Consider the following 530,799-nt stretch of genomic DNA (forward strand, 5'->3'; position numbering starts at 1 on the left):
CAAGAGGTGAGAAGAAAGCCGCTGTGAGTAAATACATTGTTGGTGGAGGTTTTCTTATTGGCATAATAGCTGTAATTTGGTTTCCTCTTGTACTGTTTGCTCTTGGTGATACAGTTGGACAACCTAATTTACCTTACGAAGTTGGTATTTCTCTCAGAATTGGTGGATATCAACCTATATATTCTATGTCAGCAAGAAACAATTCTATTTACAAGTAAGTTCTTCACAAAATGAAAATTTACTCATTAAGGAAATACTGATAATATTTTATCATTGATTGCATATACTTTACTCTTTCATTTTCAGCTATTATACTGTGACCCAAAAAATAACAAAGTTGTAATAATAATAATAATAATAATAATAATAGAGAAAAGTAGTACTGTCGCTTGCAAAATAAGACCCCTGGATTTTTTACATTCTGAAGTCTATGATTCCACAAAAAACAAATCTTGATCATAAAATTTTATAGGATAGGGTCTCATATGATCAGAATTTTATTCTCTTATTTACTGATATATTCTAAAGTTAATGATAAAATTAACATATAGTTTATTTACTTAACAAGGCAAAATGTCACTTACTTTGATAAATCAGGCATTTCCTTGATAAGATATGTTTGCTAGCCTCAGTGTTCTTCATTGATATAATAAAAGTGTTTGTGTTGATCTCTATTCAGCTTTATATTTCAGAAACAAATAAAAATATCTATGTTGATTTCTATTCAGCTTTGAATTTCAGAAACAATTTAACCTAATTGATAAATTTTAATGTAGTATCTTGTTTATTAAAGGGATTAAATTTATTGAGTGTTTGAAGAACAAATGGATGAGGGTATACCGTACCTTGAAGGTATTAGACCCAAAAGAATAATTAATTTTTTTTTCTCATAAAGCTATACATCCATAAAAATCTCAGTTTTATGTATTTTTCTTATTACTTTTTCTTTCTTAAACTATTAACTTAAAATATTATTTACTATTTTTTAGTAAATAAATTATTATTCAGGTAGGAACAGTTTTCAAAACATCATATTGTTAGAATATGACTAACAGTATGGTGGCTTTCTGCAACATAACATGAAAGCATGAGTTCCATAAACATTTACTAACTCTGCTGTTTTAATTTACTTGAAATGATTTTGTTATGTATGTTTTATGAATGAGGTATTACTAGGATAAAAATAATTTTCATTCTTTATCTTCAAAGTAAATAGCAATGTATAAATTTTTTTTAATTAATTTTTTTAAAAATAGATAAAAATATTAATCTATATATATATATAAAAATGTTAAGTTCGTTTGTGTTCGCTACAAAAACTCAAAATGTTCTGCACCGATTAAGCTCAAATTTTAGCATGATATATAACCCGCATCAAAGATTGTTTTCATCTATTTTTAATAAATCTTTCTATCTATTTTTAATTTGTACATGTTTAATTTGGAAATGTAAACAAAGGAAACCCAATCAGATCAATGCCAAGATGGCCGCTGTCAAACACAACGACCAAATTTCTTTGAATTATATTTAACAGCTAAAACATCTGTATTTTATTTAAAAAAAACAAAAAAGACACCAAAACAAAAAGAAAAGCCACCAAGAAGGATGACTTACAGTAAATAAATTAAAACACCCAACTTTCTTATAGCCCAGATAGACTTAAGACTATGCAAACAAAAAAGTCAAAATAACCAAATACACAGAAAATAATATCCCTACATAATGACCAAAAAATCCTTTGTTAGGTTAAATATTCACTTTTGTCTGAATTTACAGAAGGCATTTACAACGAAGCATTGATAAATATTGAAGAGAAGTGCTTAGCTAATGCAAATAAAGTTCTTAGTCAATCAATTGGGAATGCCAGCACCCACCCGAGCTGCGATTGCTTCATTTGATGTGGATTTACGCCGTCAACAGAGTTACAACATTGATGATCTTCAGTCATATGTCCAATCAAACATTCCCAAATTAACGCGTGAACAGAAAGGCATTTATGATTGCATAATGCAAATGATAAATGACGGAGTTGGGGGGACTTTTTTCTTGGATGCGCCAGGAGGAACTGGGAAAACATTCCTCATTAGATTGATTCTAGCAACGGTTCAATCAAAAAATGACATAACCTTAGCTCTTGCTTCGTCTGGAATAGCTGCGACGTTGTTACCAGGTGGAAGGACTGCGCATTCAGCTCTGAAGTTGCCATTAAACATGCAAATCATCGAGACTCCCACTTGCAATATTTCCAAAGCATCCTGTATGGGAAAAGTATTATAAAAATGTAAACTCATTGTTTGGGATGAATGCACGATGGCACATAAAAAATTGCTTAAAGCTCTTGATCGATCGTTACGAGATTTGGAGATTTTAGGCAAACATTGCCTGTAATTTCTCGATCGACACCAGCAGACGAAATAAATGCTTGCCTGAAATATTCAACACTGTGGCGACACGTACGTACATTGCAGTTGACTATGAATATGCGTGTCCAGTTGGAGAATGATCCATCAGCTGAGGTATTCTCACGACAATTACTGGACATTGGAAACGGAAAGCTGCCAGTCGATGAGACTTCTAGACGAATATCATTTCCTGATAATTTTTGTAATTTAGTAACATTGAAAGAAGAACTGATCGAAAAAGTATTTCCTGATATTCAAATTAATCATAGAAATCACGATTGGCTCAGTGAACGAGCTATCCTTGCCGCAAAGAATAAAGATGTCTGTCAACTTAATAATGTTATTCAATCCAGCATTCAAAGTGAGGAAATTACATATAAGTCAATAGACACCGTTGTGGAAGCAGATGAAGTAGTTAATTATCCAACGGAATTTTTAAACTCACTTGATCTGCCAGGGATGCCACCACACATATTAAAATTGAAAATAGGTGTGCCAATTATCCTGTTGCGGAATATTAATCAGCCAAAACTCTGCAACGGCACGCGTCTTGCAGTTAAGAAATTGATGAATAACTTAGTGGAAGCAACGATTTTAACAGGGCCTTTCAAAGGTGAAGATGTCCTCATTCCTCGAATACCCATGATCCCGACCGATACACCATTTCAATTTAAAAGATTGCAATTCCCAATTCGATTGGCATTTGCAATCACAATCAATAAAGCTCAAGGTCAATCTTTAGAATTGTGTGGTTTAGATTTAGATGCGGATTGCTTCTCACATGGATAACTGTATGAGCGTGTTCCCGAGTCGGCAAACCAGATAGCCTTTATATCTACGCAGACAGTGGAAAAACAAAAAATATTGTATATCCACAAGTATTGCAAAATTAAACTTCTATAAAACGTATGCTTTGTTTTGTTTCTCATTTCTCACCCATGCCACAGCAAAGCGTGGCGGGTACAGCTAGTATTATTATATAATTAAGATATTTTTATCTGCATTTATGCTCCAAAGATGGGAAAGAAATGTAGAGCCTTAGTATACTATTTAGAATTAATTGTAATTTTTTTTAACCATTCGCTGCTTTAAGAGATCATAAAACAGTTTAAATTGTACTTTTAACATATCACAATAAATAAATTAGAACAGAGTAAAATATAATGAGATAAAATAAATTAATAATTATAATATAATAATTTTTAAATTCGTTTATTGAGATGATTAAATTTTAAGTTCTGTGCTGAAATTGATGCTTCATTGCTTAAGGACTGAGTGCATTAGCATCATTGCTTATTAGTTATTTCATTACATTGTTGAACCCCAGATCTGAAACTTAAAAAAACAAGTAACTTTACTGAAATGAACATCCAGATTACTAATGTTCTTTGATGAATGATATTCTGTTGATGATACTTTACTCAGGAGCAGTTAGATAAAACCAAACAAGAATAACAGTAAATATAAGTTTAAAAAACAAAAAACCGATTTCCTGGCATATTTTATCCAGTATGGTTTAAATCCTATTGAGAACCTAAAAAAATCAGGTGCTCTTAACAGTTTATATTTCAATTTATAACAGTTTTATTTGTTAAGATTTAACAATTTATTATTTTTTAAAGTGTATATAAGAAATACTAAATAATGTAATTTTTTTAATAAATTCTATTGATTTTGGCATTTTCAAGATTATTGCTGCTTAATTATGGATAAAAACATTTGTAAATGTTTTACTTCATTCAATTGCCAAAAAAGGTTGTGTTTTTGGACCATAAATGCAAAAATTTTTCAGACCTTCCTCTAGATAATATTTGAAATTCTGCCACATTTTGATATGTTTTGTTGTTAATAAACTTTGAAATGCTTAAATTTGTATTTAGTTTCCATGGACTTTGTTCATACCACATTACTCAGAATTAAATTTTCTACAAGTTTTTATATGTTTATTACTCATTTAACAGTATGCCCAACATAAAATAGTGTTTCTCGACCCTAATCATTTGTCTTTTACCCCATATTTCTCGAAAACTACTAAAAATACAGTTCTGGGACCTATTTTTTTTTTCAGTTTGTGTGATCAGATGTCATTCAGAACCACTAAATTTGCCCTTAATTTGGGTAATATTTGGATGGAATTACAGTTGGGCTTAATTTTACTGAAGGCACAGAAAACAGGGCGAAGTCTTTTGCCAGCCGACAATCGCTAACAAAACAATTTCTGAACCTATGTTTTTAAATAAACTGTCTTCTTTATTTTCACCACCAGAATATGTCCTGAATTTATTACAGTTTTTGTGAATCACTTGTATAAATAAATGTCATTTTATAAATAAATATTCTGTAGCAGTCTGAAAGAGTTGCATATGATAATTTTAAATAAAAGTTTTTTTTAACGAGACAAGTAGTTAATGATCACAATTACTTTTAAATATATTTTATACTATATTTTTATTTAATTAATAGGTATGATGAAAAATATTGGACTATTATGAATCTTGTGTACAAGAAATCAAGAGTGGCTCAGACTTTTCTCTCTAACTACAATAATGAAGATATTGGTGTAGTAAGGTTTAGCTCTCATTCAACTGCAATTTGGACGATATCTCCACCTGACTTAACATCACTAATTGATGAAGCACTTTCATGTAATTACTTTCTTTTATACTCATTTTCACTCTCATTTTAAATATTTTACTTTTTTTGCAGTTTTATAATAATTACATTTATTAGTTTCTTAGAAGAAAAATATTCGTACGGAAATATAATGTCAATGTCATCAATATCATTGTAGAAATGCAATAAAAAGAACCTGTTTAATTAATTTTGAGAACAGTTTGCCATATTACCTAATGTAATAGCTGATGGCAAAACACTATAAACTGGACAGCCAGTATTGTATTTGGGAATTCAGTTTTAACATTTTGATTTAAATTATACTTAATAACTTTTATACTTGATTTAGATTATAACTTTAATAATTATTTCTTGATAACAGCATTTAGATATTGAAAAAAAAAACTTCAAATTTACAAAGTAAACTTTGATCAGCCTGCCTGTAAAGACTTGTTTGAATTATCTCTCTTAATATATTTATTTTATTTTAATTCAGAGTTAGAATGATAACTAATTCAAGCTAAAAACAAGTTATAAGGCAAGAATCTTATTTTGAGACTTAATTTATTAGTTTGTATAACTAGCCACAAATTAATTTGTAGTTATAGTATTAAATTAATATTTCTGTTTTCATGGTATAATGCCTGATTTTATTTTATTATTTAAATTAAAAATGATGGATTTAATTAGAAAATGCTGTCTATTTGTCAATATAATAAGTAAGAAGCAATATTCTTTAAAAAAAAAAATATTGACAAAACATTTTTATATTAAACAATTTGTTTGTAATTTTTTACTTCTTGTTTTTTTTTGTTACTGAATGAGTAATAAACCAATCTGTAAGTTATTTTTGTATAACTAATATTTGTTTTTTATTATATCGCATATTACATTTTTGATATATTTAAGGTACGATAAAGAAATTAAGGGAATATTTTAATTCTTCAGACTATATCTTTTAGGCTTTTTCCCACACAATATCAGACTGACTATAATTTATATATACATATATTATTTTCAGCCATATTAGACAGATACTTCAAATGTGGCAGCCAAGTAATTATGGTATATTTTATTATGAGTGGCCAATTTGTTTTGTTTAAAAATGACAGGTTGTTTAAGTACAGGATTTGCTTTAAAAATGGAATAAAGTGCAGTAAAGTGGTGAAAATGTTACGTAAACAAAATGGGTTTATGAACGGTACAAATGGTTTTAAGAAGGTTGTGAAGGTGATGAAAGGATTGAACGTGCAACACATAAACAACCAATGAAAATATTGACAAAATAAATGACAATATGATCAATAATCATTGAATCATTATTAAAGAAGTTGTTGAAGAGGGGGAGAATCTCTTATGGCTAGTGCGAGACAATTTTGATTGAGATTTTGGATATGAAGCAAGTATCAGAAAAAGTTTTTCCAAAACTATTGAATTTTCAACAAAATCAATATCGTAGATCAATAGTTAACTGACATCGTTGATGACTCAGAATTATTCAAACATGTCACAACAGGGGATGAAACATGGATGTACAATTAGGATATTGACAGAAAGGTCCAGTCATCTCAATAGCAACTTCTTGAAGAACCAAAACTGAAAAAGCACACCAAGTTCGATCTAATGTTAAGATTCTCTTTACTGTTTTTTTTTTTTTTTAAAAACAAATTAATTCGTATCACAATGTTGCTGCATGGTGGTCAAAAAACATTATTATTACTTATCAGTTTTACGCTGTTTACATGAGAAAATTCAAAGAAAATAATCACAAATGTAGGCAAACAATTCTTTGGTTTATACATCACAGTAATGCTTTAACTTATACTTCACTGGTAGTTTGTGATTATTTAACCAAAATTAATACCATACCGATGCTGCAGCCTCTGTATTCTCTAAATATATATTCTCCAGACTTATTCTTCAAAAACATCGTTTGACTTTTTCTTTTTCTACTGATTAAGAGAACTTAGAAAGATAACAATTTGCAATGATATTTGAAATAAAGAAAAAGTTGTTAAGTAAATTTAAGGCTATATGAAAAAATGATTTCTACTAACGTTTTGAGGATTAAAAGAAATGATAAGTGTGTCATATCCATTGAAGAGTACTTTGAGAGGGTAGTATCAGTGTAGAAGAATATGTAAATTCTTTTTGATAAAAACAGAATTTTCATTTTTTTTGTTTTAGGTCCATAGATATTAATATTGATAAATGCTTTAATGATATAAATTTAAAAATTCATGCATATTTATTATTCCAATCTTCTATTTCGTTATAAATGTAGCTTAATTGTAAAGGAAATATAAAATTATTTTTTTTAAATAAGACAGTTAATGTTTTATTCAAAGTTTTTTTTTTATATATTTTATAAAAATACAAATATTTGTAGCATTTAAGTCATTCTGGAATACTTTTCCATCAGATAAACAATAATGTTTATTGTAAAATTAGTTAAATTGATTATGAATAATTAACTGTTAAAAGATTTTTAATTGCAAAACGCAGTTTGAGTTTTAACTTTTTAAAGACCAGGTTGTGGTGGTCAGAACTAAATCTACCACCTGAATTTTTCCAAGTTTTATCACTTACTGAACACATAGACTTATCAACACAATACACATAAACGTAGTGTTCTTTATTTTTGTTACCTTCTTTTTGTAGTTTTACAAATTGTGTTTGATGTGTTACTGAAAACTAAGTACCATTTCTTTCTACCACTGCCACAGAAGTGTGATCACAGCTCTGAGCATGCGCAATCAATCTCATTCTCTCAGTCATTTCAAATAGACACCATTAAAAGTACAGTGATGTTTGTTTAAAGTTGATTGAACATCATTTAAAATGTTCAAGTCAATCAAGAATTCCACTGATTGTAAAACAAAGGCAGTTACTTGATTTCTAAAGCAAGAAATATCAAACCAGCCGATATTTATTGGCAAATTAGTGAAGTTTATGGTAAAAAAGTTCTGAGTGATGGAATAGGTAGAAATTGAGTGCAACAGTTCAAAGTGAGATACAATAATGTATATGAAGTGTATAGGAATGGGCGCCTTTCTGTTGTGAAGAACAATTTGATTACATGATGGGGGAAAAGATTAAAGAAAATGGACAGTTTACAATTTCTTCATTATGTATTGAGTATCCTCAAATTCATGAACAGTTTTGCATGAAATTATAACAAAAAACCTAGGCTCACAAACTCTGCTCTCGTAGGTCACAAAAATGTTGACAGTAGAAACTAGAATTGCTTTAAAATCAACTATTACATTCTGCTCAATCTTTTCTTACCCAATATAAAAATGAAGGTGACAATTTTTTGAGTCGAATAGTGACTGATATCAAGACTTGGGTCTCTTTCATCACCACAGAATCCAAACATCAGTCTACGGAATGGTAACCCACAACATCTTCAAAAACACTGAAGTTCATAAACCACCATTTCAGCATGAAAAATCGTGTGTAATGTTTTCTGGGATAAAAAATGGGTTTTTTTGGTTGATTTCTTGTCGAGAGGTAAGACTATAAATGCTTTGCTGTATAGTGATACTCTCAGTAATTGCTGTAGCTGTGGGAGAAGTGAGGTAGTTTTCTGTTACGTTGCCAGACGCATAGAGGAAGAACGTATCAATATATGATTCTTATATTTAATTTTAAGTATACATAACAGTTCAGATAAAATTAAATTGCATTACTGTACACAAGAAAATTTGAAATATAGAAAAATCAAGTTTTAAAAAATATACTGCTGAAGTCATTAATTCAATTTTTATTCTAAATAAGGTTTCTGTCTTAATAATTCCAACTTTCATAAAACTATTTATGAAAATAAATACTTGGACTACAGATTGATTGATTTTCTGTAGTGACTTTTGATCATAGTAGTCAATATCTATAAAAAAACAACAAAGACCAGTGCTTTTGTTTGAGCATTTTTCAGAATTAATTTCTGTTATATTTTTGCTTTTATTATTTTATATCATCTAATTTTACTTGTTTGTAATTTCTAGCAAACCCGATGATCATAAAGTTGGATTGGAGGGTATTAAAAGTAACACAGTCACCTGAACAACAAGGAGAAGCAGTTGATGGTGCCGAGACTATCTTATATGCAGATGATCCTAACCGACAACGTCTGGTTGAGATGTTAAAGAATGTAAAATCTGATCCAATTTATCTTCGAAGTATTTTTCCGAAATTTTTAAAAGTGACAAACAGAGGAAATGTTTCACCTATTTCTCAGCTTATGTCGGTTGTAGGTTTGTAATCTAATTTATGTAATTGTTTTATTTTTAAATAAATTTAAGATGTTTAAATGACAGCTTTTAAATCACAAAAACGTAATATTTTAATTACTCATATCATACAGCTATATGTTTAACACATGTAGTATGTTAATAACTATTATTATTTTAAATAATCAGTAACAGTAGTGAACATTTACAGAAATATTAAGTACAGCTCTATTTAAAGAATAAAAAAGCGGTAACTAATACAACATTACAATATCTTGATATTTATTATAAGCTATTAATATCATAGAATAATTGAATTAATGACGATTAATTTATTGTTATTATTAATATAATATTTTTCAGTAAACCTTATGTAACTAAATGTTTTACCTGGTATTTTAGATGATGGTCTTGTACATAACCCATACAGAAATGTATCTGTCCACTTGGAGAGAAACGTAAGTCCAGGTAATGCTACATCAGTCATGTGGTGGGTACTTAAAGAAGACTGTACAGACAAAGTTTATGAAGAGGTACTTAAAAAATTGCCCCATAACAATTGTGAATTTCTTGTTATGTATACATTCAACGACAAAGCATTTCCAGCAACTCTGAATTTCATTTCAGGAAAAGGGTGAGTATAGCATGTTTTTTTTTTTATTTTTACTTTTAAAACATGTGAGTAGAAGATTAATAAACAATTTTTTTAATTGGTAATTTAATAGAAAAAATTTGATTCCAACTTTTTTTTAAATTATTTATGTTAATTTATATTACTATAATTAATTACCATTACCTGATAGAATTTTATTGAAATTTATTTTATTATTGTTACTAGGAAATATAGGAGTCCTACTGACAATAGTAGAGTAGTTTTATGACTGTGGTTTATTCCCTCCTTGATTTGCTGCTGGATTATTGATCAGTAATATCTACTTAATAATTAAGTAGATAAAAGTGTCTTAAGGCAATGCATTTCTTACTCTTCGGATTTTATACTTTATAAGTTTAAAACAAGTTATAGATCATAATTTTTTTTAATGACCTCCTTTAATGGAAGTTGACAAATGAATGTATTTTAATTAAACATAATTTACACAGTTGAAATTTTAGCAATCTCTTTGTTGGAAATATTTACTAGCTGGCTCCCTCTTGACAAAAAATAGATTTTTCAGATTTGTGCACTCAGAATGCACAAAAAAAATAATTGGACAACAAATTAAACCTCCTCTCCTCTGTTTCCCTTCTGGTAGAACATTTTTTTAGTTTATATGATTGGTTTAAGCAAAAGGTTACAAGCTCTTAAATTAAATACAGTGGTAATAACTGAAAGAAACTTTTCTAAAACTTTAAATAAGAATTCCTTCCTTTATCTCAGAGAAACACTTTCTTGTAATTTATATACTTCAGATGAATTTTAGAAAATCTTTCAGTAGACTAAAATTAAAACAAATAAAATCTGAAATAATTTTTGTACATAATATTTTTTGTAAGTTGGGCTGAGGGTTCACTTTCACATTATAAGATCTAGTACCCAAAGGAATACCAGGTAGTTCAGCTGGTAACTTACGATTTTAATGTGTTTAGTGAAAATTGGATTTTTATACTGTATACCTAAATTTCATGAAATTTATTTTATTAATATAGTAAAATACTTTATTTTACTGCAATGAATGCTGAACCATACACAAGCTAGTTGTTCATGTTTATCATCTCTGGACTATTCAATTTGTTTAATATTTTGTGATTTCTTCACTTTTTTCTGGGATTAAATATAGATTACTCTTAAAATAGGCATCTGTGGTGTATTTTTTTTTCATTGATGGAGGGAAAAGCTCTACCAGTCACCATCTGCTCGCACAAAATGGCACCGTTAGGTTCTTACCAACTAAAACCCCCTCCCCTTCAGCAACACACATAGACTGTACCCACCAAAAAGCATAACTCCATCTATGGTGCGAATTACAGGATCAGTGCCAGTAGGAGACGTCGAGATAGCGAAGCCCCACGGGGATCAATGGAACTGCGCCCATCCACAACCGGTCGCAGATGAACACACCCTCCCCACCATAGGCTGCCCCTCCATCATACTCTTGTTTCCTCCCCACAATAATGCACATTGCCATGATGTGAACAGCATGGTTGTTGGACTGAAAGCGGCAGCAGGAACTCAGTGAAGTCTCACAGACATCAATGGAGAATACACATCTATGTCAATAAGGGACGAGCACCTTCAACCTTTGCAGACTGTCCCCCTATCCTACTATTCTGCCACCTTTCCCACAATGATGTTCCTCACCATAGTAGAGACAGCATTCCACTTTTTGGTGGAATCAAGCATGACACCAACAGTACTGAAGTCAAGAAGACCTGTCACCGCTACACACTGCATCCTTGAGTCTGTCCACATATTGTACATGAAGATAACATGCTCGACATCAAGGGCGCTGCAGTATGGGGACAAATTGTCTTTGCTGTGCCCACAACCTGAAACAACTATGCCCCAAGAGAAACTGGGTTAAGAAATAATTGACTTCCTCATAACCCCTACCGATTCATGGCGCGACTCAATTAATTAATTTAAACGTCCATCTACCCTTCACTCTTGTCTCCTACTTGATCTGTCACCAGTTCAGAAGAATATCATAGGACAAGGTCCTTCCTTCCTTCGGTAGCAGTCATCCCTGAATCTGACCAACAGGTCCATTGGCAGCATACTGGCAATGAAGAACTCTGTCTCTGACTAAATACAGTCCTGTACCCAGAGCAGATTCTCAGAGACATCTTTCTCTGAACCCCTTTCAGGATAAATCTAGCATGTTCAGTGTTCAGGGCCCTTATTCAAGCAGGAGCTCCCCATACAGCATTGAGTTGATGACTCTTGAATAAATACACTGTTTAGAAGACTTAAGACCGCGGACATTACTGAGGAGCCTGCTCATCATGGTCACAGTCTTCTCTATCCTCATTACGGTCTCCTAAAGAAACCCTTTCCATTTAATCAAACCCCGAGGTACGGGGTACATTTAATCAAACCCCGAAAGGCAAGAGGCCCCACTCTCTGTTTTCTGTTCATTACTAGCACCTTGGTCTTCTTCAAAGTCAATTCCAGCCCTTTATTAAGTAGCCAGCCACTGACTAGCCTGATGGTTTCTTTACCCCTGTCCAGTACCAACTGCTCAATCCTGCCCACCACTATCAGAACCAAATCATCAGCAAATGCAACAGGAACAACTCCTTCAGGAATGCAAGCCTGAGGACCCAATTATAGTTCATATTCCACAATCGGGGTTCCAGAACAAAACCCTGTGGCACACCCCGATTGACTAAAATCTGGCCCAGCTACTGAAACCAGATGCGACAATAATGCTTCAGCAAAAATAAGATACAGCACCCTCCTTAGGTGGGCATCAATCTCCTTATCTGTGAGTTAGTCGAATATCAATGACCATAATAGGCTGTTGAAAGTATTCCTAATGTCAATCAAGATGAGCACTGGAATGTTCCTCCTGTGTCTCGACTCAACCACCACCTGACTTTCTTGATGATGGTCTGGTATCCCTATCCTCAGATGTCACTGTCGATTTATTCACAGAGCTGTCTCCAAAAATCTTTTTTGGGTCTGAAGATATCCAGCTTGTACTCTTTTCTGACCTCAATGAAACAGGCCCTCTCCCACTCTTTCCTAGCGAGATCACTTCCTCGGTTTAATCTCTGGGGAACATGCTGCCCTCCTTAGCTCGTCCAGTCCAGCCGACCACCATATATCTACTTGACCGTTGGTAGACTTCTAACGAAAACCCCCCATAGCCTCACAGATCCCCGTAACCCCCTCCACAAGGACATCCGGCCTCATCTCGTCCTCCTGATATAGTCTAGCCATGATTAGATCCTGAAATCTAACACAGCCTTCTATAGACACTACCACCTGGTCGTTACTATCCCTTCTCAGGACAGTGGCATCCACCTTGAAAAGCGTAATGTAGTGATTGCTTAGAGAGATCTCATCCAAGACCTCCCAAAAGCTGACCCTACATGCTTGATCGGCACTGACAAGAGTCAAATCAATCCACGAATGACCACCTGCCCCCTCAAACGATGCCACCTCAGACAATCACCTGCCCTCACAAGACTGCCATTGTTAAGACAAACTAACCTCATCACATTCATCAGATCATTCAGCATAAACCCCTGAGGTTGTCAACTGCAGCACACCAGACATGAGGCCTTGCATTGAAATCCTAGTGATCATGACTACTACACCTCATGATACGGCTACTACACCTCCTAATCTCAGAAAACAGACCATCAGCAAACACCCTGAAGTTGGCAGCAGAGAAATTAGGCGAGCAGTAGCAGCTGAATTACACCAGCTGACTCACATCAACCCATACAATAAACAGTAAGCCCATAAACAACGGTATGCTTGCCTTGACTGTACGATGGGCAGTGTCTTTCCGCACCACACTCGGTCAACAATCGACCTCCACTACAGAGATGTTGGGTTCAGATACCTAAAACAAGTTTACACCCCTCCTGATAGCCACCTCCCAACACGTGTCCATTGATGTGCGACTCCAGTTGCAATTGACTTGTAAGATCCTCATTTCCTATGTTTGCTGACCTTGTTTCCAATCTACCTTGACACCACATAGGGCACACACTAGCTTACAGGGACACTGTTCTCTTTTGTGCCCTGCTTTACCATAATTAAAACATAAATTAAATTGATCAGGTCCCTGGCAGTTAGCAGCAACATGTCGTCAGGCCCCCAGCATTTAAAACATCGTTCCTGCCCTTCCCTCTGTTGAATCAACAGAGGACCCAACAGTCCTAATCCTACCCTTATTGGTGAAACTTCTTCTTTCTGCCCTGGCAGAAAGAATGAGTGATGCATTCTTCATATCACCAAAGGACAGTCTCACTGATGATAAGTTAAAAGACGCATTAGGTCAATTGCTGAGACTACACCTTGCCTAATCGCCCCCTCATCAGTCATACAGTTGAATTCCTTAATTTGGACAACTGCTTTTCTATTCACCCTCCTGTGGAAAGATATGTTAATCCCAACAACGTATTCGTGCAAAACAACCTTTAGAGACTCCTCTGCCTTGCCTCACTTCTGACACAGATGCACAATTCCTTATTATTCCCTTTTCTCAGAGAGGAGAATTTGTCAGTATCTTGTTTCGGGACTTTTTCTTAAATGGTTTTTAGAATATTTGCATAAGATAGGCCACCTGTGTTTACTCATACAAGTGGCCTTGACTGGACAGAGCTTCCTGATTCCATAGAATTGGCCCCCTTTGAACCCATCTTCTTCTTAACTTCTCTGTGAAATGAAACTTCAAAGGAGAGCTCCTTCCACCTGCCCACATAGTACAACAGATGTCTAGTAGTCATACCGTACCCATCCTGCATCCCAAAGACAAGGTTCCAAGAACTACCCAAAACCATTTCCATCTCCTGCCTGATCGCTAGATTAGACCTCTCCTCACTCTCTGCTGTTTATTACCACTATGAAGGCAATAACTCCTGAGATCAAGTTTGTTGTCCCCCATCAGAATATTGATGCATTGTTAATATCTCTAATGAGGTCTTTGCCTTAATTTTAGCCTCACAAGGCGCAGGATCTCTCCTTTGCCTTCCTGGAATATTCTGTATCACTGGCCAAATCATATATATATATATATATATATATATATATGAGAAAGGTGTCTCTATCTTTCATAGAGAACACCAACTCCTTCATCTCAATTGTTTTCTTATACAACTTCGAGGGCCATCTCCTCATATCTAGTCAGATAACCCCCTCATTAGGAGCTCCTTTTTTTGAGAAGAGCTCTAACATCTGTTACATCAACCTTCATTTTGGTCTGAACCGCAACAGATATAGACTGATGCATTGTTGACTACACAATTATTATCCCCCAACTTGCCTTTTAAACTACTAAGCTGTGCAATGAGCCTACCCAATTCCAGCTCAGCCTGCGTTAATCCCCTTTGGTGTTTCTGTCCACATGACTGGATCGTCTTGGCAATGTTCACAATCCTACCAACAAGCCCATCTCTGTTGTATTTTGTAGTTCTTAATGTAATATTAATTTAGATAAAAGCTAGATGAGCCTTTGAGTTAATGAACCACCACCTGATCTATGCAGGCTACACTCTGTAATAAAATATTCATCATTTTATGTTTATTATTTGAGTAGCATTTTTTTAAAGCTTATTTTAATGTTTTCAGAACCAATGAGTTAAATATTAATCTTTTATATTTGACAAAGAATCTTTTTTTATTTACAAAGAATATTACTTATAACAAATTTTATATGCCACCTCACATAGCCAACAATAATCATGATGATAAAAAAGTTACATTTTACTCTAGGTGTGTTATTAATGTTTCATTCTAGTTGTGTTGAATTACAAAGAATTAAGAAGCACAGATAGGCCTAAATATCTCTAGGTAAGGCTTTTATTTCAGCCAAGATTACAGACAAGCCCAGTTTCACAGAGCTTTCCTGTCAAACCACTCAAATTATAGAGAACTCTATTCCTGTAAAAGTTATCATATCTTTAACACAGATCAAGTGAGAATGTAGCCCTATCTCCAGCACACTATCAGGATGGAAGAGATTAAAAGTAAGAGAAAATGGTTAATAGTAAAAATGGAAATCAACAGACAGGTACTGCAAACCTAGACAAAGAACCACACCCAGAGACATTTCTGTGGGTTTTACTCAGGCAATGACTATCCATCTTATAATCCCCCAGAAGATTAGGATAATCTTTTACTAGGATGTACAGTTTATTACTGAGATGATTGTATGTTAATTAGCCCAAATGTTCAGCTACAACAAACCAGTTTTTCTCTAGATACAATAGGACTGCCTGAGAAAACCCTTACCCATTACAATAATTTTATGTCACTTCAGTAAGTATGCAACAGTCATAAAACAATAAAAACTATAAAATATTTGGCCAAATAACCGCTGGAAAGTATTCACATTAGTTACTGTTATACTAAAATTTCATATAAAGAGAGCATGAGTGATGATTTGATTACACTGAAATCTTGTTTTTTTTTTTTTTAAATATGATTTCTTCTTATATTGTATTAATTAAAAGCATTAAAATACATAATTTTATTTATACATGTTTACTGCTGTAAATACTGTAACTGTAAATAGTGTTTGCAAATAGACTCAAATTTTTCTAAAACTTATGATTATAATTATTGTTAAAATTATTTTTACTTATTTTAAGTATTATTTCTTATTGTATTTGATTAAGTTCTTCTACAAAGATGTAATTTTCATGATTAAATTTTTGGTGGTATCTGCCCTTAGGTATTCAAGTTTTTTTTTACAATTTGTTAACCTACAGATCTATAATGTATATTACTGTGAACATTTATTCAGCAACTGAAAAAATTGTCAACTACTTTTTAACATTTCTAAGTTATGCCAATAAATAGTCTGACTTAAAATGCATTAAAATCAAAGAAATCACTTCTGCTAATGAGAAATTTTTTTCTCTTTATTTTATTAAAATTAATTAAATATTTTTAACATAAAGAAACTAAAATGCTTTTAATAATTTGTGTGTGTATGCAGACACATTCATATTGATAATCTTGAATTGAATTGTTTCATAATTTTGCAGAAACTATCACCTTTTGTTTTACAGGGTGGCACATGAAATGACCAACATTTAGTTTTGTTAAAAAAAATTTATTTGAATCGCAATACAGAAAAGTAAAATACATGTTTACTATATACCTGGAGATTACATTCTGCTTATCACTTGCTCAATATGACCGCCATCACATTTAGCAACTTCTTCAACATGAAGCTCTTATGTTGTTAATAACTCGACGACACATATCCTCGATTATCTTGTTGCACAAGATAATTTTCTTGTTGATTTTCCTGGACTCCTCAGCAATGCTATTCTGACAACATCAACATTCTGTGGAGAACAAACATTAGCAGACTGTTCGCACTTACTCTCAGATACTGAACCATCACTATTAAATTTTTTGTAAGTCTACGTATTGTTTTAAATGAGGGCAACCACTTTGAAAATGTGCACAAAACTATCTTTGTGTAATGGCCACACTTTTTGTTTCATTAAAAATTAACAGTCTTTACACGCTGTTCAACAATCAGTCTTCCTTTATCAGCCATTTTGGAACGATACACAAACAGCGCACACGGAAAGAGAAGAAACTAATATTCATGAACTGTTGTCACTTCTGCCAACATAAAACGAATTAATCTAAATAATTATTGCCACAACAAATGTTAGATCATTTCTTGTGCCACCCTGTTAAATTTTAATGAAGTAAAAAGAAACTAGCATAAGTTATGTATATTGAAATCATACAGAAAAGGAAATAATAGGAAAATGTTATAAAACTATTCTCCCTGATTGTGCAATTTGGATACAAGTTGTAATAAAAAGAAACTTTCTTATTAAACACATAGAAGACAAATTAAAAATACTTATTACAAAAAAATTAACCAAATACAACAGAAATATAAACTAATGTGATGGCATCATTCTAGTTGAATGTCGACAAGTATTATATGCATTGGAAATAGCACCCACATTAAAAAATTGATATAGTTTGTTTTGTGTTAAAATAATCCAATTCATAGAACTGATATCAATATATATATATATATATATATATATATATTGTCATTCAATAATGAATATGGATTTGTACTGTCATTCAATAATGGAACTAAAAGATATATAAATTATTTGTTTGTGTGTTGGATTTTCTGTTTCAGTTTAATATTTGCTTGTGTATTCTATATAACACTACTTCTTGATCTATGTAATTTTGTTGTTACATTTTCATGTATTTGTTAGTGATTCTAATACAATAATCTTTAATAACATAACATGATCATAATTGTCAAATGATTGTTTTTTTTTCACAAAAAGTAGCATATTTTTGCAGGAGGTAGTATGAGAATAGAATTTCTTTAAAGGGTTTATAGGAATCTATTGAATAGCATGACACATGTGGTAGCACTTTAAATTATTAAAAATTGTAAATTACTTTCAAATTAATGGTTCTTGTTCTTCCAGAGCCCTTCTGAAGCTAGTTACCATATCTTCTTCATTGTAGTTTTCAGTAGCAATAGTGCCTATCTTAAAAAGGTTAGGAAACTCTGTATGTAATTAAAAATTTATGTTGTTTTGAAACAAAATACATAAGATCATAGAGAAAACTTTATAAAACTAATTTATTTGAACACAACAATCCAAGAATTTATTATTAATTGAACTCCATTGATGATATTAAAGGCTGCTCTGGACAGATGGGATACTTATTTCCTCTCAGGTACACATACAGACACAGTATACAACAAAATAAACTTTTGTAATTTTAACAAAAACAAAGATATTAATTACAATATGCACACTTTACACATAGCACAAAAAACCAAGATTTCTGCATTTTTCAACAAGACGAGAACTAAGAAATGCTTAAACTGACTAAAATAACATTAGAAACATTTAACATTGATAAAGTATGTCATTTGACTATATACTTAGTAGGTTTTGTAACCTTTTTAAGATGGACAGGGTTAATAATAGTACTACCAGAAAGATCATTGAAGAAATTACTGAAAATTAGTAACAAAAAACACTTTGAAAGAACAAGTTCCTTTAATTGGAAAGTGGGTAGTTAACAATTTTTAACAATTCTAAAATTTATAGGAAGTTTGTAGTACTGGTGTTTCAATTTGTAAACTATATGATGGTATTATTTTACAACAGCCAACTCACAATTATCCATGATAATAACCAGGAAGAAGATCTTGGATAATCCAAAATTATAGCAAAATTGCGGTAAAGCTAAAAATAATATTTAATAAAGTAATATTTGTTAAAATGACCTGATGTCTCTTCTGCAGTACATTATTTACATGTATTATTATAATAAGATACACTATGCTATTTTAAAATGTTCCGGTCCATCCAAGCACCTTCCCGATTGTAATAATGAAGTGGTAAATTTTTAACTTCAATGTTTTTTAATGATCATGGTTTCTTAGCCTTACTAATGATCACTGATTTCATTTAATGTTCACCGGAAGCAGTCGAACAGCAAATGATAGGTAATCTCTCTTTGTTTACCCACCGGATTGATCTAGTGGTGAACGCATCTTCACAAATCAGCTGATTTTGAAGTCAAGAGTTCCAATGTTCAAATCCTAGTAAAGGCAGTTACTTTTATACAGATTTGAATACTAAATCGTGGATACCGGTGTTCTTTGGTGGTTGGGTTTCAATTAACCACACATTTTAGGAATGGTCGACCTGAGACTGTAGAAGACTACAATTCATTTGCTCTCATATGTATCATCCTCATTCATCCTCTGAAGTAATACCTGAAGGTGATTTCCAGAGGCTAAACAGGGCGAAAAATCTCTCTGTTTACTTTGTGACCTGGTGCATGTCGTTCTCTTTCAAAGGCTAATGTTCGCATAGGTAAGCACTTCCAGTTAAGCCAACTCTCTTCTACTTTATAAATATGATCGTAACTTAAATTTTCTTTTGCAATAAATTCATTGAATTTGTTTATAAATCATCAGCTGCTTCTTCATTATGACATAAGTTTTCCCCTTGGATGGCGATTTTGCAGATGCCGTGGCAGTGCTTAAACCTATTTAACCACAGAGAAAACACTTTAAAATCTGTCTGAAACAAGTTTATTAAAAAAAAAAAATTATCCTTAATTGCGTAAATGGACCCAGATACCATATTACTTTGGGCTCATTGTTGCATGAACCACTCTACCATGACATTGTAAGAAGACTGTCATGTTTTTGCATTGCTTCATTCCTCTGGAAACAGAAGCTAATGATAAACCAATCACTTTTTTGTTATTTTTACGAATCTTATCTCCAATATTATATTCTTTATGCGCATACTAATCATGAAATTTATTTTTAAAAAACAATAAAAAATATGAGGAGTTAAACTTACAGATTATTTGAAAGTGTCATGTAAATAAAATCAAAGATATTCACACATGGAATAGAGCTCTGTAACTTATGAATGTGTAGCAATCAATTATACTGACTCAGTAATGTAATGTATTATACTGACTCATAATTAGTTGCATCAAAAGACTGATGCATCAACAGAGGTATTCAGCATTTTTGATGATTTAATTGTTTAGGTATGGATGGGTGATCACATACATTGCTTATAGATTAATATAAGGATTCGTATATTATTTACTACACATATTACTATACAGTATTATCACATTCAAAACAAACACACATTCAAGTAGCAAATAAGTGAAGGAGTAAAACCTATCACAGAACAATGAAACTAATATTATCATCTTTATTCGTTTTTAAAACTTTATTTTTTTCCAGAGTGGCATCAAGGTTAAACCGCTTATGGATAATTGGAAGTTGGCTGTATTTAAATTACATTTTGTAAATTTGTACAGATTTTCTTTATATTTCTGTGCTTTATTTGTACATACCTTGTATATGAATATCTTAATGTAATATTTTTTTTTTGTTAAGTACACTGAACTGCTATTATGTGAGATTTCTAACCTCAAATATTACAATTCTGTATGTAATATATATATATATATATATATGTATATATATATGTATATATATGTACATATATATATGTACCCTAAGCATGCTTACAGAAAATGATATTTGAACAAATATATTTAATTATTAACAATGAAAGGTTACAAGCTTTAAAGAAGGTTTTGACTTCCTTACGTAAAAGTATACTTGATGTAGCTAGCAGTTTCACTTTGAGAAGTGAAATATTGTTCCTCTGAAAATTAGAGTTTCATTGGAAGAAAATAAATAACAGTTGAGTTTAATTAAGTGAAATGATATTGCAATTTGGCAGTAAAATTTGAATTGCATTATAGTAAAGATGTATTTATAGTCAATATTTAAAATAAATAAATACATATATATATGTGTGTGTAAGTGTGTATATATATATATATATATATATTCTCAAACATGGTTACTGCTGATGTATTAATAAATTATTAAAAAAATGAAAATCTGTCTTAATTATTTCTATCGATGTGTTTCTCTAGATCTTTCAGTCTTTAAACCACCATCAGGAGAATAAAATAAAGTTAAAAAATTAAAATGATTAAGCAGTCATGACTGTTTGATTCAGTATACTGAATTGAAATGTAAAGTGTAATCTGGTGGAAAAAAAAGGAAGTTAACGAGAACCATGTTGTAAGAATGATATTATATTTATTTAAATTATCTTTTTATATCTATATTCAGGGCATGTTTAAAAAATCTCTGCTCATTAATTAGCTTTTTATATTATTGTAAATGTTATATTTTTCTAAATTATAAGTGTCTAAAATAATCTATAATTGGAATGCAACCATTGGAAAGGGCAAGGAAGGAAATATAGTAGGTGAATACGGGCTGGGCAAAAGGAATGAAAGAGGGAACAGACTTTTAGAGTTTTGCACAAAGTATAATTTAGTTATTGCCAACACCCAATTTAAAAATCATAATAGAAGAATATACACTTGGAAAAATCCAGGCGATACTGCAAGGTATCAGATAGATTATATCATGGTTAAGCAAAGATTAAGGAATCAACTCGTTGACTGCAAACCTTACCCTGGAGCAGACATTGATAGCGACCATAATTTGGTGATAGTGAAATTTAAATTGGGATTTAAAAACCTGAAGAAAAGGTGTCAGATGAATCGGTGGAATTTAGAGAAGCTTGAGGAAGAGGAGGTAAAGAAGATTTTTGAGGAGGACATCGCAAGAGGTCTGAGTAAAAAAGATAAGGTAGAAAATGTAGAAGAAAATGGGAGAATGTTAAAAAGGAAATTATTAAATCAGCAGAAGCGAACTTAGGCGGAACAAAGAGAACTGGTAGAAAACCTTGGGTTTCAGACGATATATTGCAGCTGATGGATGAACGTAGAAAATATAAGAATGCTAGTGATGAAGAAAGTAAAAGGAACTACCGACAGTTAAGAAATGCTATAAACAGGAAGTGCAAACTAGCGAAAGAAGAGTGGATTAAAGAAAAGTGTTCAGAAGTGGAAAGTGAAATGAACATTGGTAAAATAGACGGAGCATACAGGAAAGTTAAGGAAAATTTTGGGGTACATAAATTAAAATCGAATAATGTGTTAAACAAAGATGGTACACCAATATGTAATACGAAAGGTAAAGTCGATAGATGGGTGGAATATATTGAAGAGTTATACGGAGGAAATGAATTAGAAAATGGTGTTATAGAGGAAGAAGAGGAAGTTGAGGAGGATGAGATGGGAGAAACAATACTGAGATCTGAATTTAAGAGAGCATTAAAAGATTTAAATGGCAGAAAGGCTCCTGGAATAGACGGAATACCTGTAGAATTACTGCTCAGTGCAGGTGAGGAAGCGATTGATAGATTATACATGCTGGTGTGTAATATTTATGAAAAAAGGGGAAGTTCCGTCGGACTTCAAAAGTCATGATACCAAAGAAAGCAGGGGCAGATAAATGTGAAGAATACAGAACAATTAGTTTAACTAGTCATGCACCAAAAATCTTAACTAAAATTCTATACAGAAGAATTGAGAGGAGAGTGGAAGAAGTGTTAGGAGAAGACCAATTTGGTTTCAGGAAAAGTATAGGGACAAGGGAAGCAATTTTAGGCCTCAGATTAATAGTAGAAGGAAGATTAAAGAAAAACAAACCAACATACTTGGCGTTTATAGACCTAGAAAAGACATTCGATAATGTAGACTGGAATAAAATGTTCAGCATTTTAAAAAAATTAGGGTTCAAATACAGAGATAGAAGAACAATTGCTAACATGTACAGGAACCAAACAGCAACAGTAATAATTGAAGAACATAAGAAAGAAGCCGTAATAAGAAAGGGAGTCCGACAAGGATGTTCCCTATCTCCGTTACTTTTTAATCTTTACATGGAACTAGCAGTTAATGATGTTAAAGAACAATTTAGATTCGGAGTAACAGTACAAGGTGAAATGATAAAGATGCTACGATTTGCTGATGATATAGTAATTCTAGCCGAGAGTAAAAAGGATTTAGAAGAAAAAATGAATGGCATAGATGAAGTCCTACGCAAGAACTATCGCATGAAAATAAACAAATACAAAACAAAGGTAATGAGATGTATTAGAAATAACTAAGATGGACCAATGAATGTGATAATAGGAGGAGAAAAGATTATGGAGGTAGAAGAATTTTGTTATTTGGGAAGTAGAATTACTAAAGATGGACGAAGCAGGAGCAATATAAAATGCCGAATAGCACAAGCGAAATGAGCCTTCAGTCAGAAATATAATTTGTTAACCTCAAAAATTTAATTAATAGTCAGGAAAAAATTTTTGATTTGGAGTGTCGCTTTATATGGAAGTGAAGATTGGACAGTCGGAGTATCTGAGAAGAAAAGATTAGAAGCTTTTGAAATGTGGTGCTGTAGGAGATGTTAAAAATTAGATGGGTGGATAAAGTGACAAATGAAGAGGTATTGCAGCAAATAGATGAAGAAAGAAGCATTTGGAAAAATATAGTTAAAAGAAGAGACAGACTTATAGGCTACATGCTAAGGCATCGTGGAATAGTCACCTTAATATTGGAAGGACAGGTAGAAGGAAAAAATTGTGTAGGCAGGCCACGTTTGGAATATCTAAAACAAATTGTTATTAGGGATGTAGGATGTAGGGGGTATACTGAAATGAAACGACTAGCACTAGATAGGGAATCTTGGAGAGCTGCATCAAACCAGTCAAATGACTGAAGACAAAACAAAAAAAATAATCTACTTCAATTCATTTCATCCATGGACCCAAAAGATGGCTGTTTTTAATTTACTTAGTTAAAGTTTCTCTAAACAAAGAAATACGAATAATTAAAAATATTGCTATTACTAATAGTTATAATATTAATACTATAAATAAATTATACAATAGAATAAATAATAAAATTAATACAACTAAAAATATAAAATTATCACCAGATAAAAATGAAAAAAATATATATAAAAAATTAATACACTCCATTTAATCAAAAAATTAAAAGAATTTATAAAAAAAATTAACATAACCCCAACATATATTATAAATAATAAATTAATTAAACATATTAATAATAATTAAAAGATATTATATAATAATGATGCTAATTTTGATAAACAAGGTGTATATAGTTTGGTGTGTGAACATTATGACGTGATATATATCGGTATGACAAATCGTAAATTCTCTATATGTGCAAATGAACACATGGATAGTATTAAAAACAATAAACCAAAAAATTCTAATTTTGCTAAATGTATATTAGATTATGGTCTATACATACAATCCAAACACATTTATGAAAATTTTAGACACTTCTTATAATTATTATAATACATCTAATTTAGAAAAATATCACATTTACAATAATATAAAAAGCTAATTAATGAGCAGAGATTTTTTAAATATGAATTATTGTTTAAACATTCCCTAAATATAGATATAAATAGATAATAATTTAAATAAATAAAATATCATTCTTACAACATGGTTCCCATTAATTTCATTTTATTCCACCAGATTACACTTTACATTTCAATTCAGTATACTGATAACTAGCAGTCATGACTGCTTAATCACTTTAATTTTTTAACTTTCTCTTATAATATTATTTTATTCTCCTGATGGTGGTCTAAAGACTGAAAGATCTAGGGAAACAGATCTAATTTGCTGGTAAGATAGATTTTCACTTTTTTAATAATTTTTAATTGTGTGTGTGTGTGTGTGTGTGTGTGTGTGTATGTGGGGGGGATTGTTTGTGTGAGAGATTTATTCTACTCAGAATGTATATATATAATTATTAAATTATAATGTTTATTGAATTCGCCAAGGTTTGTTGTTGCTGATTTTATTTATTAATTTCACTAAATTTACTCATGTCAGATATTTCACTAAATAGTGACATTTATTGGTGTTACGAAAATAATCTGAAGATCATACTTTTTCACTACGAACCATTTTAGCAACTTGATATCTACTTACCAGTATGTCAGCTACTTAACTATACAGGTATAGAGTATTCAACCAAGAGTATTCCAAAGTAAATCCTGATGTTCGAAGTATGCTTGCAGCCGCTCCCCAGGTGCTTCCAGCCAGCTTATAAATTATGTTACCTCAAATTCTCAATATTGCAGCAGTATTCATAATATAGCCAGCCTCTGCGGCGCAAGTGGTAGTACCTCAGCCTTTCATCTCAAGGTCCTGGGTTCAAATCCTGGTCAGGCATGACATTTTCACACACTAAAAAATTGTCAACTCATCTCATTCTCTGAAGCAATACCTAACGGTGGTCCCAGTGGCTAAAAAAAGAAAAAATATATATATTTTTTAACATATTATTATGTATATATATATATATATATATATATATATATATATATATACACACACACATATAATAATATGTTGTTGGTAAGTCAGCGTTCTATCAAGCATCACGCTGAAATACTTCGGAGTTGGATTTTGCCATAGTTCTTTCATCACAAATGAGACCTTTAGCGACTTCCTGGCATCTCAGTTGTTTTAAGTGGAAGCAGCTTATCTCTTTAATCAGGTTAGGTTTCAGTCCCCAATTATTTAAGTACATACTAAGCAATCTTAAATCATCCTCAGTCACTATTTCACACTCCCTGAATGTTTTACATTGCGCAGTGAAAGCAATTTCATTTGCATATGTGAATTTCGTAGATTTAGTAAGTGGGGTAGGTCATTTATGTATAGATTGAATAATAAAGGTGCAAGAGCAGATTCCTGAGGCAGGCCTCAGTATTATTTTATATTCTTGGCCTACTGTGACCCTCACCAGGATTTACTGTGGTCTGTCTACTGGTGCTAGCAATGGTGAAAAGAAAATGAGATCACCTTGTTATTTAACAAAATTCATTAAGAATTTTTTGATCAGTTAACATGGGATCATGACTGGGGAAGCATGACTGGCATGAGTGACATACACTCTGGATGTGGCAGTAATAGAAAAACATGGACTTGCCCTCTTCAAGTTGGAAGAATGCAAAGAGTTATAAATCTCAGCTTTTTGTGGTGAAGTTAGAAATCTCAGATTATAGTACATAAATGCTTATACATTGTCTGAACACAGATAAGATTATTGTGTATATATATTTATAAATACTGTATGTAATATATTTCCATTACTAATTAGATAGATGAAGAAATCTTCATTTATGTGATTACATTTGCTTATAACTTCAAATTCTATTTTATTCATATATCGTCTGTCTTTGAAGTACATGGTGTGGGATTACTATAAATAACATTATTTTCATCATGCTAACACGTGATTTGCTTTTTGACTTCCTATCCATATTTTTTTTTGGGCTTTTTGAAGATCATCAAAAGAAGATTTTCTTTCTTATAATCAAGGATTTTACATCTAAGGTAACTAACACTTTTCTTCCATCATTGTAAAATAATCCGTATTTTAATTACTTTTTTACATTAACATTTCTCCATAGTAAATTTAAAAAAAGTAATAAATGATCGTACATATATGCACTCACATTTATCCTGTACTTTTATCCATATTTATATGAAATTTTCATTTTATATGCATTTTATTTTTTCTTTATTTATGTACATTTTACAGATTATTTTTGAAAATTGTGTAGTTATTATTAATCACAAAAACAACTACTATTATATTATTAAATAAAACAGGTAAAATGTATTTTCATTCCACAATATAGTATCAATAATCTGAACATTAATAACCCAAATCATCATCAGAAATCCAATTACGGCAAAATAAAATTGATGTTCATGATATAATGATATCATGAACATGTACTATGAACATATATTTTATATATATATATATCTTGAGAATGGCTTTGTTACTCATTTTAGGTTATTCATAGGTTATTTTAGTCCGCTTCAGTTTTAGCCCTAATATCCAGATATCTAAATACAACCAGCATGGTTATTATTATCCACTAATAATTATTGCCAACAGTATAAAATGAAACTGCAGCCAACATTATTTAAATTTAGTAATCTATAAGAACTAGTTCATTAATTGAGGCAATCAGAAGCCAAAGTGATTAACACCAAATTACCCAGAACTGAGAAAACATGAACTGAAGTTAACTAACTCTGCATAATTACTGACTGCTTTTATTAGTATTATAAGTTAATTAAAGTGTATAATACAAACATTAAAAGGTACTTACATTAAATTTAAACAATGTCATTAGCACTTTATCAAATGAAGAATGTTATGATTAAATGAAAAGGCATAAAGTGTTTCAGTTCCCAACTTTTATTATTTTTACAATACAGTATTATTATTATTATTATTATTATTATTATTATTTTTAATAAAAATATATTTATAAAATGAATGTTAAGAACTTATTTTTGTTTCTTACAATTTTCTTTTACAAATTTTTTTATACCATATCATTCTACAGAATTATCATCAAGATCGAGTTTACAAGTTGTATGAGCTGTAACCAAATTTTTGTAATACCCGTGGTGTACAGATGTTATGTACTACAGCAATAACATCATATCTTTTTTTTTTTGCGTTGTAATAAGTCAAATTTCAGGATATAGTAAATTTTGCTCTACTGAAGCAAGCAATGTTTATGGCCACCCTGTAGTAGATTTCATTATATTAACTTTTTTAAATGGCATTCCATTTAAAACATACCTTAATTAATATTGTCAGAGGTTCACTTTTCAACATTCTTATCCATCTGATTTTGAGCCAGTTTACATTACTGTTGTCAGTAGCTGTCTTGCAATTTACAATAGAACTTTCATGATTCTTAGTGGAAAGAAAATCTTCACTTGCATTTCAGTCAGAATGAAAATAATTTTTTTCCTACTTGTAAGTTTAGTGTCATACCATTTCTAGGGAGAAAATATATTTTCCTTTTTATGCACAATTCTCGATGACACCAAAATCCATATCATTCGGTAGTTAATTGTGTCTTGACACAAGGAATTTGAGATCAATACATGCTGCTGTAATCTGAGAACTAGCCAATAACTTTAAAAGAATTGCAAAAGGCAACAATATTTTTTATAAACGTATTAAAAGTATATATTTCTTTAGGCAAGCAGCTGAGGTTGTAAATGTGTAGATTACACGTATAATATGCTGCATATGTGACCAATTTTGGAAACAGTAATGCTTTTGAAAATCAAATATAAACGCATAATAATTTTTACTACACCTTTCTTTATCAAGTTTTATTTAATTTCGAGCAATTTCTGCTCCAATAAGATGAATTTGTTTTTCTTTCTCTACTATTTTCTTTTCTTCTTCATTTTGAGATGCCTCAAGTATCCTATGATAACCATCACAAACCTGGCATTTATCCTTGGCAGGAAGCTTAAAATGGAGATTAAATTTTGAAGAAAACACATGGTAATACATTTTTTGCTTTACTGGATTCACATTTTTAGCTTTAAATTTTTCAATGTATAAATCGTACATCTTTTTTATCATTAGGTCTGAATTTAAATGTCTGCGGTTTAGATTATGAGCCCTTGTATAGCGACTGGCAAATGCAGGAAATGATTTTATATGCTCAACCACACCAAGGGAATATATCTATTTTGTTTCTATGCTCATGCTTCCCCCTATTATCAACAACACTGGAAACATTAGATTTTGAACAGATATTGTAAACTCTACCATCACTAACTTGGAATGTTTCTCTGAAGTATTTCTTACATACATCTGTAGTATCACCAGCTGCTACATGTTTAAACAATTTTAATTGAGCCTCTTTAGGAAACTTGATTCCTGATGATGGCCGTCACCAGGAGATGTTTTTACATTGACATGACCCTCGCAAAAATATATTCAGTTTAATAAGTTCTGAAAGCTTGTAAAATGAAATATAGGCCATTTTTCTCTGTTCACATGACATTTTTAAATTACATCCTTTTTTACAGTTGCATGGATTGTTTTTGAAAAATTTACTTCTATGAATTCTTCCAGAACGATTTTATAAGGTGCACCACTCACTGTGTTGTTGCTTTCCCTTTTTCCTCTTCCTATTTTCAGGATTTCTGGGCTGTTTTCTCCCTGTATTGGATTGCTGTTCACCATAGACTGGCGAGTATTATCTTCATTAAACACATTAAAACCACCAACATCATTCTGATATTCAGCATTACTGCCTGAACAGTCGTTACTAGCACTACTAACTACACCATGTAAGTCAGATAACTCTGCTGGTGATACTGCAAAGTCTGGTTCTCTATCAGCATCATCACAGAAAGTACTACTTTTGGATTCACTCATTGTTTTTTCTTTAAATTTACTAAGCTATGGAAATGCTAAGTCAGTATTAACCTAATAACCAAAATGACTTACCAAATTATCACTACTACCTTACTAAAACCATTCACTTAAAAAGAAACGGACCTAAGTAATAAATAATAAGTAATAAACCACTATTAACACAATATTGTATCAGTCACTTTGAGGTTAGTTTGGAGTTAACCAGATTGACAAATGAAAATTTTTGTAATATGTTCAGATGACAGAAAGTGCTGCACTCTGTGACCAAACAACTCGAGTAAGGAATTAAACAGTATAGCCACTGAATAGAAAGCTGTTTCTGCATTAATAAGCTTTCACTTTTGTAGAAATATTGAAATTGGAATTAGCCACTTTGGCTTCTGAGTGCCGAAAATACAACTCAAGCTATTATTTTTATTCCTACTTCACTACATTCAACTTCATCAAACATAAATCGTTGCCTTGTCAAGATCTACTAATTCATTTGGCTAATGTTTATTTCTTCATAATGCACAATAAAATTAATATTAGAGCTAAAATTCCTGCTGCTACATTCTGATTGTCAGTTAAAAGGGAAGCAAACTTATTCTAGCATATTAATACTTGAATGGGATTATGATTCCTAATTATTTATTTAATTATTACTACAGCTATTTTTATATTCCTATTTTCTTTTACTGGTGTTAGCAGTGGTGAGAAAAAAATGAGATTACAGGTTATTTTTCAAATGCATGTTACTAATAACAGGAATTAATCTCAAAAACTAGATACGAATGGGCAGATGGCTTTTTGAATTTGAAGATGGACTTTTTTCTTGTTATTTAACATTGCTACAATATGACTACACATGGTCTTCTATTTCCATCCTCTTCATTAGCTACTGTATGTAATTATTTTCAGTATTTATATTCTCACATTTGTCACAATATTTTTTTATTTTATCATGTTTATATTTCATTATTAGTGATGAAGCTTTGAGTGCCTCTGAGAAGAACAATCTTTTGTAATACTATATTAGAAGGATATCTGCAATAAGCCGTAAATTGGAGATCTCAGAAGGCAACAACAGCCTCAGTATTACTAAAAGTAGTAGTTCAAAGCCATTTGCCATTTGTGACTAGTTACTAATTCATAAGTTATGTAATATTCCATGATTGAAAACTATGTAAAAATATAACTGTTTTAATTGCAGGAAAATTGAAATTCTTAATTCTTCTATAAACATGATGTATATATTTTGTATCACATTTTAGTACATTTACAGATCTCTCACTTTTTTCCTAAAATAATGGTTTTTTGTGGAATATTTTAAATACATATCTTGATTATAAAGTAAATTCCATTAAGCCAAGATATTTTCTTACTCGCTTCAATTAAAATAATTTCTTTCATAATCCCTTTAGATTTGGGCATTGTGTTCAGATTGTTGACTAGTGTGATCACGCTATGAAAAACAAAAAAAAAATTGTTTAGTTTTTCTAGGTTTAACATTTAAACCTAATTTTTTATATTGTTAGAAGTTAGTTTTTGCAGATTGAAATATTTTTTACTATCATTTTTTATTTATTTCTAATGAGTTTTACTTTCTTTTTTTTTTGCTTGATTTTATAGCTGTATTATCATTTAATTTTTGATTTTTAGTTTGTAGTTTAGTGTTGATGTTGTAGTATGTGTTTTGTAACCTTTTTAATTAGATGTATGTTAGTGAATCAGAGGTGTAAAGTAAAGATTTAAATAGTGTTAAAAAAATTTCCATTATTGTTACTAATAGGGATTACGTTTTGTTTCGTTTCATCATACTTATTACTAACCATACTCATTACTAATTACATAATAAATTGATTAGCAAACCTTACTAATTATTTTTTTGTTTTTTTTATTTGAATCATTGGAAGATTTGTTTACTTTTTCTTTTTTATATTTAATCAATTTTGATTTTATATAGTTATTTATATATATATATATATATATATATATATATATATATATATATACAGTTTTAAAATTGTATGTATATATATATATATATATATATATATATATATATATATATATATATATATATGTAAATTATTTTTTTTAATCTTATTGTTAATGCATTTTAAATAGAATTATATTTTTTATGCACCAGTAGCACTTGATTCATTTTAACAAACAATCTTGCACCGAATTCTCAGCACATTGCTTTTATGGTATCTGAAAAAAGCACATTGCTTTTAAATATAATGTACAGCAAATTTAAATTGCGATCTATGTATCAAGTGTATCTATCTATATTTCATACTTCAATTGCAGTTCTTAAATAGGCACTTTACTTTAGCTTTGAGACTGCATAAAAAATAATTTAAATTTGAATACATATTTTTAATAAGCATACTTCACTTTAAAAAAGAAAAATGTTAATATATTTTATTTTATTTATATTTATAATATCCTAAGTAAATTTTTCCCTTTTACAGGATTATTGGTTTGTATACAACCTTTGTTATTGTTGTACATTCCTTTATAAGAGGCTTTTTCACTGGTATTTCCTTCAAAATTATGTTTGATGATATGCCCAATGTTGATAGAGTTTTGCAGGTAATGTATATATCTATTTTTTCTTTTTAGTTACATTATTATTAAGTTTACTTAAACTAAATGCTTTTTTATGTTGATTTTAATTGCATTAGTTCAGGATACACACACACACACACATGTATATATATATATATATATATATATATATACTTACATACAATTTTAAAACTGCTTACCAAATTCCAATTTGATTTCCTCAAGCACTTTCGGCTATTCTGTCATCTTCAAGAGGATAATTATGACTAATATATATATATAAAACTATAATCTTACATAATTAAATTATATGTATATAAAAATTGATCGTCATTTTGTTAAAATTTGTCAAAAGTTAGTTTTAAGTATACGTGACTACGTACGTATTGTAATAGTTTCTCAATTGTTATCTTGTTAGTTTTTGTTTCTGGCTTTATTTTATCTAAATAAAATAAAGGTGTTACGATTTGCTGATAATATCATTCTTTTAGCAAAAACAAAAAATGAGTTTGAAGAGTGGTATAGATTTTTGTTAGGAGAGAGATTTAATAAAATTTAAGAAAATATTTTTTTGAAAATAAATACAACAGAAAGGAGGAATGAGAAATCAAATATTAAAATAGGAGAATACAATATACCGGATGTTAATCAATTTTTCTATTTAGGGAGTAAAATTGCAAAAGATGGGTGAAATAAGATAGACATCAAAAACAAATTGGTACAAGCAGTAGAGCTTAGATACAGAAAAGAAGTCTACTACTGTAAATATAGGTCTAAGAATTATAAAGAAATTCTTGAAAATTTTTTCTTATGACTTAAAAAAAATCAAAAATAGTGTTAAGCTCTGAATTCCATCTTCATTTTCTTTTTCATCTACAATATACTTTTTATGTCATGATTGTATTCATGTGAGTAATAATCAGTAGATGATCTTTGAATTATACAGAGTGTTCCAATAAAATATATATACACTTTGAATAATTATTAAAAAACAGAAAATTTCATAACTCGCATTAATTAATACAAATATATAAGCTTGTCAGTTATCAGAGATGTTTGAATTTTTGGCCATTATTGTCCAGGCACTGCTGATAACTCCAACGGATGGGATTGAAAACTTTGCTAAGTACATCAATTGATATTTGGATGCATTCTCTTTCAGTGCTGCTCTCAACTCATTGATTGTAGCTGGTCTTGTGCTATAAACATTATGTTTGAAGTGTCCTACAAAAACAAATCAATCGGATGAGACCTGGTGAATATGGAGGAACTCTTCAACCTAATCATTTGTTCATCAGAATTCCATCAATACAGCTCTCACTTCGCAATGGTAATATGGAGGTTTAGAGGTGCTCCATCCTGCAGGAAGTACCGTTCTTCATTACCAAACAACTCTTGAGTGCATGGTGTAATGGGTTCCTGTAGCAAATTCTGGTAAACACACCAATATTCTCAAAGAAAAAGAAATGTCCACCCAATCCAAATGCTAACAAACCATACTGCAACAATACCTAGTAAGTTAATATAGTGTTCCACTGTCAAACGAGGATTATAAGTTGTCCAGTAATTGTAATTATGATGATTAATTATTTAATTTAAATTTAGCTTTGTCACTCAAAACAAACTTGTTTGGGGAAATTGATTGTCCTCTCCATATTTTGCATGTTAACACTCACAAAATTGAAATCTCCAGTCAGGATTGTCTTCATTGTGACCGTAAACCAATGGGGGAATAAAACTTTTTCATTTGGGACATATCAAAATGTGATGGATGTTTCATTTGAAAGTCCTATCTCGTGAGTTACATACCGAACAGATTTTCTAGAAGATCACTTGTATGTTTCTATGATCGCTGTTTTCTTGTGGGGTTGATGATTGTCCATGGTCTTCTGGAATGCTTCTTGTGAACATCATGAATGGTTGTTTCTGCTTCAAGGTTATCCCAGATACAAGCAGTGGCAAGTCTCATTGGTGCATCTCATTAAAACTGTCATCTAAATTCTCCTTGTACTGCATCTATGTTCTCTGTGTCTTCCAGTAAGACTTATGGATAAATTACCTTTCCTAAAAACTTAGTCTTGATTCAGCAATTATTTTAATCATTATTCCAAAAAAAAGAAAAGCATTTGGTGGTTATTAGCTGCTAAAGAGAGTATACATATTTTTGGGATCCCCAGTACATTGTGAGTTGAAGTTATTCTGAGATATTGTTTTCTCCATAACATTGGTATCAGCCTTATTCTTTTGACTGTTGAAGTAATTCACCACACAAGCTTTCAAAGAATCTTGTGCATGGAATTTGTAAGGTTATTTGAAATTTCAGGAATTTACAAATAAGTATAAATGTAACTTAGTTACATTTCTCATCCTAGACATATTTTTAATTGATGGAACTATGATTCTATATTGATTGAAATATTGTTTCCTGGCTTATTCCACATGACCATCTGATCTTTCTTAGCAGCTAAAGTAAAGCTAGACTTTTCATCTTTCACTGTTTTAAAATTACATTTAGTAGTTATAGTTTTTCTTTTTTCTTCCTTTCTCTTTTCCTTACTGCTACTTACAGCAAAATGGAAATTTTAAATAAAATATTTATTACTAACATTATCATTGCAACAAAAATTATGTACATTTTATAAAATCATTTCGTTCTTTGTATACCAATTCTCTTGTATAGTGTATGTGGATAACCTAATACAAAAAAAAATACTGTAGAGCAACATATCAGCCACCAACTTCTAATTAAGTTTTAGTTTTTCCAGAAAAAAAAATTTATACCACATTAACTATCTTTTATACACTTGTTTGATTGTATCCTGTAAAAACCGTGTGTTATTTAAAAAGGAGACATAAAAATATGAAAGTTAATTTTCTTTTCATTTCTTTTTGTTTTCCGATTCTTTTTCTGCAATATTTTCATTGAAAAAACAGAAAAGGAATTGGAATTTTTTTAAATATTCTGTATTTTCCTCCCAAAAGTTGAATAAACATTTATATATTCATAAATTATATAATGCCTGTGTAAAACTTGCCTGTTATGCAATGTTAAATATTAATGTTCTCTTAAATATTATTTTCTTAGATTAAAACGATTAACAGATGTCTCTGTATATTACTTATCTTACAAATGTATTATTACATTATACAAATGTCAACTAAATATCTGCATTTATCTTCTTACTTAAGTAACAAATATTCAGTACTTAAAAAATAAATAGCAGAATTACTTGAGCAGTGATCAGTTGATCCTAATTTAATTTTTTTCAGACCTGTAGTTTTACTGATCTAGAAAATAGTATTAGTAGCTGAAATTATAAAATTATATGTTAAATAAATTATATATTACATTCTTTAAAAAATATGCTAACATTTTTAAAATCTGGAAAATCTAAAAGTATTTTGTAACTTAATGAATAATCTGTTTTTGTTTTTCAGTAAAATTAAATTAGTGTAATAATGTTCAAAGCATAACATAAGTTCAAAAATTCAATCACTAAAACCAAAAATTGTTCAGCTTCATTTTTGTACTACCACTATCTACATAATGCAGTTTGTTATTGTCACATTATTATCTTGTAGCCAGGGACCACTGTAATCTTATAATTTGTATTCTTTATCTCCTTTTTTAAATTAATAAACTGTTTCTGTTTTTATTAAGTCTTCTTTTTGCAAGTTTCATTTTGCTGAAAAGAAGACCTATGCTCCATCTGATCTCAGAACCTCTTTCAGTTGAATCACTTATTCACAGTTTATTTCCATTGACTTTCTAAAAAGCATGGTTAAATTCAATTCTACCTCCTTACATTTTATTATCTTTTGTGAAGACTGTTACTGGCCATAGTTATAACAGATACCATAATCTGAAAGATTTTGGTAAAATTTTGATTATTCAGCTTTGAAACATATTTTATGCTTCAGGCTTAATTGCTCTATTATTATAATTCTCCAAATTTGTTTTCTCTAAAAGAAAACAAATGTTTTTTTTTGTACATTCATTCTTTGTAACCAGAAAAAATTGCAAGATTTTAAATTCACACTTATTTAATCATCACTGTACTCAGTTTCCAGATGAAATTGCTTTCTTACTCATGCAAATAAAGAAAAGATTCCTTATACTGTTTTTAAGTGTACACCGGTAATAAACGTAAAAAAATAAACAAGTTCTTGATTAAGTCAAGTTTACTATTTTATTGTTATTATTACTTTAATAATGTTTCTAATGTTGCTTCATTTTTTGTTATATTTTTATGATTTTGACTTTATTTTTGTGTGCATAAAATGATTTAGGTATTTGGTTTCAACAGTGAAATTGCCTTACTGTTTCTAGCTTTGCCTCGATATATATTTGGTACGAGAGAGTGGTGAATTGGATTTAGAAGAAGATCTGTTTGCAAAATTAGTCTTCCTATATCGGTCTCCTGAAACGTTAATTAAATGGACAAGACCACCTGAAGAAGTGCCACCTGAAGAGGAGGGTGAAGTCCCACCTCTTGATGACTAAGAGTTTTATATATATATATATATGTATATTTAATATAAATTTTTGTTCATATTTTTGCATTAATAATAAGTTGAATTCCATTATAAAACTTTTAATTTCTATATTTTATGAACTACTTCTAAAGATAAAATGCACTGAAATTTTAGAAATCAGATTTTTTTTAAAGAATTGTAAAATCTTTTATAGATAATTCTGTTGCCCTTTTTGAATTTTGTGAATATTAGAATTTTTCCCTGTTTTGCCATTCAGTTATCATGTTCAACGGTATTCTATATCTTTTTACAGCATATTTTGATAGAAATTTCTTTTTCTTGTCAAATTTTAGAAGCTGGTCTTTAATTACTTGAGAAAAACAATGTAGAACTTTGTGTAAAATGAATAAAGTCCAGGGTATTTGTTTTTTTAATATTTATTTTATAGATAAAGGGAATGAAAATAGTGACAGTATAAAATAACTAGTTTATTATTGTTTTTCAAAAGATTAATTTTTATGCTTACTACATGATTAGTAATTAGTTGTTTGTCTGTAGTTCCTGAAAGTACATTAGTTTTGTTCCTCGGCTAATGGATCATCCATTATTTGATTTCCTCTGCATTTGGAACAAAGAAACTCTCCTTTTCACTTCATAACTTTTGCTGTAGTGTAGTTCATCAGTTTTGCTTAAGATATTAATCAAAGCTGACAGTAGCATTGACTAGAATCAAACTAGACTTTGCTCTTTCATCTAATTTGTACATACCTACAAATCAATGTGTCAAAGTTTAGAAAACAGTATTATTTGATCACATTTTTCTAATGAGGGCAGATTATTACTATATATTTACAACATCCAATTAGTGATAGTTAAGTTATATTTTATAGTATACTTTTTACATTCAGGAGCTGTATAATCATGGCTTATTGAATTTTAACTTTTTATAATAATTTTAATAGTTATATAATGTTCTGTTGTTAATCATATAGTTGGCTATTTATAATGCATAATTATGAATGTGCTTATGTGCATTTCATAATAGAATGTTAGAATGAATGTAAAATGAAAAAATGAGTTAGTTACGTGATTGTGTATTATTATTGTTAATGTGTAAATGAATCACAAAAATATATGTGCTTGCATTTATTTTTATTTCTACTGGAATAACCAAGATTATGTTATTTAATGTATAATTTATTACTATCAGTATATTTTATATTATTTAGAATAATTTATTATGTAAGAGATATATCTATATTTAATTTTTAGTAATGTAAGTAATACTGAAACATTAATTTTAACTATATTAATTGTTAGAAAATCAGATTTATATCTATTGTTTATTATTGTGATATTTAAATACGTAACATTTACAGAAAATATTTATTTACTTATTAGATATATAATTTACACTAACACAATTAAATTTGTTTATTACATATAAAATAAAAAGGTATTTTTTATTAAGTTTATTTTTTATAGTTAAAGCGATGATGATGATGATAGTAATAATAATAGTAATAGTAATAGGGACTTGTGGGACTTAAAATTAGCTTCTTGGCTACATTTAGTTGTTACTTTATTCCAGTTTTGTTTTCTAGTTAACTGTTCTAAGTATTGTTTCTTTATGTTGATGAAACTGTGATTTCTGTTTGAGAGTTTTCCATCTGGAAAATTTTTGTACTAAGTTATCAAGCAGTATTTTAAACCACTTAATCTATAAAACAATACTTTTAATAAATTCTGATATTGCCTAAATGACATCAAAAAGATTTATTATGATTTATTAATATATTTCTTTATTTTATGTATGTTTTCTAATAATGGCTAATTCTCTAAACTGAACTGCTAAACTGATTATAATGAATTTGATATTTCCCTTCATTATGACCATTCTATTTGTCTAAAATTAAACAAAAATTGGTTTAATAGGTTGTTAACATATTACTTTTCTGTTATATTTAGCATCAAATATCTAGATTTGAATGAAATAATAATATATTTATCAAAAATAAATTAAATTTTTTTTGTAATTTAAACTTGACTATAGATTTTATTTATTATCTTTGTAACATTAATTGATAAAAAAAGATATAATAATCTATTTATTAGAGGGTTTATGGTGTTTTAAATGAAAAAAGATGCTAAGTAAAATTTGTTTAAGTATATAAATTTTATTTTTTTTTACTAAAGTTTTTAATTTGAAATAATTAACAGATTTTTATATATATATATATATATATATATATATATATATATTAACATCCTCTCTTTAAAATAATAAAAAATTGTTCTAAAAGAATTAAGATTTCTGGCTTATTAACTGTTTATATTTATTTTTGTTAACCATCATCTCTATTACTAGAACCCACAAGTATAAATAATTTCCAGTATTGTTCCATTGATTTTACTTTAATGCATTTCAAACAGCCTCATTGTTGTTGTTGTAGTTGGCTATTCATTCATGTGTTCTATCACTTAGCAATAGTTTCAATTCTTTGTATTATTATTATTCTGTTACCTACTGCTTACTTCACTTCAAAGTATAGTTTTTAAGTTACCCTTAAAGATTTTTTTAACTGTTTATTTTTTTTAAGGTAATGGTTTTTTTAATTTTTCACGATATATTAGAAGGGAATTTGAAATCATATATTCTCAACTTTTAATTTTTGTAAAATTAAAGATGAATTTCTGTTAATATTAATAGTGATAATATTTAAAATATTATTTTTAAATTAATTGTTTGTTTCGGTGTATGACATATAATAAAGTTAGTTATTGTGCGTGCTATTTTACATACATATCATAATTAAACTATAACATTTTACACATAGGATTTTACTAGGGTTTTTTCACAAATATCTATGAATTGATGTAGTTACATAATACGCACAAAGTATTCTTCCTTTTTTTTTTAAAAAAAAAACTTTATTTTCATAGATAATGTAACAATGTGAAATATTAGAAATTATAGTTCAGGTATTTGTATAAGTGCTATAATTTTTATTGTTTTGTATATTAATAAGTACGAGAATGTTTATTATCTGTTATTATAGTTCTTTAAATAGATAACAAGAACATGTTTTTTGTATACTCTTAGTACAAAAAGACAGGTTTTTTTTGGTGTCTCTTAATAACTAAACACCAACAACATGCAGTTTCACACCTAAAGACAACTTTACCATTGTTATTTAACTTCAACAATCTATTGAAATGATGTATTTAATAATGTTTAGTAATATAAGTATTTTGAACTTTATTTCACATCCAGAGATGGATTAAGTTTTGAGCTACATTCTTGTAGGCCCTGTCAATCATTTCAATTTTCCTTTAATTTTGTTTCATTATCTATGGAGTCAGATGGCTAAGCAGTTATTCAGCAGCTTTATACTATTCCTAACGATTATTGGTTCAAACCGGTTTAAAATTTGTAAATTTTATTACTTGATAAGCCTCATTCCCTCATACTCCAGCTTTGAGTAGATTGTTTAGTTCAGAGGATAACTTCTAATTATCTAACAAATTTTCCCAGGGCTCAAAGAGGTAAAATTTTAATTCATATGGGTACTTGTAATGTATGTCATTGCTTAACCCATCTGTATCGGCCTTGTTCATGAACTTTTAATTAGTAGGATACTATGACTTTCAGTTTTACTATGATCATAATTTTTTAAGGTTTTATACTTTTCAGTCTTAAGACTCAAAACCCTTGCTGTATTTATTTTAGAACCATATGTTGATTGTTTAGCAGCTATGTACTATCAATAAAAATAATAGTGGTGTTTTAATATTCACTTTTTAAACTGTCTTTCAAAACTCAAAATTTTAATTTATGATTATCAGTTGATTATTTTTAAAGTGATATTTATTATTTATGAAAGATAAATTCTCAATTAATTTGAGTTCAGGTTGTGTTATTTTTATAACATTTTTTAATTCTGTACTAAATCTGAAAATAAAATATGCTATGTACACTTGTTTTATATATTAAAATAAATAAATGAAACAAATATAAAGTTTTCATTAAAAAAGAAATAAAACAAATATAAACTTTGCACTAAATAATACAGTTATTCTTATTATTTACATCATTTTTTTATGAAATTTATTTTTCATTTGTTTTCAAGTAATTGTTTATTTTACGAATGAAATGCAAATATGTAGTTGTAGATGTAAAAAATTGCTTTAAATTTTATCTCAAGAATTAGTGGATATAAATATTTTCTCAATCATTTATTAGTAAAACAAAGTAACATTAGTTAGGGATATAATAATCAGTTATTAGAATATTCATATTATATTAATAACATTAAATTCAATTACAAATCCAAATACCATACATTTAAAAAAGTTTATTATATAAAATAAACAATTCAGACTGCCAGTTTTATTCATGTTGTTTGGGTGTGTATTTTTGTGATTAATATTAATCGTATTTGTTGTATTTATCTTTTTTTTTCTTTGATATCATCAAGAACTCATATACATTTAAGTGTGTGCACATGCTTCAAAACATACACATCCATTCATATAGTTTCATCTTTCCCTCATTGTTGCACATAATTAAATGTTTCAGTTACTAAAATTATTGTCTACAATGAGCAAAAAGGTGTTTATTTATATTTTATGTAGCTGTTTCATCTGTTGATCAGGGAAATTTTTTTTATATATATATATATATATATATATATATATATATTTGTCTATTGAAATTGCAGCTATAGTGCTGATAAAATATTACTTTTAATTAAAAAATTAATTATAAGGTTAAATATATGTCATTAATTAGTATGAAATAAGTTTATTTGTTTTGAAATAAGTCACTATAATAGTTTATTTTGTGTATGTGGGTGGGTGTGTGATTAAATATATATATATATATATATATATATATATATATGTATTTTAATTTTATTTTTTGTTAGCTGCATCTTTGAGAGTTTTAATTTTTTATTATAATGTAATAAATTTGGGTACAAATTTTATACATAACTAACAAAATATTTGAGCAATATAATGTATTTTAATATTTATTTTCTTTTTAAAAAGTGATAATCAAAAGGTTTGCCTGTGCTTCCTACTTTTTATGCTTCAGCTTCTGTTTCATATGTTTATATATTTAATAAAGTATTGGTTCATTTATTTTAATTTATTATGGCTTTTTGTTCTGCTCCAAATCCTTTCATAATTAAATTGTTTTTTGTTTAAATAAATGTTTTTTTAAGCAATGAATAATTTATGTTAAATTTATTCAAGATACTTTAAAATTACTTTGTTTATCAATTTACTTTTAATGTTCAAGCAAATATTGAAGATTACATATTTAACTTACGGGAGTATGTATAAATCTTTAAATAAACAAACTAATTACATTTCTTTTGTTTGGATGTATTAATAGAAAACCTAGGAGAATAAAAGAATAAAAAGTTTAACTTAGCTGATATGGCAATATGGCAAAACGATTTTCACTCAGACATATATTATTCGAAAAAAAAAAAATTTCAGGAAATTCTGCACAAAAAATAGTCTATATTTGCTTATCAGACACCTGCTTCAACATTATGGTAAAGTCTTTGTAGAAATAACAGATTTTAGATATGAATTATTTGATAGAAGAAAATTAAGAAGAAAAAAGTATAAGGAAGACTGAAACAATGTTAAACAGTTTTTAATTGATATAAGTCATTGTAAAGGACTTCATGAGCTCTTCTAGTAGAAATTAATATGCAGTTGGTAGAAGAAGTTTGCAGATTAGAAGGAGTCAGGATAATTCTGGTTCAGGCATATTGCCTAAATTTGTTTCGGAAAGGTGAAAGCATGTTAATTTAATTCTGAAATAACTAACTGTTATTTATTTTTATTAATATATTTAAAAACAATTTCTGCTTGTATTTTTATTAAATAATCTTGTGAGAAATATACAGTTTGACCATACCAAACAGGTTTTCTATCTTCCTTAAGTAGTAGATGCTGTAACGGCAATATTGCCGATATATATTATGTACCAGTTATATCACCCACCAGAATAAAAATAAGAATCATTTAAAATAATATAACTATATTGTTATAACTTTTAAAATTATATTTCCAGACTTTTGAAAATTAATCAGTTCTATAAAATAAATTGCATAAGTTTGCAATTTTGTCATAAATTTTGCATTTGGATCAGTGTATAAATTTACTCAAATTTAACACATTTTATGGGAACATTTTATATATTTTTCTTTGCTACTTTTTATTTTAGATCTTTCCATTTTCCTTTTTATATCTTTTCCACTAAAATATACCAACAAACTGCATTAAAAACATTTTTAAGTTGTTTGTCTAAATAAAAAAATCCAATATTTAGTTTAAATCTTAGGTCATTAATTAATATATTAGTTTTACTAGATCATTCTTTTATCTTCAACTGTGATATCACCAAATCTAAGAAAGATTGAATCATTATTTAAGTTCATTAGAAAAGCAGATTACATCTTTAGTTGTGTGAAGCAGCCATTATCTAAACCAAACATAGGGAACAAAATCACCTCCTTGGTATTTATGATATTTTCTTTTTTTAATACTTATCACCGATTAATATTTATTATGAAATATGTATATTTTAGTATAATGAAACTATTATTCATATACTTATTTGAAATTAAATAGTCACATTGTGAGTTTTTTTTATGTTTTTCCAAACCAATATAATCCAGTAGGTATAGTTAAATAAGTCATAATTTAATTGAACAAAAAGAAAAAAAAATTATAGAAACCGTAATTCATAATGATAATTTCCAAAAGTGTCGTCTTGTTAGCATGTTAGTTAGATAATATTTTTACTCAAAATTGGATTAAAAAATGTAGCTTGTTACATTATCAAAAAGTAGGTTTTTTTGATATCATCTCAGGTAACTATTTTTAAAACTAATCAGAAAAGTTTTAAAATTATTTTATTTAGATTAACCAGATGCATGTATGGTTTAACTTGTAGAAAGTAATAAATGGAGAAAACCATTTTTGAGTAATTTATTCAAATGAAGAGTTGAAGTTGAGTTAGCTCGGTAAAAAATAATGGTTTAGAAATAAAGTAAAAAGAAATTGGCATTTCAAAATATACCAGGTAGGTGAATTTAATTTAAAATTCAAGGTATCTGTCCAGATGTAAAGTTTACTTTAACTATATGAATGATTCTTTTTTAAGCTTGTCACTTATTCTACGTAATTGTATTAAATTCTTGTCCACAAAAAAAGATGTAACCTGTTTTTAAAAAATTAAATAATGTTAAGTTATGAATTCTTCATAATCTTTTCCTTCATTGTACATGTATATTATATTACTTTAGTTATTTTTTTGTACTTATTTTATTTTTTAAATAATTGTGTTTTCTTTTATTTACAGTCTCAATAATAGCCTGGGTTACTTTAGTGCTTCAATGCTACAATATAGATTCTTTGAGAATACCAGTATTGTAAACATCTAACTGCAGATTTTCCAAACCTTGTATAAAGAAGTAATTTCAAGCTTTTCTACAACCACATTAGCTTTTGAGCTGATTTACTTTTGTTGAAGCCACGCTAAAATTCAAGTTTTTATATCAAATAAAAATAATTCTCATATTGTTAAAATTTATTTCACTTATTTTAAAACTTATTCCCTTGCTGTGATTTATAATAAATGTGCTATTTATTCTGAAAAACATAAAATGTTTGTTTACAGCTTAATTGGGTTATACACGCTTACGCTTCTGGGTGCAAATCGACTGATTCGTCGGTGGCGATTTCAAATGTCATTTCATATTATGTATGATGAGCTACCATATGTGGACAGGATTCTACAGGTATTTTGAAAGATAATGTAATTTTTTTTAAATGGTAGAGTCTTTTTTTTATTAATTATTATAATTACTATTACCATTTGAAGTGAACATTTTTGATCAGTGAACTTGCATATGTGCAGAGCACAGGATCAGGAGATTTAAAGTAATAGTCGCTACAAATTATTTAAACATAATTTTAATTATATTATATAATATAATAATCTAAAAACTGAAAAGTATCGTACTTTTAACTTTCATTTTAAAAGTCACTATGTAATAGTGTTTTCTTTTATAGCTTGACAGATTAAGTAATCATGAATTGCATATGCAGACTAGACTCCACTTGACATTATCACTGTATGAATATTTGTCTTTAATCATTTTTTAATTAATCTTTGAACTTTTTTAATTAATCATTCATGGAAAGATAGTGACCCTACAGAGGATTTCAGAAAATTATGTAGTTTTGAAACAGTTCTTGTACTCACAAACAATTCTTAGTAGAACAAGGCTCTAGAAAGTGCAGTACAGAAGCAGAAAAAAAATAATTTACCCTATAAATTGGTAGGTGCTTCTTGGGGCACTTCTATTCCCATCTCGCTGAAACCATTATGACTCGTTTAACTCAGCTGCATCACTGTAGGTTGATAAGAATGTCTCTGCCGTATGCATATGTCTATCAGAGGTACCAGTCACTGCCTTAAAATTATTTTCCTTAAACAAGTATATGGACTAATTACTATAATTACATTGCTACCTCATTGGTGTAAATTTTGCTCTGTTTAATGATAGTTTTGTTTGTGAGCAGTTCTACTGAGATGAAACTCTATTTGTAAAACATTCAATAGTGATTTCTCAAAATGTTGAACACAAAATTTATTTTATTGTTCAACTCAGTGGGTTTCAATTTCTGAACTGTTTTAATCACATTAAGTAAAAATTTAGATCCATAAAGAATAAGGACTTCTACGAGTCGGAGCGTGGAATGTTAGAAGCTTAAAAAAGATTGGTAGGGTAGAAAATTTAAAAAGGGAAATGGATAGGGTAAATGTGGATATAGTAGGAATTAGTGAGGTTCGGTGGGAAGAGGCAGGTGACTTTTGGTCAGGTGATTTTAGAGTAATTACTTCAGCGTCAAATAATGGGCAGGCAGGAGTAGGTTTCGTGATGGACAAGAAGATAGGGAGGAGAGTGGAGTATTTCAAGACGCATAGCGATAGAATCATTGTAATAAGGATAAAATCAAAACCTAAACCGACAACGATTGTTAACGTCTATATGCCTACAAGCGCCCATGATGATGATGAGGTAGAGTGTGTATACGAAGAGATTGATGAAGCAATTAAACACGTAAAAGGAGATGAAAATTTAATAATAGTTGGAGATTGGAATGCAAGCATTGGAAAAGGCAAGGAAGGAAATATAGTGGGTGAATACGGACTGGGCAAAAGGAATGAAAGAGGGGACCGACTTATAGAGTTTTGCACGAAGTATAATTTTGTAATTGCCAACACCCAATTTAAAAATCATAATAGAAGAATATACACTTGGAAAAAGCCAAGCGATACTGCAAGGTATCAGATAGATTATATCATGGTTAAGCAAAGATTTAGAAATCAACTCGACTGCAAAACTTACCCTGGAGCAGACATTGATAGCGACCATAATTTGGTGATAATGAAATGTAGATTGGAGTTTAAAAACCTGAAGAAGAGGTGTCAGATGAATCGGTGGAATTTAGAGAAGCTTGAGGAAGAGGAGGTAAAGAAGATTTTTGAGGAGGACATCGCAAGAGGTCTGAGTAAAAAAGATAAGGTAGAAAATGTAGAAGAAGAATGGGAGAATGTTAAAAAGGAAATTATTAAATCAGCAGAAGCGAACTTAGGCGGAACAAAGAGAACTGGTAGAAAACCTTGGGTTTCAGACGATATATTACAGCTGATGGATGAATGTAGAAAATATAAGAATGCTAGTGATGAAGAAAGTAAAAGGAACTACCGACAATTAAGAAATGCTATAAACAGGAAGTGCAAACTGGCGAAAGAAGAGTGGATTAAAAAAAAGTGTTCAGAAGTGGAAAGACAAATGAACATCGGTAAAATAGACGGAGCATACAGGAAAGTTAAGGAAAATTTTGGGGTACATAAATTAAAATCTAATAATGTGTTAAACAAAGATGGTACACCTATATATAATACGAAAGGTAAAGTCGATAGATGGGTGGAATATATTGAAGAGTTATACGGAGGAAATGAATTAGAAAATGGTGTTATAGAGGAAGAAGAGGAAGTTGAGGAGGATGAAATGGGAGAAACAATACTGAGATCTGAATTTAAGAGAGCATTAAAAGATTTAAATGGCAGAAAGGCTCCTGGAATAGACGGAATACCTGTAGAATTACTGCGCAGTGCAGGTGAGGAAGCGATTGATAGATTATACAAACTGGTGTGTAATATTTATGTGGAAAAAGAGGAATTTCCGTCAGATTTCAAAAAAAGTGTTATAGTAATGATACCAAAGAAAGCAGGGGCAGATAAATGTGAAGAATACAGAACAATTAGTTTAACTAGTCATGCATCAAAAATCTTAACTAGAATTCTATACAGAAGAATTGAGAGGAGAGTGGAGGAAGTGTTAGAAGAAGACCAATTTGGTTTCAGGAAAAGTATAGAGACAAGGGAAGCAATTGTTGGCCTCAGATTAATAGTAGAAGGATGATTAAAGAAAAACAAACCAACATACTTGGCATTTATAGACCTAGAAAAGGCATTCGATAACGTAGACTGGAATAAAATGTTCAGCATTTTAAAAAAATTAGGGTTCAAATACAGAGATAGAAGAACAATTGCTAACATGTACAGGAACCAAACAGCAACAGTAATAATTGAAGAACATAAGAAAGAAGCCGTAATAAGTTAGGGAGTCCGACAAGGATGTTCCCTATCTCCGTTACTTTTTAATCTTTACATGGAACTAGCAGTTAATGATGTTAAAGAACAATTTAGATTCGGAGTAACAGTACAAGGTGAAAAGATAAAGATGCTACGATTTGCTGATGATATAGTAATTCTAGCCGAGAGTAAAAAGGATTTAGAAGAAACAATGAACGGCATAGATGAAGTCCTACGCAAGAACTATCGCATGAAAATAAACAAGAACAAAACAAAAGTAATGAAATGTAGTAGAAATAACAAAGATGGACCACTGAATGTGAAAATAGGAGGAGAAAAGATTATGGAGGTAGAAGAATTTTGTTATTTGGGAAGTAGAATTACTAAAGATGGACGAAGCAGGAGCGATATAAAATGCCGAATAGCACAAGCTAAACGAGCCTTCAGTAAGAAATATAATTTGTTTACATCAAAAATTAATTTAAATGTCAGGAAAAGATTTTTGAAAGTGTATGTTTGGAGTGTCGCTTTATATGGAAATGAAACTTGGACAATCGGAGTATCTGAGAAGAAAAGATTAGAAGCTTTTGAAATGTGGTGCTATAGGAGAATGTTAAAAATCAGATGGGTGGATAAAGTGACAAATGAAGAGGTATTGCGGCAAATAGATGAAGAAAGAAGCATTTGGAAAAATATAGTTAAAAGAAGAGACAGACTTATAGGCCACATGCTAAGGCATCCTGGAATAGTCACTTTAATATTGGAAGGACAGGTAGAAGGAAAAAATTGTGTAGGCAGGCCACGTTTGGAATATCTAAAACAAATTGTTAGGGATGTAGGATGTAGGGGGTATACTGAAATGAAACGACTAGCACTAGATAGGGAATCTTGGAGAGCTGCATCAAACCAGTCAAATCACTGAAGACAAAAAAAAAAAAAAATAAGTTTGAAATCAATAAAGCATCCAACTAGTTGCAAAAAATTTACATAAAAGCTAAAACTAGATTGTCCAATAATTAATTGTTAAATAATTACTATCACTATAGTCTGGTAAATGAAGGAATGCATCTGAATTTAGACTTCACTAATTTCTCAATAAGCCAACATAAAAAAATAGAATATGTTGTTTCTACATTTTCCCCCCTGCCTCACGGAACCAGACCCCCAATTAAGCATGAACATCGTTCTGGAAGGTGCCTTTGCCTCTAGTTGCCAGATGACGGAAATGCCATGCCCAGCTATGCCATTCCTGGCCTCCATCACCCAGCAACCGTCACTCAGTCCTTTTTGCTTCTCCTCTAATGGGAACACCCGCTGGAGAGCCCCACTGGGACTCGGCCTTTTAGCTCAGGGGCTCCCCGCACTTCATCACCACTGTCCATCCATGCAAACAACAGCTCCGTACAGAGCTGTCCCTCACCCCCTCGCTTCCCGATATTTCATTTGCAGTATTCCCAACCCCATGGCAGAAGGGGTCTTCAACTCTTCTTCATCTACACAGGTGTGAATGAAAGTCCCCTTGGCCGGTCAGGAATTGTGTCAGCCAGAATCCCAGTTTGCCAAACTTCCTCCTGGCCCACAGCTCAATGTGCACGATCAAACGATACGTCCACCTCCCTTTTGTGGATGCATCCCACCTGGCTTGCCAATCCCTGTAGACAGTTGCATTGGCATTGTTCTTAGACGCACCCTGATAAACTTTCGCATGAGCCGCCACCAGCTGCTGAAGTGGCAGCATCCCAGTCACCACCAGCACTGCCTCAGTCGAGACAGAGGTTATGCCGATGCCACATTAAGAGCCATATGGCACTACACTCCCTCCAACAATCTTCTGTTACGCCCTGCCGCCATGGCTCTCTTCCATACTGGGGCGCTATAAAGAAGAATTGAGGTAGCTACATGCGCGTACAGCCTCCTCTTTTGATGTACGGGGCCCTCCAATGTTTGATAATATCTTAACCAAGTTCTTGACTGTTTGCCCAGCTTTCTCACTCACCACTGGTTGTGACGAGTGAATGACCGCCTATGATCCAACCACACTCCAAGATACTTGGCAGCCTTTCATGATTGGATCTCCTTTCTACATTAATTTATAAAGAACTTACTTAAAAACATTAGATAAGATATTTACATTCTCAAGGGAAATCATCTTTTTCTTTTTGTTTATCCTTTTTTCATTTTCTAGAACTTTGTCAAAAATTTTTTATAGAACATTCAGTTTATGTAAGTTAAAATATGTACGTGTATTTAGACCGTCATCAAATTTCAGATCATCTTATCCAATATCGATACTCCTAATATTTTTCTTTTCAGATGCAGTAACAAGTCTTGTTATACAAGGTGTGGCTATTAAATAATGAGACTAATACTGTAAAATATTTTATTTTAAATTTATACATATTTAGTTTATCCCCTTCAACATAAATCCTTCCTCTATCCCTACTTGATGTGAATTTTCCATTGTTTGAAACAGTGCTGGAAGTCTTCTTTGAGCTCTTTCATGATGCTTGCCACTTTTTCTTTCACAACTTCAATGGTCTGAAATCTTGTTCCTTTTAATGCAGATTTGACCTTAGGGAACAGATAAAAGTCACATGGTGCCAGGTCAGACAATAAGGCGAATGGTCTAACACTGAGATGTTATACTTGGCTAGAAACATCTTGACAGACAGTACAGTGTGAGCCAATGCGTTGTCCTGATGAAGAACCCATGACTTGTTCTTTCACAATTCAGGTCCTTTATTTTCTTATTTTTTCATGGAGTTTAGCAAGGCCCTCAAGGTAGTAATGTTGACCTTCAACAGTTATGTAAAAAAAAATTTAAACAGTAATGTAAATTGAAAAATGTAGTAATGATAATGTTGACCTTCAGGAGCCCAGTGAAGGTACACAATCCCATTAATATAAAAAAAAAAAAAACAATTGAATTTTGATTTGCTTATTCGAGCTTTTTTAGCTTTTGGCGAAGTTGAAGCTTTCCAATGCATGGATTGATGCTTAGTTTCTGGATCATAAGTGAAAAACTAAGATTCATGTTATCACTCTTTCCAAGAAGTTTGGGGCATTCAGTGTCGGAACATTTTCACAAGCTTCTTTTTGTTCGATTATGAAAATTTTAGGTACGCTTTTTGCATGTTAAAATTGTTATGTAAAATTTTCCTTACGCATTCTTTGTCAATTTCTTCAGTTTCAGCAATCACACAAATAGTTAACTGAGTCAGATTGGATCAGATTACCAATTTTTTCAATATTTTAATCTGGTTTTGACATGGACCCAAACAATGACCCATGGACCCAAACAAACATGTTTAACATCTTGGCCATCTTGGAAACACTTAAACCACTGAAAAACCCACGCACGTGATAAACATTCATTGCCATATTCTTTTTTTTTTTAATAAAAGATAAGTTTCAGTAGTGGTTTTTCCAAGTTTCATATGAAATTTCATGACAGTTCTTTGCTCTAATAAAACACTTACCGTTTTTTTTTATAAAACAAAAAACAGATGTTATCCAAATTAAGGCCACAGCCAGACTTTTTTATCTACAGAAACTGAAGTGGCAAGAAACGAAAGAGAAGACTACGCCACACAGCTCTTGGTCATATGAATTTGGCACATGCACAGATCTTCTGTAGCAGCATTAGTCTCGTTATATAATAATAGCCACACTTCATATATCAATACTTTGGCAATGGTTAGCCTTTAAAAAAAGGTTTGTCTCCATATGCTGTTACAGTATCAAAATAATTTTTTTATATTAATTTATCATTTTACAATAGAAATTCAAAAATGTAACCATTCATAAATTTGGACTCTTTATTAGAAAGAAAGAAATTGAATTTAATCAAATAAAAACCAAATTTATTTTAAAACTTCCATTCAGTGACCTGTTCTGCTGTAAGAGTCTGACTTCCCCTGTTAAAAGTAAAATCGCCATCCAATGATAAATACCACTTGCTATATTACTGATAAGTAGTAGCATGTAAACATGCATTAATTTATTTTAGGAGGACTACATCAGTATTAGAACAAATAATTTTAATTTGTTTTAATAAATAATTCACACTATGAAATCCTGTTAATTTCCAACAAAAAGGTTTATTTATTTAAAAATGTATAAAACGAATAACATTACTACTTTATTACTACTACTCATTTATTTTTTGTTTATCTCTTTCTTCTCTCCAAAGAGAGAAAATTGAAAACCAAAGTATTCAATCCTATGATTGGTTGGCAGCAAGTTTTCAAAGTCCTCTATCCTGATCCTTCTTCTACAGCTCAACAAGGTTTCACGATTCACATCCCTCATAATCTGCTTTATATACTCCAGCCTTCTTCTCCTCCAGTGATTTTTTCCTTTAATTATTCCCTCATCAATAATTTGAAGCAGCCCAATGTGTCATAGTATGTGGCCAGTTAGCTTGTCTCTTCTCTTGTGAGAGCATTCATGCAATTCCGTTCTTCATTCATCCGATCATGTACTGCATTATTTGTAACTCTGTCAAACCTCTCTGTTAAAAAGGGAGTGAACAGTTGTCTAATTTTTTTAAAATTGAAAACCTTCAGAAATGATTTTTATTAAATCTAGAATTCAATGATGTAGTTCATGCAGTAACCATACATTCATAAAAATAAGTTGTTTAAAATTTATGTCAGAGATGTTATACCAGTTTAATGATTGATGTACCTGGTAATCAATAAGCCAGGTAGTTTGAAAGTAATTTTTGGCTGTATATAATTTTTAATTTTGGTTTGCTGTAATATAATTTTTAGCAAGAATAAAACCCAAATCTTCACTGAAAAATGTTGTAAAATTAACTGAAATAGAAAAAGATTTTGAGCAATTTCACTAAAATTATAAACCATCTTTTTCTGTTGTATATACTCATTCACTCAAAATGTTTTGTGTTTATAAGATTTGGTTTCTGATTATTGGAGATGTTACATTTGGCTAATACTGGGTTATAATTTTAGTAAAACAAAAAAAAAGAATTGAATATTTGTCTAAAATGTTAAATAAACTTACATTTACTATTCACATTGTTCACTATTTTATGTGATTAGTTGTATACATTTTATAAATTTGGAAGTTTTCTTAAATACTTAATTTTGTATTTCTCAGGAAAGGAAACAAATTTTAACTTAATTTTCATTTTATTTTAATTCAGTTATATCTTTTGGATTTTATAACCATCACCAAAACTGGTATTGCTACTAATCAAACTGAGACAGTTTTCTTCTTTTTTTTGGGGATAGAATCTTGATTAAAAACTTTAATTGTTTAATATAATATATAACTAATAGTTAAATGAATAAAATTTAATTTCTGAAACTTGTGATACTTTTGTGCTTGTTTTAATTTTTCTAAACGATTTTAAAAATCTCCTACATTTAATCACTTATACATAATAGTCTTATAAATTTTTTAATTATTTTTTCCATAAAAATTATGAAAGAATAAATGTTACAGATATTGCTTTATTTTTTAAAAATAGTTTTTGATGTCTCAGTCTATCTTTAATAGATTGATTTTTACAAATTGATATTCTGTAAGAGATAACAACTGTACATTGTGTCCTGATGAATTTAACATAAGTTTGTTGTTTATTTACTAAATTCAGATTTTTGTCTCTCAGCATATCAAAGATTTTACCAAAAATTATAAGACGGCCTAAATTGTAAGAGTTGAGCCTTAATATATAGTGTGTCCTGTTTTGGAATTACTTCAAAAATATATAATAATGAGGTATTCATGTATTTAAATATGCAGTCTTCCAGTTCTTTTAATCAAAAATACTAACACTGGGAAAGAAAAAGAAAAAATCTCAATATTTTTATGATACCAGTAATAATTAGAGTAATTTACAAAATACAAGTTTTGATAGAAATGCCAAGTTACATATATTTGTCAAGTGAGTAGCATCATAAGGTTGTTCTACTGTTATGAATTGCAATGCCAAACTGTACCACATAACCTAGATTGAGCATCACACAGACAGTGGTGTAATATATGTAATGTATTATTATGTACCAATCAGAATAAAATATTCTGATATTCTGAGATTATTTATATGATAAGTAAAATTAAATTAGTAATATATGACCGAGTTAGTTCTGAAGGTCAGAGGAATCAATGTTTGACAACACAGTATAATTTGTAGAAGCTTTTATTACCGTGTCTAACAAGGTAGTCCTTTCATCTGTGTAATTCATCTGGTAAGAGTAACATATATAAGAAATCAGTTTTCTTTTTATTTTAATTTTTTAATTTTAATTTTTTAATTTTAATTGCTTATTTAAAATAAATGTATCGATATTAATAACATTAATTATAGTTTTTAAGCATCTTATTTCTTTCTTTCAGCTTTGCTATAACATTTTCTTGGTGAGAGATTTAAAAGATTATAGCCTCGAAGAAGATCTTTATGCAAAACTAGTTTTTATTTATCGTTCACCTCAGACCATGATTGAAGTGACAAGACCACCTGTACAGAATGAACCCGCAATAGTTAGATAATTTAGTTTGTAACATTTGATAATAATTTTAATAATCTGATGTAAATAAATGGTGGTAATATATTACATCTATTGTTGTTATATCTTGGTATTTGTAGGTGTATTTTATAATATAATAATATATATATATATATATATATATATATATATATATATATATATATATATATAATATCAATATTAATAAATGAATACAATAATAAAAGAGAACTCCAATCCTTAGATAATCTTCAGTCTTCACTCTTAATTATAACTTATATTTAAAAATGATTAATTTTTTTAATGCGCTAATAATAACAGAAATAATAATTAAAATAAATAAATGACAAGAAAAAAAAATTTAAATAAAGGAAATGTAGATTTGAGTGCATCCAAAAAAGTGGTTCACTTTTTAATATATTTATATTTTATTGTCAGTATTATTACTGCATTAATGTTTTTTTTTTTTTTTTCATTTTTTGATGTAAGTAATAATTAATTAAAAATCAAGACAGTTTTAAGGTATTGAAAAAGATAATAAGTTCTATTTTATGATGGTTCATTTATTAATACTGATAACAATAGTAGTAATAATAATCAGCAAATGAAAATGTATTAATTGTTTAAAAAATATACAGTCATGAAACATTATGCATGTTTTAAAAAGTATGACTTTGCTGATCCAGTAATCAAAAATATTAATATGAGATAAATTAAGAAATGCCCATAATATTTGTTAATTTTAAAAATGTATACTTTATTCCATAATGATTAACAGTTTCATCTAAGTAGTCAGATTAATCATTCATATTAAAAAAAGAAGAAAATTCCTCAAAATTAGTAGAGTATTAGCTTTGTCTTTCAGTTAATGTATTTTTGAAAATTTTTACATTTAACTTCTTGAAATTTTCTTGATTTTTGTTGCTCTTTTAGTAGTTGTCAGATTTGCTTCCTCTAAGAATAATGGTATTCCCTACACAGCTAGTCCCTATGGTGAAGAGAATGAAGGTCATTTGTAAAGCTAAATATTGGCTGCATTTCAGTAAGTTTGTCATACTAATATATAGTAGCATTTTCAGGTTGGTGAAGAAGGCGGCAGGAAACCACTTCATTCCTTACTTTAAAAAAAAATTATGTACATAAAATAAGGATATCTACGTGTATATTTGTATGCACCAATGTTTGCTTAGAATATAGTAACTGCTGGGGCAAATTTAATGATTCTAATCCATTCTGTTTATTATAATTTATAGAAGTTTTTAGGTATAAATTTATGTAGCCATAACTCGGTGAACAGTGTGGCTTAAACCAAGATTATAGAATTTTGCAGTCTGTAGCAGTATTTTATATTTCAGATTAATCAATTTCTGTATGAAATAGATATGAAAATGAAGTTTAGAAAACTATTTTTTTTCTTTTTTCTTTTTTTTATTAAGATCAGATGAACTAGACGTCACTTTAATGGAAAATTTTATTGTTTCATATTTTTTGAAGATAGGTGAGGATGTAACATTTTATAGCAAATTCAGCATAATACAAACTCAGAGACTTGAAATTTTATTAATTGCTATTTATTGAGAAAATACTAGCCAAGTTTTATGTTATATAAAGTGATTTATAGATTACTTTTAGAACAATACAGACAGAATTTTTTGATTGTTTTATATATTTATACAATCTTTTTTATCATTTGCATTCAACCACTTTCTGTCAGTAATAATAGATTTCTTCTAATTAAAGTAACTTGCATAATGTTTAATATGAGTCTTGTCAATATGATCCGTAGATATCACATCAATACATGAGTTGGCTATTGTAGCCAATATTAGTGAGTAAGTTTTCAATTTTAATACAAAATATAAAGATTATTTATTAATTGGTAAGAAATGTTACAGCTGATTCACTGTTTCATGGCAAATAATCAAGAGAAAGAAGTTTTTTATTTTATTAAAATATACTAAGAATTTGAGATTACTCATGGAAAAGAACAAGCTCTTGCCAGATGCTTGTTTATCCTACTCATAATAACTAAATATTGAGAGCATTCATTGTAAATTCATTATAACTAAACTCAATTAATATATCAGCCATACATATTGAAATTGAACAAATCTTGTTTTATTTTAAACTAAATTTCTTGCTCCCAGTGTTAATTTGAAATTTAATGTCTTTTTTCATTCAACATTGTAGTTTTATACTAAACACTAATTGACATTTTTCTGGATGTGAAATTTTTTATATTAACCCCAATCACTTTCTAATGTAAATAATTGGGATCAAAGCAGTATAAGTAAATGAAATTTATGGAAAAAGTCAAAATTTTATTGTCATTGCGTTTGGATTGTAATCGATCAGAAGATATTATGGGTCGAAGCTGCCTGGTGACACTTCTTTGCATTTGTTTCTGAGTACCTTTATCAACCCTACTCACTTAGTCAGAAGTTTTTGGAAATTTTTGAGCTTTCTACTTCTAGTGCCTAGAAGTTTGACTTCTGGATTGCCTAGAAGTCCTACTTGAATTTTTTTTAAATTGCATGTTGCTGTTTTATGAAATTTTTAATAGAATATAGGGTATTCTAGTAGAATCCCCTTGATATTCTATGTATACAGAATATTATATAATGTATTCTACATTAAAATAAAGGCACAGATATATTTTAAAAAACAGCATAGTTGATTATGTCAATTGACATCAATCAACATCAAGTCAATTGTGATATAATTTTTTTTTTTAAGTAATTAATATTTTGAAACCCTCTTACCTTCAGTCCATTTAGATATGACGTCGTGAACTTATTTGTTCAGATCATTACTCGTGAAGCATACCATTTTTAACAAATCCTTAAATTTTGAGAAAAAGTGGAAATAGCTTGGAGCCATGTTCAGACTGTAAGGTGGATGTCAGAAACTTCCAATTTGAAATGTCCAAGAAGTTATGTTGTTTGTAATTGCATTGTGCTAATCAGTAAACATGTATGGAACCCACTTAACAAATTTTGTCATACCTCAGATTAAGTGTCAATTTTGTGGATTTTCATATGAGGGCATGTGAAAATCTTTCATGGATATCAATCAAGTATATGACCCCCAATTCTATCTGCCAAATTTATTGACATGATATCTAGTAAATCAACCACAATTGCAGCAGATTTCCAGTTCATTCATCACCATGGAAGTTCTCCTTCCTGCTCAGTTTTTAACACTGATCAGATTATCAATTTATTCATTATGAGCTTTCTTAATCTGTTGAAGCATCTTTTTTCCTTTTTTTTAAAAACTGAACAAGAAGTTTCACTTCACAACCACAGGAATTTTTTTATATTCTATTGTTTTTGAAAAAATACTGAAACTGGCCAATTTTGAATTGATCAGGATCAATCTGCATTGTAGTGATGCACAAATAGGTACTGTTTTCCATACAATCCTTGTATAGCTTCAGTTAGTTTTCCCACACTAAAGTTTATGTAATCTGAGAAAGGGATTAATTTTTGACAACAAAAAGTATTGATTGATCTGATATATACTACAGTTGCAAAAGACAGAATGAGAGAGAATTTTGAAAAACCCAATAGGTCTTCTTTTATTCAGTAACTCGTTCTTAATATACACTTCACACAGTAGATGGTGTGCATCAATAATTTGATATCCAACTACTGTGCTGCAGTTTTGTGCAGCACTTATTCTAGTTTTTTTTAATTTTTTGGCATAAGCAACTTGAACTACCGTAGTAACTTGAATTACCGTAGTAATGATTTATTCAAACAACAGATATTTTAAATCCTTTTAAATATCCTTTACTTATTCCAAAATGTCAATCATATTCTTACACTAGATAAATTGTAATACTGTTTCAAAAAATATTGCTATTGTTTGTATCAAGTAGAAGTTGACGTTTACAATGTAATTTATTTATGCTTATTTGCTTTCAAATTTACAAGAATATTTCTTAACTACTGTTGTTATTATTTAATCATTTTAGTCATGATTATTTTTTTCTTTCAAAAAATATTATAATGAAAGTAAAAATTGGTACTGAAATAAAATTTAATGCAGTTGTACCTCAATGTTAAAAGACTTTGCTGATTGTTGATTTACCTTCATAGATGCAGATAAACATGGATGTTCTCATGCAAATTTGTAATAGAAGAAATTATTTTTACAATAAACTATGCATTATTTTTTGCAGTAAATATTATATTTAACTTGGAATAATATAGAAACCGTAGGTGCACTTGTACACTATAATTCAGTGCCATACACTATAATTCAGTGCCACTGTATACTACACTCTTAACCAATAGTACTATATCAAAGAATTTGAATTTGCAGCAAGTGAATATAAAATTTGTCATATGTTTTGAACATTAATCAACCTATCAGTAGTAAAATTGGTAAATGAAAATTGATTGTAAGAGTTACAAACATTTTTTTATTACGCGTAGGTGTGATTTTAAGAAATTAATTTTCTTTATAGTTATATAAAAATATTAAGACATCACTAATTGCATGTTGCATCTTAACTTGAAAATAGTGCTGTGTGCTTCAATTTTTTATTCTGAAGAAAGTTTAATATGACATTTTAGTTCATATAAAAAAAATTCGTTGTCTGACAGTGTGCCTCTCATTTTCATCTTTATAATAATCTAATTTTTTTATTGTGTAGTATATTAAAAATCTATATCACTTTTTGATCTTTTACAATAATTTTTTCTGATCTTGCAACATATGTATTTTGAATATAACTAATGTTTTGCTGTTTACAGTTTTTAGCATTGATTTGTTCATAATAATGCTTGTGGTTTGGTGAGGTACAATTGTATACTTAAAACTGAATAATGTTTATATTATTACATGCAAATTTTTTACTTTGTTAACAAGCATATTTTTATAGTTAAATATTTATTAACTTGTAAAATAATTGAAAAATAAAATTAGAAAAATAATTAAACATTTATAAATCACACTTCATTATATTTTATGTATGGTTGGTTTTGTTAATACATTCATTGTACAACAATATTTTGAAGTGCCTATTGATGTAGAATTTTTGTGTTTGAATAAAACTTATATTTTCTTATTGTAGAACTGTAATCACATATAATTAAAGATTTAGTTTCTGGTGATAAAATACCAATTGATTCAGAAGAAAGTTAGTCGAAATATCTTATTAAGATATTTATTCAAGGATTGTACTGAAAGCAATGTGGATTTCTCATTTTTCTTAACTACTCATCACAAATCCATAGTTACAGTTTAAAAATATCATTATTTTAACTCCATTTTTAAGAAATAAAAGTAAGAAATGACCATTCTACTTATTGGATCAGTCCTGAAACTTAAAGAAGCCATCTTTACAAAAGAAAAATTTCTGAAATGACTAAACTTAAATTTAAACCATGAATAATAAATGATATAACATTTTATAACCCCACACTTTACACACTTTAGATTCATTGTTCTTGCATGAATAGGATTGTTAGTGGCATTACTGCAAGTCAAAATAAAGGAAGCCTACAGGAGTGGCACTATTGTGATATAGTTACGTGGATCTTTTTACCTGATGCTGGGCTAAGGAGTGCCCAAAAGATTTTTTTTTTTTTTTTTTGAGAATAGATTCACAACTTTCCAAAGGCATCATTGTTTTGAAGATTATAGTATTACTGTTTTCAAAACAATAATTCTGTATAGTACAGTATTTAGAATTGTTCTAAATGTGTTATAGTGTACCACTATACATGTCTGTTATTAAAGAGGTTATTGCCTGAAGGTTTTAATTTCAGTACAGCGTTTGTATAAATGGTGGATAAAAAAAAATAAAAATGTTGATTTTTGATTCAAATTTATTTTAATGTAAGTATTTATTTTATAAAATATATATCAATCACTTACATATTATCTTAAAATGTATTGTTTGATTCATTCTTGGTTGAAAAGAGTATAATTGAATGTCGTATGTATATATTTTTATTACTAGAATGTGATAGCTAGAATTAGCCAAATAATTAGAATTTGAGTATCAGAAATTTGAATTTAACTCAGAAAACAATAAGTGTTCTCCATCATTACTTTATGTTGTGCTTCCTTTTTATTTTCCTGTACCATTATTTTCTCAGTTCTATTTTGTGCATTGGTAATAACTATTTTTTTGATACCTCTGTTTTCTGTTTTGTAAACTTATTTCTCCTTGATTTTTTTCAAGGAAGAAAAAAGTAACAAAGGTCTCACATATTTCATATAAGCTTTTTTTTTTGTCATTGATGTTGCAGAGAAATACCATTTACGTACCCCCCAACAAGTGGGGGAGTATCATACTCACACAAGTTCAGCTAGATGTTGTTATGTGTGCCTGCACCCTACTGACTAAAACTCCTACTTCACCGTTCCTCTCCACTCTGGGCCAATTTTGCATTTAAGTATAGCACAACCTCGGGGGTGTCAGAGTAGGGAGGCTTAGGAGTTCCACAGCTTCATCACTGCCATCCATCCGTGTAAGCACAGACAGACAATGACTCCACTGAGGGCTGTCCTTCACCACACCACCTCCAACAATTGACTTCTTACTTCACTGGATTACTTCTCAGATTATTTTATCTTTTAATTCACTAATTAACTGTGTATTTCAACCGACAAGCTAAACAACTAAAAGACTGACTACTCACCTTGAATCACTCATTACTCACTCATTACATATATTGCCAACTCTTCATCTTGGAGCACTGGTGTCTCGCATCGCAAGCTTAGGGGTTACCGGAGGCCCCCCACTTCAACTTCACAACCATTCCATGTGAACACGGAATGAACTGTGACTCTACGAGGGGCTGTCTTTCACCCCCTCACTTCTTATTTTTTCTTCAGCACCTTGGTCACATAATTAGCAACGACATTAAAATTTTCTGCTCTCATTTGCATCACTTGCACCACGTTATGAATTCTAAGCTGACTCGTAATTGCCTCGCATTCCCTGTGCTTGTTACTCCACCTATAGCACATGAAGAAGACATGTTCCACAGTATCTTGTTCATTACAATACACACATTCAGGGCTGTCAGCTTTATTTATCGCATGGAGTTAAGCCCTGAAAGACCCATGGCCGGTCAGGAATTGGGTGAGTCAGAAACAAAGCTCACCAAACCCTTCCCGAGCCACGGTCTGATCTCACCTATCAGCCTTCTTGTTCATTGATCTTTACTCGAGTCACTCCACCTGTCTTGCCATTCATCTAACATTTCTTGGTTGGCATTTTCTTTGATCAACCCAGTAACTGTCTTTTGTCTGGCTCTGGCCAGCTGTTCGATTGGCGGAACCCCAATGACCACTAGGACAGCCTCAGTGGACACCGAAGAATACGCAGATGCAATTTGTAAAGCCAGTCTTCGTTGGACACTTTCTGGTTGTCTTCTATCTATACCCACTTCCAACGCTCTGCACCATACAGTCACTCCACATAATACAGAATTAATTACATATGCATATAATCTTCTTATAGAAGCTCTAGGTCCAGATGCATTCTTCATCAACACATTTAAGCTTTTACCGATTTGTTCCACCTTGGTTCTGATCTGCTGTACATAAAAGATCGCCTGTGGTCAAGCCACATTTCTAAGTACCTGATGTGTTTGACCAATCAGACGGGCCCCTCCACCGTTCAGACAGGGATAGCCTCTATTCTTCGTCTACCCATCATCAATATCATTAATGTCTTATTGTATGATAATTGTAGCCCTTTTGTCCCCATCCAGTCGCACACCATCGTAAGCGCAGTGTTCACCACTGTCGCCACTTCCTCTGCTTTTCTCACCATAACCATGAGCACCAAGTCGTCAGTAAACGCTATAGGCCTAACTTCTTTCAGATTTGACGAGGTTCCAAAGGATGGGGCCCCGTACCGACCCCTAGGGCACCTCGTTAGAGACTGTGTATCTTAAGTCACCACCACCTGTCTCATAAACCAGCTCTCTCTCTCTCTCTCTCTCCTGTAAATACCGCTGTATCATATGTCATACATAGTCTGGAACTTCACGTTGTTTTAGCACATCAAAAATCGCTCCCCAAGTAAGAGAGTTAAATGCGTTCTTTACATTAACTAAAATAACTACCAGTATACTAAGTGTTCTCCAAGTACCCTTTGCAGTGTTGTTGACCCATCTCATGACCTCATTGGCGACATCAGCAATTGATCTGCCAGGTCAAAACCCATCTAGGCTGATGGGTACTCGTCTAGGGCCTTTTTCATTGATATATTCTTTTAGTTTTGTCACTAACAGTCTCTCAAATAGTTTACATAATTTACCAAGCATATTGGTCTGCATAAGGCTGGACCCACCGGTGTCCCCGGTTTCTTTATTAACACCAACCTGGAGGTCTTCTATGTTTTGGGTATATACTCACCCATCAACATGTCGTTAAAAACATCAAGCAAAGTAACAGGGACTTTTTCTACTAGTATTCTAATTATCTCTACAGACAGACCATTGGGCCCTGGACTCTTTCTTAACTTCATCCTTTTCCCAGCCTCTATTAGTTCCTGCACTGTGAACTGCCATATATCTTGTGCCACTATTTCTTCTCTGGCAGAGTCTTCTGTCACTGGAAATAATAATGTCATTTGCTCTCGTACTGTGTCATCATCAATCACTGGTAAACACCATCCCAGTTTCCCAGTAACTAATTTATAACCCCTTCCCCAGGGGTCATTATCCAGGTCATTACGTAGCTCATTCCATTATTCATTTTTTACTTTCTTAATTGCCGCCCTGGCCACCACATAACCTTATCTAGCAATATCTCTACTTATTAACAGTTCCATCCGTTGTAACCTCCTTCTTGCCGAACATGCTTTTTTCGTTGGATCTCCAAGTCCAAGTCCTCACCAGTATGTGTGACATCAATCTGGGACTGTTACCATTACTTTCGCCCTTACAAACTACTCTTTAACAAATTCTACTAACTCTTCAGGATCAGTGACATTTGCTAGCCTCTCGTCTACTGCTTCTGCAAACCTAATACACCCTCTTTTGGAGATGACTAGTTTTCTAGTTTATTTAAATATGATCTTGTCATTATTTCATAACCTATTAGGAAATGATCTGATAGAGTTTCCTTGTCCAGCATATGCCAGTTATGAACCACTGCCAAATGTTCTTCCGAAATAAACATCAGGTCTATCGTAGAACTCACTTCTCTTCACCAAAAGGTAGGCTAATTCGTATTTGCACATGTTACTCCCCAGGCACTGACCTTATCAGCCAAATATTGGCCTCTTATATTTCTAATAGTCCCTGCAAATCCAGGTGATTTTGCATTAAAGTCACCCGAGAGAAGAATTTTCTTGCCTCTAAAACTCAGTACTTTCTCACCTAGTTCTTCAAGAAATTCAACAAAGTCTCCAATGTCAGCGTTCAAAGAGTGGTACACTACAATGATCACTACATCTCCCGCGTCCGTCTAGAAAAATCCATGACCAGCTCCACATTTCCCAAGTAGGGTTCCCATTGTAGTAAAACCTATCACCACCACCCCAGTTCATATGTTATCCATCTTGGATTACTGACGACTGCTATGTTCGGTTCTGCTATGACAACCATGTCAGCTTTGGTTTTCATAGTGACCTCCCAACATACGTCATGAGCCCTGTGGCTGCGATTGGTATTTAGTTGCAAGGCCTTCATTTTGCAGCTGTCCAGTGGCCCTCCACCCCACAAATTTCATTTAAGCATACATACTCTTTGTTAACCATACTTCTTGCTCTGGGTCTACATCATGCCCCCTCTCACATTCTGATTTTTTCTTCGTATTTTATTTTACTGTCTTAATAACCTGTTTACTTTAATTGTGCCTATTTTTCCTAACAGATCTTATACCTTTATTATCTCAATTTCCATCCCATTAATTATCATGCCGCCTTCTTTTACTCAGTGTGGTTAAGTATTATTTACTTACTAAATCTATCTGGTTTATTTTCTTGTAGTTTAAAGTTCGCACTTTTGCATTGAATGTAAAAATGTTTGATTCTATGTTGAATGTGTGTTTTAATTTCAATTTATCTCTAATCCTTCACTTTGTCCTGTCTCATGTCTTTATCATATATTTACTTTTATTATCACTAACCAGGATATACTCAATTATAATCTGTTACAAGCTCCAGATACTTATTTCATTAGTTTCATACATCTGGTTTCATTAGGTCTTCTGGCGCACTTTCCAGAATTATACTAACTAATTTATCCTTAATCGTGCATAAGTAATTTTTTTTTTAATTTTTAATAAATTCATGATTATTACTTTCCATCATGGATGTAACATTATTTTAATTTTGACTCAGAGTAGATAATACAGCATACATTTTATGCAAGTATTGTATAATTGTTAGTTGATAATGTGTGTTTCTTAAGGATGAGAAATTGGTCACATTTTTGCATTTCCTGGCCTGCTGTAACCTCTCTGATACTGCTCAGACTTTCAATAATAACTGATAGTAACACTATGGAGATCTAACCTATTTTCTGACCAGTGAACAGATTATGCACGAGGTGTTTTTAGTAAAGATTATAATTTATCTGCTAATATTAAATAGAGATTGCCACAATTTACCAACAAAAAGAAACTTAATTAAATCACTTCATTGTAATGCAATAATTTTTGCTAAATTAAATCATAACAGGTCTTCTTGGTGACCTCTCACTAGAAAGAAAAGACATCCTTTCCAATTGAAAAAGAACTATCCATTTATCCAAAAAGTATACATTTAATTATCCAGTGTTGATAAAAGTAAATTTCTTGGAAGATCCAATTTAGACCTAAATTATTTTTAGGTGAAAAGTGCCTCAGCCCCTTCGAATTCCTAATTATTCCTCTTCCAATTATTACAATTATTTCAGAGTTTCTTATACTTTTTCAAAAATGCTTTTTCAGGACTCGCTCATGCATTTTCCATACATATTGTAGTCTGACATTTTTCCATCAAATACAGTTTTAGCTCTATGACAGCCAGAAAGATTTGCTTCATAGAGAGCCAAATATAGGAGATAAATATTCCTGTAGGAGATAAAGCAAATATTCTTGGGTAATTTTGTCATCAAAGTTAGGACTAGATGACAACACAGTTTCAACTAAGTCACTTCAAAAGTTTCAAACAAATTCTGTGTAATTTTAGCAAAAGATTTTTTCTATATTGTGACAGTATCTGTGGAATAATTATTGCTGTTGTTGGATATATTTCATTTCAATTAACTTCTGTTAAATATGTGAAGTAATCTGAAAATTTACAGATTTTCACACTGTCGGTCACTGATCTTGTTGACTTCTTCTGGTTGGAAGTCTTCCAGACCACGGAACACCAGTAGCCAGTACCCTTGAAAAATAGTAGTATAATTATTCTATCTGACCTTCACCCATTGAATCAAACCGGAAAGATTTCTTAATCATTTTAATATGTGTAGTTTCTATGGACACATTTTAGATGGTGAAATAAAAATTTATAGATTTTCAATCTATTCACTGTTGATTACAAACTCTACAGCTAAGTGATTTTTCACACATGTCCAATAAATTTTCTGATTAGCAGCCTAGTTACACCCAAAACTGGGTAATCAGTTCTTGAAATCAAAAGATGGCTGGACTCTTTCTGAAAGTAATGCATTCTATTTCATTTAATGAGGAAAGAAACAAATTGTCTTTAAAGATTTATGTGTTACAAATCACAATATAGAAAAATTTGAGTTTTGTACATTAAAACTTATTCATCTGTGTGTTATTGTTTGTGAAGTTTGAAGCAAAGTGGTAGGTATTACAGAAAATGATGTACAAAAGTTTTCCTTTCATCATTTGTTTTTTTTTCCAGTTAATGTAATTACAACATTCCATAACATTAAAAGATTATATAAATTATTATTATTTTAGTATATTAAGAACAAAATTTTACCTGTAATTTCTTTTTCAATTGTTCACTTTTAATTTGTTACCCTTTTATTAAAAAAACAAATTGCTACTTTGGTTTTTTTTAGAATGAAATTTTTCCCACCAAGTTTTGTGTTTAAATAATACTATTACTCTATGTTCATAATTTCAATTAATTACTGGATGGAAAAAGGGTTGTGAAGGAAAGAAGAATTTCCATTAAAACTGCAGGCAATTTCAGCCAACTATTAGAGAAAAATAAAGCCACTTATCAGTGCAATACAGTGAAACACTTGTACACATTCTATACTTAGTACACAACTGTATTCTTTTTTAACAGATAAATGGCAGTTTCCCAGCAGTTTTAATGGAATTTTTTTTTTCTTTTGTCACATTGTTGATTGAAATTTATGAAACTAAATTCATATTGTAATACTTTGTTGAAATACACAGGTTTGAACACAAAAAATTCACTTTACTGATAGCTGGAATAGCAGCAAGCTTTTTAAAAATGATGCTGCATTGAAACAAACCTTCAGAGAAATTTTAACAATTATTTAAAACAACTGATAAAACTATTCTTAAACATTAATATTTTATTTAGTCTCTTAATAAAATTATGGAATATTGAAATTGCACTTCAGGGAAAACAGCCAAAAAATGGATGCTTTTTATGGATAGTTTTGTGTAACTGATTCTTTAAATAAATGCAACTTAAAGTGATAATGCAGACATAACATGGTTAGTGTTATAAAAAGTAAACATTTTTTTTTCCAAAAATTAGATTACAAGATACAGGTGCTTTCAATAAAAAAAAATATTTTGTAATGCATATAAGTATTTATTATCAATGAAGTACATTTGAGCTTGAATTAGTACAGATAGAAGTGTTTATGAAAATTTCATGAATTATAACGCAAGCACTTCTACTTTGTATATATTTCTTTAATTTTTATTTAAATAGTTTCTGTTTATTTTTGTAATTCATGATATTTAAACTTAGAAAATTGATAATTTTTTCTACGTAGACATTCATTATTTTTTTTAATTTTCTGGTATGTACATAAAAAAATAAAATTTGTTCATGTTCTCTTAATCATAATTAATAAAACTAGTTACAAGTAAAATGAAAAAAAATAATATTATTTTAGACAGAATTTTTATTAAAAGATTTTTAATCTGTTTGTTATAAAAAATAATTAATTGGTTAAAGATCTATCTTTAACATGTTTGTTAATTACTGAATTGTGATAAAAGTTTTGAATTTATATTTGCTGTGCTGTGACTTGAATTATTGTTAATTTATAATTTGTATAGAAAGAAAAAGAAGTTAGTGTAACTTTAAATAAAAAGATAAAAATAGCTTTTTTGTACTATTATGTTTTGTTTTTTTTTTATTACTTCCTTCTTCTAACAAGTGAATTCTTGCTTGTAGAAAATTAAACATCATCCTTGGTATTAATTTATTTTAAGGTTACAGTTCCTTGAAGCTCTAAACTTGTAAATAAACTTTTATCTTTGTAAAACTATGATCTAAATGTGAATTGAATTGGGAAACTACTGTATATCAGCCAGTATAAATCCTTGTATAAGTCCTGAAAGGTTTCAAGAAAATTGAAAAAAAATCACATCAATTAAAAACTACTCATTTATTAAACTAAAAAATGTTTACATTTCAAACTATTTGAATAAACTGAACCCACCACTTCCAAAGCAGGTGACAAACATACTTTTAAAATGATATAAAATAAACAATTGTCACACTTATCCTCAACACATCTGTCACCCCACACAAAAAAACTCTGCAGCTTTCTTACACTTTTTACTTTGTTTAATAAACACATACCTTTTTTAATCAATAACTTCTGGTATGGGAACATCCCGTTCCCAGTCTATTCCCGGTTCTATCCCGGCCAATCCAGTGTTGAGGAAATTTTTCATGTAGGTAGTCCCTAACATGTAAATCCTAATGCGAGGTGTGCCATCATATTGGAATTAAATGTTAGGTTGCCAGTGTTCAATTTGTGTTACTGAAGAACTCAATGCCTACCTATCACACTTGTAATAACAAATTACACTATAAGGTGCATCCCCTCTGCATATCAATAAGGTAAAGATGATGTGTAAATGAAGTGTTCTTGTACAGACTCGGGTCAACCATTCCTGAGCTGTGTGGTTAATTAAACCCCAACCACCAGATTACACTGAAACAATCAAAGTACACTGGATACTGTTCCACTGTCTTAGTATTCATATCCATATACTACTTTAGCAACCAACCTTTACCAGGATTTGAACCTGAGAACGTCTGACTTTGAAGATCAGCTGTTACACAAGTGATTTGCAATGATGAGTTAATCACTTAACCAGCCCAGTGGATTAAATATGAAAGAACAGAATCTAAATATGAATAAAATTTCTTAAGAAATACATAAAAAGGATTCAGCTTAGCTAATACAAATTAAAAAAAGATGTAAAATAAATTTGCATTGATTATCACATTGGACAAGTGTACACACATCACCCAAAATACAAATAACATGGAGGTACACAACAGAATCTGGTTTTATAAAGCACCTTATAGAAACATAATGGAAGTGCAGAGACCTTAACCACTACATGTAAATTTTACATACAATCACATAAAAACCAAGCTCTTAACACATTTGAACTGCATAGAATTTAAATGCTAAATTTAACAAAAAAAAAAACAATATTGAAGTACTGACATAACACAGGTCAAATATACATTATAAATTATTCAGCAAAATGTGACATAGCATCATACTTACATGCCTACTTTATTGTTAAATAGGGCATTTCAAACAATTTTGTTGATCCCCTTATTAACACATGAGCACCTTTTATGACACATAAAGCATCTAGACTGTAATAAAATTTCACACCACACATTTGGAAAAATATCTGGAGTTATTCGATTAATAATTACACCTTCGATTCTTCTTTTTAGTTCATTTATGTTAGCACCGATATTTTGTTGTACACCAATATTTGACAAACCCCCCATAGAAAGAAATCAAGTGGTGTAATGTCAGAGAATGGAGGTGGCCAAGGAATTGATCCATCACAGCCAATCCAATGTTGGGGAAATTTTTCAAGTAGGTAGTCCCTGACATGTAAATCCTAGTGTAGTAGTGAATTAGGAAGCACCACCACAATAATCTACTTATGCAAATTACTGTTACTTCCATAACATCACTAGTATGGTGTTATTGGAAGTAAATGTTAGATTGCCAGTGTTCAATTTTTGGTACTGTATACTATTGTAACATGTCTAGATAACTAGCACTAATATTCATTGGGTTGGTGAAGAAAAATGGTCTGATCACATCATAAGCAGTCACCATAGACCAGACGTTAATTTTCAGGCTACCACTTTGTGTTTGTCAAACGGCATAAGGGTTCTCACTACCCCAAAACTAATAATTGTGATGATTAATGTGACCAGAAACATGTGAGGCAGCTTCATCAGAGAAGATTAATTTTTCTAAAAATGCATTATCTTTGTTCACTTTATAAAGAATGTGAACAGCAGAATTGTAATGACGTGGTATATTGTCATGTTCAGTTATATGCACCAACTACATTTTGTATATATGAAATTTTAGTGCTTGTGAAGAACCTTCGCAATTATTAATTGCAGTTTTCCCAGTTCTAAACTCCCACGAGTCAATTTACCCAGATTTCCAAAAAGATTCTCTTTCTTGATCCACAACTTCCTCAAAGACAGGAGATCTGCCAGCACATTTTCTGTATACTACACTTCCTGTATTCTTAAACTGCTGATATTAACATTTTAGTCTTTATTAGGAGGATTACAGTCGTACTTTAAACAAAAACATCTACAAACAGTAATAACAGATACATTGTCATGAAACTGTAATATGCACATTGCTACTTTCTCCTTCATGGTAGTCATTGCTAAACTGACCTGACCATCACCCCTGCCGTTGCTTGACAATTGCAGCTATGTGTAAAATTCATTATCTATACTAACTGTTATTCATCTGTTTAACTTAATGATGATAAATAATAACCCATGGAGCAAACATACCTCTTTATTGGTTGTAGATGTCTTTACTAATGAGGTTGCAGTCACTAATAAGATGTTATATCTTTAAGTATTATTTATTGACAATGGTGTGGTTAGTTGCATTTGATATGAGAATTAAAATTCATTCACTGACAATAGGCAGGTGACTTACACTAATGGTTTTAATTGGTCAAAAGGCAACACTTGTATTATTGAGTATCAATAAACATTCTTCTAGACATTCAGTCATCACCATGATGTTCTACTTTTACATTTTGGAAACTTTATTTAAGATATAAGGCAACAAGCACTAACTACAATAGCAACTACTACATCTCAACGAAGATAATTGATAAGGTGACCAATTGTCCTCAAAAAGTGTCCTCCTACTGGTGTTGTTTTTTTATGTTAGAAGACTCATCTGTAATTCTATATATTTGATTGATGCCGAGTCAATCTGATGTTGATGTATTTGTATTTGACATTATGAGATGCATGTGCTCCACACAAGAGACGTTGAGAAAGTGTGCCGCACACATCACTTTGTTAACTTCTTACCAAAACACAACATGGCACATTCGCATGCGGTAGATTCCCTTCTTTCAAAGTGAATATTCCATCATACTCAGGTAAGCACAATTCGTGTTTTATTAATTCATTATATATTCAATAATTTTCAAAAATGTAATTTTATTTACAAGTTTATACAACCCTGCTGTCAACAGAAGTGTAAAATAGTTTAAATTAAAAATTTAGTGGAGTTTATTCATTTATTTTATTAAGTTTCAGTTTTAATAATTAATTTTATTTATTCATAATGTGCTTGCATCATTCATGTAGCTCTGTATTTTATTTTTAATTTTTAATTTAATTTAGGGATGGAAAAATAAAAAAAAGGAAATGCCATTTCAACAATAAATTGAAAAAGGGATTTCCAGTCTTCATATGCAAATGTTTTCTGTAACATTTGCAGCAGAGAATTCTGTATTGCAGTTGGGGACACAGCAGCTATTATAGAACACTTGAACATCAACAAATATATTTGAGGCAACAGCTTCCAGTTGTACAGTAACAAGATTTTTAATACTTCAAATTATTCTGCAGATTAAAAACAGCTACCTGGAATGGGGGAAATATTTGCATTTCATAGTATAATGCACAAAGTTTTCATAGTGTGCCTTGTACAACCAAATTATTGAAAAAGTTTTACAGTGCTAAATTTTCATGAGAACAAAATGTAAGGCTATTATTAAATCAGTATTTAAAAATTACTCTGACCAAATACTTACAGAAGACTTGGAAACTGCAGCATTTGTAATGGTTTTATGTGATGCATCAAATCATAATGAAAGTAAATTTTATCCAAAGATATTTTAATGTTACCATGGCCATTCAAGTAAAAATTTTAAATGTAGAATACATTGAGGATGAAACTGCTAAAATTTTGTCAAATTTGCTGATATTTGAAATCCAAAGTTGTTGCACTTGTCAAGATAATATCTACCTTGGTGTAGAACCTTAGTTAGAGTAATTACTCTTACATATTTACCACTGGTTCAAATAATAAATAAATATAGACATTTATCACTTCATAATTAGATATGATTCTTTAATATTTGAATGAATAATACAAGATTATGTATAAGTGTATATAAATGCTTTTAATGATTGCATAAATGATACATTGTTAAAGACTATATATTTTTAAGTTTGTACATTGAGTCCATGAAGATTAATAGAAGAAGGCTGGAAGAACTGGAAGAAGAATGTAGTGCAGAACCAGCTTATATAGTGTGTATGGAACCGCTGAATCGTCAGGAGCCTAGTACATCTAAAAGAAGCTGTGTGAACTGTATGGAGCTGATTGCAGTTGACAGGAGCCAAGTGTGAACTATTAGGAAGACCTTTAAATTTTAAAATCCTTCTTAAATAAACCTTTAATAACATGTACTGAGTCTGAATAGCACTAAGAGCTGATAAAACACAAATTTTGGTGGGAAAAGATGGAAAGGGATAAATAATGTGTATGTAAAATTACAAAATTTATTCCAAATGAAAATACTAAGAATAGGTTGTAATGCACATATTTTGTCAAATGCAATCAACATGACCTCATGCGCCATGCCAATTGGTGTAGAAGTAATAATAACTAAAATTTATTTGTATTTTAGTTGTTTTACTATTCATGTGGCTAAACAGCATGTTCCACAATTATTTGAGCCTCTCATCCATTTTTTTTAAGTTTAGACAATTGTACTATTAAAATCCTGGAATTGTTTTTCAATAATGAAATATCTGAGATATTAATATATTTTGTACATCATAATCAAGTATCTAGTTTTTACAAAATGATTAAAAAGATTGTAGGTGAACACATTTCAACTGCAGGGGTTAGTCTTATTTTGAATGACTGTCTTTCAATATATATCTCGATTTGAAGAAAAATTTCTTCCTTTAGTAATAAAAAGAAAATTGTCAGACTTAGACGAATCAAATCCTGGCATAACAGAAAAGTTTATCAATGAAGGTAAAATTTTAACAAACATGTTTTCAATATATTGAAGAATAGTCTGAAACCCACATCACAGGAAATAATAGTTTTCAATGGTGTTTTTTTTTACTTCATCGCAAGTACATTGTACAGATATTGAATCTTGTGTTGAATTTTTATCTAAAGAAATGCCAGACATTAAAATAGATGACATCGTCTGAAGAAATTAGAACACTAAATGTATATTTAAATTCTGAAAAATTAATACAATGGGAAAATAAACAGTTGAAATAGACAGAAGAAGATGGGTAGAAATATTCCGGCATTTCCAAAGTGCTCATAGTCCATGTGAAAATTTATTTATTCTTGTTCAATTTACATTGAGCTGTCCTGGAACTATTGCAGCAGCTGAAAGAGGTTTCTCAGTTGCTAATGATTTTTTGACAAGTAAGAAAACAAGATTGAATGTTCATACTCTAGCTGCAGAACTTGCTGTAAAATTCAATATAAAGGAAAAAAAATTATTCAGATATTTCCAATATATTGTTAGAAGATGATACATTGAAAAAAATATTTGTTCGGTGATCAAGTACTCATTTAAATAATAATTAATAGGCATGTAAGGATAATTACAATATAAAATGTTACAAATGTTTTTGTTTTGCATTTATTATGTTATAAGTTTTCTGTATTATTATTGCTATGAATAAAATGTTTCTTTTAGTTATGACCTTTTTTTCATCAATTTATTTATGCCCTCCTTTTCATTGTAAAACCGTTGGTCACCTTATAATTGAGCACTTGATTGGTTTTGTGATCATTTGTTAAATCTATATTTTCACAATTCTGAAACTGTTGTCCTTAATGATTAAACAAAAAATTATTTATTAAGCTTATAATTATCAGCTGACGCACAATTACAATTGCATTCCCTGTTTGATGAGGTGTATTTTGAAGTGCATGGAAAAATTATGATTATTAAATTACTATAATGATATATATATTTTTTTTTTCTACCGACTTTAAGAATAAAAGTACAATGTTACTTTCATCGCATGTTGGGATTAAATTTCTTTACGTTTTGCGGTATGAGTTTGAACCCACCGGGTTGGTCTAGCGGTTAACGCGTCTTCCCAAATCAGCGGATTTGGAAGTCGAGAGTTACAGCGTTCAAGTCCTAGTAAAGCCAGTTATATTTTTACACGGATTTGAATACTTGATCGTGGATACCGGTGTTCTTTGGTGGTTGGGTTTCAATTAACCACACATCTCAGGAATGGTCGAACTGAGAATGTACAAGACTTCATTTACACTCATACATATCATCCTCATTCATCCTCTGAAGAATTATCTAAACGGTAGTTACCGGAGGCTAAACAGGAAAAAGAAAGGTATGAGGAGTTTGAAATACCATTCACTTAAATGGGATTTTCTTATATATACACAGGCCAATATATAAAATTTTATTGCTCGAAAATCTACTACATCAATTTCATTGAAATTTAGATATGTTGTAGTTGTGCTTACAAAAATTTGATTAAGATTGGTTGAGTATTTCTTGAGTTACACTCAATTTAAGGTCGAAAAAATTTGAGCGGGGCAACTTAGAAACGTGATTTATTATTATGTAAGTGTTGGAACGTTTATGTTTCTTCATTTGCAGTATCTATTGCTAGCAATATTATGTGCTTAACAAATTAAATTAACGAAAAGTCGCATTTTTTTTAATACTAAGTTCAGTTCGATACTCGGGTTCATTTCTTTTGTAGCGTACTCATGGTTGCTTTCCTTAGATTCACAGAAAAGTAATATATTGCACAGAAAAATACCAACTGGTAAATAAAATATAGCTACGTGACTGATAGCATATCCTTCTTCACACAAGAAATATTACAAAGTAGCTATTCTAGTTGACAACGAAAATAAAATTGTAATTGCAAAACTATGTTAATGTGAAAAAAGAGAATCTTTTAATGTTACGCATTTTAATGTAAAAGTTTACTACTAATATCGTTTGCTAAATTAACAAACTCAAAAAGTAAGTTTGTTTACACAGGTTGTTAAATAACAGTAACGTTTATTTTGCTTCATATATGATGGAAAATAATGTTTCAGTCCTAAGATCACGTGATTACGATGATATTCTGTCGGCAGAACTGCATTGGCAAGACGTAGTTTGTGAACGGAACTGCTTTATGATACAACAGCTGTTTAGTGCAATTTAAATACTGTGGGGTTGTTTGTAATTGAGTGATTCGTTAATGATTTTGAGTTATAAATAATACCTTGGAACAAACGTAGCAGTTTGTGTATTTAGTTCGTATATCTATCGCTTCTGTTCTATAAGGCTATTTATAGATTTATAAAAACTAAACGTTTATGTAGTTATTTCTTTGCGTTACTGCGAATGGTCTTGCTTTCCAATGTTGTGTCCAGAAGTATGGAACTTCAAGTCGCCTTCTGATCTTGTGTCTGTTTATTCTGGAAATACGTCTGATTTAAAACACTGTGAAAACCTAATAAAAAATCATTACTTCAATCATAATGTAAGTATTTGTGTTGTAAACCTTGTGTATGTGAACGTTGCTTGTGATATCGTGCAGCGATAAACTGCGTTTTAAAATTATTCTTGCCAATGTATTTAGGAAGTATTAATTGTATTGCCTTTGTTAATTAGATGATGACATAATCCAGTTTTTACTGTCATAGGATATTCAAATATCCTATGCACACTGCTCTAGAAATAATTCGATGTTAATATCCTAACTAATTTTTGATTAAAATATAGTTTGAGAAATTATTTTTACCGTTCCTTGCAATTCTAATATACTTTTTATGAATTAATGTTACTGGCTTAACTGATAAGTGCCCACCACTAATCTGTTATTTTTTGTAGTTTTCATATGTTATTAAATTAATATCTTAATGACTGTAATTCAAATGTAAGACACCATACTATGTGATTTGATTGTTACGCATATTTTCCCCAAAATAAGCTGTTTTATAGTATATTACCTGCTACCTTTACATAAAAAATATGATTTTATAGCCTTTGATTTTCAATATTGTATTATGATAAGGAAATAATTTCAATGAACTATACATAAAAATTGTAGCAATAGATTGCTTATAAAATAAGTAGCTCTTTTTGTTGTTTTTATTGCTTCATTAATTTTTTTTTGAACAGAATAATTCAAATGATAAAATTGATTGTAACCAAATTTTGAAAATTTCCTTTTAAGCTTTTATAAGTTGACATTAGCCAGTTTTTAATCAAAATGTATAGGCCTCTTCTATATTGTGGAAACATGTTTGTGTTTAGTTTTTGTTGGTATTGGTGTGTTGTAAATGTTTACTTTAAACTTCTTTCTGTTTAAAAGAATGTGACAATACTAATGAGTTTGCTTTGTATTTAGGCTTGTTTTTATTAAATTTTCAAAAATTTTTAGCTATTTTATCTATCGTGCATTTTATAATTATTCAAAATTAGTTTGTAATTGTATTGTAATAGTTTGATGTGGAGAGACATAACTAATAATTACACATAACAGCTAATTATGCAGCTTCTCTTCAGCAAGTTACCTTGCTGGTGACACCCATTGTAAAACTTTGGAAGTCTCAAAGGTATAGAACTTAGTTGGATTATATATGAGTAATTTGATTCATATTTTGTTTTTTAAGCAGTATGATTTTTTCTCAAGTTTAATGTGTTTGCAGATTTCATATTATAAAAATGAATTGAGACCTTTGTTTTTATGTCCCACAAGTAAAATTTACATGTTATAGTGTTGATAGTCTTTTGTATGTGTATTCTGTTATGATTTATAAAAGTTGATTTTGTTTGGCAGTACCTGATTGCCTTCTTTTTATTTGTGCATAAGCTTGTTTTCTATTGTATTTTGTGAATATTTAATTTATGTACTTCTCCTGGGTTCCTTTGTATATTTATCTGTTTTGTTACTGTACTCTATGATCTGTATTTTGTTTATAGTTTTAAAGCAACATAGTAGTAACCTTTCCTGACAATTTCGCAAATTTTTTATGAGCATTTGTTTGCAATTTTCTATTTTATGCAATGTGTAAGTGTGGTGAGTAGTCATTAACCTGTGCCAAAGGTTTTGTCGTATATCTTCAGTGAAGTTTTCATCTAAGAGAGGAGTATGTATAGGGCAAGATAACATTTGTTTGAATGCTAAATGTTTAGGCTGTGTGTTGTAAATAAATGTGTCAGCTGTAAGAAATTTTTAATTTATATTAAAAGTTTATTTTATCTATTTTGGACTATATGTTGTTAACATACTAATAATGCCTATAGTTTTATTTTTAAAATTTAGTATTGAGTGTCTATAATTTGTAATATTCAGCCAGGAAACCAGAAATGAATGAACCTGCTAGTGTAGAGAGAGGGCAGTGTTTATTATGGATGAAGTAATTGTCTAATGTGTTTTATGTTAGGTTTTGCTTTGTTCAGTTTTGTTTGTTTAGTCTTTTGCTTTGGTATGTAATATAGATGTTCTGTAGGCTTAATTATATTGAATAATTTAAATGAGGAATGTTAACAGGTGTTTATCATTTATAAAAATTTGTTTCAAGAAATCAGAATGGGCTCCCCACATCAAAGCAAAGAAAAACCTTTATATCAACTTATGTCTAGTAGCCATATATACCAGCAGCTGGTAAATGCTTAGTTTATATTGGCCATTTTGTATTTTTAATATAAAAATCTTTTTCTCAGGAATGGTTAATCATATAAAGTTGAAATTTTATATATTACAAAGAGTACTTAGAGGTCTATTTGTGTAAAAATTATAAACGTGAACTCTCAAACTATTTCAAAATGGCAGCATGTAAACTTTTTAATTGTTAATATCTTTGCAACTGCTGTATTTAGATACAGCAGGAGTATTTAATACATTAAAATGTAGTGCTGTAATACAGTACTGTATTTAAATATATTATTACAAAAAATGTTAATTGTTTTATGACAAAGAAATTATATCTTATTTATTAAAATCCATTCATAAATAACAGTTATGGCAAAAATTTTTGACACGAGTCATTTGAGATCAGTGTTTCTTGATATAGGGATAGTGAAATTAGTCTACAACTTTACATGTAAACAAAAATGAAATCATTTTATGAGAGAAAAAATCATTTATTATGAACATTATACATATTTACAAGTACATATGTAAAGTAATTTAATGAGATGGTTATATTTGTTTTTTATTTAAAAGTTTCTTCATACACGGATCTATGTTAGAAACACACAAAAGTAAATTGTTTTCAAGTGATTAAGATGATTCCTTTATTCCATTTTTAATGTAACCATAGACAAAAAACCCTCTTCATAGAGGTAAAACATGGTGAAAGGGATTAATAATATTTTCTACGGTTCTGTGACTAAATTTCCATATTCACTTTGATAAACAAGTCAAAATGTATCTAACTAAATCTTAAGATGTGAATTGCAGTGGTAAAGTTTTATTGGCAGAAATTTCAGTGAGTTGGTCATGAATTCTTACTGCTAACTTAGCAGTTGCAACAACATTTTTCTCTGAATGGATTCAGTACCCATCTCTTCAAGAAATAACTTTTATCTTCCGGTAAATACTTTGCCAACTGAATTTTTAACTTGCGCAATGCATCTTCATGATATCCAAACTTCATCTTTTTTCCTGTTTAGCCTCTGGGAATTACCGTTCAGGTACTCCAGAGGATGAATGAGTTGATATATATGAGTGTAAATGAATTGTAGTCTTGTACAGTCTCAGTTCGACTATTCCTGAGATGTGGTTAATTGAAACCCAACTACCAAAGAACATCAGTATCCATGATCTATTATTCAAATCTGTATAAAAGTAACTGCTTTTCCTAGGACTTAAACACTGAAACTCTCGACTTCCAAATCAGCTGATTTGGGAAGACACGTTCAGCACTAGACCAACCCATTGGGTTATGCTCTCCAAACTGTGGTGAATAATAGTCTCTTTTTCATATAGATTTTTCTCAATATATCAGAAATGAGTGGAAATGTATCAAAATTTTTGCTTTGAAAGCAAATAATTTAGATATCGAATTTCTTAATGAAAGCATGAACTTCGTCATTAATAAAATGTTTTTATCACATCCTTGTAAATTCACATTGAAGTCATTTAAATGCTTAAATACATCAGCTAAGTAAGCCAACTGCTACTCTTTATTCTGTAAAAACATTGAAATGGCATTTTTTATCCTGGAAAAATATTAATATTAATTCATCTTGCAATTCCAATAACTGGGCTAACACTTTCCCCTGCGATAACCCATCTGACTTCTGTGTGGAATACAGATCTTTTACTTTTGCCCATTTCATTGCATAATTTAGCAAACAGCCTGTTCTGTGATGGTCAGCTTTTAATAAAATTAACTGTTTTTACAGCTTTACAAAAAATTTATTTGAGATTTTCCAGCATATTTTTTGTGGCAAGAGCATGTCTGTCAAGAAAGCAGTGGTTCATTCCGCCCTCAGTTAAGACTATCTTTTAATTTTTTCAGAAATCCACTTCTTTCCTGTTATCATATTTGCAGTCTAATTGAAAAAAAATAAACAGTTACACAGTTTGACTCCACACTAAAAAACTGGAACCTCAGTTATTATTTTCAACAAAACTATGCTTTTAAAAACGTTAAAAAAGGCACCATATGCATGTTTTACATTTAAAACTAAAGTGACGTTCTGCAAACCCTTATGCCTCTTTTATACTGCTGAGAGCACATACAAACATATCATATGCATGTTCGAACACGACACTCACAGTGAATATTATACAAGCAGACCAAATTACACAGAGCACGTGCACATCAAGTTAGAACCTTTAAATTGTTCATGTTTGTTTACTTAATAGATGCATGTTCATACCCATTACTATCAATGCAGTGAAGTAGTTTTAACAAGGTTTCATTGGGTTGGGTGGTTGCAAAATATTTGTTGTATATATTTTTTATATACTTTTTGGGGGCTGTGGAGCTAAAAGATTGAGAATCACTACTCTAGATTAAAAAATTAGTTTTTATTTCCTCCTGAATAAAATTAAATAACTCTACATGACCTCAATTGGAACAATTTTATTAATGTTATCATGTAATAAATTATAATAATTTAATAATATTGAAAATATTGCAATAAAATAAAATATTGAAATCATGAAAATATTATAATAATAATTAATATTAATATTGAAAAATAATTTGCATTACACATTTTTCATTTAATGAGCAGACACTGGTTAGTAAACAAACTGTTTTTTTTTTTCAATTAAAAATATTTAACATAAGTAAATTATTGTATTGGATAATAAAATATTAATAAAAGAAACTACAGCAGCTGTTCAAAATGATGGCCCTCATTCAAAATACATGCATCCAGCTTTTTTTCACTGACTGCTGGACTCTTTCAAAAATGCCAGGTGTCTGAAAAGTCCTCTCAATCCCATTTAGAATTGTTGTGCGCAATTCTTCTATAGTATCCGCAGGGCGGTGTCGTATACAGTTGTCCTTAAATGGCCCTATAAGAAAAGTCAAGAGGGTTGAGATTGGGAGACTTCCCAGCCCATGCTACTGGGTCTCCTTGAACAATCCAATTGGATATGCTTCATTTAGGTGATAAATTGAACTTGTCTGTAAGGAGCTGAAGCCCCATCCAACATAAACCACACCTTGTTAGGTGTGTAGTGGCAAATCAACTAGAAGTGGAAGATCAATTGTCAAGAAGTGTGAAATATCTTTCACCATTGAGTGTTTTCGGTAAAAAATATCAGACAAATAAGTGGTTACTCAGAATACCAGCCCATACATTTACAGAAAACTGACATCGGTGATGGTTATCTGAAATAGCATGAGGGTTTTCAACTGAAAACATGTGCATGTTATGGATATTATGAACCAAACTTATAAATTTGGCTTCATCAGTAAAGAAAATATCATTCAAAAAATTTGGATTAGTACATTTTCAGATAAGCCATTGGCAGAGCCAAATGTGTAGAGTATAATCTCATGGTAAAAAAACTTGTACTCATTGAGAGTGATAAGCATATAGATTTTGCATATGTGCTGCTCATGCCAAACCTTCTAAACTGTTACATTACTAATATTGAACTCCAAGGCTAGCTCTCTAGTACTTTTTCAGGATGGTTAGATATTTCATCGTAACACATTTCTTGAATTAAGGTGTACATATTGAACGTCCTTATTTACCACTTATCTCAGTTTTTAAGCTTCCTATTTCTCTGAGCTGTTTATGAATGGATGAAAACATTGTGTGAGAAGGTAACACTCAACTGGGAAAGTGTTCCTGATACAGCTGCCCCCTCAAGAGCGCGGTAACTTGTGAGACCATACGTTAAATGTCTTCAGTCTTTTCTAAATTAATATATATATGATTCCCGCTACATGCCATGGTGAATAAGATAATGGTAAAAAAATAATTAACTTTTACAGCACAGATCACCGTATTCATTTGGTCAGTAGCAAAAGACAAACTGGGTTTTGGCTTTTATTTATATTTATAATAATTACTTGTTAAGTAACAACATCTGTTTTAATGCAAATTATTTTTTAATATTAATATTATTTACTATTATTTTATTTTCTGATTTCAATAATATTTTTTTTTGTTACAATATTTTCAATATTATTAAATTATTATAATTTATTACATGATAACATTAATAAAATTTTAACAGTTGAGATCATGTCAAGTTATTTAATTTTATTCAGGAGGAAATGAAAACGGGTTTTTTTAATCTAGAGTGACTTAGTTCAAGAATTTTGCCATAACTTTGGTATTTATGAACAGATTTGAATAAATAAGGTGTCATTTTCTTTGTCATAAAACACTTAATATTTTTTTATAATAACGTAACGCTTACATAAACCAGTGGTTGTAAAGATAAACCCACCGGATTGGTCTAGTGGTGAACGCGTCTTCCCAAAATCAGCTGATTTGGAAGTCGAGAGTTCCAGCGTTCAAAGCCAAGCGTTCCAGCCTAGTAAAGCCAGTTATTTTTACACGGATTTGAGTACTAGATCGTGGATAACGGTGTTCTTTGGTGGTTGGGTTTCAATTAACCACACATCTCAGGAATGGTCGAACTGAGAATGTACAAGACTACACTTCATTTACACTCATACATATCATCCTCATTCATCCTCTGAAGTATTATCTGAACGGTAGTTACCGGAAGCTAAACAGGAAAAAGAAAGAAAAGTGGTTGTAAAGATATTAACAATTAAAATGTTTTCATGCCACCATTTTGAAAATGGATTGAGAGATCAGGTTCATTATTTTTATATAAGTAAACCTCTAGCTACCCTAGCAGTACATGAAATTTCAGCTTGATACAGTTAACCATTCCTGAAAAATGAATTTTTATGTTAAAAATACAAAGTGGTAGCTGCTAAACTGAGCAATTTCGGATAAAGTTGATATAAAGTTTTTTCTTTATTTTTGTGTGGGGAACCATCCTCTGGATTCTTGAAATGGTTTTTTCACAAGCACCCTGTTTATTAATAAACCTTTTTTGCATTCTTTACATGTACTTGTAAACTTTCCTTAAATAGCATGCTGATTTTTTCTTAGTAAAAAATCATTATTTTCCAAAATGTGATATTGTTAAAAGAAAAAATTCAACCATTATATTGATATTAATTACAAACTTGTCTAATTGAGTAATTATTTGTGTAATAAATTGTGCTTAACTACTGTTGATAATGAGTTAATTACTTCTCAACTGTAATGTTTACATCCTTATTATATTAATTAATTTAACTATTTAGGCCTTTTTTTTCAATATCTTTCGGTTGGTTTTTGGGTCAAACCTGTGTTCTGATTTCTTACTTTGTAATTGTAACAGAGCTATTTATTTTTTACTTTTTTAAGGAAGTATCTGTTGATTTCTTTGTTTTGCTTCAGTAATTTTGTGTTAATTGTTTACGCGTAGGTTTTATTTACATTAAATTTATTTTACTTTTTTCCCATTTACAATTTAATGCTCTAGTTTGATATTCTTCTGCTTTCATTTTCATTCTATAATAATAGTTTTACTTGGATATATTTCATTCTTGTCATCTGTTTCATATTTTTTCTTATATTTATTCATTTGTATCTTCGTATCTTTGTTTTTAACCTTTATTCTTACCAGTTATGATTTAATTAATTCTGAATGCTGTATCATGTTCTTCTTCTTAGTTTTTTTTTTTTACTTGTTAATTTTGGGATAGGGTTTTAGGATAAGGAAGTGAAATTTTTTGGCGCATGAAAAATACCATGCCTGTCCGGGATTCAAGCCCAGGCTCATTCTAGGTTTAGTTAAATGGTTTTTATGGTAGATTAATGAAGGTATTTTTTTATCTCTGATAGAAGTCATCATGTTTTGATCTCTTTGAATACATATATTTTTTTGCATGATATTATGTTAAAGCTGCCTTATATTTTTAATTTTGTTTATTTTGGTATACTATGTTAGTGTAAGTTAGAGTAGATGGAACTACCTTTTTGAAACTGTTATAAAGTTATGCAGAGAACAAATTGATCTTTTAACATTTTTAGAATATTAGTGTAACAGATATGTTAATATTTACCTGAAGTGTTATCAGCATATACATTTAGAAGTATTTTTTCATATCTTAATTGTCAATATGTAATTCATTTGTGAAGCTGACAAGTATGAATCAAATTTTTTTTTCTTTGAATACAGCTCCTTTGTGTCTGGTTTTGTGTCTTAAGTGCAATTGCTTTTTTATCTAAATTTTTTTGTATAATAGTGAAATGTACATTACACCAAATTTAATAATATGTTTAATATGTGGTTAGTAGCAATAAATATGTACTTAATGGTGTATATGTTTGTGTTTAATAGTGTCATATATGTGCTTGTAATATAATTTATTTCTTTTGAATAATTAAAAGTCAAAATCTGTTTATGTGATATGTAAGATGTTAAAAAGAGATAATTTTTATCTTTATGTCATTAAAAGAAAGAAAATGCAATTTGCTATCAATATGTTTATTTGTTAGGTATATCTAAATACCCTACCTAATTGATACATTACCTACATATCAGAACTACAAAACATTTCAGAACTACCTTTGCTTTATTTTATGTAGATTAACTGGAGATAAATATTTAATTTGCTTCAGATATGTATTTAACAGTTATGTAAATACTACTTGTTACTTATTTTACATTTTTATTACTGATAAATTACAGTTCTGGTTGTAAATTTTATTAATTACTTCTAATTGTGATTTCAAACTGACCTTTTACTGTCATTGACAACCTGTCATTGTCATTGATTCTTGTAGTGTTACCAGCGCTTTCTGAGCTCGTTCTACTAGTGAAAATAATGGAAAAAGTTCATATAAACATTGATCCGGAAACATTCCGTTAATGAGTTACGGCTAGTGAAAGAGTTCTCCCTGATTCCTGGGCAAAGTGCAAGATAAAACCCTAGTTCTAGGAAACCCAAATTGAGATGGGTTTTTTTTATGATTTTTGATTTGACAAATTAAATAAATAAATCATGTTCCAGAACCATATTTACAGTAGTTTTCAAAATATCTGACATAAAACAGAAAAATTTACTGTTTAAAACAAATCTTTGTTAAATGACTAATAAATAAATGCATAAAATTTATTACCAAAATTTGTAGAAAATTTAATTCTGAGAAAATTGATGTAAAATAAAACAACAATAAAACACAAATACAAGTTCAAGAAATGTTATTTTATTATTAACACTTAGCATATGAAAACTTTTAAATGTTAACTACAGAAAATGAAGTTAACATGCATTTGATACATTGTTAAAAAAATAAAAATGTAATTGATATACATCTAATAAAGTTTACAGTAAATTTAGTTTGCTCAGTAATTTGGGTTCCTAAATTTTCAGTATGGTTTTATTTCACTCTTTGCCCAGGAATCAGGGAAAATATTTTCATTAGCCATAACTCACTAACAGAGTGCTTCTGGATTCATGTTTATGTGAACTTTTTTCATTATTTTCATTAGTAAAAGGAATTCAGAAAGCACGCGTAACACTACATTGATTAGTACGTATATATATATATATATATATAATATCTGAATTCTCTAGCAAGATAGAAAACAACCTTTTAGAATTCTTGTTTTTAATAGAAAAAAATTCTGAACATAATTTTGTAAGCATAAATTAACAGTAGTGCAGAGTAGTGGTAAAATCTAATTGTACAATTTCTTCGCCCTTTATAAAGTCAATCTAAGAAATTCACTTTTCACTTTATAACTGACTACTCTATGTAATACTAGTGAAGTATTGAAGGTTACATGCTATTTAAGGCAATAAATGTAAATAATTAATATAACTGTGTTAATTACAGTAGTAACTTATCTTGTTAATATCTGTAATAATGAGTTATATTGTGAGTTTTATTTTTTAACTGATAAGTAAATGTATTGCTGCTTACAAAATGTTATATAAAAAGGAGTTGTTTTCTAAAAGATGTTAAAGGGATTTTCTAAAAGATGTTAATTTTAATTCAAATCGGTAATCATTTTTAAATTAAACTGTTATGCTCATAATAGTTGATCATCAAGAATAAAATTAATTCGTACATCAATAAGACAGTAATGTCATGTTTGTAAGATGTTTGTGATTATTATATTACATAATAGTCTTATTGACATACAAATTAATTTTATTCTTGACAAATCAACTATTATGAACATAACAATTTAATTTAAAAATGATTATTGATTTGAATTTAAATTAACATCTTTTAGAAAATCCCGGAAGATGAAGTAACTGTCCTGAAAGTACCAGGATTTACACTTTTTAAATTGTTGGTAAGTGGAAATTTAATTTTTATCAATTGTATTAATACCAACGGTGCCAGGTGCTTAGTAAATTAAATCTAAATATATATTTAATTATTATATAATATTTGCTTGTGTTCTAAGTAAATATTTTAGTCTGTTGTATAATATTTGTGTTTAAAATGAATGCCTCTGTTAGCTACTATAATATTTTTTTTCTCTACTGTTTCAGGTATCAGTAGTTTTGCCAAACTGCCCAAAAATACCAGAATATCTTTTTAATGAGTTGAAAGATGACTGTGATTATTATAAAGTAAATCTTCCTGTTAGTCAGCTGATTGAAAAGGAGTTCATTGAACTATTTGTCAATGCTGGTGAGTATTTGCAAACATATTATTGTTTGTAAAACATGTTCAAGAGTAATATTAATTATTGTTGCAAATATAAAATTGTTTTATTAATAGATTTTTGTAGCTCACTGATCTGCCCAAGCTGAAGGTATTTTTGTTAATTGTTTCCTCATTCCATTTTAAAATTGCTCTTCTGAATAAATCTTTGACCTTGGTTTTCAACATTTTCATTACCTTGTTTGAAATGCCTCTCTTTGCCTTTCTAGCATTTTTCTTCCATAAAATATTTGGTGCAGATATAAAACCGTAGATATTTGGTACAGATAACATATAATACTAATACTACATCTAATATTGTATTGTTGAGAAAAACTGTTAAAATTATGTTTATTTCTTGTAAGGTTCTTGCTGCACTAATCTGGGTTTTCAGGTTTTGTTGTCTTGTTGATTAATAAAACAAGTTTTAATTATAATAATACATAGCTTTTTTATAATCTGATAGTTCTACAATGCCTGGTATATCTTAGCATTCTGTAATTATAAAAAATGTGAAGTAAGGTAAAAGGCAACAGCCAGAGCCACATCTAATTATCTGTTCCTCATAGACTGAGGTTAGAAAATGTTGGCAGCAGTTTAACGCGTACTATTAGCACTAATGACTATAGCAGTTGATGGCATTTAAATTTTTTTTAAATACATAAATACTAATGTAACTTGATTTGCAGTTTTGAGTAATAAACAATAAAGGAGTTACTGAAACTAAACATTAATAAAAATGTTAAACAAAAGAAAAAAATTGTATAAAACTTCATTTAGAAAGCACAATAATGTGCTGCCTGTATTTATAAAATAAAACAAAAAACTGAAAACTACATTAATGTTTGATTTTTTTAATATTAATTTTTTTTCTTTCTTTTTACTTTTAATAATTATTTACTTCTAAAATTAATAATCTAAATCTGCATCAAGTAATTTTTTCTTTATTGATGAGTTTATTATTTTTTTAATATGTTTTAAGTAACACTAAATGTTTTGTTGATGACTGTAATACCACATAGTTTTGGTGATTTATAGAAACTGGCTAATAAATTTGGTTTTGACTATTTAAAATTTCAGTCTCCGAGATACTATTCACTGAGGTGTATCAGGTATAGCAGAACTATCAATTTTATAGGATGCAGTTTATTGTCTTATTCAGGATCTGCCATGTAACTATATCATATAAATGTATTTAAGTTATAAGTTTCCCTTCCAGAGATGTGAATTAAATTAAATTATAATGGATGTGGCAGTGAATCGGGCAATTTGATGTTCTGTGGCCTGCAAAATCAGATCTGTTTGCATGTAATTTTTTCCTTTGGGGTCAATTGAAAACGCACATTTTTCAATCACCACTCCACACAACCTCAAGGACCTTCAAGAATGGATACAAGTAGAGGTGGCTCAAATTCATCTGGCGATGCTACAAAATGTGATGAGAAACCTACTTATAACACTGTTAGAAGTATGAAACTAAATGGTGGCCATCTTCAAAATGTTATTTTTAAATAATTGTAAATAAGGTATTTTTATATTGTATGTAATAAAGAGATCAAGTAATATGTTTTTACTATTTATGGTGTATTTTTAATTACCTGATTCACTGCAGCACATGTACTATGCGGATTGTAAGTCCCTTTACATTCTAATAAATTCAGCTTAATTGGACTCCACTGCTGCTGGAAATGGTGGGGATTGTCCAGTGTGTTCATTCATAATGGGATGACCTTAGTCATAGTCAAGTGTGGAACAATGATGGATATGAGTATATTCACTGTCAAAGAGCATTTGTTAGCTTGTGTGTGGGTCGATGAACATCCCTACACTGGTAAAACATTGGAGAGTGTTATGAATAACTTCTTTGTGCGTTTTGAAAAATCATCACCATCACAGCAAATGTTACTGACATATGAGAAGAAGGCTTTTGCAATGAGAAGTGTTCTTAATGCACCATGCAGCGGAAGGCTGAGCAATCAAGCTGAGATGTGTGCTGCTGTGAAGACATCAATTCAATGATCACCGATAAAATCAACAAACATGCAAACGTTTTACAGAGTTAGATATTCCAAGATTGACAATGCGAGACCATATGCAGAAGGATTTGAAAGTTAAATGTTTTTGTCAGCTACAGTTAATGAGTTAAGTGAGATGACCTAGATCAATGTGTTTATGCATGTCTGTTATTGCTTGAACACTTTCCAAGAGAAAATGATAAAAGAACATCTTGTTTTCAGATGAGTGTGAGAGGTTTATCGAAGCTTTTATAAACAAAATGTTTTTTTCTGGGTGAAAAGTCAATCCTCATTTTTTTTAGGAAATTGAACACTATCTTCCTTTGTTATGATTTGGGCTGGGATGACAGCTAAACATCTCTTTGGTCCTTATTTTTTTGATGGCACAGTTATCAGAGAATGATCGACAAGTGGTTACTTCCAGAATTAATGGCAAAAGGGATCGCTGATATTACATTTCAGCAAGACTGTGCTTCAGCGCATTTTGCTTTGAATATCCACAGATGCCTCATTGAAATTTTTTCATATCATTGGATTGGATGTGGGTTAGAAGAATTACTGGCTTCATTGCCTTGGCCAGCAAGAAGCCTGACCTCACCATACCTGACAATGTACTCTTGAGTTTTGTAAAATAAGAGAAATGAAAATGCAGATACGTCAACAAAGAGCTCCAAGACGCTCTTTGGTCAGTATCTGAAATGATCACCCCTGATATACTATTGCAGATGAACAACTAGACGTGGAGGCACATATATCTGTGTTTTGAACATGGTGGAACCCGTACAGACATTTTAGATCTGTAGAAGGTAAGCTGCACCTATCCTAATAATTCCATAACTACCATAAAGGGACATCCTGCCCACCCATATTTTATTTTCTGAGTTTTATTTTAACTTATCAGGATGATGTGTGGTGTATAAATTAGTTAATGATATAATTGCTTTCATTAATTCTCAGTATTATGTAGTTGTTACATTAGTTTGTGACTTATCATTAACGAAAGACTTAGCAGTGATAGATAGAGATGCTAATAATGTTCATTTTTAAAGTGAAATAATTATTTTATACCATTTCTGAGTAAATCAGTTTTCATTTTTGTATAAAGGATTGATTAGTTTTTTGGTTTAGTTATGAAAAAAAAATTCAGTTCTTAGGGATTAAAATTACAAGAAGAGGAGCACATTTAATTAATAAAACAATTTATATATAAATAAATTATATGAAATATAAACCACAAAAACACAGTAATTAAATAAATTAAGCTTACCGTATTAATTTCCAGTTATCAGTTTTAGTGGTATTCTGCATCTTTATGTGGTATTAAATTCTATAACCACATTAAAACATATTCTTTTATTAATTTGTCATCTTATTCAAAATTGTGTTTTGTTTTGAAATTTTGAATTGTATTATGAACATATATATATAAATTTTGCTCTCAAGTGTACTGGACAGCAAAGTTTAATAATTCAAATTAAAACAATTTTGAACAAAATTAAATATTATTGAATGAATATGTTTTAATGTAGTTATAGAATTTAATAAACTAAAGATGCAGGAGGATACTATGAAAATTGATTATTAGAAATTAATATGATAAATTTAAGTTACCTAATTACTGTATTTTGGTGGTTTATATTTTATATAATATTGAACTTTATTAACACAGTGGTCAGTATGTTGAATTTAAAAAAAAAAAATTTATGTGTATATATATATAAAACACTGAGCAAGGCAAAACCATAAAAAAAGTGAATTATTAAAAATATATCGATCCTTGTTACTGGAGATTTATAAAATGTGAAACTTATTCTTTTCTCACAAACTTTTCTATAATTTTAGCAACATATTTATCCAGTTTGATGAAGAAATAATTATTCTGAATTGAATTTTTACAGGAGAACTGAGTGCTTTGAGTGTAGGAACTAGAATTGATATTGATGAGTGCGCTTGTGTTGCACCTAACGGAGTATTGGTGTTATCAGTCGCTAGAGAAATTTATCAAAAACTTGGCATAGAAGGAACTCCTTGGGGAAATTTGTCTTCTTCTTCCAATAGATATGGTTAGTTAAATATTTTCTATATTACTAATTTTTTAATTTATTCATTAAGGATTTACAGTGTTTCTCTTTTGCTGTAATATAGAGATAAGAAAGAAAGCTGTAAATCTTTATAATCAGAAGCTTTGGATTTCTAGAGTAGTAGAACTGCAATCTGATTGCCATAGAATGATATATACTGCCAAGAAAAAAGATTACCATTGTAACATTTAACAATGTTGTAAAGTTAGACCATTCACTGTGAATTTGTGACAGTGAACATAGAATGTATTTATTCCGAAAGCATTTAGTACATGGTACATTCAAAACAGATACTCTTGATAATTTATTTATTTAGATGATGAAGAATTATCAGAAGAGGAATCTGGGCGGGCATTCGGGTAAATCGTAACATTTTTAGATAAAACAGAAGATGCATATGAAGTCTTAAGTGTGTTGTCATCACTCGCTTTGTAATGGAAGTAAATTCAAAGAATATACTTATTTAACAAAAATTTAAGCTTAAAGGAAAGTTTCTATTTTTAGAAAATAATGCCCATGCACCAAACTCGCTAGTACAAATTAGAGAGCTGTTTCATTTGACACAGTATGGCAAAATATTTATTACAGACATTGCTGAACACAATTTTAATTTCTATATTTGTAATAAAATTAATTATAAATGTATTGTGAAATATATTTTTGTGATGTGATATAATGTCATATTACAGGTACTAGATTGCAGTACTGGTATTTTAGGAAACCAATTCTTTAAATCACTTCTACATAAACTTAAATAGTGTTTAAATTTGATTTTTGTTCTTTATGAGATGTTAAATTTATTCTATTTATTATGTGTTAACAGTTGTCTTTTTACAAATTATTTTTTCTATTAATTCATAATACAAGTACTCGTGTTAAATGATTATTAAACAGGGCTTACCAGTAACTTATATACTTTTAAAAGTTGAAAGTATTCTCCAGTAATAAATAAGGGTTTTAGAATTAATGGTGGTTGTAATTTAAAAATAACGTTTTCCATTTTTCAAAACTCATCACATTTACATATTTAGAACTCTATCCTGATATTATTTAAAATCAATGAATGTATATATATTGTTTATTTTCTTATTTTTTTGTATATGAAATCACTTCTGTAATTTAGGTGTGCATTATTTAAATATTGCAGTTATGGAAGTATGATATTGATAAGTCATGCTTTTTTCCTCCTACTAATGGAGACAATTAACTTTAAGATTTTCATTTTTACTGGTTTCTCCACTACCATTAACAAGAACAATCCTGTACAGGAGATAATGTAGAGAATCGTGCACAGTGAAGTGGTGGAATTAGGATAAGTGCTAATGACTGAAGCAACATTTAACAAACTGGTTTACATAGGTAGAGATCAAACTATGCTGAGTGAAGTTTCTATTCATGATGTTGGTATTGTGATACATAATGATTTATAATAGCAGCCAAGCTACTTAAAAAATTCATAGAAGCCTTTTTTTTATTGATATAATTGTTTTTTTTTCCAATAAATTACAAAAATATTTCACATAAAAGGATTATGTATTTATTATTGTAAGCATCTTAATTTTTCTCTTTTTTTAATATATATAAATTTCCTTCTTAGTGTAATGTGTGTTAGTTGAATCAGGTTAATTTAACATACATGAGTTGAAAATCAAAAGATTTTGATAAAGATAGGGAAATCATTTTATTTAATACTGAAGATATGAGATAAATTGTTTTTATTTAAATACTTTACTTTCTTAATAGCCTGCAAGCCTAATTGCCAGTCAGTAGTTGATGTTTAGTTTCAGTAGTTTATGTTTAGTTTAGTTTCAGTTTTTTTTTTTTGTTTTTTTTTTTTTTGTTTGTTTTTTTTCGTAAGACTTAGCCATTAATCTAATTCAAATCATCTAGTTGTACCAGTAACATGAAATTCAATCAACTGAAAATAACAATTTAATTAAATTTGAATCATAGCCGGTCAATATTTTTACTCACTGTGAGTTTTATATCTTTTAAAAATAAACCTTTAATTTTTAAAAACAAATTTTGTTGTATAGCACTTAGTTTGGTATCAGGAATTTACAAAACTTTTCTATAAAATGAGTTAAGATAATATAGAAAAAGTCTGGTTTGAGTAATGCAAGGATTATTCCTTGCATTTATTTTATTCTTAATAATTATTTATAAAATGACTCATAATAATATTACTACATTAGGTTATTAATAAAACTTATTTTATTTGTAGAACAAGTGATTGTTGTAAGAATTAGCTTGTGATTGTAAGAATTAAGTTTTTTTGGTCTAAATAGTCTTGCATAATTTTCTTTATTATGAATTGTTATGTGAGGTTATGATGTGCTCATAATTAAATTTACTTTAAATGAATGTAATCTGATATTCAAAAATTGTGGATACCAGGTAAAAACTAGGTATTCAAAGTTGTTTATACAAAATATATTTCAGATCTATTTCATTGTAATCATTAGAACAAGCATGCAAAATTTGTATAAGTATTCTTTTTGAATACTTACATACTTATTTTTTGAAAAAGGTATGCAATTAGGTATTAAATGATTTTTATAAGTTTTGTATTGTGGTTTACATCAATATTTTACTAGAAGTTAAATGAACATTTTTGATAGAAGATTTCAACCGATATTGCAATTAATGTTGCTCAAGAACTCTATATAATGTTGAAGTAAAATGTTTCGTAGAATTGTTCGTTGAAGCTCAGGATTACTAAGCGTTAGAGGTAAGTCTAAAAAAATTCTGTTTATAGAAACAGAGTAAAATTTAACTATATTTGTAATGTATTTCTTTTAAGAAATTAAATAATTGATTGAAGAATTTATAAGATATAATCCTTGTTAATTAATTGTATAAATGTAAAATCATGAACATAATTAAATATTCTCCAGTATTTCAAATTCATTCTATCCTGTGTTCTTATTTTTGTAGCTTATGTCTTTCAGGGTTTCTCTATTACCTATAATAAAGTGTCTTTTTTTAGGCATTTGTGTAATCTCTACCTGAAAAAAAACATTTCAAGATATTCTATTTTTCAGAAATACTTTACATAATAATCTGTTTTTTTAAAAAAGAGAGTGTGTTTCCTTTCATAGTATGAATACTATTTCATTGCATTTCCAGCCAAAAATGCTCAAAACTTACAAATTGGATGTAATGTCAGTGTTAATCATTCATGGTTTGACTTTCATAATATGTACTGAAAGGTTTACTATCTATCCCCTAACAAACATTTCTCCTTGTTGTGATCACTGCATAGCAATTGTTATAGTTTATTTGGCTTCACACATATCATCCACATTCATCTTCTGAAGTAATACCTTATGATGGCCGGAGGTTAAACAGAAAAAAGAAAGTTTATTTGGCTGATTCTTAGTAGGTCAGAAAATATTAAAAATATATTTTTATTTTTATAGAATTTATCTTTATTTAAATTTATTTTATTATTTTTTTTTTAAAATGGTACCAAGTGGTACCATTTTGTTTGAAAATGGCAGAATAAGGGATTTTGTGTTAAAAGGAATGAAGTGAAGATGTTAGAGAAGGCTTTTGGTTAGAATAAATTGTCAAAACTACAGGTTTATAAGTCGTGCAAACAGTTTCAATTAGGCTACAAAAGACAACAATAACAAGACTTTCAATAAGACAACAAAAGGGTTGGAAGTCTTAACACATCAACAACAGGTGAAAATATTGATAAAAGAAGGACAACATTTTATTCAGTAATAGTACAATCACTACTAGAGAAGTTGCTGAATAGGTGGGAATCTCTCATGGTTCGTCTGAAACAGTTTTGACTGATATTTTGAGTATGAAATGAACAACAAAATTCTCTCCAAAAGTTTGAATTTTCTACAAAAGTAGAGCAGAACAATTGTTAGAACTGATATTGATTACTCAGAATTACTCAAATGTGTCATTTGCATGTACAGTTGTGATATTGAAACAAAGGTTTAGTCATTCCAATGGAAGCTTCTTGGATAACAAAGACCGAAAAGAAGCACTCCAAGTTTGATTACATTTTAAGGTTACTGGTTTTTATCAGGTTACTGATTTTTCGATTACAATGGCATAGTCCTTTATGAATTGTTACCACAGTGTTGTACAGTCAATAAACAATATTATTCAGTCGTTTTACATAGTTTATGTGAGGCAGTTTGAAGAAAATGACCACAAATGTTGTTAAACAATTCTTGGGTTATGCACCACAAGAATGCTCCAACTCATACTTCATTAGAAATGCGATTATGTACCAGAAATAACTCTAAATTGATGTGACAGTGTCTGTAATCTCCAGGTATGGCAGCCTAGGACCTTTTCTTGTTTGCATATTAAGAGAAGATTAAAAGGACAATGATTGCGACGGTAGAAAAAATAAAGAAAGATTTGCCAAGTGAACTTAAGACTATAAAAAAAAAAATACTTTTCTTAAATATTTTGAGAATTGGGAGAAATGCTGGCATAAGTGTGTTGCATCCCTGGGAAACTACTAATTTAAAGGGGATCAATTTTATTATAAAAGACTAAAAAGATTTTTTTATAGAAATTAAAATTCTCATTAATTTTATATCGCTCCTTGTTTAAAATTGCAAGTCTTAATTTATTTTTATACGAATTTTCTGTTTTCTTTTAAGTTATTTTTCATTTAATTTCTCCAGATATTTCTATCCTGTTTTCTCCTTTTTTCATAGTTTGTCTTTCAAGTTCTCTTTACATTTGTTATCTGTTATCTGTTTGTGTCATCTGCTTAACATTCATATTGTTAATCTATGCAATTTATGCCTTGTTTCTCTCACTGAACTTAATACTTCTATCTGAACTAAAATCTAAAATAGAACATCTATCTGTATTCTTTAATTGTTTAGTGATTTACAAAAAATCCTTATGGGCATGTTTCAGTGAAATGCATAGAATTTATTTTATCCAAATGGAATAACATCATTTAATCATTTTTTTACTTATTTTTGTAGAATAACATTAATTTTATACTCTTGATTTGTACTTCGTTGGGTTTTAATTATTTACATTTTTTATTTTTTTTGTCTTCTTAGTTTTTTGTCATTTTTTTTGTTTTTTTGTCATTTGACTGGTTTGATGCAGCCCTCCAAGACTCCCTTTCTAGTGCTAGGTGTTCATTTCACTATACCCCTACATCCTACATCTCTAACAACTTAACAACTTGTTTTACATATTCAAAACGTGCACAATTTTTTCCTTCTACCTGACCCTCTAATATTAAAGCAACTATTCCAGGGTGCCTTAATATGTGGCCTATAAGTCTGTCTCGTCTTTTAACTACATTTTCCAAATGCTTCTTTCTTCATCGATTTGCTACAACACCTCTTCATTTGTAACTTTATCCACCCATCTGATTTTTTACATTCTCCTATAGCACCACATTTCAAAAGCTTTTCTAATTTTTCTTCTCAGGTATTCTGATCGTCCAAGTTACACTTACATATAAAGCAACGCTCCAGACATATACTTTCAAAAATCTTTTCCTGACATTTAAATTAATTTTTGATGTAAACAAATTATATTTCTGACTGAAAGCTCGTTTTGTCTGTGCTATTTGGCATTTTATATCGCTCCTGTTTCGTCCATCTTTAGTAATTCTACTTCTCAAATAACAAAATTCTTCTACCTCCATAATCTTTTCTCTTCCTATTTTCACATTCAGTGGTCCATCTTCATTATTTCTACTACATTTCATTACCTTTGTTTTGTTCTTGTTTATTTTCATGCGGTAGTTCTTGCGTAGGACTTCATCCATGCCGTTCATTGTTTCTTCTAAATCCTTTTTACTCTCAGCTAGAATTACTATATCATCAGCAAATCGTAGCATCTTTATCTTTTCACCTTGTACTGTTACCTTGGATCTGAATTGCTCTTTAATATCATTAATTGCTCGTTCTATATAAAGATTAAAAGTAACGGGAATAGGGAACATCCTTGTCAGACTCCCTTTCTTATTACGGCTTCTTTCTTATGTTCTTCAATTATTACTGTTGCTGTTTGATTCCTGTAAATGTTAGCAATCGTTTCTTCTACTTCTGTATTTGAACATTCATTTTTTAAAATGCTGAACATTTTATTCCAGTCTATCGAATGCCTTTTCTACGTCTATAAATGCCAAGTATGTTGGTTTGTTTTTCTTTAATCTTCCTTCTACTATTAATCTGAGGATTAAAATTGCTTCCCTTGTCCCTATACTTTTTCTGAAACCAAATTGGTCTTCTCCTAACACTTCTTCCACTCTCTTCTCAATTCTTCTGTACAAAATTCTAGTTAAGATTTTTGATGCATGACTAGTTAAGCTAATTGTTCTGTATTCTTCAAATTTATTTGCTCCTGGTTTCTTTGGTATCATGATTATAACACTCTTTTGGAATTCTGACGGAACTTCCTCTTTTTCATAAATATTACACACCAGTTTGTATAATCTATCAATCGCTTCCTCACCTGCACTGCGCAGTAATTCTACACATATTCCGTCTATTCCAGGAGCCTTTCTACCATTCACATCTTTTAATGCTCTCTTAAATTTAGATCTCAGTATTGTTTCCCCTTTCATCCTCTTTGACTTCCTCTTCTTCCTCTATAACACCATTTTCTAACTCATTTCCTCCATATAACTTCAATATACTCCACCCACCTATCGACTTTGTCTTTCGTATTATAAATCGGTGTACCATCTTTGTTTAACACATAATTAGATTTTAATTTATGTATCCCAAAATTTTCCTTAACTTTCCTTATGCTCCGTCTATTTTACCAATGTTCATTTCTCTTTCCACTTCTGAACACGTTTCTGTAATCCACTCTTCTTTCGCTAGTTTGCACTTCCTGTTTATAGTATTTCTTAATTGTGTATAGTTCCTTTTACTGTCTTCATCACTAACATTCTTGTATTTTCTACATTCATCCATCAGCTGCAATATATCGTCTGAAATCCAAGGTTTTCTACCAGTTCTCTTTGTTCTGCCTAAGTTCGCTTCTGCTGATTTAAGAATTTCGTTTTTTACATTTTCCCATTCTTCGTCTACATTTTCTACTTTATCTTTTTACTCAGACCTCTTGCGATGTGCTCCTCAAAATTCTTCTTTGCCTCCTCTTCATCAAGCTTTTCTAAATTCCACCGATTCATCTGACACCTTTCTTCAGGTTTTTAAACCCCAATCTACATTTCATTATCACTAAATTATGGTTGTAATCAATATCTGCTCCAGGGTAAGTTTTGCAGTCGACGAGTTGATTTCTAAATCTTTGCTTAACCATGATATAATCAATCTGATACCTTGCAGTATCGCCTGGCTTTTTCCATGTGTATATTCTTCTATTATCATTTTTAAACTGGCTGTTGGCAGTTACATTTATTATAAGTAAATGCATTGATATATTTGTTAACTCTTTTTGCATTGAACTGATAGTGATAATTTTGTTTAATTTGAATAAATCTTTTAAAAATTTGGAAAACTGCTTGGCCAAATCAAGAAATTTTGATACTTAAGGTTAAAAATGTTGTATGTTAATTTTTGAAGCGAGTATTTATATTGTAAAACACCAAAAACATTAATTTAAATATAATTTTTTCTGATATAGATACAAATCTAAATTATTTTAACTTATCTTTAATATAGGTTACACTGTCGCATTGTTTTTCCCAGGTAGATGTAACATTGCTATTAATGTGGACAGTTTTCCCATTAACATAATAATTTTATTACCCATAGTGTGAAATTTGTGTGTGAAAAATTCTTGTGAATTGATCAAATTGACCTTGTTTGGAACAAATTTACTATTTACGATTTATTAACACATTTACTATTTATGCTTTGAAGCATCTTAATAAAACTAAGCTATTTATCATTCCCATGTGTATTTCCACGTGAAATATATCAGGTGAAAAGATTCCAAGCATCTTGGAGCAAGTTGAGATTTTGAGTTACAAAAATGGGTGGCTGCTAGTGTGTCGTTTAGTGCCCATAAATTTGAATTGTGTAGATGGATACTTATTAAATTAAAAACAAACTTATTCATGTCTTTATGAATGTACTACATTTCCTAAAAAAAATAATCCTATACTTAAAAGATAAAATGCCCATACTATCTAACCAGATATTGATCTGCTTTTATATAACTTGGTACCATTTGAAGTCAGGTATTAGCGTTCACTAACTTACTGCAATGTTTCTGTTGTAGCAGCACTGCATTGAAATGTTCATTGCTTTACAGATATCATCATAGTTATTACACAGCTATTATTGTTGACCAGAATTCATTTGTTTGTAAGTTAAGTATGTTGTTGTTTGGATGCTTTAGTATACTATTGTAAAAATTTCATTGTTAGAGTTCTAGTATTGAACAAACATTACACTTCAAATCTAGCAAACGTGAAATAAAATTATGGAGATGTTTAAATTGATGGGGATAATGGTTATAAAGAAAATATCAGATAACAAATGTATAAAACAATTTTCTGAAGGAAGAAAAAGTATTACTGATGAGAAAAGGTCAGGGTAACCGTTGAGGAGAGTTGAAAACATGGTGAAAGTTTATCGTTGTGTATAAAAATGATCAACTGATTTTCAGAAATATAGCAAACAGAAGCTTAATTAATAGAGAAATAGTTAGGATTTTAACACTTGTAAATTGTGCTAAGTTAGTGTGCAAACCATTTACTGATGAGTTGAATTCGTCAAGAAATTTTGGAATTGTAAGATGACATTATGAACCGTGTCATTGCGGGTATGATTAGTCATGGTTTTACCAATGAAACTGAAATGATGCGACTAATTACACAATAATAAACTGCCAATTTTCAATGCCCAAAATTTTGTTCAAATTAAAAGTCAAAATAATGCTACTGAATTTTTGTTAATTTCAAAGAAATTATTCTCTTCCAGTTTGTACCAACTGGGCACAGAGTTTCAGGCTTACTATGTAGACTACTGAAAAAGGTGTGTGAAAAAATTGATCAATAAAAACCCAAAATCTTTGCCACCATTTGATTGATCTTTAATCATAATTGTGCATCTACTCGCATGGCACTGTGTGAGAGTTTAGCAGGAGAATACAGCTATGAAAACTTGTAATTTGCTAAAGAATCTCCAATTGGTAGCACTTGAAATAATTTATAATTGGCAAGTTGTTGATAAAGTAAAAATTTTTTGAAATATTATGAATTCTTTCAGATTCATATTTGTAGTGACTTAAATAGGCCTGTGGAGACCAGTTTGATCTGATATTAGTTGTTTTCACTTATCCCATGTTTATAAAGTAGCCACAGATTTCATCAATATACATTATTCTGTATATTGATTTGCAATGCATATTTATTTATAATTGCTGGGAAAGTCATATAATTACAAAAGTAATAAAGTCATTCCATTAATGGTGAATAGTAATTACTGAGCAACTTTTGGTGTTGAAGATGTGATATTATATATAGTATGTCTGAAAAGTTCCTGAACTAAACAAAATAAAAATACATATTTAAAGATAAATGAATTTATTCACTTCAGCCCTCTACATAGAACCCTTCTCTAGTTATACGCTCATTGCAGCGCTGTTAGAGCCCATCGTTCTGGAGAAATCACTTTGTGGGATCGCTTTCAACTGCTCGGTGCAAGCTTTTTAGATGGCCAGAATGTTGTCGAAAAAGCAGCCTTTCATCTTCAACTAGAGTTTCAGGAACAGAATATAGTCTGGTAGAGACAAGTCGGGTGAATAGTGGGTGGGATAAGACAGTGATTTGATTTGCGGCGTAATAGTGTGTTAAAACTGTTACTATGTATGCCGGGGCTTTGTCATGCAAGAGACTCCAACTGCCCAGATCCCAATACTCAGGCTGGATTCAACAAATGTGACGCATCAGGTATTTCATTACTTCTGAATAGAATTTACAATTTGACCAGTTGGAACAAATTCATGATGAATCAGGCCCTTTGAGTCAAAGAATGCAATCAACATTGTTTTCACTTTTGATTTTTGCTGCCTAACTTTCGCTGGTCTTTGTACTCCAGGACTCAACCAAGCAGCAGATTGGCACTTCGTTTGCAGATCGTATAAGAAGCACTAGATTTCTTCCCCAGTTACAATTTGCAAAAAATGTTTGTTCCTATTGACAGTTTCAATGAAGTCTTGAGTGCAAAAAATACGTACTTGTTTATGTTCCTTGATCAAGAAGTATGGAACAAAACGAGAGCACACCTTTCGATGGTTCACTTTTTCTGTTATAATTGTACGTACTGTTTCTTTACCAATGTTTAGCTCTTCTGCTATGGTCTGAAGGATAAAATGAAGTTGCTTGAGCAGGAGTGCGTGCACTTTCGCAACAGTTTCATTGTGAACAGCTATTGACAGCTTCCTGCTTTGTCCATTGTCATCCAACAACTCTCTACCATCTTTAGATTGCTTCCACCATGTGTATGTTGTAATATGAGAAGTATGAGATGCGGCTTCATCACTGATTGCTTGCTGTATCATAGAATAAGTTTCAATGAAAGATTTTTGAAGTTGAACAAAAAATTTTATTGCGCTTCTCTGTTCCATGTCTCTGTTCCCCAAACAGGGTCACATGAACACAACATACATGGCCAAATAAAACTCGAGACTGCAGTGATGAAATGTGATGAAATTTTGTACACACACTCGTCAGACATCATAATACATAGTTCCTTGGTGTCTGAGAGATGGGGTTGCTTGTATCGACTACAGAAATTTAGTTTGTGAACTTTTCAGACCTACTGTTTAGTATTTATTACTGTAGCTTGTAGATTTCAATAACAATCAAAATTATTTCCTACTGATAACCTGCATACTTATTTGAATTTCTACAACAAAAAAAATTGTTAGTGTACTTTGAAGCAGCTACTTTTGTTATGAACTTTAAGAATGCCTTGTTAAAACTCAGCATAGGTTCTTATTTTTGAATTCACAATATGAGTTCTGCAAAAAATATTTCAAAAGACTATAATTAAAATGTAATGAAGGGATTAATTAGAAATTTTGCAGTTGTATGTTTACAATAATTGAAATGTGAATTTACTTATATTAAAATTATCAGGATGAATACTGATGTAATTTATTTTTTTTATTTTATTTTACAGCATGGAATACAATTTTGACGTAATACTTCCTTTAAAAAGAATAGAAAATGCCCCAAAGAAAGCAGCCACATTCTTTAGAAACACTCGCCTTAAGGGCAGTGGGCATATGGGTGAAATGTATTGGTAAAAATTTAGTGGATCCAGTCTGTTGGATATTCCAGAGAGATTGTAATGAAGGTGTTGTTTTGTTGCAGAAAAGTATAGTATCAATTAATGAAACATTGTATGCAAGTGTTCCTTGGTATCTATTTGATAAAATGGCTGTGCAAGTACTAACATCTGTAAATGATTTAATTCAGGAGACTAAGGCTGCTTATGACCAGTTTGTGCCAATGTCTTTATTCCTTTCTAGAATGAAAGTGGTTGTGAGCTTAACTGAAGTAGTCGTACATTCTCATTTAAAACATTTAGATATATCTCATTGGCCAAAAATAATGAGGCACGTTTTAAATCAGAATCTTCATAGGCTGGAAGGACTTGAGGAACTTAACTTAGGATCCGGTTCCGGTGGTTGGGATACATCTGAAGCCGAAAAAAGTATTTTGTCAGGTGTAAGATCAATGTCTAATTTAACATACTTGTGTCTTTGTTTTGACTGCACTGATCATATATTATCAGTAGTTGGTGCTAATTGTCCTTTAATTCAAATTCTTGATGTAACTTCATCAAGATCTGTTACAGATCGAAGTGTCCCATCTCTCCTTAATTGTAATTATTTGAGGGAACTTAAACTTTACAGAACCTCTGTCTCTGTTGAGGGATTTAAAACACTTTTAACTTCTCTTCCTTGTGTACAAGATTTAGGTAGATGCGATGATTTTGGTAATATTTTAGAAAGAGTAAGTGAAGAGAATCTTGGACCATTAGGTTTAAAATCTTTACAAAGCAGAGATCTGAGAGCATCACATCTTCGACTCATGGTAAAATTGTGCCCTTACCTCACACATGTTTCTATTTTTCATGATGAAAAAATAGCTGACCTGACATTACTTAGTGCATTAGATAATTTAACGGAATTGAAATTGATGAACTGTGATTTTTTTGGCGATAGAATAAAAAATTTACTAGAAGCTAGAGGTACAAACTTAATTTTACTCCATCTAGAACATGTTGAAGAGATAGATCTAAATGCAATTATATATATAAGCCAGTATTGTCCACGTTTAAAAACATTAACGTTAATTAACTGTGAATTCGGTGAAAATAATAATCTTATTCATAGAAAGATGAAGGTACCACCATTCTTGCATCTCGAACGACTTATTTGTGTAGCAGATTGTGCACTAATGCATCTACAGTTTCTTCTCTCACATTGTTTTAATATTCGTTATATACAGTTGGGTTCTTCGACTGGTATTGATGATAAAACTATGATTGAAGTGTTTACAAAAAATCCCATGAAACATTTAGAAGAATTAAAAATTTTATACAGCTACGGCCTTAGCATGCAGACTGTTGACCTACTAATGACTTGTTGTGATAAATTGCGTACTCTTTCTGAACTTGAAAGTTGGGAGGGAATATCTGCTCAGGAATTACGAGATTTTCGACATTACATTACAACTCACAATTTAGATCTTGATGTCAGACCAACATTATCTTATTAATATTTCAAAATTTCTGTAATCTCTTGTGTGTGATACATGTAGTAGTTATATTTTATAAGTATTATTTTTAGGTAGAATCTAGTTTGTAGAATTTATTTCTGTTTGTTATAAAAAATGTTTATATTAATTTTTATTTGTATTTTTTAATTGTTTAATTGAGAGAGAGTTATTTAGTAAAGATTATTGATTAACTAAATTAATAAATGATTTATTTATACTCAGAGTATAGTTTTAAAACCTTATATTATACAATCAAATTGGAAATCTCCATGGATTGTATTGAACAGTATTGAAAAATGCCAGGTGTCGTTTCATCGAGTAATGTTTGCCTGCCTGTCTTTAATCTTAGACTTGGCTGTTGATATAAGCTTCTTTTTTTTTTCAAAATTTTTGCATTTGTTTAATACTCTGATATGACAATGTTAATTAATTTCTGCATAGTTTATCTACAAAATGAAGAAATATTAAACATAAAAAAAAATCATTTATTTTGGCTTGCTTTTTCATTTGAAGATTATCTTAATAAAAGATGTTGAATAATTTATTCACAGAGTTAAAAGGTGTTTGGTATTAATTTGTGACTGGTTTTAAATATTTGAAGAACATAGAAGAATTATTTTATGGGTAGAAAAGTTTCATTTTTTACTAATAAAAATTGTATGCAAAAATTAATAATAATGTAACGCTCAAAATAAAACTAATATTTGTTTTGTATTACATGGTGTTTATGAAGTAATACATCATCTGTTTATTAATTTATGAAAATGAAAAATTAACTTCACACCATTGTAATTGTATAATTACACCAGCATTTTATGCTTGAAACTTATTTAGGAAAAAATAAATAAAAGATAAATAAGAAAATAAAAAAAAAACTTAGTTAAGATTAAGATTATAAATACAAAAATGCAGTCACAAGTGACTACAAAAAGAAAAACCTTGTTGGTTGCTTAGGTCAGTTGGTGCGGTAAAGTTGGTTGCAAAATACATATTGATATAATTAGACTACTTTGGTTAAATAATTCTGGATGAAGTTTTACTTTAAGCTGTTGCCATATAAACAGCTTTATTATAAGTGCTTTAAAATATTTTCAAAACACTCAGACGAAATCTATACTTTGAGGCAATAATTTTAAATAAGCTTTCTAAACAAATATAATGGTTAAGTATATATATATATATATATATATATATATATATATATATATATATAAAACATAATACAAAATACCAAATGTGTAATTCCTGTTAAGAGCAAAGCTGACTAAGTTAACTAATTCAATTGGACTGTTTTTTTTTTTTTATCTTCTGCAGGTAATTGCTACAAATAAATTATAAGTATATATTTCAATTTTCATTAGGGATTAATTTGTATTCCTGTTTTAAGAACAAACTATTTTCAAACAATAAAAGTAAATACCATGATTTAACTGTACTGTTTTATTCGGAAAATTATTTATTAAACACTTAGGATACTTTCTTTCTCTTTTTTTTAATGAAAAATTATGATTGCCACTTGCCTTTTCTTAAATCAACATTTTCAATTAATATTTTTGAAAAATATTCCTTTCTGATATGTAAAGACTTTGAAGTTAGATTAATAAGACAACCACTTGAGTTGGATAATTTTTGATAAAATTTGTTGGAACTAAGGCACATTACATAGAAAAAGTATCCATTTTTTGTCTGCTCTTAGTAGTGCATTTTCTATCAGTGCTTCATATAAAATTATATAATAAAAAATAGTGTTAAACTACATTTAAGTTTTGTCATGTAAATATTCAAACATTCTTTTCTGATGATGGTTGGCATAAACTGGTTGCTTGTTTTATTCCCAGTTCCCACACATGGTGTGACTATCAGTTTGTATACAAAGTTATTGTTTAAATCACATTTCATCCACATTTTTAGTACCCTTCTGAGCTAGAACTAACTGTTATCATGTATTTAGTTACCAAACTCATGTTATAATTCTCATATATGGGTTCTTTTTAAAATTTCTTAAACATACACACACCTACATAAGATTAGTTACACATACCAACTTCATAATATGTAATGATATGATAATAATTACAAAGTTATCCCATATTTCCTGAATAATATCACTTAATTTCAGTGTTTTCTTTTCGTTTTTTTATCAAAACATACAAATTTGAGATTAAAATCAAATTGTAAATTTACTGTCACTTCATAGAACCATATAGGTCAGAAAATAGTTATTTTAGTTGTTTTTTATTAAAGTTAAAAATATACACAATTGTTCTTTTCTCCGTGTTCGTTTCATTTTTTTTTTTTAATTTTACTGTTATATTAGCATTTATTTATTGTTTCTAATCTCTGAGTTTGTATAATTTATAGTTTTTTCCATGTACTCATCAATCAGAAATGTTTAAAATCCTTGGGGAATAATTTAAATGGATTTGACAGTTACTTTTATTTTGTATTGCCTGAACATGGTAAATTGTAGCTGTTGTAAGGAGTTGCCGTATTTTTTCCAGCAGAAACTATTTTTTCTTTATATACGTTATATTTTATTGAAAATAATCTTTTTAAGATTCACATTATTCCTCTGCACTATTATTAAATTACATTAAATAAACCACCAAGTACAGAATATTGAGATAATATCTTTTTAATTTTTCATGAAAGTACTAGTAAAATATTTGTCTTATCTCAATATTCTTTACTAGGTGGTTTATTAATAGAATTTAAATATATATATATATATATATATACATGTTTCATTTTCTTTTCATTGTCATCCATATTATATTTTCCTCTTGCTGAAGATCGTGTAATGTCATTATATTGGTGCATTTGTATATTTGTTGCTACATAAAGGTTTACAAGGGTTTACATTTACAAGATTTACACTAAAGGTTATAAATCCAAGAATGAATTACTAGATAAGCCATCATCATGTAGTAAATGGAATTCAGTTCCTGAATACTGAAATTTTTAATCCTTCGTACAGTCACTTCTATTTGGATGGCCTAAGTCTGATTTTTTCTCTATTTTGTTCCACAACCACATTGCACATGGCTATGAATGTGTGTGTGTGTGTGTGGATTGTTGCGTAGTAAAATGTGTCACTTCTGTTACATGTTTGGTTATAAAATAGTTTTCAAAAAGTAATAAACAGATTAAATCGAATAGTATAGGAAATAATATACTGAGAATGATCATTTATAATAATTCTAATCATACCCTGTTTGGAAATAACAACTTAATGTGTTAGTGCTTGTTGGGTAACTTACGTAAGAGGGGTATTAGAAGAGCTGGTTATGTAGGCTTGCAGGCAGGTATTGACTAACTCATTTTCAAGTTTACAGTGAGGAGAAATTGTTTTTGTAGTTTTGAAATCTATAAACAGTTATGCTTAAAAGGTTAAGTTAAATCCCATTTCATCCCATTTCTTTTCTAAGTTTTAAAGATTTGGTTTTGAGAAGTACATGTAAAAATATACCCAAAATGAAAATTTGAATGTTTTAGAACATAAAAACTTTTCATATACAATTGAAATAGTTACGATTTTGAGGATTTACCATGGAAAATAAGAATTTGTTTTTGGTGCACTGCTTGATTGCTCAAATTTTGTAAATTTTTAATTTCAGGAATTGAATCAGATAGTAACCTTTTTGTATGGGCAGTGGAAAGATGGATTGAAAAAAATAACTGCCATTTTTTAAAAGATTGTTAAACATAAATGTGTATTTAACATCCTTATGAATGAAATTACCTCTCAGTTTAACATGGACAATTTCATAGGATTATTACATATTTTGTATTGGGTTTTTTTTTTGATACACTAATATATTGTTACTGTTTGGTAAAATAAACTTATTATTCAATTTCAAATGATCAAATTATTAGGAAAAATTACCTTAAAATATGATTAAAATTTTAAATAAACATTTGGGTAACATTTCACAATGAATTCATTCTTCATAGAATCACATGTATTAATCCATCAAGGGTATCTCCTCCAGAAGATATGATCTATCAGAGTGTCCTAATTAAATATGCTCTATGAAGCCAGGGAAAAAATAAGCCATTCTGTGGACACCCTTCAAAAATTAAATTATAATCACTATTAAGTATTAATTTGTAGTATGGCTTCATGAATACTCTGTATAAATAAACGTGTGTGTATTTATATGTTTATAAATATAATCGTCCAATAAATTTAGCTTCATATTATATTATATCACACTAAAGCTATGTTGTTCACTAACATTTCAGTGAAGTCTATTGAGCAAGGTTAGTTTTATTAGATACACTAACTACTATTATGTTATAAATTATAATATAATTTCAAATAGCTTCATGTAAATATGGATCATTTTTAATTATTTTTCCTGCAAATTTTATTGAGAGCTAAGTTACATCAGTAAACAGTTATGGTGATGTAAGATCTCATTTTTTATGCAATTGTTATTTTTATTTTTAGTTAATTTAATCTGTTATTTACACAAGAGCTTTGGAGAGTAGTGTGTGTGTGTCCAATCATTAACTGGCTGACCATAATTAGAGTAGTCTTATAAAGGTTGCGAATCTAGCTATCATAAAAATCCCACATCAAAGATTAAAAAATTTGATCCATTTACAACAATATAGATTATTTTTTTATGAAAATTATTAAGTCACTAAAGAAGTTCCACTTCAAAACTCCAGCCTAAATTAAAAATGGATTTAAGTAAAGTATTATCTGTTCCTTTTTAAAGATAAGGAAATGAGCATCTAGTTTAAAATATGAAACTAAAAAGACTTGACTCAGACATGGAAGCTAACATGCCTGTCCATAGCTTTTTGAAGACAGATTTTTTTTTTATATGTAAAAAAAGTTATTCTTTTATTTTATGATTATCTTATTCACAAACTGTTAAATCACAGCAAGTATAAATTTTCTTTATCTATGTTTGCTATGATTTGACTAATTGACAGAATGAGCCTTTATTATACTATTTGTAGCGAGTCAAATAGTGTCACTGTTGGCCTTGAGTAGAACTGTGGCAGTTGTCAGTATGCTCTAGGAATGGTAAGAAAAGCAAATTGATGTAGGTGGAACTGGAAGAAAAGCAAGTTGGGAATACCTGTGAACAAATCATTAAAATTATTTACAAAGTGCTAGGTGGAGAGGCTAAAATACTGATTAAGCATAAACTGAAAGGTTAGAAGAAACAAAAAAGTTGACAACACAATCAGCTTTTTTGCCACTTTCCAGTCATGCAGTTTTTTCCTGATGCATGGCTAACATACACAACTTATAAAATATTATAATTTTATTTAAATATATTTTGTTTATTAAATTCAGTGATTCTAAAGCGCGATGCACATACATATGTCATTCGCGTAGGTGTGGCGGTACTGGTGGCCACTTTAAATACTTTTTTTACACTTTAAATATTGTTAATTTATTTAATTCTACCACTCACCTGTGACTACAGCAGCTGTACGTCAGTGCTACTTTAGGGCTCCTAGCGGTGAGAGGGGGTATTAATTATGCAGCATACCCACTTTGCTATTAGTTTTATTTAATTTAGAACATTTTTTGGGGTGGAGGTGTGATTTTGCAAAAAAAGTGTTTTTGGAAATATTATTTTTTAATTGTTAACAAATGTGCCTAAGAAGAATAAGACCTTAATTAGGCAAAATCTCCAGCTAGTGAAGGTGATCTTGCTGTACAGTCTCACCTCCTGGATATTTTAAGTTGAAAATTTAATGGCATCAATGTCCCATATATAGAAGTAATCTGATGAAGTTTGATAAAAATCAGTCCAGTAGTTCTGGAGAAATAAGGTGATTTAGAGTGCGACACTGAACACATGTACATATGAACATTTGGAAAATTTCCATCTGGTTTTTTGAGTACCTTAGGTATCAAAACTTAAAGATCTGGTGAAAACCGCATTTGCTCAAATTGGACTGATTACAATACTTACCCTTCTAAAGCTATAGTGCTAGATGGGAAAGTAAAAATATTACTAAGATATTACCTGTCCACTCGGTTTCCCAGTTAAAATCCAACAACTGATGTATTGCTCTTGCAGTGACTGCGGCGCACAATTTGGGAATCATTGGCATAAGGTGTAAAATTCGTTGGTGTTATTACATAATAAAGCAGTGTCATTTGTAAGAAATGTGTTTGGCAAATCCATATTAAAAAATTGGTTTATTCAACTTAGCTTTAAATTCTGTACCACGACAGAAATTCTTAATATTTGTAAATCTTTTAACTTAAATTCTTTATTACGTTTTTAATTTTTGATTCATTTATTTATTATTTTTAATATTAGTTTTTCTCACTATTTACAAATATTTATGTGAAATGTGATTTGAATGATAATTTTTTAGTTATAAAAACTTTTTTTTAAGTAAAACTGAATTGATAAAATGCCTTATATATATTTATATATGCCTACCTGAACAATCATCTACTGTCTTTCTCTTGTAATATACATCGTAAAAGTAAAGATAAATAAATTTCACTTGACATCTTAAGAAGTTACCTTTTTGACATTTTACAATATTTAGTATAGTATGTGGTCATATTTCACAATATACTTTAGTTATGTAGCATGATTCATTGGTTAAATGCAGAAAAGAATAGGTAGGTTGATCATAAATAGTTTGTCCCTTTTAGTTTAGCTTTGTCCTTTTCTTCTCCAAACATATCCTTATACTTTCCCTACAAATTATCTGAAGTCACTTACCCTTCTTATTTTAAAAAGTAGGTAGAAAAGAAGCAACAGCTTTGGATACGATGTTTACATTTTTCTAGTGTAGAATTTTTGTTACTAATTTTTTTCTTTTTAATGAAATCTATTAATCAACAGATAAAGCCATTACTTAATGAAAATCCATCATAACAAAAGAAAATAAACAGACTACGTTATTTAATTTTCATAATATTTATAAATATATTAATATTTTTACAATATTTATAAATATTGTGAAAATTAAATAACAAGGTTTGTTTATTTTATTTTGTTAAATCTGTAATTGTCCCAACTGCTGAAGCAGAGTAGCATGTTAGGCAATCTAGTGTACAGGTACAGATCATTTAATATAACTTCAAAGTAGTTATGCTTGTTTCATGATTATGTTAAAACTGTTTCTCTTAAATCTGTGAATAATACTTAATAGATAATTATTTGGATAATCGTGCATAAATTGAAAAGTTAATTAGAAGATAACGAAGCTTTTCTTTTAAGGAACCTGATCGCATTCTGACAATCTTTAGTATCTGGAGGTAAAACAATCTGAAAGCATATTTGAGCTGGTTGATACAAAATTGTAAAAGTGAAATATTCTGCTTCTAACATGAGTGTATGTACCGTGGCCTACTGTTTAATTTTCAGCTATATACACACCCACTGTTTGGAGAGTGGGTCGAGTCAGCCACAAAAGGTGGTTAAGGTGGTTGGTACCACCTTTTGTGTTTGGTAGGGTCAGTGATGCCTACTTGCCTAACAGGAATTTGCTGTACATCTGATGGATGTACATTAAATCAAACCGGGGGGGGGGGGGATGATACCAATTAAAGCTAGGGCTTTAATCTCTTTGTTATACACAATGTGTAAACTGTTTCTCTATATCTGAAAATAATACATTTTCAAAATGTTAAATGAAGTTTTCATTATTTGACTGCTAGAATAATATTAATAATAAATCTGTTTCTTCCTATGAATCCTGTATGATAAGGAAATTTTAGACTTAGTGTTGTTTTTCTTAAGGCCGTCTGTTTATACTTGGATATTTGATTTATTGCAGTGTGTATTGACTCTTCATGCTAGTTTCTATATAGCAGTTGGAAGTTTTACTGTTCTGATTAAGAAGTAAAATGTGATATTTGTTTGTTTTTGCAACAAATGTGTTGTATCTGGGTGATGATAACATCAAAGCGTTTTTTGCCCCAAAAAAACCAAAAACAAAAATGTTTCTTCCTAGTTTAATTTCTTTTGTTAGTGTTGACAATTTGAAAGATTTAGTGTAAATACCATAAGGTGTATGCCACAAAAAAAAAACAGTTTTCCAGTTTTCAAATTTTTGAAGCGATATTGGAGAACGGTGATTAACAACAGGGTGTGGTCATTTAAGACTATCTTTTATGATTATTTTGATTCAAAATGATTAAAATTTCATGATAGTTGTACTTTAAATTACAGTTTTCCCTACTTGCCTACAGTTTATAATATATGTTGTGTAAAAGAAAGACTTAAAGAGATGTAAAGTAAGAAGGGTGCTTGCATCATTGGGGTTTGTGGGAACCCCAATGATGCACAGTTCAACAAAAAAATGTACCAGAATGCACTGTTGATTTATTAAAGTCTGTAAATGATATATCAATCTTGCATTGACAGAATTATGTTTCCTTTCATATTATTTCATATAAATTGGTATATCATAATTATACATTTTATTACGAGAACTGAATGTATATTTTTATTTTTGCAACCAATGCTATTTACTTACTTGCAGACTTAATTTTAGAATTTTATATAATTTGGATTTTTAATATCTGGAAATGGTTTTTTTATATATAAGATAGTTAAATTGTTGTAAACTGTAAAAATTTAATTTTGACAATTAATTGAACCTACCTAAAAATATATATTTATATATATTATTTATCAAGAACAGAAATTTTTATAATTTTGTTTATATTCATAGTTAGGTTTTAAGTGATTTTAAAATAACATTATTTTGGTTGTAATTTTTTTGTGGTTACATTGTTTAATTATAATTCTGTTGCTTAACGTTATTTTAAAAGTTTATGAATAATTCATTTTGACTTCATTTTTATAACATTATTTTCATCATTGATTTATTGTAAAATTGTTCATTTATTGATAAATTAATTTTAATTATCCATGGCACTGTTGTTTTCTATGTCTAATGCACCCTTTGTATGACATTTACTGAAAATAATCAATAGGAGGAAAGATTTACTAAGGGACCATCTCCTAAGAAGATTATTCTAAAATATTATTATTTTCATCAGGATATTATTCTTTAATGAAGAGGCATTTTATGAATGTAATTTTCATTTTCAAATTATTTTTGGCTTTTATTTATAAATTTTTTTAATACTTTGTGTTACTATTGAATTTAATAACAATATAGAAAAATGATGTGTTTATAAAATTTTGTACTGAAACTAGTTATAACAAGTTAATTCTTAATTACTGTCTTAAGCCATTAATATAGATATCGGTTTTCTTAAACTTTAGATCTGCCAATTTCATTAATTAAACCAATTAGTCTTAAAAATAAATTTAATTAAACTATTCTATTTAATGATTTTTTCTTGATTTTTTTTTACAATTGATAAAAAATGTAAAAATTTCTTGTTAGCAAATAATCAAACTCTTCATCATTTCCACATGAAATAGCAGACTTGTGTCAAAAATGAATAATTTGACAAATAATGTGCTGATTTTTAATAACTAAATGTTATTATTTTTTTTTTTTTTTGTAAATTGTATGCCATCTGTTGTCAATTAAAAATACTGAAGTAATCGAACTTTTGAAATCTCTTTTATTTGCGATGATGTAATTAAAATAATGATTTTTATCTAACAGAAGTGATTTGTAGTTGCAGGTTATGTAAAAAATTTAGTTGCCCACTGTAGCATTGTTTAGAGTTAATTGGCTGATGATTTAAAGATCTGGGTTTGATTTCCTGTATATAATTTGCAATATTTTATTTATTTACTTGACTCCTATTACAAATTTTACAATTTTTTAAAGCCCCAACCCACCTCAAAAGAAAAAATTGTTAATTCATGTTATTGTAGGCTGTAATCTACTTGGCTTTTTTTTACATTAATGTGAAAACTGTTAGTATTTAATTCATAGCTACTCATTAAGTTATGTATTCATTAAGTTATGTTACAAAAAAATTATTGTTTATTACATTATTCCCTTGCTCCTTGTATCTTTGTCCATCATTAATTTATTTTCTTACAATTGAGAATGTTTTTTTCTTTTCAAGCTTAAAGACTGTTTTATTAAGAAAAAATGTCTTAAGGCAACAAGTGCTATTGTATGTAAGTTGGGTTTATGGTGTTTTGTAATACCTGTCAGTTCACTTGGCCGACGTTTTGTATAGATTTCTTTATTATTTTACCATTCATTTTGAAAAATGTTATTTATTTTATTATCAATATTTTTGGTTTTCATTTTTTTGTATAATGTAGTTAGCCATTTAATCTCAAGTGTATTAGATATTTTGGTTTTTAATGCCTCAGCATTTCCATCGACTGTACTATATTGGTCTTGACCAGTTTCAGACCAACAGTCCCCAGATAGTGTCATCAGTTAACTAATGACAAAAATATTTCAGTAACAGTGAACCTTAAAATCCTAGTTAAAAGTTACCATATCTTTTAAACTAAACTTGAAGTGTGGTCTGTTCATAAAAAAATTGTTATTCTGCTATTAATGCTTATCACTTGCCATCTTATGGGGTAGATGAATGAGCTGATGATAGCTTAAATTTAATAATTTCTAAATTATTAGTTTTATTTAGAAGATATTTTTATTTAAAATTTTTCAGTTCATAGTTTTTTCATTTTATTTTCAAAGAAAAATTGGATTAACAAAAACGAAGAACATTATACTACTTAATTTATTAACATATATAGTAAGTATGGTTAATTATATATTTGTGTTTTTCTTTTTATTAAAGATTGTTGTAACAGTTCAAGGCTTATTGAACTTAACAACTTTTTTATCTATCATTTCGAATTTTATAAAAGAATAATCAACATGTACAGTTTGCTAAATTTCTTAAAAATGTAATGAAATTTGTAATTAAATAATAATTGTATTTAACCTTGTTTTGTTTTTTCATTATTACTTTTAACAATTTTTCTCAAATTTTTCCGTCCTGAACTGAATTTTTTAACAGTTTGCAGTGAATGGTCTCTAGAAAATTTTGTGTGTGTGTGTTTTTTATGACCTTTTCATATTTGAAAATTAATTATAAAATTGATGTATATTTTTATACGTTTTTAAAAAAAAATAATTTTATTATTTTCATTATATAACTTATTTTTAATAATGTAATGAAATCCATTTTGAATTAATGTTACTTGTAATTTGTGGTACTTATATAGTATATTATCACTTAATCTATTAAAATTGATGTATATAAATATTTTCTAAGGTTACAAAAAAATTGTTATGGCTACATTTTTCTGTTAATTAAGCATGAAATGATTAAACTTAAATTATCCTCATTAAATATATGAATAATGTACTTTATTATATCTCCAGTATTATAGTTTTTAGTTGTTTTTTTTTTTTTTTAAATTTAAATGTTCTTGAAACCAATGGTACATACAAGATTAAAATAAAATTTTTGTATTGTAGTTAATATTTCAGTTATTTTACTTACAGAATTAATACACATACATTTTAATTTTCAGAACTGGCTGTTAGCTTTTAATAGAATTAAACATGTTAGAATTGTTTTTTAAATGAAATGAGTATATAGCATATAACATGGAAATATATTATAATATCCAAAAGTTTCTGGACTTGAGCCAAATTATCTTATATAATATAGACAGTTAGATCTTAGCCATTTACTGTTTTGAACATACGGCATAACTGGGCACATGTTGGATAACTTCTTGTACAAATTATGACCTAAATTCAAGTATCAAAATAGTGCCTGTATTAAACACATATTATTATTATTTTCTGCTAATCAGAAAAAAAACTAAAAAAAAGCATTCTGTATTTGATATGTTAAAAGCAAACATTTCAAATAATTTTCTATTCTTCAGTTGTATATCTTCTGTTTTTAACTTTTAATAAAATTTGTATTTATTCTCATTATGTATTGATACTAGTAGTGCAAAGACAACAGTATTAACTGGTAATCCATGCCCCAAATTGACATTGATTACTACTTTTTCAGAATTTTTTTTTTGTACGAGTAATTTTAAGTATTTCAATAAATAGAAACCTATCCTAAGCTGTAGTGCACTTCTAATAGTGTCTCTTGTGCTTAGGATAACTTACATATTGTCGTAGCTGTAAAGAAGGCTGAGGTATATGGTGTAAGTAGCAAATAAATGTACCCTTTCTGCGTTAAATATGCATTATCTCCACACAGGGAGGGAAACCCAAACAAAACTTCTTACAATCAAAGAATGTCAGCTTGCAGTTATGTAATTTTTTACTTTTAAAATTTTTTATCACTTTGGAAACTATTTATTTGATAATCTGATTCAGTAATAAAGCTATATTTATTTATTGATGACATGCTTAAATGTAAATTACTTTCCATAAAATTTTTATGATTTTGTTCCTAGATGTCAATATTGCTTTTATGACTGACACAAATACTATAGCTTATTTATAACTACCTAAAGAGAAAAAAGCCCTTGTGCTTTTTTTGTGCAATGTAGGTCTTTTTCATCCAGTGATCAAAATATTGAACAAGTTTGGTTGTTGATGATAGACTTTACAGACAGTTTCTTATACTTTTCTATTTTTTCTTTTCTTGGTTGTAGAGTAACTTGAATAATTATTAGTTACCTACAAACAAACCAAACCTCTTTAGTGGTTCACAAAGGTAATGAACCTTGTTCATTCATAATGTTGAAAAAACTATGTTCAAGTATCTAACTATATTTATGATAGAAGAATAACGCACACTCGCTCTTAAGTTTTTTTTTTTTTTTTTGTATGCTTGTGATCATAAAGTAGTACTTTAACAATTTAACAAGCTGTATCAAAAGAGATAAAAATGTATAATTTAGTTGATGTGGCTCATAGTTCAGGAAGTTGTGGGTGGTACTTAATAAACAGTTGTACATATTCTCTAAAACAATTTAAAAAAATTTACATTTTCACCAACACCAAAAAATATTTATATTCATGATTGTGAATAATTAATACTAATTTTTATATTCGAGGCTGATTCAGAAAGTAAACTTATGTTTGTGCCTAGCATCTTGGTGTCAAAACGTTTCTACACTCAGTACACATGAAGCTGTTATAGCGTGTGGACTGTGATTTTTCTAATTTGTTCATTGTGAATTATTGAAATGTGCGCTTCAATAGAAAATCCTGCGCAAGTTGTGAGGTGTGTTCAGTGATTAGGTTTTTACAGACAAAAACCTCAAACCAATTGAAATTCATCAGCAACTTTGTGAGGTGTACTGAGATGGAATAATGAGTGATGGTGGAGTGAGGCAGTGGTGCATTGAGTTTAATAATGGCTGCACCAATGTTCATGATGAGGACCTAACCTTGTGACTGATGAACTGATGATGAAAATCAGTGATAAAATTCGTGAAAATCAATGCATTACAATTATGGAACTCTTGCTTCATTTCTCCCAAATTTCACAAAGTTTACTGCATGAAATTCTATTAGGAAAGCTTGGTTATCACAGGTTTTGTGCAAGATGGGTGCCAAAAATCTAAGGCGGCATATTTCTGCAGAGAAGGAATTGAAAAGCTTGTGTATCGTTATGATAAGTGCCTCAATTTAAATGGCGGCTATGTAGAAAAATAGTTTTAAGATTTCCTTTCAAATGTATATAATAAAATTTCTTTTTTTTATTTGGTTGGTTTTTTATTTCAAAATCTACGTTACTTTCTGGACGGCCCTCATATATAGGTAAATTTTAAACATATAATTTTGATAAGGTTTTATAATTTTTACTTTGGAGTTGAGAGTAATCAAACTTACTTATGATTAAATTATTAATATGAATAATGTTTATCTGCAAAATTCTTAAAGATTATAGATAATGGAATTTTATTTTGTACAGGTTATTTTTTTATAATAATATAATAGCAAATGCGTTTACTCGCTAATATTTTTTTTCTGCTGTTGCCCCTCAAAATATAAAATTTTAAGATATTCATCCTTTATCACTGATTCAAAGTAATATAATTTTTTTTTTTTTTTTTAATTAATTACCCCAGTAATTTACATAAATATGTAGATTATAAAATAAAGAGAAAAACTGACTTGATAAGAATATTAAATTGAGTATTCTGCTTATGTATTTTTGAAAAGTAAATTCTGTTTAATTGTATATTTTATATTAATAAAACTAGGTTCCTCTTTTACATCTTCACATCTGGTTTGTTTGTTGTACAATTCATGTGTTTTCTCTTTCTAATGATTCTTTGTAGTGTTTACTATTAAGAGTACAATTTATAAACATAAAGAAGCTACTATAACATGCTGTTATAATCTGATATTTTTAATCATTCTTATTTTGATGACTTCTGCAGCTCATGGTTAAAATAAAAGCTTTTTTATACAGAATTTTCAACTGTGTATGTTTATGCGTATTTGTACATACACTTGCTTTTCAAACAAAATAATTTTGAGATCTTTAAAAAATAATTTTAACATTGTTTTCATTTGTCCTATTTCAAATGAAAACTGAATATTAGTAAAGTAAAAAACAAAAAAAAAACATTTTATCAGTGTTCTATAAGATTTACAAATTCTGCAATTTTTTTTAATAAAAAACTGCAATAATCATTCTGTTTAGAGCGTTTTGATTGTTTTTTTTTTTTTTTATCTAGTCTGAAATACCAAATTTTGTAGGCAGAGTAGTTTTCCATTTTGTAAATAATAATAATTTATTCTGTAATTTTGTGCATTGTAAATGTACTCCGTATTAAAGAAAAAATAATTGTATCACAATATTATAATTAGGTTTTTACAGATTCTTTATTCAACCGTTTTCTTTCTTAGCTTTTGTATAGGGTAATGAAAAAGAAAAGAGTATGATATTTTAATCTCTTACATGACAAGCAAGCTAATATTGAACAGTATGAGAGTGCTTGATTGTTGCATTCTACATAATATTGATTATATCAGGCAGGTGTACAATTTGATTTTCAGTTGAATATTTCCATATCTCTGAAATCGATGCATATGGATGTGAGGTCATGTCAAATGTGTTAAATTAAATTTATATAATTTCAAACCAGCATTTAACACTCCAATGTTTTCTCTTTGCAAGAAGCTTTGACTGAATATGTGATCTTTCAACTCTTTTAAGTTTGCAATATTTCTGTTACTTCCTTCCTAGGTATTAACCAAACTCATACGCCATAATTTCTTCACTCCATGAATCAATTTGCTGTTTTACTACTTTCAATAGCTTATTTGATGCTCTTGACATAATTTTCCAGTTAATTTAAGAAACCTTACCACTGAATGGTGGATCAAGATTCATGCAGACCCTACAGATGATTTTAGAAAAATATTGGCTATGGTTGTAAATGATTGGCTTTCAGAGGATAAAAATCTATAGATTATATTAGTTTTCCTGAGTGTTTTGCAATAGTGATTAAAGTTTTCCAGTACCCTATTTCCTTCTTTTATTTATTTATTTTTGATGCAAGTTCTCTTTTCACATCACAGTAACAATGTGTAACATTGTTGTAGTAGTAACATCTTATGTTTTGATGGTGAAAGAAATTTTGAATTTTTGAAAATTTTAAATGTCAAAACTTCTACTCATCTTCAATGATTTTTTTTATTGAGCTCTTACTTTACCAACTGCACTTATTTTTTTTATTTTGTATAGTAAAGTGATCCCATAACAAATTTTCCCATATATCTTTAGTGGAAACTGTAAAACAATTTTTAAAATGAAAAATTAAATGATACTGATATTTTTTATTTGTCTTATATTCTACATATACAAGTAAGATTTTTGTTAAGGTACGTTAGCAAGTATTTGATTGCTGATTTAAAATTGCTAAGCTCATGGTCAAGTGTCAAGGTGAATTACTTGACAAAAAAAAACCTGTATAAGAAAAGTATCTTCTATTAAACTGACTTGATACATTTTTGGGTACTTCGTATTAACACCACCGCAGCTACAGCTTTATTTAAAAACAAAGTAGTCAATCGGATTTCGGTGGAAAATGGACTGATATAGAGTTTAACATAGATTCAAAACAGTCTCTTTATTAATTTTAATAAATGGTTATTTATATTTATTTATTTTATAAATATAATTTAACCAAACTTAACCCATGCTCGCTAACCTTGACTAATTAACAGGAGTGTTTTGATTATTTAAATAATAAGTAATTGCAATAATTACTGAATTTATTAAATAAATACTCAAAAAATTACGGTGTTAATTAGTCAAGGTTAGGGAGCGCAGGTTAAGTTTGGTTAAATTATATTTATAAAATTAATAAAGAGACTGTTCATTTTCCACCGAAATTCGATTGACTACTTTGTTTTTAAATAAAGCTGTAGCTGCGGTGGAGTTAATACGTAAGTACCTTTTTTGTTATCTATTTTATTCTTCAGCTGTTTCATTTTGAAACTTTTCTTGGTTATAGTTTTATACAGTTTTTAATCATCACATACATTATTACACATACCTCCTTGGTAATTTTTATGTGTATTAAACTGGGGTAATAGGAACATTTTTTGCATTCTTGTTTGATAGATACTCATGACTTAACAATAGGGAAATGTTAATTTTAAACAAGAAAATGTTGCTTGGCAGTCTCATTGGATACTTATTTATGTATAAGTAAGTTAATGTCCATTTTCACATATCACCTCTTTCATTACTTAGAATTAATATATTCCTTATGAAAGCTTTAATTCATGCCATTAGCAGTTATTTTTTTACTTCTTTCTCTGCACATTCCTTTCTTAGTTTTATCTATAGTAAGTTTCTCACTTTATGCCTTTGCTTTGCAAACAACATTTTCATACGGGTAGTATGTTGTAGGCCTATGTATTTTTAGAGTAAAATAAAAATATCTTTAATAAAATTAGAAAAAATAACAGAACCGATTTAAAAAATGCACTAAAAACCAAAAAAAAGCTTTTCAATTGTTTAAATTTAGTGCCTAATTAAAAACAAATTGTTACAGTAAGCTGTTAGTAGTTATTTATTATTAATGTAGCTTTGACCCCAATAAGTCAATATATAAAGAATTGAAGAAATACTATTTTTTAATTTTTACAATTAAAAATTTGTTTTAGTATCTTATAAATTATTTTTATCAGAAAATGTAGTAATTATAGTATTATAATTCACCACTGTCAATACTATTCAGTACTGTAAATAAAAAGAAGTATTATCTATTTTTACTTTTAAAAAAATCATTATTTATTATAATATTGTGTGAATTTTTTTATTTTATCTTCTGTAAAATTTTTAGAAACCCCCTGAAATAAGCAATAAATATATTGAATTCAAACTTTATCAATTTATAAATAAATAAGAACAGTGACTAAATTTATTATTCTGCACTCAGTGCTAGCATTTAAAAATTAGAACAAAAATAATTCCTTATACTCCAGGCGGTATCTGTTTAAAAAAAAATTCCCTATGCTCTCATGATTAATAGATTTAAATATTTCAAAATGCAATTGATACGTTTAGTGCTCTTTTATGTGTGATTAAATTTTCAAATATCTAGAGACTGTATTTCAGGCTCTACACAATTTAGAAAAATCACTTTTTTTTAATCTGGATTGCAAAATTATTGTGCAAAAACTGTCAGATTGATTTTGTTGAAATTTGGCGTGTTGCTTATCAAAAAGGTTTTTGAGGCTATATCTGAAGGTTCTATGTTTAATATAAGCACTCGAAAAAATTCCCAAAAACATCTTATTTTGTTTTTTCATTCTTTTGACAGTTATTGCTATTTTTGCATCAATAATAAATGTATATTTTGATATGCAAATGGTGGTATTGTGTGTAAAACTTAATAAAAACTTCTTTTCTCTAAAATGAACAGTTATCAAGTTATCTAGGGAAATAAGAGAAGAAAAATAGATATTTTTGCAATTTTTTTCACATTGTAATAAAACTTTAAGCACACCTTTTTCAACTGACTTATAATGAAATAATCATTTCTCATGATATTCCAGAGGCTAAAATTAGCCTCTGGAATATTACAGCTAAAATTAGCAATCCTATAGAAAAAATCCTACCCAAAACAGATACCACCTGGACTACTATTGATGAATAAAGAGTAAATTGTAGGTTTGTGATTATTACTTATATAAATGATTAAGAATGTTATATTGTGATTGCATCTGGTTATTAAAACCTCTCAGATTATTTATTTTAGTGTCACTTAATTTTCTGATTGATTGGATTGCTGTTAGTGAAATTTAATAAAAAAATGTACTTTTTTTTAAGTAGAACTTAATAGTTAATATTAAAAAGATGAATGGTTAATAATATCAGTGTTTTTACATGCTCAATGCAGTGCCAATGTTTATTATAAGACTGAAATTTAATGGTGTTATATATAAAAGAAATGTTCAATCTATTTTCCATCAATAGAACAGTTATTTCACAATATTGTATTTTTTGAAAAGTATTTTGTGTATATGTAATACATTGATTGATAAATTCAGCAATTTATTTATCTGTTTTTTTGTCTTGAATATAAAAATTTAGTTATAAAATTCAGAACAGGTTGTTTTATCATAATGTTTTGATTACTGATAAAACCACAATGATGATGCACCTGGTAGTAATCTAATATAAGATATTCCGTCTGTATTTCTTACTGCATTATGTTAATGTTGTGTAATATTTAAACTTAGCAATTAAGCCAACCAATATCTTAAAACAAACAGCAACAGCTGTTGGTTTTAATATTCAATTATTAATTAATTTTGCTGTTTACCATGATATAAAACAATATTCAAGTTAATAATATTTAATTCACATTTTCAACAGCATAATTTAATTTTGGTAGAACTTCTACCCACTTTTCTCAAACTTCAAGCTAATTTATTTAACTGTACACCCTCGTTCTTAATCTATTATCAAAACATAAAACTCAAGATATTGAACATAACATCTCAATTGTCATAGTTGCTCAGAATATGGGATGACCACTAACTGGATCCCACAAGACTTTTGTCAATTCCACGTGAGATGTATAAACCCTCGCTAGAAACAACAACCTGCAGTATGCTTGAGATGAGTTGTCTAAATTATTACATCTCTCCATAAATGGAGAGTTTATGGAGATAAAGTAAGATCTTCAAGAAATGACAAAAGACAAAAATTCTTTTTGGTCATATTATTGACTCGAATAGAACAGCAGGGTTAAAGAAAGGAAAAAAAATTTGATTGTGTTAAAAAAGTATATGATAATTATGTACTACTACTATTTAAATGACTAAGTGTATTTTGTGTTACATTATTACCTTATATATTTGGTAAACTTTCAGCAACAGATATTGTTTCTTTTTTTCAATAAACATTTTCTTATCAGACTACTCCTTTTTTTTAATTTCAGTTATGTATGAATTTTCTTTTATTTAATTCTTTCTACATGATTCTTGTATTCCCAATTTGATGAATTATTCTCAAGTAATTTTTCTTTGTACTAGAATTATGTCTAAACTTTTACTGTACTACACTTCTTAGGTTTCAAGCACCATCAAGCATATCAATTCTTATCATAAATTATTTGTAAACTAATGGCACTGTAATTTTAAATTTTAATTGAATACTTAAACAGTATTTACTTTCCTACAACTCTTCCATATCTCTTTTCTTCCTGTATATTATGTTGCGATTAAAGATAATACCAAATTCAAGACAGGTTGTACTTCTTTATTTTTATATTTTACTTGAATTTTTTATTTGTTCATTTTTTAACTCGTATTTTTATGAAAATAAAGTTTAAAACATGTAATAATGAATATATATGCTGTCTTTTAAGCAAGTGTTCTATTTATGTAGTGTCTGCCTCATGAATTAATTTGACAATAGTACATCATGGTGAACTTACAGATCAAAAGCAATAAAGTTATGTATTGTTATTTTTGTGATTAGAGTTTAAGTAAGAATCAGCTTGAGACCAGTTTTTATTGCTCATATTAAAAAATTATTAAGATCAAAATAATATTATATAATTGCCATATTATTTATTGTGTACTATTTGTAATCATTTGTCTTTTGAAAATAAAGTTTCATTATTTTTATTGGTTACAAATGAGTCGACTAGATTCTGTTTATTAAAAACTGGTTATGATTTAATTTTATTTTTTAGAATTTTATTTTTATACCTGTCCTGTGCAACGTTATGATTTTCAAATTTATGCAATATTTTAGATGAACAAACTATTTAAATTGTTTTTTATTCTATTTAATATTTTTAAATTAGTGCATTTTTATCAACGTTGCTGATTTCTAAAATATTTTTTATCGGATTAGATTTAATACATTTTAAAATTTGGTCACTTTAGAATCTTAACTATTACTGTTAAGTTATTATGTCATTGTTTATTACTATTTCATTATAAAATTTTCTTTCAATGAAGTCTTGTTTTTTAAAAGGACAAAATTCTAATTTTGAAAGTAGTAAGCATTTAATGGACAGAAAAAAGTAATTTTTAAAAAATAAGATTATTTTATTTTTTCTTAACAGTTTTGTGCAGAAGTACAAAAGAACAATTAATTGATGTTTGTATAATGTCTTTTTTTTTAATTTAAATTTGTTTACAGAGCTCTTATTTCATTGAAGATTACAAATTTTTGAAACTGTATATATTTTTAGTGACTGAATATCTGTGATGTTAACTAGTGTGGTAATTAATTGAATGTTGTAAAGTAAGGAATATTAATTATAATTCTTGTATTTGTAAACAATAAACATTTCAAAATAATTCATTTTATTCTCTGTCATCTGTATTTAAATCCATGAAATGGAACATGTACCATGAACATCCATACATGCTTGCACACAATGTTTCCTATTAATTAGAAGTTTGTATTTATTTTAAAATTTTGTTTTTTAATAATTTTGCATACTTCTCCCATTTATTAGTGCATAAAATCAATATCTTGAATAATTGGGATAAATATGTTAGTGTTGTTTCTAGACTAATGAATATTTATTTGCAATAGACATAATGGATATTAATTGCATGGGTACAGATTCAATTTAGTAGTTGGTATAAGGAGTTATTGGATTCAACAAAATACTGTTCAGTTACAATGGTTCTTTACATTTTTAAAACAGTTGGAATTGTCTACTCAAAATTGCTGCGACAGAAACATTGTGGCATAGCTATCTATCTCTCTCTCTCTTATTTTTCCTGACAACTGTTCTGCATGTCAACCCAAACCAAAGGTGATGCCTAAATATATTTGGATTGGTAGTCCAATGATGTATACTCCAAACCCAATTTGTATTCCAAATATTTAAGTTTGAAACTATAAGAAAATTGATTGAAAATACAGATAAAAATAACATGGGAATTCAGACAGCCTTCAGATATTGCTCTGTATTATCTAATTAAAATTTTTTCTCAGAATTCACAGAGAGAAATATTTATTTTTAACAAGACAGAGTATTTTTTAGATATAATCTTTGTTAAAATTCTCATTTTTTTACGTGGCAGATGTCTATTTTTTGGAGAAATTTAGATTTTAAATAATAAGTAAAAAAAAAAATTAATGCTCTGTTGATTTAAATTTTTATCTCTGACATTTATATCAATTTAAGGGTTAGTAGATTTTTATGGGATGTTTTAAATTAGGTACTATTTTAAAAAATTAAATTTTAGATAACTTAGAAGAAATACAATTCTTTTTTATTCTTTGCCTAAATTACTTGTAATATAACAACTCCTGATTGATGATCTGGGTAATTTCTTAATGATCCCAATTTTGGAATCAAAAAGCATTATTAAAATGTTTAATCTTAAAAAAATATTGCCTTATGTGGTGAACAGATAAAGTCCATTTTTTAAACCCTCAAATAAATCATAAAGAATTATTTAAAAGTAAGGATACTTCAACATTAGTACATCAAAATCTGGTGCTGATGATGAAAATTCAATTTCTAATGCATTCCTCTTACTTAATCTTCCACTTAACTCTTTTTTCTCATTGTGTTGTCTTTAAATCTTTTGTTGTTTACAATAATAGTAGAACACACATATATATATTTTTTTTTGTGCTCTTGATTCATAGTATTTCAATCGATAGACAATGTCTTGTTAGTAGTGTAGAAACAAAATTTAATTTCATTTAGGCTGTCTATATTTTTTTAAACAAATTTATTTCCCTTAAGTTTACGGTTATTAATGTTATAAGTTTCAAACTTTAAGTTTTCTATGATTCTTCTTCAGGTACGAAGTAATTGAACCGAAAAAGAAACTCTATTACTATTTGCAAATAAAATATATTTTTTATAAAAACTTGTTCATGAGTAAAAAAAATAATTTTAAAATTCCTTTTTTTTATGAGAGACAAAGAAAAATAAGAAGCTAGATGTGTTCACATTTTGCAGAGAATTCCTAAATTGATAATGCAAAAGTGTTACATTCATGATAGGTTCGTATTGCACATTAAACTTACCTTAACCTTGTCTTTAACAGAAAGATCAATTATGTTACAGAATGTTAAACTGAAAATAATTAAAAAATTTAGATCAGTAACTCTTTTCACCCAGTAAATTTTTTGCAGTTTTCATTCAAATTTTTCTTCACTAAATTTTAGTCCTTTTATTCTTCATGAATTAGCAACCTTAGGACCATAATAATTGCCTTACTCATTTTTGCCTTTGGGCTTCCTTTTTCTTCTCAGTATTTTTTTATTCTTTCTCCATGTTTTGCTTAAAACGTCATTAAACCAGGTGTTTTTAATTTTTTATTATAGACAAAATTAAAAATCCTTTTAGACAGTCTTTTTCCTTCCATTCTGAAAATATCCCAAAAATCATCTGCCTCTTTTCCTTATAATATCTGAAAGTCTGTCATTAAATTTTAAAGCTTTTCTAAATACATTTTTGGCCAAAATACATTAATGAAAATATTAGGATAAATTTTATTTAACATTTCCTTGTAATTTTTTTCTTTTTAGAAGTTTTATGCATTGGTATAAGAGAACTTTTCAATGAGTAATAAATAATCAGAGTAAATTTCTGACATATATTTGCCAGATTAAAAGAAGAAAATTTTTAGTATGTAAACATGAAATATGGCATTCATTCATTTTTTATTTTTTTGCTTTTTATCATTGTAATATTTAGTAAAAAAATACTCTGCCAAAAGGCAGAGTATGTACTCTGCCAAAGTACATTTAATATAACATATTCCAAAATGAAATAATTACTTTTGAAAAGAAATCTTTTAAGACTTCAAAGACATAAATGCATTTAAATACTATTAACATTTAAACCATCTTCATTATCAGTATACCATATCTAAAAAAATACAAGGCAACTGTATCAGGTATTGGAATATGGCTAGAGGCTACTGACACGTTCTGTTTGAAAGGTTTAAAAAATTAATTAATATATAGGTTACCGCCGATGGTCTAGATGGATGGGAGCATTAATTAACTTATCTATCTATTTATTCTTTTATGTATAAACTATTGCTACTCAGACAATTTCATTACATATAATAATAAAATAATTAATAATAATGGAAGAAAAATACTGTACTTTTTTTATTTATCATGTGACTTGGTTGCTTGTGTTAATATAATTATTGTTAACTGTTTAAAAACATTGTCACATAAATAAAGATTTTTTAAAATATAATTTAATGTTATATATAGCTTACTGTGTGTTATTTATAATGGTAAAGTTTGCACACAGCAATTCTGTTATTCATTTTTTTACAGTTTATGTAATATGATTTTAATGTTTAATGACTTCCATGAAATGATAAATCTGATTATTCAATATTTATTCTGAAATGTTTTTTTATATGTTGGTAAACAAAGTCACAAAACAAATAAAGCTATTGTCAATTGTTTATTCCTAATAAGATTTTGTAAACCAAAATATTTATTAATCTATGATCAGTAAACTGTAAATCATTATTAATTTCACCTTTTTTTTTTTCTAATCCAAAGTAAACTTTTTGTATCTTACAGAAATTCAGACCAATGATTCTCAACCTTTTTAGCTCCACAACCCCTAAAAAGTGAAATATTCATTATATATATTTTTTTTAACCCCCAACCCCAACGAAACCAATTTAAACTTTTTAGTTGTGTTAATAGCAACAGGTATAAACATGCATGTATGAATTGTTGAAACTAGCAATTTACAGGTTCTAACTTGATGTTTTTGTGCTCCTTGTAATTTGGTCTGCTTGCATAATATTTGCTGTGAGTACATCTTGTTTGAATGTGCATGTTATGCGTTTCAACACGTGCTTCAGCAGTATAAAAGAGAGATAAGGGATTGCAGAACATCAGTTTAGTTTTGAATGCGAAGTGTGCGTCTGGTGCCTTTGTTTAAGTTTTTAAAAGTGTAGTTTCATTGAAAACAATAATAATTGAGGTTTTGGTTTTGTAGTGTGCTGGCAAATGGAGTAATTTTTTTTCAATTAGATTCTTTTGTAAAATAAATAAATTTGGGAAAAAATTAAGCGACACATCTACATCCAGTGAATTGATTGGTAAAAAGACAAGATTGTATGATGAGAGTCATTTTTAAATTATGGTTTTACCTTATTGGATGGAAAGCCACAGTGCATGTTTGCTTTCAAGTCCTCTCCGATGAAAGCATGAAGCCATTAAAATTAATTTGACACTTGGATCATAAAAGCAAAACCTTGGAATTTTTCAAAAGAAAATTACATACTTTGAGAAATCAACAAGCTTTCTAGTAACACAGTATCAAGGCAAATCGATGACATGACTGCCAATGTTCATGATCAGATAATTCAGGAAGCGAGTTCAAGTGAATTTTTTAGTATTCAATATGATAAATCAACAGATGTGGTAAACATTTCTCAGTTCTTATGTGTTGTGAGATATGAATGCAATAGGGACAGATCAACCAAATAAAATTTTTGTTCTAGTCTTGTTAGAAGAATTAAAACCCTACCTCTTCTTTTCGTTAGATTTTCTAATTAATGGAAAAAAATTAATCAGAAAAAACTACTGGCATTGTACCAAACTTTATTATAAAAAAAAACTTTCCTATGTTTTTTCAGACACTGGCAGAAGCACGGATTTATTATTAATGTCATTATTTTTAGTAAATTATCCATTTATGGTAAATATAATTATAAATTATTCAAACTTCTCTATGAGTGTTCACTCCTGTGTTAAACCAACCATTAATTATTGAATTAATTACACAATAAATTTTTCTTTTAGCATGCTTTATTTATTTAATAATTTTTTTTAAATTAATAATCTCAACTAAAATTAATCATTTAATTTATATTTATTTTATTGATTTACTAACATGTATTGACTGAAATCCAAACAGCTGTCTTTATTGATCTCAAAAAGGAGTGTTTTAAGCCAGGAAAACCAAATTATAATAAAATTTACAAAAGTTTTACTTCTTTAGTACCACTTCAGTTTGATTTCATCATTTCTTGGGAACCACCTGCCGGTGAGTTTTTATATATATACCCATCAAAATGTTACACTATATATATTCATTAATTAGTACTTGTAAATACTTATAATATTTAATGTAGTACTTATATTGTATATTAATATAACATATTTTCATGCAATTAAAGAATTATTGTTGTTATCATATTAATACGTAAATATTCTGTACTATTTAATTTTTTAAACTTTACATCGGATGGTTAAAATAATTTTCTTTATGAAGAAGAGGTATCTTTTATGTCATGAATAGCCTACAGCACAGTTTACCTAACAGAAGCTAAACTTCAATTTATACAACATAAGTTACTAAGAAAACTCATTTCAGGGAACATGGTTTCCATGACTGATGTTTAATTTGTATTTTATATACCTGTTCTTAAAAATAAATTTTAAGATAGATGAATGTGTTCAGGATTTCTATGTTGTTTAGGTGAGCTAGGATTGAATAGACTGTAAAAAAAAAAAATAGTATACAAAATATACTAAGCTACAGAAATTCCCTCAGATTTCAATAGTTGTATAATAATTGCATTATCACAGAAAACAGGAACAGATATGTGCAAGAAGTATTGCATCATCTTGTGCTGTCAAATTAATATGTAGATGTATAGAATGGAAGCTTAAAGGTATAGTAGATGGTCACTAATTTTCATTCATAAAAAGCAGATTATGAAGAATATGATTACTGATATTATGAAAAAGGTGATTAACTTTGTAACCAAGGGAATCAACTCCCCATCCCTTGTCATCAAGCAATATTGAGAAGATTCAGTAGCATGGATTGTAATAAAATATAAAATCTTATTTTTTATATTTTTTTTTTTACTTATAATTAAGACCCATCTCTTTCATAACAATTTTGGTTAAGAAATTATAGAAAAATATTCTTTCATGATCTCCATTAAATGTTACAGAATTCTCATGTGGTACAGACATTTTGTAATTCAATAAAAGTAACTGGATGACTCTATTTTTTTCAAGTTATTAATGCAAGAGAGGCAATAAAAGATTTAAATGGAATTAACAAGCAAAGAAAAAAAAGTAAAAATCTGTGATGATACTAAATAAAAATTTTACTGAAATTAAGAATAATTAACAGCTAGAAGAAGAATACTGGGCGTTGAACTACATTCTGTATAACATGATTATTCAACATCATCTGAAACTTCTTAGGGTAACTGAATGATATAAAATAATTATGAATATCTTTGGTTGAAGTTTAATTACTGGTTCATGTAGACCACCAGAGTTAAACGAGGTCATGTGCAGTTTCACCTGCATACTTTTAATACCTAAAATTTAGATTACAGAACAATTCTGAAATTAAAAAAAAAAGAAAGATGAAATGTCTGGTCCATTTTCATTGATTGTAAAAATCTAATTGAAAATAAATAAGTAAAATTATGATAATGAAATGTAACTAAAAGGAAAAAAATAAGTAATTATATACTAACGTAGGTGAACATTATGTTCTAAAGTAGCAGAATTCTGTTATTTAGGCCGTAAAATTACAAAATATGGTCAGTGTAAGGAAGATCTTAAAAACAAGTTAGCTCAAGGATAAAGATCCTTTATGCAGAAATAAGTTTTGTAGTATTGAACATATATTAAGGAATGTATAAAATAAATATTTGTACAGAGTGAAGTATTTTATGGCACCAAAACAGCTGGGTAATCTGAAAACCAAAATTAAATAAATAGAAACTTTTATAGTTTGGTGTCAGAAAAATTTTAGATGAGTGTTTAAAGTGTTACAAAACCGGTTGGAAATATAATCTGAATTTATAACTGAGAAGACTATCAATTAGATTTTGTGAAGTTAAGACAAGTTAAGACCAGGTATTTGTTCTAAAAAAAAATCTATATTAAAATATTGAAAATGTTTCTGTTTGTAAATCTTTCTAAAACTTAGCAGTCAGTTCAGAGACAAAAACTGGGAAAAGATGGAGAGTTTGATCTCCCAAGTAACATAATGATATTAGCATGTCTCAGCATAGATGTTTCAAAATATAAAATCAAAGTGGAAAATGGATATATTTGCAGAAAATATTTATTTTTTTTTCAAATAAAAGGGAATTTTGATGTGTTAATAACATTTATGGAAGAATCACAGTATGTATATGTAAAGATAAATGAATAATGAAAAAAAAAATAATAATTCAAATATTTTGAATGAGTATCGGTGTAAGAAGATAATATCTGCTAGAGAATCACATCTTTGGACAAGTTTATGAATTCAGATGTCATGACAATATTATTATTTTTTTAAGTACTGAAAGGTAGAAATCCAAAACTAATAAAATGGGCCTTATCAACTCTCTCTTTACAACAAAAAAAAACTGATGTCATGAAGACTATTTTCACATCAGTCAAAATTAAAAATTGTTTTCATGTGTTACTATATTTAATTGAAACATGTACAATGAATAAAAGCATCCAAAAATACTTGTATTTTTAAGGAAGTATTTGAGTCCACAAAAGATCAGTGGTGGATATACCACTCTTTTATTTATTTTAATTTTAAGTTTATATTGCCTGTCAACTGATCCAAGTATAGTTCAGTATTTTAGTCTTTTCCATTCTCAAGCCTTCATTTCTTAAGTAATTGAACTATATTGACTTGGTTGTATTATATTCAAGCTTACCAGTAAATGAGCATTAAAATCCAGCTAAAAGTAACTCACTTAATATGATTTATACTAGATCTGAAACATCAACATTATTAATTGAAAATGGTGAAATCAGAATAAATTTTGTTGTGAATAACTATTTTGTGTTATTCAATCAATGGTTTATTTTTTAAAAACTGATGTGTTTTTAAAAACTGATATGTGTCAACATATCAGTTGAACTGCACATATTCGTATGTTTGTTTATTTTAAGCTGTAAGTTATTGTACGTGAATATTTTTGTCCATTACTAAAAAAAAGACCTATATAGTAACATGTAAATTAATCTGAACACGGGGAATTTTTTTGTTTATTTCTATGTTGTGGCTATACTGCTTGACCACACAAATTTTTTAAGTTGCCTGTGTAATGTGAGGTTGTTTTTTGGTTATTTAATAATTTTTGTTTTTTTAATGAAAAACAAGTGTTTTATGAAAGTATATTTAATTTTTTATTATAAAATGATATTTTTTGTTTTTTTCTATGTGACGAATATATAATAATGGATGTAACTCAAGAAAGCGTGTAAAAACTTGTTCCTCTTTCTGAGCATACCAGTATGACACAACTACAAATAGCTTGTGATTGTGGTGTTGGACTAAGGATAGTGAATTCCATTTTAAAACAATTTAAAGAAACTGCTTCCTTTTTACTTCAAAGGGAATGTAAACATGGCCTTAAAACAAAAACCACTCCAACATAGGATCAATTATTTTTGAAAAAGTAAACTTGATCCATAATTATCTGCTGCAGACTTAAATCGAGAATTAGCAGCCAGTAGAACAGATTTACTCATGACAACTTAGATGCCGACTTCTTGCACCCCTGGACAGAAAGCTTGTTGACCAACTAAAAAGCAGCTTTTAACTGCATTGTGCAAAAAATGTCTTGTGGGCAAAAGAAGCTCACGCTAACTAGACCAAAAAATACTGGAAAAATGTTTATACTTTCTGACAAGTCACAGTTTTATGTTTAGGGGCAAAGAGTTCCATAATTAAAAAAACATCAGATGAAAATACATCACCAGAAAAAATTTTTTGTGGTTGTTATACATTTGAAGTAATGGATATATCAAGATTCTGAAGGAAAGTGTTGCAGCACAACTTCAAAACAAATTCCCACAAGGCAACGAAATGTTGCTACAAGATTTAGCACCATACCATACTGCCAAAAAAGTGAAAAAGGATTTTTTGAAAAATGAAACATTAGTGCTCCTGTGTCAAAACACTCCTTAGACTTAAACCCAATTGAAAATATTTGGGCAGTAGTCTCAAAAGTGAATGTACCATAGAAATTGACTTCATTAAAGTTATAATATTGGTATGGTTTCACATTGAAGAAGTCAAAAAAAATGTGTAGTATAGTTGTTGAATCTATGCCAAATTCTGTACTTGAAGTGACTAAGAATACAATAGTAGAGTACATATTAATTACTAAATATTCACAAATTGTACAAGTATGATTTTTTCGTAAGTAAATATATGTTCAGATTAATTTCCACGCTACTGAAGGTTTTTAAGTGCAAAATTTGCTAATTTCGGTATACTGATATTGAATAGCATTAATTGTACTGATTACAGCAACTTTTATTCAAATTTAAAACTGATGGTTTAAAGGATGCTTTCTTAAAAACGTTAAAATATTCCTTATTAGATTTTATGCCAGTGATTTCATTTGACAATACTCTAATTTTGTGAAATTTTGGTAAAATTTGTTTGATATAGGTTTTTATTCAAAACGTTTTGTTACTGTTTATATTTCAGTTAATTATATTAAGGTGATATATGCAATAAGTATAATATTTTTTATTGTTTAATTTTACAGATAAAGTTAATATTTGTCCATCATCAATAGCTTCGTATTTATATAATAAAGGTCATGATGTAAGGTTATGCAAACCTTCCTGTTCCTATAAAATTGAGCGCAATGTAATGGTACCACTGATTAGAGCAACTGAGCCAGATGAACTTCTTGAATGGTTAGGAGCATTTAGTCTTGGATTAATAAAGTAAGTCATAATTTTATTTATATTAATCTAATTGTGTATTGTTTTTCTAATTGTGTATTAGTTTTCAGTAGAAAACTAATGAATAAAAAAGAAAATTAGTTCAGTTCTACGATAGCTTTAATTGTTTCTCATTCAATTCTCTCTTACCTTCTCAACTTCTCTCCTTAACTTATTATTTAGTCTCCTACAACTTTTTCTCCCCTCATAACTGCATAAATTTATCCATTACCTTCTTTCTTCCATCTTCTGTATCAAGGCTTCAGTAACTCACTCTTTCTTTGTTTTTTTTTTTTACCTTTCTTAAACCCTTACTTCTCAAGCAGCCCTTTTCAGACTCTTTCATCCTGATCCATTTTCTATATATGTCCTTGGTAAAACTCCCTCTCTACTAATAATTCATGAATATTTCTTCTAATTCTCTATCTTGAGATTCCTGCCTGAGAGTGTCTGTATTAAACTTAGTGGGCACCTTACCTCCCATACCTCTTTTAAATTTCTTGATTACTTCTGCCACAACAGGTTACAGTCCAAGTTAACATTAGCTCCTGCATACACTTTTGTATTTTTAAAACTATTTCTGTACCCATACTCTATTAACATGTAGTTGATCTGATACTTTTCCCCTCAAAGGGAGATGTCCAAGTATACCTTCCTCTTTTTTTATTTTCAGAAAGTTTTCCATTTATCAAAGAGTTTTCTCTACAAAAGTTTACTATCCCCTCTCACCAAATTCATAATTTCCAACTATCGATCTCTTCCTTTTATTTTCCAACCACTGCATTCCAATCATCCATCATAATAAAACACATATACTTCTTTTACTTTTGCATTACTTCTAATTCATTATAGCACACCTCTACCTCTTCATTAGGATATTAGCTTGCTGGTATGTAAACTTGAATCAACATAATGTCCTTTTTTGTACCTGTTATTTTCATAATCATGATTCTGCTGTTTATATAATCCACCTTAATTATTTATTCTTCAAAGTTTTCCTATCGAACATCCACTCTTCTCTCCAGAATAATAACACTGAAGTTCTCCACTTTCAAACTCCACTACCTCTCCTCCCAATATACCTCACATATAATAAGAAAATCCAAACTATTTTTCTTCATTTCTCACTTTACTTTTTCCAATCTTCCTGCCTGTAAGAGATTGAAAAGAGGCTAAAAGAATGCAAATTGGAACGTTCCAAGTTCCATTTCCAATTTGCATTCTCATAGCTTCCTTTCTCAATGTTATCTTTTTTCCTCTGTTCATTACTACCATGCTTCACTGAATTCCCCTCCCTGAGGTTTGATTGAGGGGATATTTTACCTCCATAATATTATTCATGAAGGGTCATTGCCTTGTTTCATGTAGGGAATCCCGAGGGATCTTTAATGTGGTGGTATCTCGTTGCCTTCCATATTCTCCTTGTTGATCATCTAGTGGTTCATCTGCCTTTAGGGATTATTTCTTATCCCAAGGCGAAGAGAATGCCATGGCCCAGCATCTGCTCCTTCTCCTTAGTACAGGCCATTGACACTTGATAGAGGGGGGGGACTCCTTATCCTGGAAGTCACTTGGCAGACTGATTGCATTGTAGACATACTGGGCAATGGGGTCTCCACATCCCTATATCAACTGAAATGATATTACAATTATGAGAATACCTACTACACAATTATTATGAATCAATTATCTGACATGCACATTTGTATAAGTTTTATCCATGTATAAAGTTAGTCATAACTGATCTGAACTAATAACTCATGAATGATTCTTTGAATTGCTAATTCAGTAAATTTTTTTATTGATTACTATAGTAATTATATTCAAAGGTTTTTGTTCACTTAATCCAGTTATATAATTTTTTTTAGAATTAATTTAGTGAATAAAAATTTGTTAAAAGTTTTTTTTACAGATGGAAACTATTTTCTATAAAATTGATTCTTTTTCTTTTTTTTTTTTTAAATAATCACAAGGATTTGACCAGCATGTATTCACAATAGATAAACTAATTCTTAAATTGACACAGCTGAAATTTAAAAGATTATATTTGTTTTTACTGATTTACAACTGTATCTCTGAAAATTTGAAGAATATAAGTTTTAATTCTGTTAATTCTAAAAGAAGTTGTTTTGTAGTATCTCATTGGATTTTCACATTATTGGGATTCATCCATCATGGCTACACTTAAGTGTAATGAAATGCTATGGTACTATTTTTAAATAGATTATTGAATAAAAAATTTTGTTCTGTTATTTAAAATATTTGCTTCGTGTATAAAGAATTGTGTAATTCATAATTTATTATACAATAATAGTACTAGTGAAGTTAAAATGCCTTCCAAATGAGAATTCCATAAAAACTATTGCTGTACTTGTTCAGATATGAATTCAAGTGTACTTATTTTTTATTATGCTAATGCTGTTATGTGAATTCCACAGCTACTTCTTATTTAAAGAACTTTACTAAAGAACATATTGTCCTAAGTTAGTTTTTTAAATTATTTAATGCGTGTAACATTAAACGTATTCAAAAGAACTATGTAAACATAAAGTAACTTAATCTAATTTGTGTTAATATAGTGTAAATAATTAGTATTCAATGTAAATATTGGATAATTGTCAACATAGATTATGAATTAATGATACAATTATATATGATCTAAATCAAATAAGCAAATATCTAACCTACAATGTCTTTTTATTAATGTATCTGGCACTTTAAAGTTTGATGCATTAGCTGATCAGGATACCATGAAGCAATAAATAATATGGATAAAATAATATGGAAGATGTTGGTACGACTGAAGCTGGAGTGGGGAGGACTATTCATTGCCATCATATTTCAGTAATTCCCAGTCTGTATCAAGCATTGGCTTTTGAACAAGGTTGTATAATCATGTGTTGTTGTTTGTTAAAATCCAGTTAACTGATGAAGAACATATATTCATGTTAGAAAGTTATTTAGAGACATCTCTAGTTGTGTGTGGTAAAAGTTCAGAAAGAAATTTGAAAAGGAAGCACCAGTGAAAAGTGTTATTCAGAAGTTACTAAAAACGTTTTGTGAACAAGTTCGGTGTTAGACCAGAAACATGCCTGACAGGTCAGTTTTAACAAGACAGTTAGTAGTAGGCATTGAAGCAACAGTTAAAAGATCTCATAAATCTTTATCAAGACTAAGCTATGAAAAGAATATTTCACTAGGTTTAGACCACACTGCAGTGAGGATAATGCTGAAATGTTATCTGTATCCAGTGCAGGTTTTACTTGAGCTAACTAATGCTCATTATGCTAAAAGAGTTCTCTTCTGTCATTGGTTCAAGAATTTCATTACAGGCAACATTGGCAATTTATATCAAGTTTTTTTCACAGATGAAGCATGGTTTCACCTTTGTGGGTATGTTAATAGTCAGAACTTCCAAACCTGGCGTACTGAAATCCTGCATACTTTATTTGAATCTCTCATACACCCACAAAAAATAGGTTTATGGTGTGTGCTTTCAAGGCGACGAATAATAAGACTCTTGTTTTTTAAATAACTGTAGATTCTGCTATTTAACAAAAAAGTTATCTAACAGTTCATAGCCTTACTACAAGAGGATGATTGTGACTACTGGTTGCAAGAGGACAATACCACTTGCCATACAGTTCGCTCTACTGTGGAGATACTACAGGAATTTTTTGATGCAAAAATCATTTCTAAAGCAATGTGGGCCACCAAGATCCCCAGATCTGACTAGTCCAGACTTCTTTCTGTGGAGTTACTTAAAAAAAATTGTTTATAGGAGCAATTCACACACACTGTGGGAATTGAAGACAAGCATTGCCAATGCCTTCCAGGAAGACAGGGTACAACTAACAAGAGTAGCCAGGAACATGATCAAATGTGTTGACAAGTGTATAGAAGTGGATAGACATTTTCAACACCTTCTGCAAATTATTAAGTTTTTGCTAATAACTTAATACTTATAAACTAAAAAAAGTTATATGGGTCTCTTTTAAGTTGAACACTATTTTATTAGGCTTGAATTTTTTTTATAAACCTTATAAATGCACTGTATATTAGTTTTCTTATATTAAAAACATTCAAAAGTTGTTTTCTGTTAGCTGATTGTTTTTTCTTTGGCCTTATTTTAAATATGTAGCAACTCTACTCTATGTGACAATACATTATTTTCAGTTAGCTAGGCAACCGATTTATTGAAACCAAAACCTTCATTTTTTACACCAGGTTTACTTTATTTCCAGTTGCATCCGCATTTCCAGTTCATCAATGTTTACCTTGTTAAAAATTTCATTACTTATTCTCAATTCAACATCACTGTGATTTACTCTGTTCTGTGATTTAATAGTGATATTTCTGTAACTGATTTTTTTTTTCAAAATGTTTTGGATTACTGGTAGGTTTGAATTAGAGAGATTGAGCTATATTTTACTATAACAGAATTTGATATAAATTATAAATATTTTACTATAATAATATATTTTATTATTTTACTTAAATTTTACTTATTTTTACTACAACTAATTTGATTTAAATGATAAATATATACTACAAATACTGTACTTGTTATAATATGACCATAATATTTTCTTCTACCTGTACCTGTACTAGTAGTACAGGGTGATTTTTTAGTCCTGCTACCCAATTGTTCCTCCTCTATGAATCATGAGACCTTGCCGTTGGTGAGGGGGCTTGAGTGCTCAGGGATACAGAGTAGCTGGACCGAAGGTGCAACCATATCGGAGAGGTATCTGTTGAGAGCCAGACTAAGGAATGATTCCTGAAAGAGGGCAGCAGCTCTTTCAGTAGTTGTTAGGGGTGTGAGTCAGGACGACTTAAACGGCCGTATCAACATCACTCAGTCCTCTGAGTACTGCGCAGCTGAAAGCAATGGAAAACTACAGCTGCTTTTTTTCCAAGAAAATGTGGCTCTCTGCATTTTCACATAGCAATAATGGAGGTGCCTTCCTTGGTAAAATATTCCGGGGGTAAAATAGTCCCCCGGTCGGATCTCCGGGTGGGGACTACTAAGGAAGGGGTCACCAGAAAATTAAAAAATAACATTCTACGAGTCGGAGCGTGGAATGTTAGAAGCTTGAAAAAGGTTGGTAGGCTAGAAAATTTAAAAAGGGAAATGGGTAGGACAAATGTGGATATAGTAGGAATTAGTGAGGTGAGGTGGGAAAGGAAGGCGACTTTTGGTCAGGTGATTTTAGAGTAATTAACTCAGCGTCAAATAATGGGCAGGCAGGAGTAGGTTTCGTGATGAACAAGAAGATAGGGAGGAGAGTGGAGTATTTCAAAACGCATAGCGATAGAATCATTGTAATAAGGATAAAATCAAAACCTAAACCGACAACGATTGTTAACGTCTATATGCCTACAAGCGCCCATGATGATGATGAGGTAGAGTGTGTATAGGAAGAGATTGATGAAGCAATTAAACACGTAAAAGGAGATGAAAATTTAATAATAGTTGGAGATTGGAATGCAAGCATTGGAAAAGGCAAGGAAGGAAATATAGTGGGTGAATACGGGCTGGGCAAAAGGAATGAAAGAGGGGACCGACTTATAGAATTTTGCACGAAGTATAATTTAGTAATTGCCAACACCCAATTTAAAAATCATAATAGAAGAATATACACTTGGAAAAAGCCAGGCGATACTAGAAGGTATCAGATAACTCATGGCTAAGCAAAGATTTAGAAATCAACTCGTTGACTGCAAAACTTACCCTGGAGCAGACATTGATAGCGACCATAATTTGGTGATAATGAAATGTAGATTGGGGTTTAAAAACCTGAAGAAAAGGTGTCAGATGAATCGGTGGAATTTAGAGAAGCTTGACGAAGAAGAGGTAAAGAAGATTTTTGAGGAGGACATCGCAAGAGGTCTGAGTAAAAAAGATAAGGTAGAAAATGTAGAAGAAGAATGGGAGAATGTTAAAAGGGAAATTCTTAAATCAGCAGAAGCAAACTTAGGCGGAATAAAGAGAACCGGTAGAAAACCTTGGGTTTCAGACGATATATTGCAGCTGATGGATGAACGTAGAAAATATAAGAATGCTAGTGATGAAGAAAGTAAAAGGAACTATCGGCAATTAAGAAATGCTATAAACAGGAAGTGCAAACTGGTGAAAGAAGAGTGGATTAAAGAAAAGTGTTCAGAAGTGGAAAGAGAAATGAACATTGGTAAAATAGACGGAGCATACAGGAAAGTTAAGGAAAATTTTGGGGTACATAAATTAAAATCTAATAATGTGTTAAACAAAGATGGTACACCAATATATAATACGAAAGGTAAAGTCGATAGATGGGTGGAATATATTGAAGAGTTATACGGAGGAAATGAATTAAAAAATGGTGTTATAGAGGAAGAAGAGGAAGTTGAGGAGGATGAAATGGGAGAAACAATACTGAGATCTGAATTTAAGAGAGCATTAAAAGATTTAAATGGCAGAAAGGCTCCTGGAATAGACGGAATACCTGTAGAATTACTGCGCAGTGCAGGTGAGGAAGCGATTGATAGATTATACAAACTGGTGTGTAATATTTATGAAAAAGGGGAATTTCCATCAGACTTCAAAAAAAGTGTTATAGTTATGATACCAAAGAAAGCAGGGGCAGATAAATGTGAAGAATACAGAACAATTAGTTTAACTAGTCATGCATCAAAAATCTTAACTAGAATTTTATACAGAAGAATTGAGAGGAGAGTGGAAGAAGTGTTAGGAGAAGACCAATTTGGTTTCAGGAAAAGTATAGGGACAAGGGAAGCAATTTTAGGCCTCAGATTAATAGTAGAAGGAAGATTAAAGAAAAACAAACCAACATACTTGGCGTTTATAGACCTAGAAAAGGCTTTCGATAACGTAGACAGGAATAAAATGTTCAGCATTTTAAAAAAGTTAGGGTTCAAATACAGAGATAGAAGAACAATTGCTAACATGTACAGGAACCAAACAGCAACAATAACAATTGAAGAACATAAGAAAGAAGCCCTAATAAGAAAGGGAGTCCGACAAGGATGTTCCCTATCTCCGTTACTTTTTAATCTTTACATGGAACTAGCAGTTAATGATGTTAAAGAACAATTTAGATTCGGAGTAACAGTACAAGGTGAAAAGATAAAGATGCTACGATTTGCTGATGATATAGTAATTCTAGCCGAGAGTAAAAAGGATTTAGAAGAAGCAATGAACGGCATAGATGAAGTCCTACGCAAGAACTATCGCATGAAAATAAACAAGAACAAAACAAAAGTAATGAAATGTAGTAGAAATAACAAAGATGGACCGCTGAATGTGAAAATAGGAGGAGAAAAGATTATGGAGGTAGAAGAATTTTGTTATTTGGGAAGTAAAATTACTAAAGATGGACGAAGCAGGAGCGATATAAAATGCCAAATAGCACAAGCTAAACGAGCCTTCAGTAAGAAATATAATTTGTTTACATCAAAAATTAATTAAATGTCAGGAAAAGATTTTTGAAAGTGTATGTTTGGAGTGTCGCTTTATATGGAAGTGAAACTTGGACAATCGGAGTATCTGAGAAGAAAAGATTAGAAGCTTTTGAAATGTGGTGCTATAGGAGAATGTTAAAAATCAGATGGGTGGATAAAGTGACAAATGAAGAGGTATTGCGGCAAATAGATTAAGAAAGAAGCATTTGGAAAAATATAGTTAAAAGGAGAGACAGACTTATAGGCCACATACTAAGGCATTCTGGAATAGTCGCTTTAATATTGGAAGGACATGTAGAAGGGAAAAATTGTGTAGGCAGGCCACGTTTGGAGTATGTAAAACAAATTGTTGGGGATGTAGGATGTAGAGGGTATACTGAAATGAAACGACTAGCACTAGATAGGGAATCTTGGAGAGCTGCATCAAACCAGTCAAATGACTGAAGACAAAAAAAAAAAAACCCAATTGTTAATGTCTGGTAATTTTTTTCTAAGAAAGGGAAATTTTGTTTTGTGTTCGAAGTTGGTAACGCTACTCAATTGGTATAGATTTACTCTATACCAGCAGTGTGAGTTGATTCTCCTTGAGCTCTGTAAACTTTTATGCTGGTTTCAGTCGTGTTACAAACAGAATGTCTTTTACCGTAGAACAACGAGTTTTCATTCTTGAACAATATTTTGCTACGAAATCGTACACGAATGTAAAAGAATCATTTCAAATTAAATTTGTTGATGTTCCTCCGCCAGATAAAATGTCAATTTCTAGGCTAGCAAACCAATTTCGAGAGACAGGTAGTGTTTGCGACAGAAAACTTAGTGGCCAACCAACTCGCTTGACAGATGACGTTTTAGAGAATGTGAAAACAAGATTGCTAATTTCTCCACGGAAAAGTTTACGAAAACTTTCCACGCAAGTTGGTTTGTCATATTCAAGTGTTCAGAAAGCTGCTAAATAATTGAAATTGTATCCGTATCGCATACGATTAGTTCAACAGCTTCAGGCTCCAGATTTAAACAAGCGATTGCAATATTGCCGTTGGTTTAGGTCTCTTGTAAATGATAACGGAATCAAATTTTTAAACACTGTTTTCTTTAGTGATGAAGCTTGGATCCATCTTGATGGTTATGTGAACAGTCAAAACTGTCGAATTTGGGCAATTGAAAACCCTAACGCTTTACAAGACAAATCTTTGCATCCTGAAAAAATTGGTGTGTAGTGTGCGATATCTCGTCATTGTATAGTCAGACCCATATTCTTCGAACAGACAGTAAATGGTGAAGTATACAGGAATATTGTTCGCCAATTTGTGTCCCTCCTGGAACCTCAAGAACGGTATTGCTGGTTTCAGCAAGATGGCGCTACATGCCACACGTCTCAAGAAACGATGGATTTTCTGCAAGAGTTCTTTGATGATCGAATAATAAGCAAGGGCTTATGGCCTCCAAGGTCCCCAGACTTCACATCTCCTGACTACTTTTTGTGGGGTTATATTAAGTCCGAGGCCTTCACAAACAATCCTCACACTGTTGATGAACTTAAAGTCAATATTACAGACTTAATCATGAATATTTCCAATGCAACTCTCAAAAAGGTTTCTGCTAATATGCTGAAAAGAGTCCGTGCGTGTATAACCGCAAGGGGTGGGCATTTTGAGCATATTCTTTAACAATTATGTAAGTATAGCATTTTATTAAATCTCTTTTGTGAATAACAGATACATTTTTTTATACCACCTAAATTTCCCTTTCTTAAATTACATTTAAAATTGGGTAACAGGACTAAAAAATCACTCTGTATAATATGGTAATTATGATGTATTTTATAGTAATATATATGAATTTGATGGCAGGTAAGATGTACCAGCATATTCTACTTATTTATTGTTAATGTTCTGTTGTATTTGTTTTTCGTTCATTACAGGAGAGATAATAGTCTTTCTAGTTTATCTTTAGAATATATAAGTCCATACACTCCACCATCAGAATGTGAAATTGTATCTCAAGTTGTAATGTTTCAATGGACTGGTTTCTTTACAAACAGAAAAATATCTCAGCTCTTCACTAAACTGTGGTAAGTCATCTTAATAATATAAATTCAATAAAAGGTAGAAAATATTTTACTGCTAAAAATTTTTAAATATTTACTGCTTTATATTTTGTATTACTTTATAATTTATATTTTACTGTTACGGTAGAATTTTATTACTGGAGTATAAGTTTTCTTCTTGGGTCTTAATTTTGTTAGCCTTTTTTCTTTTAATTAAATTTTTATTTTGTTGGAATAACATTATAACTCAGTGGAGAAGTGTAAAGCTATTCTTCCCTTCAATAAAAAAGAAATTTGGTCAATTCTTTGTTTATATTAAAGTATTTCAAATCTTATAATTCTATAACCCATGGACTGTTTTTCAATTCAGTTCCAGTTTCTGTCTCTTATAATGTTGGTTTCCTGTCCATAATACAGTTAAATTTCCAAAATTTATCTTCTTTTTAGGTCATATCACTAAAAAAATACTATTAAATCGAATTAGGATTTCATTTAATGCTTATTCTAATTTTTTCAAATTTTCAATAAATTAATATGAGAGTGAATCAAATTTAAACGGTAATTTTGCTATTCTATGCAACAAACAGTTCTGAGCTGGATGGCAGAGCGGGGGGTTAATGTTCAGTATATTAGAGAGAGGGAACCAGCTCAGTTAGTTCCTTCATTCTGTTTTATCGTCAGTATAGCCATAAGTGAGCAAGGGGTTATCTGTTGCACAACGTATAATCATAAAGACTTTAACTAATGAAGGTGTTAAACCTGTGGAAATTATAACTCGTTTTAAGGTACAGTTTGGGGATGTTACACAGTGTTACTGTACTACTGAGTGTATACATGGGCCAGACAATTTAAGGGTGGGCAAGAAAGTGTAGAAAATGAAAGTCATGATCGACACCCGAGGTCAAGTTTCACAGCTGACAACATACCTGCTGTTTGAGAGCTTATCGAAGGTGATCGCTGATACACTTGAAGAAATCATGTCAGAAGTGACTATCAGCTATGGGAGTGCTCAATCCATTATCACTGACCATCTTGGGTTTAGAAAAATTAGTGCTCGATGGGTTCCAAAGTTGTTGACCTAAAATAAAAAACAGGTCAGGTTGGAAATCTGTGAGAGACTTCGGCAAGAAGTCGAATCAAATCAATTTCGGTAAGAAGGGGACAGTTTTTTGAGGCGCATTGAGACACGGGTCCATCAGTATACTTCAGAGTCAAAAATGGCGAGTAAGAAGTGGTGAAGGAAAGACTGCCCAATGAAGTACAAAAACCGTCTGTCAAGGAAAGGTTCTTGCAGTGATTTTTTTTTATTCAAGGGGAGTTTTATTCATTGATTTTCTCCACAATCATAAATGGTGGATGTGGCTTACTATTGCCAGCTGCTACAGTCAACAAAAGCCACCTACCAAAACAAAAGATGGGATATGCTCATCAGAGATGTCATCCTTCTCCATGACAATGCCAGGCTGCACACTGCAATTTTTACAAGGGATAAACTGGAAAAAAATGCTCTGGGAAACCCCTGATCACCCTCCCTACAGTCCAGATTTGTCTTCTTGTGACTACTTTTTATACGCCTGTTTACGCCAACGCGTAAAGTTGTTTTATTCCAATGAATTCAAGGTTATGGTCGAGTCTTGTAGTTTACAGGCTTGGTAATTTTATTTTGCATTTTTGTAAGGCTTATCTACGTGTATTTTTAAATAGGTTGTTTGGGTTTGTTTTCGATATCATTTCCCTCAGTCTCCAGTTTGACTTACTGATTGCATCATCATATTCAACGTATGTGTCAACGTATTACATATCTCGCATTATTTATTGCTGTTTAGTCTTAATGTATATATTATTCTTAACTGTTTTTTTATTCTCAACCAATTTCAATATTGTCATAGTTCCTAGAAGTCTATTTCTCTTTGTCTGCCCTGATGGTCTGCTTGCTTGTAAATTATTTTTGTTATGTCTTCGTTCCCAAATTCCACACTTTTTCTCTAATCGTTCTCATACTAACACTTAGACACTACTCTTGTTGTCAACACACATACACACACTCTTCTGTCCATTGCTTTGTTCGCTTCCCCTACTTCTCACCACGCCAGCTTTGTTCATTCTAGTCCTGATTTTCACATTGTGCGGATCCTGGTCCTCCAGCCTTGGAGGACCAGGCTTCGATGTTCTCTCTCACTCGTATAATGTTTTTAAATACTTTCGTCGTCTTCGTACTCTCATAAACGTTGTGGTATTTCTCCGTCAAAATATTCTCTAGTTCTACTCATCAGTGTTTCGTGATTTCACCGATCTCTATGTTTTGTTTTACCTCGTTTCTTTGTTAAGTTATTCTTCAAATTCACTATATTAGATCTCTGTGGAAAGTGTTTCAATCACTACATACTGCCAATTTTATCGACGCCGAATCTTCTCGAGCTGCTGATTACATTTTCATCGATGCAGAATCTCTCCAAACTCGTTGCTAAATTTTTGAGACGCCACGTCCTGCTCAACCTCTAAACCACGTCTCACCCCTGCATTCCTGATACACCACTGCAAACTACGCCCAAGATTACTGTATGTATTCATTTACCTTCATTCACGAGTTCGTCTCTTGCTAATATTTGTATGCTACAGGCAAATTCAATTTTCATTATTTATTACATTAAACAGTTATTTTATCATTAAAATTTGTGGAATATTCAGTTCATTGTACCTTATGCATTTCAATTTCATGTTTAGTTTAAAAAACCATTTATTCACTTGAGTGCAGTCACGACAGGTGGCTTATATAAGGTTATGTCATTGTTCGGCTGCAACCTATTTTACGTGCTTAATTATTACAATTTGTTGTTATTGTAATTAACTCTATCATTTAATCATGTAACTTGTTAATCGCCGAGATTAAATTCTTTTCTACTCATGAACTGTATTCATAATACTTCTCTTAAATTAACCTAAAGCAAATTACTCCTGATGTGCAGTTATGTTTTAGGACTTCTTTAAATTTTATATTTTCAAGAAAGCTTACTACTAAATGAACTCTATTTATATGTTTATTTATTTCAATTTGATTATTGTATGTAATTAACTCTTTTTGTACTAGAATATTATTGTGGTCTTTTTTCTACATTAAACTAGAATTACATGTTTGAATTATTTAATGCTAAGTTTGTTGTTCATAAATCAGAAAAGGCCAGTGCCAATAATAAGAATTGTTGTAATTTATTTTTCCAAGTTAAGAACATTTGTTCATTGCTAATTTTTCATTATTACAGAATATGTCAGTAACGCAACAGCTTTCCAGTTACACTATTTTTATTATGTTATGTTTATAAGTATCTAATTGAAAATAAGGTGTTTAATGTTCTCTTGTTTTCAGGCTTTGTTATATTGTAGATTTCAAAATGTGTATTTGAAAAATGCATATTCATGTATTTTCTAATTTAATATCATTACTGATATGCTGATTTCAGCTGATATTTCTTATATAGAATTAAGTTATGTTTATTTCATAATTTCATTTAATTTTTTAAGGTTATGATTTATCATAAGTTCATTTGTTTTCTTTCTAATTAAAGTCCAATTTCTTTTGGCAAATACGAGCTGTGTGTTCTTTTAATTTTGTTAACTTTACCCAACAACGCCCTTGAAAGAATCACTTGGAAGGGAACAATTTGAAAACAATGAAAATGTCGAGGAGTGCATGTACAATTGGTTGACGACTTGTCGTCAAACCTTTTATGTACAAGGAATATTCAAGCTTCCAAACTGTTGACAAAAGTGTGTAGATTGTGCAGGAGACTATATAGCGAAATGATGAAGGTATGAATTGTGTTTATTGTTAATCAATAAATTTATTTAAAAAAATTATTTATATTTGATTCACCCTTGTATCTTAACATTACTTTTTATTACTAAGTCTCATTTCATAAGTTAATTGATGTTTTTATTCTTTAAGGTTGGTTTTAACATTTTTAATGTAGTATGATAAAGAGAAATGCTTTAATTAGATAAAAAAAAATCATTAATGTATATATATATATATATATATATATATTTATTTATTTTCCATATCAATGTTTAAGTCATTAATAGACTCATCATAACATACCTCAGTGGTTTTTCCTGAATGGCTTTATGATTCAGGATTCTTTTAGATTCATTCATTTTCTTTGTCCTCTTGCTCAATGTAAACATTGTCATTTTTCCTTTTCTTCTTTCTCTTTATTTGTTAATGAACCAGCTATTTTAATTATTATTAGAACTATTAATATACGAATACTTACTTAACTTTAGAATGTCTACCAATTAACATAAAAAATGTGTCTGTACTAGCCAGAAAGTTTAATATTTTATAAATGTGTAATTAACTAAAAGAACTTGATGTTTAACAAAATTAATGTAAATTAAAATGTGAATAAAGGAAGTATAATATATCCATTGGTTTATTTATCTGGCATTTACTTAGTATATACAGTTTACCACAATCAACAAATTGCTTACAGAGCTGGAATTGTCATACAGTATGTGCGTTCGTTTACTAATAATAGATTCAAATTAAACAGCTGATTCTAAACTAAATAAAACACGATGTCAAGCGAGAACTGTCTAAATCTTGAGCGATGCTTGGTTCAAGATTTATTTACTTCTAAACATCATGATGTGTTGCACATTGGACTGCTACGTGTATTGCATAATGTCAAGTGGTTTACGCCACTGTACCTGTTGTGAATTGGACAAAGGACTGCAAAGGGTTAATATGTATTAAAAAATTCTTTTAATCATTTGTTTTTTTTTTAATTTAGCCACACTGTAGCAGAAATCTCAGAGGCAAACTCCAGTTCTTAAAAATTAATTACTTCACTTATTTTAAAAAATTTATGTGTGTATATAAGATATACACATATATATATATAAGATATATAAGATATATATATATATATATATTAATTTCATTAGGTCAAAACCTTTTAATCAATTAATTTATTAACGAACAAAAGGAACAAACATTCCATTCTAAAAAATTTTGATAGATTTATTAGTATCCTCCCTATTTTCTTTATTCGTAAATTACTCTGGGACATTCAATTTTACATGACTTAATTTTTTTACACTCTAATATCTATGAGCATTTACATGTACATTTCATAACAATTAAGAACATTAATTTACTTACTTTTTCAGGCTTCTTACAAACAAAAAAGTGTCAAAACTGACACTACCACTCAGCTAGTCCAACTTCCCAGTAATGAAGAAATATGATAGATTACTACTACTCACTTTTTCTCCATGTAGAATTGGATGTATCAGGTTTTGTAGCAGGAATCATTTTATTAAGGAAAACACAAAACACATTAAAATTTATTTTTGGTAATTGATGGTACTAAAAATATATTATCTCTTTGCAGGAATTACGGAGCTTCTGAAGGAATAAGCATGCCATGGTTAAGTCTTAATGTAATTGGATTTTCTGATTCACCAGTATCTTGGCAAATGAAACTTCACTCATATTTTACAAGTGGTAATAATCATTTTACTATATTTGTACATCCAGATAAATATCTTCTTACCTTTAAGGTAACACCTGGTAATTTAAAAAGTGTTAAGAATAATAAAAATTGGATTTACTGTGATCACCTTAACAAAATAAAAGTTGATGAGGCGTGAGCCTTTGTTTTTCTTTTTTAATTCTATTTACCTTAAAGAATTGATTCTCATTGGGAAATATGAAAGTAGCTTTGCTATTGTAGTCTTGTTTATAACTACTAATCTTTGTCATGAAGGAGAACACAGAATTTTGGAATAGACAGTGTTTCAGAGGTCATTTTAAGCAATAATGTTTTTATGTTTGTAATAAGAGAGTAGGGTGAAAAGTTCCAGGCCTGGATAAGAAACCCACCGGGTTGGTCTAGTGGTGAACACGTCTTCCCAAATCAGCTGATTTGGAAGCCGAGAGTTCCAGCGTTCAAGTCCTAGTAAAGCCAGTTATTTTTACATGGATTTGAATACTAGATCATGGATACCGGTGTTCTTTGGTGGTTGGGTTTTAATTAACCACACATCTCAGGAATGGTCGAACTGAGAATGTACAAGACTACACTTCATTTACACTCATACATATCATCCTCTGAAGTATTATCTAAACGGTAGTTACTGAAGGCTAAACAGGAAAAGAAAGAGAGAGAGGCCTGGATAAGAAAACAACATTTTTCAGGGTACATTTTGATTTTTTTTCGACATAATCACATTAAGTTAACATGGTTACACTTAGCCCAGTGTTCCACAAGAGCGCTTATGCCAGTTCAATTCATCGATTTATCCAATTCTTTAAAATAATCATCTATGGCAGCAATAACTTTATTATTGATTGAAAATCTCTTCCCTCAAAGCCATTTTTTAAGGTTAGGAAACAAATGATAGTCACTGGGAGCCAGATAAGGTGAATATAGAGGGTGTTGGAGCAGTTTCAACTGTAATTAGTTGATTTTTGCCATTGCAATGCTGAAGTGTGGCTGAAGCATTGCTTTGATGGTAGAGCACTTTTTTTTTGCCAAATATGGTTATTTTTCCTTAAGTTCATTGTTAAGATGCTGGTATAGGGTCGCATAATATTTGCTGTTTATTGTTTTACCCTGTTTAAGATAATTACAAAAATTATTCCTCATGCATCCCAAAAAAACAGTTGCCACAACTTTGTTAATGGATAAAGTTGTTTTTGCTTTTTTTGGATCACGTTGACCTTTTTCAACCCATTGTTTTGACTTGTTTTGTCTTAGGAGTGTAGTGATGAACCCCGGTCTCATCAACTGCCACAAATCGATGAAAAAAATTACTCTGGATTACGCTAAAGACCTTGAGATAATCGCTTGAAATATTCATTGGCACTGTTTTTGGTCAGGCATGAACGAACGCAGCAGCATCCATCTAATGTACAGCTTATTCATGCCTAAATGTTTGTGCGAAATATTGCGCACGCATTCTGTTGACATGCCTACAGACACTGCTAACTCGTCAATCTGCCAAAATGATTTTATGCATTTTTTCTATCATTTCTGGTGTAGTCACTTTAGAAGTAGTGTAGTCTACTGCTGGTTCATTGCAAGTTTGTGTTCAAACCATTTTAAACTGTGTGACCCAGTGTTTAACTGTTGTATTTAATGGAGAGTAGTCTTGTATCAAGCTCTTTAATTTCCTTTGCAATTAAGCCTTTCAGAAAAAAGTATTTAATTATTGCATGAATTTCCAGTTTTTCCATTTTTCAAAAAAACACCCTAATTTTCCACTTTGGTGGACTCTAAATATTATACTAAGAGATGCAGGGGCTTGAAACTCTTATAGTAAACTAATGAAGAATGGAATAATGTGATGTCGTCAAGAACTTAAATGTACTAATGTCATTTCTATGTGAGGTCCAGAACTTTTCACTGCATCCCCATAGAACTTAGATATATATTGACTCCAAAATTACAGTTTCTTTGTATGTAATTTCTTACTGACCATGCATGTCTCTTTATATTTCTTAGTACAGTTCTCCCTATAAATTAAATGTAACAGAAGGAGGTAATAACCTGTTTTGTAAAATTTCACAGCTGAGTTTCTCAAAAACAGTTTTTACAGTTAAATATGATAAAATTTTTATATGTTAATGATAGTGTTATATTTTTTATAAATTAATTTAAAAAATAATTATTTATTTATATTCCTTTAAAATTCTAAATTTCATATCATATGGTTTTCTTCCTGATTCAGGTTCCTTGCACAATCTTGATCTCGATTCTTCTTATTCCTAGTCAAATATATTCCTGATAGTTTTTATTTACTTTTTGTCTGTAAATTTTTTTCTGGCCTTCCTGTTTTGTGGTTATTACTGCTCCTTCTAGCACTGCTTAATCAATCCTCCTCAAATGATATACTTCAGCCAGTTAACTTGACTATTTAATTATTACTCCTGTTCTAAATTTTTCCTGATTAAAATTCTATTTTTGTTCATTCTTTTCATTATTTTTTCATTTTCAATCTCTGTTCATTCAATCTTCTCTGATCTCCGCTGTACTCACATTTCAAATGCCTTCAGTTTTTCTTTTTTTTAGCTTCTATATTTCATATCCATATTGATGTGTATTTCAAATATAAGATTCACAACACCTTTCTTCAAATCTTAACCATACATATTTCTACATAATAACTGTTTCTTTCCTATTAAAGGCTTTATAATCCATTGCTTTACTTATTAAATTCTTCACAATCATTGGTGAGATGTCATGGCTATCACCACACCATTGGAACTTCAAATCTGAACACTTCTTGTTCACCCATTGACCACTGTTTAAGTCCTTCAACACATGTGTAGCAAACATAGTGGGGTGTTCAAGTTTTGTCTTAATCTCATATTTTCACTCTGAAGTACATGAGCTACACTTTTCAAACATAACTTGTTATATTTATTTTCTGCCTTTCCACCACTAACATAAAGAATCTGCAAATTTTTTTGCAGCCTCTTGAAGCCATTTTGAAAACAGAAAGTTTTCTTTATGGCCTGAAAATATATTTTCCACTGACAAAAACATGTTCGATCACGGACAGAAAAAATCTCAATTTATGCATGCTGATGGTTGAAACAGCACTGATAGTAGTTGCACAGTGCATGGATAGCTGCCAATAAACATGTTACATCTTGTTAAGTCTTGTCACAACATGTCGGCCAAGCTCTCCCACCATCTTGTCATCTTCAACCCAAATCCCCTCACCCACCTTCTTCAGACCACTCAACTGTTTAACTATAAGAATGCATAGTATGTGCCAAAAAAGTGAATATAGTATATTAATTTATTATAAAAAAAAAAAGTTTTATGTCTTATTTTATAGTATCATATTTTTTCAATTTTACACATTTTTAAATTTGTGATTTGCAAAAAAACCCGACATGATGGATAAAATGAAGATTATTTTTGTATTCAGCGCTAAAAAATATATAGAGATCAATTATTAAAAGTTAAAAGACTTTCCACAACCCAAATTTTGCATGGTTGTATAACAAATATCACCAGTGAACAAAATAGTAAGTTTAATATTAACTTAGGAATTTATATAGTAACCTTTTTGCATTGAATGCATGGATTCATTACAGATTACAGTGGTCTACACAATTTTTGGAATAGATACTTTAATGAGTGTTTTATAACGTATTCTTTATGGTGAAACACAATTAATCAAAAATGCTCATCAATTATTTTATCATGTCGCATTTTGGAGTTATCTTAGTTTAAAGATCCCTAGTGTCTCATTTTTTATGCATAATAAAAACTGTCTTGTGCATTATTCAATAAAACTGCCTAATATGACTAAGAATGTGACTAATTGCAGAATAAATAAAAGCTACATCAAATATATGACATCATCCAAACTAAAATTTAACTAATGAGTCATCCTAGAATAATACCTCTCTTTTTGAACACATGTAATCTCTCAATGTAGCTAAAGTCACTGTTAGTTAAACTTGTATGCAGTAATACATGTTAAGTTGTAAAATTTTGTATTTTAGAAACTGAAATAAAGACTTGATGAAATATTTCATTATGAAAGATCTGTTCCTGCTGTGATATAGAAAGTTTGATGTCTGAATCTGGGTATTGCTTATAATGCTGATGATTGGCGATTATTTATTGATTCATCAAAAACAATCCTAAAAACAGTGCTACTAATTCAAACCAGAATCCTTCTATATCAGTACTACATGCTGTTGGAATGAAAGTATGTCATTAATTTTGAAAGCAATCGATTACAATGCTCACTTATAGTGTATCTGCAGTGATCTGTAAGTTGCTGGTCTGCTAGTAATGATGTAACACTATATAAGGTAGTAACCATTGTTACTACTAAAAATTGATCAAATGATCATTATTTTATGTTTGTTATTTTTGGTGTATTCATTTGGTGATATTTGTTTTAAAAATATATTTTTATTTTTACATTTTTATTAAAACAGATTACAGAGAAGAAAAGAGAGTTTAACTGCAGTACTTATATAGTGTACTTTTTATTATGAAAAGGCCTTTGATAGAGTATTGAGAGGTAAATTATGGAATATAATGGCGGAAAGAGGAATTCCTTTACAAGTTATTGACATATTGAAAACTTTCTAATGGGACACAACAGTAGTGGTTAGATTGCGAAATGGAAAGGTACATAGAAACATAGAAAGGTGAAACATACAAAGAAACATAGGCGTAATATAAGGGTTGGAATTTTACCTATGTTGTTTGATATTTATTTAGATGAGCTGTTAGAGAATGGGAAAATAGGTTAAGAATTTTAAAAATTGACAATGATATTTATCAGAATAATTTTGTAATGACGCTTTTGTTTGCTGATGATCAAGTTATTATATTCAACAAAGATTATCTACAGTGCTTTGTTTGAATTGAATAAGATAGTCTAAGAATATAATTTTAATATCTCACCGGGTAAAACAGTTTCCATGGCCTTTTCTTTATTTAATCCACTATGAACCACTTATTTAAACCACTTCTTCATGTTGTCCATTTTGGTTCTGTCATTAAATTAAAAGAAGAATATTTAACTTTGAAACATTTAAATTTAAAATGAGCAAAACATAATTTATTTGCCTGCTTCCCTAGTACACTATTAACTGTTTCTTTAAATTATTTTTTTTTTTTATTTAATTAGTTTTTCTACTTGCAATATCCTTTTTTTAGACGTTCACATGAATTTAAAAATAACTATAAAACCTTTTACCACCAGGTTTTATTTAACTATCTTGCACAACTTATTTCTGTTTTATTGCCTGCTACACAAGTTGTCCATCATCCAAGGTTTCAACATATTTTTTTAATAAATTGATTAATTTTTGTAGCCTCTTCTAATGACATAAGAATATTAACAAACAACTGAAAGGAAATTTCTGCATCGTCTAGATAATAAATACAATTTCAATCAATTATACTTAAATTCATCTTTAATAACTCATAATAAATTCTCTTTAGTACATTTCTACTATCTGATCTAGACGAAATGAATGTCATATTTTTTTAAATTCCAATAATTATGTCATGATTAGTACGTCCTGAATAAATAACACACAATTTGTAACTAAAGCTATTTCCTTTTGATCTAAGATATATGTGATCCAAACTGCTTGAACTATTTCCAAATACTTGGTCAAACTCCGAGTGTTTGTATTGCAGGGATTATGATTCTCCCCATCGTGTTCTGTTCATGTGTTGGCAGTGGACGGTTGAACTGAACCTCTGCAAACGAGTGACTGGGCCACTTGATGCAGACACTATCATATCATATATGTTCTCTGGAGTGACAAGTTCAAGGCAGTATCTCATTACATGACACAGATATTGCAACGCAAGGGCAGGGATGATGGGCAGCCCCCTGTGGAGTCATTTGTCTAGGCTTGTCTGAATGGGCAGCGATAATGAAACCACGGGGTCTCTGTTACACCAAAGCTGTTGAGACCAAGTCCCAGTGGGGATGCCTTTTGGGATTTCCTCATTAGAGACATGGGCATAAAGAAAGAGTGGGCTTCTTGGGTGGGGCCCAGGGACGACATAGTCGGGCCTGGTTATTCTACCCAGGAGGTTTGAGGCAGTCATAAAATAAAAGATCTGACCGGCAGGCCAACCTGTCATGCTGGAAATAATGCCAGTAGACAGGGAGGCCTGTTTGAGTACTTTAACACTCCCCTGGGCTGAGTAATACTTAAGCGTGGACCTGGCCCAGGGGAGAGGAAAGAATAAAACTTGGGTTAGATTATTTATTAATTTGTTCAACCAATGCTAGCCATAGTAGTTAGGTATCCTAAAACTTGAGGTGAATCTTTTAAAATTCAAATATTTAAATTGCCTAAAACTAGTAAATTATTCCCATGTGAGCATAATAATACATTATTTAATTCTGGAAGGAAACTAGTCAGCGCAAAAGAATGTAATCTATAGATGGCAGTAATAGAGAAAAAGGGAATTTGAAATAAGGAGACCTTAATCGTGACTCCTGCATTCATAGTAACTGGTTCTGTCACGGTTGAGTACAGTTTAGATGAAAACTAATTTTCTACCAGATTGATAATTTTCATTGGTTTTAGCAAACTTTTCAGATACTACAGCTATCAGGCAATTTATTTAATGAATATAAATCAAAAATGAAAAAAGTTTTCTCTTAAACTATTTATATTCTGGTACATTACTACAAATTCATTATTGTCTCCATTGTCATTAAAGACTCTCATTCATTTAGATTGAACCTGCTGCCTCCACCATCTCCTAATCGTTCATGTTAAAGTTATGTTTCTCTCCTTGTTTGTCCAAAATGAGTAGTTTGTTCTCGCATTTCATGATTCCAGCTGGAGCATTGCAATTGACCCTCTCTTCCCCAGCCTGCAACAAACATTAATTGAATTTCTCATGATATCCATGCCCAAAGCAGCAGTGATTTCTGTTACCACTTTGTATACTCTTCTTTGGTAGCTTCAGGCATCCTCAATGATGTTGGATCTTGAATATTGATCATTTTCATTGACTACGACCTCCAATAGTTTGATTTTATTTTTAAGATCAACATTCTACTACTTACAATTTTAACATTTTATCTGCTGAGCTTGTTCATCCAAAAGTTTTTTTTGATCATTTACCACACCTTGCAGATATTTAAAGAACATGTTCCTTTCTTTCTCCATTTGTCGTATTATCTTCTTTAGCTTCTTCTAGCATGAAGATAACCTGAGATAGATTGGCTTTCCCTTCTTCTGCATCATTAGTAGCTTGCATACTCTTTCATCTTGATGCAGTGCAAGGCGGACCATGCCAGAATTGATTTTCAATAGGAATCCTTCTTAGTCATGTTGACACAAGTGAGGTGGCAACACTGTTTATAATCACTGCATGAAACTATGTTACATGACAAAACTGATTTATTACGTACTTTGCAATTACTCGAGATCTTAGTAAATGATAGAAACAAATTGTACAAAAACCAATGGCAAATAAACTCAGATTATTAACACATTCATTCCCAGAAAAAATTCTCACTAGATAGTACACTAATACATCATTTATCATGAAACACAAGATAAGACTGGTTACTGATTGTGGAGCACCGGGCACTCGCATCTGCTCGCAATGACATCTGACTCATAAGTGATTATAAACACAAAAATGTTATTGCTTAAAACAACATTTTAAGCCAGACTCCAAGTGAGTCTGGGTTTATGGAAAAATATGCCCAAATTTTACCTAAACTACAGAGAACGAAGTGTAAGGTTATCAGTACCTGACGAATAAATCAAAACCAAAAATTTTTAAATCATTTGCAAAACCATTAGACAGACGAAGTTAGATTGAAAATATTGATTCCATTTTTTAGTGGGTTTTATCAATTATATTGTGTACTTCATAATTTAATTTTTTTAATATCTATACTGAATATTTCCTTACTTCTTATTTAGGCATGACCATTATTTACAGTAAAAGGACTGATTTATAATGTTGGGACTTTCTTCAGTCACTAATTTAAAAAAATAATAATAATTTTAGGGGCTGCAGAACCTTATTTCAATAATCAACAGGGAACTTATTTTTATGTATGTCTGAGTACATAAGTGTTTGTAGCAGTTAGTGTAATAATAATATTAGACACATTTTCGTAATGTTATATTTAATGGATTAATAGTAGTAAAAATTACGTACTGTGCATCCATATGAAGTTCCCACAAACAATGCTTCTAAATGGCTCTGATAATATGAAAATATCAGTTTAAGACCCTTCATATTTCTGTATAAAATTTATTTTTCAATTAATTTTGTGAAAATCGCCCATAGACATAAAAGCACGCAAAATCTTTAAATATTTTACAAAGTAATAAACATGTAACATTTTATAAAAATTAAAGAAACCATTTTTGAAAATAAAATGTTATAACCTTAATTAATATGTATATTGAAAATATGACCAAAAATGCCTTAGAAGTTAAGGGAAGAGCATAAGAAGGAGGAGGAATTAAATTTTACATGACATAATGATATTAGATGAACTGCAGGATATTCAACACATAATTTAAAAATTACAAGCCACTGTGACAAAATATGACATGAAAATGAATATCAGGAAAACAAAAGTAATGAGGACAGTAGATAAATCAGCGAATGTTTACATAAAAAAAGGTAAGAAATTAATAAGTAAAGCAATGTATTACAAAGCCTTTAATAGGAAAGAAACAGTTATTATGTAGAAATATGTATGGAGTTAAGATTTGAAGAAAGGTGTTGTGTGTTATAAAAAATCTTATATTTGAAATACACATCTCTATAGATATGAATTTCAAAACGGTACTTACTTTAAAACCATGCCTTGTGCATACTTATCCATCCTTCAAGACTAGTCTTCAAAAAAACTCTGCCATGTTTTATCAGGGCTCAAAGTACTACTAGTACCTAAGAATTAAAAGCTAAAAAACAGGCCTGTTATCTTTGGCCCTTCTTTATTTATTTTGAGCCCAAAAGTTGAAAAGGGCAACAATTTGTAAACATAACTTCAGTAAACATTACAGGATTTGGTTATGTAACAAAATGAATTTTGAGTACACTAAGATGAAGTTCCATCTTTACTCTTTACAAAAAGCCCTTTTTGACCCTCCATACGATGTAAAATAAGAGTGCTACAGCTCATGGAAAAAGTGATGAAAATGGCTATTTTTACCTGTTGGTGAGTTAGAAAATAATGTATTACTCAAGGAAAAATTTTTTTTTAAATATAAAAAAATATTTTTTGGCCACTACAAGGTAAGTAGTAGTTATCATATACCAAATATCAAAATCAGAAATAGTGATGTAATAAAATTTTTGAAATTTTTTTAAATTAAAATGTAATACCTGAGACTGATTTGACTTATCAAATGTTTAGGCATGAACAAAAAAGACCTTTCCCAAGAGTTATGGATTTTAACCAACAACTTTTCTCTTTTACATAATATTGGCTCATTTTCTAAGATGGTGTGTTTTGTTTATTGACAAAATCCAGATCTTGTGTAGAATATTTGCAAGCAACTGTACTACCGTACAATTTATATTTTAATTGATGTGAACTGGAACCTGGGCTTTAATGCTGCCTAATTGTAAGTATAGATAAGATATGTTTGTTTGTGCAGCAACTTGTATTGTATTGATTAACGTACTTTATAGAATGGCATAGATTTCTGCCTGGAAAATATAAGTGCACCTCCCAAGGCCTAACTATAAAAAATAAAACTGGCACCATTTTCCAGCCCTTGCATGACTGTTTACTCTGCAACCTCTTGATCAAGTTATTCAAATTGTAAAATCTTTCTATTCCACTTTGTCCACAAATGTGAACCATAAGCAGATGAAGTTCTGCGGCCATAATTTCTTATAAGATGATACTATATTTTTGGCTTGAGATCATTGTGCATTACATAACAATGTCAGTATTATGAATTTATACTCTTTGGTATATCAAGTTTTGAGATTCCTGTCCTATATATTCTTTTCTGTTAAATATATAAGGAAGATTATTACAGGGAAAGCTGTATATTAAATGCTAATACGTAGAAACATTCGCATTTTTAATGGAAAATATCAGCTGCTAATTATATAATGTCATGATGCATTTTATAAGAGTCTATGTTACAGTTAAAATACAGTGATTACATTTTTCATCTCATTAAAAAGTTAACAAAACTCAAAAGAATTTTGGGTTTCCTTAAATAATAGTTTTAACTGAATGCAACTTAGCCATGAGCTTCATCAGTTATGCAGTTCAAAAGTACAGTACATTTTACACTGATTATACAGAGCTATAGAAAAATTATTTTCAAATTAGACACATGTTAGAGCTTCATTGTAATGCATAAAGTGATGATTGGAACTACATATTGCAACTGTGAGAAATCACAAAAATTAGATCGTGACTTATTTGTTGTAAAACTTTTTTTTTATTCTTAAGTTGTTTAATAAATCCTCAATAATACTGATCAGGTCATTTTTCAACTTGTAATGAAAAAGCATCTGATATCTACCAAATTTTTTATGTTAATCTTTAAATATTATATAACTTATACAGTTTACAACAAATTTGGAATGTATGTTTATTTATTTATTTGTGTTACTGAAGTTACACAAGAGTTTAAGAAGTATAAAAAGAAAAGAAAAATTGATTTCCTTTTCCAAGGCCCTTTTGTGATCTTTTTGTTAATAAATTAAAGAAAGCTATATAACATTTTAATGCATCATATAAAATTTTCATGACTTCTCTGTGATGAGGTATGTGGTAAATCACAAACATCATCTTTTATTTTATCTACTTCAGGGCTATTCAATAATTAACATATAGTTTGGCCAGTCAAAATAAGAAATAAAACAATTTTTTTATTTATAAGTTATTTGAATTACTTCAAATAGTTCCCACCACATTCAGACATGTATTGTACCACAGAACTAGCTTTTATTAGCCCTTATTGATGAAATTTTCTGCTAGGTTACTAAGCTTATCCATGAGTTGCTGATTTCAAAGAACTGGTTACCCAGCCATATTTTCATCTTGTTGAAGTGATGATAGTCACTTTGTATTAAATCAAGGCTCCAGACTGATGGTCGCAACTAACAGCTTAGTTAAAGCTTTTTGCTACCCTTAGATTGCATATATTATCATCTAGAACAACACCCTTTGTTGTACAACTAATCTGTACAGTTTGTTTTGGGCTCAAAAGTTTTTAATGTTTCACTATAAGCTTCTGATACAGTGAACACAAGCTTCCTTAATAATGTCAATAAATTTTCCTTGCAATTCTAAAACACTAGCCCTATTTTTTTATTTATCTTTTGATTTGAGCCTGCTTGAATATTTGTCTTTTGGCTTCTTTAAATTTTTAGCCTCAAATCACAATTCAGTCACTCATAAGACTATTTACCTTCACACTTGATACAACTGTTAGTTGGTATTGCCCTTCCACCTTTAATAAATTACACTGGTCAACAAAATTTAATTTTTTGTTTGTTAAAAAAGTGAATGGCTGATTCTTATAGTAATTTTTATGCTGATTTTGTATATGTTAATAGAATTTTTCTATCAGGCTCAGTTTTTTGTAACTGAAATTTCTTTTGAAACAAAAACTGTATGGTGAAATGTAGTATGACAATACATTACATGCATTTTGTACTTGCCTAAAATCTATTTCTTTTGGATTTTCTGCTGTAATTTGCCATCTTTAGATTCCAACAGTAGTCGGCTAACATTTTTGGATTCCATTTTTCTTGGTATCGTGCTTCCATTGCAGATATCTCCTGGTGAAAGCATTCTCCATGTTCATCACTGATAGCGCCAAGATTGTTAGGGAAAAAATCCAAATGTGAATATAAGAAATAGATTTTGAGTGACATATTTCACCCAAGTCCTTTGTAGTTTTGAAGGAGTTCATTAACAAGTTTTCTGCAATTACTGTCCTTATGGTTTCCAAGGAAATTGTTTACCACATTTTGAAATGATTTCCAGCAACCTCCCAAGTCATTCAAACACTGGATTACTCATTAGTTTTCTTATTTGTGGTCCAACAAATATACCTTACCTTATTTTAACATCGCTTATATTAGGGAATTTGTTTTTAAGAAACTGAAACTCTACACATTTTCTAGAAAGTTTGGATCTCTTTCTTCATCGCTTGATAAATCTGTACAAGATTCTACATTCTCATCTTCTGAGTTCCATGTTTCTGGTGGTACTGGAATTGGAAGCTCTTGGCTATGTGGTACTGGCCAGATAACAGAGGGAATATTAGGGTATTTCACAGTATGTCTAGTTTTAGCTGTTATCCCAGATATCTTTATTACACAAAAATAATCTGTGGTGTGATCCTTCGGTTCTGTCCAAACCATTGAAATTGCAAATGGCATGTGATGATATCCATTTAGCCAATCAGTCAACAATGTTATACAAGAAGCACAGCAAATATGAGATGCTCAAGATTAGTCCTGATCACCTAATTTACATCCAAAATACAGTTCATATGACTTTTTTATCAGTGGTTATATTTCTTTATTGAGGCTTCAACATTACCTTACCACAGATGTAGCTGAAATTGTTTGGATTATTAAAGCAACTGCGAGGGATTGTTAATACATTACAGTAATATTGTTTAAAAACAAACGCTTTATAAACACACTAATTTAATAAACGTATACTCACTTTACTGAACAACATATTCCCAGAAATACGTAAGCCAGCTACAAAACTTAATGTTACACAAGAACTCACACTTGAATGAGAATTAAAAATATTTCTCTAGTCTGCATGACAGTTTATAAGTAAATAAGGGACTGTAATAAAGAAGAAAACTATTTAGTTGGTAAATAACGTAATAAAATACGTTAACAAAATTCTATGATTATGAAGTTGCATATAATATGCATTATACTAACTGAAAGTAAGAATGGTAGTTACAAAAAAAACTAAGCCTGATAGAAGAATTCTGATTTCATATTTGAAATCAGCATGAAAAGCTATGAAATTTAGATTACTATAAGAGTCAGTTATTCACTCTCATTTAACAAAACCGTTGTTGATCACTGTTATTATGCCATGTACCTCACAGTTTTTTTTTTTTTTTTTTTTTGTTGTCTTCAGTCATTTGACTGGTTTGATGCAGCTCTCCAAGATTCCCTATCTAGTGCTAGTCGTTTCATTTTGTCCTTCCATTATTAAAGCGACTATTCCAGGATGCCTTAGTATGTGGCCTATAAGTCTGTCTCTTCTTTTAACTATATTTTTCCAAATGCTTCTTTCTTCATCTATTTGCCGCAATACCTCTTCATTTGTCACTTTATCCACCCATCTGATTTTTAACATTCTCCTATAGCACCACATTTCAAAAGCTTCTAATCTTTTCTTCTCAGATACTCTGATTGTCCAAGTTTCACTTCCATATAAAGCGACACTCCAAACATACACTTTCAAAAATCTTTTCCTGACATTTAAATTAATTTTTGATGTAAACAAATTATATTTCTTACTGAAGGCTCGTTTAGCCTTCATTTTTTCTTCTAAATCCTTTTTACTCTCAGCTAGAATTACTATATCATCAGCAAATCGTAGCATCTTTATCTTTTCACCTTGTACTGTTACTCCGAATCTAAATTGTTCTTTAACATCATTAACTGCTAGTTCCATGTAAAGATTAAAAAGTAACGGAGATAGGGAACATCCTTGTCGGACTCCCTTTCTTATTAGGGCTTCTTTCTTATGTTCTTCAATTGTTATTGTTGCTGTTTGGTTCCTGTACATGTTAGCAATTGTTCTTCTATCTCTGTATTTGAACCCTAATTTTTTTAAAATGCTGAACATTTTATTCCTGTCTACGTTATCGAAAGCCTTTTCTAGGTCTATAAACGCCAAGTATGTTGGTTTGTTTTTCTTTAATCTTCCTTCTACTATTAATCTGAGGCCTAAAATTGCTTCCCTTGTCCCTATACTTTTCCTGAAACCAAATTGGTTTTCTCCTAACACTTCTTCCACTCTCCTCTCAATTCTTCTGTATAAAATTCTAGTTAAGATTTTTGATGCATGACTAGTTAAACTAATTGTTCTGTATTCTTCACATTTATCTGCCCCTGCTTTCTTTGGTATCATAACTATAACACTTTTTTTGAAGTCTGATGGAAATTCCCCATTTTCATAAATATTACACACCAGTTTGTATAATCTATCAATTGCTTCCTCACCTGCACTGCGCAGTAATTCTACAGGTATTCCGTCTATTCCAGGAGCCTTTCTGCCATTTAAATCTTTTAATGCTCTCTTAATTTCAGATCTCAGTATTGTTTCTCCCATTTCATCCTCCTCAACTTCCTCTTCTTCCTCTATAACACCATTTTCTAATTCATTTCCTCCATATAACTCTTCAATATATTCCACCCATCTATCGACTTTACCTTTCGTATTATATATTGGTGTACCATGTTTGTTTAACACATTATTAGATTTTAATTTATGTACCCCAAAATTTTCCTTAACTTTCCTGTATGCTCCGTCTATTTTACCAATGTTCATTTCTCTTTCCACTTCTGAACACTTTTCTTTAATCCACTCTTCTTTCACCAGTTTGCATTTCCTGTTTATAGCATTTCTTAATTTCCGATAGTTCCTTTTACTTTCTTCATCACTAGCATTCTTATATTTTCTACGTTCATCCATCAGCTGCAATATATCGTCTGAAACCCAAGGTTTTCTACCGGTTCTATTTATTCTGCCTAAGTTTGCTTCTGCTGATTTAAGAATTTCCTTTTTAACATTCTCCCATTCTTCTTCTACATTTTCTACCTTATCTTTTTTACTCAGACCTCTTGCGATGTCCTCCTCAAAAATCTTCTTTACCTCCTCTTCCTCAAGCTTCTCTAAATTCCACCGATTCATCTGACACCTTTTCTTCAGGTTTTTAAACCCCAATCTACATTTCATTATCACCAAATTATGGTCGCTATCAATGTCTGCTCCAGGGTAAGTTTTGCAGTCAACGAGTTGATTTCTAAATCTTTGCTTAGCCATGAGTTATCTGATACCTTCTAGTATCGCCTGGCTTTTTCCAAGTGTATATTCTTCTATTATGATTTTTAAATTGGGTGTTGGCAATTACTAAATTATACTTCGTGCAAAATTCTATAAGTCGGTCCCCTCTTTCATTCCTTTTGCCCAGCCCGTATATTTCCTTCCTTGCCTTTTCCAATGCTTGCATTCCAATCTCCAACTATTATTAAATTTTCATCTCCTTTTACGTGTTTAATTGCTTCATCAATCTCTTCGTATACACACTCTACCTCATCATCATCATGGGCGCTTGTAGGCATATAGACGTTAACAATCATTGTCGGTTTAGGTTTTGATTTTATCCTTATTACAATGATTCTATCGCTATGCGTTTTGAAATACTCCACTCTCCTCCCTATCTTCTTGTTCATCACGAAACCTACGCCTGCCTGCCCATTATTTGACGCTGAGTTAATTACTCTAAAATCACCTGACCAAAAGTCGCCTTCCTCTTCCCACCTCACCTCACTAATTCCTACTATATCCACATTTGTCCTACCCATTTCCCTTTTTAAATTTTCTAGCCTACCAACCTTTTTCAAGCTTTTAACATTCCACGCTCCGACTCGTAGAATGTTATTTTTTAATTTTCTGGTGACCCCTTCCTTAGTAGTCCCCACCCGGAGATCCGAACGGGGGACTATTTTACCTCCGGAATATTTTACCAAGGAAGGCGCCTCCATTATTGCTATGTGAAAATGCAGAGAGCCACATTTTCTTGGAAAAAAAGCAGCTGTAGTTTTCCATTGCTTTCAGCTGCGCAGTACTCAGAGGACTGAGTGATGTTGATACGGCCGTTTAAGTCGTCCTGACTCACGTCCCTAACAACTACTGAAAGAGCTGCTGCCCTCTTTCAGGAATCATTCCTTAGTCTGGCTCTCAACAGATACCTCTCCGATATGGTTGCACCTTCAGTCCAGCTACTCTGTATCCCTGAGCACTCAAGCCCCCTCACCAACGGCAAGGTCTCATGATTCATAGAGGAGGACCTCACAGTTAATGAGAGCAATGAGTTGCACGTTTTGTCAACCTTTGCTTTACCAGCACTGAACTGAATAGATGGCAGATAAGTGTGCAACAAGATTATAAATTGCTGGTGGTTACTGCACATGTGCCATTTTGCTGTGATAATCAGTTTATTTTTGGCAAACAATTTTGGAACAATCTTGTAACATTAGAAAACTATTATAACATATTCTAATAAAAAATTAAATGATATATTTGTAGCAGACATTTAGCCTAAGAGTAATGAAAACTTTCAGGATTTTAATCAAAAAATTGATTTGACAAATCATATTACTTTCACAAGATAAGAATGTATTTTCACTGACATTTAGTTTTGCATATTTAGTGGTTTAAAAGATGTGAAGAGAAGTAGGAAGCCTTGTGAAGATGGGAAGTACTTGATAGCCATTAGTTAGGGTTCTTATGCAAAACTCAAACTCATTTTACTTCCTATACATTATATTTACCTCAGTAGGAAATAACCTTACTGAGCCCTAATATTTCAGAAATTATAGGTACCCTAGGCATACCCATTTCTTCAATAAAAAGATCAACCCATATGACCGAGGTTGTTTACAATCTTGCTGAAGACCACATAAGCATTGATGGTAAATAGATTTTTTTTTTTACTAAATTTTTTATTTGTTAAATAAAAACTCATTCACATATTGAATAAAATAACCGTACTAATAAACAACTCTACTTAAACTTATTCCTAAGTAACTGAACAATTTATGTATATTTTTCTTTAAAATTATTAACTATTTACAATACTAACATTTCCACACAAACTATTGATTTATAAGTAAAAAAAAAAAAAATATATAGACTATCTCAGAGTAACCATGAATTTTTATTCCTATTGTAAAAAAAATTTAATGTAGTAAAAAGATAATATAGTAATCAGAAATCTTTCAAAATACATCTCAGAATTGTTCACCTGAACAAAATATATAGTTCTTTTGTAAAAATATGGCATAATAAGCATTCAGTAAAAAGAACACATTCAAAATTTTATTGATCATAAGCATCCACTTTTTATTCTATCACAAGTAGATAAAATAAGCTCACTTAATTAGCATTTTTAACTTTTGGCACAAATATTAAACAATGAAAAATATAAAGATAGATATAATTGTGGCTGCATTAATAAATAATTCTGTACATGACAAACTTTCATTGCACTTATCAATGAATAAGTTCAGTTTCTAAGACAAAACACAGATTAATTGTACCATCAGTTGCTTAAGAAGTTGCCATTGTACTGAGTGTACCATAAAAAGAAGTTGCTTAGGGTAATGGCACTTGTTTCTGAGAGTCCCAAGTTCTTTGATTAACGAATTTGAAATACAGTTTCAAATAGGGTAACTGGTAAAATGTTCGCCAGTTTTATTTGCCGAAACTGAACAAAACTTAAAGAAATTAGCGGCCTACTAAGAATAAATTCGAGACATTATTCAAAAAAATTACAATAAGTTGCAATGAATTAATACGTATTTCAAAGCTAGTGGCACAGCAACAGCGCTACCTATCCAACAACTAATATTTAAAGTTTTTGAAAAAACTTTCTTTTGAAAAGTAATTTTTGTTTATTCAACCTTTTTTTATAACATTTTTCCGTTCTTACTATGAACATAGTTTACTTGTCATTTATCACATTTTTCTTAGTCGATACATCGATTTTATGTATGCGTTAATTATTACATACAGTCTAACAATTGTTGGGTTGACGTCATTTTTACGCTCGAATTAGAATAAGAACTGTGAATAAAATGTCATTTCTTGCTATAATTTCAGTTAATAACGCATAAGCTTTAGTCATGGCAGCGACTCTCAGTGTCAATTTACCTACTTTCGAGGAGTTAACTGTTCCTGAAGTTAAGTTAAGTGCCGTAGTTCTAAGAGCTGCTTCTTTACATTTGGGTAAATATTGTGAGGCTTACAATAATGAATTTATGCTTTGTAAGAGTGAAAATGGTGATCCACGTGCTTGTTTAGCTGAAGGAAAAGTTGTTACTGAGTGTACCATAAAATTTTTTCAAAAGTTAAAGTCTAGCTGTGCATCAGAATTCAAGCGTTTTTACAAATGTGTTGACAGAAGTAGTTCAGATTATAAATTTTACCCGTGTAGAAAAACTCAGAAAGCTTTTGACGACTGTATGCTGGACAAACTGCATTTAGCCAGACCAGAGCTTGGCTATTTTTGTAGAGTTAAAGTGCATAAAACTAATCGCCCTAAACCTGAACCAGATATTCTAGTGCTACCCGCAGATGATCTGCCTCAGAAACTACCTGATGATTATGAAAGACGTCACGCGAAATATGGTTCGCGATATCCCTTCTTTCCATAAACATTAAGTGATCAGTGCTAATAAACTGGTTTAAATTATAAATATATTTATTTGTTCAGAATTATTAAAAAAATAAATAAATTTTTAAAAGTAAAAAAAAAAAAAAAAACAATTTTGGTTAAATATCATAACTAGTTAAATAGTAGTTAACATTATTTTTGCTGTTTCAGAGTGCTGTTAGTATTTTCTTATTTAAAACTCTCACATATGTATTTGTTAACTGATGTTATTGAGAATTAATAACATTACCATTATACAAGTATATTGTATACAGCGATTAGATTATGCTTGCTTTATGATTAAGAATTCGAAAATTAAAAATTCAGTTTTATTGGGCTATGACATTCATGGACATGAAAGATGCTGCTTGGTCAGCTGGTTTGTAAAGTTGCCCTTTATTAAATCTACGATTATATTTTTTATATAATTATAGTTCTAAATGTACAACAAAAAATAAATAGAATAAAACATTGTTAAGGAGCTTTTAAGTAATAGTAAATTAAACTAATAAAATTAACTAGGTTACTGTCTAAGATGAAAGTTGTAAAAACATTACCAGAGTGAGCTAACTTTCACTCTATATTAAGCTACTTAAGAACTCTGTCCACTTAAGAGATTTGAAGAAGCATAACAAACTCTAGCCCAGACCTTGGTAATATTTTTATAATGTCCACTTTAAAATACAGTATATTGTATTGGATTTTTAAACCTTTACTTTTTTAGTTATTCTGTTATGGTTTCAAGAATCAGACTTTTATTTTTTTTTAAATGTTAACTAATTGATTGTAAAATATCAGTTTTCATTATTTTTTAGAAGAAAAAGTTTTGATAATATATACTTTCTGGGCTGCTTTGGAGTTTTAACAGAGGGAAAATGTTTTTGCTCAAAAACTGTTCTTCCAGGATTTTTGTACTTCTCAATGAGATACTCTATTCTCAGCGAGATTTACTACTGATAATGTTTTGAAGAACCTTTAACAATTTGATTTTCTAACTGGACATTTTCATCAGATATTTCTATTTAAAAAAAAATAACTATCAGGCTATGAACAGTTTTAAATCCTTGTCAGTGATATATGCTAATAAATTGCTCTTACTCTTTAAAGAAGTAAGTAATATATCATTTTTCCAATTGTTTTCTCCTCTCAACTTGGAAATCTATCTTATCTTCCAAATTCTATATTAGGTGTACTAAATTCTGCCACAGGATTTTTTATGGGCTGAGATTTTTTATGTAGTTTCTTTCTCTGCGAGTAATGGGTTCATAACAGCTTGACCCTGTGGTGAACAGAGCATACAGAGCCACTCTCCATCTCTGTTGCCACCAACCTGTGGCGACAACAGAGAAGATGTGTCATCTGCATTTCAACAGGCTTAACATGCTGTTTTTCAGTAGTATATTTGGTAGAAAAAAGGAAGCAACACGAAACCACTTTTTTCCTTAAAACAACTGGCGTGGGATGCTTGTCATTCTTGAAAATGACTGTTTTTTCAGGACTTGTAACTAAAAACAGGTCACAACCAGTTCAGGTATGATACTTAATAATGTCAGATAAGACTGCTCCTTAAAGAGGAGGTAAAAGAGGTGAGTAAAAGAGTGGTTGACATTAATAAATATACCTTACATCTAAATATATTTTAACAAAAAATTGATTTTGTATTTTATCTCAATGAGATTAGTGAGGAGAATTTTAGATAATGATTTTTAATAGAAAATAACATAATTTTGTTAATATAAACATAATCCATTGATCTTCATGGTGGAGTGGTAGTGTCTCAGCCTTTCATCCAGAGTTTGAATCCTGATCAGGCCAGTCATACACTAAAGAGTAAATATGCAGAAATACTTTTCAGTTGTTAAACTGTGATTGATAATAAAACTGTTTTGTAATTAAAATGTGGAATACTTCTAAATTGCAAAAAAATTAGTATCAGCATAAACAGCAGTTAGTATATATTGACTGCATTTTGTACTCTTCCTTTTGCCTTTAAAATAAATTATGTAATATTAAAAAAAAAATTACATTTGTAGTTTTAGACAGTGATTTTTTTACTGGGCCTGTGCAAATAAAATAATTTACTTAACAAAAATCTTTTTAAAATTTGGTTCTACTACCACTTTACTATAAACTGATTAAAACAATAATACTTCTATTGACAAATAACAAATTTGTACAGTTGATGAAAAAATGAAAAGTCATTTGTTTCTAACATGTACTTGCACAAACCAGATCATAAATATTCATTGTACAACAAAATAGTTCAGCTTCAAAAAAATACTATTTTGTTTTTAAGAATCATTATTTTTATTTTTGTTGAGTATTTTTGTTTTTAAGTCTTATAATCTTTTCTGACTGCATAGGGTCACTTTAGCAGGACATTTTATTAGTCTTTTTGGCCTTGCAGTCCTCCCAGAACTTTGTCATACGTTACGGTCTTTGTGCCTTTTCTACTGTTGAAAATATTCATGTTGTAAGTTTTTTCTTAAGAGTCTGAAATGAGTGTTTTTGTTCTTTATTTTCTTGTTTAATTTTATCTTATCTGTGGAGTCTTCTGATGTAAGACCAATTTCCTTCAGATCCTCTCTTTTTCCGTAATCCATCTGCATCCTGTCTCGGTTTTTTCGAGTCAAGATTGTACTGTACTAGCTGTTTCAGAAGTCTACTGCATTCTCATGATATGTCCAAAAATCCATGTTTCCTCTTATGCATGGTATCAGTGATGGGTTCTAACTTTTTGTACTTGATTGTGTTCGGCACAATCCACCACTGCCCTGTCTTTATGGTACTTCTTATTAATGCAGGTCCTTCCAATTAGTCTTTCAGTTTTCTGTAGTCTTTGAATGTTGTTTGTTCAGGTGAAAGTGTTTCTGCTACAAAAGTGCTTGTAGTGTCTTATTTATTGATTGGCATTTTTTATTGTAAGTGTACCAGGTTAATTTTTGAGCTTTAGCTAGTTCGTTTCTTCTTAATTGGATTGAGGTGGACTTGTGGACTTGAGGTGGACTTAATTGGACTTGTAACTAAAAACAGGTCACAACCAGTTCAGGTATGATACTTAATAATGTCAGATAAGACTGCTCCTTAAAGAGGAGGTAAAAGAGGTGAGTAAAAGAGTGGTTGACATTAATAAATATACCTTACATCTAAATATATTTTAACAAAAAATTGATTTTGTATTTTATCTCAATGAGATTAGTGAGGAGAATTTTAGATAATGATTTTTAATAGAAAATAACATAATTTTGTTAATATAAACATAATCCATTGATCTTCATGGTGGAGTGGTAGTGTCTCAGCCTTTCATCCAGAGTTTGAATCCTGATCAGGCCAGTCATACACTAAAGAGTAAATATGCAGAAATACTTTTCAGTTGTTAAACTGTGATTGATAATAAAACTGTTTTGTAATTAAAATGTGGAATACTTCTAAATTGCAAAAAAATTAGTATCAGCATAAACAGCAGTTAGTATATATTGACTGCATTTTGTACTCTTCCTTTTGCCTTTAAAATAAATTATGTAATATTAAAAAAAAAATTACATTTGTAGTTTTAGACAGTGATTTTTTTACTGGGCCTGTGCAAATAAAATAATTTACTTAACAAAAATCTTTTTAAAATTTGGTTCTACTACCACTTTACTATAAACTGATTAAAACAATAATACTTCTATTGACAAATAACAAATTTGTACAGTTGATGAAAAAATGAAAAGTCATTTGTTTCTAACATGTACTTGCACAAACCAGATCATAAATATTCATTGTACAACAAAATAGTTCAGCTTCAAAAAAATACTATTTTGTTTTTAAGAATCATTATTTTTATTTTTGTTGAATATTTTTGTTTTTAAGTCTTATAATCTTTTCTGACTGCATAGGGTCACTTTAGCAGGACATTTTATTAGTCTTTTTGGCCTTGCAGTCCTCCCAGAACTTTGTCATACGTTACGGTCTTTGTGCCTTTTCTACTGTTGAAAATATTCATGTTGTAAGTTTTTTCTTAAGAGTCTGAAATGAGTGTTTTTGTTCTTTATTTTCTTGTTTAATTTTATCTTATCTGTGGAGTCTTCTGATGTAAGACCAATTTCCTTCAGATCCTCTCTTTTTCCGTAATCCATCTGCATCCTGTCTCGGTTTTTTCGAGTCAAGATTGTACTGTACTAGCTGTTTCAGAAGTCTACTGCATTCTCATGATATGTCCAAAAATCCATGTTTCCTCTTATGCATGGTATCAGTGATGGGTTCTAACTTTTTGTACTTGATTGTGTTCGGCACAATCCACCACTGCCCTGTCTTTATGGTACTTCTTATTAATGCAGGTCCTTCCAATTAGTCTTTCAGTTTTCTGTAGTCTTTGAATGTTGTTTGTTCAGGTGAAAGTGTTTCTGCTACAAAAGTGCTTGTAGTGTCTTATTTATTGATTGGCATTTTTTATTGTAAGTGTACCAGGTTAATTTTTGAGCTTTAGCTAGTTCGTTTCTTCTTAATTGGATTGAGGTTTTTTTGTTAGGTAGTTTGTTATTTCTCAGAGGTACTGAAATTGGGTTATTTTGATTTTATTACTGTTTATGTTAACTTCTTTTAATCGTGTGGGTTTTTGGGGCATAATCTGTGATTTACCTTCATTGATGTTTTCTAGCAGTGCCAAGTCGTCAGTGAAACCAAGAGAGTTTGTATTGTTTCAACCTACTTTTACTTTTGAGGTGCATTTTTTGAGCCATTCTCTCATCATTTCTAGAGTGCAGTTGAGTAATAGCAGTGAGAACCCATTGCCATGGTGCATTCCTGTTTTGATCTCAAATGGTTTCCAGATCTTGCCTCTGAATTTTACCTTCAACTTAGTGCTTGTAAGGGACAGTTTTATCATGTTTATTAATTTGGTATGTAGTCTGAGGTTTCTTCTCTGAAAAAGCTATATTACTATATTGGTGAATTTTTAAATAATATGATTTAAATTGTACGAACTAGTTTAACTTTTTGTTTACTTGTTTATGTGGATTTAAATTAAGCATCTGAAAATTTAGCAATAAATACCATTAAAGTTGATTTTTATTGTATATAGGCCTTTTTAATTATGTATGTGTAGTTATATCATTAGTATTTTATAAAATAATTTTTTTGGTTAATTTTACTCTTTTTACTTCGTTGTACGAAGTAAAGCTATTATTGTGATGGTGAAAAATTAAGGTTTTAAGATTTCAACAGAAATATCTATTTTAACCATCCCTCAATCCATTTTGACTAGTTTTGGCGTGATGTCTGTACATACATTTATACATATCTCGCATAACTCAAAAATGATTAGCCATAGGATTTGAATTTTGGATTTAGGACTGTTGTAACATCTAGTTGTGCACCTCCCCTTTTGATTACAATTGACTGAACCAAAAGTGTCCAAAAAAAGCCCAAAATCCCAAAAAAATTAGATTTAACTGAAGTAATAATAAGTCCTCATTGAGAGCTTTTCAACGATGTACCATACTTATTTTCACTGGTTCCAGAGTTAGCCAAATATTTTAATTATTACACTGTTTTACACTATATTACAGTATTTTAATTAATATTTGGATATTACAAGGGAAGGCACATCTGCTCGAATAAGACTTCATCTCCTTTTTTATATTTTTTTAAATTTATTTTTTAACTTTTTTTTTAAATTTAAATATATTGATTTATTAATAGTAATTATTAGAAGTTATTAGTGAAATAAAATTTTGTAGACTTTTAAACATATGTATATGCTTATGTATTAGATTTGGTGAAACATCAGATTATTTAATATTAATTGAAAATTATAATTTAGAATCGTATTATTTTTTAATTTTCTAGTTTGATTTCTGTTTAATTTTATTTACATTAAAGTTAACTACAGAGTGACAGACCCTCTCAAGAACAACATTTACACTGAGGTGCGTACATGCCCGCTCTTTAAAAAATTGCAAAAATTTCTTATCGTTTAATTCATTACTCCCCTTTTTTTGTTTTTGTTGCCAATCATTTAATCTCGCTCTTTGGTTTGATATAATTCTTCTGATCTTAATTTATGTACCTGTTCTCTAGTTTTCAAATTTTCTCTCTTTATATTCATCATTCTCTCTTAATCTTTGTATTCTTCTCTTGGTATTAATGTTTTCTTCCTCTTTATATTTATACTCTTAATCTTTTTATTCTTTCTTTGTTTGCCACATTTTCTTCCAGTTTATTTTTTTCCCTCTATGAATCATGAGTCCTTGGTGATGGTGAGGGAACTTGAGTGCTCAGTGATACAGAGTAGCTGGACTGAAGATGCAACCATATCGAAGAGGTATCTGTTGAGAGCCAGACTGAGGAATAATTCTTGAAAGAGGGCAGCAGCTCTTTCAGTAGTTGTTAAAGGCATAGGTTAGGAGGACTTGAACAGCTGTATCAACATCACTCAATCTTTTTAGTACTGCTCAGCTGAAAACATTGGAAAACTGCAGCTGCTTTTTTTCTAAGAAAATGTAACACTCTGTAGTAACAAAGATGGAGGCACCTTCCTTGGTAAAATATATTGGAGGTAAAGTAGTTCCCATTTCAGATCTCCGGGTGGGGATTACTAAGGAAGGGGTCACCAAAAAATTAATAGATAACATTCTATGAGTCTGAGCGTGGAATGTTAGAAGTCTAAAAAAGGTTGGTAGGTTTGAAAATTTAAAGAGGGAAATGGATAGATTAAAGGTAGATGTAGTGGGAATTAGCGAGGTTCGGTGGGAAGAGGAAAACAACTTTTGGTCAGATGATTTTAGAATAATTAACACAGCTTCAAATAAAGGGTAGGCAGTAAATTTCTTAATGAACAAGAGAGGGAAGAGAGTAGAGTATTTCAAAATGCATAGTGACAGAATCATTGTAATAAGAATAAAATCAAAACCTAAGCCAACAATGATTGTTAATGTCTACATTCCTACAAGTGCCCATGATGATGTTGAGTGTGTATATGAAGAAATTGACAAAAACACATAAAAGGGGATGAAAATTTAATACTAGTTGAAGATTGGAAAAGGCAATGAAGGAATATTGTAGGTGAATATGGGCTGGGTAAAAGGAGTGAAAGAGGGGACCGACTTATAGAGTATTGCATTAAGTATAATTTAGAAATTGTCAACACCTAGTTTAAAAATCATAATAGAGGAATATACACCTGGAAAAAGGCAGGTGATGCTGCAAGGAATTGGATAGATTATATCATGGTTAAGCAAAGATTTAGAAATCAATTCATAGACTGCAAAGCTTACTCTGGAGTAGACATAGATGACCATAATTTAGTGATACTGAAATGTAGATTAGGGTTTAGAAAAATGAAGAAAAGGTGGAATTTAGAGAAGCTTGAAGAAGAGGAGGTAAAGAAGATTTTTGAGGAGGACATCACAAGAGGTCTGAATAAAAAAGATAAGGTGAAAAATGTAGAAGAAGAATAGGAGAATGTTAAAAAGGAAATTCTTAAATCAGCAGAAGCGAACTTAGGCAGAACAAAGAGAACTGGTAGAAAAACAGAGGATATATTGCAACTGATGGATAAACGTAGAAAATATAAGAATGCTAGTGATGAAGAAAGTAAAAGGAACTATTGACAATTAAGAAATACCATAAACTGGAAGTGGAAACTAGCTAAAGAAAAGTGTTCAGAAGTGGAAAGAGAAATGATCATTGGTAAAATAGATGGAGCATATAGGAAAATAAAGGAAAATTTTGGGATACATAAATTAAAATAGGATAATATGTTAAAAGAAATATAATATGATACACCAATTTATAATATGAAAGGAAAGGTCAATAGGGGGGTGGATTATATTGAAGAGTTATACGGAGGAAATTGATTAGAAAATGGTGTTGTAGAGGAAGAAGAGGAAATCGAATTGGATAAATGAGGAGAAGCAATAGTGAGATCTGAATTTAAGACAGCATTAAAAGATTTGAATGGCAGAAAGGCTCCTGGAATAGATGGAACACCTGCAGAATTACGGTGCAGTGCTGGTGTGGAAGTGATAGATAGATTATACAAACTGGTATGTAATATTTATGAAAAAGGGGAAGTGTGTGTGCGCGCGCGCACACACAGAGAGAGAGTGAGAGAGAGAAATTTTTTTGTGTGTTTTTGGTGGGCGAAAATGCTTTGGTGTTTTGTCGCCCAGAATAACATTTTATAAAATAAAATAAATAGTACAAAAACTGTCTTAAAAACTAAATAGTTAACCAAAAACGTACAATTTAACTAAAATAAAAAGAGTTTAAAAAAGTCCAAGAGGAGTTTAAAGAGTCCCTACTCGGACAAGGGGAAGACTAAAACAAACTACCTATATATATATATATATATATATATATATATATAAATGAAATAAATATAACGAACTCCGAGAGGAATGTAAAGGCTCCTTTACATTCAAAAGGAGTACAGAAGAAATTAAATAATAATAAATTTAAACTCCTATAAACTTATATTAATAATTTACTTATATTATTATTATTATTACTTATATTATTATTAATATAACTTATATTATTAATAACTCCTATAAACTTATATTAATAATTTAATATAAATAATAATAAATTTAAACTCAAACTCATAACAGTAAAAAAAAGGTAACTATTAAAAGGTATGTAAAATATTTATACTTCTAAGATATAAAAAGACCCGGTCCATAATTTCTTTATCATTGCCCAGGATTTGACGAATAATACTGGGCAATTTAAATTTACGACGCAAGGCCGCGTAAGAAATGAAATCGACAAGGATGTGGCGCACAGTAAAGCGGCAGTTGCATTGTACGCATGATGGTGTATTTACTTTTGACATTAGACATCCGTCTGTGACTCTAGTATGGCCTAACGGCAACCGACAAAGGACTGCTTCCTCTCGACGGAGTTTTCTGAAAGACGAGTCCCATAGCAACACAGTGTTTTTATTATATCGGAGTTTATTATCCACTGTGGCAGTTCAGTCTTCTTGCCATATTGTTCAAAGAGCGTGTTTTACACAGTTTCTAACATCGCATGTAGTAATACGATTGGTGAAAGAAGGTTGACTACATGCGCCGTTAGCAGCAGAATCTGCGCGTTCATTACCCACAATTCCTACGTGACTAGAGATCCAGCAGAAACTCACTTATGTGTTACGATGGTTCAACTCGGCGTTTGCGTTATAGATTTCGGTGACCAACGATGTCTACAAGTAATAACTTGTGATGAAACTTGGATTTATCACTTTTAGCTGGAATACTGATGTCTGAGTATGGAATGGAAACATCAGTGTTTGCCAGCTAGGAAAAAATTCAAACCCTATGCAACAGCAGGTAAAGTAATGCTAATGGTGTTTTGGAACTATAAAGGCTCAATTTATTGCAGTTATTTGGAAAAATGATGTACAATAAGAGCGAGTACTACTGTGATATGCTAAAAAATAAAGTAAAACCTACAATAAGGTGGAAAAATCCTGGTTCTCTTTCAAACGGTGTAATTCTAACACCCACTGCCATACTGCTCAAAAAATACAGGAGATTATTCTGAAAATGTGGGTTTTGAGGTACATAAAGGTATATTTTAGTCCCAATCTCATACCATCAGATTTTTGTTTGATCCTCTCCAGTAATTTTTACATGACACTGAGTTCGACAACAATGAGCAATCATGAATGGCTTAGATATCAAGGTGTACAATTCTTTACTAGTGAAATAAGAAAGCTCAGAGAAATATGGAATAAATGTTTAAATGTAGCTGGGGGTTATGTTAAAATGTTGCGTTACTTTCATTTTCATTAAACAAATAATAGTTTTTCTGTGGTCATTTGTCCCTAATTATTGAATAACATCCATAGTTTACATGAAATTAGTTATGATTAATAATGTTTGTATCACGAAAAATAAGAGAAAATCATCATTCAGAACTTCAAACTTGCAGCAACGATGTCTAAATCCCAACCCCGTAGGGGAAGACACCCGCCTAGTGACGTTCCGGTCACCCCCCCCCCCCCCGTTCGGCTTTAACAGGAGTCGTCTATCGCCCTCTGACTTTTTACATCTCATAGTAATAAGCCTGGCCTCGTTGGGATGCCACCGATGTAAATGCCTCGGTAGACATTTACATCGGTGATTTATTAACTAGCATTTGCCTTCGCTGCAGGCCTCGTCCGAACATGTTGAATGTTCTACATTGTATCCCTCTGAACTAGCTAACCGACTTCGTGGAAGCACGAACTCCGCGCCCAGTTCTAGTTTATTGAGCCAATTTCTGTGAATGTCTCTAAATTCGAGACAAATTAAACACAACATACCACCAAAAATGTTCATCGCAACAACGAAATATAGTCCTAATTCCCTTACTGAACCCAACATTGATTTGAACCCCAGACTTAGGTTAAATTATGGACTCCGGTCTGGTCTACAGGGAGAGGCGGACAGACCTCCTATTCCCACTCAGCTCCATCGCAGAGTGACACCGCGTGACATTCACCTCATGAACCATCGGCAAATGCCACTACACTTCACGACTGCATGGGATCCATGCCCTCGGCAGTGCAGCCGCCATCCCACCGACAATGTCGTGTACTCATCCTAATCTGCCCTCGTCAAAACCCCGCTATACCTCACGGCTGCATGGTAACCCATGCCGTCGGCAGTGCAGTCGCCGTTCAGCTGACAGCTTATACATTTAATAATCACCACAAATCTAACTAACCGTGGCTCGCCGCCAAAGCGCCTAACTTCGGCCAATCAACTGTCCAGGTGGTCCCTAGCCATCCAGGTTCCTACTCTACTAAATCCCTTCGGCCGTCCTGCGCAGGGCGAGGAATCAAAGGAAGCCATCCACAATTGTCCAATCTCTGCGAGTCCTCCAGTTGACTTGCAGATCAAAGAAGGCGTTTACTCTCTCAAGTTCCCTAACAATTCTGGTACGCCCAGCTTCGTACCGGAGACAGACATACCGGACATGGTCCACAGTATCATCAACCCTACACTCCGGACACAAGTGGGAGTCAACCTACCTAAACCTAGCAAAACTATCCCTAAAAGCAACATGTCCCGAAAGAAATTGAATTATATGCCGATTGGGGAAACCCAACTAATCGCTTGCAACTCCCTGACATTTGGAAAAATACCATGCATGTATTGACCAGTAGAAGAATCGTTCCACCAAGCTTGCCAAGGGTCTAAAGCTTGGTCTCGCGTATGCGAGACCAATTTCTCGCATACGCCCTGACGTTAGAAGGCCTCCCTTCTTGGAAACATACCGCTTGCTACGTTTCGTAGCTAAAATGTCAATGGGTTTTATGCCGGCGATCACAGTGACTGCCTCTCTCGAGACAGTTCTGTAACCACAGACAACAGTTAACATTAGAAGACGCTAGGCTCTCAAAAGAATGTCCCTATAACATTGGAATTGTAAACGATGAGCCCAGACGTGCGCAGAGCGCAACATTATGGCCTCACAAACACCTTTGTAAAGAATACGCATGGTACGATAATTTAACCCCTAATCGGCATGAATGACTCTACAGACGCCGAAGAAGGTATCGACGGCCTTCTTCGCTACAAACTGGAGGTGCTTCTTGAATTGAAGCTTCTCATCAAGGATAACACCCAGATAATTTGAACGGTAACAAACCTAATCGGAAGACCGTCCATTACAACCCACTGATAACGAGTTGCGGCGAGACGGCCCTTTAAAAACATCATAGTGGTTTTCTCTGCACTGGAAACCATTTTATACTGAAGACTCCACAACCTTAATACCTTACATGCCTGTGTCACTCTGAGCTCTGTCTCGGCACGCGAATTGTCCTCGACCAGCAGCAGCCCTTCGCCGGCATAAGCCACGATGCGACATCCGCTATCGCATGAGAGAATTCTACGATATCTACATCTCGATGCCCCCCGAGGGAAGAAGAACCCACCTCGTAGCGTGTCCGGTCGCTACACCACCCCCTCCGTTCCTTGCCAGTTGTGGCTTTAACGGAGAACATATTCTCGCCCTCAAACTAATTGCACACCACAGCGTTCAGTTCAGGCCCCGCAGAGATGCCACCGATGCAGATGCCCCAAGGGACATCTGCATTGGTACATTCACCCCTAGATAGTTTTTAGTTTATGCCTTCAGAAGAAGACAACGAACACCTGCAGCTACCACGTCGCCCTCAGGAACTAAGGTAAAAGCCTAACCGCGGAATGAAGGCCCCGCGCCTAGTTCTAACCATTAATGAGACAATTTCATTGCATGTTTCGGATTCGAGGCAAACTAACCACTACAACAAAGTTCCCACTAAAAGTGTTAATCACAGCGAAATTTGGTCCTAGTTCCCTTAAAGAACTCCGTTAACATTAAACTCAACATGAGCGCAAAGCTAACAGACTCCTTTCCGATCTACCGGGGAGAGGAGAATTAACGCCTACTCCCACTCAGCTCCATCGCGGAGTCCCGCGTGACATTCACCTTCTTCCTTAACCGCCGTCGAAACGCCACTGCATGCCACCTAAGCAGCACGCAGCCGCGCCCCGCCGACGTGTCGCTTGCTCATACAAATGTCCCCGTCGAAGTGCGACCGCACCCCCCGGGATAAGGAACACCATGCCCGTTGGCAGCGGCCACAACTCCGCCGACAGCTTAATTCCATTATCCAAAAATGACACCTCATAAATCTAACCGAGGCTCGCTGCCTAAGCGCCTACCTTCGGTCAGTCAACTGCCCAGGCGGTCCCTAGCCACCCAGATTCCTATCACCTACTAAATCCCTTCGGCAGTCCTGCACTGGGCGAGGAAGCGAAGGAAGTCAGCAACGATTGTCCACTCACTACGAGTCCTCCAGTTGACTCGCAGATCCAAAACGGAGTTTACTCTCTCGAGTTCCCTAGTAACTCTGGTACGCTCAGCTTCGTACCTGGGACAAATGTGTAGGACATAGTTCACAGTGTCATCGACCCTACAGTCCGAACATAAGCCGGAGTCAACCAACCTAAACCTAGCCAATTTCTCCCTAAAGGCACCATGTCCGGAGAGAAACTGCGTCGTGTGCCGATTGGGGGATACCCAGCTAATCGCTCGCAACTCCCTAACATTAGGAAATATACCATGCGTATAACGACCTGTAAAAGAATCGCTCTACCTAACTTGCCAAGAGTCAAAACCTTGGTTTTCGATCTCACGCATACGCCCTGATGTAAGAAGGCCTCACGTTTTTGCAACATACCGCTGGCTACGTTCCGTAGCCGAAATATCCAGGGGTTTTGATGCCTGTGATCACAGTTACTGCCTCTCGCGGGATAGTCTTGAAACCACCGACAACCGCTAATAAAAGAAGACGCTGGGCTTTTAATAGAATGTCTCTATAACATTGGTACCGCATACGATGAGCCCAGACGGGTACAGCGTACAACATGATGGCCTCACAGACTTCTTTGTAAAGAATTCGCATGGTACGGAAATTCAACCCCCAATCGGGAGGGACAACTACGGACGCCGAAGAAAGCATCTATAGCCTTCTTCGCCACATACTGCAAGTGCTCCTTGAAGAGAAGCCTCTCATCAAGGATAACACCCAGATACTTCTGAAGAGTGACATACCTAATTGGAAGGTCGTCCATCACAACTCGCGGGTGGCGAGTTGTGGCTAGCCGGCCCTTCAAAAACATCATAGTGGTTTTCTCCGCACTGAAAACCATCTTATGCTGAAGACTCCACAACCGCAATACCCTACATGCCTGTGCCGCTCTGAGCTCGATCTCAGCACGCGAACCGCCCTCGACCAGCAGCAGCCCATCGTCGGCATAAGCCACGATGCGACAACCACCGGGCAAACGCAACCGCATGAGAGAGTCGAACTCGATGATCCAGACGAGTGGACCTACAACACTGCCCTGTGGACATCCTTCAGACAGGGTCTTTCCTACTTGCAAACTGCCGTCACGAAGGACAACAGTTCTGTCGCTGAAGTAGCTTGAGAGAGTGCTAATCTCTTCTCGCGTGCAACCACGCTTCAACTGAAACAAGGCAGAGGGACACCACAAGTTATTGAATGCCCCGGATAAGTCCAAAAAGACACCGAGTACATATTTGTACTCGCTGCCTGAAGCCAGATCCAGGACCCTAAGAATCGCGTCCTCCTTGCTCTTGCCGGGTCTAAAGCCATGCCGGGTCTTGCTCTTGCCGGGTCGTCCATCAGCATGTGATTTGAAGTCAACCTACTATTAATGCTGAGGTAGAGAACCTTCTCGAAAACCTTTCCAACTACTGGCAAGAGCGTCAGAGGACGGTGAGAAGAACTGACGGTGGGGTCCTCATCGCCACCTTTGAATAACAGCTTCAAGATACCACTTTTCCAACATGCTGGGAAGCACCCAGCGAACTAACGATGCTTACATATCGATTCCCACCCGAGGGGAGAAGAACCCACCTCGTAGCGTGTCCGGTCGCTACACCACCCCCTCCGTTCCTAGCCAGCAGTGGCTTTAACGGAGGACTTCTTCTCGCCCTCAAACTAATGCGCACCACAGCTTACAGTTTAGGCCCCGCAGAGATGCCACCGATGCAGATGCCCCAAGGGACATGTACATCGGTAAAAATTCACCCCAAGATAGATTTACATGTTTATGCGTTCAGAATGAAGACAACGGACACCTGCAGCTACCACGTCGCCCTCAAGAACTAAGCTAGAAACCTAACCGCGGAAAGAAGACCCCGCGCCTAGATCCTACTATAAAGAGCCACTTTCTGAATGTCTCAGATCCGCACTAACAACCTCAACAATAAACTTCCCACTAAAGTTTAACATAAAAATTTAGACCTAGTTCCCTTAAGAACCCCGCTTAATACTCTAATGAGTTTCTATCTGACTCCGTTCCGGTCTGCCCGGGAGAGGAGAATAAACGCCTACTCCCGTACAGCGCCATCGCGGAGTCCCGCGTGACATTCACCATCTTTCGCAATTGCCGCCGAGACTCCCTTACGTACCACCTAAGCAGCACCCAGAGAAGCCCCGCCGACAGTGACTTTAGCTCAAAATGCCCTCGTCGGAGCGCGACCGCACCCGCCGGGCAAGAACAATCCCGCCCGCAACGATGTCTACAGTAAAAATCTCCCAAATCTTGAAGTGCATTAAATGAGTCGCTACAAATAAGGATATGACGGTATTTTGGGTTAACGATATTTAAAGCCTTATTGATGGCGTAAAGTTCTGCAACAAATATATTTGTAATATTAGGTAGACCAAACATACAGATTCTGCTATTAAGAATAAATCCGCATTCAACGGTATCATTCTGTTTCGATCCATCTGTGTATACTATTGCGTCTTGGTTTATTCTGGAGAGGATATGGTGACAATTTTTCTGAAAGACGTTAGGTTGTGTGGTTTCTTGTATATGGTAAGATCAAAAATAAAATTTATTAGGTTGATTCTCCACGGAGGATATGAACATCGGTACGTGGAAAGTAGGAGGTATGTCTACGTTTAAAAGCTGTAGTAACCGCCGGTTACGTACACCCATAGGTGCAGTGGAACGTTGGTAGTCTTTATATCTTAGTAAATTAGGATTTGCAAGAACTACGGTAAAAGCCGAGTGATTCGGTTGCCCTTTAAGGCGGGCAAAGTAAGATGCTGAAATTTGGTCACATCTGTCCTAAAGTGACGGTTCACCTCACTCAACAAATATGCTAGTGATAGGTCTTGATCTAAAAGCCTCTGTAGCAAGACTGAGAGAAGCGTGATGTACAGCGTCTTACATCTTTAGCGCGGTATTACGCATTGAAGCGTAGGCGGTATAACCGTAATCTAAACGTGAACAAACTAAGGAATAATAAAATCACAACATACATGATGTTGGGTAAAGTTAACAAAAAACACAGCTCGTATTTGCCAAAAGAAATTGGACTTTAATGAGAAAGAAAACAACTGAACTGAACTGTTAAATCATAACCTTAAAAACTAAAAGGAAATTATGAAATTAACGTAACTTAATGATACATAAGAATATCAACTGAAATCAGCATATCAGTAATAATAATATTAAATGAGATTTACAATTATATATTTAGAAAAACAAAACATCAATAAACATAGCATGCCTGAAAAATTATTGCATTGCTGACAAATGCTGTAATATTGAAAAATTAGCAATGAACAAATGTCATTAAATTAGAAAAATAAATTACAGTAAATCTTAATTGGCACTGTCCTTTCCTGATTTATGAACAACAAACTTAGCATTAAATAACTCAAACATGTAATTCTAGTTTAACGTAGAAAAAAGGCCACAATAATATTATAGTACAAAAAGAGTTAATTACAATAATCAAATTGAAATTAATAAACAAATAAATAGAGTTTCTTTACTAGTAAGCTTTCTTGAAAAATATAAATTACAAAGTCCTAAAACATAACGGCACATCAGGAGTAATTTGCTTTAGGTTAATTTAAGAGAAGTATTGTGAATACGGTTCATGAATAGAAAAGAATTAATCTCGGCGATTAACAAGTTACAAGAATTAAATGATAGAGTTAATTACAATAACAACAAATTGAAATTAATTATGCACGTAAAAATAAGGTTGCAGCTGAACGATGAAACAACCTTATATAAATCACCTGACGTGACTGTACTTAAGTGAATAAATGGTTTTTAAACTAAACTTGAAATTAAAAATGCATAAGGTACGATGAACTGAATGTTCCACAAATTTTAATGATAAAATAACTGTTTAACGTAATAAATAATGAAAATTGAACTTGCCTGTAGCACACAAATATTAGCAAGAGGCGAACTCGTGAATGAAGGTAAATGAATACATACAGTAATCCTGGGGGTAGTGCGCAGTGGTGTATCAGGAATGCTGGGGTGAGACGTGATTTAGAGGTTGAGCAGGACGAGGCATCTCAAAAATGTAGCAACGAGTTTGGAGAGATTCTGCATCGATGAAAAATGTAATCATCAGCTCGAGAAGATTCGGCGTCGATAGAAATGGCAGTTTGTAGTAATTGAAGCACTTTCAGGATAGAAGTAATATACAGAATTTGAAGATTAGATTTGACTTGAAGATTAAACGAGGCAAAAACAAAACATAGAGGTAGGTGAAATAAACGAACCACTGACGGGTAGAACTAGAGATAATTTCGACAGAGAAATACCGCAACGGGTATGCGAGAATGAATGCGATGAAAATATTAGCACAAAGGTTGAGAGCGAAAAGTCATAGGCGTCTTTACATTGTGAAGGTCTGGTCAACTCTGACGAAAAGATGGCGTGAGTGAAAGGAGGGAGAAACCACAGCTAGGCAGTGGACAGGAGAGAGAGTGTGTGTAAGAAACAAGAGAAGTGTCTTAGTGTTAGTATGAGAACGATTAGAGAAAAAGGTGTTAGAATTCGAGAACGAATAACAAAAATAATTTACAAGCAAGCAGACCACTAAAGAATTACGTGAGACAGATAAGAAATAATTCTGAATACGCACGTTGAAGAAATGACATCAGGGCCGACAAAGAGAAATAGACTTCTAGGAACTATGACAATATTGAAATTGGTTGAGAATAAAAAACACTAAGATTAAGATTAAACAGCAATGAAAATAATGCGTGATAGAAATAAGCTAACACCATAACCTTGAATTCATTGGAATAAAACGACTTTACGCAAACGGCGTAAATACATAACCTATTGGTTCCCTAGTTGGTGTTGCTAAGAACTCGTAGCATATGTAGCAATTTGGAAGGTTTTGTTTTTAGTTCTTTGATGTGTTTGAACCAATTAAGGCGGCTATAAAAAAAATAAACTTAAAATCGTGATGTAGGGAGTGATAGTAATTAGCCCACAGCTAAAAAAAAATTTGCGGAATGGAAGGGTCCCGCAGCCGAGAAAAGACTACAAATTTTGTTTTCTCAGGTGAAAAGGTGAAGCTGGTAACCTAGGAACAAGCTTCAAGGCGAGTTAGTGTGTTCTGTAGTAGTCTCTCTGCTCTGGCTGTTGAACGGGAGGGTAATACATATGGAAAAATCATCAACAAATAACGAACGTGAAAAAGGTGGTTGCACACACTCTGTAATACTTACTGTTGATGGCTATAGCAAACTAGGTGGCACTTAACACACTTCCTTGACTACTCCTTTCTCCAAGGTGACGTAACCCGACAAAGAATCTCCAACGTGGACACGGAAAGTTCGGTCATTTAAGAAACCCCTAATAAATACAAGCATACAGCTCTTGACTCCTCATTTTTTAAGGGTGTTAAAATACCATGTCCCCAGGCTGTGTCGTAAGACTTCTTGATATCAAAGAAGATAGCAACGAGACGCTGACGGAATAGGAAAGCGTTTTGAATAGCTGTTTTCAGTGACACTAAGTGGTCAATGGATGAACGTCCTTGGCGGAAAAGGCGCGTTGTTCTAGACATAGATGACCATGTCTCTCTAAGTACCATGTAAGCCTGCGATTCACCATACTTTCCATGAGTTTACATAAAACGCTTGTCAAACAGATAGGGCAGTAGCTTGAGGGGGTTTACTTTGTCTTTACCAGGTTTAAGAATTGGTATGACAAAGGCGTCTGACCAGAACGAAGGGAAAATTTGTGAAAAGAATAGACTACTATAAATACACAATAGCTGTTGTAGTGACGAATCAGGAAGGTGTTAGAGTTTACTAAGATGAATGTTGTCAGGCCCTGGACCTGGTGTCCACGTGAGTCTTAAGTGCGTGTGACAACTCCTTGAATGAAGGTGGAGTGTTTAATTCACCGAACGAATCACCAACGTTTAATGATAGTATTTCTATCTGTAATTTGTATCGCTGAAATTCAATACTGTATGATAAGGTAAGGGAAACCGAACGGACACAATCTGCCAAAGTAGTAGTTGGACACAATCTGCTTTCCACTGTAGTAGTTGATGTAAGTAGTTCTCCTTATGTATGTGTCCGAGAATGGATTGTTTTGGTGATCCGCAGATTGCACGGATCTTTTTCCACACAGTAGATGTGGGAGTAGTACGTGAGATTGTGTCCACGTAATTCCTCTATGACTTTCTCCTAGCGTCTAAGAATACCCGACAACATAACGCTCAATACGGTACAAATCTAGGTGTTCATTTGTAGGCCTGCGGTTAAATTTACGTAGTGCCTGCAATCGTTTGCTGATAGCATTTCAGCAATCATCATTCCATCAAGGAACGGAAAGGCGTCTATTTGGTTAGCTGGCATCTCTCCCGCCACCACCCCATTCGGTCGCCCTAGAGCATAGACCAAATGTTCTGTGCCAAAAAACGGCTACTGTGCCTCAAAACAGATTTGCGACCTCGTTATTCCTAATGCTCCTATTGAGCTCCTATCTTGCGTGAGCGGTTAAGCTGGGTGCCGTATAGCACCCGCTTACGTGTCCCTACCGCTCACTTGTCAAATTAAAACTAGATCGGGGAGGCGCACCCCTTGTTACAAATAAAAACTAAAAAAGTTACACGTTAAAAAGACGGCAATTTAAGCCGCCACGCCTCGGTCGCTGTCAGCCAGCTAGTGCCTGTCCACCATTTAAAGCGCTTGGAGCTTTTACTGGCTGGTGGCCAGCCATTATTTCGCATAAGGACTTCCCACAGCTCCGCTAAAGGAATCAATAAATCCCATTTAAATTTAAAATCTAACGATGACGGTTGAACATCGCAACCTCATCGAGAAACCCCCACACGGTCCGACAATGCGGCTCTCGCCACATCGACTTGCCGTTTATGAGCGGCCAGTTTTCCCCCTGACCTCTAAGTTCCAGGGAGGCCCGGTCTCTGGCCCCCCCCCAAAAGCAGGGCAGTCGAACATAAGATGTTCGTTCGACTGGACCTCCCCGCAGACACACAACTCATCAGCCGCTAGGCGAAACCTAAACAGATATTGCATCAAATTCACATGGTTGGTGAGCACTTGGGCACCCGACGCCCTTAAAAATGAATTCGAGGCATACCATCCCCCCAGATCCTGTATAAATCTATACAGGGATCTTCCCTTATTCGTGGTGTGCCATTCATGCTGCCATGCATCCATCGCGAGGCTCCATAGCCTCTTCCGCAGGCGGGAAATGGGAAACTGAACGAAATTTGGACCCGGTGCATTGTGATAGTCGTTCTGTTCTGGTTCTAGCCCGGCTCGAAACCGCATCCCAAATACCTCGGTTTCCCGACCTCTTTGCAACTTCAACATGGCTGCTCGAACTTTCACCGCTAAATCGATTGGGAGAGCCTTTCCCAATACGGTGGTAGCCTCGTAGGAGGTTGTTTTAAAAACACCAGTGCATACTATTAAGGTTCTGCGCTGGGCCCTCCTTAAATTTTGAAGCAGTGCTCTATTTCTATCCAACCTATGCGCCCAGACTGGCGCCGCGTATGCGATCATACTCTCGAAGACACCTCGGTACACTAAGTACATTTGGCGACCCGACAGCCCGTAGTCTTTCCGAGCAATCCTTCTAAGTTTGTGCATCATAGTGACAGCGTCCGCCGCAACTTGCTTAATGTGGTTGCTAGAAAGCAACTTATCATCAAACAAAACACCTAGGTACTTATGAACCCTTACTCGGCTGATTACACAGCCTTTATATTTAATGTGGCGGTTTCGACTGGTTGATAATTTGTCTGCACCCTTCAGAAACATAAACTTCGTCTTGGGCACAGAAATCTTTAAATTTTGCATGTCCATCTAGCCCTCAGCGGTTGACAAAGCCGCCTGCGCTCTACTTTATAGCTGCGGTCGTGAATTACCACGAAAAAGGAGACAGTCATCGGCGAAACCCTGGGCCGTGACCCCTTCTGGGAATGTCAACCCCAGAAATCCATCAAACACCAGGTTCCACAGCAGGGGACCGAGAACGGAACCCTGCGGGCTTCCCCTGGTGACGGATTTTTCCACAACTAGGTGCGCATCTTTAAACAGTGCCGTACGGTTAGACAAATAGTCTCTTACCATGGCCTGCAGGGCTCTGGGAACATTGCGGCGTTCCAAAGCATAGAGGACAGAACGCCAACACAAGGAAGGAAATGCTGCCTCTATATCAATAAAAATAGCCAAAACATATTTGCAGTCGGCGCTTTCCACTTCGGTAAGAGCATTTAAGATGCAATCCTCGGTGCCAACCCCTTTCATGAAGCCATATTGGCCTCGATTTAGAATACAGCTCATATCAATGCTTTCCTCGAGCCGTTCCACAACCAGCTTTTCAAGCAACTTGCCGAGAACCGGCAAGAGGCTGATGGGTCGATAACTGCCGACCTCACGAGGATCCTTTCCAGGTTTCAGGAGTACCCTTACGAAGGCCACCTTCCAGCAAGCCGGAAAGCAGCCGGCTTCCTAAGCAAGCTTAGGCATCCCGTGAAAAGTCTGCCAAGCGGCTCTCTTATGACAGGCAATAGATGGTAAAAAATATCCGGGTCAAGTTGGTCAATCCCCGGTGCCTTCTTCAGTGCCAAGACGGAAAGGCGTCTAGTGTTTCTCGGTGTTTGTGGGATATATCGATTAGCATTCTCAAGTATCATGGACGTAAAAGAGGAAAGTTGATCAAGGACGCTCGCACCATCGTCATACTGTAATGGGAAGGCTTTATGCAACCGTTCCAATCCGCCTTTTCAACAACCTATCTCCGCGGCCTTTTTCTCACCTTGCGGTCGACATCAAAAGCAATAATAATTGGCCAGTGATCTCTACCGTTAAAGTCATCACAAACTGACCAATTAAGACGAGGGAGTAAACTCGGCGAGCTTACGGAGAGGTTGATGTTGACCAATATACCAGATGATAAGAGTATGAATGTGTATGACCCATCATTCAATAGACATAGGTCCAAGTTTTGTCTCACTCTGTTTATCATATTTTCTCGAGAGGAGCAGAAAGATGAGCCCCAGGAAATATGGTGGGCATTGAAGTCTTTATTATTAACGACGACGATGGGGTTTGTCTAACGAAATTTGATATTTATAGAACATTGAACTCAGAGTTCGATGAGAGATACAAATTACAGTTATGAAGTTTAAAGGGGACTGAGATTACTACAGCAACAGCAGGAATGAGGGTAGCTAGTTGTAGCATTGTAGACGACACTTCGTTCCGCATGAAAATAGCAACTCTCTCTACTATCTACAAGACATTCGTATCTCACATGTATAGTCTCTGAGTATTATCGCATCTTGCTGTAGATGCGATAACACGTGATGCGTTTCTTGGAAGCACGTTATTAATGGTTCATGTGCGCTCATCAACACTCTAACATCTTCAATGCGACCTCTAAGTTCCATTGAATAATGCTCATAAAGGGTTTTTGATATAGAAATACAGATAAATACGTATGAAAAAATTAGTTGTCGGTGATTTGGTTTTTCTTTTTCGAATTTTTTGTTTTAAAGAATTCCGATGCCCTGGGGTCGGACGGTTCCTCTTCTATATCCTCCAGTAGAGTGGTGTTGGAGAGGGAGATTTTGAAAAATTAGAGGTTGCAGACATCCCAGAGCAGGTGGTTGTTTGGGCTCCCTTAACAGGGAGCTTATTTGGTGGTTTGCCATCAGCTGTATTTACTCCAGTCCGTAAAGGAAATACTTCAGTGACAGGAACTTTCAGAGGGATCCCACTAATTGTAACTATCGACTTCTTATTCATCTTCGTTAACTCAGAAATAGTTGCAGTAAGTGTAGCCACCTGATCAGATAACACGTGAACAAGCTTTTTCAGCTCACTGCAAGATCCGCACTGTTGGTTGCCTGCATTTACAGAAGCTTTATTTGATGTCACAGCGGCGAAAGAGACATCTGGTTTAATGAGGTTTCTAGAGCTAAGTATCTTTTTGTATTCTCTTCGGGCGGCTGGGAAAGAAATATTTTACTCGGTACATATTTTAAGGATTGCCTTCTCTTCTATAAAATTCGGCAATCTCGAGATCGAGCTGAATGTGTTCCATCACAGTTAGCACATTTTTCTTCTTCCTGGCAGTTGGTGTCGTTGTGATCTTCTTTCGCACATCGAGCGCAAATTACAAATTTCGAACAAGAAGTTGTGGTATGGCCGTACCCTTGTTATTGAAAGCATCGTCATGGGTTAGATGAAAGGTCGCACCCGAATCGACAAGTAACCCACTTTAATCTTCTCTGGTGGTACCAGAAGATTAAAAATTAATATAATGGAGGGTGTAGGTTTTTCAACTTCGTTCTATCGTTTCTTTATTCTTTTCACTTCCACAAATTCCTGGTTACGAAGTTCATCAGCAATTTATTTATATCCATCTCCAGAAGGTCCCGGCAAAAAATTACTCCCCAGCTGGTATTTAGTGTGTTCTGGCATGTCGCACTAATGTTTGTGCCACCCATATTGCTGAGACGTAATAGGGAGCGAATCTGCTCATCATTAAAAGTTTCTGTCAAAATCGCTCCGTCTCGTAGTTTTCTGATGTTCTTTGGAGAACCACATGAACCGGTTACACATTTGTTTATCAGGAAAGGTGAGACCTTTTGGAGGGAGCCACCTTCCTGATTATTCAGAAGAATAACAAAACGAATATTCTTATATTTTAGATTTGATTCATTAGAATTCAGTATATTCTTTTCTGCAGTAACATTATCCTCGTCAGACAAAGCTGACCGAGGCCTTTTCACTAAACTAAAAGAGGTGATTTTTTTTCAGATGGACCATCCACCAACCATCATAGAATTTATTTTTAAAACTGAAATTTTTGTTCCACGTATACCAGCGATATAACGGACCATTCCAGCAGAGCGCGCGCGTACTGGAGATAGAGCTAAGTATAACTGTGTTCGCCTCGGTGCCCAGAGGACATCATTCGAGATACTATGTAGAGCCATGCATCCGTCAGCACGATAGTTTCCATCTTGGGTTACGGTTGCGCTTCGTAAGGTGTCGCAACATCACCGAGTGTATGTGTAAGAAGAAGAAATAGTGTAGAATGTTGTAATGTAGCTTTGTAAGGGTATATGTTGTAAATTGTGTAGTGTTCTTGGTGCAGTTTATGTGTAGAGTGTAAAGTGTTCTGCAGATGAGTGTGCAGTGGGAAAAAAGCTGAAGAGGCAGGGCCCGTGGGGACGCCAACCCCAAAGTCTTAAAGAATAAGACTCCCCGTCGAGGGAGAGAAAGAATTGTTGGCATACACATTCTGAGCTGCATATTGGCTACGAGCAATGCTAGTAGCTCAGATGTCAGCGGGAGTACAGTATTTGTATGCGCCGGCAAAAGCTCCACTCCCCACCAACTGTGTAACTTCAGCAGCTGAACCGTCATTCTTTGTGACGGCGGTTCAAAAGTCGGAAAGATCCTCAAAAGTATGTCCATAGGACAGTGTTTTAGGCCCTCTCGTCTGGATTGTCGAATTCGATAGCGCATCATCGCTTATGCCAATGATGGGTTGCTGCTGGTCAATGGAAACTCGAGGAATGAGATAGAATGCCGAGCAACACAGGCATGTAAGGTACTAAGGTCGTAGAGTCTTCAGCATAAGATCGTCTTTAGTCCAGAAAAGACCACTACGATGATTCTGAAAGGTCAGCTAGCCGCGAATTGTCATCCACGAGTCTTAATGGGCGGCCTTCCCATAAGGTATGTCACCATTTAGAAATATCTGGGTGTAATCCTTGATGAGAAATTTCAACTCAAGGAGCACCTACAGTATGTCGCAAGGAAGGCAATAGATGCTATCTTTAGTGTTCGTAGGGTAGCTCATCCTGATTGGGGGTTGAATTTCCGTACCATGCGGATTCTTTACAAAGGTGTCTGTGAGATCATAATATTGTACGCTGCGCCCGCCTGAGCTCATCGTATGGAATTTCAGTATTATACGGATATTTTATTGAGACCCCAGCGTCTTCTATTGCTAGCTGTCGTCGGGGGCTACTGAATTGTCTCGCGAGAGGCAGTCTCTAATCGCTGGCAATAAACCCATGGATATTCTGGCTACAGAAATTAGCAAGATGTATGTGTTGAAGAAGGCAGGCCTTCTTACTCCCAGGGCGTGTGCAAGAAATTGAAGACCAAGTTAGGTGGAACGAATCATCAATATACGCATGGTATATTTCCGGATGTTAGAGAATTGAGAGTGGTTAAGTGGGTTTCCCCCAATCGGAACATGACACAATTTCTATCGGGACATGATGCATTTAGGGACAGTTTGCTTAGGTTTGGTTTGGTAAATTCGGGCCTTTGCCCGGATTGTGGAGTTGATGATACTGTGGACCATGTCTGTTATGTTTGTTCCCGGTACGAGGCTGAACGTACCAGAGTCGCTAGGGAACTCGAGAGTGTAATTCCTTTTTGGATCTGCGGGTCAATTGGAAAACCCGTAGAGAATGGACAATAGTGGCTGGCTTCCTGAAGTATCTCGCATTGACCAGGTCAGCTGAGAGGGTATGAGTAGAGTAGTATCCCGGGTGGCTAGGGTACCGCCTGGACAATTAGATTGGCCGGAGGTAGGCCCATTGGCATCGCGTCTCGGTTAGTTAGAAGTATATTGGAAATTATGTAAAGAATAAGCTGTCGGCGGGACGGCGACTGAACTGCTGAGGGTATGGTTAGCCATGCAGCCGTGAGGTGTAGCGCCGTCTTGATGAGGGCGATTAATAAATGAGTAACAATGTTGCTGTCAGCGGGATGATGACTGCACTGCCGAGGGCATGGATATCCATGCAGCCATGGGGTGTAGCGGCATCTCAACGATCGTTGTTTTAGGTGATGAAGTAAATGTCACGCGGAACTCTGCGATCGAGCTGAGTGGGAGTTGGCGGTCTGTCCACCTCTCCATGGTTGACCAGACCGGATTCCTCAGTTGTAATCTAATTGAAGGCTTAGATCAGAAAGAGATGACAACATGAAGGGAAATAGGAATAAATTCCGTTGTTACGATCAACGTTGCTACTGGTATGCATTATATTTACCAAATAGACGCGTACGATATGAGACATTTACAATCACAAGTAGCTTATTTAAATGTAGAACTAGGCGCGAGGTTCGTGCTTCCACCAACTCGGTTTGTTAGTTTAGAGGGCAACGATGTTGGACAGTCAAGATATCCGGAAGAGGCCTGCAGCGAAGGCAAAAGCTGAGTTAAAAATCACTGATGCAAATGTCTACCGAAGCGTTTACATCGGTGGTATCCCAACCGAGGTCTGGCTTGTTACTGTAAGGTGTAATCAGTTAGAGGATCTGAAGACGACTCCCGTTAAAGCCCATCAAGGCTAGGAAAGAGTGATGTGTGACGACCGGAATCATCACAAGGTGGGTGATGACTGCGTAACTTTCCTACCACAGCAGCGCTGCGGCTCCACCAGTCGCAGGCGCCTATAAAAGAGCGAATGGCAGAACGAATTTTATATTCGTTACCGACCACTGCCTGGAGAAGAAGAAGATGAAAGAAGAAAGAGGTTCCCTGGCCGGCCCAACATGGGACCTCTCTGCAGACTTCAACATCCCCGCAGGAGCAGCAGGCCTGGCCTGCCCCTCGAGGGAACCGTTGGGCGCGGACGCTGCTATCCCGCCCCAACTAGCCGGGTTTCAAACATCCTGGCCTGCGGGCCGATCAACGGGACTGTCAGCAGGAGGCAGCCCAGCGTGAGATCGCTTGGGTAGAACCGACTTGGCCGCGCCGACGGAAGACAACCGACACCGACCTAACACCGCGAGGCCCTGGGGGCCACCACTGCCACGCTGTAGTGGGGGCTCAACTGCCGCTGAGGAGAAGCCTGGTTCGATTCTAACGGAGGAGCCGCAACTCACCGACTGCAGCCGAACCGACATCAACCAGTTGTTGTTGGGGAGACAAGTCCGAACCCAACAGCCCTTCTTAGGCTACCTCATAAACATACAAAGGGCCCTTTTCAGGTCATCACTCTAAAAACCTCAAAGAGCCTGTTTCAGGGCTACTAACAAGATTGACACATGCCGTCGAAGTCATTTGGCAACTATTTGGTCCTATATTTGCATATTAATGTTAGATTGGCCACTGATCATTTGCTAATAAACAACCAGTATGATTTCCGACCGGACAAAAGCACTGAGAATGCCATATTAAAGCTTCCTCTAGTTCATGCAAATATATACTGGGGGTTTTTCTGGACATATCCGGAGCATTTAATAACTTATGGTAGCCCTCTGCCTGTTTCAAATGCAGAAGCGTAAATGTACACGAAATGAATTAGAAGTGCTCTTAAGTTATTTCAGCCATCGGATATTTTCCATGCGCGATGGCGGCTCGGAGGCTCATAAGACCTTAACTAAAGGATGCCCTCAGGGTAGTGTTCGGAGTCCCCTTCTCTGAATTATAGAATTCAATTCCATGTAGCGTTTAAGGTTGTCATGTGGTTCGTGTCATCGCCTATGCTGGCGACATGCTGCGTCTGATATAAGGGGATTCGCATAACGAAGTAGAGTTTCGAGCTGCTTATGCTTGTGAGACACTCCGGCTCTGGAATTTCCAATATAAAATGATTTTCAGTCCAGAGAAAACCACAATGATGTTGCTTAAGGGCCGATTGGCTACTTCCCGACGAATCCGGGTTCGGATAGCGTGTCTCCCCATTCGGTACGTTACGAGTCAAAAGTACCTGGATGTTATCCTTGATGAGAATTTTCGGTAAAAGGAACATCTACAATATGTAGCAGAAAAGACCGCTGATACTTTTTATGGAATCCGTAGGGTCATTCATGCCGATTGGGGGTTGAATAACCGTACCATGCGTAATATCCTTGACAGAGGTGTCAGTGAGACTATTACGCTGTATGCTGTACCTGTCTGGGCTAACCACTTGGCTTTTAGGTGTTACGCGGACATTTTTCTGCGGGCCCAGCGACTGCTTTTGCTGGCTGTTATAGGCAGTTACAAAACAGTCTCGCAGGAGGCAGTCTGTGTTATAACCAGAGCCAAACCAATAGAAATCTTGGCTAATGAGCGTAAGGAACGCAACATTTCCAAGGTAAATAACCTATTGATGACAAAACGAAAACAGGAGATTGAAGACCGGGGCGTTGCGTCTTGGCAGGTCAGGTGGGACGAATCCCCCGAAAGTCGCTACATGCATGGTATATTTCCTATAGTGTCTGACTTAGGTACGATTGGATGGGTCTCCCCCAATCGGTATACCACACAGTTTCTCTCCGGACATGGTGCCTTTCGGACGAGTTTGGCTTGGTTTTTTTTTTGGTGGATTCGTGACAATGCCCGGAATGTAGGACTGATGATACAGTGGACCACTTACTCTATGTCTGTTCCCGATACGAGGTCGAACGTTCACGAGCTGTTAGGGAACTTGAGAGAATGCGTTTCTTTCTGGATCTTCGTATTAACTGGATGATCCGCGAGGAGTTGTCTATAATAGCTTGTTTTCTTCGCACCCCTGCGGTGTGTAGTCTTCAGAGAGAGTTTAATCGAGGTATTTGATCAAGGTAGGACCCGGGTTGTTAGTTTTCCTGCCTAGGCAATAGATTGGTTGGAGGTAGGCGCATTGGAATCATTTGTGATTCGATTTTTTGCTCCCACTGGCGGTGGTGGCCGCGCTGCCGGGGGCGTTACTTTCTTACTTTGGTGGCGGTCGTTGATTGTGACTCGTAAAATTCTATGATTGGACCGGGGGAAGTGCGAGGACTGTCCCCGGCTCCTACGCGGACCGGAATGAGGTTACGTTCGTCTTGTTAGGTGACCTAATTTGGTCGACTTATCGGGTGTTGGTCTGAATTTCTATGTTGCGTAAAACATAATTTTGAATGGTATTTGTGTAGCACTGATTTAACTACCAACCCGTTCGTTTTCTGAGGCATTCGCAGTCACGAACGGTGTTGTCAAATTTAAACTAGGCGCGAGGTCTGCGCTTCCGTGGTCTTGGTTAGTTAGTTTGAGGGAATCCTGTTAGGTTGGATGTGAAGATGTTTCAGGCCTACGTGAAGGAAAAATTTGATTTATATTTTACTGATGCAAATGTCTGCCGAGGCATTTACATAGGTGGCATCCCGACCGAGGCCTAGCTGATGACTGTGAGATTTAATCTGTTAGAGGGTCTGAAGACGACCTCCTGTAAAGTCTGTCAGGGCTCGGAACGGAAGAGGTGGTTTGACGACCGGTAACGTCTCAAGGTGGGTGTCTTTTCCTACGGGGTTGGGATGTCTATCAGCACGACGCTTTCACAGTGTCTCATTCAAATCATATAAACGATCACTCACCACAGTTAACGTATTATTATATCTGGTGGCGCCTTGTAGCTAAAATTATTGGGGGTGCTGCTCCAGAAAGTTTTGTCTGGCCCTTTTCAAGGCTATGGTTAAAAGTTTTCTGTAAAATAAAAGAACCGAAAAAATGAATCAAATCGAATAGCTGGAAGCAGAATAATAATCTAATTCTATACTTTATCACATTCAAGAATATGGTACACGGATTTTAAGCACATTGTGTTTAAAAAGAGTATTCGGTTTAACCGAATAAATAGTAAAAGTCAATACAGATATAAATATTTTAGTATTATTAGATAATAACTTAATAAAATGTCCGCTGAAAACACTATAGTCCATTGGTGCTTAATGTAAATTTCTATGCACACAAACAAATACATAATTAGTTTTTACTAATTACCTTCTCTTTTGCCCTTCCAGTGTGTTTTTGGACAGATTTGGTAATAAAAGAGCCCTTGCTTTCCGCTATGTTCTGATCTCGACCGAAAATACAACTAACCCACTTTCCTATTTCTTCCACCGACTAAACTAGAAAAGGTAACAAACAAGGAACGTTCATACATACGCGGAGTTAAAAAAAAAAATACTACTTTCCACTAGCACGCCACCATCGGCACTGCGGGAGTGACAGCGTTCTCGCAGCTTCGCGTGCAGCTTCCTGTGTGCGCATGCGTACAACATCCAAAAACCTCGCCGCTGTAACTGTGAAGCGCAGAGTTTTATACAAAAATTTTTGTAACTCTTTATAAACTGGGAGTTGGCTGTTGACATTAAGTTTAAGAATTATATGTAGTAAAAGTATAAAGAAAGAATTAAAGAAAATAGACTCATTATATTAAGTGTTATCGGTAATATCAAACAGAAATAAGGAGTGCTACAGTTCCACAGTGCCTATACGCGAGCCGCCCCACTGATTATAGTTATCGTATTATTATTATTACGTCCCATATTTAGATTGATGTTTAATCTAAGGATTTCCTGATGCGATGACTAATGTCAACACCCAGTAGCAACGACAAATTGTTGCAGTTTTGTGACTAATGTAATTAATTTTTAAACAAATCTCTTCCAAATATCCCTTTTTAAAACTACATACAAATTGCATAAATTAACAGTCTTCAACCGAGCATTGCGAAGTTGTGTACGATCGTAAGATTTTAAAATAGTATTCTTGCTGTAATAAATGAAATAAAGTGTTATGGTAGTAATTTAATGCTTACAAACAATTTTATTGTTGTTTCGTTGGTGGTAATTTAATATGTAAAAAGTTTGTATATGCACAAAAATTTTAAAATGGACAACGGCATTCGATCGAAATTGAAAGGACGCATCATTCATTGTCAAGGCAGAGAAACTATTCTAACGTTTACAAGTTTATGAAGGAAGAAGCCGATAACAAGGCTGTGACAATTCCTTTATCAAAAGCTCGAGGAGGAACTGCTGCAGCATGTGGGTGTCTGAGCATGTGGTGACATTGATTAATAGCGAACTGAAAGAAATAACAGACAGTGAGGACAACGAAACAAACATTTTTCACCGCCAGGCAAACTACCAACTTGTAAAAAACGAATCACAGGACTGGACGACTTCGATAAATGTGGGTTACAGTTTATAATTTTCACCTGCAAAAACATTGCCTTCCTGCAGTGAAAATTCTGTTACAAGAACTACGAGAGAGTATTAACTTTCAAGGACAGAAAAAGAGTTTAGATATATTCTGAAGGATCTTGGCTTCAAATGGAGAAGGACTCAATAAAACAGGAAACTATTAATTGAAATGCCAGACGTTCGAGAAATAATTTCTTATTTCAGTACATAATTTCAAATAATTTCTTATTTGAGTACAATGGAACGTTTCAGAAATCAAAGACGGTTCATAATTTATTTCGATTAATCGTTCATATTTAGCAGTCACCTTAAAAATCAATCGTGGTCAGACAATTCCAACAATGGTGTCCGACTTCCAATCTCTGAAAGGTACAGATTAATAATTATTCATGCTGGCAGTGAAAAAGGGTTCCTCCTACAACTTGGAAAGCGACATATGAAACGGGGGACTAATACGATGGAGTTTACAGTGATATTTTTTATGAAATGGATGAAAGAAAAATTGCTGCCAGATTTGGAGCGAAGAATGTTTTTGTAATAGACAACGCTCCTTACCATAATGTTCAAATCTATAAAGCTTCGAACTCAAAGAGCAGAAAACAAGATTTGTAAGACTGGCTTGTGAAACACAAGATTCCTTTTACCTATGGTGTGCAAGTTCCCGAGCTATATAAACTGGTAAAATTGCACAACTTGGATTTTGCCGCTATATCCGTGATGAAGTTGTTCAAGAGAAGGATCATGATATTTTATGACTGCCGCCATGTCATTCAGACCTCAACCCGATTGAACTCATATGTGCCGATGTTAAAAGCTAGTATTTTTACTTAGTGACGTAGTTTTCCTGAAGTTCAATCGCTAACAGAGGAGAAGGTTGCTAGCATGAGCCGTGAAGACTGGGTAAGGAAGTACGACCACATAAAAAAATTGAAGACGTGTACTTATCAAAGGAAAGTGATCGTTAAATCATTTGTCATCTCATTGGAGAGCGATTCTGACTCCGAGAGCAGTGATGAAGACTCAGATGGCATGAGCGGAATTGAGCCGCTTGAGTGAAACAGTAACCAAAAACTTTTTTCACAATTTGTATAAAATATGCCTTGATTAATACATCTTTATTATGCTTTTTTTTTATTAACGCAGTGCTAATAGTTAAGTGATAAGTGATAGTTAAAATCGTTACATTTTTTTTAACCATTTCATTGTAGGGAAAGTACAATAAAATATCGCTTTTTACTAGTATTATAATAAAATGTATGAAATAGTTCATAATAGCTGTAATTATTTGGCAGAAAATACGGTTTCAAATATTATACTACCTAATAATTTTATAGCGCTATTACAGTAGCATACTTCGTTATAGTATTTTATTAAATAATTTCGCATTTCAATGAATAAATTGGGATTAAAATAATATGTGCAGTTCATGGTATAGATAAGAGTACTGTATTATAAGATCAAATTTTAATATTATAAATTCAAATTAAATACATTTATTAACGAATTCATAATTATTTCTAATTACATATTAATGAGTTGTATTATCAAATAGTTTAATTTTGATGAATCAGTGTAGCAGTTCACATTAGCCGTACTACAGGTCAGCCGTTAGAAGCGAGCATGATGTTTTCGGTTAGGCTAGTAACGACATAGCCGCGCGCACCGACAGATTGGTTCTTCATACTATTGTACATATACTTTACTACACAATTAAAATCCCTTTATATTATAGTCGTAGTTTTTTCCTGTGAAATTGAATTATCATTTCAGAAATAAGTGGCCATAATTGGTGGATGTATGTGAAGAGGTAAAAAAAAAGAAATGATTTAGACAGCAGCTGCCTTTCAGTTGAGAGTGATAACTAACTGGTGTCCTACAAAACAAACACAAATCTAAAAGAATCTAAAAGAAATAAATCTTTACAAGTGAGAACAATGGAAAACTGAAGTTATATTTTAAAGTAAAATGTTTTTTCTCATTTCTGTTTTTTTAAAAATCTATATAATGGTATCCTCTAATAAAGTAGTTGTAATCCAAATCTCCAGGAGGGGCGTGCTTCTAAGAAGTATAAAAACTAAAGCATACTTTAAAAACTAAAGTCGGAGTGTGAAATGTTAAAGCCTAGGTAACAGTGATAAGACTACATAATTAAGAACAAGTAAAGTAGAGTTACAGGTATGGATCTTTAAAATCTGAAAAAACTAGTATGTTTGATAAGGTATGAAGAGAAGTATCATAATGAGAGATGAAAAGTTTCTGGCAGCTACAAGAAGGCAAACTAGATTTGTGAATGTAATAAGACGTTATATTTTGTTTAATATCCGTAATAGAGGGATATGTAATCGTAAAAACTGTAATACAAAACTTGGAATATATGTAAGTATATTTATCCATCTCATCTCATTAAAATATGAACACAAAAACACTTGAGATCGTAATAATAGAGAATAAGACAAACTGAAGATGGCTACAACAATTATGTTGATGTTAAAATATCGACAAATAGAAGATAGTAGAGATAGCATCTAATCAATCAGATTCGAAATGGAACGCAAGGATAGCGGGAGTTTATTATTTCCCTACTTCAAATGATTAGTTATATCATTTATTAAAATAAATGATGTAGGTGTACCAGAGCAGGTTCTAGTACCACATAATTCATTTTTGTCTCTTGGTTCAATACTTATTTTTCATGTTTTGATTGATGATTCAGGTTTAACCTAAATTATACGGTTGAAAGTTCATACAAATTTATTTTTTTAACATCAAATATGTGTATTTAGTATAAGAATGCAACCCCCTGCATCTTACATGTTGCAACGTATTATGGGTTCTACCACAGTAAAAATTAGGAAACGCACTAATGTACTAATAGAAAACACATTGAAGTATAGTGTACCTTTGTGGGGAAAATAGGCATTGTTTTATTCTCGATGGAATGTGTTTTACGATAGTGTCATAGTAACGAAGAGTCGCTTATTTTATCCTTTCGTATTTACGTTTGTTTAAATTTAAAAGTAACGCTGAGTAAATGATCTGCTTTAAAAGAATAATACAACATGACAAGTAATTGTGCCCATTTAATCAGCTTAATAATATTTTTATATAAAATTTTAGTTTCAGTGAATTAATATTTTATTTCTTACTTAAAAAATATATTTTTAGTATTATAACCTAAAAACTGAGCCCAGAATTTTTGCACAATATATGAGATTACAGAGAAATTTAATTTAGCCGCGTTAAGTTTCCCATTCTGCAAAACTTTAAAACGAATGGATCGGAATAGAAATGGCCGATACAGGGTAAGTTTGGTTATTGAATTACAATATGCTTGTGTTAGATTTTATTGTATAATGTATCACTGAAATCTCATTAAGTACTATGTAATTAACCTAATGCTTGGTTTGTCACGTAATAAAGAAAACGCGCTTTTCCTCGACCAGCTCAGAGCTTAATTTTTAAGATAGTTGTGTTGATGCTGTTCATAATTGTGTATAGTGTGTTGTGGTAAAAGTTATGAATAAAATCTTATATTCTTTGGGAAGAATAAACTTCAGTGATGATCTGTGCTTACATTATCTTCAATAATGTTTTATGTTAGATGTCTTTTTTTTGAGTTTATTTAAAATTAGGTGAAAAATTGTGTGTTAAGGTGGAAAAGTGCTAGTTTTTCTTAGTGTGTTTACAGAATGCAGCAATAGATTAAATTGATGAAATTTAATTTTTAATTTGTAAGTAATTGTTTTGCGTTTCTCTTATTTTTGCTGCTTTTTGCGTTATGTGAAACTCGAGGTGTAGGTTAGGATTTTTTCTGTGTTTCTGGAGGCTAAACAGAAAAAGAAAGAAAGGTTAGGATTTGTCAATTATTTATTTTTCCCGTTGCTATTACACGAAATGATTTACAGTATTATGATCCAGTTCTATATTGTTCATTATAAATTAAACATGACTGTTTCAAGATTTGTTTTCTATGTTCGTGTATTTAATTTTTTCTGTTGTTATTTGCCTAGTATAACATGATGTATTTAACAGTTTGTATATACTATGTGATGGTTAGTTATGATGTTATTTATGGTAGAAGATAAAGATGCTAGAGTTTGCCTGATTCACAGAATATAAATATAATTTACTTGTTAAAACCATTCTACTTTTGTTGGTTAGAATGCTCATAATTATTTATAACACATTGTATGCTTTAATCTATATGACTTTATTTAAATTAGATATTTTAAGTTATAAAAATTGAAATTGTTGACAGTATTGATCATTATCATAATTAATACCAGTAATTGAGCAATTTTAATTTTTTTCATATTTTAATATACTGTAATAGATGTGTTTAGGGTCAGGAAAACACAAGATATAAATGTCAGAAAGCAGGGTTGGATAGCAGGTTATCCAAAATCTGCACTGCTTTTCCTGCACTGTAGTCAATTAGCTATCAGTTTTGTGAGTTTTCAGATGCTAATCCATTCTGTGGAGAGACTTTATGATACATTACCCAGGAATGGCAACACTTAACACCATCTTGTAGGACACATGTTTCTATGTTTAGACTATGTTTAAATCTATGTTTAAACAGAAATATAGTGATTACAGAGAGATACTACATCACATTCTCTGTGCTATTAGTCATGTGTGCAGTGGATAATCACCATATGAAGAGTGCCATCTGTTATCCTCAATGGCTGTCTCCAAGTTCGACTCAGACTATTAAGTTTGGTTTATGGGTTTCCCTCTCACCACAAAACTCTAACTTTAATTCCAACCTTAACCTCTCTCCACAGGTTGCCATAACTCACAAAATTTATTATTAATTGATTAGAGGATTGGATAATGAGCAGCGTGGGCTTTGCACGTGTCACTTGCTATGGATGAATCATAAAGATCTGTATATTTTACAAAAAAAAATTGTTATATATTGTAATAAATCATTAAAATTGCTACCTTCGAGACTGGGCTAATAAAAGAGAAGCTTAGGTTCAAAAGATGATGAAATTGCATTTATATTACTCTTAAAATTTGTAATATTATAAAATTAAAAAGTGGTGTTAATTTTTTAATATAAGACTAATTGAAGCTCCTTTATCATGCATGTCAAATCAACCAGCCTCACAACTTGACAATCACCAATTTCAACAAAATTCACAGGATTGATCGTAAAGTGATAAAAAAAATACTTTTTTCAGATTTTTCAGTCTCAGGTTTTTGTGTAGGACTCTGTAATAAAATGAAAAAATTGCAGAAAGCAAGGTTCAGATAAAGTTTTCTCCTATAAGAGTTAGAAAGCTCAATTTGGTGTCATTTTAAAGCTCTTGGAATAGGTTTTCATGTGATATATCACGTGGCAAGATTTTGCTACATTAATAGTTCAAAATAAGAAAAACATTTATTTGACCTTGAATATATTCAAAAGTGTATTTTTTAAGATTTGAAAAAATATATATATTTTTTGCTTCCTAATTTGTTCTACATGTGGTAAACATTTCATAATGGGATTGAAATGTGATTATGGTGAAATAAAATAATGAACTTGTACTTACTCACCATGTAACTGCAATAAATAGCTTCCAAAGAAATTTACAGAAGAATTACACAGTGAACACTTCTTTTTACAACTTCTAGTTATAATTGTCCTCTTCTTGCTTTGAGAGGTTATAAACTCATCCTGTTGGATTTACCATGGGATCTACTTTTGAAATAACCTCACTCCTTTGTACATTAAGAACATCCTCAAAATCTGGGTAATGGAAGAAAGGTGAATGTCCATTTGGATGTAAGAACTTCATCTTCACTGTTTGATTTTCCTCATTTGAGTCTAGAACACACCCAAACCACCAGTGTCCATCATATCTGCAGATCAAGAACTCAACCATTTCTGTGAATTCAAGATCATCCTCAATATTTGTTGTGCTTGCTACTGTTGAGTTATTAGAAAATGAAAACGCCCTCACTTGCACCTGATTCTTGTTCAGTGGAACAAAAGAGAGGAGTTTCTGAGTATCTGGTATAGTTCTTGCTGTCATTGTCTTACTCTTCAAAGCCTCTTCTTCACTTTTATGCTATTCAATTGTACCGTAGTGGAAATGTATCGACTCAGTGTGTCCATTTGCCCAGTCATACAACTGTCTTGGAGTCATGATCTGGTCACTGTAGGTCATTTGAAGACTGCTCTAGCTGAGTCTTTTAATCCCTTCCACAGGATCATACACTTTTGCCATAAGATGTGGCAAGAAAATGCCACTCTGCTTTGATCTCAAAGCCTGATTCATGGTAACAGAGGTTGAGAAAATTGAGTGTTTTTGTACTGAGAGGTAGCACCATCACTGCAGTAGTAGATCAGGCTTGGTTTTGTGGTAAAATGAAACTGCATGAAACCAATTAAATATTTCTGAAAAACGTGCACTGCTATTGTGTCGTGTGAGACAGTCGGAAATTATGACAAGAAATGTATTTATCAATGTTTTTGTTGTTGAATATTGGAAATAGATTGTGAAGGGTTGAATTGTTGCCTGTGCATTGTTCCAGTGGAAACCTTAGGCTGCGTCCTGGAGAATGAATGAATAGTCCGTAGCGAAGTCGCAGATTACAAGATTTTCTCGGTCTTTCAGAGATTGCTTCAGATGGGTGAGGTAACTGGATTGTTGACTTGTAAGAAATGAGTGTTGAAGTTTCAGAAGTTTTTCAAAAGGTTTACTGATGAATTCTTCAGTAGGTTTGACTAATGTCTTGAAAGATGTTCTTTTTTTAACTTTTATCCACTGTTGGTAGGTGATGTTTTCAATGCAGTTGAGCTTGAAAGCTTCCTCAATCCTTCCCTTGAGTTTTCAAACTCAGTACAATTTTTGCAATTTCTAAAGTAGCAAGCTTCAGTTGGATTAGCACACACTACATACATCATAATGTCTTGGTAAGACTTGATTGGTCTATCACATTCTATCAGTTCTTTTATTCTACAATGCGTAACCACAAGTTTTGCATTTTGATGCATTGAACATACACAAACACTGGGTTCCAGTTGCACCTGCAAGAACACACAGTACCTAGGCTTGAGTTCACAGGCCTACATGTAGGTCTCGTTCGGACACCCCCTCCATTATCATAACAAGTAGGGGAAGACACCCGACTTGTGACACTTCTGGTCGCCTCACCACCTCTCGTTCAAGCCCTGATGGGCTTTAACGGGAGTCTTCTATCGCTTTCCGACTTTTTACATCTCATAGTAATAAGCCTGGCCTCGTTGGGATGCCACCGATGTAAATGCCTCGGTAGATATTTACATCGGTGATTTATAAACTCAGCTTTTACCTTTACTGTAGGCCTCGTCAGGACATCTTGAATGTCCTACATTGTATCCCCCTTGAACTAGCTAACTGAGTTCGCGGAAGCACGAACCCCGCGCTTAGTGCTACTTTTATTGAGCCAATTTCTGTGAATGTTTCGAGATTCGAGGCAAATTTAAACACCGTACCACCAAAAATGTTGTTCGCAACAACGAAATTTAGTCCTAATTCCCTTACTGAACTCAACTTTACTTCATACCCCGGACTTAGGTTAATTTATAGACTCCGGTCTGGTCTGAAAGGGAGAGGCGGACAGACCTTCTACTCCCACTCAGCTCCAGAGTCCCGCGTGACATTCACTTGCTTCAACTATCGCCGAGATGCCGCTACACCTCACGGCTACATGGGATATATGCCCTCGGCAGTGCAGTCGCCATCCCGCTGACAGTGTCGTGTACTCATTCTAATATGCTCTTGTCAAAACGCCGATAAATACCGTCAAATGCATTTGACGGCATTGTCTAGCTCGTCAAACGGCGACTGCACATGGGTAACCCATGCCCTCGGCAGTGCAGTCGTTCCGCCGACAGCTTACACAATTTAATAGTCACCACAATTCCAACTAACCGTGGCTCGCCGCCAATACGCCTACCTTCGGCCAATCAACTGCCCAGGCGGTTCCTAGCCACCCGGGGTTACACTAAATCCCATCGGCCGTCCTGTGCAGGGCTAGGAAGCGGAGGAAGCTAGCCACAATTGTCCAGTCTTTGCGAGTCTTCCAGTTGACCCTCAGGTCAAAGAAGGAATTCACTCTTAAGTTCTTTAACAACTCTGGTACGTTTAGCATACTGGAGGTCGTCTTTAGACCCTCTAACTTATTACATTTCACAATCAGCCAGGCCTCGGTCGGGATACCACCTATGTAAATGCCTCGGCAAACATTTGCATCAGTAAATACATATCAAATTTCGCCTTCACGAAGGCCTCAAACGGATATCTTCACATCCACCCTAACATGATCCCTCAAACTGACTAACCGAAACCTCGAGAGCGCGAATCCCCCCGCCTAGTACAGATTTGACAACACCGTTCGTGACTGTGAATGTCTCAGAAAACTAATAAGTTTAAAGTTAAATCAGTGCTACACTCATACCAATCAAAATTGTGTTTTATGCAACATAGAAATTCAGACTTACATCCAAATAAGTCGACCAGTTTAGGTCACCTAACAATGGGAACGCAAGTTCATTCCGGTGCACGCAGGAGCAAAGGACAAACCCCGCACCTCCACCCGGGCCCATCATGGTGTCTCGCGTGGCATTACCAAGTCACGATCAGGACCGCCACCGGCGGAGAGAAGCCACGCCCCCCGTTCGCACCATGCGAACGGGTGAGGCGCGGCCACCCCCACCAGCGAGAGCCTCAAAGCGAATCACAAATAATATCACTATAACTGCGGCACGATGCCAATGCGCTTACCTCCAACCAATACAATGCCTAATCCGGATCCCTAGCCACCCGGGATCCTACCACGAACGAGTACCTCGATAAAACTCTTTCTGCAGACCTACACGTCGCAAGGGCGCGAAGAAAACCAGCCACTATAGACCATTCCTCGCGGATCTTCCAGTTGGTACGAAGATCCAGAAAGGAATGTATTCTCTCAAGTTCCCTAACAGCTCGCGAACGTTCGACCTTGTATCGGGAACAGACGTAGAGTAAGTGGGCCACTGTATCATCAGTCCTACATTCCGGGCATTGTCACGAATCCACCAAACGAAACCTAGCCAAACTTGCCCGAAAGGCACCATACCCGGAGAGAAACTGCGTGATATACTGATTGTGGGAGACCCATCTAATCGCACCTAGACAAAATACGGGAATTATACCATGCGTGTAGTGACCTGTGGGGGGATTCGTCCCACTTGACCTGCTAAGACGCAAGGCCCCGGTCTTCAATCTTTTGCTTTCGCAGAAGGCCACCATAAGTTGTTAAATGCCCCTGATATATCCAGAAAAATCCCTAATACATATTTATTTGGACTGTAGGAAACTCTAATCCAAATAAATGGGTGATGACATCCTCAGTGCTCTTGCCCGGTCGGAAACAATACTGGTTGTCCATTAGCAAATGATCAGTGGCCAATCTAACATTAATACGCAAATATAGTTCTTTCTCTAAAACTTTGCCAATCACGGGCAAGAGCGTTAGTGGACGGTAAGAAGAACTAGCAGTAGGATCTTTGTCGCCACCTTTGAACAACAACATCAAGTCTCCACGCTTCCAACACGCGGGAAAGTGGTCGGTGAAGAGCAACCTATTATATATTCCAGTTAGAGGACTAAGGACCACTGGAAGCGCTCGGGCGAGGAACTCCACAGTGATACAATCATATCCGGAGGCCTTGTGCCTTGCCATGCTACAGATCACTTGGCGGTCTTCCGCCGTAGTGATCTCAGAAGATTGTATGTTGGTCTCGAAAATCGCGACTTCCCGCCTTATACGCTGGGGTGGTGTGAATCCTCACCGACCATAGTGTCATCCGGGAGCAAATCATTCAGCAAAATATTAAGGACACGGTCCTTATCAATTACCACACCCTCGTGGGTTGACAAAGCTGATAGGAGGACATCTTTCCTGCGCATATGTCCGAGGGCTCTATTCACAACGCCGTAAGGGTATCTATTCCCTTGCTCATGAACGAAGGAGCGCCAGTAATTACGCTTGGAGGACTTAATGCTACGAAAGTACGTAGTCCTCGCTCTGTGGTAATCTGCAGTTAGGGCCGCACGGCGATCGGAATCGTTGCGCAGCCCTTCTGAGTCGGTTCACGGACTGCTTCATTGCTGTCAGATTCCGAGACCACCAACCAGATATATGTTCCTGGCCAGTGCTTCTAGGAATGGTGGCTTCAGCCGCTGCCACCATCTCAATGGTGAAATTTTCTGCCAGGACATCCAATGGCAGTCCGTCAAGGTCTCAAGAAAAAATCTCCAGTGTGGACCCCAACTAAGAGGAGAATTTCGGCCAGTCCTCCTTCATGTTCAGGAAGCGCCCCCCCAGTGAACAGGAAGTGTCCCTCATTGTCATCGTGCAGTTCATCCACTATTTCAAATAGTATCAACCGATGATAGCTAGAACAATTGTTGGCCACAGACCAGTCAAGGATGTCCCAACCAATGGTGTTGTCAGTATTTGTATCTGAAAAGGCCTTACGTACGTGCTACAGCACTCTTGTTGAGCTCAGCCTCGCCCCAGGGCAGATCCCACAAACATGAGTTGCAAAGGGGGTCCGTTTATCTCCAGTAAGGTCCAGGATATATACTTTGGGTTGAGGATCCTCCTTGTCAGGTAGCCCCTTCTCCTCTGACACCCTTTTATAGCCCTGATTAGGCCATCTTCCAGTAAGCACTTGTTTAAACTTCTCAATGGTCCCGGACTTTAACATAGTCAGCAGTGTATCCAGATCAGTTCTCACCGTTTGTGTATATTTGTCAGATGTATTTTTCTTGGCTTCCAAATCCTCAATGACTTCCTTAACATCCTTGGCTAGGTTAAGGATGCTGTTCACTGACAGAGAACCTAGTCTTCTTAGTCGTGGGATGACTTAAACAGATTCTGAAGTCCCTTTATCTCCTCAATTAATGTTTCAATCTAAGATGCAGCCTCCTCACCCAAATTACTACTAGGCACTCTTTGTTTTTAGGCTTCTCCTTGAGCCCCTTATCAGGCACACCAGCTTTAGACAGATCAGCGGTACTAGTTGACGGCTGATCTTGCTGTTTACTTAGATCTTCTAAAGAAAGCTTCAAATTCCATTTCCTCAGGATGCTCAGCCATCCTAGGAAGGGGAGTTCACCAGATAATGAAAGAGGAAAAAATTCCTGACAATTTGAGTTGTGGGACAATTAGAATATTCTGCTGTACCTAATTAGTAGAAAATTATTCTTTAACTTGATCCCATTGCAATCTCATTATGAAATGTTTACCACGTGTACAACACATTAGGAAGCAAAAAAAATTTTTTAATTAAAAAAATACACTGATATATTCAAGGTTAAATAGTGTTTTTGGTGACCTTGAACTATTAATATCACAACACCTTCCCAATTGACGTATTAAATAACCATTCCAGGAGCTTTAAAATAACACCAAAATAAGCTCTCTATCTCTTATATGAGCTGAGAAATCTATTCTTTTGTAATTACCCAAACCTTGCTTTTTGTAAGGTTTATTTAGACATGAACCTGAGAAGTGCATTTATTTTCGTTGTTTTAATGTGGAGTGACCCAAGATACTATTTTTAAGGTTATAAGCATCTTTTTTTCTAGTGAGTCTGAATATCTCTTAGGTATCTTTTTGGACATATTAGGAGATTTTAATAATCTGTAGTGGCCCTCTGGCTTGTTTTAGCTGCAGAAGAGTGATTGTATGCAGAATGAGCTGTATGTGTTGTGTTGTTATTTCAGTAATTAAATTCTTCAAGATGGCATCTCAGAAATAGGAAAGACACTATCTAAAGGTTGTTTACAGGATAGTGTTTTAGGATCCCTGCTGTATGTAGGTTGCTGAGTTCGATTCTTTGATGCGATTGAAGTTATCTGGCGTATGCCGTCGCTTATGTTGATGATTGGCCTTTGCTAGTTAAAGGAGATTCGAGGAATGAGATCGAATTCAGGGCAGCCTGCACTTGCAAGATACTCCAGTTGTGGTGGAGTTTACAACATAAGATGGTGTTTAGTCCAGAGAAGACAACAATGATGTTACTCAAGGGGCAGACTAGCTGTTACACGACCTCATGTACAATTCATCGAATTAGCTATGTCCCGCTGTGGAAGTATCTAGGTGTTAAACTTGATGAGAATGTTCAATTCAAGGAGCACTTTCAATATAAGATTTGTATTGCTTTTTTTGGTTTTCAAAGAACAGTTCAGAAACATGTATGTTCTTTATAAAGATGTATGTGAAGCTATAATTCTGTATGCTGAATGTATCTGGGCTCATCGAATGTGTTTACAAATTCTATAGGAACATTTTGAGAGCCCAGTGTCTCCTATTGCTATCTGTGATTGGTGCCTATAGGACTATCTCTCAAGTGGCAGTGGTTGTTATGTGTGGAATTAAGCCCATTAGTATCCTTGTGACTGAGTGCTAATTAATTATAATATGATTCCAAGAAGGTAGGCCAACTTACCTCTGGCTACATAAAAGAAATGATGACCAAGGTTTCCATTTATGGGAGGTCAGGTGGACTGAATCATCTGATGGCCCTTAAATGCGTGGCATTTTTCCTGATATGAGAAGTATGCAAGTTGCTATGTGGATTTCTCCCTATTGCTCCAGGTATAGAGCTGAATGTACCAAAGTAGTTAGAGAGCTTGTGTGGTTCAATTCTGGACTTGATCTGCAAGCCAAAAGGAAATTGAACATAGTTACTTACTGGTTTCCTGAAAGTGTCTTAGCCCTGCAGAGGATGGCTGAGGGGGTTTGATGCTGTTTAGGATGTACAGTAGAATAGTATTCAAGGTAGCTTGGGGCACGCCTGGGGGCTTACTTCGCCAAGGTAGGTGTTTTGCCATCTAGCCCATATTTGAGATATTTGCTGATAGGATGAAAATGGATGTGTTCCGAATTCTGTGATGGAGCTGCAATGTGGAAGGATGTAGGCATTGCATTGTATACCTTGCTCCGAAAAGCGGACCAGAGCGGAGAGAAATAGGATATGTTTTCGTTAGAATCAAATGTGTGAATTTGTTTCTTAATTCTTGAGTAAATCAAGAAGAATTTGTGAGTAGATTAAATTGTAGGAAAAAATTGTCATTTTTGCGATCAATATTTTTTTTGATGGTATGATAATAGTATTTTTGGTGTTTAAAAGATTTAATCAAATAATGACTTGAGTGCATAGCTTAATTAAAATTAGGTGTGGGAGTAATTTTTGAGTAAAACCTTCAGTGTTAAGAGGAAGGTGTGGGGATCGCGCTTCTGTGTGACTCAGTTAATCTGATAGTTGAGGGTTGTTAGTTATAGTAGATGGTTGAAGTTGGAAGTTCCATATAAAGGTAATACATATTATGATGTAATGTGTCTTGTTGGTTTATCCATTTTGAATTTTGGCTTTGACACCAGTGAGTAATTGTCAAAAAAATTTCACAAGGTAGTAGAGGTATCTACTACCTCGTGAAAATTTTTTTTCAGTTCGAATTATTTTTTCAGTTCTTTTCTCTGTTTTGATTGAGTCTTTGGGATTGAATGGGTCTTTTTTGTGATATTATTTATTATATTTTTAAGCAAAATATTTATTTTAACTAATTTTAATTTACTCTTCTCTAATCAATCCTTATACTTTGACATTATTACCAAGTTGTAACATGATTTTATTTATTTTAAAAACTAGTAATATCAAAATTTAAATTTTATTTTTAATTATATCTTAGTAAAATTGTTAAGGGAATTTGATATTATTGCCCAACAATGAAAATGTTTTGGGTCCAAAAATAGCTTATTCTTTGGAGATACAATGACATTATTTTTTACCCTATATATTTTTAGTTTGGGGGTAATTTTATTTTTGGAGTTGTCACCTGTTAAATGACAAAACACAATGTTCTCCAGCTGCTTGTAGGTTATAAACATTATTACTGGTGCTGTGACTGTGTTGTAATTAGTGCAGAATTTCTTTCTGGTATTCAAGTGCTTTTGAAGTGAAAAATTTTTTAAATCAAAATGCCATGAAAATGTGTAATTCAGTGAATAATTTTTGTTACATTTGTGGTGAAATATCAGTTTTTTCACAGAAATGCAATCTGACTCCTCTTGTGAAGACCGCTTGTCAGCTTTATTTTGGTATGAAGGTAGGGGACCAGGATAAGTCATGGGCTCCACATATATGTTGCAACTCTTGTTCAGTTATATTACCAGGACAGCTGAAAAATAAGAAACGATGTATGGCTTTTGCTGTGCCTAAGGTGTGGCCTACAAACCATACAGATAATTGCTATTTCTGCTTGACTTCACCTATAAAGGCAGGATTGACAATAAAGAAAAAAGGAACAGTTCAATTCCCTAATCTTCCATCTGCTGTTCAATTTATTTCACATTCAGATTGTTTACCAGTTCCTACTCCATCCCAGAATTATGAGCTTGATGTTGAAAATGAAGACAATGTGGAAGAAGAAGAACCCAACAAGCCTTCCACATCCTTTGACTCAGATTTTAATGAAACAGATGAACCGCACAGACTGAGTCAAGAGGAATTGAGTGATCTCATTTGAGACTTTGATTTGTTGAAGGAGAAGGCAGAACTTCTAGGGTCAAGACTACAGCAATGGAATCTTCTCCATGTAATATCAGGGTCTCACAGTACAGACATCGTGATACGGATCTGCTTTCTTTTTTTGAGAAGAAAAACAATCTTGTTTGCTGCAGCGTTAATGGCTTGATGAAATGTTTGAATTTTAATCATGATACAACTGATTAGACGCTATTCATAGACTCCTCCAAGCTTAGTTTGAAAGCTGTATTACTTCACAACGGCAACTATCTTCCTTCTATTGCTGTTAGTTATGCAGTTCACTGAAGGCCATTAAAGCCCATCAGGGCTAGGAACGGGAGTGGTGTGGCAACCAGAAGTTAACATGAAGGAGACTTATGCAAACATGGCAATCCTCCTAGACTCAATTAAACGCTCAACACAAGTGGAAAATCTGTGGCTATCTAAAACGTCATCACTGTACTCGTAGGAATGCAACTGGGGTACACTAAATACTGCTGCTTTTTATGTATGTGGGTAGTAGGGTTAGGAAATCACATTATAGTCAAGCAGACTGGCCTGCAAGAAATCTTTAACAGTAGTTAGAAAAATTTGTTACAAAGACTCTCATAGATTCAAAAGATGTTCTTCTTCCACCCCTTCATGTAAAGCTGGGTTTCATGAAAACTTTTGTCAAAAGTATGAATTGAGAAGGACGGACCTTTAAGTAATTAGCCAAATTCCCTACATTAAGTGATGCAAATGTTAAGGAAACTATTTTTGTTGGACCACAAATTCAACAACTTGTAAAGAATCCTGCATTTGACCAAATTTTGGAGGGGAAAGAAAGGAAGCTTGGGAAGCCTTAAAGGGAGTTATTCATGGATTTTTAGGCAGCAAAAGAAATGAAAACTAGTCAGTTGGTGACAGTACTTCAGCAAAAATATCATCAACTCGGATGCAACATGTCCCTTAAAATCCATTTTCTCCATTCACACCTGGACTTTTTCCCTCCTAGTTGTGGAGTTGTCAGTGATAAACATGGACAAAGATTCTATCAGAATATTTTTGTAATGGAACAAAGATATCAGAAATCTTGAAGCAATGCTTGCAGATTACTGCTGGTCTGTGTGTAGGGATGCTCCGAAACTCACAAGAGGAAAGCCAAAAGACATTGATCTCATGAAGCCACCATATGATTTTCAGACCCAACCAACTGCCAGGTATTCTTCCATCAATTAAGAACTCTTAGAATGTAACGTATTAAAAAAAAGTCAAATGGACTTTCTATGTAGTTGGTATATGTAATTAAAATGTATAATTTTTTCTTAATGGAATAAAATAAAATACATCCACTTATTGTATATCACAGAAACTAGAGCTAATAAACATTTTTCCTTATCATATTCATTTTTCTCAACCCAAAATTAGTTACCTTACCTCTGATTTTTATGAAATTTGGAATACACCTTATTTTGAGCCTAAGATATTAATTACAATTGAAATTATTTGTTGGAAATGTATTTCACTTGACTTATGTTCCTCGTAGTTAGACAGTACATGTGCCCAAAATGTTATTTTTTACAGTAAATTGTGATATATATTATTTGCCGACTAAATAATTTGGTTTCAGTAAAATTTAGTTAAGAATAAGGTTAGATTTGCTTATAGTTAAGTTGAGCAACAGTTTTGAATTATGACTTTGTTAGATAAAATGACTGCAAGTTTCTCAGTCAGATATGTCAATTACTTCTAAACCAACCCTTTTTTTAACCTCCAGGACCACTGTTAGGTATTACTTCAGAGGATGAGATGAATGACAATTTTTGTAGCGTGTGAAAATGCCATGCCTGACCAGGATTTGTACCTGGGATCTCTGGATGAAAGGCCAGGACGCTACCACTCACACCACAGAGGCCAGCTTCTAAACCAACCTAACCTAAACTAACCATAACCTTGACCTAAACCTAACTGAACTCAAATTTTACTTAAATCTAGATATTTACTTTTTATAAATAATGAATATTGCACATTTATCAAAACCCACACTTTAAGCTTAACCAAACTTAATTTAGTATTAAGTGAATTAAATCTCATTCTTAACTTAATTTCATTAAAACCGAACTATTTATTCTGAAAATAATATATATTTACACATGTACAAGTTGAATTACCCAATTTTTGGTGAGGATACTGTGTAACTTAGAAGGGATGTAACTCAAGTGAAAGACGTTTCCAACAAAAATACGATTCTAAATTATAATTTTCAAATAATATTAATCAGATGTTTCACCAAATCTATTAAATTACACACACATATTGTAATAATGCTTAATTAAATTACATATACACATTTTTAAAAGTACATAAAATTTATTTCATTAATAACTTGATTTTTTCATATTTTTTTTTTATTGTTATTATTGAATCATTATTTATTATAAAAAGGTTTTACAATTATAGGTTAATAATTTATTAATAATTCAATATACTTAAATTAAAAAGAAAAAAAGTTAAAAAAAAAAGGGTCATGAAGTCTTATTTTAATCTGGTGCCTTCCCGTGTAAGATCCAAAAATTTCATTAATTAAAATTTTATTTGGCTGTAACTCTGGAACCAATGAAAATAAGTACCTCTTACAAATATCATTGAAAAGCTCTCAATGAGAGCTTATTACTGCAGTTTAGAAAAAGTCCAAAATCCAAAAAATTTGGATTTTGGACTTTTTCTGGACATTTTTGGTTCAGTTCAATTAAAAGGGGAGGTGCACAACTAGATGTTACAACAGTCCTATATCCAAAATTTCAACATCCTACAGCTAATTGTTTTGAGTTAATGCGAGATACATGCAGATGTCATGCCGAAACTAAAAATGGATTCAGGGATGGTCAAAATGGATATTTCTGTTGAAATCTGAAAACTGAAATTTTACTTGAATTAAAAATTGACAGAATACATTTTTCAAATTATTATTATTGACTACATGTAAAGTTTAAAATAGTTTTTTTGGTCATTTAGTGTTGGTGAATTGATAAAATTATAAGGAAAAAGATTGATTTTTTCTGTACAATTTTGTAAACAGTTGCAATATCAATAATTTCCCTACAACCCAGATTACAGTGTGATGTAATAAATCAACTGTGTACAACAATATTGTAATGTGATATTAACATGGAAGCAATATAACATTGTAGTCTCTTGTGTATGGTTTTCAAACATTCTGTTAGTAGATAAAGGAGAACAGAAAATAAAGATAAAAAAATAGTGGACAGTGAAAATTGACTTATAATGTTCATTTTTTCATATTCTTTCAGTATCGATGAATCAATAGTGTGATTGAGGATTCAGTTTTTATAGAAGGCGAAGGGGAAAATGTGATTTTGCAGATGTCTTCGAGAATTTATGAAACATTTTTAATACTACTTTTTTCAAAAAAATGAAAAGTTCTCCATAATTTAATTTCTTTTGGTTGCTCTATAACAAAAATTCTGTGAGATAATTAATTGTCCCTTGAAAATATCTCCTCCCTTTTAAAAATTAATTGTTACACTATGTACTGCAATTTGCTTATAAACAAAATCGACAAAGTCGAATTGCTTACTATAAACTTTAAATTGGGGAACTACTATAAAGACAAAAATTGGGGAAGATTTATAAAAGATGCTTAAAAGTGCATTTCGTACAGTTTATTACAATAAAATTAAAAAAAAAAAACAACAAAACTGTTGTTAGGTGATTTAATTACTGTACATTGCTATAGGTTTAAAAAAAAATTTCTGCATATGCATCTAACATTTACCTTATGATTCAACTTATATTTATAAAAAATGTATATTAAACACTGGGCCCCACAGTTCCGTTTGATTATATAATTTACAGTATCTGCAAACATCTTAAGAGCTGATTTACTTGAAAAAGGCAAAATAAACTAAATCAAAAATAAATTGTTGACTGCAGCTTGATTGACTTGATTGACTGCAGCTTGAAATTGTCAGTTGCTTCAGACACTGAAGCTGGTAAACATGGAAGATTGAGCAGGATATGTTCCACAGTAATTACTTTATTGATTCTGATTTATAATATTTTTATGTCTTGGGTTATTTTTTCTCCAGAATCTTCTAATGAAAGATAAGTTTTAAAATATGTTATGGGCAGAACCACTAACAGTGTTTAAATTTAATTCTAAACTTTATTTAACTAGAAATATATACCCACAGCAAGAACAAAAACTTAGATTATCTGAATACCAACAAATATTAAATCCTGCCAGTGGTTTGTGTAATTCATTGTTGCTGCAAACCTCCTGTTGCTGATCAAATTGAAATATAGTTCAATAAACAAAACGCCAGTTTAGAATGTTGATTGCCTCTTACACACTTGAAAATATCAGTAGCTGCATTTTAGGTCACCACCTTGGCCTTCTCTTGTTAATTACTGTTTTGATCTACAGTCACAAAATCTTTATCATTTTTCTGTGGAAGAAGTTTTACGATATTGTAAATAGCTTTATTTTGGATGCTACGGTTTATATGGATTGCTCAAAAAACAATGATTCTGTTGGGTGTGCTTTTGTGGTTGATAATAGAAAATACATGTTTGGCCTCCCCAACATTATCAGCATTTTCATTGTGAAGCTTTTTGCTATTAATAAGACCTGAAGTATAATTAGCCCAACATTTTGACATGTACTTGTTTGCTCAGATTCCATGAGTGCCTTACAGGCGATTAGTGACATATACTCCAGACACCCTGTTGTATGTTGTGTTGTCTGCCATTTCTCAAATGACAAGACTTAATACAACAGTGAGCTTCTGCCGGGTTTCCAGCCATATAGAAATTTCAGGCAATGAGTGCGCAGATAGTGCGGCAAAAGAGGCTTGTTTGACTGGCAAAGTGAATGGGATGCTACCGTGAACAATAAACTTCACCAATTAAGAACACTAGATCACTGTGTAGCTCCTCATGCAGAAACAATAGTTGAGAGGTTATTATCTGACGTTTATGAATAGGGCATACTAAGCTCACTCATGGATATCTGATGATGCTAACGAATGCACCCCTTTGTGCTTGCTGTGACTGCCAACTAACAGTGCACCACTTCCTTGTGGAGTATATCTGTTATGCATTATTATGTCACAAGTTTAACCTGAGGGCTAACATGCAAACAATTTTAGGGGATAATGAAACAAAGTTATGTTTTGTTTTAAGATTTCTTAGGACCATCCATTTATATTCAAAAATTTTAATTACTGTATTTAAGCTATTTATGTCATTTACTGTAAAGCAGATGGTAATTTTATTATCTTAATCAGATATATAGTGTGATATATCTTATATCTTGGAAATGTTCCAATCAACTTATTGGTTGACAATGACTGTTAGCATTTTTACTTATAATTATCTTCATCGCACATGATTAAAATATTATTTTTTTGTAGGATTAGTGAAAATGTGGCATTGATCATGCTAGCCACTGACAATCGGGAACAGGTTTCCAGCACATTAATTATCAATTCCATTTTACAGCATATTCTTTTTTTTAAACAAGATAAGTACAAGTACATATGTTATACTTATTTAGCAGCATAGATAAGCAGCACAGAGTTTAAAGTATCATACTTAGAACCGCATATAACACTCTAGTAAGTAAGGGGATAAACATTTTATTTGTGTACAGAAATGTTAAAATCATGATTTTTAGTTTAATTACGAGTGAATTAAATGGAAAACATTTCTTCCTAGTATTTATGATGTATACAGCGTAGTTGGTTTTTGTCAGTTTCATTTATTTTATGGTGTAAATCAATATTTGTATGAAGATGAATTTTTAAAATATATTCTGTTGTTCATTTTTTTGCACAACCTGTGATTAAATAACAGTACAATACAAGTTTTGTAGTACTAATTCATATTTCAGATATTGCTTATGCACATTATTTGGAGTTTTGTAATGTTGCTATAGAATGTTAATACAGTCATACATTGTAATCAGTGTGGTATGACGTATTAAAATTTTTATTTATAACAACAAAACAATTAAAACTAAACAAGTGATAAACCAAACAAGCTAATAAAATTTTAAAATCAATTTATGTTAGAGGGTGAAATTTTATGATGACAAATTTCATATGCATTATCAAAATGTAATTGACCACATTTGACAATATTAGAACAAAGTGGCATCTGTTCTCAAGAGCAGTTCCTGTCTAACTGGATTCTCTTTAAATCTGTTTAAAAAACTTTTTTCTCCTTTTTGTAGTATAGATTTTCCTACTAAGTTTATTTATTTTATCACAAAAACTTGGTCAGTTAATTTAAGATTCTGTATAATTTATTCAAAATCACAAAATATTTGTATTTATATTAATGATTTAATGTTATGTGAACTACAAATCTTTTTTTTTTTTAAATAACCAGCAGATGTAATTTGCATGTATATTTTTTTTTATGAAGCATATTATATATTAATGTGTGTAAATAATTAAAGGAATGAGCATTACAATTAGCAGTGTGTCAATGTTTGTAAATTTACTCTAATTGTTCAATTTCAGGCATCTTCATTTGTTTTTGGTTAGAGTGTACAGATATGTCATTTGATTGTTTACAGTTAATTTAATAGTGAGAGATGGCATTAGACTTTTCCATTTTGCATTACAGTATCTGTTATAAAAAAAATAATCATTCTGTGACAATCTTGAAGGAATGGCATTTTCATGTAAATGATCACATTTAGTTTATAGAATAAAAAGGAAACTACATGGACTAAAAATAGTATAATTATTGTAGAAAAACCACTACTGTATTATGCAATATTATTACTATTATTGAATAAACTATTTTATTTCAAAATTTTATTGTAGGTCTACATGCAAGTAATAAGAAATTACAAGAAAAAGAAAAAACAGTGTTCCATTTAAAAAAGTGTATTGTTTATTATTCTCAAAAGTGACTGAAAATAATTTAATACTCTGTTTAACTTGTTTAAATATTTATATTTTTTATTTATTTTTTGTTACTTTCAAATCCATTGACACATCTTTGTACTTAACACTATTTGTTAGTTTTCTTAATTCTGCATCTTTTTCTACATCCTTAAACTTTGTATTTTGAAAGAATCAGTGTGCTTTTTGGCCCCTTCCTTCATTGAAAAGAGTAAATTTCACTGTGATGCAGTAATGTTATCTTTCATTTTCTTCAAAAAAAGGTACTTGTACTAGTCACATGACATGAGTGTTGCTTTCATTCTGTTTTTGGGATACTTTAAAGAGGAAAAACTTGTATAAAATAACATCTCTAAAGATTCTGTATTATGATTGTCCAATCTCTGTATGTCCAATAGCAAATTAATCCAAACAGAAATTATTTAATAAAAAGTAACTTATATAAAAAAAAATCATACCTGTACAGTTAATGTGCCCTCTATTCTTATCACTTCAAGTACGCAATTTGGCATTGATTCAACAAGTGGTCCGGACATTTTTTTTTATTTCTTCTTCTGGAAACCATACCAATATTATTACTTCAGTGAGGCCAATTTTTGTGGTACAGCTCATTTTTAAGTTTTTTTTTACTATTGGCCAAAGATTTTCAATTGGAGAATTGCCTAGCCGTGAAGCACTTAAAATTTTCATTTTTAAACAAATTTGGCCACTTTTTTAGCAGTACGGATGGCACCAGATCTTGTTGGAACACTCCATTGCTGTATGGGAATTTGTTTTGAGGTTGTGTCACAATCCTTTTCCTTCAGAATACTGATATATCCATCAATTTTTTATTTAATATTTTCGTCAGCTAAATAAATAAAGACTTTTCAATATGCCACCTTGTTTTCTTTTTTTCTTTTCTGTTTAGCCTCTGGAACCACCTTAAGGTAGTCTCAGGTTGGCTGTCCCTGAGATGTATGGTTAATTGAAACCCAACCACCAAAGAACATCGGTATTCATGATCTAATATTGAAATCCATATAAAAGTAACTGCCTTTACGAGGATTTGAACCTTAGAATTCTTGACGTTGAAATATACAATCTGCTGGAAGTAAAGAAGAAGGGCCTTAAATTGTGAAACAACCCCAAAAATTTTTTTATGGGGTTGTTTATCTGATTGTTAGTTGAGCCAGTGATATATTTTCATGTGATGCTTTTCTAATTTATGGAACCCTTTACCTCTGAACATAAAAATATGATTCATCAGAGAAATAACATTTTTTCAGTCTTATTTGGTCCAATTAGCATGTGCTTTGGCTTTCAAGAACGTTTTTTGCACATTGCTGATGTTAAAAGCTGCTTTTTAGTTGGCTTATAAGCTTTCTGTCCAGCTGCAAGAAGTCTGCGTCTATCAGTGTTCATGTGTAAATCTGTTCCACTGGCTGCTAATTCTCGATTTAAGTCCACAGCAAATAATTTTAGATCAAGTTTACTTTTTCTCACTAATAATCAATCATGTGTCCCTAGTCCAATATCACACCCAGAAGCTATCTGTTGTGTTCTACTGATGTGCTCAGAAAGAGAAACAATTTTTGAATGCTTTCTTGGAGTTACGTCCAATATTACTTATTCCAGCCGCAGAACAAAAAATGAAAAAATAGGATTTTTAATAAAAAATGAAATATAACACAAAAAATTATTTTATTTCATGAAAATTGCTAAATAACCAAAGAACAACAACTTCACATTACACAGATAACTTAAAAATGGGTCTGGTCTAGTAGTGTAGCCATGATGTAGAAATAAACAAAACATTCTCTGTGTTTGGATTAATTATTATGCGTTTGTATTTTTCACACCATCCTAACAGATTTTATTCTATGACTGTTCATTTTATATTACTACAGAATATTACTGATGCTCCAATTTTGTAGACTTAATTATAGATTTGAACACAATAAATTTTGTTTTTTCTGATTAATCAATTCTACTGTATTTTGTTTAAGTGTTTCCATGTGTGATAATTTATCATAGTTTGTCTAATAAAACTACTATTGCAGTATATTATATACTACTATTTTTTTACCATTGTAAAGAAAAAAAATTATAGTAGAAGTACTAAATAAATTCTCATTGCCAGAAATGACTTCTTGGAAAAAATCTTTAATTCAAAATTGGATGTGTAATGATGAAATTGTTATATAATTCTATTATATGTTTGTAGTGATGATCTATTGGATGGTGAAGGATTATTAGGTGATACAGAGGATTTTGGTGATTTGGACGGTGATGCAGAGGATGCATTGCTGGCTGATGATTCTTCATATAGTGACCCTTATCACCTGAGAACAGTGAGTAATATATTTAAAAAAATTTCAGTTACGTTAAATTAATGGTATTTGAATGCAGTATATGAGGTCTGTTCAAAATTTTTTTCTTAAAAAGTATTTGAATGCAAGTGAAAAAATTTGGTAAAGCTAAGCACCTGTACATGTTTTAATTACTTCATAGAGCATGTAATTTGTTGTCCAGGAGCCATGTGTATTAATGGAACAGGTGCTTGGTGCATTTTTATTTTGTTTAGAATGACAGAATGCAATTGAACAATTACTGCATCAAGTTCTGCCAAAACTTTGGTGATATCCAAAGCAAAATAATTTTTAAGGTTAAGCGGACTTTTAGTAATGAAGCTGTGATTTTACACCTATTAAAATAGTGGTATAACTGTTTTCAAAATGGCTCATCTTCAGTTAGAGTATCTAATGCACCAGTAAGGCATCAGTAAGCCAAAATCGAAATGTCATTAAATTAACAATGTGAACAATTTCATAATGACTGACTGTCTGAGAAATTGTAAATTGCATTAGGATTGGTGAGGCTTCATATACATGATTTTAACAGAATCAAAGTTACAGATTTTATGCAAAATTTGTGCCAAAATTATTTATGCCAGAATAGAAAGAGGTTCATTTTGATGTAACAGAACTTGCTGGAGTTCGCAATGATGGTCCTAACTTCCTTAAGTGTGCAATAACAAGTGATAAATCTTGGGGTGTATGGGTACAACCAGAAACCAAAGCTCAGTCATCAGAGTGAAGGTCATAATCATCCTGAACGCCAAAGAAAGCAAGACAAGCAAGAAGAAAAGTGAAAGTGTTGCTGCTTGTTTTTATTATTTATATCAGTTGTGCATTACAAGTACACCCTAGAAGGCCAAATTGTCAACAAACTATTCTAAGGTTCTTCTTTGGTAATTATAGTAATATCCATTACTACTACTTAAAAGCAACTACTAATCTTAAATCTAATGATAGTCTAATGTTTATAATAGTCAACAGTCAACGTTTAGAGCTAGATTTGGTACTTAATTTTAATTAAAAAAAAAAAACTATTAATCGATTAACTTAATTAACAAAAATATAGAAGAGGAATGACATGAACTATTGCAACAATTAGCCATTTGGATGGGCTGACTATTTTAGAAATGCAATTTCTTCAACATGCTTTTCTTAACTGAGGAATAGTCTAGTCTCTCAATCTCACAAATTTTTTTTTTATAATAGAAGTTGAATTAACATTTTAGTTGTTTTTCTGTATTCCAGTTTTCATGTTTACTAATTTCATTAATATTTCTTTTATAGGTTCCAACTTCTGGTAGGGATGTTTATATAGAATCGGATCATAATTCATCTGGAGATAATGCTAGAAGCTCAGCTGCTGCTACAATATATCAGTGAGTAATTTGTTACTTAACACGTTTCCTATTCATAACTTATTCAAATCAATTTTTGTTGAAAACTTTTGCCATGAGATTAACCTGAGATTGCCATGACTTTATAGAAAACATGGCTTTCTTTTTTTACCTATGAAATTATACTGTCTGACAATGGTAGTTGGTTTTGTCCAGTCTGGTCCACCACAACTCCTGAGACATTTCTGTTGGTGGGGTGGTGTAGCGACTGGACACGCTATGAGGCGGGATCTTCTCCCCTCGGGGGGAATAAAATAGCCATGAGGTGTAGCGGAATTTTGACGAGGGCAGATTAGGATGAGCACACGACACGGTCAGCGGGATGGCAACTGCACTACCGAGGGCATGGATCCCATGCAGCTGTGAGGTGTAGCGGCATCTTGACGATGGTTTAAGAAGTGAAAAGTGAGTCCCACGTGACGCAGGACTCTGCTATGGAGCTGAGTGGGAGTAGGAGGTCTGTCCGCCTTTCCCTTGTGGACCAGATCGGAGTCCATAATTTAACCTAAGCCTGGGGTACGAACCAAAGTTGAGTTCAAGAACTAGGACTAACTTTTGTTATTGCAAGCAACATTTTTGGTATGTTGTGTTTAAATTTGCCTTGAATTTCAAGACATTAACAGGAATTGGCTCAATAAAAGTAGAACTAGGCGTGAGGTTCATGCTTCTGCGAACTCAGTTAGCTAGTTCAGAGGAAAATGATGTAAATCATCATTAAGATGTCTGGACGAGGCCTACAGCAAAGGCAAAAGCTGAGTTAATAAATCACTGATGTAAATGTCTACTGAGGTATTTACATCGGTGGCATCTCAACGAGGTCTGGCTTATTACTATGAGATGTAAAAAGTCAGAGGGCGATAGACAACTCTATCTTAAAGCTCATCAGGGCAAGGAACAGGGGGGTAGGTGGCAACCAGCACGTCACTAGGCGGGTGTCTTCTTGTACGGGAATGTTAATTAAAATTAAACTTCTTTCTTGAGTTTGTTTTCGGTGATTTTTCAGCTAGTTGGTCAAGTGTGTACCTTCCGCTAGTTTGGGTGTTTATTAATTACTGCTTGCAGCTACAGTGTAGCATCATATATAGACTTTTTTTGCCCCTGGGACATGGAAGTATAAGGCACAGATTTCTACAACATACCTCACTGCGGCAAAGAGGTGGCAATGACTTCTGGTCATAACTCGGTTTTCAAAGCAAGGGAATACTTTCTAGTTCTGCTTGTGTTCTTTTTAGAACAAGGACCATGAACTGTGGTTTTCAGCAAACCAATTCAGAAGCGCCCAAGAGGTACAAAGAGTAATGGGAGAATATTCAAGGTCTCTACCTGCCTGTGGCTCACTGCGGGTACTTGTCACGCCAGTGGGCTTGTCCGTAAAGTTGGTAGGAGGAAGACAGCGAGCATCATGTAGTGTTCCAGTCGCATGGAATATTAATTATGTCTGTACAGGTCAAAACATGTAGCTGAAATCACAGATGTGTTGTTTGTATTAAGCACTGGATTTACGAATGAATTAATTTTTTTCAGTCTTATTGCTGTCTTAAGTTTGGTAACAGTGCAGTGTCATAATGCCTTGAAATTGTGTAAATGACGTGGATACCTTTTGTTATGTATGTGGTGAGTTTACCATAAAATCAAATAAGAAAAAAAAATTTACACCTTTAATTAAAAAAGCGCATATCATTTGTACTTTCAGTGTAAAATTGGTGATCAGGAAAAGACATGGGCTTCTCATATAGTATGCACTAATTGTTTTGTGTATTTAAGAGGATAGCTGAAAGGTACACGGAAGGCTTTGCCATTTCGTGTACCTATGGTTTGGCGTGAACGTAAGGATCATGTAACTAATTGTTACTTTTGTTTTACAAGTCTTGCTGGAATTTCTAAAAAATCTAAAAATATTGTAAAATATTCTTCATTGTAATCTGCAATCAGACGTGTGTACCTCCAGTGAAATTATTCCAGTTGCTGAGCCACCTGTGAAAGTATGTTATGAAAGCAGCGATGAAGAGGGAGTACTGAAGAAGACAACAATGATTCTGATTTTGAATTATCTCCCAATAAGCCACATCTTATATCACAAGTGGAATTAAATGACTCTGTTAGGGATTTAAATTTATCAAAAATCAAGCTGAACTGTTAGGATCAAGACTGCAAGGTTGGAATTTACTTTTAAAAAAATACAAAACTTTTGGGCTTTCGAAGCCAACAAAAAGAACTTTCACAGTACTTTATTGATGAAAATAATTTTGTTTATTGCACAAATATTGATGAGCCATGTTGCTCTTTAGATAAGTTCATAAACCTGAGGACTGGTGGTTCATTTCATAGATTCGTCCAAGTATAGTGGTTCTACTACACAATGGTAACAAATATTCTTTGATACCAATCATTTATGGTATTAATTTCAAAGAGACATAAGATGTGATGAAAGACATTCTTGAAAAAATAAATTATAAAAAACGTAATTTGAAATATATAGCTATTTTGTTAGACTGCAGTTAGGCTATACTGAGTACATGTGTTTTCTTTGCAAATGGGACAATAGAGCTAGGAATAAACATTATGTTACCAAAGAGTGAAGAAAAGAGACAACTTTACTCCCAATGGGAAAAATATTTATACCCACTCACCATATCAAGCTAGGACTAATGAACAATTTTGTAAAAGCAATGAAGTATAGTCCCAGATTTTTAAACAACAAGCAGAAATTTCTGAATGTAAGTGAAGAAAAATTAAAGAAGGAATATTTGTTGGTCCTCAAATAAGAGAGCTGGTCAGAGATGATGTATTTAACTCAATGTTAAATAATGTAGAAAGTGCAGCTTGGACTTCATTTAAAGACATTTGCAAAAATTTTCTCTGCAAACAAAAAACCGACAATTACGACGATATTGTTACTCAACTTCTTACTTCAGACAATGGGATGTAATATGTCTTTGAAAATATATTTCCTCCACTCACATATGGATTTTTTCATGGACAACCTCGGAGATTTAAGTGACGAACATGGTGAACGTTTTCATCAAGACATTTCGGTGATGGAAAGGCACTATAAAGGGAAATTGAATACTAACATGCTAGATGATTACTGTTGGACTTTAATTCAGGATGTACCTGAGATTATTTATAAAAGAAAAGCATCAGCGAAATCATTTTAACACAGGTATGGCCATGCAAAATTATAAATTTTACAGATTTTAACTATATTTTCCCTTAATTTTTTTTAAAGCATAATTTATTTAAAACTAAGGATGATAGAAAAATTGTATTTACAGATCTGTAACGTACTCAAAAAAGCAATTCAAGAAATGGTATCACACGTAGAGAAACATTAAAAAATTTTTTTTGTCTGTCAATGGTATTTTCATAAGATTAGGTCTTAAGATGGCGCTCTTTTGTACAAGAGCAGGGAAATAAGGACCCAAGGACCCATGAGGTGTCCTTTAGAATTCTTGGGCATAAGAAGAAAAAATACATTTTTTTGTTGGTTCTCTTGACCCAGGATGGAGTTGTAATAGATAAAGATCGTGTTCTCAATCTTCTGATGAACGATTTGCTCCCTGATGATACTGAGGTTAGTGAAACCTCTTATCATCGACGTGTCTGAAGAGAAGTCGTAGGTTTTCCCTCTGAGATTCAGTTTTCTGAGATTACTGAGACGGAAGTCCGTCAAGTAATTTGCAGCTTGGCTAAAGAATAAAGCCCCCGGATATGATTGTATCACAGTGAAACTCCTTGTTCCCACATTACCAGTAATTCTTGGTCCCCTGACTAGGGTTTTTAATAGGATGCTTTTTGCTGGATATTTCCCAGCTTGTTGGAAACATGATGAGTTGAGACTGCTCTTCAAAGGTGGTGATAAAAGGACCCCACTGTAAGTTCTTCTTACCAGCGTCTGATGCTCTTGCCTGTTGTAGGTAAGATTTTCAAAAAGGTCTTGTACCTTGGTTTTCCCCCTGGCAAGAGCACAGAGGATGCTATTCTAAGGGTGATGAATTTGGCTTTGACCAGTGAGTGCAAATATGTACTCAGTATTTTTTGGAAATATCTAGGACCTTCAATAATTTGTGGTGGCCCTCTGTGTTGTTTCAGTTGCAGCAGCATGGTTGTATGGGTTGTACACAAAATGAGATTGAGACTTTCCCAAGCTATTTCATCAATAGAACAATTGTCCTTCATGACAGCAGTTCAGAAGTAGGAAAGGCCCTGTTAAAAGGTTGTTGTTCGCCGGGCATTGTTCTAGGTCCCCTCATCTGGATTTTCATGGTCGATTCTCTGATGCGGTTGAGGTTGTCGAGTGGCAGACACATTGTTGTTATGCCAATGATGGGGTGCTGCTGGTCGAGGCAAACTCGCAAGATGAAATAGAATTCAGAGCGACCTAGGCATATAAGGTACTAAGGTTGTGGAGTCTTCAGCATAAGATGGTTTTCAGTGTGGAGAAAACCAATATGATGTTTCTTAAAGATTGTTTTGCTGTGACCCGTTACCCTTGAATTGTGATGGACAGCCTTTTTATTAGGTATGTTACTATTCAGAAGTATCTTGGTGTAATCCTTGATGAGAGGCTTCAATTCAAGGAGCACCTTCAGTTTTTCGCAAGGAAGGCTATTGATGCTTTTTTTAATGTTTGTAAAGTCATTCATCCCAATAAGGGGTTGAATTTCTGTACCATGTGTATTCTTTACAAAGGTGTCTGTGAACCCATCATTTTGTATGCTGTGCCCATTTGGGCTCATCAACTACAATTCCAGTGTTATGAGACTATTCAGCCTCGTACCAGGGATAAACATAAAGAACATGGTCCACAGTATCATGACCCTACAGTCTGGGCAGAAGCCTGAATTGACCAAACCAAACCTAGCCAAACTTTCTCTAAAGGCACCATGACCTGAGAGGAATTGTTACGTACTGATTGGGGGAAAGCCATGTAATCGCTTACAAACCCTTAACATCTGTAATATACCATGTGTGCATTGACTAGTAGAAGATTCGTTTCACCTAATCTGCCAACATTCAAAACCGTGGTCTTCAATTTCTCACATATGCCCAGAGGTAAGAAGGCCCTCCTTCTTAGAAATACAACACTTGTTACGTTCTGTAGCTAGGATATCAATTGGTTTCATGCTGGCGATTACAAAGATTTCCTCTTGCAAGACAGTTCTATAGTAACTGACAACAGCTAACAAAAGAAGACGCTGGGCTTGTAATAAAATATTCTTGGTCTATAAAGACCAAGGTTTTGAATGTTGGCAGATTAGGTGGAACGAATCTTCTACTAGTCAATGCACACATGGTATATTACAGATGTTAAGGGTTTGTAAGCGATTACATGGCTTTCCCCCAATCAGTATGTAACAATTCCTCTCAGGTCATGGTGCCTTTAGAGAAAGTTTGGCTAGGTTTGGTTTGGTCAATTCAGGCTTCTGCCCAGACTGTAGGGTCATGATACTGTGGACCATGTTCTTTATGTTTATCCCTGGTACGAGGCTGAACATTCCAGCTTGAGAGAGTGAACTCCTTTCTTGATGTGCGGATCAGTTGGAAGACCCACAGAGAATAGACTATAGTGGCTGGCTTCCTCCGTTTCCTCACATTGAGCAGAACAGCTGGGGGGGTGAAGTAGAGAAGTACCCCGGGTGCCTAGGGACTGCCTGGACAGTTGATTGGGCAGAGATAGGCTTTTGACATTGAGCTATGGTTAGTTACAAACAGTTTTGATGATTTGTAGCATACTTGCTGTCGGCGGGACGACTGCACTACTGAGGGTATGGTTATCCATTCAGCCAAGAGGTGTAGTGCCATTCTGATGAGGGCAGTTAATGAATGAGTAAAGTATCGTTATCGGCGGGATGGTGACTGCTCTGCCAAGGGCATTGTTTTCCATGCAGCCGTGAGGTGTAGCGCCATCTCGACAATGGTAGTTTATGTGGTAAAGTAAATGTCACGTGGGACTCTGTGATGGAACTGAGTGGGAGTAGGAGGTCTGTCCTCTCTCTGGTAGACCAGACCGGAGTCCATAGTTGTAATTAAACTATCAGAATTTATACCTAGTTCCCCTAGTGAAACTATAGGGGGGTTCCCCTAGTTTCACTAGGGGAACTAGAATTCTGTTGTTGCAAACAACATTTTCTTGTGGTTTGTTTTATCTTTACTGAATTTCCCTTGAATATTATGAGACATTTACTCACTAGTAGCTTATTTAAAATGCAGAACTAGATGGGGGATTTGTGTTACAACGAACTCAGTTAGCTAGTTTAGAGGGCAACAAAATATGACAGTCAAGATGTCCAAAAGAAGCCTACAGCGAAGGCGAAGACTGAGTCAAAATTCACTAATGTAAATGCTTCAGTAGACATTACATTGGTGGCATCCCAACGAGGCCTGGCTAATTACTGTGAGATGTAATCAGTTAGAGGGTCAAAAGATGACCTCTGTTAAAGCCCATCAGGGCTAGGAACAGGGGGTTGGTGTGGCAACCGGAATTGTCACAAGGCAGGTGTCTTTCCCTACGGGCGTTGGGATGTTATTAAATGATAGTTGAACACGCAAAATGAACAGGATAGGTTGAGTTTGTGTGTAGGCTCCGCTATTTAGATATTTATTTGGTGTATCTTTATCATTGAATTGTAGTTTGTTAGCTGATTGTGTTCACTATGATTTGGTTTATGGTTTTGTAATTGTAGATCTTGTGTAAATTAAAATTTTGATTGGTGCTGGAATATGACCAGTTACTAAATAATGATTTGGTGATGTACTGCTGTGGAGCAAGGATAATAACCTAAAGAGTTTGCAAAAAGTGACAACCTTATGGAAGAATGTTTCCTTTTTTGTAGCAGGTTTAATTGAGGAAAATGGCTTACACAATGCAGCAGAGAATATTCATTGTCTCCTGGTAGATTAGATGTGCCAGTTATACCCAGAACCAGAATGCCATCACAGAAAAGTATGGTGTGGATGCACCAAACAAGTCCTCCATCAAGCAACAAGTTCCAAGAGGCAGAAAATATACAGCCAAAATATGCAGATGCAGCCTGTATAAAAGTGTATAAAAAGTGGTCAACCGAAAGTGCTAACACCAGAAAAGTTGATCGACATTCAAGCTGCATATTCTGTTAGTCCCAAGAAGTCGCCTATCTAGCCAGTCTGGTCTTTCTGTTGGTAGTGCGCACACAGCATTGTGCAAGTGTTTAAAGATGTATCTGTACAGCATATGTGTTGTTCACAAGCGGTTACCTGCAGACACTGGAAAACATGAAGCTCTGTAGGTGGTTCATGTCATCTGTAACACCAGATTGGGAAGAACTCAATGATTGGTTTTGGTCTTACGCCGTGGTTCCACCTTAATGGATACATGAATGCACAGAATTCTTGCATTTGGTGTATGGAAAATAATTTTTGAAAAATTAAAATACTTGTTAATTGACTTTTTTTTTTAATATACTAACTGTGGTTCAAACTGTATTAATTTTCAATAAATGTTTGAAAATTCCATCATTGACATCGATGTTCTTTTCAACTCATTTTCTTATAATTTCCATCACTAACCTAATATCTTCATGTTCCTTGATTAGGACAGCAGCATTGAGAATGTGAGCAATCAGTTCCATCACGTGTGTTTAGTTTTCCTTGTATACTTCACATTTCATCTACTCCCATAGGGAATACGGGGATATTCCCTAATTTGTAGGGAATTTAAGGGAATAAGGTGATCATCTATTCATCTAGGTGATCTAGATATCCAGTTTACCCAATCCTCTTTGTCCAATTCATTTACCAGTAAATTTTTCATCTAAGAATTGTCTTACTTCATATTGGTGCTCCATCATGTTGATAGATTCAATTTGTTTACCAGTGAGAAATTCTCAAGCACTCTAAGAAATTTGTTGTTTAAAAATTCCAGATAAATTATTCCCCATGACACTTTGTTCTAGTATGAAAGGGCTTATTAATTGATTGTTGATCCTGCTAAATTAAACATTCACTGAAAATCATGGCTGGACATTTTATTTTTTCATTACATGCTCAGTCCTTGAACATGTAATGTTCTCCTTAATATACTTTGTGGACTGTTGTCATGTAAAAATTTTTTAATGGTCATTTGGGGACAAAGCTGTACCACGTAAAGAATGTTTTTCCTTTCATCACCATTTACCATTTGACGTTCAGATGAAACATGAGTGCTGGGAAGTGTACCATTCTCATGAGGATTAGTAAAAATTGTACAACTAGCTTAAATGTTTAAATTTATTCTTTTAAAAATAGCTGTTTTTTAATACAATAAATTAAGACCTTATTGTAAGTACCCATTAAGAGTACAACAAACACAAAAACACTACATTTCTTGATAATCAAAAATAGTTTTAACACAATCAAAATTATGTCAACATCAACTAAAGTGCCTAACATTTAATATTAACACGTAACCACAGTGTTAGATCCCTTGCGATGTAGAGGACCATGAAACCTTTATGTTAGGTTTTAGAGCGAGTATGATCTGTAGATGCATAGGTAATGAATTGAAACAACGTCTTGTTGCTTATTGAATTGTTATTTAATTTCTTGTCCTCTTGACATTTCGATAACATGTAATTGAACATCTAACAGATAACGTAACATATAATTGAACTTAATAATATATAAGTATACAAATAAAAAAAGTGTTTATTTGAACAGTAGTATGTGCGTCCGTCCGGACTGAATGTACAACACGACCGCTCTGGGTCAGATTTTGACGCCAAATGAGTAGAAGTTGCTACATCATAATGACCACTCCTTGCGGTATTATGACATAGGATATCGTATGACCATAGCTTGCCGGGGAGCTCTAGCCCTCGCTAAGTAGCAGCACCCGATGGTAAAAGTGGAACGTAACACTGCCCACCAATTACAATTTTATAACATTATAAATTAACTTAACATACAAATAAAGCGTGATACATATACATTTTAAATTAATGTTAATTCAACAAATACAATGTTGATAAGAGCAAAAATTGAAAGCAAATAAATTAAACAATGAACAATTACATTAAGATGACGTTAAATAAGTATTATTGATTGTATTGAAAATGACTCACGTCATCACAGTCATTTAAATTTGGAAGGACAATCGATTTGTTAATGGTTCTTTTTATTATGGTATTATTGGTTTTTACATCTGCTAATCTAACGAGTCCATCCTTACCTGAATGTACTTGAACAATTACTCCTAATTTCCACATCAGTGGAGGAAGGTTATTTTCCTTAATTTTAACTTCATTACCAACACAAATGTTAATATTTGAAATTTTGCACATATTTCTCTGTTGCAGTGAATGTAAGTAATCATTAGATCATGCTTTCCAAAAATCCTTTAGTAATTTTTGTATAAGCTGTCACCTAGCGGGCTTATTTACATAATACCAGAGAAATCAGGATCAGGTAGGGAAGTTAAAGGAGCAAAAATTAAAAAATGTCCAGGAGTAAGTGGAGCTGGATCAGATATATCAGATGAAGGTAAATATAACGGTCTGGAATTTAAATATGCTTCTATCTGGATTAACAAGGTGGATAACTCTTTGTAGTTTAGAACAGAATTTCCCATGACTCTTCGTAGGTGAAATTTCATGCTCTTCACAGCGGCTTCCCATAAACCACCCCAATTAGGAGAGTACAGAGGAATGAAAGACCATTTTATGTTATTTGAGGTGCAGAAAGATTTAATTTTGGAACTAGCGTTATTCTTTTTAAGAAAATCATACATTTCTTGAAGATAACAATTTGCACCGCAATGGAAAGTTTTTTCCATTATACGAAAAAATATGGTCCTACAAATCTTCATAGGGCAGCTATAAAACTTTCTGTTGATAAATCTGTCAAGTTCAAGGTGTACTGCTTTGGTGCTGAGACATAAAAACAATGCGATGTAAGCCTTAATAGTCGACAACATTGCCTATCCTGTAGGTCTTTATTTGTTATATCTTTGTGTAATTTTATTTGAGATTGAGCTTCAAAAAATGCTTTTTCGTATTCTAATAGTTTGTTGAATTTAATAGTAAACAGATCGTAATCGCCTGATTCGGGGTTGATGTTGTCAATGAATGTTTTTAATCATGTTATGCTATTTTTTATAATGCCTCTTTTCATAATTAAATATTTAAATTCCATTTTTGTTAGAATAACAGAGATAATATTGAATCTGTATGAAATGAAATTATCATGAAGTAATGTAAGAAAAGATTAAGTATACAAAACAATACCGCTAAATTATTGTCTATGTCTAAAATTGAATGAACAAAATAACTTGTATGTGTATTTAATACGATTATATCAGCTAACATCTGCCTGTCCAGGTCAATGAACAATGTGAAATTTGAACTGTGAGCGTGAGCGTGCATGCTCAGTGCAACTTTAACAAGCGAATCTTACTCAAACCTGTATGGAAGATTTACTTCGTATACCTGCTATCTTTATAGCCACAACGTTAACTGTATTGCAAACTATTGAATTATTTAATCTGAATATTTCACTAATCAATATTTCATTAATCATTAATGTACGAACACTTTTATGTTTTAAATACACTCTTATAAACAAATTATAAATACCGCTTAATCCGATGGCTTGATTTGACCTTACGAAACTTGTTCTTCGATCTGACTACTTGCCTGTCCAGTGACTTGACCATGAGTAAATGCTCTAGCATTTACTCGTGGAGGGAGCGCGTAGAGAATTTCGCCGTCATTTTAATCTGGGACGACACGATCGTGTTCCATCAGCACATGCAATTAAAACATGGATATCTAATTTTGAGGAAACTGGTTTGGCAATGAAAAAGAAACCTCCAGGCTGTGAGCGAACCGTCCATACATCACAGAATGTTCAAGCTTTACAAGATGCTGTCACACGAAGTCCACATCGGTCAATCCGTTGTCTCTCAGCATCTTTACAATTGCATAGTTTAATTCCATCCAAGTTGCAGATCGTCCAGGAACTGAAACCGAATGGTGCAGTTGTGCGAGCACAATTCTGTAATGTAATGCTTCAGAAGATAAATGATAACGAAGAGTTTGTTCACGAACTGTGGATGTCAGACGAAGCGCATTTCCACCTCAGTGGATTTGTTAACAAGCAAAATTTCAGATACTGTGCACAAGAAAATCCTACGCAGCTACACCAGCGTACGTTGTACAGCCAGAATATGACCGTGTGGTATGCTATGTCATCTTACGGTGTTATAGGCCTTTATTTTTTTGAGGATTACAACGGTCTTGTGATTACAGTGACGTCGGCTCGTTACATAGCCTTGCTTGAAACCTTTGTTGTGGAACAACTAAAGAGATTTCCACAAATTCTTAACACAGCCTGGTTTCAACAAGACGGAGCAACCTCACACACTGCACGAATATAGATTGCAGCTGTACGCCGATTGTTTGGACGAAAGATTGTTTGAACGAAATGGTGACATTAGATGGCCTCCCAGATCGCCTGATCTCTCAGCTTGCGATTACTTTTTGTGGGGTCACCTTAAAAGCAAAGTGTTCCACAGTAGACCTGCAACAACAGAAGAACTGAAGGCAAAGATCTGAGAAGCAATTCCGGAAATTCCAGTTGAGATGTTACGTCAAACCATGAACAATTTAACGAAGAGACTTCGTGAGTGTTTACGTAGAAGAGGAGGTCACCTGCAAGATGTCATCTTTAAAAAATAAACTAAAATGTATGTATCCTAAAATGGCAACATTTGTACAATTACATGAAATAAAATTCATTTTCTAAAAAAATATTTTTCATTGTTATTTAATTTTTAAAATTTCCCGTTTCTTTGAATCACCTGTATATACCTTGCGATGTGAAGGACCATAAAACCTTTATGGTAGGTTTTAGAGCAAGTGTGAACTGTAGATTCATAGGTGATGAATTGAAACAACACCTTGTTGCTTATTGAATTGTTATTTAATTTCTTGTCGTCTTGAAATTTCGATAACATATAATTGAACATCTAACATATAACGTAACACATATAATTGAACTTAATAATATATAGGTATACAAATAAAATAAGCGTTCGTCCAAACATTAGTATGCATGTCCATCTGGACTGATTGTACAACACGACCGCTCTGGGTCAGATTCTGGCTCCAAATGAATAGAAGTCGCTACATCATAATGACCACTCCTTGCGGTATTATGATGTAGGACATCATATGACCACAGCTTGCCGGGGAGCTCTAGCCCTTGCTAGGTAGCAGCACCCAATGGCTAAAGTGGAACGTAACACACAGTTTTATGACAACAGTGATTAGTATTCAAATTAATTTTAAAGTATAGAGTTATGATTGTCAACCTAATTTTTCAAATGTCTAAATTTTTTATACTAAAAACGTCTGTTTTTAATTTTTACAGTCATAACATTTTTTTAAAGTTTTCTTTTTAATAATTAAAGTTCTTTTTTTACAGTTTTATTACATAAATTTTCTTACAATTAAATTCTGTATAAGTTCTGATAATAAAATCAACATATTTTTATTATCATTTAACGAAGTTATTTTATTTCAAACCTAAAAAAAAGTGTTTTTTATCCCTGAATATTTCTGTTTTACGTTTGATATAAAAGCTATGGAAGATGCAGTTCTGGGACCTGTTTTATTTGATTTGTGAGGTCAAAAACCATAATAAACTAGCAAGTTTACCTCTTATGTAATGCCATAAAAATTTCAATATGATCTCATTTCTCCAGGGGAACTGAATCCGGGTAAAATCTTTCTCTAGCTGTAAATTAATAGAATAATGTTTTCGGACTTATATTTGTTCTGAACCTTTTTCCCTTATTTCAAGCTCTAGAATCACTTGACAAATTATTTCACTCTCCTTCTGAATCGTCATGTGTATATGTATATAAACCAATAACAATCCCACATCTGTACCATTGTCAATGAAAAACAACAAAAAACATAAAATAGTTTTTTATCTGTTCTCCTTCAAACAATGCAATCCTAAGAAATGGTGTGTATGGTATAGTAATAGTTGTAGAATAATAAAGCCTATACTAATCACAGTACCTTTTATTTATTATGTTTATAAGCTTCTGAATCACCTTCCCTTTCTCTCTCTCTCACGCGCGCGTGTGTGTGTAAAAATAAAAGAGTGATTCAGGAGCATATATATATATAAAATAATAAGACATATTTTATTTTAAAATATTACCTTTATTAATCTCTTGGGTTAAAAAATCAACTATATAAACTTGTAAATTAAATACATTACTTAGAATTCTCTAAGCTTCCTCAGGTGACAATACACATTCATACACACATCATACAAAATTCTCTTACATACTAAGTAATTAACTGGTCCACCCATCCTAGATAACAATATTTTATGCCCACTCTTGTATCCCCCTACTCATACATGACTCATCTTATCTTTAGATAATTATATGTATCTCTGTATATAACATGATTGCTATTTCTTGTGTATGGAAACTTTACAAGGCACATATTATCCTCAAACATTACAAACATTAAACATTATTTTCCTTAAAACTAAATTTACTGTATAAATATGGTTTTTTAAATTAAATTAATATATATATTGTTTAATCCTGCTATGTCCGTTATATTTTTGACAGTGTTTGTATTTTTCTTGATGTATATCATTTCTAGAGTGGTCCTTTTATCTTTATTTTGTTCTTTGTCTAATATTTTGGTGCTGTTGAAATCAAATAAGTTTTTCTGTATTCTATTGTATGTTTTGTCACTTCCTTTTTTCTATATTTATGGACTTCTATTCTTTTTTTAAGGTATTGAGATGTTTGTCCAATATAAACCGCATTACAATCTTTACACGGAATGCTGTATACTACGTTGGCTTGTTGATTTTTTTCTATCGGCGATTTTAATTTAGAAAACATACTATTCATATTGTTGTAATTTTGATGGGCTATTGCGAAATCCTTTTGTAGCAGTTTTTTAATCTTATCTGACAGATCTGCAACATATGGTAATGCAACATAATTCTCACTCATATTATTTTTATTAGGATGGTTGGCTGATATACTATTGTAATGTTTATGTATTGTATTTTTAAATATTTTATTTATGATATTTTCTGGATAATTATTATTTATTAATAGATCTTTTGCTTTTATATATAAAAGCAAAAGATCTATCTTTGCTTTTAAATATATTCTGGTCTATCTTTGGGGTTTGTAATTTTTGATGAAAATATGTGCATTGTAAAGGTTTCAATACACAGGAAAATAGCATATGATTATCTAAAGATAAGATGAGTCATGTATGAGTAGGGGGATATATTACAATAAGGGTGGGGATAAAATATTGTTATCTAGGATGGGTAGACCAGCTAATTTCTTACTATGTAAGAGAATTTTATATGAATATATATTGTCACCTGAGGAAGCTTAGAGTATTCTAAGTAATGCATTTAATTTATTTTATATAGTTGATTGGTTAACCCAAGAGAATAATGGTAATATTTTTAAGTAAAATATGTCTTATTATTATATTTAATTCCATACAATCAATAGGAAAATAAGTTACATTTCAGTTACTCATATATATATATATATTTCATCTTATTCTGTCTGTGTGTATAAAGAAGAGTTTGGGTATTCATTTGTCTTTTTATACTGATCTACAGTTTTATTCCAACATGGTGAAATTTTGCACACTAATAATTTCAAACAAGAGGAGAATTGTTATCTAAATTTCATTTTGAAAAAATTACCCTCCCTGATTTCACTCTCACAATGTAACCTTATCCACCCTTAAATTTTGTGATTATGTTTACAAAAATATTGCAAGAAAATAGTCATTACTATGGATATCTATGATTTAAAAAAAAAAAATATATATAGTATGTGCACTGACTTGCTAGGTACGTCTGAGCATCTAATGCTCAGATGCACCTAGCAGCTTAGATCCTTGTGGTAGCCCTGAAAAGGACCATTTTTGTGTTTGGCAAGAGAGGCCTGTAAAGAGCTGTTGAGTTGTCGTCACTGTTCTCCAGAGATGTCGACTTGGCTAGTTTGGGAGTTGCAGCTCCTTTACAGGAATTGAACAGCTTCCCTTCAGTGCCCTACAATGGGGTAGTAGTAGTCCCTCCGAGCCCCACAGTGTCAGTTCGGCATTGGTCAACTTCCGCTGGTGAGTCAAGGCAGTTCTCCCTGAGGAATTCCATGTTGGGCTGGTTCCTACTGGTAGATAGGTTGTCAGCCTGCCAACCAGGGCGCTTGAAGCCAAGAAAGCTGAGGCGGGAAGGTAGTAGCATCTGCACCCAGCCGGCCAGGCCTGCTTCTCTGGTTGTTGGAATCTGCTAGGAGATCCCATGTTGGGCTGACCAGGGAACTTCTTCTTGCTATGCTTCTGGTGGTCTACAAGAGAATGGCTCTCACTGTACTGATATCTTGGTTATAATCTGATGGCTAGAGTTTGGTGGGTGCTGTACCGGTGTGATGGGATGTTAGTGTTGAACTGGTTTGATGGGAAGGGCGCTTGTCCAGGTATATAGGTGTACTGAAACTCCCGTTGGCATCTGAATGGCTAGCGTTGCGCTTGTCGATATGAAGCAAAGCATGTGGCAACAGTGCATACATGTATATGAGGGTCAGTTGCATAAAAACCTGAATTTGTTTTCAAAGCTTTATTGATGTTAGATAAAATTACAAATAAATTATCTTACTTTTCTGCATAATTTCCTTCAACAGAAATACATTTTCTCCATCGGATAGGTAGTTCCCCAGATCCCATCATCAAAAAACAAGATGGTTGTCATCAACTGTGTATGTAATGCTTAACTGTGACATCGTCTTCAAATCTTTCCTCTCCTAAAGCTTTTTTCAGACACCAAACATATGGAAATCATCCACAGTGTGAACTCTACAGTGGGCATTCAAGAGATGTCCAATGAATTTTTCATGACTATTGCAAGTCTGAGATGCTGTGTGTGGCTGTACATTACCATGAGGAAGGAGGAATTGCAATAGTATTCCAATTTACCATCCTTTGTTCATGCAAGAAATTAATCAGCAACACAACTTTTGAGTCTCAAAACACAATTGCCAGATTTCTTCCAGATGACAAGCTTTTCTTGTCCATGATTGGTACCCACCCCAGTTTTCCTCTACACCATGCTTGTTTTCATTCTTTTCAGGATGTAGTGATGGATCCCTGTATTGTCGCAGGTCATAGTTCGGTCCAAAAGTGTTCTCTCCTTCCTCAAAGTGATTTAGAAGTTGCTGACAGATATGTCTTACCGGAAATTTCTTTGTGTCTCATTGAAAAGATGTGAAACCCACCTCACAAATACTTTGTTTTATCCAAGAGTGTCTGGTAACATTGTTTGCACATTCCAACACTTATGCCCACCTCTGATGCAATTTCAGTGATGGTTATGCAGCGATCACCTTCCACAAGGTCACAAACAGCCTGAATGTTGTCATCCTTTACACTGGTTTGCAGATGACGTTCATGACTTGTCATTCTCCACTGCATCACAGCCACTTGAAAAATTTTACCCAAACACTTGAGTTTTTGACGGGATAGCATGTCTGTACTGTGTCTGGAGTTCAGCAAAAATTTCATTGTTTTTGATATCTTCATTGGCAAGCACTGTGCAATAGACAATGATACCTCCTGCTCAGACATTCTGCTACTGACTTGGGAATGTTACCTACCAGGTTATGGCTGACCAGTTGCTCCTCTCCACACATCACCTGCAGCACTCCACCACATTGATTGCTCCTTTGTGTGGCAAAATTCTAGTTTGTATTTGAATGACACATAGAATTTATATTTTTTATTACATTCTGCTACAATTTCAATTTATCATTTTAAATTTTGTCAATATTAAAATTATAAAACAACAGGCATTAACTTGGAAAGGTCATGTTTTTGACAGCCAATTATTTGTAGCTTGCTGAAAAATGTAATGTGATATCAAACTTTACTATAAAAGCTCTGATATAAATGTAGCTGTTTTTGATATGCCATCTATTAATCTTCCCCTTTTCCTCATATCTTCCCTAATGTGTACATTGCCATCTGTTCAACTAGTGAACAATAAGCAACTCCTCCCCATGGGCCAATGAGTTGAAGATGAAATGTATGACATATAAATGAGGTGTAGTCTTGTATAGACTTAGGCCAACCATTCCTGGGATATTAGTAGAACCCCAAACCACCAACCTACATTGGTATCCACTGTATAATATTTAAATCTGTATAAAAGCAACTTAACTTCTAGAATTTGAAGCTAGAACCTTTAACTTCAAAAAACAGCTGTGTTAAACAATTGGTTTGGAGCAACAAATTAACCACTGCACCAGTCTGGTGGTGCCCAGGCGATGCTGTGCAACTGAGCTACTATGATGTATTTTCAACATTGGGCTTCTACTAATAATATAAAAATTAAATAAATATTGATGAAATAAAATCAATGCTTGTATATTAATTACAATAATACGAGTGATTGTAAAAAGTATTGAATTTTTTTAATTTTCACTTGTTATCATTTAACTTAGCAGTTTCAGTTACTGTTGTAGAAAATGATTTATCTTCACTTAGGAAAATGGCTGCTGTAACATTGTCTGTGCAAAGGAACAAGCTTTACATGTGGTTGTATCAACATTTATTTTTCAGGGCTTTACTATATTTATGTTGATATACACAATGAATTTGATTTTATTTTATTAATTATGTTATTTTCTTTTTTTTACTTCAGATGACATGAAACAGATTGATTTGTCTGAAATCTGCTCTTTGTGATTTAGTGGCTTTGAAAAGAAATCTAATCTTGCTATAAAGGTCTAAACCTGATCAAGATTGGAGCAAGGATCTCATATTTATAGTATTTATTCTAGTTATATTTTTTGTAAATGATGCCAAATAAGCCACATAGATTGATGCATAATAAAACATTTGTGTATTTACTCTGGACTTTATGCTTTAATTATTTATTTAAATTACCTAATTATTAAATCTTTTAACTTAAATTTAAGTTAAAGGTAACTGGTTTTGGGGTAATTTGAATGTATTGCTGTGTGTCTCAATATGAATGTCGGGGTTTTAAAGTTATGTAATAGATTAAGTTTTACTTGCATTGATAAATTATACATGAAATGAAAGAGCAACTGAAACAGTTTTTCTTATAAGTGTTCAATGTGAGCACCATTCATCACACAGCACACATCCAGGCGATAGGAGAGTTGATCCCATAAGTTAATCAGCAATTCTGGAGTAATTGATGCGATAACTGCTTCAATCCTGTATCTCAAGTTGAGTAGGTCAGCTGATAATGGTGGGACTTACATTTGATTTTTTATGAACCCCAAGTAAAAAATCACACAGGATCAGTTTGAATGAACATGGAGGCCACAGTTAACAAGCCCTGTTATCTCCCACCCAGCAACCAATCCAGCAGTTGGGGAGAATTTTATTCAAACAATCACATACAGTGTTATGCCAAATAAAGTTCTGTGGTTTGTATTGTAGTTATGAAAAGAGTCATAGTTGTAGCATATCATGATAGTTTATTCTAGTCACACTTGCTTCCGCAAAAAAGAACAGCCCGTAAACTTGCTGTTCAGATACAGCACAAAAACATACAGTTTTCAGGAGTCTCATTCACACTGCAATATTTTGTGAGGATTTTCTGAGCCTCAGATTGCACTTTATGAGTGTTTACTTTCCATTAACATTAAATGTATATCTGTCACTGAATACAACATAAGAATACTTTCTTATGTTGAATTCATACTTGGGGATCGTGGTGCATCATTTCATTTGTGAAGATAGTACACAAACCATAATCTGTAGGCTTTAGAGCTTGTACACAGCTAAAACTGGTTTGAGTTGAACTTTCATTTCATGTATAATTAATCAATGTACGTGAAACTGGAGAAATATTACACAGCTTTAAAACCCCGATATTCATATTGAAACACATTGTAATTTATTACCTGATTATAGTAATTAAGTACAGTAATAATGTAAATGACGTACTTGTAATTGTGTGGTATTTAAGCTACATTACTTTAATTTTTATTTTTCATCTTAATTTAGGGCTCTTTTGATTTTATTTTTTATTCAGATAGAAGATCCCTTTCTCCTGTATATTGGACATAATGTGATTTTTACTACAAAAAGCTTTTTAAAATTTACTTATTTCATATTACTGATAAATCAGCTTTCATAAATTATTTTTTTTTAAATCTTTGTAAATTTTTTTATTTTTTAAATTAGTGAAGTTGAAGATCTGGTTGAAGGAGATGAAATAATTGATGATGAAGAAGAGGATGTTTTGGAACTTGGTGTTACTGATGAATTTGAATCAGAATTGCAAGATCATCCTCATAATTCTGCAGCACCAGTCAGTAAACATTGAATTACCAGATTCTAAAATATTTTTATTGTTGACATAGTTTTAGGTTTTTAAATCATATTTTCTTTATTTCTAGATATAAATTAATTTTATTTTTTTTTAATATAAAGTATGTAAAATTTTCAGTAATTTGTCTGCAGTAGAATAAAAGAATGCATGAACAGTATTTTATAACGTGTAGTTGGTCAGACATCATATTTTCATAAAAATGTTTATAAAAACTTTTTTCAAAAATATATATTTCAAGGACTGTAGCAAAAAGTAAATATGTAAAACATGGTTACATAGTTCTCTTTAATTTAGCGATTAGCTTGATTATATATGGTAAGAATTTTTAAAAAATAAATTTATTAAAGAATTTTTATTATGAAATAATCTTGCCTAACCAAGTAGTAATTCTTATATTTTTTAATTTTTAATTTTCTTATTTTGCTTTATAAATGAGTTTTTTCAGTTCTCATTAAGTTTTGATCTATTTTTCATTTATTTTTCTCCTTTTTAACTTTGTTACTTTTTTATTATACAGCTACTTTCAATATCTTCTGATGGTTGAAACTTTAACAGTCAAAGTATATATCTAGATTTTTATTTTTTGTAAAAACGTTCTTGACTAATTTTTCTTGTTACTTTATTAAAATTACTGCTTCGATTTTTTTGTAAATGAGATTTTTTTTTCACCTATTGGAATATTTTATCCTGATATTCTTTATTTTTACTAAGGGTATAAAATTTCAGGTATGGATAAAACAAGAAAGAATTGATAAAGATGTGTCATCATTAGCTGTTAGCAATAGAGTTGAGAGCCTTCATCGTGTTGATAACCGCAATACATCTTCTACTACTGTAAAACAAGAACCACAAGGTAATTTATTAGTTATAAATTAATGTATTGGTTGAAAAATAAATGATGAAATGTCCAAGCTTTGAATGGTTTTGTTAGTTACTAAATATACTCTTTCCTAATATTAAAAAGCCCATATTGTACTGATTTTTAAAAGTAGGAGACCAAGTTGGTTTGATACCTACTTTATTTACCAACTCAGGTGTTAGATTTATTTGTAACCCCCTGATAGGACACTAAGTCAGTTTATTAATCCCCTTAGGCAGAGTTGGTTCCTTATTAAGCAAATGGCTGTCCTGCTAACTGTCGGCAAACACTTGAGTGATGAAACTAACTGAGACTAGTAAGGTGGCTGATGAAAACTTCATGCTAATTATCAAGGAAAAAAAGGTGAAGGATAAGAAAAGCAATTTAGGGGAGGGATCATTAGTTCATATAGAAATTGCCGGCAATATTGGGCTAGTTTAGTTGACTTTACCCTTGAGAGAATTAAGACTTAAGTTTAATATGAGGTAGAGGACTATTTTTTGGTAATATGGTGTAGCTAGAAGTAAAGGTTGCTTGAAGATGTGTAAAAAATATAAGTGCTTATTAGTAAATTAAGCAGCTGAGAAAATACGTACGAGGTGCGACAATAATGTAATGAGACTGATGTGAAAAAAAATGTTGCTTACCGTTTTAGTCATGTTTAGTGTTGTCTCCTTCAAAGTAGTTCCCCTCTGACTGCACACGCTTCTGCCATTGATGATAACATTTCTGGAACTCATCTTCTGTAATATCCTCCAAGACCCTCGTCACAGCTTTTTGGACATCTTGTGCTGTTTAAAAATGGTGTCCCTTGACCGCCATTTTGACTCTTGGAAATAGAAAAAAGTCGCACGGAGCGATATCTGGTGAATAAGGTGGCTGTGGTAGTACTGAAATTTGTTTTGGGGTTAAAAATTGCTGTACTGACAGAGCAGTATGGGATGGCGCATTATCGTGATGCAGAATCCAATTATCAGCAATGTTGGCACGGACACATAAACTCGTTTACGAAGTCTTTCTAAAATTTCTTTGTAGAAATATTGGTTAACTGTTTGTCCAGGAGGCACCCACTCTTTATGAACAATTCCCTTGGAATCGAAGAAGCACACAAGCGTGCATTTCACTTTTGACTTTGACATGCGAGCTTTTTTTGGTCTGGGTGATCCCTTTGAGCACCATTGCGAACTTTGGTGTTTTGTCTCTGGATCGTATTGAAAAAACCAACCTTCATCACCAGTGATATCACGGCTCAACAAATCTGGATTGATTTCCGTTTGCTCTAACAGATCGGCTGCCACATTTTTCCGTGTTTCTCGCTGTTGTTGTGTGAGATTTTTGGGGACCATTTTTGCACAAATCTTTCTCATACTAAGATCTTCAGTTAATATTAGACGAACCGTTTCTCGATTGATGTTGAGTTCTTCTGCAATCATTTTCACGGATAATCTTCGATCAGATAGTACAATTTCACGCACCCTGGTCAAGTTGACATCTGTCCGTGAGGTTGATGGTCGTCCACTGCGGTCTTCATCTTCAACATTCGTTCTACCTTCACTAAAAATTTTATGCCACCGAAAAACTTGAGCTCTTGACATAACCTCCTCTCCAAAAGCCTTCTGAAGCTTACCATAAGTTGTCGTCGCGTTTCCACCCAAATTAATGCAAAAAGAAATGGCATACTGTTGCGCAATATTTTGCGGTTTCATTTCTGTGACGAGAGATACAAACACTTGTTCACTTATTACAGCACAACTCATGACTGAGCAGTTGCATCAATGTGCCGCTTGGACTAGAAGTAGCTTATAGACCAAGGTTAAAGATGGTGTGCCTATGCAAGCTGCAGGGTTGCTGCAAAGAAAAATCAGTCTCATTACTTTATTGTCGCACCTCGTATGATTATATTTCTTATTTCTTTTACCTTACTGTTATCAAATACTATTTTTAAGTCCTGCATTTTTAAATCTTATATTATTAATTATGATAATGGCATCCTTGGTACATTTTCTTTTCAAAGTTGTTACAATTAATGAGTTCGAGTTGGGAATATAATTGCTTAGAATTTTATGCAAATTTTTATTGTGGTGAAAGTTAGAAACATTTTTTACTACTTATAAATAAATTTGTATCCACCATGTAAGAAGTTTATATAACACCATTTGTGATTTTACCATCATAGATTTACATTTTACATTCTGGTGGTTGCAAATTCTTTTAATTTATGCAGATTTTTCAACATTAAAGATTGGTTTTTATTGATGTTTGTTACACATGGCATAACTAAAATTCACAAACATGATATTTCATGTTACCTTAGCATATATCTGTGTAAATTAACATCATGTGGAATCTGATGTAGAATAATTGAATACAGTATATTATGATATACTGTATCTATCATATATTATATATTATACTGTGCAGTAAATGTACTGCAAATAAAAAATTTTGCAGTCTGAATTTTTCTTGTATAAAAATTATGCCTTATATTAGATACATAGTAATTTTCCTTTTTTATTTAATATGCATATTTTCTTAAACGTATTCATAGTTGTGCTCTATTTTTTACTTTTCTATTTTGTTTGGTTATTACTTTGTGAGAAAAGTTGTGCTTTACTGTTATTAAAACAAATGTTAGCTTGAATTTATTAATGTCTTCTTATTGATTCTCAGATGTAAATATTATTGTCTAATCAAATTACTTTTAAGCAGCTGTATATTTTCACTAAGCTAATATGTTTTTTATTACTTGTTTTAGTGGTTTCCCATTTGTTTTACCACGTTTTGTTTCATTTTTCCAAAGAAAGTAATAAAAATATTATTAAAAGTTAATATCTCTCACAGCATCATTTCCTGCTTATATCATTTTTAACTTATTGGCAAAAACAGATTTACTTGACTTTTTTTTTTTTTTTTTTTGTCTTCAGTCATTTGACTGGTTTGATGCAGCTCTCCAAGATTCCCTATCTAGTGCTAGTCGTTTCATTTCAGTATACCCTCTACATCCTACATCCCCAACAATTTGTTTTACATACTCCAAACGTGGCCTGCCTACACAATTTTTCCCTTCTACCTGTCCTTCCAATATTAAAGCGACTATTCCAGGATGCCTTAGTATGTGGCCTATAAGTCTGTCTCTTCTTTTAACTATATTCTTCCAAATGCTTCTTTCTTCATCTATTTGCCGCAATACCTCTTCATTTGTCACTTTATCCACCCATCTGATTTTTAACATTCTCCTATAGCACCACATTTCAAAAGCTTCTAACCTTTTCTTCTCAGATACTCCGATTGTCCAAGTTTCACTTCCATATAAAGCGACACTCCAAACATACACTTTCAAAAATCTTTTCCTGAGATTTAAATTAATTTTTGATGTAAACAAATTATATTTCTTACTGAAGGCTCGTTTAGCTTGTGCTATTCGGCATTTTATATCGCTCCTGCTTCGTCCATCTTTAGTAATTTTACTTCCCAAATAACAAAATTCTTCTACCTCCATAATCTTTTCTCCTCCTATTTTCACATTCAGTGGTCCATCTTTGTTATTTCTACTACATTTCATTACTTTTGTTTTGTTCTTGTTTATTTTCATGCGATAGTTCTTGCGTAGGACTTCATCTATGCCGTTCATTGTTTCTTCTAAATCCTTTTTACTCTCGGCTAGAATTACTATATCATCAGCAAATCGTAGCATCTTTATCTTTTCACCTTGTACTGTTACTCCGAATCTAAATTGTTCTTTAACATCATTAACTGCTAGTTCCATGTAAAGATTAAAAAGTAACGGAGATAGGGAACATCCTTGTCGGACTCCCTTTCTTATTAGGGCTTCTTTCTTATGTTCTTCAATTGTTATTGTTGCTGTTTGGTTCCTGTACATGTTAGCAATTGTTCTTCTATCTCTGTATTTGAACCCTAATTTTTTTAAAATGCTGAACATTTTATTCCAATCTACGTTATCGAAAGCCTTTTCTAGGTCTATAAACGCCAAGTATGTTGGTTTGTTTTTCTTTAATCTTCCTTCTACTATTAATCTGATGCCTAAAATTGCTTCCCTTGTCCCTATACTTTTCCTGAAACCAAATTGGTCTTCTCCTAACACTTCTTCCACTCTCCTCTCAATTCTTCTGTATAAAATTCTAGTTAAGATTTTTGATGCATGACTAGTTAAACTAATTGTTCTGTATTCTTCACATTTATCTGCCCCTGCTTTCTTTGGTATCATAATTATAGCACTTTTTTTGAAGTCTGACGGAAATTCCCCTTTTTCATAAATATTACACACCAGTTTGTATAATCTATCAATCGCTTCCTCACCTGCACTGCGCAGTAATTCTACAGGTATTCCGTCTATTCCAGGAGCCTTTCTGCCATTTAAATCTTTTAATGCTCTCTTAAATTCAGATCTCAGTATTGTTTCTCCCATTTCATCCTCCTCAACTTCCTCTTCTTCCTCTATAACACCATTTTCTAATTCATTTCCTCCGTATAACTCTTCAATATATTCCACCCATCTATCGACTTTACCTTTCGTATTATATATTGGTGTACCATCTTTGTTTAACACATTATTAGATTTTAATTTATGTACCCCAAAATTTTCCTTAACTTTCCTGTATGCTCCGTCTATTTTACCAATGTTCATTTCTCTTTCCACTTCTGAACACTTTTCTTTAATCCACTCTTCTTTCACCAGTTTGCATTTCCTGTTTATAGCATTTCTTAATTGCCGATAGTTCCTTTTACTTTCTTCATCATTAGCATTCTTATATTTTCTACGTTCATCCATCAGCTGCAATATATCGTCTGAAACCCAAGGTTTTCTACCAGTTCTCTTTATTCCGCCTAAGTTTGCTTCTGCTGATTTAAGAATTTCCTTTTTAACATTCTCCCATTCTTCTTCTACATTTTCTACCATATCTTTTTTACTCAGACCTCTTGCGATGTCCTCCTCAAAAATCTTCTTTACCTCCTCTTCCTCAAGCTTCTCTAAATTCCACCGTTTCATCTGACAACTTTTCTTCAGGTTTTTAAACCCCAATCTACATTTCATTATCACCAAATTATGGTCGCTATCAATGTCTGCTCCAGGGTAAGTTTTGCAGTCAACGAGTTGATTTCTAAATCTTTGCTTAACCATGATATAATCTTATCTGATACCTTGCAGTATCGCCTGGCTTTTTCCAAGTGTATATTCTTCTATTATGATTTTTAAATTGGGTGTTGGCAATTACTAAATTATACTTCGTGCAAAACTCTATAAGTCGGTCCCCTCTTTCATTCCTTTTGCCCAGCCCGTATTCACCCACTATATTTCCTTCTTTGCCTTTTCCAATGCTTGCATTCCAATCTCCAACTATTATTAAATTTTCATCTCCCTTTACGTGTTTAATTGCTTCATCAATCTCTTCGTATACACACTCTACCTCATCATCATCATGGGCGCTTGTAGGCATATAAACGTTAACAATCGTTGTCGGTTTAGGTTTTGATTTTATCCTTATTACAATGATTCTATCGCTATGCGTTTTGAAATACTCCACTCTCCTCCCTATCTTCTTGTTCATCACGAAACCTACTCCTGCCTGCCCATTATTTGACGCTGAGTTAATTACTCTAAAATCACCTGACCAAAAGTCGCCTTCCTCTTCCCACCGAACCTCACTAATTCCTACTATATCCACATTCACCCTATCCATTTCCCTTTTTAAATTTTCTAGCCTACCAACCTTTTTTAAGCTTCTAACATTCCACGCTCCGACTCATAGAAAGTTATTTTTTAATTTTCTGGTGACCCCTTCCTTAGTAGTCCCCACCCGGAGATCCGAATGGGGGACTATTTTACCTCCGGAATATTTTACCAAGGAAGGCGCCTCCATTGTTGTTATGTGAAAATGCAGAGAGCTACATTTTCTTGGAAAAAAAGCAGCTGTAGTTTTCCATTGCTTTCAGCTGCGCAGTACTCAGAGGACTGAGTGATGTTGATACGGCCGTTTAAGTCATTGTGACTCACGCCCCTAACAACTACTGAAAGAGCTGCTGCCCTCTTTCAGGAATCATTCCTTAGTCTGGCTCTCAACAGATACCTCTCCGATATGGTTGCACCTTCGGTCCAGCTACTCTGTATCCCTGAGCACTCAAGCCCCCTCACCAACAGCAAGGTCTCATGATTCATAGAGGAGGATTTACTTGACAAATTTTATATATATATTTATATAAATTGTATTCCTGTTCAGGTGTACTCTGCAATAACCATACTTACCGATGTTTTCTGTTACAGAATTTTTTTCTCTGCCTATTAATCTTTCATTTTTTCCTATTCATATGAAAAAATATAACTATTTCAAATTTTTTTTAAATAATTGTCTTTTTTTAATATGCTTTTGAAATAAATTATCTGAAATTATGTAATTTTAAGAAATTGAAAGAAATTATGTATTGCAATCAAAAAATGATTGATTTATAATAATTATGTATAAAATCTTATTTGCTAATTCATTGAGCAGTTATTTACCCATGAAGTATAACGTAATATTTATTAATTAGAATAATATTGTTTTTATTTGAACATACACTATTGTTTATTACTGCTTTTTAGAATTTTCTTAACAAAAAGTGTATCAAATTATTGTAATTTTTTAAAAGTAAATAAAAGTTTGGTTGTGCAGTTGTTGGAATAGCTGAAGATAAAAGGACACCAATGTGAATTAACATTAGCAACCAAATGTTGGGTGATATTTTCTGGTCAATTGTGAAAAAAAGAAACAACAGTCAAAACAGTGACTGCAAAAGGTGAACCTGCTCAAAAAATGTAAGGTCAGTTACGTTGGCTGGAAAGGTGATGGCAACTGTTTTTGGTATAATAATGAAATTTTGTTTATCGATTATCTTCAAAAAGGTAAAACAATAACGGGAAAGTATTATGCATCATTACTTGACAAGCTGAAGGCGCAGAAATTTTAAAGAAAGATTACATTTTAAGAAAAAGAAAGTGCTTTTCCTGCTCATACAAGACAATGCGCCTGCTCACACTTCGACGGTGGCCATGATTAAAATTTATGAATTTGTTGACCACTCACTGTTTTAACCAGATCTAGCCCCAAGCTACTTTTTCTTGTTTCCTAACCTTTAAGTTTCGCTTGGAGGAAAGAAATTCTCATTGGATGAGGAGGTTATCACATATGTAAATGCCTATTTTGCAGAGATACCAGTTAATATTTGGAAGGTTAATAAGAGGTTATAGCATCACTGGAAAAAATGTATCGACTTGACAGGAGACTTTGTTGAAAAATAAAACTATATTTGACAGAAAAAATACGTCTTTTTATGTTAGGCTCAAAACTTTTCAGATAACCCCATCGTGCGCGCGCGCGCGTGTGTGTTAGATTGTCTTAAAAGTATTGAGCCTTTGAGGCCAAAATTGCTAATACATTTATTGTTATTGGAAAATAACATTGAGACCAGAGACCACATATGTGCCAATTTTTTTTTTTTTTATTATGAATTTCTGCAGGTTTTTCAGTAACACCGTAATCCTGTCGCTATAGAACTTCTGTGGTTTCTGGTCAAAAACGTGTGACCTCTTGTGACTTGTGACTTCTTTTGAAACTTATTTAACACAATGTTAATCTAATGGTGCTAGGTTTGAACTATACAGTGGATACATTAAAACCTCAACGTCAAGTTCTCTAAATTTCTGATGTGTAATAAAAGATGTATGCGGTCTGGCATTGTCAGCGTGATGATATACAATACCATTTTTGTTGACCAGTTTCTTTTGAATTGCTAGGTGCAATCGCACTAATTGTTGACTGTGCAGATCTGAGTCTATCGTTCTGCCAAGCGGCAGCAGCTTGTGATACACGATGGCTTTCAATCCCACCAAACACACAGCATAACCTTCCTGGGTGTAAGTGTGGAATTTGCCATAAACTGTGGAGCTTCTCCTCACCATGATTTTTTATACTTATAGTGGTTGTAGGATATCCACTTTTCATCACTCATGATCAGTTGCTTCAGAAATGGCTTGATTTCATTAATGTTTCAATAGAGATTCGCAGATAGAAATTTGATAGAGTCAATTTTTCTGAGTCAGATCATGTGCCACCCAAATGTCGAGCTTATTTTTGTAGCCAGCTTTCTCCAAATGATAACTGTTTGGTGATGGATGTTTAGGTTATTGACGATATCATGATTGTTTATATGCCAGTCTTCCTCAACTTTTGCCAGAATACGCTAATGCTATTTCATGTGCAAGTGGCTCAATACTTTGTGACTACCTATTATATATAATTTTTTGAAAATTCAAATGTTCATGAACATGATGTGGGATCCCGTGAAAATTGACTATTGTTATTAGTTTTTTTTTTAGGTTTTTTGTTATTTTTTTTTTAATGGTTAAAACTTGTTATTTTTTGAAATTATTTATATATATATATATTTTTATTTTTTGTATTATTTATACAAAATATACAGAGAAAAGGCAACCAAGAATAAATTCACAAATATTAGTTAAATCTTCTTTTAGATTTTTAATTACACAAAAAATAATTAAATTTTACTAATAATGCATAAAAGTAAGAAAAAAAATTCAGTTGGTTGAGAAATATTAACTAAAATTCAATAACTTGTAGAAAAAGTATAAAAAGAGCTATAAATTAACTACAGCTCTATGCAGCAGAAATAATCCTGAATATTATATGTTTAGTATATTATTACAACAAAGAATTCAAAGTTTGCTAGTCCTTACCATAGCAAGTACTTCAATTTCACTTGACTATAGAAGTAGTAGTTCACTTGATTATAGAAATGTAGCCAGAGCATGGAGTGTTAGCCAGCCTGCCTACAGTTGTGTGATCCTAAGCGAATGTGTAAACAGATAACTATTTTTTATTGAAAACCATGTTTGATGGTATTTTCTATTTCCGAGGTAAAAGAGAGTTATAGAATTGTAGACTCATGCTCACTTCCATGTGGATGAAATTTTTAAATTCAGCAATTGGCAACAGCAATAAGGATGGTATATGTGTAGTTTCTCATTTATAGCAAAGACGTGGTGTGTGAATTTGTAGTGGAAATACTTTTGGTGTGTTCATATATAGTAAAATTTATCATTAGTTGGTTAGCAATTTGTGATATATTCTGTCAATGGCAGGTTTTGCTATTTCCATGGATCATAGAGATCCAGTACCACTTTCACCGGGACATTTTCTTGTTGGTTGTCCTCTCACAGTTTTTCCTGAACCCAATTATCAGAGGGTTGAAATTACACGATTTGGTAATTGGCCCAACTGCTCCAAAAATTTATACAATCCATTTGGAAATGATGGTCAAAGGACTATCTGCACTATCTTCAACAACGCAACAATTGGCGTTTTCCCACCCGTAACCTTTCGGTTGAAGATCTAGTTCTGATCACCAATGAAAATACTTCACCCATGCATTCAGTCAAGAGTTGTAGACTTACAAGCAGCTAATGGTTCACTAAAGATACCTATACATAAATTATGTTTTTTCCAACTTTTAAAGATTGACATAAATTTTATTTAAATAAATAATTAGATAATTTAAATTATGATATTTTCAAGATATTGTTTGATTTAATACATTATGTTATTATTATTATTTCATGTTAAAATTGTAATTTCATGTTATGATTTAATTTGCTAATTAATTTATTGTTATAAGATAGATATATATCAATATAACTATTACATTATGTTCATAGTGCTCTACACTTTAAATGATTTTACAGACAGCTATTAACTACATACACATATATACACATACAAACACACATTCCACACATACATACATAGAACACAAACATACTCATACATACCACATAACAGTATCCTGGTGTACAGTAAGCAGGTATAGATCACTGTTCTGGTATACATTAAGGAAGTATAGATTCAGTTACCTGATTTACTAGAAGAATGATTGATTATTAAAATATTTATCCACTTATTTGTTACAAAGAAAAAATTGTTGATAAACAAAGCTCTATTATTATTCATTACTATTTATTATTGTATATGTACAACTGATGTGAGCATAATTTGGGGTTTCATTTCATAAGCTCATTTCATAAGTTGGTTTAAACAAATTGTTTATCCTTTCTTTGACTCCATCCATTGTACTGCTAATCAGTATTGTCAAAGGACTATTTTCATCTTATTTCAGAATCACATTTTGATAATTTTTGGGTGTATTATTTTAGTACTGGATGATTATTAATGATAATCTACCTTTTGGGGAAGTTTGATGAACACATTCTTTCCTTGCTTAGGCTATTTTATTTATATATAACCTACTGATGTCATACAGTTGCTATAGGTAGGTGATTGCAGTAATGTGGGTAATATTTACAAGTAATGAACATTTTTACTGTTAATGACTGATAATTGAGTTTGAATTTATGAAATTCACTTGAATGGTATGAATAATCCCATTAGATGTTTAGAGCTGCTAGTTTAATTGGTGGTAGCCTGTGCTCATGTGTGAACTCTAACCTCATAATAACATTTTACAATAAATATAATAACCTTTCTCTTGAATTGAAATAGTTACATTTGAAATTGATGAAATTAATTTAAATTACATGGTGCAATTAATGCCACTGAAAAGAATACATTTTTAACACTTTCTGTAATTTGCATTTTCTATTACTAAACTAAATTTAATCCATTTTAGAAGCAATTTGAACCATTTAATTTTGATATTCTTCTATCTAGTTAGTAGCTTAAAAAGTTTAAAATAACAGTAAAATGTAACTCTTTAATTTTAAAAGTAAAGCATCTGAGTTTTACACTTTACACTTAATTTGAGGTTTACTATAATATAAATTTTTCAATAATGCTGTGTGATTTTTCATTATTTAAGAATATTGTGATATGAAATCTGAAAAATGTAATTAAATTTTTGAATTTAATTCAATTATTTTCATATCACACAATATTCTTAAACAATGAAAAATTACATATCTTTATTTACAAATTTTCTTAAATTTTTAAAGTACTATTTTTTATTTCTATTAATACTATTTTATTTTTAAATTGTTGTAATGTGTACATAGTTATATAACTCAGAACAAATTGAAAATAATTTCAGGATATGTACTAATGATGGAAACAAAGAAAGAATGTAATTTAAACTCTTGTCTTCTTTTTGCATTCTGGTAACACAGTTTTTGAGTTATAATGGGGAAAAAATTTACCCTGATTTCTATTCCCAGTAAAATGGACTGTGTTATGCATCAATAGACCAATCGCCAATTCTTTAAATTTGAGGTAATGATGCATTCTGGTTGCAAATGTCAGGAACTGCTTTGCAAATATTATTCTGAATTTCTTTGAATAGGTAAGCAAAAATGTAAATAGAAAACCTAAGCGCCATTACTACATACATACTTTTGAATTTTGCATATCAAGACCATGTGCTTCCATTAGTTTCCCATAGTGATCAGTAGACCATGTGACTGACTCTTTGTCTCTTGTTCTACTAATTCTTATTCTGTAGAGAAGATTTTAAGGTTAGTTTGTTTACTGTGATCTGTTGGGAATTTAATAGTTTTGTTTATTCTGATGTTGCTTTTTAAATAAAAAATGGATAATGTTTTAGAAAATGTTTGCTCAAGAACGACAAAAAGATGGAGATTGTCAAAAATGCTCAATCAAATATAGATTTTTCAAATATTCAGATATTGACGGATTTTTAAATCAAATTTAGACTTGTGAAAATAAGTACTACACTAATAAATAATATTAACAGGCAGTATTCCATTGAATTTTAACCTATAATATATCACTAGGTTAGGGAAAAAACTGTTTTGCCTACTTGTAGTTTTATATTTTTTAATTTTTTAAAGACTTTGTTAAACTTTTAAATAGTAAGAACAGGAAAACATAATTTTAATTCTACTATTCTTACAGGAAACCAGTACTTTTATTAGTACCCTAAGCTTAGATTATAGTTATAGACTAATTTTCAACCTTTTCCATTTATTTTATTTTTAAATACTTTTCTGATTTTAGTTTCTCTCACTTATCTTGCTCTGATATTTTTAGTGGAATATTATTGTAATTTGAGTCATTTTAATTTTTCCTACCTAAAAAAGGGAGAAAATGTAAAAATCCTTTTCAAAATTGAAATATCCGTAAAATCTGTTTTATTCATAATAAAATGTATAAGTAAATCAAAAAGGAAAAGCCCATGAGATTTCAGACATTATATCTGCTCTTGTAAAAGATTTAAAGAATTGGGGAAGGTGTTGTTAAAATGAATTTGATAAGTTTTATAGTTTACTTTTGCACAATGCTCAAACAGCTTTAATTTATGCTATTGTAATTGAAGGTGAAATTAAAAGGAAAAGAGCCTAACAGAGAAAACATTTTAGAGTTTACAAGATACCAGACATACAAGTATGCAAACAATTTTTTTTTGCTAAGCTTCAGAATTTCCAGTTGAAAAAATGATACAGGTTTGAAAAATGAAACAACCAGAGGTGTTCAAGACACATGACATTGATCATGGAAAAAAGAAACTTTTTGAGGATAAGTTCAAAAAGTCATTAACATTAACCACATCAAAAAATTTCCAAAATATAAATCCCTGTATTGTAGAAATCAAACTGAAGCGTAATATTTAGCATCAGATGTCACACTACAGCTAATGTATAATCGTATTCAGAAGAAGTAAATGTTTGTTTCTGAACAATCTTACAAAAAAATTATTTTGTAAATTCAATTTTTGAACAAAAAATTAAATAAAGATAAATTCAATGATGTATGTTGTATATTGCTGTACAAATTGGTAGCTGTAGTGGGGAAAAAAAATAATCCTTGAATGTAGAAAAAAACTCACTTAAAAAAGGTTAAAATTGCCTGAAATCTTAAGCTAAATTTTTTCAGTGCCTCAAAAACCCTGAAAATTGAAAAGTGCTACTTTTGATTTACAAAAAAAAAAACACTGATTCTTACCTTTATTTCTACCAATCTGGTATTTTAAGAGGCAAATATGGGTTTATAATTTAGGCATTTATATTAGGAAATTTTATCAAGGAATTATGTGTAGATTGAGCCGGGTACTGATTGGGGTGCCCAAGAAATTGGTAGTTGCTTAATAAAGTATTTTAAAGAAGTTATCCATTGATTTGACTCTTATGGCAGTTAGGACTGAAATATTAAAAAAAAAGAAATTTTTATAAAGAGAAGCCAAAATTTAAAAACTGACAAAGTGATCAGTGCAGACAACAGCGTCGTCTTTATTATGCTTTGGATTTAAATGTAGCATTTTAAGACAGGTGAATAATCACAGTTGTTAAGCATTCTATTTGTGTCTCAAGTTTCCTTGTTAAAAAATAAGTTAATGTTAATTTTTTTCAAATCAAATGTTATAATATTCTTTAGATAAGCTATCAGAATTTGTAGGAAAGTGTCTCTGTCCTATATGTTTTGTCTCTTGTTCCGTTACTGCTAAATGGTGTTTTGAGGAAGAAATATAAATATCAGAAATAGATAAGAGGAATAATTCACTAATGTAATTGTTACTTATGAATATGTCTAATAATTGTCAAGAGTAATGAAATATCTATATGTTGATCGAAAAATAGTTCACTTAAATGAAGTGTATGAAGATGTGAATAACTAAAGAGAATCTTAATATGGATTTACTCGCAACTAAATTTTGGCAGATGGTCTTTTGATGCATAACACAGTCCAAATGAGACTATACAAAAACTCCTCTTAGATACTAATTAGATCATAAAATTAGTGGTTTAAATATTGCTTCCAAGAAAATTTTTGTAAAGCCCAAAAAAACTGGCATGAAAGACATATTTTTTTTTGGTTTGGCATTGATTGTTGACCTTGTTAATTTTTCAATAGCAGACAAGGATTTTATAAGTAGAAATTTAATTCTTAAAAAAAACAATGCAAGTAAAGTCAATTAAGAACAAATAAAAAGTTAAGAATTCTTGTTTAAAACAAGACAAATATGGCAGAGAAATTTTTATTTTAAGCCAAACCAAGAAATTTTTTTGCTTTAATACAAAGAAAACATTACAGGAAAAACATTAACTACTCAAAATAAATAAAATTAGAATGAAAAATACAAATAAAATATACTGATTTAATAGCAGTTTATAAAGTTAACATCATAGAAAAAAAATTAAACTTTAATATTTTGTGTATGAAAGTTTCCATTAAATAGTTGAGAAATTTTTTTTCATTTCATTATGTGGGACCACCTCATCAATAATTAAATTTTCTTTGATATTGTTTGACTTATTTTTTATCTGATAATAAATAAGTCAAACATATATTTCTGAAAGACCTAAAAGTTGTTTGTAGTTTTGCATTTAATGCTGTTTGTAAATATGTAAACCTAAATTGGAAAGGTACAACTGCTCTTTATTTACATATATCTGAAACAGTTGGGTATTACTAATTATTTGCTACTTTGCTTATAATTTTAAATCTATTCATTTAGTTCTGATATACTGAAAATTTTTTATAAACTGCACTTTCTTCACTAATTTAAGACAGGTTAATAATAAAAACCTTTTCCCACCAACAAAACAGGAGATTGTTTAAGAACAGATATTTATATTTGTCTTTAAAGTGTCATGAACTTTAATAATGGATTATAATATCAATAGTTTTGGCTGTTCAGGAACAAATTCGTCCAAATGCATTAAATTGTATTGCCTTCGTTGCTGAGCTGTGTAATACCAATACTGCTTAGAACAAAACACTATAAATCAGCTATGATTTTCATTTCATTTATTTGTTTTCTATTTCACTTAATGTAATTATCATATTTCTTGCAATTCTGTATGTTCGGACATCTTTTGATTATTGTCTACCTTTCTAACTTCTCATTCAGTTTCTTCCAATTCTTCTTTCGATTTTCTGGAGTCTGTCTGTCTGTGATTGTTCGTTCAGGTGGAAGAGTGTTTCTGCTATATAAGTGGCTTCTGGTTTTATAACTGTGTTGTAGTGTCTTATTTTTGTGTTTATTGATGGCATTTTTTATTGTAAGTGTACCAGTTAATTTTTGAGCTTCAGCTTGTTTGTTTCTTCTTATTTAGATTGAGGTGTTTTTTGTTTAGGTTGTTATTATTTCTCTGATGTATTTAAATTGGGTTACGATTTTGATTTTATTACCGTTTATGTTTACTTCTTTTAATCCTGTTGGTTTTTAAGCATAATTTCTGTCTTTTCGAATGATATTTTGGGACCAATTTTATTTGCAGTGTTTAGAAGTTCTAATATCTGTGATTTAGCATCTTCAATGTTGTTTGCTAAAAATAGGCAAAACTAGGACAGTTTGCCTATTTTTACTTTTGGGGGATATTTTTTGAGCCATTCCCTTATTTCTTTTTACAGAGTTTTTTTAATAGACCAATTGCAGACTAGAGTGTGTTTTTAATATTTTCTGTGTAAATGTTAATGTTTGAAGTTTAAATTAATAACATACACTTGTTGACAACATGATGTAACATGGTTTAGTTATATATTTAAACGAAGTGAATATATTTTTAATTTATGTCATGTTTTCCTAAAATGTGTGTAAGTGAATACTTTTTTAACAGATTCTCATAAAGACTTTTGCATATAATTAGTCTTCTGAGATTTTATGCAGTTTTTGAGGCAAAAGTTTAATATTTTCTTTAATGAGATAGGTGATAGAATTAAAAAAATAAAAGTGCTGGAATATTTTTTTATTAATGGGTAGTTTTATTAAGTTTGCTGATCATTTTATGGATTATTATTGTGACAATTGCCAATTAAGTAATATTAATCAACTGATGAAATTGTAAGTATTAATATAGTAGATTATGTTTTGCTGGTTTGTAGTTTTCATTACCAAACATTAGTTTAATGGTTGACATTTTTTAACAGATGTGGATACAACAGGAGAAGTTGGTGTTTCAATTCAACAGTTGAATGTAATAGTAACTTCATCAACAGAGGTTTTACCACAGCAGAAGTACATTAAAAATCATGATGTCAGAGCTGCTGAGTCTGATGATGATGATAATGATGATGAACAACGTGATCGATTTAAAACTGAAAGGACCAATGTCATCTCTCTTAAAAATAATAGCGCAAATAAGTGGGGAGAAATACCAGATTCACTTGGTAATTTAATCCAGAAAAACTCTATATTTTGTAGTATAAAATATATTTACAGGTTAAGTTGTTAATTATGAAGTTGAAGAGATCTCAGTTAGAATATTATGTGCAAAGAAACTTGCTCTGTCTAGTTGCTTTTTATTAATATTTAGCATATAAAATGTTGAGGAATTCTTTTTCCCTTAAAGAAGAATAGAAAATCTATATAATTCCTGTTTCCTATAAACAGACTTGCTGTTTGAATAGCTTACTAAATAATGTGCAAATGTAATTTTTCCTCTATAATTTATTTTTATATGACAATTTTTTTGTCTTATACAATAGCAGATCCAGATGATAGAGAAAAAGTGTGTTTAACTTTTTAAACAAAAAGTCATAATAAAATTTACCTATGAAGTATGTATTATTTTAAGATTAACTAGTTTTATTATTGTTATTTATACATTTAAAAGATTTAAGCATTGAATGGCTCTACCCATTTCTTTATAATTATCTTTTTTAATTCTGAACTCTATTCATTGTATCTATAAAGTCTGTAAACTCTAAAATCTGTTTCAACAGCCTCTGTGATTTTTTCTTTCGAGTGTTCAGTGTCATTATACAAACACTGTACACTATTTGATTTGATGTTTGGTTATATGCTTCTGCCTACCACTTTCTGTTGTGCTGTGGAAATGTCATTATCACAAACTCACAATGTTGCTGTAGTGTAGAGAAGCACCATCTTGTTGAAATTTAGCAGTGTATATAATTCCAACATAGATAGTTATTTGACATTGTCAGAAAAGAAAAAAGATCTATTATTTTACATATGTGAGGATCCTATACTCTGGGGTTATCAAATTTTGTGTTCAGTAAATGTATGTGGTTGTTTAGTAGCCCATATCTTGATGTTAAATCCATGAACATCAGGTGTATGAAACATAGCTGTAGGACTGAACATTATAAATACTTTTTGTCATATCTATCTCATGAGATAATCTATAGTATAAGCATATCTTTTGTAGCTGTTGCCTGGGGAAGGTGCATGTAAAAACTGGAGTTTGCAATCTCTAAAACAAACTTTTTCAGAATTTTGAAAATTGTGGTTTTTTATTTGATCTAATTCTTAAGCACAAGTAACTCAATTATTTTTTTAGATTCCTCTTGTAGCTCTCCTTATCTCCATTTACTTGCTTCTAACTGATGGCCTGCTGGAATTTTGTTTCTAATAAGCTGCCACTTTACGTTAGCTGGCAATTCTTATTGTAAATATTATCTTCATACTATGGCTCTTCTTCATTGAAACCATATTTGTGAAATTGTTTCAATGAAACTTCACACACTTTTTATAGACACTTTTTTGAGTCGACTCATTTAATTTTTGTATGTATCATTTGGTTTGCTTATATTGCTTATTTAAAAACTGCATCACATTAATTCTGTTTATCTACAATTTTTTCTTTTCAATTTTGGCTACTTGGGATTGATTAAGTTCCACATTCTTTACTTTTTCTTCTTTGTTTTCTCTCTTCACGGTACCTCATCATTTTCTCTGCATGCTGTCCTTTGCATTCTTCCAACTGTTTGATTTTCAGATTCTTTTCTGGTCTTGTATTCTTGGAAACTAACATAATTCTGGTTTAAATCTTTTTTTAATATCTTTTTTGTTAAAAAGATTTTCAATATTCTGTGTTATATTATTGTTTTCAAGTTATTTAGCTTCTTTAACTCAGTTTACTTATGTTTATTTATGTCCTGTTATAGAAGATATCAAAGGTTTGTTAAGTTGAACTGTTTTACTCATTCTGACAAGGGTCTTTGTTTTCTCATTGTCTGTTATTTTTTTTCATATTTTCATACATTTCATTGTTTCTAAAATTAAATATGTTTTTACTGTCTACAGGACTTAATATTTTTAATTATAATTAGACAAATATTATGTATTCTCTTACATTATTATAATGCTTTTTTTATTCTATTGGTTTACCAATAAATATTTTAACATATTTTAGGAAAAAGGATCTTTATGCTCCTATTCAGTTAAAAGTAAAAAGAGCTAAAAATTAAATTCTTATAATTTGATATAGTTTTATATTTAAATATGTATTTTTTATGGTTACAATTATTTTTAAGTATTTGATTATTAAATGTGTTTTTATATCGTTCATAAATTGCTGTTTTTAATTCTAAAGCTTTTAACTTTTTATGGTTAATGAATAAAGAGTAAATGATAGAATTAGCTGAATGATAACAGAATTATAAAATAAATTCTTAAAACATATAGGAAATAAAAAATAAGAATTTAAAAATTTGTTGCATCATATGATTGAAAATACCTATGAATATGCTTCTCAAAACATTGTCTAGACCTAAGAAATTGATGTGTAGGAAGAATTGTATTGGGAAAGAGGTTTTTCTGTAACTATAGATTTTAAATTGGTCATAATTTCTATATCTCTATTTATTTAATTGCTGCAACTCTGGATTTTGACAAATTTGATGTAAGTTATTTAAATTGTTTTAAATAAATATGATTTTGGAACAGTTATTTAAGACATAATATGAAATTCATATTTTACTTAGGAAAAATGCATTCAACTAAACTGACTATGACTCAATTGCATGTTTTCTCAAAGGCAAAAATTTATTATTTAATGTTGTCCTTAAAATCCAGCAGCTTGGAAACATGCTTCTAAATATATTGTTTAAAATTATTAACTAGTAACACATGCTTGTTAGAACCAAAATTCTCAATTATGTTTCATAAGTGCTGTAATAAGACAGAAGCATAATTCATTAGTAATTAATAATTTATTAGCTAAAAATGTTCTAATGATACAGTAACTGTCAGATTGCTTTCTTCAAAAAAGTACTGGTCAGTGAAGCCAAATGCTGAACACAGCTTTTTTTCAAATGCTCAACACGTCAGTTTTTGCTGTGCAGAAGAATTTTGTGAATCCATTTAGGTTATTCTTTGGCCTAGAACCAGTAATTTTGTCTATTGATGTAATCTGATAAGTAAAAGTGATCTTCATATTGTGTAATTAAATCTTTAGGATTTTTACACTATGAATCTTGAAACACAGTACGAAATTCAGGTTTCTAAGATTCAGTTTGCACAGTTTGAATTTTGTAGACAAAGCCCTAAATTTTGTGTACAGTTTTGCTTATTGTACTTTCTGACAAGTTCAGTGACTTTTATTGACAATCTAGATAAGGATGTGAACTTGGAATTTTTACTTGCCTCACCCTCCCAATAGTTTCTTGAGTAGTTACAGTGTTTTATATATATATATATATTGTTCTTTTAGACAGTCTTAAAACATTCTGGGTTGACAGAAATGTATTATACTGGTCTAAGATTAGATTGCATGAAGGAATTTTATGTAATGAATTCACAATGAAACTTTCATTGTAGGGGAAACCATTGATTTAATTTTGATGTAGGCCTTAAGGGAACAACAATAGTGCACACATTATCTGTCTTCTCTCTAAATCCTCTGATAGCAACACACTCTTATTCATCAAAACCCAGTGCTGCAACAATTTCTAGCACATTTATCTTGTATATAAAGCTGAAAGTTGGAACTTAATTTAATTGGCTATGTTCTGATATCATATAATGATTGCACCTATATAAATTAAATTTTTATATAGTAATTATGGCAGTTTACTAGTAGTACTTTCCATTTTATTCTTAATTTTCAAAAAATTTGAAGTTTTTTGAAAATTAAATTAATTACTTTGTGCAAAAAAAGGAAACCACTTTATGTCTTGCTTTTCTTAGTAAGCCTGGCATAGTATTTGTTATTTTTGAGAATGGCTGTGATATTTTTGTGGTCGACTTTCTCATTTCAAATCACCTAACAATTCTTATGGTTATTGTACCAAGTCATTGTTGATGACTTAATAAGAAGTAAAAAGTTGAATTCATTGGAAAAATGAATTTCAATAAGTGTTGCTCTTCCCCCTTTCATCAGTGTTTCTTTATGCTTCTATTTGAGTTTCTGGCGCCAATCAGTTGCAGTGCTGTTAACCAACATTATTGCCGTAATCACTGTACATTTGCTAATGGATCTTTATTGGTGTCTAAAAATTATGGCTGTGTAAAAATTAATGCAACTTTCATCTCATAATTGGCAAGAGGAAAAATGACAGGTCTCATGCTTAATTAATAATATGAACAGAGAATGCCATCTTGCATGTAATGAGATTTTAAACTGCAAATGGCTATTGTACGAGGTGTGAAAGATAAAGAATTTTAATTTTTATCTGAAGGGTTTACTTATTCTTCTATATTGACATAGTCCCTATCAAAGTAGTCCCCAGAGATGCGACACACTTGGCCAGCATTTCTTCCAATCCTGAAAATATTTATAGAAAGCAATTTTTTAATAGCCTTTAGCTCACTATTTTTACCTTATTTATTCTGTTGTTGCAAATTTTAATTCCCTTTTAAACAGTGAGAACAAAGGAAAAATTCACAGAATGCCATGTCTGGAGAACACAAAGGCATCTTAGGTATCTGAATGGTGTTATTTTTGGCTAAATAATCACAAATTAATAATGAACTGAGAACTGGAGAATTATTGTGTGTAAAATCCAAGAATCTATTATGTTCAAAACATTGATTTTGTTTATGTTTTTGTTAGAAGTTTTTTTTAATTGTCTGTATTCAGACCTAATGGTTTATTTGTGAACTAATTTTACTGATTCCTAATTATTTTGTGTGGAAAGTTCTGTTGGTGGTCCCATTGTAAATTTTTCCCCAATGATTCTAGTGAAACACATATTCCAAAATGATGTGTAGTCTGATCCCATTCTGTTATTAAATATATTTTCTCATAAAAATCCAAAAATTTAGGGTAAAAAATAATACATGTTCTTTCTTTCTGAGAAGCCTTTGCTTGCTCACTTTTATGGAAGTATTCGTCTATTGTTTTACTCCATTTTCTTATTTTTTTCCAGATCCAGGTTTTATTGTGTTTGATTTTTCTGCAAATGGTTTTTTGAATTTAACATTATTTTTTGTAGTTGTATCTATATTGAAATAAAAAAAAAATGAAAATGTAAAAGTACTTTTAAGTCTGTTTAATTTTTTATAGTACTTTTACATTTTCATATTTTTTATTTCAATACAGTTACAGCTTCAAAAATAATGCTCAGTCTTAAAAAAAAACTGCACTAGAAATTGGAGAACTGCACTTTTTCAGTGCTTTTCTTTTTGATCTGGGCCGACCTTTTTATATATTATCTTTTTACTAATTTTCTTGGAAGTTTCTTTCAAAGAAAATTGTAAAGTAACCTAAAAGTAAGACAATAATTATGGTTTACTGTAAATGATAATTATTGATTAAAATTAAATGCATCCATCATGGAAATTTACTTTATAAATTTATATTGAGTTTAAATGTTGTGTTCACAGAATTATTTCCTAGTTTGATTTATTTAAAGAAAAATTAATGTCTCATAAGTTGTAAAGCTTCATGAGTTTTCTTGCTAACTGTTTAAAGAAGAAATGTGTGCTTCATTCATTTATATCTGATACAATCTAGAGTCTTAATAAACTGATAGTTTTTCTTTGAACTGGTACCAAAAGTCTTTTTTAATATTTTAAAGTGTGTTCTTAAGTAGGTGTTATGAAAAGAGCAAGATAATGAAAATATTTATTAAAAGAAGGATTTTCTGGTTTGCTAAGGGATTACTTGGTTATTAAAGGAAATTTAAATTTGTTTCTATTGATAGATTTAGTGTTTTGCCTATGGTAACTTAAGATTGTAAAATATATATCCTAAATTTTTCTAACTTAAGAGATGGCTTAGGTTTTCTATAGCCAGGTTTTTTTTTTGGTGTGTAAGCAGTAATCTAGCTTATTAGACTATCTTCACTCATTTTACCATAAAATATAAATTACTTTCTAATTTTGTTTGTACTTTGAAATAGTGAACCAACTATGTGTATCCATTGTGTGTTTACTCACAATTAAATGTGGAAATATAGAGTTTAATATATATTTAAAAATTTTTGTTTATAACTATACCCGAGAATTATGTGGATCTGCTTAAAACATATTGTAATTACAATCTGTTTGATTACAGATGGCATAGTCACTCAACGATTTAATCAGCAGCAGCAACAAAGAGGAGGCATAACAACACCCCGTGGTGCTGTATCAAGGAGAGGAAGGCAGCAACATCCACAATCCCATAAAATACATGTTAATCCACATTTTAAAAAATCTCTTCAACATCCACAACAAGGTATGCTTATAACATTGCTACAAGTTATTCTTATTAATTATTTAATTGAGTGTAGTAAACATATATAAATTTCTTATGCTTGTAGTTCATACATTAATTTCTGAATAAAATGTTCTTTTAGCTGTTATTGAGCCAACCCAAGCTGGTTGCTTGACCAATTCAAAAAAAAATTGAAACTTCCACACTTGTTTCCTACATGTTCAGGACCTTAAAACTATTTTTTTTTTTTAAATTCATATTTTGGCTACAGCCTCTGATGGGGCTGGTGATAAAAATTTCAATTTGCACAACTTGCAGTGTTTTTGTAGATGTTTATGGAAAATTAAAATGTTTCTAGTGTATTGTACTAATAAAAAAGTTGTAACCTCTCAATAACTGCATAACTTCATGAAATAACAGACACTTGAAGTCATTTCCAGTCGTCAGAAATATTCATGTTGCAACATGCTCATTTATGCTTGTTACATCATTTAGCTTTGCAGTTACTGATTGGTCATTTTGACATTAGTCAGTTACCTGTTCACATCTTTACTGAGTGTCTCAAATTTCATCCTGTGTTTGGAAATGTTTATTAAATAAATAAATTTTACTTAATAATATTTTTGCAAATTTTAGTCAGTTAAATTTTTACATTATTTTCAAGTAATTTCACATAAAACAATGGAAGAACAATGTTCCATAGAAATTTATGTGAATGAAGAGTGTCATAAAACAGGGTATTGTACAAAATATATGCCAAAAGAACTCATTAAAATTTATGAATTTAGTGATGAAAATCAACAACTTATTTTTTTACATGTTAATTCAGATGTCAAAAGTGTTTGTTAACATGAAAAATGTTTTTGTCAAAATTCAGTTACTTGAATGAAAAGTTATTGTGAATGAAGTTCTATTGTGACCATGTGAGAACTCAATAAAAAAACTTAATATAAAAACTTAATAACTGAAAAACTTAAGACAAATAACATTAGTGCAAGCTCTTAAAGAACACATTTTTCCAAATTTAAATTTAATCCCTGGAAAGTCTCTTGTGTTAACTGTTTCAAATGTATTTTTTCTCAGCAGAACAAAGAATTATACGAATGCGAACACCAAGAGCAATACATTGCCCCACATCACAATATTGAACACAATATGAATTTTTCAAATCATTAGCAGAAAAATTGTAAAAGCTGAAAACTCACCAATTCATGTCAAAATCTCAAGCTCAGTTTTTCAAGACGAAAAAATCGGCATTAGGTGAAGATGAATGTTTGGTGTTGGCAGACTTTGCAGGAAACTTTTCATTTCTTGTTCAAAATGAGATACAGATATTCCATTGGGTCAACAGCCAAGCCATAGTTCACCCTTTTGTGTTCTATTTCAAGGAAAATGATGTATTACAACACAAAAATGTCTGTATTTTAAGTGATCACTTGAAGCACGATACAGCAACATTTTATTACTTTCAAAAACTTTTAACAAACCATATCAAGGAAATACGTCAGAATATTAAAAAACTCATCTGTTTTACTGATGGTGCTTCAAGTCTATAAAAATAAAAAGGATTTTGCTAATATGTGAAGTCACAAAAAAGACTGACCTTGAAGCTGAATGGCAATTCTTTGGATCATCCCATGAGAAAAATGTCTGTGATGAGTGGGAGCAATAACAAAATGAGAGGTGGCAAAGGCAAGCCTGCAAATGCCATTAAACAGTCAGATACTAAACGTTGATGAAATTTATTCATCTTGTAATCATAAGCTGAAAAACATCTAGTATTTTTTTATTAAATTAGATGAGATAGCTAAGATGGCCACCACAAACAAAAATGGTCATCACAGGTAAACTGCTTAAATAAAAAATTAAAAAAAAATAGTTTTAAGGTCTTGAGACATGTAGGAAATGTGTGTAAGTTTCAGTTTTTTTTAATTGGTGAAGCAACCACTCTTGGGTCACTTCAAATGGATTGACCATACTTGTATTCTGTTTTAATAATAAAGATTACATTACATTATCATATCTGAAAAAAAATTAATAGTGTCATTATCCTCATTTTCTTTAAAATTGTAAAAGATTGTTTTTCTACTTTTTCTAAAGGATTCTGAATTCATTATTAATACTTTTACTGTGATACTGTTTCAAAATTTATGAATGGATTGAAGTGAAGTATTAAGAAGCTTTATTACATGTTAGTAGTCAAAGATTTATTTAATTATTCGAACTACTTATCAATTTGAAAAATATCTTGCATATGATTTTCCAAATCAATCTAAAAAATATTCAGCTGGATCAGTTTAGATTATAAGTGTGCAGTAGCATGCAAATTAATCCAAACACAGTTGTTATTTAATAAAAAGTTATTTTTTTTAGAAAAAAAAATCATACCAGTACAATTTGTGAATATTTAGTAATTGTTTGACCTCCTTTATTCTTAATTATTCCTGAACACGATTTGGTATTGATTCATCAAGTGTATTTACACATTTTTTTATTTCTTCATCATGAAACTGTACCAATATTATTGCTTTTATGTGGTTAATTTTTGTGGTACAGTTCATTTTTTGAGAGTTGGTTTTTGACTATTGCCCAATGATTTTCAGTGGGGTTTAAGTTTGGGATGTTGCCTGGACATACAAGCATTTTAACCTTTTTAGCATTTTGTTCTTCAAAAAACTTTTCCACATTTTTGGCAGTATGGCATGGGTCCCACATCTTGTAGAAACACTCCGTTGCCTTTGATAATTTGTTTTGAAGTTGTCACAACCCTATCCTTCAAAATTTTTATGTATCTTCTTTTCAACATACCATCTATTGGAAGTAATGAACAAGTATCTTCAAATGTGAAACAACCCCAAAACATTTGTTCTGATGGTGTTTAACTGATTATTGGATATGAAGTAGTGGTGTATATAATGCTTTTCTAATGTATGGAACTCTTTGCCCCTGAACATAAAAATGTGACTTGTCTGAAACCATAACATTTTTCCCAGTCTTGTTTGGTCCACAAGAACCTTTTTTTACACATTGCTTGTTTAAAAGCTGCTTTTTAGCTGGCTAACAAGCTTTTTCTCCAGCTGCAAGAAGTCAGCATCTAATAGTTGTCACGTGTAAGTCTGTTCCACTGGCTGCTAATTCTTGATTTAACTCCACAGTTGATAATTTTGGATGAAGTTTACTTTTTATCACTAATAATACTGATCATGAGTTGGATTAATTTTTCTTTTACAGTCACATTTCCCTTTCCTTTGAGGTGAAAAGGAACCAGCTTCTTTAAATTATTTTAAAATAGCAATCACGGTCCCTAGTCCAGTATCACACTCAGAAGCTATCTGTTATGTCATACTGGTATGTTAAGAGAGAGAAAAAATTTTCAAATACTTTCATGGAGATATGTCCATTATTGTGTATTCAAGACAGAGAACAAAAAATATGAAAATATGATTTTGTAATAAAAATGAAACAAAATCCAAAACAGTATTGTATTTTATTTAATGAAAATTGCTAAATAACCAAAGAACACTAACCTCACATTACACAGTTGTGATTTTAATTATTGATATTATTGCATAAAAATTAATATTTAATTTTATAAAGTAATTAAAAATAAAAAGGTAAACACAGAATAACTTTCTTCCTTTGACTACTTTGGCATTTTATCATAAAGTGTGTAAAATTTTTTGTGTTCAGATGGTAGATTTAAAAATGTAATGTAAGTGTAGCTAATTTAAAATATTGCAAACAGAAATAGATTCTGTTAATGAACTATTTGGTGATTCACTATCATATGTTTAAATTTAAATATGCAAATATTTTTCTAGTAGTTATATATTATTTTTACTACTGATATTGTTGAAACCTTAAATTCTATAAATTATTTTCTATATTTGTTATTTTGTGTTCATTAAAAATTATATGTTTTATTACATTGTAAGTAACGATTAATTTACAGTTGTTAGCTCAGCTATGTTGAGAGAAAGGTTGTTTGAAAGATTGATTTAACAAATATACGAGGGGGTGCTGAAAAGTTCCTGGCCTTGCCTAGAAAGAATGGAGCCACAGTTATGAGTAGGAAGGATGGTTAATCAGTTGGAAGCCCAGGGTCGTCAGTTTGGCAGCCATAATGTTGGACTTGTACGCAGGTGCATTGTCATGCAACAGAAGGATCCTTTTGAACCTCGATGTTTGTTTTTAATTGCCTCTTTCAAATGGTCCAGCAGGTTAGTATAATATTGTCCAGTTATACTTGATCCCTGAGGTAAATAGTCCACCAAAAAAATGCCATCTTTGTCCCGGAAAACGGACACCATCACTTTTTTGGCTGATTTCTGGGTTTGGAACTTCTTCAGCCGCAGGGAACTGCTGTGGCACCATTCTTTTGACTGTTCCTTGGTTTCAGGGTCATAAATGTGAAGCCAAGTTTCATCCTGTCACCAACCTAGCCAAAAAGCCCTCGAGCTTCAAAATGGTACAAAACGACTTTGGATGTCTCAACTTGTTCCTTCTGCTGATCATAGTTCAAATATTTTGGCACCTGCTTCGCTGAAAGCTTGCACATATTTAGGATTGTGGTAGTAATAAAACCAGCACTCTCCCTGGAGATGTCTAGTATCTGGGCTATCTTTGATGGATGTTCACCGGTCCTCAAGAATGAGCTCATGGACAGCATTGTTGCAGTGCCAGTTGCAGTTGGAGGGCCCCCAGTGTGGTGCTCATCTTCAACAGTGAAGTAGCAAGTCTTGAAACGAGATATCCAAATTTTCACAGTGCAGTAAGAAACACACTTCTCTCCCAGTGTTTGGCACATTTCAGTGTGAATATCCTTTGCTGACTTTCCCTGGGGAAACAAAAACTTCATGATGACCTGTAACTCCACTGATGATTGCTTGAGACTCTGCCATCTCATCTTTCACCTACAACAGAAAAAATTGTATGAATCATGAACACCTGATATTTGCACAGTTACATACTAAGATTTCAAACTTTCAAATGAGCCTAAAGTTGTTTTTCTGTTTCAACCACAAGGCATCAAAACCAGGAATTTTTCAGCACGTCCTCTTATATGCTACCACAGTCATCAAATTTTATTTTGTATCTAGTTAGATTTTATTTATGTTTATTAATAATGATTTTTTTATCAAACAAAATGATAAAAAGTGATATGAGTGACAGTTTTAAGATATTAATTTCACTAACAATATTTATTAACTTTACGCACTTTCAAATACCAATGAACTTTTAATACAGAAAGACAGCTTTGCAGTGAGTAATGTTATTTGTCATTTTTCTCGTAATTAAGCTTGTGTCTTATTATAAGAATATATATTGTGGACACACACAGGGTGTCCTAGGAGGATTCAGATAAACTTCATATATGTATTTCACCCATTAAAATAATGAAAAAAGTTCATATAAATACAGGTCAGAAAACCCTTCATTAGCAAGTTATGTTATGACTAGTGAAAGATTTCACTCTGATTTCTGCTACTCCACTGAAATGAAGTCCTACTGAAATTTTGGCAAGGTAAAATTAAGTAATGAATTTACTGGTTTCTTGTGATTTTTGACTGAAAAATTAAAAAAAAATTGGTTCCAGATCTGTATCACCATTATTTTCTACGAAATAGGCCATAGTAAACAAAAAATTGAGTTGAAAAATGTCGTTTTTAGCTTTGACATAAGATCGCTTTGTTAAATTGTCAATAAATAAAACTTTTTGGTTCAGTTGATATGTATTTGTCTGCCTGCAGTTTTATAGTGTTATTTCTTAATTATTATTGCATTAATACTCCACTAGGGGCATTGTAATGATGTACATTATTAGTAGTCCGTGTTTATTTTAACCCACCGGGTTGGTCTAGTGGTGAACGCGTCTTCCCAAATCAGCTGATTTGGAAGTCGAGAGTTCCAGCGTTCAAGTCCTAGTAAAGCCAGCTATTTTTACACTGACTTGAATACTAGATCGTGGATACCGGTGTTCTTTGGTGGTTGGGTTTCAATTAACCACACATCTCAGGTATGGTCAAACTGAGAATGTACAAGACTACACATCATTCACACACTCATACATATCTTCCTCATTCATCCTCTGAAGTATTATCTAAAACGGTAGTTACCGGAGGCTAACAGGAAAAAGAAAGAAAAAGTAGTCCGTGTTTAATCTCCCAGAGAGCAGAGCTCTACAAACAAAATTTTCAAACATTGTTGAAAATGTTATGATTTAGAAAATTGCTTCTTGTGTATATGTTATTATGGAGAAGTTAATTTTCAATATAAAATTTCATTTCATTTGTATCCAGTGAGTATTTGCAGATACTCATTGGTATCTAAAGGAAAGTGGAACATGTAATGTAACAAATGAACAGAAACAAATGTGAATGAGATTTAATATGATAGAACGAAGTCCAATTACTAGTACTCTTAGATTATCTACATGTTTGAAGATTCCAAGCAATAGTATATGGCAGACATTACACAGTGAAGGTCTTGATCCATATTATCCTCAACTAGTTTAGTATTTTGGAGAAGGTGATTACAATCTAAGGCTGAATTATTGCCAATGGTTAATACAAAACAGTGTGCTCTCATTACTGATATTATTTACAAATGAAGCTACATTTACGCGAGATGGGGTAAACAATACATAAAACAAACATTTTGGAAAACAAGGCAATCCTCCTGAAACCATTGAAACTAATTTCCAGCACTGTTTTTGATTAAATTTCTGGTGTTGGATAATAGGTAATGTTTTTAACGGACTTCACATTATCAACAGTAAACTCACAGGTAATGGTTAGCTGAACTTTCTTCAAAATGAGCTGCCAAATGACCTGCTAAATTACTTTTAGAGGATGTTCCACTTAGTACAAGGACTGATATGTATTTCCAACCCGATAGCACACCAGCCCATTTTTATGGTCTTGTTATTCGTTATTTCAATGAAAAATTTCGAAATTACTGGATTAGTCAAGGTGGACCAATCCGATTGCCAGCTAGATCACCTGATGTGAATTCCGTGGATTCTTTTTTTTGTGAAGATATTTGAAAGCATTAACATATGTACAAAATTCAGAGAATGCTCATTAGCATTCTCTGATTTTACAAAGAATCACTTGTACCATTAAGATAACAACTCAAAAATACTAGAAAATGTTATTTTATCTGTAACTTGCCACGCTGAAATGTGTTTTCAAGTTGATGGTGGATATTTTTTTTTTGGTTTTTGATCACCGGTTTTTTTCTCATGATTTACTGAATGATTTCCAAAATAAGGGACTATTTGTTCAATTGCAATTTTATGAGAAAACATCCTAACATGGCTAAATTTGGCATTCAGTTCATTATAATATGGGTGTAATTTTGAAAATTTGTCCGATCTATCTAGTTTTGTGTTGACTGATAAGTGAATGTACATTTTAATTTCATCAAATCCATTTCGTGTCGTTGTTTCTTGTACAAGAGGTATCCCATTATCAGTACATTTACTCCAGTACATTTTATATTGGGGAAGTGAGTGACAGCCCGTCAGAATAAAAATTCCAAAATCTTTTTTCATGGTTATTTTTTTTCTTAGCAAATTTTTTTCTTAGAAAATTCAATAATTTAGTTTTAGAAACACATCATCAAAAATTAAATTGAATTTTTTCAAGAACTGTTAGACCAGCGTATTGGTCTTTTATTTCTTGCCCAAGTAATTATTTCACTATCATCTAGAATTTTTTTATGTATTGGTAAAGAATTTTCCCAATTTGGATATGGTTTAAGTTCCTTGACTTTTTGTTTTGCTATTTTACTTTTAGTTTGTCAGTATTAACAGAATTCACACACACACACACACACACACACACACACACACACACACACACACACACACACACACACACGCACGCACGCACGCACGCAGACACGCACGCACACACACACACACACACACACACACGCACACACACACACACACACACACACACACACACACACACACACACACACACACACACACACACACACACACACACACACACACACATACATACATACATACATACATATATATATATATATATATATATATATATATATATATATATATATATATATGCATGTAGCCAGTAAAAAAAATGTTATCTGAAAATGAAAAAAACTCATTTTCATCAGTGGCAAACATCCTGACAAAATTCATTCTTAACCATTTAACCACGCTGATATTTGGTATCTTACCTTCGGGGGCCATAATTTTTTTTTAATGCGTGTAGTTCAAAATCACCTAATTTAGTTACATTTTATTCATTTATTATTTTTTATGAGAAAAATAAGTGAGTACCAAATTGGTACTCATGGCCTTTCCATGCAGCAACAAATCAAAATGCCTTTTTATGTTGTTACAATGTATTATTTACAATGCAAGTAAATAGAATTATTATTTACATATAAATATATACCTTGAGGTTAGGGATATAAAAAGTCACATTTCAAGAAAAGCATTTGTATTGAAGCTATTTGTAACTAAAAACATTTGTATTGATGCTATGTGTATAAAAAGCGAAAAACATCTTCAAAGTGGCTCTAAAGTCTACATAGGCCAATTATTTTGCTTTGGATGGATGCTGAAGGTAAAAACATTCTATGCATAGGTGTGGTTCACACTGGAGACATTTGGTGTAAACCTTTTTCGTTTTTTCTGAGCTAATTCTCTCCCTCCAACCTTGCAGTATGATTCTTGAACACTTACTTCGCTTGTTGTTTTACCAATACATGCTCTGCTGCTGGTGTTGGCAAGCAGCAGCTTGTATTAGCAATTTTTTTCTTAAGTTCTCTAAAGAGGCTTACTTTGAATTTAGTCATTTTTATTGAATACTTTTTCCAATACCACTTTTGAATAGAAATAAAGCATTTACTACTGAAGCTTTTAGCAGAAGATCTAGTGATTTTCCTATACCACTTCATTGATCTTCAAAGCGGTATTCCATAAGAGCCCATTTGATCAGTGTAATCAATGTATGATTTGGCTCTCTTATAGTCAATAGTTGATATGTTTTTCATCAACCTTCTGCATTTGATCACTATGCTTTATCAAGAGCATCAAAGCCATTATTTGTCATTCTTTTTTGCCAAAATCCCTTTCTTCAATTTGGCTTTGACAACGTCTTTTGTGATATCTTTTAAATTTTTTTGTAAGCTTCCAGCTAGGTTGGTTTTGCTTTCACCAAGAGATCTTGCCAGATTGATACTAATATACCAATTGTTCGTATATGCAGTGCGGCCAAAATTTAGGTAAGGTTGCATTAGTCACATAACTACTTTAGTAGAAACGTTCTTTGTTGGCTCTTTCTTTTTTCTAGTATATATTTTATATGTCAGGATAACCTTCTTCAACACTAGGTGAAAATTTTAACACCACATCTATGGCGTTTATTTTTTAAGTATTGTCGAAATACTAGTCCTAAAAAAGGAACCACAGATTTGTTAGTAGAACAGATAAGACTTCCTCATCAAAAAACAACAAATAAAAGTTTATAGGGGAACAGCCACCCATTGTCTCAATAATATTTGGATTGATTCCTACCTCTGTATTGCTTGAATTGTAGGGATACACATTAAAAATTAAATCTACAGTTTTCCATTGATTGCTAAGCATCAGAAGGAGATTTTATTATCATTATCAAATAACTCAAGTAAATTGTCACTATTGCAATCTAAACCTTTTGAACTTCTAAGACTGTCTTCCAATAACTTAAGAATGTATTGATCATTATCATCTCCCATTTTCAGTATTTAGAACTAGTGTGATCAAGTGTAACCACTGTCAACAGTTAGGCTAATTAACTCTATCATAACCTAAAACCATTGCCAACTTAACAATTATACCAGGCAAAAATGTCCACGCTAAGCTAAAATACTGTTATTACTAACGTTACTCAACCACAAAAATGTTATTGCAAGTAAACAATTTAAAAATTAAGTACCAAAAATAAATTTCAAAATCAGCAATATTTTTCAGTTACCTGTGTACTAGATTGGTACTCAAGGCCCCACTCCAAACCTGTTAAAAAAGAAACTGAACTAATTAATTTTAGATTATTTGTTTCATTTTGCCTGACGTAGCTGACAAATTTTGCTGATTTCACCTATTTCAGTCTATATTAAAGATAAAAATTCTTAAATTGCTTGTTCACTTTTTTCTGTATTGTTTCTATTAATTTAGGAATTATGAATTTATTCCAAAAAAAAATCATTGTTACTGTATTGGGAGTCTGATATTGTAGACCATGATCTTAAAAGTGTTAAGTTAAAAATTATATGGATAACTTTCTTTTGAAGCACAAATATAGACTCTTAATTAGTATACACATTGTCCTGTTATAAGGACAATATGTATACTAATGGCAGCAATGCCAGTGTGATAATTTTCAACAAGCGGAAGGAGCTAACTCTAAGAGTGGTAGGGGGAAATGTGTTACTTGACAGAACCGCTTAGTCATTTACTTTGTGTTCATTGCCATATGGTAAGCAATATAGACAATTAGTTGGTGTAAGAACAAGTATTCGGTGTGAATACATTATATTGGAAATCAGTAATCGTGCCTGGAAGATATTATTGGAATGAATTTAATAAGTTGAACTGGAAGAATTCCTTCACAAAATGCTATTTTGATATGGGTTGAAAAGTGGAATAACATTGGTAATGTTTGTGATCAATTTGTTGTTGGTTGTAGTACATGAACAGTATGTACTCCAGAAAATGTTGAGTGTTAGGGTAGAAATTATTAAAAGTTCAACTTGTTCTTGAAGATATCAATCAGCTTCTTTAAACGTACCAAGCAGAAGTGTTTGACACATTCTACACTGTGATCTCAGAGTTCACCAAAGAAAAAATTTCTATTTGTTCATAAACTTTTCGATATAGATAAAGAAGTGCTATTAGAATTCTGTACTCAGTTTAATAAAATTTTGACTACTGAAATTTTAAGTAGATTAGTAACAACAGATGAGGCACATTTTTATCTTCATAGTAAGGTTAATAAACAAGATTTCTACTTCTGAAACAACAAAAATTCAAGGCAAGTGCATGCACAACTGCTACATAATGCCAGAGTTACTGTAAGGTTGGGGTATCTTCATTTGGAATTATTAATGTGTACTTTTTGAAGAAGATGATCACAGTAACCATTATTTTTTAGCATTTCCAAGAAATTCTTACAGTGATAAGAGATGCCGTATGAGATTCTTGGAGAAATTTGGCTCCAACAGGATGGTACCATGGTACCTACTGCTTGAGAAACAATGACAGTTCTAAGAGACATGTTTTCTGGATGCCTTATTTCCCATTTTGGAGTTGAAGCCAATTTGTAAATTGGCTTTCTACATCTCCTGATCTAACTGCTGCAGATTGTTTCTTTTGGGGATAACTGAAATCCAAAATGTTTGTAAATATGTTGTGTACTACTGAAGATTTATTCAAGATATTTCATGAATTGATAATGCATTGTTAAAAAGAGTTAGACAAATTTTTAGACATGACAAGAATTCCATTCTGTGTCAGGTCATTTTAAAAGTATAGTTTTTAAAGTAAATGAAATTGAATAAATTCGAAATAACTTCTTAAATAATTGTTTTTATGTATATTACATCTACTTCACTCATAAAATCAGTATGAAAAATGTCGTATTCCACTGCCATACCCTGTAATAGCAATTTAATAAAGAAAAAAGAGCAACCGTGATGTATTTTAAGAGGTACTGTAATGTAAAATTTTCTGCAGAAACATAATTCCTTTTTAAGTCTGATAAATTATGTTTAATCTTTTTGTGTCTTCTGAAGTCAGTCTAGCAGTTTTGTTAACACAGTGCTAAAAATAATATTAATATGTTTCAGTTCCTCCCTCTCCTTGGGAAAATCAGGTGCAACAAGTACAACAATCTCCTTATGATCCTTCATTAGTTCATCATAATACTCAATCACAACATTATGGACCGCCTCCACCGCAGGTACAAACACAGCCACCACCAGGACCACCTCAGATATATCATCAGGTTAGTAGGAAATATTGTTATATTAAAATAATTTTTTAGACTTGAAACATTAATAAGAAATCAGCAAGTTTATTGTTTTTCTAGGGAAAATGACTATATAAAAATAATTGTGTATTTTTCTTCACTCACCTTGTAAGTTTAGTTTTGCAAAGATTGTTTGTATTTTTAATAAATAATTTTTATGTTCAATATAAATCACAGAATGTAAAGTTTTTATTTGGTTCACTAATTAAAATTAAAAAAACTGTGAAATTAGCTCTGTTTTACCAGAACATTTAAGGAATATGTGGTTAGTAGACTGCATATCTATGTAAAGTTGTGTTTGGACCAGCTTACAGCGTCAATGGCACGAGTGTTATTTTCATTATCAAAACTAAAGTAAAATCTTTGTGCGAGTCGTCCAAGACAGTTTAATCATGAATCATGCTTTTATGTTTTACTTACTTGGTATAAGATATTTTTCTTTTTTTTTGCAAATTCCTCCTGTAGCTGTTGTTCTCAAAATAATTTGGTTGGAAACAATAAAACTGGAATAAGAAACTTCCACTGCATAAAGTTGCTCTCCATATTTGTTTTGGTTAGAACAACGTTATGTATAGGACTTCCTTGAATTCCATTTTTTGGAATATGCCCATCTAGAATGTGTAGTATGAAACCTACCAAGATTTTAATTGTAAAGCAAAGAAATATGAAATAAAATTACAACAAAAAATACAACTATTAGACAGCTAGCTAATTAAGGTATTGTTTTTTTTTTTATACTTTTTCGGTTCTGCTGGAAATTTTTAGATGTATTTTTCTGCCCTTTTTCTCCTTCGGTGTATAAAATTAAATGTATTTGTTATGAACTTCTCATAAAAGTTCATTGCAGTACATTATTTTATTTTTGCAGCTCAGTCAATAACATTTTGGAACGCTCTTTTGATATTTCTTTGTATACTTTTCTGGTTCTTTTTCTCATTAAATGTATCAAGATAAATGTGTTTTAGTTGGTGTCTCATATCTGACCCTTTGTGTTTGCAGTTCAAATAAGTTATTTATTTTCATTTACATGTTATAACATGCTGAAACCCAAAATTATAAAACAGAGCAATTTAATTTTTCATAAATAGATGTAAATAAATAATAAAAGTAAAAAATGAAGGCAAATAAAGATTAAGTAATTAATCTGTATTAAAACTCTAATAATTAAAACTGTTTTACGTTCATGTAAAAATTGTTAATACTTATGAATTAATTAGAAATTCAACCTTAGACAGTACTATCAATTATTTATTTAAAAAAAATTTTAAACCATTAACAAATTGGTAAGAAAAATAATGAACTAAAGAAAAGGTTAAATCTTTCTTCTATTTTATTTAATAATATAATAATAGAGAGAAAAAGGAAATATATTTAAAAAATGGGGAAAAAGTTTCTGTGTGTTTTTATGCAAAAGTAAAACAAGGTTTTTTTTTATTTAAAATGAAGCTTATTAAACAAATTATGTGCTGTTGCAATCTACCACTTTATGCCATTTTTGAGGTAAAATCATAATTATGTAGTTGAAGAACTTCTGTGTTTTCTGGATGAAAAACTATGATAAATGATTTATTTTCATAGGCTTCTTTTGAAACAAACTTTATTCTCTGAAGAGAGTTCTGTAAAGACCAAAACAAATGGTAGTCTGATTATAACAAGGTCCTCTGTGTGCCCTTAATATGCTTGACATTCAGTTTAATACATTTCTGTATTGTTATGTACATGGTCTATGGCTTTGATCTACTCCATTTTGCTTTAACATCTTTGTAAAAAATTAAAAAAAAAACTACAAAGATTAGCTTTAAATACACATTTCAATACAATAGAATACAGTAGAAAAAATGGAATTAGTGTAACGTTTATATATTAATAGATTACTCCACTGTGTAATTTTAGATTATTTTCATTAATAGTGCAAATTTCTTTCTATATGAAAAAATAAACAGAATTCAGGAGATAATAAGTATAACCTGTACCTTAGAATTCATCATTTTGACTCAGTTGTAGATTAACTTTTTGTTAACATTATTATTAATTATACATCTTTCAGAACAACATCTTTCTCTTCAGAAGAGAAAGAGAATTATCACCCAATTCAAAATAAAAATCTGTTATATCACTGAAGTCAGAATCGGTCATTTCCAATCTCACATTCTTAGAATTACAATGTCATTAACAATGACAATGTTACTCAATCATTTTATTATATTTCAAATAAATAAATCATCATCATATACTAAAGGCCATATCTTGTGTTAGTCATGTCTCTCTTTCTGTTCTCTTGTTTAAATCGTCGTACATTTCAAAGCCCATCTCTTTTTTAACACTTCTAAGAATGCTTCTCTTGACTTCTTCCCCAGTACCTTCCTTTAAATGTATTTATCAAAAAATCATAATTTTGTATTGTGTGTCCTATCAATTTTGCTTTTCCTCTTCCAATAACCTCTATAAATGATCTATCTTCATTTACTTCTTCTAGCACATGTTTATTATTTTTTTCTATCCATCCCACTTGTTCATGTCATTTTCCTCATTATCTACATTTCCATTGCCTCCAGCTTTTTCTTTTCTGCCTTACCAAGTCTCCATGTCTCACATCCATGAGTTTGAAGCTCCACACAAAAGTTTTAGCAAACCTTTTCCTTATCTCCAGACCCATATGGTTGTTTATCAGTAATTTTTTCTATTTTGAAAGACCTACTTTGTCATGGCTACTCTTCTTTTTATATATGTCCCACATTTATTGTCATTCATGATTTTTTTTTTGGGAAGTACCATCATGTGTTTTAAGTACCATCAAGTAAATCACCTGACAGACTATATCATCCAGCTTAATATCAACTATTCAAATCTCTTTCTTTTTCCTATCACCATAGTTCTTGTTCTCTTGTTATTAATTTTTTTTTTAGGATTTTAGATAAAGTTTTTATTATACTTTCTATTAATTTTGGCGAGTTGGCAAATTATTATGTCATCTGCAAAGCATATAGTGATTTTGATTTCTTTGGTTTTTTCTTTTATTCCTGACATAGCCTTTTCAATAAATAAATTTAAAAAATTTGGGAGATAGAGGCCATTCTAATCTTATTCCCCTTCTTATTTTGGCTTCTTTTTTGTTTCTATTATTTTCAGCTTATTTAATTTATACAAGTTTAGTATCAATCTTCTATCCTTCCAGTCAAGTTTGATTTTCCTCATTACGTGTAATATAGTTCCCAATTAACTTTATCAAAGACTTTTTCCAAGTCAAGTATGACTTTCTGTTAACTTATACTCCCCTTCCTAAAATCATTCATATTGCTAATATCACCTCTGGTTCTTCCAGGTCTGAACCCAAATTGGTCTTCTCCCAGATTGGTCTTGGTTTTCTTTTTTATTCTGTTTTTTACTATATTTAATATAATTTTGAAGTATGGGATAGCAGGGAGATGGTTCTGCAGTTATTACAGTCCAATGCATTTCCTTTTTTGGGAACTGCAACAGTTCCTCTGTTCAATAAATTTGATGGTACTGTTCCTTTTTCATAACAATCTTAAGAAAATTATGCAAATACTCCTTTGCTTTCTTACCTAGTTTTTTTAATATTTCTGCTAGGATGTTGTATGTTCCTTTATTATTTTATGTTGTATGTTGCTTTATTATCTAGGCTATTAAGGACATAGTTAGTTGAACTCTTCTTTTGGTAGTGGCAGCTCTAGCATGTCTATCTATGTTCTTTTCATCTTCCAAATATTTTCTATTATTTGTACTTCTTTTGTATTTGCTACTTCTCCATTTTACAGTACTTCAATCTATTTCTTTCCATCTTTCACCTGCATCCAGTTCAAAAAGTACATCATTTTTATCGACAACTGACTTCAGGAATACCAATGATTTCTTTTTTTTAGTTATGTATAAGAAATGTGATAATGTAAAAAAAAGCTTTTGAATGATATATATATAAATTACAAGATAAAATCAAAACAAATAAAAGATTAACTTTGTTATAAATACTTTTATAATAAATTGAAATTAAATGATTTTTATAAACACAGTATTTTCCACTCCAAATGATCCTCTTGGTTAAAGTCCAGCTGCAGCAGTTAGTATATTCAAAAAACCTATTATTCCATTATTAATGTAAAATATTAAATCTAGCGCAGCATTTTTTTTCTTGTTCAATGTAATAAACTATTATGTATAACAAAATTTGAAGGGGTTTTTCTAAAGTCAAAATGTTGCTAAGACTTGTTTGGAAAATAAATCCACACAAGCAAATAACAGGCTTCTGTTCCAGAAATTTTAACTTTTACTTATTTGTAGTGTTAACTTTTTGTTACATCATCTGTAATGAATGTTTCAGCCAACTCTGCCACCACATGAATCTTTACATTCACAACCGCACCTACCTCAACAGCAACCACCACCACCAGCACCATGGGTTAGAAATGAAGGACTACCACCACCAGCACAAGTTCATTTTGATCCACAGTACAGTGGTGTCCACCATGCTCAGACACAACTTTCTGGTCCTCACCAACAATATTATCATCAACCTCCTCCAGCAAATAATGTTATGTACCCGCAACAGCCTCCTTACGAACAGAACATGATGCAGGTGATTAATGATTATTGAATGAAACTAAGATAAATTTTTGCTTATTTTAATGCTTTTCTGAAATATTTTTAATTAAATCTTCTCTTTAATTAAAAAAGAAGATATCTATTCTTATATGAAATGTTTTATCACTTCATCACAATTGCTAACTTCAATACCACTGTAGAAGAGGCTGAATCACAGTTATCAAAAGATTTTTTGGTAGCATGTTTATTACATGTAGAAAATGAATCGTGACTTTTAAAATTTATTTAGTACAACATTTTTCATTTTGGTGTATGAGTTATATATTTTAACTTAAAATAGTATTTACTACTAATTCATTGTTAATAAATGCCAACAAAATGCAGTTAAACTACACTTGGCATTGTTCTACTTTGCCAATCTATGGGAAATTACTGATTGTAATTTCAGCTATCTATATTTATTCATATCCTTCAATTTCAAGATACTATTGCCTGAGATTACTTTCCAGTTTTGGAATAATTTTTTATTAAAAAAAATGTTTGTTAATTAATTCAGATTGTGAGCCACTAGTAATGTCAGTGATTAAGTTCAGCATGTGATTTGTGTTATAAAAGTCTATCTTTATTGATAACTGTTAAATTGCTGTAGAAAATATATTAAAATATAATTTGTATATAATTTATAATGATATTAAAGTAAATAAAAATTTTAAAATCTACTTCACAAAGAATAATTTATGATTGTCTTTAATTATACCAAAATAAGTGTTACTGCTATTGTATTCACTAACTTTAACAAAGCAGATCATTAAATATTCTGATATTTCTGTAGAAAGAGTAATACAAATTGTAAGCATAATGTTAAAATTTGAAGTTAGGTATTGGGAATTTGTTTGAATTCTGTATATTCCAGTTTTTGTTTGTGTAGAGGCCAGGCTGTTAATCTTTGAATAATTTTTCAGATGAACTCATAATTGTTTTTGACGTGGTATGATTTTACATGTTTTTGCATGGTATTACAGTATGATTTTACATATCATCTACAAATGTTAAAAAAATTATTTATTAAAAATTATATTTATGATTTTAATATTAGCTTCTTATTTATTATTTTATTATTAACTTGAATAAAATTTATTCTTACATCAAACATCCTCAAAAGGAATAGTTTTTCTCAATATCCTCATTTGTACAACATATGAGGTTGTACAATAAAGAAATGAAACTGATTTGAAAAAAATTTACTTATGTTTTTTGTCAACTGCAATCTCCTTCAGAGTAGTTACTTTTTGCCTGATGATCGATCAGCTGTCACATTTTCTCTTAGTTTCATTGTTGCTCTGAGATTTTCGGGTACCATTTTTTTCTCATTCTTAGATCTTCAGTTATTTGTAAATGAACATTTTCCTAATTGATGCTAACTTTTTCTGCAATATTTTCACTATCAATCTTTGATCAAATCATACGATTTAATGCACCTTGGATGTGTTGACCTCTGTCTGAGGCTGAAGGTTGCCCATTGCATTATTGATCAGCAGTTATTCTGCCTTCAGAAAACATTTTATGCCAATGAAAAACTTCTCTTCTTGACCCAACATAATTTACAAAAGCCTTCTGAAGCATACTGTAAGTTGTCATGGTATTCTCACAGAGTTTAACCTAAAAAGAAATGGCATACTGTTGTCCATATTTTCTATTTCATTTCCACGACAAGAAAGAAAACACATCTTCACTTATTACACCACTACTGAAATTGCCACTTTGGTTTATAGTCGCGGGAGGATCAGTTAAAGATAGTGTATCTGTGTGTTGAAGGGTTTCCAACTCACACCGAAAAAAAATCAATTTCATTACTTTATTATTCAACGTCATTTAATTTTCACTTAATTAGAATTAATAAAGATAGATTTTTATACCCACAATTAGCTGTGTGTTAGCTTCCAGATTAGCATTTTATATTAGATTAGGTTATGGAGAACATTTATGGTTGCCAGTTATATTTTATCACCTACTGTTTTGTATTGGATTAGTATTGAATATGACAGTAAAAATTAAGGATTAAGTTTGGAGAAAGTTTGGATTTACTGTCAAATAATTTTTCATTCTTAGCAAGTTTTATGTGACATAAACACAATAAATATGAATATATTGCATAAATATAATTTGTAATAAATAGAATAAAAATTTAACATTAATAATAAATTCATGATATTACAAAAATGAGGAAACCTGTTATGAAAATAGCAACAACAACAATGATTTTATATTTTGTCATTGTTGTTTTTATTATGACAAAACATTTTATATCTGCAATTTATTATACTTCTGTGATGTATGGGTTTGATATAAATCATGTGAATAAATATACCTTAATAGTATAGTTTAGAATTTAACAAAGTTAAATAAAAAAAATGACTATTAGTTTTGCATTGAGCACTACTAAATCATTAACACTGTATAATACAGTAATTTGAATTACTGTATTTTTAATTATTTGTAATCATAATTTTAAGTTCAGAAACTTGTACTGCAATTAAAACAAATTTATTATTTTTATTGTACTTTACTTTATCATATCCACTTTATCAAATAGTTAATTCCATTTTGAGTAGTAGGTGAATGGTATTTGTGAATATTGAAAAAACATTTTCTACTGAAAACCTGTGTAGTTATTTTGTAATACTGATATTTTAGTATTAATTCACTATCCTACTCTACTAAATGGCATTTGTATGTGTGTCTCCATGTGCCCCCTCTTAGCTTAGCACTGGAATGTACCGATCACTAGTAGAAAATCTCGATTCGTTAGTATATGTCTCATGGTGGTCAGATATATACTTGCTATATTACTATATTATTGAATAATAGAAGAATATACACTTGGAAAAAGCCAGGCGATACTGGAAGGTATCAGATAGATTATATCATGGTTAAGCAAAGATTAGGAATCAACTCGTTGACTGCAAAACTCACCCTGGAGCAGACATTAATAGCGACCATAATTTGGTGATAATGAAATGTAAATTGGGATTTAAAAACCTGAAGAAAAGGTGTCAGATGAATCGGTGGAATTTAGAGAAGCTTGAGGAAGAGGAGGTAAAGAAGATTTTTGAGGAGGACATCGCAAGAGGTCTGAGTAAAAAAGATAAGGTAGACATTGTAGAAGAAGAATGGGAGAATGTTAAAAAGGAAATTCCTAAATCAGCAGAAGCAAACTTAGGCGGAATAAAGAGAACCGGTAGAAAACCTTGGGTTTCAGACGATATATTGCAGCTGATGGATGAACGTAGAAAATATAAGAATGCTAGTGATGAAGAAAGTAAAAGGAACTATCGGAAATTAAGAAATTCTATAAACAGGAAGTGCAAACTGGTGAAAGAAGAATGGATTAAAGAAAAGTGTTCAGAAGTGGAAAGAGAAATGAACATTGGTAAAATAGACGGAGCATACAGGAAAGTTAAGGAAAATTTTGGGGTACATAAATTAAAATCTAATAATGTGTTAAACAAAGATGGTACACCAATATATAATACGAAAGGTAAAGTCGATAGATGGGTGGAATATATTGAAGAGTTATACGGAGGAAATGAATTAGAAAATGGTGTTATAGAGGAAGTTGAGGAGGATGAAATGGGAGAAACAATACTGAGATCTGAATTTAAGAGAGCATTAAAAGATTTAAATGGCAGAAAGGCTCCTGGAATAGACGGAATACCTGTAGAATTACTGCGCAGTGCAGGTGAGGAAGCGATTGATAGATTATACAAACTGGTGTGTAATATTTATGAAAATGGGGAATTTCCATCAGACTTCAAAAAAAGTGTTATAGTTATGATACCAAAGAAAGCAGGGGCAGATAAATGTGAAGAATACAGAACAATTAGTTTAACTAGTCATGCATCAAAAATCTTAACTAGAATTTTATACAGAAGAATTGAGAGGAGAGTGGAAGAAGTGTTAGGAGAAGACCAATTTGGTTTCAGGAAAAGTATAGGGACAAGGGAAGCAATTTTAGGCCTCAGATTAATAGTAGAAGGAAGATTAAAGAAAAACAAACCAACATACTTGGCGTTTATAGACCTAGAAAAGGCTTTCGATAACGTAGACTGGAATAAAATGTTCAGCATTTTAAAAAAATTAGGGTTCAAATACAGAGATAGAAGAAAAATTGCTAACATGTACAGGAACCAAACAGCAACAATAACAATTGAAGAACATAAGAAAGAAGCCCTAATAAGAAAGGGAGTCCGACAAGGATGTTCCCTATCTCCGTTAACTTTTTAATCTTTACATGGAACTAGCAGTTAATGATGTTAAAGAACAATTTAGATTCGGAGTAACAGTACAAGGTGAAAAGATAAAGATGCTACGATTTGCTGATGATATAGTAATTCTAGCCGAGAGTAAAAAGAATTTAGAAGAAACAATGAACGGCATAGATGAAGTCCTAAGCAAGAACTATCGCATGAAAATAAACAAGAAGAAAACAGAAGTAATGAAATGTAGTAGAAATAACAAAGATGGACCGCTGAATGTGAAAATAAGAGGAGAAAAGATTATGGAGGTAGAAGAATTTTGTTATTTGGGAAGTAAAATTACTAAAGATGGACGAAGCAGGAGCGATATAAAATGCCGAATAGCACAAGCTAAACGAGCCTTCAGTAAGAAATATAATTTGTTTACATCAAAAATTAATTTAAATGTCAGGAAAAGATTTTTGAAAGTGTATGTTTGGAGTGTCGCTTTATATGGAAGTGAAACTTGGACAATCGGAGTATCTGAGAAGAAAAGATTAGAAGCTTTTGAAATGTGGTGCTATAGGAGAAAGTTAAAAATCAGATGGGTGGATAAAGTGACAAATGAAGAGGTATTGTGGCAAATAGATGAAGAAAGAAGCATTTGGAAAAATATAGTTAAAAGAAGAGACAGACTTATAGGCCACATACTAAGGCATCCTGGAATAGTCGCTTTAATATTGGAAGGACAGGTAGAAGGGAAAAATTGTGTAGGCAGGCCACGTTTGGAGTATGTAAAACAAATTGTTGGGGATGTAGGATGTAGAGGGTATACTGAAATGAAACGACTAGCACTAGATAGGGAATCTTGGAGAGCTGCATCAAACCAGTCAAATGACTGAAGACAAAAAAAAATATTACTATATATCAATATACTCTATATATATATATACACGAGGTGTTACCCAAAAGTTTGAGGAATTTTTATTTCGCGCATGAACCATTGCTGGTACGACCTGCTGCCACTAGATGTGGCTAACAGTACTCTTTGTGAATCAGTGTTCCAACGGCTGTGACAGTAAGAGGCTGCATTGTTGACTTTTGTGCGGTTGTGTAACGTTGTGTTTTACTGCTTCGGCAAAGTTCTAAATGGCAGATTTTAAAGAGAAAAGAACCTGCATCAAATTTTGCTTCATGCTTAAAAAAACTGGTGCAGAAACCAATTGCATGTTTGTGGAAGCATTTGGTGACAATGCTATGAGTAAAAGTAAAACCTTTTTGTGGTATAAACGATTCAAAGATGGACGAACGACAGTCGACGATGAGCGTTCAGGAAGACCATCAACAAGCGCAACTCTGGAAAACATTGCGAAAGTGCAAGAGGCTATTGTTGCAGATCATAGACAAACAATCCATGATGTTTGTGCAATTGTACAAATGTCATATGGGTCCATGCAACGCATCTTGTCGGACAATTTGAACATGAGACGCATTGCTGCAAAATTCGTACCGAGACTGTGGAACAGCGACCAGAAACAAAATCGCATAGCTGTCTGTAGTGAATTGAAAAATGACCTCGCTCCATGCGACTTTTTCTCTTTCCAAAAATAAAATTTCAATTGAAAGGCCGTCATTTTAACACAATTGAGGAGATTCAGGAAGAAACGCAGAATGTGCTTCGAGCACTTACACCTGCAGACTTACAGGGATGCATGTAATCATGGGAAAAATGCTGGAATCACTATATCAATGCCCAAGGGGATTACCTTGAAGGAGACAGTGGAAATTATAAGTTACAGTAAGCTATTTTATTTTTATGGTAAAATTCCCCGAACTTTTGGGTAGCACCTCGTGTGTATCAAAGTTTTGGGAAAATTTAGTACTTTTTAACTGGATCTGAATTTTCAGATAAAAATCGCAAATATCTCATAAATGGTTGGTCCTAGCGCTCTGAAGAATTCTTTTGGCACTTGAAAATTTCATCCAATGGGTAACCCATCCACTGACACTAACCACCTAATAATCCCATTCTCAGATACTGCCCGCCAGGGTCTAGCTGCAGAGGCGTGCCATTGGCACGCCCTTGTTTAATTGGCAGCTAGTTTAATATAATTTATGTTTTAGCATCATCCTCAACCACAACCACACCATCAGCAGCCACCTTATGAATATCAGCAACAACCCCAGCAACAGCATCTTGCGCAACCACCACCACCTGGAGTGGATGACAGTAGTGTTGTTCAGTGTACTCCTGTCAGGACAGTACAATTTTCACATGATTCACAACAGATAACTGTTCAGATGACAGATGGTCGTGAATTACCTTCACATTATAATAACAATCGTCAACAGTTTAATAACAATATACCACCGCCTCATCCTCATCCGCATCTCAGACCTCAGGTATGTAATTTTAAAATTATGTTTTTTTTCATATTTATATTCTGTGTGCCCTTTATAATAGACTCTGCTAAGTCCATTCTGAAGGTGTATGGAATATTTCAATTCAGAAGTTGGAAAGTGACGCACAGTATTCTTCACGTTGTGTGAGTTAGCTGAAAAATGTTGTCTAAAGAAGACTATTGTGGGAGACTTTATCATTACATGTGATCAAGGTAACAATTTTCTGAACAATATACAGATTTTTTTTTTTTTTATGGTATGCAGATAAAGTATCAGTACTTGGACTGGAAATCTATTAAATATTAAATAAAAATAAAAATATAATATAATATAAATATATAATAATATATAATATAATATATATAATAATTATAATATTAAATAAATATTAAATCTATTAAATATATGAATATTCCATCTCAGGTAAATTTTGGGTTTTTTCAAAAATTCTGTTTGCTCAATTCAGGAATAAGAGCATAGTTACATTTGAAATTTTTTTAACTTTCATGGTATTTTTCACCACGAATTCAATGTGAAAGATCAAAAGTTGAACAAGGAAATGTAATTAGATATTCTTTGTCCTCTACAATGATGTGGGGTATATCCTCTAAATTCATGAAGATTCATTCATAAGGAAAATGAAATGTGAAAAACAAAGTTTGGTTTTTTGCATGTTATCGACCAGCATGTTGGATTCATGCCTGAAATTACATCTCTGCACCATCCACCATATTTCAGTTTGACTAGAGCTGAATTTTTGCTAGTTTCTTGTTGGAAATGATGTCTGAAATAAAACTTCTAAACTATCTGTTCATTTATAAATGGACATTTTTATCAAAATGATCCTAGCATAGACAGTGGTTGTGCAAAACAGTGTGCAATGTGCTGATGTGTTTAGTACATTTCGTTATGAACATATACACCATCAATAAACATAAGAACGTCTCATTTTATTTAGTTAAAACTCAAAAAGGTGGACATTAAGATATCCAATTATTCATTAGGATATTAAGATGATTTCTGTTTTTTATTTCTAATTAATTTGATTAATTCATATAATATTATATATTAGCAATTTATTTTAAATTATTTTTTCAGAATAATTGGATCAATAGGGGGATAGTACCTCTACTAGGGGCAACAGCACCCCCACCTATACAGCATCAGCCACCTCAGCAAAGTGGTGTTCGTTTCGTTCATCCTGGACAAAGATTACCTGTTACACCTCAACCACTGCTACAACATGCTCAGGTGAAATTATACTGTGATTAGAATTAATACCTGTACTATGGTTTTTCATTGCACAATGAATTTTTTTAAAGAAAAAATTATGGAAGAAGAGAGCATTCATTCTTAAGATCTTAAAAATTTCATGTATAATTTGTTGAGTACTCATCTTTTCTGAGTTGATTGATTGTTATCTTTCTTTTAACTTTATGTGACCAAACTTCTTCTGAACTGAAAAACTAACTATCGAAACATGTGACTGTATAGTTTTTCTAAGTATTCTCTTAGCGACAGCTATGCTGAATTTTATTATTTAGTTCTCCTGAAAATTTGTAAATACTTATATATTATTTTTAGAGTTTAAAACTTTTTAAGCCTATAGGATTCATTATTAAAAATTGTGATAAGTGAATAAAAATTAAAAAAATTTTAAACACAGTTTTTGCTTTCTGGCTGCTAGAAAAATAAAGAATTAGAATTATTTGGTTTTCCAAAATGGGAATCGCAGTTTACCTTTGTGGGGTTGGGTTTTTAAAAAAAAAAGTTGTTCCTGGTTTTGTAGGACCAGGTTGATCTCCATACATAGTTTTAGTTTATTAAGACAGTAAATTTGGAGGAACTATGTTAAATGAGTGATTTAGATTTGAAACTTAAGTTTGTATACCACGTGGATTGTGGTGTATCCATTTTTAAGCCCTTAGAGATAGTTACCAATAATTAAAAGTTAGAAAGTTAGTAATTTGAAGATTTATTGTGAGGGCTTTTAGGAATTGAATGGGATTTATTCTTGAGTTTGGTAAGGAAAGTAAAATTTTCTTAACAAATACTTTTTTAAAAACCGTAAGAGAACTCTACACGTGGAAATCACCAGGAGGGAAAATTTATTAAGTTGGTTAAATAATATCCTAAGAAAGATTTACAAATAAAATGAAAACGGTACATGGGTTGCCTGGACATAAATAATGCTTGTATACTTCTGACTAAAGAAATAGAAGTACTGTTGAAGAGCTTTAAAAGAACAAAGAAAGTAAATAATTGGAAACTGGAAAAAGTAACTATAATTGGTCAATAGATAGTAGGGGAGACATTAGCTCAAGTATTGAAGGGAAGAAATACAAAGGTGACAGCACAAACATATCTTGAATAAATTAGAGAGATGCCATCTGCAAAACAAACAATTACAGGAAAATAATATGTAAAGAAGACCAATTAAGAAAAATTAAGGAAAAATTAATCTACAAAAAATTAACAAACTCAAGAGGAAGACAGTACTGTACTAGAGATGGAGTGCAGATAAATGCTCAGATGTAGAAAATTTAAAAAGAAAAGGATGGTTTGAACTAATATATTTAAAAAATAAAGTAAAATGCTGACACGAGATAATTGTAGGAAAAATATGGTCACTTAAAAAATTGTCAATAGAATTGACAAACTGTTATATAACAGTTTCCGATAACCAAAAAAGAAGAGTTTCTGTTTTATACAATCTCAGAGATATGTAAATTAGCTTAAAAATGGTTCAAACCAATGAAACAACTCACTCAATTGCCCATCATGACTTAACTAATGTGTACCCATTACATTAGTATTATTATTTTTATTTTGTAAACATAGATAAATATTAGTTACTGTATAAATACAGAGTGATCAAAAAGTGATGCAATCATATGGAAGAAAGTTTCCTTCTTTTGTTACATGTTTAATTGAGGAGAAATGGATTACACAATGCAGCAGAGGATATTCATTGTCTCTCAGTACATTAGATATGTCAATTATGCCCAGACTTAGAACGCCTTTACAGAAAGTATGATGTGAATGTACCAAACAAGTCCTCCATCAAGCAGCTGTATTACAAGTTCCAAGAGACAGAGAATGTGGTAGATACAGCCAAAAGTGGTCAACCGAATGTGCTAACACCAGAAAAGTTGATTGAAGTGCAAACTGCGTATTCTGTTAATCCCAAGAAGTCTGTGTGACACCTATCTAGCCAGTCTGGTCTCTCTGTTGGTAGTGCCCACACGGCATTACGCAAATGTTTAAAAATGTATCCGTACAGAATTCATGTTGATCACTAGTTATTACCTGCAGATACTGGAAAGCATGTAGTTTTCTTTCGATGGTTCATGTTATCCATAACTCAGATGGGGAAGAAGTCGATGACTGGTTTTGTTCTGACGAGGCATGGTTCCATGGGTACATGAATGTACAAAATTCATGCATTTGGTGTAAGGAAAATCCACATCAGCTGCACGGGAAAAAGCTGGGTGTTTGGTGTGTGATGTCATACAGGCAAAGCCACAGTAAACAGCGAGCACTACATACAGATGGTGCAACAGTTTGTAAACACTGTACCTGCAGACTGCTTAAAGTATATGTGGTTTCAGCAGGACAGTGTCACGCCTCGTACAGTCAACAACACTATGACTTCCTTGGATCACTTTTTTCATGGACAAGTGATTTTAAAGGGGTTTTAGCCCGCTCCGTCTCCTGATTTATCCCCTACTGACTTTTTCTTGTGGAGATACATTAAAGATGCTGCTTACAAAACTCATCCTCACACCATTCCTGAATAACAGAGCAAAATTTAATGACGTGTCACTGCAGTTCCTCAACAGTTATTACAGTATGTGTTTAAGAGCATGCAATGTTGTATTCAATTATGTGAATCGCATAATGGAGATCACTTTCAACTACTATTGTAACACTCATTTTCTCATAAGGTTTTGTCACTTTTGAACACTTTTAGTTTTATTGTCTACTTGATTTTTAGATTTTAGGTGTATTCTTTTAAAATAATTTTTGAATGCTTGCTTGTTTTCTGGCTCATTATCATTGTTGAGCTTACTTTTCCTTACCATCTCATTTCATTTAATCCAATTGCACCTGTTATATTATTTTTCATTTCTATTTTTAAATTTTCTAACTTTGCTCCAATTTAATAATAGTTGGAGATTGGAATGCAAGCATTGGAAAAGGCAAGGAAGGAAATATAGTGGGGTGAATACGGGCTGGGCAAAAGGAATGAAAGAGGGGACCGACTTATAAGAGTTTTGCACAAAGTATAATTTAGTAATTGCCAACACCCAATTTAAAAATCATAATAGAAGAATATACACTTGGAAAAAGCCAGGCGATACTGCAAGGTATCAGATAGATTATATCATGGTTAAGCAAAGATTTAGAAATCAACCCGTTGACTGCAAAACTTACCCTGGAGCAGACATTGACAGCGACCATAATTTGGTGATAATGAAATGTAGATTGGGGTTTAAAAACCAGAAGAATAGGTGTCAGATGAATCGGTGGAATTTAGAGAAGCTTGATGAAGAGAAGGTAAAGAAGATTTTCGAGGAGGACATCGCAAGAGGTCTGAGTAAAAAAGATAAGGTAGAAAATGTAGAAGAAAAATGGGAGAATGTTAAAAAGGAAATTCTTAAATCAGCAGAAGCAAACTTAGGCGGAATAAAGAGAACTGGTAGAAAACCTTGGGTTTCAGACGATATATTGCAGCTGATGGATGAACGTAGAAAATATAAGAATGCTAATGATGAAGAAAGTAAAAGGAACTATCGGCAATTAAGAAATGCTATAAATAGGAAGTGCAAATTGGCGAAAGAAGAGTGGATTAAAGAAAAGTGTTCAGAAGTGGAAAGAGAAATGAACATTGGTAAAATAGACGGATCATACAGGAAAGTTAAGGAAAATTTTGGGGTACATAAATTAAAATCTAATAATGTGTTAAACAAAGATGGTACACCAATATATAATACGAAAGGTAAAGTTGATAGATGGGTGGAATATATTGAAGAGTTATACGGAGGAAATGAATTAGAAAATGGTGTTATAGAGGAAGAAGAGGAAGTTGAGGAAGATGAAATGGGAGAAACAATACTGAGTTCTGAATTTAAGAGAGCATTAAAAGATGTAAATGGCAGAAAGGCTCCTGGAATAGACGGAATACCTGTAGAATTACTGCGCAGTGCAGGTGAGGAAGCGATTGATAGATTATACAAACTGGTGTGTAATATTTATGAAAAAGGGGAATTTCCGTCAGACTTCAAAAAAAGTGTTATAGTTATGATACCAAAGAAAGCAGGGGCAGATAAATGTGAAGAATATAGAACAATTAGTTTAACTAGTCATGCATCAAAAATCTTAACTAGAATTTTATACAGAAGAATTGAGAGGAGAGTGGAAGAAGTGTTAGGAGAAGACCAATTTGGTTTCAGGAAAAGTATAGGGACAAGGGAAGCAATTTTAGGCCTCAGATTAATAGTAGAAGGAAGATTAAAGAAAAACAAATTAACATACTTGGCGTTTATAGACCTAGAAAAGGCATTCGATAACGAAGACTGGAATAAAATGTTCAGCATTTTAAAAAAGTTAGGGTTCAAATACAGAGATAGAAGAACAATTGCTAACATGTACAGGAACCAAACAGCAACAGTAATAATTGAAGAACATAAGAAAGAAGCCGTAATAAGAAAGGGAGTCCGACAAGGATGTTCCCTATCTCCGTTACTTTTTAATCTTTACATGGATCTAGCAGTTAATGATGTTAAAGAACAATTTAGATTCGGAGTAACGGTACAAGGTGAAAAGATAAAGATGCTACGATTTGCTGTTGATATAGTAATTCTAGCCGAGAATAAAAAGGATTTAGAAGAAACAATGAACGGCGTAGATGAAGTCCTACGCAAGAACTATCGCATGAAAATAAACAAGAAGATAACAAAAGTAATGAAATGTAGTAGAAATAACAAAGATGGACCACTGAATGTGAAAATAGGAGGAGAAAAGATTATGGAGGTAGAAGAATTTTGTTATTTGGGAAGTAGAATTACTAAAGATGGACGAAGCAGGAGCGATATAAAATGCCGAATAGCACAAGCGAAACGAGCCTTCAATAAGAAATATAATTTGTTTACATCAAAAATTAATTTAAATGTCAGGAAAAGATTTTTGAAAGTATATGTTTGGAGTGTCGCTTTATATGGAAGTGAAACTTGGACAATCGGAGTATCTGAGAAGAAAAGATTAGAAGCTTTTGAAATGTGGTGCTATAGGAGAATGTTAAAAATCAGATGGGTGGATAAAGTGACAAATGAAGAGGTATTGCCGCAAATAGATGAAGAAAGAAGCATTTGGAAAAATATAGTTAAAAGAAGAGACAGACTTATAGGCCACATACTAAGGCATCCTGGAATAGTCGCTTTAATATTGGAAGGACAGGTAGAAGAAAAAAATTGTGTAGGCAGGCCAAGTTTGGAATATGTAAAACAAATTGTTAGGGATGTAGGATGTAGAGGGTATACTGAAGTGAAACGACTAGCACTAGATAGGGAATCTTGGAGAGCTGCATCAAACCAGTCAAATGACTGAAGACAAAAAAAAAAACTTTGCTCCTTGCAGATGTCTTTCATTCCATATGTTTTCATTCATTCATTCATATCCTTTTTTGTCTCCAAATCTAATAGAAAATGTTTTTAAATTTATTATTTTGTTAATAATTATTATTAAGGTAGTGTTTTTAATTTTAATTACTGTTAAATTATAATTTTACCTAATTCATAATTGCTTTTCTTATTGCTGAAATACGGCCTGCAATTGTTTGTAATTTTATAGTTGATCTTGTGTAGAATTGTAGTAATGTGCTCCATAGATTGGTTATTTGTATACAGTGCATTTATGTACATTGCATTTTATTTGATAATTATTTATGAAATGATTAAAAGTTTCAGAGGATTGTTTCTTCTGTGTATCTGTTTTTATCTTTTATCTGTCATTTTATTTAAGTATTAATTTGTAAAACACTATTTATTTTTAATGTAGCTGATGTAATTTATTGTGGTCTACTATAATTTCAGTTTTATTATACATTTAGGCACCTCGTGGACAGCACCCAAGGTTTATGAGAGGGGTTAATTTCAGAAGAGGTATTATGAATAGACACCCTCATCCTCGTCAGATTCATCCTCAGCAAACTAAACCTGCATTTACTGGTAAGGAAAAAGCAATCTTTAAATATTAAATAAAAACAGTTTTGGAATTATTAAAGCCATGGCATTAAGCCATTTTTTAAAAGTCTAAATTTGAATATTGTATTGGTGTCGTCCTATCAAATAATATAGGGAAAAAGTCATAAAATAAATTTTTTAAATTTGTTTGCAGTTTCATCAGGAAATATTTTTTATGAGTTCTGTCTTATGACAGGATTAAAAAGAATGTATATTTGAGATGAAATGTCTTGGTTATCTGTAAAATGAAAAGTTTTATATAATTTCAGACTTTGCTTCTACAGTTTAAGAAGAGATTTAGAAACATCTTTCTTAATTTTCAATAAGAATCCTGCAAATTTTGTTAGTAGTTGGAACTTTACAGTATTTGTTACTTGTTCTGAGAACCTTGTTTGATTGCAGTTTTAACCTGTCACTCAAATTCTGCTTGCTGGTTCATAACCAGTAAAAACATTTTAACAGTACTAAAAAAAAAAAAAATTTGATCTGTTCGTTCACTTTTTAAGTGTTCATACATTGTGGTAGTGCTCTCTTCCTCAATTTTTAGATGAAAGGTTTTCTATCAGAATTGTTTTGGTTTCTGTAATAATGGTTAATTTTATTTATTTATAGATCTTTTAAATAATTTTTTATCATTAATCATTCAACTTGTTTGATGTTATTCTAATTACATTCTAGTTTAGCTACTATGTAGTTTAATTAATAATTGTAGTAAATGTAGTTTAATTACCATTCTGTCTCAGCTACCATAATTGGTAGCTGAGACAGCCATCCTTACTAGTAATAATTTGTTTGGTGAGTTCAGACACATGTAATGTTATCCTTACAGGATAGTCCAATTAAAGAATAATCAAATATTTTCAGTCTCTCTGGTTATGTTATGAGTCATAGGCAGAGAAATGTTGCTTTAGTTAGTTTGATATATGCATTCAATGTGGGTGGGTTTAGGTAATCCATAAGTATTTTTGATGAATTGGTCAAATATTAAGATATAAAAATCTTGTTACTAATACAAAAAAAAAACCAGGAGATACATTGAGAAACAAATTCCATGCCTAAGGGTTTATATTTAAATTTACCTGTCAAACCAAATAAGTTGTAGATAAACAGTTAATTTTTATTTAAATTGTAGTATTGTAATTTATACTATTATACAAAAAAGAAGGGAGTTTTTGTTTGTTTGAAATAAACAGAAAACTACTCAATCAATAACGACCAAGTTTTTACCCATGTTTCTTGGCATAACTGAAAAGGTTTTTAGATATATTTCATCTCAAAAAAGAAAAAATATATATACACAAGAGTTATTTTTTTTTTCATCGGTCGGGAAATAAAAACCTGCGCAAAAATTAGATAAACCTTTGCGCAGTGTCTCTAGTATGGCCTACAATCACACCACGTCACTTCGTTTAGTTCTGAACACGTAAACATGTCTACAACAATAGCATCTCCCGCCAAGTGTGAAGTGCGTGCAGTAATTCGATTTCTTCAGGCTGAGGGGTGTAATGCAGCTGAAATAAATCAACAAATAAGTAATGTGTACGGTGAAACTTCAATGAGTGACAGAAAAGTGCGACAGTGGTGCAGGAACTTTAAAGCATGACGTACAGTTGTTCATGATGCAGGCGGTCAGGGAAGGAAGCGAGTGTCAACCGAAATGATCTCATTGAGCAAGTGGATGAGGGAATTCGAGGAAATCACGACTGTCACTGCAGCCTCATACTGCGTGACTCTTCAACGTCTATGAAGGGCAATTCAGAATAAGCAGAGAGGAATGTTGTCATCAGGTATTGTCTTTCTCCATGATATTGCTTGGCCGCACACTGCAACTGTAACAAAGAAGCTTCTGCAGCGTTTTCGTTGGGAAGTGTTTGATTACCCGCCATACAGCTTGGACTTGGCTCCATCCGATTTTCACCTCTTTGCTCACATGAAACGCTGGCTAGGAGGACAACATTTTGGCACAGACATTGAGCTGCAGACCAGCGTAGAAACATGGCTGAAAACACAGGCGGCTCCATTCTATGACCAGGTTATTGGAAAGTTGGTACCACGCTACGACAAATGTCTAAATCGGAGTGGCGACTGTGTAGAGAAATAGCGTAACTACTAGAGTGGTCCAAATAGGGCAAAACTTTTGTCGAAAAACGTGCACCCCCTGATTTAAAAGTACTCTCAAAAACAAAATTTTTGACCCATTGTTGAACCCTTTCCGTTCGAAAAAAGTCATCCCCCACTCCATTTGAGTTTTAAAGGGGATGTAACATGGGTTTTAGGTTATTTTCAAGTCGTTACGATATAGCGCTAGCATGTTTCATCACAAAACTTCAAAAATAACGTATATAAGGGTTTTTGGGGTCGGAGAACACGAATTTGAAGTCAAAAACTTATTTTGACACATTGTAACTGTCAAAATCGCTGTCAATAAATTGACAACTAGCGTTCTTATGAAGGAAAATCAATGTTAGACATTACAAACAACGTTAATTAGGGTTTTTGGGGTCGGAGAACACGAATTTGAAGTAAAAAAACTCATTTTGGCTAGCTACGCTAGCTCTTTTTGATGAAGACATCTCAACCGAATTAAAACTGAAAATGGTTGAAAAACTAGCAATTTCCGGTGAAACTTACGAAAATTTATTTTCTGCGACAGATGATGATTGTGATTATGTTAAAGAACCTGCTCACACGAAACGCTACGAAACTAAAAACGTTAACAAATTGTTAAACAAAGAAATCGACTTTTTTGTCAACACGGAGTCCTTGAATTTTTTTAAAACGATTCGAACTTGCGATTAGCTTTCTAGAAATTGATCCATGTAAGTGGAGCGAAAACGAAGATTATTTGGCTGCTTTGAATTGTGTTAAAAATCTAAAGGGCGTCAATGACTGCTCAGAAAGAACGGTTAAGTTGGTGAAAGAATTTAGATGCAAATTCACTAGAGATGAAAGTCAATTGCAATATATACTACAAATTGTAAATGATCATCGCAAAAAACATCCAAATGTATATAATTACATTACATATGTAATGTAATATAATAATAGAAATAGAAATCATAAAATTTTAACAACATTATTGGAATAATTATATACATGAATATAAAATTTTTTAAATAAAATGAGAGTTGATCTTTTTGACTCTATCCTTCAGATTTTTTTTAATTGACAACGACTTCAACAGTTTTAATGTGTCAAAATAATTTTTTCACTTCAAATTCGTGTTCTCCGACCCCAAAAACCCTAATTAATGTTGTTTGTAATGTCTAATATTGATTTTTCTACATAAAAAAGCTAGTTATCATTTAATTGGCAGCGATTTTGACAGTTTTAACTTGTCAAAATAAGTTTTTAACTTAAAATTCGTGTTCTCCGACCTCAAAAACCCTTATTAACGTTATTTGTAATGTCTACCGTTGATTTTTATACATAAAAACACTAGTTGTCAATTCATTGACAGCGATTTTGACAGTTACAATGTGCCAAAATGAGTTTTTTTAGTTCAAATTCGTGTTCTCCGACCCCAAAAACCCTTATTGACAATTTTTGTAATGTTGAGCATTGATTTTTTTCATAAAAACGCTAGTTGTCAATTGATTGACAGCGATTTTGACAGTTACAATGTGTCAAAATAAGTTTTGGACTTCAAATTCGTGTTCTCCGACCCCAAAAACCCTTATATACGTTATTTTTTAAATTTTGTGATGAAACATGCAAGCGCTATATCGTAACGACTTGAAAATAACCTAAAACCCATGTTACAGCCCCATTAAAATTCAAGTGGAGTGGGGGATGACTTTTTTTGAACGGAAAGGGTTCAACAACGCGTCAAAAAATTTTGTTTTTGAGAGTACTTTTAAATCAGGGGGTGCCTGTTTTTAGACAAAAAGTTTGCCCTATTTGGACCACTCTAGTAACTACTTGTTACAAATAAAAATTTTTTATTTTCACTGTGATTTTAATTTCGTGACTGATCGGACCTTGAAAAAAAAATAACCCTCGTGTGTGTGTGTATATATATATATATATATTTAGTAGTGGAGATTTTGGCGGTTGAAGCACAAACTTTAATGAACTGTTAACTTCTAATCTTTACCACCTTGTGAGCTGGATTTGAACTGAATGTTTTAAATTAATCAAATGAATAATATTACAAAAATAATAGAATTAAATCTTTATGTGTCTTTTAAATTTTAATACAGTTCTTTCCTTATTAGTATTAGATATCGTGGTGCTATTATTGACTTTTCTTTAAGTGATAAGAAACCTAGAATCCCACCATTTAGTATATGGTCAGATAGTTTATTTAATGTGTGCTTTTTCATTTAATATGTTTTTTGCCAAATTTATTATGTTTGCAAATCTTATATCATTCAAATTTGTTATGGTTTTTTTCTAGTTTTATATACTATTTCTAAAATTAGATATTAATATTTTTATGCGTGTATTTAGTTTTTATGCAAAAGTAGATACTAATGCGTAGAATAATTTTACTAAATCTAAATAACCTATAATCTAAAGTAAATATGAAATAAGTAAATTTTTGAGAATAGTGAATAGTAGTTTGGAATAAGTTATCAACTTGTGAGTTGAGATTTTGTAGATATTTTTACTGTAGTGTAACTTGGAAGAAGTATGTGGAAAAAGAAGATTGTTCATACTTTCATTAATCTATGACAAAACTAATATTTTTGTTGGTATAGAATAATATATTTTGTTGAAAAACGATGAAAAAATTAATACACTAGAGGTTGTGGTTGTGATGAAATAGAAATGTGGGTGGCTTTTATGAGTTCAAAAGACCTTTAGACTTCCTTCGTATTGAAGTCAAGTTGATGAGAATTTACAAAGTTATAATACTGTATTATTACAGAAATAGATTTTTGAGTGTTTGCAATGCATTGACTTTTTCTCTTGCATTTTACTAAAAATTAAATTTTGGTACTACCAGCTGTGCATTTCTTAATGTCTAACAGCCCTGAAACATCTAGAATAATTCAAGTCACTGCCAACTTTGAATGGATCATGTTAATTTAAAAGAAACTTCTCCATCTGTAAATTCTTCATTTTGTTATTGCTCAGCTATGGTATGAATGTTTTAGTTACAGACTAAAGAAAAAATTCAGTAAATTATCTCAAAGAATAAAAATTAGCGGGGTTGCAGAGCAGAAGAAGGACTTGAACGAGATGTAGCTCAAACAACAGAAAGGGAAATAAGTATTTTATGTCCTGTGTACCATAAGTCTAATGAAGTGAAGAAATAATTAAATTTTTTCATGCCCTTAATTTTTAATTGATTTTTCTTGTATTTAATGTTTTAATAACCTTATTTTCAATGTAACTATTAATTGTAATTTATTCCTATTACTGATAGGAATAACTAACAGTTATAAAAAAATTCTTTCCAATTAATCTGATAATTTAAAAATTTTAAAGGTGAGTCTCCACATATTACTCAGAACATTGGTTCTACCGGAGATGCTTCAACATTTGGTCAACCTAGCAGTAACATTATGAAAAGGTTAGGTGAAATACATCAACCACCAGCAATTCCATTTAAACAGCCTAGATTCAATAATTTAAAAACTGGTAGTATTCAACAACAGCAACAACTGCAACAACACCAACGTAAAGGGCCAGTAATGAGTAACCTTTGTGAAATACCAACTGTGGATAATGTTCCAGATACAACAACAAAAACAATTGAACAAACATATGAAGTAAGTACTATTTGCTGGTAACTGTTTCAAAATGATATTTGTGATTTTTTTTCATGGGTGTATAAATATTTACTTAGATATTACTTCTATCCCAGTAAATATTTATGTGCTTATGAAAAACAAAAGCAGGAAAACAAAATTTTGCCTCATCAGGCTCTTCAGAAAATTTTGATAATATCTTACACATATAATTGTGTTTTTTAGTCATCTTTAATTAAGCTTATATAGTGTTGAATTTTACATGATGCAAGTGTGGAGAACTGCATTCTTTAATGTATTTAATTACTTAGACATTCTCTTAATTGATGAACCTGGGCTCTGTGCATTAGTTATCAATTCTTGTGTTTTTTCTCATAGTTTTTTATGGTAAATTTATTGCTTTCTCTAATATCATCTTGTAAAGTTTAGATTTCTTAAATAAAAAAATATATTTCTTTTTGGTTGCAATATATTTTTGAAATAATATTACTATTGTTCCTTGCAGCACACATCACAGTAAATTCACAATAGATAATTTTCCTTCGTCTTTAGTGTGTTAAACACTCTCAAAACTGAACTTGTAACTGAGTATTAATGTAGAATGGGAATGTTTTATACTTCTAAAAGCTACAGTAGTGGTGTTAGAACGCCACCTAATTTACAAAAAATAAAAGTACCTGGTTTTCATTGAGTGTAATGATTTGTAAGATATTGAATACTCAGTTATGAAAATTTAGTAGACAGTTAACAGAAATCTACTGAACAATACCCAAGCTCTAGTGGTTGGTCAATTAGTGGATTTAGATGTGTTACTTGATGTTTTGTGTTTATTAAGTTAATTTAGTGACTTCCGCCTGCCTAATTTTTGTGGTAAACAAATAATGAGGTTATTATTATATGTACAACAGAATAAAATATGTCGCTGGCAGTTGTAATTAAAATTATATGCTATTTTGTTAGCAGTTATGAAGAATGACTCCTACAAAAGTACAGAAAAACTGGTATTTTAAGTAGTATGTTACAAAAGGAAAAAAGAAATAAAACAATGGGGTTGTATAGGGAAGAAAAAACCAAAATTGATTTAATACATTCATTAAGATGTCAGTCTTAACAGGTTTTAAACTTAAATAGTTTGCAATCTTGATTTCATCATCTCTTAAGATACCACTAATTCTGCATGCCAATTTAAAATCTCTGCTGAAACCAATACCAAATGTCAATTTAATCTTCTCTGACATTTTAACATATTTTAGTGACATACAACATATACAGTTGAAAAGAATATTTCAGATTATTACACAGCGTGCGTGCATCATCTAAAACCATAACATCATATAATATAATCTAATGTGTCCAAAGTACAAATGACTAAGGACAACTTCTTCATGGCAGTTTTGTCATTGATAATTTTTCAAGTAACTATCGCATACTGCAGCTTATTGTTAACCAACTACTGGTTAATTACTTGTAAAGCCAACTGTTGTACTTGCTATCAACCAGTGTCTCACGTAGCATACATAATCAAAATTGATCATATACTCTGCAAAGGCCAGTTAAGAGTAAGCTTCATTGGTGACTATATTGGTTTGTTGTTGCTAGGAATTCCTACATGATTTGGAATCCAGCAGAAACTGATGCATGTGTTTACTTAGAAGAAAAATAGATGAGCATGTCTATAGCTTCTGATATAATGAATTCATTGATATTGCTTGGAGTCCACAAGAAATACTGCATAGACACTTGTTGAAGAGGTTGTGAAGTCTTATTCCCATGTACAAGATCATATTCTGGGTCTTGAGTTGTGCCATTATATGACATGTGTATGCTAGTATTAGGTCTACTTTCCCTTGCCATTGAGATAACTCGCTACATTGTGGTAAAATATTACAGGCTAGATTGAAAAGCACCCCAGCTAATCAAAAACAAATTGTTATGGATGTATTTTGACATTTTGTGACCTCTCAATATATGTATGAATATATATATCATGTATGAATATATGTATCACTAAAGAAGGGATAGAAATGTGAATGTGTCAGTAGAGATATAAATAGAAATGTGTATTTGACCAGCTGCAGCAACTGACTTAAAATAGAGCTTTGTGACATCTTGTTGGCCTCTGGCCATTTCGTAAAAATCATTATGAAAACACTAGTAATTTTTAATAGTGCATTTATCTTGCTTTATTATGCCCTTAATCAATATTCTATGTTTTCTGCTTAGGAGCATATACCTCAAATGTTTGAAATATATTCATTTTTATGAATTTGTAGTTTAGCATCCTAGCAGTATATAACTATTATTAATAATAAATAAAATAAAAATATCACTTTCTGCTTATACTTTTCAAAAATTCATGTTACTGCTTTATCTGAGTTATTACATTTGTTTAAAAATTCAGAAAAGAAGTATGTTATCCTTTCGTAGTCAGATTGTTAAAAGTTTAATAATCTGACAAAAACTTTTTTTATGAAAAATAATTTTATATCATATATGAAAAAAAAGTATTATTCTGGAAGAAGGTTCTCATCTCATAACAGATTGTTAAAATTTTAAGTGTCTGAGTAAGAAGGAGTAACATCCTTCTTTTTAAAAGATTTTTAATAGATCTGATGTAATGGTGAATTTTTAAAAAGAATAAGCAGTAAGTGATATTTTTATTTTATTTATTATTGATAATGTTGATAATGTATTCATTTCCTTGTCCATTTCTAGTTTAGATATGGCCTGTCATACAGAAGGATTGGAGGAGTCTTCTTTTATAGAAGCCATTTTTCCTTAATTTAGGATTGGATCATCAGTTGGTATTCTCTCAGATGATTGATAAGAAGTCTGAAGAAAATTTTTTTGTATTTTAGATTTCTTCATAAGCACAGTCACTACTGGGGTTCTGTATGCTACAAGAATTCATATCTGGTTACTCCATCCAAGGTTTTGATTGTTTGATTTGTGAATTGTTGATTTTTGACTGTACTTTCTTCAACAAAAGATTATAGACAGCAGGCTATTTATTTTACTCCAGAGAGCAGAATTTAGTGCTGCAGTTAGTGAAACATTTTGCTTTGAGGCTTATCATGTCTGCAGTTCATTGGTGTGCATCGTTTTATGGCACCAGTCTTGTAGTTGATGTGACCAAAGAAATGTAAAATTGTACCAAATGCTGGGCTTCTTATATTTCTCATTAATAAGTGGGACAGTGAAATTTTACTGAGTTTTATAAAGAACAAGATTTTGCTCTATGAATAAAGGACAGTTAGTGAAATGTAACAAATCATCTCTTTAACAATTGATGCACTAATCTGCTTCAGTGCATTCATCTTCCTCTTATCCTGTTTGACTACTAAATGTCATTTCTGGGTCTTCTGACAATGTTGGAAATACTGACAAAGCATTGCCTCAAGTTCAGAACATAAGGATGAGTATCTGCTAATAAATGTGCAACCTTCACTTATCTAATGGAAGTAGTTATTATACACCATCATCATTTATTTACCTTGTGATTATCACAAACCATGGTTATCTTGAATCATAATTTCAGTCTTCGCAAATTTTGGTCTCCAGTAACTAGGAACTCGTGACAAAAAATCATTTCTCATTTGTAGCTAAAAGATTTGTTGGTTCAATAATGATTTGGTTAATCCTATGCTGTTCAGTATTAATGATAGATAATATTATATTGCATTGTCAACATCAACAGAAATCATTAAGTTCAATTTCTTTATTGATTTTCAAATTCCAAAAAACTGAAAACATCTTTACTATGTTATATAACAAAACCTCAAGGTTTTGTTATATGAAATGGCCTTCAGGTACATGTCTCTTAGTAAGAAAGCAAAAGAGGTCCAAGTAAACTGTATCTTCACAATCTGATGGTTCTGGAACATCTGGAATGTCTTATACAATAGCATGTGGGAAATTGAAGCGTAGGAAATAAGGTAAAATGCCAACAGCTAAACCCATGTCAGAAAAACTATTTGCCACAGGTCACCAAAGATAAGAAAACTGGATGTAATTATCTGTATGTTGACATTTTTTTAATGGCTAATGACCATAACAGTCACACAACTTTAGTTTAAAAAAATTAGTTCATGTTCATTCACTTTATTATTTTCACTTTGAACAGGTCTGAGTGGGGTCAGTCAGATATCAAAAAGAAGTATTGTTTATCGAAATCATTGATTTAGTTGTAGTATCACTAGCTGTAGTATGATCAAAGAAGAACAACCTATGTACACTGCAGGTCCAAAGAACTGGTTTTAGCACCCTCAGATATTTGCAAATCATATTTCACCCAAGCAAATGTACATTTCCTTGTTCTACACTTGCACCATCGTGAAGGGGCTGGTACAGTAACATGCTGGTACACTAGAACATGGAAGGCCTTGGCAGTGAAAACTTTCATCATCATGTTCTGGATCTTCCAGATTGGAAAAGGATCTTCAGCACTTCTGACCTTGCATGTAGCTCATTACCACTGTTTATATATGGGAGAATAAACATGTAAGGTTAGGTGTATATTTTAATGTTGTGAAATATATTCTGTTTTATTTATAGTGTGGGTATATAGTTATAGCTTATGTTTACTTAAGGAATTATTGTGCACAATCAGCTCCCATTCTTTGGTTGGAAATTGTATTACAATGAAGAGATTGTTTTTCTCTTAAAAATGCTTTTCTATATTTAAAAGACTTCACATTATATTCATATAGTTTGTAATCTGTTAAATAACTAATTAATTCAAAAATCACGATAAAAACTTTTCTCCAAATATGATTGTAATCCTATATTGTGTTTATTGTACAGAGAAGAATTTCTTTCTGTGTTCAAAATTTGCATTTTTAATTTCATAGAACGCTAATTTAAAGATAAATATGTATTTGTCTTATGGCTGTTCTTTGGAAGGATAAGTTATTAAAATAAAAGTAAAAATTTAATTATAAAAAATTAAATTACAATTTGTAGAACAAGCAATTGTGATGTCTCATTACTGTATGGTTTTAGAGATGAGTTAAAAATTCTGTAAATTTTTTCAGGATGAAGATGAAGAAACAAGGCAATATAGGTTAAAAATAGCTGAACAGAAACGATTAAGAGAAAAGTTACTTCAGCAGAAGGAGGTTCGAAGACAGCTAGCAGCTGTGAAAAAACAACATGAGATGCAGCAAAAGCGTCTTAATGAACTGCCATCTCAGCAGTACAATAATAATAATAACAGCACTATTAATAGTAAGTTATACAATAACAACTTGTATAGTAACTATATATGTTTGATCTATCTGTATTTTTATACACTATTTGTTGATTGTAAAGCTTAATTTAATGTTTTTCCTGCATGTTTGCAATGAAAAATCAGTTATTCTGTTGACTATTTTCCACTTATAAAATTTCTTCTGGAATTTCTACTTTCTAGAATTTCTTTTAAACATAATAATTCTATTTAATTTACCAAGAGGTAGAAGTTCTGGGCAATAATTAAATTATCACTTTTACGTTATTTTTGGTTTTAAAAGATACATAAAACCTATAATTTTGATTTTTAACAATTTTTCTTCAAAAGGTTTTCTGAAGTACCTTTTAATTACAATACTCTTTTAATTACTACTCTATCATGGTCTACAAATAATAGGCTCCTTTTGTTACTCCTAAGTTTTATAAATATGATGGGGCAAAAATGTGAGCATCAAGAAAAATGAAGGGTACAGGGGAAAAACAAGGAATGTCACTTTTTTAAAATAGTTATTGCTATCTTTTCAGGCTATTGATTTTTTGTTACCATTTAAAGAAAACTGCTGCAGAATCGCATCGAATGCTTTTTGAACTTATGTGAGCATGTTCTTGGTAAATCACAGTGCTTTGAGTGGTTTAAAAACTTCAGAAGTGGCGATTTTGATGTGAGAAAGAATGTGGAAAACCACCGAAAAAGTTTGAAGATGCAAATTGCAAGCATTGTTGGATGAGAATGATTCTCAAATGCAACAGCAACTTGCAGATCAATTAAGTGTAACATGAGAAGCCACCTCCATACATTTGAAAGCCATGGGAAAGATACAGAAGATGGGAAAATGGGTTCCACATGAACTGAATGAAAGACATCAAGAAAACTGAAAACAAAATTTGCGAAATGCTGCTCGTCAGGTACAAAAGAAAGTCATTTCTCCATTGAATTGTGACAGGTGATGAAAATTGGATATATTTCAAGAATCCTAAGTGTAAAAGATCATGGGTAACTCCAGGCGAACCATCAACATCAATTTCAAGGCCAAATTGCTATGGAAAGAAGACAATGCTCTATGTTTGGTGGGATCAGAAGGATGTGATCTATTATGAGCTGCTAAAACCTGGTGTAACCGTTAATACTATACGCTACCGACAACAAATGATTGATTTGAATCAAGCATTGTGTGAAAAACGACCAGAATATGAAAAAAGGCAACACAAAGTGATTTTACTTCATGATAATGCACCATCACACACAGTAAAACCGGTCAAGGAAATGATTGAGGCGTTCAGTTGAGAAATACTTTCGCATGCGGCTTACTCACCGGATTGGACTTGCTGAGCAGCACTTCACTTCTTATAAAAATGGCTCGATGACTGGTTTGCCTAAAAAAGAGCAACAGTTTTTTTGGCGTGGCATTCATAAATTGTCAGAGAGATGGGAAAAATATATAGCTAGCAATGGACAATATTTTGAATAAAATATTTTTTATCATTTTCATACAATAAATTTATATTTTCTATACAAAAATTCTGGTTTATTTACACACTGTGATGTTTTCAGTGATTAATTATTTTTACATAAATTGATGTACTTTGGTGCATAGCAAGTTATATATATTTTTTTTAAGTACTTTTGACAAAATTTATTGTTTAAAATTTTTAGATAATGTTAAATTAAAAATAATTATTACATTGTATTGACATATGGATTCTGTACGGGTGTGAAACTGTTCATTTGTAAGCAGATATTACTCCAGCTGCATGTTTTATTGCTGGGATTATTAAATACTTATTAGCTCTTACAGTTAGTAAAATAATTAAGTGTGAAGTACATGGATTTTAATTAACCTTGGTAGACAGCAAAGAAGACTTTTTTTACTAGAGGAGCTGCTAATTGTTTGTTAAGATTTTTTACCTTAATATGTTGATGCAGTTTTTTCAAGTGATAATTTTATTTTCAGGTACTTCTAATCAACAACCTTATGTTTTCTGTAATTGTTACTTTTTTGGTAATTTTCATTCTTGGTTAGTTGGGTAGGGTCTATTTTTCTTTTAGTTTAGGGGCTTGGTTTTATTTCTCACTTTGGGGAGTGAATTTAATTTTAATTTTGACTATATAGTGATCTGAGCCAGTGTCTACTCATCGGAGGACTTTTACATTGTAAATTTCTTTGTGGTGGTCTCTTTGTCCATTTGTTCGTGATCCAGCTGATCATGTTTTCATGATCTAGTTGCCATTCTCCTTTAGTGTAGTTTGGTGTGTTTCCAGGTTTTGATATTATTATTATTATTTAAATTATTCATGATGATTAAATTCATCAACAGCATCAATGATATGAAGGAGAGTAAACTGAGCCTTACTTTATAATTATCATGCTTAATAAAGAATAAGGTAATATTTATATCTGAATTATTATTTGTTACCTATTTCATATATTTGCTATATAAACACCAATAAGGTCAATACAAACTAATGTATTTTATTATAGATATACCGACTACAACAGTTGTTCAACAGAATCAACAGAACCCTCAGCGTCAGAGTGTTCATAAACGTATTGGAACCAAAGCTATTGTGCCGCTTCAGCAAAATAATGTCATTCAGAATTCTTCAATAACTGGTTATAAAATAGTCAGAGTCCGTGCCAAAGATGGATCAATTCTTATTAAAAAGGTAATATATTAAAATAAGAACTTAATTAATGAAAAATACATTTCTCTCTTTAGTTCGGTCATGATTTGAAATAAATATTTTTTTTTTTTGTATATCGTTGTGAAATTATAAACCTGAATTAACAATGAAATCACAATGGTATGAAATTTCTTATGTTAATTTTACAACAATCAAAATTATGACTTGCTTTCTTAATACCTGAGAATATAGATTATTTGTCATGTAAATAAGGATGGTGATATAATAACAGATTTGCACCACCTTTTGTAAAGTACACTTGTACATACAGGATGATTCAAAGAAAAAGGAAATTTTGAAAGTTGTGTTGGTAGCTGTGGGCGATTGGTACCACTTGATAAGTGGCGCCAGCCTCTCTAACCTAACCTGCCATTTAGTTGTCATGGATCCTTGGAGTGGTGCGCAACGTGCATTTGCTATCAAAGCGTTTTACAAAAACAATGAGGCAGCGCGTAGAGAATTTCGCCGTTATTTTAATTTGGGACGGCACGACCGTGTTCCATCAGCACATGCAATTAAAACATGGATATCTAATTTTGAGGAAACTGGTTCCTCCAGGCCGTGAGCCACAGAATGTCCAAGCTTTACAAGATTCTGTCACACGAAGTCCACATCAGTCAATTCGTCGTCTCTCAGCATCTTTACAATTTCATAGTTCAAGTGTTCGAAGAATGTTAGTGAATGACTTGCAATACCATCCATACAAGTTGCAGATCGTCCAGGAACTGAAATCGAATGATGCAGTTGTGCGAGTACAATTCTGTAATGTAATGCTTCAGAAGATAAATGATAACGAAGAGTTTGTTCACAAACTGTGGATGTCAGACGAAGTGCATTTCCACCTCAGTGGATTTGTTAACAAGCAAAATTTCAGATACTGGACAAAAGAAAATCCTACGCAGCTACACCAGCGTCCATTGCACAGCCAGAAAGTGACCGTGTGGTGTGCTATGTCATCTTATGGTGTTATAGGCCCTTATTTTTTTGAGGATGACAACGATCTTGCGATTACAGTGACGTTGGCTCGTTACGTAGCCATGCTTGAAATCTTTGTTGTGGAACAACAAAAGAGATTTTCACCGATTCTTAACACAGCCTGGTTTCAACAAGACGGAGCAACGTCACATACTGCATGAATATCAATGGCAGCTGTATGCCGATTGTTTGAACAACATGTCATTTCACGAAATGGTGACATTAGATGGCCTCCCAGATCGCCTGATCTCTCAGCTTGCGATTACTTTTTGTGAGGTCACCGTAAAAGCAAAATGTTCCACAGTAGACCTGCTACAACGGAAGAACTGAAGGCAAAGATCGGAGAAGCAATTGCGGAAATTCCAGTTGAGATGTTACGTCAAACCATGAACAATTTAACAAAGAGACTTTCTTGAGTGTTTACGTAGAAGAGGAGGTCACCTGCAAGATGTCATCTTTAAAAAATAAACTAACATGTATGTATCCTAAAATGGCAACATTTGTACAATTACATGAAATAAAATTCATTTCTAAAAAAAATTTTTCATTAACGTTATTTATTTTTTTTAATTTCCCGTTTCTTTGAATCACCTTTATTTACAATAACTTAATTCATAAACAATTGAATAAGAAACAAAATTACTAATAACAAAAATGTAAATGAATATGACCATTGCATGTCTAGCAATACACACACACACAATCACTGTTCTACACAAATTCTGCCTTGTTGATCTCACAATTCCTAAACTTATTTCATTCCTACCCACAGATTTTTTATTGTCTTACTTATTTCAACTCTCTGTCTATACCAATAATACATTATTAATATAATGTTATAATACTATTATATAATTAAATACATTGAATAGAGTAGCTACTAATATTTGTTAACTATTTATTATATTAATATGATTCTAATACAGAAAACAATGTTAAATTTAACTAAATAATCTAAAAACCAACGATTAACAAAAATATAATAAATAAATAAACTGTAATTAATATAATAAAAAAAAAAAATTAGTAATATAATAAAATGCAATTTATATTATTAAATCCTTTTTCAGAATCAAAAGAACTTGAAATTAAAGTGAGATTCAAAATAAATACCATGGAGCAAGGTCAGGACTTGTGGGTCAAATGTATGTAATAAATTATTATTTTTATTAAAACTCATGATGCAGTGTGCAACTTGTACACAAGTTGTATTAATACTGAGTTAGCTCTTCAGTTGTATTATGGCTTGATGTAATATCATGCCATGTTTATTAAACAGAATATATATATTCTGTTTAGCTTCCGAAACCACCATAAGGTATTACTTCAGAGGATGAATGATTCACACTAACAGAACCAAAAAAAACTAATACCAAAAGTTGACTTGCACGGGATCCTGCATCATCAGTTGGTACAAAACTGTAAAATTACATCAAACAAAAATAAATAATAAAAAATTTAGAATCGTAAACCCTAATAACCACAAAACCTGAACAACATAATTCAGTGCCTACTGAAATGATAATCTGTAAACGGAAGGATTACATATATATATATATATATATCAAAGACAAAATTATAAAAACCGTTTTAACACCGCGAGTAAAGAATTTAATAATGCTTATTATTTTTTAATAGCGCTTTCGAGGTTTTCCCTCATCATCAGTTAAACTTTTCTCTTTTTTCCCAAATCACACATTAAATTCAAACTCAAAATTTTAACATACAAAAATATCTAGTCAAAATATTAAAAATATAAAGTTAAAAAATTAAAAAGGTTTTATTGTGTGACTAGCCACACAACAGTACTGTACACTTTAATGCTTGAATTTAATGTGTGATTTGAGAAAAAAAGGAAAAGTTTAACTAATGATGAGGAAAAACCTCGAAAGCACTATTAAAAAATTAGAAGCATTATTGTATTCTGTACTCTTGGTGGTAAACAGTTTTTACACTTCTGTCTTTGAGATATTAGTACAGAGGGGATTATGGACAAATAAAATAACAAAAGAATTGTTTTTGCTAAGTTAATAATAATATATATATCGCACAAATACACAGCCACACATGTCTGTATAAATAAAATATTTTATATATATATATATATATATACAGATATAATTATTAACATGGCATTACATCAAGCAATAAATACAACTGAAGAGCTAGCTCAGTCTTAATACAACTTGTATACAAGCTCTGAGCAGTAGATATTTGAGGATATTCCAAAGCACACTCCATCAATGTGTTTTAATAAAAATAAATTTGTTATATATATTTGTTCCCCCAAGACCTAATCTTGTTCCATGGTATCTACTTGGAATTTCACTTTAATTTTAAGTTAATGATTGGCATATTTTGACTTTTTCTATATGGTCGTTAATTTTTGCTTTAATGCCTCCAGAATATCAGAAATGATTATTTCATTATATACACCAGTTGAAAAATGTGTGCTTAAATTTTTATTAAACAAAATGTAAAAAAATCTCAAAAATATCCTTATTCCATATATTTTTCTCCTATCTCCCTAATAACTTGATAACTGTTCATTTTAGAGAAAAGATTGAGAGAGAAAAATGTTTTGTTATTAAAATTTACACACAATAACATTGTTGCAAATCGAAAAATATTATTATTGATGTAAAATAGCAATAATTATCAAAAAAAAAACAGATTTTTTTAGAATAGAATCTGAAGGTCCTATGTATAAGTACTAGAAAAAATTTTCAAAAAATCTTGTTATTGCTATTTTTGCATCAATAATAATGTATTTTTTGATTTGCAACTGATATTGTGTGTAAAATTTAATTACAAAACTTTTTTCGATCTTTTCTCTAAAATGAACAGTTATCAAGCTATACGTTATATAGGAAAAAAGTTTATATTCTTACAATTTTTTTACATTTTGTTTAATAAAAATTTAAGTACACCTTTTTCAACTGGTGTATAATGAAATAATCATTTATTTATTTAATACACTTTTGATTAAATTTCACTTAGGTAGATTTGCAGATTAATTTTATAAAGAAGTACATGTGTTGATAATTTTACATGATAAAATAGCAATAATTATCAAAAAAAAAACAGATTTTTTTAGAATAGAATCTGAAGGTCCTATGTATAAGTACTAGAAAAAATTTTCAAAAAATCTTGTTATTGCTATTTTTGCATCAATAATAATGTATTTTTTGATTTGCAACTGATATTGTGTGTAAAATTTAATTACAAAACTTTTTTCGATCTTTTCTCTAAAATGAACAGTTATCAAGCTATACGTTATATAGGAAAAAAGTTTATATTCTTACAATTTTTTTACATTTTGTTTAATAAAAATTTAAGTACACCTTTTTCAACTGGTGTATAATGAAATAATCATTTATTTATTTAATACACTTTTGATTAAATTTCACTTAGGTAGATTTGCAGATTAATTTTATAAAGAAGTACATGTGTTGATAATTTTACATGATAAAATAGCAATAATTATCAAAAAAAAAAAACAGATTTTTTTAGAATAGAATCTGAAGGTCCTATGTATAAGTACTAGAAAAAATTTTCAAAAAATCTTGTTATTGCTATTTTTGCATCAATAATAATGTATTTTTTGATTTGCAACTGATATTGTGTGTAAAATTTAATTACAAAACTTTTTTCGATCTTTTCTCTAAAATGAACAGTTATCAAGCTATACGTTATATAGGAAAAAAGTTTATATTCTTACAATTTTTTTACATTTTGTTTAATAAAAATTTAAGTACACCTTTTTCAACTGGTGTATAATGAAATAATCATTTATTTATTTAATACACTTTTGATTAAATTTCACTTAGGTAGATTTGCAGATTAATTTTATAAAGAAGTACATGTGTTGATAATTTTACATGATACAAATGGTTAAACAGCTCCTTTGCTAATTTTATTCTATATTCCTCCCTCTCTCTCTTTCCTTCTTCCTCCCTTCCACAATCTCACTCCCCCTCCCCCTCTCTTTCTCTCTCTCTAAAATATGTTCAAAAAACTGAAGGATTTTCTGACTGACATGAGCAGAAGGTCAAGTTGATATGTTTAGTTCTTAAATGTAATATCCATGCTAAATTATTGTAACACTATTCCTTCTAACTTGGCTAGTATATGTGTAAAATTACTCGTGCAAAAACTTGTCTTATCTCAGTATTCTGTAGTAGGTGGTTTATTTAATAGAATTTAAATATATACAGGAGTCAAAAGTATGGAAACCCTTCAACAAATTTAAAACCATTCAATACTGTAACTTTCAGCATAAGGTACCTTTTTCGTAGCATTAAGATGGTTTTGTAGAACATTTATTTTTCCACTTTTTTATTGTTATGCATGGAAAAATAAATAAATGTTCTACAAGACTTCATCTTAATGCTACAAAAAAAGGGTACCTACCTTTTCCTTTTGATGAGAAATAAAATTTCAACTCCTGGGGAGGTGGCCCAGGAGTTTTAACTAAAATATTTTAAACCCTTTATATTTTTTTCACTCTATGTGACATTTTAAAAGACGCTTTGAGACGAGAAAAATTGATAAAAATTAAAAAATAGGTGCAATGTCTGTACCTAAAATGACGGTGGGGTAAAATGGATTTTGAAAAAAATTACATTGATCGTTTAAGAAACTGTTATCACAAATAAATTTATAAAAATTTGATTAAATGAATATTATTGAATAATTTTTTTTTAAAATTATTTATTAAGGCATAATATTTGCTTATTTACTTAACATTATTTATTTCATTTTAATAAATGTTCAAAATGCCCTCATGCTGTTGTTTGACAGTGTGCCAGTTGGTTGTAAAAGGATGTTACTGCATTATTCAATGATTCCCTACTGATATTTTGTACTGACCTTTTTAATCAACGTCTTGGAGCTTATGATAAACAACACTTTATAAGTGGCCCCATAGAAAGTAATCCAATAGTGACAAGTCTGTTGATCTCGCTGGCCATTTCCCTTTGACCAATCCAACTTTCAAGAAAAAATGCATTTAAAATTTCATGAACCTGAAGACCGAAATGAGGCAGAGCAAAATCCAAAATTACAGACATCGTACCAACTTTTTATTATACCAATTTTGGCTTAAAGAGACCTTGAAAATGAATGTATCACATAAAGAGTGAAAAAAATATTAATGGTTTAAAATATTTGAATTACAACACCTGGGCCAACCCACAAGAAAAGGTTGAAATTCTATTTCTCACCAAAAGATAAATTAGTTGACCGATAACCTATCCTGAAAGTTACAGTATTATATCTGGAACAGTTTTAAAGTTTTTGAGGGTTTTCCATACTTTTAACTTGCTCTATATACAAGTGATATCTCTAAAGTAAAGACCACTGGGAAATTTCTCTCCTTCAGTTTGGTGAATCTGTGTCATTCATGGCCATGCTAGTAATGTACATACTGTATTGCTGTCTGTAAGTTGTTGCGATGTTGTATCTTTGATTACATGTGAGTTATGTTATAAAATGATAGGAATATCGATTTTGCCGCCTACTGTGAAATACGTAGTTGTGCATATTTAAACCATAAAACATTAAGCCGGCTGAAATTCATGAGCAGTTGGTTTCTGTGTACGGTGATAATGTAATGAATGAAAGAAACGTCTGAAAATGGTGTAAAAGGTTTAAAAATAGCATAATTAATGTGCATGATAAAGAATGTTCAGGGAGGCTCTCGATAATCACTTGTTGAAATGGATCGATGTTGAAATCAGAAAAGATCATTGCTTAATGATTTCTGACCTGGCCCTTCTTTTTCCTGATGTTTCAAGAGCTGTTATTGGTCGCATTGTTCATGACCATTTAGGCTTCAGAAAGGTTTGTGCACGTTGGGTGCCACACATTTTTACAGAACATCACAAAAAATCCGAATGGGATCACCTGCTTTGGAATTTTTGATGTGCTACACAGAAAAAGGTGATAAGTTCCTTAATTCAATTGTTACCACCAATGAAACATGGATTTCGAATTACATGCCAGAGAGAAAACAGCAGTCAAGTGAATGGGGTCATCCTCAATCTCCAACCAGACCACAAAGGTCGAGCCATAGCCATTTGATGCAAACTGATGGCCACAGTCTTTTGGAATCGGTTTGGCATACTGCTGATTGATTTCTTGCCACATGGAACGACTATGAATGTAGAAGCCTACTGTGAAACTCTATGTAAGTTACGGCGCGCCATTCAAACTTTGCAACTTGGGCAGCTGACCGACTGCATAGTCCTGCTGCATGATAATGCCCGTCCACATGTTGCAGGTCCGACAAGTAATTTACTGAGAACATTTGGATGGAAAATTTACGATCACCCACCATATAGTCTGGACTTAGCTCCTTCTGATTACCATTTGTTTGGGAAATTGAGAAAAAATTTTTGAGTTGTAAGCAATTCATGGTTTACGATGAACTTAAAAATGCAGTTAATCATTGGCTAAATGGACTGGCGGTAGAAGAATACTACAAGGGTATATTGAAGCTGGTGTAACGCTACAATAAATGTCTTAATTCATGTGGAGATTATATAGAGAAGTAGTATAAGGTATGTAATTTAAGAGAAATAAAAAATATTTATAAAGTTTTCATAATAAATGTTTTTTTGCAATGAAACAGTCTTTACTTGAAATAACCTCTCGTTTATTTAAATTCTATTAAATAAACCACCTAGTACAGAATATTAAAATAAACATACAGTACCTTACCTTAATTTTTCATGGAAGTACTTACATGGGATCCCACATCCTCAGTCATGGTTGAAATAATTCTGTTATTACATTATAAAAATACTAAAATAATGATAATTGCGTATTAATTTACACAAGTGTTGCTATCTGTTGCAGTTATTATTAGAATTTTTCTATCAAACACTGTCCGATGGTTTTATCATATTGAAATTTTGTTTGTATTTATAAATGTAATATTTTACTAATATATTTAATTTTATATCATCTTTATTAATTTCTAATACTTCTAAATTTGTGTTAATGTCAGAAATATAATGTTGTTCATTAAATGGTCTGACATATTAGATAAACTTAATTTATTCTTTTTATAATTTCTAAAATGTTCATGAAATCTAGTTTTAAAGGATCTATTTGTTTTTCCTATATAAATAGCATCACAATCATAACATTTAATTTTATAAATTCCACACAGATTGTTTATTTTGTTTTTATTTTTTAAATATTATGTGGTTATTAGGTTTGTATGCTGGTATAAATATTAGTAATGTTTTCAACTATATTAGCGTACAAATACTTTGTGTAATTTTTCACTATTGTGTCTTATTATGCATTCTTGTAAGGTAGTTAATTTATTACTATGTTTTGGTAGTTGTTTTTTATAAATATTACTAATTAAATTAGTATCATATCCATTTTCAACCTCTATATGTTTTATGATGTTTATTTCATGTGTATTTGATTGCTCTATTAATCATACTTGTGTAAGTGTTAATTTTATGAAACCAAGAGTGATTTGATTTTTAATGAATTTTTATATTATTAGGTTTTCTATATCCTAATGTTTCAATTGTTTGCCATTGTTTATTTTGATATTGACATATAAATTAACATTCTGTTGTTACCTATTTCATATATGAATTTTAAATTTTTGTTATAAGAATTTAATTTGTTTAGAATTATTACATGTTCATTGTTTATTACGGGTTATACATAATGAGATTATCATCAACATACCATGTCCATACTAAAACTTTGTGTATGAGTTTTACCATGCACTGGTATTACTGGTACCGTTAGTGGTCTCAAAATCCTGTAAATATATTTTTGACATAATAGCTGATAATAGAAATCATATAGGTAAGGTATTTTTTTTTCTATATAATATTTTTTATTTTTATTTTTTTAAAATAAAAATTGCAATAGATTTGGGTAAATTAATATGCAATTATTATTATTTTCGTATTTTTACTTTCATATTTTTATTATGAAATAACAGAATTATTTCAGTTAACAGATCCTGCAAAAGTACTTTCACGATAAAATTAAAGTAAGTTACATTTTACCTCAATATTTTGTACTAGGTGGTTTATATTATAAAATTAAAAAAAAAATTATATATATATATATATATATATATATATATATCCAAGACAAAAGTATTAACATAATTTTCTGCCAACAGTACAGAAATCAATAATGCCTCTTACCTTATGCTTATTGTTTTTTTCATTTAATAGCAATTTCGAAGATTTCCCTCATCGTCAGTTAATAAAACTTGTTTTATAAAATTACACATCAAACTCAAAACATAAAATTGTCAACATAAATATAAAAATATGTAGTCAGAAATAAAATATTCCATGTGATCAGCCACACATACTACAGTAATGAACTGAAATTATCTAAATTTTTATAGATTATATGAATTTGCTATTATCTATGGCGGTCCTGATAAGAAAGTCATTATCAAACTTTGTACATTAATCAAGCTAAACTTTTGTCCATACTTGTATATATAATATTTTTTTTATATTATGTTGACAATTTTATTTTTGAGTTTGATGTGTAATTTATTTAATATTAATAGTGTTATTAACTGATGATGAGAGAAATCCTCAAAAGCGCTGTTAAATGAAAAACAATAAGCATAAGGTAAGAGGCATTGTTGAATTCTGTACTGTTGGTGGAAAATTGTGCTATACTTCTGTCTTAGACATATTTAGTACAGAGGTGGTGAATATGGACAGGTAGAATAACAAAAAGAGAATTGATTTTGTGCTAAGTTATTATAAATGCCGACCAGACATAATTGTCCTATTATTTTTATAAATTGTACAGTAAGTTACAAAATTTTATACATCTAATAAATTTCAACAAAACATGTTTAAAACTAAATATAATACCTACATATGCTAAAATAAATACAAAAAATTCCCAATATAATAAAACCTTAACTAAAACAAAAATGTTCGCAGAGAGAATATAGAGTAAAACAATAAGTGAAACAGGGATATTATAAAAGAAACTATATAAATATTAAATTGTACAATACACAACTTTAATTAAAGATTTTAGGTTATGTCATGTTTAATTATATAATGGATTTAATTAGGGTTAATATATTAAATATATACAGACAAGAGTTAAAATCTTGAGCCCTGTCAAAACAAGAAAATAAGTAATTTAATTAAAATAAAAAAAATAATGGTAGCAAAAGGAAAGATTTTTATAATAATTTATATAATAATAAATTTTACAAAAAGTATAATGTTGAAGATGTGGAAATATAGGATAATTTGAGTTTGGTAAACAAATGAAAATTTAGTTAATTCTGAAGTAATGATTTTGTAAATCTAACGAATCTAAAATTCATGATAATGAGAAATCAGTACTAACAAATGCTTTTAAATTTAATCTACCAGAAAACAATAAAAATAAAGTTATCAAGAAATATTATTATTGATATTGAAATTAATATTAATAAAATTAGCCATAATGAAGAAGAAAAAGAAATTACGTAATGTTATTGGTAATTGTAACTTATTAATTTTATAAATGTTACATATAAATAATTATAATATGAGGTTTCACACTAGATTATATCCATTTAAACCATTTCCCCCCCAAACTTACTGGTCTTCCTAAAATGCATAAACAGGATATCCCAATGCATCCATTAATTAATTTCATATCTGCTCCTTGTTAATTTATTACCAAAATAATAGATAAAATACTTAGATCTAAAGTCAATTTACCAAATAAGTATATTGTAAAAAATGGGTATGATTAAGATAAGAAATTAAACGAAAATACTAAAGTAAGTTATGCATAACTAACATGTACCCTAGTATCCCTATAGATCAAACTATATGTAAATAAGTGATAAATTGAAAATTAATAATGAAGATCCGAAATTCGTCGATTAATGTTATAACTATCATCAGATATGTACGTCAACAAATTTATTTAGAGTTTAACAACAAATTTTACAGACAAGATAATACTTTGCCTATGGGATTTCCATTGTTGTCTGTTATGTCGGAAATCTATTTACAGGATTTCAAGAATAGAATAGTCTATGGTATTATTACCCACATTCATAAAATTCAATTATGGGTTTAATACGTTGATATTTTTATTGTCTATGAACCCATTATAAATAATGAACATTTAATAATTTAAAAAAGACTTTAATTCTCATCATCATAATTTTAAATTTGCCTTAGAAATTGACAAATACAGAAAAAAAAATTTTAGATGTTGACATAAAAATTAGTAAAAGTAATAAAATTATAACATCTGTATATAGGAAACCAACAACTAATAAAATAACTATTAACAGAAAATCAAATCATCCTTGGGCATACAAAATTAATACATTTATAAACATGATAAGAGCGATACATTACACACAGAATAATAAAAAAAAACAAACCAGAAATACTATAAAATGTATTGCAGTAAAAATGGATATAACATGTTGTCATTGAATGATAATATTTATAAAAAACAGAAATCAAATTCTAATATTACAACAACGTTGAAACCTATAAAGTATTGATAAAAATATTTATATAAAATATTCCTATACTAACAACATTATTGAAAATGTGGTTAATGTTTATAGTGATAAAAAATATAAAACATCATGTAGACCATAAAATCATATAATAAAACATTTGAAAATCCAAAATAATGATAATAATCCTAATAATTTGTGTGGTATCTATAAAATAACATGCAATGATTGTAACAAAATTTATATTGGAAAAACTAATAGATCATTTAGGGCAAGGTTTACAGAATACTTATAAAAACAAGTTAGGATTTTCCAGTTTTGCGGACCATTTAATAATCAATAAACATTCAATCACCGATTCGGATACAAATTTAAAAATATTAGAAATTGTAAAAGGATGTGATAATAATAATAAAAAATTAAAGATTTTAGAAAATATTATATATACAAGTTTAGACAAAAGTTTAGCTTGATTAATGTACAGACAGAGTTTGATAATAACTTTCTGATCAGGAACGCCATAGATAATAGCATATTCATATATTTTATAAAAATTTAAATAATCTTAGTACAGTATTGTATATGTGGCTGGCCACATTAAATATTTTATTTTTGACTATATATTTTTATAATATATTAAACTTAAGTTTAAAATCAAACTTGCCATTAAAGATTAGATTAAATTTTATGAAAAAGAGTAATTCTTAGTTTTACCTGATACATTCACTAATCTAGCTTTTTATGTAATTCCTAGAAAGGAAAAGAGTCCTTCCCTGCTAAATCGCAGAGTTATCACTCCACTAAGCCCTAATAAAGAAGCAGCTGTCTCATCAGCCATTAAAGTGCCTTAGATTGTGCAAGGGTAAGTACAGTAGGTTCTCATGACAGCTATCAAGGAAGAAAAGATGTTGGGTAATGAAAAGGATTGGGTAATAAACCCAGTAAAAAGCTTAACACACCAAGGATTGCTTTTGATCGATATAGTTCCACAGGATCAGCGGCAGTGAAACACCATCTTCTTCTCTTGTTGGTTACCCTGGGTTTCTGTTGCACTTTACTTTAAAGTTTACAAAAAATTTTATTTTGGCTCCCTTCCACTTTTTACATCCATCTCAGATCACTAGTTGACTTAATTATAGTGGTAAATAATTGAACATTAGTGCTCCAAACATCAGGCTAACTCCCTGCTACTTACCACATTGACGTTCAAGATATACTAGCCCTAACAATAGGCTAACTGTATAGTTTATTATAGATTTATGCATTTAGAAAATATTATATTTTATGTAATTATTCAACACATTAGGATAATTTTTCAGGTGCCTGTTAATAAAGACGGACAGTTTATTATTCAACAAAGACCTGGACAGAATCAAATACAGCAGCAGCAACAACAATTCAATCAACAGCCGCAGATGCAGCGGCAGCAACAGCAGCAATATCAACTACAAGCAGGCCAATATTGTGTACCAACATTAAACAGGCGTATTGTTGTAGATGATACATCACCTCATAAACAAGTTAGTACACTCATAAGTTTAGTAATTTTAAAACCTAACATGTAATTTTGACTTTTTCTTAATTCATGGTCATTACTCACCGATTGATTCATATAATATTCCAAAAGTTTCATGATATAAGTGCAGCTATTGAATTAGAGCACATAGGCAGTTGTATCACTTTTACCTGTAGGGAGTGTACCTGCAAATTTCTGTAATTTCTGTATCACCTGGTCCAGGTGTTTTATTTATTGGAATTAAAAAAAAAAAAAAAAAAAAAAAGGGTGTGGGACAGTATCAGATGAAGCAAATTGAGACAAATGAAGTAGTCAGTTTTAAAATGTAACTGTTAATCATTTAATAAACATCTGTTCCGTTCTCTCAACCAGTAATCGTATTTAATTTAAAAGTAGTAGTTTATTTAAAAGTTTGTGTTAAAAGAGAAGTTCTGAGTGAACTTTATTTTCTTGACATTTGAAGCACTTTTAAATAAAATTGTATGAAGTATCACTGCTGATAAAATATTATTCTTGTTTCTTTTTAAAGGCACTTGCCAAGGGTACCTTCCATGCTGCCAGGAAGAAAGCTATGAAAAAGAATATGACTCCAATAACAACAATAGTACCCACCAAACCTGCTGTACAAGGAATGACATTGGGTCAAAGGTTTTCAATGCAAGCATCACAGCAGCAGGTATATTTATTTATGTGTTTTAACTTCATAAAATTACAATGAACTCAGATTGGTAGGTAACATGATGGTTGGGATTTTTATACAGTAAATTTAAATAATAAATTGGATTTATTTCAGAAAAAAGTATGCTAAATCAAGGAGTAATCCAAATAAATTGTTAATATATTTTCCTTCTTTGCCACTTCTTTTAAATACTAGAAGGCTAAGAAAGGGAGTGTCTTGATTTGAATGTGTGCTTAGTTTGTTTTCTGATCAGTGGTTCTGATAACTGTTCCTTGTTTTCCTATTTTCACCTCTAAATTGTTAATTATTTTCTTACTCCCATAAGTAAAAGTATCTGAAATCTAAATAAATTTATTTAAAATTATCAATGTTGATAATAGTTTTGTGATTTTTATTCTCAGTGTAGGTATAATATAAATTAAGCTAAAATTTATTAATACTTTTAAAATTTTAGACCATTTTCCCAGAATTCATTTAGTCCTTATGTTTTTATAATCATTAAAAAATTATGTAAACATGGATAAACCAAAAATATCGCCTCACCTTAACAAAACGTGACTTTTAAATCTTAATTTTCAACCAAATAATTAGCAGACAAAAAATGTTCAATATGGTAGTATAAGTTCAAAATTGCTTCTTTCATATGTCCTATTCTCAACATCAAATTCAGATGATTGAACTAATTTGTCACTTGTATTTCATCAGCCATTGTAGTCACAAAAATATAATACTGTAGTAAATTACTTATCCTGTTGCAAATTATAGAAGCTGGTTCAGCTGTAAATTCTATGAGATACATAGACATCACCTGTGTATAAAAATTTTAGAAAGGAAATATGAATGTTCTGTATGACAATCCACAGAGCCAATAAATATTTTCTTTCTTTCTTATTTGTGTCTGCTTCTATCACCAGGTGTGAAAGTTACAAGAGATCTCCATGTTTTTCACTCTCCAGCTATCTGCCTCCCTCACTCCAGTTTCCGCCCTGTATTTCAAAACTAGCCCTAACCTTTTGCTCCCACCATTTCTTGGGCCTACCCCCAACCTCTTCTGTCTGTCTTGCATTCTCATATCTGTCTGGGCAGTTTTTCACTCATTCTCAGAGCATGTTTCAGCTGTCTTAATTGACCTTCTGTCCTCTGAATAATGGACTTTGTATTCATGGTCACTCTTACCAGGTGTGTATATATGAAACTAGAATTTTTGTACAGAAAATCCACATTTATTGTATGAAAATGATAAAACATATTTTATTTGAAATATTGTCCATCACTAGCTATATATTTTTTCCCATCTCTGACAATTTATGAATGCTACGCCAAAAAAACTGTTGCTCTTTTGAGGAAACCAGTCATCAAGCAATTTTCATAAGAAGTGAAGCACTGCTCAGCAAGTGCATGTCCGATCGCTGCAAATAAATAATATTAGTCAGATGGAGCCAAGTCTGGTGAGTAAGCCGCATGTGAAAGTATTTCACAATTGAATGCCTCAATTGCTTCTTTGACCGGTTTTTCTGTATGTGATGGTGCATTATCATGAAGCAAAATCACTTTGTGTTACCTTTTTTGATATTCTGATCGTTTTTCCCACAATGCTTGATTTAAATCGATTATTGTTTTCACCAGGTTTTAGCAGCTCATAATAGATCACACCCTTCTGATCCCACCAAACACAAAACATTGTCTTCTTTCCATAGCGATTTTGGCCTTGAAATCAATGTCGATGGTTCACCTGGAGTTCCCATAATCTTTTACACTTAGAATATTGAAATATATGCACTTTTCATCACCTATCACAATTTGATGGAGAAATGACTCTTTTGTACCTGGCGAGCAGCATGTTGCAAGTGGTTTTTTGGTTTTCCTGCTGTCTTTTATTCAGTTCATGTAGAACCCATTTTCCCATCTTCTGGATCTTTCCCTTACTTTCAAACATATGGAGACTGCTTCTCATGTTACATTTAATTGATCTGCGAGTTGTTGCATTTGAGCGTCATCCTCATCCAACAATGCTTGCAATTTCACTGTCTTCAAACCTTTTCGGTGGCCTTACACGTTCTTCGTTTCTCATGTCAAAATCGTCATTTTGAATTTTTTAAGCCACTCAAAGCACTGTGATTTACCAAGAGCATGCTCACTGTAAGCTTCGACAAACATTTGATGCAATTCCGCAGCAGTTTTCTATAAATGGTAACAGTAAATCAATGCTGTCCGCATATCATAGTTTGTATGTACAAAACTCAACATGTTCAATGCTAATAAAACTATTCTGTTGTATGAAACTTGTATTGTTGTGAGTTGAAAATTTTTGTCAGCTGTCAAAGAAAGATAATTGTGCCAATGATGTGGTTTGATTGTAACTACATTGACAGCTGGGGCCATCTATGGGCAAATTCCGGTTTCATATTTACACACCTGGTATATTGCTATTGCTATTGCTAATGCAATCTCGTCTAGTTTTAACCATCACTTCTGAGATAGCTCAGTTTCTGAGCTTCAGTTTACCTCTGCTTCTCTCTGACGTAGTCCAAGTCCCACTGAAATAGTATAGTAAGAATGTATGTGGAATTAAAGTCAGCTATTTTAGTTGCCCCCACTCACCTCTCTCATATTCAAGAAGCCCTTGGATAGCAAGTAATAGAGCCACCAACAGCAGTTCTAGTATCAACTTTTGCCTCCATCCTACCATTTTGACCAATGTTTGCTGCCAGGTATTTAAAGCTGGAAAATTGTTCTAGTACTATCCATCAATAGGTATTCACACATTCCTGGACTCTGCTAAGACAACCATTATCTTAGTCTTGATTAGGGTTACTTCCATCATTCTCTTTTCTAGATATTTATGTTATGGTTCAGATTTTCTGGAGAGCTAACTATAAGCACTAGAACATCTGCAAAAGCAACTTCACTCTCTTTTCCCCCTGTACCAGTAAACCAGTGCCTCCCTAAGTCCTTGGTCAAGTCTTACACCATTATAAAAAATAAGATAGTCATTGTCTTATCATCATACAGCCTTGACTGTTTTTCTTTGGTTTGGTGATACCTAATTATGACACTTGCGTCTGTCTTATTTACCCAGTTAATTCCAATTCTTTCTCATTTAACCCCATACATTGCACATTTTGAAAGTCAGTGTCTCCAATTTTTGACTGTAAAGTCCTGTCCATATCCTCTTGATTTACATTCCTTTCAATAAAGGGAAATTTAGATGCATGAGGAATTGGGCTCATTATCACAACAATGGCACTGCCACCCTGTGGCTCCTGTGCTTGCCAGATTTAAGAGTTAACTCCTGCATCCTAATTTCATATTCTTCCAATGGTACACTAGATACCTAAAACATTACAGTTGGTTTCTAACCATCAGGAATGAGGCGAATAAGCCACAGACAAAATTTAGAGCGTCCAATTAAAAACCGCTCACTCAATTTAAAGCCACTTACATAAAACTGTCGAGACTCAGTAAACTTTAAATTATTCCTTATCCTCCATACTCATTAGATTTGTCATCCTTTGATTTTACTTCTTTCACAATTAAAAGGATATTAATGGTATTTATTCACCATGGATGATAAACTGAGGGATATAGTGAGGTCATGGATGAAGGAAAGACCACCAGCATCCTTCTTCATTGATGGAATGAGAACTGGTTCACTGTTGGGAGAAATGTGTCGCTATAAATGGGACAACTGTGTGGAAAAATAAATGTAAGTTGTTATAGCCAACATACAGTAAATTTTGAACATTTTCTGATGAACAGTTAAATTTTTGATTCCAGAAATGAAAAATGAGAATTAAGCCTAGAGTAACAAATTATTTAAAGTTTGGGATTTGGCAGTAGTAGTAATGCTTGAGTACATTGTGTGACTTGGCAGTAGTATAAATGGCAGGAATTGTAATCACAATATTTTGCTGTTTGTGTTTCACAGTTATTATTTTTAGCATTAAGCAGTCTTATAAATTTCAGTTAACGAGGATACTTAACTTACAGTATAATGCTTTTTTATGTATTTTAGGTATTATATAGCATATACATAATATTGGCAGTTCTTTTGCAGGGAGGAGTGTTGTTTTATGATTTTCATACTTTTATATTTAACCTGCAGTTATGATTGCATTGAATACTTAAAAAACAAACACTTTCTGTTGAACAGCCATTTTGATGTGTAATGCCAATAAATTATTAAAACATTACAATAAGTACAAAGCATAGATTTTAGTTATCCTTATAAATTTGTTTCCTTGGGTGTCCATACTCAGAACCTTAAAATTTTTACACAGTTAATTTTTTTAAGTTTCAGTTTGGCATAAAAATTGTAACTTTTTTTATGAATTAAAAAAAAATACTATTAGTGAAGTCCTAATTTGAATGAATAGGACATTATTTACATAAGATGTGATATTATCAATTCAACTACTGTGGGTCATTCTAGATGTAAAAAAGGTTTATAGAGCGAAAAATCATTTCATATTACATTTTGCCAACTTGTAAGTGTACAGAATAACAAATCTGGTTAGCTAGGGTGGGCAATTTATTAGTCTTGTATTTTTTTCTTTCAGTTCTGTCTGCTTCGTAGTTAACAACATTAACATGCAACAACCATTGTTGCTAAATTACATCACTTTCATTAGAAACTGAACTAATTTTCTAAAATTAATGATTAAATTTTTTTTTAATATACAGATTGTACAAAAAAAGCTGATGACAGTTGTAGGACTTTTGATGTTGTGGGTTGTTTCTGATGTACAGCTTACACTTATACAACTTAATTAAAAATATTAATAATGTTATTTAAATATAATAATTTTTTGTTTATTTAATTCAATGATTCTAATTAAAGTGTGTGCGCATTCCATATATATTTCACAAAGTTGTGGTGGTGCTAGCGGCGACAGTCGGCACTAACTAAGCTAATGTAATTTTACAACTTACATAAACAGATTTCACTTGAATGGTCGGCAGACTGGTGTAGCTGCGAGGCTTAATAAACCAGGTACCGCGTCAACCAGGTGATCAAGTTAGAGACACAGCCTGACCAAGTTACTTTTTACACTTAAAATATTACACTTTAAATATTATTAATTTATTTAATTCTGTTACTCACCTGTGATGTCACAACATAGCAGACAACTACAACAGCATTTTTTGGGATGGGGGTGTGATTTTGCAAAATATTTTTGCAATGTTGTTATTTTTTAATTGTAAATAAATATACCTAAGAAAAATCTGACCTTAATTAGGCAAAATCTCGAGTTAGTGAGGGTGATCTTGCTCTACAGCCTCACCCCCTTGACTTTTTAAATTTTAATTTTAATACCATCAATGCCCCATATACAGAAGTAATCTGACCAAGTTTGGTCAAACTCAATCCAGTAGTTCGGGAAATATAAGGTGATTTAGAGGCCAACACTGAACACAAAGTACATACAAACATTAATATCCAGAAAATTTCCATTTGTTTTTTTTTTGAGTTCTTTAGGTGTCAAAACGTCAAGATCCGGTGAAAAACCACATATCCCCAAATTGGACCATTTGCAATACTTTCCCTTCTAAAGCTATATCTCTGCTATAGCGTTATCTAAACAGGAAAGTAAAAGTATATTAGAATTTTAAAACTATTTAATATTTCTTAATTTTAATTTAAGTCATGAATTGTAATTAAAATTAAAGAGCAACTATTACAATTTTTTACTAAATTGTTAAATGTGAGCATCTTTTATCACACGACACACATCGAAATAATAGTAGCGTTCATTCCGAACTTTAACCAGCATGCCTAGAGTAATGGAAGCAATAGCTGTTTCAATCCTGTGCCTCAAATTGGGTAGATCAGTAGACAGCAGAAGCATATACATAAGATCCTTTATAAAACCCCAAAGGAAAAAATCACATGATGTCGGTTTGGGTGACCTTGGAGGCAACTGCAAACAAGTTCTGTCATCGGGTCCATGTCGACCAATTTAGCAGATGGGGAAAACGTCATTTAACCAATCCTGTACAGAGTTATCCCAATGATGAGGAGCAATCTCTTGTTGCCAAATAAAATTCTGTGGTCCTCTGAGTTAAAGAAAGAGCTACTGTATATACGCAGCATATCCAAATAAACAATTTGTTACTTTTGCTTCAGAGAAAAAATTGCCCATAAACTTGCTGTCAGGATAATGCACACAAAATGTTTTATTTTGAAAAGTCCCTTTGCATTGTAAAAGTTCATGGGGATTTTTTGACTCGCTAGAATAAACACATGCAAGTTAATTTTTCCATTAAAAGTTAATAAAATGTTGACTCATCACTAAACACAATATGATCAAGACAGATGTCATCTTTATACTGTAACATTTTGATTGCAAACTCAGTACTCACAACGCAGTCAGTAAGTTTCAAAGTCTGTAATAACTATAAATGATGCATATGTGTTTCCTTAAAACATTCCACACTCATCACCAGGTTTCCTAGTTCACAGCTTGCTTTTCTTCCACACAGGAAAGACTCCCTGATGTGTTCAACATTTTTTCAGACACTTTGATCATCCTGCACTCTTCCCTTCACACAGACATCTGGTCGTTTTAACTGATTATGCCATCAACAAATGTTATTGATATGTGGGAGATCACAATTAAACTTTCTATACAATGCACATTATACTGTAACTATAGATTCACATTTAGCAAACTACAAAACACTGAAGGCTTTCTTTGCAGGAGTCGCATATCTGCTAGTGATGCTGTCAAGCAGAAAGATATGGAATCAGTCTACAGGCCTGCATGTAACTAAAGCTGTCCACTTTGCTCTTCAATTCTAGCCTTAAATCAACACTGTACCTCCTGATGAGGAGGTAGAGTGTTACAGTGTTGTGAATTACAGACATAATTCCTAGCAAAAAAAAAAAAAACTAATTATAGTGCTTCATATTATTAAAAGTGATCATATAGATAAATTCAAAAAAGATAATTAACAATTTTTGTTTTCTCACATAGTTTGTTTTTCCTGAAAGATAAATCTTAAAGAACCTGATAACAGCACATACTGCTTAATATGAACTAATACAATGTTCAGGTGTAAATGCACGTGTTTACACATTAAGAGGTGGTCCAATTTTACTTTGAAAATTAATTCATTTGATTACTACTCATAAAATTCATGTGATTTGTAAGAGCAGTTTATGAACTGTTTAAATGGCTGCATTCTATCTAATCAGAGATATCCATCATTTTCCTGACCAACCCTGAACTCACGTAATTTCCGATCACCTAACTTCAATCCTGAATAATGATAATTAATTGATATAAGATTGATTGCTAAAAAAAAATACTTTCTGTAAAGTTGGACTTACTTTGTACTACAGCAAATTAAACGTCAAAAAATTTTAATTATTCATTCTTACTAAATAAAAGTTGGTTAATATTAACTTTTCACCATAGGTCTGCTAAATAGAATTCACAGGATTACTAAGCTAAGAAAATAATTTTTTGTATTATGACATCTGAAAGATTAGGAAAGTATATTATAATAGTTATAACATTAGATCGTGTTATTTATAAAGCCGAGAAAACACCTGATGTTTGTATTTCACACTTATAACATTTTCTTGATAATAATCTTATTTTTCTTCTTGCTGTGATAATATAATAATAAAATTCTACTGTATTTTTGATGCATGACAGCTAAATGTATCATGTTAATCTCCGTAATTGTGTAAAATTTATATTTTAAGTAGTTACGGTTTTTATTTCCCCAAATATAAATGCAGGACCACTCGCTGATCACCCTAACAGAAAATTATAATTTCAAAATCTAGAGAAAAAATCTTTTTGCATGTAATTGCTACATTCAGTTTTGCCATAGATGTTTAATCATAATTAAATTAATGTTATCATGGTGAAACTTCATCGGTCAATTTTTTGATAATGACAGTTTGAGTCAGATGTAATAATGTCTTTTTTTTTACTGCTGTGGAGTTGTACATGATGAATCACTCCAAGTGGTCAAACACTGAAATATTATCAGAAAGGTTTTTTGTTGTCATTGTGATCCCAAAGAGTCCAGATCTGCAGAAATCATATATCTGGAAAATCTTTTGTGAAATTACCCTATTTGTTCCCTACAGAAGTTTTTAACGATAAATCTGATAGTCCAGGTTAATCAAGCACCTTACTGTCAAGGTGTAGATTCTTGTGATTTCTTATAGGATTGTATCACTTATAGGGTTGCGATTTGTGAGCTGAGAGGACATTGCAATGCAGAGGTGAATGCTACTCCAAATCAAAGTGCTGGGCTAAGTATGTTGAATTACAAATATCACACTCTGAAGGAGATAAGAACTAGAAACTACTAATGTGTGTAATCATTTTTGTTTTAATGCCCCAAGATAAGATACCTTGAATAGATATCATATATTTAGGTACAAGAAGGAAAGCATGGAACTGGTGTGTAACTCTGGATTTCAGTATACATGGCTAGTGTGCTGTGTATTTTCATGTAAGGATTATCTCCTGCTGGATTTTGACAGTCATTTAAAGTTTTTATTATTTATTTTTATAGCTCTTAATTGTAACTTGATATTATGTATGCGTGCCATGTTGTGATTTAAGAGGTCAGTGCTCTGTTAAATTTATTTTTCTCTGACATATATGCTGGTTAAATTCTGTTAAAAAAAATATGATTTTAAATAATTGTAACTCAATTTTGGGGTTTGGTCTATTAAAAGTGCAGTTTAATACATTACATGTTTCCAAATGGTTGGTAGAGATATTACTTCCTATTAGCTAGATTTCACTAAACGACGGAGGATTGCACTAAATAATGTATAAAAAAATACTTTTTGTTTTTTTTTTTTCAAATTGGTAACCAATTTCTAACAGATCAGTTTTGATTTAATGCATTACTGTAGAAAACATAATTTATTATTACTTTTGAACTTTAAAAAACAAACTTTTTATTTCTTTTAGCATGACTTAGCTCATCACCTTTCATTAATAAGTCTTTCTGCCTGCAATATCTTTGTTCATTTTTTATAATTAAAATACAAGAAAATTTTCAATTAGAATGTTTCTTCACTACTTTAGAGTGTGCGTGTAAAGTTTACCATCCCATGCTTTTTTATATTCTAAAAATTGACTAAGTTAGATTTGTGTCTGTTTGATTGTAGTGTTGTTTCTTGATTACAGCAACAGCAACAACAACATGATAAAGGAGGAATAGGCAATCAGCAGCAGCAGACTGTTACTAGAAGTAACAGAAAAGTGATATCCTCAGGAGTTGGTGGAAATTATAATGGTGCTAATCTTAAAGTAACTGCTGTACCTCCTGGACCTGTCAGTCATACTGTAGTTGTTGATAATGTCACAGCAAGTACATCAAAAGAGCAATTAACAAAAATGGCACGTCAAGTTGGAGAAGTTGAGGTAACACGTTGTTATTTTTTATTCTGATGTAACACAAATTTTGCTATGTTCAGAATGGTTGAATATAAAACAGTATGTTTAAATTTAAAACAGTTCATAAATTTTCATTATAAAAGCCAGGTGTGCCTTAAATTTAATAGTATTTTTCAGTTTTTCAAAAGTTCTGAAGTTTCTTAAGAATATAGGAAAAGTAGTTTTTCACAACTGTACTTATATTTATTATTCTTTTTGTGGACTTTTAGTATAGCTCATTCTGTTTAGTATCTCCCAAATTTCCTTGCATCTCTGTCATAAACATTTTTATCAGAAATCTTTGAAGTCAATAGTATTACCATGCATCCACTTTTTTCTGGCTCTTCTCTGTTTTCTGTGTTGAGCTGGAATCCATGTCCAAGATGTCAGTATAATAAAAAGAACACAAATTCAGTTATCTTGCAAAAAGAATGTTATGGTATTATAAATAGCACAAATCCTGATATTACAGTTTATACCGACGGCTCTAGGAATGTTAATTCTATTGGTTGTGGTTTTGTTGTTGGCAACAGAACATACATGTTTGGCCTTCCCCGCATCACCAGTATTTTCATTGCATTAATAAGGCCTTACATTTAACCCAAAATTTTGACATTCTTGTTTGCTCAGATTCCATGAGTGCCTTATAGACAACTAGTGACATATACTCCAGACACCCTGTTGTTTGTGAGATTCAGTATGTTATTTCACAAATGACTAGACATAATACAACAGTGAGCTTCTGCTGGATCCCCAGCCTTATAGGAATTTCAGTCAAAGTACATGCAGAAAGCATGGCAAAAGAGGTTTTTTCAGCCTCCTTTTACCAGTGCTTCTAACGATCTTGTCTGTTTTCTGAAGAGGGTAGTTCATGATGAGTGGCAGAGAAATGGGATGCCACCATGAACAGTAAACTTCACCCAATTAAGAACATTGTCTCACCGTGTAGCTCCTCATGCAGAAATAACCATCAAGAAGAGGTTATTATCTGCTGTTTGTGAATAGGGCACACTAGGCTCACTCATAGCTATTTAATGACGCAAGCAGATGTACCCCTTTGTGCTCGCTGTGACTGCCAACTAACAGTGCACCACATCCTTGTGGATTGTATCTGTTATGCGGCACTGCATCACAAATTTAAAGTAGGGGCTTAACATGTTAACTATTCTAGGAGATAATGAAACAAAATTATCTGATTACGATTCCTTCAGGCCATCCGTTTTTTCAAATATTTAAATTACTGTGTTTCAGTTATTTATGTCATTTGCCATAAAGATGGTAATTTTATTATCTTTAGCATACGCCTAAAGGTTTTTTCATTTTAAGATTGATTTTAATTGTTTTTAAAGATGTTTTTGTTGTTCATCAATTTTTAATTGTGAATTTTTAACATTTTTTTTTTAAAACAAATACATTGTGTCTGGGCAATGATAACATGAAAGTGTTTTTTGCTCTGAAAACAAAAAAAAGCTTTTAGAAATTCTCTCTTCATGTCTGTTCAGTCAGTAGGCTGTATCATGTTAAGTGCCATTATTAAGTGAGGTCCAATACTTTTTTGTCATTAATTTTGTTATGAATAATCTTATTTAGAATGCTATAAAAAATTGTCAGCTGATAGGCTTTTCTCCATTGACTTGATTCTTTGGCTTATTTTAGGTGTTTTGTACAGATAAGCCATACTTGGCAATACATTCAATAAATATCTTTTACCTTTAAAGTACCTTATTGGTACTTTCATACCAAAGAATGGAGTGCATCATTCTGGTAATTGTATTCCCTACCTTGTTCACAGTACACATCCTGTTCATCTTAACCACTTCACTCACTCCAAGTTATTTAAATTTCCCTATCATCTTAATTACACCCTTCCATGTTCCATATCATGTCCAGCACCACCAGCCCCATGTATTTTGTTTTATTAATCTATATCCAGACTCCACTTGTCATACTGTTTATTTGGTGTCGTCTGTATCTTCAACTAAGACTATTACTTGGTTATTTGGTGTCATCTGCATCTTCAGCTAACTACTTAAATATCACCAAAGATAACTGTAGAGATTTGATTATTTTAGATAAACAGAAATCCCATAACATTTTCTTACCCATTTTCCAAGTACCAAATTCAAGAACACCTTAAATATAACAGAGATGATAATGAACTATCTGATCATAGTCGGTCATTAATAAATATTTAATGACAGACTTAATATTAATTAATATTTAATTCTCAAATAGAATTTGAATTTTTAAAAAGTAAAATTTCTGCAGTCTAATTTAAATGTAGAGTTTATTATATTATACATATATAAAATTATAGATGTTTATTTCATGAAATTGGTGTCTCCTAATTTTAAATAACAGTAATAATCCAGTGAGTGTAAAATGAAATGTTAACTTTATGTTGGTCCATCTGGTTGACAAAAGAAGAAAGTAAAAGGAGGAAACATCTTATATCACCAAATTGAATTCTTTATTCAGAAAAACACAGAAGATTTGTTTTTTTTTGTGTATTTAGTTTCAAAGGTATCTAACTTCATATAGTTAAAGTTAACTTTTGTTAAAAGGTAATTATACTTTTTACCCCATAAAATTTCAGTTTATTATGGTGAATATTTCCCTGTTGATGGATGTTTTAAAAATTATCTCTATTTCCAGGTATTATTAACTTTTTTCATCATAATTGTGCACAAATTAAAGAAAAAAATTACCCAGAAAACATCATTTTTAAGCTTTAATGTGATAGTGAGATTTATTTCATATATAGAAGTGAGTAGTATGTATCACGTGATAAACTGTAGCTTATATTATTAAATATCCAAATGATTTTCAGTAACAAATATTTTATTTTTGAATACAAAACAACAATACTTTATAAAGATGTATTAAAATAAGTGTTCTGATTTATCACAATAGTATTTTTTGTTCAGTTAAATAGCATAAAATAAAATTTTTGTAAAATGTATTTTATAACATTTTTATAGTCTTATAATATGTTTGTTGAGTAATGTAATGATGCTCTTTGAACTAATTTATTTATTTTTCAAGTCCTAATAAATTACAGATGAGTCAGTTATTAGCAATACATTACTTTTACCATGATAGGCATAGAAGCTTTTGAAATAGACTTTTACTTTCCCGGCTAAAATGATATATGCTGCTGTTGTTATAACAGGAAAGTTAATTTTTTATATTTATAAAAAATTGTTTTTTTTCCATTGAGTATCTTATAATTTTGAACCACTGCAAAAGATTATACTTGAAATTTTGCCAAATTCTTAAGTAAAAAGTAACAGCATAAAAAAAATTCTTTCAACTATTTGTTACTAAGGGTAAATATTATTTTAATCAAGGAAGGAATATTTACTTTTGAAGTCCTACCATCACCAAAATAAAGGCTGAAATGATCCAATTTTATGTGGATAGTCGTTTAAAATAATAATATAAATGTTACATTTGCATTTATTGAATTGTTTCTTTAAATTTTGGTCAAAAGTACTGAACTAATAAATTATAGGGCTCAATAAATATATTATATTTATAATAAGTATATTATAAATATATTATATGCTCAATAAAGAGCATAAGAATTATCTATCTGCATTTGTTTCATAAAATGTAAACAACACATTTTTCATTGTTTAAGAATTTTCTTAATTAAATAATATGCAAATTGATAACATGCTGTAATTTGAATTGTGATGGTCATTAGAATGTCTGTATGTTTGTGGCAGTGTTTAATTTGAACTTTGAGAAAAATTTTTGATATAAATTTAACTAGGTAACTTCATTATTGGGTGAGAAGTAAGTTTTAACTCAATGTATATTGTGTTTTGCCCTCATTTTTATGTAGCAGTGTGAAATATTGTATGGCAAATGTACCAATTCCATTAAGTCTTACCCCACTGAAGTTACCTCTTTACTATGCCCTCTGAAGGATAAAAACAGCAGCAACAAGCTACCGGTAAAAAAAAAGCATTTGTGAAGTTGCTTCAAGAGTATTTAGATATTAGAGGGAGTCTACGTAAAGTTCATATGTTTTTTGTAAAATTTGAAGAAAACTAATAAAAAATTTTTATTATGTACTTGTTTTAATTTTTTTAGGGTTGTGATCTTAGGAGATTTGAATTTATTTTTATATAAATCTGTATTAGGCACATAAAATTTACTTATTTATGTTTTTGATGTAGTAGAGAAAATAATATAAATTACTAAACTAGGTTTTTGTTTAACATATTCTTTTTTTTGAGCTCTGTAATCTACTTAGTTTCATTCCATATTACAAGTACCAATTTTGTAACTGGAAATTTTAAGTGTTTTATTTTTATTATTTCAGTTTATTCAATCACAGAACATGTTAAATAAAAAATTCAATTCTAATTTTTATTGATTTTTATTTTGTTTCAGAAAGTAGATTTGGAACCCCAATTAAAACGTGCAACTATAAAATTTAAGAACACTAGTTCTGCCAGTTCTTTCTACCTTAAATTTCAACGTAAAATGGTTGATCTATCTATGATAAGTATTTCAATGGTTCCTGAATAATCAGTGTATAAATATTTTTTTTTAAAAACTGTTGGTGTAATTAGTTTAATAGGAGTGAACATTTACTGATTGCATCGTGTTTACTGAACGCAGAATTTTTTTTAATTATTGTATTATATTATTTCACCTGTAGCTGTATTTTAATTATACTTATATTATTAATACCCAAGGTAGCTTGGAAATCTTATGTGACATTATTGGTTGTTGTATTCTTGTGCAGTACTTATTTTGCACTTTTATACTTTGTTATTCACTAGGCTGTGTTTAATAATATCATTATGATATTTGTTTTTCATAACCTTTGCATTAATTAGTACTTCTAAAAGATATAATCACTTTCTTTTTGTTGTTCATTTATGGATTTTATTGATAGTGTAATTTAAACAGCAAGACAGTTATCAATGGTATTGCTATAAAAGTAGGTTTATTGTTTATTGCTTGTTTACTACCATTATAACAAACACCTTTAAAAAATGTTTTCTTTATTGTTACTTGTGAGCATAAATTGAGAAATATTAATTCCTATTCAAGATTAATTTAGTAAAATTTATTTTCCATTTCCCTAAAAATAAAATTTGTTACTAAATTAAGGTTTTTTTTATTTATGTTGTCTTTTTAAAAAAATTACTTGAAAATAAATTGTGATAAAATGTAAAGCATGTTCTGATAGAGGATAGCTGAATTATTTAGAATTCACCTAGTACAAAATAGCTATACCATTACATTAATTTCAGTTATTGAATTTTATGCTATGATTTCAGTACTTACTTTTCAGATTGTTAATATGTATTAGTTGTGAACACTTTCAATTTTTATGTTGTTTATATTAATATAATCTTTATTTTTTGGCTATTCCTGGTTGCATTTTGTCAGTTTTATGGACTTTTATATATATATATATATATATAAATTATTTAATTTAAAAAAGAACAGAATTTTAAATGATAAAAAGAAAGTTATGCAACTGTATTTTGAGGGAGATATTAACTTTAACTCTCCTTAACGTAATATGTTCTCTGAATTTATCAGCTTAGCATTTTAACAGTTCTCAATTATTCAGAATTTATTATTGTCTTAGGGAAATACATGCATTTTTTCTGTTTTCTTTATAGTACAATAATAAGGACTAATGTTCTTACCTTTTTTATATCTTACTGAAGTGATTTATAAGAAAGTTACTTTTTCATTAAGTCTTCTTAAATGTTGAGGCTCTTTTTTCTGTTATGAAAACTTGTGATAAAAAAGTGTTTCACATAATGTTTTTATTATTTGATCTTATTAAAGTAGAAATAATAATATTATAAATATTGTTGTTATCAGTTTGATTTTATTATTTATTTTGAAAGAACATTGTTTTTCTAATACATAATAATATATTATGTAGTCATTACAAGTATTTAATTATTTCATTGTAATTGTACTGTTTATTTATATACTTTTTTTGCTACATTCCTCAGATTTCTATGTTGTTTTATTGTATGTAACATGTTATTTTGAGACTGCAAAACTTAGCATGTATAACATAGTATGCTTATGAGTAAATTGTTGTCAGTGCTTCCAGTTAAAATAAAAGTTTTCAAACCTACCTACCTTCTATAATGTATTTGAAGTGATGTTTAAGTTTCAGTACACCGTGTGTTAAATGTAAAGTATCTAATCTGTCTAATTTATTATTTAATATACAATTGTATCATTTACTTTCATATTAAATATAAGTATATTCTTAGCATAATATTGTCTCTGTATCATTATCATTGTAGCGATAGTTGTATATTATAATAATAATAATAATACATTTTAATTGAATATATTATTATAATGTATATGAATAATGTACATTCATCAGTATATGAATATATTACATTCTTTTAATGTTCTTATGTTGTATTTTTTTTGTTTATTTATTGATATTGTATTAAACCAGAGAGCTACCTGTATCACTTTGAAAATTTGGTTCTGCAGGTAGAGGCAGGAAGGCTCTAGGTTAGTACATTGTTGATACCTTGATTTAACTCCTGATATTCAGTGTTTAAAACACAAGCAACAACGAAATAGCAACTGTGATCCGTCTACACTTCTTAGGAAATACAGACAGCATTGTTTCAGCAACCAGACCCAAACTTTAAATGGTCAACCATGCAATTAGATTCAGGTGTAAAGTAATGACATAGAAAACTTTATTTGTAGTGAGCAGGAAAATCATCACCATGATTAAAATAAAATGCATGACAGTCATTTCAACATTAAGGCCGTATTGATAATTTTTTTTATTTTAACCTTGTCATCCTGCAAGGTTTTCTAGCCACCAAAGAATTATTTGTTGATGATGCAGCATTTGAAAGAGGGAAGAAAAAGAAGAACCCAAATGGGTCTGCCATTGTTCGTGAATGTTCCACCATAATGAAACAACTCTGCAGGAGATTGGCCTCTCTTCCCAGGATGATGTGTCCTTTCACAGATACATCTGCAAAAAACATCACTGTTAAGCTAAGGGTAGAGGATGTAACTGTTTTCATGAAGGAAATCGTAATAGCCACTGGTATTCTGATAGTGACAAACATCCCTGCAGTCATACTGAAGATATTGGCGTCATTTAAAATGAATGTCTGTAATATATATCTTCCCCCACATTCCATTCCTCAGTGAGGATGAGCTGTCGAATCTGTTTTCTCAGATTCCTATACCATCCCTAATAATTGGCAATTTCAACGCCTGTCATCATTCTTGGGACTCATTGTCATGTTCTCCCAGAGGCAGTTGATTGGTTGAGGAGAGTTGATCGGCTGAGGCAGAACTTAGATCTCTGCTTAATGAACAATGGATCATGCACGTTTGTCATCTTCATCAGGTACATCTTTGTGCATCAATCTGTTGTGTTCAACAAACTTGCTCCCATGTCTTGCAAACATCATGCGTTTCCAAAAACTTCTTTGGAAGTGATCATAGACCGATTACAATCTCAGTCGGTAATTGTTATTTGCCTCAGAGTCAACCACGAAGATGGGTGGTTCAGAAAGCGGACTGGATCAGATACAAGGATTCCTTTGGCGATTGTGACAAGAACAGTAGTGTGATTCACCAACTTACGTAGTTTACACATCAGATTCTCGATAACATGAATGAATTCATCCCCCTTAACATCTGTAAAACCAAGGCGGCCTGTTGTTCCTTGGTGGGATGAAGACTACAAGTGGGCACTAAGAGATCAGCATACGGCTTTATGTAATTTAAATTTAAATCCGACGACTGAAATGCTCTTCACCTTCTGCTACGTGAGGGCTGTTTGCCATCAATTTCTCTGATGTGCTAAGTGAAAATCTTGGTAGAATTACGTCGAATCCATTTCTCGTACAACACCATCATCTGTTATACAAAGAAAGGTTCGAGCCATGTATGGATTGGTACATTCACCACAACCGATTGGACTGCAAATCAGTAAAGACCTCGTTACCGTGACACAGCTGTAGCGACCACATTTGAACGATCATTCAGGGCAGATTCAATTACATCACTGTACTGCCCTGAGTTTGTGAGATATAAGTTGCAGGTAGAAATATCTGTTTGGTAATTGGAGACGCGCTAAATGAATTAAACATTCCATTTTCTTATAATGAGCTAAGATATGTCTTAAATAATTCTCATGACACTTCCCCCGGAAATGATAATATCGGGCTCAGTATGTAATTACACCTCCTAGAGAGTACACAACAAAATCTTCTGTGTATCTATAATAGGATATTCTCTGACCAGGTATTCACAAATTCTTGGTCAGAGGCATAGTAATCCCCATATTGAAACCTGGTAAGGATAAATCATGCCTGACAAGTTATTGTCATATCTCCTTGATCAGTACCCTATGCAGGGTGATGGAATGAATGGTAAACCTTCATCTATGTAGTACCTTGAGAGAAACTCCCTCATTGCCTTAGAACAATGCGGTTTCTGCCAGGGCAGATCATCTATTGATCACATAATTGTCCTGGAAGCTGCTATTCAAAACGCTTTCACTTCGGCAACACCTGATTGCTGTATTTTTAACTTACAAAAGGCATGGAGGAGAGCATTCCTAAATACTCTCCATAAATGGGGTGTACAAGGTAATCTCACATTTATCAGGGGTTTCTGTGTAGTCGATCCTTCTGAGTTTAAGTTGGAATGACAATATTTGAAAGTTTCATACTGGAAAACTGAGTGCTTCAGGAAAGTGTCCGTAGTATTACTTTGTTTGCTGTAGCCATAAATAGTATAACAAACTGAATGCAAAAACCTGTTATGAGTTCTTTGTTCATAATGATTTTTCAATTTATGTAGAATGTTAGTTACAGGTGAGAGACTGCTTCAAAACACAATAACCCGCTTAGAATTGTGATGTAAATCTACTGAATTCACCTTTTCCCTGGAAAGAAACAAGTGCATTGCTTTTCCTAGATGAGGTAACATGTTGACCCTCAACTGCATTTACATGGTGAACCAGCTGAAGCATGCATCCGGGTTAGATTTCTAGATATGTCATTTGACCAACAACTAGCATGGGTAACAAATTTGAAGGAGCTGAAGGTAAAATGTTTGAAATTGTTAGACATGCTAAGAGTTCTGTCTAATACTCGTTGGCATGCCTATCGTGTATGCATGTTGAACTTCTACCAAGCTCTGGTCTGTTCTTGCTTCGACTACGGTTGCGTAACTTATTTGTCGACGAGGACGACCATACCAAAGATTTGCTCAAGCCCTGTGGACAGTGGTGAGTCATCTTTTTGTAATAGACGGAAGCAAACGATATGATTTTATGTGGTTCATATTAAAGCACAACCCAACCTTTGATGTGATATTCTTGAACCAGCATGATAATCAATATCAGGAACAACCGAGATGTACTGCTCCGCTAGGCATCAGAGCTCAATGCCTTTTCTCAGCTCTTAGTATGTAATTACCTCCAGTCTTTACTGTTGTTCCTTGTTATCCTCCTTGGCAGCCTTCTCACATTAATTACTGCTTTGATCTATATCAGTGTAACAAACAGAACACAAGTCTGGTACTCGTACTAAACAAATTTTATATTAAAAATAGCATGAATCCAGATACTAACAGTTATACAGATGGTTCTAGAAACATTAATTCTGTTGGTTGTGGCTTTGTTGTTTACAATAGAACATACATGTTTGGCCTTCCCAACATCACCAGTATTTTCGTTGCAGAACTATATGCCATTAATAAGGCCTGACATACAGTTAGCTCAAAATATCGGTATGTTCTTGTTTGCTCAGATTCCATGAGTGTCCTACAGGCGATTAATGATGTGTACTTTAGGTACCCTGTTGTCTGTGAGATTCATTGTCATTTCACAAATGAGTAGACTTAATACAACAGTGAGCTTCTGCTGGATCCCCAACCATATAGAAATTTCAGGCAATGAGCACACAGAGAGTGTGGCAAAAGAGGCTTGTTTTCAGCCTCATTTTACCAGTTGCGTTGCTTCTAATGATCTTGTCTTTCCTGCAGAGGGTAGTTCATGATGTGTGGCAAAATGAGTGGGATGCTACTGTGAACAATAAACTTCACCCGATTAAAAACTCTGTTTCACCATGGAGCTCCTCATGCAGAAATAACTGTCAAGAGGAGGTTATCTGCTGTTTTAAAATATGGCACACCAGGCTCACTCATGGATATCTGCCAACTGACAGTGTACCATATCTTTATGGATTGTATCTTTTACGCAGCATTATGTTGCAAGTTTAATCTAAGGGCTAGCATACAAACAATTTTAGGAGATAATGAAACAAAGTTATCTTATGTTTTAAGATTTCGTAGGGCCATCTGTTTATATTCAAAAATTTAAATTACTGTGTAACATATGCCATTTGCTGTAAAGCAGATGGAAATTTAATTATCTTATCACATATATATCATGATATATCTTTGTGTTTTTATTTTGGTCTCAGCATATACTACAGTTTTTTTTTCATTTTAAGATGTATATTAATTGTTTTTAAAGATGTTTTTTGTTTTTAATTAATTTTTATTTGTGGATTGTATCTTCTGTGCGGCACTGCGTTGCATGTTTAAATTAAGAGCTGGCATCCAAACAATTCTTGGGGATAGTAAAGTGTAGTTATCTTCTGTAAAGTTAGATCTTCTGTTTTATGATTTCCTAGAGCTATTCTTATGTATTCAAATATATAAATTACTGTGGTGTGCCAAATATTCATGCCATTTGCTGTAATGCAGATTATGATTTTTTTTCTGAGAATTATACAATAAATCTTAACAAATAAAATAATGATTTTTATTTAGTTATAGAAAGAAAGCATATAAATGAAAACAACTTAATTACAAAACAAAAACCTGTGTGTAAGATCTTGGTGAAAAATTCAGTTACTAATTTAAAAATTGTATACCGGTTTTTGGAGTAATTATAGTAAACATTCTGAATAATATTGTTAAAACATAAGTTAATTATAATCAGAATTTAATTTTCTATAAGGCTGAAAACAGCACAAGCTTTATTTGGGCATGGTAAATTTGGACTATCAGAGGTGAGCTACGTTTAGGTGTCAGAGTCAACAGTTAGTGAAGTATAATCCAAACAAAAAACAATATTGTTATCAGATTGTAATTAAAAACAAAGTTTTAACAAGCTTTTGAATTCCTTCCTGGAAAAAAGATTTTGGTGTGGTGCATCAGTTTTGTACTGCTTCCCTGGCAAAGCAGTTTATCATGGAAGCAGTGTAAAATTTGTTACAGTAAATTGATTCATCAAAACAAAAATTATTTTTTCACAGCTCATCTTTCTGTGGGCTGGAAGTACAAGAATCATATGGTGCTGGATCCAGGATGAAGCAGGTGGTTGGTTAGCAGCTTAAAACGATCTTGAAGGCAAAGGATTATTTTGTTAGCTACATAAGATGAGATCTATATGAAAAAAGCAATAAAGGTGTGATTATCCTGAATCACACCTTTTGGCTTCAGTGATCACAGTAGGTCACTAAAATTTATCTTACACTGACAAAATGTTTTTTTTTCTTAAAACTTTATTCATAAATGCATAACTTTCACAGCAGTCTGGGACTGTAACAGTTTTCCTTTTATTTCACAATCTATATATTGTAGAGTTTCAGTTAAATTTAAAGGTAAGATTTTAATTTATTTCAGTTGAAAACTAATCCCAAACCTGTATTTCAATTTCTAACTTAGAAATATACTTCTGACAGTTTATTCCAACTTTTTTAAAACTCTCCTTGAAATTTAGATTTTTGTATTGTTACAACAAATACTAATGCAAGAGGAAAGTGTTGCCTGTATAATATCAGTAGATGAAAATTCACCAGAATCAGATTTTATTTTGGGTATAAAGACAATTCTACTTCTGTAAATTTTTATTGCAATTAATAATTTTTTATTAAAATTTTATAAATTTAAAAAATTAATTCTTTTGTATCTTTAATAAAGATATAAGATTCCACTCAAAAACTTTACTTAAAATCTATACATAATGCCCATTTCAATGATCGTATAGTTATAATCAGTAGAAATTGTGGAAAAATAATACGTAAAAATAAACAAATGAATAAATGCAAAAAGAACAATTAAATTTAATTAAAAAATATAATATATTACTTAATAAAGTAATAAATTGACAAATAAATCTTACTTAACAAAACTGTATAAAAGTCCATTTTCGCAGAGTTTTTAAAATAAGAGTAAAGCGTACAAAATTGAAGTAAAAAACAAACAACTGGTATCCTTTCTGTTTTCTAATGAAAAATGTATTTTGCTTGAAAACATTTAAACTTCTAATTCAGATTGCCCCCCCCCCCCCATAACTTAATACATACTCCTCATGTAAGTTGGACATATAGAACTTATCTCAAGAATGTAAAGATATAAACCTTGAACCAATCTAATATGTGTCTCTGCTGATAAACAAAATTTAAGTTTCCCAAATACTTAATTCCTGTTTACTATGAAAATTTTTAAACTATTGCTGCTAATAAACTTATTTTGATCATCTTCAAGGCAATGTTGGGCTACAACAGATTTCTTCATTTTTCTAAATTTACAACCCAAATCCTCCTCTATTATAATTTCAACCTTTCTTTTAGTTTGCCTTGATATACCAAATTGTAATCAATTATAAATATTCATGCTTTTTACAGGTTTAGTTTTTCTCTAGTGTTTTGAGGATAGATTCCAAACTCTTAGATGAGCTACATCATTGTTGAAGCTGTATAAAATATATTAAAAATATTTATTACATTGCTGCATGGTGGGAAATTGCAAATTTTGTGCATGCATTCTCTGATTTTTCTTTGCTATTACTTTGGTAAGCTTGTTTTATTGCATTAATTAAAACTTTTTGTTGATTCTGTTCAGTATGTTATCAATCAGATTTATCTTTAACAAAATTCATTTTTCTGTAATACTCAGCTTGCTCTGTAAACCATTACATTAAAAGTTGGCATTAGATGAAAAAAATGATTTACTTTTTAATGTGTGTAGCGGGTATTGTTTAAATGTACTGGTTATGATCCAGTTTTGTAATAAATAATCAAAAATTGCTATTTGTTTATCATTAATATAAAATAAATACAATATAATTCATTTGTGATTGCAAATGTACTAGTATGATAGATGATTAAAGCAATAATACTGAGTAATTCAGAATTCTTGTAAGAAATGTATGTTCTGTGCTATGCAGTAACCTCAGCTAAACAAATCTTTTAAAATTAATACTAGTATACTTTTAAAATTAAGAGTAGTTACTTTCTTGTGTTTAATTTACAGAATTATGGATTTTTTCATCTGCTGTCAAATGGTGGCTTTTGAAACTTAACTCCATATAAGGGCCAGGATTTGGTCCTTTAGTTTGAATAAATCTTTCATTTTATTATCAGAATAAAGAAAAATGTTAGTTACCTTGATAACTAACAAACTTAATAAAAAACTTCTGCAGTAATAAAGATAAATAAACTTTATTTTCTTACTAAGTTCATAGTTGCTGAAACAGACATTGATAGAATGTACTGGTGATTGTTTTATACTTGTAGGTAATTTGAGTAAGTGATGTTATTAAAGAAATAATGTTGAGTGTACTAGAGAGTATGTTACGTAGAGTTTAAAGGGAAATGCTGACAAAAATAAAATCAATATTAAGGCCACTTCATTTTAATAGTTTCATACATGTGATATGCTAGACTAATAAAATACCTCTCCACTTTCAAACTACAATCTGTTTCAATTTGTTAGCATTTGTATGTCTGTGGTAATAGATGTGGCCCAGCAAAAGTGTGTTTCTTGTCATTATTGTATATAAGTCTAATTAAGTATGAACAATAACATTTAAAACTATTGATTAGTATGATACATAAAAAAATATTGCTACCTAGTAATTTATTATTTTTTTGGAGGGTGAAAAATGCATTCATATTATGATTGCCTGGAACAAACATAATGCAATATACCTTATTTCTTCTTCCTGTTTAGCCTTCGGTAATTACCGTTCAGATAATACTTCAAAGGATGATATGTATGAGTTTGTAGTCTTGTACAGTCTCAGTTCGACCATAACTGAGATGTGTGGTTAATTGAAACCCAACCACCAAAGAACACCGGTATTACGATCTAGTATTCAAATCCGTATAAAAACAACTGACTTTACAAGGACTTGAATGCTGGAACTCTTGACTTCCAAATCAGCTGATTTGGGAAGATATGTTCACCACTAGACCAACCCGGTAGGTTAATACATATACCTTCTTTTTTTTCTTTTTCCTGTTTAGCCTCCGGTAACTACCGTTTAGATAATACTTCAGAGGATGAATGATGAGTGTAAATGAAGTGTATAGTCTTGTACATTCTCAGTTTGACCATTCCTGAGATGTGTGGTTAATTGAAACCCAACCACCAAAGAACACCGGTATCCATGATCTAGTATTCAAATCCGTGTAAAAATAACTGGCTTTACTAGGACTTGAACGCTGGAACTCTCGACTTCCAAATCAGCTGATTTGGGAAGACGCGTTCACCACTAGACCAACCCAAGGGGTTTAAATACAATATACCTAGTAATAAAAATGTTCACGCATACAACCACATTTTTTCAACACATAAATTTGTACTTGAATTTATTTTCAAAATTAGTAATAATTTTTTTTTTTCAAAAAGGATTATTTAAGAGCAAGTATGATTATTATTATCTTCAGGGAACTCTACGAACAATTCCATCTTCAACTCTATGCAAACAAAAAATCAAACTAGATTCTGTCAAGCTCAAACTCTCATTCTATCATTTTCCTACTAAATCAAGTTTTTTTAATATTACAATATATGACATTTTTTTCTACATACAATTCTGTGTTCGGTTTAATTTCAGACACTCAGCGCTGCCTAAGGGCAGCTTTAGTATTAAGAGCATTCTGTATACTATTCAGTCGGAGTTGGATAGTCTTAGAGTATACATGCACGCAAGTACGGCCTCTGCATCATTGTAATATAATGTATTCTAGCCATTCGGAGTTGGACAGTGATAGAGGAATCATGCACGCCAGTACGGCCTCTGCATCATAGTAACATAGTTAAATATTGTTAATCTTATAAATATAGTATATTTAGTTATCAATTAGTGTGTAATTATTTTATTCATAATACAGTCCATTATTCTGCTACAACGTACAGCCCGTTATCATTGGTCCTTCGGGCCGGATCTTTTACATTGGTCGTCCGAACCGGATATTTTTTATTCTGTGTGTAGAACATAGTCTGCGTTTAATATATCGTAATAATACAGTTCGTAATATATCGTATAATATAGTTGCGTAATAATTTCGATAAGAAGTGCGGTTAATATCCATGTGTAATACAGTAATTAAGGGACAGTCTTCGCAGCGCCCGCTTAATTCGACTTGGAATGCAGACATCGACTTTGGTGCTAAGTAAACACCCATTTCGTCGTGACCTTCAAGTCAGGCTACCTGCTACCAGTCACTTATCTTATTTGTCTCAGATAACTAATAACAAATTGGGAATTATCACTTCCTTATTTACGTTCCTATCTATGATATAGACTTAACATTTATATTCCTTCATTTGATTCCTTTATCATTCACATTATTATTTCTTACTGATTAATTCCATCCATATCGTTTATATTTTTAATAACTATTAATTTCTTATTTTCTATAAATCTTTAATTTACGTTAATAGTTATATCTATAAGAATTATCATTATGTCTCTTGAAGTAGAAATTACAGCTTTGAAAAAACAACTAATTGTATGTAAGGCTCAATTAACACGCATAAAAACATTTCTCGATAAATGTAATAATGAGACACAAAAAAGTAATATTAAAGTTAAATATGATGCAATGCCAAATATTTTAGATAATTTTAATAAAACACAGATTTTGCTAGAAGTGCAGGACAAGAAAAATTACGATACGCATTTAGAAGATAGGTTAGATTTTGAAGACAATTATTATGAAATTAGGGCGCAAATGGAAGAATATTAAAAGGAAACATCAGTTTCAGAAACCCAGCACTTCAACTCACACCAAATTTGCATTAACGAAAATAAACCTTCAGTGAAATTACCAACTATCAATTTACCTCGTTTTCACGGTACGTACGAAAATTGGATGCAGATGCATTCAAGGTATTGGTTCATGGCAATAAAGACGTTAGTCCAATTCAGAAATTCTACTATCTTAATTCTACACTGACACATGAAGCAGCTCAACTAATAAAAGACTTAGCTGTTACTGATGCTAATTACCCGGTTGCTTGGAAATTGTTACAAGACCGATACGAAAACAAGAGATTGATTGCATCGGCTCATGTTAGAGAAATAATTAATATTAAGTTAGTTAGTAAGGAAGACACCAACGAATTGCGTCAGTTCATCAATACGGCGATTAGTAATTTTAATGCTCCAAACACCAATTGATGAAGTAATTTTAAGTCTACTGTATATAGATAGATTAGATGCAAAAACCAAACGAGAATGGGAATTAAAAAATTCTACACAAGATTTTCCATCTCTCGAAGATCTTTTTGAATTTTTGGAAAATAAATGTCAAGCCTTGGAGGCTTTAGCCTCTTCAAGCAGTAATAAACAAAAAACAGTGAATGAGCGGCAAAAATATAACCTGTTCGACATTCTAGTTCATATGTTGCTACTAATTCCAAAGTATGTAAATGTTGCAATCAACCTCACACTTTATACAAGTGTTCGAAGTTTAGTAATTTAAGTGTTTCTGATAAATTTAAGTTTGTTAAGGATAAGAAGTTATGTTACAATTGTCTTAGATTAGGTCATTTAGTAAGGAATTGTTCCTCTGGAGGCTGTCGAATTTGCAAGGGCAAACATCACAGCTCATTACATATAAGTTCAGAAAATAATTCGTTTAAATCTAATAGCAATAATAATTCAGATTTAAACCATAAAATTTCTAGTTGGTCGCAAGATAGTCCAGCTTCACATCATAGCTCTTCTAACACATATTGTTCGCTCAAATCAAGAGGGCAATCGAATATTCTTCTTTCTACAGCGATTGTTAAGGTCCAAGATAGTCAAGGAAGATTACAACCATGTAGATTGCCTTTAGATTCAGCTAGCCAATCAAACTTCATTACTGAAAACTGTGTTGAACGTTTAGGTTTAAGAAAAATTCGTCAGTCAATTCCAATTATGGGTATAAATAATACTACTACTAAAATAAATTATAGTGTAGACGTACAATTATTTTCTACTTATAACGATTTTAGTGCAAATATTTCTTGTTTAATGTTACCACAAATAACTAGCAATATGCCATGCAATGTTATCAACTACAAATCATTGAATCTGCCTTCGAATTCAAAATTATCTGATCCAGAATTTTATAAACCAGGAGATATTGACATGCTAATAGGCGCTGAGCTATATTTCGAAATTATGAAATGTGATAAAAGGGTAAGACCAGGTGGATTTCCAGTTGTCTTTGAAACTGAATTAGGATAGATTCTATCAGGAAAATATCCATCAGAAAATACCTCTTCAAGTCCTCAAACCACATGTTTAACATTAACAAATAATCAACTTCAACAACAGCTCAAACAATTTTGGGAATTAGAAGAGTTGGTTGTTCTACCCAAGGCTAAGGAACAAGATGAGTGTGAACAGTATTATCGGAACACAACAACCCGAGATTCTTCAGGTCGTCTTATTGTCAGACTTCCTCTAAAGCCAGATCATTTACCTTTAGGAGACTCATTCGATCAAGCAAGTTTGCGATTTCAAGCGTTAGAGAAAAAAGGCTTCAAAGGAATCATTCACTTCGTCTGGAATACTCAAAATTTCTTCAAGAATATAAGGAACTCGGTCACAATGAAGTCAGTACCTCTTCAAGGTACTGCGCCAGAATTTTATATCGTGATTTCTACGTGGATGATTTAGTGTCTGGAGCTAATGACATCAACACAGCTCTGGCAATCCAATCAGAGTTAATAGAGTTGTTAAGGTCTGGTGGATTTCAACTAAGAAAATGGAGTTCCAATCATAAATCGCTTTTAAAGTCATTACCTCAAGAACTTGTAAATACAAAAACATCAATTCAGCTTGAAAAAAAGATAGTATTCAAACTTTAGGCCTTAAGTGGTTTCCTCAACCAGATGTGTTTTCTATTTCTTCCAAAATTCCACCATTTAAAGACGTAGTAACAAAAAGAGAAGTAGCGTCTACAGTAGCTTCCATTTATGATCCAATTGGTTTAATCAGTCCTACTGTAATCTCTTACAAAATATTTTTGCAACGGTTGTGGCTTAGTGGTATTGGTTGGGGTGATAACTTACAATCATCATTGCTTCAGAAATGGCATGTTTTGGTGTCACAACTTTCTTTAATTGATATTAAAATAAATAGAAGAGTTATTATCAATAATCCTACAGATATTGAAGATCACGGTTTCTGCGTTGCATCACAACATGCATTTGGTGCTTGTCTGTATTTCCGTTCTGTCAATTCTGAGGGAGAGATTTTAGTTCAACTACTTTGCTCAAAATCTCGTGTCGCACCAGTGAAAACTGTCAGCATACGACGGTTAGAGTTGTGTGGCGCTTTACTGTTGTCAAAATTGTTACGAAAAACATTACCAATCCTGAATTTGTCGATTGAAAGGGTTCATCTTTGGACGGACTCCAAAATCTGCTTGACATGGATCTCAGCTCCTGCATCGAAGTGGAAAACGTTCGTTGCGAATCGAGTTTTGCAGATTCAAGATCTAACAGACATCAATGACTGGAAACATGTCGCTTCGTCAGACAATCCTGCTGATCTCATTTCCAGAGGTTCCAATCCAGAGAGTTTAGATAAAGGCATCTGGTGGTGTGGACCAATCTGGTTGTATTTACCCTCCAGTTCATAGCCTAATTCAGACAGTTATGATGTTCAAGATATTACAGAAGTATGACAAACGGAAACTAGTTGGAAATGTGTTTTTCCACCAAATGACGATTTAGTTTGTATGTTTTCAAGTATTTCTAGATTAACACGAGTAATTGCCCTATGTAAGAGATTTATTTATAATTGTCGTAATAAAAAGAAGAAAACAGGAAATCTTAATACTGGCAGACATTCAAGATTCATTGCAAACATGCATCTGGATGGTACAGCAACAAGTTTATTGTCAAGAAATTAATGATCTTCGATCAACTTATACCGTTCCTAAAAAAAGTGAGCTTCTTAATCTTCATCCTTTTCTCGATGATCGTAACATAATTCGAGTTTGAGGAAGGTTTAACAATGCTGATATTGCGTATGATATTAAACATCAGATTATTTTGCCACCAAAACACCATCTTACGATGTTCATCATCAAGGCTGAACATTTGAGGTTATTGCACGCTGCACCTCAATTATTGTTAGCTTCACTAAGACTCAAATTTTGGATACCACGGGCTCGAAAGGTAATTAGAAGTGTTATTCATAACTGTGTAACATGTTTTCGATTTAAGGCATCCTCGGCTAATCAATTAATGGGTCAGCTGCCCAAACATAGAGTAGAGATTAGTCGTCCTTTTCTTAACTCAGGAGTAGACTATGCGGGACCATTTCAAATCAAGTATGGGAATCCGAGAAGTAAAATAACAACCAAATGTTATGTTGCAATTTTTGTGTGTCTTGCAACTCATGCTATTCACATAGAGCTAGTCAGTAATCTTACATCACAAGCCTTCCTCGCAGCCTTAAGACGTTTCACTGCAAGAAGAGGTCATGTCGCCAACTTGTATAGTGACAACGGCACCAATTTTGTTGGAGCCAACAACGAGTTAAATTCATTGAGGAAACTAAACTTTCATGATAAAGAATTTAATACAGACATTGAAAATTACGCTGCCAAGTCACAGCTCAAATGGCACTTCATACCAGCTAATTCACCTCATTTTGGGGGCCTGTGGGAAGCAGCTGTGAAGTCAATGAAATACCATCTCAAAAGAGTCATAGGTAAAATCTATCTAACTTTCGAAGAATTTTCTACCCTTTTATCCGATATACAAGCTATCCTCAATTCTAGACCTATTTCTACTTTATCCGATGACCCTAGCGATCCATCTTACTTGACACCTGGACATTTTCTTATTGGTAATCCTTTAATAGCACTACCTGAACCCAATTTGTTAGATATAAAATGTAACAAGCTTTCCAGTTGGCAGCAGCTTCAGAAGATACGACAGAGTCTTTGGTCACGATGGTCTTACGATTATCTCCATGGTTTGCAGCAGCGCAGCAAGTGGAAGTCACCCTCCGAAAATCTTCGACCAAGTCTAGTAGTGCTAGTGAAAGAAGACAACTTACCACCTCAATTTTGGAAAATGGCTGTAATAGACAGTGTTTTCCCAGGTAAAGATGGTCTAGTACGCGTAGTTCAGTTGAAAGTAGGCAGCACATTTTTCAAGAGACCTATTACTAAACTTTTGCATTGCCAATAAACTGAGACAATGTAATTAATATTGATCAAAGAACAACATGCGGGGAGTATGTTCGGTTTAATTTCAGACACTCAGCGCTGCCTATGGGCAGCTTTAGTATTAAGAGCATTCTGTATACTATTCAGTTGGACAGTCTTAGAGTATACATGCATGCCAGTACGGCCTCTGCATCATTGTAATATAATATATTCTAGCCATTTGGAGTTGGACAGTAATAGAGGAATCATGCACGCCAGTACGGCCTCTGCATCATAGTAACATAGTTAAATATTGCTAATCTTATAAATATAGTATATTTAGTTATCAATTAGTATGTAATTATTTTATTCATAATACAGTACATTATTCTGCTACAACGTACAGCCTTATCACTATGCCTATACATATTTATGTTGAGTTAATGTTTTTTTACAAACAATTTATGTACTAGATCTCAAAGAAAGGGATGTGATGAAGAAAATTTATTACAACTTATTTTTAATAGTATTATTAATAGTGTTTCAAATCTTACTGAATTCATCCTGTAGAATTAGTTGTAGGATAAAAACAATATGTCTCGCATTAAAATGGGATCCCTGTTGAAAAAATAAAACTGACCAAGTAACCAACATTGTTACTTGATTTATTTTCAGTTGAAAACACATAGGATGTTCACTGGTTGCCAAAAGATTGAAGCATCTAAAAAATATAACTTTATCCAATGTATATATATAGGTTTTTAATGAATTACTAATTTTCACTTTTATCTTTTCATTTGAATTTCATATGATGGTGAAATAAAAATGAAACTACATAGAAGGAAAATGATTGAATTAAAGTTTAAGATTGACAGAATATGTCAAGCTTAAATACATAATAATAATTTTATACATAATCGGATTAGATGAGTTCTTCCGACACCACTTCAGTACCTTTTTTAACTCCAAGAAGATTGAGTCTCCATATTAAAAGTGTACTCACCAAAAAAGGTTTTTTACTCAATTAATTTATGTTGCTTGGCATCCTGTGAATTTTAAATGGAGCTCAAGCAATCTGAAATTAAGGGAAGGACAAATATTGATCCAAGCAAGTATACACAAATTTTCATGCAATCTGAAGTTAGCAGAGGTGACAAAATCAGTGCCAGATTGAAGTAGATGCCATATGTTACAATGATTTGAATTTAATTTTGTTGCACATTTATAAGTTAATTGCTCAAGGAAAATATGAAATTTATACAAGAATTCTAAAAACATACTATAATACAAAAATGTTACATGTTCAACCAGTCTGATTATTTGCAACTAAGAATATAACTTCCTCTGAAATCTTTTTCAGTGGACTGGTCAAATATGGCCAGAGTCTTGTGTGTTTTTCATTGAAAATAAATCGAGTGATGATGTGGGTTACTTGATTGTATGTAGAAAAGAATTTTATATTGTGAAATATAAAAGAAACTAAATGTAGTAAGAAGCTGATCGAATGAAATTTTAAGCTTGACAGATGGTATTTTGATTTCATTTTTTGCATAGAGTTAAAGATAGAATTGTACATAGATTTCCATGTCATACTTGTTCCTAAATGATATTTTTATAAAAAAATGAATCATCACTAATTCTAAAAATAAATTTGGAGACAAATTTCTATCTTGAAAAACCGTGGTTGTGTGTGTGTGAACAGTGTTCAATATAAATATCTAATAAATCATGAGAAATAATTTACAGGATGTGTTTTATGTAGATATATATATATACAGGTCATTCACGGGAACCGGGTGTTTTTAAAATAATCATAAAAAATTGAATATTTACTTTTAAAAAGTTTTATTGGTACTGAAACACTTGTTAAATCAAAGCATTTGTTACTTACTCATGAACGAAAAATTATGTCCGGCAAGTGATGTCCATTTTGGGCAATATATTGTTGTAGCCTTTCACGGTAACTGGCCTCAATTCTTTGCAGCATGTCTACATCAATCTGGGTGACGTGAAGACGAATTGCGATCTTTAGGTCCTCCAATGCGGTTGATTGCCGTACACACACAATTTCAGAAACCCCCAAAAAATTACAACTACTCAAGTCGGGGGACCGAGGGGGCCAAGGAATGTCGCCGAATCTGGAAACGATCCGTCCCGAAAACAAGTTACGGAGAACAGCCATCGTTCCCCTCGCTGTAGCTCCATCCTGCTGGAATAACACATTTTGAAAATCGATTCCCCGGTTTCGTAACTCAGGGATGAAAAGCGTATTCAACATCGCAATGTAACGATCAGCTGTTACAGTTACGGCAGCGTCATTTTCTTTAAAAAAATATGGTCCAATAACACCGACCTTTCCTATTGCACACCAGACAGCCACCTTTGGGCTATGAAGTGGTCTCTCGTGAAGCTGATGCGGGTTTCTTTCTGCCCGATACCGGCAATTCTGTTTGTTGACGAAGCCATTCAGATGAAAATGGGCTTCGTCACTCATTAACAATAACAAATTTTCATTTTCTTCAAAAATGGTAAGTATTTGTCGACAAAATTGTAATCGCTGCTCGTTTAACTGCTGCACGACGGCTATCTTGTAAGGATGGAAATGCAGGTCTGTATGCAGAATTCGTCTTACCGTACTTGTGCTCATTTGAAGCGCCGCTGAATGCCTCTGGATAGAGTGGCGTGGGCTTCTATGGCTTCCCTTACTCGTTCGATGTTCTCCGGAGTGCTAGCAGTTCGTCGGGGACCCGGTGGTTTTTTCTTCAATATTGAACCGCTTGTTTACCCATCGCAATATTGTGTTACGAGAAGGGACACTTGCATTACGATGGATATTAAACTGACGGCGGAAATCTCGCTGAACAGCAGTTACGGATTCGTCATTTAGCACAAAACTGTCATACGCGTACAGGCGTTGGTCTAGCGTCCACGGCCCATCTCAACGACTAAAATGTAAATGCTATGAACAAAGGAAACGTCAGACACCAGCCATGTGCCCCTCCCACCACGAACCCCCGAGTACAACCCACTTCAAAAACATCCGGTTCACGTGAATGACCCTGTATATGCTTATGTATAACATTTTGATGCCCAAAAATCTCCATACTACTACATCATTTTCAGTGAAATTTAGATATGCATGTTAAAATTTGATTAATATTAGTTAAACCGTTTTTGACTGATCACATCACTGACCTCGGTTGGACGTTGGGTTGATGCGTCCCAATAAAAAAAAAAGAATGATAATCGAAAAAATGTTTCGCGCATAAGATTACATTTTTATTCAGAATTCTTAAACACAATTCATATATCCAAAATAATTTTTATTTATTTAATAAAACGAATTAGTATCGAAAACCCCTATTAAGAGTTGAGTCGCCTCCTCTCGTAATACTTGCCAGAGAAGGCGTTAGTGATTGTGATCTAATATTTAAATAGTGTTAATGCAAAGTTGACTTAAAAGATGTGCAACCATTAATTAAACAATCGAGGATTGTTTAGAATTTAAATGTTTTTAAAAATTGTTCGAGGTCTGCAGTTTCTAATGCTTTTATGAAAAATACCTAATTAGTTTTAAGCAAACTAGAAAAGAAACAAAATTAACTTTACTTATAAAATTGTAATTTTATATACGCTAATAAGAGAAAGTTACACTACATTCTACATACTAGTTCCGCGGTTGTAAGTGCAGTAAGAATATTTATCGAACAGGTACTCATGATAACAGGTTTGCAAACATCTATATTGTGTACAAAAAATATGAGGCGTTCTTTCTGAAGAGAATATTTTCAGATTGAAGATCATGCTGTTACAATTTTAATACTGTTTTAGTAAATTAATTAAACAATTCAAATAACAATTGTTACGGCAGCATTGGCATAAACTAATTATTAATAAATTGCAATGAATTTGTTTAAAAATGAAGCAGTTCTGAAATAACGTGGGAAGTATTTAATGTAAACTTCGACATAAAATCTTTGGTTCGGGATATAACATTAAAATTATCTACTTAAATAATATTCGGGGATTTATTACACATTATATTTGCATTTCCATGTTACATTGGAAGTGAAAGTAAAATTTCAGCGTTTTATTTTTCAGAAATTGAAAAAACTAAAAAAAATTGCTTCCTATAATAAAAAAAAATTCTTTCTAATATTTCAGATAGATTTTTATTGAATTTGGATTGAATACTTTCTTAAGTATTTTTCTTTCGTATCTGTTACAGTACTTTGTTATATTTTTTCCTGTTGTTTAATTTAGCTTTACTTAACTGTTAATCTTTAATTTTTTTCTAATCATATGGTTTTTTATATGTATGAGATTACAATACAAATGTTTATATTCGGTTTTTAATCCCAGAGGGAACTGACAGAGGATTAAGGATTAGTTTGTTTTCCAACATGTCGGGTGTCGTGTGTGTTAGTGTGGTTTGGTAGTGCAAGTAAAGAATTATTTTTGGTAGCTGGTGAGGTTATTTTGCAGTTCTCGCTTTATCATTTATGTACTGTTTTTAAATTTTTGTATATTAATAAAAAAAAATTTATTGCATCTGTTAACTGAATTCTATTGTGGAGAGATTTTGTAGAAGTTTGTAGTATAGTGGGATTATCATAGTAAAATTTATGGTGGAACTAATGCCATTGCCTTGTTAAGTTTCGCCTCAGGTGTAAATGTGTCGGTGATTACTTTTAGTACACATAATATATAACGTAGTTATTATCACTTATAACTGTACTCGATATCCTAAATATTTTGTTGGTTAATTTTTTTAACATGATGGCGGCTTTTCGTTTTTATTATTTTTGTTGATCGCTTTGTATACGACAATTTACTACAGAGTTTTAATAAATCTTCATATGTAGTCATTTTATAAGCCATTTTATCTTTACAAAAAACTGTTCTTCAGTTTTCATATCATAATTGCTTTGTTGATGTGATTGTTTATATGCATTAGGTTAGGTTTGTATGTTTTAGGCAGACTTTGACATCGGTCAACCACTGATTCGACTGTTTTTTAAAAAAATAATTACACTTTTTAGATATGTTAATAGAAATTAAAATTTCATCTCGTGATTTATAAGTTAAAATTGCTGATTTTGTAATACATTAAGCCTTTTTAAAATCTTATTCTTTTTCAAATTGAGTTAAACTGTGTTTCTTCTTAAATTAATGGGTTTTGGGTGTTAACAAACTGACATACAGTTGTGTTAATATTAAAGGTGTTGAATATTAATTTTAAATTAAAAATAAAAATATTAAAGTTTATATTAAAAAAAAAATTCAAAATTTTCTACAAAACTTGTTTTAATCCCATTTTCAAACCATAATACTCCATAAAATTAGTGTTCTTTAAGGCTCGTGGTTCGAGTTGTGGTTAAACTTTACATTTTTTTCATTTGCTAAAAAATGTTTCACATACGCCCTCATAAAGTATGTAATAATACTATTTGATGTGTTAATTAATCATTTAATAAAGCTGCAAAGAAATTTTTTTTTGACTAGTATTTGATATCTATACATTCATTTGTATTGTAAATATAGTGTACGCAAAAAAAATTATTTCTACATCGATTTTTTACCAAAAGTGGTACTAAAAAATAATTAAACTAAATGATTACTTTCATGTTTTGTTCTTTCTAATAATTATCAATATAAATTGCCAAATACGATGTTTCTTCCTCTTCACTATAAAATATGCCAATCTCAGTGGCAGAGTGGTAACATCTAAGTCTTTCATCTGGAGGTCCTGGGTTCGAATCTTGGTTAGGCATGGCATTTTTCATACACTTAAAATTTGCGTTTCAGATAATGACTATAGCAGTTGTCGTAATCCATTAAAAAAATTAATAAATAATACATTCTTTGCTATTTAATAATGAAAATCATAAAAGTGATAAATGGCTGCAGTGACAAAATTTAAAGATTAAAACATTTATTATATTTGTTAAATATATAACATGCCATTGTACTAGTGTATAATTTATGTCTTATAAGAAAACTTCCATCAATTTTTATTGAAAATTTATTATCACCTTAATTTACATGATTGTTCACAATCATTTGAACATGTAAAAAAATAACAGTTTTTAATAAAGCAATGTACTAAAAATTGTTAATTGTTTTGTAAGTTGTCAAAATTTAAAAACGAAAAAAATTAAAAGTTGTCACTCAGATGAATTGTATTTTCAATCTAGATATTTTAATTTCTGTTGTGAAAGTCTTCTTTTATGGCTGTTTAACTTCTGAGATGCAAGTGGTTTTTGTAACATTTTCATTTATCACAATTAATGATATTATATAAATATTAAGAAAATGAAATGCAAAAATTATTTAACAACTATTCAAACATGTTTAAATATACATATATTTTTAATTTTATATTAATTTCAGTTCATTAATATTAAAATTTTCTGAACAGTCTATTAAAAATCGTGAACTATTTATAAATTAATATTGAAGATGAACTGAGCATACAGTAACGTGCTAAAATGAAAAAGATCTATAAAAATGAAACTCATTTCACAACTACTAAAAACAAAAAAATTCATAAATTAAAAATTGCTGAATCGTTAACCCTTCGCAGGCAGCGATGTTTTATGGCTGTAGGTAGAAGACATTTTCAAAAAAAAAAAAAGTTAATGCAAAAACTATTTAAAGTAACGTAAAACATGCATTCATGCATAATAACAACATATACATTCTGTTTTTGTCGAATTCTGCCACCAATCTGGTTAAGGAATATTGTTTAATTATCTTGTAAGAAAAAGCTTACGTGAAAACAGCACAAGTCTCACTGAGTGCACTAGAATTTGCAAACTATGATTTTGATGATTTGGTCATGTTTTACATAGAGTTGTTTTCATGTAAAAGACACTGAATTATAATAGTAACAGTAATAATGTTGATGGTAATATAAAAACAGCAATTTTGAAGAAGTAGTGCACCTAGGCAGGGAATAGTATAATGTAATAATAATAATGATATAAATATTTTTATTCATTTCCTTCTGAATTTTTGTCTCAAAAATTTTGTTTGAACTCAAATGAATCAAGCCAAAATTGAAGTTTTGGAAGGTACAGTTTGTAAATAAGTTATTTAAAAATGAGCGAAAAACACAAAAAAAGTAATGTATGTGTCATGTTTCATACGCACGGTCATTGAACTCAACTGATAACTGAAGTAAAATGGTTCTCAATCATGTTGTATCAGGAATTCCTGTCTCAAAATGATTGAAAGAACATCTCCTGGCATCTCTTGAAATTTATTTGTAACTATATGAAGACAAATAGCTGGTCACATTCAGAGACTCATATATGGGTTTCCGCCCTCCAGTGTAAGTACAGGTAGCCCATGTATGGGTTTCTGCCTGCGAAGGGTTAACAAGAATGTTTAAAAGAATGTATTAACTTGCTTAATTCATGCACCTGAATTTTTAAACAGGATTTCTAAAAAAAATAAATATGGTGATAGACAGTATTTCAGTCAAATAAATATTCTCACAGATTATCTCATTTTAGTAGTTTCATTATAAACATATGTAAAATCGTTTCCTCACATAATTATCATATCTACTGTTGTGTAAAAATTGTTGGTCTAAAAAGTGCATGAGATAATGTGAGTAAATTGGGTCTTCCATTTCTGTGTTTTATTCTTGGGACCTGCGAAGTGTATGCTACTGCAGTATTTATTTGTTGTTGAATAGTCCAGATTAAAATTTTATGATTGTTTATACTGTGAACAATATTAATTAAAATGAATCTTTCCAGCAAAAAAAAAACCCATGTATATGGATCCATATAAAATTAAATTTGCTATCAGTAAAACTATGAGTGGCAACATACGAATGTGTAACTTGCATAACTTCTCTATCAAATATGGAATCATTTTTGGGAGTAATCTTCATATAATGACTAAATTTATGCTTCAGAATAGTGCTATTCCAAGTAACAGTATTTGAACGTAACACATAATTCAAATGGTGCATACAAATACCCTTCAGTGAAACTGAATATCCAAAAATAAGGCACATCCATTAGATTTGTCAGTAACAATACTGCAGCCTCTGCCAAAAAACTGGCTTAATATGGATAAAATCAATATTATACACAAAGAACATAAAAATAATATGTGTACTTCCCATGTAATTCTTCATTTCATGATCAAAGGTTACAACATAATGAGTTCATCAATCACACTTATCAACAAACTGCAATCCAGTTTAGAGTACATCACACAATATGAACGCAACAAAATATTCCACCTCTACACTTCAATTTTACCAAAATGACACAATATACATTCAAAATACATGGAGATCCTAAGAGAACTGACTTCCGTAATGAATCTTATTGCGCTATGTTACGCAAACATGCAAATTTTACACATCTTTTATCATTGTATGTGAAGAATGCCCATGTCTGCTGACAGTTATCTTGAGGAATTTGACACAAGAAAAGACCTAGTGCATGTTTTAATAACTGCATTCTCTCACTTAGAGACAATAAAAATAATTAATAAAATATGGAACAAAATAATAAACATACTAAGTGCAAGGAATTTATTATATCACAAAACAAACATTCATATTAAATTGTCATTAGTTTCAGAAATAAGTGACTTCGTTGTTTTTAAAAATTACAAAAAATGTACAAGGTAATTTAATATAACAGCACATAGATAATAAAGACATACACCAAAACAAAAAAAAAACATAAACATTAAGGTCATTGGATTTATAAAAAAGAATCTTGCTTTACGTAGATTCTGAAACATTTTATGAAGAATATGTTAGAACATCACATTATGGGGAATTCATCAATATATATATATATATATATATATTGTCTAATAAAGGAACTGTACATTTCTAGATTTTTTGGAAATATATTTCCTAATACTTAGAAAGAAGCTTTTTTTTCATAAAACTTTAACAACATTTATTAGGCTAATCTCTGAAGAAATAAATTGCTTACATTACTTTTTTTTAAGTTATTTTTTATTGCAGGTTCATCTGCCGTGCGGCAGTTAATTTGTTGGGCAAGACATTACATCAAAGAACAAAGTTTATAAACCCTCAAAGTAAACATGAACAAAAAGTAAGTAATAAATGAATTTTTATTTTATTTTTTTTAGTTATGTTTTATAATATATAATGTAAATTACACTTTTTACTATTCTAAAGTTGTTATAGCTATCACAGTTTTTTATAAATTCTAATTAAAAATAATTTTGAATTGTATTGGGTGAAGTGAGTAAAATGTAGCAACTTAATAGTAGGGTGCAGTGATAGCTTTAAGTCAGATCGTAGTGAATAAACAAACACTATATCTAGGTAGTTACATCTACTCTGACAGGAGTGATATCTGGAAAAAACTAAAGATACAACTGTGGGTAGTTATAACTATAGTGTAGCAATAACTGTCATTCATGTTGCAACTTGTTGTTGTTCCCTCTGTCTCCCATCTCATACTGTCACTTCTTTCATGTCAAACTTAGCCCAATGTACACAACCTTACTCATAAGAGGAAGATCCTCTTATTGTTCTAGAATGCTTATCTTATTTTAATATATCATCAAGTGAGGTTAAGAGTATGTTAAGAACACTATGGACAGATATTTATTCATCAAATTACTTGCAGAATGTCCAATGTTGTTGAAAAGGTTGAGAATGCCAAAAGTATCTCTGAGCCCAGATGAAGAAAATGCTACAAGACTTGGAAGACCAAAATAAAGAAAGCTGACAACACAGTTTTAGAACTTTCCCACCGTGTGGCTTTTTTCTGATGCATGGCTTACACACATAACTTAATTTAAAATATGTATCATTTTATTTAAATGTTATAATTATTTTTGTGTATTTAATTAAATGATTCTAACTAAAGCATGCTCACATATTGTATTTCATTCGCACGGGTGTGGTGGTGCCAGCAGCCACTTTAAATATTTTTTTACCCTTTAAATATTATTCATCTTTTTAATTTTACCGCTCTTTTGTTATGTTACAACACAACTGGTACCAGAGGCTAAACAGAAAAAGAAAGAAAGAATACTACAGCAGCTGTAAGTCAGTGCTATACTAGTGCTCCTTTTGGTGAGAGGGGATACTAATGACACTCTCTACCCACGTAGCCACTAGCTTATTTAGAGCATTTTTTGGGATGGGGGTGTGATTTTGAAAAAGTTTTTTGGAAATATTATTATTTTTTAATTAACAAATGTGCCTAAGAAAAATAAGACCTTAATTAGGCAAAATCTTGAGGTACTGAGGGTGACTTTGCTGTACAGCCTCATCCCCTTAACCTTTTAAGCTGAAAATTTAATGACATCAATGTCCTACATATAGAACTAATCTTTCCAGTAGTTCTGGAGATATAACATGATGTAGAGGCCAACACCCAAACACACACATGTACATACAAAGATCTGGAAAATTTATATCCAGTTTTTTAGGTTTCTTAGGTGTCAAAGTGTAAAGATCTAGTGAAAACCCCACATGCCCAAATTGGACAAATTGCTATACTTCACCTTCTGTAGCTTTGACTCTGCTATAGCAATAGGCAGAAAAGTAAAATGAAAACGGATAAAAAACACAATGGGAAACAAAAATATCAAACTAAAGATGGGGGAAACATTTTTTTTATTAATATTGGATGAAAAAGAAAATTAGTTTTCACCAAAGCGTTTGGAAGTATTTCTGTTTGGGTACCACAGCAAACCAATGATAACAGCTTCTTGTCTATGATTATGAACACAGTTATGAATAGCAATGATGAATACCTCTACCCTCCAACATTTTCAGTTAATAAGTTTATATCTTCTCAAGTTCTGCAACATGAAATACCACATCTGCAAAGTCTTATGTGAGACCCAGAGTATGAAGAAGATGATGTCCTACAAAAATGAAGAAACGAAAGACTTATCAACTCCTCAACTGGTCTTGTTGTGGCAATTTGAACTGCAGAAAATCCAGATAAAGAAAGAGAAGAAAGAAGTTGAGAATTTAAGTAAAAACTACACTGACAGTGAAACAAAGACTGACATAACCTCAGATGTTTATTTTTATGAAATGTTATATATATTTAACTGTATTATATTCTTTTTCCTTTCCTTACAAAACAAGAATAAAATAAACAAATGATTGAATAAAAAATGGAAATGTAGGCCAGTACAATTTGCATTGTTTGGCTGTGCATATGGTTACTAGTGTAGTTGTCACCATGCTGGCCACGAGTATAGCTAGGCCCTGTGGCATTGTGGCAGGCTTAACTGTTATAGACACAATGTGACATCAACAGGGCAACCAGTAAAGTAACTTGTCATTGCTGATTGTCAGTATATAATTTTAATTTTTTTAATTTTTATTATTCTCATTAATTTGTAGAAACTGGTAATCATGATTTTATGAACAGAGTATACTGCATTTTAGGCTGTATAGTATGCATTCTAAATAATAAATTTAGATTCAACAAGCAACATATAAAATTACAAATGATAAAATATTAAATTCTTTACAGTGACAGTGCATAAATTAAAGTGTAACACATCCTGCCTCTTCTCTTCCCCATGAAATTTTCTCACATTGTTTTCATGTTTCTTTCTGCCATCTTTGTTTTCATGGAACTCATCTTCCTCTCCACCTTCTACCAAGTCCTGGAAATTAAATAAGCTGTTAAGGTATTTGGCGATATTGTGAAGCACATCACAGCGTACTGTTAGATTTTGTACTCTTTCTAGTGATACTTGCATGCCGTTACCAAGGATTAGGAATCTGTTCGAGCTGACAAAACATTTTTTGTATTATGATTCTTTAGCTTGTCTGTGGTTAAATGTTGAATATCGGCTTCAGCTGTCTTGAATGGCGTGATCAGCCACAGAGATATATTACAACTGGAGTCGCCCAGCAAACAAGCAGTGGCATCATATCGGGAGATTATATCCTGAATATCCCTCCATATTTTTGCACAAAGCCCGGCCACTATGCGCTAATGCTCATAAACGTTTCCTCTGGATCGCACATCGCCTGAACATTTACACTGGCCATAACCCTTGCAATTAATATATTTGTTCTTGAACATTGATGGTTTTTTTTAATTTTTATGTAGATGTTATCTAATAAAACAAACAGTTTGTCAATGACAGTCCATTTGCCATAGTAACTTTGCATTATTCATTTGTTGTGCTGTACTGGGAAAATGAATCGGTTATCAGTTTTTTGAAGAATGTGCCCCATAACGTTGTTATACTTTTATACTTTTACACACGGTTAATCAGTCTATTCCCAAATCTTCTACCACTCCACTCTGAAATCCAGGCTTAGCAGTAAGTCATAAAAATATTTCCATGTGATTTTTTGGTGTTAGTGCTTTTCACAAAGTTTCATTACTATTTGGTATAAATTCTGAAATTAGAAATTCAATACTTTCAGTCTCAAAACGCATCAATTTCTTGCACTACTCATAACTCTTCTTTTTGTATATATTTTCCCCTCCCTCAAATGCATGAATATCATCACCATGTCGAAGACTACTGAAAAAGTGGAGTGTGGTTGACCTCAGGTTCCGAAATAATGAAGTTGTAACTACGCTTAAATAGTTTTCTCTCCACATTATTCACATCAAGAGTAAAGTTATAATTAATTACTGTCCTAGAAAAACAAAGTTTTAACTATAAGGGGTATTTGTAACTTACTTTATTCACACCAAAGGTAGTTAGAAATACCATAGTGGTGGTGGTAACATCAACTCCTTTTTATTCACTTTACTCATTATTGCATATAATGAAATCATCTTTTACTTCAATAGTATTGCAGTTTGATAAAAACCTTACTTATTAAGGGAAAACTTCTTTTTCTTCTAAATAATTTGAATAATTTTTATTTTTATTCTGAATAATTTTTTCTAAATAATATATTTTTTTATTTACATTTTTTAAAATTATGAATCTGTGAAAAAAAGTAGTTTATGCTTTTTTTTTGAACATCCAACATATAAAGCTAATTTATTATTATTTTCTTCCAAGAAAATGTTTTATAATATTATATTAAGTTAATAATTATACAATTACCCATCATTATGTATTTACCAGCGTAAAAGAAAACCACATAGTTATTAATTGTGTATCAAAGTGATTAAGGATTCTGGTTTATTAAAATTGGTTTGATATCATATTTTTACTTTATTTATATATATTATGATCTTGTTCTTAAGATGATCCAGCTATGATAGAATCAAGTTCTAAGTGATATAAAGGAGGCTGTTATTTGCATCTTAATTCTAGTGTTTCTTGAATAACTTGAAAATGAAGCATAGATGAATTGGATTCATGAATTACCATGAAATGTGAGTGAAGGCTAGGTGAGGTTGTATATATCTCTGCTAACATGTACAACTTAATCTGTACTATTGCTCTGTAATTTTCTTACTTTAATTTTTGTCAAGTGGTCCAATAGTAGTTTGCCAATTTTAAAATATGATTTTTTTCTAAATATAATAAAATTATATGAAGTTCGAATGATAATCTCTTTAAATTTTATTATTTTTGGTTTTCAATGGCAGTTTTATGCTCTTGATTTATAGACCATATCAATTATTGCAATTTAACCCATAACTAGTCTGGTACCATATTTGTTACGTAAATGCTCCAGCATAGTTCGAGAGATTACTTTTTTGAGAGGTCAAAAAGAAACAAAAAATGAATATTAATCAAATGAAATGTTTTATTTAACATGAATATTATAAATGTACTGAACTGTCAAAATAAACTATTTAAAATGAAAAATTCTAGAATAATAGTATGTTAAACATTTTTGAAATAAGTGTAAAAGAAAATAAAAATAAAAAAAAAACATGAACAGCCTATTTTTTCTCTATATGAAGTTTTTAAAGCATTATTAAATACGTGAAACATTTAAGAAAAATAAAAAGCTGGGATTCCAGCATGCTTCAAATTCCATTGTTCCTAGCGCAATTATTACAGATAGGTTTTGTGCACTGTAGAATTACGGGCTTTTTGCATTGCAGGCACATGTATTTTGGTTATTCTAGCCTTTTTTTAGGGCACAAGTGACAAATCTTACTACTTTTTCAGAATTAGAATGTCTATATTGGTGTCTTTTGCTCCAATGGAATTTCAGGTATTCTAATCTTAGTATTTCACATGGAATATTTGTAATCTTCAAACGCCTTTTCATGTGATCGTATACAAGTTGAATCGTTAACTGCATTCCAGAAATACTTTTCTTTTACCTTTGTATTGAATTATCAATACATTATCAATGTATGTGATTATCGGTGTTGGATTATCTCTGTAGCACTGGTGGAGTATATACGAGTTTACAACGAAAATGTACAAGAGACGGAAAAAAAATTATTTAAGGCCATCTCCGTGTTCAGCTGCTAGAAGTGCTTTTAGAACATTTTCCATCTAGAAAATCGACTCCTTTATCTACATTGTAATAGGAAATGGTTTCTAGTTTGTAGATCGATCAGTGAAAAGTCTATTATACATGGAAGTTATTAACACTGCCTTTTCCAACGTGGGAAATTAAAGTACATTTTTCCTGAATCCATAAAGAGTTGATCTTTCAGCTCTTTCTATTGAGTAGGGGGAAAGATGAAGGTATTTCAGCCTTGTTTTTTTTTCATTGTGCCTATAAATGTCAAATTCTTCTGCAAAACATCCAGTAGTATTGAGGAATATGAGTTATCGCCTGTAATATTGTGATTTTTTTTTACCTGTGGGGCCACTATTACGTATTGCTTCAAAGGATGAGAAGAATGACAATTTTCATAGTGGGTGAAAATACTATGGCTGACTGGGATTTGAACTTGGGACTTCGGGATGGTAGGCCAGGATGCTACCATTTGCACCTCAGAGGCTGGCCTGTAATATTGTGATTGATGTTATAAAGTCGTTTGGTTAGGCATAATACTGTTTATGTAGTCTTAAGGAATCTTTTATCTTCATCGCAAAGATTGAATTCATCTGAATCTTTTCCACTATAGATGTATACATTATACAGACAGTTATTTCGCGCATTTGTAAATCGTTTTATTTTGATGCCATTTTTTTCCTGTTTGTTTGGAATATACACCTTAAAACGACATTTCCTTGAAAACTCACAAGCATTTCATCTACTTAGCCACCAAGAGCATAAAAACTTTGATAATTTTCTATGAAAGTGTTGAACATAAATGAAACTGATGCAGTTGGATCATATTTTTTTGCATTCCTTCCTATTCTCAGGATCATCAAATTGTACGGCTATTAAAATAATAGCAAATCTCTTCTTGCTCATTACTGGTCTTAATGTTTCTTTTCTGGTTTCATTGATTGTGGATAAACGGTCTATATTTATATAAGTTACTAGCCGTGGCCCGCGACTTCGTCCGCGTGGGATTTATTCAATCGTTACAAATAGTAGTACTTCATTGTGAAAATTGATTCGCAAAAATTAACGACTATATGATACATAGCTGAAACCCGCGACTTCGTCCGCGTTGGAATCACTTAATTTATTGAAAGTTGCTGCTCGGTCCGGCTTCGCACGGTTGGTGTACCCATTTAAAAAAATAAGATATTTGTTGCAGTTGTTCAGAGTTATGCGCGTATCTACAGTACAAATATTTTTGTTATATTTGTAATTTTTTTCATTCCCTCAGTATATTTTGTATTTTTTTTTGTTTTATGTATTATTTCGCTTTTTTTAAAAAATTATTTACATAATACATACACCCTTCTTTTTGCACTGGAGGTTACTAAAAAAGAGTATATTAGAAGGTTTGGATATAATAAATTTGATGATTATTTTATTATTTGTATCCAGCTACTATTCTATACACCTATTTTTATTCTGTAAGTCTTTTTTTATATTTATTTTGTTGTTTTACGTATTTTTATGTTTTTTTGTTGATTTATGTTTATTTCCAAATTTTTTATTTAGATACATATACATATATACACCACATATACAAAATAAGGATTTTGCATAGGAGGTTACTAAAAAAGAGATACCTAAATAAAAGCTAGGATATTAAAATCTTTTTTGTTACTATTTCAATTAGGTATTTTTAATATTGATTAAATTAAAATTTTTTAATATTGATTAAATTCATTAATTTTCAGTTTCTGATGGAAATTCTCTATCATGACATATTTTTATTGCCCTAGCCTGTAAACTATTTCTAGAAAGTTGAGATCTTAATCTTTTGGGCATTTTGAAATGATAAAAAAAACTAAATACTACATTAACTAATACTAAATTATTTGCTTACATGTTGAACAGGAATTGCCTGTATATGAAGTGGTGATTAAAAAATTATAAAAAATTCACAATATTTTCAAGGAAAAATATTCGATATCGCACACAACCGCTGCGTAGGAAGCCGACCGCACTTTATTTTGTGACATTGACTCCCCTCCCGCACCGCAGTGACGCTTAGGTCACATGCTGCTGCCTAGCTAGCCTAGCGGGGTGTGGATGGGGCGAGGGAGCACAGGCAGGCGGTGGTGGGAACGCGAGCGTCAAGAGAGACATGACGACGACGACGGACAGTTGCTAGTTACTGAATTACAAAGATAGAAAAATTAAAATATGTTGCTTAAATAACGCGGTAAAAAGGTAGCCTATGTTCATCAGGGATAATGTCGGCTTCTAATGGAAAAAGAATTTTTCAAATCGGTCCAGTAGTTTCGGAGCCTATTCAGTACAAACAAACAAACAAATCTTTCCTCTTTATAATATTAGTGTAGAAATATTGTCATCTGTACTAGAAGTCCCAAAAATGCCTGTAGTTCAATAATATCAGTTTCTCTAATATGATGTTTGGACCTGACAAAACACCTGTAACGTATTGCATTCAACTTTTTGTTTGTTTACTTTATAATATGTTGTGATGTGCTATCGCTGAAATGATTATTTCAAATGGATAATGGATTCGCAACCTCACCGAGCATTTTTGCTTTTGCTTTTAGTGGTAACTTTTATTACAATATTGTGTTTTTGGGTTTTAGATGAAGGTTTTAGATGAAGAACACTTCTGACAAGCACCATCTATATCAATTTTTGCCATATGTATATGTATATATATATATATATATTTTTTTTAAATCAATTCTTTTAAGAATCATACTCCTGTGTACTATATACAAATATATTTATTTTATTAGATCAACCAAAGTACAGAATAAATAAAGTAGGATGGCATAAATTACATTACAAACTTTGTAAAATATAATAACATATCGTGCATTTATTATTATTTTTTTTTAATGTAAAACCTTTAATATTTTTATTTTTTTATTTTAAACTTTTATTCAGTTAAATTAAAAATTAAAACCTAAATTGTAAAAACTTTTGCATATGTGAAAATATGTTATCAAGGCTTAAAATTAAAAATCAAAAATTAACATTTAAAATCCAAAATAGAATCAAATAAAATAATTTTAAGTAAAACAGTTATGCATGTTGTCCATTTAACTGAACTTACTTCATTACTGATTGAAATATATTATACATCACTATCAAAATAGATGGTGGTGTCATCTATTGTAGCTTTAAAAATACTGTCATCCTCATATTTGTCTAAAGGTTGATCATATTAAGTTTATGTTTATATCCATAGTATCTTTCTAAAATGTCTGATCTATTTGTATTCATATTATATTTTTTAATTTCAGTATTTTTAAATTTGTCTTAATATCAGATATTGTTTGTTTATTCTTAATCAGATGATCATATACATTAGGGAAATCCTGTTTACCACTTTTATAATTTCTAAAATGTTTCAAGAATCTAACCTTAAATGATTAGTGGTTTTTGCTGTATAAATATGGTCACAGTCATTACATTCAATTTTAAAGTACCACTCAAATTATATAAGTCAGATGAATCTTATGTTTATTACTTGTTACGTGTTTTATTACGTGGTTATTTGTCTGGTACACAGGTTTAAATTTATTATCATAAACCTTTGCAATATGTTCAACTTTTCTATCAGTATATACATATTTTAAATGTGCATTGTCAACATTTTGTGTGTTGTTTATTGTTATTAAATGTGTATTATTTTTTATTTTTTACATTTGTTTATTATATATATTATAAGAATTATCATAACCATTATGTATGGCAATTTGTTTTATAATACCTATTTCTTTATTTAATTTACTTATTCAAAGTATAATACGGGTGATTTGAAGATCTATGTATAGTGGTTTTGTTAGATGTGTGTTTCCTACATACTGAAGTTATACATTGATTATTTTCATTATTAATTTCAATATTAGCATCTAAATAATTTTTTATTTATTATTATCAATATCAAAGGTAAATTTCAATCCAATATAGTAGAAATTTAATTTGTTCAAAATTATTAAATGCTTGTTACATATAATTGGATTATAAACCACAAAAATATTGTCAACATATATAGTCCATAATAAAATATCATTTATATGAGTTATCCCGTAAACAAGTTTACTTTCAAACTCCTGTAAATAAACCTCAGATAAAATGGATGACAAAGGAAAACCCATCGGTAGAGGGTTTTCCTGGATTTAATATTTGTCATCAGTACAATATCTGATATTAGGACAAATTTAAGAATACTGGAAATTAAAAACTGTAATTTGAATACAAATAGTAAGGGATTAGATATTTTAGGAAGATACTATGGATATAAACAGAAATTTAATATGATCAACCTTCAGGCAGAATATGAGGATGACAGTGTTTTGAAAGCTGCTGTGGATGGCACCACCAATTTTGATATAGACGTAAAATTTTATATATTTCAATCAGTAATGAAGTAAGTTCAGTTAATGGACAACATGCATAATTGCTTTAGGTAAAATTATTTTTATTTTATTTGTAAAAAAATTTTATATATGTTAAAATATGATATCAAGGCTTAAAATTGTAATATTTAAAATTCAAATTAAATTTAAATTTTAGTTTTTAATTTTAGTTATTTTTTCATATTTTTAAATTTTGTTTTAATTTTTAATTTAACTAAATAAATGTTTAAAAAAAAAAAATAAAGGTCTTACATTTTAAATAAAATAAATAAATGCATGATATGTTATTATATTTTACAAAGTTTGTAATATAATTTAGATGAAAATATAATGCAGCTGATGATGCGAATAAATTGTGAAAGTGCTCCTGCATATTTAGTTGAATAAGGTAAATTATCCTACTTTATTTATTCCTTACTTTAATTGATCTAATGAAATAATGTATATATATATATATATATATATATATATATATATATATAACGTATAAGTTTTTCAACTGTCTGTTACATCTTTATCATTTACTTCAGTGTCTTCAGAACCAGACAGTTTCGAATAAACTATAATCTGTCTGAACTTCCAACACATAAGGATTACTGTTAAAATTATTTTATAATAGATAGAATAACCAACAATACTTTCTTTAATAACATTTCCTGGACCACTTGAAATGGATTGACTCCCTTTCCACATTTTATTTAGATTACAAGACACAGTAAGTTCCTCTTAATAACATAAAAATCTAGTAATAACCATAAAGATTTTTTTTTTTGTTGTATTTAATACCTTTGTAATATAAATATGCAATTTTTAGTTTATATTTAATGTGAATATGGTTTTTAGTTTGTTTTTAGATATTGGTATGTTACCATGTTAAATCAAAATATTGTAAATAATGTTTAGTAGTATTGTGTAATACTACTATGCTGTTATGGACTGTATGATGTGAAAGAATCTTTTTCTTCAATTTCATTCTTTGACTAGGTGATCTATGTGTAATACTGAAGGCAGTTCAGGCAATAAAAAGCATGCCTGATTTTTTCAGAAATATTTGTTTTTTTGCATAATTGTAACATTAATTAAATATAACATGTTACATTAAATGTAACATTTCACTAAATATGATATAGATATTAGTAGATTTGATAATAATTGTGTATTTAAAAATGGAGTTCTATAAAACTCATTGCAATATGAACACTGATTTTCAAACACAACTATATTTTTGAGCTTGTTTGTTTTTAAATCCTTCTTTCATTACATAATTCTGGTGACTGTTTTAGATAACATTTCAAGCAATAATAATATAATATTATTTATAGAACTAACAAAAAGAGACAGGTTTATATAACATGCAGAAGAACACTAATTAGTGTAATCTGATATAACATAGCTTAACAAAGATTGCCAATCCGCTGGTCTCTGTAATGAAGTGGTACTTCAGTCTTTCATCTCAGAGGTCCCAGGTTCAAATCCTGGTCAGACATGCCATTTTTCTTATGCTATAAATTTTCATTCTCATAGGACAAAATAAACAAAAGCAATTGATGCCAGTCATCTCAAAAAAAAAGCTTAATAAATAGTAATTTATTTTATAGATTACTGAAAATAACGTATGAAATTAATTAATTCTTACTGCTTAGTGTTAGACATTCTGTAAAATATTTTAAGCATTATCTGTACAATATTAGTCCTGAAAGTACAATTGTTATCATTGTTAAAAGTTTTGTTTACTATATTTTTACAATATTGTTTGATATATTATCCAGCTGCTAAAGTTAATGTAACTATTTAATTATTCTTTTTTGTTGAATTAAGGTACATATTCAGCTTTGTGTAACTACTTCCCATTTCAATTTTGAATAATTTTTATGCTCTGTTTTAATTCCACCTCAGTCTTGATTGCCAAAATATCATGAAGGCATGATAAAAAAAATGTAACTGTGAAAGCTTAAGAAATAATTAATTTATGATATTAATATTTTTAAACAGTTAGAAAGCTGAAAAAGAAACAGAAGCTGAAAAGAAACTTGTGTATAATATTTCATTATTAGTTTCTTCGGCCAAAGTGTGCAAATGTGCTGGGCCACTATTGTTACATGTAAGATTTGGCACTGATTTTAAAACGTTGGCATTTAAGGATTGATTGTCACTATGAATACATTTTTATGGACTGTAAATTTGTTTCAGTATTTTTTCGAATTTTTATTGTGTGAAAAACCTTTTTTCATATTTAATATGAGATAGGTAAGTTTATAAAAAATCATTGCCCTTATGAATAGGTGCCATTTGCAAGAAATACAAAAGGAGTGTACACTTAATAATTTTTATTAAGAAAAGTTCCTCTAATTTTATATGCAAGAAACGTTTAGTATCATCAGAGGATCTTTAGAAAATTAAAAAAAGAATCATTGAAATATACTCATGACTAGTTTGGATTGAACATAAATAAGTAGAAAAAAATTTACATACATATGGATCAAATTGAGACAATTAATTTTATATGCCTGCAATAGTTTATAAATCTTGCAATAGCAATGTAAAATTATTTATAGTCCTCTTTCCTGCTTAGTTAATGACTACATTTAAATGTTATTAAATTACTTACACGGTTTATTTTCTCTTGCGTAGTCACTTTAATTGTATTGAATGTAAACAGTTAATTGTTTTTTTTATTTGAAAAATATATGTTATTACAATTAAAAATACCACATTTTTATTAAATGCTATTAGTTGTCTGATAATACAGCTATTTCAAAAATTAAAACAAGTCTTGGCTGTATAATTAGTACTGTTAGTTTTATTATTTTTAATTGTAATCATTTAATTTTTTGATTAAAACAGTATACTCTTTGTAATGTTAGTATACCAATGAAAGTGCTACAGTAAGACGGGAGGAAATATAACTGTTTAAGTAATATTTGTTCTTGAACAAGAAAGTTGAAACTACCCTTATAAACCTCAATCAGAGATGCCCTTATTTGAATTGGATGCCCCTTCCTGTTCCCTCACCATTCCTTATCCTTTATTCCTCTTTACTCTTTTCTCTAAATACCAGATGAGTTGAGTCAGCTGTTCTGGTTCAATCTTATATGCTACCTTCTGGTAGCTCTCATGATAGCCAGTTTTTGTAATTAAGCTGAATGGGATGGTGACTATTTAACTTTGCAACTTATTTAAGAACTTCCATTTTCTATCCGGAAGTTAAACTATAAAATCAAACTAGTGGCTGAAGTGGCTTTTGAGCAAAGCCATGCTTTACAATCTTGTTCATGGTCAACCAGTCTATTAAAATTCAATAATTTTTTTATAATGATATTTGTTAAAAAATGGGTCATAAATTAATAGCAATAGAGAGCCTTCCTAAGTTTTGGTATAACCAACACAAAACTTTTAGCAGTGTTATTAAGAAAATGGTGATTTCTTCACTCCCAGAAAATCCTGTTTTGTATTTGACATAATTACAGCCTTTAAAATGAATTTACCTCTTACCAGTGCTTTCCAAACTTTTTTGATTCTTGGCAGCCTTGCTTAATCCTGATTTTCCAAAGTACTCGTTCAAATTCTAATAAGTATAGTTTGTGAAATTGCCAATAATCTTTTGCAAGGGTTAGATAAAATAAAACACCTTTTAGATGACAAAAATATATAATTGGGTAAGTTCAACTAATAATAATTAATGGGATGGATGAACTTGTTGATCGCTGCACATTTTCTCAAATCATGGAATTAAACTGGAAACAGCCACCGTAAGTTCCTTCTCCACTTTGATTTTTGCACTATACATAATTTTATCACAGCTACTGCCAAAAATACAGGTTCATTTAAATAAGAAGTTGCTAATGAAATTAAAATTCTTTTAGCTTTACCACTTGTGGTGTATTTGTACTGTCAGTTTACCTGCTTGTATTTGATATTTTTCTTTTACTGACATACAAAGTTCAATTAATTACAAGTTGCTAAATTTTGTTTTCAACATATTGTCACAAGATAACTCAATCAGATTCTCTTCTGCAGCAGATCTTGTATCAGTGAAAATTTATTGATATGAAAATATTTCTCAAAGCAGATGATTAGCTATGATAAGGGTTCTTCAAAAATGGATTTCATACTTTAATAGAAATCACTTCCATTGGAGGTCAAAAATATTTGCAACAAAAATAAACATTCTGTAATTGTTAATATGTAATACATTAACAATGTTATAGTATGTAAAACATAAATTTGCTAGTTTTACAAAAAAAAAAAGATATTTTTTCAATTTTTTTATTGTTATTATTGATTTACTATTGTAAAACTTTTTTACAATCAGACGTTATTAATAAATCAATATATTTAAATTAAAAAAAAAGAGATGAAGTCTGGTTTGAATCAATGTGCATTCCCTTTGTAAGATTCAAATATTTCATTAATTAAAATTTTATTTTATTGTAACTCTGGAACCTATGAAAATAAGTATCACTTATGATATCTAGTTGAAAACTCTCAATGAGGGCTTATTACTGCAGTTAAGAAAAAATCCAAAATCCTAATTTTTTTTGAATTTGGGCTTTTTTGGACACTTTTGGTTCAGTCGATTGGAATCAAAAGGGGAGGTGCACTAGATGTTACAGGAGTCCTAAATCCAAAATTTCAACTTCCTACAGCTAATCAGTTTTAAGTTATGCGAGATACATATATATGTATGTATGTATAGATGTCATGCTGAAACTAGTGAAAATGGATTCAGGGATGGTCAAAATGGATATTTCTGTTGAAATCTGAAAATTGAAATTTTTCACGATCACAGTACTTCCCTTACTTCATAAAAGGAACTAAAAATCTTCATTCACAGAATGTTTGATATATTTGTGTTCCTCTTCTTTAAGGAAAGTATAAATTCTTTGCCATTTTGTGGTCGGATTCCATATCCTCACATAGTTTTTTGAAAAATTTTGCTTTGAATTGTTGAGTTTTATAAAATATTCTACATTCACTATATTTTAAGACTGAGTTTAATGTAGGATTCTGATATTTTGATGTGAGTTCTCTGTGAATCCAAACTGGTTTTGGATATAAAAGTGTTGTCAAGATTCTCAAACAAATTTTGAGCATTTACACTTGCAGCAATACTTTTACTTGTGTTTTGCAATATTATTGCCATTTATAAACTGTACTGGCAAATCAAGTGACCATCAATATTATTATCTTTGGGCTCATCCAGCTGCAAGCTGAATTCCTTCCCTTTTAATTTTTCAATTAATTGATCGATCATTGAAGCCTTCAAATGAGCTACATTTTGAGACTCATGGTGTTATTTGAATAAAAACAAATGTATTATAATTTCCATAAAAATTAAGGATGTAGGCCAGCGTGCATTAATAGCCACATTCGGAGCTTATGATTTTTTTTTTGAAGGGATATTCATCCTGCTGGGTTTGTTTTTGAGAAATGTTTATTATTATTTCATAAAAATTTATAAAAAGAAAACGTTTAAAATATTTGTTTTTATTCGTAATAATAATTGTCTAACTTGAATAGTTTGATTATTTTTATGAAATAAAATTAAGTATTTTAACATTTGAAATAAATAGTGAATTAGAAATACAGAAATCATGTAGAATGTTTCAGGAAGTTCTGGATTAAAAAAAATATTTTTTTTTGATAAAAAATTATTAATGTTTTGGGTGTGTTGACTGTACCTGTAAGGTTGACTCCATAAACTAAGCAGGGCGAGTTGCTGTTAGTGTACTTTGTATGATAACCATTTTCTCACACAATACTAATGTGTGCATACAGTACGTGAATTTTTATTTATTAAACAAAAATCATAACCTAAAATTAAAACATTTTAACTTAATTTAAACAGTATATTTTCTCATAACCAATTAGATATAAAGTATCAGGCCTAATCTTTTGCCTTCCACTTTCATGGATGTTAATGATTGTTTTAACAGTTTTAAATGTTATTAAATAGCTGTAATTAACATAAAAAAATTTATTTTAGTCATTGTACTTTCTATAAAAAAATTGTTCATCTTGCTCTTTTACATGCATTTTTATTGATAAGTGATCGGTATGTTTGAAAATATTGCATAAATTCATGGTTGTTTGTTGGGAAATTATATTTATTTAAAAAGATTAATTTAAAATGAATATATAATTTAATTTATTTAAAATGAATTATTTGCATACATTTTTCTAAAACTTCATCTTATAGTTCAAAATAAACATCTGACAATTGTTGCTGATTACTCATTAAAACAGATAGTTTTCAAAAACTTAGTGCCACTTCCCTTTACAAAATCTATATAATAGCATTATTTTTTGAGGTGCTTGTTACCTGATTATTTGGCTGGTTTTCAATATCTTGTATGTATATTTTTTTATTATCTTGTTGATCCCTATTCTCTCCATCAGTTGTGACATCTGCTACAACTAGGGTGCCGTCTGCTAGGTTGGTTAGTGTTTGACTGGAAACTGTTGGGTGAATAGCTACATTGGAGTTGTGTATTAAATTTACTAAGTACAATCCACTTACATTTCTAATTACTGTTCCAACCTGAAATAATAGTAAAAAATGTTCACTCTGAAATAATTCAGTTTTTCAGAATTATTTTTAATTGATTTTAGGAGTACTGTTATTTTGGCTGTTTAATAAGAAACTATACTTCTTTAAATTTATGCCATTCATATTTGTAGTACACACTCATGTAAATTAGTGTAAGTAATTCTCCCCACTCCAGGGTTTCATTGTTCTGGAAACTATTTTTTGTAGTAATGTTGTATGAAGATTATTTATAGCTTTGTTTTATTTATACTGAATATTTTCATTGTTTGCTGCTTGTTAAATGTTATGCTATATTATAAATTATAATAATTACCTATATAGATTCTTTATTGTCTTAATTTAGTTTATGCAGGTTGTGTTCATGATCCTTAAATTTACTTACAATACTAAACTGAATATAATTATGATTTACACACACAAAATGTGTGTATGATCCACACACACACTCTCTCTCTTAATGTTCTATTCAGTTCTTTATTCATACATATATTATTAATTATATTTTAATTGTAAGTTAATTATAATTACAATATAATATATTTGGTACTTTGTCATAATTTGGCACTGAATTTTACTTAAATTACCTTAAATTTGAATACATTTCTAATTCCTGAGTTCTACTTTCAATAAATTATTTTTCTATAAATCAAAGGTTTTTTTTGTTGTTATTTCCCTATTAGTTAAATTTGGCAAATAAAGCTTTTTTTATCATCTGGTAATTCAAAATTGTAATCTGTGTGTGTAGTTTAAAACTTGAACTTTATGAAAGTTGGCTTACAATTCAGACTAATTCACTCCACCAATTTCCAATATAACTGTTATTTTTAATTACACTTAACTAAATATGGTATGTTTTGTTCTTAATAAAATACTTCATGTTGTTTTTGTAATAAAACAAAACTTAAAAACTATACAGTTTGAGAGAGAGAGATTAAAAAATAAATTTGGCTGCCATTTTAAAATTTGCTAATAAGATATTTTATATTTATTTTTTGGATGGTGATTGTGAGTTTAAAAATGTATACCAGATTTTATTAAAATACTTCAAGCCTGCTTGAGATATGAACTTATATTTTATAAAAATATAAAATGGCCCAAAGACAGAAAACTAATTGTTTCTGGATATTCTATTATAAGAATTTTTTAATAATTTAACATGGAAATTACTTCCACAGTTTCCCAACTTATTTCAGGGATAACCTGTGTGAAAAAAGTTGTTCCTGTTCATAGCACACCTGATTGTATGCTTTATATGGAGATTCACGTAGAATTTTGCATTGTTATATGTTTAAATGCTTGGCATATTTTTAGTGTTGTAGGTTTGAGAACAAACTTTTCAGATTGCTATGAAAGTGATTGTGAGAAAGTTGTAAGAATTAAGCAATGGGTGTATTTATATGAGAAGTATAACTGTGATATAAAATTTTTAGGTAAATTATGATAGGAATGTATGAAAAGACTGAATGAACTTGGGATTAAAGTGTAGTAGATCAGAAGGATATAGATGTGTGAAACTAGCTTGAAGAATGGATGTAAGTTAACTGGAATTTAGAAATTAGAAGATCTGTAAGTGACATGATTAAAAGAAGTGAAGTAAAATCTAGAAAGGATTTAACCCAAATTTAAACAATAAGCGTGGTTAAGAGGGCTTCAGTCAAACCCAATTACAAGAAGTGTAATTGGGTTGATTGAGGATTTTTATGGGGAACTGCTTAGTTACTGGAAATATAATACTATTCAATTTGGAGATAGGTTTTTGGAAGTTGTTTTAAGTAAATTTGTAAGTTGTGTGACATCTATTACTTTTGTTTATATATCGACAGAATTTGTAAATCAAATGTTAAATATTGCTAATAATAAAATATCACTTTTGTTATAATATCTTCTATTCATGTAGTTGTATTATTTTAATTATGTTGGGTTAAATGAAATATTCTGAAACTATTTGTTTCTGTGGAATAATGTAATTGTTAAAATGTTGATTATTAATTGCAAACTAAAACATACATGGAATTTTTTGTTTATTTCTATGTTGTGGCTACACTGCTTGACCACACCCATTCTTTAAGTTGTCTCTATGTAATGTGAGGTTATTGTTCTTTGGTTATTTAGCAATTTTCATATTATAAACATTGTTTTGTGAAAGTTTATTTCATTTTTTATTATAAAATCATATTTTCATATTTTTTGTTCTGTGTGTATTGAATATACAATAATGGATATAACTTGAAAATTAAAAATTAAAAGCATTTGAAAATTGTTTCTCTTTCTGAGCATACCTGTGTAACTTGACAAATCCTTCTGAATGTGGTGTTTGACTAGGGACAGTGAATGATATTTTAAAACAATTTAAAGACACTGGATTCCTTTTCGTCTCAAAGGAAGGCAAAGGTGGCCGTAAAAGAAAACTACTCCACATTGGGAATAGGTTATTAGTTTGAAAAAGTAAGCTTGATCTAAATTTATCTACTGTGGACTTAAATTGAGAATTAGTAGCCAGTGGAACAGGATTTACACATGACACCTGTTGCGTGATGCAATTTACGCGTGATGCAAACTTCTTGCAGTTGGACAAAAAGCTCATCAGCCAGTTAAAAAGGAGCTTTTAACATGAGCAATGTGCAAAACAAAAGTTTTTGTGGGCAAAACACATGTTAACTGGACCAAAGAAGACTGGAAAAATGTTTTGTCTTTCAGTGAGTCGCGTTTTTATGTTTGGGGACAAAGGTTCCAAATGTTAGAAAAAAAAACATCCCCAGAAATAAACTTTCATACTCATATTTTATTTTGGCTTCTCTTTACTGTTAACTTGTGTCAACTTAAAACTAAACTAAAATATCACAATATTTTCAATTTTTATGCTTCTTCACACTCTTGCCACTTGTTGACAATGTGACCATTTTATTTTCACTCTTATAATGTTTAACATTGTTAGTAAAAACCGATCCATTTTTAAAAATTAATATGAGAAAAAATAGTTCAGAAACTTCACTTTACTTGATCACAACAGTCATTTGATGCAATCTCTGAAATAATTCAACTCTAAAACTCTGCAAAACCAACATTTATTTATATAAGAACACAAAGAACCAGAAAAATTGAAAAACTAGTAAAACAATCGAGAGACTAATATTGAGTCATGTAGTAACCATTTACAGCGTAACAGGGGTTGTTTCACATTTGAACATCCTTGTTACTTACTTCCAGTAGATGGTATATTGAAAAGTGATGGATATAGCAAAATTCTGAAGGAAAGAGTTGTGATAACTTCAAAACAAATTCCCAAAAGGTAAGAGTGTTCCAAAAGTGTGGCAAAATGTTTGAAGCATGAAACATTAAAGTGCTGCTGTGGCCAGGTAACTGCCAAGACCTAAACCCAATTGAAAACTTTTGGGCAATAGTCAAAAAATGACTCTCTAGAATGAATTGTACCAAAAAATTGTCCTCATTAAAGCAATAATATCAGTGTGGTTTCATGATGAAGAAATCAAAAAAATGTATAGTACACTTGTTAAATCGATGCCAAATTATGTATGTAAAGTGATTAAGAACAAAGGAGGACATATTAATTACTAGATATTCAAATTATACATATATGTTTTTCCTAAAGAAAGTTACTTTTTATTAAATAACATCTGTGTTCGAATTAATGTGCTCGCTACTGTAATTGACACTTAACAAGAAAAATCTAAACCTTATTAGTATAATTAGGTACTCCATCTGTTTTCTGTTACTTTTTTAATTTATTCATCTATTTATTTATTTTTTGTTACGTTTATTTATGTTTGTTGAATTACCATTCTAAAGATTATATTTTAAATTTAATCTAGAAGTTACTCTTTTGCCTGAATTGCCAACACGCCTTATTTTGGTAATATTTTGAAGAAAGCACATTTTTTGTTTCTGTTAGAAAGACCATACTTTTTTTAATGTATTATAACATTTACTTTTTTATATTAAATGAATTATTGAAAAAAAATTGTTTTCTGTTAATTAATCTTTTATTTTGTCTTGTACAATTAGGAATGTGTAAATTTTTTGTCAATAAAATTAATTCTGTTATTATTATTTTTAAAGTAGTAATCATTGAATTTTTAAAAAATTATGCATTGATTTCTGTTTTTTTTTTTTTTGTAATATTTGTGTTGCTTTTTCACTTAAGTTTTCAACTCGCACATTATTAAGTAGAAAAGTTACATGTACATTTTAAGTATCTTAAGAAATTGAAAACACTTTGAAATTATTTGTTTATTTTATCTATTCTGTAATAGTGCATTTTAAAATAAAAGTAGGAATAAACTATTTTTGACAAAACTAAACCTGTTTATTTTATTACCCAGCTTATTTACCAGTGAGCCATGAATAAAACATTATATGGTATTGTGTCATTGTTGAATTATCAATTGCAAAGAAGATAGTAAAGAACTGGAAATTGCAATAGATATTTCTGTTGACTGAATATTTTTGTACTGCATGAACTATATATAACTGTACATTAAGGATTATGGGGGGGGGGGGGTCTAAGTATTGTTATTTTCTGCTCTTGTGGAATATTATTCTAATGATGATGTAATTATGAACTACATTGCTATTTTATTACAATAGTAATTCATTATGGATATGCAAATTATATCGTATGTTGTATTTGTTGTACTGTTTGTTAATATAATATAATTATTGTTGTGCTTTAATTATCAATTGACTAGTATGTTTGAAATTAGTTTAAATTTGAAATTATGTTTTATAAACATAATGTTAAAACAATTATTAATTACGATTAATGCATTAATAAATTATTTGATAACTCACCATTGCAGTTATAAGTAGAACAGAAGATACATTTTCTGGTATTTTTATTGATAATAATGTTCTTATTGTAGTTTCCATTAATGTTGGAGATAATGTCATTGCTCCTATTATTGTTTTACGTTCCAGTACTTTACTAAATATACGTTTTTGTTCTACTCCAATCTGATTTTTTATTTCCATCATTTGTATATTCTTGTATGTCATTGCGCGTAACACAGCTGTTATTATTAATGGTGTGAAGAAATTTATAAATAGTATTAAAAAAAATAAGTTTTTCAAAAAACTTTTTGATAGTTGACATGTTATATAACATTGGTAATTTGTACTACTGGTTGGTAATTCTGTTACTACCTCATTTTCATTATTTTGTTTTGTGTAGTTTTTCATCAATTCTAATACATTTGTCTCTGTTATTGTATATTGATTAGTTAAAATGTCATTGTAGTTTTCTTTATCTATTGTTTTTGTCTTTTTTATTAATTCTTTAATATTTTTGTCATTATTAAGTATGTGAGCTATGTTGTTTATTATTTTTACTGAATCATTATTACTTATTGTGCTTACTGTAAAATTTTGGTTATTTAATAAACTGTTCATTAATTGAACAAATGAATCTTGTTCAATGTGTTTTACTGACTGAGGGGTTGATTGTGTATTTCGAGTGGTGTTCATATTTGTATTATTTTCTGGGATCTGTTGCTTAACTATATTATAAATTTGTTTTAAAATCGTTGAAGAGATATTTTCATCATTTAATAGTTTCTGTTCTCTGGTATTTCTTTCCATTTTAATTGCTGTAAGGTTTAACATGTCTTCGCATAATATTTCACCCATATTCAACATTAACATCGGTAGGGTTTCTATCTCATTGATTGTTGGTTGTTGTTTACTGATTTTTAAAGTTTCTGGTTTGACTAGTAACGTAGATAAAATACTTACGATGGGAATAAGCCATTGTATTATAATTGTTATCATTGTTTTTCTTTTGTTATATTTGGAATTGAACACATTTTTCTTAGGTTCTTCACCATTGTCTTCATAATCATTACAGTCTGTACAGTTGTATAGATGGTACATCCAAACTGGTATTGATATAAGTCCATTGAGAATAGGTAACAAATATGTAGATAATCTCATTACCAGTTGAATTTTTGTACATTTTGTTGTTGTTTCTATTGATGTATTATTGTATTTGCTTGTCATACATAATAGTAACAATATTCCTGTTAACAGTGTAGCTGTAGTATCCGAACCAGTTAGCATTACAAACCTATTAACTGTATTATTATTACTACTACTACTACTTTTGTTCATGTAATATTTAATACATGTTATAATATATGTTAATATTATGATAGCACATAAACACAGTATTAAACCCACCCAAAAATACACTTTTGTTGTCATGTTGCATCACATATTGTTGTACACTTGCTATTTATTTAACTTGTATTTTTATTACTTTTCAATGTCTACAATAAAACAATACATATCCTACCTTATGATTACTAAACATGATGTATCATGTTTAGTAATGTTTGCAAAGAAGTACGTATACTTTTTTAACTTTGACGAGTTGACTGCTGTAAAAATATAGTTTACAGTTGGATGAAAGTATTGTACTGTTATTATTATTATTAATATTATTGCTAGTAGTAAAAATAACAAACAGTGAATCATGAGGGCTTATTAGTGTAGGATAAAAGTGATAACTGCCTGCATTTTGACTAAAGAACACCTGCTTTTTTTATATATTAATTACATTTTTTTCTTTTTTCTGACAAATTGATGGATAAATGCTCTGACATTATTAGTTATGATTAGTTATGACATTTTCTTTTATGTTTTATATAACCTTTTTGTACAGTTACATTAAATAGTTCACCTGTTATGTTTATGTTTTGTTGTGTAGATGTCTATTTCTTTTGTTTATATGGCACATGTCTTGTTTGCTTTGCTGTTTAGAAAAATTTAATGAAATAAATCTTTTCAAATTTACTGCTGCCTAAATAAAAAAATATAAAATTAAAATATTGAATAAAAAACAAGCGCAGAAAGAAATTAAAATCCCTTAAAAAGATTTTTTTATATGAAGTCAGTGAGTCTAATTTATAGGAAAATTCAGATGGGGTTAAGATTAGGTGATTTGAATGTATACTTAGTTGCAAAATACACCACAGTGATATAATTTTTATATTTAATAAAATTAAAAATTTTTAATAAAAAATTAATAAAAAATAACAGTTTATTCAGAAATGTCAGTCTGTCATTTTAGATGCCCGTAATGTTTTTAATATAAAAATAGATCTACATTGAAACTCTTTCATGAGATATAACCTTCATTTTAATGAAAATTTTGTTTTCTGAACTTACTAATTTTTGTTCCTTAGAAATAAGATTTTGCTTTTTTACTTCACCTGTTTAAGCCAAAAATATGATGTCTGTCATATTTCAGCTTTCTAATATGTTCAGAGTTGTTTGATAACATTGAATGAATGATTAAGTTGTTCGTTATTTCAGGTTTCAGAAACTTCTTAATTTTCTTTTTTTTTAATTATCTGGTGCTTATGGTTGTATGGTTGTGGGAATGAATGTGTAATGAATATCTTCAAAACTTCAGTATTATGCACATAACTGCTGTGGAGATAAATTTCTTTTTAGTAGCAATATTATTTCTTCCTTTTCATTCTTGCATTGTGGCTATAGTACTTTTTTATAGTACATTTTTATGTATTGTGGCTATAGTACTTTTTTATAGTACATTTTTATGTATTGTGGCTATAGTACTGCTATTTTTTAGATACCTTTGAGCATGATAAAATTAATATTACAAAATGTTAAGTGACGATTATGTTTAAATTTTGAACAGTTTTGTTAATTGATTATAAAAGAATTGCAATTATAAATGTTGAAGAAAGATTGATTGTTCTGAAACAACCTTTTTTCCCAATATATGATGATATTTATTTATATTTTTTCACTTATATAATTAATGTAATATGATGAAGTATAATCCAGTTTTATTTACACATTATATTACCATTTGCAGATATCTTTATGATTTAATGACCATCACTTTTATGTATTGTGAAATATGCAAATAACATTAATGGTGTCTTGTGACTATATTAATTTAAGTGTAATTATTGCAATTTTTTTCTTAACATTATTTTAAACAGCTGTCAAAAACTGCAAGAAATGTCGGTTATTCTTTTTGAACTTTTTAGTCATATATAGACAGAGTTTATTTTTATAATCTTAAGATTAGTGTTCAGTACAGACTGTTCTTGTAAATTTCAAATGTTCCTTTTTGGTTTTAGCTTCTATTTATTCACATTTTTATTATGACATCTTTACTTCTTTCTTGTTACAAGAGTAATTTCTTTTACATGCTTTTGTTTTATTCTGTCTGAAATATCATTTTAGAGGAAGTCTTAACTGAAGCTGTTTGAATAAACTAGAAAGTGAGAGTTATGACAGGGTGAGGTAAGTGTTTAACAATTTTAGGTTTTTTATTATGGTGGCACAAGTATGGCTGTTTTATAATAATTGTTTTTGGCAGTAACATTATTTTTTCTTTATTTCAGGTTATTTTATGCGATGTCTCGCCGGAGAGTGTCATGTCCACAGAGTACCCAACAGCTGTGGGATGCTATTAAGACTATACGTTATCAAAGACAGGTTCCTGATATTGAGCGGATATCACGTTACATGATGAGAATGCATAATGTCAGTCATGGTCAGTAGTTTTTTTTTATTGATTACTTTTTTTATTGGAATATCACCTTGTTATTAATTAACAATTGCTTCAATTTTTGATTGATTATTTTTAGTTTGAATTTGGTCTCAAGTTTTTAATGAAGGTCAGTTGTTTATATAATTTTTCTACTTATTGCTTTAGTTTAAGGAAGCTGTTATATTATAAAAAAACCAAAGCAATGATTTCAGTTCAAGTAAACAAGTTAGAGATTCAACTTTCAACAGCCCTCCTCAAACTTTTTACATCTGATTGCAGTTTGTTCAGATTATATCCTTGTTTTTTTGGTATGAACCATTTTTTTTCAGGAGACTACACTTTTATCCTTTTACTTTTATGATTGGTTGCTATTGCCATTTTTTGAATAATCTAATACTTTTTTTAGTTACATTGTTGAGTGTAGAATCTCTTTGTCTTTATCTTTATCTTTTACATCTCTTGTAACTGACTGCATTTCTTATTTTCTTTTCTAGGTCTTCAACCAGAAAGTACCAGTAGTATGCCATGACTTGCTTTGTATCTCTTCCCTCACTCTTATCTTATTTAAAAATTAAAAAGTTTGTTCTTATAATGTTTTAAACAAACGTGCTTATTTTCTTGTTCTGCAATTAAAATCAGTATCATGGAATAATAGCTAGAAATTGAGGGTGTTATTCAGATTCCTATTTAGGAAGAAAATTATGTAATTTTTTCATTTAATCCATCATTCATTTCCTTTACTAAGCTTTTATTTATTCATATTGGGATTTATTTCTCCTATCTATGTTTTAAGATACAACATTTTATTTTAACAGTGGTATATTAAATAATCTGTAAGTATAATCTAAACAATAAAAGTGTGTTTTTGGTTCAGAGGTAGATGACGGAACTAGTGCTATACTTTTGTTTAGAACGCTGAGAAAATAAAATAAATGTTTTCTTGGAATATATAAAGTAAAAAATAAAAAAATATTCATGATTTAAATTTAATACATTATTTATCACTATATTTGTTCATTGGTTTTTCTCTTTGACCATCACTATTCTTTGTTGGTAATTCTCATTTGTACCGTAATGTGTTCCAATGAATTTGTTTTTCTTTTTCATAGTAAAAAATTTACCTTTAAAGTTTTTTTAATAGAATCAAATGATGACTTCCAGTAGCTGCCATATAACAGCGAGCTTGGATGATCAGTCCACACTGCATTGCTGTACTGTTGTTCTCTGAATCATTGGCACACCATGATTAATAATCTATTAAACATGATGGGATTGCTGATTATGAAGAAATATATTTTTGGGTGTTTACAGTATTAAAAAAGTGTCATGTTTCTAATATAAAACAATCATTTTTATTTTATTTTATTTTTGTTTCTCGTTTGCTTTTCCATGTAGATAAAGTTCAGTTTTGTGGTTCTGCTTCTCGGTACAGTCTTTTGGTGTGTTGTGTATTTTGTTACATAGTCAATTAATATATAATAAAATATTTTGTAAAAGGTTTTTATTTTGATTTACGGTTCAAACTTTTTAAAGTAGTTCATTCACATGCAAATTGTTATGGCTGAATTTAAGTGTGTTGTGAAAGGTAAAAAACTTTGAAGACAGGCACGTGAAATTGTAAACAACATGCATAAGAAAGAATCTTTAGCTGTAGGAAAATTAACAAAATGATAAGCATTTAATTGCTATATAGAGGTGTGAAGAGGAAACTTCAGTTGCCTGTAGCACTTCTAGGACTTGGGTTCAACGCCTAAGAAAAGAAAAAAATGTGTAAACAATTTCTTTGATTCTAGGGGCCAGAATGTTTGTTCATCACCTCAAAAAAGAAAAAGAAACATTCTGAACCAGTTATCTGATTAGAAGATTATGTACAATATTTACTGTGTACAGTAATTGATAGTATTTTGTCCTTTGTTATTACATTTTACAATATAAAGTACAGAATTAACCAACTGTATTTCATTTCAAAATTGTTGTATTCATTTGTTAAAAATAGAATAATTAATTGGTAAGGAGTATTACTGAGAACGAGGAACATGTTTTTACGTTATGTAGTAATCATTGCCAATTCCAAGCTCGCTGTTACTTGGTAGTGATTGTACATTTCATTTATTTATTGAGATAACTTGTGATTGTTTTATTTATTTTTTTTCTTTTTCTATTTGATTCTAATCTTTTGCAATACTGATTTCATCTTTGGTTGTTCTAAAAATGTTTTATATTTAGCACAACATTTAAATCTTCCAATTACTGACTAATCATGTTAATGTGGTGTAGTTGAGCCTTGGTGGAGTAAGGACGTGTTGCTGTGCACTAGTTTATCAGTGTTGCTTGCTGATACACATGTTGTTGTGACTAACTATGTTTTACTTATAGTTAATAATATCTTCTACATATTTTATTAAATCTGATTTACTCGCTTTGTCAAATCAGTTTTCTTTTATTTTTTTTATGAATTGTTAAATAAAATATTATTTTATAATATTTTAAAGTGTGTTCCGAGTGGTCTGCAACTTTTGTTTACATTATGGATAAATTTGTAACACCGCAGTCTCAAAAAGGTAAACGGAATTGTCCAGTTAATTCACCTAATGAGGAGGATCAAGCAGCAAAATGAATCCCTGGATTTGATAATGTAGATCTGCTTCAAGGCATGGAAGCAATGAAGAAATTCTTCGATGATAGCTTGGTCAAGCTGGCAACAAAAGAAGATATTTTGGGTATATTGGCTGCAATTCGAGATCTCATGGAGGAAAACAGATTGTTGTAAGAAGAAGTGCGGATTTTGAAGGAAGAAAACGCCAAAATTTTGAGCCAGCTTGATAATTATGAAGACTGGGAATGCCATAATAATTTAATATTCAAAGGGCTGAAATTTAATTCTGATGCGGATTGCCGTGTGATAGTGAGGGACTTCTGTAAGGATATGTAACAAATAGATTGGCAAGTAGTGATTAATGAATTCCATAGACTTCGTAAAAGTAGTTAATACTCCCATTATTATGCATTTGTCTTTTGATAGTAATATTGAGTGTATATTAAAAAACACAAAGAAGTTAAAAGGAACTAGCATGATAGTACACAAGGACTTTTGTTGGGAAACTAGCCAAAAAAGGGGAAAGTTTGTGGCAATGCGAAGAGAAGTTATTAAAGTAGTGGGCAATAAGAACATGACTATTAATATGGACCAGCTGATTGTGGAGGGTCAAAAATTTACTTGGATGGCGACAGGACAGTTGATGCACTGATCGCAAGACGGTCTGGCAAAATTGAAGTAGATGTTCAATTATGACTTTGGGAAAATTGTTAAAAAAATCAATGGACAAACCGGCGAGGTTCAATAGTGTGAGGTTGTCTGTCAGGAAGGGGAGAGAGATTCTAGGATATAACGTAGGGAGGCCTGTGGTAAGTTATGCTGCATGATTTTTTTTCGCTTATAAAGAAGTATGATATTGTTTGTTTGAGTGAGACTTGGATGGATGATGAGATAGCTGAACGATTTGAAAATTTGTTTCAGGAATATAAAGTTGTATGGGTTCCAGCAGTTAGAAGTTCGGGTTATGGAAAGCCTAAAGATAGAATTATGCTAGCCTATAAATATAATTTGTGGGGTTTAAATTGTAATTTTAACCAAGCTGTGGGTGTAACAGTGATAACAGTAAAATGGGATGGTTGCTGTGTGTACATAATTCCAGTTTACTTAAACAGTAGTGGGAAGAGGATTTTAGAAGATTCTGAAGCTGTATGGAAAACATTGACAAAAGTGGAATTTGTACTGGGCATTTTAATATTGGAATAGGAGATCGACAGGTACTGCCAGGAGAAATAATGGAGAGTGAATGTTATGCAAATGCAATTAGGTGTTGTGAGGATGAGTGGTTAATGCTCGGGGGCGGAAAGTGATTGAATTGTGTGAGAGGTTTGATCTGTGTATGATGAATGGGAGAAGAGGGAGTGGTGAGAAGGGTGAATCGACTTTTATTGGGATGGATGGGAAGTTTGGTTGTCGATTTATGTTGTATATTAACAAAGTTGTTAAGTACAGTTAATGATTTTCAAGTTATTTCCGCACAATTCTCGGATCACATGCCCATTGAGGTGAGAGTACAATGGCAGAGACCATTTAAAAAGGATAATTGTTTTTTGTCTCTATTACTGAAGCTGAGGTGGTCTGCGGCAGAGACAGAGAGGTTCAAGCATGAATTGGAAAATTTAACACGGGACGTGGCTTTGTGTGGGGAAAGTAATCAGGATGGGGAAGAAATTGTAAGTATGATTTATCAGGCAGCTGGAGGAAATTTGTCAAATAGATGAAACATTAAAGAACCCGGTAAGCAGAAATGGATTGACTGGGAATGTCATACGGCCAGGAAAAAATGTATTGCTTGTTTAAATTTATATAAACAGTTTAATATGGAACAAATGCGCCTTATTTACTTGTAAGAAAGAAAGAATTATCATAGTCTCTGTAATAAAAAGAAATTGATTTTTTTAAAGGGGTAAGGGAAAAATTTCTAAGAGTTCAGTATTCATGGGATTTTTGGGAACTAGTTTAAAAAGAGGGGATTTAAATTTATGGCGGAAGTTACAAGTGAATGGGTGTAGCATTTTTGTTGCCTATTATGTGTGGTAAGGGTGGCTGTTCCAGACACTGTCTAGAATGAGTTACTGTCTAGAATGGACGAAACTTTGGACTCTCCAATTGATGAGGTAGAATTAAATGCTGTCTTACAGAATGCAAAAGAAAGTATAGAAAAGCCCTATACAGAAAAGTACAAGAAAGCCCTGGGTACAGATGGAGTTCCCTTTAAATTTAACAAAGCTGCTCCGAAGGATTTCAGTAAAATATTGGTCAATTTTTTTTATAATATTTTAGAGGCTGGTGAAATGCCCCAGTAATTTTTCAGAAGGAATTATATTCCTGATCCATAAAAATTGAGATCTGTCGGATGTTAAGAATTACAGAGGTATTTTGTTTATTAACACAATAGCAAAACTATTTTCTGGTATTTTATTAAATAGACTCATAAAGTGGCTAGAAGACAATAATATGTTAAATGAAGCTCAAGCTGGTTTTAGGAAAGGTTATTCTACTATAAACGTATTTAATCTGTATACTTTAATTAATTTGAAACTCAGAAATAGGGGTGGTAAAGTGTACTGTCATCGATAGATTGGCGCTTCTATATAAGTTATTTGGAATGGGGTTGTCTTACAAGTTTTACAGGGTTGTTGGAGAATTATATAAAAATATGCGTGCATTTGTGTGGCGTTCTAAGGGTTTAACTGAAGGGTTTAGTACATTTAGCAGCTTAAAACAGGGATGTTTGTTATCACCTGCATTATTCTCATTGTTTATCAATGATGTTGTGGATTGCATCAGGGAGGGCATTTGGATCAATGATCTTCATATCAAAGGATTGTTGTATGCTGATGATCTGATGCTAGTGGCGTCCTCGCCAAGAGCGCTTCAGATAATGATTTAATGATCTAAAAAAATACTGTGAACAATGAGATTAATAATTAATATGGAGAAAACAAAATTATGGTTTTTAGGAGAGGGGGTTGGTTAGTCAGACATGAAATACTGATGAAAAGTAAATGGAATGTTTTTGAAGCGGTAACGAGGGCGGTGGTTACATATGGGGACAGGTTTGAGGTTATTATATGTTCGATGAATTAGAGTTTTGTTGAGGTTTTTTATTAAAAAGTTATTCTGTTTGCTGCAGTCCACTCATAATTATGTAATATACTTGGAAACGGATAAGATTAAATTATTTCATTTTACTTTTAATATGAATTATAAATATATTAAACTTAAAAGAAGATCGTTGGCCGCATAAACTTGCTATTAAAGTTATCGAATACAATATCGGATAGTATAGGGCGTGGAAGTCAATGACGGAAAGGTATGGCTGTGAGTTTAGTGAGGGTGTGGATGGCGTGGGTGATTGGAATGTACAGCTGAATGGTGGGAATGAATGCATAAGGAAGGAGTTAAAAGAGAAATGGGTGGTGTGTGTGGAAAAGTCAGTATTTCACAATATTTACCATTGTGTGGATCATGTACTCAAAGATTGTAGTTATTTTACTGGTAAAATTAACAGGAGTGAAATGTCAGTAATATTTAGAATGCGGGGTGCACTGTGGAGATTAAATAAAAGTTCGGGTAGGGAAGGTAGGCAAGTAGGCAATGGCTATGCACATTATGCAATAGGCTTGAAGATGAAGACATCACATTTTATCAGAAGGTGCCCGACATAAAATGCCGGGGACCTTGGTTTTACAGATGTAGTTTAATTGCTGAATTTAATATCTTAAAGAGTCATGTGTATGTCTGGGTGTGCTATCCAGATGCTTCGAATTTAGGATGAAGTATATATCACTGAGTCCCACTGCACTGAAATAAGTAATTTAAAGGTGAGGTCATAATCAAACTACATTAAATAAAATTCATGTTCATTAGACTGGGTGCAGATTGATGGTTATCTTGTAATATACTGTACTGATTATTGTTTTTTTTTTTAGTATGCCTAGTTTTTGTTTATTTTCATTTAGCCATTAATGGTAGTAGAATTTGGTTTACTTCTGGGAATTAGATTATTACTTAGCATCCTTTTTATATAAATATATATGTAATCATTAGATTATTATAATCTTGTGTTTGCTTATAGTAGACTTTTGAAATATTAGAACTCAACCTGACAGACAACCAGTTCATTTCATGTCTATGAAAGGTTGTTTATGTATTTTTTTTTGTAATCATCACTTGAAAATAAACATTTTGTTATTATTATTATGTTAATGTGGCTTGGCTTTGCTAAACTTCAAATGCATGACTTCCATGCATTTTTGATATTCTTTCATAAGCTTTGTTATTCCTTTTTTTGTAGAAGTCCTGTGCTTATGTCTTGAACCAGTTAGTAACAAGTTTTCAGTTTCCCATTGTACTACTGTAATTTATTTCTTTAATTGAATGCGTAAGTGGTAAGCACTTAATACACGATAGGTTTGTGAATGGATAGTCAAAAATTTTGCCGCCAAGTTTTTCCAACAATTGAACAGTTTGAGCAGCTATGTTCAGTCAATCATTGTTGTATAAAAGCACTACCCCCCACTAGATAACAAGCTTTATCTTTTGTTTTGCAAGGTCTAAGTTTCAGTAGTTATTCTTTAGCATTAATAGTTAGTTATTCCACACATCTCAACCCCGTAGGAGGAAGACACCTACCTTGTGATGTTAGCTGTCATCATACCACCTCCTCCGTTCCAAGCCCTGAGGGGCTTTACTGGAGGTCGTCTTTAGACCCTCAACTGATTACATCTCACAGTCATCAGCCACGCCGTGGTTGGTATGCAACCGATGTAGATGCATCGGCAGACATTTGCATCAGTAAAAAACAAATCAAATTTTGCCTTTATGTAGGCCTCAAATGGACATCTTCACATCCAACCTAACATCATTCCCTCAAACTAACTGACTGAAATTGTGAAGTGCAAATCCTGTGCTTAGTAAGATTTGACAGCACCATTTGTGACTTGTGAATGCCTTGGAAAACAAATGAGTTGAAAATTAAATCAGTGCTACACTCATACCAATCAAAATTATGTTTTACGCAAGATAGAAATTCAGACCTGCCCCCAAATAAGTCAACCAATTTAGGTCACCTAATAAGGGGAATGTAAAATGTAACCTCATTCAGGTTTGTGCAGGAGCCGGGGACAAATCCTGCATCCCCACCTGGTCCCATGATGGTGTCTCGCATGGCATTTCCAAGTCACAACCAGGACAACCCCTGGTTGCACAGGCTACCTTACCCCGACAGCGCGGCTGCCCCCACCAGAAGGATCCCCAAATCGAATCACAAACAACACCAATATAACCATGGCACGATGCCAATGCACCTACACTCAACCAATCTAATGCCTAGGCTGGAACCCTAGCCACCTGGGATCCTACCTTGATTAAACTACCTCTGTAGACCTACACACCACTAGGGCGCAAAGAAAACCAGCCATTATGGACCACTCCTCGCAGATCATCCAGTTAATACGGAGATTCAGAAAGGAATGTATTCTCTCAAATTCTCTGACAGCTCGTGAATGTTTGACCTCGTATTGGGGACAGATGTAGAGGAAGTGTTCCACTGTATCATCAGTCCCACAATCTGGGCAGTGACTAGAATCTACCAAATGAAACTTAGGTAAACTTGCCCGAAAGGCACCATGCCCAGAGAGAAACTGTGTGATACACCTATTGGGGGAGACCCATCCATTCACACCTAAATCAGAGACTATAGAGAATATACTATGTGTGTTGTGAACTGTGGGGGATTTGTCCCACCTGACCTGGCAAAACACAAGGCCCCAGTTCTTCAATCTTCTGCTTTTATTCTGAAGTCAATAGGTTATTTACCTTGGAAATGTAGCGTTCCCTATGCTCATTAGCCAAGATATCTATTGGTTTGACTCCAGCTATAACACAGACTGCTCCCCCGCAAGACTGTTCTATAACAGCCAGCAAGAGGAGTCACTGGGCCCGCAGCAAAATGTCCACGCAATACCTAAAAGCCATGCGGTAAGCCCAGACAGGAGCAGCATACAGCATACAGCTTCACTGACACCTTTGTAAAGGAATGACTACGGATTCCATAAAAAGCATCAGCAGCCTTTTTTGCTACATACTGTAGATGTTCCTTGAACTGAAAATTCTCATCAAGGATAACAACCAGATATTTCTGAGCTGTAACGCACTGAATGGGAAAACCAGCCATCCAAACACTGATTCATCGGGAAGCAGCCAATCGGCCCTTAAGCAACATAATTGAGGTTTTCTCTGGGCTGAAAATCATCTTATGTTAGAGACTCCACAGTCAGAGTGTCACAAGCATGAACAGCTTGGAACTCTACCTTGTTACGCGAATCCCCTTCAATCAGTAGCAGCATGTCGTCAGCATAAGCGGTAACATGATAACCACATGGCAGCCTTAAACACAACATCGAATAGAATTCCATGATCCAAGCAAGGGGACTCAGAACACTGCCCTGAGGGCATCCGTTAGTCTTTTGAACCTCTGAACTGCCATCACGAGGGAAACAGTCCGATGGCTGAAATAACTTGAGAAACTTCTAATTCATTTCGTGTACACTTACACTTCTGAAACCGGGCAGAGAGCCACCATAAGTTGTTAAATGTCTAAGATATGTCCAGAAAAGTCCGTAATACATATTTACATTAACTAGAGGAAGCTATATCCATCATCTTTAGTATGGCAACCTCAGTGCTCTTGCCCAGTCGGAAACCATACTGGTTGTCCATTAGCAAATGAGCAGTGGCCAATCTATTATGGCCGGCGAAAAGCAACCTATTATATATTCTAGTTAGAAGACCAAGGACTACTGGAAGTGCTCGGATAAGGAGCTCCAGTGTGATACAATCATATCATGGGCCTTGTGCCGTGCTGTACTACAGATGGAGGTGCACCTCCACCTCGGTGATCTGAGAAGATTGTAAATTGGTCCTGAAAATAGTGACTTCCCACCTAACACGCCAGTGGTATGAAACCTCACCCACCATAGTGTCATCCGGGAGCAAATCATTCAGCAAAATATTAAGGACATGGTCCTTGTCAATTACCACACCCTTTTGAGTCAACAAAGCTGACAAGAGGACGTATTTCCTGTGCTTATGTCCAAGAGCTCTATACACAACGCTCTATACACAATACAAAGGATCCTATCCCATCTTGCTCGATGTTCCTCAGTGGGATCCCTGTATTGGAAATATGAACTAATTACTGTAAGGTTCTGTCCGTGAATGGCAAGTCTGACCACAACATGATGTGTGTCAGAAACTTGCTGTATAAAGATACTATCAAGCGACTTCCTGCACAGAGTAGCAGACATACAGGTCTAACTCAATCTGGACAACATAAGCACCCTGGGCAATTTAGTTGACTGAACCTAACCATCTAAGGAATTAAAGTACAGCACAACAGCCCTTACGTCACAACCGCACTCCTTGCTAACAACTGGTTGCTCATGATTCTTGTACAACCTCTTACAGCTAGCATAGGCTGGAGCCTTGGACCTACGTGAACAATCGTCATACTTGCGGCCCTCCTCACCACAGTGGACACACACCAAGGCAAACTTACAAAATTTAGCCCTGTGACCATATCTGCAGCACTTGAAACGTCTTTAGACATCCACGTACTCTTTTATCCAGCAGGACCCTAAATCGATAAATAGTCTGCCTGCAGATGTAAATTTTTTAAAGAAACCAGAACCTATACTTCAAAGACTGGGATATTCCTGGGTGTCACGCTTACCCGTTTTAAAGACCAACCTGCAGTCCTGCCAGAAGGCGGCTTCATCCAAACCACTGTTCTGCTCCCTAATGAGGGACAAGACATCTTCATCGGTAAGGTTACGGTCAATATGATAGTCTATAATGTGAGGCCTGTGCATTCTCTTCCGGTCTATTTTTATATTCAATTGCTTAACCGTCGTGGAATCTAATTGTCTGAATGATTTCTGTATCATCCACTACCACAACTAATCCCTTGCTGGTCTCTTTGATGTTCCTGATTTTAAGACCTTTCTAGTCACCCTGAAGGGCAACGTGGAGGTCATTCCTTAGCTGACTGGTGGACACAGTTGAGCTTGAGCCCTTTGCTCTGCTGACAAATGCAACCTTAGGTTTCTTGGACTGGCTGGCTTCATGTCCTCCCCTAACCACCTCAGCATACCTACGCGGCCCCAATGCAGCTGCGTAGGTATAAACTTTTCTTATCAGAACAATAACACATTGGTTATATAACACTAACATGCAGTTACAAAATTGCCAGCACTTTTAGAAAAGATACTGGCCCCTTTCAAAACAACAGAAAAATACACAATACCATACAGAATACTAATAAAATACACACTGATAAACACAGCAAACCAGGACAAATTAAACTAGAGTGATTATGTGACACTTTATTGGACAGACTTTTTTCTTTTTCCTGTTTAGCCTCCGGTAATTACCTTTCAGATAATACTTCAGAGAATGATATGTATGAGTGTAAATGAAGTGTGGTCTTGTGCAGTCTCAGTTCGACCATTCCTGAGATGTGTGGTTAATTGAAACCCAATCAACAAAGAACACCGGTATCCACGATCTACTGTTCAAATCCGTGTAAAAATAACTGACTTTACTAGGACTTGAACGCTGGAACTCTCGACTCCCAAATCAGCTGATTTGGGAAGACGCGTTCACCACTAGACCAACCTGGTGGGTCATTATTGGACAGACTGAATCCATATTATGGGCCTATAATGTATTAAGATTCTAGATGAAAAATACTGGAATTATAAACAGAATAAAATTTTATAAATCAGAGGAAAAACATTCATACAAAGAGATTAACTTCAATATGCAAATTTTATACATAGCATTTGAAAAAAAAAAACAAGAGAAAATTAAATTAACAAATTCAACACAGATTAAGTACATTAAGTTACATGTCTAAGAGGTTTCCTAATCTGTTTAGAGACTGCACTATTAAAACAGTGCTCTGGTAATTATATTGAAGGACAATGTTGCTAACTAGTTTTGAAAGGTTGGAAGGAAAGTTCTACTATTTTGAAAGCGAGTTATTTTATAATGTAAAAATGTTGCCATGCTTTCAATATAATATTTATATTCTTTTTAAGTAAATATTTTCAGTTAATCTTGCAGATACAAAAATAAAATATATAAATATTAATATATCCAGTTACAACCAATTACATTCTATGTAGATGGTAAATATTCTGTTTGCTATATGTTAACGAGGTACATTCTGAACTTATTATTCCACCATCTGTTTTTTTTTTTTTTTGTAAAATTTAATATGAAACAATGTGGTTTGCAAGTCTTCAGCAGGGAAAGTGGTTACAAATACATTTCGTTTTTATGTTGTTAGTTAATGCCACACTGTTTGATGTATTTCATATAGTGATATGAGTTATCAAATTATAAAATATGTATTTAGTAATATCTTTTTTATTGATATTAGAACTGTAGTAGAACCTTATATCTGATTTCAGAGGAAGTCGTTAGACAACTTGGCTATTGTGTTAGGGATGGGTTATTAGAACAAGTCAAGAGAATTGGTTTTAAAGGATCAAAAATTGGTATTGAGCAAGAAGGTTACAAGCTTCCTCATGAAAAGGTAAATAATTGACAATTTTATTTTGGTCTCCTATTTGCTTGTTTTGCAATCATGTTTAAGTAATACACATGTGTTGTCAGAAACAGCAACCAATAAAGATGTAATCATCTTAATGTAAGAAATTATAATATTGCAAATAAAAAGTGTTTTTCTTAAGGTGACAGTCTTAAATTATAGAAAGGTCTTGATATTTTTTTTTTTTGGTGTTGTACTTTTGAGTTTATCAACATTAGATGGAATTCACATTTAAGTTCAAAATTGTAGCATGTGTTTTTTTTTTTATTGGGAAGTTCCAATTGTAGATTTGTGAAATTTTCTGAAAAATAATATTTAGTTTGTAAGAATCCTTTATAAAAAGCAAACTTTAGCTTTGTTATCCTGATTATAAATTAAGCAACATTTCAACTGGTGCTTATTTGACTGTTGTATATATCCATTTACAATCTTAATAATGTGTTTATAAACCAATGCTCACAGGAGTAATTGAAAATATTTATTATGAATGACTTTGTAAGTGTGTAATTGTGTAATTATTTAGGTTATAAGTAATATGGTTTCTCATTCCTGACACAGTACAGAGAAGGCATATTGAATTTCATTGTTCAGTCATCTAATAATTTGATTAATTTCTTGTCAAAAGGTTTTTGGGCCTTTTACTGATATAAGAAATGCCTTTGATACTATAAACCATGAGTTGTTACTTAAGTAGATTAAACCACCACTAAGAAGATTTTGCTGTTGAATCATTCTTTTCAAAAGGTGGTAGTTTATTATGATAAAACTATCAAAAGAGAGCTTAATGAAATATATTGCAGTGCCCCTCAGTTTAAGTCAGACCACTTCTATTGTAATATTTGTAAATGACTTGCATTCCCCTTATTTTAATTGTTCAGTAACTCCTTTTCCTGATCTCAACAGTCTAAGTTTATAGTTTTATTGGGATAAACTGGCTTTCAATACAACTAAAACAACTTCTAAGTTTTCTCTTTCTAATTGGTTTCTGTTTGATGTCTCCTTGTGATATAAAATTAATTTTGTGGTTGTTTACTGTAGCTATGATGTAATATTAAAAGTGATCAAGTTGAATATTTGGGGATATTTGTTGTTGATGTGCTATATGTTGTTGATAAATTATTATGGTCTGATCATATTTAACATATATACATAAATATTTGCTAATATCTCTACATAATTTTTATCATTTGAAGTAGGTTTGTCCACTTAGTGTTGTTTGAAATTTGCATTTTGTCTTCATTCTTGCTAAAATAAAATTGCATCCTGCCTTACAGGTACAGTACTTACCCCCTCACAAACTATACTAAAAATATAGAAGTCTTTTTTTAATGTGATGGCAGGCAAGCCATCACATTCACAATTAAGATTTTGATCTTTATTAAGGTCAAAATATTAATAAAGGTTTTGACTATTGGGTTAGGTGTTGGTTACTAATCTTTTATTTGAATCTATTAACTCTCTTTTTAATATAATTCCTTAGAACCTTATCTGCTAGTAAGTTCTTCCGCATTAGTATTCTGCATTATAAATGTACTTAGACAAAGTTCAGTTGTGTTACTACAGAAAAAAATTGTAAGAACTCCTGCGTATGGTTGTGTTTTACATCCTCTGGATGCAATAATAGAAGGAACCAAATAAGGAAATTATAATTATAAATATTATTTTTTTTTATTTTGTTGTTGTTAAATATCTTAAAATCTGTAAGGAATTTTATTGAATTATGTTAATATTGTTGTAAATATTTACCGATTTGGTATTTTCTGATAATTTTTAATTTTAATTTCTCTTTAGTATCTTGTAATTAGATTTTTTTTAAATCCTGTAATATAGATTAAAAAGGACAGTCACGACTGGTACTGCTTTGAGTGCCACAGAGGAGGTGATGTCATCAGTTGTAACTCATGTCATCGTGTTTATCATCTCGCCTGTATTGCCAAAGAGGAACTACCAGAAACAGATGTCAAACATAAATTTAAATGTAATGTTTGTAAGGTATGTTCAATTCTATGATTGTTATTAAACTAGCAGACCCATCATTGCTTCACTTATGCTATATGGTTACTTGAGTTTCCTGTTGTGGTCAGGGACATGTTTAGCCAGGCAAAGCTTACTTCATTCACCCTTCCTATGTAGCCAGGGGGCTCTGCCTCCTGCACTTCCCTGTATTCATTAAACTTATACTTGTGCAAATAATAATAAATAAAAATTAAAGCCTGTTCAATTTATATAGACCATCAGTGGATGGTAATTTCTTCACAGCAACAGTTTGGTCATTACAGGCCTTAACTTTCAGTGATTTAAGATTGTAGGTTTCAAAAATGTTGGCCTCCATCTTAAAATATTAGTTATGTTGTCACCCATACTTTTTACAGGTAAAAATGTATTTTGCCTGATCCTTATTGGTACCTGACAGTCACCACTGGGAAGTGACATACCTTGTTTTTCTATTTTTTTTTATTTTTCAACTACTTTTACCTGTTTTAGTCAGGTAACCGGAGGTAGATCCAGCTAGTCACGTCATACATACAATAACAGTGGCTGTGTTGGTTAAGCTACTGCGCTGTACACTGTTGCACCCCTTAAAAACTGATATTAAAAAAAAAAATGAAAAAGAATTTTATAAATATATCTGAACAGTATTTACACAAGCCCTGGTCTACTGAATATCTCATTTAGTATAGTGGGAAATGGGGAAAAATTGCAAGCATTATTCAACATTTTTTTTAACTTTCTTTACACTTTTCAAGGCTGAATTTTGAAAAGTCTATAAATATTTACATGAAGATTACATTCCCAAAAATCAAGTTGATATGTTCATTTTTTACTGAGAAATAAAAAAAAATAGCAGAGTTTAAAAAAATTCAAAATCCATTTTAACCCTTTAAACTTGGAATTTAAGAAATTTAGAAATTAGTTTTTAGATATTCACATGAAGATTACACATGTTAAAAATCAAGTTGATTTGTTCATTTTTACCAAGAAATTGAAAAAAATAGTAAATTTTGTTGTTACATCATTTTAACTCTTTATTCTCAGAATTTCAAAAAATTCTTTCTTAGTGTGTACTTAAACCGTAAGAAGAATATACAAATTTTCATCAATTTATCTTCAGTAGTTTTTGCTGGGGATTGATGAATCAGTCAGTCAGGACAAATTGCTTTTAGGTACAAATTTAGATTTTAAAGTAATAGGAGGCCTGGATTTTCCTACTATTCATCTCTGCATTTAAACAAAAATTTCCAAAAAGTCTTATAGATATTCAGAAATCCACTGAGCAACAAAAAATCACACTGACTACTGTTATAAAGTTTCTACATTTGTTTATTTAAATTATGTGTTGATGAATATGTTTCCTGATTGAGTGAAATTTTTATGTAAAGAATAGCAAGCTATAGAATGTGGTATTGTAAGACATTCAAAACTGGAACATTTCACTCCTTATGACATATTATGGAACCATCAAATTTTAAGAGCATCCAGTTTGTGTACCTTCTTATGGTGATATATGTTTTGGTTAGATAACATAACCAAAATGGTTGTTGGGTACCTGACATGTGATAGGATACCTCATGTGAAACCTGTTATCTAGGTAACTAGCTTTCCATGGCTTACTTAGAAAAGTGAGGAATGAAGTAATTTCCTGTTACCTTCTTCAGTGAGCTGAATATACTGTTCAGCAACAAGCTGAGCTCATTGAAATGTAGATGATATTCTGCCCTACAAGCAACACTTTCCCTCTGTTTACCACAGGGATTGAGTAGTCCCTGTTCTTGTTTAAATAGAGGCTTAGTGTCACCATGGCACTAATATATACCTCAGCTGCCTTACAGACATCGTAACCAGAAAAAGGACTGAAGTAGATAGTGTAAAACAAGAAATTAATGTACCCCCTTCGAATAAGGAGAATGCGTTATATACATTGTATCTATTCAGCAGGACATACATTATTTTTATTAATGAGTTTGAGATGCAACAGCATTACACTAGTTGCATATTTGACTCATTTTATGTCTGAATATTTTAATATTTAACTTGTGTTACAAGCTTTTTTCTTTTTTGAAGTATTTACTACATTAAAACTCTTTTTTGGTAAAAGTTCATCAGTTTTCTTTCTGTGAATATATTTCATACTCACTTATTATTAGAGGTAGACCCACTAGAAAAGAAAAACGCAGTTTGTCATTTTGTAGCTTGCCTTAAAAAATGAATAAAAAAATAGGTTTTAATTGGAGAATGTAGTGTATTTTTAATTCTCTTTTTATCAGCATAACTTTGATTCATGTTATACTACTTACAGAAAATATTTATGGAGATGTCAATAAAATTATGAAAGAAAAATTGCCACCTTTTACATGTTGCCAAATCATAGCAGATGATGAGTAATGAAAGTAAAGGTTTAATGTTTTTGCTCTTTATTAATTTAATAATTTGAGAAGTTTCTAAGAAACAAGTGCAAATGCATTACAAAGTCAATTGCTATTTGGTTTAACTGTTTTGATTGATATGTTTTTAAATATGAAATACTTTAGTAAATGTATGTAGCATAGATGTTGATAAATTATTTTTCTTTGTCTAATTATTAAAAATTGATGTAATATTATTTTGTTTAGGTTTTTAAATTGTTTGCAATTTATATTTTTTAGATGTGTGAAGCAGCAAAAGAAGAAAACTTGGATATAAAGAAAAGTCAATTGAATAGACTGTTAACGTTCACATGCAATCATCTGAAGCAGAGGGTACATATTGAATTTTTTGTTTTATTGCTGCTTTTTTTTTATACATATCAGAGTTAATAAAAGTCATGAAATTCTTGTTGTAAAACGATTAGCAACTTGCTTTTGTTAAATAGGTTTTCTAAATTATCTTAATTTCTAATATGCTATGTACTTGGATTGTTAATATGTTCTGTTTTTAACTGAAGCCTCCATAAAATAAAATTGTAATATTATCATAAACATGACCAAATAGATAAAAATCAGTCGGTGAATAGAGTATGTGACAATAAATTTTAGGTATTATTATTACAGATGCTATTAAATGACAATTTTTTACTTTGATAAAAAAAATGCTTGATTTTTTATGCATTCTATTTTAATTTTAAATAAGTGTAATACAAAGTATGATAATGCATTATTACACTATTATTACTGTTTGTGAGTTTGGGAATTGTTTCATCTTTTATTTTGTAAAAGAAAATAAAGCTCATACATTCAAGGTCAAGAATAGTCTGCAGAGAAATTATTGAAATGTTGAGTATAAAACACAGCATCCCATCTACTCCTGTTTCACAAGCTTTCCTATTGAACAATTATCTTTTTCACTTTATCCTAGGCAAATTGATTGAAAATAATATTTGAATGTTCTTCAACTTAATTTTAACATTCCTTGTAATTTGTAAACATTTATAAAAGTAGTGTAAAGGCACCTTTGAAAAAGACCACTTCTGTAATTAATCAGACAATGTTATACAAGTCTAAAGATAGAAACTATGTAGATTATTTTCAATTTCAAGGCACAAAACAGATTTTTTTTAAATTCAGTCAGTTGTACTTGTGAAATTCACGCAGGACCTCTGGATGACAGGCTGACGTGGCACCACGGAGGCCAGAAAATATTATAACATAGATTCAAATTTTAACTATGTTCTAATTTTAGCTTTGTTATAGTGTAAAAAAAGAAAAAAAAGTAATATGTATTTTATGTATCAATAGATATTTTTTATGTATGAGGATAAATCAGTACGTGAAGTGAAATTAAAAAAAAAAATCATTTTTATTTGCACTTAAATTATTTATGTTCATTTTTCAAAATAATTGTTCCCTCCTACTTCTATGCACTTAGACAATTTTTTTAACAAGGTTTTAAATTGTGGAAGAAATTTTTGGTCTTGTGTGCTGCCAATTTTTCTTATAACTCCTCTTTCAGTATGCTAAAAATATGAGAATCGTGTAGCTGGGTCAGGTAATGTAGTCAGGTGGGTGGTTCAGCAGCTAAAAACAGATCTTTATGGCAAATGATTGTTTCATTAGCTGAATGAGGTTGAGTGTTATCCTGAAGCAAAATCATACCTTTTGAAAGTTTTCCACATCTTTTGGACTTGATTTATGCAATAACTTACAGTACTTTTCACTAGTCACCATTTCACTGTTAGGGTGAAGTGAATGAAAACTGGATCTTCTATATGCCAGAATATCATTGACTTTCCTGTGCAGATGTGATTTTTGAAGTTTTTTTGCTGTAAAAAGTGAAGTAAGTTTCCAAACTAACTTTGTTACTTTCAGGTTCAAAGTGAGGGGCTCAGAGACAAAAAATAAAATAAAGGGTTCATAAAATATTAAAGGATTCCATTGTTTTTATGGTTTGTAGAAAGTACCTGTTTTTTTTTTCATTTAATTTCTTTGATCAGTGATATTTTCAGCTTCAGACATTAGTATCCTTCATCTTTGTAATGTGCCAAAAGGTTATGGGAAATGTTCAAACAATTCTCATTGTGGGTGTCTATCAGTAGACATAGAACCCAGAAAAGAAGCACATGCTGTATGAAAATTAAAAAAATTGTGAATGATTGAAAATGACAAATCATGGTTTATATTTACATCATTCGCAGCATCAATTTGTTTTTATTTAACTACTTAGTATTGTCATTATTTTTTTGAAATGGAAGGTCACCTTTCTATTGTTCATCACAGAGAGAAATTCTACAATTATTAAAATGATCAGTCTATGTGTAGAACTTGTTTCTATTCAAACAATTCTTTCAGTATTGCTGCTGCATTCTACAAACAATCTGCCGGTTCATTCCTTCTGAATTGAGAGAATATATTGCTGTTCACATTTTTCCTTGTTGGAATCAGACAAAGGAGTTTTGATTTCAAACTAGCCTAAACACCACAAACAACTAACAATGAAACAATACTTCCAATGAATAGATGGTATGAGGTTATGATTTATAGTAAAAAAGGTCAGTGTTGCAAGTCACGTGATTAAAAGGGTAATTTTTATTTCCTTTTACTTTCTTAGTTTCCCTTGTAATTTCATTCAGTCAAAGGCTTCAATTATGTAACAAGAGTCGAATGTCAGTGGATGTAAATATTTGTACAATAAATAATGATTATATAACTTTAATTGATGAACAAATATCTGTACTGAATCGGTTTGAACTGCAGATTTTTTTATTAAACTACAATTTTTTTTTAATTTTAAGTAAATTGAATAATGTAAATTTACTTCGTTACTCTGGTATTCTTTCTGATAATGGTTGCATTTACATGTTAAAATTGTAGATTTTATCAGTATTTATAATCGATATTAATTAAGGTAAATGAAGAAACATTACATTAAACATGAACTGCACTAGGAAAATAATGAGGTTAACATGTCATTATTTTTGCAAATATTTCTATTTTTATTGCATAAAGACATTTTATTCTTTAATTTTTACCCTGGTGCTATTGACATATATGATAATGAAAATTACAATAAAAGTTTTGATGGTTCTTACTAGGAATACAATTTATGCAATTTAAGTAATAGATTCAGTTAAAGGGGATTGTCTCTGTAATCTATGCTGGTGTCAAATAGAGAAACCTAAGCATTTTTAAATTTGGTGAATTTAAATAATTTGAAGCAGAAAGAAATAAGAAATAATAAGTGATGCTAAACCATAATAATTATGAGAATAGCTTGTTATTATTGATAGTAATTTGTGGATGTTTTCCTCTTTTAGTGTTGAATTATAATGGTTACCAAGATTACTGTTTTTAAACTATGTGAATTATTTTTTATGGAGGTTTTTTTTTGCCTTCAGTCATTTGACTGGTTTGATGCAGCTCTCCAAGATTCCCTACCTAGTGCTAGTCGTTTCATTTCAGTATACCTTCTACATCCTACATCCCTAACAATTTGTTTTACATATTCCAAATGTGGCCTGCCTACACAATTTTTTCCTTCTACCTGTCCTTCCAATATTAAAGCGACTATTCCAGGATGCCTTAGTATGTGGCCTATAAGTCTGTCTCTTTTTTTAACTATATGTTTCCAAATGCTTCTTTCTTCATCTATTTGCCGCAATACCTCTTCATTTGTCACTTTACCCACCCATCTGATTTTTAACATTCTCCTATAGCACCACATTTCAAAAGCTTCTGATCTTTTCTTCTCAGATACTCCGATTGTCCAAGTTTCACTTCCATATAAAGCGACACTCCAAACATATAATTTCAAAAATCTTTTCCTGACATTTAAATTAATTTTTGATGTAAACAAATTATATTTCTTACTGAAGGCTCGTTTCGCTTGTGCTATTTGGCATTTTATATCGCTCCTGCTTCGTCCATCTTTAGTAATTCTACTTCCCAAATAACAAAATTCTTCTACCTCCATAATCTTTTCTCCTCCTGTTTTCACATTCAGTGGTCCATATTTGTTATTTCTACTACATTTCATTACTTTTGTTTTGTTCTTGTTTATTTTCATGCGATAGTTCTTGCGTAGGACTTCATCTGTGCTGTTCATTGTTTCTTCTAAATCCTTTTTACTCTCGGCTAGAATTACTATATCATCAGCAAATCGTAGCATCTTTATCTTTTCACCTTGTACTGTTACTTCGAATCTAAATTGTTCTTTAACATCATTAACTGCTAGTTCCATGTAAAGATTAAAAAGTAACGGAGATAGGGTACATCCTTGTCAGACTCCCTTTCTTATTACGGCTTCTTTCTTATGTTCTTCAATTATTACTGTTGCTGTTTGGTTCCTGTACATGTTAGCAATTGTTCTTCTATCTCTGTATTTGAACCCTAATTTTTTTTAAAATGCTGAACATTTTATTCCAGTCTACGTTATCGAATGCCTTTTCTAGGTCTATAAACGCCAAGTATGTTGGTTTGTTTTTCTTTAATCTTCCTTCTACTATTAATCTGAGGCCTAAAATTGCTTCCCTTGTCCCTATACTTTTCCTGAAACCAAATTGGTCTTATCCTTCTTCCACTCTCCTCTCAATTCTTCTGTATAGAATTCTAGTTAAGATTTTTGATGCATGACTAGTTAAACTAATTTAATTGTTCTGTATTCTTCACATTGGAGGTAGGACAAAGAAAATTCCACATCAGGAAAACTTGCTAGGAAAACAGCAATAGAAAATATTAAAGGAAGAATAAGAGACATTTGTAAACAAATGTATAGAAGGTGGACATGAACTCATGTATATACTTATATATAAATTATATAATGGATATTAGGATAGTGTGTGTGGGTGTGTGTGTGTGTCTTTCAATTATAAACCAGGATTTGTTTACACAGCCTTATTGATATTAAATAAAAGTACAAATAAATTACCTTATTTTTCTACATAGTTTCCTTCAACAGAAATACATTTATTCTTTCCACCAGTTAGGTAACTTCCTGATCACTGCATCAAAATAACAAGATTGTTGCCCCAACAACAAATTGTGCACATAATGCTTGACTACAGCATTATCTTTGAATCTTTTATCTCCTAAAGCTTTTTTCAGCAAATCAAACATCTGGAAATCTCATGGTGTCAAGTCTGGACTGTACAGGTGGTATTAAGAGGGATCCAATGAAATTTAGTGAATTTGTTATAAGTCTGAGCTACTGTATGTGGCCATGCATTGTGTGTAGAAGGAGGACATTGTGAATCAATTGCCAGCATTGTATATTGCGATAAGCAGCTGTCATGTCAACCAACAACTGGCAGTAGTATTTCCCATTTACTGTCCCTCATTTGTCAGGAAATCAATCAGGAGCACACTTTTGAGTCCCAAAACATAGTTGGCAGAACTTTTTCATCTGACAAGCATTTCTTGATCTTGATCAGTGCCCCCTCCGCACACTTTTCTACCATTCTATTCTTGTTATTTTGCTTTCCAGAGTGTATTGGTGGACTTAGGTTTTGTCGCATATTACAATACGGTTCAAAAATGCTTCTTCCTCAAAGCAATTCAGAAGCCGCTGACAGATGTCTTCTGGACATGTCTCTGTGCCTCAGTGAGTTGTGGAACTCACCTTACTGACATTTTGCTATATCCAAAAGTGTCTGACAACATTATATGCACATTCCCAACACTTATGCTCACCTCTGATATAATTTCAATAATTGTTATGCGGTGATCACCTTTCACAAATTCTAAAATGGCCTAAATGTTATCATCACTGATAATGGTTTGTGGACGATCTTTGTGACTTTCATTCTCTACTGCATTATGGTCAGAAATGTCTGGCTGTCTTGAAATATTTTGGCTCAATCAAACCCTTGAGTGTTTGATAAGGTATGATAAGGTATCTGAACTGTGCCTGAAGTCAAATCCCAATTTCAGAAGATTTGACATCTTTTTTGGTGAGAAAGTAGATTATAATTTGTAACACAACAGACAATGCTGAGACATTCTATTACTAACATGGGAACATGACCTACAGGTGTGACTAGCCAGTTTCCCTGCTTCACACATTTCCAGCTACTCACCATATTTACTACTCTTTCTCAGTCCACTCTGAAAAATTCAGGATTTTTATCTGAATGTTGTATATTGTGTCATTATTGATCAGGTTGTAGCAACATAACACAAGATACAAGCCTCTTTCAAAATAGTCTTTCTCAGAACAATTGTAACAGTCAAGCATACTAAGAAAATTAGGAATTAAGTGTTTTCCTATTGCCTTCCACTGGGTTAAACATACTGTCCCATATTAGTATGTAAGTGCTCAGAGAAAATATTTCTGACTAGAAATGAGTGTTTTACATTAAATTAATAGCATCTCCTGTGTTTAGAAGCAGACATTATACACTGCCTCTGTTCTGTAATAAAAAAACATCTTTATAAACAACTTGAATGGTTTATTTTTTAAATATTTCACTGGTAACCCATTGATTATTAGAAAATTAGTGCAAATTGTTTACTGTATGCAGTTTATTTTCTGTTGGAAAAATGTTTTACCTTATATCTAGAGCTACTCATCCTCTTTTAATACTTCTATGCCAGTGATACTTGGTTTTAAAAAAGATTTTGTTTCTCCAGCAGTCTAGGACAGAATACAATAGAAAATATCAAACATAATTATTATTGAGCTTTATGAGCTCTTTAAACAATATACTTGAGACCCCCCTTTCTTATTTAGAAATATTAATCTGTAAGCAAATTAATATTTTCAAAATTTCTGCATTCAAAGACGAGGAAAAAAATTATTTATAGAGTTGAAACAGTATGTTTATGTCTTAATAGTTAAGCATTAAATACGTAAATCCCAGTTTGTTAAAATGAAAAAATAGAAATTTTGTATGAAAATCCTTCTCTTTGAAAAGCTTTGTAGAATGATAAAAATCTTTAGTTGAACTCTATTCAAATTTGAAAATAGTGATAAAATAACGCCCCTGCCGCTTCAGAACTGTGATGTACCCTTCCGTAGTTAAAGTAATGTAGAAGATAATTTTATTATTCTATACATTTGATCGATTCAGAAAATGTTTTACTGAAAAACTTAACCACCTCTAAAATCTGTACCATCTTCATTAACACAACTAGTGAATGTATTTTGCTGAATTTAAAACTAGAAAAATAGTAACTGATTGGTTTAAAATATTATTCACGCAATATTGATGTGGATTATCTTAGATGATTTATATTCAAGAGGAAGGACTGATTGATTTTATGAATATGCTTATTTTGAAAAATGTTTATCTAAGAACTAGAAGTTACTGTAACAGACAGAAATCCAATTGAAGTTACTGTAACAGACAGAAATCCAATTCCCTCCAATCCCCTGTTTACAGTAATGTTATTAAAAAAAATCTGATAAGTCAATTTAAAGTGTCTATAAGGTTATAAGGATAAAGTGAGATGTAAGGTAGTATTGCACTCTGAACATATTATTTTAATTTGAATAAAAAGTACATCATCACTTTATGAATTGTTATTTTTGAATATTTGATTGTCGTTTTGTGTAGAATTAGACAAATCATTTATTATTAAATAAGATAAAATTAAAGTTTATTAATAAACAAAGTGCATAATTTAATTATAATTGTGTTACTTTATTAAAAAAAAGGTATTCAATTTTTTAATATTAAGGTTTTACTTTCTTAATTTATATTAATAGAAAAAGTAGAGATTAGAGATTAACCGATATTGATCATAAAATTGAAGAGAAAATAACATTCTTTCAGGTTATAGTGGCCTATTTTACATCATGTTGCTTGGGTTTATTATAAGTGCTATTCAAAAAAACACGGCAAAAATATTGATGCAGTGCTCAGAAAATTTTAAGCAAGGGGAAAATGTCCAGGACTGTAAGTGTTAAATAAAATAAGCATATTTAATACTGTATGTTATTTTAGTTATGAATTTTTATATTTATAATGTATTATTTTTAGATGCCAGGTTCTATTACTGAGCGCCCAGTTGTGCCAATGCAAACACCTTATGTAACAGATAGGCTGACAGCTGCACGTCGGCCTAGCTCTGAGGTGCCTAGCAATATTAAATGGGTTTCTGATGATAAAGATGATTGGCGACAGGAGTACCTTATTTACAGGTATGTATGCACTTATTTAAAAGGTAGACTTTGTTGCTGAATAATATTCCCTGAAATTTCTACTCTGTGCACGGAGACTATTTGTCACGCGACATTATGGGGTCGACATTAGATCTCCGTGAGAATTGGAAAAACCAGGCCGAATGGGTAATCATTGAAAATTTTCATTGGGTATCTGGCAAAAGAACAGATTGCTGAGGGAATTTAGGGTTTCGCCTGGTCTTTTTAGTGCCTTGATTTTGTTTTTCTTGTGTGATAAGGTTTGATTGATGTTTTTGTAATGTTTTATGTATTTTTAAGTTTATTTTTATTTCTTGTTTTGTGTTATGTTATGGTTGTGTGTTGAACTGAACTTCTAGCCTATTGGGTAGATAGTTGTGTTTTTAATTTCAGTTCCTGTGTGTCACCTAAATGTCACTCAAGACTTGACATACATGTGTTTTGCTTTAAACAGTTCATTTCCTAGTAGTACACTGATGTGAATATCACATGTGGTATTTACATCTGTGGCATCCTGACTGAGGGAAGAACAAGGCTGAGAGATGCCTTTTTTTGGGGTTTTGAAGATGACCTCCAGTAAAGCCCATAAGGACTAGGTACAGAGGGGGTGGTGGGTGGCGACCGATACTGCCACATGGAGGGTGTCTTTCCCTACGGGGTTATATTTTGTTGTTCTTTATTGATTTTTTTTTTAATGTTTATTGTGCATGCTTTAATTAACCATTAAACTTTTGAACTTTGTTTTAATTTTGCAAACAAACCTACCTTGTATATTAAAATTATTTAGAGTAGTTAATTAAACTACTCTAGTTGATCTCTAGAAAGTAATAAAACTGGCATTATTTTCAAATGTAAGCCCATGTTAGAAAAAGGTAGAGAATTTAATTACTCTTGTTATTACATACTGTTCCTTGTTCATGGAATTAAGGTTATACGATTTTAAGACTGAATAATTTTGTTATTATTGGTTGAGAATATCAATTTAAAAGCAAGTAATATTAAACTATCAATGTTTTGTGCAAAATGTTTGTTCAGTCTGGCTAATAAGAATAAAAAATTAAATACATACCTAGTTATCAGTTTGAAAGTATTAATGTCATGTATAATAATCTGTGATCTTATTACACTAAAAATGTTTTCTATTTTAACATTAGAAGTAAAAAACGTTCTAAACAGATAGTTATCCTACATAAAAGTTATGATGAAGAAAATGCGCAATTCACATCCTCAACCACAAGTAACTTTCAAAGATAAAACAATTGTAATTGATCAGAAGGGTGGTTTTGAGATTATGTTTTACTGTGACCCAAGCCATTTATAAATAAATACATTTTTAAATTAATAAATAAATGTAATTTCTTTTGCATTCAGAACAAAAATCAGAATATCATTTCAACAGACTTAGAAAAACCTGTAATTTAGCCTCGGGTGTATCTGATAATACTTCATTTAACCGTAGATATCCTTGTAGTTAGCTAATCTTCTAGATTTGCAATTTAGAACGCTAAGGTTTTCAAATGTAATTTAAATCAGTTTGCACATTTCACAATATAAACTTTGAAAGTACTTTAATTATATTTTTAATTTATTTTATTGGCATACTTTAATGACATTAGAAAAATATAACCATCTTGTTTACTTTTATTGATTGAATTCTATTGCATTTTATAACAAGCCTTTTATTACTTTAATATTTTACATTATAGATATGCTTGTAAGACTAGTTTGAAAAGCAATCCAATTATCTGGATTCTCTGCATATATGGACCATTACTGCCTTTAATTTATAGTAGTTGAATTATTTTTATAGCTGCCATGTTGGAGTAATTTGATTAGTAATGGTCAAAATTCAAATTAATGTTTTTCTATTATCAATTAAAATTATCAAATAAAAAAGTTTGCCCTAGGACAGCTTATGAAGGGAATCCTGAAGATTTCCTGATGGCGACTCCAGAATCAGTAGCTTATATTAATTTGTTAAATTTTGTTTGTAATTTTTGACTGTAATTGGTATTTTGTTATGCTAAATAAATAAATAAATCAAATAAAAATTTATGAACTATTGAACAAATTTTGAGAACAATTGATTTTTGGAGCTGAATGTATGTATGTATGTACTTGGCTTGTGTTTGAAGACATGATACCAATTTTATCTTTTTTTTATCTGTACCATTTCTGAAATTGATATGAGGATTGCTAATACTTAATGTTTTTTCCCACATTTCTTTACTTTTTTCAGCTAAATTAGTTTTGTGTTTAGTATCTTCTTACTCTAGTTAGTTTCAATATTATGGTTGTGTGAACAGCAATATTTTTATTTGAAAAATAAAAACTTTCATCATAGTAAACAAAAAAAACAGTAATTTTCTTTAAGTATAAATCTGAAAAGGTATCTATTAAAAAGCCACCAGTTCTTATGAATTAGACAAATAATAAGTACTTTAAGGAAAGTGTGTTAACATTTTCTTTCAAAGAAAACAAAAGTTAGGTACAAATGTTGATAAATATTTATCTAACTCGCATATTTTCACTCTCAATCTAATTCAAAATTATTTTTTTCCAATATTTGTATTATGCTTATTATTCATTTTTATATATTGTATAAATCATGTGATCTGCATATTGTTAAAGAAAAAAGCTATTTTTCTAATCAGCTTAAAAAATTAAATCTAATCAGTTTTTTATACAAAAAAATTTTCATGATTTAGTTATTATATGTATGAAATATAAATATATTTATATAAAGTTGTAGAATATTTTTGGGTAAAGTGTATTAAACCAAAATAAAATAATTTGCAATTATTGGTTAAATTTTTTCTTAGATTTATTTTGCAAAAACTAATAATAAAATATTAGTGTTGAACAGTTAAAAAAGACTTATTGATAAAAGTTCACTAAAAAAAAAACTAGTAATGTTCTATAGTACAACATAATTTCAGTAATTTTGAGTGCTTTTTTTTTTTTTAGTTCCACAATCTAATCTTTTCAGCTCCTTGGTTCAATATAAATATAATTACCCTAAGCAGTACCAGTGCAGTACTATTGCCACGTGCATTATAGTGTAGCAATAAATGTTCTAATAAAATCTTTGTGTTTGAAAAAAAATTTTTTTTTGTATCGATTGACTGCTTAAAGTATTTTTCCATTCCTGTCTATTCTGTTTCAATTTTCTATTTAAATACTTTCTATATTTTGTATTTTCAGTTTTTAGCTTACTCTGTTCTAACGTTAGTTTAGTTTTTATTCTTTTTGCTTATTTCATTGTCAGATTAATATAGGTTCCTTAACATGTGATCAGCTGGCGTAGTTCTATTTTTCTGATGAATTAAAGATTATTTATGACATGAAAACTCATTATCTTAAAATACTTAAGACAATGAGTTTTCTTAAGATTAGTAATGAGCCATATTTTCAATTGAGGTTCTGTTTATATTTTTATTTTTGGCAGTTTTATGTGAAATAATATACAAGTTATTAATATTAAGCTTTAATCTTAATAATAAAAGTAGAATTCTGGCAAAGCAGTGACTTAATTAATCAGCAGTTGATAAAGAAAATTGTATACCATTTTTATTTTGGACTACAAAACTATTTCCTATAGGAAAGACTTAGGTACCAAAACTGCGACATTAATTTTGTCCACTTCAATTATTGTGTGTTTAATAATTATTCAGAATATGGTTGTATAAATCGATTATTTCAATGTAGCTGAAAGAATTGCCTATCATTGTACCTTAGTCTTATAACCTATCTTCTGTACTTTATTTACCTGCTCATATTTGACAGTTTTATACATCCTCCTGTTAAGTTAACATCTTACTTAGCTGTATGTTTAATTTTTTCTTCTCTTCCTATAACCATAATTAGGCATCAACCTGTGGCTTACTACTGTTAAATAAATAAGTAATATTTTAGCTTTGTAATTAAATGTTTGTTGTTCTTACCTTATTCAAGTTACATTTTTAAATGAAGTATATTCAGAGCACTCTACCAGATGAAACCCAGTTCCATTTTGGAAATGTTTTTTCTATTTTGAATATGTTGACCACAATAATTGAGGTATTGGAAAGATATTTTACAATATTGGGTACCTGATAAGTGGAAGCCATAGCCTTCTTATAAACTATACTGTAAACCAAACGTAACCATAAACATGTGTAAGCTATCAATTTAAAAAAAATAATAAATTGAAAAACAGATTGTTTCTGTAATTAAATTCATTTTTAATAGGAGAGAGTTCATTATATTTATCAAAATTGTATGTTAGCAATATGCAGCAGTTATTAATTGAATATGTAATGGAATTAATGCATTGCTTTGTTTTTCATATTCGAAGTTTTATGCATGGCATTGTTTGGCCAAATGGCTAGAGAATTACTCCAGTTCTGCTATTAAAAACTCCCATAATCTGGTTATGAATTGAAACATGGTTCAGTGAAATTTATTCTTAACATATTATTTTGTTAACTTGGGTTAAAATTTTGTAGAGCATTGTATTACACTTTGAATTTTCTTTTTTTTATGATATTAATTTATTCTGAGAGCATATTTTTTTTTTTAATAGATTGCTAATATTTCAGCAAATATTAATTCATTAACTTATTCTTTAGGTATATGGATCTTCCAATGATGGAGAGTAAAGCAGAAGCTGGCAAATATGAACATTTGGAACAGTTTAAAGCTGATGCTCAGACTATTGTGCACAATGTTGTAATATTACATGGAGGTAAGCATATTATTTGTTTGTAGAGGTATTGTTTAAAATGTATAAAAAAATGCTTTTTTTTATGAAAGTTCCAGTAATGATAATTGTTATTTTTTATGATAATAAGAATGAAATAAATAAAAATGTGCGACTCTTGTTCGAAATTAAACCTAGAATAAAATGAAGTAGAAGCCAGTTTGCTGACCAGTACTCCAACTGGCCAGCTAGTTCAATATTTATTTATAAATTTTTTCTAATAACTACATGTAATAAATAATTCTGTATAAATGTGTATAATTGCTTATTTAAAATGATTCATAAAAGAAGACCTACATACTACCAAGAATTATTACATTATCTGAACAAAATCAAATTTTCAAATTTATCTTTATTTAAAAGAGTTTAAATTAAAATAATGTGGAATTCATTTTAAATTAAGTTTAAATATACTACATCTGTAATCTTGACAGTTATTATAGTAGTTACATATGAGTACCTCAGGAAAGTGTCCAAGTGTTACTTTTTTTTTGCTGTAGCCATAAATAATATTACAAACTGCGTGTGAAAACCAGTTATGTGTTCTTTATTTGTAGATGATTTTTCTATTTACATAGTATATAAAATGTTACCTACTGGTGAGAGACTGCTTCAAAACACAATAACCTGCTTAGAATCGTGGTATAAATCTGCTAGATTCACGTTTTCCGTGGAAAAAACCAAGTGAATTTGTGTTTCCTGATTGACGGAACATGTTGACCCTAAACTATATTTACATGGTAAACCAGTTAAGGCATGCACGTGGGTTAGATTTCTTGGAATGTCGTTAGACCAACAACTAACATGGGTAACATAATTCAAAGGAGCTGAAGGTAAAATGTCTAAAAATAGACATGCTGAGAGTTCTATCTAATACCTGTTAGGGAACTGATCATACATGCATATTGTGCTTCTATCAAGCTTCAGTCTGTTCCTACAGCTGCGTGGCTTATTTGTCGGCGTGGGCCACTGCAGTAAAGATGCTTGATGCAGTTTATCATTCATTCATCTGCCTTGCCACTGGTACTTTCTGTTCAAGCCTAGTGGTGAGTCTGCCAGTGGACAGTGATGAGCCATCTCTTTGTAGTAGGCGGAAGCAAATGATATGCCCCTATTTGGCTTGCATTAAAGCACAGCCAACTCATCCAACCTTTGTCTGTGGCTCAAACTAGCATATTAATCAGTACCAGGAACAGATGAGACCTACTGCTTCTCTAGACACCAGAGCTGAATGCCTTTTCTCAGCTCTAAATATGCATTTACCTCCAGTCCTTACTGTTGCTTCATGTTGTTATCTTGCTTGGCAGCCTTCTCTCGTTAATTACTACTTTGATCTTTGTCAGTATAATAAAAAAACACAAATCTGGTTATTTTAAAAAAACAAATTTTATAAGTAACATGAAACCGGGATACAGTTTATACGGACGGCTGTAGTAACATTAATTCTGTTCACCCAATTAAAAATGCTGTTCACCGTAGAGCTTCTCATGTAGAATTAACTGTCGAGAGGGGGTTATTATGTGTTGTTTGTGAATAGGGCGCACCAGGCTCACTCATGGATATCTGACGGCTCAAACAGATGCACAGTTTGTGCTTGCTGCGACTGCTGACTGACAGTGCACCATCTCTGTGTGGATTGTATCTGTTGTGTAGCATTATGTCGCAAGTTTAAGCTAGAGGCTGACATTTGAACTATTCTAGGTGATGATGAAATGTTTTTATCGTATGTATTATGGTTTCTTAGGGTCGTCTGTTTATACTCTGTAATTTAAATTACTGTAGTGTGTATCAGCTAATAATAAATATTAACATACATTACCTTATGTGCTTCTTATAATAAATTTTGAAGATTTATTATTGTGAGTGTAAAGTTATATTACATGCTTATAATGCATGAAATTGTTTATTAATCCTTTTCATTCCTTTTTTTTAGTTCACAGTGTGATGGCAGATCAAGCAAGATTAATGCTTAGAGACTGTATATATGATCTGCAAGAGATAAGACAGTGCAGAGATTGTTACAGAGTTTCAAATGAGAAGACTAATAAGCATTGGTTTTGTAAACCGTGCAGGCCGCCTCATATGCTTGTTTATGCTAAACAGAAAGGCTTCCCTTACTGGCCTGCAAAGGTATATTTGCTTATCGTTTTGGCTTTTTACATGTTTTGTTTGTAATGGTCTTTTTTTATATTAAAATTACATGTTTGAAGTTAACTGAATAATTGCTACTGGAGAAAAAAAATTGACGATGATTATTGAGAAAACTGATCTAAGATCTAAATTTGATTTAAAAAAGAAATTTGAAAATTAATAACTGTAAATAAAGGTAATAAATGTTACTCTATAAGAGGAATGAAAAGTTAAGTTAATTTATTTGGATAGTAAAAGATTGATAATTTTGCTACTTAGGAAGTAAAACTACATAAAATAGTTGAAGTAAAGATATCAAAAGCAGAAAAACATTAGCTAGATAATAAATATACACTGTATCAAGAAGTTCTACCGGAACTTTCATAACCTATTCTATTTGTGAAAATAATGGGAAAGTTGATATAAACATATGTAAAATTCTTCAAATATGGTGTCCCATATAAAATGCAACCCAACCTTATATTGGTAGGTATTGAAATAATAAAAAGGCATGTGTAAATGTAAAGGTAATTTTTATTATTACCATCCATTACCTTACATTTAGAGTAAATGTTGGAAGTGGCTGCCATCTTCTTGAATACAAGCTTCAATTCTACCGTTTGAATGCGATAAGGTCATAATTGTAATTGTTTGGTCTCCCGATGAACAGTTGATTTAGACAAATTAATTTCAGCAGACAAACGTCTGATCGATTTATTTGGTGAGGCGAGTAATCGGTCTGATCTCAGTGACTGTATCTGTATTCAACACTGACGCAGATCTTTTGTGTTCCTTGTTATTAACAGAACCAGTCTCTCTAAATTTTGCAACTAACCTTAATACTGATGTTTTGTTAGGAGCTGGTTTATGTGGGTACTTATGGCGAAACAAACCTTGCACTGCAACCACCGATTTCTTACTGAAGTACAACTCAACAATGAAAACACGTTCATCTAGTGAAAACACCATCTTGTCTCTAGCAATACACTGAACGTTATGATTGCATTGTTGTTACTATCGGTAGTGTTCTACTGCGTAGCCGCGATGTTCAGATGTTGGACAAGTTCATTTCAGTAATGAGTAAGGGAGCAAGCTTGACTTTTGAAATTTCATGGATGAGTGATAGTGATTGATGGGTTGCGTTTTATGGGACACTCTGTATATATATATATATATAAAAATTTTCGTTTGCGAGGTACAGCCAGTGAAAGACTGCTCAGATTTCTGCTATCCTGGTGAAATGAGGTTGCACTGGAATTTTTAGGACGTTAATTAAGGAGCAGAATTAATAATTTCTTATGGTTTTTAACCTGAAAAATTGAATAAAATAGGTCTCAGAACTGAATCTGCAGTAGTTTTTGAAAAACCTGGGATGAAACCCAATAAATTAGGGTAAAAAATCTTGTTTTGTATGTTAGATGTGCAATAACTTTGTTAAATGTGTAATAAAACACATAAAAGTTTTAAACAAAATTCTGACAGAAAATGGTGTAAGATAAGTTGAATAGATGAAGAAAAAAAATTTGAAAAATTAATTCATATTTTATTTAGAAAAAGTTACTACATTCGCCAGAAAAGTACATATTAAATGTAAACAAAAATGAAATTATTTTTTAGTGATGTGAAAAATTTGTAAAAACAAAATTTACTGGTAAAAATTGCTATTAAAATTTAAAAAAACTGGAAATTACACAATTGTAAAATAAAAATAAATTCAAATTACTTAGATAATAATTTTTTTATTAATGACAGAAATAAATAAATTATTTGAAAAATTATTATTTCAAAGTTTTATTATAGTGGTAAAATAACAACAGCTGATCAACAATGCACAATACTGTATTAATGTTTAAATCATTTTGTAAGCTACATTAAATAAATTGGGCACTGTGAACTGTGCTGTCGTTAGTGTAGATTTTCTGTGAATTTTAGTTTGAATGTGTCTGCTGTTGAAGTAATGCCATACTTATTTACAACAGAGGCATATGCTGATATGGTATTCATTTTGGGTGTGAATGGTAATGCTACAGCTGCTGCGGTAGAATATGAAATACATTTTTCCCATCACAGGATTCCAGATACCAAAACAATTAGTGCGACTTTTCGCAATCTTTGGAAAATAGGTTCAGTACCTAGTATTCATACCAGCTATGAATAATCTGTATAACAAGACAGACCCTGTTATTGAGGAAATTATTATTGATGCAGTTCAGCACAGTCCAGGCGTCAGTACATTACATCTCAGCACAGTCCAGGCATCAGTACATTACGTCTTTCTAAGTGGTTTGGGTACTTTTATTTTTGATGATTTGGAGGACGTTTAAAACAAGTTTTATCTTTATCATAAACAGCTAGTTCAACATGTATACTCATGAGACGGTCCGCTTTGCTTGTAGTTCTGCAACTGGTGGAATACAAATTGTCAAAATATTGGAATTAATTGTCTGCATTATGGATGCGGCTGAGCAACTTAAGGTAATCCCTGAAGAACTAAAAAGAGCAACAAAAGCAGTATAGAAACATGCCAAAAAAATGTATTGAAAATGGTGGGCTCATTTTTGAGCATTTATTATAAACTGGTACATATTGGTATACTTTGGTTTATTGCACTGTTTCTAAATAAAATTCAAATTTTTTAACATTTTTTGTCTTATTCAACTTATGTTATAGCATTTTTTTTTTATATTTAAATTTTTTACAAATTTTGTTTAAAAGTTTTTTTTACCCTTAATTTATTGGGTTTCACCCCAGGTTTCTCAAAAACTACTGCAGATACAGTTCTGGGACCTATTTTATTTTATTTTTCAGGTTAATAACCGTAAGAAATTCTGCTCCTTAATTAATATCCTAAAAATTCCAGTATAACCTCATTTCACCAGGGTAGCAGAAATCTGAACTAATTCTTTCACTGGCCGTAACTCGCAAACCAAGCATTTTAGGACATATGTTTATACAAACTTTAACATTATTTTCATGAGTAGAGTAGGTTATGATAGTTCCAGGAGAACTTTGTGATATACTCCATATTTAAAGATTTAAAATAAATTTTTAATATTTATATGGAGTTTAGTACTTGCCTTGTTACATGGATAATAGAAAAGTAAGAAAAACAAACAGTATGGTGAGCCAGGTAATGAGGCTTCCAAAGACCTCTTTAATTTAAATAATTGTACTTATATAATTAATTTTTATAAACTGTAGGTATGTAGCTAAGAAAAAATAAACCAAAAAGAAATACAAAGTAAAAATAGGTATGAGCATATAAGCTAGAAGCTACAGATAAAAAGTGGAAAAATTGTATGATACAACCAACATGTAAAATGTTTTGTAGTTAATGAGATTGTAAAAATAATGAAAAGTGAGTTATTAAAAACAGAGAATCTTGCTGATATAAATAATATAATCATATGTATGTAGTATATGCATAAAACAAAAAGTTATTAATAAGAATGTCTCTATCATTTATCATGACTGAAAGTTATGTAAATAAGTCAGAAAAAATACTTAAGAGGCATTTCACAATCGTACTTTATACTTCAGTTTAAAAAAGTACACACACAGTATTATACTTTCATGGATGAGATATGAGAATACAAAATATTGGTTATTTACAGTAGTTATTAATGATGACTGATAAAGAAAAACAATTTATAAACTAGGAATTTTTTTAAAATTAACATTTAAAAAAGTAATAGTAACAGCCATCTCATTTTTAATTATTTAAATGAAAGATAAGCAACCAGATAGATTACCAATATTTGTCTTTTATTGTTTATGTTCTTTAAATATTTTAAGTATTGACGGAGATCCATGCATTAAAACTTCTTTTTTGTTTAATAAATTATGATTAAATTTTTTTTTTTTAATTCAAAGTGTCTGCTGAAAACTTTTACAAAAATTTTAATTAAATAAAGGTAAATTTTTAATAATAACATTAACAATAATACTAGAACTTTATGATAAGCATAAACTTACAAACAACACCATAACCATTTGTAAAAACTTGAATCTTCAAAAAATTTAAAGCATTAGTTAAAACAGTTATTTTAATATTTTTATTTTATAAACTTTATACATTAAAAGGTTTTATACTTTCTTTAAAGTTTTTTCTTTGGGAGCTATTTACTTTTTCCTGTATAATGTGTGTGTAATCATTGATGGAATCTTCTTAGAAGCTCTTTCAGCTTCTTTGTTTCAGCAGTGATAATGTCTTTGTAACTCCAAAGTCAATTTAAAGCAAAGAAATAATTAAAAATCTGATATACCAAGCTTGAAAGATAGTATGAGGGATATTCCATTAGTGTTAATTTTTGTTATGCTAGTATGTCGGAATCAACATGATTGATGTGCTGACCACAATGACATATAAAACAGTCCAATTGTTTCTTTCCATTTTCTAAAATGTTACTTTTTGATTGTATTTTGTTAATGTCAAAGGAGATTGATGAACATTTCCTTGTTGAGGTGTCAGTTGGAAATTATTTTAAATATTCTGATGTTAACAAGTTACCACATATATATGACAAGGAAGCATGCGATAAGTTACAAACTGAGCAATATAAAATATTTAAATAAAAATAAAGTCTAGATGATCTAATAATCAAAATACTTTTCTTAATTATCAATGAGTTCTGTTAATTACTCTCTTTGGTTGTTAAAAAAGTTATTAAAAAAAATATGCAGGGATTTTGGGAATTTGTTACTTTTGGAATTTGTGAATACAAGTATTGAATGTTCACTAAATTTAAAAATGCCAGCATTCTTTTTCAGTTACTCTTTATGTGTAAATTTTTTTTATATCACCTTTTTTTCCAGGTAATTAAAATAGAAGGTGAACAATATGATGTACGTTTTTTTGGAGGTCAGCATCAAAGAGCATTGGTTGAAAAGTCGTACATTAGACCAATTTCAGTTAACATACACACTCTCCAAGTACGTTAGTTATAAAATTCAATTTAATTTTAATATCAAGTGTTTTTATACTTTGATTATTGATTGGTAGATATTTAATCTGAAGTTAACACAAATAATTTTAGATGAATTTTACTTTATTCAATTCCCAAAAGAAAAAACTGTTTTATAAGTGTTTAGAACCTTTAATTTTGGTTCTTTTCAGTATAGCGTTTTTAAAGACGCTTTTAAAATGTAGTCTAAGAGCATAATATGAACAGTAGAAGTATTCTGAAATCAATCTGGCTGTTGCTGAATTATTTTTATAACACCTTTATTATCTAAGTTTTTCTTACATCGGCGTGCTATTTTTACCAGAGTTAAATTACCAGTATTTTTTTTTTAAATTGTCAATTTTTGCTTGGATGATTTGGCCACTGAATTGTAAAATTTATGTTCTGTTGAAGAGCTATTAGTACTGCACACTAATTTTAAAGCCTTGATTTTATATTCTGATCTTGGACAAGAGTTTAGATTTTTAAATCTTTTTTCTTTTTTTAAAATCTCCCGTAATTTTTATCAAATATTTAAATAATTAATAAATAGTTCATTTTAGATGTGTTACTTTGTTTAATACATCTGAAGAGATCTGCAGTGTTATTCCTCTACTTCAAAAATAATTTTTCTCTTGTCATCGCTTACTATGTACCTGAGAAGGTGTCTTCCAGTACTGTTTACATTATTTAATTTGTAATAGAAATTGAATTTATTATTACTTCATACATATTGCTTCAGCTTTTTTTCAATTTTGTCAGCAAGTACACCTCAGGTTCTAAGTGTTTGTTATTTCATACAAACTACGTAATAGAGTTAGCTTGTTTACCATTATCATATCATATAATTTCAATTAAAATAATAAAATATGGATCATACTATTATAAAACTGAACATAATCTCTAGTTGTTTTTGTTTTTTGTTTCAATTAAAATTGTTCATTGTGAATCATTTTTCCTCTAGCAGTTCCAGACTTTTTCATCTACCAGATAATTAACTATTCATAAACAAAATGAAAAAAATAATTATTAATATAATTTAGAAGTAAAACTCCAAATTTCTTTATTATATTTGAAAATTTGGGCATTTTTTATGAAGACTGAATTTACTCTAATTCACTATTCATTATTTTTTTTAGAGGGCTATTGGTATCTGTAAAAAAATGTTGTCTTATGTACAGGCCACATCAACCGATTTTTGTTTTGGATCTCGTTATAATGGTGCTATGAACTATGGAAATGTTTGGAATATTTGATTGAATGTGAAGAAAAATTCAAATTATAGTTACATACTATATATATATATATATATAGTGAGAGAGAGTGTGTGTGTGTGTGTGTGTGTGCAGCCTATAATAGAAATACTTTTACAGGTGCACGCACAAACCAGCCACTGAAGTGTGATCATCCTGTTTTGGATTTGAAAAATGGAGCTGTTAACACTTTCAGTTCTGGTTTGAATATTTTAAAATCATTAAAAAAATCCAAACTGATTTTTTATTATAATTTTATTTATTTATGTGTAGTAAGTATATTTATATTTAAAAAAAAGAAGAAAGTATCCATACGATGCATCTGCAGGCTGGTGATTGAGAAGTGCGTGTATGGTACTGGTGGTTGAACATGTGGTGTCAGTCGTTTAGTACTTCTCAGTTGGCAATACAACTTATTCTTTATTATTACTATATTTCTGCTTTATTATTATTATTATGAGTAGTCAAAGCTTGTTTACGTTTTTATTTGCTATTATGACTTATCTACACATAAAACAAACACTTTTAATTTAATTTTTATACAGAAACAAACTACAGAATACTGTTATGTGAAACAGATCAAAAATGTATAAAATTATAGATACATACAATTACATTTATTATTTATTCATTATGTTCAAGATCCTACAAATTCTTTATACAAATCGTAATTGCTAACAGATTACATAGAAAAATAAAAACTAAATTTAACCAGTTGAATGAAAGTAAACGGGATATTTTTAAAATTTGGTGGTACTGATGCCCCCAATTAGAAGGTAAATTTGTAGGTGTTTGGTTATTAGCAACAGGAGTCTGTTTATGATCGTTTTATCAACTAAGTTTTCAAAACCATCGTCAATTGAATTTTGTTCTGTAATAAATATCATATTTTCTTCATTATCTTTTTCAGTTTCACAATCGTAGTCTTTATCATCCTCCCACCCATAGTATGAGTCACTATCACATTAAAATCTTCATCTCTACTATAATTTTCTAAAAATTTTATTCAAAGTTGGACATTACTTTTTTTACATTTAGTCATTGACTCTTCGGTTGTAAAGATCCTGATATTTCATCATCTGCCATGTTATTAAAAAAAAAAACCCTGGAGACCAAGCACAAATTTACGTTGTTTTAATGTATCCAACGACGTGCCACTAGATTATAAAGAACGTGAATGAAGGTCTGACTGCTACAGCAACGTAGAACATAATAACTGCAGTTAACGTGGGCTGGGGAATGAACAATAAGAAGCCACAACTTATGTGTCATTGGCGCTGAACATGTTAAAACAAAATATCAGAGGAAAAAAATAAAGAGGTGTAGAATATTGTTATATTTGGTGTAGAGATGGGAGATGGCCTCTGAGAGGCAGCTCACTAGCATCCCTATCCTGTGCATCATATCTAACCTACTTGATCATCATTTTTGTTTGGAACATTGTTTTTTCCTTTGAATGTTAAGCCCCTATAGACTGGTTTTAGACAGACCCTTCTGCCCGTAACCAGTTAAACATCTAGACTCATTGTCATAAGGTAGGAAGAAAGGGTGAATCCAATATCCAATAAGGATATTAACAGGATTTCTAATCAGCATCTATTACAATTATTTCCTAAAAAGCAGTATTATATCCAGTGTTTCTCCATAATTAGATGCTTCACTTGACTGAAGCCCTGAAGAGTTCTGCCGTAACATTAGTTCAAGGTAATTAATCCTCTACTTCAAAACCTGATCTATGAAATCATGCCGTACCTAAATGTCTCCCTGTTGTGAAGATCAATTTTCATTGCACATATTCTAGCATAGGCATATCTAATGAAACATTTACAAATCATTCACCTGTGTGTCAGCCAAAATAGATAGGCCAGGCATCATCCTCACAGTTACAGCACAGTCTAGATAAAATATCTGCTGATACTCCCTTTTGCTCGTTACTCTTTAAGTAGTTTAAATGAACTTGTCATGTTAAAGATTCATCTACGGCTAATCACAGAAGACATTGGAACTAATGATGATTCAAAGTTCCATTACAAAATCTGAGTTTGAAAAATTATTAGAAATTATTTAGGGATTGCTGAAAATCAGGTTGCAGTCATCCTAGAAAATTAATAATACAGCTGTTGTATAAGAAAGTATTGACTAAATCAGTATCTGGTACAATCCCTAATTTGGTTTTTTGAATATTATTCATTATTGTTTGGTTAATTTCTAAATTTAAATTAATATTTCAGTGCAATGTTAATTTTAATTTTTGATTTTTAACTGATGTGTCGGATGCTGATAGGTTAAAAGAACTTCTTCATGGAATAAGGCCTGTGAAGAATTGAAACGGCATCAGGATCTTCTAGAAAAAATGAGAGTGGCTACTAATAATTTCACTACACCTCCTCCAGACAGCAGTTCTAGTGAAAGTGAAATTGATTCAGATGAGGTATTTATTTAATAAGACATTATCTGTTAGGAAGGGGATCTCCTTTCATCATGAGTGCTTGTTAGAAATGTCAATAAGGTTTTTTGCTTAGCTGTAGAATATTTTGTTCATAGATAATTAAATTTTGGAATATAGAACTTAAAATAAGAAAATCAAATGAAGTTTTTCAGTTCTATGTTCCTAGTAGAAAGTTTTTTTGGTGTTAATGTTTATCTACTATTTACATTCAGAGTAATTTAGTTTGAGGCTAGTTTGCAATTAAAAGTTACTTATGTGAGTACATTTTGGTCTCTTTCATTTGATTAATTCAGATAAAAAAGATAGTTGATATCTGCAGTGCTATTAACTGTAAATACCATTTGAATGATGTATATTTATAAACCACTTGCTGCTTTAGAGAACTGATCTTCCGATTTTCTGAAGTCACCCAACATCTGTCTTCTTCCAACTGTATTTCTGGGTTTTATGTCATTCATTCTGTTCACTATGTACAGTGTCAAAGCAATATTCTTGCTCTGTGCCTCTGTAAACAACAATATTGTTGATATTGGCACCTAAAAACCCATGCCAAGTCTATAAGCAGCCAGTACACAGTCTTAAGGTTGTTGTATGGTGTGCCATTTCAGCACAGAAATTATTGGATCCTACTCTTTTAAATATTATAATGACTGTGAAACTGAACATCAAACATTACAACAAAATGCTTCAAACATTCTTTCTACTTGAGTTGAGATGTCACATCTGGAATATGGCAGACTTTGGTTTCAGCAGGATGGTACCAAAACCCAAATGGCACAACTCTCAATGATGACCCCACCAGCCTTTTCTGCAACAGATTTTTTTTGTGGGTGTATTTAAAAACTCAAATTTTTATTCACACTCTTCCTGACATTAACAGCTTTACAAACGCAGTTTGTCAGGAGATTGCAAATGTTACGTAGATACTCTATATACATCGTGGCAAATGAACCTGGGAGATGGCAGCAATGCTTTGACTACTGATGTATCCTACTGATCTACCCTTCGTAGATCAGTCCCACCACTCCTGCCACATATTTATCAACTCATCTTGAATTTCCTTTTTCATTCTCTTCTTTTCTGGTGCAGACAGTGATCGAAGTTCCAAGAGCCTGCAGTGCTGTATAATCTCTAAATCTATAAGCAGGAGTCCAGTTAAAACCTCTACTGGTTCTTGTGAGACCACGAGAATATAGGCCAATGCCACCTGAAGGCAACACCTCCTATCAACAGACTCAAGTTTACCTCTGTATTTGGCGTACTTCAATAGATCTGACCACAGCTGGACGCCATACAGTAGGGTTGAATACACCACTCCAGTCAGAAGCTTACTCCTCTATAGAGATGGTCCCCCTTTATTCGGCAGAAAGTGAACTATAAATTTCCTCATTCTCACAGCCTTTTCACATGCCTGGAGTGCATGGGCCCCAAACCTAAGTCTAGAGTCTACCCATACACCCAGGTATTTGATTGCTGGGTGTGGTAATACCGGTTTTCCATCCAGGATCACCCTCAATGTTGGTCTTCTTTTAGTAGCAGTAACAATGACCAGCTCCATCTTCTCTGGTGCTAGAACAAGTCCAACTCCAGCCATCCAGTCTTTATTATTTCGTATGTCACTTACATTTTGTTGGAAGCATGCCGTTGTGTGCCTGCGTTGACTACCAGTGTGAGGTCATCAGTGTAGCCTACCAAAGTCCGCCAATGGATCAAAATATCCCTCTGTGTGACAGTTAATATCTCCTTGTAATCCTCTATGGAGATGTTGGGGAGACGTTGAGTAGTAATATACAATTGCGATTCTCGCCCTGACAAATCCAAACCCACATTTTATGTTGTGCATTGAGCATGCCACACAAGTCCGCAGTGCTGCCCTGCCATCCTCCGAGATAATCCAACCTAGCTGTGGTTGTGGTGCATACGGCTCGGAGATCAGAGCGATGTTTGTGCTCGTCTCTGCCACGTGTCTGGCAAGCAAGTCCTGCGCCAGTGCAGCATGATTCATGTTTAGTTTAATATTTTCATTGCCACTCTGGTCGCTGCTCAGTCCTCCTCTGGTTCTCCTTGCTTGCTGCGGTTTATCGCTCTGGGGCATGTAACGCTATCTGTACTGTGTCCTTGGGATTTTTTGGACAACTGGGGCATTGAACAACTTATGGTGGCCCTCTGCTCTGTTTTAGATGCAGAAGTGTAAGTGTACATGAAATGAATTAGAAGTGTTCTCAAGTTATTTCAGCCATTGGTCCATTTCCCTGTGTGATGGCGGCTCAGGGGTTCGTCAGACCTACTAAAGGATGCCCTCAGGGCAGTGTTCTGAGTCCCCTTCTTTGGATCATAGAATTCGATTCGATTTTGCGTTTAAGGTTGCCATGTGGTTGTCATGTCATCATTTATGTTGATGACACGCTGCTACTGATTGAAGGGGATTCCCGTATTGAGGTAGAGTTCCAAGCTGCTCATGCTTGTGAGACACTCCAACTTTGGATTCTCCAACATAAGATGATTTTCAGCCCAGAGAAAACCACAATGATGATGCTTAAGAGCTGATTGGCTGCTTCCCAACAAATCTGGGTTCTGATGCCTGGTCTTCCCATTCGGTACGTTATGGCTCAAAAATACCTGGGTGTTATCCTTGGTGAGAATTTTCGATTCAAGAAACATCTACAGTATGTAGCAAAAAAGGCCGCTGATGCTTTTTATGGAATCCATAGAGTCATTCATCCTGATTGGAGGTTGAATTACTGTACCATGCGTATCCTTTACAAAGATATCAGTGAAGCTATTATGCTGTATGCTGCGCATGGCTTTTAGGTATTGCGTAGACATTTTGTTGCGAACCCAGCGACTCCTCTTGCTGGCTGTTATAGGTGGTTATAGAACAGTCTTGCGGGAGGCAATCTGTGCTATAGCCTGAGTCAAACCATTAGATATCTTGGCTAATGAACATAAGGAACACTACTCCAAGGTAAATAACCTATTGACGTCAGAACGAAAGCAGGAGATTGAAGACCGGGGCTTTAGTCTTGGCAGGTCAGGTGGGACAAATCCCCCACAGTTCGCTACAGGCATGGTGTATTTCCTATAGTTCTGATTTAGGTGTGATTGGATTGGTCTCTCTTAATCAGTATATAACACAGTTTCTCTCTGGGCATGGTGCTTTTCAGGCGAGTTTGGCTAGGTTTTGTTTAGTGGGATTTGAGTAAGTGCCTGGATTGTGGAACTGATGATACAGTGGACCACGTTCTCTACATCTGTCCTTGATACGAGGTTGAACGTTCACAAGCTGTTTGGGAACTTGAGAGAATAAATGCCCTTCTGGATCTCTGTATTAACTGGATGATCCGTGAGGAGTGGTCTATAGTGGATGGTTTTCTTCGCATCCTTGCAGTGTGTAGGTCTGCAGAGGGAGTTTAATCGAGATACTCGATCATGGTAGGGTCCTGTCCTGGGTGGCTAGGGTTCTGGCTTAGTCATTGGATTGGTTGGAGGTAGGCGCACTGGTATCGTGCCATGGTTATGTTGGTATTGTTTACGATTCAATTTGGGGCTTCCGCTGATGGGGGTGGTCATGCCCTCTGGGTTATGGTAACCTGTGCGACTGGGGGCATGGCTTCCCCCCGCTGGTTGCAGTCCTGATCGTGACTTTGTAATGCCACATGAGACACCATGATAGGATTGGGTTGGGTGTGGGGTTTGTCTCTGGCTCCTGCGCGAACTGGGATGTGGTTACGTTCCCCATGTTAGGTGACCTGTGGTCAACTTATTTGGGTGTAGATCTGAATTTCTATGTTGTGTAAGACATAATGTTGATTGGCATGAGTGTAGCACTGATGTAACTTTAAACTTGTTCATTTTTGAGGCATTCACAGTCACGAATAATGCTGTCGAATCTGGACTAGGCAAGGGATTCACGCTTCCACGTTTTCGGTTATTAGTTTATGGGAATCATGTTAGGTTGGATGTGAAGATGTTTGTTTGAGGCCTACGTGAAGGCGAAATTTGATATGTATTTTACTGATGCAAATGTCTGCCGAGGCATTTACATCTTGGCATCCCGACCGAGGTCTGGCTGATGACTGTGAGATGTAATCGGTGAGAGGGTCTAAAGACGACCTCTGGTAAAGCTTGACCTCAGGGCTTGGAATGGAGGGAGTGGTGTGGCGACTGGTAACGTCACACGGTAGGTGACGTTAAGATTGGGTTTATGGTTTTTCTATGGGGGTTGAGATGTCCTTCAGTGTTACAGGAAAGACATTTCTTAATAGACAGTATCTCCGATACCTTGGGATCGCAATTTTTTTCTTGAGCTTCATGAACAGGTCAGCATAGGACATACTCAGCCTGTCCACGATAGTTTCGGATTTATGTTTCGTCCCTTCTGTGGTGTCACTTCCTGGTGATGGTGTGTGTTTGCCAGCTACTGAAGCAATGCGATATTGACTACCAGTCCTTCCTTCACATTCCAGGATTTTTCTTACATATACATAAACAGTGGAGTCCTGTCCACATACTTCTGCCTGAGCAGGATCCATATTGCCTCCGTTGTCGTTCTTTATTTTATTAAATGCTTCTACTAATATCTGCGCAGTATTAGCGTTGTGCTGCCAGTTATGTGTTTTCTAATGTAGCTGTCATAACTTTCTTAGCTTTAATGTTGGCTTTGCTAAGGAACCAGGCCACTTGTGGGTGCCTGGCTGTAAATATCTCCATCGATTTGCCTGCTTTACGGGTGTGTATATCCACAACCACAACAGTGCCATAATTCCTGTCTGGTGTCCCCACATGTGTGTTCTTAAATGGTTTTTTGGGCCAGTTCTTATTTATAAGCTCCGGTAGCTCTGTTGCTGATATCCCATTCTCTAACGCATCCTGAATGGAACAACCTGTGTCTATTTGAGTCTGCATAGTCACTGCATGACTAGCTCCAACGCTATTCTTATTAGCATCAGCCAGCTTCCTCAGATACGGTACAGCAATGCTGAGGTTGTTTCTAGCTCTTTAATGCTGTTCTTAACTTTTTTGTCAATATTTCTCTTAAGTTCTTTGACAAGTCACTCAAATTTCTAAGCGATTTGTTCCAGAGCACCAGTCCCTTCTTCTTCCATTGCAGTAGGAGATCACCTCGCGCCTTGAGTCTTATGTTACCTTTACCATGACGGGGGTTGCAGCCCTACCGGTTTCTGGTCGGGCACTGCTTCTTCCATATAGGTTGTAGCAGGTGAGGTCACAATGTCAATGTTTTGTGTCTGACCTTTTCCTTCCAATTTGTCTCACATATTATCAATCATTTATAAAGAAACAGTTATTTGTGTTTTGCATAAAAGGAGAGGCATTAGTTTAACCAAACTAACCAAAATGCTGAAGATATCCAAAATTGAAACAAACAGGGTAAAAGAAATTTTAACGAAAGAATGATTGATAATAGATGCTTAATTAGAACAATCAGACTACAAAGGCCAAACTAAGTGAAACATCAGGAGAAAAAAAGGGTTTATTAGAACAGTCATTGAAATATTATTAGAAGATATAAAGATGTGAGAACAGAATAGAGTAAAATCTGTAGATGTAAAAGAAAATGAGAGCTACCAGGATTTCAAAAGTTTAGCTAGGAATAGAAGAGAGTGGTGATGTACCACTCTGGTACATCACCATTCATTCATTGGTGATGCAAGGGACTTGCCTCAGAGCTAATTATATGATTATGATGGACAGATGCATTTCATTTTTTTTTTAATTTCATTTCTGTGAAAAATATTTTACATTTTATTATTATAAATTAATTAAAAACAGCAAGTAATTATTTTGTTATTTTCAATGTTTATAAAAAACAAACAGTTATTAAGAATTTATTAAATGTTACAGATATTTAAAATTAACTGAAATGATTTTTTTTTAAATAGAAATTCACAATCTGCCATATGTCTCCATCATCATAATATAATCTGCTCTGAGGCAAGTCCTTTGCATTATCCATAACCATTCTCTTCTATTTCGGGCTAAACTTTTGAAATTCTGGTAGCTTCCATTTTCTTTTAGATCTGCAGATTTTACTCTTGTCTGTTTTCATATCTTTATACCTTCAAAGCATGTTCTAATCAACTCTTTTTCTCATGATGTGTTTCAGCCAGTTTGGCCTTTCTATTCTGGATTGTTCTAATTAAGCATCTATGTTTTTAAACATTCTTATTGATCATTCTTTTGCCATTTGTTTCAATCTGAGATGTCTTCAGTATTTATTTTTCATTTTTCCTTAATTTCCATGATTCACATATATGCAGAAGTACAATTCAAACATGGTACTTCACAAGATACTTCTTTAATTCCAGCTCCACTCTACTACATAAGAATATTTTTTCCTCTCTGATGAATGCTTCCTTTGCTACAGCTACTTTGATTTTAATTTACATTTCACTTTTTGCAGTATTCTAATTATTATGTATAACTAACAAGAAATTTTATGCTCAAACAATTATTGCTATGGGAAAAATTGTACTTGAAAAATTAATAAGTAATCAAACATAGCGCTTTGTTTTAAAATGTAAAGCATGTTTGTCAGAAAGATTCCATTTACCAAAGCAATTAAATTTGTTTGTATTACAAAAATAGTAAGAAAAACTTATCTGTGCAGTCTGTAAGATTGAAAGGATTAATATTATTTTACTTTTTCTTAATTTCTAGAAGGCAGAATGAAAAGAAAAATATATACCCTCTATTATTTGCATTGGACCACATTATTTTTGTATTCTGATGTTGTTACTGAATAGTTACTGTAAATGAGTGATTAACTAATTGATTTCAGAATAATTGAAATTTTTTCTACTTGACTTAATAAAGAAAGTTTAAATATTATTGTATTATTATTTAGTTCTATGATTATTTTTAATTTTTTCATTGTTTTGTGAAAATGCGCTATACAAGAAGTGTTTGTAATTAGGATTTTTCATTAGTTTGTCAATGAATTATTGTCAATTTTAGATTGGATTATTTTCATTCAAGAGTATAGCTAGGATACTTTATTTGCTATTGTGATTAGTTACTGCTGTTGAGGTGGACACTATTACATTAACAAAAACAATTTCATGTCTTTATTGCTTTAGTTTCACAACAAAGTAGAGTACACAAGAACATCCACTGACAAATAAACATAAGTTATAATATACAGTACAAAGTGACAGAAAGAAGAAAATCATGTCAGCATAGTACTTTCTTCATATAATTAATCATAAAATAAAAGCAGTAAAAAAATTGTTAATGAATTTTTTGTTCTTTTCTTTCTGTTGCACATCTTACAAAGTTTAACATGAGTATGTAGCATATTAAAATATTGACAAAAATAACACATAGAAAAGGTGCAAAATTATACATGAGAGGGCAGCAAGAGGAACTTGCTACATAAAAGGCTGCAAATCTCCCAGCTGTTTATATGAGTTTATTTGTTAAAATTTATATAATTAAAAAAATTTACAAATTACAAAAACATTTTAGAAGAGCTAACCAACACAAGTAAGACTAAGCCATAATCTCAAATAATAAGTCTACAAAGTCAAAGGAAATAGTACATAGCTGTCTTTTAATTCATATGTTTCAAAATTTGAACTGAGGCTAATAGTAACATGTAGAAGATGAAAAAATTATGATCCAAGAATAAAATTGATATTCAGAAAAATAATATATAAATGGTTTAAGAAGTTTAACTAACAACAATCTCTAGTTCATAATCTTTCACTTTGATTAACTGTTACCTTCAAGCTGCCATTTGGCAACTATTCAATTACCTCTTATTGACAATCTCTAGTTCATAATCTTTCACTTTGATTAACTGTTACCTTCAAGCTGCCATTTGGCAACTATTCAATTACCTCTTATTGACAATCTCTAGTTCATAATCTTTCACTTTGATTAACTGTTACCTTCAAGCTGCCATTTGGCAACTATTCAATTACCTCTTGAGGTTTTCAGGCTAAAAACCTATACCTAAAAATCAAGAAATTTGGAGGCCAAACAAGATAACTGAAATAAAATATCTCTTCATGATAAAATATTCATTTGCTTGTAAATGTCTGCACATATTTAATTCCTGTATAGCTGTGCTGTATCAACAAGCTCTTTTAATTTGCCTTATTTGAAAAATTTATTTTGTAAAGTTCTAGATAATTGACAATATCAAGCTTTTTTTTTTAAATTAAAATTTTCATATTGAACAGTAAAGGTAAAAACACAGGAGCTTCTGTATTAAAATAATAAAGGAAACAGTATTTCCATATTAAATATATGTTATTTTTTATTAAAAAATATTTTATATTAGTTGGCAAAATGACTTCTTTTATTCTCTTTCCTCTAAATGAAAATTAACAATTTTAATAATAATTTTAAAATACTTAGTTATGAAATTAGCATATTATGATTCTATGTGAAATATGCATTGTGGAGACTATGTTTAATCATCAATAAAAAATGAGCAAAGATTTACTTATTAAAAAATTAAAAGATATGAGTTAGACTGGAAAATTAATTTTTAAGTATATTTTAATTGTCTGCATTGGTATATTATTATTAATTACATTATTGTTTTTATTATTACAGTTTCATTTGCAAGTGTGTTATAATGTAAGATCACTCAGAGTTATATGACATTTAATTGCAGCTTATATTTTTACTTAGTTCAATTATAATCACTACTTTAGGTAATAAAAGTTTGAAAATTATGAAATAATGCAATTAAAGTAATTATATTAAAATTATAACAATGTTCTTATGGATTTTTAGAGAGAAAAAAAAGTGTTGATATTAGCAGAAAATCATTAAAACCAGTTATCCCAAAACAGTTTTACTACATCAGTTGCATGGTTATTCAGTATCTAACTTTTTGGAATTTTACCAGCTTTGAAATTTTTTTCTGTCATTGTTTATTAATTACTTGTACAGGAGGATGATCCAGAAGATAGACAGCCTGAACAGGAGGGAGATACAGTTGATGACCAAGACGAGGATGATGATGAGGATGAAGATGATGATGACGATGAGGAACAGGGTTCATCAGTTGTAATAAAGCAGATTGATAAAACTACACCACCAGTAGTTAGTGTAAAAACTACACCGCCGGTGGTGGCTTGTGTTGTCAAACGTAAAGTGGGCCGTCCACCAAAGATTCCATCTCACATTACTGAAGTTACTGAACCAAAAGTGACAAATGCTAAACCTAATAAAATAATAAAGCCTATTAAGATACCTGGAAAACGTGGTCGTCCAAGATTGAATTCATTACCAGTTACTAATAATAAGTTACCTGCTGCTGCCATAGTTGCAACTGATTCTGCTACTACTCCAAAAAGAAGAGGTATAGCTTATTATAAATTTTAGTATTTTCCCCTTTACGTTTTTCATCAACATTATGTAAATGTAATGATTAAAAAAAAAATAAAAGAGTAAATGGTAAATTAAATTTCTGTTCCAGGTGTAATTAAGTTTTTTGTAAGCGATAAGTATATAGTATCTGTTAATGAATGGTCTGTAACTTTCTAACATTAGAACATCATTATTAGATCTTGTTTGTTTATATGCAAAAGGAAAGTTGTGGAGAAAAGATATAGTGGTTTAAAAATAGATTATTTTTTAATTTTGTTTTAGATATAGTCTGCTTACCATTTGGTGTTATGCTTTCTAGTGGCTCCTGAATTGGCTGGTCTCTGGTTCACTTTTTAGCTAGTTGCCATTTTGTATTTATGTTGTCATACACCTTCTCCACTTTAAGTTAAGATTTATCTGTTTATAAGACAGTGTACAGCCACAAAAACCTATTGTTTAAAAGTAATATTCATACTCTTTTTTAACCTTTGTGTTATATCCTTTTTCATTACAGACCTTTATTACTTTTTTTATTTGTTTTTGTGATTATGTTTTGTAGAAAATATAATTTTTTCTAATAATAAGCAAAAAATTGAAATTTTTGTTTTTCCGAATTTTACAAAGTTAATAGAATTTTCTACTTGATACAAAGTTAATAAAATATAAGCTTAATGGCTAAGCTGTGACGGTAGGGGACCATTACTTATTGTATAGCTATTTATGTTCTTCAGTTGTATATATTAGTTGGTCTGTGTTATATTACAATTTATAGGTGTGAATATTTATATTGAATGTTTTCAGTAGGGCATATTTTTCTGTAGTTACGTATTACTATTGCCTTCTCTTTATTACTAGAGAACAGTTGAGATGGTCATGTGTTGTAAAAGTTTGAATTCCAGTTTAAACAGTAAAAAATTTAATTTGGATGGATTCAAGTAATAGTATTATATATACCTGGTATAGGAGTGAGAAGTAGAGATTTTCCAGTCCCTTTGGCACTGAGATTTTCTTCTAAAATATTTATATATACTAAATATATGATTAGTCTTACACAGTTGTAAATTTATCGACTTACGGATATTGTTTCTCTTTAGCTTTATTTTATTTTTAGTTCTTGTTTTAAAATAAAATAAATAATTTGAATTGTTGATAGAATGTTGATGAAAAGTATGAAGTCTCACCCTGAATCCAGCTCACTAGTATGATGTTAAGTATTTTTGCTAATCAGAAATTTTAGATTCGATTACCAATGTAAAGTTAAACTTAAAATAAGCTTGTGATCTTAGTAGAAAAGTTTTATCAAGTTAATGTTATCTATTTGTAAATGTAGTGTTTATATTTTATTTATGAATTTTGTACTGATACTAGTGCATAAAACTTGTAGTGCCGGTTCTGTATATATCCTGGTTATTCCTGGTTGTAATCTAGTTGGTAGACTAAGTTTGGTTGTAGTCTAGCTGATGAAACAGTTTGTAGTTAATAAAAAAATTACTGTACATTTTGAATTGTGTGACGACAGAAAAATTTGATTGATGTGTGGTTGATTCCACATTTAAAAACAAAAATTAACATTATATCAGTTATTACATCATTATATAAATATCAGCTCAGCTACTGTGGTGGAAGGATGTCTGTCGGTCACGTTGCTTGATAAACAGTAGAGTGGAAAATCGTGTTTATTATATAGAGCACTGTTAAAAATATATAGTCTGGCTTGTATTAAAATTATTAATATTCATTATTCCATACTTACAACTTTTACAATGCCAGAATTATGTGATAAATGTAACAGATCCATTTCTGCTAAGCTTCTAAAACTGAAATGAATTAAGCCAGCAGAAGAGAAAGTTTAAGGCTGGAGAATAAATGATAAAGGAGGTCACTCTAACTGATATGACAAAATATAGAAATGGAACAAAAAGAATTAGGAAAATCTCTTATTACTTATGAGAAAATAGATGAATATGGCATTATGTTAGAAAATGCTATGCAGGAAATCAAAAAGCAAGAAACAACGATAGTAAAGATTCAGAATGAAAATGAACTATTTAAAAAAACAAGTGAATGATCTATATTTGAAACTGAAACTGAACAGTACAGTAAGAATAATTGTTTGGTTCTTAAGAATACTGGGACAACCAAATGAAAACATCCTTGATGTTGTGGAGGTAGGACATGCATTGAGTATTCAGATAAATCAATCTATAAAATTTGTTCGCAGGCCAGATAAAGAATTGATGTAACAGAAAAAGAAAATCAAAAAGAGCTTATCTTCTTTCTTTTTCCTGTTTAGCTTCCAGTAATTACCGTTCAGATAATACTTCAGTGGATGAATGAGGATGATATGTATGAGTGTAAATGAAGTGTAATCTTGTACAGTCTCAGTTCGACCATTCCTGAAATATGTGGTTAATTAAAACCCAACCACTAAAGAACACTGGTATCCACGATCTAGTATTCAAATCCGAGTAAAAATAACTGACTTTACCAGCACTTGAATGCTAGAACTTCCAAATCAGCTAATTTGGAAAGACGCGTTCACCACTAGACCAACCCGCCGGGTTATAAAAAAAAGAAAAATTGAATAAAAAAAGACTTATGTACATGAAATTTAACACTAAGTGTACCTTCTGACCAGCCTGTATATATAAATGAGAATCTTATCTTTACTAATAGAAAACTTCTACCTGATACAAGAAAGACAAGAAAAAATGCTGGATATAAATTATTTGGGTCAAGTACAGAGCTATTTATATGTGAGGATGAGGGAAAGCCAGTGATAAATGCATTAATGATGTTTAAAAAAATTAAAATAATGTAAAGTATTTATGCATATTGTATATTTGGGTTCTTATTAAAATTATATAATGGTGTCTTATAATGACTCGCTTAACACTTATTATAAGAATGTGTTTGTCTATGCTCCAAGATATAAGAATTTTCATTACAAATTTTAGATAATGTTTAATTGAAACGTTTTTACAATTGGATATGAAAGACTAAGTGGTTTTATTATGGTTATACTGTCTGTCGGAAAGACTTACATATTGCTTGATCCATTAAAATAAGAGGAGGGGGAGTTTTGTTAGTAGTGAAAAGTGAAATCCGTAGCAGATAATTCCATAAATTTAATGACCTACCTCAAAACGGTTATGAAGCTATACGCTTGAAAACAGTTTTTAAATATTATACTACCTTTATTGTATTTTGTGTTTACATTCCTTCCTCCTCCAAATCAGAAGTATATCAGTGTTTAATGATTAATAATCCTAGGCAATCTGAATTTATCCAAAATAGCAAATGTCAGTTAAACAATATTAATAATTGTAATTATACAAGCTTAAATAATTTTATTTCACTAAATTAATGATGTGTGTATTGTTAATGGGAAAACCTTGGATTTGGTTCTGGCCAATAAACCACATTGTAACACTGTGTTAAAAGCTCAACCACTTATTAAAGAGGGTTTACCTTATAAGGTAAACCCTCTTTAGGAGAGCTGTATACAGCTCTCAATATTGTAATTAAAGAAAAACAATAAGTTTCAAAATTTTCCTTTGCTCAGAAATGTCAAAAACCTTTAGAAAGTGGATTTTGATAAATCTATAGACTATTGAATGAGACTGACTGGAATACATTGAAAACATTTAGTGATATAAACTTAGTACAGGTATTACAGTAAAATAGAAGACAACATATTCAGTATTAATCTCTCACAAAATACAAAAGGACTTATCCTGTACCTAATGACAGAATTAACCAGTTAAGGCATTTTTATGAAATGTAGGATTAGAAGCAATTTTTACATGAATGAATTTAAGGTATTAAGAAATAATTAAAAAAAATATCATAATTATATTGAGAATGTGCTTAACCGTGATGACAGTAGGATTTTTTTTTTTTTTTAATAAAAAATCAATGATCTAATTCTTACTCATATGGGAAATACTTTAATGGAATTATTCATTTATCACTAAATCAGTAGCACAAGCTTTTGCTGACTATTTTGAAAGTGATTACGCACATTCTATGGTTGAGTATGACATTTCTAATCAGGTGGAGGAAATAAACAAAAATATTTTGAAATTATCTCTGGTTCCTATCTCAGAAGTTGCAAAGGCTATAAGAAAAATGAAATTGAAAAATCCATTAGGACCTGATGTCATTTCATCTTAAATTCAATCAAAGGTTGCGACTTATTCTCATATCCATTGCTTGTCTTGTTTAATCGTACTATTAAATCAAACACATTTCTGAAATTGAGGAAAGTGAAAAAAGTTTGTCCAATTTTCAAAAAGTCTGGGTCAAGAAGTATTGTAAAAAATTACAGACCTACAGTTTCTGCTTCATGTTAGCCCTTACACGAAGCAGAATATGAATGTATCTATTATCTGTGAGTATATTTAACATCTGAGAAACATGACGCTACAGTCTTATTGACGTATAATTTATTTTATTTCTTGACCGACTATTACGAATGTAAGTTTTAATTTAAATACAGTTTACATCTGAATTTGAATTAACATTTTTTGGGAAATCCCTGATGATAGAGTACGACTCTGAAAGTACTATAATATATACTTTTAAAATTGTTAGTAAGTGGAACTTTATTTTATACAATTGTATTAATACCAATGGTGAAATGCTTAGTAAATTTCATAATTTTTGTAAATGATATTTGCACCTTCATAGAGAGTTCTGAATCTTTTCTTTTAGTTGATGATATGAAAATTTGGAAGTCCATGAATTACTTTGATGATATCATTCATCTTCAATAAGTTTGCCAACTAGTGTAAACAGAATCGATCAAAATTTTAATGTAGAAAAATGTAAATACAACCAACCGGATCTGTGCATGAAATTGTTTCTCCTTGATGACTGCATCCTGTCACTGAGCAATCCTTTTTCATAATTTTCTTGCAAAGAACAACAGTTTATAGCTTTCACACCCATCTTACTTACCAGATTTAGCTCCTGTGAACTTCTTCCTTTTCATGAAGGTGAAGATGCAGCTGAAAGGACGTTGCTTTAACATCTTTGCCAACAACCAGCACAAATCACATTTTATTCTCAATTTTCGTAGAAGACAACTTCAAGGTCACTTTCCAGAAGTTGCCAAAATATTTAGATGGTGCATTATTGTGCAGGGTAACTACTTCAAAGGAGATGATGTTAAGTATTAATAATGAAAAAAGGTAAAATAAATAAAGGTAAATATATATATTACACTAAGTAAAAAAAATATATACACACATTTATTATATATTTTTATACTTTATATATGACCACTATTAATATAATGAATAAATAAGTTACCAAATTTGGTAATTGAACAACACTTAGCAATTAAGAAGTGTAGAAGTGCCTTTACTGTATTTTGTAGTTCATTACTTTGTTAACATTAATGATATGTAGAATATATTATATACTACATGTAAATGATTAAAAGTAATTATAAACTTTACTATGCAAGTAGAGTTAATGGTGCAGCACCCTGTTTAGTATTTTATTTTTTTATTAGGGCGGCCACCAGGTTCAAAGAACAAGAGACCAAGTAAGGCAGAAATGGAGAGACGAATACCTATAGATGATGATGATGATGAAGATGAGGATGAAAGTAAAGTTAATGAAACTTCCAGTAATATTGTGGAACAAATAAAGGAAGTGCCTGAAGGAGCAGTGGAAGAAGTGGTTCCAGAAACTGATTCTGCAGTCACAGTTGCCTCAGTTAATGTTGCTTCTGTGGCAGGAGTTGATTCTGTAGCGGTTGAAGAGGAAGAGGAAGAAGAAGATGACGATGATGATGAACTGGGTCCTCCTCAGTTACAGCATGGTCCTTCCTCCAAAAAGGAGAGTCCTATTTCTTCTACAACATTGTCTCCACCATTGCTTGTCAAGGTAAATTCATTTTTTATATTACTCTTATTTAATATACTCAGTCTGTAGATTAAGGCTGTGTTTTATTATATTTTATCATGCAGAACAATATTCGGAGATTTGTGTATAAGTGGAGTTGGGTGTTTCTGATTCTACATAAAATTATTCAATATCCTCTCAACATCTCCTCTTCTTTTTCCTTTCCTTTCATTTTTTCACTTTTGTTGCTTCTGAATTTTTCAACCTCTGTCTCTCTCTCTCTTTTTTTTCTAAAAAAATGTAATATACTTTCTTCCAGGTACTAGAGTTATCTTACAACAAGCTCAGGTTTCCTTTAAGAAATCCATCTCCAATTCTCAGAATTACATGGTATATAGAAGATTTGAAATGGTCTGTTTTTCTTCTCATCTTAATTTGTTTGTTTTTTCATATCATTATTTCCATTGAAATTTATACGAATAATATAATTTTAAAATGAATTAAAGAAATACTTATCACAAATTACTCCTAAAAAAACTAATTGCAGTAATAGATTGATATGTAAATCATTGATAGATAATTTGTGGTAATAATAATAAAAACCAAAAAATGTGAAATAAAAACCATAAGAAAAACAAAAAATCTACAACTTGAGGATATAACTGCATAAACCATATCTCAGTAGAATTACTCAGCTGGCAGTTTGTAGTAATTGGGATAAATGGGGAAAAAACATGATTCCTAAAAGAATTGCTGCTCATAAATTTGTAAAATACACAATGATTTATTTATTTACATTTTTTCAGGTTATTGATAACCAAGATATCAAACAACTACTTATTCCATTGGTTCTTAAAAATAATTTTAGTTTTAATTTTTCAACTGGCTTTATGTAAGTTGATATAAAAAAAAAAAAAACATTCTCCTCGAATGACATTTTCATGTCTTGTGGCAACTGGTACCTTTTTGGTCATGCTAAGCTTAATCACAATGTATTATTAGTCTGTTATTAATGTATTAAACTGCCTTCATTCTTGTTAAATCAATTGATGCAGGACTTACAGATAGATGAAAACATATATATTTTTCTTACCTCAAGTTTATTGTTTACTGTATAGATGTCTTGTAATACAAAAATATTTCCCTTAACAGCAACTCTTCAGTATCAGTCAATGTCTTTTAATGATGATTGTAAAATTTTGTAAAATAAAAATAATTTTTATATTTTGTAAATTTAAACATAAGTTTGAAGTGACTAATCAACAGATCGTATTTGAAGATGATGATATTTTAATTAAAGACAAAGTGGGTTGTAACAGTTGGCAACAATGTTTACAAATGTAGTTGTGTGATGTTTTAAACTTACATCATTCCAATAATTGCAGAGGAATTGTGTTACAAATTTTGTAGATGTTAGAGTTTATGTTTTTTAAATTTTTATTTCTTTTTTGTTTTTGTTGTTATTTGTTGATGTAGTTATACAATTATGTACTGACTGATAATGCGGGATTCCGTGAGTCAACTATTGGTATCAGTTTTTTAGGTTTTTCTGTTACTGTGTTCGGTGTTATGTTGTTTTTTTAAAATTTAATTAGCACAGTGGTCAATGTGTTGATGAATTATTTGAATTTGCAAAAGATTTTATATATATACATATACATGTCTGATGATGAAAGTAGTGTTCAAAGAATAACTGGTGTATTAAAAATTATTTTTATTTTAGAAAAATTTGCAATCATCATTAGAAGAACACTGGTTGACATTAAAGAGTTGCTGTAAGGGAAATATATTTATTTATATATATAGTGGCAACAGTATGCCATAAGAAAAGCAAACATACAGAAAGATAAGGTCCGTTTTTACATATTGGAAAGATATGTTTGAACAAACAATATAAATAAGAAATAAACAAAGATTTATTATTAACTTTTGTAACTAGGATATAAAAAAAAAAAAAAAAAATAGCAGAAGATAAACCCAACGATGACTTTCATTACTTTTGAGAAGTATAAATAAATACAGTAACATATTTATATGCAAGAACATAACTAACAAATTATAATTAAATGAATAATTATATTTGTAAATTGTTTATTGTATAAATGCTATTAAAGTTATAATTACTTCCTATACTAAATGCTGCGTTATTTTATATAGTATTGTAAATGACAATTTGTGACATGGTGAGGTTGTGTCAGAAAGTTTCTGTACTGTACTTACAGCAACTGTACATTGCAACAGTATTCTATGGGGAGTCATTACGCCCAAGCCTATTCTAACAATATAACAATATGCCTAGTGGCACCTTATGCCACTAATGCATGTGCTCATCTAGAGATGCAGACTAGTAATAAAAAAACAACATGATAGTTATGCTACACGATCTGTAAACTATTTCTTTGATAACCTTGTATTGCTACTTGGCAAAACAACTACTGAAAATTTTGAGAATGCTTTGTGAGGATTTTAAAGATTTGTTAGGTTGAATAGAAATTTTTGAATTCCATACTCATTCAGTGTCAGTAGAATGTTTTTTGAAGATTATGATTGTTCTGGATAGCCTTCCACAAGCAGAACAATAGAAAATGTGGAGAAAATTCAGAAACTCATCCATGAGGACCATTGCTGAACAATGCGTGAATTGTGTGACATGATTATAATTAGTTGTGGAACCTGCCAACAAATTTTAATTGAAAATTTAAACATTCATCATGTAGCTAAAAAGCTTGTCCTTCGGCTCATATCACTTTAGCAAAAGGACTGGCATGTTGATATGTGTCGCCACACATGAGCTTCATGACATGGCTAACAACAGTCTGTTTTCATCCGAAGACGTAACCAGTGATAAGTCTTGGTTTATAGCTACAATTCAGTAATAAAAATGATAGTCATAACAGTCAAAATGTATGCTCATTTTGTTCTTTGACTTTGAAGGCATTGTTCACCGAGAATTTGTTCCTGCTAATGTTACAGTGAATTCTGGCATTTGTTGTGGTGTTTGCAGGTGCTTGAGAGCAAGGAATGAACTTATGGAAAAAACAAACTAAAGTTGAAGCATAAAGGAATAGTGCTTTGGCACTTTAGAAAATGTAAAAAAAAATACAGGCAAAGCTGAATGGCCTGCAGTAAAGAGATTTCACAACACTTCAGGAATGGAAGAATACTGGAATTGATGTGTATGCTTCCCAATTTTAAAGGGATTACAGGTGTTTGTAAAAACCTTAATAAACAAATTTTTCAGGCTCAGTCTAATAACTTTCTGGTACCACCTACTACATTAAGTAACGTAATGCTAAGCAGCAATTATTTCTATTAATGAATTAGCTCCATTTCTCTCCTTATAGTTTGATCATTGTACAAAGCAAGTGTGGTGTTAGTATATCTGTTAATGTTGCAATAATATAATGTCAATGGTGTTGCAGAAAGAGGAGGAGGAGATGGTGAGTTCATCAAGTCAGGAACCAAGAGTAAGAACTGTTGGTATTCAAGTAAAACTACAAGATAAAAGATCTCAAGAAAAACCTAGCAAAGAACTTATAAATAGGGTAAAAAATTTTGTTATTGTTACTTAAGTTTGAAATTTTATGCTGGTGTTACCAAGTCAAATTATTTATCTTAAAACATTATTACTGGTTTTTTTAACCATTTTTTCCATGCAATAACTTATTCAAAAATTAAATTTTTACCATTATTTATTTTATATCATATATTTGCATATTCTTGTTGGGTAAAGTTAACAAAAATAAAAGAACACATAGCTCGTATTTGCCAAAAGAAATTGGAGTTTAATCGGTAAGAAAACAAATGAACTTAATTTAAATCATAACCTTAAAAAAATAAAAATAAAATTATAAAATTTACATAACTTAATGATACTTAATAAATATCAGCTGAATCAACATATGAACAATGATATTAAATGAGCAAATACATGAATAAACATTTTTCAAATACACATTTTGAAATCTACAATATAACAAAGCCTGAAAACAAGAGAACATAAAACACCTTATTTTCAATTAGATACTTATAAACATAACATAATAAAAATAGTGTAACTGGAAAGCTGTTGCGTTACTGACATATTCTGTAATAATGAAAATTAGCAATGAACAAATGTCTTTAACTTAGAAAAATAAATTACAACAATTCTTATTATTGGCACTGGCCTTTTCTGATTTATGAACAACAAACTTAGCATTTAATAATTCAAACATGTAATTCTAGTTTAATGTAGAAAAAAGGCTACAGTAATATTCTAGTACAAAAAGAGTTAATTACAATAATCAAAACAAACATATAAATAGAGTTTCTTTACTAGTAAGCTTTCTTGAAAACATAAAATTACAAAGAAGTCCTTAAAACATAACTGCTCATCAGGAGTAATTTGCTTTAGGTTAATTTAAGAGAAGTATTATGAATACAGTTCATGAGTTTCATAAGAATTAATTTTGGCGATTAACAAGTTACAAGTTACATTAAATGATAAAGTTAATTACAGTAACAACAAATTGTAATAATTAAGCACATAAAATAGGCTGCAGCTGAACAATGACACAACCTTATATAAGCCACCTGTCGTGACTGCACTCAAGTGAATAAATGGTTTTTAAACTAAACTTGAAATTGAAATGCATAAGGTATGATAAACTGAATGTTCTACAAATTTTAATGATAAAATAACTGTTTAACGTAATAAATAATGAAAATTGAATTTGCCTGTAGCACACAAATATTAGCAACAGACGAACTCGTGAATGAAGGTAAATGAATACATACAGTAATCCTGGGCGTAGTCTGCAGTGGTGTATCAGGAATGCAGGGGTAAGACGTGGTTAAGAGGTTGAGCAGGAAGTGGCGTCTCAAAAATGTAGCAATGAGTTTGGAGAGATTCTGCATCGATGAAAATGTAATCAGCAGCTCGAGAAGATTCGGCGTCGATAGAATTGGCAGTTTGTAGTGGTTGAAACACTTCCCACAGAGACGTAATATAGTGAATTTGAAGAATAACTTAACAAAGAAACGAGGCAAAACAAAAACATAGAGATCGGTGAAATCACGAAACACTGGCGAGTAGAACTAGAGAAAATTTTGACAGAGAAATACCGCAACGTTTATAAGAGTATGAAGACGATGAAAGTATTAACATTATACGAGAGAGAGAGAGAGAGCATCGAATCCTGGTCCTCCAAGACTGGAGGACCAGGATCCACACAACGTGAAAGTCAGGACTGGAATGACCAAAGCTGGCGTGGTGAGAGGTAGGGGAAGCGAACAAAGCAATGGACAGAAGAGTATGTGTGTGTGTGTGTGTTGACAACAAGAATAGTGTCTAAGTGTTAGTATGAGAACAATTAGAGAAAACGTGCGGAATTCGGGAACGAAGACATAACAAAAATAATTTATAGACCACTAAAGAATTACGTAAGACAGATAAAATAAATTCTGAATACGCAAGTTGAAGAAATGACATCATGGCAGACAAAGAGAAATAGACTTCTCGGAACTATGACAATATTGAAATTGGTTGAGAATAAAAAACACTTAAGAATAATATATACATTAAGACTAAACAGCAATAAATAATGCGAGATATGAAATGAGCTGACACCAATATGATGATGCAATCAGTAAGTCAAACTGGAAACTGAGAGAAATGATATCGAAAACAAACCCAAACAACCTATTTAAAAATACACGTAGATAAGCCTTACAAAAATTCAAAATAAAATTACCAAGCCTGTAAACTACAAGACTCGACCATAACCTTGAATTCATTGGAATAAAACAACTTTACGCAACGGCATAAACAATTCTTAAATCTTTTTTTTCTTTTTTTTATTGAAACCAATATATTCCATTTGAGTTGAAAAAATAGCATTACTTGTTATTTGCCCTTTATTGGTGATTCTTAAAGAACATTAAAAGTATATATTTGTAGAACTTTAAGACATTAAAATAATAAATACATATTTTGAGTTCTTACTCTATCCACTAAGATGTCACTTTTGTGCAAAACAAAACAAATTTGACTCTTGTAATACTGTAGGATTAGATCTGATCACCAGTGTTCGTCATGAGTTTCATGAAAAACTGTTAATTTCATAGAAGAATAAGAGAAATTTCTGTTTTGTTAATGATGAAAAGACATTTAATATCAAAGGTAAGGTGAAAAAACTTCTACTGTAGGATCTGGAGCAGATAAAAACTATGTGATTCTTAATTATTTTAATTTTTGCCAAAAAGCAAATGTATTTTGCACTTAACCCTTTATTTTTCTTAGAGAGAACTGGTAGTAACATATTTCATTTTTGGGTTTATGTTTTTTTCATTTTTGATTTAAATTTTTCTTGTCAATCATTTACTTGATGACAAAGAATTCTTTCATTTCCTGCAATGGGAACACCTAGCAATACCATATGGAAATCAAGCTTTCCTCTACAACCATTTTTAAGGTTGCTGGATTGGTTAAGTGAACTTCATGGCCACTTTGTTTCTCAGTTTTGACCCCGTGTGCTTTTTTAATGGTGTACATTAGAAAGAGCATGCTTTTTGTCCTTAGGTAGTAATATTTCTGGGCTCAAAAACTAAATTGCCAATCTAGTTGCAGAAATGATATTGGATATACTGAATCAATTGGTGAGATGTTGATGTCATGTGGGGTGTTTACTATATTACTACAAAGTAATACAAATGAAGTCAAGTGGAAATGACGGTTTTATTATTTAAAAAAATCTAATTTAGACATCACATGACTTCCTTGTATGCCTATTAAATTACATATACACATTTTTTGCTGCAGTTCATTTAAACTTATTTCATTTGAAAGTGAGATACGATCCTCTAACTCTTTAATAAACTGGACAGTTGCACAATTGCTGAAATATTAGTTTTTTGTTAACATCTAGTATTTATATAAATATTAATTCAACAATCTTGCATGAAATATTAGGATAGGGTAAAAGTTCCTGATTAACAAAAGTTTCAGATTTCTGGTATGTCATATAAATAAAAGTTAATAATTAAACTATTCCGTGTAGTGAACTCCTGTATACTGGTTACAAATGACAATTTCGATCTTATAATGTAAAATATTCAGTTTTTATTATTGAATTATTTGGTGAATAATCAAAAATGAAAAAGAAACAATCATACAGGAAAAAGAAAGATAATGTGAAGAAAGATATTTAAAAAAACGACAAGAAGATGAATATGAAGAGGAAGGAAATGTTAACTATAAGGGAAGAATAAAAAAATTAAGAGAAGATGATAAATATAAAGAGAAAAAAAAATTGAAACCAAAGAAAGAATAAAATGATTAACAGATGATAAATGTAAAGAAAAAGAAACGTTAAGACCAAGGAAAGAATAAAAGGATTGAGAGAAAATTTGAAAACTATAAACGAAATGATGATCAACTCCGACTGGGGGAGAATATTGTCTAAAAATATCAGAGGAGTAATAAACTAAAAGATAAGAATTTTTTGCAATTTAATTAAGATCGGGCATATATGCCTCAGTGTATATGTTATTCTTGTGAAGGTTTATTTTTCAGTCATTCTGTAGTTAACTTTAATGTAGATAAAATTAAACAGAAATTCCAGAATAATTAAATAAAAATTAAACTAGAAAGTTAAAAAAAAAAAGATTCTAATTATAATTTTCAATTAATATTAAATAAATAATCAGATGTTTCATCAAACTACTATACATACACATATGTAATAATGCCTATTAGATTACATATACACATTTTTAAAAGTACATAAAATTTTATTTCACTAATAACTTCTGATTTTTTTCATATTTTTTTTTTTATTGTTATTGAATAATTATTATTTATTGTAATTTTTTTTACAATCACGGTTTAATAATTATTAACCAATCAATATATTTAAATTAATAAAAAAAGGAAATGAAGTCTCATCCAAACTGATTTGCCTTCCCTTGAAAGATCCAAATATTTCATTAATTAAAATTTTATTTGGCTATAACTCTGGAACCAATGAAAATAAATACAAATAAGTAATGTCGTTGAAAAGCTCTCAATGAGGGGTTATTACTGCAGTTAAGAAAAAGTCCAAAATCAAAATGTTTTGGGATTTTAGGCTTTATTGGACACTTTTGATTCAGTTGATTGCAATCAAAAGGGGAGGTGCACTGTTACAACAATATCCAAAATTCCAATATCCTACAGATAATCTTTTTTGAGTTAGTGAGATACATACGTCATGCTGAAACTAAAATGGATTCAGGGATGGTCAAAATAGATATTTCCATTATAAGTATATCACAATACTTCATTTACTTTTATTTCATACAAGGAAGTAAAAAAAGGTGTTATCTTATTTTTTAATTTTTAAACACTAAATCTTATTCTGTAAGTATTTTGTGTAAATCTATAGCACTAAGTACTAAGCTGTAAAGTCGTTTTTAATCATTATGCATTTGAATTAGTAGTTTGTCTAAACAATATTACTTATAAATGTTTTTTTAGATAAAAGCTGAACTTGAATTTGAAAAACAACGAGACATTGGTCGAGAAGTTGAAAGGCTTAAGACTGAACATGCTGCTGAAATAAGCTTACTTCGGGAAAAGCACAGTTTGCAGATTGCTGATACCAAGAAAAAGCAGTGGGTAAGCATTAAAGCGCTTTTATAAAATTACAAGAAAAGATTTTTTCTCTATTGCTTGGAAAAAATATTGAGATAAGACATATGTCTTATCGTAATTTTATTACGATAGTACTTTTGCGGGATCCCGCATCTTCATTCATGATTGAATATTGTCCTCAGTCAATATTCTATTCTGGCTGGTTTATGTTAATAAAATTTAAAATATAATTTAATACTACACAGGAATAATTAGTCTTAAAAAGATTAATTTCAATAAAATAATTATTAAAGCTAACCAAGCAAAAAATGAGTTTTTATTTTCATAATTGCATATTAAACATTATGGTATAATAAATTTTAATAAATCATGCCTCAGTTTAAATTTAATTCCTAAATATACAAACATAAAAATGAACAATATCCAGTATAATAATAAAGCCATGATTAAAACAAAAGAATTTGCAGAGCATTTTCGAGTAAAACAAGGATACTATAAAAGGAATTGTAAAAAAAATATTAAATTATATAGTACACATAAGAGGAGTTGAACTATATAATATACATTTAAAATTATAAAAAGCTTAGGACTATAGTAATCATTTTTTATTACTATATTTATTCAAAAATAAACCCCCCCCCCATTTTAAGACCCTTCAAGTTTTGCGAGCAAATTTTAGAAAAAAAAATTTACAAATGTTAGACCTGTCAATTTGACAGGCTGTAAGTTTTAGAAAAACAGTTCTTTGGGAATTTATTTGTTACTGTACATACAGTTAGTTGGCCAAGGACAGATTTTATCTGTTCAGGTGTTTGTGAAACAATGCTATGGTATTGCTGAAGGGAGAAGGGGGTGAGATGTTGACCTTCACACAGTAGCAACTTTAATCCTACTACATGCTCTCTTTTTACTAGTAAAACAAGATCTTTGGTTAGAACAGTAGCAACTTTATTGAAAATCAGTTTATCTTTGTATTTTGTCTGTGTTACCAGTATAATGAATTCACGGAAAAGTTTCACTGTAGGGTTTATGTTAAATGTTTTGGAATTTGCTGAAAAAAATCGTGTAAGAGCAGGGGGTTGACAGTATTTGGTACAACCAAACATGATTTGTTGCTGGAGAAATCAGAGAGATAAACTTAAAACTGTGAAAAAAGGAACTTAATCTTTTCATGGCCCTAATAAAGAACACCATCCCACAGTGGATGATATAGTGATTGAGTGGGTGGAAGAGAAGAGAAGAGAGTGCTGTATAGTGACCTATGAAAGGGCATGAAGTAGCAAAATACCATGAGTGACTTTAAAGCCAGTCATGGGTGAGTGGTATGATTAATGAGAAGAAAGGGATTCACTTTGAAGCAGGCAACTTCTTTATGTCAACGACTACCAGCAGAATATGCTGACAAAATTTTGGAGTTTCAATGATATTGCATGAATGAGGAAAAAATCAGTACTTCATATCTCAGATTGGAAATGCTGATGAAACATCTGTCTTTTTGAAATGCCATGGAACACAACTGTAAACAAAGTGGGCGAATCCAGTTTACTGGTGAAAATAATGAGAAAGAAAAAATGAGATGCACAGTTGTATTAACCACTTGTGCAGATGGAAAAAAATAAGCTCTTATGTCATTTTTAAAAGATAAACTCTGCTGAAGGGAAAACTACCAAGAGGTTTACATGTTTGCATGCAAGATAAAGAGTGGATGGGTAGAAGTTTGGAATTGCTGCCCTGGAACAATGTTAAAGGTACAAGGACTTCTCGTTTTAGATAGCTTCCTTGGCCATCTTGAAGATTCTCTGAAGAATTGAATCAATGAAATGCACACAGTTGCTGCAGTTATTCTGGGAGGCCTCACTTCTGTGCTGCAACCCTTGGACATGAGCATCAGTAAGCCGTTCAAGGACCATGTTAAGAAGTTTTAACTAAATGGATGGCAGATGGAGATCAAACATTAACAAAGAGTGGACAAATGCAGAAACCTTCAATAGAGCTTCTTTGCAAGTAGATTGTCAAAGCCTGGGAGGAAATTACTCTGAAAATGAAATCAAGAATTTCAAATAGACTGACATCTCCAGCGCATTGGATGAAATGGAAGAGCACCTCATACATGAGGATTCTGACGACGCAACTGTCAAATAGCATGCATCCTCAGTAATAAGACTTTTTTATCTGAGAATAGTTAGTGTTTAATAAAACATACTAAGTTAATACAGTTATTTTTATTTTCTTCTTTTTTAAATACCTGTTTGTAAGACCCGCCTTTAATGTAAGACCCCCAAAATTTTGGGATATAATTGCTTTAAAAAAAGGGGGTCTTATTTTCGAGTAAGTACAGTAAGTATATAAGGAATTTATTTGAAATTTATATAGAGAAACATAAATATAACCTAAAAAAGATTCATGAAACCAAAATTTATAATATAATAAAAATTAAAAATATAAGTAATTATGATGCAGAATTTATTAATCTGGAATAATAATAATAATTCAATAAAAATAAGTTTAAACCCAGCTTTATATATTTTCAAGAAAATTTGGATAACGTAAATAATAAATTTTTAAACTTAACAAATATCAGTTTGATTGATAATGAAAAATTAATCTTCACTAATGCATTTAAATTCAACTGAAATGATAATAAAATTAACATTATCAAGAACATTGTGTAGATTCTGAAATAAATTCCAAAAGAATGAATCCTGTAGATAAGGAACAATTACATATCAGCTACAATATCCAAAAAATTAAAATTACAGAATTTACTAGTGAATACTTTAATTTAATAGACACAAAAAGTGAAAACAATTTTATATAAAGTATTTATACATTAATAGTGTCATTGAAAAATTACTAAAACTTACAATAGAGAAATATTTACACCAGCACACAAACCTAATAACCACATAATAACATATTTAAAAAACAAAAATCTTTGATATATTTTAAGAAATCTCTTGGGGTTTTTTTGGTTTGTGCTAATCTCAAAATCTACTGAACCAATTTCAGTGAAACTGCACACTCATAGCAGGCACTGAGCAGAAGGTTTTCCACTTTGTTTGATATCAATATGTTAAAAAGAACCATTGTTATTACAAATTTTAATCTCTTAGTTTCTTGGCATGTCCAAAAATTAGTATGACAGTGTGCTGCATTACTTGCTCCACCCCTCTGTTATCATCATTAAGTTATAGTTTGTTCAATGATGGAATTGATCTAAAAGGTTTCTATAAATTTGCATGATGATGAGTGGTTATGTGAGCATGTGATACTAGCACCAACAAATGAGCAAGTAAATGCACTAAATAGCTGCATGAATTTAAATAAGCCACCACGGTTATGTAATGGAACTCGATTGAAAGTTAAGTCATTAAAAAACATAAGGCTGTGGCAAAAGAGAAACTGTATTTATCCCTAGAATTCCAATCGTACCTAATAACTTTCTGTTTCAATTTAAAAGACTCCAGTTAATATATATTTTCCAATGACCATCAATAAGTCACACAGTTAAACTTCACCTAAAGTTGGTGTAGATGTATGAGCTGCTTGCTTTTTTCATGAACAATTACATGTGGTATGTTCTCAAGTAAGCAAGAGCAGCGAGCTCTTTATTTGCTATGATAACGGAAGAACCAAAAATATAGTTTACAATGAGATGCTGGAGTAAAAATGTGTATGAAAACATTATTTGCGTTATTCTACAGTAATAAAGATTTCATCTATCTCTTTATATGAATCATGTTACTGCATGTTTATAAATATCTTAAAATTATCAGATATTAATTTTTTTATGTATTGAGGACACTGAATGATAAATCTATTATTTCATACTTTGGATACTCATAAATCACAATAAGAAATATTTTATGATTTTACAACGAAATTTTATTAGCAATCTATAAATTGCTACAACAATCATATTTCACACGTGAAGCCACAGGTACCTGCCAGTAATAGTAATAAACAATCTGTGTGGAATTTATAAAATGAAATATAATGATTTTGATTGTATTTATATAGGAAAAAAATAATAAATTCTTTAAAACTAGATTTCTTTTACATTATAGAAATTACAAAAATAATAAATTAAGTTTATCTAATATGGCAGACCATCTAATAGACAATAAACATTCTGTACTTTATATTAAAACAAATTTAGAAATATTAGAAATGAATAAAAAAAAAAACAAAAAATTAAATATATCAGAAAAATAATATATATATATATATATATATACTTAATTTATTTTAAACTGTTTATATCAAATTACATACTACATTCAAATTTATTAAGGTAAATAAAATTTTTTTTTTTTTTATTTAAAAAAGAATTAAAACTTTTTTTAAATATAAATTATAGAAATTAAAAGCTACGTATACAAAATATGACGTCAAATTTGGTAAAAATTAAAACAAATAAATAACTAGGATGAAATGCACCATGTAACTTGGCCAGCCAATGTTACACTACTTTGTGGATTTGGATTAAATTAAATTGAATTATGCATTATCATTATTTATTCATTATACTTTTTCAAATAATAATAATGTACAATTCAATTTAATTTAACCCTTTGCAGGTGACGATATTTTATGGCTGTGGGCAGAAGACATTTTCAAAAAAAAAGTTCATTCAAAAACTATTTAAAGTAACTTAAAACATACATTCATGCATAAAAACAACATATAACTTATGTTTTTGCTGAATTCTGTCACTTATCTGGTTAAGGAACACTGTTTAACTATCTCGTGTGACAAAGTTTATGTGAAAATGGCACAAGTCTCACTGAGTGATCTAGAATTTGCAAACTGTAGGTGATGATTTTGGTTATAAAAGACACTGAATAATAATAGTAAATATTGATGGTAATATAGTAATAGCAATTTTGAAGAAGTAGTGCACCTAGGGGGAATAATATAATATGGTTTTATTATAATAATAATAATAATAATAATAATAAATTTTATTCATTTCCTTCTGAATTTTTGTCTTGAACAGTTTGTAAACAAATTACTTAAAAAGGAGCAAAAAACACAAAAAAATAATGCACGTATCTTGTTACATACACATGGTCATTGAACTCATCTGATAACAGAAGTAAAATGGTTCCCAATCACGTTGAATCAGGAATTTCCACCTCAAATGATTGAAAGAACATCTGCCATCTCTTGGAATTTATATGTAACTACATGAAGACAAATAGCCGGTCACTTTCAGAGACTCATATATGGGTTTCTGCCCTCCAGCATAAGTACAGATAGTCCATATATGGGTATCCAGCTATGAAGGGTTAATTCAAATCTACACAGTACTGTAACATTCGCTGGCCAAGTTACATGGTGCATTTCATTCTAGTTATTTATTTTAATTTTTACCAAATTTGACATCATGTTTTATATATGTAGTTTTTAATTTTTAATTTCTATAATTTATATTTAAAAAAAGTTTTATTTATAATTTTTTTAAATAAAAAATAAAAAAATATATATATATATTTTACCTTGATAAATTTGAATGTATTCGAGTGTAGTATGTAATTTAATATACAGTTTAAAATAAATTGAAAATTTGGGTTTCACGAAAATGTTATTGTAAAGATATATTTAAATAAGATATGTCATCTTATTTAATGCATATTTCTGTACTTGGGTGGATCAATTTGGTTTATATTTGTATATTAGTACAGATTAATATGGGTCTTGTAAAGATTGACTTTAAAAAAAATATATATATATGTAAATATAAACAAAATTTCAATTTTTTAAACCATCAGACAGTTTAGGGGGACAGTCGTATAAGACTGCTCAAGTTTAATTATTTCATAATGTTATTTTCTCTACTTTTATTTTCTGAGCAGTTTCTTTTACTTTTTCTTCTTGAGATTTATTGTCTTAAGCAACCTTAATTCATATCGTATGTGGGGAAAGGTTTGGCATAGTTTTTACAATTTAATTGTATGTTTACAATACAGTAATGGTGGTGATGGATAAGGATGTATAAGGATGTTCTTCTAGAAGCTGTATGTATATTCTCTCTCCCCTCTCTCTCTCTCTCTCTCTCTGTGCGTGTGTGCGCGCGCATGCACATATTTGTACACAAACACAGGGTGTATCATGAAATTCTCCTGGGAGTTTCATAACCTACTCGTGCAAATAATGGAAAAAATTCATTATAAATATTTTCTCCTAAAATGCTTCATTTGTGAGTTATGGCTAGTGAAAGATTTTTCAGATTTCAGCTACCCTGGTGAAATGAGGCCATACTGAAATTTTTAGGTTGTTAATTAAGGGGAAGAATTAGAATTAATGATTTCTTATGGTTTTTGAACTGGAAAATTGAATAAATAGGTTCCTACAGCATTATACCATTATCATTATACCTGGAGTAGTTTTTGAAAAATCTAGAATGAAAACCAATATTATATCATTGGGATAAAAAAACCTATTTTGAATTCAATAATTTTGTTAAATGGGTAATAAACACATAAAACTTTTAAACAAAACTTGTAAAGAATTTAATTCAAACAAAGTGTGGTGTAAGATAAGTTGAATAAAACAAAGAAAAGTTAGAAAAAATTGAATTTTATTTAGAAACTACATTACTACATTTGTCAGAAAAGTACTTATTTAACATAAACAAAAAACAAATTCTTTTTTGGTGATGTGAAAATTTGTAAAAACAAAATTTACTGGTAAAGAATGCTGTTAAAAAATTAAAGAAAAGCTAGAAATTACACAACAGTTGTAAATGAAAAATTAATAAATAAAATTTTCTTAAATAATACATTTTTTATTAATTATGAAATACAGTAAATTATTTCAAAGTTGGCAATAAAATAACAACTGATCAGCAAATGCACAATACTGTATATTAGTGTTTAGAACATTCTGTAAGGTACATTAAGTATTGGATACTGTGAACTGTGCTGTTAGCGAAGGTTTTCTGTGAATTATAGTTTGAACATGATTGGTTTGTCATTGAAGTAATGCCATACATATTTACAACAGGGGAATATGCTGTTACAGTATACATTTTGAGTATTTGTAATGGTAATGCTGCAGCTGCTGCAGTAGAATATGAAATACTTTGTGCTAATTGTAGGATTCCAGATCCCAAAACAACCTTTTGCAGTCTTTGGGAAACAGGTTCTCTACCTAGTATTTGTACCAATTATGAAAAATTTGTCCTACAAAACGTTATTGATGAAATTATTATCAGTTCAGTTCAGCAGGGACCAGTACACGACATCTTTCTAAGCGAATCTGAGTTTCACATTTGATGATGGTTTGAGGGCAGTTAAACAAAGCAAGTTTTATCCTTCTCATAAACAGCCAGTTCAACATCTACACCCAGGAGATGATGTTTCGTTTTGCTTGGAGTTCTGTAATTGATGGAATACAAGCAACATCGCTAAAAGTATGTTTTGTTTACTGACAAGGCAAATTTCACTCGAGATAGTGTCTACAACTTATGCATTGAGCACACATGGGTGGAAATAAATCCTCATGAAATGGTGGAAGGCAATTTTCAATGCTGATGTAGTGTTAATGTGTGGTACAGCCTTCTTGACAATCAGCTGTTTGGACTGTTCATATTACCTGTCATCTTAAATTTTGAGGTATACTTGCTCTTTCTTCAAGAAGAATTTCTGCAGCTGCTTGAAGATGTTGCTCTAGTGCTGAGACACAAAGTATACTTCCAGCACAATGGCTCATCTCCCACTTTTCTTGTGCCATTTCCTCTCCCTTAAATCTTCATTTCCCTGAGAAATAAATCGGTCATGAAGGTCTACATTCGTGGCCACAAGATCGCCTGATATAACAACTTTAGATTTTTGTATTTGGGTATTGATCATAAATATTGTATAAAAACCATAAGTATATTCTCGTGAGGAATTAATAGTCCCCATTAGGATGTGGCTGAGCAACTTTATGAGAGCTCTGAAGAACTAAAAAAAGCATCAAAAGCAGTACAGGTATGTGTTGAAAATGATGGGCCCATTTTTGAACACTAACTGGTACATGTAATGCATTTGGTCTAGTGTACTGTTCCTAAATAAAATTCAAAGTTTTCTAACTTTTCTTTGTTTTAATCAGCTTATTTTAAACCATTTTGTTCAGTATTAAATGCTCTACATATTTTCTTCAAAATTTTATGTTTTTATTACCTACTTAGGAAGTTATTGTACATCAAACATAAAAAACAGTTTTTTTACCCCAATTTATTGCCTTTCACTCCAGATTTCTTAAAAACTACTGCAGGTATGGTTCTGGGAACTATTTTATTTGATTTTTGAGGTCAAAAACCTTAAGAAATTACTAATTTTGCCCCTTAATTAATGCCCTAAAAATTTCAGTATGATATTTCACCAGAGTATCTGAAATCCGAGCAAAATCTTTCATTAGCTGTAACTTGCAAATAAAAAAATTTCGGACATTAGTTTATGTGAATTTTTCCATTATTTTCACAAGTTATGAAAGTCCTGGGAGAACATCGTGATTCACCCTTTATATTTAGAATGTTTCTAAAATGTTGAGCTGGCTATACTTTTTTGGATTCTACTTGTAAAACTAAACAAAAAAAAATCCTTAGGAAAAATGGCAATTACTCCTTTGTTCTCCCCCTGTTCACCATTTTGTTATTTTTATACAAAAATTTATATCTCAAGTTCGGATAGACAAATCACATTAATATTTGGTACACTCCTTGGTAATAATAAAGTTTTACACTTAGCAAAAAATCAGGACTTAAATACCTTTGCAAATTAAAAAATGGCAGCCTTGTTTATTTTTCAATCCGTTATATCTTCGTAAATATTAGTTTTATGAAAATGTATGTTATTTCTAAAATATTAAGCCTTTAATTTTGAACAAAATAACTTTTTATTTTTTAAAATCTGTTAACAAATAGCCGAGTTACGGCAGAAAATTGATGTTATAGTTTTGTGTCTGTTTTCATGTCCTCCACTTTATGCTCAATTCAATTAAATATTAATAGTTTTTATTTATTGTTAATTCTATTATTGTAAATTAGTATCAAATTAAGTAATACTTTTCTCACAATTATAGACCTAATAATTGACAAAAAGTTACGTCAATTTTCTGCTGTAACTTGGCTGTTTGTTAACTGATTTGATAAATAAAATGTCATTTTGTAACCTGCGAAGGTATTCAAGTCTTGATTTTTTTCTAATTTTATAAATTTATTACAAAGTTGCTTACCAAATATTAATATGATTCATCTATCTGAACTTGAGATATACATTTTTATATTAAAAAAAAACAAAATGGCAGACTGTGGGAGAAGGAAGGAAAAATTTCCATTTTTCCTAAGGATATTTTTAGTTTAATTTTACAATTAGAATCCAAAAAATTATAGTCAGCTCACCATTTTAGAAACACTCTGTATAGAACTGGTCAATGTAAAATCATTGATTGTATTGTGTTGCTGCCATTGATAAAAATGCTTTATATCCAAAAGGGTTGTGGGCAGGATGGCTGCCCACTGCTTGGCAAGGACCTTGAACCATCCTTTGGGGAAGTTGTTTACCTACCTCCTGTAGGATTGTTTGCTACATTTATTCCATGGTGAAACCCATAGTTATTCCAAATATTACCTACATCTTTTCCTTTTTCTTGATCTCTTCTACTCTCCTTTAAGATTCTGTGGCTCTAGATCAGATTCTTATAAGTCCACACTAAGGATCTTGACAATGTTTTAGAACTATTTCATCTTCGGTGTAATCTTGTGAATGTTGGCTGGTTGGTTTGGGCACTCCATTAAGTAAAAATAGATTTTCTTAGTCTTTATAAAATGCAATATTATTATTAAGTTGGCTGTGTTTCTTCTCTCTTAATAATGCAATACTATTTAATTTCTTATCTTAAGTAATATCATTGATAAGAACAATAACATAGTATTTGTTTGCAGTGCTACAATTGTGAAAGAGAAGCAATTTATCATTGTTGTTGGAATACAGCTTACTGTAGTACAGAATGTCAGCAATTACACTGGCAAAAAGAACACAAAAGAGTTTGCAGAAGAAAACGTTAAATGGACAATCACAATCTATCACTAGTATTCTACCAAAGATATTTTATTATTATTATTATTAATATTAATAATATTTATAGACATAAAATCAGTGTAATATTACAGTATATGTGTATATATTATATATATTTATATTTTTTATATTGTCATTTTATTATAATTTTTACGATTTATAATAAACAGTTGAAGGTATGATTTTCAGATGGGTTTGATGTACAAGTAGATTTATTGTTGTAGTTTTTATGCTTACATACATAAAATTTACATATATTTTGAATTCATAATTTTTATTTCAGTTCAGTACGGGACATGATTTGATTTTAAATTTTGTATTTTCTTTTCATTTTATGATCAGCTGTAATTGTTAAATTTTTAAGTACAACTATTTAAGTCGCAATCAACTCAGTTGTGCCTATTCATTAGAACCTCTTACAGTTTATGATTTAAAGGTGGGTGGGGGATTTTTTTTTTAAATTGCAGTTTTTTATTATTCTTGCTCATGTGTACAGTCGACTAATTAGTCAAATTGCACGCTGTTTGATTTTTTTCATCTTGTGTGTATGTTTTTATAAGTATGAGGGTACCCAAAAATGAATGTGTGGTATGGGAGGGTGTAGGTATTGACCTTGTTTCCAAAAACAGACTAGAGCATAGAGAGATAGGGTATGTTTTCATTAGAAGCATATTAAATTTGTAACAAAATTGTCGTTGTGGGGGACACTGTTTTGTTTGTGAAGAGAATAGTATTTTTGGTATTTAAAAGGCTTAATCAATTAATAATCTTAACTGCATGGTCTAATTGAAGTTAGATATAGGAAGAGTTTTTGTGTGAAATCTTCAGTGTTAGTGGAAGATCTTGCTTCTGTGAATTGGTTAATTTGTTAGTTAAGGATTGTAAGTATGTGGTCATGGTTGGAAGAAGCCATGCGAAGACGGGTAGTAAGTTGTGTAAATACACAGATGGAAATGTCTGCTGAGGCATTTGCATCAGTGACATCCTGACAGCAGCCCAAATTGATGATGGTGATGTGTTATTGGGGGTGGTTTGGCAACGAGGATTGTTGTAAGCTTCAGGTTTGTTATCAAATACCAAATCATAAATCTTTTTTTAAAAAACATCAAATTTAATAACACAAAAAATTTTTAATTTATATTTTTACAAAAATTAAAAAAATGTACTTACTATGTCAGGATTTGCGAAATAATGTACTAGGACTATGCTGCATATGTTGTTCTCACAAAAATTATAAAAACTCATTACGTAAAATAAAAATGACTAATTGTGATGAATGATACATATTACATATAAAAATAAAGAAAGTAATAATAAACACATTTGATTCAAAAGTCCCAAAACGTGTATACTTAGGTTTGCATATAGAACCGCTATTGCATAACTACTTGTACACATAAAAAATTAACAAATTATCTTACTAATACATATAATACTAAAGAATTGGCCAATCCAAAGTTAATTTTAATTACAATTCTACATATAATTTTGCCATTTTAACCTGTTAGAATTCTAATAATAATATTTTTAATGTTATTATATATATATATTTTTTCTTTTTTCTTTTTAAATCGAGTATAAAATCTTCTAATTGTTCGAAGACTGTTCCTTATGGAGTGGCCTTTAATTTAAAGTTCTCATACCTGTGTTGCTTATAGTTAATAATTAGTAAAATTTTATGATTAGTTTTTTCCTTTTTATATTCACTAACACAACTTACTACTATAAAATCCCGCATAAAACTGACGCTTCTTGATGGTGTCACAGGTCTAACCCCACCACCCTTTCTTCAAATTGTCAAAGTCTGTGTGTATGCGTACTCATACAAATGTAATGCTCTTTGTATAGAAAATGTTTAGTACATTTTTACAGCCTGATGTCATGTTTCTTAAAATTCTATTTTAATAATTCAATTACAATTGAATCATGCTGCTAGTAATTTAACTTTTATGTTTTAACAATTATATCATATATCGACGTATTAAAAAATCTATATAACAAAATAGTTTAATATAAAATAAATTTCAAATAAATTCATAAATTTAAATTACCCAGTTTAAATTTATTTAATTCCCTTCCTTCAAAATACTCTCCATTACAGCTAATATGTATATTTCTCCAATCTTTTATCCTGTTGTTTAAAACATTTTTAAATTCATCTGGTGTGATGCCCAATGCACCTCATATTTTTCTTTATCTCATCCATGTCAGCAAAACACTCTCCTTTCAGGTCCCTCTTCATTCATGGGAACAAAAAAAAAATCACACAGAGCTAGTTCATGATTGTGAATAACGTTAATAGAGTAGGTGTTTATTTGTAACACCTGATTTTTCTCAGTTTGTGTGTGGTTCTGTGTATGTTTATTTAATTTATATGTCAAATTACTCAGCAAAAATTGACGAATGTGGTCATGCATTTTTTATTTAAATATCAACAGTAAATTTTATTTTATTTTTTTTTAATAAAAATAATATCTTGTTTTGATATAAATTTTTATCTATGGTCAGTGATAATTACCAAAGCCTTAGATGATACTATTTTCTTATTTTGTTTTTTTTATACATTGTTTTTCCCAACTCAAATTTTTCTGTCGTGTCTGGTGTGGAATACCATTTTTACTTTTTCATATTGTTCCAGTAAGAGATTAGAGTATAAATATTTGGCCACCTTAATTTAAGTGAAAAGACTACCCACAAAGGCATCGTAACTTTTTTTAAGTATCCTATTTCTAATAGTTCACAATATTGGTACGCTAAGCCACTTTTCTTCATTTCACTCTTATAATTCCCTTTAGCCCCTCTATAAATAAAAAAATTCAAGCAATAATGTGTGATAGCATCATATACCATCTACAGTTTTACACCCCATATATATGATGTTTCTTTGGCATATTCTGTAACAGCTGGGTACGTGGGTGTGAGTATTACTTATACTTTCATCTACAGAAAGCTTTTTATCTAGGATGAAATAATAAAATCTGGTTAAGCAGTTCATGTGCTCTATCAAAGGTTTACACCTTACACAGGGATTATAGTCCTTTTCAGTTGCGTTTAGTAAAGTACTGGTGTTTACCATGTGGAACAGTTATAAAATAGTCTGAAATTTATATCTGCATAAGTCCAAACCATGATATTTATTGACTGAAGGGAATGTCCACCAGTAACTGTAAGTAGTAGGCTTTTTATTAAGCCTCATATTTATGAGGAGTAAAATAAATGCTTAAATTTCAGCAACTCAACTGTTTCCATTTTTGAACCTGCTTTTACCTTTAAGTTGATATGCATACTGAGATATAAATCTATCAACATAACTGTAAATATGTTTGACAAAAGTTTCTAACAATAGTAGTGAAAAATATTTAAATATTCAGTTAGTTTTGATTCAGGTGTGGGGGGGGCAGTGTTTGATTCTTGACAGTTAATTAAAACTAAAGTTATGTTTATACCTCTGGTCATTATCTTAATTTACTTCAGTCCATCCAGTGCCATCCTCTGAACCTGTGGAAGAATCACTGTCTAGACTCTTGTGGCTTAGGCGGTCGTCTCTACATTTACCTCAGGGTTGAGGAAAGTTTATCAAATTAAACCTGTTTTCATCACTCTTGGAATCAAAATTTGTAGGCTTGTAATCTTTATAAGGATAATAATTAGATGGAGTGGTAGAGTATGTTAAAGAAAATTGAAATGTTGCACTAAAATGCAAGAAATAAAAAATCTTAAAATAATAAGTACTATTATACAAACAAACAAAAAAACAGTATGAAGATCTCAGGACTATACAGATGTCATGACATGAATAAAAAAGATTTTGTAAAAATAATGAAAATAAAAAATATATAGACCCAAAATAAAAATACAAAAACCCATTACATTGCTGGAGACTTTAATATTGATATTACTCAGATTGATAGGTAATATAAGCCATCACTTTTTTGATAACTTTCTTGAAGATGGTTGTAAGCCTTACTTTAACAAAATAACTAGATCTTCAAATGATTTTCCAACACAAGGATTTTGAATAGATAATGTCAACATTAAATCAAGCAAACAACAATTTCAAATTTTTTTAAATCTATGTGCCTGTTCACTGATCATTATCCATTTTTTATGTCAGATGAAAGACAAATGTTAAATGAAAATAGGAAGACTTGAAATATATATTAAGTATAAAGTATTAGAACTTAAGGCAAAGAATGAAAGTTAGATTTGATGTGTTTATGAATGACCCCAAAAAAGCCACAATTAAAAAAAATAAAAATGTTACAATGTTATCAACTAAAATAAAAAGTAAAGATATAAAAATAAGCCTAGAAATAAATGGATTAAAAAATTTTAAATAGTCAAGTTAAAATATTAAAAGTAATTGGTAAGGTCGAAAATTGAACATGATTGGAAGTAGTACACACAGTATAAAATAATAATAAAAATTTATGGAACTATTTAAATAAAAATAAATAAGAAATCTTTCACTAACTCAAAAGGAAAGGTTGAATACATCATTGATTAGAACAGAAAATCGTAAAGAAATAGCTGATAGATTTAGTAGATTTTTAGAACATTGGATGGATCAGCCTTGTCAATAAAATAACTACACAAAAAGATGCAAAACTAAAGTTACCAGAATCAATAGAAATTAAGGGGGGAGCCTGGTGAAAAAAAATTATTTTTTTGCTTTTCAAAATTGCATGGCTATTGTTTATTAGTTGAATAGTAACTTATTAAAGAATTAATTCCTATATTTTTCAAAAAATTACAATCACCCCCTCCCCTAAAATAGTGGCCAGGGTGAAAATCAGCGTTTCAGAAGGAAAAATAATAACTTTAGTAATTGACCAATCAACTTGCAGTAAAACTAGAAAGTACAGAAAAAAATTATATATGAGAGGATATCTCTAAATTAAAGACCATTTCATTGTAAAAAAATGTATTCTGAAAACTTTATAAATATTTTCTATTTCTCTTAAACTATATATCTTATACTACTTTTCTATATAAACCAGCTTCAGTATAACCTCGTTGTATTCTTCTGCCGCCAGTCCATTTAGCCACTGATTAAACAGCATTTTTAAGTTCATTGTCTCCCTCAAATTGCTTACTGCTCAAAACTTCTTTCAATTTTGCAAACAAATGGTAATCAGAAGGAGCTAAGCCTGGATTATGTGGTGGGTGATCGTAAATTTCCCATCCAAATGTTCTCAGTAAATCACATGTCGGACCTGTAATATGTGGACATGCATTATCGTGCAGCAGGACAACGCCATCAATCAGCCGCTCATGTCACCGATTTTGAATGGCGTTCCATAACTTAAGTAGAGTTTCGCAGTAGGCTTCTGCATTTATAGTTGTTCCACGTGGCATGAAATCGATCAGCAGTATTCCAAACTGATCCCAAAAGACTGTGGCCATCAGTTTGCTTCCAAATGGCTATGTCTTGACCTTTGTTGGTGATTAATGATGACGCCATTCACTTGACTGCCGTTTTCTCTTTGGCATGTAATACGAAATCCACGTTTCATTGTCAGTAACAATTGAATTAAGGAATTCATCACCTTTTTCTATATAGCGCATCAAAAATTCTGAAGCAGATCCCATTTGTTTTTTTTTGTAACGTTCCATTAAGACATGCAGCACCCAACATGCACAAACCTTTCTGAAGTCTAAGTGGTGGTGAACGATGCGACCAATAACAGCTCTTGAAACATCAGGAAAGAAGGGCCGGGTTGGAAATTGTTAAGCGACAATCTTTTTTGATTTCATTGACACATTTCAACAAGTCCCCTTTAATTATAGAGGGCCTCCTTAAACATTCTCATCATGCACATTAATTCTGTTACTTTTAAACCTTTGACAACATTTCACAACCTTTTGGGAACATGTTTCATATTCTTCTTTATTTTACAGTTTCAGCATATTTATTTAGACTAAGATGATTATAAAATTTAGAGTCCCCCATCACTCTCTGTTGCTACATATTAAAAATTGTACTGTTGAGAATGTTTCCACAAAACCTCCACTGCATGCACTTCTATAGCAGGAGATGAGCCATCATAGTTTTTATGACACTCGAACACCATGTTCCTCATACCAGAAGTGAAATTTAGGAGTATTTCCTCCCCCTAAGTTAAGTTCAGTTATTGAACAGTCTCAACAAAATTTTGACATAACATAGAAATCAATAAACAAACCTGTTTTGACTAATAATACACTCCACGATAGTTTGAGGCAAAAACCTCTTTTGAGTCGGTTCCCATTGTAGCTAACGGCTAAATCTAATATAGAGGTGTCAGTGGTTGTAAAATTCAATGCTTTATAATAATCCTTAACGCGCTTCCTAGCCTCTGGCAATTTTTTAATGGCACACAGTTTTGATATTTTAAAGTAGTCAGATAGGTCATGGAAACTCTGTTTATTCATTGGAGTCATATTCATAACAAGACTAAACTGTTTAAGGGCGCCATAACTTTTTTCTATGGTTGAGAAAGCTTTCACTACAAGGCAATTCACATCAAAAACATTATAGACTTTCTGGGATGAATTAATCTCTTCTTCATAATTCTAACTAACAGTTGTGATTTTTTTGGGGGAAATGCTGCTGAACATTTACTAATATCAATTTTAAGACTTTGAAAAACATTTTGGACAAGCCAAGCAGTCAGTTATAATATTATTCACAAAACAGAACATTTACCTTCATAATCCATAAGTATTAATAAAAAACTGTAAATTATTTTCATAAAACTAGAACTGCACACAATTCTAGCTTCATTAAAATAGTTTACATTAAGCTATTATTAAAAGAAATAAACCAAAACAAAAAAAGCTGCATAAAGAAAAACTAAGAACTTTCAACAATCAAAATGTAAACAAAAACACGTGGTCCATATTTCACTTTTATTCTTTGAGCTGAGTGGTGGCAAAAACTCTAAAACAAAGTTAAAATAATAGAGAAAAGAACATGTTACAAATTGGCAAAAGAATCAATTTCATATCATTTTTCATTTGCAATTGACAAGCTTTTGAAGTTATGAATTTTTGAATGATAAACAACATTGTTTCCATAGAGACAAGATATTATTAAATTTTTTTTTAATGTTTTGGAAAACATTGGTAAAAACTAATTATATCAGTAATAAGAGCACATTTCAGAAATTCAAAAACATTAAAAAAAAGCTTTTTATTTCAATTTTGTCCCAGACTCCTCCCTTAACACAACTGCCATGGGGGACTGATCAGTCCGACACAGTAAAAATTCTGATTTAATGTATCATACCGATAGGTCTGACAAACCCTACAAGGTGGTGTTTTATTTTAACCTCTCTATTGATTCATGTGTCATCTCTAGCGGCAAATGCATGAACTGACAGCAAGTTGAAGAATGGGTTTTATTGGCAGTATATCACGTTAGTTTGTACCTGCATTATTTATGTGTTGCTAAGCAACTGAAATTACTCATTGTGTTTTAACTTCGATCTGATGTAAATTGTATGAGATGCAATTATTGATAAACTAATAAAATACACAAAATTGTTATACAATTTTTATTCTTAACCAATATTCAAATTTAAAATTAAAAAATGTAAAATATTGTTGAAAAATATAGAAATAAATTAAATGTTAGTTACTGTTAAAAAACAATAAAATTTGCAAAAAATGGGTAAAATATATTCCAAATGTTTAGTTATGCAATTCAATAAAGCTATTTTTACACATGTACAGTTTTTCTGGACACTTCTCATAAATTGATTTTATTTTTGCCTTGTTTTTGGAGTTATTCCTTCCTTCTAAACGAGCTATTTTTTTTTGTAGCATGGTTTACACACCTTTTATTTTTCCCAATTCCTACAAAAACTTTGATCTCTTTCAAATAGTGTTGGGTCTGCCTCTGACGCATTCCTTTGTTGGTCTTCCTGGAGGTTGATAAATTCTACGGCAGTGCTTTCTTTGAAGGACATTATTGATGTTCATTTAGGATTAGGGTTGTGGTTGTCTTTATAACAAAGCCATGCGTTTACAATACTTGTGCCAAATAGCAGGGGCTTTACTACCTTGTGATACCACCTCATTGTTTTTCTTATGGCAGAGCTGTACAAGGTCATTTTATCTAGTACATTGATCCCCATTTTTAACTTGTTATGTTTGGTAACTACAAGTGGCTTAAGAATGTTATTTCCTCTCTTCTTGTCTTCCAATGTCCACTGTATTAACTTAATGTTTTGTAGACAACAGTAGTAGGACATGTCTCTTGTCCAGCAAGTTTGTTACCACAATGCCATCCTTATTTTCAGCCATTGTCATTTCTCCATGCTTAAGCCCTGAGGTAAATAGTAAGTTTTTTGGCAATCCAACAGATCGCAAAGAGCCAACTAAGTGCGCATTTTCTTCTGCAAGAAAAGTGTTGTTAGTTCAACAGAGTAGTAATAATTGCCAACATATATAGTCGAACCAGAATTCAAATAATAGTCAGTTCTAAGACTACTGATGTACCCATCAAGTATTCAGGGATAATATTAGAGTCATTACCTGAATATACTTCTACACTATATGTGAAAGCTTTGCTGTCATATAATTTGAAAAGGTTGATCCCTTATTTGTGGGCTTTTATCGGCAAATAGTGGCAGATAATTAACCTGCCTCTAAGTATCACCATACTCTCTTCGATGACAAGGTCTTTCTCAGCAGTTTTTAACCTTTTGAAAATTTCATTAAGCAAAGCAAACATGGGAGCAATTTTGACAAGGCGACCTTTTTGGTTAAGATCTTGGTTGTCGCTAAAATGCCAAAACCTGAGTAGCAATTGAAATTTATTGCGACTAAGACAAGACAGAGATTACTGGCAGCTTCGTTTCTATAAAGTGTACCAGTAGACCAATAGTCGCTGATTCTAGGAAAGGTGCTAAACCCATCCAAACTAGTAAGCCAAGAAAATGTTTCATTTCCTGACCATTCATGGGTTCCCATTTTCTGAGTCTGCTACAACGATTAAGTTGAAAATGATTGTTTGACTAGCATTTCTGTTGGGTTATGTAATAATTAGATTACTTCATCAGTTACCATAAGCCTATAATAGTCTATCGGTTTACTATCATTGGGTAAGTCAGCATTATACTTTGATTGTTATGTAAATTGAATTTTTTTTTTTGTAGACCTTGGAAGCCACTCCAAGTTGGGTCTACTGGTATCTTATTTATTTTTTTTGCCGAACTGTTATTGCTGGCTGTGGAGTTTGGGATGATCCTTGTTCTCTTTCTTGCCCTCATGCAGAGCCTATGTTCATAGGTAGGTGCACGTCTGCAGCGCGGCTATTATTAGGTTATTCAACAGGTACGGGAATGTCATCAGGTGTTTGTACATCTGCGATTTCACCTTCAATATGTAGGTCAGTTGTTGCACCATGGTCATCATCAGGCATCTCTATATTGATGGTATAATATTAATACGTAGACTGATGGTATTACTATTAATATGTAGGGTAACTTGTGTGGTATGGTCATTACCAGGTAGGACCATAGATCTGGCATAATCTTGTTCCAATAAGTAAGTAGTATGTCTCATGCTTTGGTAATGTCATTATAATCACGTAAAATTATACCTTTATCACGCAAATCTAAGTTCGTAAAACTAAATGATTCATTATCTTTTGATGTAGATGCATGATATTAATTTAAGTTAATCTCATTTTCACTATCATCATCTGTGTCAGGCCTAGCTTAATCACTACAAAGTGATGTGAATAAACCAAAATCAGAACCTGTATCATTTTCAAAAGTTTCACTGTCATTTGATTCGTTGTGCCCTTTTAATTTTTGAAGACCGAAGTCGATCACTCATTTTAAGTTTTTTTAATACAAATTAATACAATACATGAGAAACTAATTAAATAGACGAACTAATTAAATACAACATATGAGAATTAATGCAGTAGGTGAACTAATACTATATCTAAAAAAAATACAACAGATCATGAACAAGAACTAGTAAAAAATCTCCAAATCTACTATGGCATCTACAATGCTTATTTGTTATTTTATGTAAGACAGCTGTTTTTTGTGCTGGAGCATCACTAGCTATACAGTGGCACGAGATTGATACACATACAATGGTACGTGATTGTGGTCATGGCAGTTAATGTGTTAATGAGATAATCTGACAAGTGAAAAATAAAGCTGATTGAATTCATATAATTGTTTAAAAAAAACATAGTAGGTTTATAACTGCACAACTTGAACATATTTTTAATGTATTTATAGAAAAATCTATTTGGCCTTTCACTTGAAATGTGCCAGAAGTTAAGCAGCATATCAAAAAAGTAGTAAAACAAACTCTAAAAATTTATAATAAATTGACAAGTGCTTCTAAAAAAACTTTAGATATTAGCAGAAATACCAATGGATGTAAAATTAAAAAAATTTATAAAGCTATATAGTTTTTTGTATGAATTATTTTTTCTACATGAGTAACTTATACATTTTAATATACTAAGGTTTTGTTAAGAATTTTTTTGTTTTATTTTTACATTTTATTTTCTAGTTTTATGTATAGATAACATGTAATTTTATACATTTATACATACTGTGTATAGATAATATTTGGTTTTCTAAATATTAAATTGTTACTTTTATAATCTCTTGCTAGAAGTAAGAAATTAATAAATCAGATGAATAAGGATGGTGGAACAAAAGAGTTATGCCCTTTTTTTTGTTAAAAATTGGCATACTAAGAGACCTGTGTGAGCAGATCATTCCCATGGGGTAAAAACCAGTTGCTCTCCTGTCACAAATGAGGCATTTTTTTGCCGCAAACTTTCTTCTCAGAACCTTCACATAGAAACCCTGATTAACAGTCACCTGGTGGAATGGCACCACTTCTCTCACATCAAAATAAACAAATGAGCATTGACAAAAACAAGACGACTTTATTTGTGGTGAGGTGACGTTGCAGTCCCACACTAGTTTGACTGTTGACTAGCTTGGTTTCGGGATCATGCTTTTCATCACCAGTAATGATCATGGAAAAATAAATCTGAGTTGATTTGGGACTGTTTTTTCAAAGCATGGAATGTTTCCAAGCATTCCATGGTTGCTGAGCAGAAAGAAAAATTTTTTGAAAAAAAATTTGTTCAGCTGAGCCCCAAATTACCTCCACAACTTTAGCTCTTCAAGCCCAATTGCATGAATTTCTTTAACATTTTCATCCATTCAGGAAGTTAAAGGACCTTTAGAACGATTGGTTAAATGTCACCTATTGACATTTTCACCTTTTATGAAATGCAAAAACAACTTGGTGTTCCCATGGCAGTATCATTGTAAGCTGTTTTCAATATCCCAAAAATTTCTGTGGCATTTTTCCTGAGCAGGAAGTAAATAGCCGCGTGCTGTTCACTAATGTCCACTATGCCCAAAAAATTAGAAACAGGCTTAAAACAACTTTCATAAAAAAATTCACAGGCAAAAAAAATTCAGACAACTATCCCAGTTGATGTAGACTGACGTGACTGCTTGATGCTCTCCTAGTGGGAGAACTGCATATTATAGAAATTCTGCTAGTGCAATGCGATTCCAGTTATTTTTGGGTACCCTCTCATATATAATGTGGTGTTATCACCCTCAAAGCTGTTACACATAAAAATAAAATCTCTTGTAGTTTATCATTCTACATGACCACACTGACAGTTGTTTAGTAGATTTATTGTATCTTCTCAGCTCTTGTACAAAAATGAAATTCTAGTATTATTTACCTGTGCATTTACTGCTGATTTTTATATTTGTGTGTGAGAAAAATGTTCAGCTACAAAGAAACTGGAAAAAATTATAATTTACTGTTCGATTTTTACAGTAATAATTATGGTTATTATTATTTTGCATTCATAGATGCGAAGAGTGGTATTTTGAAATAATCTGAAAAACAGAAAAAGACTTGTTATTTGAGTATAACAAATTCTTAAAATATTTCTCATCTGAAGCAAAAATATATTTGTTTACCTGGGTATCAGTGTTTTAGGTAGTATCCAGTTTTTGATCTGTTATTACAACTTTTTATTCCAAATTTTAATTGCATTATTTTTTTAATTGTCCCAAATTGAAAATTAAAAAACAGAGATTAAAATGTATGTCTAGATTTCTAATTAATATGTACAAGGATATATGTTTGATTTGTTTCAATTGTTTGTTCCTTTCATATTGTTGATGAAAATTTTGTTTTTGCCTTCATTTTATTTTAGTTCTGGCCTTTTCATTGTGTGGCTGAGCCCATGGGAGAAAAAAGTATGGTTTTTGGGACCAGTATTAGAATTTTTTTTAAATATATTCTTTATCTGACCACAACTTAAAGGTCATTTACTGATCTTCATTTGATGACCATTATTAAAAAAAAAAAAAATGAATTCATTATTAGTATAATAGGGATTAAATAAAATATAATTTACTTTCTATATACCTACGTAAGGGGAATTTTTTTCCAGTAGATAATAATGAACCAAAAACTGAAAAAAATTATGGAACCAAAATTTATACTATAATATACATATATGTTACTTTTGTACTGTATAATATAGTAATGTAAAATTTTTAAATATTGATCATTATAACTAAAATATAATGAGGTAATAGGTAGTTTGAGTTAACATTAAATCTTGGTTAAAAAATAATTAAATATTTATTTTCAAGTATACTTTTGTCGCTGTATTTTTCATTGTTAAGCAAAAATTGCTTTACTACATTTCAATACATTTTGTTAGCTGAAGTTGTTCAACAATTTCATAATCTTGTTACAGTATATCTTGTAGATGAAATTAATTCAAATTACAAATTCTATTTTTGTTATATTACTAAAACTGTTAGATTTATCAATTTTCAGCCGCTTAAAAATTTCCAAATACATATTTGTATACAAGAATGTACATTTTAAGCAGTTAGACTATTTAAGTATTTAAATATGCTGAGAAGGTATTGAATTATTTCTATTTTTTGATAAGTATTTACTAAAGTATGTCTTTAAATTTAGTCTTCTAATTTTTTTGTGATGTAGAAGTATAAAATTTTGTTGGTAGATGTCTATAACAGTCAAGAAATCTTGAGTTAAGTTAACCATTGTTTGATGTAAAGTATTATTTACTTTACAAAAATCATTGAATTAACAATATTTATCTGATATTTTATCTATTAGTTTTTATTATTTTATTTACTATTTAATCATGTGACCCTGAAATAATTAAAAGACTCATTAGTGCTTCTGTCTGTTAACAGAAGTGTTTAACTACGTGAAAGGGTTTTATGATTTTGGAATACTTAAGATTCTATATTGCTTTTATTGATCTGAATAATTAGAAATGGGAGGCTTGGCTTAGTTTAATTGTTGTCTCAACCCTGGAGTGGTTTTTTGTCAAAGCCCCCCCCCCCCACATATAGAAAGCAGAGTTTTTGGAGAATTCCTCAGGGTTCTAATCTGCTGAGTTGCAATAAAGAATCAGCCTCTTCTAGCCATCAGAAAGTGCAGCTAGCTATCATGTTGCATGTTTCCTAGGAAGAAGGAGTAATGGTTGAGAAAAGGAGATGGAAGAGGAAGGAGACAATTGGTCCTCAGAGGGACTACTTCTAATCAAGGTAGTTTTTATATCATGTCCAGGACAATTCAGATATTTTGATGTATAGAATATTATATAAAATAAACCATTTTCAGTTTTTATTTCTATTGCTGTACAGTTTTTATTTTGATTAAACATTAGTACCTTTTTACTTTACTGGGTATTTTTATTTTACCCAAAATTGTTCCTACATTGTATATTAATTTTCTTACAGTAAATGTTCACTAATCATTGTTAAAATATAAATTTTTTCAACAATTATTTAAAGTAAATTTTGGTGTTGGTTGCTATTTATTACTGTTATTTAATTTTTTATTAAGTAAGACTGTTATTTTATTTCATAATTATTACTATTAATATTTGTACTAATTTTTTTTTTAATCTACAAAATGTTAATTTTATTTTTCTTACTCGTGCACTAAAAAAATAAATTAATGTAAAATAACTCCAGGCAGCATTAATGAATTTTAATATTTATTAAATGTTTGACCGATTTTCATCAGTTAATAATTTTAATAAAATTGAGCTTGAAATATATTGGATTTATAGATTTATTAATTTACAGTGGTTTGTTTTTAATACTGTGTTAATAAGAACTAAATTACTGTAGTCAAAATATGTTTGAATTGACCACAGCTCAAAAAAAATTTAATTATTTTTTAATTTTTTTTTAATCTCGTTCCTAAAAGAATTAGGATATCATTCAGGAATCATACATATTTTGTTTAGCTATAACACAATAATATAGTAATTATGATCTGAATGATTATATATGAATAACAAAAAAACTAGCTCTAGAAAAAATAAGTTGTGCAATGTTTTTTATTTAATTTAGTTATATATATATATATATATTAATTTTATATATATATATATATATATATAATTTTATATGAAAAATTTAAGAATGGAAGCAGAAAATTTAAATATGATCTTTTTCTGTTACATTTTGAAATCTGAGACCATTCAAAACTTGTGCAGTCGCATTTAAAATTTGGTACTCAATAAACTACATTTTACCTAATTTTTATTAAAATCATAAATTTTTAACAAATTAAACAATGTCAGTACTATTCTACAAGTGTTTAAAATACAGTTTAATTTGGTAATTATTGTTTAAATAAATTATTAATCTTATTTATCAGAAGAGATAAAAATAAAACCTTCACACTACGTAAAAGGTGTTTCACTTTTGGGTATGAAAGTTGAATTTTTTTTGTATGTTAAATGAAAAAGTAAGTATTATGTATTTAGATTTGTTTTATTATGCAGTTTTAGTAGATATAAATTTATTTTAGCTGTAGAGTAAAAATAAGAAAGCTTGGCCAGAAGATGACATAACTTGAATTATGGAGTTTACACATTTCAGAATGTAAATGAAACTATAATTTTGGTAGACTTTTTTTCTTTTTATGGAGGTGATGAGCATAGACTGCTTTAGTCATTTTGCCTATGAGAATGTTAATTTGTAATGTATGAAAAATGCCATGCCATGCCTGACGGATTTGAACCCTGGACCTCCGGATGAAATACTGAGATGCTACCACACTGCAACGAGATTGGAAGGAAAACTTTTATTTTTGAACAGGAATGTAAGTTTTTTACTGAACACTATGAACAACTGGAACTTCTTGTAAATCGATTATGAAAAATATGGAATGATATGTCATCTCTCTCGGTTTTCAGGGCTGATTACAAATGAAATGTACACTTTCGATAGCTTATTAAAAATTTATTTTTTAAGAGTTCAGATTATTACATGATTATATAGAAGAATTCTTTAAGTCTTTATTTATAAATGTTCAGTGAGTGCACCGTTTGTTACAAACAACAGATATCAACAGGAAAGGGTGGTACAAAATTTTGTCTTTTTCATAATTCCATAAAAAGTAAAAGTAAATGTCAACTAGTGGACCAATGCTTAAATACAATATTTTCCTCACACGGCCAGTCATCTAGATAATTTATGACCTATAAGTGCCAGTGAAGCGGAGCTCCATCTTGTACAAAAATGAAGTTGTCATTATCTTCAGGCATTAGCAATTTACTTAACATGTCCAGATAAATTACTCTGTAAGATACAGCACAAAACACGTTCACTTTAGGGGATTCACATATATGTTGTAAACTTTCTCTTGGGTTTTCTCTACCCCATATTCTTACATTATGACAATTAACTTTTCCACTAATGTGATGTACATTCATCCCTGAAAGTTAGGCGGTGAATAAAGCCATTATCATTTTCAATACATTCCTGCAACTCCACACAAAATGTTTACGTAAGACTTTATCATTGATATTTAAACTGCGTACTAACTGTAATTTATAAGTCATCATTTTCAAACATTTCTGCAGTATTTTCCACACAATTGGTTGAGGAATTTACAGTTCTAAACTTGCTGATCTAGTCGATTTGTTTGGGCTGTGTTGATACACATCACAAACACGAATTTGTTCTTCTGAAACAGGAGGTCTTCCAGCACTTTTCTTATAACTCAGACACCGTGTGTTTTTTTAAACTGTTTATTCCAGTTATAGATTTTCTTGTTGGTGATGATTTACCATATTTTGTTCTGAAACTGTCGCTGCACGACAGTAACCAAGTTTGTTTTGGCTAATTCAAGCACACAAAAAGCTTTCTCTACTCCAATAGCGACCATCTTGCCAGACTGGTAACGTGACACATCAATCAGTGACATTAGCTGCAGAGCAGATATACCAACATAACTTTAAAATGTTTTATAAGCTACTGAAAGTATATATTCAGTACACTACTTATGGCAGCAGTTTATAAAGGTCCAACTAGCCAACTTGTCTAATTTTTTGCTGATTTAATTGTTCTATTAGATAAAATTGTAGATTATATAAATTTATTTTATATGAATAAATTAATAGTAATGTATGTTTATAATAGCATTAAGTGTGTTATTCATTGTTAAAACTCTTTAAGAAAATAGAAACAAAGTTGAATGAAACAAATAGTTTATGCTTCTGTAATTTGTAATTTGGATTTTTTATATTTACTAAGAAAATTACGGTAATGCTTTTTACACTGTCATTTTTTTCCCTGTGAAATAGAAGTTAAATATTATTTATCATAATATTATTTTTTGTTACACTTAGTGAGACGTATTTGCATCTTATCATCTTAAATTTGAATATTGTGTTAGTGTTTCTTTTAAACCATTTCATGGGTTTAAGTCGTCATGTTAGGATTTTTTTTAAACATTTTATTTGACACAGATTGGTGAATACAGCAAATTCATTACTTTCTTTTACTGGTAATATTTAATCAGTGAATTTGAAGATAGGTTGCAAAATGTAACCAAAAATGAAATTTTTTCATTTCTTTGGTAATTATTTTTTATTAATATAGGAAAAGTAAAGAGAAAATAATCAGGTGGGGCTGATTATTAACAGCACACAGCTGTTTGTTTAAAGTGAAGCGTTACAGATCTTGGATGAAGGTCCTCCGAGCTACAGACCAGATACAGATTTTTTTTAAAAAACTGTAAGTCTCTAATGGAAAATTTTAGTTCCTTCATTTGGCCAACTCTGCAGATAAGTTTGAGTGCGACAGTGTCGGGATTTTATTGGCTCTATCGACTTGCTGCAGTTATTAAATAAATGAAATGCAACTACATTTTTCCCGGGGAATTTAATCTAAAGAAGAGGAATGTTGTGAGCTTACCTGCTTTAAATCTCTGTCGAACTAAAGTCGATCACAAACTCTGCAAGATAGACCAAACGGATTGTTTTTAAATACTGTTTTGAAGCGTTTGTCTACTGCATGCCAATGGTTGTGCATCAAATCAATTCTACTGATGTTGATAAATCTCTGTCAAACCAAAGTCGATCACAAACTCTGCAAGATAGACCAAACGGATTGTTTTTAAATACTGTTTTAAAGCGTTTGTCTACTGCATGCCAATGGTTGTGCATCAAATCAATTCAACTGATGTTGATATCCATCAGCCCGGGACATCTTCGACAGATGTACAGCTGTTATCCTCACTTGTTATGTCCATTAATTCGGGTATAGCAGCGATAGAGGTGCTTGTGCCATTGGTGTCATTTACTGAACACACCGTGCCAGCTTTGCGACACTCCTGAAACAGTCTCACTCGCTCGGTACCAGACATTGGGATACCTGTGCGTGGTCCATAACTTCCCCTTTCCAACGATACGAGTAATTTATATTTCTGGCTGGCCTTTGTGCAGGCTGTGGCTGACATGTTGAATTTATATACTTTTTTACATGATTAATTTTTTGCATATAAATATTGTCCAAAATACACTTATTATTTTTTAAATCAATCTACCTCGACAAACTCTAAACACAAACACACGAATAATGCGCTATCACATCTAAGTTGTGAGTTACACTGAATGGAAATGAATGAGAGTGTCAGTTTTGGCTGATGTGCACTGTGCTCCCTCTCTGCCAGCCCGCTTGCCAGTGATGCAAACTTGAAGTTGTATTAGCAAGCTGACGATGTAAGTTATAAACTGACACTGCATTTACACGTTTCTAAGACTGATATTTAGGGAGTTATTAAGGCAGGTCAATATAGATTTTTTTGTTACGTTACAAATTTCTGTTCTGGTACCCATATGTTTCGGTGTGATTTTAAAAATGTTTCATGTCAAAATCACTGACAATTATTTGAAATGTATTGTTTTCATCTATTTTAGACATCATAAAACGTTCATGGCCTGCAATAATGACATCTTCCTCGAAAAAAGGTGTTTCCCTGTATTACATCTTTTAAATTTAAAAAATCAAAAAATATTTTCACAATAAAAAGTCAAAATTGGGTTAAAAAATAAAATTCTTGTTTAATTTCTGCCGATGCCTTTTTCTGAATAACCAATTTTCAGATTATAAAAGAAATAATAATAATGAGACTTCTTAATGAAAAATTTATTTATAATACAGTTAATGGTGTTGATAGGATCAACACTTACCACAGGTATCTTCAAAACATTGTCTTTCTCTTTAAAAGATATTTTATTGTTTGAAAATGTTTTTTCTTTCAATAATAAAAATCCTTAAAAGAAGAGTTCAATTTCAATTGTGGTTGTTTATATTATACACACCATGCTGTCAGTTTTTTACATATAACAGTCATTGGTATTAAAGTAAGGATTCTCTGCAACCCAACAATAAAAGTACAAAAGAAATGAAAGTACATAAATATTTCTGATAAAAGTGGGCTCCTTTAAGCATCCACAGATTTTTCAAGAAATTTTCATTTTTGCCACATTTTCTGTTAACTTAGCAAAAATAGAAAATTGTGTGTTTTCAATTTCTCAATCAAATTAATCTTACTTGGATGGAATTTGAAATCTATCATCAGTACTCTGCCCATGTGCAATGAAAAAAACTTAATTCATACCACATTGCTAAGCAAGAATGAAATTTTATTATCGGTTTCTGGTTTTTCTATTGGTTGGCGCTTAAACTTTTCAACTCGCATGTTTATACTTCATCTTCAAGCTCTCTAATTGTCATTCAGTAATCTCATTTATCTCCATTTGTTAAACGTGCTTGATTTTTGGGAGATTTTTGTGGTGGAAGGTCTGCCAGAACATTTGTTACTTTCGAGAGACATTCGACCAGTTTAGAAACAGTGGTACCACACTTTAAGTGCAACACCCATAGCTTAAACACCAAAATCTGTTTGAATCTTCTTTATTGTTTCTACTTCATGTCATTAAGTTTCTTACCACATTTAATGCAGAGAATCTGCTCAATCTGTTCAGTCATTTTGAACGGCAACAAATACACGACAAGCACTGCTCACATATTCTACTTTCACAGCTGTTAAGCAGCAACTGGCTGCAATGGCACCAATACAAGTCAAAATCATATTCCTTGATAGTCTCCTTCATTAGTAAAAAAAGGTTACTGCAATAAAAATATAAGGAAGGTAATTTTTGATCACATCTCATCAATTGATGCACTGTGGGAGGTAGACCTCTAACAAACATCACCTCTTACTTATATTACAGATAACTCAGTATAAAAATTAATGTGAATGAGTAGCGAAATGCGTGTTAGTCCATGGATGGAGCAGTTTAATAGCTGCCCTAACTAAACAAGAACATAAGTAGAGTAAAGGATAATTCAATTCTTCAAGACTGGTGGTTGTTTGTTGTTTTTTTTTTTTTATGCAATGGGTATAGAGTGTGGCTAATTAATTAGCAATATTATTTTTGTCTATCAGAACTAGAGGAGGAAAGTGTTGGAGTCATAACAAGTAAATGAAACAGCAAAAGTAAATTTTGTGACTGTACTCTAAAAGTAACCGACTTGTATTTGCTAATAGAAGAATACATTGTTTGTTTTTAGAACTTCTAGGATCAAAAATGCTTTAGAAACTAACCAGTGAGCTTTAAAATAACTTTTCTTTTATCATATCTTGACCTTGTTGAGCGAAAATTTCTTTTTTCTTGTAATCAGATTTTGCTAAATGATGTACTGATGTGTGGTTTCTTTTTCAAATTTCTCTAATACTGTGTAATGGAAATGAATATCAAATTTTCCTTTAGATGGCCTGATATGCTAAGACTGAATTTTTAGCTTTCCATGTAAGGTTTGTTTCATATTTAATAAGTGGTTGTAATGTTTTCACAATAGATAAATAATCTAGGTGTGTAAAATCTTGTTTTAATTTTTTATTAATTTTAATATCTAAAATTTACGCCTTTAGCGGTGTTAATATTTGATTATGTTTTGCATTAAACCATGATAAAACATACTGCTTCTTTTTTTTCTGATCCTCTAAGGTAAGATAGCTTTTCATGTGAAAGATTCTTGATTTAATTCTTTCTATTTTTACATTAATACTCATTATTACAGATTTCAATACTAGTACTTATATGTGCACACTTGTACTACACAATCACATTTAGCCATAATAAGGTACTAATAGATTAGCATATTGTGTAGAGATCTTAAAAAAAAGATGGTGATTTTTAATGCAAAATGAAATTCAGATTTTTTTTTGCTTTTAAGCTTATACTACCACTTATAGATTTATCATAAATTTCAATGTAGATAAATAAATTATTCATTCTTCTCTGTTACTATTGATGACTGATTTGCTGATAATTTTTTTCTTTCTTAAATAATATAATTTTATGGTTATTAATTTTTCATTCATTCTTTCTTTGTCACTTGGGTTTTTTTTTATTACAAAGTAAAGCTCTGGTGGTCTAAAGAAGCTACTGCACATGTATTTATATATACAGTTGTACCTCTGTGTAACAAAATTAAAAATCCTGGGAAAAAATTTTTTAAATAGAGCTTTTTGTTATATAGATGTAACAAAAATTCCCAGTCTAATTTTTTTTTTACGAAAATTTTATCCCACTTTATGATGAATCAGAATAAGTACAGTTATTTTTCTTAATAGTGCTATAGGAAAAAATATAAATGTATTTTTTTATGTCATGCATTACATGTTAATCTAATACATTATACATACTGTATAAAAAGTATATATCTCAGGCAAGTACTTACCTCATACTTAGAATGGATGTAGGCTATATTCAAAAGCTTGTTGTACTCAGTTGTAGATTAACACTCTCCATTTTTATTTCTAGCACGTAATTTTTTCACAATGATAACGCAGAAAAAAAATTCAACTTTTATTTAAATAGACTAAAAACACACTAATTCTAATCCATTCTATAGTTATTGATATGTAATGTTTACATCTTTAATACAGTATTAATTTATTACTTGAAAAAGTGAGTAATTTTCTGTTTGAATAAGATACTCTTTTTAAAAAAAACTTTCAGATTTATTTAAATACTCAAAAATACACTGTCAGCTACTTCATCCATGAGCAAAGTAGTCAAAGTCTAATTGTTTTAAATGACTGTAAAATTCCATCGTTGCTAGATTTTCTCTCCTCCTGCTGGTCTTTACAATTTTCATCATCTCTTCTACTGATGCAGAGGACTTACTAACACTATGAAGTATGTTGTCATTGTTCGGAAAATCAGAAATAGTAACCTGTTAATCAGCAGTAATGAAATCTTCCAGTGTAACTTTGTTACTGTCATTTCCAATTGTTTGGAGGAAATTCCAGTGACTATTACTGTACTAGTATCATATGATTCCATTCTATTGTGGTGGTGTGGAAATCAGCTTTACAAAAACAATGGAATATTGTTTCATCACTAGCTTCATTGGTCTATTCTTAGGTAATTCAGAAATGCAGTTCTGGAGATCAACAATATTAACAGGGACAGTCTCATTGTTCTCTACAATGCTACAATATTTTTCAAGATTTTTTTTCAGTAGTGAAATTTAAGATTTTTAATTATCCCGTGATCCATTGATTGATTTGGTGGTAAAAGTATGACTTTTATGTTATTTAATACAGAATTAATGTCTTGAGGATATGCCAAACAGTTATCAATAAAAAATACAATTTCTTTTTTTTGTTTGGTAATCTGTTTATCCATTTTTTACCCATCTGTAAAAATGTCGGTAGTCATCCACACCCTTTTGTTAAATGTATAGTCTAGCTCTAGAAATTGAACTCTAAACAATGCAGAGTTTTACTTTTGCCAATTACTAACATTTTAAGTCTTTCAGTCCCAAGCATGTTTGCAGCCACTAACACCATAATTCTTAGTTTACTACCAAAGAACAGATCATTTTTAAAAGTTAACGTTTTGTTGGGTAAACATTTGAAAATTCGACCTGTCTTGTCCATGTTGAAAATGTCTTTTCGTGGATATTCTTCTAAAATCAGTTTCAACATAGTCTGCTTCCAAGTTTCACAGTCCCTTTGTTGACACTTGCACTTTCTCCAGAAATTACTTTATGAATAACACAATGTCTTTTTCAAATTCTCTAACCACCCATTGCTGCCCTGGAAATTTTTGTGTTCTCATGCAGATCCAAAATCCAGGGCTTTCTCTTTAAGTAATATTCCTGATAACGGAAGCTTTTTTTCATGCATCACTATCATCTACTTTAAAATGGATTCGTTGATATCATCCTACCTTTTAATTTTTTCTCACCAAATTCTCTTTATGTGGTCTACTTGTAGTATCACGTCCTGATTTTTTAAATTGTTGACGATAAATTTGGTGGGATTCCAAATTTTTGCACGATATTTTTTTCTGAAACACTAAGGCACTTCGTTTTGACATTGTATGCAGCACACTAAAGAAACATTACAGTACTGTATAATGTGAGTATAATCCAAAGACAAAGACCAAGTGAATTAATCCCAACAAAAATTATTGCTGAACTGTATGTTGCACTGAACAATTTGTACTGAACAATAGAGGGAGTATCTGTTAAATGTTTGCTAAGAATTCTATTTGTTATGTCTATGTTCTGCAGATAAAAATCTCATTTAGATAAATGAATAAAAGTTAGAACAATAATTTTAGTAGTGGATTTCAGGAAGTTCTGCCACGTGTTTAAATCTGTTGTTAGAGTTTTATTGTTAATGGGTTATAAGAGAATCTTGGGAATTTTCACTTTACCAGTTCAATAAAAATAACCTGTCATTCTTGACTGTCGTCAAGAATACTTTGTTTGTTTGCAGTACAATTTAGGTACAGAAATCAAAAGAATAACTGCCGTAAACTAAACTCAAAAAACTCCTAAAAATTACTGTATTACATATGTATACATACATACATACATATATATATATGTATGTATAATCCAACTTGATCCATCTAAGTACAGAAATTATACACTTACCTTATTTTTTCATATCTTACAATAGCGCTTTTGTGGCAACCGACATCTTCAGTTGTAATTTACTTTTTAAATGTTTATATTGAACTACATATTATACTCAAATACAATTAAATATATATAAAAAAATTTTTAATAATATATGAAAAATTTTTTTTTATATATTAAAATTGAAATTGAAGAATTAAAATATTAAAATTCTTTTAAAAATCACAAATAAAAATATATAAATTATACAAATTAAAAATAAAAAAAAAAATATTATTAACTACTGTATGATGTCAAATTTGATAAAAATTGAAAATAAATAAATAAGTGACAGTACTATAATATTGGCTAGCCAAGGTGCTTGTTACATTTTTCCTATTTATTTGTTTATTTTTAATTTTTATCAAATTTGATGTCATATTTATATACAAGCGCTCCAGAAAGTAACTTACGTTTGTGCCTAGTGTGGAGATGGGTGGGGATAGAGCCGCCATCTTGGCGTCAAAATGTTTCTATATTAGTATGCATCAAGCTGTCGTAGCATGTGGACTATGATTTTCCTACTTTGTTGTGAATTACTGAAATGTGCGCTTCAATAAAAAATTCCATGAGTTGTGAGGTGAGGTGCATTCGTGATTAGGTTTTTACTGGCAAGAATTTTCAAACCAATGAAATTCATCAACAACTTTGTGAGGTGTACAGAGATGGAATAATGAGTGAAGATTGAATGGTGCATTCAGTTTAAAAAAGGCCGCACCAATGTTCATGATGAGGACCACTGTGGTCAACCTAACCTTGTGAACTGATGATGAAAATCAACGATAAAATTCGTGAAAATCACCGCATTATGATTACGGAACTCTTGCTTCATTCCCCCAAATTTCATGAAAATTTTATCAGAGAAGCTTGGTTATCACAAGTTTTGTGCAAGATGGGTGCCAAAAATCTAAGGCGGCAGATTTCTACAGAGAAGGAATTGAAAAGCTTATGCATCATTATGATAAGTGCCTCAATTTAAATGGCGACTATGTAGAAAAATAGTTTAAGATTTTCCCTTTCAATTGTATATAATAAAATTTCTTAAAAAAAAAATGTAAATTGTTCTGTTATTTCAAAACAAATTACATTCTGGACAGGCCTCATATATGTAGTTTTTAATAATTTTTTTAATTTCTATAATTTATATATTTTTAAAAAAGCTTGTATTTGTGATTTTTAAAAGAATTTTTATATTTTAATTCTTGAATTTCAATTTTAATTTATAAAAAAAAATTTCATATATTATTAAAAGATTTTTTATATAATTTAATTCTATTTAAGTATAATATGAGTCGTTCTGAAGTCAATGTGGTTAAGTCCATTTTTTGGTATTTTCTGATTTTTTAATTTTAATGGAATAAATAATATTTTTCGTAGTTATTAAAAGATTTACTTGTTGGTTGCTTCTTTTTTCTAGGTCAGACAGCTTTTTTTTATAGCTTCTGAATATGTTGTATAATAATTTCAGAAGCCATTGTGAGCAAACCACTTTTTATCAATATTTTTTACAAAAACTTTGAAATAAAAACTAAATTATTCTTCTTTCAGTATTTGTCGGTAACACTAAAAAACAAATTCATAACTGTAACCGTTACTTCTGTTATTTAGAATTGTTCGAGATACACACTTGAAAAGAACACCAGTTTTACTGAGTTTTATGTAGGTTTTTTAATTTGAAATATCTAAACGTTAGTTAAAACATAAAGATTTTTTATCTAGGTGTTTGTGAAAATTATTTTGTTATCAAAAAGATTAAATAATTTTTCTTTAATAACTGTAAAAACTCTGACTTTTTAAAATAATAAAAACAGATTTATTGTAAGGGTAAAAAAAATAAAAATTGCAAGGGAAATAGCGCACAGTGAAAGTGATATGCCATTTTATCCTAATTCAAGGAGAGTTAATCATATTGATACTGATATGTCGTCAGATAATGAAAATGCAGAGAATAATGCAAATGACTGAGAAATTGGTAGGAAATGTAGCAGGAATCCTGGTAAATGGTCTTGAAATACTGAAAATCTAAAAAGGAAACAAGGTAAACAAAATCAAAATAGAAATAAGAGAATAACTCCTGCAAAGAAATTTGATAATAAACCTTGTAATTGTTTACGGCTTTGTAACCACAACATGATTCTTTTCTCAAAGAAAGAAAGTAATGAAAAGTTTGTACAAGCTTAATATCATCATAAGCAAAACGTTTTTTTAAGGGGGTTTATGCTATTAAAAGACAACAACCCAGAAATAACACCAAAGGACCAAGATCTCAGTATTTTGAATATTTTATTAGACTTAATGGCCAAGATGTTGGTGTTTGCAAAAAATATATTAAAGAAACATATCAAATAAGCAACGAGTGACTACATAATTGTTGTTCAAAGGAAGATCTGAAGGACCACTAAGGGCAGCATATTTTAGGTAACAAAATAGACGACTCCCATGTAATAAAACAGTTCATTTCCTGTTATACCATTAAAGGAAAAGTTTTACTTACTATATATTTTCGACAAAATTTAACACTTTAAGCAACCTTCAAAAGATACTTGTCAAAAATGTGATTATTTGATAATAAAAAAACAATTTACAACAGGTGAAGAAAAACATGCAGCTGAAGTTGAACACGATGAACACTTGCAAAATGCAGAATTTGCCTGTAATAGTTTATATATATACATTATTGGTTGTGATTTAAAGACTAACAAGGACTAAGGACTACATGTATGTTTGGCCTGTAACAAAAGGATTGCGGGATTCACATGAAGTGTCATCGTATTTAACTAAACACATTAAATTATATGTAAAGAATTTTCTAAAAATTATAATGTATTCAGATTTTTATACAGGACAGAATTGAAATATAAAAACTGTATTAAGTTTACTGAAATTGATTTAGAATGAAGGCATAAAAGCTGAATCAGTTGAGCTTAAATTTTTATTAAGTAGGCACAGTTATTGGCCCAATGATGCTGATTTTGCAGTTATAGAAGCTCATGCAAAAAAATCAGTACATTTATAATCCTAGCGACTGGTATCACATAATTCAAAATAGTAAAAGATAAAACCCTTTCAGCATTGTTAAAATTAATCACCAAGATTTCCATTCCACAAAACCACTGGAAGTTGCTATTACCAATAAAATCAACAAGTGGTCTAACAGTGAATTGGCTTAATATGCGGTGGATAAAACTAGAAAGGTCAAATCCAAGCAGCATTAAGTTCAAATATAATTTTGACAAAGATATCTTTCATGCAATTGACATAAAAAAAAAAAAATAGATAGGCCAGCAATCTCAAAAAAAATATAAATCAACCATTATTGTATACTAATGGTAGTACAATTTCAAAAGAAACAAAAAAAGTCATGATGAATTTATTAAAGTATATACCTCCAATAAAACAAGACTTTTACAGGACATTAAGAACATCACATGTTCTTAATGACAACAAATGTTATTGTATTATTTTTACATAAATTTCTTATCTTTTTCAGCTGCCAAAAGGTATACGCCCTAAAGTTTTTAAGATGCTGCCATTGTCCCAATAAATACTTTATTTGTTTTTTTTTTACACATCCTCTACATATCTTGTTTTGTTGCAGAGCTTACACTTAAAAAAATAATTTATATACTTTTCTGATGAAATTAATAAATAAAAAATTTTAAAATTAATGTTTTAAAAAGCATGAGTTTTCTAGATTTTTTTCTGAACTAAACCACACTGGTTTCTGAGCGACTCATTTAGTTTGATATAAACACTTAAAAAGTAAATTACAACTGAAGATGTAGGTTGCCACAAAAGCACTATTGTACGATATGAGAAAATAAGGTAAATATCATCTTATGCAATTTATAATCTCTGTACTTAGATGGATCAAGTTGGATTATACATACAATATATATTAGTACAGAGAGATATGGGTCTTGAAAAGATTGACTTTAGAAAAATTATTATATATATATGTATGTTTTTTCTAAGAGGTATATTTTAAACTGAGTAAATTAAGATTATTTTTTAATGGTTGTTAAGAGTTAAAAATTAATTACTTATTTAATTTTTTCTTGTTAATAAATTCTAATAGAAAGTTTAGCTTGATAATTATGAATTCATTCTTACTAGGTGCATTTTCCCCCTCCATATTTTCCACATTTCCTTAAATAATACATGTATATGTTATAAATATTCAAGAGTCTCTAAGACTACATTTTCAGTCGAAAATTAAATATTTACATTATACATAAATTTTTAATAGATATGAAAATAAAAGTCACTTTACTGATCAAATTTAGCAATGTAGACAATTATTTTACTTATGCATAAAAGAGTAGTACAGAAAATGTAAAATAAGATCTAGTAAGAATAATGTAAAGTCAGTTTATCAAGTTCTCTTTGTTTTTTTGTTTTTTTTTTGTAAAGGTGTATCAACCTTTATTTCGGATAAACATCTTTTGTGTATTTTATTCAGATTAGTTGGTTTTTTCAATAGAAAACCTCTTCTGAATTTTTATTTATGTTCATATTTATTTTTATTTATCTTTATATTATAAAGAAAATTTTTTTGTTCATATATATTTCTTAATCTTTTACCATTTGATAGAAAACTTTTTTCGTTTAGATCCAGATATGGTCTGGATTTATGAATCAGGAAAATGTTGTATACCTATTAAAATCTCAGTAAGTGTGAAGTGTAAAATACAGCACATCACTTGAAGCATCTTTAATGTAAATATTAATAATAAATTCAAACTTTACTTAAAATAAGTTCAGTTTTGAAGAGTTCCTACAATGCAGTCTCTATGTGACTGATTGTTTGAACGCTAGTTGGGCGACTTCTGTGGGTTGTTATAACTAATAAACAAATCTATCCAATTTGTTTATAACTTATTTGTCTCTCTTATTTAGTAATGAGTAAATATGAAAAATCTAAATCCTTTGATTTGAAAAAATGAACAAATTAAATTCATTTTATTGCATATATTTCATAATGTTGCATGAATTGGAAATTATAAAAGATCAGACCAAAGTTTTGAATTAAAGGGTTTTTGAAGTTTTATAAAAATAAATCATATATTTAAAATGTCTGGATGCTGATTTGATAATGATTAACACAGCACAAATAAAATATTTACATTATACATAAATTTTTAATAGCCTATATTAGATTTGAAAATAAAAGTAATACTACTCTCTATATATAATAATGTATTTGGTTAACTTTTATAGAATAGAAATCATTTTATATTGAAAGTTAGTTTCGGAGAATGTAAAGAACTAGTAATAAAAAGTTGTGTGCATTCAAACAGAATTTCTTTATTTTTATTAAAGCATAATGTATCTTAAATTGTAAAAAACTGAAGCAACATAAATAATTTATGTAAAATTTCAATAATTCAAACATATTGTTCATTTTGGGAGTCAAATTAGTTGTATATGTTTTGAAATTAAGGGGATACAAATGAAACTATGTGGATTTTTAAAGTTTTATTTATCAATTTTGGTACTTCATTATAAAAAATGTGTGGTTAGAAAATATGTTTGCAGCAGTTATGGTTATGAGAAAGTAAACATGAATGTATAATTCTACACACACACATATTTATACATATTTATTTTTTTATTTTGAATATCGTCTAATGTGTTGGATTTATTAATAACTTAGAAGATGTAAGGCATGGTTCAGAAGTAAGGGCTGATCAGTAACAAAATGAGAAAAGTTGAAAAAATGAAAAATTTTTTTAATGGTTTTAATTGATTACATATTTATTTTTCTACATTATTAACATTTTGTTCCAAACACTTTTGATATCGTGAAACAAGCTTCAAATCTACTGCATAAAATTCTGCTGCCTGAGATTGTAGCCACTTTTGCACCAAGATTTTCAACTATTCATTGAATTGTTGAGGCAACAGTTTTTTAGGTGTATGAAGAAGTAGTAGACATTGGATGCGAGATCAGGACTGTATGATCAAAATCCCATCCAAATTTTTAAATTGTTTCTGTAGTGCGCGCAGCCAGTGTGGATCTGCTACATAATGAAGAACAGTTCCTGATCTAAAAACTTTCCACTGATCCTTTTACCAGAATTATAAAATCACTATTAATATCAGTTCCTAATCGCTTTTTTATTTTAGTTCTGAATCTCTTTTCCACTTTTATATAATAAATTTGATATTTATTTTTATCTTCTGATGATTCCCATACATCATTTTTTTTTTAGAATTTAAACCGCATATTTGGTATGAGTTGTTAACTCACAGTAAGCATTCAATAAGCATTTCTCTCCTTTCATTCCATTTATCCACCCCCATTCTTTCCAACTACTTTCCTTCCTCCCTCTACCAGAGCATTCTAATTCCCCATTATTATCTTACTACAGTTTTTACAATCCTTTTCCCAATTTTTCTTTTTGTGTTCATGCATTACTTTGCCGTATCATCATCATACTGACTAGTTTGACTAAACTTATATTAAAAGTAAAACTTAAGTTATTCCTTCCTGCCAAAACTTATTTTACCATTAATAAAAACGAGAGTTTTGAATGGCTTGACACAGTTTAGGAAGTGTTTCACTATAGACGTTTGATGTGATGGATGTTCCAGGTTCCATAAAATCAATCAAAAGCACACCCTTTTAGTCTCAGAATACAGTTGCCATAATTTTCCATCGAGACTGGGCTTGCTTGAATTTTTTGATTTAGGTAAATCGGAATGATATCACTGCATGTATTCTTGTTTCATTTTAGCACTAATGTATGAAATCATCCATGTTTGTTCACCAGTGACCATGTGGAAAAAAATTAGTCTCCCTCTTTGTTGAAGGGGTCGAGAAAACCACATGCAGATGTCATTCTGTGAGCACTTGTTAACATTTTACACATCCATTGTGCATGTGGTTTACAGTAGCCTAGTGTCAGTTACAATTATCAGCAATATTGGCCTTGTAACTTTTGGGGATTCTAGAGAAAAATTGCCATTCGTAAAGCAATGATTTTTTCTCACTTTTGCATTCATAGGTTCAACGAGATCGTCAGTCTGGACACCAGGCCTGCCCTCTCTATTTGTTGTGAACATTTGAATGGCCGTCCTTAAACTCACGACATCATTGTTTCACTTTTCCTTCACTCTTGCAGTCGGCTCCTGTGTCTTAGAGCAAATTTCAACAGCATAGTATCCTCTTGCATTTAGAAATCTAATCACTAATCAAACTTCACAACTGGCAGAATTTGTTATTGCTGCAGTCATTGTAACACATTGCTTCGCAAAGGCAAAAAACAGTGAGCTGATGGCAATATGGCAGTTACATGCCCAACAGACTACTTAAAGCTACTGTGCATGTAAGAACCAATCAGTGTTGCTAATCATTATTTATAACTCATTGGCCTTTACTTTTGAATTGCACCTTGAATTATAATATCTTGAGTTACATCTGATGATTAATCTGTGGATTTGTAAAAGGTTTTATATAAAGTAGTAACTATATACAGAGTTATTTTTCTAAATATTACTTAATAACTGTAAGAAAAATAGTGCAATTAAAATTATATTTGTTTTTATGTAACAGAATTGAATGAATAACAAGATTTTTTTCAGAAAAATAGAATTTTCAGTGCTGTTCTTATTGTAATTGTATAAATAGGTTGATAAAATGAAATATTTATTATATTCAAAGTAATTCATTTCTATTTCCTTATTAGCAATATAATAAATTGTCATTAATAGCCATATCTGCTAGTATGTATGTTTCATTTAGATTATTTGATTATTGTTTTGTAGTTATTTATACTGTTCTTCAGGAGGTTACATTTCATTAGATTTTTACTTAAAATAGTATTGTATATAATACTAAGATATTTATTTTTCAATATATAAATATAATTTATAATTTTTTAGTATGCTCTCCCCCTTAATAGTTTTTGTGAAATGTTTTTAAAAGTTCACCTATATTTACGTACTATATATTATCATACAGTTATTTTTTTCAAATGATACATTTTCTGTTATGTATATATTTTTTAATATTATCATACTGTTATATATGTATACATAATATTCAAACACAAGTGAATCGAAATTAAGGGCCTTTTTTATTGTACTATTTATGTTTTTTTAATAATGCTTAAAGTATTTATAAAGGTATATTTAGTAATATATACATATAATATACCGTAAAAGTGTTTAATATTATTGTAATTGTGTTTTAGATATGTATGTAAAATAAATAAGATAAATCATATATTTCTAAAATTGTACAGTACAAATGATTGTAATTAATATTATTAAATAGTATTAGATTTTTATATAATGTGTTTATTACTTTTCATTGTAGTTTTATTCCATTTTTTATGTTTTATCTCAAAATTGTAAAATATTAAGTTCTATTAAAGTGATAATTATTTAACTTTTTGTATATGAAAGTAGATATTAAAGTTCTAAAATTATAATTATTAAACAGAAATAAATTTCCAGATTTATAAAGATCATGATGTTTTGATCCATAAGCTTTGGTTATTACACCACTTGACTGTTTTTCAGTGTAAGGTGGAATATTTTTCTGCACTATATAACTTTTACAGTTATATCCTGAAATGTCTGGATCGAGCTGTAAGAAACAATTTCCAAAACATTAGTTTTTTTTTTAAACTTCATTAGTTTTTTAAATTTCCAAAACATTAGCGTCAGTTGTCTTCATGAAACTTTAAACAGTCATTACAGTAACAGCCCTCTATTACATAAAGTAGGTAACATATGTAAGGAAATTAACAGCTGTCTCTGCATTCATAAAATAGTGACTGCATTGTGATAATAAAAACATCATTTAAATGAAGATAATAAAAATCTGCATTACTTTATATAAGAATCTGTTTTGGATATTACTAATTGATCGTTACTTTTATAGATCAGATTTTGTATCACACTTAAATTAATGTAATAGGTCTGTTAGGAATCCTTTATATCTACAGGAAAAGTGATTATCTACCTGAATGACTATATATTTTTTGATCACCAAAATTACAATACTCAGTTTCCTTCACTTCTTGGCATTGCCAGTTGTTATTGTAATATACAATATACCATCTCCCTTATTTGTACTAATATGAAAAAATAAATTATAAGTGCTGTTTATCCAACCATAGCTTTTCAATTGCAATTCAGATTTGAACACAGTGGCCTCTCCCTTCCACAATTATTGCATTCAGTAGATTGTATCAATGCCTTTGCCCACAGGTATACTTTGAAGCAACTGTAACCGGTCAGGAACTGGGCCAGCTTGTACCCCAGTTCCTTGTGCTTGAGATGAAGCCATCTCTTAAGGTCCAGGATCAGTCTATGGGTCCATCTACCCTTTGTCGATTGATCCCACTTCTGCCAACTGCAAAGGAGTGATGCCTCTGTTTAACTCCTGGTACATCACGTCCCTTTTTCAAAATATGAAGTACACAGATCTGAGGCTGGCCACTCTACTCCAATGTTATCACTCAAGGAGGTAATGTAAGGTCTGTAGCATACATATAGGGAGGTAGTTCTATGCATTTGATTCAGAATTGCTGGGGTTTTCCTTTTAGAGTGTAACAGACACCTGGCTGATGCTCCATACAAACTTTCAAGAGTACCACCTGTGACATCACCCTTTGCTTAGATATGTGAGGATCCTCAGTGGTCAATTATTATCTGACGTAAGGTGGTTGCCATTTTATTACCTTTCTGAGACAATTGGTCAAGTGCCTCAGGATCATGTCAGTTTTACACAAACACTCATTGCAGGACGAGGATAAACCAACTGTGCTATCAACCCTAAACAAAATCAGGATAAGCTTCCTTTTGCCTGATACCATGACCTCATGGGTCTTCTCATTGAAAAGCTACAGTCTGATATCCTCCAGGCCCGAAATGTTGCTAGTTATTCCCTCATTGCAAGTGTCCATGACTACTCACTCTGATTTGGCTTTGGTCGTGATTGACAAACCTGGTCAGGGCTGCCCCTTTGATTAGCATAACAAACAGGATTTTGTTGTAAGCAGTGTTCCACAATGTTGGGTCTAACACTCAGCCCTGGATGAGTTGAGGTGTCCCAACTCGTTCAGATCCCTATCTCTCCCTCGGCATAAGTGCCTGTTGTCCAACTTTAACTCTGGATATTCCTACTCAGGTATATACTACCACCACATGTTTTTAATGCCCCAAATGTAATTCTACACAGTATACTGCTGAAGGATTTTTAAAGTCAAACAAGTTAGGTATGCATATGTCTTGAGCCTGCCAAATGGTGATCATCACTCAGGTGATTGTGTCCAGTGTTGAACTGCCCTTGCTGAAGCACTCCAAAATCTATTGATGATGTGATTGAAAGCATTAACCACACACAACAGAGCAAGGATTACAAGTTCAACTGCTTTGGTGCACTGCCTAAGCCAGGGTTCTCTTTGTGTTTCATTTTCCTGCAGACCACTATGACTAAGATTTCAACAGCTACTTCCTCGCAAATTATGTTACTGGATGGAGTAAAGACAACTTCCAAATTTTGTAGCCATCTCAATGTCCTTGTCAAAGGCATCACAGAGCAATCTCTATTTCTGCCATTTGGATCTGGAGCTCTCATATTTTAGATCCTGCGTTGTTATTCAGAGCTCGTCCTACCAGTAGTTACAGAGTTCCATTTCGTTTCTCCTATTGACTCTCTATAGTCTGCACTGGGTGTTCATACAGCACATCTTAGCCTTTTGGCCTTGACAATCTACCAATATACTCGTCATGCAGCCTGATTGCATGTGCTTCCAGTTGGGTCTTTTTGAAGGCATTAGTTATGATGCCTGAGTCTAAGAGGTTGACATCACCGAGGTTGACATTTGCAGCTAAATAACATTGCAGTTGTCTTGGTGCAAAGCATAGTCAGGACCATTGTGTATGATCAGTGGGGTACTTGAAACATCAATTATGACAGTCTGGTTGTCTACATCATTGACCCACTGATTGGCAGCCAGTGTTTTATTTGCCTTTTTCCATCTAGTAATCTCTAAAACTAGGTCATAGTCTTCCAGCTCTTGTTTAAATTAACCTGTAAAATTCTCATTTTCTTTTAACTGCCAGTCTTATGGTTAGTAGATTTGCAGGCTGCGCCTCTTTGTCCATCCTTGCAGGAAGACGTTTCTGTGGTCAGCCTTACCATAATTAAGACAAAGTGCAAGCACTTCCTTGCACTTGAAAGCAGGTTCCTAATCCCAGCTGGTAACACTAAGCTTCCTATTCGTGTGTGGCTGACCCATCCTAAGCTTATCCTCCACCTGGCATGAAGCTTGCAAGCAGCATCCAAGGTCACCTTCTGGAAAGTACAAAACTAGCCTGAGTGATGTGACAGTCATCAAAGGTTTGTGATCTCTTAGGACCTGTGTGATGCCCTCCAGCACATTGCAAGATGTAATTTCGATCCTTCATATTGACAAAGCACTTCCTGTCAGACATTCCTCAGAAAGTTACGTCTTTCAACATTTTTCTAAGTCTCCCAGAGAGACTGCAATTTTTTCTGTACTTTTTACCCAGATTTGCAGTTCATTATTTTTACCCTTTTGTTTAGAAAGCTTATCTTATCCGATTCCCTCACCAGGTGTTTCACTAGGCAACGGATGTAAAGCCTGGCCTTCTGACAAGACATTCATGCCCAGTCTGGTTTTAATAGATATGTCCTTGATTGCACTCCCCAATGGATTGTTACTCACTCTCTTGCAGTCAGTGAAGATCACAAAGTTCTGATGCAATGTGATGGCCACTACATCACCACCGAGGAACCCAGAAACAGGTCTGTCCACAGGATCTGTATTGGCTTCACCCTTGCCCTCTTCACTGAACAGCCAAAGCCAGAGTGAATGCTTTGTAAATGTAGATATCTTTATTGCAGGTCAAGTACAACAAACATGTCTGCCTCATACAAGCCAGGAACAGACTGGCCAACCTCTTCTGCCACCCCCTAAGAGATAAGGAAGCACAACTCACCACTCTCCTGCCTTCTGTCTGTCTAATTGGCATCTTCTTTGTAATAACACCCCATGATAGTTAGGCAGTAAATTACATAGCACTTGTATAAATGAAAACGTTTTGGTAGAGCCTCCTTATGCTGTAGGAGGGAGTTGAGGTAGAGGCAATCTACCAGACTCCCACTGCTGTATGTGAATAACCTTTTTTCCTGTTTAGCCTTTGGTAATTGCTATCCAGGTATTACTTCAGAGGATGATATGTGTGAGTGTAAATGAAGTGTAGCCATTTCTAAGATGTGTGGTTAATTGAAACCCAACCACCAAAGAACACTGGTATAAAAGTAACTGCCTTTACTAGGATTTGAATCTTAGAACTCTCGACTTCGAAAATTAGCGGTTTTTGAAGATGCTTTCACCTCTAGCCCAACCGGGTTGGTTACTCGCACAGTTTGCTTCAGTCGCTATCCCTAAGGAAATATCGTTACTCCCAACCAGAGGGCTCCACCCCGTCGATTTCTGCATAGCATGTTATCTCGTGGTTATTAGAATAATATTGATAAATAATAATGATACTATTCAGGCTGTATAGAAACCTGAAAAAGAGAATAAATTACGAAAGATAGAATAATAGTAACCACGGTAACTAAAGTACACGCACCTTTGACGAAGCAAAATTCGTAACTTATTTCTTTGCCGTGGTGGCAGAAATATAATAATGAAGGAACAGTATTAATCTGTTTTTTCCACAACTTCACCCTCATTGGGAATGAAAAAATAATGTTAATTCTTGAAATTCAAGGGAGCTTCGTCCTCGGTCAATTGCTTAATCTTCCCAGGGGTATCACAAATGTATCCTACAAATCTGAAACTGATCGGTCAGGCGGTTAACGCGTGATGCGATAACAAACAAACAGACAAATTTTATATATATATAAAATTTGCCTTTCTAGAGAGAGACTAGATTTGTCTTGTCTAGAGCCGTCCGTATAAACTGAAACGTAAGAGAAATGATGTTACATACAGAATTTGTGTTCTTTTTGTTACACCGAGAAAAATCAAACCAATAATTAACGAGAGAAGGCTGCCGCGGAGAGTAAATAACATGGAGCAATACTGATAATTGTATTTTTATGGCTAAGCCAAGGTGGTGAGCTCTGAAGTCTAGTGGAGCAATAAATCTCGGCTGTTTTCGGTATCGAATCGAATGTTGCGTTAGGGAAACGTTGGATGATTTCATCGCACTTTAATACGCGCAATGTAAGTGAAAATGATTTCATATTAAAATGAGAGAAGAGAAATAAAACCATATATAACGTAAATCTAATTTATTTACAAAAAAAACTGTAAATGTATAAATTAAAAAGAAATATAATGAGACAAAATACGTAATTATTCTTGCAATTAAATATTAATTATCAAACAAGTACATTGACAACAAACTACACAGAAACATAATAGTGTGTGATAAAAAAACGATCCATTACCTTATCAATTTGTGTTTTACTATTTTCTTCAAATTACAGTCTATATCTTTCAACCAGTTCTGAATTAAAATTAAATGGCACTTGCGTATTATTAACCTGTCGACCAATAAATTGAAAACTTTTCAGTTATTGTTAAACACCACCCGATATAACCATTTATATGTATTTATTTTATAAATATAATGTTTTGATTATTTAAATAATAAATTCAGTAATTATTCCAAATAATCAAAACATTACTGTTAATAAGTCAGGGTTAGCGAGCGAAGCAAGCTTAGGTTAAATTTTTTAAATTTATATTGATAACTACCTGCAGAGACTAACCATAAAAACGCCTTCCGCAGCGAGAACCCTGGCGGCCGGCGTCCGTAAATGGGATTATTAGGAGTCCAAAATCGATTATTTCTTGTGTAAAAATCGTCTTTTTTTTAACGATGAAAATTGATGTAACTAAAGAATTAGAAATTGATACTAACGAATCGGTATTTTCCGCTAGTGATCGGCACATTCCGGTGACTACGTGTTGGTTGTAGTTTTATATTTTATGAAGAAAAACACCCACGCATGATGAAAGTAACAATGTGTCGCACACCCAACGTTGCGCAGTGGCTCGTCCCAAAATCCTTTTTCCGCCATGATGTTTAAATTCGTTTATGCGGTTGGCGCACAAACAGAAGCAAGACATCAATGTGATTAAAGGTAGAATTATCAAAAATAAACAAACTTTTGAAACATAAAAGAATAAAATTTATTGACGTATATGAAAATTGGCGTCGAAATGTGGATTTTTACTCTAATATTTATAAATAGGAAGTGCCGTACTCACGTGTGCGTGTACACGCACTTCCAAATAAATATGGAGTGTAGGTTTTTTTGTTTATTTTATATAAAATTCGAAATTTAATCATATTTATTTCATCAAAATTTAATTTCAAATAAAAAACACACTTTTGAACTCACCATGTTCAATTTTTATATTATCACGTGATTTTCGCATTTTTGTAGCCACACACTTTGTAATGCTTCATTCTCCGGGAACGGAAAATATTTCACGTTCTTTTTCGCTGGCGAATCAGTTCTGCTCAAACAATTCGGAAATAACATGACGGCATATTTACATTTGTATCAGAATAAATTTGTATAAAAAAAAAAAACTGTTTAAAATCGAGTAGTTATAAAATCGAGAAAATTCAGAGACAAACTATCCCTGTAAAAGCTAAAACAGAATTGTGTCTTCAGAGAGAAAATTCTTTTCTGCTTTGTCCAGGTAAAAAACTGAGTCAGAGTTGTAAAACAAAACGGATTAAGATATCAAACCTGAATGCAGAACAATTGTTCTCTTTATTGCACACGGTTTAAAATGGTTTACTTGGAAAATCCCTTGCATTTCATTTGACTCATTAGAAAAATATGTTTATTGAATATAAAATTATTTTTCACTAAACAACTTTATTTTATTTTTATTTCAGTATTATAAAGTAATATTCATTTTGGTATCCGTAAAAAAATAAGTGATATCTCATTTTCCCGTGTAAATTAAAAGCAATTTCTTTCAAAAATTGTTTTGTGATAATATTTTTAATTAAACTAAAAAATCATCAATTCCGAAGATTGACCAAAATAAATAATATCAGATCTTTAGTTATAAAATTTTGAAATAAGTTATCTCCCATTTAGTTGATTTTCCATTTTAACAGCATTAAATAGTTTCACATAATAAATGGAAAATAATATTAGTAAAAAAAATATTTTATGAGCATAAAAAAAAAATTATCGGTGATTCGATATCGAACCCCACGAATAGCAAAAGGAGTCGTTACCATAGAGCCACACACGCTACACGAAGACTTTTTGTCAGTTGCACTTCATAAGATGTGTCCCCTGTTTGTTTGTTTAGGTTTTCATTCATTATTTTGAATTTTATCTTAATTAACAATCAATTTCAATACTCTTAAGAATCAATAGACTTGTATAAAATATTTATTTTTATTAAGGATTATTAAAAAAAAAAATTTTATAATTTTTAATAAATATTACAACTTTATCAGTACCAAATAATACTAATTCATATTGAAAGTGAATAATCATTCATAAATATTCGATTGTTAGCTCGTTTAATCATTATCATGTATTTAAAATTTTGTAAAATTTTTGTACAACTAAAAACTTTTGTCCCAAAATCCCTTACTTACTTTTATGTTCAAATAACCCGGTAGAAAATGAGATTTTGGGACGAACGTATACGCATGCGCGCCGAATACTGTGCGCAATGCTACACCTTGTTACTTTCATCACGCACCCACGTAAATAAAAAAATCGCCGATGGCGGAGGTAGATGTCACTGGTGCTAAGTAAGTAATAAAAACGTTTTCCACCTTAGGTTAAGAAAAACTTCAAATTAACTCAAAAAAACAATGGTTGCATGTTTAGCATATGACAAGCCCATCTTCTTACACTTTGGTCATCCCTTGCCGTAAGGGTTGGTCATTTCAAAAATTGTTTCAGACTAAGGTTTAGAGGATTTACCGTACACTTTAAACCGATTCGATACTGTTCCTGTTAAGGGAGGTATGATATTTTTTTGTTTTTAAAACCCCATTTCCCCCCCCTGAGAAATGGTTGATGATGTCAAAAAATTTTTCTGAAATAAGTTTAAGCCCTTATCCATAAAATAGTACGAACTCTAAACGAATTCGATCATAAGGTAGTTATAGCGATATTTTGCATTTTTTATAGTCCCCTCATTGACCGATTTTTCCCCCTAACGAACTCGGCCGAAATTTTGGGTCATTATATTTTAGGTATGAATTTAAAAGTGATTGGCCGAAAATTGCGGGTGTTATCGTGCCCATATGAAAGTGAAATATGTATTTGTATAAAAAAACTTTTCAACGGTCGTTCAGTGGTCTGGGGGATGTGAAACGTAAAGATATGTAAAACTATTCCTTAAGTCGAACCATGGCACCCGTTACAATAGGTAGCTTTCTTACGAAATCTATGTAAAAAAATATTATTAATATATATTTTGCATTATATCGATACATTTGCGATATATCGATGTATAATAATATAACCTGACCACCACAAGACATGTACTAACGAATCGGGATTTTCCGCTAGTGATCGGTAGATTCCGTTGTTAAGCAAAGGGAGACACACAGACAAACGCTTTTTATAAGCAGTGCTCATATTTTTAATACGTAAAACACGTTAACGATCTCGTAACTCTGAAGTATTTTCAAAGTTACAGGATCATTACGGTTGTAGTCGACGGACTAATACGCAGGTACCGTAATTTTAAGGTGTATAAAACTGATCGGTTAACAAGATTCACTGGTAAAACCGAACTTCGATTACTTCCCTGTAATTGTAAACTCAACCCATCGATTTAATGTGGGGACAAATAAAAATTACATATAGTCAGAAAATACTGTTTTTAAAATATCTGATGTAAAAAATTTATGGTTCGAAGACATCCAGCAAGAATGGAAAAACTGGATAAAACATGTAACGGATATTGATGAATATTTGGGAATTGGATAATATAATAGGAAACAAAATTGAGCCTCCCGTTTTATTTCTTAATACTGACAGCACTGCAGATTTCACGCTATCAGATATCGAAAACGGATTGAATCTATTCCTCGTATTTGTTTATTATTAAAGAAATTTAATCTAAGATATTAGGTGTTACTGTTTGTTTACAACTAACGATTTCATACCTCGTAAAAAACTCAAATAAAATGTCGTAATCTTTTTAAATTTAAAAAATTAAGACATTAGTGTTTCTATAATGGTGGGCTGGATATACTTTTTCGGTTTCTACTTGTAAAACTAAACAAAAAATATCCTTAGGAAAAATGGCAATTCCTCTTTCGTTCTCCCCCTGCCGCTATTTTGTTATTTTTATATAAAAATCTCTATCTGCAAGTTCGGATAAACTAATCATTTTATTATTTCGTAGACCACTTGATAATAAATTTTTAAAATCAGCATTTAAATTACAAAATGGTGGGCATGCTCATTTTTAAATCTGCTATATCTTCATAAATATATGTTTTATTAAAATGTTTGTTATTTTTAAAATATTAAGCCTTTTATTTTGAACAAAAAGACATTGTATTTTTTAAAATCGGTTAATAAATAGTCGATTAATATTATGAATATTTATAATAGTACATGTAGAACCTTTCTTTTTCCTGTTTAGCCTCCGGTAACTACCGTTTAGATAATTCTTCAGAGGATGAATGAGGATGATATGTATGAGTGTAAATGAAGTGTAGTCTTGTACATTCTCAGTTCGACCATTACTGAGATTGTGGTTAATTGAAACCCAACCACCACAGAACACCGGTATCCACGATCTAGTATCCTTTTTTTTTTCTTTTGTACTTTTTTTTTTAAACACCCCCAACATCCCCGGCCTCTGCCGTTAGGCTATGCGCAGGAATGTCAGGGTGTCGTGGCAGTCGACTGCCCCCCTGTCTTGCCGTTTTTTGGCTTCCCATCGGGGTCCTCACAGTTTCATCAAGATGCAGTAGCCCCCCCTTCTGGACGACCACTACATCCCTCCACTGAGAGGCTACCCTTCCCGGCCCTACACTAGGTTGCCGGCTACGCTTTGCGCGTAGCCGGCAAACCGCCGCGTCCCCCCTCTCACACCTGAGGAAGCATCATCATGCTCCTGAGGTGCATCATAGGAGCACCCCGACTAACCCGCATTCTTGCATATGCAGGAGCCAGAGTGACCTCTGCATCCACGATCTAGTATCCAAATCCGTGTAAAAATAACTGGCTTTACTAGGACTTGAACGCTGTAACTCTCGACTTCCAAATCAGCTGATTTGGGAAGACGCATTAACCACTAGACCAACCCGGTGGGTATGTAGAACAACCTGAAGAGGTATAAACGACACTAGTCAATTTCTTACTCGTAATTTGTCTTCTACATTATTATTGTAATAATTTTCGTTCTATGACTCCTCATGTTACAAAGAGGGCATGTTTACCTTGTTCCATTGAATACCATTAGCAATTCAGGAGATATTTGGTTTTTCTTTTTGTCCCCATTTCCCCTGTGCCGGACCTACATTATATATAACTAGGCACAAGGAAGTGTCCGTAAATCTAACGACCCTTCCCGGCTACCGGCTGTACGTCCTGCATGACAATCGGATGTTTAGTTTTAATGCACATTCAAATGGGAATATACCATTGCTGGTTTCACTCACCGGTTTCGGGTCTTTTCTTAATTTTTGTCCCTTATTCTACTCCTTTTTATCGGTCCTTAGGGATCCTTAGTAGCTCAGGGGATCCAGAGTCTCCGTCTTGCCTTTGCTTAACCAAGCAAGCACAGACGACCGACGGCTCCACGAGAGTCTCTCCTTCACCCACACGCTTCCTGATTCTTCCTTTGCAGTATAGTGACAATATATTTTTTAATTGTCTGAAATTCACGCTCTCCCTGAAGCACTGTGGCTTCAACTCACCCTTCATATTCATGCCTTTCTTATATTGACCTGCAACAGCGGAAGACAACTTGTTCTGGTGAAAATTCCTGCCTTAATAAATATCTAACTTTAGTCTCAGAGATATAACTTACATTTAAGTTATATGTTATTCTATAACTTACATCTTCAGCTCGCCAATACGACTTTGTGTTTTCGTCACTGGTGAGCTGGTATTGCGAGCGGAAGACACACCGCAGATCGCCAAAACTGGTGTTCTAGCTCATTTCCATTCATGTAGCTCACGACTTAGTCGTGATACCGCGGGGATACGTGTGTTTCTGTTTACAGTTTTTCGAGATAGATGGATTTAAGTAATAATAAATGTATTTTGGACAATATTTATGTGTAAAAACTTAAAGTAAACGTGTAAAAAAGTATACAAATTCAATATGTTACCCTGAGCCCGCGTGAAAGCCAGCCGGAAATATAAATTTCGCATATCCTTGGAAAAAGGAGGTTATCTGCTACGCACAGGTACCCCGATGTCCGGTGACGAGCGAGCGAGACTGTTGCGGAAGCGTTTCAAAGCTGCCGTTGTAGACGTTCAGTTTTGATAAAAAAAAAAAAAAATACAATGGTGGCTCTCCCAATTCGTCGGTCTGTTGCTTGGAGGAACTTCATCCAAGGTCTGTAACATTTCGGGTTAACCAACCGGCCTTTCGCTTCGCCACAGCCCCACCCAATTTTTTTGGTCTACCATCAACATTTGAGCTACCAACTCACCTGGAAATAAATCTTAAAAAACTCATGAGATGAAATTAAAAAAAATTGTTTTAAGTACGTCATTTATATTTTTATACTAAACTGTTGTCTTAGCTTACAAAGTTTACTGAGACCGTGCTCCTGAGTTACAAGCAATAATATCATTTATCGGTAAATTCTGTACACATTAATAATTTACACTTTTGGTGGAAACAACATACATGGTATGCACTGTAGAGGGGAAAAGGTGATGTGCATTTAGATATAAGTACAACAGTTAATGAACTGTTGTACTTATATCTAAATGCACATCACCAACAAATGCCTGTCAGAAATCCACAATTGTGTGGTATAAAATAAATCACAATTAAACTCCCTATAAGCTATTACAGAAAATTATCATTTTTTCCGAAACATTTTTGAAGACTATTTTTAAGCATTTTATGAAAGAAATCCATAAATTTCCAGGTAAGTTTTAGATAGATTTCATAAGAAAGCTACTTATTGTATTGCGTACCATGATTCTTCTTTCGGAAAATTTCGACATATCTTCCGGTTTCACATCCCGCAGATCCCAAAACCACCGTCAGTTCAAAAGTTATATATTTCACTTTCTTGTGGACACGATAACTGCCGTAATTTTGCGCCAATCACTTTCAAAATATTACTACCCAAAAAATCGTTTCAGTTCATTAATAGAAAAATCGGACGAGGGTGGTGAAAATGGTGGGGGTTTTCGAAAAAAATATTGCTATAAATTTCTTATTAAGTAAAATAACGAATTCGTTTAAAAATCCTTCTATTGCTTTTATAAGAGCCTAAACGTTTCTAAGTAACGACTTTTGGTATCATCAACCATTGGTACAGAGGGTGGAAAAAATGGTGTTTCAAAGACAAAAATAATCCCTTAATATGCACAGCATCGAATCGGTTTAATGTGGTAGTTAGTCCTCTAAATATTACCTAAAACTTTTGTATGAAGCAATTTTTGATATGACCAACCCTTACGACAAAATTTGAAGAAGATGGGGCTTGTATGCTAAACATGCAACCATAGTCATCTTGAGTAAATTTTGTTTTACAATCAGAGGTTAATAATTATTAAATCAATATATTTAAATTAAAAAAAAGGAGATGAAGTCTGATGCGAACCACTTTGACTTACTATTGTAAGATACAAATATTTCATTAATTACAATTTTATTTGGCTATTAATCTGGAACCAATGAAAATCAGTGCCATTTATAAGATATCGTTTAAAAGTTTCAATGACTGCTTATTACTGCAGTTACGAAAAAGTCCAAAATCCAAATTTTTTTGAATTTTTGGCTTGTTTGGGCAGTCCTAAATCCAAAATATCAACATCCTACGGTTAATTGTTTTTGAGTTATGAGAGATACATAAGAACGCACAGACGTCACGTCGAAACTATTCAAAATGGATTCAGGGATGGTGAAAATGAATATTTTTGTTGAAAGCCGAAAACCGAAATTTTCGTGATCATAATACTTCCTTTACTTCGTACAAGGAAGTAAAAATAAAAAACGGAACATTTAATTCTTTTTTCCAGTGGCGACTCGCGTATAGCCACTGATGAGCTGCAGCACCCCATATTTCCACTTGATATTGTCGATAACATTTAATATAATGAGTCCTTTTTTCTTTAATTCCTTCTTTATATAAAACTTAAGGTTAATGTCAGTAGCCATACCCCAGTTTATAAAAAAGGTACAAAAATGGAACTGTGCGCTTCACAGTTCCAGGGACGTGCTGTTTAGATATTGTGCGCATGCTCAAATATGAAGCTACACGCAAGGATACAAGGGAGAGTAAGAGCACTGTTGCTTTTGCAGTGCCTACTTTGCCGTGCTGGTAGAAGGTATTTTTTTTTATTCAGCGTGTGTGTGGAACGTTCCCTGTTCGTTTCCTTTTCTAGTTTATTCGGTGGAAAGAATATGAAAGCGGTTTAATTGTTTTTTTTTTCAGTAGCGATCAGAAGATGGCGGAAAGCAAGGGCTCTTTGAATACCAAATCTGTCCAAAAACACGCTGGAAGGGTGAAAGAGAAAGTAATTAGTAAAAACTAATTACGTATTTGTTTCTGTGTGCATAGAAATTTAAGTACCGTTGGACTATAGTGTTTTTAAGCGGACATTTTATTAACTTATTATCTAATAATACTAAAAAATAATATCTGTGTTGACATTTTATTATTTATTCGGTTAAACCGAATACGGTTTTTAAGCACAATTTGTTTTAAAACTGTGTTCCGTATTTTTGAACGTGATAAAGTGTAGAATTAGATTATTATCCTGTTTCTAGCTATTCTATTTGATTCATTTTTTCGGTTCTTTTATTTTACAGAAAACTTTAAGTATGGCCTTGGAAAAGGCCCAGAAAAAAATTTCTTGTCCATCACTGCTCTTTTCTATTGTTTTGAAGAAAATGAGATGATTTGTGTAATTTAACAGAAAAATAAGAGCATCACAAATTTTTTTATAATATAGTTTTAAACTAATCGTAAAACATGCAGCGCGACCAGAATAGTAGATCCTAATATCTCTCTCTCTCTCTCTCTCTCTATATATATATATATATATATATATATATATATATATATATATATGTGTGTGTGTGTGTGTGTGTGTGTACTACTACTACTGCTACTACTAATTTTCTGTCACAATTATTAGGTTTGTTTTTGTGGGAAAATTATTACTTAATTTGATACATACTAGAATTAACAATAAATATGACAATTAATATTTCATCAAATTGAATGTAAAGTGGAGGAAATGAAAACAGACACAAAATTACAACATCGATTTTCTCCCATAACTCGACTTCTTGTTAACCGATTTAAAAAAAATAAAATGTCAATTTATTAAAAATTAAAGGCTTAATATTTTATCAAATTGATAAAACTTATATTTATATAAATATAACGGAGTGAAAAATAAAAATGGCTACCTTGTTTTAATTTGCGAAGATATTTAAGTCCTGATTTTGAGCTAATTTTAAACCTTTATTCCCAAGACGCTTACTAATTATTAATGTGATTCCTCTACTCGAACTTGTGATGTAAATTTATATATAAAAATAACAAACTGGTGGTCAGGGGGTGAAGGAAGGAGAAATTACATTTTTTTCTAATGATATTTTTGTTTAGTTTTATAAGTAGAATCTGAAAAATTATAGCCAGTCCCACACTTCAGAAACACTCTTTATATATCAAAATAATCAAACAAAATATTAATTCAAATAAAAAGACAAAAATTCAAAAACAAAATCAATGTATAAAAATAATAAAAAAAGTAATAAATCAAAGTATATAAAATTAAAGTAACAATAAAATCATAAATACTGTTTCATAGCAACAGTTCAAAATGTGTAACTAAAATAAAAATCATATTTACTTTACTAGTCTGAAAAAGCAGATACTACATCCGGAAGGCTAGTCACTGGGTGGTTGTGCCATGGAACCATGGCACGCCAATGGGTGGCTGGGCACCAGTTGAGACACTGGGCTCATGATCCTCGGCTCTCTGAGACGAGGACGCCATTGGGTGACAAGCAGCATGTTACAAGTTTTTGACAAGGTTTTGGTTGCCAGAGGATGACTAGTGATAGTTAGAAAGCCGCAATAAAGGTGATTATTCTTCGACGACAACGTATCACCAATACAACGACGAACTGCGGCTTTTTTTCTACCTCGCTGTCACCCACTGGGAAGCAACAGCTTGTCAGAAACTGCTACCATGCTGCTTGTCAATGGGTGACAAACCTAAGATGAAAATAATAAAAATAATGGTTGGTTAAGCCGTGGCTTACCAATTGGCGACATATATTTTATTTACTACGATAGAATGTTTAAAATGATTGTTGAAAATATATCGAACTCTTGTCAAGGATTGGAAACCTATGATCGGCTGATTTATAAGCCACTACATTAATTTAGTATGAACATATTTTCTTATTTCAAGCTGTGAATTAGTCCCTAAATTATTTTTCCTTCCTCCTGAATAATTTTATATATATCTTTATATATATATTTCTTGTGTGCGTGTGTATGAAAGTGAATTCCTCCTAAACGGCTGGACTGATGAAATTTTGTGTGTTTGTTCAAGGGGATTCGAGAATGATTTAGATTCACAATTTCGACCACTGAAAAATGTTTTTTTAATTAATTTTTTATTTATAAGTAGTTGTTGATGTTGGAATGTTTTACATTAGATCCGGCAGACTGCACTACCATCGCAGTATCGAATATTCAATAATATTCTATTTTAATTTTAGTTTGTCCCGACAGTTGGTGCTGCGATCAAATTGAGAAAAATATTTCGTAATTTTGTGTTACAAAAAATCGCGAGAAAACAGTTTTTTTAATAAATAAGAGGCTAATAAATCAGATGGAAATGTAAACAAAAGAAAACCAATCAGATCAATGCAAGATGGCCGCTGTCAAACACAACGACCAATAAGCCCGTATGGCCGTTGCCAATGTAAACAAAATCACAACTGATTAAGTAACAAGTAGGCAGCACTGCGATCGCGTTTAGAATTGTGCGCGTATTGAGAAATATTATATTATTATTTATTGAAATAACGTTTTAAAGTGTAATTAAAAAATATACATTGTGCAAATTTGTAAGGTACAGTATTGAAGTGAAAATGTTTTTTTAAATTTATTTATGTTTTGTTGATCTTGGGATGGTTAAGGTTCACAATTGGGTCCGGTAGGCAGAGTTGCGATCGCGTTTTAGAAGTTTTTTAAATTTTTGTTTTATCAGTCAAACCCGGTAGTTGGTGCTGCGATCGGATTCTAGGAATTTTTTTTATTTTGTTGCTTTTTCGCATATCAGTTACTTGCGTCGTAGCTTAGTGTTGTTCTTACATTAAAATTCGTATTTAGAGAATAGTTGGAATTAAATCCAATATGTAGTGCTGTTCCGACAATTGGATTTATTTACATTCTGAATTTTATAAAGTTAAAGGTGAAATTTTATAAGGTTCCGTAATGTTTTGTAAGTTTCTTAATGTTCAGTATTAATTGTAATGATTTTGCAGCCACAACACTTTTTGTTAAAAAATTATTTTCCACCGAATACTGTGATTAGAGAGTAGTGTAAATTAAATCCGATAGGTAGTGCTGTTGTTTTTGCCATTTGGATTTATTTACATTCTGACTTTTATAAAGTGAAAGGTTAAATTTTGTTAAATTGCTAATGTTCAGTTTTTTAAGGTTTTATGAAACTTTCAATTGTTGTCATTTAATCTGTATGTATACGCAGATCTAGCAATAGCGAAGCATTGCCGAGTCTGCTAGAATTGCGCGCTTATTGAGAATATTATATTATATTATATTTTTATTTATTGAAATAACGTTTTAAATTTTAATTAAAAAATGTTCATTGTGAAAATTTGCTTTTTCTTAAGAAAATTAGAATTCTTGTATCCAGTTCTTCTATGGTATCCATAGGGTTGTCGTATACAAGTGACTTTAAATGGCCCCATAAGAAAAAGTCAAGAGGATTGAGATCAGAAGACCTTGCAGGCCATGCTTCTGGGCCTCCTTGACTACTCCTTCTGTTTGGTTATGCTTCATTTAGTTGATCTTGAACATAAAATCTGGTGATACTTCTCTGAATAAGGGTTTTCAGTCGACTGTTTGTGGGTATTAAGAATGGCCAATTTAGTGAATGAAACGTATCAAGATCTTAATTCAAACCCTGGGACCTTCTTGATAAAAATTAACACAGAGTGGTATTGTCAACTTATCTGCTGAAAGATTGAGCTATAAAATTCAGTGTGACTGCGAAACTTACTTAGGAAATAAGATTTAACTTGTTCTTTACTTGTCTAGGTCAAATGTTATGATTAATAAAACCAGATTTCGTTAAAATTTGTAGTATTGTGTAATGAAATTTCTATATATAATTTTAATAACTTGAAATTTTTATTTTATATTTTCCATCCAATGATATGATAAATATATTTATTATTTTAATAATGTGTAACTTAATAATAGAGATAACTTTATAAGATAAGTAATGAAATATTTGTTTTTGAAATAATTATATTAAATTTGTCTAATATTAATTTAATAAACTTTCTTTATCTTCCAGCTTGCATAAACATGTTTTTTTAAAACGAATAAGTTTATTACTCCATATCTAGTATTTGTCCACAGTCTCATCATTGTTGCTTGAACTGAACATTAGGTACTTAGAAACTTAGATCAGGTAAGTTTTTATTTATTTATAACGTAATGGAATAAAAATTGCTTCAAATTTTCTATCACTTGTAAAGAGTGGGGAGACTCAACTATTCTTGACATTTATTTTTCATCATCTATCCCTACAAAAGCCTGTTTGTAGATTTTAGTCTAATTGTTTTAATGTTAAGTGCAATAACTTAAGGGGCAGTTAATCTGTTAGGTATGATTTATGGTATAAGTGTTTTAATATTATTAAACTAATTCTAATTTCTCATTTTTCATTAAAGTTTTTGCAGATATGCTAATTAAGCAGTTATTAGAAATTAATTTATAAATTGTTCTAATGCATCTTTAACAAGTTCTCCTACTTTATACTTCTTGCCTGAAATGGACATTTCTTTTCTGTATAAGTATTTTGTAAGAATATGTAAATCTGAGATACAAAAAAATGTTTAATGAAGTTATATGGACTTTTTTATAAAAAAAAAAAAAAAAAAAAAAAAAAAACAATTTTCAAAGCTTGACTCATGCAATTTCTAAGATTCAATATTATTTATAATAAAAATGAAATTATGATGAAAGTAATCCAAAAATGCATTCTTCAAATAAAAAATTAAGAAAAAATCTCTTATTTTTCTGCTTAAGGTAGAATTCATTGATTTTGTTTTGTCCATATGTATTTATATTTTTTCTGCCACTTTTTTGTTAATATTTTTTACTTTTCAGGTATCTTATGGATTCTATAAAAGAAAACAAAATGAGTCCATGTTTTTGTATGTAAAATTCTTTAGAAGTAGTTAAGAAACTTATTTTTTGTTGTAAATTTATATTAAATTATTTATAAACAATAGTTTTGTTAAATATTAAAAATTAAAATAAAGATTGTATGAAAAGTGTATTTTAACACAAAATAAAAGAAAAACATGTTAGTTCTTGTACATTAACATGTAAGAATACTCCTGCATCTTTATTGCTGTTGGTATAAGGAAGAAAAAATATGTTTATACATGCTTTGACTCCTGTTTGAAAAGTATATGCAACATTAGTCATAGTTGTTCCAAATTTTCATTATTTTTTCAATGGAAAAATTACAAGTATTTATTTTTTTAATTATTTTTAACTAAATAAATTGATGTTTTTAGTACAATTTCTCTTCTAATCATATTAGTTATTTGAAATTATCTGAATAATTTTAGCAGCACTAGGTATTCTCTGTGAATAAGCAAACAGGAAAAATTAATTATTACCTAATTAATTAATACTAATAAATTAAAAGAACAATGATACAATATGCAATTTTTATTCAAAGTATAAAATTTGATTTGTATTTAAATAAAAATGTTGATAGTTACAATAGATTTGGTTTCCAATTAATTCTCCTTTGCACCCAATTTTATTGAAGACATTACTATTTTTTTCTTTCAATAAAAAACGTTTCTCAATTAAACCTGATTATTTGTTTTATTTCAGCATAATTAGTAACTACCATCTTTTTAATAATTTTATTAAAATGGCCATTCAAGGTGAGTTTTCCATCTAAAATAGCTTAGCATCAGAATGATGTTATCCAGTGAAATCTCTTCAAGTCCCTTCAGGTTGTCTTTTTAATAAAAAATTTACTCTGCCAATTATCAGGAATGAATTGCATGCAAGGACCTTCTGAAAAGTCTAATCAACCTATTTATATTGATTTATTTGTTTGTTAATTTATTGGACATGAATGGATTAATCAATTTAAAAACATGAACTTTTTGGATAAGTTATTTGTTTTAAACTTTACAGCAATCTAAGCTGTGATATAAAATAAAATATACATCAGGATACGTTTTGATGAACAAATTTATGAGCCAAAAATTAAAGACCATTACATTTACAACATATGAAAGATATATTTTAAAGGGTTTTATTATGGGGTGTGATCCATCCCTGCATGAAAAGTCTTAAATGCTTATTTATTATTAAAAAAAAAATTGAGATTAAAATTTGACTTTTTCTTACGGGACCATTTAAAGTCACTTGTATACGACAACCCTATGGATACCATTGACATTAAAATTAAAAATAACTTGAATTTTTAAATTTTCATTTGTTTTCCTTTTTAATTTTGTATTTTTGTCATGAAAGACCTAAACTCAATTCTAGCATATGATTTCTTAATTTTGTCTTAGGACAAAATGTTGGGGTAAAATTCAATATGTATTCAATTTTGGTCAAATTGGTTGTAAAACATACATACATTTTTTGAATTTTCAAATACTTGCCCCTTCTTGTCAAAAAACGTTTTTGTAACTTTCCAGAGCAGGAAGCATTTCAAAAAATAATTTCAAGAAAACAATTCAACAAATAAATTTTTAATAAAATATTTTTTAGAATTTAAATTTTTTTTATAATGAGTAGATTTCCCTCTTGGTAGCTGATGGCCTAAAACTAGAATAGCATGTAGTTAATTTATTATAAAGGGCATAATAGACTAATTTTGTGAAAATTCAAAAAATTCATCCACATACTGAAAAATGTGCCAAATATCCTAAAATAACCACTAAACACAGTAACAGAACATAAAAACTAATACCAAAAGTCAACTTTTGAAGGACTGATGATGCGAGATCCTGCGAAAGTCAACTTTTAGTTTTTTAGGTTCTGTTACTGTGTTTGGTGGTTATTTTGTTGTTATTTTAAATAGACTTTATTCATATAAAATTGTTCAATGAATTTCATAGTTTGTAATTACATAGTTGAATCTTGATGATCATGGTTAAGAGGTTCTTCAGAACAAGATATGTTGCAAAACTACTGATAAAAAATAGACAAATCTGAAACTGTTCTAAGCCTGGCAAAAGAGATTAAATCAGGAAACATAATAATATTAAATGCAAAAAAAAAGTAACATTTTGTAATATAATATTAAAACCCAACTTTATTAGATATCTACATGCTCATGTATTATTAATAAAATGTTTTCATAAAAATAATGGTAATGGTAAATACTAAGGTAAGATTGTAAACTGTATTCTTACGATCTGATGGTTCTGCAACTTCAAAAATGTCTCATAAAGTAGAACTTTAGAAACTGAAGTATGTGAAATAAAGTAAAATGTTGGTGGCTAAGATTGTATTCAATGAATTGGTTTCTATGCATTACTAACTTTGAGAATGCTGAGTACAATTTACTGGAGAATGTTGACCTGTTTTAATGGCTAATATTCTTGGTAGTCAATGTCCCAAAAAAAAATCACCTGAAAGTAAAAACAATAGTAATGAATTTTTCTTTAATATGAAGTAGTATTTTCTGCTAAACTTTCTAATCAATAAAAATAAATCTGCACTATTTACAGATTAAAATTAAAGATGCACTAAATATAAATTTATTGCGTGACATTTTACTATAAAATTCACATTTATTCTACACAATTACAACTGAGCAAAATAAAAGTTCATTAAATAAAATTTACTACGATTAATATGTTTAAAAAACTTTGATATTAAAGAGAAAAGGATGAAAAATCAGTATTATTCAGTTTCAAATTCATTGTTGCTGGATTCACATAGTTAGAAAAGATACACTATTTATGAATAATTTTTATTATTACATGTTACAAGTGTGAACTAAGATGTGGTATCTAGAATACACATCTAGATATTCGCTTTTATTCAGTTTTTCTAAGGAAGTTTCTACTCTTTCATGAAATCCATTTATGGTTATCTGTGATAATAGATGAATTTTTGTAACATGTAACGCATGCCAATTTAGAATTCCAGTTTTAATACCCAGAAATTTCATGAGGCACCACAAAGGTCAGCATGTATTACCATCTGATTGATTTTATAAAGTTGAAAATTACTGCAAAAGATATGTTATTATTTTTAATCCTAATTTCAGTCTTTTGCTTAATTCATTAGTAAATTTTTTCAGCCTTTTTTTATTTATTTAAGTAGCATCTGTGCTATGTCTACTAGCTAAAAATGTAATTTGTGCACAGTAGTTATTTATGTAGGGGTTGGTTACTTAACTTCAGAGATCAGCAGATTCATAATCAAGCATTCAAAATGTTTGTTTTTATAATTCAGTTATATTTAAATAATCAATTTGTGGTATTTTTAAATTGTAATATATCTAATTACTTTGGATTAAATTCAGCTAGCTTTGCAAACTTTATATGTTGATGACTATCATACTTTTTATGTTAATATGATATATTTAAAAGTGTATGACATAATATGTAATTAAAGTTATGTTTTACAGTTAATTTTTTTATTATTAACAGTTATTTTGTTATTATTACCTTATATTACCAAATTTCAGTTTTTAATTAAGGATTTTATAATGGATATGCCATCTAAATCAAATGATACAACTAATACTTCCCAGCTTAGTCAGGTTGAAGAAGAAATTACTACACAAAATATTCCTAGTATAAGAGTTTTTTCTCCAAGATATTCCGAAAATGTATCTACAGCAGAACCTAATGCTCCTGCTGATGACCAACAGGTTGTAAGATATCGTTTTAATTGTGTTCACAGAGTTACAAATCTACCAATTGTTGTAGATATTATAAATTATGCGAATGGAATGTATAAAAAAATTAAGGTATGTATTTTCTCTTTTATATCTTAGAATATTTTATATTATAGCCCAATTGAATTTTGTATTAAGTGTTTAATGCTTCCTTATTTTTGTTTAAATTAATTTAATGAAAATATTATCAATTCTGCATTGAGTGGATTGCTGGATTAATGACTGGCTTCTTGTTACCTATGACATTCTTTTGTGGTACATTATTCCCTATATTTTACTATTAGCAGCAGCAATACTTCAGATATCCAACATAGAAATTCGGCACATCTGTGTGTTTATGCTTTTTAAACTTTGACAGGTAATACTTTGTTGTAGTGATGTTAAAAAAAAACAATGGCAGTGATGTTGCTGAACTTTCCTAACATTTGTACAAAGCTTAAAATTGATAATTCCTTCTAGTGATAAACTTGAAAATTGTTGTTTGCTTTATGGTCTTGCTTATTTGTTTCCTTAGGAAAACAAGGCTAGTAAATAAAATTAGCTAATAAAATTATTACAAACTTATTGGTAAGGGACAACAAACAAATTTGGTAAACTGCCTTAAGGTACAACATAAACACTTACATAAAAGATTAATTCTTAAAATTATTTGAAATTTATTCATATTTTCTACCTCTATGAGGTCTGCCCAAAAAGTATTTGACCTTGTGCTTTAGCAGGAAAAAAGTTAATTGTGGTCAATAGTGATGATCTGCTTCTTCAAAATGCTCTCCTTTGAAGCCACAACCTTTTTTTAATGATGCACTCATTTTTGAAAGCACTCCTTGATTTCTTTTAACTGATTAGCTGACAGCTGCTTTGTCACATTATTTTTAATTTCCTCTATATCATCAAATCTTCCTTTAGTTGATTTTTTCAATTTAAGGAACAGTCGGGAGTCAGGCCAGGACTGTATGTGGGTAACAAAGTTGTAAAATTCCTTGTTTAATTAGAAATTGTTTCCTTATCATTGCATCATGTAATTTCTTTAGAGCTTCCAAGTAATACTCTTTGATCACCACCTGGCCTTTTGAAATGTATTCTTGGTGAACAACACCTTCATGGTTAACAAAAACCAGTAAGCATTCCTTCAATGAGCCTTTTTTTTCCACTGTGAAGATTGGACTTTTGTTTCATAGTCATAACTGTAAATTCACAATTCATTCCCAGCAATTGACCCTTTTGAACATTTTTGGGATATTTCTGATTGTTTAAAATTGTCCTTGGCAACTTCCAACCAATTCTTTTTGTCTTCAGACAGTAACCATTTGGCAACTGTGTGGCTATTCCCAATTCTTGGTTCAAGATTTTTAAAAGTATAGTTTTTGCAATTTGGAGGTCTTCTATCTCTTGCGCTGTCAAACAACAATTTTCATTAAGCAAAACTTTAACTCCATATTATGTTAATAAAATGTACACACTACACATTTAACTCCTATTTTTAGAGGGTTATAAGTCCTGATACTCTTATAATGTTTGAAGTCCATATCTACCATGATAATGGTTCATTTAGGAAAAAATGGTATAAAAAGTTAATGATTTTTTGGGAGTGATCACAAACCAATTAGAATACTTCAGAACACCAATCTCTCTAAGAGAGATCTTTGACTACTGGAATTACAAAAGAGTCCTCTTTCAGTTTGTCTCTAGGTACTTTCTATAACACTCCCTTTGAGATCATAAACCAACACTCAAACAGTATACAAACTACTGTTGAATTACATTTTCATTTATTTCATTATTCACTACTAATGAATTATACAATGAATTCCTGTGTAGACAATGAAATGTATTGTAGTTCTCTGAAGAAAATGAAAGCCTTCCATAATTTTAAGATTCCCACTAGAGTTAACATACTGGAATCTAAAAAATATCATGCTGAGCACCAACAAACTTTTAGATCTGCTAAGCATCATTCCTCCATAGTGAACAGGCTAGCAACATTACAAGCAATATCTCATCCATGATAATCTAGAAACAAATTAATTCCATAAAATGATACTCTGCAATTTATGTTATAACTTGTTTACAACCTTATAACAAATATGTCCCACAGACGTAGTCCTTTTCTGTAGAGGCATCAATTTTATTCAGTTATTGCAGTTGCCTGGGCAGGTAAAGCAGGGCATCCATCATAAAGTGAATTTATTTGGCCTTATACAAAAAGATTCAAAGGTAATTTCCAGCTTAATTCTAATTTCTACTGTTAAGTTTTATATTATCTTGAAGTATTATCAGTAAAGGTGTTAGATATTTTCAAGATTCTGCCCTGAAACAAAAAAAAAAAAATGAGAAACAAAAATATTATTTCTTATTTCTTTTCCCTCTGTTTTTAAAAGTTAATGTATTTGCCTAAAATTACATAACTATGACAGCAGTCTGATTTTTACCTGTGTAGATAGATAAAAAAAAGATACTGTATTTAGTTAGTATTTATTCATTTTTATAAAACAAACTGCTTATATCTTATTTAAATAATCTACCCACAGTTTACAAACTCAACTGCCTCAAATTAAGGGACCACAATTTTCTTATTTGCTGTAAACATTTAAGGTAAACAAGGATAGAATGCTCTGTAAATGAACTGTCTTGAAATAAAGCAGGTAAAATAAAAATACTACAAGGTTAACATTTTATGTATAATATAACCAAGTGATAGGGAGTGGCATCTTTATTGGTGGGGAGAGATAAAAGATTTGAAAGCAGTTGCTTGTAATGGAGACTGTCAATGTTTTGCTGTTGTATGCACATACTTCATTCCATAATACATAGTATTCAGATTATTCTTACTACAACATTATTTTTTTTATGTATAAGTTTATCAATGGAAATTACAAAAGTGTAGAGTTGTGACTGAATAACTCTAAAATCTGTATTATTGATGTCAAATAAATATTTTTCTCAGAGATATGTTATGTGTGGGAGTAGACTTGTCTTTATAATCATATTAAGGTGTTCTATTGCATTAATTAGTTAGGTTGTATGTCATTTTAAAAGCTACAGTTTGTGTTTTATTGAATTTTTCATTATTACTTAAGAAAGATTAATATTCTATTGGAAATAAATTTTTTCAGTCTTGTAACTGTATTACCAGGCGAATTTTCAAACAATTTGAAAAAAGTTTGACATTTACTGTGCAAATGGTTGGTGAAACTTGTCCATCAATTGAAAGTCCCCTTGGAAAATTAGATTCAGCTCTGTGTAAAGGACTCGACTTGATTGAGACATATGTTCCAGCAGTTAAATTAACACCGAATGAGGTACATTTTGTAATATATTCTCACTGCATGCATAATATTCAAATATTTTTTTAATGATAGATAGGACTTTATGATTAATGTTTACATACCTATTTCTACATCAGTATTAATACAAGAATAAACCTTCAAATAGAGTAGTAAAACAGAACTCATCAAAAGAGAGAGAAGTCTTTTGATATTAAATTATTTTCACTCTTGAATTTTAATAATAATAATAATATATTATTATTATTAAAAATAATAATATATTACTGCTGCATTAATAATATAGATTATTAACAATAGTATTTAATTAAAATATCAATTTTTAAATACTGCATCTGGTCACTATTCTATTTAATAATAGACTAAAAGTAAAAATATTTAGGTTTACAATTGAGAATGAAAGATCAATTTAAACTGTCAGTTAAAAATCTTTCTTAATATATCAAATTAAAAATATTGTTCTGTTCATTAACTATTTGAGTTTCATTACTTAGTCTGAACTTCAATTTTTGTAGATTTAATATGTTTTAAATTGTTCTAACACAATTATTATTTATTATCAGTATTACTAGCAATCTCTGATGATTTCAGTTTTTATAATAGTTAAGTCTACTTAGTTTTACGATAAATTAACATCATACATTACGATAAATTAACTAATTTAACATCATTAATTATTGTTTTTACATATAGTTAAAAATTATATAATCTAACTAAAATAAATAACTTGAACATGATTAATTACTATATTATGTGGAATGTTTTTATAATTTAACCACATTTGAGTCATCAAAAAATAAACTTTTATCATGAGCACACATCTTTATGGATGTCCCTTATTGACAATATGGCATTTTGACAACATGCAACCATACTTATCTTTGCAGAATTTAACTGTCTTATCTACTGCCAGTTAAGTTCAGATTGTAACCTGTGACTTGCCTACCATTAAGTGCAATCACTCACATATTTCTGTTGTACCAGGGTGATATCCTTCTGCTATAAGAAGCTTTCATTCAGCTATTCACTTTTCATCTTGGGCCACAGAACAAGATCAAAAGATCACTGTCACTCACTGGGAATCTAGCTATTAATCTAAGTTCTAACTAGAATTTATAATAGGTTGCTCTTCACTGGCCACTTTCTGGCGTGTTGGAAGTGTGGAGACTTGGTGTTGTTGTTCAAAGGTGGCGACAAAGAGCCTACTGCTGGTTTTTCTTACCGTCCACTAACGCTCTTGCCTGTGATTGGCAAGGTTTTTGAGAAGGTCCTATATTTGTGTATTAATGTTAGATTGGCCACTGATCATTTGCTAATGGACAACCAGTATGGTTTTCGACCAGGCAAGAGCACTGAGGATGCCATACTAAAGGTGATTGATATAACTTCCTCTAGTAGTCCATGTAAATATGTATTAGGGATTTTTCTGACATATCTGGGGCGTTTAATAACTGATGGAGACCCTCTGCTCTGTTTCAGATGCAGAAGCGTAAGGTACACGAAATGAATTAGAAGTGCTCTAAAGTTACTTCAGCCATCGTTACTTTGCGTGATGGCAGCTCAGAGGTTCATAAGACCTTAACTAAAGGATGCCCTCAGGGCAGTGTTCTGAGTCCCCTTCTTTGGATCATAGAATTTATTCCATGTTGCGTTTAAGGTTGCCATGTGGTTGTCGTGTTGTCGCTTATGCTGATGCCGCTCTGCTACTGATTGAAGGGGATTCGTGTAACGAGATTCGAGTTCCGAGGTGCTCATGCTTGTGAGACACTCAGAGTGTGAAGTCTCCAACATAAGATAATTTTCAGCCCAGAGAAAAGCACAATGATGTTGCTTAAGGGCCGATTGGCTGTTTCCCGATGAATCCGGGTTCAGATGGCTGGTCTCCCTATTTGGTATGTTACGGCTCAAAAATACTTGAGTGTTATCCTTGGTGAAAATTTTCAGTTCAAGGAACATCTACAGTATGTAGCAAAAAAAGGCCGCTAATGGTTTTTATAGAATTCCTAGAGCCATTCATCCCGATTGGGGGTTGAATTACTGTACCATGCGTGTCCTTTACAAAGGTGTCAGTGAAGCTATTGTGCTGTATGATGCGCCTGTCAGGGCTCACCTCATGGCTTTTAGGTGTTGCGCAGACATTTTGTTGTGGGCCCAGCGACTCCTCTTGCTGGCTGTCATAGACAGTTATAGAACGGTCTTGCAGGAGGCAGTCTATGTTATAGCCGGTGTCAAACCAATAGGTATCTTGGCTAATGAGTGTAGGGAACGCTACATTTCCAAGGTAAATAACCTATTGACTTCAGAACAAAAGCAAGAGATTGAAGACCGGGGCCTTGCGTCTTGGCAGGTCAGGTGGGATGAATCCCTCACAGATCGCGCTACATGCATGGTATATTTCCTACAGTGTTTGATTTAGGTGTGATTGGATGGGTATCCCCAATTGGTATATTACACATTTTCTCTCCAAGCATGTTGCCTTTCGGGCGAGTTTGACTAGGTTTCATTTGGTGGATTCGAGTCAATGCTCGGATTGTGAGACTGATGATACAGTGGACCACGTCCTCTTCGTCTGTCCCCGATACGAGGTCGAACGTTCACGAGCCGTTTTTTGAGGCATTCACAGATAAAGCCCCTCAGGGCTCGGAAAGGAGGGGGTGGTGTGGTGACCAGTAACATCACAAGGTGGGAATGTCTTCCCCTACAGAGCTGGGATGTAAATCTAAGTCCAACATGTATTAGTATATTTGTGTACAGGACCCAAGAATCAACTTTCTTCAATCAACTTTCTTTGCTGTTTGGAGTAAGTTACTGCTCCAGTGCAGCATTGGAGTAATTGCTTTTTGTTAAGGAAAACCTGCTTTGGAGCTCACCATCTACAGCCATCCTAATATGCTGTAGTCAACTATATCCAACTGACTTACCTTTTAAGACACTGCTCAATGAAGTGCAACCAACCATATCTACTGGAACGCACCTGAAGTAACTACCTATTTTGCAGTGAAGGAGCTCAGTTCTGAGTTCAAGGAATGAGAGATAAAATTATCTAAAACAAGTCACGGGGTACTGGACAGACCAGAGCCTGCCCTATCTTTGAAACTGCAGATTTCCTATATGTTCTGTGAGATTAAGGACCATTACTGTAAATGTTAATCCATACCTTCATATTTACCTGATACAATTGAATATATAACAGTTTTCACAACAGTGGGGGCTAATAACTAGCGCCATAAACCAGTCACATTTTTCACTCAGATTAACATTCAACCTTATTGTTGAGATGCATGCTACTTAAATGTATGCCTCTGAATTGTTAAGGCTCAGATTAGATCATAAATGTTTTCTATTGGCCATTGTTCATTATTTTAATATTACATGCACACATTAAATTAATTTCTGTAAAATTCACAGCTGGTTTCTTGTAATAAAGGTAAGGACAATATGCCAGCTGATGTGATAATTTCAGCTCTTCTGAACTACTTCTATAATTAGGAATTAATGTTTGTTATAATAATCTTTACATAAAAAATATGTACTGTCTATATGTTTTAGATTTATGATCATTCGAAGAAGTTTATACATGATGCATATCATATTATAGTAGTGCATACAAATGATTGTGTCAATGATGTAAAACAATGTGGAACAGATACAGTTCATGGAGTTCAGCAAATTCCTTCATGTTTAAGAGACTCTGTAAGTGATGCAGTTAAACTTATCACATCCACTGATGAAGATCAACCACAGGAAATTACTGTTGAAGGTATTATTATTATTTTATTATGATATTATTTTCATTTAAGTTTGTTTTGCAGTAGTTACATTTTACCAGAACAAGCTGATAATAACAGGATGAATTGGTTCATTATAATTTTAGAATGCCAGTAAGTTCTAATCTTTCTTTTACAACAAATTCAGAAACTGGAGAAAGTGGGTTGAACACATCATTGACAATAATCTGCAACACTTAAAAACATTATATATATCCATATAGAAATCATCAGAGAGAAATAGTTTTAGACACTTCAACGTTCCTTATCAGTATTTTGTGTATATCATAGTAATCATAGATTTCTGATGTTATTTAGTAATAATTCAGTATGAATTATTTTATAACATTTATTATAAGCCATTCAATATGTTTAATTGAATGTCTAACAGAGCATTTAACTGCATAGTCAAAAAAAAAAAAATGCTCATGATGGAGCAGAGAACAGACTTTTATAAGAATGAAACTGGAAACATACTTATGAGTAATGAAATTGTCTGATAAAGGATGGTGATAGTAGTTTAAATATTAAAATTATGAAATTAGCATTTCAAAGAAAGTGAAAAGAATAAAAGAAGTAAAAATAAAACAAAAAAGAAATTAAAAGTGATGAAATTATTGAAAATAGTTCACTAAAATTGGAAAGTAATATATTAAACAGTTTTCAAAATTATGAAAAAGAGAACTGAAAAAATTTCCACATGTTTTGCATCTTGAAGAAGTTATATTTTAGAAGTTACATTTATGATTACTTATTAATTGGATAGTACTGGACTAAATATAATAATTGTTTTTACTGAGAAATATATCCATGGAATTGTTTCTTAGGCAATAAATAAAAACATTGCCAATGATTTATAAGTGTAAATCTGTTATTTGATTGTTCAAATTGATTGTACGAAATTAAATTAGAAATTAAACAGGAATACAAAAATATAGAAAAAAATAAATTTTACGGTTTGTTGCTGTATTTGTGAATAAAACTGAAACAAAGGTCACCTTTGATTAAAATGGATATTTATTTGTTGATCTGGAAAAAATGATTTTCTACCATATCTGGATTATTGGATTTCTGTTACAGACATCTATATATTAGTCCCTGTTATTTGTGAGTAGAAATGCACTCACAAATAACTTGCAGTGTTCCATAAAGGTTTTTAATAATTAAATTAGTTGTACAGTACTTACAAAGAACAAGGATTTCTTAAATGATGTTTTTAGTTCTTCATAAATATTTCATGTGCTAAACTTGTGGCTAGGTAAACGTATCTTGAGACTCAAGATAGTGACGATTGAATTGATTAGATAATATACTTCCCTTAGCCCTGTTTTTGGCATACATTTCTTTTTTGTGTCATACAACAGTACTTTATAGGGTAGTATGTGAGCATATTATTATCATTGTTCATAAAATCAAGAATTCATTCAAATGATCTAAAAATGTCATATAAAATTCACTTGACAACATGTAAAAAAAATTACGTACATACAAGGGCTTTATTTATATAATAATGAAACTGCCCCCTTTATACATTATTTGTTTTGACTGTTTACTCTGTTGTTGTGCTGCTATAATTATTATCTACTTTAGAGGAAGGGTAAACATAAAATATTGTCATTGGATTCATAGTGATTATGTTATAATGAATATGTGCTGCTTCTTACATTCTGATATACAGTAACAGTACCTTTTGAATTTGTTTGCTGTATTCTTTTATTTTAGTTTTCTATTAGGATTGCCTTTATTTCATTGGGTTGGTTGGAATTTGAAAACATAATTATTTCTTTATTTTTGTGAAGAATATGATTATTTTTTTCTTTATTGAAGTGCCTGCATTCAATTTGCGTTAACAAAACATTGTAGTACTCTTACAGTATTTAAGAAATTTAGTAAATTTAATTTAATGAAGAGTAAATTAGGAAAAACTATGTTTGAATTAATAATTATGAAATAAATTGCATCAGTTGAAGAAGAATAAAAAATCAACATGCATGTGCAAAAATATTGGTAAAAAAATGCTTAGATAATAATTTAATGGTTTTTAACTTTTCTTTTAGTTTACTGTATATTAACTTTTCAGTATTTGGTCTTATTAGTTTAATTAATTTTACACAGAAGCTTATACATGGAAATTTGAAAATGGAAATTTTTAGATTATGAAAAATAAATGCCACGCCTGACCAGGATTCACACATGGGAAATCCAAATGAAATGACAAGATGCTACATCTCTACCCTGTGTGTGTAGTCATTAGTCATCATTTTTTCTTATCATGTGAAAACTGTTATGATTATTTAAAATTCCTTTCTTAAGATGAATAAATGGTGAAATCAATAAATACTAAATACGTTGGGAAATTTTCTAACAATTCAGGGTTTTAGAGATGTGCCCATTTACTAATATTTTTCATTATTTATTATTTATAGGTATATATTTCTTTAGTTGATATATATATATTTTTTTTTTTTATTTACTTTTTTTGTAAAATGTAAGTGATTGAAGTTATAGATAGGAAAAAATGTTAACTGGGAATTTTATAACTAGACTAATATCATTAAGTTCTACTATTGTTTACCTATTGTTTTAAGTTTTTAGTCTATTCATTTACAAAAATAATGTTTATTGATTTTTTTAAAGTTACCTAAAAAAATAGGAGTAATTAAAAAAAATTATTTGTGTTGAATTAATTTTTGTAATAATATATCCATCAGAAGCAGAAAAGGAATACATAAATAAATCAATATTTTATTGATATAATTAATCAACAACTATTTATGTTTTTCAGAAAAATAATTATTAAAACATACTTCTTAACAATTATTTAGTAAATTCACTCATTATAACATAAATCTAGGGATAAGTGGAGCACTCATCAGCCAGTAATAGTGATGCAATTAGTGTCACTACTAATGTTTTAATTGTAGCTTTGTTACAAGTTGATTTGCACTATTACTAAACTGGAGCAGCTGCGTTATTTCCTACCCTGTGGTAGGAAATAACATGAATCCCTGCAAGTGTGTGTGTGTGTGTGTGTGTGTGTGTGTGTGTGTGTGTGTGTGTGTGTGTGTTTATATATATATATATATAATCAAATAAAAATAATAATTTGAATTTTTAACTTATGTAAATATTTTTACAAATTAATTTTAATTTTTAATTCAATTATAATTAATTTTTCATATTTTTAAATTTTGTTTTAATTTTACTGAATAAAAGTTAAAAAAAGAAAAAGATTAAAGGTTGTTAATTAAAATAAAAATAAATAATAAATGCATATGTTTATTATATTTTACAAAATTTGTAATGTAATTTGAGATAAATATATATTGCAGCTGATGATGCGAGTAAATCGTGAAAATGCTCCTGCGTATATAGTGGAATAAGTTAGTCATCCTACTTTATTTTTTCTGTACTTTGGTTGATCTAATAAAATAATGTATACAATTTTAACCCAAATGAAAGGTTCTATAAGTTTATCAGTCATTTAATATGTAAACAGTGCTTTTCTTGGCACTGTTGGCAACAAAATTTTCTTGATAGTTAATACTTCTGGAAACAATCATCATAACAAATATTAACATTTTAAAAATTAATACATAAGAAGTTTTTTTTTGTTAATTCAGCTAAATTACATTTTAATATTAAGAATTAAGAATAGGTTTTCCAGTTTAAATATAAGTTATGACTCTCTGATGAACACAATTTTTGTCACATGGGATCCAGATACTATTTTGTAGGTAACTTTTTATTTTGAATTCAAAAGTGTAATTCTATGTTATTTGAGAAGCTTGAATTATAACACCAATCATATTTTTAAAAAGTTAATTTTAGGATTCACAATAATTTTTACTTTGAGAAGTGGATATTCTTGAAGTTCTTTTACAAATATTATTTGCACTAATCTCTTTTAAATAAGGTAGTGAATTAAGATGATAGGCCTTAGTAGTGCTTTATTTTATTTAAGTAATATGATCCTGAGCAATGATAATGATAACAATAACTAACTTTTATCTATGAAATAAATGTTATTTACATTTTTAGGAAAAAATGAAGATGAAGTGATTAAAAACTAAATAAGCCATTCAATGGATACTATTCTACAGGTAAGTCATAACTAAGTGATTTCAAATATTTTCCTTTTTTTAATTTTTTTAATTGAATTGACATTCATTTCCCAGTTCTATTATAAAAAGATACATATCGGGCAAAATAACACAATTTAAGTCTCTTGAAGTATGACAACTATTGCTATAGAAACACACTATTAATGTAACATACTGCTCCATTCTTCCTTCCTGTTCCTTTTTGATGCACCATTCTGATGACTGATGGCAATATGAACAGAATTACAAGCATTATTTTGGAACAATTACTGATTTTTTATTTAATAAGTAGTACGTTCTTCCGTTGTAACTGACAGACTCCATTGCTATTATGTATTCAGCAGCGAGTCAAAAAGAGCATATGGTTGACGTAGTTATACAAAATCAATCTTTATTCCTTTTTACCCTCTAGTAATGTAGAGACTTAATTTGCATCCTGATTAAAACGTAACTTCGTATGTTGGATCAATTTTTTGTACAGCTTATTTGCACATTTAAAAATGTCTAAATCTATGCTTATAGAGATAAGAGAGAGCTCTCTCTCTCTCTCTCTCTGGGTGTGCACATGCACATCTGTATATATGCTGCCCAGCCATATGGAAGATACTTCTTGATTATTTGTTAAATAACAAAATGGAGGTACATTAATTTACTGCTTTTGGTATCTAATTCAGTCTTCCTTATGGCTATGATGCACAATATGTAAAATACAAAGAGGTACCAATTAAAGAGTTGCTTTTTTTTAGAGTAATAATTACTTTCAAATATAATTACTGTGTTCAATACAGAGCCAGTCCTAGTGATGAACAAAGTAATGATATCACTTACAGAGCTGATTATCCTATCATATTCAGCTCACTGAAACCAGTAAGATCAATAAATACAACGAGAAAACCACTCTACTATTCCTATTTTATCCTGGTAAGCCTGACTAGTTGTTCCTGATAATGGTTGTTCCTTATGCCATTTCCAGGTGTGACTTCTTTTTCATGGTAGGTCACCCATAACAATATTTGGACATGGCACCTAATAAATATAATAAAAATGCATCGCAACTTCTTTACACAATTAACCATAGTTAAATGCTTATGAAGTAACTGATCATTTGCATCTCTCGAAAGACAATAAACTACTTTAGATAGATTGTCCTTTCTCATCACTCCTATCCTTGATTTCTTCTTCATTATTGGTTCTGTAGATATGGGTCTGATCTTCTAAAATTTCTTTGTTGAGGAAGCTGGGATGTTCAATGCATCCTTAGTATTTGGTAGAAAGCATAATAAGCTTAAATTGGCTAAACTGGTTATTGGGTAAAAAAGCCTCGTTATCTAAGAAAAAAACAACATTTCCTTCATTTATCGATTATTTTTACTAAAAAAATAAAAAGAGAACAAATATTAAAAGGAAATGAAATTATTAAAGGAAATAATAATTTAGATAAACAATAGTTCAGAACTGTCTGCTGTACTCCTTGACTAATTTTCCTTCTTTTTTCATTGGTACTCTAATGTACATAGACCAATTGAAAAAACTTCTAAAGAAATCTGTTCATCTATTCAAAAGGATATCTTTGATTTTCGTACATTCGACTTAAATTCAAAAATATAGTAAAAAATTGTAAAATCTTTAATTTAAAATTTGCTTTTCTTGATCCTTTATTATTTTTTTTTAATGTATTATAATTTTTTTTTAATCTGACAGAATATTTTTTTTATAGTTTTTGTTTAGAGATTACAGAAAAAATTCATAAGCAATTAGAGAATGTCCTTTATGTAAAAAGAGAGTGAAGCATGTTCATAGATCATCTAGTACAGTAACTTCATCTGGTATAATTCCATCAACACCAATGAAAAGAGAAGAATATTTCAATTTGTATCTTTTAATTTAATTGCAGTCATGGAGGCAGTAATTTTATGTTATTACATGAGTAAATATAATAAACTGAAGAGCTGCTTATTTAATAGTACTTATTTATAGTACTTGCTCTACTTGTACTAGTTATTTATGTATTATTATTGTTATTTAAATTAGTTTTAAATATATTTTAATTTGAGATTATTGTTAGTAAAAAAAAAAAAATGTTGTTTGTTTATTGTTAGTAATTATTATACATATAGTTGAGATTTAAAATACCAATTTTCATAAATCTTGTGTAATTTCTATTAACTTCTTTTTTAACAGATATATTTGTTAACCTTTTTGTGTGTAATATTTTTATTATTTACACTGATGTTGTCAGTGAGTAAATTTTAAGTTTTTTTAATTTAGATTTATTCACTATAGAAATAACACATTGACTTTGATACCAAATATGTTCCATAGTGTTATAGAAATTAGTTTATTATAGAAATGGTCATAAGACCATTATAAAGTATGAGAACATGAAAAAATCCAATCGTAATAAAATTATTACACGATTCAAAATGAAAAAGATTCATTAAATTTTAACAAATTTTATCTGATAAATGAAATTATATATTTTTATCTGATGGTAATTTTTTTGTAAATGTTCACATGAAAAAATATTTGCTTCTACAAATTTGTATAAATTATCATTATCACTTCTGCTAATTTATTTAATTTATATTTAATTGTTTTTGTTTGAATAATGTTATAAAGATTTCTTAACTTTTAATGAACTAATAAACAAAGTGTAGTCTTAATTTGCTTAACAATTTAAAAAAATATATTTTAATTTTATTTTCAGCTTCATTATGATTTGATAGTTATATATATTAAGTAGCTGTCAATTAATTATATTTATGTATTTTTAACTAACATTTTAATATTATTCTTTAATTATAAAATTTTCATACATTTTAAAAAATTTGTTTGGTAAAAATCTGCTATTTTTAATAAAAATCTGCTATTTTATATATTTGTATGATTTAATTTAACTGTAGTGTTAATTAATTTTTCAATTTCATATTTATAGACAATGGGGTTGATACCTAATTACAGTTAACTTTTATGGTTGAATTAGCACTTTTATGGTTAATTCTGTAGCACTTGAAAATAATCTGGCCTGCTTATTGATTTGTTTTAAAATGGCATTAGTAAAGTTTTCAGTAGTTATATCTAATTTTTCTTAAATAAATAAGTTAATTTGCATTTAATTAGGAATTAGTTCTTAAAAATAAAACAGAATGTGTGAAGCTGGTCAAGACTGTGAAAGTCTACCTTTAGTTATTTGAGGGTGAATTAACTTCTCCGTAGATCAAAATCCACATGCTTGGTATTGTTTTATTGGCAAATGTTTGAGATTCTTAGTTTTGCTTGAACTAACAGGTTGGTATTATCATCATAAAATTTTAAGAAATTTGTACAAAAACAAATTATTGTATTAATTTTTTGTTTAAATAAGAGCAAAATAGATAAAATATAAAATAATTTATAAAAAATAAAAATAAAAACCTACCTCAATAAATAATAGTACTAAAAAGTTGCAAATAATTATATTTTTATTTATTAACCAAAGTAAAAATATTTACATCAAATAACTATTTTTGAAGTCAGTACCAGCCAACACAAATTAAACATGTTATGTAAAGTTAGTATTTCAACTGACTGGTAGGTGGCTAAGCAGGATTTCCACATGTAAAATCGGATCTCAAGAGCTTATGAGAGAGAGTGTGTCTCATGATTACACCTTCATCTTGAGTTTGCTAAGACATATAAAGTATTCTTATATCATAATTTTGTATGTCACATTTTATTGTTATATTGCATTTTTGTAGATCTCATTTTATTGTAGTAAAACTTCTATTACCAATTTCGCATTGTTTGAAGTAGGATTTGTATTATATAGATCGTAGGTTTTTTTTTAAATTGTGCTGGTTGGCACTGATTTCAAAAACACTTAATTGTTGTAAATACTTTCATTTTAGTTAATAAATAAAAATATAATTATTTGTAACTTTTTAGTACTATTATTTTTTAAGTCTGTTTTTATTTTTTATAAATTATTTTATTTTACAATTTTAGATCTAACACACACACACACACACACACACACACACACACACACACACACACACACACACACACACACACACACATACACACATATATATATATATATATATATATATATATATATATATATATATATATATATACACACACACACAGAGTTGCATATTTATATATATATATGTATTATTAATAATTAAAATATGGGTGCCTACTAAATACATTGCTCAAATGAGACAGCGATGTTTAAAGGAAATTTACCAAGAAAGGAATGATCTTTTAAGAAACTAGTGAAAGAAATGCCATGAATATTTCCTCACAGACTTCTCAACAACTAGAATGTAGACTCACAAATGAGAATGCACAACAGTCAATTATTATAGAATGAAAGTCATGCTCATCGTGTCAGTCTAATACATAAATGTTTGTCAAACAAAATTCAATGTTCTCAATGTCTTGACACGGGAAAGGAGAGTTACCGGAAGCTGTACTTATAAATTTTAATGATGAAACTATTGGTCTTAAAAGGAAAGATATTGATGGTTGCGTAGCCATTTCACCAGTTTGTACCACATTCCAACCGACAAAGGGTTTGGAGACATCAAGCGCAGAATGCTACCTCTAATATTATGCTGTGCTGTAACTGTTCACATATTGCAGGATACAACTGCTGACAGGGCAGTGATAGACCTCAGCAAGAAAAATTTGCCAAGGAGAAAATTTATGTCACTCTTAGAAGAGTTAAAACTTTAGAGGGCATCGCTTTGATTTTAACCCAAATAAGTTATTAAACAGACCACATGATGAGAAAACTCTGACAATAGTTATGAGGTTGCATAATCTACCAGATTTATGGTTTCATTATTGTGAGTAAACATTTGGACAAGATTTGCGAGTATCCGCTTAAAAAAGTGTTTATAAAAAATATAGAATATTATTCATTGAAAAATTATAATATTTAACTTGCTTCATGCAGGGTAATGTCGAATGGGAGCTTGTTGTATGACTACTTATTTAATATTGCAAAATTAGAATTTATTATTGCAAATATAAATATTTATATTATAATTTTGCAATTAGGGATAATACACTTTTTTACCATTTTATATAAATATTAAATGTAGGTCTAATATTTATATGGAGTTTAGAGGAAAGTAGCCAAGAAAAAAAGGATTGATTGTTTATGGAAGAAAAATAGAGAAAGAAGTGCCATGAATATTTCTGTGGAGATTAAACAATGACAGTATAGACTGTTATTAATATCCATGTTATACAGGGAACAGAGCAACATGGTACGTTCTGCGGCTGAGTGTGTCAAGGTATTCAGTATTTTTCCTGAAGTTATCATCAGATTTGGTTAAAATTTATATGAGACATTCCAAAAGTATACCTTCAATTTAAAAAAAATATATCAAAATTGGTTTACTAATGTTGGAGATACTGCCTAACATACAAAAAAAAAAATATAGTAGAATTGATAACCTACTCCTTTTTTGAAGTCAATTAAAAATAACTAAATAAAGAGACAGTTCATATTCAACATACTTTTGGACTATGTTTTAAATATATTTGGCCAACAAAAAAATAACCAGAAATGACACAGCTGATGCCAGCATGTGAACAGCAGTACCAGCACTAGTCAGTGAAGATAGCCACAAGACTATCTTCAACAAGCCACAAAACTGTTGGTGATTGAAACCATTATTGCGCATGTTGTTTATTAAATCTGGCTTAGTTTGTCATTCAAAATGTTTATAATTATAGTT

General features: G+C 31.3%; 9 protein-coding genes across 24 annotated transcripts in view; 7 read left to right on the forward strand and 2 right to left on the reverse strand.

The window, feature by feature from the left end:
* The window catches only part of Piezo (piezo type mechanosensitive ion channel component), a 481,248-nt gene extending 427,292 nt beyond the window's left edge, over window positions 1-53,956 (forward strand). For 4 of the 10 annotated variants that reach the window (XM_075356340.1, XM_075356339.1, XM_075356341.1 and 1 more), the window contains 6 exons: window positions 1-214; window positions 4,866-5,047; window positions 9,023-9,271; window positions 9,650-9,881; window positions 32,087-32,207; window positions 36,514-38,726. The exon at window positions 1-214 is cut by the window's left edge and continues 34 nt beyond it. In XM_075356340.1, coding sequence (XP_075212455.1) covers window positions 1-214; window positions 4,866-5,047; window positions 9,023-9,271; window positions 9,650-9,881; window positions 32,087-32,207; window positions 36,514-36,687 — 1,172 coding nt within the window. In that variant the 3' untranslated portion in view covers window positions 36,688-38,726. Of the gene's footprint in view, window positions 215-4,865; window positions 5,048-9,022; window positions 9,272-9,649; window positions 9,882-32,086; window positions 32,208-36,513; window positions 38,728-44,364; window positions 44,486-53,721 lie in introns of those variants that run through there. The other 6 variants (XM_075356333.1, XM_075356336.1, XM_075356338.1 and 3 more) reach the window with 3 other exon arrangements.
* A 7,071-nt stretch (window positions 53,957-61,027) lies between these two features.
* Window positions 61,028-61,366, reverse strand: LOC142319962 (uncharacterized). Its single transcript, XM_075357640.1, has one exon. It carries the CDS (start codon window positions 61,364-61,366, stop codon window positions 61,028-61,030), a length of 339 nt encoding a protein of 112 aa, XP_075213755.1.
* A 13,088-nt stretch (window positions 61,367-74,454) lies between these two features.
* LOC142319270 (ribonuclease P protein subunit p40-like) lies at window positions 74,455-147,555 on the forward strand. Of its 4 annotated transcripts, XM_075356347.1 has the most exons (7): window positions 74,456-74,838; window positions 85,361-85,502; window positions 89,428-89,592; window positions 127,588-127,716; window positions 132,215-132,398; window positions 141,778-141,927; window positions 147,297-147,555. In XM_075356347.1, the coding sequence occupies exons 1-7, from the start codon at window positions 74,716-74,718 to the stop codon at window positions 147,553-147,555; spliced, it is 1,152 nt and encodes a 383-aa protein (XP_075212462.1). In that variant the 5' UTR covers window positions 74,456-74,715. The 4 variants fall into 4 exon arrangements, with proteins under 4 accessions (XP_075212464.1, XP_075212462.1, XP_075212460.1 ...); XM_075356349.1 differs by lacking the exon at window positions 127,588-127,716 and having other exon boundaries at window positions 74,455-74,838; XM_075356345.1 differs by lacking the exons at window positions 74,456-74,838; window positions 85,361-85,502; window positions 127,588-127,716; ... (1 more) ...; window positions 141,778-141,927; window positions 147,297-147,555 and adding an exon at window positions 100,728-102,551 and having other exon boundaries at window positions 89,452-89,592.
* Window positions 147,556-165,326: 17,771 nt separating this feature from the next.
* Window positions 165,327-165,857, forward strand: LOC142319963 (NADH dehydrogenase [ubiquinone] 1 alpha subcomplex subunit 8-like). Its single transcript, XM_075357641.1, has one exon. The coding sequence runs from the start codon at window positions 165,327-165,329 to the stop codon at window positions 165,855-165,857; it is 531 nt and encodes a 176-aa protein (XP_075213756.1).
* Window positions 165,858-199,676: 33,819 nt separating this feature from the next.
* Window positions 199,677-338,075, forward strand: LOC142319271 (uncharacterized). Its single transcript, XM_075356350.1, has 19 exons — window positions 199,677-199,942; window positions 220,324-220,450; window positions 221,741-221,832; window positions 241,095-241,221; window positions 241,969-242,095; window positions 258,007-258,246; window positions 264,321-264,482; window positions 276,333-276,490; window positions 280,854-281,108; window positions 287,434-287,712; window positions 288,811-288,963; window positions 294,824-294,941; window positions 300,393-300,676; window positions 305,689-305,881; window positions 308,365-308,549; window positions 321,366-321,566; window positions 322,092-322,238; window positions 331,409-331,645; window positions 336,062-338,075. Exons 1-19 carry the CDS (start codon window positions 199,929-199,931, stop codon window positions 336,197-336,199), a joined length of 3,237 nt encoding a protein of 1,078 aa, XP_075212465.1. The 5' UTR covers window positions 199,677-199,928; the 3' UTR covers window positions 336,200-338,075.
* A 12,959-nt stretch (window positions 338,076-351,034) lies between these two features.
* On the forward strand, window positions 351,035-352,159 carry LOC142319964 (uncharacterized). Its single transcript, XM_075357642.1, has one exon. It carries the CDS (start codon window positions 351,035-351,037, stop codon window positions 352,157-352,159), a length of 1,125 nt encoding a protein of 374 aa, XP_075213757.1.
* Window positions 352,160-356,407: 4,248 nt separating this feature from the next.
* LOC142319272 (zinc finger MYND domain-containing protein 11) lies at window positions 356,408-460,329 on the forward strand. 2 transcript variants are annotated; one of them, XM_075356351.1, is made up of 16 exons: window positions 356,408-356,584; window positions 361,124-361,214; window positions 385,861-386,012; window positions 398,085-398,209; window positions 400,055-400,216; window positions 402,868-402,960; window positions 410,613-410,773; window positions 415,384-415,499; window positions 417,448-417,644; window positions 422,460-422,576; window positions 426,125-426,271; window positions 435,215-435,626; window positions 441,156-441,532; window positions 444,913-445,035; window positions 449,988-450,128; window positions 460,036-460,329. In XM_075356351.1, the coding sequence occupies exons 2-16, from the start codon at window positions 361,204-361,206 to the stop codon at window positions 460,156-460,158; spliced, it is 2,457 nt and encodes an 818-aa protein (XP_075212466.1). In that variant the 5' UTR covers window positions 356,408-356,584; window positions 361,124-361,203; the 3' UTR covers window positions 460,159-460,329. The 2 variants fall into 2 exon arrangements, with proteins under 2 accessions (XP_075212466.1, XP_075212467.1); XM_075356352.1 differs by lacking the exon at window positions 356,408-356,584 and adding an exon at window positions 356,630-356,793.
* Window positions 371,410-383,587, reverse strand: LOC142319807 (uncharacterized). The gene is made up of 4 exons (XM_075357486.1): window positions 382,864-383,587; window positions 382,274-382,680; window positions 377,237-377,455; window positions 371,410-371,490 (listed from the first exon to the last, which is right to left on the reverse strand). The coding sequence occupies exons 1-4, from the start codon at window positions 383,585-383,587 to the stop codon at window positions 371,410-371,412; spliced, it is 1,431 nt and encodes a 476-aa protein (XP_075213601.1).
* Window positions 460,330-509,328: 48,999 nt separating the features above from the next.
* LOC142320262 (lipid storage droplets surface-binding protein 1-like) lies at window positions 509,329-527,783 on the forward strand. 3 transcript variants are annotated; one of them, XM_075357964.1, is made up of 6 exons: window positions 509,329-509,416; window positions 513,695-513,979; window positions 517,021-517,206; window positions 520,741-520,951; window positions 525,000-525,061; window positions 526,790-527,783. In XM_075357964.1, the coding sequence occupies exons 2-5, from the start codon at window positions 513,716-513,718 to the stop codon at window positions 525,029-525,031; spliced, it is 693 nt and encodes a 230-aa protein (XP_075214079.1). In that variant the 5' UTR covers window positions 509,329-509,416; window positions 513,695-513,715; the 3' UTR covers window positions 525,032-525,061; window positions 526,790-527,783. The 3 variants fall into 3 exon arrangements, with proteins under 3 accessions (XP_075214079.1, XP_075214077.1, XP_075214078.1); XM_075357962.1 differs by having other exon boundaries at window positions 526,779-527,782; XM_075357963.1 differs by lacking the exon at window positions 509,329-509,416 and adding an exon at window positions 509,527-509,611 and having other exon boundaries at window positions 526,779-527,783.
* The last annotated feature ends 3,016 nt before the right edge of the window (window positions 527,784-530,799 follow it).

The sequence above is a fragment of the Lycorma delicatula genome, chromosome 2, assembly GCF_047948215.1.
Source record: "Lycorma delicatula isolate Av1 chromosome 2, ASM4794821v1, whole genome shotgun sequence".
NCBI lineage: Eukaryota > Metazoa > Arthropoda > Insecta > Hemiptera > Fulgoridae > Lycorma > Lycorma delicatula.

Coding starts and splice junctions, on each gene's coding strand:
- LOC142319963 (XM_075357641.1), top strand. CDS start 165,327: ATGGCAGCGACTCTCAGTGTCAATTTACCTACTTTCGAGGAGTTAACT.
- LOC142319807 (XM_075357486.1), bottom strand. CDS start 383,587: ATGAACAAAAGTAGTAGTAGTAGTAATAATAATACAGTTAATAGGTTT. Junction 382,681..382,863: donor ATTTGTTCAATTAATGAACA/GTTTATTAAATA, acceptor ATACAATAACAG/AGACAAATGTATTAGAATTG. Junction 371,491..377,236: donor AAAACCAGCCAAATAATCAG/GTAACAAGCACC, acceptor ATGTGTTGGAAG/TTCAGACAGATTATAGTTTA.
- LOC142320262 (XM_075357964.1), top strand. CDS start 513,716: ATGGATATGCCATCTAAATCAAATGATACAACTAATACTTCCCAGCTT. Junction 513,980..517,020: donor GAATGTATAAAAAAATTAAG/GTATGTATTTTC, acceptor AAATTTTTTCAG/TCTTGTAACTGTATTACCAG. Junction 520,952..524,999: donor ACAGGAAATTACTGTTGAAG/GTATTATTATTA, acceptor TTACATTTTTAG/GAAAAAATGAAGATGAAGTG.
- LOC142319271 (XM_075356350.1), top strand. Junction 241,222..241,968: donor CTCATAATTCTGCAGCACCA/GTCAGTAAACAT, acceptor ATAAAATTTCAG/GTATGGATAAAACAAGAAAG. Junction 264,483..276,332: donor TCTTCAACATCCACAACAAG/GTATGCTTATAA, acceptor AATATGTTTCAG/TTCCTCCCTCTCCTTGGGAA.
- LOC142319962 (XM_075357640.1), bottom strand. CDS start 61,366: ATGAAGAATGCATCTGGACCTAGAGCTTCTATAAGAAGATTATATGCA.
- LOC142319270 (XM_075356345.1), top strand. CDS start 100,775: ATGCCCCAAAGAAAGCAGCCACATTCTTTAGAAACACTCGCCTTAAGG.
- LOC142319964 (XM_075357642.1), top strand. CDS start 351,035: ATGTTCATCATCAAGGCTGAACATTTGAGGTTATTGCACGCTGCACCT.
- LOC142319272 (XM_075356351.1), top strand. Junction 435,627..441,155: donor TACTACTCCAAAAAGAAGAG/GTATAGCTTATT, acceptor TTTTTTTATTAG/GGCGGCCACCAGGTTCAAAG. Junction 445,036..449,987: donor GCAAAGAACTTATAAATAGG/GTAAAAAATTTT, acceptor ATGTTTTTTTAG/ATAAAAGCTGAACTTGAATT.